A 576,716-nucleotide genomic window follows, 5' to 3' on the forward strand; every position below is an offset into this window, starting at 1 on the left:
TACCTTGCGCACATATCCGGAATGCGTCCGCATAGTGTCAAGAATGACATCATTCCCGGTACAATGAGGAAGTGACAGGTCACGCTGGGGCCAATTTGATAATAATTGGGCCCCCAATCTAGCACCAGGGGCCAATTTTTTCTAACTCAGCCTCTGGCACGACCCCACACTTCAGTGTTATGCTGGGAATCACATCATTAAACAATTAAGCATATTATAAACCCAATATAAACACATAACATTAATATAAACACTTAAAAATGTAATATAAACACAATATATATAAATAAACACATTAAAATACACAAACAGGGAGCAGGACTAATAACAGTTAGTGAGGAAATGCCAAACAAAATGAAAATGCCCCCCCCAACCCTACCGTCCCTAGGCTCCACCCCCAGACCTCCAGGAATTTCCCTAACTCAGAGTTGATAACCCTAGTTTATGTTACATATTTATGTTATGTTATATATGTTATATTTATGTTATATGTTATATGTATATGTTATATGTTATATGTAATACTGATGTTTATCTGTAGGGCTTTATAGTCTAGGGATGAGATTAATGTGGTGTATGTATTTTGTATTATGTTGTATGTCCTATTTGGATTTTATTGGATTTTTATTATATTTTGTAGATTTTAACTGATATAATTGATTATTTGATGTGAACCACTTCAAGCTCTTAACCAAAAAGCTGCCTTCTGCATCCCCCACAGAACTGTACAGTGCCCCTGTCCTTCACAAGGCACCCTGTCTTCTACAAAGGCCCACTATAACCCAGCACATCTGATCTTTTCCCTAAGTAGTAAAACTAACAGGAGAAAATTTCCTCCCAGACCTTTGGACTTTCTTGTTCAATTCACTGCCTTAGAAAACTTGACCTATTATGACTACACTTCATTATCTTTTTATTAAGCACATCTTCAAGTCATGCCACCAGCAATGCCAGCCCACCATGCCCCAACACTTCAATCAGTCTCATATTAAAAGGCCAGAGAAGGTACAAAAGTCAGTGGGAGTTCTCTTTTGAGCTAAGAGGATACACTCAAGGGAAGCATGTTACCACATACAAAGAAGCATTTGAGGCTCATCTATACATAAAAATAAAAAGTACCCTTTCAAGTATTATTTTAACAACTCACATGTAACCTGTACGGCATTCTTCATTCTCTCTTAAAAGACAAACATCCATTGGTGCATGACACCTGCCATTTCTGTACCTGGAACCAAGAGTAAAGAAGCAGAAGAGAGCCAGTTTGGTGTAGTGGTTAAGAACGCAGGACTCTAATCTGGAGAACAGGGTTTGATTCCCTGCTCCTCCACTTGAAACCAGCTGGGTGACCTTGAGCTAGTCACGGCTCTCAGGAGCTCTCTCAGCCCCTCCCCTACCTCACAGGGTGTTTTGTTGTGGGGATAATAATGGCATACTTTGTAAACCGATCTGAGTGGGCATTAAGTTGTCCTGAAGGGTGGTATATAAATTGAATGATGTTGTTGTTGTTAGCACTCTCCTGAAATGAGTTATTATTTTGTTGATATTTTTCAGATGGGTAGCCATGTTGGTCTGTAGTAGAAGTGCAAGATTCAAGTCCAGTAGCACCTTAGAGACCAATTAGATTTCCAGGGTGTGAGCTTTCGAGAGTCAAAGTTCCCACTTGCAAAACCTCACTCTCTGGAAATCTAGTTGGTCTCTAAGATGCTACTAGACCCGAATCTTGCTTTTCTATTTTCTTGATTGGGATTGTTAACCAATCTGGAACATCAGAACAATTTAAGATTTCTCCAAGGTAAGAAGCCCATCTTGAAACTCGCAAGTTTACATAGCAAATCATAAATCTCCCCTTTGAATCTTGTATAACACCACAGCTGTCATGAATGACTCTGATCAGGCCTGATTCAGATATAGGAGTTCACTTAAGAAGCCCTGAGCATCTAGTTAGCTTTCTTATATCAAATCATTTCACTCCTGACAAGAGGTACACCACAGTAGGGGTGTGCAATTTGAGTTTATTTTTTCAGTGAAAACTACCAAATTTGACCTGATTCAATAAAATTCAGTATTACCAAACGTAATTTGGAATACCAAATCAGATTCAGTATTACCGAATATAAGCTTACTGAATGTATTCAGTAAAATTCAGTAACTTTTGGAAATCATGGCTGGGCTCTTCCTTGCTGTTCCTTTGCTAAGGAATAGCAAAGAAACAGTGCCTTTTTTAACCAGGTGGGAGGAGGGAGTGAGGTAGAGGCAGAAGGGAGGGGGAAGAGGCAAGGGAGAGGGGAGTGAGTGACCAATCCTTTCAGGAGCTCTCCTTCTCTGGTCAATGTGATTATCATTAAGGAGAATGCCTTCTTCAAATTGTCTGCAGAGAGTTAAATAGCCTCCATTTTGGCTATTTAATTTTTGGCTTGGAGACTGAGAGACACTGCTTGCTGCTGCTGGCTGTTGGCTCTCTCTCTCTGGTCTGGGACTCTGGCTGGCCTGCTTTGGACTGCAACTGGATCCTGGAGTGAGTGGATTCCTGCTGCTGCTGCTGCTGCCTGCTGTGGCCCTCTTCATCTCTATGACTTCTGCTGCAGCTGGAGGACATCGGCTACTACCTGATCTGAAAGTCGTAGACTCATTGGGTTTTTTTCTCTCTTTCAGAGGAGTGGGTTGGCCTGGTGTCTGGGAGGGATAGGGTAGGGGGGAGCAAAAAGGGCATTTTAAAAACTGTTTTTTTGCTGTGTATGGGGGCTTTGGTTGGGCTTTTGCATGGGGGGCTTTAACTTCTGGCTTTTGAAGTTGGTTGTTATATTTACTGTTCATTTTGCTGCTTGTTCTTCTTGAGGAGGGGTTGTTTTATCCTCTTTGGGGTAATTTGTTGTTTGGAGTTATATAGTTCCTCATGTTAATTTTGCTAAGTTCACACTTGTTCTTCTGGGAGGCTGTTTTCCTTTGTTGCGGGTACTTTCTTTGCTGGTGTAAATTTTTGCTGGTTGTTCGGGGGGGGGGGGCTGTTTTCTCCTGTTAAGAAAACTTTACAGAAGTTTGCTTGGTGTTTTTTTGCTGTGTTCTATTTTCTGTTGGTGTAGAAGTTTGGTTGGGGCAGGTGTTCAGTTGTTGTTGATTGTTCTTCAGGGGGCGTGTTTGTTGCGGTGCTTGGTTCAGTTTGTTAAATTGTGTTTGAGTGTACTTTTGGGGTATCCTGAGAGGGTTGTGAAGTGTGAACTTTTAAGAAGTGTTTTTAAGATAGACTAGTTGTAGATCTTCTAAAGAAAAACTTAATTGGCAGATTTTAGGGACTAAAGAGTCTTTTCCCTTTAATAGGCTTGTGTAAGAATTAAGAAGAGTTCAGGCTTCTACTCAAATTCTATAGATAAATAGGCTGCCCATTAGTGACATTTAAGTAGGTTTTCCCTGCCCACCTCTGGCACCCATGGAGCCACGGCAGGTACATTAGAAGTAGGTTTTTTGTCATAGGCTTACCTGTGGACCTTTTAAAAAAAGATTTGTATGTCCACCTGCGGGTTTAAACCCACAAAAGGCAAGCTTTTTGAGTAGATAGGTAGGTTTTTTTTAAAAAACCTCTCTTTTTTGGCTAGGTGCTTTGAGTGGTTTAACTGTTTAATGAGGTTAGTTACTAGTTTGTGTAAGTTCCAGGGTGTAGAGTCTGTGAGGTGGGGAAAAACACTTTTCCAAGACTTAAAAGTTAGGTAGAAAATGATCAGGAGATAGTTGCTTCAGTTGGCAGAACAAATGCACAATGTCATTTAGACCACACAGACCACACAAATGCACAATGCCATTTAGACCACCAGCCAGTGTTAGCCAGTGCCATTTAGACACCGGAAAACCACCAGCCAGTGTTAGCACAAATTTCTGCATATAATTGAGAAAAGAGACCCCAGAAATGTTGTCCTCTTGCCACTAGGATGGGAAGAGTCAGAGAGAGATGTTAGGGAAACCATAGAACAACACACACCATGTGTCACAGAGAAAATCCACAAAAACACCCAAATGAAGCTAATGACTAATGTTAACTCAGCTTAACTTTCCTCATTGCAGGGGTGGTAGGGATGTCTGATGTAATGTGTTGTTCTAGTATGTTGTTTTTCTATGTTAACTTAACTTTCCTTATTGCAGGGGTGGGAGGAGGCCAATGATCAAGGCTACTGCAGAGAGAGAATTACTTGGGTTTCCCAAGTACCTCACAGTCAGTTTCAGCTTGAGGCCAGTGAGTGGGAATGGGATCCATCTTATGCAACTGTACTTGGTGCATACCATTGTCTTGTGCTTGTGGCTGAATACTGCTTGGTTCTGTTCTGTGGTGTTCCCCCACTGGCTGAACCCAGTGCCTGGCAGCTGTGAATGACAATGATTCTATTGGGCTCCATTACAAGAATGTCCCTTTCTTCAGTTTGGCATGGGTGAAATGGATGTGATTCTCTGGTGTGAAGTTGGCCCCTTGCTTCACTTTGCTTCTAGGGGGTTCCATTCCCTTGCTTCACTTTGCTTCTAGTTCCAAGATTGTCCTTTGCTTCAGTTTGGTTTGTGTGATTCTCTGGTGTGATGTTGGCCCTCATAGGAAACAATGGAGAGTGACTGGTCAGCCTGCTCAGGGGGCATTGGAGAGCATCAGTTTGGTTCTGCTGGACTGTCTGATGTGGAGATTGTATTTGGGAATATGCCATGGCAGCCTTGGTCCTTATGTTTCTGCAGTGGGAGCCAGCTTGGAGTTATTTTTCCAATAGGAACAAATAGAGTGGCTGGAATTTTTTTCCCTGTGCATACCCCTACACCACAGATAATGTCTTAGGTTTGTTACCCAGTATTGTATACTAGTAATAACTATTATGGAGTCTCTGCTACCATTCTAAGCCTTTATTAATACCACATAATCTTACTATATGATTGAATAAGCGTATTTCAGACAACTCACTTTACACCCTGGTGCACCACCAGAGGGCGCTGCCATGAAGGGAAGCCTAGGCAAGGCACCATGTCCCTCCAGAAAAAGTGCCATGGTGGGAACCCAGGCCAGGAGCAAGATGGGAGCAGGTGGCAATGCCTGCCTCTCGCCTTCACCCAGCTGGCATTAGGAGTGAAGCAGGTGGCAATGCCCACACCCTGCCTTCACCCAGCTGGTATTAGGAGCGGAGCAGTTGGCAATGCCCACACCCTGCCTTAACCCAGCTGGTATTAGGAGCAGGAGGGAAACAATTCCGGGAGTAATACAATCAAAAGGCAATTGTATACTTATTTCACAAATTTCTCAATGTGCAAAGTGCAAAAGTGCATAAGTCAATTTTATAAATACAATAAATAATGCAATAAATAGTTACAAAATCCGTCAGTCCATATGTGCAGTCATTTGTTACTTGGCAAATTCCACAGTGAAATGTCCAACATTAGAGAACGGAGTATTAGGAGTACCAACAGTCCATGATAGCACTGGTGTTAACAGTGGGCATATAGCCGACGGGCTTATGCATGCAAATTTCCAATTCCCATTTCGTGATGTTCACTTCTCTCGGGCATAACATTGGACTGTAATACAATCATTAAATAATTCAATATTCACATGAGTACATTTAACATTGCAGCAAAGTAAACTTGGTCTTTATGCTCACTAAACACAAGCACTCCTGCTTCTCTCACGTTCAGTTGGAAAATAGTAACAGCGGACTGATACGCATTGGGGAACAGTCCCCTTTAAATACAATTAATCGGACTAAGGTAATTAAGGCAATAATCGCCTGCCCATCTCAGGGCAGGTGGCAATGCTGACCCTCTTCAACCTACCGGAATAAGCCACTGAGCAGGACGCAATGCCCACCCTGTCTTCACACTGCTGGAGTCAGGAACCAAGCATGCAGCAATGCCTGCTCCCCCTTCAACCTGCTGGACTCAGGAGCAGAGCAGGTGGCAATGCCCACCACCCATCTTCACCTGTCAGGATCAGGCTCGGAGCAGGCGGCAACACCCCCCTTTACCCGGCATGTATCATGCATGGAGCTGGTTGCAAAGCCCACCACCCCTTCACATGGCTGAGATCAGGCAAATCAGTCATGGAGCAGATGACAATGCCCACCCCCCCTCCTTTACCAGCTGGAATCATGCCGTTCTCCAAGGCTGTTCTGTTCTATGCCTCTAGACTCCCTTTTTAGCGTATCTAGTTGGGGGGTTGGCTAGCCCTGTTTCTATGTGCAAAGGCATCTCCTATGATTTTCTTGGTCAAATCCTATATTTCTAGCTATATCCATGACATGGCTCTAGCAGCATGGCACTGCACAATTTTACGATCATAAACAAAATGAAAATATTGTCGAAGGCTTTCACGGCCGGAGAACGATGGTTGTTGTGGGTTTTCCGGGCTGTATTGCCGTGGTCTTGGCATTGTAGTTCCTGACGTTTCGCCAGCAGCTGTGACTGGCATCTTCAGAGGTGTACCACCAAAAGACAGAGATCTCTCAGTGTCACAGACACAGCAGCTGTGGCTGGCATCTTCAGAGGTGTAGCACCAAAAGACAGAGATCTCTCAGTGTCACAGTGTGGAAAAGATGTTGACAGGTCATTTGTATCTACTCAGGAGGGGTGGGGTTGAGCTGAGTCATCCTGTAAGAGTTTCCCAGGGTGTGGAATGCTAATGGCGGGAGGCTTCACTGTATCCTGAGGAGGTTCTTTTGCATCTGGATTGGTGCACCAATCCAGGTGCAAAAGAACCTCCTCAGGATACAGTGAAGCCTCCCGCCATTAGCATTCCACACCCTGGGAAACTCTTACAGGATGACTCAGCTCAACCCCACCCCTCCTGAGTAGATACAAATGACCTGTCAACATCTTTTCCACACTGTGACACTGAGAGATCTCTGTCTTTTGGTGCTACACCTCTGAAGATGCCAGCCACAGCTGCTGGCGAAATGTCAGGAACTACAATGCCAAGACCACGGCAATACAGCCCGGAAAACCCACAACAACCAAAATGAAAATAGAAAGTGAAATGCCTCAAAAATTATTTGCCATTAAACCAAAGTGATATGTTACAGTTATGTTACAGTAGTGACACTAAAGACAAAGAGGTATTCAAGAATGGATAATGGTTATCAAATATCATAGCAGTCAAAACGACTGTGTCTTTAATTGAGTTGTGTAAACTGAGGTTTGCTGATGTGGCGGAGGAAAAAATAGATGTACAAAAGACTGCATTTTTAAAAAATCCGCCAGTATCTCATATGCAGGGAACACAGTGCATCTCAAGGAGTTCCCATAGTAAAAGGTTAGTTTTCCAAGGTCTGGGATCTCAGTTACCAACTTGCAATTGTAAATGGCACCAAACATGTCTACCATCTGCTGAGTCAGTCCCTTACATTTTCAAAAGGGTATTTAGGCAGAAGAAGTATGTGTCTCTTAAAATATTAAAAGTCATATGAGCATAAATAAAGGACTCTGCAGTTTGGAAAGATATTGACACTATAGACATTAAGCTCTAATTAGTTATACTAAAGTCTGCAATCACTTAGGTTAAAAAGTTAGCCCAATGAAGAGAAGACAGCTGTTTCAGTGCAATTTTGGCATAGCACTGCAAGGAGGAAAGAGCATTACAGAAAGCACATCAATTCCTAGCTCAGCTTACTGAATCACAGAGACACAGGACTGGCCTGACTTTTAATATATTCTATCATTTCCAGGAGGATATATGTTGTGATGTGGGTTATTGATTCCAAGAAATATTAAGTACTTGAGCACACTGAATTTTAACAACTAGATTGCTGATACATCCTTGGATTTGGACAGATGGAAAACTTTAAATTTGTCATTACGGGGTAAAACAAATACGCTCAAAATAAATATTGTACATCGAATTATATGTTTTGCGCACAATCCCTTTCCACATGCTAAACTAATATTATGGGCCAATCCAGATTTAAAAACTGAGAGGAAGTCTTTTTTTATGGAAGGCTTGTACAGACGGGGGATTTTTACATTAGATCAATTGATAGGTTATGATGAGTTCTAGGCATTTTCTCAGATGAGGTCTAGATATGATTTGCCTACTTTTGCTGAATGGCAATATTTACAATTGCAATGACTGTTGGTGTTCAAATATGGCCCTGCATCTTTGAGTGCTTCAGAATCTTCTCCACTTTTGGAAACTCTTATTGAATCAACACAGAAAATGAAACTTACAATATTTGTTTATATATATTTTATGTCGGTTAATAAATATGATATGCAGAGTCTCAGAGATGAATGGAATAGTGAGCTAGATCGTCCAGTTCAGACTTTAAGCCTTATACCTATTGTTTATATGGCTCTTAATCTGCGACTTACTCAGCAAAAAAATTGTTTAGGGTATATTGGATACCACAGCACCTCTTTAGTAAAAGATTAAGTACAGTGTCCACTTGTAGGCATTGTAACTTACAAGATTTGTCTCTTAAGCATATAGAATCATAGAGTTGGAAGGGTCCATACAGACCATCTAGTCCAACCCCCTGCTCAGTGCAGGATCAGCCTGGACATGCTCTGGACATGTCCAATTATTTTGTCTTTTAGGGAGGAATTTTGTATTAGAATACTCATTTATTTTTGAGGATGTTTATGTACTTTTAAATTATTTGCCAATTGTCATTAAATTATTTAATCAATGGTCAACAGAAATGGACCCGCCGTGCCCTTACAGTTCTTAAAATACTTATATTACAGCATTGGAAAGACAAAAGCCTACTTCCCATATCTCATTGGACTGAGGACCTTATAAACTTATGAATATTTGAACATATCATTTACAGACCACAATTGTGTATGGACTTATTTTTAGATATTTAGAGGCCTTTTCCAGAAGCTTGTGTATAAGATTCATAATAATAACAGTGTGCTTATATGCCAGCCTTCTGGACAGATTAGTGCCCACTCAGAGCGGTGAACAAAATTCAACAGCATTTTTGTTTGTTGTTTGTTGTTGTTTTCTTTTTCTTTTTTCCTTTGCAAATAATTTTTTTTAAATGAAACAATACATTTCTTTAGCTGTAACTTAACAGAAAGAGCGTTCTTAACAGAAAGAGATTTTCAGTGCATAAACTGATGCATTTTAATCTTTTAAATCACAACTTTTTATTCAAAGAGGACAACTCAAAAGTAAATTTCGATTCGGTTTCGTTTTCTCGGCCATGTCGGACGCTCCTCTCCGCAGGTCCGGGAGGAAGCACCCGAGCAGCCTGACCGGGCAGCTGATCTGCGAAGATTAGCCCCCAGGACTCCCAGTGAGGGAGGCAGGGTCCGGGACGCGGCGGGAAGAGCCCCCTGAAATCGATGCGGGGGGTAAATTGCCTGTTTGTCCCTATGGAGGCCGGCAGACGTGCGCGGCACCTTGAGTGCTGCCGGGCCATGGAAAACGGCAAAGAGCAGAACTAGGCGGAAGCCTGTAAGTAAGCGAATCTCTTCTGTTATTACAAGCGCACACAAAGGAGTGGTGGGATCTGAAGCTAAGAAGGCTCGTTCTTCCCCCTCGCTGAGTTTCAGAATTTGGTTGGCGGTCCCCCCCCCCTAAAATGGCAGCGAAGAAGCAGAGTCCCGCTTTGGGCAAGTCAATTTCGGCTGCCCTGCAGGGGAAAGGAGAGTCGCTCGAGGACTTGGTGAAGAGGTCGGTTATCGAAGCCATAAAGCCCTTTGTTGACAAGCTGAATGAAACAGATCAAAGGGTGGGCTTAATTGAGAGCGAAGTGAAAACCATTAAGGAAGCAGCGGGGGGGGGCAGAGAAGTCTGCCCGGGAAAATGCGTCACTCGTGAGGGCAATGAATAAAGAGTTAAAGCTGGTGGAGAACCAGCTGATCGGGCTACAAGTGGAACGAACACAGACAATTTTGCACCTCCAGAACGTGAAAGAGGAGGAAAATGAGGATTTATGGGGTCTGGCCTCGGAACTATTGGCGACACCCGCGAAGGCAACTAAAGAAGAGGTAAAAAGCGCCATTTTGGAAGTCCGTCGGGCTTCTTCAAAATATGCAATGAAGCGTCAGCTGCCTCGCGAGATCATCATCGATTTTTCATCTAAAAGGATCCGAGACACTATCCTATACAACTCATACAATGCGGATCTGGACTTTCTGGGTAATAAAGTCAAGATACTGAAGGACGTCCCATTTTTAGTTCGGAAAAGAAGATTTAAGTATAAAAAGCTCGCAGCTCTTCTGAGGGAACGTGGAATAAAGTACAAATGGCTATTTCCGGAAGGTATCTGGTTCAGTTACAAAGATCAAGCTTACAAGATAACATCAGAAGATCAACTAAGGGAATTTGAGGACAAAAATCAAGAATTTCAGCAAGACACCAAGCAAGAAGAAAAGGCGAAGTCTGAAGGGGGGGGAGGGAACGAGCACTGCGGCTGCAGTTGCTCAGAGAGAATTGCGTCCGAGGCCCGGGGGGGGGGGAGGAAGACTTAATTTGAATTGCAATTTGTATTTTGCAATTCAACCACTCCATCAATATCATACAAAGTTTTAATTCTTTAATAATGGCAGGATGAAGGGAAAGCATTATGTGTAGTGTAGTGTTGTTATATGTTGCTGTTTTTTTCCCTCTCCTTCCCCTGCCCCCTTTCTTTCCCTCTGTATTGTTAGTCAATGTAGCTAATAAAAAAATAAAAAATCTTAATTAAAAAAAAAGTAAATTTCATGGCTTGCAGAAGAAGGCTGGAGCTTCTTGTGCCCTGTTCAGTTGAAGCACATGGAATAATTATCTTTCTCAAGATTAGCAGCTCAGTCCTAAAACAAACACCAGAATATCACTGAGTATCACTGACACCATGACGTGCTGCTCCATGATAGCAGGCTGAGTGCAGTCTCTCTGTTAACTCCAGGTCAGCTGCTGTCAGCTCCTTGGTGTTGGGTCATTTCACTATGACTTTTCACTGTTGAGAAAGCATAGGATACTGACTGGCTATGCTGGTGTCACCCAGATACTTCCACAACGCAGCTGGCAGAGGAAACTCCCTCAGGACCCCAGGACCCCCCCAGGCAAAGATTCAGGTGCAGGGTGGGGGGTAAGAATGTTCTGAGGAGCAGCTGCTTACAAGGCAGGGGAATCGAGACAGTGGCAATAGAACAAATGACAGAAATTCGCAGAAGGCATTCCTGTTATTCTTTCCACAGCTTCCTGAAGGGGCTGAATTCCACCAATAGGCTGGTAATAAAGTGAAGTTCACTTGGCCAGCACCAAGTTGATCAGCAGATAAACAGGAGACGAACTAATACTAGAATCCACACCTGACAAACCATAAACTGTTCCCTCTAACCACACACACTCAACTGGGCACACAGGCAAAATCATGGGGCCTTGGCAATCTTCTACTGGCCCTGGTGCCTCCATATATAGCAAGTCAGGAAATAATGCATAAAAAGGCATAGCATGGTAGAAATGTAAAGGCTTAGTATGCCTAATCCCCTGTTCAAGCCCCTCATGGCATTAGCTACAAAACAGGCTTCGAAGGAATCCTAGGAATAGCTGAGGTTCTGCATTATTAGACCCCATGACTGGGAACTGGCCCCACATGCTGGTTGGCTGTAAAAATTTTGCTTAGCTTCTTCCCATGTAAAATAAAACAGAATTCTCATGTTACTTTAAGTACCAAAAACATTTATTTCAATGTAAGTTTTTGTGCGTTACTGCTCACTTTCTCAGATATATGAAGGGAAATCAGTAGCGGTGTGCAAAATGAAACTCCTGAGCCAAAGATGTACGTGGAAATTGATGTTTTGAATCATTACCTTGACTCTCCAGAACAGCAACAGAAATTCAAGATGCTTGCAGTAAGGAAAGCCCCTGCCTAAAAAAATCCATTTTCCCCCAAGTTCCGGTGCTTACCAGCCATGTCACATGAGCACGTTATTCTTGGATTGTACTGATTTCCTAGAAGTGGCATCTCTCCCTTCGACTCAGACTCTTGCAAGACAGGAACAAGAGCACTCCCAGCCAATCTGCTGATTTCCTAGACAATGTCATCTATCCCTTCCAATCAGTCTCTTCCAAGGGAGGAGCAAGAGCTCTCTCAGCCAATTCCGAGCTGCAGAGAGCTGCCATTCTCCTTCTCCTCCTCCTCCATGAGTCAGAATGAGAGTTTTATTTCCCTCTGAAAGTAGAAAGCTTGGGCTAGTTCAGGGGCCCATTGAATTCAAACCCTTTGTCTAATTTCTAGAAACTTGGGGGTTCTTTCAAGGACAGGAAGAAGACACTCTGTGGCAATTTTGATGAGATTTGGTTAAAAAACAACCCCCTCCCCAGAAAAAGTCCCCCATAGGGAATAAGGGGAAAATCACCATCTTATTCCTTACTTTGTTAGACTACGGCAAGGAAGCATGGCAAACTGATAGTTTTCAGCAGAAACATAATTTTTTTTCAGTCAGTCACTGTAAGAGTAGGAAAATGAAATGAATGCATATGGGGGAGGGGGTTATGTCTATGCCCAGTCTGGAGCATTCCTGCTAGGCTACTGCCATTTTAGGAATCAGTAGAGATAAGTGCAGTTGTACAGAGAGGGACCTACTTTGGAGGTCTGTAAAATCAATCCTCTTTGTTCAATCTTCTTGAAACTTAGGATGTCTTTAGATTGGAGGGGAGGCTGTGCTCTGTGGAAATCTGGTGCCATTATCTTTACAAACTGCTGTCCTAGACTCTTGAATAGATTTCCCATCACAAATAATGATCCCAAAGGGGGGTGAACATGAATTTGACTCCTGAACCAGTAATTTCCTACCTGGAAATATGCAATCATAGTAAAAATTTCCTTGATGTCCAGATCAGAAATTATAACAAAAATTTAAGCAGCGTACAGCCCTAGAAATCAATGTGTGAGTTTCCCTCCACATATTTGCGGAACTGAGCTGTAACTCACAAAATCTTGTATTGATATAAATGTTGTTAGTCGTTAAGGCGCCACTGGAGTTTTATTTTATTTTGCTATAATAGACTAAGAGCAGAACCACAAGTGACGAAAGGCACAGATTGGACACTTGTCTGCTTCCCTCAAGTTTTGATGGGAAATGTAGGCAGCTTGGTGGAATGTTGGACAAGTGACAGTTGAAAAGTCCATTGGACAGCAGTCAGAGAGCGAAGCTGTGAGACCAGGATGCCTACATTTCCCATCAAAACTTGAGGGAAGCAGACAAGTGTCCAATCTGTGCCTTTCGTCACTTGTGGTTCTGCTCTAACAAAGCTACCCCTTTCCAATCTTCCCACATAGCCATCTTGCTACTGCATTTCATCCCAGCAACCATGTGATGGATGCCTTCTAGTTCCGTCCTCCATGCATTCAGACAATGCCTAATTCCCTGCTGTGTATGCAAATCTCTAGAGTTTCCAAACAATAGGAGGCTGTGGAACAGAGAGAGAAGGGAGAGAGAAAGTGAGTGGGAAAATGGACAGTAATAAAAAATTCTTCAGATAGGCTCAAACATCAATAGAGCAAGTGGTTAGGGCAAAAGTGCTTATGGAGAGGCAGGATTTGGTTAGGTATCCTGAGATAGGCAGGTTAGGTTATCTCAGAGAGAGAGCATGTCAAAGACTTGTGATGGGATTGAGGGAAAACTCCTGAGAAACAAGCCAACAGTATTTCAAGAGTCTGAGATTCCTGGATTTAATTAGACATTCCAAATAAAATCCATCCATCTCTCTCTCCCCAACAGAAATAGTCTGTCATTTCTGCAGCCTTGAATGTGTGATACTGTAACCCTTTTAAAGGGTTGGCTCCCCTTAGCTGTAAACAGTTACTAGACTATATTGATACATCCCTTTACTTGCCCAATCAACCGCTCTTTATAATCTCTTCTAAATAAAAGACAATATATTTATTCATGTGTTGTTGAAAGAATGTATTGGTGTGAATCAATCCAGGAAAGAGAAGGTGTAGTAGAAATTGTCTCAGATTTTTATGCTACCCCCTGCCCATGTCCGATGTGTAACTATAGCATGTTATTTTTATATTTATTTTTATTGACCAGTTGCAAACCTGCCATAAACAAAACTGCTTGGTCACTGCTGCTAAAGGCATGTTGGATAGGGGGAAATTGAGACAACATCCTGCCATCACAAACTCTTATCCTTCATTCCACTTACTTCCCATACTGCATTGTTTACCAGATGCTCAAGGTTCACAGTCCCCTAATCTGTGCCAAGGAGCTTGCCCCTGAGCAACCTCCCCGTCCCCTTTGCAGGTTCTTACATTTTAGAATTCATTTGTTAGAATACCTAGCGTAGTCCGTGGGCCAGTACTCACCTGTCTCTTGTTGGGAATTCTCTCCACAATTCTGGCTGCCTCATGGGTCTGTAACCCTGAAGGGCAATAGGCATGATTAGAATTTGGCCAGAAGTGGCAGTGGTTGGAGTAGCTGGTAGTCACCCAGAAATGAGGCTGCAACTGAGATATTCTCCAGTTGCATATGGGGTTAAAGTGGCGTGATACTGCATCAACATCAAGGTGATCTATTGGCTACATATGTCCAAGGAAGGGCCTCCTTTTCTGCACTGTACATATTCATCTTATGTCCCCTGTGTGGGAGACGCTGTTGAGGAAGAAAGGATTGTTGAATACAGTAGGTAATGTCAGAGATTTGCAACAGTCAATGTTTGAGGCAAGGGATCCTTTCCCTAACTTATCCGTGTGAGGGACACTATCATCTCCCCAGTTGGAGGAATGAAGGGTCAAGGAAATTTGTGGCCTGAGATGGTATACCTGTAAAGGCTCTGAGCATAGCATTATTAGCAATATGCTAAAACTGTTTGTTCTGCTCCTTGGATGTTTATAGAAAACAAAGTGTCCTTTCTTTGGTGTTCTCATCACCAAATCCCCACATTTATTCTAAACATACCCTACATGACAGCTGAGAGAAGTAGCCACGTAGATATCACCTGAAATCCAAGGATCCTGGCTGAGATTTATATAACGCTTAGGTCACTGTGATTAGCTGCAGACTTAGTTGGCATCTTAAACTGTGCTGTGACTGAGTAGGTATGGTGAGAGGCAGACAGTGGGAAATTCTGCCTATTGAATTCAATTTGGGAGTGTTTACACTGACAACAATAAAAATGCTGGTAATATTCCATTGGCATCACGGGCAGGATATGGGCTTAGAATACAAGGCCCTGTGCTCTCCACCACCACCGCCCCTCTCACCTTCTAGTTTTGATCTCTGAAAGATTTATACCATCACAGCATCAGCAGACGGTGACATTGACAGGGGACCATGCCAATATGTCTCCATATTTCCCGCCTTGCTGCTCCCCCCCTCCCCCATGCAATGCAAACAGCTAGAAAAGTGCTGCAGGTGTAGCTGCTGCCACTTTGCCCAAAGCTTCCTGAAGCTATACGAATTGTTTCAGAAAGCTTTGTTTCGGGATTCCTAAATCGGCTCAGCAATTCTGGGGCCAATTCAGGAATCCCGAATCTTTCCAAATCGGGCCCGATTCAGGTTAAAAATTCGAATTGGAAACCCGAAGCGCACATCCCTAGAGGTGATTCATCACAGATATGGAAATGTAAGTTTTTTAACAGAACCTCATAATAATAATTGTTGTTAGACAGATTCTTCATGCTACGGTTCAATTCATTGTATCCCAATCCTATTTGGAGTTCTATTTTAACTTGAGTCGAATCCACATTCACCCATTACCCCCATGTTTATTGGATATCTTCCGTTTGCCTCCAATCCGCGATTTTTTCCTCTTCATTCACATTCCTGCTTCCAATCTGTCTTTCTCGCGCATCCCTCCGGTCACACGGCTGCTCAAAAACCGCTTTTTTGGGCGGGACCTTTTTTCCCCGCCCATTTTTTTTTATTTTTTTGAGCGCACTTTTCCGTTATTTTGATCTTGCCTTATAAAGAAACATCTTTGAAGATAATGATGCCTCTCTTTCCCCCACTGACAGCACTGATGGCTCTCTCCCGTTTCTTTTTTGGAAATTCGGAAGAATGTGGGAAGCTTTCGTGGGCATTTCCTATGCAGGACAGTTCAGTGCTTGAATTTTACTGAAGTTTCATTACCTTGGAGTGTCATTATGTTCCGAATAGTCACTGGCCGAATCCACATCCACCCCACACCCGCATTTTCCGCTTTTGAGGGAGGGAACAAATCTTTCTGACCTTTTAAATTTTTTTTTAATTGTTTTAAAATGACTTTTCCATTATTTCGATCTTGCCTTATAAAGAAACATCTTTGAAGATAATGATGCCTCTCTTTCCCCCACTGACAGCACTGATGGCTCTCTCCTGTTTCTTTTTTGGAAATTCGGAAGCATGTGGGAAGCTTTCGTGGGCATTTCCTATGCAGGACAGTTCAGTGCTTGAATTTTACTGAAGTTTCACTACCTTGGAGTGTCATTATGTTCCCAATAGTCAGTGTGCATGTCTCGCGCCCCATTTTCCTTGTGTGAGGTTATAGAACATCATCCCTGACAGTTTTCGAGGAAATGTAAAATGTCATTGGGGACCGATTATAACTTGGGGGAAGCATGGAGGAGTGATGGAGGTCCTGCTCTGTGTTTTCTTTATTTCGAATGATTGATTCACTGTAATTTCAATATTACAGTAATATAAAATAAAAAAATTAAAAAGTTAAAAAGGAACTTTTGCGAGTCTGTTCTGAGGATGGATTCACCCCAAAATGATTTTTCAAACTACCAGATTTGATTCAGAAACAGCATAATCAATAAATCCAATGCTATGAAGTCAAAAACAGTCTTTTGCAGACTACGGAGCACTTGCAAGTTGAATTGGCCAATAGGAACTCTCGGAACGGCCGGAGAGACAGGAAGGGGGGGTGGTTTTTAAAAAAACCGCGTAAATTGCGCATTGGCCCGTTCACGGCCACCGTGAAACTCCCGTTGAAAACCTGTGACCACATATTCAGGAGAAATGTGAATGAAATGCGTCTGTTTAATGAGGTAATGTGACCGGCACTCAGGATTGCGTGGGGAACGCGGGGAACATGCGACTTAGAATGAGTAATGTGGATTCGACCTTGGATTCTGAGCCTGCAGGCCAGCCCTGTATCCATGAATAAGGATCCTCCTCACTATCCTTTTCCTAAGTAATGCAAAGATTTTTAACTTTTTCTTGATTGACCTTTAATAGCTGCACAAAAGCAGACATTTAACAGGTATTGTTTTGCTCATCACACCATGTCTGTGTGCCTTTGTTGAATTTTTGCCTCTCATATGGCTGCTGAATATCTAGTGTCTCTCTCAGGAAATAAAGCAGCAAGCCAATTTCTAGGGTCAGCCATGGCCTTTAATCCTGGGATGAGTCTTGCCTGCTAATTCCTCAGTTCTGCTGAATTAAATGAGAAAATCAGTTTTTATGACAGACCCAGAATAAAAAAATACACAAAAGTTAATGTAGATGTTATATTGATAGCTCATATGGAATGAAATTCAGTGACCTGTTCATGATTGTTCATATCTGGATCCAAAATGAATAGCATACTTTCACTGTAGGTATTATGAAGAGCTCTGACAAGAATTAATTTTCTTTGTGATTATTTTATACTGATGAAATGTTTCACTTTTAGACATATTGAGGGCTTTCTATTTTCAAATAATCCAGGTGAAAATATCACCTCTGGTGCTCTCTGTTCATATTTCACACCTCAAGCTTTCTTGATGAATCCTTTTAAGTATGTGTGAATGAATTAATTAAGTAATGCCATGTAGTGCTTTGAAGACATCAGCAGCCCAAAATGCTTAATATTTGCTTCTGGATATTGATGAAAGTTGCCTTAAACCTGATGTACCATTACTCATTTGTGAATTATTTTTAACACTTTAGTTTGCATAGCAGTAAAGCCTGGATGGGGTTAAAAGGCCATCTATTAAATCCACTCACTGAGGCAACATTGTCCATGCTTGAAAGTTCCTGAAATTAGCCTAAATTCGAGAATAATAAAGGCTGAAAGTATTTTAAATGCTGGTGGCACAGTTCAAGACCAGAATGCCACTGTGAAACCAATGGCAGAATTCAGACGGCCTGACAAAGCTCTGACTGTGATGGGCACGAGAATGGCTTGTTCTTGTGCTCATGTAATCCCTTCCACTTCCTGCATCCTATTCCTTCCTACATCTCTCACATACAGACCATGATCAAAAGCTTTATGTTTTTGGAAACCTTCAGTTACACTCTGATTTGGCTTGACGTCTAAATGCAGGTAACTGGACAAATTGAAATCTATTTCTTTCCCACAAATCAGAGTCTTAAACCATCCCAGTTTCACAGCCTAGGCTACTTTTAATTGTGCTGCACATATGAAAGATGGAGGAAGCAAGCCTCTGAGCACAAGAACAGCTTACATTTGCGCCTGTCATACATAAAACCAGGGCCGGATTGAGGGGGGGCAGGGGGGTAGTCTGCCCCTGACGCCGCCAGGGAGGGGGCGCCGGGAGCAGATGCCAGCTGCTGGGAGCGCACGGGCGGCAGTGCAGGCAGCCTCCCAGCCCCCCCCCCCGTTGCTGCCTTTCACCTGCCCCGCAGGACAGGGCAGGCAAAAGGCAGCGCGTGGGGCTGCAAGGCTGCCTGTGCCATTCGCCTGTCCCGCAGGACAGGGGGCGGGCAGCCGTCCCCTGTCCTGCGGGGAGGCAAATGGCGCGGGTGGCTTCCCAGCCTCGCAAGCTGCCTCCCAGCCCCAGCCTCGCACGCTTCCTCCGCCAGCACACCACGCGGGCAGCACGCTCCGCCCTGCGCGATGATGACACAGAAGTGACATCATCATGCAGCGCTGGGAGCATGTGTGCACGCACAAGGGGTCAGACTAGGGTTGCCCTGGGCACCAGCCACCCTAGATCCAGCCCTGCATAAAACAGAGGGTTGTTGTATGACATGTGAATGTGAGCAAAGGGTATGCAAATTTCAGAGGCAAGAAAGAGGCCACAACAGCAGGGCCCAGGTGTCATCAGAGTGCATGCCACAGGGCAGCGGCCACAACTGAGAAAGCCCTCCCCCTGATGACAGTTAACTGAGCCATCCTGGAGGATGGCACCCACAAGAAGCCCGAGAAGATGACCAAAAAGGGCATGAGGGGTTATAATGGGAGAGACAATTCTGTAAATATGGAGGTTCCAGACCATTAAGAGATTTAAAAATTAGTACTAACACCTTGAACTGGATCTGGAGACTAATTGGTAGCCAGTGCAGCTGCCATATAATTGCAGTAATATGGGCTGATGTTCTGGTCAGTAACCAGGCAGCAGTCTCTGAAGCGTCTTTAAGGGTAGTCCTACATAGAGCACATTACAATAATCCAATCTGGAGGTAACCATTGACTGGATCAAAGTGGCAAGGTCAGACTCAGACAAATAGGGAGTCACCTGGTAGGCCCAGCGTAGGTGGGAAAACGCTGACCTCTCTACCATGGACACGTGTTTATCCAATGATAGCAAAGAGTCCAGCCATACCCGAAAGCTCTTTACAGAGCTAGTAGATGCAATTAATGTAGTGAAATAATCTCTTTTCACTTCCTTCACCACCACCTCAGAGGCCTTCAGCTGGACTCTGTAATGTGTTCTCACTACATCAGTGTACAATTCATTCTAGCCATCTAAGCAATGTCTGAAGTCTCTTAGGAGCCACAGAGACATGAGGGCAAAGAGGGCATCAGGGAGCAGTTCAATCAAAAGCTTCCCAAAGACCTCTGTTCGAGATCTCAGTCTGCCGGCAGTTCCAAATAGAGCGTTTTGGGAACCATCAGGGTCCATCAACCTCCACATAAATACACTTGTTACTTTTACAAGGGGGGGGGGGGAATGGCCATTCTCTAAGGAAATGGTCTGACCATGGCACCAGCCCACAAACTACTGCTCCATTCAAATCAAATCCTGCACAAAAGAGCAAATCTAACATGTGATCTGCTTCATGTGTAAGGGTTGATTACCACCTGGGAGAGTCGCAGTGTTGCCATGGCTGCCGTGAAATCTGAGGCTGAACCGAATAAGGAAGTCTCCACATAGAAATTAAAGTTCCCCAAGACCAACAGTCTAAGAAAACACAACAGCCACTTGGCTACCACCTCCAGCAGCCTCAGTAGGGCATCTGCTGGCAAACTAGATGAGCACTAAAACCAATCCATCAGAACAGTAAAACAACATCCATCAGAACTTAAGCCAAACTGAAATAGGTCATGGGCAGGTGTGTCAGCCAGGAGTGCCTGGAGTTGCTCTGCCACTGCTTGCTCAATAACCTTGCCCAAATACTGGTAAATTAGACAGCCGTCTATAACTATTAGAATCATCCTTTTAAAAATATTTTACCAATACTGCTGACACTATACTAAGTTACCACTGTTACCTCCGCTAAGGCTCAGTTATATACCAAATAAGCAAGACACCTGCTAGTGGGTGGAAAAACACAATAATCCACAGATACAACAATCAATATTCTTATGCATAAATGAATGCCAATAGTAAATATCACAACAATAATCATAGAAATATATACATGTAATTAACAACAAATGCAATTAATGAACGTAGTCATTGGCAGGCAAGCCACTCCTATAAATAGTCCAACAGGTGTAGTCAACCACTCTTCTGTGTGGATAAGGTCAACTATGCACAGAACAACTATGCAGACAGAGGGCAGCTATTCATTTCTTAAGATCACCTAACACCCAATCCTTCCTGCAATTGCCTGATTCCTATAGCTCAGAGGGCTGAGCCAAAAATGTCATTTCCATAATATTGCATAAGGTTACAAAGATACACTTCAACTGTAACTGCCTTTTCTCCATCACATAATAGATTTCTGAAACGTTAGTCTGTAGAAACCCAACAGAATATTTGCCTTAAGTGGAAAAGAGAATAAGTTGGAAAGCTTAACGGCTGAGTCAAGCCAATGTTGATTTATTAATAAGCTGAATTATTTTTAAAAGCCAGCTGCTAGGCATTCAAAATGTCTTTTGGAGTGAAATCTGTGAGAGCTATATAAAGTAAACTGGGTCTTAAAATCTACTGCCATCTGTCTATTCTCAAACCCATTTACTATACAGATAGACAGTATGATGGCCATGCTGGAGTACAACCAGGTTGACCAGGGTCCAATCTCTGCTTGCCATGAATCTTCCATGGGCCAATCATTCTCTCTCTGCCAACTCTACCTAAGGAGTTGTTGTGAACATAAAAAGGAGGAGAGAGCCCTGAGCCCCTTGAAGAAAAATGCACCCAATAAACACAGCACAGCCCAAAGTTCTCCTTATATAAGGCAAGATACTCTAATCTGAATGGCCCATGCTTGCATGATCTCGTCAGATCTCAGAAGCTAAGCAGTGAGAGCTCTGGTCAGTATGTGGGTGGGAGACCACCAAGGAAGGCCAGGGCCTCTATGCAGAGGCAGGCAATGGCAAACTACCTCAATTAGTCTCTTGCCTTGCAACTTGATATTACACACACATGAGGGCGTCGTAACCATTTCTGGTTTGAATCCCTATCTAGTACTGTTCATTATAGGATAAATATTTCATATTTTATTTACCACTGAATGCTTTTGTCAGTACACCCAAACTAATAAAATGGCTTTACAATTTTCTCTGCAAACATGTCAGCTAGAAGCCTACTTTTTTATAACTATGCAAACTGATTTTTAAAAATCCTAGAATAAGCTTGTATGGGTCACATACAGAAGATATATATTGCTGTTAATTAACTAGCAAAAAGAGCACAGCCTTTAATTCTTCTTGAGCACCATGTGTGGAGTGATTATCTTGTGGCAAATCCTGTTAAATATCACACAACAGACAAAGAGACAGATTTCTGAAAAACGATAATAGAGGCAAGAGTTCCATAAAATTATTCAAACCTCATTAATATGAGAAAGATGCTAAATGTCAGACCTCTAATCATACTAGTTGCCCCGCAGCAGTTTTAACAGCAAAACTACCCTTTAAAGAACTACCAAAGGTAAGTATTTAACTGTGTAATCCTATGCAGAGTTCTCCAGTTTAATAAACCCACTGATTTCAACAGACTGGAGAAACTCTGCATAGTGCTGCAATTAAACTGTACCAGCTGCTGGGCAACATGCTTAGGATACCACTAGCCCAGCTCTCATGGTCATGCACTTATAGATTTTTCTTCACCTCAGTGTGGATTTAGGAGGAGACAGAAACTGCTTGTGCTGAGGAAAGGATGAAGAAAGTATAAGAAAATTAACTGGTTTCCATCTTTATATGTATATGGTATACAGTTTCAGCAGTTCCAAACTGTTGGACAGTTTGAGGAAATGTGGGCTAGCAGAAAGTATCAGATTCATAGAGTCTCTCTACACGAGACATCTGACACATAAAGAACACATGTCAAGAGATGCAATGTTAGCTGGGAAGGGTAGTTTTAAAAGACAGAGCAGGCGGTAGGGCAAAGGCTTTGCTATTCATTGGAGCTGTGTGAAGGGGCTGTGAAATGCCAGAATGTAAACTTCAGCCCATTATAAACTCTCCAGGTCCAAGCCTGGTTCTGGAAGGCAGCTTCAGCCTATTTCCATTCCTTACTGCCCTCTAATTATGATCCCACACAGTTTTAGACAGGAGAGGTGATACTGACAGAGCCTTTGGGGAGGCGAAGATGAAATTAACAAACCCTCTGAAGAGCAATCTCCACCAGCTCTGTCTTTTTAAACTATCCTTTCAGCTAACATTGCATCTCCCTACACTTGACAAACACACACTGAAGCATTGTGTGTAGATAGACTCTTTGACTCTGTCCATAACATCTGAAAGATTAAAAGACACAAACACAAAGTGTGTTAATTTTAAGCCTGGTGAACTGTAGATCTGTGGTTCCCAACAGGACAATAATCTCCATTCATATTTGACCAATTTTCATAATTCACCAGGTTTTTAAATCAAGGATAACTCTCTCCCTCTCTCTCTCTCTCTCACACACACACACACGCACGCACGCACGCACGCACATACAGAGAGAGAGAGAGAGAGAGAGAGAGAGAGAGAGAGAGAGAGATTTAGGAGTAAGCGGTTTGTTGGAGCAGTTTAACTACTTAGTTTGTATGTGGGAGGCGTTTATGTAGCTAATTTGTACAGTATAACCTTGGTAGGTTGTGGAGGATGAGTTGGCCATTTTTGAACTAGGAGAAGAAGGAGGGGAGTCTTCTTAGAAGCCCCTGTGTTTGCTCTAAGTGACTACCTTATTGCTGAAAGGCCTTGTCTGAAGAAGCAGTTGGCATCAGTGCAAAACTGAGAGAATTCAGATTTCCCACAGAATTTTAGACATGTGAGGGCTGTTCACAGCCACCAAGGAAGACACAGCCATAGATAAGGCTGCAAACTACTCGGAAAGGAGTAGGCAGTCATGAGACGTGAGGTCCCATTCTTAAATAAGCGGAGGAAAGGTAGAAGGCAAAGTTGAGGTAGACCTAGAACCATGATGCAGAAGGCCAGCAGACCATGGGGTTCCTAGTACTGCGCCAATATGAGGGACACATGACTTTAGCCAGCCTTGAAAGATCTGATGGAAAGATGTATCAGCTTCTTTAGAAGCACTGCTGGGTTAATGTCAACGAGATGCTAAGCATCTGTTGGGAAGTTGGTCCTCCATAGTCTCTTAGTTTGAAAGTTCATACACACCTACTTCAGTAAGTAAGCTTGCTACTCTCTGAATGTGGGACTGCACAGAAGTCATGAAGATGAAAACAGGGTTGTACACACCTCTAACTGTTGTTCATCAAGATAGATTAAAATGGATAGCCATGTTAGTTTGTCTGCAGCAATAAAAAAGAATAAGAGTAAATAAAACTAACAAAATTGATTTAAGATAGGGTATGAGCTTTCGTGAGACACAGCTCACTTCTTCAGATTCAGCTAGAATGTGTGTCTATCTATCCTTGTATTTTGGAGAGTAGAGTGAATACAGATGTCAATTGGATTAGGATTAGGTGGGATATGCAGAGGGGTAGTAGGTATGGAGAAATCAGCATTGATATAATGAGACAAGGGTTGCACTTACCTGTAACTGTCGTTCATGAAGTGGTCTTCTGTGAAGGCACACATCCCTTCCTTCTGCCCTGCTATGAACACTCTGGAACCTTAGTTTTGGGGGGGGGGGGTTCTCCAGCAGCAGCATGGAAAGAACTGAGGGAATAATGCCCCTCCTCCTGATCATGTGATGTTTTTGTCAGGAAAACACCAAATGGAGGAAAAGCACTCCTAGTCTTCTAGACAGCTTTGGAAATCTTCTCCATGCCTGCTCAGAAGACTACTCAATGAACCACTGTTACAGGTAAGTGCAACCCTGTTTTATGACTCCACAACATGTCAAGCTCAGAACATGACCATAAATGGCAGAACAAGCTGGCATTTCTCTCTAGACCAACAGCAAGTAGCTATCACCCTAGTATCTATGAAACACTGACCCATTTAAGACTCTTCAGCAGTCTCTTAACTCCGTTGGAAAGCTATTTTGAGCTTTAATTGCTGGTTGCTTGTATCAATTTAATAGGAATAATTTAATCATAAAATTGTTAATTTAGGTTAACTTTTTAATATCCTTTAAGTGCTAAGTTTAAGTTCTCATGTAATCCCATTAGATCTTCTTCCTTGTTTCATGTTAGATTTAATAGTGACTCATAGGAACTTTTATGTTGTCATAACTGAATTTCTTAAACCCTGGAACATTGTTTCTGTAACTAATTATCCTACTTAGAATTTCACTCTTATTTCTAACATGTGCTTTGAAAACTTAATAAAGTAGTTAATATTCCAAAATAGTTCTGATCCAAATCATGTCTGGATATCTAGAATGCTGGGAAATAAAGACTTGTTTTGAACTTAGGGCAGATAATGCCTTTTCAGATCTTCATAGATGTTGGGAAGAAGGGCTGTAGTCTAACATTCTCCCTGCGCTCTAGTCTAGTTTCATATAGAGAGCTCTAGGCTCCTTGAGCTCAGATCTAGTGCAGCAGTTTCCTTTTTGTTAAGGGTCCCCCCCCCCCGGTTTAGAGGAGTGTTCAGTCATGTGGTACAAGCAGGAATGCAGCAAGTTAAAAACAGCACTCTGGTGGGGAGAGCTGTGCTAGGTAAAGGGCATTAAACAGTTATGCTTTCAAGGGAGAGTGTGATAGCCTCTACCAACCCACTAAGGAAGGGTTGTGTGAGGATACTGCCAGGTGTCTCTTGAAGCCTGAATGACTAATACAACCAATAGTGTTGTGAGGCATGATGAAAGCCAACTCCTAGTAGGGAATCCTGGCCAGGGTATTGGACACATTAACACTGAGAAACTCTGTGAATGGTGAGGACATCGGTTATAGAAACCCACACTGTCCTCATTCCACAGGTGGAAGTGCTGTACACTAAAAATGTAGCACCAGAGAAGCGCAAAAAGTTAACAAGGGGTTACTTGTTACTTTAAATGTCTTTGGAGATCCAGTAAAAAAGAGGAAAGTTTAGAGTGTTTGAATCCCAAACATAGTCAATAGCACAAGAAGAAGGGTCCAAGTCCTGCTATAGCCTCAGTAAAGACTCTTTCTCACTTAGAGGTGCAAGATATGGTAAGGAACAGAAATTGCCACTCAGAAAAAAACAGAGACTACTGCTATAGTGCAGGAAAAGGAGCTGACCAAAACTGCCAACGCCATCAGCAGGAGTGAAAACATAGCAGATCCACACCAGAATAATGAAAACAGTGAAGCAGGCATGATGAGGCCAAAGAAAGGACAGGCAACATGCACTATCAGGAACCTTGTGCTGCTAGTAGAACTATCTGCACAGCAAAAAAATAGCCCGGAGATAAAATATAAAACCAGATTGCCTTGCTGGTGGATTAGCAAGGGTGTCCCCCAATGACGGGGGCCTTGGAAGCAAAGGAGCAAACAAAAGGGCAGGACATGGACCATCACAGTGTATCACAAGGCCAAACAGCCCATGCCTCTAATCAGAGTATCTAGGAGCTAGTGCCAGTTAGTAGAGGAAACATTACTTGAAGTCCAGAAACCAGTGGGAGAACACCTCAATCTACCAGGACATTCCATCAAAGACTTAAAGGTCACTGTAGTTCAACAGAAACCTTTCAAAAACAAAATCCAACGGGAGGCTGCTGAACTGGAATTCATATGCAAATTTGACTCTGTCAAGCTGGGACTGAATAGGGACTATGAATGGTTATCACATTACCACAGGTAACAGATTTCCTTTACAGAGGTGGGGTCTGGGGGAGCTCAGTGGTACCTGGCGTGGGCTTTCGGGAACCACAGATCTCTTTGTCAGATGCATCTGGCAGGGAGAGCTGTGGTTACCGAAGGCCCATACTGCATTGGAATTGGATGGTCTAGCTGTTTGGCTTCTACAAACTAACAGGGCAAATTCCTTTGACGCCAACTGATACACACACCAAAAGGAGATGTTTACATATACTAGCAAAGGAATGTTTTGATTGCTCCCTCCCCCTCCCCCCCTAATTGCCTCTTCCCTCTCTTGCTCTTCTGTGTTTGACCAGTCTCTGTATCAGGCATCTGATGAAGAGAACTTGATTCTCGAAAGCTTATGCTAAAATAAAATTGGTTAGTCTTAAAGGTGCTACTGGACTCTTTTTGATTTTGCTACCACAGACTAACACGGCTAACTTCTCTGCATCTAGGAAGAATAGAGCACTAAAAGCGCGAGAATAGTGCACATATGCTCTCTCTAGGAAAGAAGAAAACAAATTTGGGTATTCCATGAAGTGTGAAATTTAAACTGAAGACCACAGGTTGCCAAGTTGATACATAAAGGCATGTAAGAACACAGAACTGCAATTGTGAAAGTGAAAACAATGAACAATCTTTTCTACAGGAAAAGTGTTTTTGCCATATATCAAAGGAATTACTGATCAGATGGGAAAGCTTATGAAAAAGCATAACCTTCAAGCAGTATTCAGACCCACCTGAAAAATACAACAGATGCTACGATCAGCAAAAGACAGTAGAGACCCACTCACCTCTGCAGGAGTATACCGTATACCCTGCAGCTGTGGACAAGTTTACATTGGGACTACAAAGCGTAGCATCCAGACAAGAATAAAAGAACATGAAAGACACTGCAGACTTGGACAACCTGAAAAATCAGCAGTGGCTGAACATAGCCTAACTCAAACAGGGCACAGTATCTTATTCCAGGACACCAAAATACTGGACAACACTTCCAACTACTTTGTCAGACTGCACAGGGAAGCCATTGAAATTCACAAGCATAAGCAAAACTTCAACAGGAAAGAAGAAACCTTAAGAATGAACAGAGCATGGTTTCCAGTTCTGAAAAACACCAGGCTAACAAAACATTCTATCCCCGACAATAGCCCTGCAGAGAAGATTAGCACATCAAGTACCAATCCATATGCAAAGGAACCTCCTCAGGATACAGTGAAGCCTCCCGCCATTAGCATTCCACACCCTGGGAAACTCTTACACGATGACTCAGCTCAACCCCACCCCTCCTGAGTAGATACAATGACCTACATCTTTTCCACACTGTGACACTGAGAGATCTCTGTCTTTTGGTGCTACACCTCTGAAGATGCCAGCCACAGCTGCTGGCGAAACGTCAGGAACTACAATGCCAAGACCACGGCAATACAGCCCGGAAAACCCACAACAGCCAATGAACAATCTTAGTAAAATGTGGATCAACTAAGACTGAAAAGGCAACGGAAACTCTTTTTCAACTAGTAAGACAAAAAAGGGAGTAACCCTGGAAAGGGTTGTAACCAACTATCAACAGACTAGAGGAAAAATCTATATTTCAGCCTCAAGTGGGATATCCTAGTTGTTGTGCATTTTAAAAACATCCAAGGTGTTGGAATTCTACCACTAGCAGTCTGCACTCCAACAGCAGAGATACTCTCTTCATGATTAAGACAGTCAAGCACAACTGTAAAGACTACAATACACAAAATTAGATGACCTGGATCTAAAATAGGCTTTTCCATCTGTCCTAGGCTAACAGCTCATAGCATTCAGTCTACAGTGACTGAATTAAAGATGAAGTGCTATTTAATCTGCAGCCCATCATCAACAACAACGATGACCACTCTGCTTAGAATTAATGGGTAGACTCTAACTAGCAAGAGTGAAACAGAGCTCCCTGAAACAATCTTTCTTTCTCGTCTCCCTGCCCTCTCATTGCAGCCTGCTGTACCCCTGAAATCATGCCCGGGTGGAATGCATCAGTGAACCCCCCCAAAGTAGCCTTGATGGCAAAGTGACAGTGGTCTGCAGTGGGAGAAGGGAATAGGTAAAAATGCTTTTATGCTGGCAGAAGCCTCTTCTGAAAGTGGAAAACAATAGTTAACATTCACTCTAGAGTTTGAAAGCAATGGTCAAATGCATGAGGATGAACAAACCGAAACTGAATCCAGACAAATTGGTAGTTAAGCTAATGGAGTGCACTGAAAGAATTTGACTGGCCTGTGAGGTGGAATAGCAATTATCCTATATCATCTTGTAAAGAGCTTAGGGATTCTCCTGGTCCAAGTCTATTCTTTGAGAAGTGGTTGGAACAGAGTGCCTTCTTCATTTACTTCTTAGTACATGGGTTCTCTTTCCTTCTAAACACATCCAATAGTAGAAAAGAGAGAGAGTCCAGTAGCACCTATAAGACTAACAAAATTTGTGATAGAGTATGAGCTTTCATGAGACACAGCTGTGACTGATGAAAGCTCATACATCACCACAAATGTTGTTAGTCTTATAGGTGCAACTGGACTCTTGCTCTTTTCTACTACTGGATGTGTCTAGAAGGGAAGAGAATGCATGTAACTCACAGAACCCACAGAAAAAGTTGGCTGGGTGGGTGAGGTAAGGATGAGACCAGAGGCTGCTGTGGTGAGAAACAGTAAAGGCAGGTGGGTAGATGAGTGGAAGAGTGGCTGAGAGGAAAAGCAGGAGCAAGGGAATGGAAAAATGAGATTTCCCTGTGAATCCTTGGAAGTCTCCCACTTGTAGGTTTCAAATACTGTATTTGTTTTACTTTTAATATGCAAATATGTTTATTTTAATCATTTTAAACTGAGTTCCTTTGTTTTTGAAAGCTGCATAGAAATGTACAAAATAAATATTAGATAACTTAAATTGTTTTTTTCCTGAACAATCCCCTCACTAATAGGATGCATTATTAATGTTCACATTTTACACATCAGAAACTGAGACAAAATGATTCGGTTTTGTTTTCCCAGCCATGTCGGACGTTCCTCTCCGCAGGTCCGGGGGGAACTGTCTGAGCAGCCTGACCGGGCAGTTGACCCGCGAGGGTTAACCCCCAGGACTCCCAGTGAGGGAGCCTGGATCCGGGGCGCCGCGGGAAGAACCCCCTGGAAGTAATGCAGGGGGTAAATTGCCCGCTTGCTCCAATGGAGGCCGGCAGACTTGCGCAGCACCGCGTGTGCTGCCGGGCCATGGAGAACGGCAATAAGCAGATTTAAGGTGAAGACCTGTAAGTAAGCGAATCCCTTCTGATTTTTAAGCGTATGCAAAGGATCGGTGGGAATTGAAGCTAAAAAGGCGCAGACTTCTTCCCCTGCACTGAGTTTCGGAACTTAGTTGGCATCCCCCCCCTAAGATGGCGACGAGAAAGCAGAGCCCAGCAATGAGTAAATCGGTGATGGCGACGTTACAGGGGAAGGGGGAAACTTTGGAAGAGTTGGTGAGATGAGCAGTTTTCGATGCTGTGCAGCCCTTTGTAGCGAAACTGAATGAAATGGGGCAAAAGGTTGATTCAGTGGAGAGCGAGGTGAAAGCCATTAAAGAAACAGCGACCGGAGCAGAGCAGTCTGCGCACGAGAATGCAGTACTCATGAAAGCAACAAGTAAGGAAGTGAAGCTTTTGGAGAATCAAATAATAGGATTACAAGTGGACCGTGCCCAAACAGTATTGCATCTTCAAAATGTAAAAGAAGAGCAAAGTGAAAATTTAAAAGATTTGGTGTCTGGACTTTTGGCGCCATTCGCAAAGGCAACTAAAGAAGAGATAAAAAACGATATTTTGGAAGTCCGGCGGACATCTTCAAAGTATGCAATGAAGCGGCAGCTGCCTCGCGAGATTATTATTGACTTTTCATCTAAGAAGACTCGGGACACCATCTTAGACAATTCGTATAATGTGGACTTGGATTATTTGGGCAATAAGGTTAAAATATTGAAGGATGTTCCATTTTTGGCTCGTAAAAGAAGATTCAAGTATAAAGGACTTGCGGCTTTCTTGAGGAAATGTGATATAAAATATAAATGGCTGTTTCCAGAAGGCGTCTGGTTCAGATATAAAGATCAAACTTACAAGATCACATCGGACGCGCAGCTGACAGACTTTTTGTTCAACCATCAGGAGTTTCAGCAAGAAGAAAGTTCGAAGTCTGAAGGGGAAAGTGGGGGGGAGGAAAGAGCGGGCGCAGCTGCTCCAGCTGCGCAGAGAGAATTGAGACCAAGACGCAAGGGGGGGGGGAAGAAGTCCTGATCCTGAATATAATCTGTATTGTATAAGACCTACCAATCTGATAGCATATTAGAAAGTTAACATTTAAGAAAAATTGCAGCATGAAGGGAATACAAGACATGTAGTGTAGTGTTTGTTGTTTGTATGTTGATTTTCCCTTTTCCCAGTTCTCCCTTCCCTTTTTTTTTTCTTCCCCTCCCCTTTATACTTTTGTAGTCTTCTGTAGTTTTTTTATGTTAGATATTAAAAAATAATAAAAAACTTAAAAAAAAAAGAAACTGAGACAAAATAACTTATCTAATGTCAACAAAGATAGGCCATTTACTCACTTATTTTCTAGTTACTTGTATTTGGTTTTAACCTTTCTCTCCAAAAATCATAGGTCTTATTATTTTAAACTTTATGTCCCCGTGGATATACAGTCCATTATATATGAGGAGGGTTGCCCTTCAATATATATGAATTTCATTTTTTTCTAGAGTTGGAACCACTGAGATCCTCTGAGCATACTTTTTGGAATCTGCTTGTAATGAAATCATAAATCACTCAGCTTACATATGACCTTAATCAAAAAGAACCTCAGTTCAATGTGTAAACCTGATATTCCATATACATGAATATAATGCAAAATTCATATACAATGGCCACACCAAATCTAAATGACTGAAGAAAAATCTGCTGTAATATATAGAAAACATAATCAGCCTAAGATATTTTTGTGTCCGAGGTATAAAATCCACACAGTCTCACCAATAATTATGACAGGGCTTAATGTACCAAAACATTCCCACGTGCAAGTTGTATTGAAATGACTACTGGAGACCTTCTCAGTGGATTGTGTTCAGTAGCTATTTCTCACTCTGCTACACTTAATAATGTCAAAAATATAGTGCCTCAAATATCTGCCTCATCAAATCTCTTGTAAGGGTCCCCTCTGATATAAACAAACTTATTTGTATAGTTACAACAACTAAAAACAGAAAAGACATACCTCTACAGTGACAGAATACAGAAGTACTCAGATACTAGAGGTGTAATAAAAAAATAAAGAAAATGTTTAAAACACTATATTCAACACATGTTCATAAATATCAACACTCCCATACTACAAAAATGAATAAAGACAAAAACAATATAAAAGCAAAATATAACAATATCTTCAGCCAATTTATACAATGATAGAAATGCTCATCAAAATGGAAAATCACACATTAAATTTAACATTGAGATGATCTCACAGTGATGATAGATAGCTGAAATTTCTTTCGAAGCTGATTTTCAGAAAATTTCCCCAATTTCTTTGTAGTCAGTCACCTGTTTATTCAGAAACCTTGGGTCATTGGATCATTGCAGCAAATATTCACAAGCAAAAACTCAACAGTTCTGTGTGTGCAGAATTACATCAATAATGCATATAGAACTTGAATTCTTACAAAGATGAGGCAGCCATTTTCAGCTACACATGATTGCTGTCCATGTCAGGTATGCGTTATCAACAAAGCATGGTTATTTTCCAGAACTGTTACATATGATACCTTAGTTGAAAATGATAGAATAGATTATAAATGTACATTTAACTCGTTGGTAGTAAAAAAGTAACAAAGTTTACAGGCCAATTTACTTCATAGGCACTTTCCATTGAAATCACATAATTTTCAAGTCACTGACTCTAAGCGGATGTTTCTGTCAAGGAAGAACACTTGTGGAATCTTTTGACAATATGCTGGGACTGCTCCTGTGCATTGTTGTTTTTATTAAAGGCACATAGCAAGGGTTACGACCTCACCAACTGCATGCTGGACATGTAGTGCTATTGGCTGGCATAGCTGAGCATTTGCTGGCCCCACAGTGCAATCCTAAACAGCGTACCACCCTTCTAAATCCATGGAAATCAATGGGCTTAGAAGAGTGTACTCAGTTTAGGATTGTGCAATCAGAAATCAGCAACCAACCATACAGTAGATCTTGCTTTGCACGGCTGCTTGAGTAAATAAGTAGGCAACAGGAGCTCCTTCATATGCTTCCTCTCACCTTCCCAGGTGTCCTGCGCAAAGTGGAAATTTCTCCACTCTTCCCTGATTTCTCTGCATGTATCAAAGGATGAGGGGGTAGGGTTGGTCTCTCATTTAAATGGAAATTATTTCTACACACTCCTGCAGGTTATACAACTAATTGTTTCTTTCTTAGCCTTCATTCCTGTATTCTCATAATTAACATTAGAGCTCAGCCCTAGCTTTCTTTCTCAGTGCCTTGTAATGACTGAGAAGTAATTTTGAGGGGACCACATCACTGAATCATAGAATCATAGAGTTGGAAGGGGCCATACAGACCATCTAGCCCAACCCCCTGCCCAGTGCAGGATCAGCCTAAAGCATCTCTGACAAGTATTCATCCAGCCTCTTCTTGAAAACTGCCAGTGAGGGGCAGTTGAAAGCTTGAACATTCAAGCTTCTAGCACGGAGGGGCGGGATGTGACTTTCAGAGCTCTAAGCTATTTTTTAAAGAAATGAATCACTATGATTTGGGCCTGCAACAGAATGCTGACCTTTTTACAGGAGTTCTGCTCATTGTGCTCAAAGTGGGGTTTGTAGGTATTTAAACACAAAGTTCCTGCATTGGCATTAGTAAACCTGTAGTTCATACGGAGCCCAAGCACATTCACTTGTGATTTTCATCTCTTGGGAAGAACTTTTCCCCAGGAATTGACATCTGTCCTGAGACTGAAAGAAATCATTAGGAGGCCACTTACTGCAGTCTCTCTCTGACACATTTCGCACCGAAAGCACCCTGCGTGGTGGCAGGTTCAGCCTTGTTAAATAGCAGCATGAGAAAAACTCTTAGAAATCAATCAGACTGCAATTTCCCATGAAACAACGTATACTTTGCCTGTTTGATTGCTTGGTCTGCCCTGTCCAATCAGATCAGCCTGAAATGGTTTCCAGCATCTTAAGTAAACAAAAGGCTATAATAAAAGCCTTGTAAATAAATAAGTAATTTGGCACCTTGCTGGTTTCGTATCAGAGGTGGAAGTGTACCCATTCAGACATCTGACCCAAGCAAATTGCACTGTTGCCATAACACTAAAGTATACTTGTAAACAAATGGCTTTAATTCCAAACAGAAAGCTTTTGTGCACAAATATTTACTGAGTAACTAAGCTTTCATGCAGTTATATTTCCCACACTAATGATATGACTGAGATTTTGTAAGCTTTCTTACAATGTAACTATAGTACAACAGAAGTGCTCTTACATCCAAGCGGCACTTTCCATGTTCTCAGTTTTTAAATTGCTTCTTCCGTCTTAATCCCATTCCATCTCTATGATGTTAAGCAATTTACACACACACACTTACAAATTTTATGTTTGAAAAACCCAGAGAAAATGAATTTTTTCAAAATGTTTCATAAGCACCTCCAACAGAGCTATTGTCCAAAAGCAGCAAGTCTCAAAGTAGTTGTTACTTATCATGCATGTTCTTGTTGCTTCTCTTGCTGCAATGAAGGTATCAATACATTTTTGACAGTGTGGTAACAGCAGCTTGGTGCTGGTGTTTTGAACAAGAAGGAAATGTTTTGCCATATAAGCAAGTTTGTGTTTTGTTGCTGCTGGTTAACAGTTTGAATATTTGTTACTGTGTTTTAAAATGCAGGCCTCTAAAGCAAGAACGAGGGGGCTGGATGGGTGAGTGAAGCGTGCTGTGATTGGATGGTAGTTGTATCCTGGGGGGCAAAGTGAATGCAGTTTTAGTTGGGGGAAAGTGTTCAGTCAGTCTAGTTCATCGAGGCTGTGTGGAAGTCTGTGTGATGAGAGGACAGAATTATTCTGTTATTCTGTGAGTAAAGAGCTGAAGGAAGAAGTCTGTGAGCCGGACCACACGATACCAAGTACACGCGAACAAGCGAGTGTCAACGGACCTGTAAGCACTTACCACCTCGTGTCTATTGCTCTCCTTCCTCGACACGTGCCCTCTGTAAACACGGGTCCACCCTTTGGGCAGCATCGCTGGCACGAGTATGTTCGATAAAACACAAAGACGGCTCCCTAGAGCGTCATTAGAGCTCGCTTCCACTGCACACCTCCCTCTTAAACAATGCAATTTTCGCATGTGTCGGTGGGTGGCGCTGAATTACATGCTATGTATTCTTTCGTTTTCGGATGGGCCATCCGCTGCTACTCTTATACATTGTCCCCTCCCCTCTTTTTACTATGTGCGTAACTATGCTCTTGTTGCCCGCCAATTTTTTTGGCGGTTACTGGGCTCGGCGTGCTGAAGGCTCACTGTTCCTGTTCTCGCACCCATTGTCTCCATTCTGAAATCGGCACCCGGAAGCGAAGGTTAGTGTTTTCATTTGTGATTTCTTGAATAATTTGGACATTTTATGGGCTTAACTTTAATAATAGCTGCAGTGTGGCCACGAGCTGTGCCAAGGAATTTTCATTAGACTTAAATTTTCTGAGTGTGAAGCTTTACGTCTGAGCTTCCGGGACAACATCGACTGATTTTGAATATACCAAAAAAATTATTTTCCTGGGATCGCTATAAGTTTTACATTGGTTCATTGTGCCAACATAGGAATCTCTGGCCCAACAACAGTTTCCACATCACTTAAAATGGTTCATCACATGCTCTAAATGGAATTTGACGCTATGTAGTCTGCAGTTGTGGGAAGACCTGCCTTCGTCTTTAATTGATTATGGCTGGAATCACTAGTTTGGGATCCTGGTTGGATTATTTTACTGGATAAAGATAGCAAGTAGAATATAGCACAGACGAATATTGAAATGTGAGGTTGGCTTCCGTCCGAATAGCAGTTTGTGCTGTTAGTTTTCCATGAAATTTTTTCTATGGGTGACTGCGTTGTCTTGATTACAGAAACTGTGTGTGGAAAAAAAAAGGCAATTCAAATATTCAAGAACTGATTTGAGGGGGAACCATATGGGCATTTCTCTAAATTTTACGTTGTGGTGCTCTCAATATTTTTTAAAATTGGGTATGCGTACTGTCTTGATTTTAGATTGTCTGTCATCGTGGACTTCACGAGTATTCTTGATGGACGGCAATGATCCTCGAACTGAAGAGGGGGCGATTGAGGGTGCGTTTCAAATGATGACGGTTTCAGATATGTTTTCTTTATATCCGAAATGAGAAATGAAAATGTACTTTGATCTCTTGTTCTTGTGCATGCAGTGGAAGAGCAGGATACTTTCCCAACAGTTTTCAGTGAAGAATGGTTTGAGGAGCATAGTTTCTTTCACACAATTCTAAGAATTGAGGTGCAATGGAGGAAAGAGATGGAGGATCTGGGCGCAAGGAAAAAAGGTATTTTCTCTCAATCTTTTCAAGTTATGTTAAAGTGGTACATAAATCGCTATGTGGAAGTGGATGTTCTCCCCGAGGTGTGTCTTTCACTAAGGAGGGACAGCTTATGTAACAGTTATTGGTGTTCTGTGGATAACTAACAATGAGCAGAACCACAAGTGAAAAAAGCCACAGATTGGACACTTGCCCACTTAACTCAAGATTTGATGGGAGATGTGGGCAGCATGGCGAAATGCTTGACAAGTGACAGTTGCAAAGTCCATTGGGCAGCAGTCAGAGAGCCAAGCTGCAGGACTAGGGTGCCAACCTTTCCCATCAAAACTTGAGGGAAGCTTACACGTTTCCAAAAATTGCCATTTGTCACTTGTGGTTCTGCTCAATGATCACAAGAAAGCTCTTTATGCAAACTTGGGAGTACCACATCAGCAGTGCTCTTCGCTCCTTGTGGGCCATTGATTTAGATAGGGATCCTAATTGTAGCGGCGCAGCCTTTAAGCACATGCAAGTTCACAAATTGCATGTAACTGAGATTGTCACCGAACGTGATGACTCGTTGAGGGTGTTTGTCCAAAATGGAAGCATTTCATGGCAAGGTAAAACCAAATTTAACAATTAAAAAAACCAAGCAATTTGTTCCCTGTTTTTTATATTGACATAGAGACACCAGAGGAGAGATGGGCCAATGCCAAGGCATGGTTGACATCATACTGGAAAAGAGAGAGAAGGGGATGAGGAAGGTATGTGACTTATTCATGAATTCCTTGTTACACATGGAATAAAGTATGTGCTGTTCTGCGTTCAAAAAGTATGACAGCGATGCTCGACATGAAAATTTCACAAATATTTTTTTGAATTCATTTAATTTTAATGTGTGATTTTAAAGTTCATTGTATTTGAAAAAAAATGTGCCACAGTTTCCTTACCGGGAATCCCAATATCCACAGTTACCTATTCCACATGTGCGGTTCACTTTCAAAATTCTATGCCGGGATAAACTTTCAAATATGATTTTTATAATTCTCATCTCTTCGCAGTGCTTCGCCTGTCTTCGCAAATGCACAAGAAACTCTTCCTTAGACGACTGAGCATGTTCCGCTGACAACGTTGAGTTATTGAAATTATTACCGGTAGAAGCTACGTGGCTTAATGAACATAATAGATGATGAATGTTGTGATTGGAAACTATTCATCTGTGTATTCATGCAAATACTCACTCAACCCGCTGAGGGATCATTGTTCATTTCTATTTGTTAAATAATGGGATGTGTGCATGAACACTTTTTTTTAAAAAAACCTTTGAGTGCATTAAGAAGGTGTCTCCAGTGAGGGCGTCAATTGTCCATTTCTATCTTTAATTGATAATTGATATGGAGCTGTAGGTTATCATGCGTGCGTGGTGATCAACGTTATTAGGGTAAAATTTAATTTTTTAAAAGATACTGTTTTAATGCTTGAATTCAAAAAATAAAGGATACTATTACATCATATCATCCAATTTTACTTTTTCTACTGTCTGGTCTTCAAAAAAAATAAGCCGCTGCATCAGCATATCAAAAAATAATATGAGTGCTCATGTGTGACAGCCTCTCTATGATCAGCAGGGGCACGTCTACTGATTTCAAGAAATGGGTACATGCGTCTTTAAATGTTTGGTGAGATAGGTGAAGAGTGGGGGTGAAGGAGAGAGATGAGTGAGTGATATGACAGGTTGATGACAGAGACAGCGGTGTCAAGGCGGTTTTAAGTTACTGTGGGAGAGGAAAATCTTCAGTTAGGGCAAAAGAGGCGAGCTGTGTGCAGACAGAGGGTGTTCCCGTATTTCTGAGGGGAAGGCAACCCAAGCAGAGGTCGGTACTTAATGTGTCTGTGAGACCACATATTCACTGTATTAGAAGCAGGCAAACTGAGTGTGTGTCTGAGAAAGAAAGAATTGAGATTGAAAAGAAAAAATTCTAGACGTGCTCTGTATGAGGAGTGCTCTGTGAGAGAAGTCGAGAGCCTGGAGAAAGAGGGTAAGTTTGTGTTAAGCCTTACAAGAGATCTGCGTGAATGAGAGCCAAAACACACATTTAGAAATACCGAGGTTCATCACGTGTTCTCTTACCTCGAGGTTTGCCGGGGTCTGCGGTCGTCCTGTAAGCTTACATTTTAGCATTCACAGAGCAGCGGGGAGGGAAATACAGGCACCTGTACCACCCTTCCCCTTCCTGCAGCTCTGTACATGCTAAACTTTAAGCTTCAAAAATGCCTACAGGTACTAGCAAACATTGAGGTGAGAGAACAATTTTAGCATTTAAAGAACAGCATAAAGGCGAGGGGAAATGCAGGTGCCTGTACTTCCCTCCCTGCTACTCTGTATATGCTAAACTTTAAGCGTCCAGGACGCGTACAGATCCCAGCAAACCTTGAGGCAAGAGAACACGTGCTGAACCTGGGTATCTCTTGACGTGTGTTTTGACTCTGAGTTTTGATGAAGCAACTAGAAGAAAAAAGAACTACTTTTATGTGACTGATATACTGTTTAACAAAAAAAATTGTTCATTTATATACCGGACTTATCTCCCATTCCTATCCTCTGTGCCACATAAAACCACGAAGGAGCAGGACGCTTAAACACGCTACAGAGGGACAAAAATTTAATGCAAATTTTGGGAAGACTATGGTCCCAGTAGCATCAAACTACCCAGAGGGTGTAAGGGGTTGATTTAAAGCGAAATCCAACTTAGGGAAGGGAAAGGTCATCACAGCACAGTTGTGAAAAGTTTGTGCAAGAATCCTCTCCACATACACTTCATGAAATATAACACCGGAAAACATCTGGTGTAGAACCTATAATTTATGTATTGATCACCCAATTTGATAATCTATCACTGCTGACCTATATGAAGTACTCCTTTTATTAGGGAAAGCAGACTAAAAATTAAATTCTTATACTGTTTAATTACCTGGCCACCTCCATAGTGATTGTAATGAAAATTCATTGCTGGATTGCCAGTACTTGGTGACGAGCAGACGCTGTTCATTAAAGCATAGGGTGAATGTTGCTAATCTAAATTGAGATCTGTGGTTTCAGATCGATAACATGAACTTTAATTTAACATCCAAAGTGCAAATTACACATCAAACAACCATGCACATAAAACTTTTTTCAACACATGAATCCAGAACAGTCAACACACTACAACAAACGTTATATACTGATTAAAGAGGATATGCCAATTTACAGAGCATTAGATGGTCCTCCTCTGCCCCGTCCAAGAACAGATCGGAAGTTGGGAACCCTGCTCATTAAGTGTGGTCTTTTTGGCTCAGAAGGGGAGCTAGTTGAGGGGTGCTTTGGTTCCACCCGTAATTGTCCACAGAGATACTTTGAAGCCAAGGTGGCGGCAGGAGACAGACCACCATCGATGGGATCCAGTTCCTCCTCATCGTCCTCAGCCTGCATATTTTCTGTGGGAAAACACGTTTGGTTACGCGCTTTGAAATTCCATCACACCAAAGTCTGATCACGGTGAACAGCTTGTCAAGCTTACGTGTTTGCAATGACAGAACAGAACTAGTGCTTCGTCTTTTGGGACAATTTGAGAATAACCTTTTTTTTCCCAAGCTCCACGTTGCTACAAAATTTTGAAAATACATTGTGGGTTAACAGAAACCTGACATTGACATCAATCTGGGTAATTTGCACCAGACATATCAGGGAAGACATTAGCATTGGGTGAGTCAAGTGCGGGGAGAGCTTGTCTTCAACGACAATCACACAAAAAAGAGAGTTAGGTTAGTGAGATGGGCTGCCTGTACCCCCCAAATCACACAATGTCAACAACTGCAAGTAATTGATCCATTCATTGTGGAGGGTTAGCACGGCACAGGCAAAAGGCATTGTTTGGTGGGTTTATGCATGACAGGATGGGCGTGGAGGGTGTGAGTGCCTGTTACCGGAACCTCCAGCAAAGCTGGATACACGCAGGACACCATTCATCTTACGTCCCGGAACAATGGGGAATGTAGGCAGTTTTGTGTAAATTTGGACAACTGACAGTGCACAAGTGCATAGGACTGCTGTCGAATTGTCCAGCAGCATAAATTGGATGTTTGAATTTCCCATCGAAAACTGAGAGAAGAAGAAACTTTTCCAACCTGTGACTTTCGTCATTTATGGTTCCGCACTGAATAACCGTTACGGAGAGTTGGGATGGTAGTGACAGTCAAACCACAAGTTACGTTTGAACACAGGAAGGCACCTCAAGACATGCGCGGAGAACTGAAAGGGACATGTGGGTAGTCTGCCCCCCACCCACTTTTCCTGGAGAGCCACAATGTTAAACCGGGATACAGTCTCCTCACATGAAAACATGAGGGAGAGCGACAAATGGGGATGTACTAAAACGAATGACAGGATTGGCCACTGGAAATAATGGGAGTGTCTTGAATGCCAATTGGAATTAATGGGAAACTTGAATGCCCATTGACTTGCATGGGCTCCATTGAAACACATTAGAGCAAAAAAAGAGGTGCGAAGAAAAAATTGAATGGATTTCGAAGGAAAGTGTTTGGGCTCAGATAGCCTGATCTGGGACTGGATTGACAGGCCCCATGCTGGAATGACGGCCCCTGGGCGTGCCAGAAGGGCTCTAGGACTGGAATGACAGGTCTCTAACTGGACAGATGGCCGCTAGGTGTGCCAGAAGGGCTCTGGGACTGGAATGACAGACCGTAGACTGGAATAGTGGGCTATGGGTGTGAGAGATGTGGTCTTGCAGTTGCATTTCAGTTCCATCATTGCCCAGAAAGCCCCTGTTGTGTTTGGATTTTTTTTTGGAGCTAATTGAATCTTCCCTGTATGGACTAATAAACTCTAAAAATTGTTTATTTGTTCAGTTGCTGGAATGACATGCCCATGACTGGAATGGTGGTCTCTTACTGAGATAGTAGTCTCCAACTGAAGTCACCAAGACCGCAATCAAAACCTTCACATTTCAATTTACATTACAGGGATTTGTTTTGCTATCATCGTTTCAGATCCTCCTATATCTGTGTCCTTCCTCTCACCTGGTCAGTTTCGTCAGAATTTAATGAAGTCTATATCAACCACCTCTTCCATTTTCAGGAATAAACCCTTCTGTTCTCTCCCTTCCTGTTTCCACAGCGTTTTCCACAGCCATCCAGACTTAAAAGTCCCCCTCAAGTGTAACACCCCACTCAAATTCCTTGCTCAATTTTGCTAATTCTGTCGACCACTGCCCCATAGCACGTCTCTCTGTGAAAAAAACCATTTTATGCCGTAGCTCAACAGTTGACAAACTCATGGTCTTATTCTGTTGCATGCTTTTGCTGTTTAATCTATTTACTGAGTTTTTTCTACTCCACTTTCGGTCAGGTTGCAGTGATAACAGACTATAAATCCAAGTGTAAAAATAATGGGTCCCCAAATTTGGGTCCCTTTGGAGCCTGCTGGCATGTTTGTGATTATGACACACGATGGTGGGTGCAGAGAGTAAATGACTGCTGCAGCAGGTGAGTGAGCAAGCAAAGACTGGGCGCATTGTTCCTTTGGTCACACGGTGAAGATCCCTGTAATGAGTTGTCAGCTGATGCCAAAGGAATATTTTACAAAATCGGCTCAGCTCAGTTACGGACTGGCAGTTATGGGGCAAGCCTTGCTTCCCTGTGATCCTCCTCCCAAGGTTCCCACCAGCAGTGACGGAGAAGGGAGGAGGAGAAGTCAGCAAGTGATGTGGATAGATTGATGGACCTGCAGAGCCCAGGTCGACTTCTCTAGGCAGTGCTCATGGAGTAGACCAGGTCTCCGAAGTGGCTGACGCCAGATCTACCTGTTATTGCTTTGCAGAGCAGATGGACTTGGCCTTTGTACACCTCTGAAGGCCAGCTCTGCTCTTCAAGACTTTGGTAAGTAGACCTGACCTCCACTCTTCCGATGGTAAGGTCTACTTTCCATGGCACTGCAAGGGGAGAACGCCTGGCCCCTGCATGTCCGGAGGCCAGGTCTACTCTCCATGGCATTGCAGAGCTGTCGCCTCCACCCTCACCAGACACAATTGGGTCAGGGAGGCCTGGGGCATGCCTGGCTGGACTGCGCTCCGCCTCCCAAGGATCCTGGCCAAGCCTCGGTCTGCTGTGGGGAGGGGTGCACAGGTGGGGAGAGTGTTGCTTGCCTTCTGTCTCCAAGGCTCCACCGCCGTTTCCCACCTACAAGCCTCGATCTGCTGCATGGAGCGGTTGTGTGTGCAGTTGGTAACGCAGCGTGCATGCCAGATGTGCAGAACCAAGGTCTACTTGCCGTGATATTGCACAGTTAGTGTACCTTGCCTATGGTTCAACCTGCTACAGGTTTGCCAGGCAGATAGACCATGCCAACACGCATCTCCGAAGGTTGGGTCTACTCAACATGGCTTTGTTTGGTGGGTAGACCTGACCTCTACTCATCTGAAGGCAAGGTCCAATTGCTATTGCATTGGACGGCCCAGTGGTGGGAGGGGGAAGACCTGGATTCTGCATGTCCGAAGGACAGGTCTATTTGCCATGGCATTGCAAAGCGGGTAGATCTGATCCCATTTCCAAAGGCCGGATCCATTATCCATGGCTACTTGGCCCCTGCATGTCTCAAGGCCACGTCTACTTGCCATAACTTTGCACAGTGAGTTGACCTGCCCTCCAGACCCATCAGCTCAGGTCTATCTGCCATACACTTGCAGGGCCAGACCAATTGGGGGATGCACGGGGAATGCCGCTCCCTGGGGACACTCTCTTATGGTTTAGCATCCTCCTATGCACCACACTTGGCCGATTTCAGACCAGCGAAGTCCCAATTCGATGCACTGTGGAGCACCGGAGTACTCCAGGGCCAGTTCTGAACCCAACACAGATAGAAGTCCAAGTTTCCCAAGGTGCCCGATTCAGCTCAAAGCAGGGCTAAATAAGCCAGTTGCAGAGCTCAGGGGTGCTCCTGGGCCCTTTCTGCCTGCCAGGAAGCTCTACTGGTTTCCACAGTGGCCCAATTCTGGGCAGAATCGGGTGGCTGCAGTGCACAGGAGCAACCCAGGTCCCTTCTCCTCCCCCCCAACGATGCTCCTGGCTCAGCGGTGTCCATATCAGGCCTGGGATTGGCTGGTGGAGGGGAGGGTCCCTCCACCCCAACTGCCTTTCCTCTCCACACCCCACCTGCCTCTGACTCCTCCCCAAAACCCCATTGCCTCCATACCCGCCTTTCCCCTCCACACCTCACCTGTCTCTCAGCTCGCCCCCAAACCCCATTACCGCCGCACCTGCCATCCCTCCCCAGACCCCTCCTGCTTCTCACCTCTCCCCACACTCACCTTGCCCCCCACTTGCAAGCCGTTTCTAACCACAACTTCCCACCAGCCCTCCCCAGCCCCAGCTTTCTAGAGCCCATCGTATTTATTTGCACAAGGGACTGTGTTTCTAGTATATAATAACACAACTTCACCCCTTACCCACCACCCACTGACAAGGCAATATAATGTTGATAACAACATGTTATATTCTCTTCACCTTTGGACCCGACAAAAACTATAGAACTCAATTAATTGGAAAGCAATTTTCGAACCACATGCTACATCAAAAGACATAATATATGTATAGCCTCTGAGAGACCCTGTGGAAATTGACCTAGTTAGGGCATGTTGAGCAACAGTGCAGAATTAAGGGCCCGTCTTTATTTGGAGCAAGAGAAAATTCCACCCCCCCACACAACCTCAATACTGCTGGGTGGGAAAAACTGCTACTGACATGTTTAATAATTTCCTTTTTCAAGTTCGGATTGTTTCCCCCCTTTCCCGATTATACGGCTTGCAAGGAAATGGGGAAAAAAAAATTTCTTGAGTCTGGAATGCGTTCCATTTTGTTGCTCAGTTGTTTCTTAACGGAATATTAGTTCCTGTATGAGGAGTAGGGGCCGCATGAGTTATTTTTTTTTTGCAGATTTTGATAGGTCGGTGGAGGTAATGTTGAGTTTATGCAGTAAAGTTTGTCCTGATACGATAGAGTACCATACGGCACATATTTAACAGTTTAAAGAAATCTCATTGGCAAGGAGCCAAGACATAGTTGATCACACCCACGGGCCGTCGATCACGTCAGGGGCCTGTTATTCCAGTCCCCGAGCCCTTCTTGCACACCCAGTACCCGTCATTCCAGCATGGAGCCTGTCATTCCAGTCCCCGAGCCCTTCTGTCGCACCCAGGGACCGTCATTACAGTCAGGGGCCTGTCATTATAGTCCCCGAGCCCTTCTGGCACACCCAGGGGCCGTCATTCCAGGCAGGGGCCATTCATTCCACTCCCCGAGCCCTTCAGACACAACCAGGGGCCATCATTCCAGCATGTGGCCTGTCAATCCAGTTCCAGAATAGTCTATCTGAGCCCAGACACTTTCCTTCAAAATCCATTCCACATTTTCTTTGCACCTCTTTTGTTGCTCTAATGTGTTTCAATGGAGCCCATACAAGTCGATGGTCATTCCAGTTTCCCATTATTTCCAACGGTAATTCAAGCCTCTCCCACTTTTTCCAATGGGAAATCCTGTCATTCGTTTTAGCACATCCCCCAAAAATGTCCAATATCTCTCTGATGTGAGTGAAGACCTCATCACAAGGGTTATTTGCTTTTCTGGAAGCAAAATTATATAATCAAATTTTGATCAATTGATTGATGTGGGGCGACACTGAGGACCCGAACCAAGTAGCTGGTTTGCAAAAGAGAATTTTAGATGATCAGATTGATGTTTGCTGACTGATCGACTTATGCGGGAATGAAATAATATTTGAGCAGGATTGCGCACAGGCATATGAGAAATTGACTGTTAACTCATTGGGAGTGCAAATTAAATCCAACATTACTCCTGACTGGTCAGGAGATACATACATGGAATACCCCTTACACTGAATTATTGTTTGATGTTTTCCTGAAAATTCCTCTCCAGCGTTAAAATTTTAGGAAACAATCATTGTTGCAATAAGTGGCTTTTGCTCACCGCCAAATTTCTGACGAGCTTCATGAATCCTCCGGTGGGCCTCGACCACTGCGTCCATCCTTCTTTGGCGGTCTGTTGCTAATAAGAAAAATTGCAGAAGAACATTTTGAGAAAACAAATTAAGTTACCGCAATCCAGGCAAGAATGCTGCAGAAAAAGCTCAAAAAAAAGAAGACTTTTTTTGAGCGTCTCCTTTTAGAAAGTGTTGGAAATCTTCTTGAACAGAGTGCAAAAAAATTAAACAGGAAAGGAAAGGGGGGGGCATATACTCACAGGTTGGTCTTTCTGTTCTGAACTCCTTTTTGAAGAACTCTAACTCCACCTCCTCCACAATGTTATTAATGGATCGACGCACCATGGCGGCTAACTCGGGATTAACATGTGTCGATTCAAAAGAGGAAGGGCCCAGGGCCTCGGTAAGGGTGTCCATCTCGTGCACTGAAAGTTGCTTCGAGGATAGCATTTCCCTCACCTCTTCTGCCAGCAATCGACGCCAGGAGGCATCCATTTTTTCTCAGGCTCTGCAGAGTACCCCGCAAATTTGTGTGGGGAAACAGAATGAGAAGCCACTCCCTGTTCCCGGGTTCACCCGGGGATCAAACGAGAAGCAGCCAATCACGGCGAGGTTCAGTCAAAGAGCAATGGTTCTTGGGGAAAAAAAAGTGATGTGTAAAATTTAAAACCATCGGTATTTCTTTTATTAAAAAAGTCGGTGGGTGTGCATTGGTATGTAAAATGTCATCCAATAAACTTCCTGCAGGAGAACCGAGCAAGTCCCACCCTGACGTGCACATTCATAGGCGCCTTCTAATCACTTGATGAAGCAAAATATTTTGGCCTTTTATTGCACCTGATGCATTTTCACATCAACAATCCTGATCCCACCACTGAACATTGATTCTTTCACCTGTTCCACAAAATAAACAGATATGGCCCTGGACTACGTTTCCGAGGGGACTTCGTAAAGCAGACCTTGATGACAAAACTTTGGTTAGAGAACACCTTTGGGCAAAATGAATCGGCCCTCAGCCAATTGAGGAACGCACATCCACGATCACTCATATCCGTTTTTTGGAAAAGCAAAACGCAGAAAAATTTCGAGTAATTTCAACAGCAATGAGGAGTTTTGTGGAAGATTGCACAACTGTCAGTATTCGCGGGGCAAAGATAAATTTTAAGCAATTGAAATGGACCACTAGAGGTTTATAATTTTCTAACAATAATTTTTTAAAAATGGAAGACTGACAGGTGTTTAAAAAAAATTACTCACAGTTATACCTGACATAATATTTTTATCTTGAATTCACTTCAGAAGACTGCCAAAGCAAGAGAATACTCCGGATAGGCGTGAAAGGGTGGTGGTGCATGGCTCTAGCAAAAACGTGAGAGATTGCCTGCTTGGGGGATGCCGCGCAGCTCTGTGCAGGCTCCCGCCTTGAATGAGCTCTCCAATGGATCATTGCGTGGCAGGGGAGGGTCTTGCGGAACTCAAGGGCATGCCTCCACCATCGGGGATACATTAAGCTGCTCTTGTAGGTGATGGCTCGCAGCGGGAGCGAGCAATCCATCATGGGTTGGAAGTCCGATGGAAGGGGTTGGGGGATCCATTGGTGGACGACGCTGCCGGCATACAAGCATGCTGCTGCTCTGCTCCGGACAGGCTTTGTAGTGGAGAGAGGAGACGGATGCGAACCTGTTCTCGTGGTTAAGAACTATGCTCTTGCTTTGAGTGGACTGTACACGATTAAGGTTTTTTTTCTCGCATTGTGAGATGACATTAACTTCCAGACAGCACTCAGAATTCCTTCCAATAATAAAAAATCACACATTGAGTAACAACCAGATTTATTGTTGAAAATTCAAAAAACAATATTCACAACCTTTTTTTGTAACGTTTTTACCCTTCAACATAACAAGCGGAAACCATGACCTCACGATATCGAACATTGGTGTCACATAAAAACTTTGATTTTAAAACAGTGAACAAATTATCACATTCTTTCGCATATCTCAGTGTGGTTTTATGGTAAATAAATTTTTTTTAAAAAGTCTTCAAGAGAACATATTCCTACACGTGTTTCACCTTTTTCTAATATTTTCATTTAACCAAGAGACATTAACCTAACTCTGATCGACCTGCTTGGACTGAACATCAACTTAACTCATCAAATCACTATCTCTTATGAAATATATCACAATCTGAATCGCGATGGGACAACCCTCTGCCTTTTTTTAAAAAGATAATCGGGGGGGAGAGGATCTGGGTCACCTATGTAATTGACTTTTACTCCCAGCCTCTTCTTAGTAGAAATTTGTTTTTCATTCTCTTTGCTGTTTTTCCGTGATGCCGTTTCCCTGACCTCTCCATGTTGCTTTGATTTCAAATTTCCTGGCTGCTCTGCTGTTTCCACCACAACATCGTTGGCCACCATTTCATTGTTACTGTGATTTCCGGACACAATTTGGCTTAAAGAACCATTATTTTTCTGAGATAATGTTGAAATCAAATTCTCCATCAGAGTATTGTGCCTTTCCAATTGTGCCAGTATAGCTTCTTGGTTTTCTTTCTGGGAGTTGATAAGTTTGTTGAATCCGATTTCTGCATATTCTGCATGACGTTCTGCAGCCTCCACGGCGCGAACCAGATAGGTTTCCTGTCTGCCTCTAGATTCCTCTTCTCTTTGATTATACTGTGTGACTTCCCCGAGGTAATCTTTGATATCGCCCCTTGTGGCCTCCAGTGTCGCCAATATCTCATTGCGAGGACGCTCTCTTCTGCGGATCCTGAGGTTGGCCATCCTTTCTGCAGGTGACAAGCATCTTGTTCCGCTTTCCGAGAGTATGTTTTCTAAAGGAACAGTAAGAAGATAATGTCAACATTATTTTTTAAAAAAAACAACACAAGTGGGAACATTATTGACCTCAGTTGGACACCTGTCTGCCTCCCTCGATGTTTGACGGGAGATGCTTGCAACCAGGTCCCGAAACATTGTTTTTCTTACTGACACCCAAAGATCTTTTCCCATTTCATTTGTTTAGCATTCTGATAATATGTCTATTTATCGGTATAAAAATTTTGAGGAAGTCAACAGGTGTCCAATCGTTGTATTGTCGAAGGCTTTCACGGCCGGAGAACAATGGCTGCTGTGGGTTTCCCGGGCTGTATTGCCGTGCTCTGGGCATTGTATTGCCTGACGTTTTGCCAGCAGCTGTGGCTGGCGTCTTCAGAAGTGTGGCACCAAAAGACAGAGATCTCTCAGTGTACTCTGAGAGATCTCTGTCTTTTGGTGCAACACCTCTGAAGATGCCAGCCACAGCTGCTGGCAAAACGTCAGGCAATACAATGCCAAGAGCATGGCAATACAGCCCGGGAAACCCACAACAACCAAGTGTCCAATCATTGTCAGTTGGCAATTGTGATTCTGTTTCAAATATTATTCTCCTGTCATCTTGACGGCACTTTGGCACTTAAACTGATTAATTTACACTGTTAATAAAATTCAATAAATACCATGGAAATAAACCTGTCTTTAATTCCCGAGCTAGATGTGTAACATTCTGCGCCAAAAAACCAATCTGATGCCCAACAGAGCAAGCGGAGATCCCCAAATAAACAGGCATTTTTGGCGGGCGAGGGGTGTCGATCACCATCCTTATGTTCATACCTGCTTGTTCAGCAGCTGGCGTGATTGTTGCTTGTGAATCCTGATCACGCTCTGGAAGTGTGTCCCCGGCTGGCTCCTCAAAGGTGTCCTGTGCAACATCGTCCGGATCAACTCCTTGACTGGGAACATGATCTTCCCCTGTCCCTTGTCTTCCGCTCCTGGCCGACCGTCGTCGTCTGTCGACAATCGTTGGCGGCACACCTGATCCAATAACTCGTGGGACCACCAAATCCTGCTCTACTCTCAGAAACTGGTTGAGCGCTTCAAAAAAGGGCCACACTCTGCGTCCGTGTCCCGATCTATTGTTTCCATCGATGCACTCTTTGTATCCTCTTCGTAGAGATTTGGCCCTCTCTCGACACTGCTCCCAGTTTCTGTTGTACCCTCTTTGTGCCATCTCGCTTGCTATCCATTCAAATTTACCCACATTGCGATGGTTGTTAGCAAGGTAGTTCTGGACCGCATCGTCCCCCCAAATTTGTATAAAAGCTTTTGTCTCCTCGTCTGACCACGGAAGGCCCTTGGCCGTTCATCTTCCAGAGTTGCAGTTTTGAAGGGATAAGTCAGAAGATGAGGCGGTCAAATTGATAATGAGGGGCACGGAGCAGGAGTTAGGAGAACTGTTGTTGGTGACGCCGGTTGACTCCCCATTGAATGATGTCATCCCCTGATAATCCATCGTTGGGAATAAAGATCTTTATCTTTATCTCGCCAAGCTGCTTTCAGAATCATGCAAGGACTGATCTGTAAATTTTGTGCACCGTGCTTTTGCGCGCCCAATTTTAAAGATCGGAAATTGATAAAACGGAACCTCAAACAAATGAATCTGATTCGACGAGGTGGGTTTTCTTCACAGCGCATGACATTGGAATTCAAACCTCTGTTTTTGGGCGCGTCAATCAGTTAACCCGCCCGTCTACTGAAGGATTTTTCCGTATCTGAGGCAAGGTCAGCAATTCCACGATTGGCCATGGATCTTAGAGGAGAAGACCACGAGAAATTAATCTCGATAAGAAGCAACCTCAGCTATGCCATTATGATGGCTAAATTGTTACAAGATCGGGACAGGTATTTTATAAGAACAGTGGGATATATGGTGAGCTATTTGGGAAAGACCTCCAAGTCTCTGTCGGAGGTACTTGGCATGTTGCATAAGTTTGAGCAGACACATCTTGTCTCTTTCGGAAGGAAAAAAATCAGCGATGCGATAGCAATTATTGAGTTTTATCTTGATGTTCTTACAAAGGGACACTTTGCATCAGCCACAGTTCGGACTGCATGGGTCTTAAACAGACCAAATCCGTACTGGTGGCCATGGTGGATTCGCTATCAGTACGATGATGATCAATGGTTAGAACAATTCCGAATGAGGCGGGCCACCTTTCTGATGCTAGAGGATGAACTTAGAGACTCTCTCCAGAGAGAGCCAACAAACATGAGAGAGCATCTAGAGCCAGAAGAGCTTGTTGCCATAACAGTTTGGAAATTGTCAATGGGAACAACCAATGCTGCTATGATACCAGTTTTCTGCCGTGGAAAGTCTACCATCTGCGATGCCTTCGATGAAGTGTGTGAGTTAATTGCCGCAAAACTCACAGAAAAGTGGATCGGTGTTAACGACATCAATAGCACTCTTCATGGCTTCAGTGAGTTGGGATTCCCGCATGCATGGGGTGCCATAGATGGAACCCATATCCGAATTCGTTCTCCACCCTTCTCAGGAGAACGCTACATAAACAGAAAAGGATACTGCTCAATGATACTCCAAGCGGTTGTTGACGCTAGAGCACGATTTACAGATATCTTTGTGGGATTCCCAGGAAAGGCACATGATGCCAGGGTGCTCCGAAATTCACCAATCTTCAAGAGAATGGAAGAGGGTGTCAGAGTTCCACGCATACCATACACTATTGGTGGTCTGACCTTTGATCCTGTGATTATCGGTGATCCTGCATACCCACTTAGGCCGTGGTTAATGAAACCATATCCTGCACCATCGAGCATATCACAGGAAAGATTTAATTATAGGTTGAGCAGGGCTAGGATGGTGGTGGAAAGATCGTTTGGAATTTTGAAAAATAGATGGATTTATCTTCAAAGGCCCCTATTGGTCAGTGAGAGACTGATGACAGCAGTCATAACCACCTGCTGTGTCCTACACAATATTTGTCTAGATCAAGGCGACATACTGTACGGTCCGTTTCCAAGGGTGCGTACGCTAGATCCCCCAGACGAAAGACCACGCATCCCATGGACCGAGGCAGATGTCACAAAAAGAGCCCTCAATATCCGCTGTGCTTACCGTGTTCATTTTTCCCAAACTTGAGTTGAGATCATCACAGGGTGAGTGGAATCCCTTATAGTCAGTTAATTTGGAAAGGTTATGCCATGAGCACACAACTGTTGTTACAACTTACCGATTTTCTCATAGTCCACTCCTTTCTTTTTCTTCCAGGTTACCGCCACCACTTGAGCTCAAGCAAGTCAGAAGACATTTTTTTGTAAACAAAAGGTTCTGATTTTGGTACATCGCCTCAACTTTTCTTGATAGGCAAGGTATTGCTGGACAGTCATTTCTCTCGGTTGTATGTCCTGTGGTGTCCCACCTAGAAGGAATTCACGCCTCTGTTGTTTCTTTAACCACATTGCAGTGTGCTATGCAAACTGTCCAATTTTTCAAGTAAATAAATGATTTCTCACAAAAATTGAATCCAATGATGCAATAAATGGCATCCCTTTTAATGAGTTCTGTTGCCACGTGATAACCAAAAAAAGCCATCTTGTTCCAAAATTCACACCATAGAGTGGGCAACATTGCATGGTGAGGCATAAGGAAACAGTTCATCCCTCTTTCCCATTTCCGATATTCTTTCTATCATTGGACACTGTGTCATCTCATAATTTGACGTGCAAAAAAAAACCAATCTGGTAGTGGAACGGCTTTCTATTTGGCGAGTCCAAATTAAATTAACATTGACAGAAAAAATGTTGAACTGTCTACGCGTGACACACCAAGTTCTTGGACAAAATCTCATTTTTAAACCAATTAAAAGGCAACACAGCCAATCCTCAATATTATCATAGATGCAAGTGGTTGAGTGTGTACCGTTGCCTTAACGTGACATTGGAAATTTTGGATGATGTGAAACAACACAAGCCTTGTAATCATGTCCCATGTTTCATCATCACCATTATCGCAATGAGAGCCCGACACCGGAATCCCTTCATCACTTCTCGGGTGGTGTGCTCCGCTTGAGAAAGAAAGCAGGAGTACATAACCCCGTTTAAAAGCACAGAACTGCAAATTGAGGAACATAGCCTGAAATGATGTAGCAAACATCCACTCCCCTTTTTAAATTACAAATAGGAACTTGCTGTACAACCAAGAAAAACATGGATGTCCTACAGAAACAACGATTTTAACATTTGTTCTGAACAGTTTTAAAGCAATTGTCACACAACAACTCTATAAGGAAGGTGGTATTTTTAAACATTTATAGATGTCCCTGCATCGTCCGAAAAGGGGTTCCAACATCACCTAAAACTCACAATGGAATGTGGATAGTATGTTGCAAGAAATCATTGGTCATGGTTGGATTGCAAGCCCACAGCGTTTCAATGTCTAGTTGCCTGTAGTCTGCAATCACAAACATTATTGCCTGGGAGTGTATGAGTGTTTGATGGGGGGGGGGGGTTGGAGAAGTGAAAGGGAGAAAAGGGTAATCTATTTTCATCTATTTGATCATCCAAATTAAATTTTTAAAAGTTGGTAGGGTAAATCTGTGTTGAGTTGATTTTTTGGATTCACAGAGAGACTGGGAAGTCCATAGTCGATTGGAAAAATGATAAAAATGAAAAGAAATCAAGGCAAATTTTTTGGATGAAAATGTGTTTTGTTGGGTTTGGTTGTTGTCGTTGACCATTGTCAAATAACAATGTCTTCAATGACATTCAACCGTAAGGGTTATCATACTAGTAACATCCTCTCTCAGCTCTGAGCAGAATCGCAAGTGATGCCTGTCAATGATTGGACCGTTGCTGGCTTCCCTCAAGTTAGGATAGGAAAAGCCTATTGTACGACTGTTGAACAAGATCCATTCGGAAAGACCATTGGTCAGCAGTCGTAGAACCAAGATGTTTGAGAAGGAAGCCCCCATCTCCCATCTAAACTTGAGAGAGAATGACTGGTGTTAAACATTTTTCAATCGTGACTTGTGTCATACCACAGTCACCCTGATCTGTTTATGATCGGAAAATCTTGTTCATCAAGACGGGATTATTCCTCCACAAACATGGCAATAACACCATGGGGGGGCTTTTCCTTGCCTGAATGCTCCGCCCGTCAAAGGAGCCCGCCGCGCAACGGCAAGTGAAAGTGTTTTACTCATTCCTCCATCTTAAGACTGCAAATAGGCCTTTTACCTCTAGGGAGCCTGTGCCAAGCATAGCCGTGGCCGACGTTCCAGCCAGCGAAAGCGTCCCTGCTGAAACCCTCTTCCCCACCTCTATCTTTTGAAGCCGATGTGGTGTGCTCTCGCAAGCCGGGAGCCAGCGCAGAGCGGAGCAGTATTCAGTGATCTGGCAACTAGTAGAGACCCTGAAGGAGCCTTTTCCCCCAACTCTCCCCTTGCAAATTCAAACAGGGGTGATCATTCCCGCTGTTAGCCTGTGGCGAGAAGAGCGCCAGTCAGCAAGCCTTCTAGTGGCTGCGTCCCAGAGGGAACCTCAATTCCCAAAGCCATCGGTGCAAGCCAACGACTCGACCTTGAGCCGGCAGTGCACCTGCGCCAAATATAACAGAAAAATGAGAGTTGCAGCTAGCTTTCTTGCTGTTGACGGTTCATTTTCCCTTATCACTCCTCTGCAAGCCCACACGGTGTGTTCTCGGCCGCCGGAAGCCATCGTCAAGCATAGCAGTAGCCTGAGCCCCAGATTGCGGATGCGTTCCTTTGCCATTTCCCCCCCCCCCCTCGTCAAGTGAAAAAGGGGTTTGCTTGCACACATGAAGCATCCCACAATCATAGCAGCAGACAGCGCCCCAACATTCCACGCAATCTCAAATAATCCACCCCCCCCGAGAAGAATGTAGTGCTATCTCGAACGTTCTCCACCCTATCCATGAAAATAGGGCACCCCAGTTTGCCATCACATTGGTCAACACTATAGCTGAACTGTTCAAAAAACGACGCATAACCCTCATGTTCTAATTTTTTTCCAGAAAAATACAACCTTAGGGGTCATAATAGAACCATTCATGAGGACCCCCCCCCCAAATTTGTCCTAACTTCAACCTTTCAATTTCCTTCTTCAAAAATGTCGAGCGTTGTATCACGTCCAATCAGATCTCAGAAAATGACCAGTCTATGACGTTAGAAGTCTTTGATCTAAAATTGCTTATTCCCGATGCACATGTGCTTTCACTTTCCAACTAAGTGACATGTCTTCTTTTTTGCAACTCTCCATGGAAATGATCATATGGACGTGTCCATTTTTGGAAGATGTTCCCTTCTTTTTCTCAATGATGAATCTTGCATGGGGGAGAAGGCAGTGCATGGTATTTTACACGCTCACAATTTTTTTCACCCATGGTATCACGAATATTTAAGTGGAACACAAATCTTGTGTTGAGTTTTTTTATAATTTCATTTTTTAGAAATTTGCCTTAGTAGAATGATTGACCAAAATTTCTATGTCAACATCCGCAATTCCCAAAAGCCCAAGTTAAAGAAAAAATAATGAAACCATCCTACACACTGGGTTCATCATCTGCTGTCAAGAAGTTTCAAGAAGAGAGTATAAAATGAAGTGACTTTTTGGGGGGGGGGACCAATAACATTTTGTCGATTATAGCGTGCCACCAATAAAGAGAAGGATCAAACACATGCCCAAGTTATGCAGAATTTGACATTCTCGTTATTCAATTGGTCAACGACAAAATGATCTCCTGCTTTTGAGCGGACGTTGCATCATGAGGTTTAATTTGCATATTTCATCTGTACAAATTTATTTTATTTAATTTGTGAATCATTGTAAAATAGGAAAAAATACATACTCTGCTGTCTTTCGCCCAAGGCTTCCTCCTCAATCTGGTCATAAAAGACGATATAAACCATCCTGTCACTGGAGACACAATTCATGTCAGCCTCCTGAGCCCTACTGAACAGGCTCTCAATGTGAAGAGGCCCAATGCAGTCTGACACATCCTGCAAGACCCCGTCATGAACACCCATTTCCTCGATTAATTCTTCCACCTCCTCTGTCCAACTCAGGCTCCATTTTCCGTCCATTTCCTCCATTTCAAAAAATGGACCCAAGCTTAGGTGTGTAGAGCACGGATTATTGAGTGCGGTTGTTTCGCGCCAAATGATGAAAAATTGCGGGAAATGAGGTGCACAACCCATCCACCAATTGCCACGCACTCCTAATTAGGTTGACGTGCTGCGGCACATCCCTCGCATTTAATTTTCCAATCAGTAGCAATGACCGCTCTACCAGGCGTGTATTCTTAGAAGTTCCCTTAAAAAGGAATGTGTAGATTTTCCATCCGAAATACAGTAACAGGTACTCAAATGCGAAAAAATTTTAGATGAATATACGACAGCAGAAAATAAAATACTCCAACGCCACTTTGTAGTGATTTCAGTTGAGTGCACCCTTTAGCTTGGGTTGCTGTAGGGAAACTTTTCCGCGGTTAACCCCTCCTTTCAAGACATTTCAATAGTGTTTGGGTTCAACCGCGCAAACAACAGTGACGGGTAGTGGAACGTGCAGGGAACAAGAATGAAATGCAGCCACGAGACATGAAAAACTGATGGGGTGCCATCTGGTGTGCGTTTGAGGTAATACTTTGACAAAGGAGAAAAAAAACAAGGAAGGGACGACTTGCGGGGGACATGGATTAGGCATGCGCAAAGTGTGGAGGCATGATGGGATAGCCCTTCCATTACTTGGAGGAATTTGGATAAAACCCGTGCCAACTCGGACACGAGCACACAGGAGGTCCAGCATTGCTGTTGAAAAACACGTGTAAGTCTGTTCCCGTGTCATTCCCGTGTTCTTAGTATCGTGTGGTCCGGCTCTGTGTGTTCTACTTTGTGGATGAATTCAGCCTAAGTGGCAACTGAGGGAAATAAGTCTTTCTAGGTGATTTTATTATTCTTAGCCTATGTGGCAACTATGTGGAAAATCAGTCTTTGCGACTGAGTCTGTGAATAAATATTTAAGGACCTATATCTGTTTTGAAACTACCAAGCTTTCATCTAGCATAAAGGATCCCTTTTTTTACTTCACAGCCGTACCTATGTGCTGATCATTCTGTCATACTACTACCTAGAACAAACAGTGCAATCCTAAATAGAATTACTCCAGTCTAAATCCTCTGAAATCAATGGGCTTAGACTGGATTAACTCTATTTAGGATTGCACTGTAAGCTTTCCTACGCTAAAGAGATCTATGGTGAAAGTCTTTGGTGGCAGCGAAAACCATTTTAGAACACTAAGAAAGGCAAGGAGACAGCCTAACATAGACCATTTCAGAGCCTTATAGTGAGGTACCATTACAGGAGTTACAATATACAGGTTGCATGAAGGAAGCAAACAGACAAATCCTAAGCAGACTTATTCCACTCTAAGCCCATTGATTTCAATGGACCTAGACTGGAGTCCAGTCACAAGTGTCACTTGTGGCACTAAAAATGCCACAAGTGTTGGCTTTAATGGTGGGATATCAATGTGAAGGGGAATGAAATGTGGACAGAGCTGGGAATCCTTTATGAAGGAAAATATTTATATGGCAAAACATTACAGAGTCCTTCTACACTGTTCTTCTCTTCAAAAAAAGCAGTCCCAGCAACTGCTCTAATTAAAAATGGTTATAGAAATGAATGAAGAATATTGTTCTATACTTTCTCATCTTTTTTCTAAACTCAAATATCTATGTCTAGCCTTACTAATGGGGTAAGGTATTCTAATTTCTAAACATTTTGATCACTGTCTTCTGTACTTTTTCCAGATCTACTATATGCTTTTTAATAAACTGCATGCTTTTCTGGGTAGAAAAGGGGTGGTGCAATGTCCCATACATCTTTTAATCATTGACTGGACTGAAATTGTGTACCTCATCATAAAAGGCAAGCATCAGGAAAACAGTTTTGCACCTACTTGTAACTGTTGTTCGAGTGTTGTTCTGTGCAGGCACACATGGGAACTGCACATGTGCAGGTCAGATGTGGACGTATCAAAGCTCCAAAAGGCGTGAGATGCTCACCCATGCTTTTTGAGTGGGTGTAGCTATAAAAGGCAGGGCTAGCGGATCCCTCCCTCAGTTCACTAAGCCACTGGTGAAGAACGATAAATTAGCATATTAAAGGGCACATGGTGGGGAAAGGATGGAGGGATGTGTGCCTGCACAGAAGAACACTTGATGAACAACAGTTACAGGTAGGTGCAACTGTGTTTTCACTGTTGTGTCTTCTGAGAAGTCCCACATGGGAGATTAGCAAGCTAATTTACTCAGGAGGTGGGTGTGTTGCTCTTCATCGAAAGACTCGTCAGGACAGCTCTGTTGACTGCAGCATCCCTTCTGGCGTCTACATCAATTGCACACTGCTTAATAAAGGTGGATGGCATTGACCAGGTGGCCGCCTTGCATAAGTCCACGAATGGAATGCCCAAACTAAATGCTGACGAGATAGATCGAGCTCTTGTAGAATGCGCCCTGATGCTCAAAGGGCAAGGTTGTTTGGATTGCTTATAACACTCTTTAATGAGCCACAACAACCAGTTGGAGATGGTCTGAGGAGTGACTTTTTGTCCTTTTTTAGATCCCCTGAAGGAGACAAATAGGTTAGGGTCCATTCTAAAGGCACTAGTCCTGTCCAGGTAAAAACAGAGTGCACATTTGATGTCCAATGTGTGTAGGAGTCTGTCAGCCTCTGTAGAAGGCGAAGGAAAAAACACTGGCAGAGTAATGTCTTGGTTGGATAGAAAGCAAAGACTATCCTGGGTAGGAACTGGAGGCTGGGACAGAGAACCACTTTGTCTGCAAATATTCTGAGGAAAGGTGGATCGTACCTCAGGGCTTGCAGTTTACTCACCTTCCTAGCTGATGTTATGGCCATTAAGAAGGCCATCTTGGCTGTCATAAATTTGAGAGGACAGATAGCTAGAAGCTCAAAAGGCTTATGCATGAGACCAGAGGCCCTTCACCCTACAGGGAGGTGTCTGTAAAGTTGGAGAGGTGGATGGGACTGGAACCGAATGGGGTCCCTATCATTAGTTTCCATTCATCGTTCCACCATGAACGATGGAACCGAGAACCACTTGTACAGGTTCTGGTAGTGCAAATGAAATACTCTGACAAACCAATTTTGCAACAGCTGGAGCTGAAGTCTGGCAAAGGGTACTATCAGTGTCAGAGAGGCCATAAAACTTAACAGTTTTTGGATTTCTCTTGCGCTTTGGTGTCTGAAAGAGACTCGGAACTGACTTATTCTTTCTTTGGTGGGAAAAACCCATGCTAGTGTGGAATTCAACATAGCTCCCACAAATGTTACCCTCTGTTGGGGAATCAGGGAAAACTTTTCCAAATTGACCCTCAGGCCCAAATATTGGAGGGTTGACAGTACTAATGAGGTGTGATGAGATACAGATTCTCTGGACTGGCCCACAAAAAGCCAGTCATTAAGATAAGGAAATATGGTGCAATGTTTCTCCCTGAAGTGACGAACCAGTACTGCCATAACCTTGGTGTACACACTAGGGGCAGAGGAAAGGTCGAAGGAAGGACCTTGTATTGGTACCTTTTGGAACTGCATTGGAAACAGAGATATTTTCTGTAACAAACATTTATTGGGACATGAAAGTAAGCGTCCTTTAAATCAAACCAACCGACATGGAGGAGGAAAGATGACTCAGCGTCAAAAACTCTATTTGGTGGAGCCAGGTCATGGCAGATACAGCAAACAGTCAAATATAGCTCTTTATAAAAAATGAAATTTTAAACATAGCGTATATTGGGTGTGTGTGTGCAAATGGGATCCACTTCCTAATAAAAGACTTACAACTACCAGTGTCCGGGCTGCAGAAACTTCATGGATTATTAATCAACATATCCATTATTAGTAGAGGTAAGCTGTATATTTTCAGTTATGCAAATAGGCTTTCTTATACTGGCTCTCTGCTGACCTTTTGTTCTGAATTTTGACCCTATAAATATAAAAAGGACAGTGTGTTCAAAGCACTTACATACTTTTAATCCGTACAACAACCCTAGAAGTTTGGTCATATTATTACCTCCATACTAAAGGGATAGATAAGGCTGAGCTCAGAAATTAATACTGAGTTCATGACAAATGTGACATTTAACCATAGACTTATTTGGTTCACAACTCACCATCCTAACTACTACACTACATTATTTGAAAACATTAAATATCCTGTCTTGGCAGAGTATATTTAGAGCAGATGCCCACACTTTAGCCTTACAATTACACAATCTTGACTCTTACACATACGAACGTAAGAGGTAATGATCCTATTTCATGTAGAATGTTTTATTCCTCTGAAAAACAAAACAATGCACATATGCACTTGAACAATTCTTCTTTGTCAGAAATAATGTAATCTTGGTTTCACACACTGGATGATTCACTGCAATGTGTCATTTTTAAAGACTGGGTATTTTGCAGTCTCTTACTGCCACCGTATGTGATTTTTTTGCCACTGCATATCAGCCCACATGTTATGAGACTTATTTTCAGCTGTGTTTAAGATTACCAGATACAACAAGAAAAGTCATGGATCATATACATTTGATAAACGTGTAGAACATAGCATTTCAGTAGCTGCATCTTTTCTCAACTCTATAATACTAAGGTATAGTGGCATAGGCACCTGCCTTTCTACTCTCCATAGTTATTAAGACCCTGCCCAATTGCATGCATTCTTCCCACTAGCTTTCTCAATACTAAATTTGTTTTCCTTTAGAAAATCAGAACAGAAGTCAAGACAGTACACCGAAAAATGCTTATCACTTTATTGTAACTTGTACTGAGCTCTTGGGAGAAGATGAGACTGCAAAGCAACATAACTTAAAAAAAAACCCTCATTCTCCACTCTAATGTACAGCCTGCAGTAAGAATCACAGATTCTCAAGGGTTTCTCAAGGGTACATCTCCCCTGTATTAACTCCTCTATTCCTAATAAGTACGTTTAGAAGTCAAATTTTTGTAAGAATTTCTTTTGATAAAGATGGATACGATCAAACCTTTCACAGTCCCATCCTCTGCAGACTTACACCAGTCTAAGCCTATTGAAATCAATGGGATTTCAAATAGAGGATTTGATTTCTCTATTTGTCTTGTAATCAGCTGTGATGGTTCACATGAGAGAATGAACAACAAAACTGTCTCCTCAATATAACAAAATCAACAAGCCTTCTCATTTGGCGCATACTGTACAATTTCTATTTTGTTATTTCCAAGCAATCAAATTCTAGCTCACTTTTTCTCTAATGTGCTGCCTTTAAGCATTCCCAGACATCTTAACCCCAAAGCTCAATGCAGACAAGATGACTAACGTTAATATTGATTTTCTGAAATGTGCTACAATAACTTCTCCTTATACACACTTCAGTAATCATTCTAAATGACAACCCTATCAAACAAGCACCACACACTGCATAATCATTTTGACTGCAGCATGCAAGTGATTGTTGGTTATGTTACTCACAGGAAGAACTCATGAGTTTAAATTTGCCCTCAACAGAAAAATCTGATTTTAGTGGACACTTTGAGATTTAAATACATACTCTGAAGCCACAAAATAAACAGAATGTCAGAGAAAGGAAAAGATAATTTTCTACTCGTAAATGGTTTCCAAGGAACATACCAAATACTTTAAATTTGAGGCAAAAGTGATTCATACCATAAAGCACGGCAGGGCCAGTTTATTCACTAGGGCTTTTAATGGGGTCTAAGCTGCATGCATTTTGGGGGAGAAAGGGATTACTTGAGGCTTTGTTTTACTTTTGAAAAAATGGAATTGTAACTTCCTTATACCATAAATCAGGTGGGCTATATATATTTTAATCAATAAGTAAATAAATATTGTTCTTTGTTTCCCTCTAAACTTATCCAATCTTTTCGCATAGGCATTATGTAATGAAGTCACAAGATAGGTAGGGCTGTGTAGGTGACAATAAGAGAGTTACTATGCTGGTTTGGGTAATTCCCCTCTAAGAAATTAGTCTGTGAATCATCATCTCTGGCTTAAATCTCACCATGCTGGAATTCAATGAATCAAACCAAACCTGACAACCAGTTCAAAACAGTAGAAAATAGTAAGAGTCCAGTAGCACCTATAAGACTAACAAAATTTGTGATAGGGTATGAGCTTTCATGAGCCACAGCCAGGGGCATGCACCTATGTGCATGCGGCCCCGGACTGCATTATGATGTCACCGCGTGATGACATCACGCAGCAAGCCAGCCCCATTGGCTGGCGGGTGGCTGGGACAGCATGTGGAGGCTGCCTGCGCTCCCAGTTGAGCGCGGCAGGTGCCTGGGGAGGTTCTGCACGCCGCCCCAGACACCTGCTGTGCCTGGCCCGTGGCTGTTGTGCCCGGCCGGGGGCGTGTGTTGGTGGTGGCAGCAGTGGTGGCGTGGGGCTGGCTGGCTACAGCAGCTGCGGGCCAGGCACGCCAGCTCCATGGCGCGTGCCTCCAGCACCGCCTCCAGCGCCCCCTTCAGTGCCTCAGTGCCTGCCTCACCACCTCAATGGTGGCACCGGCCCTGGCCACAGCTCACTTCTTCAGTGGTATCTGAAGAAGTGAGCTGTGGCTCATGAAAGCTCATAATCCTATCACAATTTTTGTTAGTCTTATAGGTGCTACTGGACTCACTCTTTTCTACTGCCACAGATATACTAACATGGCTACCCATCTTGATCTATCTTTATCGAAGTTCAAAACAGTGTTCATCTCTTCCCCTGAAGTTGTACTTAAATTTTTTCAGTTGCTGGAGCTGAAACCTAGAGAAAATAAACACAGTTTCAAAACAATGTAGGTTTCACAAAGTGGTGCTGGAAAACTGCTGCTCAGCCCCTTGTTCTGTAGGGTCCTCTAAGGTTCGATTTTGTCCCCTAAGCTCTTCAACATCTATGTGAAATCTATGGGTAAGGTCATTCAGAGATTTGAGCTTGGATGTCATCAAAAGGTGGATAACAGCTTGTACTTCTGCCTGATCCCAGGAAGGCTGTAGAAACCTTTAACTGGGGCCTAGAGGCAGTTTTGGAGTGTATGCAGTCTAATACAGTGAAACTTAAACCTCACAAGACAGAAGTGTTACTGGTGAGCAGGCGTCATTCATTCTGCATGAGGTTGCACTCCCCTTGAAGGAACAGGTCAGTAATTTGGGGATGCTCTGGGACCAAGCCTACTACTGGATAAGTTGGGGCAGCTGTGGCCATTTTACCAGTGCATTTTACCAGTTTTAACTGGTAGCCAGCCGCAGCGTTTCCTGGGCAGAAAAGATCTGGTGCATGCCCTGGTTACATCTAGATTAGCTTACTGCAATGAGCTCTACATGGAGCTGCCCTTGAGAGGTGTTCAGAAACTTCAATTGGTGCAGACTGCTGCAGCCAGGATGTTGACTGGAATAGATCATAGAGACCATATAACTCTAGTCTTGGCCCATGTACACTGGCTCCCAGTGTTTTTCAAGGTACAATTCAAGGTGCAGGTTAAAGACCTATATGGTTTGGCACTAACATACCTGAAGACTCCCTACTACCTTATGAACTCAACTTACTTCTGTAGTCCTACTGCTGGATAGGTTGGGGCAGCCTTCTTGGTAGTGGCATCAATACTCTTGAACTGTTTTCAAGGCAGACTTGACAAACACCAGGTGGTGGCTAGACTTCTCCCAGAATTACAACTGATCTTCAGGCCACAAAGGAAATGGCTGCTTTGGTGTTATACCCTGCTGAGGTCCCTCAACTACTCAAGCCCCACTCTCCCCAGCTTCCATACCCCAAATCTCCAGGAATTTCCCAACGTGGAGCTGGCAACCCTACTTGTTTGGTCCCTTCTGCCATCTTGCACAAGCAAGTGAAGAGTTTTTTGTTTCATTCGGTGTTCCCTTAGTAATCCTTCCTTCCTTTGTTGTTTTCATGTTTTTGTATGCATTTTAGCTCTGGTTTAATTGTTTTAATGATGTGTGTGTGGGGGGGTGTCAGTTTTAATTGTTTTTAAGATGTAATTTTATTATGTATGTTTTACATAATAACCACACCAGAGCTGTGTCATTGTCATCCAGGCCTCCAACAGAGGCACTACAGCCTGCCTTGGAGCCAGTCAGAGTGGCACAGCAGGAGGCATGCAACCCCTTCATATTTTTGCCAAGCTCCGTGGCTGGGGATACATGGCATGCCATTCTGCCACCATCAGGCTTCATGACCAGCTGCAGAACACTTGTTTTTCTTGCAGCTTCCATGGGCTGCACTGGAGAAGGTATGTGCAGACCACTCTTGTGGTGGTGGAGAGTTCCATCAAGTCATAGCTGACTTATGGTGATCCTGGTGGGTTTTCAAGACAAGAGACTAACAGAGATGGTTTACCGTTGCCTGGCTCCATAACCCTGGTCTTCTTTGGTGGCCTCCCATCCAAGTATTAACCAAGGCTAAACCTGCTTAGCTTCTGATCTGAAGAGTTCTGGCTTGCCTGGGCTATCCAGGTCTGGACGATTCACAACTTTTGCCTTGCCAAAATCTGCAAGTGTCTTAGTTGATTGCATGCTGCTTTTGTTTAAGTGAACTATTTTCATCCTGTGAAATGTTCATTCTGCTGCAATACAAACTTTGTGCAATCAATCTATTCCCTTTATAAACTAATGTTGCTTGGAGAAGAATTTTGGGAACAAAGCTAAGCAGGTCTACTCGGAAGTAAGACCTTATTCTGTGCAGCCTTTTCTGGCTTACTCCCACAAAATGCTGTTAGAATTCCAGCCTTCCAACCTCACTTAATAGTCACCATTCAACGATTTACGACTCTGGTTTATGTGCCGTTTTTACTTATTTTGTTTTTAAAAGTCTCTTTTAATTTGTAAACCATCTAGAACTCGGGAGGGGGGGGGGCTATGACTCGCCGGCCTATTAATGTTCTTGCGATTAAGCCCCCATAGAATTCCGTTCGAGCAAGGAAGCATAGGCTCAGATTGTCAGCGGCTGAAAGTAAATCAGTGACGGGCCATTGACCAGCGAAGTCCCTAGGAGCCTACAAACTAACGGAAGTTTCCTCTTGGGTGTAGGAATCACGACACGCCTGCTTTGGAGGCTCTCGCCAACCCCGCAGTCTTGGAGGAGAAAGCTCTCGTTCCAGTAACCTCACGCGAGACCTCCACAACAGCCCACATTACTACATTACCCATCATGCTTGGGAGGGAATGGTCCGGCGTGGGTTGCCATGGCGCCCTAACGGTCTCTCCTCCCTCCGTCTCTCTCGTCGAGATGCCGTTATCGCTCCCTCCCGCGCGAGTGTTTGCAGAGTTGGTCCCTCCACCGGTCGGGACGCCTGGATCAGAAAACGATTCGCCTGGAATCAAAAAAGGGTTCCCCGGATTTTTACAGCAGCCGGGCCGGGAGATTCACGTGAGCGGGGCGGCGGAGCTAAGCGCGGGGCCGGATCGGGCGAAGGTCACCGTCCACTTGAAAAGCAAGAAAGCGGAGGCCTGTGCAGCGCGGACCAGCGTCTCTCGGAGGCTAGACTACATCACCCAGACTGCCCGGCAGCGCGGAGGCATCTCGGTGGGTGGGCGGAAACCGCGCGGCACCTCAGCGTTTCTCCCGTTTGAAAAGGGCGCGCGACGGGAGCGCCGCCAAAGGAACGAGTTCTGTGGGGCCGCTCTCAACAGTTCTTGTGCGCGTCGCCCAGACCATCCCTGCGGAGCCTCCGAAAGGGAAGCCATCTGTATATGTGTTGTGTATTTTTCTCTCACTCTTCCTCCACATTGCTCAGGCCTTCAGTGTACAGGAGGTTGACGGCGCCATACTGACTAACAAGATCTTATTTGCGCATAAGTTTTTCCTGGCCCAGTAGAGCCCACGTCAGAAACGTGAATCATAATTTATATTTCCCCCTTTAAAATTTCAAACATGTCAGCTCAGTAAGAACTAACCACATGTATCTGACAAAGTTGGCGCAGAAAACATACTACAATTAGCATGAGTCCTTAGAGCAATTGGTGTAAGATCAGTTCGCAGTTAGACACATAGGAAGTTATGAACAAAAATATTGTACGCTAATATATGTCTGCCCAGCAACATGAAATGCTTATGCTGGAATAAAAACTTAAATGTCTTTACAATGCTGCAAAACTTCTGTTCATTTTTGTGGCAACAGACAAATAGGGCTGCTGTTCTGGAATTGTTAATGCTGAACATGTCCTATCTAGAGGGGCTTGGCCTTTTAAAAAGGATAATTAACTAATTAGTTTAGTGCCATCAGTGTACTGATTAGTGACTTAATGAGGTGGGGTTGGGGGGGGGGTCTCTGCTTGACAGTAGTTAGTGTTGCTGGCAGACAGGGAGAAAAATGTCCTGGACTTTTAATAGAGACTTAATGTGTGTAAACGGGCAGCTGAAACTTATGGCAAAGAGGTAAATAACATCTGCTAAATAGCTGTCCATTAAATAGGACAAAAAGCTATTGGCAACCCTAACAGGAGCTTATAGTCTCAAATACATAATGGAAAAACTACAGAGTTAAGGGAGGTTAATGTAGGCAAATACAGGGAAGTAAATGCAAATAGACCAGTTTCAAAGGTGAGATTAAGCATTAGAGTGAGCACTGAGTCCTAGTGCAAATTTAACTTTAAATGTGTTGTGTAATAATCAAATATTAGTTTTAAAAAATGTGTGTTTTTGCATACTTTTTTTCATTTATCATCTGCCACATCCTGCTGATCTTTCTACAACAGCTGTTGTCCTTTGGATCAGCATACATTCCTGCTTTCTGGGAACAGGCCCTTTTTTCTGGTACATATCTCTTTTTGGTACCTATTTTTGTCTTATGCGCATGCCTTGTTTAAAATTTTATTTGTATGAATTGTTGTTCCAGTTTAGCTCCCTCCCCAGGTTCTCTACAAGATAAGTTTCTGTGAATGAAGCTGGGCTGAAGTGCACATCATAATTGCATGTGTATGAATGCTACTAAGGTACCAGCAGTGTCGATGATGTATTGCAAAACAATTATTTGTTCTTTTAGTTAAAGACATGCTAGAAAAATACCCTCTTGGCTTTTAAATAATATTGGTTAGGCTATTGTAGACTAAGCTAATGCAACAAGTAGATTAAAAACTTCAGCACTAATAGTACATGGGGAAGCTGTGGTCCTTGAAATAAATGTGATGTTATTTCAAAAGCACTGGAGGGTATGCATGTATACTCCATATACCCAACTCTACCTTACTTTTCCACCTAATTCCAAGGATGCTGCTGATGTTCTGAATTGGTTTGGAGTCAGTAATGGGTTAGATGAGGGTGAACAAGCTGAAACTGAATCCTGACAAGACAGAGGTTCGCTGGGTTAGTAGAAAAGCAGACTAGGTACTTGAAATCTCTCGTCTTGGATGAGGTTACACTCCCCTTGAAAAGTTAGGTTTGCAGCTTGGGAATGCTGCTTGACACAGCAGTCACCTTAGAAAGCCGTATGGCTGTGGTGGTTCAGAATGCTTTTGTCCAGCTTCAACTGATGCATCAGCTGTGCCTGTACCTGCTTCAGTCAGATTGAGCCACAGTGATCCATGTTCTAGTTACATATATAATAGACTGTTGTAATGCACTTTAAGAATATTGGGAAACTGCAGCTAGTGCAGAATGCTGTTGCTAGACTGCTTGTGGAGCCAGTTACCAGGAACATGTGACCCTGATACTACAACAGTTATACTGGCTACTGGTCTGCTCCCAAGCCCAATTTGTGGTGTTGGTTTTGTCCTTTAAAGCCTGATGTGGTTTGGGACTGGGGTATCTGAAGAACTATCTTCTCCCATATGTCCATGCCTAGGAGTTAAGATCTTGACTGTGCTGTGGACAAAAGAACGGGTACACAAGAATGGGCCTATTTGGTGGCAGCCCCATGATTATTGAATAGTCTCTTCAGAGAGGTGCTCCTTTTGCTCTTTAGGAGGCAGCTGAAGCTAGTTTGATTTAGAACAGCATTTGATTAGTTTTTCTACTTATTGGTAGTTTTAAATTGTGACTTTAAGTTTGTTTTTATGTATTTGTTGTAAGCTGCCTTGAATGCTGTAAGGTAGAAAGACAGCTAATAAATATTTTAAATAAATAAGCAAAATAAATTTGTCTAACCAGTTGCATAAGCATTCTAGCCAGTACATTTACAATAAACACAGACTTGTACAGCTCTCAAAATGGGATTGCAGATATAGTGCTTTAGAACTGTGCTCTCACTCTCTAATGAAAGCTAGGAAATGAGACTTGTTCTATAGCAAGGGTCCCCAATGTGGTGCTGTGTGCACAGTTGTGCCCATTGACAACTTTTCTGGTGGGTGGGACCAGGTGGGACTTTTATAAAGCATGGCTTTTGATTGGCCATTGGAATATTGATTGGCTGTGCAGATTTTTTTTAAATGTTGCTTTGGAAGAAACGCATTCCTTAGCACAAGGATCTTCACTGTGTAATTTTTGTCCAATAATATTTGTATTCAAATTCTTATAGTAATTTTTACAAATAACATTGCTGGTTCTAAGTTTTAGTAATATCAAAAACCACAAGAGGGCAGCAATTTTATTCATAGTAGAAAACAATTTTGAGTAAATGTTTTGAAATATTTGACCACCCTTTATATGATAATATACCAGTAACTCACAATACCTTCTTTATAATTCCTCCCAACTATTCTCATAATTTTTTTATAGCATTCCCTAAATTATTTGTATATCAGTTGTTACTGCTCATTAATAGCAATATGTAACATGGCAGGATTTGAGTTCAGTGAAAGTGTGTGATTAACAGTTCCACACTAAAATGTTACTTGTATTAACTCAAAGAGGTATAGCATTTTATTCTGAAAGAAAAAAATATTTACTTCCTTTTGCTATAATTAGTTAATTTAAAATTGAACATTTAGTTGGCTCAGTACAAGGTAAATCTTCTTAACATCACCAAATAGTATTATTTTCTTGAGTGGTATAATTTAAAGTATTCTCTTTTGTTCTAGGAGGAAAATGTGACTGTAACAAAGAACTTCAGTAGAATAGATAACGCTTATAAGATGGAAGCAGAGGTAAATATTGAAGCACTAGTAGTGGCAATGTGTTATGGTAAGCAAAACAATTCTACAAAAAAAGCACCTGAGGTGGATTTTTAATTAATTATTTTTCACTAACTGAAGAAAGATTTCAGTAAGAGAAGATCAAAATGTAGTTTGGAATATTGTAAATGAACACTGAAAAAATAAGCTCCCTTTGCTGTTTGAGTTATTGTTGTGAAGCAGACGTAATCCAGAATATTGGTGGATTATTGCTGAATATATTGGGACACTTTTCTGTATGCCTTTGTTTGCATATTAGTAAAATAGCACAATTATTCATACTGGTTTAATTTCAAGGTAGCATAGTGGTGTTAGGCTAACCATTCCTACAGTCAAGGCAGGGGATTCCCTCAACCCTGACTAGGTGTGTTATCCAAATGGTCCCCCATGTCTGCTCCCTAGCCCTGGGAGATGCCTCTCTGAGCACAACCAGCTCCAAAGGAGTTAACTTATAAACGAGTCTGTTCTTGTGTATAATGGGGTCTTGTAAATGGTGTCCGTTCTTGCTGTGAAGTGAAGCTGAGGAGATATGAGTGAGAGGAGGAAAAGAGGGAGGAAGGAGGAACCAGGGATGGGCAGCCTCCCTCTTACTCTTAATGCAGTTGTGAGTAATTAAAATCTTGACACTCAGTTTTGATAATGGTGTTTTACTACTGCTAAACAGACAAACAGGGAAATAGCTACAAAAACACAGACTAAAAAGAATACAACAAAAAACATGCAGCAAAGCAAAGGAATATTCACTTGTACACACTCCATATTAGCAGCGGTTATAAATCATACACAGCCATAGCCAAGAAACAGCACAAGGTCCCTATTTGTGGCAATGTTTCAGTTCCTAGACATGTAAGTATATGTGTAGGCTTGGGTGCAGAAATAAACCATACAACCTGTCTTGAAGAGCAAGGGGTTCATGATGAAAAGATCCCCAAATTCCAAAAAGTTTAGGCACCAGGGATCATGTCCAGCTGTTCTCAGAACCTGAAAAAGGTGCCTGATGTACAAGCACATTGGATGCAACGGTGACTGGTATAAGAGGCCAAAAAGACTAGCAAACTTGTAGGCACACATGAGGCTGAGAGTAAATAGGTCATAAAAATAGGCAACATGCAAGGTCAAAGTGGGACCAAGGGAAAAAGTGAAACACACCTGCTAGAAAACTATATATTCTGGGTTACCTATACATGATGTAACTAAGGCTACTGAATTTGGACACTTGGCACGTATCTAAGTTCCAGTTGGGTAATTTGGGACAGGATTGGGGGTGCTAGAGGATATGGTGGGAAAACAAGGGGTGAATGATCATCGGGGTTGTAAGGAGACAGAAGTCTGGGGGATATCTGGGGGTCAGGGTTGGCAGATCCCCTTAATGGGGAGCATTGTAAAGCAACAATGTGGCATTCAAACACCATGTTTAATTTTGGTCAATTTATATCTGAGGAATTGCTTTCAAATTTTTATGTTCACTTACAGATCTGCATTACATTCAGTGATTTTGGGAAAATGCAAGATGTTTGTAACTTTCTTGTTGAGAAGCTAGATAGTTCTGTTATCATCAGCCCACCTCACTTTTATCATACAGTGGAGACCATAGATACTCTTCGGTAAGTTAAATTCTACCCCACCCCCCACCAGAAATAGTTTCTATTTGAATTTTCCAGAGTAGTGCAAATCTGTCTTTCTCAATAAATACCAAAAGCAGTAATTATATTGTTTAACAACAGAATTTGAGGAAGAGAAGCCAGTGGGATGGTAGAACAAGTCTGACCATATGCTGGCTAGAGCTCATTTGAAGGCCTTCTGAGAGACCATAGTGGCAGGGGATTGCTTCTTCTCCACTGTTGTGTCTGCAAAGTATAATTCAGCAGAGGGTTTGCAAGTAGAAGGGACTATATGCATTTTGGACACCCAGATAATCAGATACAATCTTCAGCAGCTTACTGTAACTGAAAGACAGTGAGTAAACGTGCTGGTATCCGTTGTGACAGACCCTACTTTGCATATAGTACACATAGAGGTTGTCTGTAGATGTCTTTCTGGTTTTATTTGCATGGATAAATATTAATTGTACTTTGAAGACATTGACTGGATGCTTGGAGAGTGTATACTCGGATCTTGGCCAATAGCATCTGGCCAAGAGGGTACAGCTGATTAGTTTCAAGAAAGATGAGACATGCTTGTGTGAGGGATGGCTGCACCAGCTGTGCTGAAATAGGCAGTTTTGAGGTGCCCTGCTTAAAAGTGTTCCTAGACAACAGTTTTTCTAACTATTGGGGTGGGTGGTAGTCTTCATTTTTTGGGGGGAAAATGATTTTTCTGGTCCATCCTGCTTTTGATACTGAAATGGCATTGGGTGCCTCACTAAATGATTTATGCCAAAGGAGATATAGGGAAAGTAAAATGTGACAGACGGATTAACTGACATGAATTACATGACTATATTGGTTGGTTTTGCAAGATCTTCAGTAGTTTCCATTATATTTCTGCATTCAGTTCAAAATGCTTGTATTACAGTCCCCAAATTAAAAGTGTCATAACAGACCCCCTTGTTCTCATAAACTTCAGTGGGTGTTGTTCTCTATGTACTATGTACAAAGGTGAAGGGAATTGTTACTACATACAGGGTGGGTGTGACAATTTGGGGTGGCAGAAGCAGGCACTAAATGTTTTTGGTGGGAAAACTCCTCCCCAGCCCAGTGCAACTACTGTTACAATGGTACTACATACTGATTTTGGGATTAACTGCCCACACTACACTTCCCCATCACAACACCAGGTTTTCTTGTGAAAGAGGCCAAAGCATTGTTTATTTACTGGCCTGGCAGTTCTTGGCACTATTTATTGCTAACCATCCTTGGCTATAAATTGTGATGGTGTTTCAAGGCGGGAGTGACTACCCCTTCTCTTAGGGAGGTGTTTGCTGTCTCCCGGCCCCAGTCCACCAGCACTGCCACCCCACCCCCCCAGCTTTAAGCAACCAAGAGCAGCAATGGTTATACAAGCAGGTGGTAGGTCTCAAGCTTCCAAGAATTGTATGCATCCTCAGACTACAAGCTGAAAGGTATCCCAACTGGACAGTTTGGGCCCTTTGGACCATTCAGTCCTGTTGCTGCTAATATAGACTCCTAGTTGGTGTGGATATAAGAAATTTTATCTGCAAAGTGCTTAGAAAAATGATCACAGTGGGCTGCAAAGCAGTTCATCTCTTCCTGTAAGCCAGAACCCAGTACCCCTGATGACCCAGTTGAGTTCTGCAGGTTTGCACTGTACAGATGCAATGGCGGCAGTTTCTTTGCTGCTATTACCACCACAGAGTAAGCTTTAAAATGAGCTCTAGCCCATGCCTTGTCAGATTCATCCTAACTCTTTCTTCACTGTTGTTCTAGGCATCTCCTCTGTCTTTTCATTGTCAGCAGTCCTCAGTAAACCAAGGGGGCTGCGCTCTTAGCCCCGAGAGAGGGCACCTAGGAACGATTATATCAACTACCAAGGTCATTTCCTCATTTCAGAGATCAATGTGGCATCTATCCTCAGGAGTCTTAATCTTTCAGATGACCTCTAGCGAGAGCTGTTTTAAAATGCAGACCTCATTAGGGGTGTGCATGGGTAAAAAACGAAGTGGAAAATTTTATTTATTTATTTAGATTTCTATTCCGCCTTCCCCATGAAGGGCTCAGGGTGGATGATTTGTAGTACCCCTAAAATGACTATTACAAAAATGAAATTACAAAAATGATTTGTAATACCCCAAAAGCTGAAGCAGCAAAGCCGCTTCAGCTTCAGGTATTTAAATCACTTTGGTATGCTCCGTAAAGATTTGGAGCATACCAAAGTGAGGAGGGAAGCTGTCTCCCAGACCCCCCACCCCTCCACTTACCTGGCTGTGGAGCCAGGAAGAAGACCAGCTGGGCGGCGGAGAAGGCTGGAGCCGGCACTTCTGCGGCCCACACCACCTCCTCTGCCACCACCTCCCGTGCTACCTCCTCTGTCACTGCCAGGAATGCACAGGTAAGTGGGGTGGTGGGAGGAAGCCATTTAAACTTCAACTGGCCCACAGGAGGGGGATTTCCTTGCGGGCCAGTTGAAGCCCGGGAAAGGCCCCGAAGTGACCCGAATCACTTCGGGAACCTTTGATTTGGGCTTTCCAAATCGGGGCCCCAGTAGCTTTCCCCTAGACCTCATCCTGCCCCAAGAGCTTCCCAGTCACCCAGAAAGACTACATAAGAGATCCATATACACTAGGTCAGGGGTACCCAGCCCCCGTGCTGCGGACCGGTCCCGGTCCGTGGCATGTTAGCCACCAGGCCGTATGGGAGGTGAGTGGCGGGTGAGCACAGAGCTGGCTCCAGAGAGGAGGCGAGGAAGGCGGTCGCCGTCTTGGGAGGGCGGCTGCGCCTTCCCTATGCCTTGCCTGACCGGCCCTGCACTTTTCATTAGAAATATCACCTTGCCTGGCCGGATGACTCCTATCATGCCTCTGGGTCTCTTCCTCCCCCCCCCCCCAATCCATGGGAAAATTGTCTTCCACGAAACCGGTCTCTGGTGCCAAAAAGTTTGGGGACCGCTGCACTGGGCCACCACGCTAAACAGTACACTTTTACCTCAAGTGACTGGAAACACAGCAAGATCTGTACCTGTTTAAAGAACCTTTATATCTTATCTGATTAAAACTTCTTTTAAACAGTTATTTCCCTCTCTGCACTTCCCATTCCCTCCAAGCATCCCAAGGGCCCTGATTGGTCATTTATGGCTTTGTTCAGGGTGCAAAGGGGGATTGGCAGATAATGGGATAGGGGGTAGGCTTGGCTCTGTCACAAAAGGCCTTTTATGTGCTAACATGCAGCCTCTGACATTGTCATAAATAAGAAAATGGCTGATGGCATGTATATTAAATTTTGAAAAAAAATACATTACACACTATTTTCCCTTGCTCTTCTAAATGTTCTACATTGGAAGGTGCTCCTTGAGGTAGTGATACAGACAGTACACGATGCTTTACAGTGTAGTTGAACAAAGGCAGATTTGCAAGTCCTTGCTTCAAGGAGATTACAGTCTAAATATTTTTAGAGAAGAGGAATGGAGAACGCCACGCTAAAGAAGTTGGTTTCCTTTTAAAGTTCCTTTTAACCAATCAGTATCAAAAATGATTATAATGGACCTGCCAGCTTATAACTGTAACATCAAAAGGTGCTTCACTCGGGTCTTCAGTTGAAACTTCTTGGTGTAATTTAATTAGCTGGATCTCGTTTGTTTCATTCCAGGCGTCAAGTATGTCTTGCTGCAGTTGGGAGCGCACAGCAGAAAGCCCAAGAAGTCTGCCAATTGTTTGGCCAGTCACTGGGAAAACCTTTGCTAATAAGGGAAGAAGAAATGAAAGAATGGGAAGGCTCCTTAGAAAATCACATCATCAGTCCATCAGACTCAGTGAGTTTGCAGCAGAGACTCCAAAATGCCACAGTCTATGTTTCTTCAAAGATGTTTGCTGTCTTTGAGATAAAGGGAGAAAAAAAGAGAAAACAAGCAGCTCTTAAGAACTGATTTTGTCATTAAAAACCTGATTTAAGATTATTTTGTTTTAGGAAGAAAATTGTTAGCAGGAAGCTCAAAAAATTAAAGGGACAAATCTAGTAAGAAGCTGAGTTGCTCACTGTGCTGCAGTTACATATTGTGGCGATAGTGCTAGCTGAGAACTGATTCCATGTCGTCTTCCTTTTTAAAGAGCTGATGGCTTGTATAAATAAACAATCCAGAATTGTAAGTGGGTAAATTCAGCCATTCCTGTGTTATGCTACAGGTTTCTTCCAGTAGCTTCCTGCCCCTTTTTTGTGCATTACTGATCACTGTTGCTGAGAATTTGGCTTTAGCTATCCAGATGGTAAATGCAGCAATTGCCTTGTGGGATGACAATCAGAGCTACTTTTGCACATGTGGATTCTTCTCAGAACTGGAAATGAATAAAACAGTTGTCATTCACACAAAATGCCATCTGTTCTCTACAACTTTGTACTATAGCCATTGTATTTGTATGTGAAGCGCTCCAAAAAACTGTTAAACAGACTTGATTAAAATTTCATGGAACAATTTTATTGTTCTCTGCTAGCGCCCCAGTTTTGAAAACTACACTTTATCCAGACTGACTTGGTCAGGAGAAGCCTATAGGTTTTCCTAGCAACTGTGAATAGAATTCAGGTTTCATCAATGTCTTGGTAGACCAGTTGCATTCTGTGAGTTTGCTGTATGTCCATTGGGTCACTGCAAACAACGCATCTGGGGGATTCAAACCGTTTGAGTTTGGATTTATTTATTTATTTTGCAACTTTATGGGTTCCTCTAGTTTTGTCAAGAATGTCCCCTCTGAACCTGGCAACACATGGGAACAAGGTTCAGAATTAGCTACAACCCCATGAAGTATACGTGAAAGAAATATTTTGCAATTTAATGGTCCAGAAAGTGCTCTTTCAGCCTTCTTCTACCAGGAATGTTGTCTTTGGGGGCAAATTACAGAGAATTTGAGGAGGGAACACAGTAGTACAAAGTGAAATATGGTAATCTGTTTAAAAGTTAAAGATGTTACCCAAATTGTTCATCCCTTTTTAACACCATCCGCTAGACACATGGTCATTTCCAGCAATAAACTTCCTCAACTTCTTTATTATGATAAGATCCAAATCAAGTCTTTGCATCATCATACCATTTGATCATTGTACTGCATAAAGACCTTGTGGGCTATGCTCAAGGAATTGGTATAGATAATTAGAAGATGATTTAGCCCCATACCAAACAAAATTTTAAAAATCATTCAGGGACCTAATTGTAGTAATTTAAAGCCAATTTCTTAATACTTTGAATCCTAGGTCACAGGAAGGAGGCAGTACTGATACAAAAATAGGGCTTAAGTTACAATGGCAGGTTCATAGTGTTGAGAGGGTTGCTGGACCCAGGCCTCCTGTTGGAGATGGCAAAATAAAACAACCCACTGTGAAAACAGGCTAATTAAAAACAAAAACACAGTTTTGTTGCCAAAAGGAAAGATTGAAGGACTTTGTTCTATGGAAAATGGTATTAATAGCCAAAACAGTTTAGGAGTGTATATGAATGTCAGTTGATATTGTTGTGCCTTTGAATAAGCTATTTGTCCTGAATGGAATTGTGGTTTTGATAAAGGCTTACATTTGAAACAGTGGAATAACCCAGGGATAACCGTTAACTGAAAATAGACCAAAGTTATAAACAATACAAGTTTAGAACTAAAGGCACTTTATAACAGAACTACAGAAGTTCAAGATTGAACATAATTTATGCTGAAATTGGAATTTGTAAGTTATTTGCCTAAAGGCAATATGGACCTTCTGGGTGCCTATTGTAAATATTAGATACAGAACACTTTATATTTAATTGTAATATTGTCAGTGTGTATTTAAATTGTTATAATTATGTTTGTGTAGAAGATATTGTATAAACACTTTTGTTTTTGTATAAACCTTGTTTTTAATTAGCCTGTTTTTACAGTGGGTTATTTTGCTAGGATAAACAGATGGCAGCAGTGGCCATGGGTGCCTTCCACCAGTTTCGTCCCTTCCTCAGTGGGAAAGATCTTGCCATTGCGTACCATGCCCTGTTAACATATAGATCAGAATACTACAGTGCACTCTTGCTCTTTAGGACTGTCCAGAAGCTATTTGGTACCGATTGCTACAGCCAGAATGTTGACTGGAATAGTGTAGAGACCATATCACTCCTGTTTTATTCCATCTACTCAGACTCCCAATTTGCTTTCCAGGCTCAATGACTCAGGTAATTTTCGAAGGCCTTGCTTCAGGTGCCGCCACTCTTGAGATTTTACTGTAGTTCTTGATCTTCTGCTTGAATTAGCAGAAGATCTTAAGACCTCTTATGAGGCATTGCAGCATTATGAATGAAGTGTTGAACTTGTGCTTTGTTCAGTTCTTGTGCTTCTGCAGCTTCAAGCAGCAGCTCGTAATTAATTTGCTTTATTTAAAACATTTTTATGCTGCATTTCCACCCAATTTGGGCCTTCCGTGTTACAAATAGTTAAAATATTTAAAATCAACAATAATTCAGTGATATAAATGTGTATGAACCCATCTGACCACAGCAGCCATCTTCTTAGCCCCTGCTTCAGGCACCCCTGCCTTCTGAGCTTACAAAGGAGGCAATCAAGAAGAGATCTGACTTAGGGCACCAAAATTCTAGAATTCTCTCTTCAGGGATATTTGTCTGCTATCTTCCACCAAATGAAGACTGGTATCATTTGGCATTCCTTCAGTCATCCTTCCTGCCCAGTGTTTTAGTAACTGTTCTTGTATGTGTATTTTAGCTTTTGAATTGTTTTAATGATGTGTTTTCTGTTGATTTTAATTATTTTAAGATGTGATTTCATTATACAGGTTTTTAATTTAGTTAGCCAACTTAATAACCCTTATGATGGCAGAAATGTGGTGTATAATTTTGTAAAATCAATTAAAAATAAAACAATTAACAAGGGAATGTCAAATAATGATAGAGAGGAACAAATCTTCGTGTGAAGGAAATTCTAATTTTGGTGCCACACCCAAAGGTGGCCCTTTCTTGAGTTGCTGCTTGTCTCATCTTAAATGACAGGCTCCCAAAGGAGACCATGATGGTTGGGTTAGGTTCATGTGGGAATAGGTAGTCTTTAAGGTCTGCTAGTCTCAAGCCACATAGGACTTGAAAGGTCAATACCAGCATCCTGAACTGGACACAAAGTAGAAGACAGTATAGATGCACCTTGACTGATACAGTCCCTATGACTCACTCCCGTCAACATCCTGGCCCCCAGTATTCTGTACAAAATAGTTTACAGGCTCTTCAAGAGCAGCTCCATGCAGAGTAGTGCATTGTAGTCATTCAGGACCTGCACCATAGCAGCAACAGCTTTTTCACTTTCACTTGCCTCACACAATGTGCCTAGTACAAGATATAAACACATCTTTTCTGGAAATAAACAACTGCAACTTTGGATACGACTATCAATTCAAGTATTCTAAATCATACTGTGTACTTATTAAGCATACAAAGAACAAAAACTGCAGAGCAACTTAGAAAAACGAGTTTTCTATTTATTTAAAAATAAGTTTGTAGTTACTACATTGCAATGACAGTAATTCTTACACATACATTCTAGTTTGTATAAAAGGATTCCAAGTATTATTCATCAAAACCAACATAGGTGTTTCACATAACAATAAAGTTTCAATCAATATGTACAAAAAGAAAGGGCACTGTTCATCCATGTGCGAGACTGCACTTTATAACATGATAAAAGCATTTTTCTAAGAGAAATTAATCTTGATAAAACTAAAGTGTTGTTACAGAGACAGGTTTGGGATTTACATCATACTGTACAAAATATGTTCTAAAATGTGTCAGTTTCAAAATTCAATCTTCCAGACAACGTCCTTAAATTGAGCTATATTATACATCAACATTTTAAGTGACAAAATTTAAATAATTCACTTAAGAACTTTTCAAGTTTTTGCAGTGTAATGGTCCAAAAATGTAACTTTGAAGTGTGTTTCAGCAGCCTAGTTTTTAAAAACAAACGTTTCAGATACTTTTTGTATATATACTTTTTGTGCATGTGTACAAATTTGATGCTAGTATTTTGTTCAAGATGTAATAATTTTTATCAAAATAGTTAATTTGGATGTAAAATGGATTTTGTTTAGGCCATATCTGCGCTTCCTGATGCAATTACCTGCATTAATCTTTTTGAAATCCCAGCTGTTCAGCAATTTGCCCACTTTTTAAACAAAAGGGATTAATTTACATTTAAATTGACATGGACAGGGGCTGAATTATTTTCTACAATTCAGATTTGGGTTTTGTATTTGCAACACCAAAGCTGTTACAATTATGGAATTTAAAATGTTTGCTCTCTCTACAGAACCTTCGAAATAAATCTTGCAACAAATGCAGCCTTCTTGGAATTGATACTTCCTATTCCACAACTTTCTGAACAGTAATGCAAAACAAAACATGAGCTATAGAAATATTTTTACTTCACTATTTTCCCAATAGTAATTAAAAGTAACCTTGATTAAAATATAAATCATGTAAGGTTAACATATAAAAAAGGACCAGATTTGTTATATTAGAAATAATTTTCAGACTTGGACACTATATATGAAATGTACACCATTTCTTTAAAATATAAACATCTATGTACATTATTTACATAAAAACTCAACAGCCCTTTAATTAGATGAATACTTAGGTCCAATTACAAGAAGTGCAAGATTAAGGGATACATCATTAAAATATACAGCCAGATCCCGTTGGTCTCCGTGTGTTCAGGTGAGTGCAGTTCTCTTGAACAGAGCTCTTCATTAGAGGGAACAGAGAACTTCTGCAAGTTCTGCTCTGCGAAGAGATTGTTAACACCAACTGGATCGTGCGCTAAACCTTCGTTAGGTAGAGCAGAAAGAAAATGATTTTTGTTTCAAAGCTGAGGTTTAAAAGATTCTATGAAGATTGTCATAATTGTTACAAAGTAACATTTACAAACATTGGCCACAATCTGCTTGTGCACACATGCCCATTCCTCAGATTTAGGCTGTTTGGGAGTTAACAATGCTGAAAAGAAATCACCAGTCAGGAAATAAAAATAGATTTTAATATACTATTGCTTATATGCCTTTATCACCATTTGAAGTAATCAGTGATGACAATGCAGCTGTCATTTACTTGTACAGTTACCCACATGTAATAGATTTCAGTTGTTGGATCCTATACTGTGAGCACAATGTACCTTTACTCTCCCATTACAGCCTGCTGTGCACCACAATCCTACTCCTTAAGAGTTGATGGATACTTGGGAGAAGCACAACAAGCTTGGGGAGACTGCACTGGGAAGGAAAAATCAGTGAAAATCATGCAGGTGGATACATGAGTGGAAAGATCAAGTGTCCAGTCCATGATAAATGAAACACAATTTATGATTAATGCCTCCTTATACAGAACAGTTGTGTTGACCGATGTTCTAGACATTCAGGGTAACTCTCAAACATACAATTTCTGCTGGCCAAGGAGCTAGTTAAAAAAGACTGATCCGCAATCATGAAAGACAAAATTGTTTAGGCCCAATTTGTTCCATTTTTCCTAAAGACTTGTAGATGATATTCTAGGGACTGTTGTAAAAATAAAAGGCAGTGGGACTCAATTCTAAACCAAAGTATCAGATTAATTTTACATTTTTCAACTTCACTCATTTGCAGGCCATATTGCCAGTTAATACCTTCAAGAAAATAGAAGCAGGAGAAATTGTATTATACCCTCCCTCCAGTCATTTCAATGCAGGAAGTGAATCAACATGTAATTACATTTCTGCCCCCATCACAGAAATGGGGAAGCCTCTATATGCAAGAACTCTGTGAACACATGTGTCTCAATTAGGGTCTTACTGTTAAAAAAAAAAAATCAGATGTATTAAAGTTTCTGAAACAGCCCAATTATTACCTTGAAAAATTTTTATAGTAATACACAGCATGATCTAGGTACTTAAAATACATATATGTGCCCATTTATTTTTTAAAATTGTATGTTCTACATGCTGCATGAGTTTTTAAATCAGTATTAAACAAATATTAATCCAAATTAATATTAAATGCTAACAAGTGAATGATCATACACATACAAACCAACAGTATGGTACAAATAAATGTGTGCAAGAATACATCCTAGCAGTCCAATTACTATAGGAAGATGGTTCTTGTAAAATTGTATTGTCATTCATTGCACAAGGAGAAAGACTTTAAATACTAAAAATGTTTGACGCTAAATTCATGGGACACAATTAGCATTAACCAATGGTTAACCACATGGATATTAAGGTGAGGGCTTTGATCAATAAAGTAAAAAACAAACATGAAAAATGGTGATTTCCTAATGTAACCAGTGGTTAATATCAAAGCAATTTCATGACCAACTAATGGACTACCCTGTATTAGAAGCCATCTCAGTAGATTGCATTTGCACATGTGTGTTCATTACTGCCAAGTCTGTAAAATATTAATTTGGGTAAATAGCAGTACCAATGGAAATGACATGTACGTAGTATTTTACATGTAAAGTGTGCCATAAAAATATTGTATTTAGCCTGAAGCAGTATTATCCGTAAGACATAACAGTTAAATTACTGAACCAGTATTTATTGCTCAGATTAAAATATGTTAAATCAAATGGTTTTTCTACCGATACAATAAGCATGCTGCAAATCAAATATAATCAACGATAGTAATTTAAGTAAAACAAATGCAACCTAAAGTACTTATTTAGAAAATATGACACATTTGTATTTTTAATGTTCTTTTTTCTAGACAATGAATGAGCAAATAATGTTAGAAAAATAAGACTAATGGGAATTCTTAGTGGTACAGATCATTTGTGAAAGGGGAATACATTAGTGTACTGCAAAAAAAGACCCTTGGATTCTTGTGGACTTGAAATGTATAACATTCAGACTAATGGTTATGTGGTTCTCCAACATTACATACAAACACCTGATGCATATAAGTATATACATAAACATGCTAAGTGGGACATAGTTATAAATGGAGTAAATACATCACTGGAGTTTCAGGTCTGCTTTGCATTTTCTTTTACATTACAATGCAGATTACATCAGGAATCTGTCTCTGAAATTGACTGCCTTTATCAAACTGACTGCCTTCATTAATTTTTTTAAATTAACAATTTAAATCTACAACAATGCTTTCATTGTGAAATGTGAAACAAACATATTCTAGAGCTTGCCTTAATACATGTATTGTGTTTAACACTCACAATACTATTAGTATGAATACATTTTTTAAAAAAATAGTTTTCTTGAAAATGCTAATAAAATGGCTTGGCTGGGTGGGGGCTGTCAGCAGGCTTGCCTTCTACACTATTTTGAATACGTTGACAGATCAAGTTTTATTAAATATTTTAACAATTTTAAAAAGGCCAAACAATAATTGTTTTTTTAATCTAAAGGGAATGATAGCAATTAAGCTCTTAACCAAAATTAAATCTTCCATGCCCCAGAATATTCTCAGATGGCCTAATGAGGGTTAAGAAACTTTAGGTAAAAGAAACAGTGACAAAAATATTAAATGGCCTGTATGCTTGTGAGAGAATTCTATATTAATATCAAATATAAATTTTAGGAACTAATTAACATGAATGAGGTTCATATTTTTGTTTTTTAAAGTAGGCGAGGTTCAAAATTAATTAACAAGGCTTAAACCTCAGGTGCCCACTCAGTATGGAAAAGGTAAAAATGAAAGCACTGCTGCATGTGTGTTGTGCTGAAATGAGGCCCATGTGCACAATAGGGCAGATTGATTCCTGAAGATGGATTTACCTGCAGTTCCTAAAACTGAAATAGAAATTCTGCACATGACCCCAAATAGTCAGAGTAGTCACTTTTGACAGATGCAATAATCTCATTAGAGGGGTCAAACTGAATTCAGCCCCTTCCCATTATCCTCACCACTAGTGGAACTATGGGAGTCTACATTCAATTCTTCCCCAACTCACCAAAGAGCATGGTCATAGCTGAAACCGCCAATCATGGGTGGGGGGGGGGGGGAGAAGGGGAATAAGATTTGGCAGAAATACAACCTAGTGCTACCACTTGCACCTCTACATCAAAACCAGTGCTTGTAAAAAAAATAAGTAAGACCACTGTTCTTTCACACACCACCTTGTTTTCCCAAACAGTGTATTAAATGAAAAGGGTGGTTACATTTTTGTACCATGCTACTGTTTTGTAATGTATTTTGTTTTTTCTTTTAAAGTGGACTATAATTTTAAGCAATAAAATTGTATTATTATTAGTTTGTTTTTAAGGTATAAAATAAGTAAATGTACCATAAACAAATAAATAACTGTTTCTTTTCCATAGCAGTACATACAGCAATACATTCCCCCAAGTCATATAGTCATCATTTAAAACAGGCAACTTAAAAGTTTACTAAAGATGCATGAAATAATAGAATACAAGGCACAATCATTAAGTGGGATTTTCCTTTAGGTTGTATATATTGACTTGTTAGCTTGATAAGTATACTGTAAAAAGTGCAGAAAAAACAATGTGCAATGAGAACACTGTATAAAACATGATTGCATAAAAAGTGATTTGGCCTTTTAATCTTTAATAATGGAAAATAACCAATTTTCTCCCTTAAAATTAAAGTATGATATTCTAAAAAATTTTAAATTCTAGTACTATCTAAAAAGTCCTGAAAAAAATTATACCTGGGAAATATTGTATATATTTATGTGCTTGTGTACATATTCAATATATACATACACATACACTTCTTTCCAAAGTAATTTTTAGTTAGTTTAACACAATTTCTAAAAATGATCAATTCTGAATCGTAAAATAAACATCAGAATCCCACACTTTTCCTGCAGCTTCTTTGAATCCTTTAACCCAATTATACGTCTTGTCTAAGCAACTGTCAAAGGATCCTACCAGTGCATTAATTGTTTTCCACTACGAAGTACTAGTAGAGAGAGTTTCTCAGAACAATGGGTATTTAGAACATGGAGTCTTATACATAATTGTAAGCTGACACTCAAAACTTTCCACTGCACCTGTTCTTCAGTCTTTGGCACAATAAACAGATTTGATTGATACAAGAATGAAGGTCTGAAAAATTAGACATATTAGTCAAACTTTTTCCAATGTGGATATATATCTATATATATTGTGATTCCTCTCTCTGTTTGGCAGAACCTAGATAAACTAACAACCTGCACTAGGTTTGTTTATACAAAGCTGTGTGCCCAATAGCTACTGAAATTAATAATCATCTTATCAGCAAAGTGTGGTAATTTTGCATTTTTCCTCAATGGCATTTACTGCCACTCTTTGCTAATATTCTGTAAAACACAAATACTACACTCTATACAAATGTATTGTACCTTGGTCATTCAAAAATAGGAGTTCTGTTCTCAGTCTGTATTGTTAAAAATTCTATTACCTTTTTTAATCAAATAGAGATTATGTACTGTTTAAAATTACAGTAACATTTCTGCAAATCAAGAATTTCAATTATACAATTGTTAATATTAACTGAACAAAGTGAATTGAAATGCATAACCTACTTGGAGGGCAATAAATAGCAAAAGTTTAAAATACATACTTCTTCCAAAGAAATGTTCAGTTTGTTTTTGCTATACTTTTCTCAACTCAGACATATTATCTGTAAATAGCAGCAGAAAGCAGATATCCTTAGTTCCACTAATTCCTCAATGGTACCTGTTTATTAACATTCTTAAATGCTGAAGTTACCAACCAATCAGATTAGCCTTTGCTTTTTCAGTCAACTTTCGGACTCTGCCCCTGCTAGATGTTCCAAAAGTCAAGGAAGTGTCTTCAAACAGCAGTTGTCTCTGCTCTTCCTCTGAGTCATCTTCGTTGTAAAAGGCTGTCCGCCTACCCTGGTTTCTAGTTCTCATATGGGGTTCAGAATCTTTAAGTTCTTCAGACTCTTCTTCAATAGGTTCATCTGTTTTTTTCCTCCTGCTTCTTGTCTGAATTTTAGGATCGGCAGATAATGCAAGTTCTAACTCTTCTGGTTGTACCTCTGGCTTTCGTTTAGGTTTTCTGCCTCCACGGCCTTTTCTTTGTAAGAAGTCTTCCTTCACATTATTTTCAGAGAGAGAATTGCATGCAGTGGAAACAGATGCTTCCTCTGCTGGCAAGTCTTTAGTAGCCTGGATTGTATTCTGGTCCAATTTTTTTTGCTGAGCAAGTAACAGATTTTTTGGTTTCCGCCCTCTTTTCTTATGCACCACTTCACAGGTACTGTTGTTTGTTTCAATCTTGGGTTTTCGCCCAGGACCTCTCTTAAATACAGGCTTTGAAGACTGTCCCCCATGTCCATTTACTTGGATGCTTCCTGATGCCAAAGCCATGACATTATTCTTGCAATCTAATATGAAGACAGAGCAACATGTAAGTGAATTGCATCAGCTTTTTTTCTTTGCATGAGTAACGTGATTCTAATACAAGATTCAATTATATTTAAAATTTTTAAAGTAGATTTAGTGAGAAAATGCTTTCCACACAAATGCTTCTACCTTTTCAGTAATGCTCAAATAAGCATTACTAGTAGGGACCTTAAGTATGATGGAAGCTCCCTATTTTGCTCTACACAGTCACTAGAAGTACCTTCGAATGAAATATTTTATAATACTCCATCCCAAACTAAAGAGTGAGGGTGTGTGAGTTACTTAGGCGTATGGCACTAAAATACATCACATCCAGGCAGAATGTGGTGCTATCTTTAGTGGGGACCCTCTCATTAAAGCAAGCATAGCACTCTTAATTCTAAACTCACCTCTCACCCTCTTTCCAATGAAAAGTGGTAGTAGTCTTTCCAACATGTAAAGCAGGGCCACAAGAAGCAAATGAACGCACTGAACAAAACAGACTGCATCACTGGAATTTTAGTGGAATACTAATCAACAACAGTGTACATGCAAATACACCTCAAAGCAAAAAAAAGTCCTATACTGCCTTTGTGGCTCAAAGGGAAGAACAACATGGAAAAGCACTCTTCTTCTAATGCATGTTTCAGGACTAAGCTAGTAAGCTTGAAGAATGGCAGAGCGTCAGGCAGCCAAATCCAACTCCAAGTTCTAAGACATTTCCACATTTAATATGAATGCTCCTACACCAGGGACTTCACAGAGGACACCAAGATGACTATTCTGACAGCTCACTTGTCTCAGACATGCAGGTTACCTGATTGTTAAGCCACTATATCTAGCTAGCATCTTCCAGTAATTCCCTATGCATATGTATGATAAACACAAAGATACTTAAACTTCCCAGTACAGTTAAAAACATTTCCAGAGCATCAAGTCCCAAACATACTGATTACTAGCTAAGTGGGACATTTTTAATATGATAATCAAAACTTGAGCTATAAATTCTAACAAAACAGTACAGAGAACAAAAGGGCAAATCCCAAATGTTTATGTCTGTATTAAAAATGGAATGATTGCAAGACATCAGTCTGTGAGAAACTTTTTATGGGTCTTGTTTTCTCCTTTAAAAACAACCTATGATTTTCCTGAATTCTTAGACAGGGTTATGTTACTCTGCAGTGTTGGAATACCTGTTTCCTGTGCAGAAAAGGTAATGTGAGAAGCCAGGGATCACACAGGAAGTTGACAATGGCATAAGGAGAAGTCACAGCATGGGCTTCTCACAATACACCAGGGTGTTGCTGAGATTCCTAAGCAAGCATAAGAGCTTACAAATGTACAAGATAAGAGGACTTATCTCTAGCATACAAAACTAAGATACTACGGTGGATTTTTTGCACTTCCATCTTTCTTTAACAGAAAACAAAAAACTGCAGAAAAAAATTCAAGGAGTGGACCAGCAACACCAAATAAGTGCCTAATCTGACATCAAAATTAGCTGTATAAAAATTTCACTCATTTATGATTAATGCCACAGAATACATGCCAGATAACTGACTCTGGTAGATACTGATTCCTAAAATCAGGTTAACTCAATTTTAACTAGTCATCTGTCTTTTAACAGATGGATATTTAAATAAGTTTGCAATGATACTAATACCATAACATAGGCAGTGTTTGATTATAAAGAAAATGTCGTTTCTTTCAAGTAATCAACAGTGAAACTAAGGTTCAATGGCAGAGCATCTGCCTTGCATGCAGAAGGTCCCAGGTTCACTTCCGGGCATCTCCAGTTAAAAGGATGAGGTAGTAGATGACCTCTACCCAAGAGACCCTGGAGAGCTGCTGCCAATCAGAGTAGACAGTGCTGAACCTGACAGACCAATGTTCTGACGCTGTACAAAGCAGCTTTGTTGATGAAACAACGACCAACTAATCAACTAATGCTTTGGTAAATGAATCTGTGAACCCAAGCTTACAAATTTAGTGATTTTACATGTTATATAATAATGACAATAGTAATATTAAAAAACAAACCCTTACCCTGTGGGTTGAGAGTGGTTGACTTTGGTTTCCGTTTAACTGGTTTGTCTTTCTCCACATTTTCTTTTGTTGTATTATTCCTAGTGTTGTGAGTGTAATTTGTTTGATTCGGGACTAATAAATCATTCTGGTTCTTGGAATGTTTGGTGGAATTTTCCAGTACTGCGAAGACAAAATTGTAAAATTAAAGAAGTGGTTTTCATCAATATATTTCAATAGAACATTAACAACTGAGCAATTAAGCAGAGAACACTTTTAGTTGCTCATGACAAAAATGACATTTGATTCTTAAAAAACTGATGAAGCCCCATTTTCGATTATTTCAGCTATTCATTCTTATTCCTTCAAGTTTTCTTAGAGTTCCATGATCCACATCATTAGGCATCTATATCCAAATACTAAGGACGTAGCCACATACAGCTAGAAGCATTCAGTAGGATCAAACCAGCTTTTCCCACTCAATTCTTTTTCTTACTATAACTCCCATTCGACACAGCTTTTGATCATGCAGGTCCCACAATCCCCAGTACCTCCCTTTTCACCAGTGGAAAACTTGATGAATCCAACCCATTGTGACTGCACGGTATTACAGATTTAGAAACGGAGACCCACCTGATTTCCCTGATGCAATAGTAGCACTAGTTTTCACAGTTAAGGGCTTTCCTCCTGATGTAGATGGCTGTTCATTCACAGCCATTTCTGTTACTGCCCTAGTGCTCCTAGTTCGGACCAAAGTGGCAGATTCAGCTGCTTTTCCATTGATCTGAGCCGCAACGTTTCTCAAGGATGTTGAACGCACAGGTGTAGAGGCTGTAGGTGCAGCCAGGGATTCAGCTTTCAGCTGTGGTTTTAGCAGCCGTCTCTTTCTATCGGGACTACAAGCAGAATGATATGACTGGTAGATGGTGCTATTTTACAGGATAAAATGTAAGCAACATGTCCTGCATGAGCACATCAACTGTCTCTCTACAATCTCCATCCTGGGATTATTTCAGTTTGTTATTTAAGAAAATATGAAAGGGAAGAACACATACCAACAGGAGGTGTGTCAGGATTTGGACAAGGAGCCACCAACTTGCTAGACCAACTAGAGTTTTTAAGTTGACAAGAAACTGCAGTTTCTTTTTAGAAGGTCAGAACAGAAATGTATTTTGGAAAAGTCAGTTGATGAAAAACAAAGAGTTATGGGAAATGTTCTGCTTACACGAGTTGGGTGTGTGCATATACTTGGGAATACTCAGTGGCTCCATACATACACAGAACCTCTAACATACACACAAGAACAGCTTTTGCTTCACTTTAGCATTGGGATCAGTTTCCACACGTACAGGATGTCCTACAAAGTCAAACGGCAAAGGCCCTTTTAACTTGCTCTTGGGAAAATGCCAGACATTTGTTTAGTTCAATAAACAGTTCTGACAGTTCAGGAAGTCTGTGTGTGTTTGTCCAAAATCAGAAAGCCTGTCCAGGAGTACATTCTTCTCTGCATACAACTAAGATGGAGAGGGATGAAATACACCCTTCTTTTTTCTCGTCTCTCCTCTGCTTCTCTACAACCCCAATTTTCCTACAATCTATGTACAGAGGAATATAAGTAGCAAGACCATTGTGGATCCATTGCCTCCTTTTTGACGTACGTACAAACTTCCAAAATATGAGCTCAGTAGAAATCAGTTCTTTCCATTTTCAGCACCAGTCAGCTGGGCAAAGTATTTACTGAACGGCCCTTATGACAGTCATGACGATACCTCATTCTCACTACTCAGATCAAGTAAAATCAATTTCAATTTTTTTAAAAGCTACTTGTGAATAAATATTTAAATATATAAACATGCTGGGTGCCTGAAAAATATTTTTGAAAAATGAAAGCCTGCAGGAGGTGTGGTGTGGGAGGGAGAGATTAAGAGACAGAGCAGATATATGTGTCGATAAAAGAGTAAGGCAGGGAAAAACAGAAATTGCTTTACAGCAAAAAAACTCTGTATCTGCTCCTGTCCAAAAGTATTAATGCAAACTAACATAAGGACTAAGATGGCAAGATCTTTTTAAGCAACATAAAAACTTAGTACATCACTGAAAAACCCTCACCAATGCAAACAATTCTGATACTTCATTCAGCGGCACTAAACAAAGCATCATACCTTGATGTGGCACTACTAGAAAGAGAACTGCTTCTACTTCTTTTCTTCCTCCTTTTTTTAATCGTGTTTCTTTTATGAAAGCGCAAAGCTGATTTGTAATCTGATAAAATGGAACTTATATGTTCCTCAAAGAAGGCAGACAGACGCAGGCTCATGCTGTAAATCTATTAAAATATTAGAACTCTGTTAATATATGAAAGTAAATCCTGAACAAAGTTTGCCTCAGAATGCAATTTTTTGCCCACATGGATTAAGGTAAATCACTACACAGAACAAGTCAACTAGCATTGCAGGCACACTGCCTGGGTACAGAAGGTACGACTAGAATTGATTTTATTTTATGTAATCAATACAGTGCTCAGGCAATACAATGGGACATCAGGAGAACCAGAGTCATCTCTGCACCAACCCCATCCATATCCTGCCCCACTTCACTCCATGCTTCATAAGCTGGGTAGAGCATAAGTAACTTGAATGAGTATTTAAAAATCAAAGATGTTCACAGACTTTCTATTCTCATAGTGTACCATCATACCACTTGAATGTCTATGTGCAGATGAGAGAATGTATGTGCATGTGCAGGAGGTCCTAATCAGGATCTTATACTAACAGGCAATGCACCTGAACGGTTTTCAGTTACAGCATTTCAAACATTCATAGGCTGGATCTAACACTTACTCCAATCTAGCAAGTTTGCCACTTTACCCTGAAAAGATTATTCACAAGGGCTACTCTTAGAAGGTGGCAGTGATCCCTTCAGCAAGTTTACTATATTTGTGGAAAGGCTGGATGCAGTCAAAGTATTTCAAGCCAAATGGCAGAAATCTGACATTATGTTGCTGATGCTTTAAATCAGATAAAAGATAACCTTCCCATAGTCTTTCGCTGCACTAGATAAGGTATTTTCCCAAGTAAAAGAGCTTATTAGGTCTTTTAAAAGATTCAAAATTAAACGTTTTTGTATCCATATTACAATTTATACTGTTACAACTTTTCCAAAAATAAGTATACCAAAGATATTATAACATTAATTTTTAGGAATAAATTGTAAAGACATACTCTTGATCTTTTGCATGGTGTATAAACTTTAGAGTTGCTGAAGATTAGTCTCACATCTTTACACAACTCCATCGGTGACTCATAATTCCCCACTTCTAGCGTTTCTCGAACAGTAGCAAAATCCATTGGAGTATCAATGATGTCTCTGTAATCCTTAAAAAAATGAATTTTGTTAAATTTGGTTTATTAAATTTTAAAGTAAATTACTAATAATTGGAAATGATAAAAGCTACAGACAGGACTCAAAAGGATTACTGGATGGCAGATTGGCCCTGTATGTTAGTGGGTACAGATTTCAAGACATTCCTAGCTTCTAAATTCAGGCTGATGTGGTGTGAATTGGTAGTGACTGATTAAGAAAAGTAGTCTTGAGTTCATGTTGTATAGTTCAATGATGTCAACTCAATGTGCGTACAGCTGTGGTGGGAAAAGGCCAATACACTGCTAGGGATTAGTAGGAAAAGGACTGCAAATAAAATGGCCAGTATCATAATGCCCTTATATACAACCTATGATCAATCACATTTAATTTACTGTGTACTGTTCTGGTTGCCTTATCTCAAAAAGGATATTGTAGCATTTGAAAGAGGCAGAATGGGCACCAAAAATGATTAAGTGGTCATAGTATCTGCTCTACAAGGAAAAGCTAGATCTTGCTTGTATAAAGAATGGAGAAAGTGACTACAAAAACAGGGTTGCACTTACTTGTACCTGCTGTTCATTGCGGTTTTCTGTGCCGGCACACATGGGACTGCGCATGCACAGGCCTGCCGATTGGAGGTTCTGTAGCTTTAAATTTCTCCGGAGGGTGCACATTGCCTCCCCGTACACAGCCATGGCTGTTTTCCCGCCTAAACAGCCTTTTCAGTCCTGGCTCCAACCTGGTAGAATGCTGTCTAAAGAGATAAGGGCCCGGCTGGATTTGCTATCCTTGCCGGCCACCTAGAGAAAGCTGTGCCCCTACAAAGGGATATCTACCACCTAGCCTTTGCCATATATTTCTGGAGGTGGTTGGGTAGTGGTTGCTAGTGAAATCTGCTGCCATATGTTTTTCAAAACCTGTTGCTGTACTGCTTGCTGTGTGTGTTCTTTTTTAAATATTTAAGATGTTTAATTGGTTTTAAAAATACTGTATTTTATATTATTCTGTTAATTGGAATCTGCCCTGAGCTTGCTGGTGCGGGAAGGGTGGAATACAAAATAAATAAATAAATATATCGGGGAGGCGCAGCACCCTCCACCCTCAGTTCCTCTTTCGCCACCAACCCTTCAAAACAAGAGCATCCAACAGGGAAGGAGGGAGGGTATGTGTGCCTGCACAGAAGACCTCAATGAACAGCAGTTACAGGTAAGTGCAACCCTGTTTTCCTGGTCGGTCTTCTGGTGCAATCCCACATCGGAGATTACCAAGCTTCTTACCTAGGTGGTGGAGCTGGTTTATAGAAAGATCGACTGCAGTGCCGACTGCCGTCTCCCGTTTGTCGAAGACATCCAGAGCATAGTGCCTCACAAAAGCGTCTGTCGCCAACCATGTTGCCACCTTATAGATGACCTGAAGCAGAACCCCCGACAGGAGCGCTGTCGACGTCGCCTGGGATCTCGTGGACTGCGCATGGATGTCCAGTGGACAAGGTAAGTTGACGTTTCTATAGCATAAAGTGATAGCCTGCACTACCCACCTAGCAATGGTTTGTGAGCTGGCTTTCTGCCCCTTCCTTGTGCCTGCATAACAAAAGAAGAGATGTCTGTCTAACCTAAAACTCTTAGTGCGATCTAGGTAGAATAATATTGCCCTCCTCACATCTAGCATGTGCAAGGTCCTCTCCACGTCATTAGAATAGTTAGGGAAGAGGACTGGTAACGAAATGTCCTGAGACAAATGGAATTTGGATACAATTTTAGGCAAAAAATCCAAATTTGGTCTAAGAGTAACCCTTTCCAGGTGGATCTTTAAGAACAGCTGATCAATGCATAGTGCAGGTAACTCATGCCTCTAGCTGAAGTCACCGCAACCAGAACAGCTACCTTCAAGGTATATGTTTTCAAGGGGCAAGTGGCCAAGGGCTCAAACGGTTTCGATATTAACACTGTAAGTACTAATTGCAGTAACCACTGTGGCCCTATTTTCCCTACCAGGAGAAACATATTCTTCAAGCCCCTTAAAAATAGCTCAGAAGTATAATGGGAGAATACTATTTTTCTATCAACAGGTTCGTGAAAAGCTGAGATGGCTGCCAAGTATACTTTTACAGAGGAGAGTCCCGATCTCCTCAGCCCTAACAAGAACTCCAAAACTACAGGTAAAGGGCATGAAACAGGGTTGCTCCCCTTATCCGTTACCCACAGAGTAAAGTTGTCCCACTTGCGAGCATAAGATTGCCTAGTCAGTCAGTCAAGCAAGCCTTTATTGGCATATATAAAATAGAAAATTTTAAATACAAAGACTCCATACAAAATGAGATTAAAATACAGATAGGAGCAGGGCAACAGTGCAGCAAAACCAGTACAGAATATTACTTGTCAGGGCGTATAGCCATGGCACTGTAGAGAAACTTAGCTACTATTTCAGTTATTTCCCCATCTGGGTTGTCAAGCAGGAACTGAACCTTAAAATCATCAGAAAACTCTGAAAGTTGGGCTGATATAGGATGTAGAAGTTCCCGGCGTGGCGCCAGATAAAAAGGGCACTGGAGAAGAACATGGGAAACCGTTTCAACACAGTCCATCAAACAAGGACAACACCTGCTATAATAAGGAATCCCATGAAATCTGCCAGATAAAATGGCTGAAGGAAGAACATTAAATCTGGCCAGAGAAAAGGCTCTACGTAAATTGGGAGCCAGAAGTTGGTAAAGGTATACTGCTGGGAAACTTACATTAGGGAAAATCCCCAAGTTTAGGAGAGAGCAAGTTCTATTAGCAGAACTATAGAGAGTTTGTAACTCTAATCCCAAAAGACTGGATTTTATTTTTGAGAAGGCCTCAGACTCAGCTAGCAGGGATAAAGATTCTATACGCAAGTTCAAGGAACTTATTTTAGCTTCAATACAGGCTGACCAACTAGAGTTGGCAAATTCAGATAATAAATGGTATGTATAACTGGGGAGATCAGAATTAAAATGGAGTTTCAACCAATATTTAATAGTGTGAAGTCATGCCTTTGTGGCCAACAAATTCTGACCGCACTCTAAGCATAAGGCAGCATAAGGAACACACATGGGAACCCCCATGATCTTACGCAGAAAGTTAGATTGAACATGTTCAACTGAATTGTTAATAGCATCAATCCAGAGCAGGGCCCCGTACAATAACTGAGCTCCAATTTTAGCACTGAAGGCTTTAAGAGCAGCAGGCACATATTGGTTACCTCGATCAAAAAAATAAAAGCGAGATATTGCTGCAGCATTAACGTTGGCTGTATTAATAGCCATCCTACGGTGGAAGGTCCAAGTAGCATTGGATTGGAAATAGACACCCAGGTATTTAAAGTGCTTAACTTGTTCAAGTCTATTACCATTGACAATCCAGTTATGCAGTTTCCTGGAATTGGGAAGAACCAACACCTTAGATTTTTCATAGTTCAACTCCAGTCTGTTGGTCACACAGTATTCAAGGCAACGGTTCAATAAACGATTCAATCCAACACGGGAGGATTGCCTAGTGGATAGCCTTTTGGCATTAAGCAGTACTTCTGCCACCTCAGTCGAGAGGGGTCCTACTGCTGAAGGAGCCACACTGTCAGTTTGAGTTTGCCGATCACATGGTGGAATACCCCTTTCCACGATGGGAGACCTGGCTCCTGTGGAGGTCGATGGAAAGTCTGGTGGGCCATCTGGTGGGCCATCTGGAGCAGCTGGGCCATCTGGAGCAGCTGGTGGAACCACGGCTGCCTTGGCCAGAAGGGGATCACTATGATGGCAGTCATCCCTTCCATCTGCATCTTGCCTAAAACCCTGGGAATCAGAGGTATGGGGGGAAATGCATAAAAGAAACTTCCTGACCACACAATCTGGAATGCTTCCCTCAGTGAGGCGGGCTCGAGTCCTTCCTTCGAGCAGAACAGGAGAACCTTCCTGTTCTCTTTTGTGGCAAATAAATCTATCTCCAGTTGACCCCAGTCCTGGAAGATGGGGTTGAGGTATCGATCGTTGAGTGACCATTCGTGTGTGTTTGTGCCCACCCTGCTCAGTTTGTCTGCAATGACATTTTCTGGTCCAGGCATGTGAACTGCGTGCAGGTGTACATTGTGGCTAAGAGCCCACTCCCATAACGTTATAGCCTTGAGGAATAACAACCAGGATATTGTTCCTCATTGTCTGTTGATGTAGCACATTGCGTGCAATTGTCCGTAAACAAAGTAACATATTTTCCTCTGACTATATCTGAAAAGGAGATTAAGGCATTAAAAACTGCCCTCAGTTCTAACACATTAATGTGGAGGTCAAGTTCCACGTTTTCCCAAATGCCATGAGTGGTAAGGTTCCCACAATGTAACCCCCATCCCAGGAAGGATCTGTGGTCACGGTAACATCACAGCGAGGAACACGAAACTGAATGCCCTGTAATAAGTTTGCATCCATTAGGCACCAGTATAAAGTCTTAAACGCTGTTCTGAATTGATTGAGAATTTCCTCTCCTGGGAATGAACATCTGGGCAGTAATAGGAATTAAACCATAACTGCAATCCCCTCATGCATAGTCTAGCAAGTGGGGTAACAGCTGTTGTTGAGGCCATGAGGCCCAGCAATGTCTGTATACTCTTAGCAGACTTAAACCTATGTCTAAGGCAGGTTCCAATCACACCCTTCAGCTTCTGAGCCCTCTCCAGCAGTAAAAATTCCCTATTAAGGGAACCATCCAAGATGGCACCTATGAAATGGACATTCCTAGCAGGAACAACCTTGGACTTCTTGTAATTTATAATGAGACCCAACTCTGAACAGGTCCGCAAAGTCAAATCCACCTGTCGAAGCAGATCATCCCGTGAGAGTGCTGACAATAGCCAATCGTCCAAATATGGGTATATGGAACAACCAAGAGTCTGTAGGTGTGCTACTACCACAGCCACGCACTTCATAAACACCCTTGGGGCTGTGGAGAGTCCAAAGGGCAGTTCTTGGTACTGATATGTGTTACCAGCACAAGTGAATCACAGGTATTTCCTGTGAAATGGGTAGATAGAGATGTGAAAATACACATCTCTCAGATTAACCACTGCAGTTGGTAAAAGAGTCTCCGGACTACTTCAGCCGTCAATGCCCTGGTAGCTGCATCCACTGAATTCCTGCCTGCATTGATCTGGTGGTGGGCAAGGCCTAGCGCTTCCTCTCTGATAACCTTCACCAGGGGTTTCTTGTCCTCTGGAAGCAACTCGTGAAGAGCAGCCACTTTACCCCGTAGGAAAATTTGATAAGCAGCCATCATGGCTGTATAGTAGTTGGCAATTTTAAAGCCTAAGGCCACAGAGACGTAGATCTTCCTGCCAATGGAGTTCAACTTCTTCCTTTTCTTATCTGGCGGGGTGGTGTGTGAGCACTGTCACTGCCTCAACTGCATTTCTTCAGTCACAAGGGAAGAGGGAGGGGGTGACCTGACGGAAAGGACACGACTCGTCCCTAATCTTATAGAGGGTCTCCACCTTCTTCGATGTCGGAGCATTGGAGGCAGGTTTCTTGCACAGAGATGTCATCAAATCTGCCAACCCTTCGATAACTGAGGAGATGACACTGGGTGAATTGCCAGAGTAAATATATTGCAAAATCGTATTCCTAGGCTTGGGGTCAGTAGGTATAGAATCAATCTCCAATGTCTTCGGCATGTGTAAAAGTTGATCAGAATATGAGCAAAAATCATTGTTCAGTGAGACCTCACCGGTGTCGCCCAGAGCCTCATCAGGCGATGGTTCTGAAGGACCACTTGAGCTGCCTTCCCCTTGATCTGGATCTTGGAGCTGGAAGGCCACCGCTGACCCATGGGTGGAGTGAGATTCCCTCCCATTGCTTGAACAAGCACTTGCCGAGAAGAGGGACTCTGTATGGAAAGGTTCCCCCACATCAATGCCATAGTGGCTGGGAAAACGCTGGTGGCACCTTGAAGAGCACCCATGGGAACAGTATCTACCAGAGCGTTCCGAGCAACAGCTCCTCTTAGATGTGCACTCCCTTAGGGTCTCTCCTTCCTCCGAGGAAGATGATGGGGATCCGAACCTGGGTGATGGGGTTCTAGGCGGGGTTAGGGGCTCTTCAGGCATGGGCTGAGATCTTTTAGGTGCCTTCGACGGTTCCTTAGACCGGCACTTCAATTTGGATCTCTTCTTCCTGGGTGGTTCACTCAAAGTCAGAGCCCGAGGGTTGGAGGGTTTGTGCTTGTGGTGGGGAAGCAAAATCCCTCGGTTCCAGCAAAGTCCCTCGGTTCCAATCACTGGCTCTGAGAACCTGCTGGTTCCAATCATGATGGCGAAGCCAAGTCCACACCACGCTTCTGGCTCCAGGCGGAGTCCGACAGGCTCGACGCCTCATGGGCGATGGACGGAGGCTGGCTCTGACGGGTCAGTTCCGATGGCGTTACTTGAATCGCTGGTATCAGAGTCGAAGTCGGATCTGATTGACTTGTAACGGCCTCCGGGGTCTTTGGTTTTGACCCTTCTGCTGGTATCATCACTTTTGCCCACAGGGCAGCCTGCAGTCTGCTGGATCGTTCCGCAAGCGCTATCGGGCGTAGAACCCTGGCAGATCTTACAAGCCTGAGTATTGAGCTCTTCTCTTAGGCACAGCAGGCAGAGTAAATGATTGTTGGTCTTAGACATTTTTATGTTGCATTTAGAGCAATGCTTGAATAATGCCTTCTCAGCCGTTACTCACAATTTTCTCCTCTCTTTCAGATGAAGAAAAGGAGGAGAGAAGATCAAGGCCGAAGATCTGAGAAATGAAGAAATTCCAACACTCAGCAATCGCTACAGTTAGTCTCTCCTAGCCGGTGGTGAAAGAGAAACTGAGGGTGGAGGGTGTCGCACCTTCCTGATATAGACTGTTTAGGCAGGAAAACAGCCGCGGCTGCTTACAGGGAGGCAGCGTGCGCCCTCCGGAGAAATTTAAAGCTACAGAATCTCCGATTGGCGGGCCTGCACATGCGCAGTTTCATGTGGGACTGCACCAGAAGACCAACAATGAACTTGATTATTTATCATCTCATATTTATGGTGATTGACTATTCATCGTCTTATTGCGATTGTTACCCTGTTGGGAGTTTGTTCCCTTCTCTTTTTGGTTGTTGCTTGTACAGGGTTGCCTCTTTGTTCAGCATTAAAAGTGAATTTGACAAATTCACAGAGGATATGATCCATCAATGACTTGGTTCACATGCAATCTTTAAACTAACAGAATTTCAGTCAGCTCCCCTCCTGCTGCAGCCCAAAATGTCCCCCAAAATACTGTTTCTTGAACAGAATTTCAAAGGGCATTTTGGAGTGCAGTGGAAGGGGGAAAGATGACATTCATTATTGATAGAAAACCCTTCTGTAGGATCCAATGGCTTGGCTATTATTCAAAATGATTAGATGGAATCTCCATTATCAGAGGCAGCAACCCTTTGAATGCCAGAGGTGGCAACAAAAAAGGCCTGCTTTCAGGCCTTTCTCCATACCACTTCTCGTCTTTCCCTGGGTTCCTTCAAACCTCAAGATGCAAGAAGATACAGAGGCAACAAGAAAGATTTATTCATGAGAAGACAAAGCAGGTCATTGGAGCCAATCCTTTGTAATTATACTATCTCTCAGTTGACTAAGTTTGGCAGCAATTGTTAAGTTTTCAAATACTTACTGGATACTCAATAAGATCCACTGGCTGGCGAAAAGGTTCAGAATCCTCACATTGAAAAATAAGATTTAACAACTCCTGGCACTGTCTTTTCCATGCCTGAGTATCATACGATTGAGCTCTATTACGCAGCCTCCGCTTTGGCTGATGTTCCTGAAATGTCAAGATTGACCTTAGCTTAGTTGGTAGATATTTTTACCAATTAAAAAAGGAAACTAATTATTCCTTTAATTTAGGATTAATTTTTTCAGCTAATAAACTAGTAACTAATTTTATGACAATTTTACTAAGGGAACCAAAATCATAAAATTGACAACTACTATAGGTATATACTGCAGTTCTCCACCTACCAATTGAGATAACTGGACAATAACTAGTATTAAATAACATCAGTATGTAAATGCATGTTATCAAACAAATGAACTGTAACAAATTGTTACATTATACATATGCTCAGCAGATCATAATATAAAATAAAAATTACCTTCCTCTTTCTAGTGGAAGTTCCAGGCATGTTAATGTCTTTCTCTTCTTCCTTCAAGCAATGAAATATTGATCGCATGATGCAAAAATATTACAAATTTGAAAAATATTTAAGTATAAACCAAGCTAGTAGCAATGTTCATGCTTAAGTTTTTTTGCAAGAACACTTTTGCTAACTCAGTCCCTATTGCTTTGTAACAGAATAATTGAGTAGGGACTGGAAATCATCTTTGTCTTTTTAAAAAAACCGGAGAACTAAGTAGCAAATCTACTGTAACTGCACCAATGGCATTCCCCCAACTTGCAATTAGCAATTGTCTTTGTTGAGGCATCAGACTGAGGAAAAGCTAAGTTCACACACCCCTCCATTGTATCAGAAGCCACTTCCAGCCAAAAGCCAGTTCTCCCCACAGCATTTTGCACTGCATTATAACTGCTATTTGTATTGGATTTCAAATGATAAGAACTGCTCTGGGAGCTAATTTTTAGATGAAAAGTGGAATTGTTATATAGGTTTGATTCAGTCAGTTTTTTCACTCAATTGAACCCATTTCCTCTCCTCCCTGTGGCGTCCATTCCACAAGGCAGGTTCCACCATCTACAGCCTAACCTTTTTGATGGTCAAAGAAAAACCCCTTCCCCATCCTTTGGCACCAGCAGAAAAGCTGGTGGGGTCCACCCCAGAGTACATAAATAAAACCATATTTTTCCAAAGTTTTATACAGCATGTTGAGTTTGCTTACCTCCTCTGAATCAGATAAGACTTTTTTCTTCATGGTATTATACAGCGGAATAATATCATAGCAAGTCTGATCTCTGTTCAATACAAAAACACTGCTCATCAGTATTTGTATCTACATTTGTATGAAATAACTGTATATAAAAGAACTAAAAATTAACATGTCCTAATTTAGAAAACAGAATTGTTGGAATGAGGGTTTCCAAGTAAATAGTGAGCTGGGTTTGAGCTCCTATGAAGAAGGTGTTTGCAACAGCAGACTCTCCCACCTTTTTCCTGCAGCCATCTACTTTTCTGTAAATGCACTGCTGGGGAACAGAGGACACTCCAGAACAATATATTGTATGACATGGGGGTGGGGAGGCTGCAACATAAAGGGTGCATCAGATAAAATGTGGTTATTTCAAACATTTGGCTTGTTTATTTTGAACATTTATATCCTGCTTGTCCACAATGCCCAAGGTGATTGTTGTGGAACTGCTGTTCAATGTTGATTCTTTACTTCAAAAATTTGAATTTTACTCAAGGGAAGCAACTTGACACAAATGCCTCTTCTTGCTGCAGCATTCTGGTTACATAGCACATTGTCCTGGCAGGTCCTCTTACACTTAGCAGTTTGCTGTAACTTATACTCAACCCTTCAAGCCTTCGTATACGTCAAAACAGCATTTAGTCATCAAAAATTACTTTGTCTAGAAGAAATTGTTCCTAATCCAATATAGCGTCACCATTTCCACATGGCTTAGAAGTTAGCCTTCCTACTATTCTACCCTAATCCTTGCTATTCTTTTATTAAATCTGATTTCTATTATAATTGGAAAAAAATTGTTGCCCAGATTATTTTTAGCCTCTGTCTTTCTTGTCAAACTGCCTATCTTAGCCAAGGGAAAAACGTGCTGTGATCAACTTAAACAACAGATTAAGCTGTGATATAATAATAATAATAATCATTACAATAATTTATAAAGTGTCATTTATAGTCAATTATGCACACAAGAATAACAACTACTGAGTTCAAAAATAATTCAGGCATCAGTAGAATACATAGAACATATTTAAATCATATTAGTAAACCAGGCCAGCAGTGTAGGACAAGTACAATAATAAATTTCTAGCAGAAGTCAATCCTTTTTCACTAGTCTTCCTTATGGTAGTCACAAGAACAGTAATCTGAAGCAATTATTTATATAAAGTCATATTGACACCGTAGTTGCTCACATGGAGTATCTGCCTATCTTATGGTGGTACTTTCCTAACCATTTCCCACCGAAGATTCCAGGAACAGCACATTGAAGGAGGAACGTCAGGTGTAGATGACTATGTCTTTCTCAATGGCTATGCAAGAAATAACCTAACTGCAGGCATTTCTTATAGTACTCACACAAAACAATAATCACCAATAAAACAAATAATTTAAGTGCTGTGTACTTGTAATTTTGTTTAAATTATCATCAATCTTAAAATAAAGAAAAAGATTATCTAGGAGTGGGGTTTGCTTCAAGGAAGTCTTTCTAGATATGCCAGGGAATAATTTAACACACTGTTGCCAAAAAATCTTCAGGTTTACCTAGATCATGCAGAACTCATTTCTACAACCTTACTGTACCTGAAGCTGTATTTTATAGTCAACCAAATAATAATAATGATAAAAAAACAGAATTCTGGGACCCTGTGAAAAAAATAATTTTATATAGTACTTATGCCAAAAAAATAGATGGCATTAACTTTGTTCAGTATACAAAATCTGTCAGTAAACAATTTACAAAATCAGTACCAGAGAAAGAGGGCTTGTTTAATATAAACACATAAGCAAATTTTACAACTTGAAACATTACCATTAAATAAAAAATAGTTATAGGATATCAACTTTCAGCAGTTTAACCCAAAGAAGTTTTTGAAACTTTCACTAGGAACTGTAAGGGCAATATTTCCCATTCTTTGCCTCCTCGTAATTAAAGTAAAACTTTGTAAGTCTACCACAAAATTTATAAAAGCAGTACGGGGGGGGGGGGTTAATGAAAAATTCAAATCTATTATTAAACAACGTAATTGTAAAATAATTCTTCTTTTGGAGTTGTTAGCTTACTTTATAAAGTGCAACAGAAGATCTGTAACAAACTTGGCAGATTTGACAATGGGACTTCCAGGTTCATTGAATGTGCGTGTATTATATTCTATATACCGAACTTCCCACATAAGTGAAGAAAGTCGCCTTTGAAATAGAAAAGGGGATAAAAACATTGAAAATTCACCAGTTAAATATTTGGAGTAAATCTGTTACCATATAAAATAAAGTTTTCTCAAAGAGAGACCACAGACTGGGACAAATTGGTAACAACAACTTAACATCTATTAAACCTGGCTCACGCATATTTGTCTTCCTTCGTTCCTCCCAGCAGGGCCTATTATCAGTATCCCCCTTCTCTAAGGCAATGGTCTGAACTCAAGTTTTCAGTGGCTGCCCCATGACAAGGCAGGTATATAAAATTTCTAATAAATAATAACCAATAAAACTGTAAATAAAATGTACTCTGCTGTGCTCTAAAGGCCTTCTCTTCCAATGTCTTAGTACAGAAATAAAATGCTAAAACTATAATCTGGTTAATTCTGGATCAAATTAAAGCTCTCAAAATCAGAAATCAACAGGGGGGACAGCTATGAAATTCATGAGGGGAGATTCCAGGGAGTTGTGCTGGGATCCCCATCCCCCAACTCGCCACACTACTCTGACTCACTTTTTCCTAACTTGCCCCAGCTAGCTTTGCCACAGCAAAAGCTCCCCTTGCCTGCCTCTTCCCTGTTTCTCATTAGTCCTTCCCATCCAGCCTCCTACTCTTCCCTGTTACTCTCCCCTCCATACATCCATCATTCTATTACCCCCCTTCCCTGTTATTTTTTCCTGACTTTTTGTTTGCTTCCCAGTCACACCTGGCTGGGGCTCACAGTAGGGGTGTGCATCCCAAAAAGATTCGGGTTTTCTGCTTCAGGTTTACTTCGGAAAGCTTTGATTCAGAAATCCGGAATCTTTATGGGTCGGGTCCAATTCGGGCATTTTTTCCGAATTGGATTCCCGAACTGCACATGCCTAGCTCACAGCACCAAAGCAGATTCACACTTCTATGCCTGCTGGTCTCCTCCTTGTAAGTCACAGCAGGCAGGTGACGTGAGCCCTGTCACTCTGACAGTATCCCAGGATTTCCCCGTGGGATAGATATTTCTCTTCAGGGCTGGCCAGCAGGAACGCCCCAATGCCATACAGGCCTCACAGGGCTGCTTGAGCACTTGTCTCTTTCACCACCCCCTAACCCACCAGCCTGATTATGTCTCTAAGAATTCTCCATGGACAGTAATGACAGGAAGCAAGTCATGTGTGTGCAGACAACACACAGTTTTTGAAGGATTCTAATAACCACCCCAATGTATTTTGTTTGTTTTCAGATTTTTCTGCAAACCTATGAGTGGGGGGAGAGAAGTCTCCCAGAAACATGAGTTATGTTCTCAAGTGGCCCTGACATGCTGATTTAAGGATCTGCATGTCGGATCCACTTGGGACTTAGATATATGATGCAATATGGTTCATTTGCATCACCACAAACATGACACAAAGGTGCACTGCAAAATCCACTAGAAAACTATGCATACTGAACTTAAATCTTAACTAATAGTTTTTTAAATGATATTGTCTTTGTATATTAAATATTATGGTTGAGCTTTTATCTCTATTTTGTAATTCTGTAATTTGTGCTGGTCAATGACCAAACAAATTTGACTTGACTGATTGACACAAAGATGCAAGGTAATGGAAACTAAGTGAACTGTGGATATTTGTGCACTGTATGCCCTTGGTTATGTTCCTTGGATGAATAGCTACAGGGTTCAAAGAGCTGTAACTGTAAAGGGGCCTTTTTGAGAAAGAATGAAAAAAAAAGGATTCAGGAGACTAAGGAGCCCACAGGGCAACTAGAAATCTTTTTAAAGGATTTCTTCAAAAGCCTGAGCATCCTAAGTCAAGATAAATACAGCAGGACTAACACTAAATAGGGGAAGTCTACACACATCTATTTGAACGTATCACATTTATTTAGCTAGGATGTACATTGTTCAGCTAGATGCATTACTATTTCAGGATTGTTTAAAGCAGTCCAAGAAGTTGTCTTTACAAGAAAAATATCCAGAGAATCATTTTATATTATCAAAACAATAATCTTCAAACAAACCTGTAAAACCTATTTTCCAGTCTCTGCTTTATTGTACTGAGATCAGTCGGGTATGCAACAACAGTGCAGTACATTGGATAAGCTTGGAAATCCACAGGTGCCACAAAAGCAGATGCAATATCTAAACATAGGGGGGGAAACTGTCATTACAACACTGGAGAAAGGAAACATACTTTCAGAAGTGTAAAATCACTTGTAAGATGCATCAGATATATGCTCATTTTGCAAGCCTTTCAATAAGAAGGGCCAAGCAGAAGTGGCAGGTTTGACCCACTACGGATTAAGCAATAAGCCTTTTTATTACATGATTAACTCAAATTTTGCTTTCTCTGAAATACCTCTTGCATAGAGAGATGAAGTGGTCCCAAACAACCAGAATGTGAATTTCAAAAACTGCTTTAGGAAAAAAATTAACTTCCATAAGAACATGAGATGTTAAACAGACAGTCATGGAGCATTAAGATGTTATCTTTCAAAAGCAAACACTACCTAGAGTCATAAGCTGGTTTATTCCTGACATTATCCTCTCACATTCATCATCGCGGGTCCTGGAGCCCCATTCTCCATCCAGAGGTTTGTAGATCAATGCTCTGCTTTCTACAGTTGTTAAAGGAACACTAGTTCCAAGCTCTTCCGGAAACACAGCTGAAATAAAGATTTCATTTATAATATGATAAATATTAACAGTTAACATAGTTATTACTGCAATTGCAGATATTGTATACCTATGAAGAAAACAGAGCAAAAGTGTGAAGAAGAACCAATCTATTGTAATCAATAATAAAAATGTGCACTAAAATCACTTCTCGCATCATCTTCCATGAATATGCAAGTTCATCATTTTCATCTGGAAAGATCTGAAAGGAGTATTACAGCACCAGTGCCAGCTATCATACGAAAGCTTCAATTACTGACTTCAAAGTTTTCATGTAGTAATACTGGGAAGGCAACTGCATGTATCCTCAAAAAGTCACTGCCAGACTAGATAATACTGAGCTTGATGGGCAATGTTCTGGTTTGTATAATGCAGTCATATTCCTTTCCTTATAGTTATTCAAATTATAGTTAGCTAGGAGTTATGTGAGTTTTTTTATTCCGTCTGTCATCATACCACATAAACACAACAGTATTATTACTAAACTGGGATGTATTAGCTGTTAGGAATTTCTAAAGAAAAGCTTACATGACCCTTTTAAAATACCAATGTTTGAAACTTAATATATTAGGGGCAAGATAAAATCTTAGGGTTGGGAATTTAATTATGTCAAAATATCAGGGCAAGATTCAGCTAATTCAAGCTACCGTTTGTATGTTTAATCTACAAATATTAATTTGTAACTTTGTTCAACTCCACACATTTATTTAGATATTTATACTCTACTTTTCTCCTCAACTGGGACCCACAGTTGCTCAAAACACTGTTCTCCCCTCCTCCATTTTATCCTTACAACAACTGTACTGTGAGGTATGGTCAGACTAAGAGAGTGATTGGCACAAAGTCACTCTGCTTCTATGGCAATCCGGGGATTTAAAGACAAGTCTACCAGACCCTAATCTGACATTCTAACAACTACATCATGTTGGCTCTCATTTTGAATCGTGGGCAAAGCTTAAAAAAAATATTCAGTGAAGCAACCTGTTTATTGAAACGGCTCCCCATATCATTTGGGTTATTTTAACCTCTTCAATGCAAACAAAACAGCCACCACCTCCATAAGATACAAGAGGGGTGCTCTGGAACTACCAGAACTGAAAACTACATTGAGACAGGCTTTGCTCAAATCCAGGGGTCATTTCGTAGAAAAGAGCTGGAGGAACTCATTAGCATATGCCACGACCCTTGTCATCACCAGAAATGTGTCATTGGCATAACTGATTTGCATATGCCACACCCCCTGAAATCACCTACCCTGGCTATTTCGGGCTGAAATTGGGTCCAAAATAGCAAAAAGGGACTGAAAATAGCCAAAAGGGGCCCAAAATGGTCAGGATTGGGCCACTGCTGAACAGGAGAGTGATCCACCACCCATCAGAGGCCAGATCCGGGCTGTTTTGGCTCCAATTCAGAACGAAATGGGCCCAAAATGGCCGAGAGTCAGGTGGGCGGGGGCACCTGACATGTGACCTCTTTGGGGAACTGCCAGAACTGTGCTCCTGCGCGTTCCCCCTCGAAATGAGCCCTGCTCAAATCATTTGTCAAGTTCAGTTACAGCCATTCAGTAGCACTTCAAGCAGGAACAAATTTGGGAACTTGCAAGCTGTTTCATCCAAATATTTTTAACATACCTATGAAATAATGAAACCCCAAATGTTCAGTGAAATTCTGAAAAGTAAAAGCTTCTATCCAACAAAATGAAATATTTTATCCATCAAATAAAAAAAATATGGATTGAATCCAAGCATCATTTTTCATTGCTGTAGTGCACTTGCCAGCAGAAAAGAAAGTGATTTCCACTGATATGCCTCTCTCTTCCCCCAGGGTATTTAATGGAGCCCACAGTATTTAATGGAACAAGCAGGATATGAGGATGGGGGGTGGGGTTGAGGAGGCCAGGAAAAGTTCCATTCTGTTAGTGGAGCTCTGTTGACAGTACTTTGGTACTATTTTATTTTCTAAAAATTTTGAATAGTGTAAAGAGAAATTTGTACTTCATTTTCCCCCCTTCTTTTAGTGCATAAACACCTTTACACTTTATCACATACGTACACAGTAAGTTCTGTCTCCTTTCTGTACATCTAGGGGAAAGTAGACACATACCATTGTTTGGTATAGGCTCCATATCCCAAGGACTCATTTTCTCAGTGTCTCCATTGTCCCAACTTCAAGAAAAAAAAATACAGTTGTTTCCTGTTATTAGTATTTTCTTATATGAATATTACAATTGATCAACACTCCGTCAAATATTTAAAGTCATTGTCAAGAATAAAACTTATCAGCTAATAACATATAGAAGAGCAATCGACAGAGTGTTCTGTCAGGTCTTAATAGCTACCAGCACTTTCCTGAGATGGGCATCTGTGTAGCTCCAAGTATGTTCAAAAAGGGATGTCATGGAATCCAAGAAGCACCAACAGCTCAAACCATGTCCCAGATGTCAGCTCTTTCACCTAACCCATTATCACCTCTAGCATATGACACCTCTAGCATCTGTGTTCTGCCAGAGTCCAATAAATGTTTCAGTATTTGGTGAAGCTTTTTCAATTGTGCAGAAAAATACAGAACTTTGCATTTCAGAAACTATCTTTAATTTAAAATGCATAAAATGAATAGATTGGCTAGGAAAGGTAGAGGCAGAGAGAAGAGACGTCAAGAACAACTAAAATGCAAGAAAGTGGAGGAAAGTGAAGCTAGATGTGTAAGCAACCAATAATCCTCTGCTCTTCAACCATCAATACTTAGGATGACATACGTATCAAATAAGCGATGGATTTTAATTGTAAACTGCTTTTAGAAACTAAAGTTGAAAAATGGGGTATAATAATACAATAAATAAAGATGTATGACAGGAATAAAATAAAACACTATGTACAAAGTTACTAACCAGACATTGTAGCACTGAAATAAGCTGTCAGGATAATCAGGTTGAAGGGGCTCTTGACTTTCAATTGTTCCAAACCACCAAGCATCATCAATTACTGACCTAAACCGATCACCTGGATAGGAATATAAAGCACCATGTTTAATCCAAAAATGTATCTTAGCCTTCTTTTTAGCAAATCTTATCAATATTTTAAAATAGTTTTAGGTGGGCAGCCCATATTGGTCTGTAGTAGAAGAGCAAGATTCGGGTTAAGTGCTCTGACTCTCAAAAGCACATACCCTAGAAATCTAGTTGGTCTTTTAAGGCAGTACTAGATCCAAATCAATTGTTTTAAGGTGTCATTTTTGCAATGTATCACCCAGAAGATACAAAACATTAGTGAATACCCCCCACCCCACCTCCCGCCACAACTGCAACTAGGTCAAGAACGATCTGTCCTGTCAGGCTAAAGGTGCCACAAAGGCCTTGTGTTCATTGTGGGGCATCTTCTCATCTCAAGCTGGTAAAGGTGACTATCATGCCAGAGATGGTTAATATTGTACCCAAGCAAGATGGAGCAGGGGCTGAATGCTCCCCATCAACTGCCATTAAAAATGGCCATTTCTAGATCAAAACATATCTCAGCATCCTAGACCTTGCACAAATACTGTGATTAAATATATATCAAATAAATTCACCCATAAATATAAAGCTAAGTATTTCTGAAAGGTTCCTGCATTCATTAGAGGTTCTTTTCACACTGGGACTTTAAAGCGTTTCAGTATCTGTTCTGCTTCCCATGTTTGCAGGAGTTTCACATTTGCAAGGTAGTCATGGGACACAGTACCGATGTTTGTTCCTGGTATCCCCAATTTTCCCCCCTATGGACACAGCGCAATTTCATTTTGAAGCTGCTGCCAAGTCATGTCTGGCCTGATTAATGTCCGTGTGAACTCTATACTCCCCTTCCGCTTCTCTTCTTCCCCCCTCGCCTTTTCCCCGGGAGCTGATTGGTCTGTGCGGAATTAACCATTGCCATCATACTCAGCTTTCCTTTTCTACCATGTTTATCAGTAATCAGTAGTGAGGTAAGAGTCAAAAGGCTGCTTCTCCATTGGCTTCCTTCCTCCCAGGTATGCATGCACTGTCTTTTTTTTTTCTTTCAAAGTCAGGAACGATTCCTAATGCTATTGCTTATTCCCTGCTGGCTTTAAAAGCCAGGAAAGGGTATCAAGACTGCTTTTTCCCTTCCTCCTTCAAGGTTATGTGTGCACACACTTTTTTCCCCCTTCAAAGCCAGGAATGAGTTGTAACATTACTGCTCATTTTACCTGGATTTAAAAGCCAGGAAAGGGTTAAAGGCTGTATTTCCCTCCCTCCAGGTGTCTTCTGCTATTGCCCCCCCCCCAAAAAAAGTGTTTTGCACAGCCTTTTGCACAACAAAGTGGGGATGAAGCAGCAGTATTTTAACCCTTTCCTGGCTTGGCTTAAAAAAAAGAGAGAGTGGAATGAGCATGAAAACTACATGTTTTCCCCCCAGAAATCCACCACCAATTGCTTCTCCATTGGGCATGGACCAATCAGCAAATATAGAGGGGATGACTTCCAACACTGCAACGCTCCTACGCTTGCTCAAAGTTAAAAACAAAAAAAGTGTGATGTGAATTGCAAAGCCCCCACAAGCCTGAAACTGCCCCAAGGCTTCAAAACCCATATAAAATGAAAAACAAGATGCCAAATTGAAACTGCCTTGGACAGAGAGGAACATGGGGGTGCCATGTGGAAGCCATTGCAATCGCAGCGAATGCTCATAAATGGCGGTTTAAACCATAAGCGCGGAAATGGCCTAAATATATACCAGCACTCTCAATGTAACATTTACAAAAACGGTTCCATATTTCTCAGTTTAAGAAACTCTAACCAATAACCAATGTCATCTTAAAAAGCTATGTCGGGAGGGGGCGTGGCATCTGTGCAAGATGGATGCATGTTGAAGGAGCTCCAGCTCTCCCCCGCCTGGAAGCATGTAAGTAAAGCTTTTTAAAGCTTAAAGTTTGAGGAGGCTATGAAAAAGCAGGGGCTGATGAAGAAAAAATCACCAACAAAAGCAGTTAAGTGCTTGCAAAACCTCTTTGAAGGAGCTGACTTTGAAGTGCAGAAAAGCCAAGGCCTGGAAAGCAAAACAAACATGGCCGAGGGTATACTGGAAGCTAGTGCAGAGGTAAATAAACAGCTTTTACTCTTACCTAAACAAATAGCACAGCTTGAACAGTCACTCTTAAAACAAATGTCGGCTTTAATACAGCCCCTTTCAATGCAGTTGGCAGACATTAAACTAGAGCTCAGTAAAACAAATGCAAAAGTTGAAAATGCCCTGGATTTGGCTCTTATGTCGCAGAGGGATATTCGTGATCTCCAAGATACCTCTGATTCTCATGAAATGAGGCTAATTAACCTTGAAGTGGCTGCACGAAGAAACAATTTGAAGATAAGAAACGTAGAAGAGTTGCAATCTATTAATGATAACTTAATCACAATGCTAACTAAATGGTTCTCCGAACTGCTCAATTTACCTAACGATGCAGAGCTAACCATCACTAAGGCTTTTCGACTGGGATCTGAGCAGGCTGCCAAAAAGAGAAATCTTCCAAGAGATATCATTGTGGAAATTGCAGACCACAAAATACGCAAGCAACTAATGGATGTGACCAGAGTCAAAAGCCCACTTCTTTTCAACGAAAAGCCAGCTTACATCTTTCCTGATTTACCGGGTGAAGTGTTGTCCAAAAGGAAGGACTTAAAATCAGTCACTTTAGCCTTGCAAAGAGCTAACATTCGTTACAGATGGAGCAACTTTATTAAACTCTCTGTCATGCATAATGGAAAACAACTGATTGCTTCAAATTTAGATGAGGCTGAACAATTGCTGCAGAACTTGCATGTGGAGACTCCGATGGATGTCAGCAAGTATAGTCAAAAAAGAAAATTTCCAACACCTTCTCCTCAAAAAGGGAGTAAAATCCCTATTCTGGACAACTAATTAAGAACAACAAAAAAGAATTAAGCTTAATGTGGGAATGTGTTTTTGAGTTTAGTCAACAGTTGAGGTGGAAATTCTCTGCACGTTAATGTTCATCTTATTTTTCCAGGTGGGGGGAGCCTAGGGTGGTTTCTTCAGTGTGGCTCCTGTTGGGTTGATAGTTCCAAAGGGTTGGTTTTTTACCAAATAGCTAGTGTGTGCAGTAACACACTAGTCCAAGTGAACTATAACTGTTTTTTTTTCCTTATAAAAATTTCTACAGTTTTATAGTTTTGAGCTGTTACTAATAAGATTTGGGGGAGGGAAGAGGGGTATACTGTTATAGGGTTAAGGGGAATTGTATTGTGGAGGGTCTTGTTACTATAAAAGTTAATTAGTTTAAGTAGTGATTTTTAATTTTTTTTTTACATTTGCTAGAACTCAGCCTCTAAAGTGCACCAGTGTAAAAATATTTTATTTTATAGCTGCAAATTAAAATATTGCTTATTGTATATCTAAGCTGCTAGCTTAGTGTTCTTTGGCTTCTGTTGAGTTAGTTTTTAAGGGTTGGGTTTTTTTTCTCTCTCAACAAATAGCTAGTGCGTGAAGTAACACACTAGTCCACGTGATTTATAATTGTCTTTTTATTTTTTCTTACTCAAGTTTTTATAGCTTCATATTTTTGTATTTTTTAATGCTCTGTTACTAATAAGAACTGGGGGAGGGAAAGGGAAATAGTATTAACGGATTATATAAAAGTGATTTTTGTTTTTTATAAAAGTTAATTAGTTTAAATAGTGTTTTTATAGATTCCTTTCTACAACGCTTGATAGAGCTTAGTTGTTTGTTTTTTGAGATAAAATGTATTAGAGCAAAAATACTTAATTCTACTGTCACAAATTAAAATATTGCTTACTGCAATCTTTGTATCTAAGCTTCTAGCTTAGTATTTTTAGTACTGCTTTAATTTTAATTTTGGTAAAGAAACATAAAAAAGAGGGGGGGAAGAAAAGAGGAGGAAAAAACAGAAGATTAGCTATTTCAAAGTTGAAGAAGTGTTTAATTTTTGGTCGTTAATAAGTATCTGATAAGTTATTTGAGAACTATTTTTTCTTATAACAAACAAAAATAGATATGGCAGACCATCTCAAAGTTATTTCCTTTAATGTACGTGGCCTTGGAAATCCGATTAAGAGAAAACGAATTATTTCTGAATTATCTAAAACAGGTTCAGACATTATTTTACTACAAGAAACTCATTTTGATTCTAAACATACAAAAAACTTGAAGTCTAATCGTTATCATTTACAATACCATGCAGTTGGGACTTCCAAAGCAAGAGGGGTGTCCATCCTTATTTCAAAAACTTTACCATTTCAACTTAATGACTTAATTAGAGACTCTAAGGGCAGGTTTCTATTCATTAAGGGTACAATTGAAAACCAGCTATACACCTTTGGTTCTATATATGCACCTAACCAGGACCAACTAACATTTATAAAAAATTCTTTAGACAAATTTACACAATTTAGTGAAGGCACTCAGATTTTAGGGGGAGATTTAAATTATATAATAAATTATAAACTAGATAGATCTAGACCCAAACAGAAGACATCTAAATATAAGAATGACTACTCCGGTCTAGCACGCCTTTTAGAGAACAATAACCTGATTGATATTTGGAGGTATCAACACAAAAATGAAAAAGATTTTACCTATTTTTCTTCAAAATACAACATTTACACTAGAATTGATTATTTATTAGTTTCTGATTCAATTACAGACAATATAGTCAGCTCTGAATTAGGTAATATTACCTTGTCAGATCATGCATGGGTCAAATGTTCATTACAAATCAATCCAAATTTTTTCAAACCAAAATTTTGGTCATTCAATAAGTCCTTAATTACCAATCAAACAACAGTCACAGAAATTAACAAGATTATAGAATTAGCTATCATTGATAATAAAACAGAAAACATTTCACCAAGCATACTTTGGGATACAGTGAAAGTTGTTACAAGGGGACATTTAATATCTCTTTCAGCACATATTAATAAACAAAGAAATATCCTTAAACAGGAACTCCAAGAGAATATAAAAATGTTAGAAGCTACCCATAAAAGAACATGCAGTAAAAAAATTTATAAAAAATTACTATCTCAACGTAAATTACTTGAATCATTAGATATCAATAAAATCCAAAAAAAGCTACAATACATTAAAATAAATTACTGGTTCAATTCACCCAAATTTTCTAGACTTTTGTCCCACAAGATCAAAGACAAAGAGACACAAAGGTGCATTAAGAAAATAATCGACACTAAGGGAGTAGCTCACACCACAACAAAAGAGATTTTGAATGTTTTTGAGGATTACTATACTCAGTTATATACATCCAAAAAACCAAATCAGAAGTCTATTTTGCAATTTTTACAGTCACTAGCAAATTTAAAAAAACTGGACACTAAGCATCAATCTCTTTTAGATAGCCCAATTACTCAACAGGAAATATCAGAAGCAATAAAATCATTGCCAAATAATAAATCGCCAGGTCCTGATGGATTTCCATCAGAATATTACAAAAAATTTATCATGCTTATAAGCAAACCTTTAACTGAAGTTTGTAATGAAGTTTTAGAATGTGGTAAGATGCCTCCTTCTTGGACAAATGCTTCAATTACTGTAATACCAAAACAGGGCAGAGATGTTACCAACCCGGGGTCTTATAGACCCATATCCCTTTTAAACCAAGATTATAAAATCTTCACTATGGTTCTAACTAAAAGGATAAATTCATTCATTTCCCACTATATTCACCAGGACCAATCTGGTTTTATTCCATCTAGAGACCTGACTAACAATATTTACAAAACTCTAAACTTAATCTCATACTGCCAAACAAATAATATAGAGTCTGCTTTTATTTCTCTCGACATTGAAAAAGCTTTTGATTCCATTGAGATCCAATATCTTAAATCAGTGTTAAAACATATGTGTTTTGGTGATAAATTTCTAAGAATGATAGACACGATTTACTCACAAAATACAGCTCAAATTAAAATCAATGGGTTTTTTTCAAATAAAATTGCCATTCAGAGAGGTACGAGACAAGGTTGCCCACTTTCCCCCATTTTATTTATTTTGGCTATGGAACCCTTAGCAGAGACTGTTAGGAATGACACCCAAATACAAGGGATTACCACCAAAATTTACAACTTTAAATTAAGCCTTTTTGCTGATGACCTATTGCTCTATTTGGTAAATCCAATTAAATCGATTATTCCCCTACAGGAGACACTAACAAAATTCAGTAATATTTCAGGGTTAACAATTAACCAAATGAAATCTCAATTGCTCCCAGTCTATATTCAAAAAGATTCAATTACCCATCTAAAAAAAATCTGTAATTATCGTTGGGTCTCTAAATACATAAAATATTTGGGCATTAATATCTCTACAGATTTGAAGCAACTGTTTAAACTAAATCATAATGCAGTTATAGAACAAATAAAATTGAACTTAGGCAAATGGAACAAATTAAATCTCTCTTGGTTTGAAAGGTATCATATAATTAAAACATTTATTCTGCCAAAACTTTTATTTCTTATGAGAGCAATTCCACTCAAGATCCCGCAGAAAACGATGAAAAATTGGCAAAGTTTGTTAAATAAATTTTTATGGAACTATAAAAAACAGAGAATTGCTTTTACCACACTCCGACTGAAATATGGGAAAGGGGGTTTTAATTACCCAGACCTTAACACATACCAAGTAGCTACCAGGTTATTGAATGTAGTCCAGATTTTACGAACCCCAACTTCTTTGAATTGGGTTACAACGATACATCCTAATTATGCACCTCTTGTAATACAGAATTTAATATGGAATGTTAAAAATGATCATTTATGCAAATTGATAAATAATCCTTTTTTAGTGGATATACTGAGCATATGGTCTCAATACAAAAAAAAGATTTTGCCAAAATTATCCCGGTTTTCATCCTTTTTAGGACAAACATGGTTTCCCCCAGGCCAATCTAATTCTTTTATGTCTTTCTGGCAACAACAGAATTTAACTCGTTTAATTGATATATCCACAAGTACAGGTTTTTTAGATAAACAAGACTTAGAACATAAATTACAACAAAAAATGCAATGGTTTACTTATCTTCAACTTTCTCACATGATGTATCAAATTGGAATTAAACAAATCCTTAGTAACCCTATGACAGAATTTGAACAGCTCTTAAATCAAACAGATTGGACGCAAAAAGGTTTGATATCCAAACTTTATAATTTGCTTCTTAATACCTTTGAATTAAAACCTCAGAAATATCAGCTAGACTGGCAAACCGATTGTGGATCTGTAATTCCCCCAGACCAATGGGAAAAAATTTGGTCTTCTAATATAAGAGATTCTCGCATAATAAACAACAGAATTCAAGCTTATAAAATTATCCACAGATGTTATTTAACACCAAAGAGACTCTCATTATTTTCACAAACTCAGTCACCTTATTGTTGGAAAAGATGTAATTTGATAGGTTCTTTCGATCATTGCTGGTGGAATTGTCCCCTAGTTAAAAACTATTGGATAGAGATTTTAAAAAATATAAAAGAAATAACAGGTTATGAAATACCCTTTGATATTAAGCTAATTTTTCTAAATCAATGGGACAACATAGATATCCCAAGCATTAGGAAAGAATTAATTAATGACCTCCTAATGGTCGGAAAATCCCTTTTGGCAGCTAACTGGAAGTCCCCCAAGATCCCATCTATCGACAGTTGGTTTTCCAGAGTCTGGGATTATTATATCCAGGAGAAAGTTTATGATTCTATTTATATATCTCAGCATTTTCCAAAAGAAACTGATTTTATGACAAAATGGCTCCCTTTCTTTGACTACTTATTAACCAATGATATACACCCTCCAAAGCATTTATTGTTTGTCTCATGGTGTTTCTGAGCAATATGTTGGGTTCCATACAAACTGTAAAGAACCTCCCTCTCTGCTTAGGTATATTGCAATTCTCTAAGCAAATTTTCTTTTTCCTTTGTTAATATTATATTTGAAAACTGGTAGTATATTATAAGCTATCTGTTTTTTCTTGTATTATAGTTGACTTTAATATTGTGTAATTTGTTTTCCTGTTTACGCATTGTATGTTGTTTTTTTAAAGTTAATAAAAAGTTTATTAAAAAAAAAAAAAAAAAAAAAATAAAAAGCTATGTCTTCATAGAATGTTATTCACACTTGCCAATTTCTGTAAAACAAGATTTCTACCTGGATTCAGCAAAGCTGATCTAGATATATTTACAGGATTCAGCGTGCTGCCCTCAGGATTAGGCACAGAACAGTGCAAGTTATAACCTTGCATCTTGCACCTATGGCTGTGCATAAGTGCCCTTTGCTGGAAATGGATCCAGTAACCTGTTACATATCATTGGATTCAGTCTTACTAAAAATGGAATACAAATATAAACCAGATTAGTATTAATGGATAGGATATTCTTATGCTTTATGTTGGAGAAGGGGAAAACAGCATCAAGTTATTATGGCTGTAAGGTCTTAAATAGTAGTATAGGGGTCCCATTTGAAGATGTCTGAGAACACCTGATTGACTAGCTTTTTGGATTTGTCTAGTATATTTTTTATCCCACTCTTCAGGAAGTTCAAGACAGCATAGAAATGTCTCTCTTCATTTTATACTCATAACAAACCTGAGAAGTAGATTAGGCTGACAGAGACTGGCCCAGAATTACTGAGCAAGCTTCCTTCATGGCACTGTGAGGATTTCAGCCCATGTTTCCCAGACTGTAGCCCAACACTCTAGCTAATACATCATCACATTGGGTTTCTTGGTATGAAGATGGTCTAAAAAAGTCAAGCAGTTTCTAGAAAATTCAGAAACTTGCCATGAACATATCAGCATTTTATAACATGATTCCCCTATCTTTCTGAGCCTTTGGGAAATTTGAGAGGGGGTGGTAAGTACCACCTCAAAGTGGCTTCAGAGCCAAATCCAAAATGGCTGCTCCAGAAGATAGAGCCAAGTGCAGTATCTCCCTCCTTACTTTGCAAAAGAACTGCATAAGGGGAATAAAAAGGAAGGAAACTGTAGTAGAAAGGGGGAAAGAGAAAGGAGAAGAAAAATGAAATGAAGCAAAGCCCAAGAAGGTAGAGAGGAAGAGAAAGGAGAATAGAAAGAACTAAAGCATGAAGGGGAAATGGAACCACTTTAATTAAAGAAAGCCCTGGTGCTCATCAGTCCCTCCTGATCCTCCAGTAGCTGTGGCTGCTACAGCAACCATGGAAAACCCTTTCCATTGAAATGAGTACACCCAACAACAAGCCCCACCCTGTTTTTGAAAAGCTCAGCAGGTGCCAGGGGAGGTACCGGTGGCCAGCATGGCATCCACGGGCATGATGTTGAAGAATCCTGCTTTATATGATTACCTCTCAAAAATTGGTGTACAAAAGCATACTGCTTTTTGAATTTGGAAATTCCACTTAGCTCTATTTAATAGCCATCGAAAAATCTATGATTGTATTAAATCACCTTTTAAAGCCATCTAAACCAGTGGGTATCAACAAATCTTCTTTCTGTGAATTCATCAATTATGCTTTGCAAAAAGTGCTTTGTCAGCTTTAATTGCATCCTAAGGCACCTACCTATGTTCCACCGTCTGTGTTTTGCATCATCAAATTGCTGCCTTAAGACTAGAAAATCAATAACATCTGGCATATCATGATACCTAGACAAAACCAAAATGATGATAATAGTGAACTATTTCATAGCAAAATACTTTCAATAAGATATCAAATTAACATAAGAATTTAATGCACTGGCAGAACAACTTAAATTTTTTTCAGACTGAGTAAAGTTTGCCCTGGGAATCCATGTCAATAGGCAACAGCTGAAAAGCACCAAGGGGAAGAGTATGAGCTGGAGGAGACATTCGGCTCTTTCCCCATCCATTGCTCCTCCTCCTCCTCAGCTTTAGTCCCAGAGTTATATTTGCTGCAGTTTGGTGAAGAGAGATATAGAGAAGTGGTGGCTATGGAAAAGATACATGTATACATGCATGTGAACAAACAAAAGTCACCAGACTACATCTTCCTTGTCATTGCTTTGCAGCTGTTAGATCAATACTTGGTTTTCCACTTTCGGTGAAATGTTTTTTATTAAATAAATAGATAAATGACTTTTTCTGCTAGTGTGAGAGCTCTTGTGCACGGGAGAGATTTCTTGCCAACTTAACTATTTTCCTCCTCAATGCAGACCCCTCACTCTGCTCCAGCAACTCCCAAGAATATGGGAGGGGGGAACAAAGCAGATCGTAGCAGAAGGGAGAGAAAATTTCCTCCTGCAAGTACAACTGCATGAGTACAACCTAGGATCTAACCCATTACTTATCAAGTTTTGATACAGCCCATTTCAAACATCTTTGTATTGTACTCATATCGTCCCTCTCCTGGTTTTAGGTTCACCCGACAGAAAAGGATTTTTTCTTTCAGGATGTAAAAACTGAACTTGCAGAACCTTACTAAACAAGTCCTTTTAAAGTTAACTTCATTTTTAAAGCACCTTTTAACTTAAATCTATAGCAACTATATATGAATGATTTTTTTCTTACTTCATTGTAAAAGATCCTCCAGTCAATTTACCAGTATCTGGGTCAAGAAAAGCAAGTTTAAGACAGCAAAGTGTGGGAAGCCCAACTTCATACTTTATTCCAACTATTTTCATCAGCTCTTGCTCCTGATGCAAACAAAATATACTTAAATTTAGTATACTAGAAAAAAATGAAACAGTAAAATAAGCATAATGGTGATTATTGCTTTCGGATTCTTCTGGGAAGCTTCAGTACTGTACATTGTTTTGGGTACCTACATGTAAGCAAGAATATGACTTAATAAATGTAAATACAATGAGGAGAAGCAAGGCACTGTATACCTACAATGAAACAGTATACCATTCCACCTCACTCCCTTACATTTACTGTATCTTTCTTATTCAAAAGCATAGTACTATACAGCCATGTTCTAGTCACACTGTAGCGGACAATGTTGTTCCCCGCCCTTGAAAAGGTTAGTGAGCTTTCATAACAGCAGCTTTAAGAAAGACTGGTTGTGGTCCAAAGTGCTAGTTTACACATGCCAAAGGGTTTGGGAAGTGAAATGTTAAGGGAAGTAACATGTTTAAAGAAAAATATTTTTAAAGAAAAAAAGAATTTGCTCTATAGCATTTGGTGCTATCTGAAAAACACAAGTCCCTTGGGCATGCAGAATTAGCAGTGAAGTTGCTTGTATCCATTCCCAACCAGAACCTGGATATCTATAACTGTAGGGATGGCTTAGTTGACAGCTACAAAATATCACTTTAAATCACAATGATCAGTGCAGGGCAATAGTTTTTCCCCCTGCAAGTCTACTATCCATAAAATGTATGTTAACAGATCATTCTGCTTTTAAGTATGAATACTGCTACTTGGATATAATGCTGGAAAACAGCTAACCATGGTTAAGAACTGGGACTTACCTTCCCCTACTAGCTTCTTTTCTTATACCAACTATGGTTACAAATTGCATCAAGTATTAATGTTTGTCAACTTGGTTCTTCACCAGGATTTGCTAGCTTTAAATTCTAGTTTGAATTTCTCTTTAACTGGAAATCATGATTAACTATGATGAAATTTGCATATGAAATCGGAGGGTGTGAAGGGATCACAGGCAGATTTAGTTACATAAAGATAAATTGGTGGGGGCAGGGGCAAGGGAGAAAAGCATACCCGTAATTCCATTTTATGCCATGGCTGTTTTTTGGGATTAATGCTGTATATTTTGTTCTTCTTTGCCATTAAAACATATGCTTCATGGCCTTGTCGGAAATAATATACCTTAAGAACACAAGAAAGAAAATATTAAAATGATACCATAATGCTTGTAAAGATGAAACTAATATGCACAGCAATTTCTCAATTCCTCAAACTACCGCATGTTTCTTTACAATACTGAAAAACAAGTTGGAAGGAAGGCAGTATGGTATATATCCTGATCTCATCAGATCTTGGAAGATAAGCAAGGTTGGTGGGAGAACACCAGGGAAGACTGGGGTTGCTCCACAGAGGAAGGCAATGGTAAACCCACTCTGCTCCTCACTTGCCTTGAAAGCCCTTTGCTGGGGGTCTCCATAAATCAGTTATAACTTGATGGCACATATGCAAGTTACAAGTTACACATCAACACTGAATAAATCTCATAAAATATAGATCTATTCAAACATGTCTATGACATATCAAAATTAATTATGCTACAGCTCTGTACAAAAGCAAAAACTTAAGCTACAATTGTTCATTAACGTTTATATGCAAATCTAGTAAGATGCAGATAAAACAGCTCTTAGCAAGTGCTGGATCCAGAGTCCGGCAAAGGAAAGTAATGGAAAATAAAAAAGGTTCTAACTCTGCCCCATTACTTCTTCTCTGAGATGTTTCACAAGTTGCCATTTTTGATAACTGAATAGCATTCAGATGTAGAAGTGTTTCAGATATTTCATATATGGGTCTTCTTTCCTTTATGAATCAGTCCATTCCTGTTACGTATTTTTATCTATCAGTGTTTCAAATACCCTTTAACTCCTCCACTCTCACATACAAATAAATTTTGTACAAAACAATGCCAATACTCACATAGCAACATATACCTGGTACCTTATATCTAAGTAAATAGTTCTGATCTATTTCATTTTATTTTTAAAAATCTAAAATGTTTGGTTAAAAAACAAATAATATATTTATGATTTTATAAACAGAAACTGGATGAGAGACAGCATAAATATAAAATACCTCATCTCCCATTTGAGGTACAAATGGACATCGGCGAGGAACAACATCTGTAATCCATACTGAAGGAAGCCATTCTTCCAATGTCAACCCATTTTCTGTTAACACCCCTACAGCTAGCCTCTAAAGAAACCCAAAATAAGTCTGAATTAACCTCTGACTCAATAAATCCAAACAGATTTGTCAAAAAATTAATACAGCAAATTATCATTAGGCATAATAAAAATATGTATCAGGATTTTTAAAAAATGGCAACAAACCTGGAACACTGCCTGTATGTATACATTTTCTTACTTTAGCAGACTCACATAGAATCCTAGCACTACAGCCCTGAGGTATGACACCCTATGAAGTAACTGACTGTTGCCTGGATCCTATCCTTTTTCTTAGACATGAAGAGAGTACTAATATCCTACTCCATTATTCAGCCAATGCAACACATGCTCCTTCTGACTTCGGGAGGGGGAGGGGGATGCTACTGAGTTGTAGGAAACTGAACTTCCAAAAAGCATAGCCATCTATGATTTTCTCACAATAGCATATAGATAATTCTCAATTTGCCCCCACAGAGCATATTAGAAATCCACTTTGGAACTGATTATATAAAAATGTTTAAAAGTTCTTTAAGTTTCTCAAAAAATAAATGCTGAACAAGATTGTGAGGGATTAGTTTACAAAATCTCAGCTGCCATTTTGAGATTTCCTACATCTCATTACGCGCTCCCCGCCCCCATCCCTCTGAAACAGCTTTCTGTCTTCTATTCCAAAACGTCACTCATTTATTTGGTTTCACAGACCCACTGGGATTCACTAATAATTGACCTATGCTTTATCTACAAAATTTTACTCATGCTACGTATAATACTACAGTGTACCAGAACCCCGGGAAAAGGACAGTTATATATGAAAAGTTGTCATACAACAACTCTCTGTAGGACATAACACTCTCTTCATAATATACAACTCTCTTCATAATATACATCTGCAATGTCAGGTTCACAGCATTCTCCATTTATAACTTTAAACCACAACTTTATGTTAAGTAGGGTTCATGACAACTGAACACATTTTATGATTCTGAGAAATCAGCTTAATGATTTTTAATTTCAAAAATACACTAATACAACACTGTATATCTTTGATGACCCTGAATTTACCTGGGGTATATAAATGTCATCAAATTATTAGATGTGAGAAAAGAATGTTACTCATAGTAAATTTTCAAACATAACGATAGCCACCATTATTGAGCAAGTTGGAATAGAAGACCTAAAGCTATTTTAGAAGGCAGCATTTATACTTGTAGCTAACAACAGCTGCGTTTTAGGAAGTATATGAAGGACAGACACTGGAATTACACTTTAATGGCTATGTAGTGCAACCCTATGCATTTATTTCCAGACTAAGCATAGTGAAATAAATGGGTGTAAATGTGAGTTTCCTCCGCATAGGATTGCACTGCAAGTCTACTGTGTTCCCCAAGTCATGCTGATGGAACAGAAATGTATGAAACAAGGCACTACTTATGTATAGAACATATGCAAAACTTCCAAGTTTTGAACAAAAGTCAAGACATTGTTAAAAAACACCCTTCAATATGTAAATATTTCAAATATACAAATTAACTTTGCAAATGCTTTGAAAACATAGTTCGCGTAGCAAATCAAAAGAAATCAAACAACCTAATCTTTTTTTAATTGCTGATATTATGTAACTATTATACAACCTTTTGTTTTCTTTCTTTGGGTTTCTTTTTCTTTGGTGATGTTGGACCATCTTTATCTTCAATACCTTTTTTCCTTTCTTTTCTCATTTGCTTTTGCCTTTGTTTTTCAGGACCTTCCTCATCTTCTGAACTGCTCTCTACTTTCTTAGTCTTAATTTTAGGAATTTTCTTTGGCGGCTGTAGATTAATTCCAGCATCAGCTGTCCAGTCGGAATAATCACTAGAGTAGTCACTTGGAGAATGAAGAATAAAAAAACAGATTTAATGACGATGCCCTAGGGCCACTGACTCTCTTCGATCAGAGGGAGGGCTTTTAGGGTTGTGATTCCCTCCCTCTGGAATGCGTTCACAAAGAAGACTTGCTTCCTCCAGGATTTAGTGAAATTCTGGAGAGCCTGCAACGCAGAGATGTTTCATCTGGCGTTTGGAGGCTGATTCAGATAATGTTAAATGTATTGGCTTGACACCATATGATTTATTTATTATAGACAATGGGCATGAGTGGGATTTAGGGATGGTGCTGTTCTTTTAGATGCATGGGTTTTAATGTTTGTATTTTACTATGTTATTTGTTTTTAATGTCTGCATTCAATTTTAATATTTTATTAATGTTTGCATTTTATATGTATGCTGTAAACCACATCAAGCAGCACACATGGTAGAGAGATGGTATATAAGTCGGATAAATAAACATTCATTATAATAAATAACTTTCCACTCTGCGATAAAAAATCCTAAGAAAATTTAAGTCACCTACCCCTGACTTTACTGAACCAAGAGTGTATTAAACTTAAGTGTTTTTGCATACACAAAAGGACTGTTTATAAAATCTATACAATGTAATCCCAGATATTAAAATACGGGGAAATAGGATCCAAACATATTTTCACAACAAATAACCTAATGATGATGTTTTCATTAAATGTTCTAAAGGGAAAAAAGTGTACTCTCTAAATTCCTAAGAAAGTAAACCCTAATTTATGGTTAATTTATCTATGGAGAGCTGTAAATAAAAAGGTACTGTGGCATACCAAATTTTATGGGAAACTACTGAGCAGACAAAGAAAAGCATATCAGGATAATAAAAGTATAACCCCTTGTTACACTGCCACTCACCAGAGAGATCAATACATCTTTATACTTCTTCACTTACCTAGAACTACCATCACTGTGCCATGCTTTCCCCTCGTCTTCAGATGTTCCACCACTGGCAACAGCTACTTCTCCTTCCTATGAGCAACAGTATTTGTTTGTTTGAAGTTAACATCTTTTCATTCATATTGTTTATGGTTAACATTTTCTTACATTCCAAATCTAAATCCAAATTTTGGATTTGGCACTATCAATAACACATGCTAGGACTTCACGTTAACTCATTCTTTTATCTGTTTCTGTTAGGCTAATAACTCATCTACTTGTCCATGAATTGAATTACTTAAAAAAAAAAACCTGGCATGTATCTTTATTACAGAATATTTCCTCGAATACCATTGTAATTTGTTTCATGTATTCTTCTTACCCACTTTACAGAACACCAATTTAAAGAAATTATGTACCAAGAACTTTTCATTGGCCCTTTAGCCAATTATTGGCATGTGAGTATTTTAATAACAATACAGCTTTTAGATTTTTTCCCCCTATTCCACAGTAAAGATATGCAATCTCATAATCTAGACAGGACAATAGTCCCCTTACTCCTAAACCTTAAATTCTGAAGCTCAGATCCTTGACACCATCCACAGAGAGTTTAAAAATGTAATTAATATCATACTTGAATATTAACACACTCTTTTTGGTATATATAATTTTTCTATTCTGTTTATATGAAAACATTTATAGGAATTAACAAAACAGTATTTCAGTTTTAATATGTAGAGCCTAGTGGATAATCTTTTGTATAACTGACAGCACAAATCTTAGGACCACCATCCTCAATATGAAGCTCTACAAATTAGCTACTTACATCTGAGGAACTGCTGCCATTTTCCAGATCTTCATTTGGTCTGGAAGTTTCTTCCAATGCGTATCTAGTACGGTAGTTATGTTGATTGGTTTGCTGTTTCTTTAAATCGGCAACATCTAATATATGATCACTGGAATGATTCTAGGAAGACACAAGAAATGGCTATTATGAGAATATGAGAAATCACACATTTCAAATTAAGTTTTGATTAGCAGGCAAAGTGAATTTTGGAAACGTGAAACTGTAGAACTTTGTATGATTTATAATGCAGGGAAAATAGGATTAAGCAATAGCACTATTGCTTATTGCATTATTCCACTCTACAAACTGTATATGCCTGGAAGCTAAATAGCAATAAAATAGAATCTTGAGATCTGAAATCCATTTATTAGAATTCACCAGATGACCCTCACATAGACAAATTCATTATACACATATAAATATTGATAATTTCAGGTGGGTAGCCATGTTCGTCTGCAGTAGAAGAACAAGATTCAGGTCCATTAGCACTTTAAAGACCAACTAGATTTCCAGGTTATGAGCTTTCAAAAGTCCAAGCTCTCTTCAACTACATTTACAAGTGGAACCCTACATACTTTAATTTAAAACTGGGGACAATGAGAGGTTTGACTCTCCAAAGCACATACCCTGGAAATCTAGTTAGTCTTTAAGGTGCTACTGAACCCAAATCTAGCTCATATAAATACTGAAATTATGCAAGCATAATAATTTGAGCAACGTAGCCTACAGTACAATGACGTATACAAATTATCATGCTTTCACTAAACATCTACCAATTTAGATCTTGATTAGGGAGGGATCTGCACTTACCCACTCCCAAAAGTATTTTTCAATTCAGGTACAAGAAAGGCCATAAATATAGGTATTCCCAATATTTGGGTCCTTAAATACCTGTTTAGTATTTGAATCTGGGTTTTTTTCAGGATTCCAAAATTAACTGGGACCATTACTTCCTATGGGGAATCTTTCCAAAGGGCTAGAGGTGCTGTTTTTGGAGCAATTGAGACCTGTCCTCTAAAGACCACCTCCAAGCTTCAAGTAGATTGGGTTAAGGGGTTCAATTCTACGGGGCTCTCAATAAGGTGCCCTCAGCTACTCCCTACTGTTTCTATGAGGAGGGGGAAATCCAATGCTTTCTCCTGTGTAAAAAATCCTTAGCCAAACATACAGGAGCAGCCACTGAACCAAAGCCTCCCAAAAAAGAACTAACAAAACCCAACAAAACCAATCTAGCAACAGAAGGCATGCATTCCAAAAAATTCTCTCCCTGAAGCTACAGCCAGCTGCAGCATTCTCCCCTTGTTTTTTGAGGTTTCCTAGGCAACAGGAGGGAGGGGAGAGGGAGATGACTGTCACAGGTGAATGTGCCTATGCAGGTTGGGGGGGGGTTCAACTGTCTGTCCAATCATGATCATTTTCTCAGACCATGAGAGAACTGTCATGATTGGACAGACGGTTCAGATGCCACTAACATGCATAGGCATTCACCCGTGAGAGTCACATCCCTCCCTGCCCCTTTTCCCTAGAAAACTTCCAAAAGTGAAGGGGGGAAAGCTGTGACAACCTTTAAAATGGCTGCCTCAGTTATTCTGAATATTTTTGCAATTTACCAGGAACATGAATATCAGTGTATCCTAGAATCCTGGCTTTTGCTGGAATACTTATAGGTAATTTTCAAATATATATTTTGGAACAGATATACCAACTCTCATATACCCCTAATTATGGCACAAATGCAAGTATGAGAACCAACATGGTATAGTCATTAGTGTTAGACTAAGATCTGGGACACCCAAGTTTGAAACCCCATTCTGGCACGGAAGCTTCCTGGGTGTCCTTGGGGTGTCACTCTCTCAGCATTACCTATCTCACAGGGCTGCTGTGAGAATAAACGTGTCACTTTGGGAAGAAAACTGGGTTATCTATATCAACAGAAAAGTAGTTGACCTGAATGCATACAGAAGGCTTATACTCAGCCAGTATATGTCTGGTTAATGTCTAAATAGAAGACCTCCTGGGGATCCTATTTATACCAACTTTGAGTACTATGAGGAAAGCAATATGGGATAACATTGAGTTTGAACAGATGTAAGAACTTTCACTAGGCAGTTACAGCCAGCAAAACCATCACTTTGCAACAGAGCTATTTTAATGTAATGCAAACAGTCTGAAAATGTAACTTTTCAGAAGATACAAAGCATGGAAACATCTCCTACTAAACAACAACAGCCACCCTAACTACACATACAGAAAATATTGGAAGATCACTCTGTAGCCATAATAATATACTGGTATAATGTATTAAGGCAACCTACCCCTACCCCCACCCCCACCCCGGGATATAAACATTGACAACTGAAATGTCTTCAAACCAGTAAGGAACTATTTTCTACTGTTACAGGAGTTCAAACAGAAAAAATATTATTAAATAGGTATGAAAAAAGACAATACGCTTGAGCTAACATATGTGCGTGCACAAAGATGTAACATCAATAACTTTTCGTGGGGACTACGAAGAGGTATTTTATTAATTTCCAGTATTACACACTTAGAAAACATAAAAATATTTATTAGCTATGCTTAAAAGATAAAGAAACACATTACATAATATTACTGACCAGTCCATTATCATATGCACTATGGTTCCCAACCATCCTTCTCTCATCAGCATCCATAAAACTTGCCTTGCTATGATTTAAGCCCTATTCTACATTAGCTACCCAGTACTACCCAAATTTATTCAGCAGTTATTCTTACTTATAACAATTAGGTTTACTTCCTAATTACTATATTTAGGACCATACCCTCCATGACACCACGTACTACGGGCAATAGCTGATTGTTTACCTTAGGCAAAGAAGGTATTTTGTTCTCTCTAGGAATATGACTTGTAACATGTTTCCTTTTTTCTTCTGACCTGTAAATCTTTATTTCTTCTTCCCCTTTTGCTGTTCGCCATTCCTCCTGCCTACTATAGGAAAGAAATTGATAGGTGTTAGCACTATTTTACAGCACTTTTCTCAATGAATTAACAGCTCCATGATTCTTGAAAGGAGGGACTGTACTTCCTCCCACAATCCTGACTAACTGTAAGATTTCTTGGATCTGGCAAGTGTGGGGGAGACTGCCATCAAGTCAAAGCTGACTTATGGCAATCCTTGGTGGGGTTTTCATGGCAAGAGACTAATAGGGGTGGTTTGCCTCTGCAAACAGTTTTCATTTAAGGTCTCCCATCCAATTACTAACCAAGGCCAATCCTGCTTAGTTTCTGAGAGCTGACAAGATCAGGCTCACCTGAGCTATCCAGGTCAGGGCAAATATGAGAAGCATACATTTTTAAGTAAAACAGATGAAGAATGAGACCTCAGAAAGTTATTTCAACACAAAAGAAGCAGCCAGAGTGCTCTCTAATATACAAGATACGCATACTAAACATTTTAATCTACCTAGAAAAATGAAAGACCCACAATTACAAATTCACATACATATTTACCGTTATCAACAAATGTGAACCACCACATAATGCACATCTAAGAGCTATAACCTAGTAAAGTTACCAGAAAATGCATACTTCCGTATGTGGTTTCAAACGCAAAAGTGCCAAACTCAGTAATATGACTTGATCAATTTGATACAAAGAAGCTTGAATTTACCTGGCTACTCCTGGTGACAGCTCTGGCACCACAACTCTTCGACTCCATGCTACTAGGTCTCGTTCAGTAGCTATTTCACTTCTTGGAGCATTACTATGCATTTGTCGCACACCCTCAATCTGTCCACTGCGTCTTAATCCCACATTTGGTGGTGAATGTACCTCTGAGGTAGCATTTACAGAGCCTATGGAGCAAAAGCCAGTCAATAGCCTATAATCCAAAGTGTCACAAAATGTACTGAGAAAACAGAATAAAACATGCGGCAGCTAGCAATGGCAGCATTGAACAGTTACAATTTTATGCAAGCTTTATAATACTCATAGAATGCATTTTTAAGCTAAGACTGCACTGTTGGTAGCTAGGCAGAGACCAGTATCACATCTCTTCATCCAGTAAAAGCTTGTAATGCCCTCTCCCCCTTCCCACAATCCTATCTCATATATTCAGTCTCAAGAAAAACTCAAGTTTTATTTCTGAAATCATAGTAATACACCATATAATGGTATTTGCCTTGCAACTTGGGACATATTTTCTCAACTGGCACAATGTACCTGTTTCTTCCCACTATCATAGTAGCTAGCTTGATTTCAATCATTACACTTAAAGATTTAAGACCGCATTAAACAGTTAAAATATTCTCTTTCCATCAAATAAATGTGACAGCTCACATGCACTAAATTCAGTATAAAGTTGATTATTCTATACATAAAATAAAAAGGGTTTTACCCCTGCCAATTCTGTTAGTATTGCTAATTCCAGCCTCTCCAGAACGTCTCTGATCTTGCTCTTGTTGTAGTCTCTGTATCATGCTGTCCAAAGGGCTAACTTGTTGGCTCAAGACCTGGTTCAGTCCTATGAAATGCAGAACTTGAATTTAGTTTTTGTGAAGAGCCAGCTGATACAGAAAGTCTAATTCGGCATTCATACTTAAGCAAACAGAAATGTTTTAAGTCTCAACAATTAAAATGAATTGTTCTCAATATTAATATTAGAAAGGAAACCCAGAAAATGGAACAAAGATTGCTGCTTATTATTTGCAAGTGAACACACTGCAGAAACTTTTACAAGTTATCTTCATTAACTTTACTAGTCTACGCATTATATACTTAACTGATTATCACAAGTCGTAATTCCTTTCACACAAAAATGTTTTGGAACCTTTAAATGTAAAATTGAGTACTTTGTGACTGATAATAAGAGGAAACATGTTGCTGAAAGATAGCTAATTATGTTACAGTCTGATATGGTAAAATCTAATACTCACTGGTCCAACTTGTGGATTGGATCCACAAGTAGGTGATGGCCTCGCCTAAGGAAGGCTGTAACTTACGTGGCCCCATAACACTTGCTTTGTTTTAAACAAAAAAAAGGGGAGAAGTTGAAACACACAGACCAGGTAGGGAAGAATAAAGTGAGTATGAGGATATGTCTACACTACTACACATTAACTGACTGTATTCTTTTGGTGAGGGTGAAGAAAATTTTCTCAGACTCTCCAAACTACAAAGAAAGGTCAACTTACACCTGGAATGAAAAAGGTATTGTTTTATATTTTATGTCTAATGACAGACACAAATATGACTATATACCTAGAGGTCGCAGAGAGTGGAAATTGTGCATACCTGAGGAAGTCACTCCCATTTGAGGAATAAGCTGTTCCTCTCTGCAGTTCTCACGTCCTGGAACTAATCTTTGATATCTAGATGGATGAGGATTACCATCAACATCAACCAAAAATGGGGGAGGCATGAGATGTGGTGCCTGCTGGGTCTGTTCATCCAGCACAAAGTTGTTGGCATCACGGATCAGTGGCCGATAATCGCTGTGAAAGAACATCTGATCTGCTATCTGTAAATAAGGACAATTTTTAAATTAAATACCATAAAATTAATCAATATGCTTCATCAAAACATGCACTCAAAAATAACTACACAGAAATTGTGGAATTTCTGCCACCTGCTCATATGACCATTGCCCTTCCTGACTGCTTAAATATGTTATGGGGATGGGCTGAGGGACATCCCTCCCTGAGAGAGGGAGTAGTAATTACTGCCTTTAAGCAGTAATGGTGAAGTCACTCCTAAAGAAACCTACTCTTGACCCAGGAGACTTGAATAACTACAATCCAGTCTCAAATGTACTATTCTTGAGCAATGTGACTGAATGAGTGGTAGTTAGCCTGTTCCACTGTATGGATCCATTCCAATATGGTTTCAGGCCTGGTTATGGAACTGAAACAGCTTTGGTTATCCTGGTGAGTCACATGTGCCAAGAGATGCTGGGAGGAGTTGTGAGTGTGACCCTGTTAATTCACCTGGACCTCTTGGTGGCTTTTGATACCATCGATTATAGTATGCTTACTGACCACCTTTTGGGATTGGGACTGGGAGGCACTGCTCTGCAGTAGTTCCAGTCCTATCACAAGTGTAGTTTTCAGAGTGTGGTAATGGGTGACCGCTGCTCTACTTGGCCTCTGGCATACAGTGTCCTTCAAGGTTCCATCTTGTCTCCCTGACATAAAGCCACTGGGAGAGGTCATCCAGAGATTTGGGATGAATTATCACCAATACATTGCTGATACTCAGCACGATCTCATGCTAATAGCAGATCCCAGGGAGGCTGCAAAAAGGGTAAACCGGTGCTTAGAGACAGTTTTGGAGTGGATAAGGGCTAACAAAGTGAAACTTAATTCCCAACAAAAGGATAAACATAGGCCTCCCTTTGAAGACTGCTCAAAAGTTACAGTTGGTACAGAATGAAGCAGACAGACTGCTGACTGTAGTAGATCATAGGGACCATATTATTCCAGTCTTGTTCCATCTATACTGGTTCCCAATTTGCTTCTAGGCCCAATTCAAGGTGCAGGTATTGACCCTTCAAGCCTTATACAGCTTTGGGCCAGCCCACTTAAGAAGCACATTTTCCCATATGAACCTGCCCATTCACTCCAGTCATCTTCAGAGGCTCTGCTGCAGGTGCCTCTGTCACTTAAGTCTAGACATCGGACAACCCAAGAGAGGGCCTTCTTGGTCATAGCACCAAAACTTTGGAACTCCCTCCCCAGGGAGAATCTTCTGTCCCCTCTTTATTCCTGTCTTCCACCAGTGAGGGAAAACTTTTTTCTTTCTTTTTGCATACTCCCAATAGCTGTTTTTGGTAGTGTTTGTGTGTGCATTTATATTACATTATTTTTATACAATTTTAAATATGTTTAGATTTTTTTTATATATTTGCTACGCTGGGCACCCTATCTGAGAAGATGGCATACGAATGTTTTAGATAAATAAAATGGAATCAGACACCAGAAAAAGACAAGATGCTCTTGACTATAACCATAATCTAAGATATTCGTTAAAATAAGTCTAGGTTAAATAATTTAAGGATAATCATAGCTTCACATCTTTTATTTATTTTAATAGCAAGGTGAATGAAAACATGAATCAGATGCAGCCGTTTTACTTGTGTAAAGCAGGCAAGTAACTTGAGCAAATTGAGTGATAAAGTGACCTTCTGATATTTCCAGAAATCGGATATTATCAGGTACTAGAGAGACTTAATTTATACAAAGCATTTTTATTTATTTATTTGTATTATTTATAGTTCGCCTTTTTCACTGAGACTCAAGGAGGATTACACAGTGTCAATTTCAAGGGCATTTCAATAAACACTGTAATAGTTTCTAGAAACGCAAATTTGCAAAGATTTAAAACCAGCAAAACTCAAGTACAGAGTTGAAGAATTGCTGAAACAAGAGCATAAGCAATTCTAAGATTGATAACATTAAACATTAAATAACAAAACTATCCAGTAGACTCGTTCCAAAAGCAACAGACAGCACAGAGAAGCACATACTAGTCAAGTCTAAAAAAATGTAAACTGGCAAGAACTTCCACTTATGGAGTACTGCTCATCTCACAAGTCTCTCCTTCAAATACAACAATTTTACTGTGGGGATACACTGCAAACATGTCGTTTTCATATCCTGAGTGACAAGCAGTTCTAATTGTAGTTCAAGAAGTAAGTAGGGGTGTGCACCCAAAAAGTATTTGTGTTTTCTGCTTTGGGTAAAGATTCAGAACAAACTGAAGCACAAATACTTTTCTTGTTGTCTGCTTCCTACGGCGGGGCATTTGAAAGCAGCAACACTGCTTTCAAATGTCCTACCTCCCCCTCCCATCGAGCAAAAAAAGCGCATTTGAAAGCAGCAACAAACTGAAAAAAGCAGGATGTTTGAAAGCAGCAACAAACAGTTGCTTCTTTAAAATTCCCGCTACTTTTTTCGGCCAATGGGAGAGGGAGGGGGGCCCTCCTCCCCCTCCCATCAGCCAAAAAAAGTGGCAGGGCAGGAAGTTTGAAACTTTTCTTGCTGTTTGCAAATGCAAAGTGCTGCGGGCTGCTGCCGCTTTGCCCAAAGCTTCTCAAAGCAATACGAATTGCTTCAGGAAGTTTTGCTTCAGGATTCCTGAATCAGCTCAGCAACGCTGGGGTAGATTCAGGAATCCTGAATCTTTTATAAGATTTTTTAAAAAATTATTTATTTTACTTAATTGCTACCCTGCCTTTCTACCAAACAGGAACCAAAAGTGACACACATAATTCTCCTTGCATCCATTTTAGCATCACAACAATTCAGTAAAGTAGGCTGACTGGTCCAAAGTCACCCAGGGAACTTCCAATGGCAGAGTGGGGATTCGAACATGAGTCTCCCAGATCCTACTCCTACACTCTAATCACTGTATCAGATAGTTGTTTAATTACTAGCAGCTGCCACTTTGTTTTCATGAACAGCTATTTTTATGGTACGTAGGGCACCCAGGCACCCGCCAGAGGCAGGTATACTCCTGGGGGTTTGCCGCTTTGCCCACTCATCTGCCAGTGATTGGCTAGAGTTGGCAAGCTCCCTAGAGGTCGCTTGTCACTGACAGGCACCCTGGGAACATCTGTAGCACATGCATTCCAGGGGGTGCAACAACATCACTTTCTGAAGTGACATCATCGCATGCTCCCACAATTTGCTGGGGCCAATTTTGGGGCGAAAATTAGACTCGTGCAAAGTGAAGGAACACATCCATGGCTAAGGTGATGACATCACTTCCTAGGAATGCCATCATCACACAAGCTCCAGGAGTGTACATGCATTTTGCGTGTGTGCAAAAAGAGACAAGTGGAAGGCAGAAGGTGTAAGGGAACCTGGCAACCCTAATGGTACTGGGTACTCAAATCCATTTAATCCATTTGTGCTTTGAAAAAAAAAACTAAGAACTGCAGGATTTGGTAAGTAGTAAAACAGGGTTGACATACCTGTAGCTTTTGTTCATCGAGTTCTTCTGTGCCTCCACACATGGGGACTGCGCAGTCGCAGGCCAGCCGCCAGAAAATTCTTTACCGCTTTCTTGAGCTCCGAAGGGGCCGTTGGTCGCGAGCCTACAGCGACCGTTTCCCACCCAAACGGTCACGTGTCCTAACGGCGAGCAACGGCCCCTTCCCTCAGTTCTCCCTTGCCGCCGCCACCCAGCATGGTAGGCAATATTTCTGGAATTCACAGTGGGGCAGGAGGAAGGGATGTGTGTCAGCACAGAAGAACTCGATGAACAAAAGCTACAGGTATGTCAACCCTGTTTTCATTGTCGTTCTTCTGTGCCTCCACACATGGGAGAGTACCAAGCTTTAGACAATAAGGAGGCGGGGTGAAGTCCAACTCTATTTTATTAGACAGAAAAAACCCCAAACATGACAGCCATCTATAACAATGATGACAAGACAAAGCAACATGTTCAATAACTCACACATCAACAGGGTACCAATCTCAATTATAGAAGAAAAAAACTTTTCTCCCCCCCCCCTTTTTAAGGAAAACAAGGAGTGAAGGACAGCTTTTGCCACTGGAACATCCTGCTCTGCATTGACATCCATAGCATAATGCTTTACGAATGTTTCAGCAGATGACCACGTTGCCGCTCTGCAAATGCTACTAAGTGGAACACCTTTAAGAAAGGGTGACGATGTCTCTTGAGACCATGTGGAATGGGCTTTGACCTCCAATGGACAGTCTACCCTGGCCATAGCATAAGCTTTACTAATGGCCAAAACTATCCACCGGGACACCGTCTGCGGAGATGCCTTGTGACCCTTGTCCTTATCCCCAAAACAGACAAACAGATGCGGACTATTACGGAAACCCTTTGTCCTGTCCAAATAAAAGGCTAAAGCCCTTCTCAAATCTAACGTGTGAAGAGCTTTTTCTCTTTTAGTTGACGCTTTTGGGAAGAATACAGGTAATGTGATCTCTTGTGAAAGGTGGAAAGCAGATACCACTTTAGGCAGAAACTTAAGGCATGGCCGCAAAACCACTCTATTAGAATGAAACCTCAGAAATGGAGGGTCAGCCCAAAGTGCTGTTAACTTGCTAACCCTCCTAGCCGATGTTACAGTTATCAGAAAGGCCACCTTATAAGACAGTAAGTCCAAAGGGCATGTGGCTAACGGTTCAAAAGGCGGTAGCATCAACCTCGACAATACCAGGGACAGGGACCATTGAGGCGCTGGTGGTGACACAGGTGGGTAGAGATTAAACATTCCCTTCAAAAACTGACGGGATTTACAATGAGAAAACACTGTATGGCCTACAATATGTTCATGAAACGCGGAAATAGCCGCAAGATGCACCTTTAAGGACATGACCATAAGTCCTTGATCCCTCAACTGGCATAGATAATCAAAGATCAAATTTAAAGGGCACCTAGAAGGTACTACGTTCCTTGTTACTGCCCAGGTTTCAAACCTAAGCAACTTAGCACTGTAGGACCGTCTCGTGGAGGGTTTCCTTGCATTTAATAAAACCTCCTCTACTCGCTTAGAACAATCTACAGGCGGGGTCGTATTCGCCAAACAGTCAGGTGCAATGTCTTGGACTCATGATGAAACAGGCTCCCGTTCACCAGGAGATCTTGTCAGGGATGTAAGCGCACATATGTCTGTCTGGACAGCTGCAACAGCTTTGGGAATCACACCTGCCTCGGCCAGAAGGGTGCCACCAGAATGCAATTGGTGTTGTTGTTTTCTATTTTGCATAACACCCTTGGTACTAACGGGAACGGTGGGAACACACAGTGTAACTTGTGGGTCCACACAAACTGGAAAGCATCCCCAATGGACAGGGGGTCGCTCCCTGCCCTTGAACAAAATATCTGGGCCTTGGCATTTGCTGAAGTAGCAAACACATCTATGTCTGGTAGACTTCACAACCAAAAGATCGGCCCAATGTACTTTACGTTTAGCGCCCACTTGTGGTCCAACAGAAGTACTCTGCAGAGGGCATCCGGCCGAGCATCGTCGGATCCCGCTACGTGTATAACACGAAGCGTCACACAATTCTGAACTGCCCATTTCCAAATGAGCGTAGCCTCCCTGCAGAGAGTCAGAGATGCGGTACCCCCTTGTTGGTTTACGTAATACATGGCAGTCATGTTGTCCGTCTGTACCAACACCTGACGATTCTGGAGAAGCGCTGCAAAGGACACAAGTACAAAACGTATTGCTCTTAATTCTAGTACATTAATGTGCAAACTTCTTTCCCTCTCTGACCATACATCTTCCGCACATACAGAACCACAATAGGCCTCCCCATCCCTGCAAGGATGCATCCGTGGTCACCGTGACCTCAGGGTGTAAACAGCCAAACGGAGTTCCCTTAAATAAATTGTCATCCAACAGCCACCAGTCAAGGGAGGATAGTATGGCCCTAGGTATCGAGAACCTGAGAGATGGAGGGTGATGCATAGCATTGTACCTCCATACAAACCAATTTTGAAGTGGACGCATATGCAGTCGCGAAAATGGCACCACTGAGGTAGCAGCTGCCATATGACCCAATAAACATTGAATTGTGTGCACAGATCGGAAACGGTTCCTCTTGAACATGGAAATTAAGCCCTTAATTGACTTAGCCCTTTCATGAGGCAGTAGCGCTCTTGCTCCTACCGAGTCCAACACAGCACCAATGTAGGATACTGAGTGGCTCGGCACCAGTTTTGATTTGTCAAAATTTATAAGCAGACCTAAGCGTTTGCGAGTGTTCACTACTAAGTCCACATCTTGCAGCAGCTGAGCCTCTGAATCTGCCACGATAAGCCAATCATCCAGATATGGAAAAATGGTACAGCCTGCTTCCCGGAGAAAAGATACCACAGGCACCACACACTTAGTAAATACTCGTGGCGCCGTAGACAGGCCAAAGGGGAGTACCCTATAACGGAATACCCTTTGTTTGTAAACGAAGCCCAGAAACTTCCTATGTTCCTTAAGTATTCCAATATGGAAGTAGGCGTCCTTTAGGTCAAGGACAGCAAACCAGACCCCTTCCTTTAGCAAGGAAATTACTGCAGACAATGTGACCATCTTAAATTTCGTAACTTTAAGAAAAGCATTAAGTCCCCTTAAATCTAGAATGGGACGTAAACCCCCATCCTTTTTGGGGACCAGGAAGAAACGAGAAACTCCTCATACGCCACCTCTTCCACAGCACCCTTGGCCAAAAGAGATATGATTTCATCCTCTCAGCCAAGGTATTATTTACAGCCTGTGATGGTGGAATACACACAGGCAACTCGTTGAATTCCAACCCATAACCTTTATTAACAATTGTTAAGACCCATGAGTCAGATGTTATTGCCTCCCATCCAGATAGGAAAGGCTTCAGCCTGTCCGAAAAACTCAGGGTCGAGTTGGCGCGTCCCGTCAAAACTGCCTCCCTGTCCCTTGAAGATCTTTATGCTGAACAGGGGCTTGAGATGGCCGGGGCTTGAACAGTCCATGCCTCCTTGGCTGCTGTGAGGAACTGTAGTGGCGTTGAGCTGAGGGGTTCTGATTAAAGTAAGGGCGGTGCTGGTATCTCCCCTGATACTGGTATGGGTTGTATCTGGTCGAATACCGTGGCTTAAACGCAGGTCTATCCGCCGAGGTCACTCCCAACGACCTAGCCGTCTGCCTATCCTCTTTCTTTTTCTTCAGTGCCTCATCTATGGTGCTGGAAAATAAGGAATCTCCCTCAAACAGCAAGTTCTCTATCTTAGTTCTCAGTTCCACTGGGAGAGCAGTTGATCGGAGCCAGGAGTGTCTTCTCAACAGCACCGCCGTAGACATGCCACGAGCCGCAGTATCAGCAGCATGGCTCCCCGCATTCATTTGCTGTTTTGAGAGGCGAATGGCCTCATTTTGCAGGAGAGAGACTACGGCCTTCTTATCTGCAGGTAAGTCAGCAACTTAGGATGTCAGCTTTTCCCACAAATATAATTGATAGCCAGCCATGATCGTTTGATAATTGGCTATTCGAAGGCCTAATGCAGAACTTGAGTATTGGCGCCTACCCAAGCCATCAATTTTTCTTCCTTCCTTATCTGAAGGAGCAGAGAGGGAGCCAGACCGCCGGTGCTCAGCTACCAAAGATGATGGTGGAGGATGTTTAATTAATGATTGCCACGTGCCTTGCTTGATTTTGTACATCTGCTCAACACGCTTTGACGTAGCCGGCAGATCCGAAGGCACCTTCCACACTTTCTCCACTATCTCTTCTAGGCCTTCCAGCATGGGGAAACCCACTGTAGCTGGATTATCCCCATAGATGCGGCAAAGCAGCTTATCCTTAGTTTTTGGCACCGTAGATGACATATCAATTTCTAATGCCTTCGCCATACGGGCCATCTGGTCAGAGTATATACAAAGGTCCTCAAAAGGAGAACTTGTACTAGGGCCCACGTTCTCATCCGGCGAAGGCTCAGACAGTGATTCTGACTCCCGGTCGGAACACTCAGCATTGACTTCCTCTATTTCAGAGGCAGGACTGACGGAATTTCACTCGGGAACGGTGGAGGCAGCCACCCATGCTCCCTGGATGCAGAAGGCCTCGGATCCGAGGAGTCATAACCCAATGGCGCTCCTCTCCACTGGCAACGGTATGGGGTTGGGATATAGCAGGCATGATGGTGCTGCAAAGCAAGCGAATGTTCAGAGCCTGCACTTCCCCCCTCGGAGAAACGTCGTCGACTCCGGACAGACGATGCAGGGGAAGCGGGAGATGGCCGCCTAGAAGGCCTTTGCTGGGTCCGACAACGGGTAGCAGGACTCGGTTCCGGTGACGGAGAATGCTGTCCCTCGGAGACAAGCACAGTAACTCCCGGATCGGGCGCTTCCTCTTCAGGAACAGAACGGTCTGGGGAATCCAAATGAGGTGAAGGTGTATGTGGTGAAACCAACACCACCTCATCAGCAGACCGACGCCGCGGGGACCGAGAATGCCGATGCTTAGCCTTCTTCGGAGGCGGTTCTGAACTGGCTCTTGGATCCGAAGACCTCTTAGCAGTTGACTTCTTTCCAGTAGTCTCTGACCTCGGAGTTGCATGACCCGTCGGATCTGACGCCGGAGTCGCCTCTGATAGCGGGCCCGCCTTGCCCTTCGGATCTGATGCCGGAACAGAGTCTTTCCTCGGATCCGATTTCGACGCCGACCTCTCCTTCGGATCCGATTTCGACGCCAACTTCACCTTCGGATCCGATCTCGACGACGCCATTTCCTTTGGCCCTGTGCTCGGCGCTGACTTAGTTGCCAGTTCCAATCTCGAAACAGACTTAGAAGAAACCACTGACCCCCCTCTGGAACGTCTGTCAACAGGAGTGGAACTGTGGCCAGCCTTCGGGGATGACAATGGCATTTTCCCTGCCACTGAAGGGGGCCTTGGAACTTCCTCACCATCCAGAACCTTCTGCCACAGCGACACCCTCAACCGCTGAGACCTCTCATGTCTCGCTTTGGGGGTGAAATTCTGACAGATTTTACACGCCGGCACATTATGACCTTCCCCGAGGCAGATCAAGCAAAGATCATGCCCATCACTATGAGTTATCTTTGTCTGGCACTGGGCACAGTGCTTAAAGAGGGCCTTAGAAGCCATCAGGGGGTTCAGGAATACGCGTCATCAAAACAAGCCGAGTCAATACACACCAAGTCACGAATCAGTCCAAATCAGTTAGAAGAAGCGTAAGCCAAGTCTGAAATCCAAATCAGTACCGAAATAGTCAAGAAAAATACGATCAATCATGGAGCTGCGAAGCAGACGTTCAACTTCTAGCGGCGGCAAGAAGAGAACTGAGGGAAGGGGCCGTTGCTCGCCGTTAGGACACGTGACTGTTTGGGCGGGAAACAGTCGCTCTAGGCTCGCGACCAACGGCCCCTTCAGAGCTCAAGAAAGCGGTAAAGAATTTTCCGGCGGCTGGCCTGCGACTGCGCAGTCCCCATGTGTGGAGGCACAGAAGAACGACGATGAACCAAACAGTCTAGTTATTTGGCATTTATATGACATTGGAGTTCTACAAATAGCATTACTAAGGAGCACGTAACATTCATTAGATACACAGCACGATGTCCAATATCATTTGGAACCTTATAATTATGAGATTATAATTTATATAAACAAATGAATACAATTTCCAGCAGAATTAATTCCAAGTTACCTCACTTAAAGCAGACTATTGTACTCACAAACTGGATGTTTATCAACTATTAATAGAATAAATTCCCTTTTTAATATATAGCATATGACAAGTATTGAGAATTGTACAGAAACAAGACCCTAGTTATTCTAATCAGTATTATATAATTAATTAACTTAGAAGAACACTGAGTTTGCCTGTTTATGAGTTCAATTTCTAAATGACTGTAATTATAAATACAATTTAGCAGTCAGAAACAAGATTTGGGACACAGATACAACACTGTCTAAGAAGGCACTTTCGCAGATGGTTGTCTCACCTTCAGAATCTGATAAGCCAAATCCAAACATTGGGAGCTCTGCTGTGTATGATACAATGTTAAAAACAGAGGACAATAATAACCAAAAAGAGGGGGGGGGGGGAGAAGATGATACACTGGAAAAGAACCTAGAGTAAAAGTATGTTGTAATGCAAAGCTCTAAGGAGGAATAGAGCCAAAACCCAAAATGGGGGCCCTTCATGACCAACCACCAGCGGCGAAGCCATAACCAAACTACAGTTTAGTTTTGTACTACACTGGGGAATAAAGACAAGGAGGAAATGTAAGGTTTGCTCCAACACTTGGCATCACTGAGTCATTATGCTGCTCAGGCAAGCAGGCAAAGTGCAGAAGATCTCCCTATCATTTTTCCTATTTAAAAAAAAACAGGAATTCTGGCCTTAAAACCTAGCAGCAGTCCAGATAATGAAAATCTATAACTGCAAAATAAAAAGGAGAAATAATGGCTCTAGAAAGGAACAAAAGTGCCTTAAAATCATAATTCAAATTGTACCACTAAGTGCCAAGAAAAATGTTATCAGCATGTTTAAATTAGTAATTAGACATGGGCATGCGGTTTGTGGCGTTTTCACGAACCAGGAACCATAAACTCCCATGAACTGGGGCAAGTTCACAAACCAGTTCGTGGGGTTTAAATGCCCCTTTCCGGCAGCTTAGCAGCGGCATGGAAAGGGGCATTTAAACCCCTGGATCAGCTTCTTGTCGGGGAGATGCCCAACAAGCAGCTGATCATTTAGACAGCGGGGCTGTTTAAATGGCCACTCCTAGCAGCGTGGAAATGGCCATTTAAACTGCGGGTGGGGCATGGCTAGCCACTCAGGAACTCCTCGACAAACAGTTGATCCACAGGTTTTGCAGCGGCACGGAAAGGGGCATTGCTGTTTAAAATGAACCAAATGAACCAGTAGACCAGTAAACGAGCTTCCACAAACCACTGGTTTGCGAACCACAAACTGGGCTGGTTCGTGGGGTTTTTTTGGTTCATATTCCGGTTAGTACCCATTTCTATTAGTAATACATTAACAATATTACTGTTTTATCTACAAGATGGTGTAAGGGTATATTTCAGAGTTGTGTTTAGCAGTACTTCATTCTCAAATAACGTAAGTATAATATAGACAAGTTCATAAAACTGTCATGAGCCATGAGAATGTATCTTTACTCTTTATATGGAAACAGGAAAAGCTAAGATGAAATAGAAAGTAAATCTATCTATACATATAAAGACAAGTGTCCTGACTGACCATCAACGCCCAGCCCAAACTCTTGGACCTAGAAACATGGAATTTGGGGAGAACATTCCTTTCATGATGTAAACACCCACTAAGGAGGAAATTTTAAGAAATTTTCCCCCTAAGGGGGTAAAAAGGGTAAAATGTGTTTTCCCAAAGGGATACAGCTTCCCTGTGTGGTTGGCAGGCACTTGCCTGCTTGCACCCCCCTTCTCTCTGATTGGTCAGCTGTGAAACTGTCTTCTGAGATAAAAATCAGGTAAAAGAAACTGCAGACAGTTGAAGAAAGATGGTACAAGACCCTGAATAGGGATAACATGCTTCACTTTATTCAAACACCTTTGTGAAACTCGGGTACTATGCTACTATACTACAAAACCAACTTAAAAAAAATACAAACCAAAAAACATTACATACCCATACGTATTATACCTAGGGATGTGCACTTCGGGTTTCCGATTCGGAAATCCTGGAGCAAAGCTTTCCAAAGCGATTTAGGTCACTTCAGAAAGCTTCGGGGGCCCAGGGTTAAGTTTAAAGGGCCCTTTAAACAGCAAGCAGGGGGAATTCCCCACCCCCGCTTCCCAGCTAAAGTTTAAAGGGCCCTGCCGTTTGCAAGCGGCAGGAAAGGGCCCTTTAAACTGTCCCATTCCCTAGTACCTTACCCTCCCACCCCTCACTTACCTGGCCCTCCAGCCTCCCTGCTGGCGGCTGCCTTCTCTGCTGACCAGCTAGCCGCAGTGGCTGCGGCTGTGCCGCAGCAGTGGAGGGGAAGGCCTTCTGCCCACGTGACCACTGGCTGCACCAGCAGGCCACAGCAGTGGGGGAGGCCTTCTCTGCCGGCCAACTGGCCTGCACGGCAGCAGCTCCAGCATTCCACCCATCAGGTAAGTGGGGTGGAGGGATGGGGTTTAAAGGTGGGGTTGGCCCCCCTCCCCCTCCCATCACTTCAGAATGCTACAAATCTTTCCGGAACATTACGAAGCAACTCAGAAACCTGTAGCGGCTTGCCACTTCGGATGTCAGAGTTTTACAGATCTTTTTCCCACTTCAGGTAAACCTGAAGCGGGAAACCCGAAGCTTTTTCGGGTGCACACCCAATTATAATTCAATTTTTAAAAGTTAAATACTGTAGTGAAGCACGGGTACCAAGCTAGTATAGCATATATTTAGATGTAGCTTTGAGATTGAAGTTGGAAAGCTGTTCGTACTGAAGTTAATACAAGCTAAACAAATTCACACTATTTCATGTACAATACCTTGTCATATTTGCTACTGGAACCAAAGCCAAAGATGAGAAGATGACCATGAGAGTCTGTGCATGCAAAATGCTGGCCATCGGGTGAGCACTTGCAATCAAAGACTGCTCCATGACCTTGCCCTTCAATCTGAAACACAGTCGCATATAAAATTAACCGATTATTAGAAAATAGGCAGATAACAGCTGTATATTTTCAAACAAACAACCATGACAACCTATTTAAAAAGTGTGCTGTTAGAGGGGAATTACATTCAGGGTGTCATTTTTTTTAATGCTTTACTGGCTAGCAGTCAGATGTGCTATATGTAAATACATTTCTAATCTACTGGCTTTTTAAGGAAAAACATAACGTAATTCAAATCCATTCACAAGGTATTTATTCAGTTAGATGGAAAGGTATTAGTTTTCAATACGTATATTAAAGTGCAATACTGAGCCTATTGCCAGGAACCAAGCAAGTGTCAAGCACAATAGTGGTGCTTGCTTCAATAGTTATATTAACAAGTAACCAGGTTATTAATGTAACTATTAAAGTAAAAAGCTGCTAGAAGCATCCTCCTTAAAGTCCAGCACCAATTAGAAAAGCTACATGAACACTGTCCTTAGTTGTTCTATTTTCTAATACATCAAAAAACTACACACAGATTTCACTTGTTAACCAGTTTTTTGCCCCTTCTTGTAAACTCTAATGGAAATCCTAGCTTTTATGTAACTTTTGAGTCTATAATGATTTAAACCGTCCGGTAAGCCAAACAAGTTTTATTTAGTCCAACTCAGACAGTATTTTTGATTGCTTGCAACTCAACTAAAGAACTGCAAATATTTCAAAAAGAATTTTACCTGATACTCATTTTCTGTTTTCCACTTCCATTAATCCAGAACAAATGGGTTTTTGTTATTCCCTGTAACCTGTCAATCAAGCACAGGTGACCAATCACCACTCTGAACTTTATGTCCTCAGTACTCTACCAATATTCCTAGTTGCAAAGTAATTTCAGTATGACTTCAGGAAAAATCCTTTGCTCCGAACTATGTAAGGCTACAATGTAGAACTACTAATGGGGAAGAAGAGGAATGGTTCTGCAATCAACCAACTAACAAAGTCCCTGGAAACAGGGAATAAAGGGTCCTACTACAGACTGAGAAACAAAGCATAACAGTTTGTCAAGCGCTAAATCGTACCCAACGACTAGGGTTTCCAAAGTAAGATGTGTTACAACAGCATCCCAATTCAAAACACATTACTTGATAGAGCCTTCCACTGATTTCAATGGAACCTATTTCCAAATTACATGATAATGAATCAGGGTAAGAGTGACCTATTTACTACTGCATTCTAAAACAGCTTATATCAATAATAATCATTGACAAGGATGACCAAAGATTACGCAAATTCTTACCAAATAAAATTTGCTTTTGAACAGGCTCCAACATTGCACTGAACTGAAAAAACAGTGATCCCTGTAAAAAGAGCAAATCTGACTATCCTAAAATATGCATTACAGACTAAAATCTACTCCATGGCCAACAAACAAAAAAAAAACCTGCAGCCAAACTTCCATAAAGGAAACACCAAAAGGTCGCACCTAAGACTACTATGCGTGGCCCAGGGCTGCTTTTAGTTCCCCTATTCAGCACAGTTCATACTTTATCAAAATATGTCCCTGAAAACAGGGGTGGGGGCACTCCTTGAAAAACATTTGATATGAGAGGCTGTGACTGGAAATGATATAATACCAGAACCTCCCAAACATTCACGGAAGCCTTTAAGGTATACAAATTGCTTTCTTTGGATTTTGGGCAGAGGCCCAATGGAGCTTTAACAATAATATTAAATTCAACTTTTAAATCAGCAAAAATATTAAAATATGTTTAGCTCTAGTTGCTGCTAAGAAAAGGTAGGAGCTGTTTTCGGTTATTGTGGCTTTGGTATGATATAACACAGATTTAGTTGTTCAGGATTTGCCTTTCCTGACAATGAGTATTAAGCCAGTAAAAAAAAAAAAAAACTTCGCCAGGAATTGTCGTCTAGGCCATACTATTTCATGTGTTAGCCGGCCGCAATCAGTTGTCTTTGTCTTTCTATTCAGTTACAGAATACAATTAAGTAACTGAAAATATTCGTTTTTTATTAAGTCACAAAATATTTAAATTTGAGTACTACGATATAACTATTTTGACATACTGAGGGGAGAAGAGAATTATGTCCTGAGTGCTCCTCTAGTTTACGTCCCTATAAGGGGAAGATAAACATGACAAAGACCTTTGTTTGCTCATCCTGTCAGACCTGTTCACATATAAAGGAGAGGATGGGATGGTCTAGCTTCAAATGGACACATGAACAAATGAAGTGAACTCCCCTTTCTCTGCCTCCTCCCCTGATGTCTCCATGTGACACAATACAAGGCACTTTTCTCCCAAGCCAAGTCACTGATATTACCATGCTGGGGGAAAAGATAGGAGCGTGGAAAGGAAGCTTGGTTGATGAACTGTGGTGAGATAAGACAAGGGATTACTTAGTTCTCCTCACTCAAGTAATGTTTTTAGAATCACATGCACAGTAGTAACAGAGCAGAAGAGTGATCACGTGCCCTTATTACTGCCATGTCTGGTTTCACCAATCTTTTCTAAGTATAGATAATATTATTAATCAAGGAATCATTTTGTTTTCTAGCATACAAAAATAAGAGACAGATTAAAGGAACTGAAGAAGTAAAGACTGACGACATATCACCTATTGTTAATCCTAGCTTTTATTTACTTAGGGAATTTATATGCTGACTATCCAGAGACATGCACTTACAATAAGTAGTTTGGACAGTTTTAATTTAGAAGTATAAGAATTCTTAAATTAACTATTCTATTGCCATACATTTAAAAAAATCATGTGGAGAACTGACGACTTTTTCTTAGACCAACTCACTGAATTCTTCATTGTTGTGTTATTAGAAACTGAATTTCTAACTTTCCAATCACAAGCATTTATGGAAGGTAAGATTCTTCTACAGAAAGTGCAACCCTTTGTATCATGAAGCAGCTTTTATTACAGGCATTCTGCTTGTCTATACAGATTAATTTCAAAGTCACAATGTTCTAAAGGGTATAAAAACATGAATTTAATTTCTTCTATCCTGTATCTGATATCAATTACTTCTCAATTACTACATTCATATATCTGTAAATTTTCTGAAACCAACACCCTAAAATTTGCACTTGGAAGGATTCTTTTACTTAGAAATGTCCCCTGAGCACTAGGATTTCTTTTTAAGGCAATATCTACAGTGACCCTATGCAAAAGTAAATTCTACCAAGTTCAATAGGACTAACTTGTAAGGGGTTACTGGACTTCAAATTTAAAATTACAAGGTGTGAAAAATGATGAAAAGTTATATTAAAAATACGAAAGAGACCAGTAGCACCTTTAAGACTAACCAACTTTATTGTAGCACAAGCTTTCGAGAACCACAGTTCTCTTCATCAGATGCATGAGAGCTGTGGTTCTTGAAAGCTTATGCTATAATAAAGTTGGTTTGTCTAAAAGGTGCTACTGGACTCTTTATTATTTTGCAACTACAGACTAACACGGCTAACGCCTCTGGCTCTATTAAAATACAGAAATGTAAAGGTAAAGCTATGGAGCATCTGACATTTAAATTAAGAACAGATTCACATATGTCCATATACCTGACTACATTTACAGCATGATAAAGAGAACACCAGAAAAAGGAACATGGGGGGCTTGCTCATTTACCTTCATCTATTCCTTTTGTAGCCAGGGACAATGACTGAAGAAGAATACAAGAGCACGAGAGTCGAGACAGGAACAGCTTTACAAGCTTTAACCTCTGCTTGATTTATTTTATAAAAACCCATTTGCTCTGAATTAGCAGATAGTGAGACATTATTCAAATAATGTCTAGGCAAAGAGAATTGAATGCTCTGTTGGATTTCTTCACAGTTTAAGAACAAACAGCATCAGTAGTAGCAGAACCTTCTTTAAAACCTTGACCTATCTCAAAATCACTTTGCAGTCTCTTCTTTTAGGCTATTTATACTGCCTGAAAGGAGACAGGAAGTGATGCAACCACCCAGTTCTGCATATTACAAGCCAAGTAGTCCTGATTCTAGTAAAAACCAAGTTTGTAAAAACAGCCACTTGCCTATGAAGACTAAGAACTGCTTCCAAGCAACGACGCATTGAAGTTACTTTCTCTTTTAAAAACTTGACATACCAGAGATATTTTACACTAGATTATGCAGCAAGTAGGTGAGCTAGCTAATGCTTTTTATAGGCTAGTAACACTTCTGGACTTTTTTTTACAAAACTGGCATAGAGTGAATATATTCTCAATGCTGATTTCAACTCTGGGGATTTAATAATTTCTTTTACTGCTCAAAAATTTCCTTATTTCCCACCAACTGTAGAGTTACATCCATTACCAGTGTGGTAAAAATGAAACCTGATATGCTCCTAAACTCAAAGAATAACTGTTAACCCACCTGGAACTGTTGTTTTTCATGTCCAATATTTTCAAGTGCTGCCTCTTAATTTTCTATATCATTTATGCTCAGATAATTAACTGAAGTGTTAAAGGTTTTGATCTATTGTACCAGAAGTTAAGAAACAAAATTTCTGTAACTGATCACATACACATCACTTGGGACAGTTCCTTACAAGTTGGGTCACAAACTAATATTACAATTTTCTTTGGCTAAAGATTTTTAAAAGTTTTCTACAAGAAGACTTTTAATTCAAAAGAATGAATGAAAGAAATAACTTCAGATTGCTTAATACTAATTTGAAATTTGATTTTGAGATCAATGTTAATGCATACAGATTTACATTTTACATAACTCTGTCCAACTGTATTTGATTACCGAAGGTGAGAAAGCTTCTATAACATGTCTTTTAAAAACACATAGTATTTACCATGTTGAAATAAGATCGGATTTTGACTCCCCTTGCCAAATCCCATACTATGACGTTTCCATCATGGCCAGCTGAGAACAGAACTCTAGCATCAAAAGGGTGACTCTCAAGTACAAACACCTCATCCTCATGTCCCTACATTTTTAAAAAACAGAGTGAAAAATAGAAAACAATTAGATAATCCAACATGTGACAACAATATTTCGACCAGAAGCCAAGAAGAGAGAAACATGAACAGAGAGAACCATATTCACTGACAAATACGTTTGCTACATCAGTTCCTAGTATAAAACAGAAAAGATGCTGTTTAGTACCTACTATCAAGGGACTGATTTCTTTGGTACCAGCTATAGGGACAGTTGTACCTATAGGCACACATCTGTCCTTTGGATCCTCAATTTCCAATAGGCAAACTGATCCCCAAAGAAAATACTGATATATGCTGGGTAATATATTTTTACTGTTATGTGGGTATTAGCTCCACTACATAAAGGCAGTTGAAAAATGAACAATTCAGCAAAAAAATTTCATGCATGCATGTAAAAAGAATCTAGTATTTTGTCAATTATTAAAATCTGCCACTCTAAGCGAAAACAAATGGTTCTTTCACATATCTTACTTTGTGAAGCATCTACCTTTCAATATCTTTAACTATTTGGAACTTATGCTGTATTACTTATATATATATATATATATATATATATACACACAGCAAAATTCTCATTTGACCTACCTGAAGATTGTGACAGTAAACAAAGATGCTATCGTCATTGCGACACACTATGGAAAACAGATCCTTACTACAGTTTCCTTACCATAAGGACATGAATAAGTTGACCAGTGAAGGAATTCCAAACTTTCAAAGTCATGTTATTAACTGCTGTAATAACAGAGTTATCATGACGGTCCCATGCCACCATAGTAACTTTCAGTTTTGTGATTTTGTCTTCTACACCTTGTAGGGCTTGACTATAATCAAGGAACAAAAACATTTTTAAAACACATTTAACACCTAGGAATGGCTTTTAATCATGAAGATTATTTTTAACAGACTTGGTCAGAATTGCCAGAATTCTAAATGAGCATTTGATAAAATGGATTACCAACACTGTCTGGAACAATTATAACAATCTTCTCCCTCCATTCCCCACCTCCCTCCAACTCCTTGAATGGATAGATGTTTAAATTCATTTTATGGGATGCAGCACTGCCATGGAGAGAGCATCACTATGAAGAGACAGGGGAAATCTCCTCATCTGCTTGCAAAGGTCCCTGTGGAATCTCCAGAGGAAGGAAGAACTTTTTTAGTTTTAGGCCCCACAGCTGCAACAATAAGTAAAGATCAAACTTACAGAATTGGATTCTATAACAGCTTTAAGTAGAAGAAAGAGTAAAAAACAGCAGTCATCCCAGGTTCTAATTATGGATAACCCTCTCATCTTTCTCTTGCACCAGCCTGGAACAGGATTAGCCAGGATGCCAGCCTTTCTGTGGTTTAGATATCAATGCAGCAGAGCTTGATAAAGGTAGATTGAGAGCTCCACACACATGTTCTACTTTCATCAGGTAAAGTATCATTTGCTACATGCTGCTGAGATGGTTGCTCCTGTCACGGTGTGTGTAAAATTCAGTTTGAGTATGTGAAGCCCAATTTATTGATATGATGTTATGGCAAAATCCTGAATTGGGCAACTCAAGTTCAGCATGGAGATATTTTCACTGAACAGAATAAAACAAGGAATTCCTAGCATCTTCTGCTACCCAGAAATAGAACATTAATGCTTTACACACATACAAGGTGATATTCCTTTGGGGGAGGGGGTGAAAAAGATTGGAATAAAAGATGGGAAGAACTAGATCTATGAAACAAAAAAAATTGGAAATAAGAGTCTGTATGTCAGTTTCTGCCTCACAGAGTGTCCCGTTATAATCCCCTTCCAGCAGAGATGGCCATATCACATGCCTTTAGCATCAGATGGCAAAGTGGAATACTGATGTTGACGAAAAAGAGTTTTATTAGGGCTTCTAGTATTACTCAGAGATTCCATGGAAGAACATATGCTTCAAAGGATGGCTAAGAAGACCACTCTTTTCAGGAACTGTGTAACAGGTGGACGTCTCCAGAAAATTTAAACCCAGGCTAATGCAAAGACTGAAGAAATCACTGAAGATTGTCTCTTCAGAATATCAGGAAGCAGCCATTGAGACTGACCTGCTAAATTAAACCTAGCAAGTGACAGACATGAGCCTTAGTTGGACCAATTTCTTCTTATGAAATATTTCACAAACACTTTCCAGGATGTCTTGTAAATCCAAACATTGAGGTTTCACAACAAGCCAGAATAATCTCAGTAACTGCACAGCCACCAAGTCCCTTCAAACTGCACAATTCAGTTCTGTGTAACTGTGGTGGAAACAGTTTAGATACAGATGGTATACTAAGCCATGAATCCTCCACAGGATCCTCTGGTCCTCAGTCATATTTCCTGATGTACTTTCCAGAAGATAGTGATGATTACCATACATACTCAAAAGGACGTATTTTTTATCTTTTGTGACTTTCTTAAAAGGGGAGTGGAATCAACATCCACTTTGACAGAGAATTCAGTTGAGTGGTGTCAAGTTGATGTGGTGAGGGGTTGCTGTGAGAGGAGATTCACTGTGCATGAGGAGAGTATTGGAGAAAGGCACTTGCTAAACTTTTTCTCCAGGAGACAAGACAGGAGCATGAGCAAAAGTGATGCAGTGGCTGACAAGCTCTGCCTTTTAGGCTGCTCTGAGTTGCAAGGGCCAAGAGGGACTCATTGGCTCACTTCAGGACTGCAGTTTCTTTCCTGGCAGGAACGATGAAGGGGGAGCAGACTTCACTGCTGCAGAATGTGGTCCCTGTCTTCACTTCTCTACTGACCCAGGTTTCTGTCTTAGAATCCTAATCCACAAGGAATTTTGCTCCTCCCCCTGGTCTTTGGGGGGAGTTGCCTTCTTTTTTAAAAAAGGCATCTGAGCAGTTGGCTAACCATTTGTAGTCTTGTTGTTCCTTTTAAAAAACTAATCTGTTAAGAAGTTCCATCACCTTAAGATGGAACACAGTGCCATGAAAAACTTCAGTGGTCCATCTCCACATTTTAAATCTATTAAAGAGTTAGGACATTTTTCTTTAGGCCTGCTGGCAACCCTGATGGGTGTCTATATGAAAACTAAAAGAGTTCTTCCATCCAATAGATATTCTAAAGGCTCCTCAAAGTCCTGTGTCCTAGAAGTGAATTGCAAATATCACAACTCCCTCTACAGATTACTGCCCTCCCACAACAATAAAGTTAGCAGTATTTACCAGATCCTTATACTCTACTTCTCTCACAAAAAAGGAATTGACAGAAGTATCACTGGTGTTCTCTTAAGCCATCTTTGAGATATTTGTCCAGGACTCTATAAATCTTTCCTTAAAAAGGAAGCACACGAGTCCCCAAGCTTGCTTCTGACCACAAAATTGTAGTTAAGAGGTTGCCAGCATTATGTTTGCACTAGTCCTCAATATGCTTAATTAAAGAGCATACTGGTTCATAAATAAAAGAAATTTAAGTTTTTACTGTGCATCACACTGTTGCCAAGTATCACTGAGAGGTACTTATACAAGCAGCTCTCTTCTGCTCTTCAAGGGAATCAAACATAATAAGCAGAGATGAATTTACAGATAAAATTTCAAATGTCATGATCATATTGGTAAATTATGAAAAAAATTTACCCTGCAGGACGAGTAGCCATATCCAACAAAATGCTCTTCCATTCCCTTCTCTTGAACATCCAAATGCGTGCTGTGCCATCACGACTTCCACTAACAAATCTAATAGAGGACAAAAAATATTTACTCACATGTTTTTCACAACAGATTTTTGGTTATATGTGTACATTTCACTATAGATTCAAGTTGTCATCTTTTTGGTGGTCAAATCTCAGTTTTCACAAACTCTGACTATAAATTTTAGTTGAAAGCTACACAACATGCATACAGAGCTGTAGAAACAGAGTAAGTATAGTTATCCACCTTCCTGGATCCAATTATAATCCTCACAGAGTTCCTCCTACAAAGTATCTCTATTCATTCACTAGCATGAAGAATTTCTATGGTAGTTAATGGAATCTTAGAAAGGAACTATCAGTATTGAAATGTATCTTTTGTCCAAGATTGCAAGTGAAAGGAACTAGAGTACAAAGGCAGACATTGGGGTGGGGGGATTATTCAGTAAAGTTGGTGGAAGAAAGGCACCACGAAGAAACAGAAAATATTATAGAGTCAAGCAGCGGAAAGTCAGGCTGTACAAGTCAAGGTAAGTAAGGGGGAGCTCTCCCAAAGGAGAGAGGGGAAGGCAGAAAATGAAGGCAGAATATTAGTTAGGATAATTTCTAAAATTGATACAGTGCTTGAAGCTAGAGTTAGAGACATTTTTAGAGGCATGTAACAAAATCTACAAAGTGTTCATACATCATATTTTTATGCTCAACATTATGTATCATGTATGAAACCACATATACTTATTTTACTGTTAAATACAAAGGCTTGGAGCCACTGAAAGTGATTTCCATCAGCTGAATGCGGCTCTATTACTTCCCTCTCCTGCTGTAGCTCAAAATGATGCTCCTGGAGGAGCAGGAGATCCCCAGGAAGAAAACGAGGAGAGTCAACTTTCTGCTGCTGCAGAGGAACCTGCGAACCCCCAAGAAATTCTCCATGGGATTCACGTAAAAGTGTAGCATGGGTGGGTTCTCAGCTCAAATATTTGGAGCCTGATAGTAATAGCAACAGCTGTTATGCCGGCTTACCTTAAAAAATCCACACATATAGTTCATGCATGGCACTACACGTTTTCTCTACATGGTGATTAAAGTAAATATAAAAGCAGAAAGGAGTAGTGTTGGCTAATGATTTTTTTTTTTTTGGATAAGCATAATTGCTAGTAGCTGTCAATCTCACAATGCTTTTCACTTCTGACTCAGTGGCAGCTTAGGGTGTGTAAGGTGATTGTAACTTCACTTCTCTTATACACTAAGCTCTCCATCGCTTGATAAGCCAGAACAAGGTGCTGCTTGCAATTAATACTGAATATTGTTAAAACCCATCAAATCAAACTCATTCTCAAAGCACACTCCCTTTCCATTTAAATTCAAGCTTCATTTGACTAACAAAATGAATAGTTTGTTGAGGTTTAATTAGTCCAAAACATGTCATTTATGTTAAATCTAAGTCCACCATAAGATTTCTTAGTAATCAAAGACAGCATATTGGGGATCATCATCTTTTGCAAATACAACAGAACAGAGGGGGGAAACCCTGTTATACATAACATCAATTTGCTTCCTTACCGATTACTAGTGTTCGAAAATTGAATGCTGTCCACTTTGTCCTGCATAAACAAGAAAAAAATTAACAACATGACTACAAAATGTTAATGCATTTCAAACAAAGAGCTAAACAATTTTGAGAGGTATTTACAGTATGAAACTCCAACTCTGATATCTTCTCTGGCTGACCTGATCCAAAGAAATAAACCCTAATGATGTGATCTGTACTTCCAGTGGCCAGAAACATTCCACCTACGGAAAGCAAGAACAAAGCAAGCATTATCACAATACTACTCAGCTTAGTAATTTGACAATTTTACATATCCGTTCCCATTATCTGCTCCAAAGTACCATTTGTGACATGACATGACTAAACAATGCTAATAGTAAAAACAATAGCTGACTTCTACTCATTTGACAACTTGCTAAACCTGTATTTATTTTAAAGGTACAATATGGTTTTAGGCAACTTCTAAACAGCACGATTCTATATATTTTAGTCATTAAGCATTCAAAAGCAGCAGAAAATACACGTATATCACACATTATGCACTGACAGTTAAGAATGATGCTACTTAGTATGAAACTTGAGGCATTCCACCATCAATGTTCTCTATGAAATATCCTTCACCAAATTATTTTCTTACGAGATAACAATAAAATAGTCCAGAACATGCAGTTTCAACCCATAGTTCACAAAGTACCAGCAGCTATTTCAGCCCCTAGAAGACTCAGGAAAAGATTGGGAAAATCAAGTGACCTGATAGGTCACTCTATGTGAGAAATTGGAAGTAGTGCTGTCTGTAACCACTTCTATTTTATTTTTGAGTTGCCAAGTTGATAGTGAAACAGAATGGGATTGGGAGTGTTTCCTCAAGTGAGGAGGAACAAAGCTGGTTCCAAATCGGGAACATGGGGCTCCATTGTTTAAACATGTGAAATCATGTGGAGAAGGGAATGTGAGTGAGTTGCAATGGAGAAAGATCAGTTCCAAATGACTACAACTCAGCAACAAAGTGAAGAAAGTAACTGCCTACTGGCATCTCATAAAGGACATCTGTAAGAGCAGGCCTGAGAATTTTGCTTTCCAACTTCTGTATCTTTTTAAAATTTCATAACATCTAGCCTGATGAAGAACTCCTGTAAGCTCAAAAGATTGCATAGTGTTTTGTGTCAATTTGCTTGGTCCTAATAAAAGGTATTACAGAATTCTCACATCTTCTTGGGAGTTAGTGGTTTTCCATTTTTTATAATGGTAATTACCATGCTTACATTTTCAGAAGATCACTGTTATCAGAAATGTGTTTCTGTGTTAAAGCAATCTTTGCAATGATCTTTATTTAAACTTTAGCACTGGTTTTATGCTTTCGTTGAAGGAAATTTTGGCAACACCTGATTTAGAATGATGCATTAAGTAAAATCCTTGTCATTATGTTTTTCATACTGTTCATTAGGTTTTACACTGCTTTAATATTTAAAATGTTCAGAAAAGTCAACAAAAACTCCACAAAACTGATATAAAATTTGACAGTAAACCCATCAGTTTTTAAAACAGTAATCATTAAAATAATTTCTTAGTTCCACTGAAGTCTATATTATTTCATTACATCCCAACAATGCCACATATTCAAAGAGACCAGGGGGGAGGGGGACTTTACCAGCACTAAAAGAAGAGCATATCATCTGGACTCCAGGCCTTGGCCGCTCAGTAAACTTTGTTGGCCTTGGACTACAAGGTTGAAGAAGGAAAAAAAATTCAGATGCATCAAAGCAATCAAACTAGTAATGAGCTCAATAATAAAAGATTAACCATAAAGACATACTAGCCATGTCAATTTAATCTATTCAAACAAAAGACGCTTCAGAAATGAATTTGAGTCTATTTCTATGATCTAAATATAACCAGTGCTCCTAAGTGAGGCTGCCTAAATCCAAAGTTCTCTGACAGAAATAGAAGGAGGTACCACTATTTGCAAACAGAGGGGAGAAGGGCATCACCAATTTCTGCTAACCCAATTAAATATAAATACTGTATTATAACAACTTCAAAACAAAATAAACAAGTGAAGTTGAAATTTTAGAAACTGTATTTTTGAAAACATCACTGATTTTATCCCACCCTGAATACATTACCAATTCACCTATCCAAAAGCAAACTAACATTCAATGATCTGATATTTTAACCAAGATAAAGCTGTATTGTCGAAGGCTTTCACGGCCGGAGAACGATGGTTGTTGTGGGTTTTCCGGGCTGTATTGCCGTGGTCTTGGCATTGTAGTTCCTGACGTTTCGCCAGCAGCTGTGGCTGGCATCTTCAGAGGTGTAGCACCAAAAGACAGAGATCTCTCAGTGTCACTGTAACACTGAGAGATCTCTGTCTTTTGGTGCTACACCTCTGAAGATGCCAGCCACAGCTGCTGGCGAAACGTCAGGAACTACAATGCCAAGACCACGGCAATACAGCCCGGAAAACCCACAACAACCAAGATAAAGCTCATTAAGCCTCTCTAGCGTTAGAGAACTTTCCAAGTGTTACTTGATCTGTTGCCACTTTTTTTCTACTACTTACAAATCCGTGTAAACTAGAAGCCAATTATAGCAACAGAAAAGGTTCCCAACACAATCAAAAAAAGCTGCAATGTTTCTAAACGTCTTTGATTTTTCACAGTGTATGCTTAAGAACATGTAAGCAAGAAACTAACTTTATTTTAAGGGTGCCAGCATCCCACAACCAAAAACATATTGTGCCATCTGCCCCAGTTGAAGACAGGTATCGCTTTGATCCGCTGCATAGTGGGGAAAACTGCAAAACAAATGAAGCTGTTTACATTTTTTTAAATTTTAGCAAGAACAGAAACAAATGATCCAGTATATACAGAAATTTGTCATAAATACTGCTTCTATTAAAAATCACTTAATCACACATGAAATATAATAAATACCACAAAGCACTTCAGTGGAAACACAACTTTTCTGCCCCTTTCTTGTATTTATACACACACACTTCCTTCCACTCATGCAGCTACAAGTACCTTTCTTTTTTCCTACTTAGGTTAAAACCTGTATTACCTCAAACACAAGATATAAAATAAATACATAAATAACTCATGCATGTATCGGTCCGGAGATATCTCGCATCAGTCAAATACCATAGACCTTTAGCAAATAAGAACATAAACCTTTTAACTTTCAAATCAGCTTTTCTACTTTTCAAAACATCCAATTAATTCATTTTCCATAATCTTCTGCTATATTCTCAGTATGCTATCCTCTAGAATGAAGCAGACTTACTTGTAATGATGTTATGGATGCACTGTGGCCTTGCAAAACGGCCAAAGGGGCACATGTTCGGAGACACCACACTCTGATCATTTTGTCACAGCTCCCTGCAGCAATCATAGTATTCTCATAATTAACAGCCATATCTGATATTTCAGCTGCGTGTCCTCTTAAAGTAGCAAGCAACCTTCCATCATCTGTCGCCCAGATTTTCACAAGACAGTCATCAGAACCCTAAAAATAGATTAATCACCACAGCACTGTTAGCTAGCCCATAATACCCTCTCAAAGACGCATCAGCTTGATCTAAAGAGGTCCTTGTGTGATCAGAAAACACTTCTGCTTGCACAGGAGGCATATCTCTGATTTCCACTAATTCACTGCTACCCCCACAGCTGCAGTTCTCACCATCACATTACACCATTCTGAATTTTTTTGTGCAAGCCTGGGAAATGCAATTGGCAAAAGGATGTGCTGGTAAAGGGAAGGCACGCAAGTTTCATTTTACATGAGCAATACTCTTGCATCCATGCCACAGTGGCTAAGCCTCAGAACTTGTTTGTCTGACAAGTCCAAAAGTATGAACCCAAAATATATGGTTTTTCCCACAAAATAGTTCTTTATGCTTGACTTCAACTTTAGAAGATTTTTTTAAGTATGTAGCTTAAAACACACATACATAGTAACTTAAAAAAAAAACATTTAGAAAATAATTACAAAAATATAGTAACATTAACACAGTAAGATCTAGGAGTTCGCCGTGTTAGTCTGTAGTAGCAAAATAATTAACACAATAATTAACACAATAATCACATGACAGCTAAAGCAATTACTTATGGCTATGGAAACGAATTCAAGCAGCCGCAATAAATATCTGCAATTGTGCCTTGACACTACTTACTGCATTGTCTACATTATTCTAAGACAGTGATTTTTATCATTTTCAGTAGTATAATCTACAGATTCTGAGACTCTTGAGCGCTGGCAGTCTGTTGGAAGTAGCACAATAAAGAACACAAACCCAAGAGACTTTTAGTCAGACAACTTCTTTTAATTATTACTTTCATTGGAATCTAAGTATTACAACATTAAGCCTGAAAACAGATTTATCTCTTAACTAGCTTGATATCCGTGCTTCACTACGGTATTTAACTACTTTAAATTCAGTTATAATATCTATGGGTGTGTAACATTTTTTGGTTTGTGGAGGTTTTTCTTGAGTTGGTTTTGTAGTATAATTACATAGTGCCCCAGCTTCGCAAAAATTGTTTGAATGAAGCGAAGCATGTTGATGCCGAAAACTGATGAAGTGAAATTCAAAATGTAACATTTAAGCGATTATTAAAAGGAAAAGATTGTAGTGCAATAAATAAAGTGAAAAATACATACAACCGGTTTTTTTCTACTGAAGGATCTCTTTGTAGACCACATTGGTGCTTTCCCCCCCAGAGGTTAGGATCATCAAGCTGCTGGGTAAGCTCACTCTGGAGCAGGCCACGTAGAATTGCCCATGTGAGAAGCAGTCCTCCCTCAAATCAATTCCTGCCACCCTCAGTGTCTATCCCTGGGACTTGTTGATCGCCATAGCAAAGCAGACCTTGAGGGGGAATTGCAGTCTCTTGAACTTGAAGAGGTTATCTGATGGTATGCACGGTATGAACACTGACTCCCCATGAGCACTGCCGGTGAACAATGTGGCCTCAATGACGTTCCTGTGGAGGGCTTTTACTCGCAGTCTGGTGCTATTGCAGTTTGGGTGGGCTGAGATTCTGGAGCAGCATTACTGGAGCCCCTACAGTGAGGAGAAGCTTGTGGTCTGGGAAGCCAGGAGGGTTGAGCGTGTTGAGGAACTCGACAGGGTAATGGACCGCATCATCCATTTGCACCACGGAGTCCACAGATTTGTATTCCATTTCTGCCCCTTCTGGGGAGTTAACTTGTGTTTTATTAATGATGGCAGCTTTGCTGTTCTTTGGGGTCAGAATGGCAGGTTTGCACAGCCAGTCCATGGACTTCTCTGTGATAGTGGTGATATCAGGGTATATGGTGGCTGTTAAGTCTGCTAGGGTCGTCACTAGGGGTGTGCACAAGAAAAATATGCAGTTTTCCCGCTTCAGGTTTACCCAAAGTGAGAAAAGATTCAGAATAACCCAAAACCCGAAGCGGGAGGCTGCTTCGGATTCAGGTTATTGGAATCGTTTCGGTATGCTTTGTAATGATTCTGAGCATATCGAAGTGAGAGGGAAGCTGTCTCCAAGCCCCCCCACCCTCCACTGAGCCCCCTTCCCCTAACCCCAATTCCACTTACCTTTCCTGAAGGCCAGAACCAGGGCCCCCGCAGCCCATGCCGCCACTTCCACAGCAGCCAGCTTGGCAGTGGAGAAGGCCGGAGCAGGTGCCTCTGCTGCGGCAGCGGCCAGCAGGGTAGTGGGGAAGGCCACAGCCAGCACCTCCGCCACAGGGAAGGCCACAACCGCTACCTCTGCCGCCCACGCCACCTCTGCCACCAGGATGTCGCAGGTAAGTGGGGTGGTGGTGGGAGGGAGCCCTTTAAAAAGGCCCCAAAGGTTCCCAAAGTGACCCAAATCGCTTCAGGAATCTTTGATTCGGCATTTCTGAATTGAGGCCATCATACTGGCTCCGATTCGGAAATACTGAATCTTTACAAATTGGGTCTGATTTGGGAACCTGAAGCGCACACCTCTAGTCATCACTACTGTGCCCAGGCCTACAGGGATGGTCACCTTTCCCTTGGACTCAGGATACTCTGCATCCCCTATTTTTAGTAGTTCAGAGGATTCCCCAACGGACACCTTGCCTCTCAAGTGGACCTTCATGTTTTCTTAGTGAGAGTTTCCTGATGAGGGGCCACAGATAAGACCCCTTGACACACATGGTAACCTCGTCAGCTCAAGTTTCCCTTGGGACTACTGGTAAAGTCTACCCAAAGTCTCCAGCCAGCAGCATGGTGACTCTTCCCTATCACTCTCTCGTTGCCTGAGACATCTTTGTGGGTTATGCTCAGTGCCCCAAATCACCCCTTGTGGCCATGGTGCTCTCATCCCAAAGAATGAGCTTACAGTTCCACAGCACTTGGGCCATGTTGCTTTATTTTGAGATGCTGAAGAGGGGTGTTTCTGCATGGATGAGGTTAAAAGGCAGCTTGAAGGTAGCAAAGGATCATATGCCATGCCTGAGTGAGCCTTGACCTTCCATGGAAGTGAGCATCTCTCTATTCTTCTTCCCGGATTGCTTTTCCCATAGATAAACTCTGCCGCTCTGTGCACCCTGGGGTGATCTTGCTGGCACCTGCCCACTGCTGTTCGGTGCACCGCAGGAGTATGATGTGCATATTTCTTTGTCACATCTCTAAGTTGCTTCCTCCTTTTAGCATCGGTGTATCTTGCATGACGTCTGCCAGGAGTTTTCTTGGGGGCAATAAGAGGCAATGGCTGCTAGAGGGGTGAGATGCAGTTGGACTGAGGGGGGGTGATGTGGTGGGCACTTCGGCAGGTTCATGTGAGAGGTTTGCATCAAAATGGCCCCTAGAAAGGTTGTGCATCATCTCCCCATGAACATTTAAAAACTCCGTTGCCATACTGACTTTTATATAAAATCCTTATTCAAGAGTCTTGTCATTTTTCAACTATCTGTGGTTTCCTTGATCTGATTTTTACCTCAGAACACAGAGTTCCAATCAGAGAGAGGAGGGTGCAAGCAGGCAGCAGCCTGCCAGCCACACAGGAAAGCCAGGCCAACAGGGAGATTGCCAGCCTTAGTGAACTTTTAGGGGAAGACCAGGAGGTGCATTTTACCTCAGGACACACTCAATGACTCCCAATAGCAACTGCATACTGTTTAGAATGTTGGGGTGAGGACCAATCAGGCCGCATATGCAAATGACCTTGAAAGGCTGGCCCAATCGGGGAAGAATGGCCAAGCTGGCAACGGGCAGGGGGTGGAGCAGGCAGCAGCCTGCCAGCCACACAAGGAAGCTATATCTCTATGGGAAAACACATTTTACCCCTTTTTACCCCCTCAGGGGTCGAATTTCTTAAAATCCCTTTAGTTGGTGTTTACTTCATGAAAGGAACGTTCTCCCCAAATTTCATGTCTCTAGGTCCAGGTGTTTGGGCTGGGAGATGATCAGTCAGTCAGGACACTTGTCTTCATATATATACAGATACGGTATTGTACAGAAGCAAGTTTAGCACCACCTGTTCTGGTCACCAATGAGGTCTCCTTCCTTTAACATGCAGTTAAAGGACCAAAAATTTGGACTTGAGGGTTTCCTTCTAATCAGTGTATTGGAAGACATCCTTGCATGGGTTGTGCCTCCTTTGTGCTCCAAAGGCAGGGCACGTGCAATTTTTTTGCAAAGGCTTCCACTATACTGAGAGGTACTCAACTCCTGCCCTCCCCCAGCCCATTCATGCCTTGCCAAGCCTCTGAGGAAGATGTTTCTACCTCTAGCATAGAACGCATTGATAAAGACTGACTTTTCCCTGGAGACACTATACATTTGAAGAACAGGATAGATAATCCTGTCTCCCCATCAACCTAGGAAGTTCCTCTCCAATTCTTCTTCTGCCAACTAGGATAGGGAAGTATAGCTTCCAATCTACTAGATAATAAGAAACCCTCACAGGAAGTTCATCAGTGGATTGGAAGGTATTCTTGTACAGAATATTCAACAGAATGTTCTCCTCTCCTGGTTGGTAAACAAGAGAAAAGAGAGAAGACTCTGCTGCCAAATGCTTCCTCCGCCAAGGCAAATATATCTATTCTGCACATGTAGGAGGGAAGCGACTGCTGCCCTGATGTTGAGGTGAAACTCTTCATGAAAGGAGACAGCGGACCAATGTCCCTATATGGATGATGATTTGCGAAGGTGTGAGGGTGCTCTTCTTCACCAAGAACCTGTGCAAACAGAGGAGCTGTAAAGTTGTTTTAATGTCTTAGAGGGTGACTGGATTAGTAGGTTTTCCAAGTAAGATTAAATGTATACACCTTGTTTCCTGAGATGGGCCACTACAGTGACCATCAATTCAGTGAAGATTCAAGGGGAAGAGCATCACAGATGTGGCCAGGAATATAAGGGAACAGTTGCTGGCCTTGACCCAAAAAGGTCAAGGAGGCTGTTTCTGCTTACCAAAGACAGAGATGATCTAGCCCCCTAACTAAACATGTCTCAAAGGGAGTTTAGAGAGACCCGTAATAGAACAGTCTTGGAGAGGGGCAAAAAGGAGTAACATAATTATATGGTCTTTTGTAAATTAGGATCCATCTAATTCATATCAATAGATGTGTTGAGGCTCAGGTGCAGAAGTGTCTGAGACTGGCAAGAATGTCCAACTTCACAGAAATGAAGATATAGTTCAAAGATGGGTGCATTGGTTAAAGGCCAACAGATATAAAAAAAAACATTTAATCACAATTTTTAAACATACTGTATAATGAAAATAGCAAGAATGAATTAACAGGTGATATTTTTTTAACATTTCAAGCATAAATAACTCTGCATGATGGTTGAAGTTATAAGATAATTAGTTTGCCAAGAATGCGGCCCTTATCGAGTGGTACAGATGGATACTGTTAAGAGAATTTTTAAAATCTGTCAGTATAGGAAGATGAATTGATTGAGAGCTTCTTCTTAGAAGGGGCTCCTTGCTTGTGACCTGTTAATATTTAGGGAACATAATTTTATGTACTCATGTAATTGCTCTCCTTTAATTATGTAGCTGTAACGGGTGGTATAATTTTCTGTTGAGTTAATGTTAAATATGCAAAACAACTAAGCTGTAATAAAATAAAATAGAAGCAGAAATTCATTAATACTATTATTTGTGTTCTATACCTGCAACAAACCTAAAACATTGTTGAGGTGTACCTCTTGCTAGGAATAACATGATCTGATATAGGAAAAGCTAACCAGTCACCCCATGGCTTCTTGAGTGCATACCTAATATCTCAATCCAGCCTGATCAGAGTTATCCCAAGCAAGAGAGGCCAAAAAGGAGTGCCCTACTGAGCGTGTCGGTGATTATAGGCAAAGCAAAGATACTGTCTTGAACTACGATGTATGAAGACATATAGGTAAGCCTCCCGGAGATCTATGGAGGGTAGAAGTCCTCCAGCCTGGAGAACTTTTCCTTCTCTGGGAATGGTTCTATGGCTTGGATCTCCAGCAGACGACTGATAGCTTGGAGCATAAACTGATGTTATTGCAGCTTGTTGGATCCTGGGAAAGGCCCTGTTCCTTGGGTGCATGGTCTGATGTACCCTTGACTGGCAGGCTTGCAAATCTACTTGTTCTGGACAAGATGAAACCAAGTGTGTGTGTGTGAGGGGGGGGGGTGCTCGTATTCAGCCTCCTGCAATGGTTTAAGAGACTGAAGAGCTTCTTTCCAGTCTTGTTGGTCAACGGATCCTGTAAGTAGAGATGGGCTTGCAGGTGAATCTGGATCTGGGCCAAGTTGGACTCCCTGGAGTCTTAGTGCTAAAAGGATCTCCTAGCAGTATGAAAGGAAACTTGACTTGATGATCTGACCTGCTGGGTCTGTTGCTGTCTTTTCAGGAAGGAGAGAGCACAACTTGCTTCTTTTTCATCCAGTGCTGTTTCCCCAAAGAATTTTTCTCCCTCATATGGGGCAATGGTTTGTTATTTGAGAGGTGTTCCTGTAGCAGCCACTGTTTCAGCCACAGTGTCTAGTTTAAATAAAGCAAAATTTTAAAAGGAAAAGAATTGCAATGGCAAGCTCTGTGGCCAGTTTGGGGATCTGAGGAGTAAGAGCCAGGCTCCACTGAGGAACGGCGCTAGCATCCACTGGACCCCAATAGAGGAAGAAGTAATGTAGGAAGATGGGAAGGAGCAATTCTCATCCCTCCTATGGCATCTGCTTTTTTCACCCTCCAATCTAGTTTAATGTTCTTCACCACTTTTTTAGTAACATAGAGATCCAGGTGGAGTGAAGGATGATGGGTGGGGAAGGAAGTGAAGAGCCATTTTCTAAAGGCAAATGTAGCCCTTCCCTATTGCCCCTTGGGGCTCCCTTCTTGTGGCCTGTGGGGGAGGGGTATCCTTTCAGCACTCATACTTGCCAGAGCCTCCGGGCCTTTGGGAGTCCATATGTGAGAGGTACCAGGTCAGATGAGCTGAAGGCGTCTCTGCCAACAGGCCCATATGTCCTGGAGTGAGCAAAGCCTGGGTGAGCGAAGCAACCATGCTGTCCTCTTGCATTGGATTGGCTCCAGTTGCTGCCTTGGGACATTCCAATCAAGACAGCTTCTTCCTCACATCTGCTGCAGCTGCTAGCAAGCAAACGGCAGATGGAGTCAATGCTGACTTCATTAGATGGTTTGGTATTTTCTCGTGCTTTTTTCTAAACAAGCCAAGAACTGTGGATGCTTGTATATCCATGGAACTGGCAGAGCATGGAAAGGGGGAGGCATGACCACCTCCTCTGGACAGTGAAAGCCTTTCCAAAAAGTTGCATATGCTCTGCCCATGGAGCAAGGAGGTACCACAACCCATACAAAGATACCTTTATCCATTGATGGAGAACATGCAGTTCATGGCAAAAATAAACAGGAAGCATCTTCAGCTGTTGGACCAACCATCATTTGTTTTGAACAACAGAAGACCACTAAATAAAAGGTGTCTAACAAACCACTGCCCAAAATTAAAAGCAATTTAAGGAGTACAGATCGAGGGGGGGGGGGGTAATCAATGTATTTTTTGCTTGTGTAGTTATTTAGAATGCAAGGCACAACTTATTTAAAATTGCTAATACAAATTTAGCAATTATTACACTTTTAGCCTTTCCAATTTATGCCTCACTAGCAACAAAGGCCGTTGTGGGGAAAAATACAACGGACTCTACAAAGGGCAGGGCAGGGCAGGCGGGCTGTATGTTGCCGCCTCCGCAGCACTCTTAACTAGGCAAGGGGAGGGGAGGGCAGGGTGGGCGGGCTGGGCATTGCTTCCTCCCCTGCGTCCTGATCTGAGTGGAGAAGGGCTGGGAGGTGGGCCTGTCCTTCCCACCAGCGTGCAGACTGCACCTGCGCCACATAAAAGGTGAGTCATCACAATATGGCTCACCTTTTCTGTAGTAAGACTTTCAAACAAAATCATTAACTTTGCTGTATATTAACAAGGTGTTTTTGTTTGAAGAAAATGGGTATCAAATTTTAATGAATTTCTTTAACAGAAACTCCCAAACCCAACTTTGAAAATATTTCTATTTGTAATATATAGCCACCTTCCCAGTGTAACATAACAGCCTATTATTATAATCTTCAATATGGTCTCTACTTTAACAATCTGGCCCCAATTCAAAGTATATGAGTTTTATTATGCTGCCATCTTTACTGTTTATACCATTGTTTCACTAGAAGAATAACCTAAATATAAGTAAGCGCACAGCAGTAAACTCTGAGTTCTACAGAATACTCAATAGTGTATTCTGTGTTTTAGGTGGGATTTTATGTAATTTAAGTAGGAGATTTGGGGGTGGGAGATTTTAGACCAAGGTAGCAGAAACAACCATGCACCCTGTGTAAGCACAGAAACAAATTTGTCAAAAACAAATAACACAAACAAAGCTGTTGAATTTGCACATTACAGGGTTGAGATTCCAGTTTTTTTTAATACAAAGGTTGAATTATCTTGGTCACTCAAAAACTCTGAAATAAGGTACAAGAATAGATGATACCCTCAAGTAGGTGACTAGGAAAGCCTGGCATAGGAAGAAGATGAAGGAAGGAAAAGTAGACGAATACATGGATTTTGAGGTTATTACTGCCAATGCATCTGAAATTAACACCTGACATCCCAGGACAACATCCCCACAGTCTATCCTTACCATATCACATTTGTCTATTTCCCTTCTTCTATGGAGCTTATGGGAATTACCCCACTTTACCCTCTGATCAGTGCCAATTAACCTTTCCTTCTCTTTCTTAGAACAGAGAGACAGCTCCTGTGTCTGGACAAATTGCTTCTCCTCAAGGTTTCCAAATGTGACTGAACATTATTGTCATGTATGCCAGCATACCTGCCATGATTGTATTCTGCATTTTATACTGGTCAATGCTGTTTGCCAGAATTATATGCTGTATTCTGTGTAGAACTGTGTAGAGTGTCTTAACTTCTGATATTAACTGCAGGAGAGGCAGTGGGCCCCTCCATTATCTGTTGAAAATATGTACTTTCACTTTTTCCAGAAAGTGTCCTTGAGGAGAACTACTAGCAGCGAACACTGTAAATTTTCCAGGGACTGGGATATTTTCCTTTGTACTTCATTTAGTCTAAACTAATCTGTTCCCATGTAACCTCTTTGGGGTTTCGCGCCAGAATGTCAATGGATCCAGGAGGGCGGGAAGTTTCCCTATAATTAGTAATGCCTTTGAATTGCCACTTCTGCCAATTGCCACCTTCAGGTGAACACCTGTACTGTATGGATCTCAATAAAGCTACTTCAACTGGAACACGTGCGGGTTAACTGTGGAGGGCTTGAGGGGCCTAACTGCCAGAGACTGACATTAATGCAACTGAGCACACGGTCTGATGTTTCAGAATATTTTGCCTCTGCACAATTCTTCTAGTTGTTTACAGAGCCTGAACGTTGTAAGAAACTTCCAGTAAAGACCTAGGATTTTGTCAAAGGTGACTGGACTTTATGCTCAGCAACACTCTGTAATCAATAAACTGAAGATATTTTTCGGGATGTGCGCTTCAGGATTCGGGTTCGGTTTTAAAACCCGAATTGGGCCAGATTCAGGTTGATTCGGTATTCCCAAATCGGGAATACCAAAGCGGAGCAACCTGAAGAGATTCGGGTCACTTCGGGTCAACCAGGAGCATTTTGCTGCCTGTGTGCACTTGCAGCACAGTCAGCAAAGTTTTGCAAAAGCTTCCCACGCTTTCTTAGCAGAGGGGAGGAGGAGGAGGAGTGAGTGACACACTACAACCTCCTCCTTACCTCTCCCATCTGGTAAAAATTGGAGGGAAGCTTGAAAGCAACACTTTTCTTGCTCTTTTGCAAACTTGCAAAACAGCAGAAGTGCTGCTTGCAGAGATTCCCTCCAATTTCACAGGATGGGAACGGGGAGGAGGGGTGAGTAGTACAAGGGGGAGGAAGGAGAGAGATCAGAGAAGGAAGGGGGGAGTTAGGAGTGTCCAATCCCACTGCTGCATGGATTCTCTGGAAAGAGATGCAGCAGAGAATTTAAATTAGAGGCTTGCCTTTGGGCAAGCTTCCATTCTGTTCCTGGCCTAGAGAGACTTTGAGAGAGTGCCTGCGGATTCTCTCAGTCTTTGTGGTGTGGCCTGGCTGGATCTTTCTGGACTGCGAGGATTCTCTGTGCTGTGACTGACTGACCCGTCGCTGGACTTCAGGAGAATGGTAGGAGAGTTAGTGACTCACTGGGTCTTCTCTTTGGGGGGGAGGGGGCTGGTTGTCTTGGTGGGGGGGAAGGAGATATGATTCAAGCTTTGATTTTAATTTTTCCTTAATTTTTATTTTCCCTTGTTGAGTCCTCGAGTGAGTGTGTGTGAAGAGGCATTTGGTTTGGGGGGCGGGCTGGCTTGCCAGGTTTGAGTGTTTTTCCCTTTTGAACTTTTTTTTTAATCATTGTAATTTTGTTCTGTCTGTATTTGGTATTTTAAAAGTTGCTGTTGGGGCCTGTTTTTCAAAGTTCTTGGGGTGCTCTTTTCAAGTTATTGTTGGGGGGCTGTTATTGTTGGGGGACTGTTGGGGAGTATTTTTCCGGTTACTGTTGGGGGGCTGTTTTTCTTGATTTTGTTGGGGGGGGCTATTTGGTGCTTTATAGTTGTTTATTGTTTTTCGTTGTTGTTTTTAGCTGCTGTTCCTGTTTTTAAATTATTGTTGGTTCTAGTTCTTCAAGTTCTGGTTGTTCTAGTTCTTGTTTGGGGGGTGGCTTGGCTTAAGTGGGTGTGCCTGAGTGTTTTGATTTCAGTCTAATTTCCGTTTCTGCTTCTGAGCAAAACAATTCTGCAGTGTGTGTGTGTGCGTGCATGCTAGGGAGGTGTGAGTGGCCCTGACGGGGGGCTGCTTGCCCGGGGGATATAGTTTTCTGTTTTCTTTGCTTAATTTGGGGGGCTCTGTTGGCTAGTTTTATAGTTTGTGTTTGAAGTTGGTTGTTGGCAAATTTTACAGTTGGTGTTTGGACTTTGGCGTTGGTGCTACCTGTTGGTGTTCAACAGTTATGGTTTGTTGTTTACTACTGCTGTTGTTTTGTTGGTTGGGGGTGGTGGGTTACAGCAGTTGTTTAGTAAAAATAGCAGTGTTTGGGTAGCATTACTTTGGGCTTCTGAGAACTGTTTTAAATAATGTTTTTATAAGGTAGGCTAGTTGTAGGCCTTTGTCATTCTTTTTGCCCTCTAAAGTAAAATTGTTAGGGAACCTAGGGTAGTTTTCTCCATTTAATAGGCTTTTGTAGGAAAAGATTTAGTGAGAGTTAGGTAAGGGTCTGTTCAAGTTTTATTCATATAAATAGGCTGCTCATTAGGTCTCCCTTAACTAGGGTTTCCCTGCCCACCTCTGGCACCCTTGGAGCCAGGCCGGGCATTTTTTTTTAATAGGCTTCCATTTATACCAGGGTTTAGGGCTAGCTTGATTCCTGAAGAGGAATTCAGCTACTTGAGGTTTAGGTTAAAAAAAATAAACAGGGCCATTTAAAAAGAGATTTCTGACCATCTCCAGGAAGAGAGCGACAAAAACAAAAGCTCTAGAACAGGTTGACAGGTTTCAAAACTAAAGCTTTTGGCTAGGTACTTGGGGGGGGGGAGTGTTTTAAAAACTGAAGAGCTAGTTAGTGTAGGTTCAAGGAAGGAAACAGAATGGATGACAGGAAAGTTGAGAGGGGCCCTGAGGGAAAGGCAAGGGCTAAGACTAGAGGGGTGGAAGGGGAGTGCTGTGGCTATCCCCTCATCTGAGCAGAGGAGGCCCTCCCCTACTGCCGTTCACCAGCCTGGCTTCTGGTGACAGCAAGAGGGCTCACAAGGCCCTCTTTCCAGAGGCAGCTGCTGGAGGACCACCCCCAACCCAGGTGTTTGAGGCAGGAGCTAGCACTGGGCGAGGGCCTGGTGCTGAGGCTCCCCCTTCTCCAGCTTTTGAGACCCAGCAGCTGGAGGAGGGGCAGCATGTGATGACTCCTGGGATGGATGTGGGGCAGTGCTTCTTCAGGGGAAAGTTCAAGTGGCACCACACGGATGCCAGGTAGCCAGAAGGAGGCAGGCTCCTCTGGCGCTCTCACCCCACGGGTCCCTGTAGGGCAGGGACACCAAGCTTCTCTGACGGAGATGCTTGGTACACAAGGCACTAGTATGCCTAAAGGGGGGATCCAGAAGGCGAGCAGACGCATCATGCACCATATCATCAACATGATAGCGGTAGATGGTCAGCTGTTCTCCATAGTTGGCGACTTCGGCTTCTAGAGGCTGCTCCATGATGCCTATCCCTGGTACACGATCCCTGCTCGCACGACGTTGAGCAGGACTGTGGTGCCCTCGTTTTTCAGGGCTGCCACAAACCACGTGAAGGCACAGTTGTCCAATGCTGCCGGGAGAACTGTGCACTTCACATTCAACATCTGGACCTACTCTAATGTGCAGCATGCATACCTGTCACTTACTGCTCACTGGTAGCAACCTGAGGACATTCAGGGTGGGGGTGGGGTGCCCAGTGTTAGGCAGGGATGGATGGGAGACTGCCAGGCCAGCTACTTCAAGGCCTTGCTCCAACGCCGAGGTTTTTCATTTGGCGCACACAGCAGAGAACGTCGCAACCACCTTGAGGAGGGAGTTGGACAGCTGGGTAGGTGAGGGCACCATCAACATGATGACGGATGGTGGCCGCAACATGAGAGCAGCGGTGCAGCAGTTTGGCCAGGAGCACATTTACTGTGCAGCCCACAAACTTCACCTAGTGGTAAAAGCTGCGCTTGGGTTGGGCTCCCCCACAGAACCCCAGGACCCTGCAAATTGTGACCTCCAGTATCTCCTGCAGAAATGTCAGAGGCTCATGAGTCACTTCTCGTGCAGTGAAAAGTCCACTCATGAACTGCGCCAGAAGCAGGCCAGGACAGGTATGCCGGAGCATCGCCTGATCGCTGACGTAGTCACTCGCTGGAACTCTACCTGTGCCATGCTGGAGCGTTTGGTGGAGCAGCAGGCCGCCCTCAAGGCATGGCTCTCAGAAAGTGACACTTGGAGGCAAGAGGGTGAGTTCAGCCGAGAGGACTGGCTCACCATCTCCCAGACAGTGGAGGTCCTGAAGCCCTTCAAGGACTTCACTGTGGCAGTCTCATCTGACACGGCGACCCTGGGTCTGGTCATTCCTCTGGTGCACACGCTCCAGAGTTCAATGGCCTCCTTTGTGGATCCAGACGCATCAAGTGCAGACATTGTTCCAGCAGTGCGCGTGCCCATGAGAAGGCTGCAGCAGGGCATAGCTGCCAGGCGAAAGCCTCTCACAGAGAAGAAGTCATACATGTTGGTGACCATATGTAACTCACACATTAAGGGCACTTTCGCCGAGCGGGACAGGAACCTCACACAAGCCAGCAATGCCCTCTGTGTGCCGGTGAGGCGTAGGTAAGCCAAGAGGGGGATGCCTGTCATTAGAAGGGACGGGCAGGGGGCCCAGCCCTGCGGGTCTTTCTTGTGCCCCTTCTGAGCAGGCTCCCCCGCAGGCATCACCAGGATGTCCATGGAGATGGAGGTGCTCCAGCAGGCCCTCGGCCCCTCTGGGATCGTGAGACAGGATTTGGCAAAGGCAATGGTCAGGGACTACCTCGAGGAGCCCTGACGTGAGCCCTCCTTGTGGCCTGCATCCTCTGTGAGTCTATGACCTGGGGAATAGCACTCTTCCCATAATTAAAATTAGTCAGAACACCAGCAGAAGGAGGGTGGAACTCAGTGGCACAAGGTATGCACTCTGCAATTTGGCCAGCCCCCCAACCAGACACACACACAATACAGCAGCACTGACTCAGTCCCTGCGGGTACAAATTTGTTCAGATAACTGTGAATAGAGGCCCCAGAAATGTTGACTACCACTGGAATGGGAAGGCAGGGAGAGACAGGTTAGGTTAGGTAAACTCAACTGTAAACTGTAGAAGGACACATGGAAACCCAGAGACGCAGCCCCAAACCCAAGCTATTTACTTCTGTTAAATGTTGTTAAATGTTTCAAAACTGCTGTTGTTAAATGTTCAATTCTCTAAAATGTTGTTCAAATTCTGTTCTGCTGGACTAAGTTGCAAGGGTGTCCCCCGGTTGAATTTGGTTTGGGTGGAATGGATGATGTGATGAAAATCCAAGAAATCCAAGCAATAAATCCAAGAAATATTTCAAGTAATTTTTTTGGTGTGTGATTCTCTGGTGTGATGGGGGGTTAGTTCAAACTGGACTGTGGGTTGTGATTTGAATGTGCCACTAATGCTGTTACATACCCTTAGCCCACTTGTAAGGGGGGGGGGGAAGAATCCAAGAAATACATTTTATAAGAAATTTTGTTGGTGTGTGATTCTCTGGTGTGATGTTATTTTTTTGGTTCAAACTGGACTATATGTTGTAATGTAATGTATGTGAAGTACTGCTGTAATGCAATGTTAATGCTGTTATGTGGGGAGGGAGGGCAGGAAGTCCAAGAAATAAAAATTTAAAGAAATTATTTTTGTTGTGTTTGTGTGATTTTCTGGTGTGATGTTAGGGGTTGTTTTAATCTAGGGCTGTTAAGTTGTGATGTAATAGTGATGATGTGAAATTTGATGTTTAATGCTGTACAGAAATAAAATTTTAAAAAAGTATGTTGGGTGTGTGTAAGTCTCTGGTGTGATGTTGTGGGTTGTTTCAATCTAAGACTGTAAGTTGTGGTTTTTTAATGAGGTGAAATGCAATGGTTAATGCTGTTATTGAGAATAAAAAATTTTAAACATTATTTTGTGGGTGTCAGATTCTCTGTTGTGATGGTGGGGGCTGTTGTAATACTGTAAGTTGTGATTTTATAGTGATGACGATGTGGATTGTGATGATTAATGCCGTTATTGAGAAATAAAATTTTTGAAAATTATTTTCGCTGTGTGTGCGATTCTCTGGTGCTAAGATAGGGAATGATGGAGAGTGGCTGGCCAGCCAGCTCTGGGGGTGATGGAGGATTTTGGGGTGTGTGTCTTTGCTTCTGTTGGGCTGCTGGGGGGTGGATTATGAGTGGGACTGTGGCTGCAGCCATTGGCAGCCACAATCCATGTGTTTCTGCTGTGCGGGAGTTTTCCCTACAGTATAAATATGGTGTGCGATGGAAAATAGCTTTTGGGGGCATAAAATGGCCCCCCAGGAGCAATCTTCCAGAAACTTACGGGAGGGTGTGAGGAGAGGTAGGAGCAGGTCCTCTGAACATTGGGTGCATTTTGCCTGAAAAATGCCATCCCAAACCACCTAGAAAGCTCCCTTGTTTTTTCCCATAGGGAATAATGGAGAGAGGAGGAGGATGGGGGTACCTTCTTTGGGGGGGGCATAACATGCCCGCCCAAGTCCAATCATTCTGAAACTTGGGGGAGATTAGAGGAGAGTTAGGAGAAGGTCTCCACCAAATTTGGTGTGATTCGGAAAGAAAATGTGCCCCCCCAGGCTCCCGGAAAGCCAGGAGCATGTTCTCCATTGAAAATAACAGCCGAATCTTTCCTAATCATACCCGAAGCGACCCAAATTGCAATTTCCAAAGCAGCTTGCTGCTTCGGAAATTGCTTGAGTCCAAATCTTTTTCCTGATTTGGGGAAAACCGAATCACCCGGGCAGTGCATACCCCTAGATATTTTATTAAACCTGTGTCTGGATTCACAAGTTGCACATGGGTACAACCTCAGAGAACCCAGAGGCTGAAAAGCCTCACAAAACAAAATGGATAGGTGCCTTCCTTCGGCCTAACGGCCTAGATTCTGGATTCAATCACCATCAATCCACTGGTCACATTGCAAATGAAAGAAGAAAAGTTTATATCTCAAGGCTTTTTGCTGAACTGACTTACTTTGTACCTTGGAGTCTTTACCTGTGGAGTTTATTACACAGTATGTATTGACTATGAATTGTTGTTGCATATGAGAAATTGCGCACTTGCCACTTTAAATTGTTCTAGTAAATTTTGGATACACTTTAGACTTGGCGGGGTTTTTTTCCCCTCTCTTGTTTCTGTGCAATTTAGCTGGGTCTTGCCTTTTGTTACGTATAAGGGTCTAGAGTGGCTGTTATCAGCACCCAGGAACAAGGGTTGGGAGTACCTGGTTCATGAAAACATAAAGCAAATGATTTTCTAGTAGCAGCAGCAAACATGTTTGGTATGGAAACAAAATGTAAACATTTCTTCTGTTTAAATCAGAATGGCATTCAATGTAGCAGTTTTGACGGTGAAAGGGTTGCCAAAGGGAACGGTAGTGACATGCTACCTAGTGGTGTGCACACAAAAAAAATCTGGAAAATCTGGATCCAGGTTTCAGGGATCCTAACTAAATCTGGGATTCCTGAAATCTGGGAAAGAGTCTCTAATGTGGTTTGGCAAGATCAGAGAATCTCAGATTTATCTTGCCATTATTTCCTATGGGGAAAACTATCTGGGGGGCATTTTTCAAGAAAACTTCACCAAATTTGCAGAGAATCTACTCACTCCCTTTTGTCCACTAAATATACTCAAAGTGCCAGGAGGACTGGACCCCAAGGTTCAATTCTATGGACTCCTGAAGAAGGTGCCTCAAGCCACTCTCCATTGTTTCCTATGGGAGAAGTATTTCCAAGCAGGCTCTCAGGCAGAAATACAAATGGCCAAGGCTGTTACTGGCCAGAGGCACAACCCCAAATGCAAACTCAACCCAGAGAAGCCCAACAGAACCAAACTGAAGTCTCCCCAAAACACAAGTGACCCCTGAAAAAGTTGCCCAGCCACTCGTCATTGTTTCCTGTGACAGGGAAGTTTCCAAGCTGGTTCTCAAGCAGAAACACACAGGGGCAGGGCAGCCACAGGTCAAAGGCACACTTCCAAATGCAAGAGGAACCCCTAGAGAACCATACTGAAGTCCCCACCAAAACCAAAGTGCTCCCTGAACAAGCTGTCTCCAGTGTTTCCTATTGTGGGGAAATTTCCAAGCTGCTCAGGCAGAAAACACAGGGGCAAGACAGCCACTGGCCAGAGACACACTCCCAAATACAAGCTCAGCCTAGAGAAAGCTCAACAGAACAAAACTGAAGCAAGTGAATGGAATCCCCCCAGAATCAAAGTGAAGCAAGGGACCAAACAAGCGAATCATGTCAAAACAGAGAATTTCTCCCAAACCAAACTGAAGCAAAGGACACTGCTGCAACTTAGCTCGACTGAACCAGCGTCACTCACAGAAGCCAGGCAGACAAAGAGAGCTCCTGCATGAATTGACCACTTATTCCCTCTTCCCTCCTCCACCTCCCCTCTTGGAAAAAAACACAAGAGAACAGGAAAACAGCCAGCCAAGGGGCTGAAGCCACATTTCCCAGATTAACCTGCATTTATCTGGGTGGTCTTGATCCTGGGCTTGGATCTTGGATTCTTTAATCTGATCCAGGAAAGCCATAGCAGCAAACATCTTTTCCACACTGTGACACTGAGAGATCCCTGTCTTTTGGTGCTACACTTCTGAAGATGCCAGCCACAGCTGCTGGCGAAACGTCAGGAACTACAATGCCAAGACCACGGCAATACAGCCCGGAAAACCCACAACAACCAAAAATTAACATTGTTTGCCAGTTCCCAGACCCGGATCTCACATCCCTAATACTACCATAGCTTATGTCTTGCAGAATGATAAAGAGTAGCCAGAGACCACTGGATACCATGCGAAAGACAGTAAAGCTTAGTCAACTTTTTATATGATCTTACACTTTCCTACAACCCCCCCCCCTTGAATTTTATCACATAACATTTCCTCCCAGAGTACAACAAAGGAGTCTTTGCAATGTTTAGTGAATCTCCATTCTAGGTATGAGCAGAAGGCCATTTGACAAAGTCTCTGGAAGCAAGAATTTAGAATGAGAAAAACACAGCTAGAAAATAAACAAAACAATACAATACAGAACAGGACACAGAGAATAAGGAGGACAAACCAGATGAAATCAAAATGAATGGGATGAAATGACCCTCTTCTAAGACTCACAGAAAATCACCCCATTAAGGTTGTCATAGTCCTAGAGCTTCTAGCAGAATGTGCAGTCTTTTTAGGAGCCTCCTTGCTAAATGCCTAAGAGGAAAAATTAATAATGCTCTTGACCCTCTGAGCCAAAGTAGCCTTGGTTCCCAAGGGATTCCAATTTACAATGAAGCAAATAGAAACCCAACACTTCATGAAATTTTGATTCCTTCAGCATAAGCTGTCAAGTACTCTCTGACATTCATCCTGTACTAGTCTCAAAGTTACGTAAAGGTTAGGACAAAAAGCAGGACTCCTAGGAATGATGGAGTATTCTTGGAACAGACACATTTTGAAGAAGGATAACTTCACCTTTGTGGAAGCCGCACAATTCCATTTCCACTGAAAAGAACTAAGATGAGAGAAACTTTGCCAACAGAAAAACCATATAGCTCCTACAAAGGACCACCTGAAGATTCAAAGGGATGCTGCATGTAATGGCTTGTAAGAAGTGCCAAGGCATCACGTGGGATAATGAAGAATCCCTCCATGGAGAAGAGATTAAAATAATTCCTTAATTATCATAGGGCTGGATCACTGGGGGCAGCAAATGAACATCTGATGGTAGACTTCAGACTTTGTTGGATAATATATTGAAGAAAATGCAGAACATCTAGTACTTCATATCACAGTGTAGAATTCCTCTCGTTACTCCAAACCACAAAGTGCTCTTATTTAATTTTGAATATACTTTTAGAAAAAGAGGCTAAAAAATGGAAAAAGGTATTTTCCAAGCGGTGAAAGTAAATTAATTTGAGACCCCTCTAATCACCCAGCAGCACTCTGAAGGAGTTCAGATGCAGAACAAGACCCTGATGAAGTCGTGAGAGACTACAGAAAGCATCAATTGTTCTCTGTTGCCAGCTGCAAGATGCACTGGTGTAGGGGATCTGAGGGAAGCAACCAAGTGTTCATCTCAGGCATATGCTCACTTTTCAAGGTGTTTTAAGAAGAATCTTGGTATTTGGCAATTCTCTAAGTAAACAGTGATATATATATATATCACAAACCTTAAAAGAAGCCTTATTTAGAGTGACAATCTTGGTTCTCTCTTTTTTGCTGATGAGGGCTTTTATCGTCATATTGTCATATTAATAGAAAATGAGAATTTTGTATTTCTTGGGTAAATATCCTCCACAGCAAGAAAACAGTTGGGAGTTCCAAACATTAATGCCTTAGCAAGCTTTTTGACTGGACCTTACTTATGTGAGATTATATATTTGTTGCAGAAGAATTTACCAATCTTTCTGGCACAAGAGGCTAGCCTAGTAACACAAATGGAAGGACAGGCTGAGTACCCTTTACTGCTCTTTTATTTTAAAAGAAAAATCCTTACCCTCCAATTCCATCAAAATTGACTCTAGGAAGCTCAAAAATGTTATCCCCAAGAAACAGTGCTGCAGCTAGGATGGTATTGGATGTCTCCACGGACCAAACCTTGAACCTTTGGTTATATTGTGGCATGGAAGCAATAGCTCTAGCAAAGAATCTAAGGGAATCCAACAAAACTCTGGTCACCAGGCTGAAGCAATGGATAAATTCATAAGGCTTGACTGTTGTCAAAATGTAAAGGTAAACCAGCCCAAAGAAAGCAAAAACAGATTCTTGTCTTGATGATTGTGGCTGAGACATCGAAACTATTTCTCAGGGCTGACTCTTCCTGTCACCCATGGCCCCTCCCTTATCTTGTTGAGAAGTTAATCATAATCTATTTGGAATGTTACAGAAAAGAGGCAGTCACAGGAGCATCCACTTTAAGCACAGACAAAATACTGGAAATAAGCTTGAGAAGAAGAAACAGTGCATGTGAATGCTTCCTGGTGGTTTTGACTACCATGGAGTGTTTTTTATTCCAACTAAAGATCCTGTTCAAAAAAGATGGAAAGAAAATTTGAAGGACAGATGTAAAAATAGGAAAAGACTTCAGCCCCCTTATAAGAGAATAGGCCTGTCCAGGGCTTTTTCTCTTAGGTGGTGGAAAAGAGGGAAAAGAGGTGGTGGAACTCAGTGGGTTGCCAGCAAAGGACCGCACAATGACATCACTTTGGGTCATCTGGAACAAGGGGGAGTTTTTTTAAGTTTATATCGCCCTTGGCGAAAATGGTCACATGGCTGGTGGCCCCCTCCCCCTGATCTCCAGACAGAGGGGAGTTTAGATTGCCCTCTGGAGGGCAATCTAAACTCCCCTGTCTGGAGATCAGGGGGCAGGGCCACCAGCCATGTGACCATTTTCAAGAGGTGCTGGAACTCCGTTCCACCGCGTTCCCACTGAAAAAAAGCCCTGGGCCTGTCACTTCTTGACTTTAAGGGTAGACAGATTTAACCTTGCTAAATGAACTTTCAAAATATTCTAAGAGAAAGTGTCTATTTTGTTAGAGCTAATAATCTTATTATATTTCTTATGCAATTTGGACATCCTAGACTCAGAAAGCTCTAAAAATGGAGTGACAATCCTGTTCTCCACGACAGCTGTTCCTGACACTATAATAAAACCATCTCTTTCTCAAAGGGGAATAATTGAGCTCATCCCAAATTTGGGAGTAAGAAAGAGAAGGCAAGGATGCCTGGCAGAGAAGGCCATCCTAAAATGTCTTCCTTAACAGACATTAGACTGTGATAGTTACAATTGGAAACCACTAGAGGAAAATGAGCAAGATGAATAAAAGTCTCCACATTTCATCTTTTTAATGGCTGTACAGAACTTGCGGAAGCCATGCTACTTCCTAGACAAATTATCAAAAGGTCTGAGAAGTTAGCCTACATTCTCTCCCCAGAGCATCTGTTAGAATAGTTGGAGTTGCCAGGACTGGGGCTGATGAATTCATATGGTACCAAAGGAGGATGGATGTCAAGACAGGTTAGGAGAAATGCAAGTGATTGTCAATGCAATGAGGTAGACTTCGATACAAGAGACGATTTAAAAGAGAGCATGCTAAACAATCATTTGTATCTCTACTCTGATACAGAGGTTGAGATCATTAATGAGGAAAACATCCAAGCAATCTAAAGTGTGTCCCTCTCTGTTTCCCAGAATTTACCTGTCACAGTCTGAATATCAGTTTGCTGCTTCCTCAGCTCATAACCAGAAAAAATAACAAAAACACTAAGAGGAAGAGACTTGGGAAGTTGGTGACTGTGAAATGTTTTGGCCTCTCTTAGTTCTTACCATGACCTACTTGCTCTTGGACACAGTAATAAGTACAGTACAAGAACACAAAAATAGAAACATGAATTTCACTTACAGTAAATATCCGCCTGCCTGTTCGATCAAACGTTACACAATATACTGAAGACAAATGCCCTAGGATTCGCTTATGCATTTTCATGTGTTGATACACAGCAGTTGGAATCAGGTGTTCAAGTCTGTATTTTCCATTTAGTTTTCTTGAAAAGAGAGTTTCAGCTTTCAAAAAAAAAAAAAAAAAGAAGTAGTTGGTATATTTTGCACATCACACTAACATGTATGTCCAGAAACGAAGAAATAGCAATTTGTCAGCAACTGTAATAGTAAAGACCTCAGAAGCTGTTCCTGCACAATAAAAAATAGTTACAACTCCCATGTACAAGCAGTCATAAGAAAGTATACCACCACTAATTTTCTCAAAGTTCAACCAAATATTCTCAGCTCACTATTTTCTGCTAACCAGCTATAAAATCCAATTCCCCCAAAAAACTACCTGTAACAATTAACATAATTCCTAGACCTTACATTAACTGAGTTCATAAAAGAGAAATAATTCTTTAAACTTAAAGATGAAACTCACCATCTGTAGTGCCTATCTTACGTAATTTAACAGAATACGCTTTTGATTTTAATAATTTTGACCCATTTCTAAATTATTATTTGTCAACAAATACATATTTTACAAATCAAATGCTTCACAATATGTGAAGGAAGGAAATTTCTTTCACTACATGGGAAGAAATTTGGGCTATTCCACAACTTATTCACCTCTGGGCTTTTGATTGTACCACAATATGTACTGCATTTGTTATACTACATTTGTTATAAACACCAGCTTTGCTGTTAAAATGGTCAAGAAAACCAAAAAACAGGGGAAGGTCTGTGCAATATTTCCAAGGAAGGGACCAACGTCCAAACAGATCCAAAGTTCACAAGTGTTCCTGTAATCCCGGCAGTATGAAGCCAATTTAATGTACACTTAGGAAATCCACTTCTTCAATTTTGAATCCAATCTTTAATTCTTCTCATTATAGGCCAACAAGTCACAACTTTTGCCGTGTCCCCCTGAAAGGAGCTACCGGCGGGAGATTGGCAACAGGTTTGCCAGCCTCAGTTTTTCCCGTTTCGCCACAACCGCTTCTTCACCGCCACATTCAATTCCTTGTTCAGGCTTTTTATGATGCTCTACTCATATCCTTTTGCAAAGGGATATGAGTAGCTCCCTTCGGGGGGACACGGCAAAAGTTGTGACTTGTTGACCTATAATGAGAAGAATAAAAGATTGGATTCAAAACTGAAGAAGTGGATTTTCTAAGTGTACATTAAGTTGGCTTCATACTGCCGGGATTACAGGAACACTTGTGAACTTTGGGTCTGTTTGGACGTTGGTCTCTTCCTCGTTAAAATGGTCAATACAGCATTTCCTGCAAATCTCTATACAAACAAATTTATTATAAAAGTAAGGAGGACGTACAAGTTTTACCAAGAATACTGTGCTCTGTGGCTCTTTAAAAGCTAACCACATTCCTTTGGCAAGAGTTCACAGAACAGGGTTCATTTCTGTCAGGTACAGAATATCATTTTTATAGAGCAGAATCTGCTTTTACAGATATAGTTTTTCCAAATAAAGAGAGAGAACACAGCTTAGCATACAGCACATACTTGGCATTGTCTGCCAAAATGATACATACCTGAAACCTAGTGCCAATTAGACTGGACAATCCTGGCTCAGTATAAGGCTGTTTCATATGTTTACATCTGTAATCCTATGCACATTTGCCTGGGAGTAAGCCCCATTAAACTCTGTGGAAATTTTCTAAGTAAATTAGCATATGATTAGAGTGAACATTAGGAAAACTCCCCTACTGTTAGGAAAAAAAATTCCATAGAGGTTGGTAGCAAACGTAATGCTTTTTTTAAAAAAAGAACTCTATTACTACCTGCTAACAGAGCCAAAATGGGGTTCTGTCTGTTCTCTCTCTCTCTAGCTAATGAACTATCAACAGGGTAAAGGAAACAGAAAGAACAGCCAAAGACAACTGTTCTTTTGAAACATAGAAAAACTTCCACTGAAAATGAAAGTAAAAGTTGGCTGCAAGCCCTGGACTGTGGAGCTGTTAAAGGGACATGCAGAGAATTCCTTTGCCTTAAATAGCACTTTCCAAGTTAAAGAACATTCTCGTCATCCACAAGTGCTTTTGTGGAACACTGTGAATTGCCACTATCTGATTGCTTCTGTAATGTACCTTCCACTCTTTCCCTGCTTTAATGTTACTATTAATCATCAAGCTAACTGTGCCATCTTGTAAAAGGTGATGTATTGATTTATTTAGAACATTTTATCCCGCTCTTCCTCACAAGAACTCAAGGCAATGTACTTGTGTGTCCCCTCCCCCATTTTATCCTCACAACAGCTGTGTAAAGTAGATTAGGCTCAGAGAATGACTGCCTTGAACTCAAGGCAAAGATGGATTTGAACACTCGTCTCCTCAGTCCTAATTAACTATTCTAACAGTGGTATTTTGACAGCTGTGTTCCTTTAATCCAGGCCAGTGTTTGAAAGTGCCCTAGTCCACTCCAGGATCTGGAGTTGGCAGGGACTGGGGGAGGAAGGACATGGTTGTAACTGTAGCTAGAGAGAGGAAAGGAATGGGACTGATTAAAATTGAGCCTCTGTTGGAAACAATGCTGCCTCATTACTTTTAAGTCTAGCATTATAAACACAGCACTAATCACTACATCATAGCAGCTTTCCAAATATATAAGAAAGCCAGTTCGGTGTAATGGTTAAGAGTGTGGGACTCTAATTTGGAGAACCAGGTTTGATTCCCACTCCTCCGCTTGAAGCCAACTGGGTGATCTTGGGTCAGTCACAGCTCTTCCAGAGCTCCTTCAGCCCCACTCACCTCGCAGGATGATTAATGGGGGGGGGGATAATAATAACATACTTTGTAAACTGCTTCAGGACAACGTTAAGTTGTCCTGAAGGGCAGTATATAAATCAAATATTATATTATAAAAAAAACTAAGTGCCACCAATTTTCACAGGGGATGAGTACAGCACAATGTTTCTACCGACCATGCTTACTGTCAAGCACTGGAGAAATGGAAACAGAAATGCCAGGCGGCCAATCCAAATTACATGGACAGAGGACAATATGGCCAAGACAAGTAGCTGTAGGCAACTGCTTTTCTAACAATTCTTCTCTGGGCTCTTTTGGAGTGCTGAAGAACTGACAGCAGTAACCCTCCAAACTTTTCACTGTTACTATTTAAATGGAGGAGGTGAATTGAGTGGGAAAACGCTCAGGAAAAAATAATAGCTTTTCTTTGACCATCTTATATACCAACCCAAGAATGCTGGCTTTAACTCCTCTCAAGAGTCAGGTCATTTTGCCTCAATAAAACAGTAATTACTAACTGCAACCTAGATTGCCATTCATTTTCTACAGAGGATCTAACCAGATAGCTAAACTGATGGATAAAGAGATGAAGGGATAAAGGCATTCACCAAGATAAAGTTTTGGGTCAGCAAATAATGTCCCACATTTATTTTTACAATATTTATAAGCCACATTTTCCATAAAATATGCACAAGCCAGTTAACAAACCCACACATCAAGTTTTACTCGGGTTAACAGAAATTTCCATCTTTCACTATTGCTCAACACAAAGTTACTAGTTAATAAAGTATGTGCATGAATTACCAAGACCTAGCTTGATAATGCATCCAGGCCTTTAGCTGACCTTTAGACTTGGTACCTTAAAAACATCCTCCTTTTCTTGACTACCTGGTATGAAATGCATAATTCTTCACAAAGTAGCCAAGAGAGATAAGAAGAGTGCTTATAAGCTGTACAATTCTTACTAACAAAGGAAGTTTTTAGGTACTACCAAATTTTCCAGACTGGGAAAAGGCAGAGGGCTTGCAAATACATAAATGCAAACTCTTCCATCAGAAACCTATTTTGTATATTTAGCTTCCTTTCTAAAGCCTAAAATGGAAAATGAAGTTAAAATCTGAGTTTGGAGCACTGCAATCTAATATACATGACAGTGGGGAAAGTAGAAGACTACACAAGAATGAAGTCCGTCTTTACTATCTAATACAAAAACGCATTTACAGCCAGCCTTACAAAAATTACATTGGGAATGTTCCAATACACTTCTAGATAAGATTCTTACCTATACTAGGTGGACTGCCATAGTTTATTGGCGACTCTGGAGGTCTTCCACAGTGCAATGCTGCAAGAGCAGAACCCTTCCAGACAACATGCTTGCAACCTGTTTTATTATAAAATAAGCATGAGTATACAAATATAATACAAAATAAGTGCATAAGTTATTGTGAAAATTACTCATACTTTTATTTGTGCGAAGCAAAGACTGTCTTCCAGCTCCTAATAATGTTTGCACTCCCGGAACACTCTGAGGAATTTCTTGCTCTAGAAGAGGTCCTAGTCGATGGCATATTTGGAGTAAGTGATCAGGTGCCAAATGTCTATAGTATTTTACCTATTATGAAAAAACAGAAGTTAATTTTCAACATTTTCCTATTAATTTGTTAATAACTGGAGGGAAAACTATGGGCTGGATCCAAGGCTTCCACAAATGGAGCATATTTATAGATGGAATATTTAGTGCTTTCCACAGGAAGCCTACATTCCACAATAGCTGCTGGGAAAAATATGCTATGTACTACACCACCTGTAGCAAGGAGGAAATGGATTAAATCATGTCTTTCACCCTTGCACAGCTACAGCAACCTCAAGGAACAGAGAAAAGGCTTGCATAAGTGTGAAAAGGCAATTCAGTCAATTCTTTGTGGTGCAGCACCCGCACCCCAGGCCATACTGTTTTGAAGGGATCCCTTGAGCCTCAACAGCAATTTTTGAAAGGCACAGGAGATCTCTGAAGAAAGGCACTAAAAATTGCTATTAAACTCCCTCAATTTGAGAAAGCCTTGAGATCTAAACCTGTATTTGAAATAACAGAAGGCTAATACGTGATCCATAAAATATCTTTTCTATTGTTTCTAGCACATGCATCTGTGGGGGAGACATAGTTATAGTTTAACTAATGCATTCAAAGCTCATGATTTTAATGTCAATAAGGAATTTAAAATTTATAATTTCACATCACCACCATATAAATCCTTGCAACAAACTTGTAAGGCAAGGCAGTGCTGCAAACGAGAGGCTGAGCTGAGAGAAACTACTTGCCTAAAGCCATCTAAAGCGTTCATGACAAAGGCAAGATTTGAACTGGAAACTTCTTAACCTACAGTTCATGTTCTTACACAGTACAAGGGCTTTCTACTTCAAAGGCAGCTTGCCATCACGTGTAAATAGCCTAAGAAGCAGTTTCCTGGAATTCAAACAAACAACTTAATTCCTCGGGACAGTATGTACAAAAAATGTCCTAGTTGTTTAAACATATATGAAAACTGTTTAAAATTTCCAAAACCATAAGATAAATCTATGATTTCAACAACTATTGTTTCTGACATTTATGTCTCTACAATGACAAATCATTAGCAACCTCAAAAAGCAAATTCAATTGATAAATAGTCTACTTTGCTTTTTATTTGAATGACAAAGACAATAATTTGGAAATTTTATTATTGTAACAACAACTGTAACAACATTCTCTGCTCCCAGCAGAATCTGCTTTATTTTGCTGGTTCAGAATTTGTATGCTTGCTACACTAACACAGATTTTGAAAATCAGACCAGGGATTCTAATTAACCCTCTAACAAGGGAGTAGATATGGCACCTCAGTTGTATGGGTGGGCTGACTGCAGAGAAAATTGCTCTAGAACCTTTTCTTATTCAGACATGGTGAGAGTAGCGCAAAGTGGCCTCTTATCACCATTTAGATTGGTTTTTAAAAAAAACCCGTGTGGTAGAAAAATAATCCCAGATATCCAATGATTTTGCACTGGGGTAGTTTTTTTTAACTCCAGCAATGTAACTTATGGTGTAGAAAAAGAATTCCATATGCAGGAATCAGGAATATTATATGGTTCTGTTTAAAATTTAATAACAACAGTATGCTTATATACTGCCCTTCTGGATTGATTAGCACAACACACAGATCAATGAACAAAGTCAGAGTCATTATCATCCCCACAAATACAGCTGGGGAGCTGAGCTGAGAGGAATGGCTTACCCAAGACCTCCTGCAGAGTTTATGGCAGTAGTAGGAGTCAACCAGCAGAGTGCTGATTTGCCACCCAGCCACTTAACCACTATACTATAGCAGCTTATGTTAGTTTAGGGGAGCTTGTGTTAGTTTTCTAATATCTTAGGTTCAAAATGAAAATAAAATGTATAACGTTAAAAAGAAGCAGAACTAATGAGTTATTTAATATGCAAAGAGGGAGAAGCTTATATACTCAAAGGCAAAATTCTGCCTCCTGTCAAAGTGTGTTTTCAGACTGTGGATGTTCTGGTATTGTTAAGCATAATGCTTGCCATCACCACAAATACTTTTGTTCCTGTGGGACCTTCTCTACCACAATATAATTGACTAGATAATCTCAATGGCAACATGAGTAATTTCTTTAGGTTGATTGAGGGTTAAGTTGCAATATATGAAAATAACCTCTGTGCTGCTATCTCAAGTCTGAATTTGCTTCTCCAGGAAGTTTTTTCTTATTTTATCTACCAGAAGAATACTGCATTGGAAAATCTGGTATTTTTTACAACATAACTTGATCACTTCTATTAATGCATTACTGTTTAAATTCATGAAGCATCACTTACAATTTTCTAAGTCTTCCAAAGTAATTAGCTCATTATGCATCAAAAATATTTCTACTGTGTGCATATTTGCATTGTTATTCCAGGTAGCACTTTTGCTGTGGGGATACTGTCATTTTCCAAGAATTCAATAAACTATTACTTTTTACAGGAAAATAAAGGGCTCTTCTTTAAGTTAAAAAGTTGACTACTATTTTAATTGTCATTTGAAATGTTATTATGGAAGTGCACCGACATCTAAGAGACACAAGTTGTCATGTAATTAACAAGCAACAATTTTCCCTAGCAACTCAACAGCTGCCCAAAATATTCTCATATCTATTTATAAGTTTCTAGAGTGTTTTTTCCCCTTTAGTTGCTTTGGACCTTGTCACTCTCCCCTGCCCAGGTATATACACCAATTTTTTAAAATCTGCCCTGAGCCTGCTGGTGTGGGGAGGGCAGAATATAAATAAAAAATAAATAACTGAAATGGTAGTCGGCCCTTCCTTGCATCTTTAGCGCTTTAAAAGGGTACTGCTGCTGCATTCACTCCATAAAATGAATGTCACAATAGCTAAAATACAGCAGTGGCACTGAATTAGATCCTAGCAACTTTTCTAGGTGGGAGGAGGAGACACTTTTAACTCCAGAAAACCCATAGCCACACAGGATGGAATTGCATCAAGCAGGGAAATCACAAAACGTGGATGGGATTCAACCCATTAATAGAATGAACATGCAGGAAGGCTCTTTAACCACAGAAGGTGATGACTAACATGTTAAGATTACTCTTCATTTTTTAATCGAAGGGAACACTGAAAAATACTTCTATTATCATAACACTCTTGCCATATTTCATACAAAATGTTATCAACGTAGCCAAAGTAACTGAAGATCTCTAAGTCTTAAATGATTCACACTAGATTTTATCCCTACCATTAGAGGCTTCTAACAGAAATTAAACATGTTCTTATTTTCTTGTCATTCGATTCATCTATTATGTATAAAAGCTCTTGTGATTCTACCTCTGAGGCAAAATGTCAATGTCCAAGTTTTTAAAAGTACAAAAGTACCTAAACTCTAAACAAGGGAAATAAATCGATCTGCCCCCAAAGTTGTTTCCCTATGTCTTATTCCAGATCCTCACTTTGCCTAGGATAAAGCAACATTAAAAAGTAACAAAACGTAATTACTAGGATGGATCCCTGCACTCCACTGAGCAAACTTTGAAGCCTTCCTCCAGCCTAAGTAGTCTTCTTCACAACAAGTGGCTCTTCTACTAAAGAACTACGTATTGGAAGAAGGCTCCTGAGAGGATGGCTGAATTCACCGCCCCCTATGCTTCCAATGGCAGCTTCCAGCAATTACCTCTAGATTACTGATCTAGAGGTAATCGATACATTCCTCAGGAAACTGCTCTAAGCCTTATAAGCCTGTCGACTGACCATCTATTTAACTGTAACTGCCCTACCATCTGACTACAGTCAAGTTATATGAATACGGATCCATAAATTGTGGATTTGACAACTGTTATTTTCTATTGACTAATCAGAGACTCTGCTGTGTTAATAAAATATAAACTGTTTAAACTTCAAGAACCAAACTTCTTCATTGTTCACTACCTAAATTATTTAGCACATTAAATGATTTTTACCTTTTAAGTGTTGATTAATTTTATAACTTTAGCCAGTTTGTCCTTCAAATCTTTAGTTTTGTTGACAAATACTTTATTTATTTAGAAAATTTATATGTCACCTCTCAAGAGACCTGGCCATAAAGTAAAACATTATAAAATCATCAAGAAAACACAAAAATAATTTAAATTAACCAGCATGAAACATTTGTAACAGCCTAAAACATCCATTATAAACAGTCTTTAGGACAGAAGCAGACAGTAAAACTATTTTAAAAGTTCAAACTAATTGGTTAAAGCCTGGCTGAAAAATTATTTGGCTTGGCACCTAAAAAAGGTAGGTGCCAACCCAGGCTGAAGAGAGAAGACATTCCACAGAAAATATGCCACCACTATTTCTGTTTGACACTCACCTCTGCAGGTGGGGTCACAGAGATAAGACAGTGCTGGGCTAGATGTACCCAACTGCCTGATTCTGTATAAGACATGTTCAAGATTGCAGTACTTTGTACAGTTATATGGGAGTAAGCCCCATTAAATCCAGTGGGGCTTACATCTGAGTATATCAAATGTCATATGACTGTACAGAACATCATGAACACTTTCTGATCACTAAGTTTGGGGAAAGGGTTTTTTTTTAGCAGAAAGCTGATTCTAGCTATTAAAAGGAATTATTTTACCTGCTAGAAAGAACAAAAGTAGGAACAAAATTATAAGTACCACCCAATTTTGTGCCACCCAATGGTGTTATCTCTTCAGCTAGAAAGAGAGAACATATCAGGAGGTAAAGAAAAGAGCTCCCTAAAAATAGCAATAACATTAAGTAGTAACAGAACTGTTGAAAATGAACATACAAATCTGGTTGAAGACTAGCTCTAAGCTTTTAAAGGTACAATACAGCAACTTTCTTTACCTTAAAAAGATACTTGCCAAAATAAAACAGTCTTTACCACTGGCAAATTTTGGGGAACACTGTCCATGAAGCTAAGAACTTCACTGTGTAAATAGCAGCCTACCTATTTTATTTCATTATGGTGCCATTTGTTAGAGAGTATAGGAGTAAGAGTGTTTGCCCACAGCCTTGCAATAGTCGGGACAAATGTAGAAGCAAAGAAAATCTTCTCATGGTTACTAAAAAACATCTATGCACAATGTAGGAAATTTCTATAATGACATTTTTAAGCCAAGTGGGGATTTTTTTTTCTGCTAAAAAAATGGAAATTTGGGGGAAACTGAATTTTATTTATTTATATATATATATATATATATATATATATATATATATATATATATATATATATATATATATATATATATATATATATATACACACACACACACACACACACACACACTTACTTTCCTACATAACCTAAACTTTTACTGACTGAGCAACATAAAATGTCTCATTATAACTTAGTGCATAAAACTGTACTATTTGGCACATTTATGGAATTGACAATTTAAGTATCTTCATTTTCTACTAGAAAATCTGCAAATATACTCAATACTTGAGAAAAAGTTGAAAACTGCTACCATTGCACATTTATCTTTAATTTTTGCCATGGGCAGAAGGCAAGTTTACTACAGAAGAAAGGTGTATGATTTAGACAGAGATGCTCTCAGTTACAAAAAGGTAGAACTACCAGCATGTCTCAATATTAAGAAACTTTAGAAGACTACAAATACTCAACTCTAACACATTTTAGCATATTGTTGCCAGATACAATATTTTTTAAAATTTTTGTTTAAATGTATCTATCTACAGTGTACGGTTTTTTCAGTGCTCCAAAGTCCTCAGGCTTGATGATGATATGAATTCGATACGAGCAAAATGCTTTTTAAGACAAGATCTCTCTCTATAACAGAAAAAAAGTATTTTGTAGAAGGGTTTTTCTCCCCCCTGTACTCCCCCAAATTTTCTAATCTTTCAACTGAAAAAAAAACCTGGAAAGGTCCTAAGACTTTTTCCTGCTATACGTTTTAAATGCAAAAAACCTTAAGAAGTTTTACTCATTCTGAAAGAGAAAATATTTCATAGGGCTTTTTCCCCAGTGCTCCCTCAAATTTCCTGTTGGAAAAATTGAAAAAAGTCCTCTGAAGAAATGGGATTCTCCCCCAATTTTTCCAAGCCATTACATCTCTACTTCAGTTACAGCCTTGATCTACTACTCAGGATGGTGAGTAGCAACATAATGGGTGAAAGCACCTTTCTGGATTCAATTTTTAAATGAGCTGCTTCTCCATAAAAATGAAAACATTCTTACTATAAGGACATGCATACAACAATAAATAATAATAACAGACCTGAGATATATCAGCCACACAACTGGAGTCCACTAGCACATTAAAGACCAACAAGAATGTCAGGGTCAAAGCACCCTTCCTCAGATATCTGACAAGGGAAGTTTTTCTCTTAAAGCTCATACCCTCAAAATCTTGATAGCCTTTAAGGTGCTACGACTCAAATATTGCTTTTCTACTGCAGACTAACATGGCTACCCACCTGAAACAATCAGCCACATTTTAAGCTATCACTCTTTCTACGTACATCAGCATACAAAAAAAATTCTAAGGACTGGAATTCATCCTGCCCTTCAAGCAATAAAGTAGTTCCATAAGATGTAGCATTTTCAGCTCTTATTTACAGGCATAGAGCTAGCTTTGAGAATTACACTAGCACACAAAAACTACAGCACATACTGGAACTCTTGAACTCTCCTTACCTAACCATCAAGGCTTGGTTGGTTGCCAAGCCCTAACAAAGCTGCTCATTCCAACTACTACAGCTGTGAAAGTTTGTAAACCCATGCAGTAACCTCCAATCTTTTTCATCCTTTCAAATGAGCTGTACAAACATAATCGCTTTCCCAAATCACACCACTACCCAGTATTCTGTGTCTACCAATGGCCAAATTCAAATTCTTACATTTAATCTCTCTCTTGCCTGTCAAGGCAGACTCCAACATTAAAATACAATTGAAGTACAACAAAATGTAAAAGTTCAACAATGAATGAGTAAAGCCATAAACAAAAGAAAATAAAAAGCATGAAATAACATCGTAGCAGCGTGATTAAAATTTGGAAAAGTGTTGCTTATCATATAGCAGGGGGAGGGGGGAGATTAGTGATAACAGATGCCATTTCTGAGAAATCTCAGCTTTTCGTAGTCACCAATATCACCTCTGAGAGGAGGAAGTTCCTTGGAATACATTTTCTCTACACAATCCAGAAGTTTATTTTCTTTCTACCCCACACCCTTGTTACTTTTTCAGCTTATATTTTGTCCTGATCTCTTTAATCTTTCCTTACAGAGAAGGTGCTCTAGCGCCTTACCATATTAGGTACCTTTTCCAGTACATTTTCTACCTCTGATATGGTTTTTTTGTACCTGTACTTTACCCAGCATGAATAAGATATGCTTATCCAACAAAGACAGAAATAAATACAGGAACCTGATTCACAGCTGCTTTTAAGTATGAAGATCGCCACGCATAATTTGGTCCTAGGCCAGTGTTTCCCTCCAGGAGGCAATATATAGTTAGGCCTATTACAGTAAAGATCATATACTACTTTTTCCTCAATTCTGTACCACCATCACTACTTACTGCATTACTAATAATTCAATTTAGTTATTGTCGAACAAGGTACAAATACTTCTCATGCACATATAAGAATACTGAAACAAATGTACCATGTTAGTGCAAAAGCAGCCTTAAAATATCAAGAAAAAAATATTAACATGGCACTATTTCATGAAGTTAACTACTGGTAATGAACCAATGAATTCATGTAATTAATTATTTTATTATAGTGTATTTCAGTAATTCTCAACAGAAACACAAAGCTTATTCTGCATCAGAATGTTTTGTTGTTTGACATGAAATAAATGTATGAAGTTATAGTTGCTTGTTTATATGTAAGCTTAACTTTACACCGTTCAGAGGTAGTGAATGAATTCATTTCTTAACCAGTTGCTTTCAATACGGGCTTCAATATTCAATTAAACAGAGCTTTTAAAAACAGAAATGAACTTATGAGAAATTGGGAGGTTAAATTAGAGACCAGCTGTCTAGGTATTTACTTAAAACATTTTAATGCCACCTTTCCATCCAACCTAGGGTTCCCAAGGTGGCAAACAAGCAAAAAAAGCTTTAAGAATACATACATTATACACACACAATTAAAAACAATTAACAAAATACATACATGGGAAAGATTATCAGTGAGGATAAAACAAAACAGAAAAGTCTTCACCCACTGGCTATAAACAACAAAAGAGGATGACATATACTACAACACTTTCCTTTTAACTTTGGTGGAAGCAATCATTAGAAAATATGGTCACTAAAACACAGTTGAAAAATTAGTTTGGCTCCTATATTTTTATGTTGACTTCTACACCCAAAAGAAATTTGTCAAACCTGATTGTCTCTTGTTCTCCATGAACACTGCATATTATAAAATAATAAAGTCTGTCATTATTTCATTGGCTCAGCTATAAGCAGAAGAGATTCCCTTGCACCCATTCTCAGTGATTACACAATTTTAATATGAGAATGATGAAAAAACAATAAAGCGTTCACAATTCTTAAAACTATACAGAAACTAAACGCAGGTCTACACTCCAAAACTTGTACATTCAGCTTAACTAATCAAAGAGTTCTTTAACAGTTATGCTGTGATTTCTGAAAGCATCAGCAGACATTAATTTACACCCAGGAAACTGATTTTTCAAATATTTAACCAGAGTCTGTACAAAGTGAAATTTGGATCTTGCTACAAAAATTATGTAAACTATTCACAAAATTACCATTCACTTCTCACCTAATATCATAATGTAGATTTTCTCTACCATGCAACAAGATTACTTTGACAGCACTTCATCTAAAAGCTTACATTGTTCTATTTTCATCTTACTGAATCAATACAAAGTACCTATACAACTAATTTATCCAACAGCTAAGTGTATCTTTTTCTGTTTACTAAACAAGTATGATTTCTAAGCACCTTTGCAGTCAGCAACAGGAGCTATAATATGCAATACTTTAACAACACAAACTAGTATTTTTCCAATTATTACTTGCAAGCACAAGTAATATTTATGTATTTACTTCATTTATAGCCTGTCTTTCTCACTGAGACTCAAGGCAAATTACAACAGCTATGGATGAGTTACAATTACTGATAGGAATTCTCCAAGGAATATACATTTCCAATCAAAGGTCTTCATGTTATAGAATGGATCGTACTTTTTTGCTCATTTTCCACTGGTGTATTCCAAATATTTTAAAGGAAAAGAAGGCTCATTACTTATCATCATGATGGGAACAAAAATTATAAGTATTGAATGTGTATAGAATGTGCATTAATACATATCTGAATGCACATAATATACATATCCACATAAACCTCGTTCAGAGAACACTGCATTTGATTGGCATTGTATGCAACACTTATCATGGTGAAAGTTCTTAACAGATAAAGAACAAAACAAGAAACATTCATACATCCACTCACTTCAAAGAAGGGATAGCATAGAACAAGCAGGATGTGCATAAGAAGCTGTCCTCCCACTGAAGTACATGAAGAACATCATTTGTGCAGGAGCAGCTTGTGGACATTACAACACACATGGCTCAACTATAAAGTTACTGCTACAAGCAAGTTACCACAATTCATCATTACACATACCTTTCTGAATATCTATTAGTTCTGCCTTCTGTGCCATGCTGTATTCTTATGTTATGAAAATATGCTATTTTATTATCTTTATCAACATACTAAAACACATCTTGGAAATATCACATCTAAACTCTAGAACCAACACAAGGCAACACTACCATAGGAATGACACTCACACACCAATACATGTAGAATGAAAGCACAACTCTCTACTTCCATACACAGTAAAAATGAACGTTTATTAAGAATACCATCAGAACAAACACTGTTCAGTGAAAATCAAATTGGTGTTGAAAAATAAATTAACAAATACATGTTTTCCACATGTTGACTCAGTAACACCTCACCCTATCTGCAACCTTCAACACAGTAAACCACACCATCCTGCTGGGGCTTTTGGAGGCAGAAGTAGGTATCAGGGGATGTGACCTGAACTGGTTTAAATCGTTCCTCATGCGACAAACTCACTGCTATTGGAGATCAGATATCCTCAGTGTATGATTTATCTTGTGGTATTCTACAAGGCGCAATCTTATCCCTCATGTTGTTCAACCTCTATGTAAAGCCTTCAGGAGAACTCATTCATAGCTACGTAACTGGAAGCCATCAATATGCAGATAACTCCCAGCTGTCTATCTCGTTATCCAAATCCCCTGATGATGCAGTAGAGGTACTGAATCACTGCTTGACAGCTGTTGTCAACTGAAATTGATGTTGTCTGACTGTTAGTCAATTGAAATTGAACCTAGACAAGACAGAAGTGATGCTGGTTGGAAAACCGGAGATCTTGAAGGACATTGTGCTTCCAAGCTTTAATGGGTTTCAGTTGACCCTAGGTAACTCAGGGGTTATAGTAGATCCAGCACTGCTGCTAGAGAAGCAAGTAAATGCAGCTGCAAAAAGGCCTTCTCGCTACTCAAGACTAGCCTGTAAAATGGCCCCCTACCTTGACTCGGCTGATCTGGCCACCTGCATTCAGAGCACAGTAACATCAAAACTAGACTACGGTAATGCAGTCTACATAAAGCTCCTCTCAAAGTTGACCCGGAGACTCCAGCTGGAGCAGAACACTGCAGCTCATTTACTCTCATGTTACGCTAAATGGAACATGCATATCACTCTCTTTCTGCAGTCACGCCATTGGCTTTCCATCAGTTACCAGGCTAAATTCAAGATCACAACTATCTCATCCAAAGCCCTTCATGACCTCGGCCCTTCATATGTGCATCTACCTCTCCTCCTACAGTAATTTCACTCATCTGGACACAGTCCTCTGCAGATACCACCCTGCAGTTAAACAAAATCAACTGCTGCCAGCACACACGTTTTCTCTGTGGTATCCCTTACCTTACTGAATGGCCTGCCTGAGAAGGTTAAGAAAGCACCTACTCTCCTGGTATTCCACAAACTATGCAAGACTGAATTATTCAGGAGGGCTTTCTACCCAGATTATAGGGCTGTGTCATAAGCAGCAGCCAAGAGAGACGCATTGGTAGGGGAAGGGACTAAACACTAGTCTGTTGGGTACTATCTGCTGATGCATACATGCACCTTCCATGTTGTTAAACATGTCATATAAATTGGTTATGCTCTGTTTCAGAAAGATTTCATCTCTGTGCTAGGCTTTATGCTTGTATTTCAAATTTTCTGCTATCACATTCTATTGTATTTCACTCTTTCACTATTATTCATTATGTATTTTTACTCGGTGAATGTTTTACCTGTTGATTATATTATATATTGTATTATATATTATATATTATATTACATTTTCACTTGCACTGTGTAATCCACCTTGGATCTCAGTAAGGAAAATGGGCAATAAATAAATAATAATAGGCATGCAAAGAACCTACAGCATATAACATCAGAGTACTGCTATAAAACACTCTATATGACCACAAAGACAAATCAACACATACCAAGAAAAGCTCCCACCATATATAATAGAAAGGAGACCATGAGGCAGAACTACATGTTCCACCCACAGGCACTATGAACAAATATCTCTACACAACTCTCCCTTGCAAAACATCAGAAGAATAAGCAGAATATCCAACTTAAAACAGGTTCTAAGACAAACAGCACCAAGGGGAAAGCTCCAATAAACAGATTAAATAAGTCCACTGCACCCTGTACCACAAGTGCATCACAACTGCTGAAATGGCAAGCCACCTGCCAAGATAAAAACACAATGGAAATGAAAGAAAGGAGGGGCATGCACGGACTAGAAATTTTAATTGCAGTAAGTCCTACAGAACATTCCAGACTCACTATAGAGGGAACAAACATATCACCAACAAGGTGGCCCAAGAAGGCATCACCTATCCTGCCATGGAAATGCACTAATATTGTGAGGATAAAATGAACAGGAATGATGAAAGCCACTCTGGATCCTCCAATGGAGAGAAAGACAGAGTATAAATGAAGTAATACTACTCTAAAACATCTAAAGAAGGATCTATCCCTGTTCTTTAACCATGAAGAAACAAACGTAGGCTTTAGGTTTCCCTGAGTTCTATGTTATACCCAATGATCTGCATCCCAAACTGGAAAAGTGACATAGCTCAGGGTCACAAACCCATGCATTGGTCCAAAAAGGACACGTTACAGCCCAGGTCACCTAGAGGTTTAAAAGGTACGGCAGTAAATACATTTGGTAACTGCCACTGTGGACTACTTCAGTGGGTGAAGGTTTGCACTGACCAGGAAAGTGAATTCTAATCCTGCTTTCTACTTTATTAACTAATTTGGGATTACAAGTAACCATTAGTGAGGCTTCCTTCATGAAAGGAGGGAAACTTATGAGCATCTAAGAGCTAGTTGTTTTCTGCTTTCAGGTGCTGATGGGACACAAATGAATAACTGGCATTTTGTGAGCAGTCAGGCTGTAATAATGGGAGGAGGATGGTTGTGCAGGATTTGCAAGGCTAAACTACCGTTTTAGAAACTTTTGTTTTCCATTTAAAGTAAGAATACTATGCTATCTACCAGGACCAAGGGAAATCCTAGGCCACCGAGTACAAATGAAATATCAACTTACCTATCCCTTCAAAACAACGCCTGCTTTAACCTGTTAGCCAATTCACATAGCAGCACTTCAGCCTACAGTTTCATAGCTTATCATATAAAGGTCGCTGATCTCTGTTCTTGAGAATGAGTTAGTTCTTGCAGACAATAACAATAATAACAACATTCGATTTATATACCGTCCTTCAGGACAACTTAATGCCCACTCAGAGCGGTTTACAAAGTATGTTATTATTATCCCCACAACAAACACCTGTGAGGTGGGTGGGGTTGAGAGAACTCCAGAGAACTGTGACTAGCCCAAGGTCACCCAGCTAGCTTCAAGTGGAGAAGTGGGGAATCAAACCCGATTCTCCAGATTAGAGTCCCACACTCTTAAGAGTCCCACACCAAACTGGCTCTTGCCAGTTTGACACCAACATGAGACACCAACATGCAATCCTAATCAGCGTTAAGGCCCTTTTAAGCCCATAGACTTCAATGGACTTAAAGGGGTATAACTCTGCTTAGGAACACACTGCAAAGCTTCCAGGCTTATGCTATGCTTTGTTTCCCTATGTAGTTACCATTTGAATACAAAATGACTGGTAGGGAGTTATGAACTCTGAAATGGGTATGTCACAGTTCTGCATTTAATGTTCTTTTAATTTGTTACCAGGGTACTGCTACAAGCTTGCACTCCTCCTACTCAAGATGCATAACAAATTAGTAATTCATACAGAGACACAGGGTTGGGCTGCTCCAAGAGCAAGAAGTTTTCAGTTGCTCAAACAGCATTTGTCATTGGTGGTTATTTGCTTCCACGTTTTTTCACACTTTAGACCACCACTTATCACAAAAGAGACTGTGCACCAGTGCCATTCAATCAATTTTGTGAACAGGCTGAAGTCTGCTGAAACTTGCTCAATTAAATTAACCTAAAATAAGTAAATTTAATATTTAATTTGCTTACACGAGTACGGATTAATCAAAGTGATTTTCATGCAAGTTATACTAACTAGATAGGCTGATCATACTAGTATATGTAATATTGAAGCATGAATGTACAATATATACCTACTATAACCACTTCCAGAAGTGAATCTGGCTTGAAAACTGCTAGTAAGGGTAAACCATCATATAGGTACTTAGCCCACCAAGCACCAACAGCCCCAGTTTTTGCATGCCCAGCAAGTATCACAAGCAGGAAGTTTATCAACACCCACCCCCTCCACCTAACATAGTTGGTGAGCTCTGCTTAATCTCGCTAGTTTCACATTGAGGGCCTAATTCCTATAACAATGGATACTTTTTCTAATTAGCCTCAAGCCACATATATCCAAACACATGTGAACACTATTAGCAAGAACTGAGGAGCACTTGCATTATTTTGTGATACTCATATGCAACTGTAGCAACAGGCAATACATTCCCAATATTTCCCTCTGTAAAGAATTCATGTTGAGTGAAATCTTGTAAGGTATTTACAGTAGCATTCAGTAAAAGCATGCACTTGTTAAAAGTCTGTACTCTTGCTACTCCTGACTTCAGTTCTTTCGATGAGAAAATCAAGTCATCATGTGAACATACCTTGAGTCATGATCTGTCTACCTGTAGCTCTAATACCAATACACAACAAGGTCTACTTGGGTAGGAAAATCAGTGAGCATTCCATAAACATGGTTTTTTAAAAAAATCTACAAAGATTGTATATAACTTTTAGGTCCCAAAGATCCTACTGTTTTAAGGGTTTGTGACTCCGTCACACAAGAACATCAGCAGAAAACATTAGTACACAAACCTATTCCTCCTAAGTTATTACTTGCATGACATTACAGTATACAGCAGATGTACATTTAAGCTAATATAATTTAACATAAGATTGAAATGTTTTACTCCTAATGATAATACAGCAAAAAAAGAATAAGCCCTTTATCCTTCATTAACCAGTCGCACTGTACTGATCTGAACTACTGTTGTATACAGGTATTTAGACCAGCAATTCCCAAACTGCTTGCCATGAGAAGACTGCTAATGAGCCATGAAAATACATTAAAGCTTCTATGAGCCGTAAGGACCTACTTACAGAGGAGGCTGTTTGCTGCATCTGTGTATGAATCACTGCTCTGGCCTTCCTGACTTGCTATCTGTCACTGCTTGAGGCCCGTAATTCTACTCCATCTGTACATTGCATGATTAGATCATTCCAACCCTGCCTCTCCTTCTCTCCCCTAAAACAGAGCATAATCACTAACTTCAGAGGTGGCTGCCCAATGTTCCTCTGCAGGAGTCTTTGCCCTCAAGTTTTTCTCTTCCTAGCAGAAAGAAGAGCTGGATCAGTTACTCATCAGCAGCACTGAGCTCAGGCAGCTTTCAGAGTGAGAAGTTCTTCCCTATATACTCTAAAAGTAAAACCTTTACAGCTGTAGTTGTCCAGTACACCTCACATTTTAGTTCATGGGGAGAGGGGGGAAACCTGTACATGACTTATCAGAAGTATGGGGGAAATTGTTTTCAAGTAAAAAAAGTTTGAGGATGAAAGTAAATAAATTCAAAAGACTGACAAGCTAAAACAGAAACAGAAGCAAAACATATTTGAAACAGAGGCAAAACATTCTATTGTCTAAGTGATAAATGAAGCCAGAGTATTTGTGTGACAAAACAACCACCCACTCCATAAAGTTACTAATGTCAGACAGATATCCATTTAACATTATCCTCTGAAAGTTATACAAACAGAACACAGGCAGGGAGAGTCGAACAGGTGGGCCAGCGTTGCTACAGCAGATTAATTAATAGCTTATTTATGTATGTTTCAAATTTTATTTTTTTAAAAAAGAATGTAAGGAACTTGTAGAGTTTGAGCATTAAGACTGCTTACAATTGCTCAATAGCTACAGAGTTCTATTGTGTGTGTGAAGCAGGACTGCGCGGAATACAGCGCCCCCATTTCCTACAGGCCTGGCTGGCTCTTGCAAGCTCTCTGCTCGCTCCTCCCTCCCTGCCGTCTGCTCTCCCTACACAACATCCATGACGTACCTTTATTTCTAACACAGTGACTCTAGGGCTCTCGCATTAGGAGGATTATTATTATTATTTACCCTAACTCCAGGACCCCAAATTGGCGACTTCCGAGAAAACACCTGATCTCCTAACTTCACACACCGCAAGCGCCGAATACCAGAAATCAGGAGTTTGAAAAGAGGGGCTTATTTTTTTTTTTTTGGTTGTTAAAAAAAATGCGGGAAATTCAATTTTTAAAGGGCTGCTCGCAAACTTTCCCTAGTACATCACATCGCAACCACGCCGACCGGCCGCTTCGCTTACTAGGCTCTCGTAGCTCCTAGGATGCTCCTTTCCTGTCCAGTCGGTGCGCTTGGGCAGCAGCTGGGGAAGAAAGAGAGATTTCCCCTAGTCACTCAGGTTCACCCCCTCCCCAGAAGACTCCCCGGGAGCGCGGGTGGGCAGCCCGCCCGCCATGGGGGAGGAGGCGAGGCCGCTGCAACCGGCGCATAGGCAGGCGAGGCGGGCGAGCGAAGGCGCCGGGAGAGAAGGCGCTGCACCACTTACCTCCTTCTCGGCTACTTCTCGGATCAGGACCTGCGGGAGCGGCGAAATGAGGGGAGAGAAGAAGAAAGGCGGTGAGAGAAAAGCGCCGCTGACCCGAAAGAGGCGCCCCCAGCCCGCAGGCCCAGCCCGGCGCCGTCGCTTTACCTGAGCCGCTTGCTGGCAGGGTCCGTTCTCGAGAAAGCGGGCGATGAGGAAGTAGAGCTCTGCGGAGAGAAAGATACACGCGGCGTGAGGGGCGAGGCGAGGCGGCCTCAGAGGCGGCGGCGGCGGCGGCGGCGGCAGACCGGCTCCCACTTACCCGCTCGCAGCTCCGCCGTGTGCCTGCTGCTGCCGCCGTCTCCGGACATGGTGAGCGGAGGAGCCCGGCTTGGCTGAGGCCGAGCTCCCCCGTCGGCGGCTGAACAGCGCGCTCGCCCAGTAGCTGTCACTGTTTGTTCAGCGGTGGCGAGAGTCTGGGCTCCACCATTCAAGCCCCGGGCAGGAGGAGGAAACAACAACTCGCAGCAAAACCCGCCGCTGCCGCTGCTGCCGCCGCCACCGCCAGCAAGCCTCAGCGCCAGCAAGCGCTATCCCTCCGCCGAGACAAAGAGTCCCGGCCCCCTCCCTCAGGGCGCGCACACCCCCTCGCTGCCTCTCTCTCCGGTCCCCCGACCCCCGTTGTCCGCTGCCCCCCACTTGGGAGGCGCTTCCCCCCACCCCCGAGAGATCCTCCCGGTCACACTGGGGCGGGAAGAAACGAGAAGAAGAAGGCGGCTACTGATGGACGGGAAAGCCGAGCAAAGAAGATGTCGGCGCAGCAGAGGCGGGGTGGCTGGGTGGGCGGGCGGCTTGGCTGAAAGGCGCTTTCTCTGCGAAGGACTGGCAGGCCTAGGCGGAGGGATACGACGCACGGGGGAAAGGGGGAGGGGGAAGCACGAAGAGAAGGGAGGCCTGTGGCGGTGGTGGCGCTGGAAGTTGCTCAGTTTCAATGTAGCAGAAGTAGGAAGCAAATGAAGCAAAAATGCCCCCAGGGACCGTAGGCCCCACTGGGTGAGGCGGGCCTGAGTGGCCTCTGCTGGTTCTCGTCTCAGGGAAGGGGGAGGGAAGGGGGTCGAGCAGGGCTCTCGTGTCCTGCTAGTCTCTCATGTCCCTACTTTGTCGCCTTTAAATGCTACAGATATCCATCTGCTTGTAAGTTACAATGTCATGTGTTGTTTTTGTTTATTTAGCTGAATGTTACTCATGGTGTGTGGGGAAAATGTGCGAATGAGAAATAAAAATGCCCTTTTTTGTTTTGTGAACCGGCTTCCTGCACTTTGCCTATTAGCGTTTTCCTTTGTTATTGCTTCTCTCCCCCCGCTGCTGTGGTAAATTACTTGCATGGTGTGATTAACCGTGCTTTGTTCTTAATAACTTCAGTTTTAACGTCGATGTTTGTCCCGACTGCTTTTAGTGGATCAAAAAAATGGGTAGAAAAGACTATTGTGGAAGAGAAGACAAGCAAAAGGGATGGTAATAGATGGCTGGCTTGAAATAATGTACTGTGGGATCAATAACGCAGAAGGTTATCATCGGGAAAGCACGATTAATGGTTAATTTACATTTTGTATTTCTTGCTGTCGTTAGTTAATGAAACGGGGGTTCACTGGCCTGAAGGGCTATATTGAGTATCTGATTGTAGACAAGATCTCTTTGGGAGATCTTGGGAGGATTTGGGAGGAAATGGTATAAGATTGTTTATCTAGATAAATACTGATAAATGTTGGGACTGTAATATATTTTTGGGAATTGAAAGTTAGTCTTTGAAAAAACACTGCCATCTTGACAAAAATAATGATCTTTTATTGAAGTAACGGGTGAAAAATCAGTTAAAAACTGATCAGGCAAGGCTACAAGCAAGGCTGAAAGTATGAGTAGGGTTTGGTGGGTTTCTTGGCTGATCAAAAGTTGAAGCTTCTGGTTGAAGCTAGCCATATGGCATTTCAGTGATGATTAGGATTTTTTAAGTATGAAGTTGTAGGTCAAGTTATTGATGGCTGGGCCCCCAAGGAAGCAGCAGCTACTAGTGTAGTAAAAACAATTCCTACAACAACCTTTTAGCTTCAGTGTATCCCTCAAATGGATAAAAACCTGAAATGTACTATAGAAACTAATAAAAATGCACCTTATTTAGCACTATTTTTAGTTAATGTTCTTAAAATAGAAAAAAGCTATGAAGGCAATCTATAATTGGCAGTGTTCAAAATAAGTTAATGTGGAATTCATTTAACTACATATAATACGTATTTTGTGATTACTATTACTAGCTTTTGTGGCTTATGATCACCATTATATTCACATTTTCCTGTGATTTTTTTTCTCCCTGTGGTATGCTTTTGATTCTGAAATCTTAAACTGATATACTGCATGATTGTAAGGGCATAATTCCTTCATTTCTTTTTCAGTAAAGCATTCCCTTTCTTTACCTTTGGGTCTTTTTTGAAATAAACATGTAGAACATGAATAGTGCTAATAAAGCTGGGAAGTTAATCCAGTTGTCTTTCAGATTACTTAGGTGAATTGTGGTGCTATCTGTATTGGATGTTTGCTTTACAGTTAATCTGAAAGGACTGAAAGCTTACTTTTTAAAAAATTGCTTCAACTTTCATGGTGTCTCTATTTTTGTTTACATGTGTACAGTAATATTGTGGTGGTTGAATCCCCAGTGTAATCTTCTTCTGTTTATAAAAATATTGTCCACTAAAGATGCAGGCAGAGGATGCAGTTCTTTAATTTTAAAATTATTCTTCTGCAATAAGGTCATTGGCTTTGTTTTGCATGTGAGTCACATTCTTCTTCCACAGAAGATGGATTTATTTAGAAAGAGATTGTTTTCTTTAATTGCAGCAGTAACAATATTCCATTAGTATGTTTAGCTGCAAATGGTACTTAAACCCAGTAAGATTATGTTTGGTTTTTCTTTTAGGAAAAATCCATTTCTGAATGTTTACAAGTAGTGAATGTCTCAAGTGATAGATTTTGCAAGACCTTTTTATTCTCTGCATTTGTGTCAACTTGGATTATCTCTAAAGAGAAATATTTTAGTTCCACTGTGTCATTGAGATGTAATGGTTCTTTGTGAACCCTTCCTTTTACAATGAAGCGTGCTTTACACAAATAAAGATTGTCCCTTTTCAGATTAAAATGGCTGTTTAAGATGTATACCAGGGGCTTATGCTAAAATGGTAACATGGCCTTAATTTTACAAAATTATATTGTATTTACAGAAATCTACTCTTAATATGTAATATTGATTTGGCTTTCTATAAAGGATATTTAGCATTGCTTTCACATGGATTCAGACTTTAGGAAACTTAGATGAGTTTCCTCCCACACATTTGTAGAAAAAATTCAGCTTCCTTCTTAGCAAATGAGAAATCCTTTTTTTATTATGAACTAAACAATAGCAGAATATAGTAATACAAATTTAGCTTTCACAAAATTATAAATATTTAAGAGAATAGAACTACACATTGATATACCTAAATGTATATTAATGATGATTCTCTTAATTCAGAGGGGGAAAGGCCCTTGGGAAACATTAATGGCATTACACCAAAGGAAGGTATTATCCTTCATGCTGAGATACATTTGTTAAACAGACCTACAATTAAAATAAAATGCTGAGGAAGATTTGTACTTTGGAAAGATTAATGCTCCTAAATGTCAAATGGTATAGTTAACATTAAGTCAAAGGTGGTGGTGAAAGGTGCCGCCAAGTTGTAACTGACCTATGGCAACCCCTGCTGGGGTTTTCAAGGCAAATAGACTAAAAAGAGGTGGCTTGCTGTTGGCTGCCTCTTCATAGCAACCCTGGTCTTCTTTGGAGGGCTCCCATCCAATTACTAACAAAGGTCCCCAGATCTGATGAGATTGGGCTTGCCTGGACTATCCAGGTCAAGGCTAAAGGATTATTAACAAAATATTAATTTACTTACATCAACGTTTTTGACAGAAATAGTCCAGTGAAGAGTGTTGCTAGAAGTTCTTAAAATTACTGTGCAGATGGAGGGGGATTGGGACTAAGATAGCTTGTCTTGCTTTGTTTATTTTACACTCCTTAACTTGCAGATTTCAAAATAAGTAACACTGGTCAACAAATAGTATGATACATTATTATTCTGTTTTGCAACTGAAGCCAAGCCAAATACACTACAAAGATGGAAAGTATTTCCCCAGATTTGCTCATTGCTCAATCAAAAGTGTAAAACAGTTGAAAGGATTTTTTTTTTATGTAGGCAAATTCTACAACTGATGTTCAATGCTGAAACTGAAAAACAACTGACTGTAGTTGAGAGATGTCTTATAAAAGTTTGTTTCTTGAAAAAGAAACTTGGAAACCAAAACTAAGGTCCTTTTCCTGACATAAACTAGAATTGAATCCTCAGCTCTCGTGTTACCTTTTCAATATTTCGTACTTAGACTGTTCCAAAGTGTGTTTTACACTGTATTTTTTAACATAAATTGTACATGTGAATCTATGAGTTATTTGTTAGTGCTAATTATGCAGCCATGATGCTAGATTAATTTGTAGGGACATCTGCATTATTCTCCTAATGTGTCTACAAGCTCTGCATGTAACTTCAGTCCTAATGTTGCCTCAGGATTCATAGGCTAATGACCTAATATTGGGGATGGGACTTAATGAGGAACGATACGATCTGCTGACAGCAACATACATTGCACCATACCTGTGGACATGGTGCTGTGTATAGTTCATAATGTCCCTTCTGCTTAAAATTTGCCCCTGAAGTACAAATGCAATTGGGAAAGGAAGTATATCAGTTATACAGTAATATAAAAGTCAGGTAGGTTAAGCAAGTCCTTTGTGTAATAATAAAAGAGTTCCTGATGCTCACTTCCAAATACATTTTAACTGTTTCTAAATGGAGAATGAGCAACTTATAGCTCATTCCCGGAGAATGTACGTTATTGAGAGAAATTATGAATTAGTCTGTAACTTTCTGAGACACTAAACAAATGTTTTCAAAAGCAATAAAGATTGTTTCTGCAAGGGTTTTTTTTTTTACTTTGACTTTTTGGTACCTTAGGCAGTATACCTCATGATGGCAGAGGAGAAAGAAGGATGAGAGTGGAGCATAAGGATTTGAGAGGTCTGTTCACAATCCATGTTTACCTTTAAGCACTTAAACTCCAGGCCTGTAAGGCAAGAACTTTTCAAAAGGTTAAACTTCTGTCATCAATGTCTGTTGTTAGTGGAGGAGAAATAGGCATGAATCCAGATACTGTACAGCTGATTGGTGAATTTCAACCTTGAAAGAGGTCACATCTTTGTTCTATGGGAAAGATGGCGTGGATGTAGTATTTATTTAATACTGCATTCTTGTAATAAATATTGCAATAGCTTATTACTGATACTAGATAGTAGAAACCAGTCCAAACAATTGCGCTTCCTCATTAATTTTACTAATAGCAGAAAGTGATAATGTTTTTGAAATGTATCAACAGGCATGATTTTCAGCTATTCACTACTGTTCAGACTTTCTGTTTCAGTTGTCTTTTCCAAAATGTTCCATTTTCATACTTTTTATACAGACTTGTAAGTAACCTCTCATCTGAACTCCCCACATTTAATAATAACATTATATACCACCCTTCAGGATGACTTAACACCCACTCAGTTTACAAAGTATAGCATTATTATCCATAGAACAACAATCACCCTGTGAGGTGGGTGGGGCTGAGAGAGCTCCTAGAAGCTGTGACAGACCCAAGGTCACCCAGCTGGCTTCAAGTGGAGGAGTGGGGAATCAAACCCAGTTCTCCAGATTAGACTCCCGTGCTCTTAACCACTATACCAACCTGGCTGTTTCTGAAGAAGAACTGTAATGGCAGAGCATGTTGATAGTCCCAAGCTCAATCCCTGGAATATGGAGTTAATTTTTTTTTAAAGTAAGCACACTGAAAGAAAGCCCTGTTTGAAAAGCTAGAGATCTACTACCAGTTGAACCAGAGTGCACTGGACTAGATGAAACATTAGTTTGGTAGACTAAAGCATCATCTTATATGTTCATTTGAACTTTATTATAATAAAGTGTCATCGAGTCACAACCAATTTACAGCAACCCCTCAAAGGATTTTCAAGGCAAGAGATGAGATGAGGTGGTTTGCCATTTTGCCTTCCTCTGCATAGCAATCCTGGTCTTCCAAGTACTAACCATGCATGGCTTAGCTTCCAACCTCTGATGAGCTTGGGCTAGTCTGAGCTATTCAGGCTGTATGTGAGCTTTACAGAAGTTTTTTTATTTATTTCTTTTTACGGACACAAACTATTAGCATGAATAGAAACAGACTAACAGTTTTCTATGAATTTACACAAGAATAAGACTACTTGAACTGGATGGAAAGCTTTTAAGGAAGTTCCTTTCTAGTAGTGCAAGACTTCAGGTACTACCTTGAGCCAAGAAGAAACGGGATATAAATGTTTCAATAAATAAAATTTAAACGTTTGAAAAATATAAGAATAGAATTATACTGCAGATTTTATGCATCAGTTGTATGCTGAGCAGAATATTTTTCAAGGCTGCTTAGTGTGGTGGCTTCAGACATTCACTTTGACTTGCACTATGTAACTCTCAATGAGAAAGGCCAACTATAAAAACAGTGATTAATTTTTTAAAAATCTTCCATGGTTTATAGGTATGTTAATGCAGCATGATATCCACATCTCTGTTTACATAGTACTGAATCAGATTAACAAAAGCTCTTAAAAAGCAGTACAAGAAAGTGAATATATTTGTGAAATTTCAAAATTGCACCCCAATGGTTTCTGCATTCTCTAAGTCAGCAGCTTGAGTCTAGTTATACAGTCAAATATACTGTTTACTTCCAAACACATCATATGTCAGTTTTTATATGTACATTATAATCTTACTGAAAATAGATTAAAAACTATCACTTTACATTGTATTTTATAGTAAAATATATGGCTAGAAGCTCTATTATTTCTGTTTGCTCAGAATATTCTGTTGTATTTTTTTACACTCTCGGGATTTAAGCACTTGCAGCTGTTGAATTGTTTTGCTTACATAATCAATTATAAGCAGGGCTGTCCACCAATCAAAGCATTTTATTCAATTAATCTGTCTTCTAACCAAATTTAACATAAATGTCCATATTACTGTGTTTTCAATATATATGCATGATGTTTGTTTGTAATCCTGTCTTTCCCCTGGTCTCAAGTGGTTAAAATATTGCTAAGTGATATCTGTAACAATAAAAGCATAATTTAAAATCTTAATAACATGCTACTTAATCTACCCACCCTCCCAGAAAACCCTGTCATATACCACAAACTCCAGTTCTCCCACAAACTACCTAACGAGAACTCACCTACTGCCAACTCAAAAGCATCTATGACAAGCCTTGTACTTCTTTCAAAAGGGCAGCAATGGATAAATTCTAGCTTTCCTGCATAGAATGTTATGAATATATTTATCAGTGGACCTCAAAACTGTTTTTGAGATTTTTTAAGAAGGGTCACTAAATATTTATTTCTCTAAAATCAACACTTCAGAAACCCAAAGAATTGGGCCCTTAGCTTTTCATCTTACTATTTTAATTTTTGCACACAATGATAAAAACACTATTAATCTGCTGCTTGAATATTATAACTCTAGCAAGTGATGGTAGGTAACATAGATGTTTTGAAGATAGTTTAAAGCAGGTGGCATCAATATCTCTTAGGGGAAAAATACAATAAAAAGAAATCATAAATGATCCCGAGGGTTTCCACACATATATAATATGGCACATGTAAATGCAAGCAACATACATATGCTTTTGTACGTGTTCCAGGGTGGCTGCAGCTTCCCCACATATGTTAATGAATCTTTTACTGCTTCTTAATGTGTAAGAAGGCCCTAAACTATGAGCCTGCCTTTGTACTGAAAATGTCTCTGGTAGTTGCACTGTTTTGGTTTGGAGCAAAGTAAAGCCCAGTGTTAGGAGTAATCTTCTTTGACTCTGCAATTACATCAATCGCTTGTATTGATACTGTGTTTCAGATGAGTAGCCATGTTGGTCTGTAGTTGGCGTGAGATCTGGGTCCAATACCACCTTAAACACTAGATTTCCAAGGTATGAGTGGAAAAAGTCCTTGTATCTGACAAAGGGAGCTTTGACTCTTAAAAGCTCAAACCTAGGAAACCTTGTTAGTCTTTAATATGCTATTGGACCTGGATCTTGCTCTAGTAATACTGTGTGTAACCACTCTGCACATTTTCAAAAGTGTGAAAATAAAATTAGTAGCCTGAGCCAATGTATGATTGCTTAGAAGTAAGTCTCACTGAGTTCAAGGAGACTCGTGTCTCTTTGAATTTATGTTTTATTTTTGAATAAACTTAGGATGAGGCTGGTCGTAATCTTATCAGGACCATAGCAGGAGGCTTCTTGCAGGTAAGACCCATTGAGAGAAAAATAAAATAAAAAACAACCAGTGTTGCTATGTTGCTTCCAATTCCAATTACAGATTGTAATTGGAAGTGACAAAGGGTAGCTTTAGGAATCGCTGGAAACTTTGGTTTTACCATAGAGTTTCTGATGATTCCTAGAGCTATCCTTTGTCACTTCCTGATTGTACCACGTGGCATGTCAACATCACATGCGTGCCCCACCCCACCCGTCCTGCCATTTACCAGGCTCAGCGTGGCAACCTTAGCTGATAAGTGTTATGGTATCCTCATAGTAAAGAGGTTTTGCTGTTCTGCTTTGTGTTGCTCAATATCCTACATGAAGTCTGGAGAATTCCTTGATGTACATGTTTTTAGGATTTTTGTGGAAAAAAACCCTCAAAATTGTAATTGGCCTCATTGTGTGCAGATTTTTTAAAACTGCACTGGGGCTTGCTATTAGCTGTAAGGATGCTGTAGGCATGCTTATTTCTCTAGCTATACCAACCATCAGCTCTGTACTGAGAAAAGCAAAATAAAAGGGCACTTCCATATTCTAACTACATATTTCAAGTTGAACAAAATGGGAAATCGTAGATATGTAAGGACTTGTTTTAATTATTATTTATTACAAACATTTGTGAACAGAAAGTGTCTGAAATAACTTACTGAGGACTCTCCTCAGCAAATTACACAGTAATAAAACATTTTTAAAAAAACCATCAAAAGCAGTTTAAAACAACAGAGTCACTATCTTAACGGCACAGACTAAAAGACCATGCTGTGGTATCCCCATCTTTAGTTTTCTCAATTTACCTGCATACTGTGCTCCTTTTTAGAACTATTATTGTAGCTGTCATTGCTGTCCCCAAGTATCATGGAGTGGGGAGTCCTCCCACCAATATGTCTTAATTTGTGCATCACCTCCTCAAGGACAATGATGTGCCTCCTCATCCCAGTTTTGCTTCCGGGACAGGAGCTCTCACCCAGGCAGCTGGCAGACTGCATGGCTGCTGCCTGAATTGTGGCAGCATCAGCAACAGTGTTTGGCTCCACCCTACGATGGCCAAGAGGAGTTTTGCTACCAGGCTCCACCCAATTATAGTTCTCCTGGCGGAGGAGGAGGAGGTAATTGTCTCCACATGTGCAGACAGTGTGGTCTTCTTTGGGGGGATTTTAAAACCCCAAATAGTTTTTTCCCCTCCTTTTCACATTTTTCTGCAATCCTGGCAGGTTCCCCAAGGTTTCAGAAGGATGTGGCACATAGGAAAGTGGCCCTGATGGACGGACTTATGTATCTGTAGATCAGGGTCACTGTTAGTATATAAGATTAACAGGGGGAATAAAAGACTACTTTCTAGAGAATGTGCAAAAAAGATAGATAAAAACTACATGACCTAACGTGTCTTAATCTAAATAACATCATCATCATCATCATTATTATTATTTACATTTTTAACCCACTCTTCCCACAAGCAGGCTCAGGGCGAGGTACAACAGTTATAAAAATACATTAAAATATAATATTAAATATTAAAATATTATATTATTAAATATTAACACGTCTAACAGTGTCTCTTGCCAGTCTAGGAAACACGACAACTTACAAAGGTAACACTGCTTTCAGCTTCGCAGCCTCTAGACCTCAAAGTATAGTTGCAAGACAGAAGGGCCAGCAGATAGGAATATAGCCCAGACCTCTGACAAAAGCATAACTGAACTTCTCCGTTTTATCCCAAATTGCCTGGCAACATGGGGAGATCTCATGGACCAATCACGACTCTTCAGTGATGTCTGAGGATGACCCTTTTCTGGCTAGAAGCCAAGTGCTGAGGGGGCGGGGCCAGCTTCCCTGACCACGGGTCCCTGTACCGGATGTGCATGGGCGTGCTTCCCAGGCCCCCGTCGCTTACCCGCCCTCTCACAACATGGCAGTCGCCATGCCATCCCCCTGCCCCCCTCCCCAACACAGCCTGCAACCTGGGCCCCCAGGTGAGTCTGGGAGCCAATGTATTTCATGAAACTATGTGCAAAGAGTTCTCTTTCCAGCTGAAATAAAGTCATCCTATTGTACAGTTCTGGGGAATACATTCAGGATTATGCAATGTGGATCAGCTGATCCTTAACATATTTGAACAACTCTTTTGTAGGACATAATTGGAGTAGGAAAAACTTAGTAATGCCAAAGTAAAGGGTGGTGATTGTACTTGATTCCTAATAGAATAGGAATGAGCACAATCCTAATAAACATTCCAGGCCTCTGCTCTTTTCCAGTATCTCTAAAGAGTTTAGGCTGGAATATAGGCTCAAGAGTCTCACACTTTTCTGGGTTTGTTGTTCAGTTTTTTTTCTGGTCCAGATTAGATAATACTGGTCCCTATAAATGTTGACCACCCTCAGTCTTTGTAGACGTTTTGGGTAAGTTCAAAATAAAATATACTGGCAAATAGCCTAGAACTCTCCTAGGCAATGGTTTGAATCCAGGAGAGCATTTCTGTTAGAGAGATTTCTGCCCATCACTTTCTTGCTGCCCCTTTGCTGCAACCAAAAATTCCCCTCAAAGTTAGGGGGCATTTCAGTATGAGGTGGGAGTGTAAAAATATCCTGTACCATGGGCAGAAATATTTCCAGCTACAGAAACAATATGCTGGATCTAAGCCATGATGACGACAAATAGGCAGCAGTTTTACATTAAGAATTTTTTTGCATTTGAACAAAATGGCATGCTTAGACAGTGTAATAACATTTGAAACAATGTTTTCTAAAGTCACTGATTAATCACTGTGATCAAGTTACTTTTAAAAATTAAAAATGTAAATGATACTGACATTTTTAATATAAGAAGTTGAAATCGCGTAAAAAAATAAGCTCTTCTAGAACTCCTCGTTTCAGGAAATATTAATAGTATTAACCCCTGTTCATAATGGAATATATTTCTGTCTCTTGTACAATATTCAGTATTCAACAGAGGATGTAGCTAACAGCATATTAGAATACTTGTGTATCCCAGATCAGTCACACTGTGCATATTTCTTGATTTTCAAGCTTACTGGTTGAAGAAGAAATACCAGTGCAAAAACATAATACTGAAGTGCAATGGAAGATTCAGGATTTAGTTCTTCACAGCTCTACAAATACCAGGGACAACAGGCCTGTGTTAACTGCAAAGCAACTAAGTCATATATTAAGGTGTGTATGTGGCCTTGTTCGAACCTAGAACAGCTCCACACTTAGTGCCTGGCCTGCTGCAAACATGTAAAGTGTGAATGACAAACATGTACTCTTAAAATACCCATGATAGGGCACCCACTGTGTGCATGTTTTTAAAAGCATATATCTGTTAATTCACAATTGATTTCTTTGCTACAGAAAATGCCAGTGAAATACTTGTGACCCACAGCATGCATGATCAGTGGAGTGTACAGCCGCATATAAGGGTTTGAATTTGTTATTTTTCACTTTCTTCTTCCAGTGGGTTCCTGGAAGCAGATGGGCTTTGTAATCATGTAAGGAATCAGCAATGTTAACATGGTGGTGTAGGTGTATGACCAACCTTTCTGACCTGCATTAGTTCTTCAGAAGGATCTAAAAATAAAAAGTCTGTAACGATAAAGGGGAGGAGAGGGGATAGTAACACCACAGTTCTGACAGTCTATTAAAGCTTGTACCTCCTAATGAGATATAGAATTGTGTAGGATAAACATGAAATGGAGCATAATCATTGGCTGATCACACTATAAAGAGCCCCATTGCATGGTGTTTGTAGCAGAGTGCACAAAAAATGCTGCTGTGGATGTAACCCAAGAAGCAGCATCTAGGTATCCCTAAGCACAATTCCCCAGTGGGAAAGAAAGGCAAGGCAGTATCTACTTAGGAGGAGGGAGCTGAAGTAATTTTTGTTTCATGTGCTTGTCTGTGTTTTTGATTAATTAAAAGTAGGCTATGCCATCGATGAGGCAGCAAAAGCACTCAAACTTCCGTTCCCTAGTGGTTCTCAGGGTGAAAAACGTTAATGTGTCTGGCTAGAGACTTATTTCAGGCAACAAAGTAGAGATAAACAGCACCTGCTGCCTTATTAGACAAACAGCTGATGGGGTGCAGGTCTGGTGCATTCCTGTTCCCTTAACACTGGTAGCCTGGGATCTGGGGAACGGGGTGGGGACAAGCAGGAGCTGCTGCTTTCTTTGTTGCCCCTGCAACAACAGTTGAAAACACACACACCACTGGCAGCAGTTGTGTGCTGGTCCTCCAAAAGCAAAAATACTGATAATTTCCAGCTCAAACCTCAAAAGCAAGCAGGATGGTTGGTAAGTTAAAAACACAACAGCTAAATCTCATTTATTCAATAGTGTAATAAAAATAAGTATATCTTTATTTACCACATTATTTTATATATATGGTGGAGATGGAGACTGTTACGCTACCCTGTAATATCCCAACCAAATTCTGCACGACAAGGATTGCTTCTTACATTACTTCTCCCCCAATGGAACAAAATCTTTCTCAGAGAAAGTAGGGAAAATGCATCTCTGCCCTAACTTTAGAATGACAAGGTACAGTTGTTTTCTATAGAGACATACCTTACTGCCACAGGTTTTGATGGATGACACACACATGCCATCAGCAAAAGTACACAGTCCTGTCACTTCCAAAGGCATGTGTTTGCCTCATTGTTTCCTGCATGGGATTTTGTTCCCTCTAAGAAAGTCAGTGCTGCAAGAGAAAACCTGTATATATTTGGACCAATATAGAGAAAACTGTTGAGCCATTACACACAATACAGCTTAACTATGATTAGAAGATGCTCAGGAAAGTTATTGAAAGCATATTCTGCATGGCAACTCTAATGTATAGACTAGGCTTTAAGAAGTTGCACCATGTTCTAAACTTGGGGCACCCAATTAAATTGATGGACGGATGATTCAGGTAAGACAAAAGAAAGTACTTCCCAAAACATGTGACTTAGTTATAGAACACATTGCCTTGTGATACAGCTGGCCCGTAGATGATACAGCTTTAAAAGAGAATTAGATAAATCCATGGAGGATAGCTTTATCAATGATTATTAGTCATGATGACTAAATGGGGTCTCCATATTCAGAGGCACTATAACTTTGAATGTTTGGAAGCAGCGGTAAGAACTTTTGGTCTCTGACCCTGGTGTAGGCCTGTGATAATGGAAACAATTCTATGAGCCTGCTTGTGCTGGGAGGGCAGAATATAAATCAAATAAATAAATAATGCTAGATAAAACACTTCCCTAATCTAGTGGGCACTTTTATATTATTTGGTGTTTCATTTCAGTTATAGTAATAATAACAATGAGATAGTATAAATTAATTGGCACAATTACCCTTCAAGAAAGATGCAAGAGGCAATATCATCAAATGTTTTGTAGTACTTTGGTAGAACCAAATTTCCTTGTGTCTTAACAGCACACTAGAAGGAGAACCCATTTATTGTTTAACAGGCCAGGTAGATATCTTTCTTAAAAATTCTAAATAAGAAATTCCTTTCATAATTATTTGGCCATTTCCTATGTCATTTTTCTTTCTCAGCTGTCAAACCAGAAGTTAATATATTGACAAAACTCTTGTGTTGTCTAAAGAGAGTTTATTAATAAGCAATGCTTAATGGTGTATGAAGATTGATCATGAACCTAAAGTTGCATTTCAGAGACTCAGAAACACATGCACTTGGCATACAACTGCGAAATTTCCTGTGTATGAGGGGATGTCAAAATGCCCCTGAAAAATGGCATCATGCACACTTCCTGCCCCACAGTTCTCACAATTTATTTACTAACAACAATACTTTTATCCCACCTCTCTGTCCTCTTCAGGGGCCACCAACATGGCTAATAAAATTAAAATCTTAAGAGTCATTAAAACCAACACATAAATGTATCATTAAAACAATTTAGAATCACAATTAAAAATAAAAACAGAAGATAAACAATTAAAAATATTGGAGGGAGGATCACTGAAAGAATAACAAGCAAAACTTCATATGCTGGCAGAAGGCAGCATATGAAGGGTAAAGGCTACTCTCCCTGGGCAGAGGGTTCGAGTTTTTTGTCACTATTGAGAAAGCCCTCGCCTAGGTACCACTCGCCTCATTTTAAATGGTGGGGGCACCTAGAGCAGGGCCTCCAAAGATGACTGCAGTGGTCAGCTATGTCCCTGGAATGTGGGAGGGAGGGGGACTCAGAATTAGACATGGGCACAATCCAAAAAATAATCCCGATTTAGCTGATCGTGATTCCGCGTCGGCGCCAAACCCAGTTACCCAAACCTCATTGATCAAGTCCCATTTCCGATAACAGAATCAGGAATCGGGAGGGTGCCCCACCACCAACACTCCCCCAGACCAGAGTCACCAGGCACTAGAGTGTGTAATACTGTGTGAGCCCTCAGCCAAGGAGGTGCCCACTGAGCTTGTCCCCAGAGCTAGACGGCAGCCCTGGAAGCAGAGAGAGATAATAGGAATAGAGCCCAACCCCAGCTGCAACACTCCCCAACAGACCTGAGCCCTCAGCCGAGGTGCCCACCGAGCTTGGCCCCAGAGCTAGGCGGCAGCCCTGGAACCAGAGGAGATAGCTCCCTATTCCCTAATTCCCTATCCGCTGAAGCCCAAAGCTAAAGCTCCCCCTCTCTCTCTCTTGCGCTTTCTCTCTCCAAAAGTGGCAAGCGAGAGCTCGCCTCTGTCCCACTCCACCCACGAGTGGAAAGTGAAACTTTGTTGCGCAGCACATGGCTATTTATAAAGCCTGGGTCTGCTACACAGGAGGGCTGTGTTTGGCCGTAAGAGCTGCCTCTCAGGCTTTTCAGGGATGAGATGCGAGTGCCCATGGCTACAGAAGAACACCCCCTTCCCCTGCCCTCCCCTCTCTTCTCCCAAATGGACGAGACGGGCGCTCGCTTTTCTGGCTGCTCCGTGGTTGGAAGGAAGCCCTGCTGATCAAGGAAAGCTGGGCTTCCATTCGCGTTTCCAGGGTGACAGAAGGAGGGCAAACAGCTCCGGCATTCCCCAGGCTCCGTTTCCACGGGGCTCCGTTCCCTCGGGAACAGATGGCTGGCGCCAGACTGTCTGCAGACTGCAATCCCAAACGTAAACCGATCGATCCGAATTTGATTGCAGTATTCTTGTGTCAAATGTGTTCAGGGTGCCTTGGGCTATGTACCTGTGCATGTTTCATCCGAGTAGCTGGAAATACCTCGAAACATTTGGGAATAGACTTAAGGTCCCCTTTTTCCTAAGACAAGAGTTACATTTGTTTCTCAGACCTTTCTAGGTTCTAGAAAACAGTTTTCTAGATAATACATGTGCCAAATTTTAGCACAGAATGACTTGGAAGCACTTTAACCATTGGGGTTACACAAGTCTCCATTCTGAAATACAGTTATTTAAATGTTCTACTTTTAATTTTTTCAATAATTGGGGGGGCTTGTATATATAGAACAAAATTTGAAATGCTATCTGATTGAGAAGTACCTCAGCAATTTTGATAGCCTATGACTGATTCTGTTGTTGCCGTATCAGTATTGAAATGTAAAACAGCATAAAGCTCTTTACTGCAAAGGAAGTTGATATAACTATTAGAACTTATCTCTACCAGAAGAATGAATTTTGTTTGATTCTATATTTCCTTATAGAGTAGATAACATGGAAATTTCCCTGGGGGGGAGGAGAGTTGGACCATCATTTCTCAGTCCAGGGAACAGCTGAGAGGCTTTTCTAACCCTGTCCCACGCTCAGCATTAATGGAGCCAGGTACCATCAAAGGGCAGTCCAATTATCTCAAGAATTCCTAACTGCTTGACACCTGCTCTAAATACTACACCACATTCACTCCCATGAAGGGGGGAAACTTTCATTTTGCAAAAAAACACATTTCTATGTTTGTAATGTGATTTCATATTAATGTGTTTTGCTGTAAGACCCAACCTTTACTCACACACTTCTTATTCCTTGGTCCTTTCTAGCCCCTTCTCCATCCTCATCTTTAAAGTAATCTGTGATTTTTATTCTTTTTATTTCCATGCGTCTTTTACCTTGCTCCACATTCCAGCAAATGGTACTCTTACAATAAGTCCTGAATAGTAATCATGATTCTTTCTGTTATATTCTTTACCTGTAGTATTAAATCTCTGACATTTGAATGGTGCTTGTTGGTTTTGTCTATAAGCTTCTTTATAATGATTCTTTACAGCTAACAATTTTCACTTAATTTCCTCCCCAAATGAGAGCCAGTTTGGTATAGTGATTAAAAGCAGGACTCTAATCTGGAGAAACGGGTTTGATTCCCTGCTCCTCCACTTGTAGCCAGCTGGGTGACCTTGGGTCAGTCACAGTTCTCTGGAGTTCTCTCAGCCCCACCCACCTCACGGGGTGATAGCTGTGGGGATAATAATAACATACTTTGTAAACTGCTCTGAGTGGGCATTAGTTTGTCCAGAAGGGCAGTATATAAATCAAATGTTATAATGTTATTATAAATACCTATGTCTGAATTTATTTCATGAAGTTTTTTTATAATTTGGCCTGTTTCTCTCACACACGCTTTGGATTTATTTGGCTGTGTTCTTTATAACACTAGATAATCGGTGTATTACATTAAATAAGTTTTACATTTTATTTAAAAATCTGTTTTACATAAATTCACTTGCAATAGAACTCTTGAGGCACTAGGTTAACACTTCATAATGGAGCCATCCCATCACTAAATTGCAATAGACTTTCTTGAGGAATACAACAGAATTAAGATTTCGATTAATAGCTAAGAACTAAAGCATATACCTGATTACAATGGAAGTTGCCAGCATGCTGTATATGCTAAAAATGTATAATGCAACATAACATGTTGCTAAAAATGTATAATGCAACATAACATGTTTAACATTTATAAGACATTAGTTTGAGACTAAAAATTAACTATCTACTCCGCAGCTAGGTAAATTATTTTGGTAAACAATAGAATATTCATGATTGTAAAATTGTAAGGAAAATGAAGAGACGTGAAAAGATTAAAATGTTCGGGGGCCCCCTACTCAATTCCTAATTTGTCCAGTTTGAACAGTATTTTCTTCCAACAGGTCAATGCAAGCTCTATTCACTCTATTTTCCGTTAGTAGAACAGCTTTAGGGATTGGACAATAAATCTCTTGTGACTTAATTACCAATCTGTAAGATGAAGGATAATAATACCTTCTCATATCAAAGGGATGTTGCAAAGGAGAGAGTCTGTGTGTTGGAAATTCAAACCCTGGTGATAGGAGCTAAATAACAAAGTCAATAGGGCTTTACTGGAGGAAGCAAATCACAGAGCAATGGTGTATGCTTTAAAAAAAGAAGCCCAGAACAAGCCTGCACCCCAGGTCTTTGTGACCAGATGAGGCTAATGAAACTCTTAATATATTTGCTTAAAACTTGTCTTGAATTTTTTATGGCATCTTATTTTACATATCAACCAAATATACATTGTATTTTTATCATTTTCATTCACGTCTGCAATGCATGCATGGAAATGGAAATGCGCAGATATGCTGTGGAAATGGAAAGAGTAGCAGGCTACTATGGGAGGTATAATTCTCACCAAATACCAAATAAGGACACTAGGGTTAGGTGATAATTACTTTCATTTATTGACTGAAACATGCATATATCCCAAACATCAGGGCCACCAGTGTAGCAATAAAAAATAAATGTTACCAAAGGACAATAAATATGTTCCTTTATCTTCTCCCCCTCCATCCTCCCTCCCCCCAACAGAAAAAAGTAAGTCCCAAGCAAAAATGAGAAAAACAAATGGGAAATCACTAGGTGCTAAAATGGGCTGAAGCAGTGTTAACATACGTATTAAAATTATCCCTCTAATTTAACACTGCCAGCACAACCACAGACCTCTTAAAATATACTTAATCTACATTATCTCTACAAGGTACCACACACAGTGTTGTTTTAACTTTGACACATTTTTCATCAATCGTTTTATTAAAAAGCAGAAATTACCAAATTTAGATTAAGAATTGAAGCAGAGGATTCGATTTTGTAGTCTTAAATGTTTACATGGAAATCATCTCTGGTAAAACAAAAAGAGAAAGGGGCGGTTTAAAAGATGGGAGGGATGTTCCTCTGCATCTCTCAATCAAGGACTACATCAATTTGTGTTGTGCTGTTACAAGACTATAGTCAATTTAAGTTGATACAGTGAAGAAGAATGTAGAAAAAGTCACTTGGTATGTCATGGATCTTTTGTTCTTGTATATCAGGTCTTTCACAAATTATGACCCATCAAGCCAAAGCAGCCCATCAGTCTGTATAGTCTATCGGGCTCATGAAACTTCCGATATTTTTTTTTTCTTACTGCCTTAGCCTGATGTGTTCTGAGGCTGTAGGACTTTTGCAGTACTTGGCAGACCACAGTATACAGTTGTTGGTTGTGTTTGGCTTGATGCCTCACAAAATCCACATTTATGAAACAGATGTATATGTCTGAATGCATCATAAATGCTGCATAATGAGCACAAACCACTTTGGCCTTTGCCCACTCAACACTTCGTTGAAATAAGTGTATTTATGTACACTGATTTCAAACAATAAATGTTATTACAAAGTAAGTGTATTTAGGTTGCAGAGTAAGGGTGCCTTCCATGACCTTAAACACTGATCCTGAAATCACTGAAATCAACTTGCAAATAAGTGTGCTTATTTTCTGCTTAACAAGAGTGAAGTATTTATAAGACATATCTCAAATTTAGAGAAAACATTGGAATATTTGCTGGCAAGGAAACTTTTTTATTTTAAACCAATAGCAAAGAACTCAACATGGTCATCAGATGGCCATATCTATACATGTTTCATTAAAATCGCATAAACCTTAAGTACAAAAGCACCACAGATTATTGCTATAGAAAAACTGCAAGAAAAATCCAAACACCCACAGTAAAAACATCACCATATGCACAAGACTTACATTTCTGAAAAGCAAGTATATGGAATGGTTGCCCAATCTTATAAACACTCTTTTTCCAATGTTGATACATTTTATTTAAACTTGGCAACATTGGGAATTTCTAAAAGCGCGCATATGGGAGGGGAAATGTCCATATACAGTTTGTCAACTTATTGTAAGTCCTAAAAAATTAGCATTTACAAAATACTTGATAAAAATATCTTTTAAAAGTTGTCCAAGAGATACATAAAATCATCCTCAAATGTTCATGTCAGTTCACACGCACTTGTCTTCTACACGTTCAGTTCTCTGTGCCTGAGAAAAGGTAAAGAAAAAAAGTGTTATGGCAGCCTAACACTATATGCCTATCTTTTACTTTTAAAAGCTCAGAACGAAAAGGGAAAAAATTCCCATCACGAGCAGTTTTTCTTTTTGTTGCAATGTTTGCATGCCCCCAATTTCAGGCTACTTAAATGCTATATTTATACAGACAGGACAGCTATAAACACTCTCAAATGTATTGGTTCCTAATTTGCAAAAGCCATAGAAGCCTTACCTGCCAGCTTCCATTGTTCACAATGAAAAGCACCACACTACTATCTCTTTCTATTCACTGCACACATGCAGAATGCTCTATCGTACCCTTAACTTTCACTGTTTCAATCTGCCCTTTTACTGACAGTGTGCTGGGTGGAGCACCTCTGGATGTTGAAACACTAACAGTGGAGCGAGAGATGCGAATCTGTAATAACATCACGGGGCAATAAAAAGAAATATTATGAACATGCTTTCAATGGCTCATAAAATTGAATTACAAAAACACACTGACTGAATCAGCAGGATCTTTGTGTGTAAAGTACCTCTTCAGCTTTATTTTCACCATTTTCAGATGGTGTAGTACCTTCCTTTGCAGCTTCTTGCTTTTCATCCTTCTTCCCCTTAGCACCTTTGTTAGTTTTTGTTCCAGGTTCCTTCTAATAATAGATCAAAGACAGAGACATATATGTATTACAGAGCAGAGAATTCTTGCTAGTAATTATGATGGCTCTCCAAATATCCATGTTATGTGTAGCAGACTAGTAAAAATTAGCAACCTAAATTCAGTTACAATAACTTTAGGCTACCAGACGTCCCAAATAGAATCTCCTGCAAACACTGACACTACCATCCAATTTATAAAGAATATTTTGCTTCTGCCAATAAAACTACAGTATTGAAGGTCATCTGCATAGTCCACATAGACCTATGGCTTCCTTTTTTGCTTGTTCCATTCCTAGTCTTTTACAAAAGGGGAGGGGTGTGTATTCTGTTCTTGCACCAGGAGGCCGTGCTTCTCCCCACTTTATACAAGAGCTAGAAATGAGGGGGAAGGAGACAGGGTCACTCCTGCCCTCTTTCTCATCACTCATGTGGAAGCCAACAAAACACGGCATGATATTTCCATCTTGTGTATTGAAAATACAGTTGCAAATGATAAGGAAACCCTGGACATCACACTTGTTGAGTAAACTGCTATGAAAAAGGGGGGGGGGGAAGCAGCAAAAGGAATCACGTGCATGAAGCTTTGTGAACCACTTTGTATATTATGGTTCAGAACAAGCTATACTACAAACAGATGGAGGAGATGAGTAGTACCTATTATCTTGAGGAATTCAATAAAGAAAATGTTTTTACATTATAGAAGATAAATTTCAAACTCTGACCTCTGTAATAAGGGATAATACACTGTAAAAAGGAACACCCAGCTGTTTTTACAAAGAGAGAGGGAAAGCAGCCAAATCAGGACTCTCTCACACAATCAGGAATGATGTGTGATTAGAGATGTGAAGTTCTGCAAAATACCCAGATGAAAAACAGGAGGTCCCCCCCTCCCCGAAGACAATCTCCCCCCTTTTTCAAGTTGAAAAAATGAAATTTGAGGGACATCTTTAAAAACCTCCCATGAAATAATCTCTTTTAGAATGACTGAAATTATTTTTAAAATGTTTTATTCATTTATGAAGAATTTTATATAACACAATCTACAGCATTATATAACGATAATTCCTGTGTATACTGTAGACTAGGAGTGCACAACTCAAATAATGACATGGGCCAGACTGATCCTTGATTGGAGCTCAGTGGGCCATACCAGGCTCCATCCCATGACATCACCAGATGGAAGTGCAGTAGTGGTTCTACAATTTGGGATTTAAACTAATTAGGATTACTCACTACAAGACCTATTGCTTAAAAGGCAGCTGAGTTACTGAATACATTTACATGAATTTAATGGTATTTCATTATTGAAAAGTCGGTCTTTGTGAAAAGGGGTATTTTTTGCTAGGGAATGCCTAAAGTGTGCTCAGGCTGATAGCTTAAAGGAAAAAAAAGAGGGAAGGCTTTCAAATGGTAACAATCAAGGTGCCTCTTCAGTGTTCCCGGGATTTTCATAGTAACTTAAAGGCATCTACTGACATTTAGTTGTTTCTTTTTCTTCTGTTAATCAGAATTTCATTTTAGTTACTTTAGAATTACTTTAGAAAGGGTCAGCCTTTACAATTAATTACCTTAGTGTGTGTAACTCTCATTTTACTTTACTTTAGAATGTAACCACCAGGGCCAGCGCATCCATTGAGGCTGGGCCGGCAGCCGCCTCAAGCGCTAAGGCGCCAGAGGGCACCAGGAGCAGGGGCGCACACCACGGAGCTCAATTGCCCCATGCTGCTGCCACCGCTGCCAACACACAGCTGCGAGCCAGGCATGGCAGGCAGCCGGGGTGGCGCACGGAGCAACTGAGCCAGAAGGCTGGGAGGACGCACGCGCGCCGACCCAGCCGCCTGCTGTGCCTGGCTCTGCACCCAGCCAGGAGTGCATGCTGGTGGCGGCAGCATGGGGCAACTGAGCGTGCAGCCTCCCAGCCCACCCACTCAGTTGCCCTTTGCTGCTGCTGCCGCCGCTGCCACCACCCGCACACAGCTGCAGGCCAGGCGCGGCAGGTGGCCAGGGCAGCGCGCAGAGTAACTAAGCTAGAGGGCTGGGAGGACACATGCGCACCATCCCAGCAGCATGCCCTGTGTGTGACATCACACACAGTGACGCCATCACGCAGTCTGGGTGCGCACGCTTCCACGTGGGAGAACAACAGCCCTCAGGCACCAGAAACACTGGCACCGCCTCTGGTAACCACACAAACAAGTTTAAAAATAAGTATTAAGAATCTTTTAAAATTCATATAGGATAAATTCAGCAGGCTAATTTTGCCTATGTGAATGGTAAAACGTGAGTTAGAAAGAAACATTTTTTACCTTCGTGGTTTTCCTTGGCTTAGGCTCAGGTTTTGGTGGAGCTGGTTTCTAGGAAACAGAGAGTTCCATAGTTAACAGTTACCAACCACCTTTCTCCTTTTCACTTTTCTTAACATGTAATGGCAAAGAAGCCAGAAATGACTTGTAGATATGCTTCTTAATCACAAATCCACCTCTTAATCTATGCCAGAAAGGCTGAAAGTTCACTGCTCTACCAGTTATTCGTGCCATCTCTTAAAACTGTAACAAACCCTTTCCAGTCATGCCTCCTGCATCTGTTGCCTTGATTTGATGCATATATACATACACTGAACATTTTTCATGAAAAGGAAATGAGGAACCAGCCAAACAAAGCAGTTTTTGGGGAAACTATCAACTCCAAAGCTACCCTTGCCCTGTATGTGCCCTGTTGCTACATATGTTAGGGGGACATCTGAAAGTATGAATAACAGGTATTCTTGTGCATTTGGCTATCTATTACAGTGAAAAGGGCAACTGTGTGTGGTCAGGAACTCTGACCCCCCCCCCAGCCCCAACCCCCAGCTTTAACATTATTTAAGGGCCTAAGATTTTTCCCCCCAATATCCTGGAATTGTCTTTTGAAAGTGATACTCTCCCGCTAGAGAGAGAGGTAGTGACAGAGTTTGGAACCTGTTGTCCAATTTGAATTGGGAGAAAAGGGAGAAAGAGGGCTGAGAGTTTAACTGGAGTTAGCTAAACCTGGGATGCCACCGTGATTCTTCGCAGGATCAGTGGTTTTACTATCTGATGCCAGAGTGGGATTTGCTTCCAATATGATGAATTTGTATATTTATATACAAAATAATTATGCAACTTACAGGCCAGCGCACTTTTTGTCATCAAAAGGAAACTCACAGTGGCAATCTTTCTATGTCCATTGATTTTAATGAATTTAGAAGGGCAAAATTCTGCTTAGGAGGGTAATCTAAATCCTTTAATCCTGCCCCTTTTCACAGGGAAGTGGGAAATACTTACGTTCCAAGGTCTAAACTAAGAACGAAAAATGAATCAAGATTGCCTTACCAATCATCATATGGCATGACCAGTGCCAACTTGTATTGTTTTGAATGAAACAGACTTTGCCTTCAAGTTTATACAAACTCTTATAAATACTTACAGCTGACAATCTTGCAGATCGTCTTGTTGGCTAAAAAAGGGACAGAAAATATCTTTGTAGATTTTCAGCAATAAACATCCAAACAAGGTAAAAATCTATCATGCATTTGTCAACAAAATAAAATGTACCTGTAAGACAACAGAAGGATTATGTCATGAAACACAATGGTCTTTGCATCTTTAAGGGCTACTGTTTTAGGTTCACAGAACGCACTTGTTCAAGGAGAAATTTCACTAATTTATTGTGTTTTGGTTTTTTCTAATACTAAGTTTTGCTAGCCTGCTAATATTCCTTGCATGTTATGTGAAGTTTGCAAAAAAAGAAAGTCATACTCTGTGAAAAACCAAATACTGCACATTATCTTACACACATCTAAACAATTTTTATATTGTTCAATTAAATCATTAATGCATAAATGTTTACATTTTCTTGGGGCAGAATTTGGATTTCCTTGGAACAGAATCTAAAGAATCTTGATGCAAATGATCACTAACACTCATGCCAGAAAACACCAAAGATCACAATAAATGTTTAAGCTATGATACGTTTTAGAAACAGAAATATGGTTGGGCTTTTGGCTGCAAGCCTGAAAAGTGATCATGGCTGCTGGACAGAAGACTTTTATGGAAAATTGTGGAACTGCAGTAAAACTAGAAGTCCTTTCTTAACAGCAGTCTACATTCTCGGTGATGAAAAATGAGGCAGGATGACATAGTATATATGTGTGTCCGCACATGTGCACTCCCCCAACATACTTTAAATGCCTTTTTATATCCACTGAGGTTTTGCTGTCTGTTATTGTACAAATTAGAAGTAACTTGGAAAAGGCAGGCCATGGGCTTCCACACTGCAAACCTGGACCTTGAGCAATGCTGAGCTATTGTCCTGCTCCAACAAAAATGAAACATAAATAGAACTGGGATCCTGCCCTTGGATATGCCTTAATTGAAAAACAAACATTGATCAGGGAAAACTAACTCATTCAGCTTGAAGGACAATGTTCTTGCACCCTCAACTCTGCCAATCATCTGTGCTTATTTCCCCTCCTGCTCCCCAGCTGGTGATACGAGAGCAATGATACATACAGGCTAATAAGAAAAGGGAAGCACAATGAACACAGCAGGACATATGCAGCTCTTTCTTGTGCTTTTGCATAGCATAGGGTATGTAAGTGCAACTACAGTACATATTGTTGGAGAATGTTATCCAAGATCTATAGTATCCAGCCATTCCTAAATTAGTGAAAAATAAAATTTTATTTTGGAACTGATATAGGACTGATTTAGAAAGATCAATTTATTTTCCGCAGCAATTCACATGCAACAGGAATCTCCTGTCATTTAGTGAGCAAGATCAATAGTGTAGCTATCCTATCCCAATGGGCAGCAGTTCAGCCTGATGTCTTTCCCAAACCTGCTCCCTGAGATCTTTGTACCCGGACTTGCCAGGGACTGAGCTTTGGGCTTCATACTGGACAGCCACATTTTCTAAGCTCGATTTATTTATGTATTTAGGAAGTATCTATGCCATCTCTCTACAGTTTTGTTCAAGGTCTCTTTTTAATTAAAATAGTAAATTATTGATACAAAACAAGCGACTCATCAATCCCAGAGACATAAAAACACAATAAAACTCTACATGAAGCAGTAGCAGACAATAAAACAGCTGGGAAGATAAAAACCTCTAATTAAAAGCCTAGGTAAAAATATATGTTTTTGCCGGATGTCTAAAAGACAGTAATATAGATGCCAGGTGATGCTTCAAGGGGAAACCACCACAGAAAATGCTGTCTCTGGCTGCTGAACAGAGCAAGGTTTGCAAGGCAGATTTTACCTAGTGGTGTGGGTAGTAACGGTCCTACAGATACTCTGGACCCAAGCTATTTAAGGCTTAAAGATAAGAAACAGCACGTTGAATTGCGCCTAGAAACAGACGGTTAGCCAGTGCTTATCTCTCAGCACAGGGGTGACACAATCTCTTGTAACCAACCCCTGACAATAGTCTGGACACTACATTTTGGACCAACTGAAGTTTTCAGACTGTTTTCAAAGTCAGACTTATATTCACACATTGCAGTAATCTAACGGGATGTGATCAGAGCATGGAGCACCATGGCAAGTTCATGTGTTTCAAGGAACATCTGCAGCAGACATACAGATGAAACTCATAAAAAACACTACAGGCCACGAAGGAGTCCTTCCTGAGCCTCCAACCATAGGCCAGGAAGCACAGCACTCCCTAGATACAAGCCTGCACCTTCAAGGGAAGAGGCATGCCTTCCAAGACAGACTGCTTCCACAGTCCCCAAGCAGCTTCTCCACTGACAAACAGCCCCTCAGACTTGCTGGGATTACGCTTGTTTACTAGCCCTCAGCCACCATGGGACCTTTTCTTTCTCCAGGCACCCATCAGTACTTCCACAGACCCACCTAACAGGTGGACACAGGGCTGGGTGTCACCTGAATATCAATGACATCTCACTCCAAATACCCAGAAGACTTCTCCAGAGGTTTCATGTAGAGGATAAACAGCTTGGGAGACAAGATAGAAACCTGGAGGACCCCAAGGCATGAATGCAGCAGCATTCCTTTCCACAGGGATGTTGCTTATGACTGTCTGGTCATCTAGTCCTGCATGGAGACCCAGCTGGACCAGGTGGCAAGCACTATGCAGTGCCTGGAGAAGAACAGTATGCAGGAACTCTATGGACAAACCTTCTGAGAGCATCACTGGGCAAAGGGTGTGGAAGGTGGCACACATGCAACAGTGTGTGTGTGTGGGGGGGGGGGTGTCCGGGCTGCCTGGCCCATTCCCCAACCACGACTTTCCAGTACCTGTTGGATGTTCGCTATAGCTGGCTGTGTTGCTATATATTCATTTACGCACTGCTTCAACTCCGTGACAGTATAACAAGGTTGTAGGTTTTGTCTGCCTCCAGGGCTCGGCAGCCCCAGGGGCTGGGTGCGGGAGGGGATGGTGTGGCTGTGTTGGTCCAGCAGCTGCTATGGATGGTTTGAAATGCCTGCAGGTTGATGGGGAGTTACACCAGCTGTGCTCCAGTGGAGGATCACAGCACGCTGGGGTGCTGCACCAGCATAACAACCAGTCAACTCATGATCCCTGCCCGCTTCAGGACTGCACTAAATACATGTGCCTAAATCCACTGATTTCTTGCAGGATGGATGAATGATTTCCATGGAGAGGCTAGCACATGCAAATATTTTTGTATCCATGGAAGCACCCCTTCTATGGTTGTTAAATGCATAGCCTATGTGTACAAAAGTTCCATCAAAGGGTATTCTTTAATCACATTACACCCATGTCAGGCTGAAGAAATTGTTCAATTTTTAATTATCATTTCCTTCAGAAGTTAAGACTAGCTGTTGGTATTTTCAAAAATATTTCCTACCACATAACCATCTTAGCTTCAGATTACTTTCCTGTGCCTCACAAATTTTACCTTTATAGTTTCCCCACAATTAAAATCATTAAATACAAATATGCCCTTGAGAGGAAATCATCTACTTTGGAAGACAGGCAATTCTTTGTTAATTATCCAGAGTATTTTGTTTTGTAAATAAAAATAGGTCTTTCAAAATGGGAACTCTTTAAAATAGACAAATTCATAAGTAAATTCTAATGAAAATGTCCCATGCACTAAGATGTAGTTTAACACAGAAGGCTCATCAGTGAAATTCTCTTAAATGCAACTACAGAGAAACATTTTCTTAGAAGGCTCAGGACTCTATGGTGGGCCTTATACATAATCTGCCTTTATCTACCACAAAAAAGATCTGCAGCAACCAAATACAATGTACATTGACAACCACTGCTGTTTCCATTATCATTAAATAATTAATAATAATAAACAACTATGGCAATTTGCTCAAAATCACCCTCAGTGGCCACCATGATTAAACATTTTAAACCTCCAATAGATATGGGCAAATTTTAACTTCGATGATGCAGCTATTTTCCACCTTGATTTGTACAAATGCATCAAAAAGGAACAGAAATTTTTTCAAAAAAATAACCCAAAAGAAGTGTGAACTCTGACAATATATTTAACAAGATGCTCAGGACAGGCAGCCTTTGATGTAGAGAGACAGGAGAAACTATTTCAAGGCATTACACGGAAACAGACAGGCTGCCCTAGAGGATCTCACCCAGTGGTGACAATTCGAAGGAACAGATCCCAACATTTATGCTGCCTTACCACAGTAGCAGACCCTTGAAATGAGCTGACACTCTGCCAGAAAGAAATAAGTTCACTTGCACAGCCGACATGCCTTCAAGGATAAGAATAGTCCAGCTCTCAGAGCGTATTTGCATATAACTTTGCATTTGCAAGAGGGCATCAGATCTGCAATAGAAACTCAAGCCACAGCACCTTACTTGTTACGCTAGCTGAAGTTGCAAGAAATGTAAAAGTTGTATAAAATTATTGTCATCATGGCTTCATCCAGACCATTGTGAGTGCAATACCCTAGCGTTCTGCTTCTCCCCTCTCCTCTCCTATTATGAACATATAAGCTTGTGTGGAAGCAGCGTACCAGGTTGTAACAGTATATCCCAGTACACTGAGCGCCTGTCCTTTGATTGAGTGGGAGAGAAACAAGACAGGAGATTGGATCAAGCTCTTAGTACTCATACAGAGCGGGGGGGTTTAGTGTTTAACATGCCAAACATTGCATATGTTACAAGAATTAGTAATGTTGGTCAGTATTACAGTGCAACAGCTAAGAAATTGAGCTGTATACCAGGGAAGTTCACATCCTGTCTCTGCCATAACTTTATTAGATAGCCTTAGGTAAACCACTGTCTCTTAGCATTATCCTTTGCCCCTTCAATATGGGGGTGATTTCAGAATCTTAGATTTTATCTAAAATCTTAGACTTTTAGATTAAGATTTAACTGATATAAAAATATGTGAGGCTTTCTGAACATTTTAAATCACTATACCAGTGCAAAACTTTATTATTCCTGTGTGGTCGATGGATGTTGCTGAAAGAATATTGGTTTAAACTTTATTGAATGCCAACTAATGTGATTCTGGTTCACATAACATTTGAAATGGAAAAACCTTCCAAATCACATTCTCTTATACATCAGCTCTCTTCCGACACCAAATTTAAAAATCTTGGAACTCCTTTTCTTACAAACCAGTTTCTAGCTTTTATTACTGCAAAGGTAAACTGAAATTGTGTGGATAGAAATAGTGATTTCTCAGAAATCTGAGGGTGCCTATGCAGGAGATGAAGTTACAGTGTTTCTCACGGCTCCCTTACCCTCTCTGAACCTCTCAGGAGCAAGATAATGTAAAATAATGTATGCCAATTGTTTAATATATATAATGTGAAGCATATAATTCATATATTGTAGAAGTATGAGGTAAAGTCACATGGTATAGCAGTCTTGCTGAAGCCATACAGGCCTGTAAACCTCCTAGGAACACCTTCTAAGCAACTACTACTAGTTCCAAGATGGCCAGACAGAAATATAAATAATAAATAATAAATAAATAATAATCAATTAGAATGGGCAAATAATTGTTTTGTGTATCCACCAGCTCCATCTGCCTGCATCCATCTTTTTCTGTAGAACGGAAAAGAGAACACATGCCTGCTCTGAAGGCACATAATGGTGATTGTTATGTTTTGCCATATAGTTTGTTTTTTTTCTGCTACTTAACGTGAGGGTTTTGAATATTTGTTGCTGTAGTGTAAAATGCAGGCCTCTAAAGCAAGAAGGAGGGGCTGCATGGGTAAAGAGAGTTTGCTATGAAGTGGCAGCTGTACTCTGGGGGAGGAGAGAACTGCAGTTTTAGCCAAGTACAGAGGGAAAGTAGGCAGTCTAGTTCAGTGAGTCTGTGTGGAACTTTGTATGATGAGAGGAGAGAGGTATCCTGTTATTCTGTGAGAAATACTCAGGAAATAAGTCTTTGTGGCTGAGATGGTTTATTTTTTTCAGCCTAAGTGACAGGTGTGTAGAAAATTAGCCTTTGTGACTGGGTCTAGAATAAACATTTAAGGATCTATGCCTATTTTGAAACTGACAAGCTTATGAACCTATTCTGAAACCAATACACTTATAAATTACTCTGCGACAATTACACATATGTATTTATAAATTCTGTTTCTGATTAAGCAAGACTCTTGTTTCATCTAGCATAAAGGATCCCTTTTTACCTCACAGCCACCCCCACACGCTGACAGTTCTGTCATACTACTATCTATAGCTAAGACTTCCTATACAATAAATCAAATTGAAAGAAAACTAAAGCAAGAGCCTTTGATAGCAGCAAAAATCTAAGGGAACATCAAGGAAATATGGGAGGCAGCAATATATAGGTTACATAAGGAGGCAAAATACCACAGTGATCCTGATGAAGTGAAGCTGAATGTGATCAGTGCCTTCGCAACCCCATGCATGCCACCTACAGAGGTGGAAAGTTAGTCAAAGGGTCAAAATTACTGATTTTACTGAACAAAAGTTCAAAACACTGGCCAAATACTGTCAAAAACTGATAAATTTTAAATAAATATTGTCAATAAAACTGAACAACTTACCCATCTCAGCCAATCGATAAATTAGGGTTTTAAAAGTAAAATTGGGATCATTAAAAATTATTATTGCCTGGCCTCCAACATCCCCATAGTCAGCCATCACACACCTTTTTATTGAATTATTTTAATGAAGATAGGACAATGTTTTTGTTATTGTATAAAATTTAAGGCCAAAAAAGATACCTCTTTTAAAATAATTGCATGCTGCAGATAATAAAACAGCAAAACATATTAAAATCATACATAAAATAATCATTAGGAGAACAAGACAAAATCTGTCTTCTCACTGGGAAGTCATCATGTTTCCCCCAAAATGCAGTAGCGAAAACAAAAATAATCACAAATTGCATTCACAAAACCAAAACAAATACTGACTTTACTGACCATTTTTTTAAAAAACTGACAAATTAATTACCAAGATGAAAAGACTGACCATTTTCCACCCCTGCACCTAGAACACCAGGATGAAAGACACAGAATATCCATGCAAAAAATTAATAATAAATGACTAGGTCACTGAACTTTCAAACCCAGAATACCGGTTACCGTATAGCAAAATCTGGATATTGCTTGTGACAGGGTACACAAGTACCATCAGGTTAATGCCCCCTTACTGATTTGCTACTAGTCTATGACACAACAGCTGAACTGGGCTTTGGCTGCAGTCTAGCTAACCCAGTCTATGCAGTTCTGTATTATTTAGTCTTATAACGTGATCAATAAAAGAAAGAATTGGTGGGGAGGAAGGTGTCATACTTGCCTCTTGTTTCGTTAGCTTTGCAGCATCCTTGCCTTCAGCACCCTCTGGAGACTAGAAAGGAAATGATACAAGCAAATTAGTCACATTATAGTCTGCTGAGTTAAAGCAGGTATTGGAAAAAATTAGAAACCTCAAACCTCACATGAAATGGTATCCCTCTTTAATACCTTATACTACTATCTCTTCCAAGACAATTTCTGGAGCAATTTTTACTATACATATTGACAGCAAACAAATCCTTATTGGTCACTTCTGGCATGAAAATCCAAATGTAACCTTGATTATGTGGCAAAATATCATAATCATAAAATACTCTCTGTCCGTCAGGATTAAATAGCATTTTACATGGCTGATTTGATCTGCCATTTTATGAATCTCTTCAATAGAGTTTTCAAATACTTATTAATTTTAAAAAAACCTTTAGTTTTAATAACAAATGTATGCAATAAAATGCCTCTTAAATCCTTTACTGATAGTCCAGTTCATGGATGTTGGCCAGGCTGGGTAGAAACTAGGGAAGGGAACTAATACTTAAATATCCATAAATGCCAGACAATAATTCAGTCAAGAAATGTACAGATTAAATATGTGGTTTCCTTCCATTTACACATGGCGAGAGAACATCACTTTAAACAAAATGGCAGATTTACAATAGTGCACTCAAACACATCCATTGCACACATCCATAGCAGAACCCCAGACAATAACCTAAATGCTGATTCCTTGTGTGTATTAAACTTTAAGAGTGGCAAGAACCAGGCTTTCTACAAAGATGCTGGATTGGCTCTGCAGTGTTAAAAAAAAAAAAGGATGCTTGCTTCAGTGGCAATCACCAGCTCATTAACAAGAGGCATTTGCGGGCTCTTAAGGGGAAAGGTATGAAGAAGAGCCTCCTGACTGAACCTAAAAAGGATGTAGAAAACCATTGGGAAACAAAACGCTTCTCTTCCCACACATACTGACTTCACAAGTAATTAAGAGACTCATCAGGTTGAAGAGATAAACAGGCCAAAATGGGTAAGGGAAATTATTTTTCAAATGCCTCCTACCTTGAACTAGAGATGGGCACGAACCAAAATACAAACCAAAGTTTGTGACAAACTAGGCCAGTTTGTGGTTTGCGAACCGGCGGTTCATCAGAGCCCATTTCTGATGAACCACCACGAACTTCAGGCTGGTTGGTTTGGTTTGTTTTTTTGTTTGTTACTGCAGACAGCCTGGCGCTGATCAATCAGTTTCCTAGGCAAAAGAGGATGGACTTCCTGCAAACCTGCTGCTGGCCCAGAAGTGACGATTTGCTGACCTGGATGTGATGTTTTCACAAACCAAACAAACTGATTCACGAACTGGGACAGGTTCGTGAAACTTTGTGGTTCATAAAATGTGACGAACCACGAACTGCATGGTTCATTTTTTTCTGGTTCGTGCCCATCTCTACCTTGAACTTAACTAAGCAGCCATCAAGTGACCACCCCATCCCACTTCACATAATCCAGTCAGTGACCTCTTTAGACAGGCTTATCAACAAAGAGACTTATACCCTAGTTAACAGCTACCTTCTACAGAGAGCCTTAAACATATTAAAGAACTAAATCCAATCATGTCTATGTTACAAACTGCAATCCTAAGAAAGTGGTTTTTGAATCTGGTATTTGGAACTGAAATGCTCCGGACTTTGGAATGCTTTCACCACAAGAGACAATATAATACAAATGCACACTTAAAATGGCAGTAGAATAATCAGTGTCATAAAGATGCAAAAGTAACACAGTCAATTCATTTGCAGCATTGCAGTTTATTTCATAACAACAAAACAGCACTGAAGAGATTAACAGTGAAGCAAGGATTTTTTTTTAAAGATGACATGGGGCAATAGGTATCTATAGTAAAAGCAAACGAAGGTTATTGTTGCATTCCCTAAAGTTGTCCTTACAGAAAGCCCTGTCCAGGGGAGGAAGGGGAGACCCTGTAAAACCTTCTCAAAATTAGAACATAAAGGGAAGGGGAGGAGTGCAATTAGCACTCAGGTTTGAGGACAGAAAGAGTAATGCAAAAGATAAGAAGCAGGCCTGAAGGACCATCTACTCTCATCTTCAAAGGCCCTACTTCAGGTACCCATTCTTTTGAGATTGAGTGGGTGGCAAGTGCAACCCTGGAGAGAATCATCTGAAGCCAAGCTACAAGTGACGCCTGACACAGGTTGGACACTTGTCAGCTTACCTCAAGTTCTATGGGAAATGTAGGCGTCCTGGTCTTTCAGCTTGGCTCTCCATTTAATTGAAGTTTACAACCCCCCCCCCCACACACACACACAGCAGAGGGGAAGGGGGGCACCTGGAGAGAGACCAACGCCTGCACTCCCCTCCCGACCGCATGTTCTTCCTCCCATTAACTGCTGCTCTGTAACCTTCAATTAAATGGAGAGCCAAGCTGCAAGACCAGGATGCCTACATTTCCCATCAAAACTTGAGGGAAGCTGACAAGTGTCGAACCTGTGTCAGGCATCACTTGTAGCTTGGCTCTCAGAGAATCATCTCTCCCAGGCTGATTTATCTGTCCCTTTCTGTTGCCACCTTCTGCAAGCAGGGAAGACTTTATAAATTTCATTTGGTATATCCTCAGTGATCCCTCCTTCATGTCCAATATTTTGTTTTAAATGTTTTAATTATTGTTTTATGTGTTTGTATGTTTTTAAGCTCTGCTTTTAACTGTTTTAATGATGTGTTTCAGTTGATTTTAATGGTTTTATAATGTCATTTTAGTATGTATGTTTTAATTTGTTAGCTGCCTTGGTGGCCCTTCTGTGGGCAGAAAAGCAAGATATACCTTTTGTTTGAGAGAGCGAGAGCGAGCAAGCGAGCGAGAGAGGGAGAGAAAGAAAGAATACTGAGGATTGAGAAATGAAGAATATAGCACAACATCTTGTGTATGTTCCCTTTCCCACAAAAAGTAATCCTGTTTGGATGCCATCTTAAGACTTGCAACCCATCAGAAAGCTTCTTCTGTGGGTTGGGGACCCACAGTCTTAAAATGAAAATACCTCACACTATTGAACCATCATTGGTAAAATTATTTACAAGACTTCTCTGTCTGCATGGTAGATTCTTAGGATGACTAGGGTTGCAGAAGTTTGTTTCTAACCTACCTTGTAATGAAGATGGTATGGACAGAGTGCTGTAGTGGAAAATATGTAGAAATTGTGGGATCCCTCCCCTCATGTGAACAGAAGTGCTTTAGCAATGAAGCAAGAGAGAGAGAGAGAGAGAGAACGAACAAACAAACAAACAAACAAACAAACAAACAACCCATGTGATCAAATATTCAACAAAGCAAAATCTTTTCTAGGGGTAACTAAGCTATTTTTTAAGTTTTACAAGTAATCAAACTAACTCCTTGAGATCCCAAATAGGCCATTAGTCTGTATATTACACTTCCTTCGTGGAGCTTAGGGCAGGACTGAGAGAGAGTTGTTCCTGTTTTATCTTTACAAGAATATTGTACATGAGACATACTGGCCCATGGTAACTTATCTTCAGAGCCCAGTGGATTTGAACCCCTCTCTTCTGTCCATAACATCATACTGGCTTGCTACTGACTACTGAGCCATATGTGACAGCCAGAATATATTGCAATCAGAGGAAATTCTTCTTCTTAATACATTAGCAGAGCCATCCTCAGCACAGTCAATGAAGGAAGGAACTCTTCTTAGGATTTAACTGTAAAGCTGACTTGTAATTGGATGCACTTACTAGTGTAGTGTGCCACTGGTTAAACTAAATGAGCATTACACAAGCATGACTGAGGGTAAGAATGCTCCTTTCCAAAAAAGGAGATTTTTAACATGGGTATGCCATATAGAATCCAGCTCAGCTCACATTAAAGTATTTGTGTAAACATTACTGAATCAAAATATTGATTAATCTTTATAGAAACACCAAAGCAAGTAAGCTCTCAACATGAATTTCATACTCAAAGGCTAACTTTTTAAAATCTGCTGAAGTGTTTAGAGCTCTTAAGATACAAAATTTATTGTTTAAAATTGCTTAACAATAGCAACAAAGACTGAAAAGGCGGTTAAGTCTTGTACTGTAGGGAAACATTTGACAGAAATGCCAAAAGGGTTGTGTGTGTGTGTTTTTTTAAGAGGGGGGGACATGAGTGGAAGGAGGTGAAGGGTGAAATTGGATTCTCTAAGACATTCTTATCTAATTGTAAATTATTCTTTTGCAGAATCTTCTGAATTTAAATGCTATGAGCTGGTGACGAGACAAAATGTATTGATAAGCCTTGCTTTATTAACTACTTCAATTACCATTACGGTTGCTGACTGAAGGGCGGAAGTATTCCCCAGCCAGGCCAATGGCTCAGCTTAGAACTCAGAAACTGTAGGTGTGAAAAATTATTTTTAAAATGCGCTTGACACATACTTCGTTTGACTGTTCCCATGCTCTGCCCACTATAAGTATAGAAACACGCAACATTTTGGACTTCCTTCCTCTATGTATATGTGTAGGTTTCTTTTTTCCCTTTTGTACACTTCATGTATGCAAAATTAAAATTGCTCCTAGCTTATCACCTTACCAAATTTATTTTGTCTAGTTAACTTTTTAAAATTTATTTTTTTCAAAAAAAAATTACAGAACTAAATACTTCACTGTTATCATAGAAAACTAAAGAATTTATATGATCTAATACCACCTCTTTATCATTCCATGACATTATAATAACGTTGGCCATTTCTCAATGAATTTATGTGATATTACATTAACACCTTCAATACTTCTACCCTGGTACATTAATGTAGATACTGCTATTTTCCAAATTCTCAAAATCCAGTCGTTTATAGGAGGTGCTTCTTCCTTTTTTTTTAATTAAGAGTTTTATATACAAAAGAATAAAAAAATTACAGAAATCCAACTACAAGAAAAAAAATTAAACTAAAATAGCAACTAATAACAAAAACCCAGAAAAAGAAAAAAATACAACAGAACAAACAAAACAGACAAAAAAGAAAACTACACAAACTAAAGAAGACGTCCGGTTTTTTCCACGACAAATATAAATATAAAATTCAAATTTTCTTTTATTCTATGTTGCAAAAAAGGCTCTCTTTTTTCTAATGTAACAATTCCTTTTTCCACAAATCTACAAATCATCAATTACTATCAATGTATACAAAATGTCTATAAGGGGTTTCCATTCAACAATGAACGAGATTTTTGTCTTTTTTATAATCAATGTAGTAAGTTTTGCCATCGTTGCAAATTCCAACACCTTTATCAGCCATAGGAGGTGCTTCTTCCAATTTCCATCGGGAAGCAATACATGGTAGTGCTGCTATTAATAAATTACTACTTCCCAGTATGTGGCTAAGACACATTTTAGATAACAGAGCAACATAAGTATGGGTTCTTGCAGCAAACTGTACTCTGTAAGCTCATAAATAATATTCATAAACTGTTGTCAGTAATGTTGGATAATAACACCAGTCCAAAATATGTGTATTAAACCTGCTCTACTACAGAAACATCTCCAACAAGCACTAATATACACACCAAGTACCTAATGTATACAGTTTTTGCAAATTTTTCCTTTAAATCAGAAGATATTTTTGTCTAGTTAACTTCTATTGTTGTAGTATGATTCATAATGGCTTTTTAAAAGTTAAGTGGCTTTATTTATTTATTTGCAATATTTATTGTCCACTTTTCTCACTGAGTATTAGTGCACTAAACAGATGGAAAGATGAAATTCTGGTAGAGATTTCCAAGTGGGAGAGGCACATACAGGAAGTATTAGTTATTTTATAAAATCTGTAGATGTAATGAACCACACATCACATAAAAGAATCAGAAGTTCCTGATCATGTGGATCAGGTTTTCTGGGTACATGCTGAAGCTGCTCAATTACTACAATTGAAAAATGTAAGGCTGTGACTGAGACATGGTGGAAATCCTGTCTTTTATCATATAATACAGTTAACCAAACCATTTGCCAAACATTTAACTGCTTTCCATGCCTTTTTAAATTATTTTATGTGTCACTTATAGATACTGGAAATTCTCAAACTAAGCAAATCTCAGGATCAACAACCTATGACATAACTCTTGTTGCCCTCCTCCCTGGTTGTGTTTGTGTGTCTGTATATGTTTACTGACTGTTAAATATTTACATATACATTTTAAATGCTATTTTAATGTTTTAAAGGTTCTAATGCCTTGACTTTCACCACCTTGAGAACCAGAGATACCAGTCCCTCACTGGGGATGGGGGATCCTCCACTCCCACCCTTTACCCTCTGCCCCCACTTACCTGTCCGGCAAGGGGGAACATGTCTCCCAGGGCATATCCCCAGACAGCATGGCACATTCCCGCATGCCCCAGTGGTCCAATTCAGGCTGAATTCAGTCCCAATCAGGCCTGATTCGGCCCGAATTGGGCCACTGCAGGGCACGGGAGTGCTCCCGTGCTCCGCAGCAGCCGGATCCAGGCCGAATTCAGTCACTGTGTAGCACAGGAACACTGCTGCACTCTGCTGCGGCCCAATTCGGGCCCAAATCAGGATGAATGGTACCCAAATTGGGCCAAATCAGGCTTGATTCAGCCCCCTGGGGAGCAATTGAGCACTCCCAGGGCAGCCTGTGACCTGCATGATGACATCACTGCCTGTAAGTGACAGCATTACGCAAGCCGGGAGCGTGCACATGCTGTATGCATGAAAAAAAAAACCAAACTCAAGGTAGGAGCCAGGCCCCAGATCTCCTACCGGGGGTGTCGGGGGATCTGGTTACCCTATTAGGGACCCTATTTGGGTGGAAGGGTGGTATATAAATGTTTAAATAAATAAAAGGAGAAAAGCCACCACTGTATTGCTGAACAGTCGAAGGGACAAAGTCATGATCAGAAAATTACTACCCCTGTGTGGATGGGAAAATTCAGGAAGTGATTGATTTTGAGGGCATAATGGACTGTTAATTACATCTGGAACCCAATTGCATACTGAAACAATAGTAACTGCATCACACCCAGTATTCTAAACTTCTTTCACTTTCACGAGAGAGAGAGAGAGAGAGAGAGAGAGAGAGAGAGATATTCCGCACACGTTGGATAATGCACTTCCAATCCTATTTATAGATCATTTGGAATGGATTTTTTCATGTGCGGAACAAAAAATCCACCTCAAACGATTGATAAAGTGCATTGAAAGTGCATTATCCAACGTGTGCGGAATCAGCCAGAATGTTTTACTGCATATGGCCAAAAGCTACTACAATGGAGAGAGAAAAAATATGTACTGAAAGAACATAAAATACAGGAATTAAGAAAGATTACAGCTAAAATAATTAGAAGGTAATTAAAATACTACAGAAAACCCTAGTCCAAAGATATAAAACCATAAGATGTAGTAATGTGGGTTAGGCCTCAAGCACAGCTGTAGCCAGAATTTACATGACAGCAAGGGCATAGAATAATACCTAGTAAGTGATGTATGGATCTATATCAACTAAGAGAAAAATAATTTCCTCCACCACCAGGACACAACTTGAGGCTGGTTAAAATGGTCAGGAACTCACAGCTGGGAACTAAGTAAAGGGGACAGAATAGAACATAATGAGGAACATCTTCCAGTTCTAATTCTCCACAGAGGCACAGGCACTGGGCAACAGACTTTTGGATGCAATGTCCCATTAATATGAAAACAGATAGCTGTGAAAGCTATTCTAGTGACATTGGAGAGGTATGAATCGCTACTGTAGTCTCTTTAAATTCAAACCATTGGAACAATCTGGAGTTGGATATGATTCAAATACAGCATCAAGGTTCAAAATCTGGTCACAGTGACTGGAGTCAGCTGGGGGCAGCAGCCATTTTGTATTTGGCTCAACCTCCTACAGCATCCATTCTGTGGTTCCACCCATCACTCTGTATCGGAATTCCAAAGATGCCCGCAGGAACAAAAAGGTTAGGGACCCCTGCTTTAGAATCAGGAAGCAAGATGACAACTCCCTCATATAATCTTCTTAATATCCTAAGCTATCCAGTAAACAATACCTAACAATCTTCAACGGGGCCCACCTTTAACTCCAGGCATGGTACCTGTTCAGCTGCAAACATTAGGCAGGAACCCACAAGGCATTGTGGTCATATGACAGGAAGGAGAGACACCCACTGGTCCTAAAAAGAAACCCTTTACACTAAGCCTTGACATCCTGTGTGCCTCTCAGTGTGCTCTCTTTGTATGCATACTAGCAGCAGGTCCTTCCAAAAAGCAGGGGGAAATGGCTCTACAAGAGCTCACAACCCAGCACGTGAGGATTTCAGTCAGTTTGTTGTAGTGAAATGGCAGGACTCTAATCTGGAGAACCAGGTTTGATTCCCCATTCCTCTGCTTGAAGCCAGCTGGGTGACCATGGGTCAGTCACAGCTTCTCAGAGCTCTCTCAACCCCTTACAGGGTGATTGTCATGAGGAAAATAATAACACATTTTGTAAACCACTCTGAGTGGTCATTAAGTTGTCCTGAAGGGCGGTATATAAATTGAATGTTATTATGTGTTGAAAAACACTGTTCTAATGGACTGTTGAGCCATTTTTCAGTTTGGAAGCCATCTTGAGCTCATGGAAAGGTAGGCATAACTTTTAAAAAGCGCCACCACACCTGCAGATGGGACTAATGAGAGAAGGCTAATCTTTGCTATCATGGTATACGTTGCAAGAAAAAACCCAGAGAGCCGGTGAGGTGTAGTAGGTCCTAGGAGACTTTGGTTCAATTTCTTAGTCTACCATAAAATTCTCTGGCTGACTTTGTACTGGCCACTCCTTCCCATTCTATCTTACTTCACAGGTAGGATAGGGCTATTGTGATGATAAAATAGTCCAAAGTAGATCCGTATTATCCTATGCTCTTTGGGAGAAGGATGAGATAAAAATATCTCCAGAATATGATGTCATTCAGCAGCAGGACTCATTAGTATGCAATTTCTGCCTATAACAATGTCCACATTTGTCCAGCTCCAATATAAACAATTTATGTGACAAACTAGTCACCTGATCTACTGCTGATTTGTTTTCAGCCCTTCACTTTGCTCTTGAAATTTTACCTTTCCCTCTTTTGAAGTAAGCTAACATGAATCTGTGAAGAATCCTTGTCCTTCTTCCTTTTTGAGACCTCCAGGCATTTTAACCGCACACAGAGACTGCAATCTTAGAAAACTTACTTAGCAATAAGCCCACACTACATTAAGTAAGATTGGGCCTTTCTATACACTTGACTTATTCCTGACTTTCTTAGCAATTGATCCCCAAACACTGGAATTGGTTTGGGTATGGTTCTCCCTCAAATCTTCCCTCCATTTTTATTTTTATAGTTGTGGAGTCAGTTTATATTGTTCTGCTCGTGCCTTAAATAATCAGGATTTTCAAGTGAGAGCGTTCGTCATTTGTTGCATTATCAATGATATTGCAGCACACGCACCCTTTTTATTTTTTGCACATGCTTATAATGTTATATAAATATAAGGACAGATTTTTTTTAAAGATTGAAATGAACATATCAGAAAGTCTCTACATGGGAAAGCCTAAAAGGGGAGCCATTCTGACACTCATACCTAAGTACCCCCACCCCAGCAGTCCAAAGGAGAGATCCTCACCTGGGCTGAGCCAGAGCAAGGAGGCAGAGGCCGGCACCGGCAGGGCAAACTGACTTCTGTTGGGATGGAGTCCAGAGCAGCTGTGGCTACATGCTTTTCAAAATGCACAGGTTTTACCAGTTCCAGAAATGCCCACCTCCCTGGCCATCAGGGCTTTTGCAAGAATTTTGCAAGCAAGCAAGCAAGAAAGCTGGGAATGCGGCATGTACTGTTACAATGGTAGGTTGATAGAACACTATGAAAATTATGATTTTAAAAGACAGAAAACAAAACCAGGAGGGGGGAGGAAAGTGGAGGGAGGGGTGGTTTGATGATGAAGAATGTTGATTTGTTGAAAAGTGGGTTGGACATGGGTGGGAGTGAGAGAAACAAAACCAAAAGAAACATGCATGATGAAGAAATCAGCTTCCAGAAAAAGATTGGGGTAAAAGAGATATCAAAAAATCATGGAAAAAACTGGGGGGAAACAAAAAAAATCCAATGTGAAAACTAAAGGCAAAAAATGTGTGTGAAAATCAAGATAAATCGAAGCAGTATAGGACTAGAACCAACAGGGAGAAAAACTATGCAGGAAGCCTGCTTATTCTGAATAAAGACACAAAATAACTGCACAAAATCAAAGTACAAAATACATACATCATGTCAGATGTGAATGACACATGTGCACTTAAGCCAGTAGTGGTTAAGAATGGCAGGAGAGCCAGGTTTGATTCCCCACTCCCTCACTTGAAGCCATCTGGGTGACGGGTCAGTCTGAGCTTCTTGGAGTACTCTCAGCCCCACCCACCTCACAGGATGATTGTCATGAGGATAATAATAACATACTTTGTAAGCCGCTCTAAGAGGGCATTAAATCGTTCTGAAGGGTGGTATATAAATCTAATATTAAAGTTATTAAAAAGCACATGATATGGAAATAGAAATCCTGTTCGGCACAGGATATGGAAGTAGAAATCAAAAAAGTATCATGCACCTGCTTCCTTGTATTCTGAATAGAAAGTCAGCAATTTAAGTGATTAGGTGACATTCACAGGGGAAATAAACATCATATATTTTGTGCTTTACCTTCTGTACAAAAAAGTTTTACTGCCCGCCCAAGACGGTAAACATATGTATAAACCTTCCTCATAACAATTCACCTAGCTCAGTACTGTCTACTCTGACTGACAGCAGCTCTCCAGAGTGTCAGACAGAGAAGGATTTCCCCAACATCTACTAGTATTAAACTGGAGCTGTCAGGGAGTGAACAAAGAGCCATCTGCAAGCAAAGCAGGCACTCAACTTAAGATCCACAGTCCCAAATTGCTGTCATACTCTGAAATCATAACTGAAACATACCCTATAAATGGCAAGATTTGAGTCCAGTGGCACCTTGTAGACCTACAAGATTTTCAGAGTATAAACTTTTTGTGAGTTAAAGCACCCCTCGTCGGACACTTCATCAGATACATTGACTCTCAAAAGTTTATACCCTGAAAATCTTGTTCTTCATAGTGCTGCTGGACTCAAATCTTGCTGTTTTACTGCAGACAAAAATGGCTATCCACCTGAAACTATACCCTGTATATACGGATCCAACTCAGTTGCGACTGAGGAAACTGTCTATACAAGACATGCTAAATCACACAAAAAGGAGTGGGAATTTTCAAGGAGGACTGGAGAGTATGAGGCTCAGTTGTGAAAATGTTGTGTCACCACAAGGGTGGGTCTCACAGTAAGAATCATGACAATTACATCTGCATGCTTTACTGATCCAACATGTTTTCCTTATTTCAGAAAATATTACAATGTCTGAGAATTTTGTAAAAAAAAAAAAAATTAAAGAAAAGAAACTGCAGCTAGTTTCAACAACAAATCTTTAAAAGCTGTAAAAAGTCATGGAGTCAAAATTTTAACAACAAGGGAACAACTGAAATCCACGTCTAAGCCAAGAAACAACATGCAGTCTTTTAGTGTTTATTGTCTATTAACCAGGCCTATAAATATGGTCTTAACAGTATTAAAAATAATTTTTCTGCATATGTATAGCAAATCAATGTTCCACGCTACTTATCACATGACAGATTTTGGCTCCTCTTTTTCTTAAAGGACAACACAAATGCATTACTCTTATAGGCATTTCAGAGTGATCAAAGTGTTGGCCTCATCCAACCATGTTTATGGTGCATTTGTTTATTGTGTATGATCAGGGCTTTTTTTCAGCAGGAACGTGGGGGAACGGAGTTCCGGAACCTCTTGAAAATGGTCACATGGCCGGTGGCCCCGCCCCCTGATCTCCAGAGAGAGGGGAGTTGAGATTGCCCTCCGTGCCGCTCAGCCCTCCGTGCCGCTCAGCAGCACGGAGGGCAATCTCAACTCCCCTCTCTCTGGAGATCAGGGGGCAAGGCCACCGGCCATGTGACCATTTTCTCCAAGGGCAACCCACTGGGTTCCGCCACCTCTTTTCCCAGAAAAAAAGCCCTGTGTATGATAGTCTACAAGAGTTTGAAAAAAGACATTGTTCCAGGCTATAAGTATCATTCTGGCCCTCTGGTTTACCCATGCTAACTCAAACCATTTCTTTGTTTGTTACTTCATTATGTGGCAGCAGAACAGGCATGCACACAGATGTAAATCGAACAGGAAGATCCCAGAGCTTGGTCTTGTTTGTTTCAGTTTCATCATCAATAGAAACCTCTTTGCACAAATGTTCACAATTGCTTCTCCTAGTCCACAGATGATGACCAAAACTTCTAAACACATCTAGAAACCAACTGAGCAAAAACTCCTGACTAAATCTAAATTTCCATTCTTTTCTTCATAATAGCATTATTTGAGTGCATTATTGTTCACACATACACACAGACAAGGAAAAAGAGGCTAATCTCACTTTAGTTGTAAGGAAAAGTTCACAAAGGTATGGAGTTGATATTATCAGACTTTATTTCATCTTTTAGCTTATCCAAACATTAAAGTATGTGATTCAGTCCTGTGTAGGATGGTGCCGTCTCTTTAAGGGATAGTGTATCCCATAAAGAGTTTGACTGAACCCCAAAAGCAATTTCCCGCATGCCCTGTGGAGTTGGCACAGCACCTTCTGCACTGGTTATCCTGCATTCTATACATCAGCTTGCTAATACTGTTTAGTGTTATAGAGTACAAATCAGAAGCTCTTTCTTTTGACTATAAAAAGATAAATGTAAAGAACACATTTGGAAACGCTCCCTGTAAATTTCTCCTTATAAACAAAGATTGAAAGCCTTTGTGTAGGTGCTACTTCAGACACTGGCCCCACAAACTACGATTCCAGGTTACATTAACAGATCCCTGTGATTGAGACCTGTTCTTCTAGGAGTCTTCAAGACAGGATTAAAGGCCTAGTGCCAGTTCAAGGCTACAGCTGATGCCCTTTTTTAACATCTACATGAAACCTCTGGATAAGGTAATCTGGAGAATGGGACCAGATTGTCGCCAATATGCAGATGACACGCATTTCTATCTCACCCTTCCAGCTGATCTCAGGAGGGCAACAGAAACCGTAAACCGGTACCTGAAAGCAGTTTTGGACAGGATACGGGCTAACAAACTGAAAATCCCAACAAGAAGAAAGTGCTACTGATTAGTGGCATTTAAGGTGTCACTCCTTCTGGATGGGGTTGCACTCCCCTTGAAGGAACAGGTCTTTAATATAATAATTAAGTATTATTTAGGAAGATAAAACTCTCTCATAAAATCAGAGTAGCATTTTCAAACAACAACAATAATAAGGCTTTTTAAAATAACATTAATAAAGAAATTAACCATGAGACTGGAGGGGAAAGGGAAGAGAGGAGGTCCTCTTTTGCAAAAAAGGTACGCTGACTAAAAATGCCCAACTTATCTCCCTGCTTAATCTCATAAAGACAAATACCTTGAAGCTGAGTTCACTTCAAAGACCCTAGCATGTGAGGAGGATCATAAAGCATCCTATGAAGTACTCCAGGTTCAAACCGGAATGTACGTATGACATTATACAACTGCAAGAATGCAGAATTCTATCATTGCAGAGGAGGGAAATTGGGCCAGAAACCTCAAAGTAATGTTGGAGTGCATGGAAGCTCTGACACCAGTCAGCATAATATCTGAGACTTTAGAATACCCTATCTATCACTTTGATTTTAAGGACCCCAATGCAGAGTGTATGGCTCTCCCCTGCCCATCATAACCTCACAACAACCTTTTAAGGTATGTTAGGATGAGGAATATTAACAGGTCCAAGGCCACTCAAGATGCTAAATATCAGAGTGGGGTTTTGAAGCCAAGCCTATCCCAGACCTACAGTTATAATCTAACTTACATATTTAATAAGAATCCGCTTTGACTCAGGCAATGCTGATTGGCAGTCTTTGAGGCTATTGGGATTCCCATACTTATTTAAAATATTTCTATCTTGCCGTATCTCCTTGGACTCAACACAGCACAGAGTGTACAAACCAAGTTGCAAAGGCATATTAACAAAATTAAAACAAATTAAAATATATAATTCACCAATTTAATAATAACAACAACATTCAATTTATATACCATCCTTCAAGGCAACTTAATGCCCACTCAGAGCGGTTTACAAAGTATGCCATTATTATCCTCATGACAATCATCCTGTGAGGTGGGTGGGGCTGAGAGAGCCAAGGTCACCCAAGGTCACCCAGCTGGCTTCAAGTGGAGGCGTGGGGAATCAAACTCAGTTCTCTAGATTAGAGTCCCGTGCTTTTAACCACTACACACCCCAAGATTAAAACACACAGGATCAGCAAACTCACAGCCCGGTCTTCTGAAAAAATTCACCCAGCCCCAAATGCTGTCTGGAAGAGGAATGCCTTACATGCCTTCCTCAATGTAGCAAGGAAAGGTGTCTCCCCTCACCCACTTTGGCAGGCCATTCCAAAAGACTGGGCCAACAACAGAAAAGGCCTGTGATCTTGCTGTGGCTATGCAGTCATAAGTAAGGACACCTTAAGAAGAAGACTCTTTGAAAAGCATAAATGGTACAGGGAAGTATACTGTAATATGCGGTTCTACAAGTATGAGGGTCCTGGGCCATGAAGAGCTTTAAAGATGACTGGCACTTTAAATCCAGCCCAGACACAAACAGGTAGCCAGTACAGTTGACACAGCATTGGAGTTATAAGTTCTGACCAGCTAACCACAGAAAGATGGCCTGCCGCAGCATTCCCCACCAGCTGGATCTTCCGAGAAATATGCAAAGACAGCCTCATGTAAAGTGAATCACAATAGTCCAACACAGAGGTTATGGTAGCATGGATCAGTGTAGCAGGGTGGCAGGATCATCATTTGATGGCGTTCGGCTGCCTTTTGCTAACTCCATTAGCAGTTTCAAAGTTATACTTGACCCAACATTATTGCCAGAGAAATAGTTCAATTCAGCTGTGAAAAAAAGGCTTTATTCGACCTCTATTTACCTCAATCTGGCCACAAGGATCCATGCCACAGTAACCTCAAGGCTAGGCTATTACAAAGTGCCCTACGTGGAATGGTCTTTGAAGACAGAAACTTCAGCTGGCACACAATAGTGCAGCTCTATTACTCTCAGGAAGTAGGTGGAGTGAACATGTTACACCTGTTTTACAGTCACTCCACTGGCTCCTAATAAGTTTCCAAGTTCAAATCAGGTGTTAGTTATCATCCATGAAGTCCTTCACAGCCTGGGGCCCACATATCTGCAGGACCTGTCCCAACATGCTTTACTGCAACAGCTTAATTCATCTAATTAGGGTCTTCTGAAGGTGCCATGGTGCAAATGGGTAAGAACACTGGCTGCCTAATACCTGAGGTTCTCTGTGGTGGCCCCACCTAGCGACAACCTCCCTGATGAGGTCAGGAATATCCCCACACTACTCTCATTTTGGAGAATGTGTAAGACTGAGCATTTCAGAAGAGCATTTTCATAGGAGGTGCTGTTGTAGCTTTGCTGTAAGTGTATAAAGGTTTGTGTTGTGCTTATTAACGGCTTTTAATTTGCGTAATATGCCTTGAGTCACTAGAAATAATGTAATAATATAAATAAATGGCTTTATGACTGGCACATAAATTATATTTAAATACCTTCCAGTTGTTTGCCTTCTTAATTCCATAACAAAAAACAAATAAACTAATTGAATTTTTAAAAAAGAAACCTGAAATACAATGCACGTTGTCTATTCCGTATAGTAAACCAAATGGATGAGTATGTACCAACATCTGTGGCTGAGACAGGATTTTACAGCAACATTTTAAAGTATCCAAGCCAAGAATCAGATAGGTAATTTGAAACAATAAATAGTGTACATTCCAAGTATAATTAAACACTTCTTATTCCCACTCGTTTCAGCTGCAATGGTAGCTCAGTAAGGCTTGGATTCTATGCAGCGTAAACGGAACTGTGCTGTATGCGCGACACTTTCCCATTCCCCACTGCTGTCTACTATGCTCCCTAAAATTGTGCATCTGTGGGTCAGTGGAACATCATGGGAGTCAAAGTAGGGAGCTGCAATGAGAGGGGGGAATCAGCAAAAATTGCTCCCCTACCCATGCATAAGTAGACGTGAGTGGAAAGAGACACAGCAGGCTTCAAGCCTATGTACCTGGCAGTGCAATCCTAAGCAGAATTACACCCTTCTAAGTCAACCCCACTAAAATAATTGGAATTAAAAGTTTTACTGAGTTATGTCCATAGTATTTTAGCTAAAAATGACTTCAGTTCCATATATCTAGGCATTGTACAAAAGCCTAGCATGGCAAACTGTTCATGGATGACCTGGCTAACATTAAATTACAACATAAGTTAAAAGCACTCTAGCACTGTAGTGGTACCAGCAGCCAATTCCCCACCCCTCACCCACTTGCTATCCCCCTCCCCTTCAGCTGATGTTTAACCACCCTCAATACTTGGTGGCTCATGAGAGGCAATAAGCCACTCAGTCCTCATCATGCCATTTTGCCAGAAGTGCCCAAAAAACTCCCCAAGTATTCAGAACTCCTTACATTGTCTGTGGGTGATCCTATTTCACTTCTCTACTGATAGGCACAAGTCCATCAAGTTTGCTATTAAAATAATTTTTTAAAGAGTATTTGGCTTAAATGGCTAATTAACTTATTCATTAGTTTTACGTGGCTTTAAATTATTCTAGAGATGATGGGCTGCTTCCAGCTTTTTGTGGCTTCCAATGCTGGAGTTAGGAAACCCAAAATCTCAGCCCAGCTTTCAGAGTGATTCTACACATTATGTAGATCTAGAGGAGTTAGCCGTGTTAGTCTGCAGTAGCAAAATAGAAAAGAGCCCAGTAGCACCTTTAAGACTAACCAACTTTACTGTAGCTTAAGCTTCCGAGAACCACAGTTCTCTTTGTCAGATGCAGTTCTCTTTGTCACAGTTCTCTTCATCATGCATCTGCCGAAGAGAACTGTGATTCTCGAAAGCTTATGCTACAGCAAAGTTGGTTAGTCTTAAAGATGCTACTGGACTCTTTTCTATTATACATTATGTAGTAGATTAGCTCATCATCAGAGAGAAAGATTTAGCATAGCACTCTCTACAGTGTATAATTTTACTAAACACAAGGAATTTTTTGTTTTGAAAGGCTTTCAGGAATACAACATACACTGCTCTTTGCAGCGTGTAGTGTTTCAGACATAAACACCTAAATAAACAAACCCAGTCCATAATTATAGCAACTCTGGTTTTCTTTACACAGACACGGTAGGAGCTGCTTTTCCACGGATTCATCCTGAAGCACTGACATCTTGATAAAAGGGGGGGGGGTCATTTGGAACACCTACGGGATGTAGATTCCATAAGCAAGACCCACAAGATTTGGTTCTGCCCAAAGGCTTTTCTGTTCTTACAGTAGCACTGTGGGATGAACCCACAGTTTTACTGTATAACAGAAAGGTGCCAGTTTAATTTTTAAAAATACTAAAACTGTAAAATTTCTTCATGTCTTAGTTTTTGACCAGATTCCTTGTTTCCATGAACTCTAGTTGGTCTTGAAGGTGCTACTGGAACCAAATTTTGCTTCAGATACCCATAGATTAACAGAAGAAACTGTCTTCTGTTTCCATTAATACTTTTTTCAAAATTCTAAATGAAGAAATAGTTCTATAATCATCATTCCATTAATCCTCATAACAACCCTATAAAGTAGGCCACTGCCTAGTAATCCTGATTTACAGCTAGTGATTTAAGGAACAGCAGCCTGATCACTGAGATCTGCCATCCCTGTACGTTATTAGGTGGTAAATTTAAAGGTTACAATAAAGGGTTCTTTCAACTACTGCGAAATACCTTTCCGTGCTATAGGATTCATGCAAAAGGTAAAACTAAAATAATTTAGAAGTTACTAATACTAAAAACAACATAATTTGGACAGACACTAGGGCCAAAATTCCACATGGTGAAATAATTTTCATTTATTATCATGCTGGAAATTTACAAATAATAATCCTAAACAGATTTATGTCCTACTAAGTCCAACAACTTCAATGGATTTAGAAGGGTGTTATTCTGTTTAGGATTGCACTGTTAGAAGAGTAAAGGAGGTGTAAAGGGCCAGAAATTAAGCTGAAGCGACAAGAAATTTTAAGAGATGAGGACCAGACTCAATTATGGTACAGTTCTCATTTAAACACATTCTTTCCGATTTACCAAAACTCATCAATCCAAATTCTGAAATGGACTAGCATACTTTTCAGCATCTATCCCACCTCTTATATGACTTGAAGGCACCATCTTGGTCTATGATCCTTCACGCATTTGCTCAGATGCAAACCTCAAGAATTACTTAGAACTTGACTAGAATATTTTAGGTGTGAGATTTTGGTAAAGGAGCAAAGAGTTCAGCAGCTTCTACATAAAACACCTCGAAAGGTGAGCAAGGCACATATACCACCAGTTGATCACAAAACACACATACAAGTGTGCAAAGGAGAGATCTGAAATGAGGGCAAGTACAACACAGCCAAGCAACAGCCATGGAGAGGGAGGAAGCCCTGAGGAACTGGAAAGAAGGCGGGAGGAAAATGCAGGCATCTGAAGAAACTCTCCGAGGCCAGCCAGGCTTGGCGAGGGTGCAGCAGCGACACACTCGCTCTCCCCTCCCTCCATCTCAAGGGTGCCAAACGCTCCTCCCTGTTGTCTCCCTTGGTGCTCTTTAGAAACTCTGTTGTTGTGCCACAGCGGCCGTAAGCAGCTCCCCGGCCCGGGCTCGCCTAAGGCCCCGTCTATTCGGCCCCTGCCCTGACTGACACCGGAGTTGGTACATACGGGTCTGTCACCGGAGCCAAGGGGAAGGGTGTAGTTTGGTTTCAACATGGCTTTGCGCTCCTGTTACCTTGGAGCCACCATTATTCTCAAGGCTGCAAGAGAGAAGCAAGCGAGCCGGAGACACGGTCTCTCGAGGGGGAAAGGGCCGGGGGGGGGGGGGCGCATTTTCCAAGCAGACACACACACACAGTTGTGCCGAGCCAACGGCTGGGAGTTTGCAAGCAGAGAACTCCTCCCTGGGGGCAGAAGAAAGAAAGCAAAGCGGCAGCCACAGCCTGCGGGAGGGGCACCCACGCAGAGCGGCGGCACTCCGTTGTGATTCAAGGGGACAGCTCAGACCGGCCTGCGGGGCGCACCGACGCGCCGCTGCCTGCCTCCTTCTCCCCCGGCACGCAGATCCTAGGTGCCAAATAGACATTTTCTTGCCCTACCGACCTACGTATCAAGCCAGCCGCTGTCACCTTTGCAACAGGCAGGGAAAAACCCCTCAAGTCGCGAAGGATCCGCGGCCTCCCCCAGGCCAGGGCAATCGGTGGGTTGCAGAATACGAGGGGGCGCCATCCTTCTTCCCCACCCCTCCCTCCCGCCCCTGCAATCTGGAAAGCTGGGAGCCCCTAACATTTGCAATCGGCCCTTTTACCTTTCTCTTCGGCATGATGTCCCTTTTGTGGGCAGCCGAAGCGGAGCGAGAAAGACGCCGCGCTCTCGCCGAGTCGCCGACGCCGCTGCTGCTGTCGCCGCCGCACAAGCGCAGAGCTCTCCGACGGCGGCGAGATCTCCACGCTGCGCACGACGAGCCGCCGGGCTCTCGCTCGACCCTGGCCAGGCGACACCCAAGAAAACAGCAGCCCCCGCTCGCTGCCACTCGCGATCGCCCACCTCGGCTACGGGAGAGGGAGGAGGAGGGGGCGGGGGCTCCGGCTCGCCATTGGTTCCCCAATTCGGTCGTCCCCTCCTCCCAGCCGGCCTCCCGCCCTTCCTCCCTCGCGGGGGAATAGACTCGCGAGGGGAAGTCCTTACGGTTCAGATGCCGGGCAGGCTGGGGCCGCGCAGCCTCTTGCAGTTGGCGGGCCTGTGGTGGCTGTCGGAGGCTACCCAAAGGAAAAGGAGTTGGAGAACCGAAGCATCCGGTCGGATGTAGGTGGTTATAGTTGTTTTGCTCGACCCAGGCTAGCGAGGATGGATCGGGAAGGGATTCCCCCCTCCTCGTTTGCACAACAGGTTTCCCCAAGGAAAGATTACTGTCTAGTAATTGCAGCAAAGATTGGAGTCTTTTAATACTAACGCACTTTGATGCATATACTTTAGTAGACTAGAGCCCTCTTGGTTAAGCTGCATTAACATTTTGCCATAAGCATTATATAACATTAGATATATATACCGCCCTTCAGGACAACTTAAGGCCACATACAAAGTGTGTGCTTAATCTGACGACGATCACTCTGTGAGGTGAGTGGGGCTGTATATATACATGTCTATATAAAATGTGTTGCATATAAGTATTAAAGTATACAGTGTTTTGTGTATTGTACCTCTGCACTGCACAATAAATCTGTAGGGTTGGTTTCTTCATCACGGATTATATTTTGAATACTTAAGGTTGTTTTTTGCCTTGAGGGTGTTTACTGCCAATGGCATTGTTGTGAACTTCAGGCAACACATTTAAGAGGAGTTTCCAATTACTACGATTAGCCTGTGTTCTCTGTTCCGGAAGAAATGGCTATCTTCACTAAATATCTTCACCAAGATATCTCAGTAGTTTTAATGGACTGATGCACTAAAGGAAAGCAAAATGATTAACTAATGTCCTAGCTTTCTGACTTTGCATTGTAACAGTTGAATCCTAGAAAACTCTGTGATCCACCAGGCTGAATGTATATTTTGGCCTTCTGTTTGCTTAGTAATTCATTTGCAATGTCATATATACCCAAAGTACATCTCTTCCATGTAGCCCCCCCCCTCATAAACTGTAGCATTACTACAGTGAACAGAGGTACAATCTAGAAATTTCTTGAGATTTGGGGGTGAGTGGGGTTCGGGGAGAGGAGAGGAGGGGGTTCAGCTAAGAACAATGCCATAGAGCAGTGGTTCCCAACCTTTTGAGTGCGGTGACCCACAAGGCCAAAGTTACTTGGTCTGGTGACCCATCCAATGGCTGCCCCAAGGTGAATGGATGTCCTGGAAATTAAAATATTCTCCCACTGTTTTTTGAGTGTTGCAATCTTAATGTTAGATTATGTCAATTTTTTCTTTTGCATAGGTACTGACCTGTTTGTCCAAGAGCATTGCTGACACAAAATAGCGTATATAACGTTTGAAGACGAACAAGGGAATGAACCTGCAATGGTATGATGGTGTTATTAGGTCCTGGTATTGTGTTGTCAAGGTGAATATGGGGACAGAGTTAGTATCCTAGTTCATTGCAAGCCCTGGTCCCAGAGTCCATGTCTGCATTAAGAAGTACATTATTGTGAGTGAAAAGTTGCTTAAGATTAAAGGGCTGTCTGTGTGCAAGAAAAGGTTTGCTTCCCTATGCTTGTGAGAGAAGAGTATCATTGTCCAGTATAGGTTGCTAGTCATTAATGATGCATTGAACTGGTTTGAGCTGAGAGCTGTATGCAACCGCCAGTTGTGTTCTATCGTTGTTTTGTTTGGGCCTGTCTTCTAGCAGGTTATCTCTTGATACCATTCTGGCTTTGTCGATCTGTTTCCTTACTACATCAGGTAGGTACAGTAGATCATACAGGTGACAGTCTCTGTCAGAGGGATTGGAACATGCAGTTGTAACATAGAGCTTAGCTGAAGACAATGGATTGTTCTGTGTGTTTAGGATGGTGGCTAGAGGCATGTAGATATATTTGCCAATCGGTAGGTTTCCAGTATAAGGTGGTTGTTAAACATACTCTGTGCACAATTGCTTTGTATTGCATCGTCCATTCCTTTACCATCTCCAGGCTTCTGTTTAGGATTCCACAAACCCACCTGACTCAGCTGTTAAAGACAAGTAGAGCAGGGTGTCACCTGCATATTGGTGGCACCTTACTTCAAAAAATCCCCTGATGATCTCTCCCAGCAGTTTCATGTAGATGTTAAACAGCATTGGGAATAAGATAGAACTCTGTGTGGGATAACATGAATGTCATAGGGCTGACCAGCAGTCCCCCAGCACCACATTCTGGAATCAGCCAGTCAAGTAAAAGCAGAACCACCAAAGCACAGGATCTCCTACTTCCAACTCAGCTACTCTCTCCAGAAAGATACCATGGTTGATGGTATCAAATGTGGCAGAGAGCTCAAGGAGAATCAACAGGGATGCACTCTCCTTATCACTCACCCAATTAAGATCATCCATCAGGCTGACCAAGGCCACTTCCATCCCAAACCCAAGCCTGAGTCAAGATTGAAATAGGTCTAGATCAGGGGTGGGCAATTGTTTTGGCTCGGGGGCCACTTTGTGGGAGCGGAGGTTAGCGGAGGGCCGCACCTTTTAAAATGATTGCATTCATTAGTTAACTTTGCATTTCAGAAAAGGTATAAATTGTATCGTAAAAATCGATAAATATAAATTAAATAAAATAGTGGTAGTTTTATTCAATTTATTTATTGTGCTAATTTCATATCATCTATAGCTGCAAGCACATTTAATTTTAGAATCAGTTTAATGAGACAAATGTACCCTATCACACTTTTCTACTGTCTTGGCGGGCCACAAAAAACTCTGTAGCGGGCCGCATGTGGCCCACGGGCTGCAATTTGCCCACCCCTGGTCTAGATAATCTCTCTTCTCCAAATCTGCCAGCAGCTGTGCGACTACAAGGATAATAGCCAGGTGAGTAAATTAGATCAACGCAAAGATTTAGAATAGATCTTGGAGTGTCCAGGAGTATCCAGGGTGGGATAATTCAAGCTGATTAATTACTACTGGTCTGAAGAAAGACCAGTAGTCTCTCCTGCTAACTGGAATGAATAGAGTTTTCTTAGCAGTATCTCCCAGCTGCAGGCTGGGGCTGGTTTAGTAAGTAAACTATGATTTGAGGACACTCTCTATCACCATGTTCATGCCCAGAGGAACTACCTAGAACAGCTTAGCTTAGTGCGCAATGTGGTTTTTCAGAACTGATTATCTTATGCTGTTGTTTGCTACTTCATTCCTGTAATTCGTTCTTACATTGAACATTTCTAAATAAGTAGGTTTCTTGCAAAACAAAACAAAAAAACCCACGGTTTTTCAATGTGCTGTCTCTCCCGTTGTATAGGAGTTGGGTGCAAAATAGTACATGAATCCAATGTAAATTTTTTTATTATATATTGGAGGAAGACTCATTAGGCCAGAAGAAGGCTTCAAGCGTTGCTCCATGAAATGGTAGGGTAGTGGTAAAATTGTTTTGCAGGGCTGGCTTTTACCATTTGGACAGGCTAGGCAACTGCTTGGGGTAGCAGAGCTCAAGGAGGCCCAACATACAAAAGGTAACGCCTGAGTCCAGACTTTTGTGCTGCATTTAGCATCATAACCTCGCTGTATAAAACAAGAGTACTATAGAATTACAGATGATTCTGGAGCACTCTGTCCATTTGTGAGATGTCCATGCTACACCAATAGTGATGAAAGATTGTAAGTATTAGGTTGCTTCTATACTATACTATACTATGGTCCCAATGCATTGCTGGCTCCTTTTGCAGGCATCTGCAAATGGAATTAAAATGGGGAATCAGCTCAGCAGTTAATGCAGGAAAATAATGGTGTGAAATGTATATAGTTTCCTCCAAAAGCAACTTAACCACATATGGTTATTTCCAGGCCATCGAAGAATTTTTAATCTCACAATATACAAGAATTTCCAGTTACCAATAAAGTCTGAACATGGAACACATTTGTAATTAACAGTTAAAACCTGGGCCATCACAACAGAGAACAGTATTTTAGCATGGAATAAGCCTGTCTTCTCATGGATGGAATGATGGGCTATGAGAGGTCTGCTGTCCGTTGAAGTCTGGATTTGAGACAGAGGCATTTTCAGTTGCAGCCAGAAATATCAGTATATCTAATTCTCAACATGGTCCTTTGTGTGGATACTTCAATTCAGAGATTGGGACTATGAACAGACCTGACAGATCTTTCTAGAAACCTGAGAAAAGATGAACGTTTGCAGAAAAAACAGAGATCTCAAATATATGATTAAAAAAAAATAATAATAATACAGTGGGGGAGTTGGATACATTAAGCCTGGAGAGGAGATGACTGAAAGGTGATATGATAGCCATCTTAAAATATTTGAAGGGCTATCACATACATGGTAGAGCAGAGTTGTTTTCTGTTACTCCAGAGGGTTGGACCAGAACTAACAGGTTACAGTAAAACCAAACAAGTGTTTGGCTAAACATTAGGAAGAAATTCCTGACAAAGCAGTTTCTCAGTGCAACAACTTCCTCGAGAAGTGGTGGGTTCTCCTTCTTTGGAGATTTTTAAGCAGAGGCCAGTCAGCTATCTATTAGCAATGCTGATTCTATTACTCAATATGAATTTAGGCAGGTCATGAGAGAGAGGGCAGGAAGGGATGAACCAGTGCTTGGCTCTCATAGCCCTTTCTTATGTGATAGGGTTATGATGATCACCACTTTGGGATCATGAGGGAATTTTCCTCCAAGCTAGATTGGCCAGGGATCCTAGAGGGTTTTTGCCTTCCTCTGGAGAGCAGAGTCACTGGGGAAGTGTGTGTGTATGGGGGGGTTCCAATTAATTTCCTGCATTGTGCAGAAGGTTGAACTAGATGGGGTGCCTTCCAGGTCTGTAATTTTAACCCCCCACCCACCCACCCAAATCGTAGAACCAGCACCTGTAGTTTTAAGATACAAATGCCTTCTGAGATGTCACTGAACGTTGCTGAGCAATCACTACCACATCATCAGCCTTCAAGCACCGGTTTATGTCAGTAAAAAGCAGGAAGAGGAGTCAGTAGCTTTCCCAGGGTTGTTTTGGCCTTTGAGAGAACTCTTATTAGGGTCAAGCCTGGCAGAAACCACCAGGCAATTCGTTACCATGACTCACCCAGGCCCAGCTGATTGCTACTGTTCAGCAGCAGGCACCCAACAAAAACCAGCATAGTATAGTGCTCAGTATTTCAGACTAGGCTCTGGGGACCTGGGTTCAAATCCCTTCTCTGGCATGGAAGCTGAGAGTGTGCAGTCACACACTCTCAGTTCAACCTACTTCACAGGGTTGTGGTGAAGATAAAATGGAGGAGAGGAGAATGATGTGTGCAGTTTTGGGTCCCCATTGTAGAGAAAGAGTATAAACGAAGTAATAATAGCTGAAGTTGAGGGCTTGTTGGTTGGAAGGATAAAAGGAAGCATGGAGAGAGGAAAGGATATGGGGGCTGCCAGGAGGAGGGAAAGAGAAAATTGTATGGGGAGCAGGATACACGGGAAAGTGAGGTGCCCTGACATGTTCTTGTGGGTTCCTTACCATGCAACTGTGTTCAGTGACCAGCACTCTGCAATTGAGCCTAAAGGCCAGCACCACACAACTGGGGCATTGTACTACTGGGTCAGAATTTTCCCTGGGAAAGGCAGCTAGGGAGAGAGAAGGAGGATAAGCTGGAGACAGGGGAGCAGATAAAGGTACCTTGGCTGGTTGCTGAGAAGGAGGAAAGGAAGGAAGTAGGAAAGGGAGAAAGCTATAGAGGCTTTCAGGGAAGAGAAAGAGGAAATATCGGGGGAGGGGGAAATGGGATGCCTGCCACAAGTTCTTGTGGGTCCCCTACTTGTAGATCTATACTTCTAAATAGCAATTCTTATTTATTAACATTAGAAATTATTCAGAGTGCTTTCTGTCAATCACTGTATAGTGCAAAAATGCAGTTGCTATTCATTTCTAATACATGACTCAAATATCTTTTAGGATAGCACTTCTTAAATGGGGATTTCACTTTTGTTCAGAAATCAAACTATAATATTTTGTAATGGGACATTCATTGTCCCCCCCAAGATAGTTCACAATGATTTTAAAATAAAATGTTTAAAAGCAACTAGAGGACATCATAAAAACAACATGAAAGAAGAACAAACGCCATCACTGGTCAAGTCAATCCCAAAGCCCTCTGGACTATAGTGGAGGGATAGCCAGTATGATGTTAGCCACAATCTACACCTATTGCAAAGATGATAAAATAGCTCTATGCCAATTCATACCATTATATTTGCAATGGAAGTTCCAAAAATTGCTGAATATGAGCAGCTTGTGTGTTTTTAAAAAAAATGACATAAATACACATGAATATCATCTCCAGAATAAATTGGAATGCAGTTGTTTGGAATAAATGTATGGATTATCAAAAATAAGCAAGAGAGAAAAGAATAATACAGAATTTGTTATGCAGCATACGGTTTCCTAAACAAATAAGAGAGAAAATGATAATATAGAATTTGTTATGTAGGGTACTGTATTTGTTATGTAGGGTACTGTTTCCTAACTATCTCTTCTAAACTTGTTTATGTGTAAATAAATTTTCACAGACACCATAGGACTGTATTTCACATCCTGATACTCCAACATGCTTATGTCAGGAAGGAGGAGAAGGAATCTCAAAGTATTTTGCACGTCAGAAAGCGTGACATGGATGTGTCTGTACAAAGAGTCCTCAACCTTGGTAAACATGTAGCCTCTTCTGGAACTTCGGGAACAGGTAGTCAACAGCACAACAAAATGTCTGCCATGTGGGTCATGGCTAATCAAAAAATGACCACTATGAGATGCCTCCTGGCATCTACTGGAGCACTTCCTATTTCAATGAAGCAGAGAAAATATAGGATTTGTCTTTTGCTTTTGGGAAGCAGCAAGTGAGTACCAAAGAATACATTGGTGGATACCATGTCTCTCACAGGTGCTATATTGGGGATCATTATTCTATATTCACACCTCTCACAATCATATTTAGAACCCAGTAATAAACTTTTCTCAGTGGTGGATGATAGTTTGCCTCTGTATCCTTCACCCATGATGCCACATTTGAGCAATATCAGCATATATATAATGTACGTTATGTGGACTCCAAAGCACATATCTTCCTTGCAAAAAGTGCCAGTAAGGAATGACCAAGAAGTGTTTTCTCTGTATGCCCTAAATTTGCCACCACTGGAAGGAGAGAACAATTCTGTCACTTAATAAGATTTTAAAAGAAAACACACATGTTGAGGCCTTGTTTCCTGTAAAGCAGAAATTTCCTATATCTGACAGATAAAATTACTGTTAGAATCACAAGATTCCCCATTAGTCATACTTTAGATAGAGCTTCCAAGTACCCAGTGTTCATTGCCAGCATTTTTTCTGTATTCCTGATTTTTGTGACTCATTTTCCTCACAGTAATTTGAAGTCGGGGAATAAAAGAGGGAAGTGAACATATATTTAATTTCTTCATCCACAACGTAAAAGAAAACACACAGATACTCATTTACATCATATCTGTTATTATGATAGACACAACATGGATTTAATTCAAAGAGCCTTGCATTTACTTTTGATAAATCTACTGTCTGAGCCTGGAAATTATTTTGCCTGGAAGATACCTTTACAGTAAAGCCAGTATGTACAGCTTACATAAATCTATTTAAAATATATAGAAAGAAGGATGTCTTTTTCTCTTAAGGGAGAACAATGTTACATTTTAATGCTGAAAAGCTACCATATATGGGGTTTAATCCAACAATCCCTGAGTGAAACAGAACTTCCTGGCCATCCCAGACCATTGTACCCTCCCCCTCCCCAGTTTACAGGAGACCCATGAACAACATTGAACAATGTGGGAATTTGCAGATATCACCTCAGCCCATGGATGACAAGTACACCTGCTCAGGCAGAAAACGACATTGGATCAAAACCATTTTCAGGAAAGGCCATATTTGCTGTGTTCTTTTCAATTAATACAGAAATCTAGAATATAGAAAAGTGGCTGCTGCAGGCTAAATTTAACGTCTAAAAAAGTTTAAATTCCATCAGTGTTGTTGAAGATCAAAATTTTAAAAATATGCATTGAAATTGTCAGCTTCAACAGCTTATTGTTGCTTTTCCAAAAAGAAAGAGCAGATAGCCACAAAGATGACTGTTAGGCTGAAGAAAAATTGCCATGATTTGTAGGTATCTTAATTTGTGTGGGTATCCTCATTCTTGAAAACTCTTCAGAAAATGTTCCATTGACTGTTCTGCTCTACTCCTCATCATTACTTTGTTGTGATATATGATTCCAAGAGAGATGGAAGTAGAATTTTGCTCGGTCTTTCAAGAGATTAAAAGCCACATGCTGATGACTAATAGAAACTTTGGGAGAGTATTGCTTGCAAGAGAACCTATGGAACAGATTTCCAGACAACAAGCTGTAGGAGTTTTGAGGTGGTTCCTGGTTATGAATAGTAGATGAGGATGAAAATGTAACAGGGGAGGTATTGTCATTCAGTGGCAGAGCACCTACTTTGTAGCAGAAGGTGCCACGTTCAGTTCCTGGCTTCTCCAGTTAAAAGGACCAGTAGTAAGTGATGTAAAAGACTTTGCTCCCAGTCAGAATACAGACCTGAAAAGACCAAAGGCCAGACAGTCTAAGGCACAGATGAGTGGTAAAGATCTATGTAAGTGGAGGCTTTTTTCAGTGGCAGAACTTGGAACTAGAGGTGTGCACAAAAAATAAAACGAGAGCCAGTTTGGTGTAGTGGTTAAGAGCGTGGGACTCTAATCTGGAGAGCCGGGTTTGATTCCCTACTCCTCCACTTGAAGCCAGCTGGGTGACCTTGGGTAGTCACAGTTCTCTGGAACTCTCTCAGCCCCACCCACCTCACAGGGTGTTTTGTTGTGGGGATAATAATGGCATACTTTGTAAACTGCTCTGAGTGGGCATTAAGTTGTCCTGAAGGGTGGTATATAAATCGAATGTTGTTATTGTTTTGATAGGGCTATTTAAAATACTCTATATATTCAGTATGGATCCAAAAATACAGGTATAATATTTGGATCCGGATTTTATTCAGAAAGCCAAATATATTCAGCTCCATTACTCCCTATGGGAAGCCTAACTGAGAGGGCCGGGGTGTGTGTGTGTGCTTTTTTGTGAACACTCCATGAAAATCACAGGCAGGGCTTTTTTTCTGGGAAAAGAGGTGGTGGAACTCAGTGGGTTGCTAGCACAGAGGGAACTCCTGGCAGGAGGTGGTGCCCCCGGTACCACATGCGCGAGCACAAAGTGTGTGCACACTCTCAGGACTGCACAATGACGTCACTTTGGGTCAGCTGGAACAAGGGGGGAGTTTTTAAAAGTTTAAATCGCCCTTGGCAAAAATGGTCACATGGTCATGTCCCCGCCCCCTGTTCAACAGACAGAGGGGAGTTTAGATTGCCCTTTGTGCCACTGGAGTGGTGCAGAGTGGCATGGAGGGCAATCTAAACTCCCCTCTGGAAACCATTTTCAACAGGTTCCAGAACTCCGTTCCACCACATTCCAGCTGAAAAAAAGCCTTGATCACAGGGAACCTAATCCTTCCTGTGCACTATAGACCCACCCAAGTTTCAAGAAGATTGGACCAAGGGGTCCAATTCTATAGGTCTCTGAACAGGGTGCCCAGCTAGAATCCAGGGCCAATGTGGTTACACCACAAACAGAACCAAGTACCAATACATCAGCCACACAGCAGCTGAACCACCAACAAGGCACTAGCACAGCCAGCCACGTGGCAATGGCAAGCAGGAACACACACGCACACAGAGTAAGTTGGTATAAGATCCCTCTCCCAAGAAAGGCTTCAGAAAGCAAGGAGGGGTAATTTTGAGTGACCCAAGTTGTTCTCTCTCTGCATTCTGCACAAGCTACACCATACCACACTAGCCCAGAAGAGCCTCGAGACAGATCTGCAGCAGCTGTTCTTCACCAGTGTTCCTGTTTTCTCCCACCTGTGTAAAGAAGAACAACACAACAGAACTTAATAGCTTCATTTTGGGTGCCTCTGTGGATTTGGTTTCTGCTTGTTTTAAAACATTACAGGCAAAAACACAACAACCCCAAGTAACAATCACAAACAAAGATGCCTATAGTGGATACTGCAATTAAAGTGCTCAGTGCTATTCTCAACGTACAAATATAATAAATATCACTATAATTAATTCTCTGTACATCACAATCAAACTCCTCCTCTACAAGGAAGGCGGAGCAACCACATCATATTTACAAAGTAAATCACTGTATAGAAAATCCAGTACAATAAATACAAGGTTAATCATAGTATCAGAAATCCAGTATAATTAAAGTGCTACAATCATAAATATTCAGGAAAGTGCATGACAGTGGGTACCACTGAAATATAAAGTCCGGAGGCAAATAGTCTCTCCTAAGAGAAAAAAGTACTTACGTGCAATAATTATTCAGGTGAAGTTGTTCATAATAAATCTGTTGATATTTCTTTGTTTTTCAGATCTTCAGTTCATAGAGAGATGAAATGCAGGTCTCCAGATCCAAGACTCCGGTCCCCAGGGAGGAAGAAATATTTCAGGTGACTTTGGTTCCAACAGGCTGCTAGCTTTAATTATTCCTCTTTCAGCATTCCTTTCTCGAGGTTGCACATATTCCAAAACTCATGCCTGCACAAGCATAACAATAAATATAAAGTACAAAGCACAAAAACAAACCAGATTTCCTATTAAACAATAAAATTCTCATATAATAATGTCCCATCCTACTCACCAGCATATACTCATTTAGTTTAATGCAAGGGTGTTCCCTCTGCCATTCCTTCTCCAAACAGGGAGCGCACAGTGCATCAATCCTAGCCAGTTAATAAGGGAACTTCCTGGTTGAAACTCAAGATGTGCTCACACAATTTAAAGGTACATCACCTTCATAGGTAACTGGAATAGTCTAACATTTGATTTAAGCCTCCAGGTGCTACCGTGTTGAGCTGGTATGTCCAAAAGGTCTCTCTTCTTAATAGCTCACGTGGGTCCTGGCCATCAGTGGGTCTCAAGACATGTAAGACCAAGAATCTAAACTGTCTGGCGTCATCAGAAGTCTCCACAAAGTGCTGCATGAGAGGCGCCTCCATCACCCTCTTCCTTATCCGTGAAATACGTTCTTGTGTACTTATCGTTATTGGTTGATGTGTGCAATCAATATACAGTAAGGGACAAGGCCACTCAATGACATAAACTATGTTGGCTGTATTGTTCAATGCATATTTCTAGTAGCCATAAGCTGACATAGTCATGTAACTGAGCCCTCTTTCTAAACTAAAACGGCGTCCGGATATAGGATGGTCTTGACAGGCTGGAAAACTGGGCTAAAACAAATAAAATGAATTTCAACAGAGATAAATGCAAAGTTCTACATTTAGGTAAGAAAAAAAGGCATAATTACAGGATGGGGGAGATTTGTCAGTGGTGTGTGCGAAAAGGATCTAGGGATCTTATTAAACCGTATACTGAATATGAGCAAACAGTGTAATGTAGCTAAAAAGGCAAATGCGATTTTGGGCTGTATCAACAGAAGTATAGTGTCCAGATCACACAAAGTGATGGTATCGCTCTGCTCTGGTTAGGCCTCACCTAGAATAAGTTTAAGGATATAGACAAGCTGGAACGTGTCCAGAGGAGGGCAACGAAGATGGTGAGGGGTCTGAAGACCAGTCCTATGAGAAAAGGTTGAAGGAGCTAAATATGTTTAGCCTGGAGAGAAGACGACTGAGAGGTGATATGATCATCATCTTCAAGTACTTGAAGGGCTGTCATATAGAGGATGGTGCAGAGTTTTTTTCTGTTGCCCCTGAAGGTCAGACCAGAACTAACAGATTGAAATTAAATCAAAAGAGTTTTCAGCTAAACATTAGGAAAAACTTACTGGCAGTTAGAGCGGTCCCTCAGTAGAACAGGCTTCCTCTGGAGGCTTCCTCTGGGCTCTCCTTTGGAGGTTTTTAAGCAGAGGCTAGATGGCCATCTGACAGTAATGCTTATTCTGTGAACCTGGGCAGATCATGAGAGGGAGGGCAGGAAGGGTTACATCAGTACTTCGTTCTTGTGGCCTCTTCTTACATGTCCAGGGTAAGGCTGATTGCCACCTTAGGGTCAGTTAGCAATTTTCCCCAGGCCAGATCCTGATGGAGTTTTGCCGTATTCTGGTCGTGGAGTAAGGGTCACCGGTGGGGTGGGTATTTGGGACTTTCCTGCATTTTGCAGGGGTTGGAATAGATGACCCTGTGATTCTATGAAGTGTCAGAAGACAGAGGATTAATGTCCTTCATTATATCAAAATACTAATTTTGCAATTGAACTGTATAAGTAAACAGTGTGTATTTGGTTTGGCTTTGATTAATTTCTGTCCCCGTGAAGATGCCTATAAAGAATGTAAGCAGGATGATCCTAGACATGCAATGGGATATGAAAGGAATCTTTATTGATAATATTCCTCTGAAGTGTGCTTTTTGTTATTGTATCAGCTAGCAGCAGCAATTGTATCCTATAGTTTTGTATGCATACTTAACAGAAAGTGCTCCTGTCCTGGTAACTGGAGAAAACAAGTTCACGTATCTAAATACTTAATTACCTGCCCTCTGGATTTCCCTAAGATCATAGTTTATCTTATCTCTTTTTTGCTTTTCACAGCAAAGGCACTGTTAAAGAGACTGGCATATTTTGAAACTTCAGTAGAAATTATTTTTCCTAAAGTCTGTTTTTGAGACAATGAAATAGTCTCATTAATAGTGATGTTTTATGTGGATGGATGCTTTCTATAGGATCATTGTGTGATTCTTCATATTGAAACAACAACAATCCCTGCAAAATAGTGCCTCATTCTTTGTCATACCTACAGTCATATGAAAAGCAATACAGTATCACACAGAAGTTGCTATGGCACTGTTTTAAACAGTTAGGGACAGTGCAATGGGAATTGCAGATATATTAGAACATGGATTTTGAACTGAAAAGCAGAAATGTTTAGACAGCGTGGAAAGAAAAGTTGCATAGAATATGGGATGAATCATCATTAAGAACTCAAAACTGTACTGATTTGCAATTCCAGCTGGTAGAAGCTGTTAAATGCTTTGTTAATCTTATTCTATCACATTGCTTGCAATTCTAGTGCTGTCAGATATGGCTGTCGTCAGACAAACAAAATGTCAAAATTTCTGCATATTTTTCCTGATATGGAAAAATCAGTGGTTTGGTTTTATATCAGTGTATCAATTCAAGATGTTTCAAACAAACGGGATTTGCAAAGGAGATGCATTTAACAGTGAAATTCTTTCATTTCCCCCAGATGTGCCTGTAAATGTGCTTCTAGACAAAGTTCTAGCAGCAATTCCTAATTATAATTAGGATGGGTATTTCATAGAATATCTCCTACATTCTTCATTCCTTAGTAACATGCTGTCTAGGAGATCTCTGACCTTTGGGTCTGTGGCTTCGGTCACATTCCTTTCTGCATGGCATATGTATCTTGACAGTTTGGACCACACAAACTGTGGAAGATGATAGACTGGATTGGACTACTTAGAAATGCAGGTGGGACATTACATTCCAAGCAGAGGATTGGGATGGAAATAATGTATGGTATATTAGGGAAGGCAGGAAGAAGGTACAGAACACTCCCACAGCCACACCTCTCCTGTACACTTCTGTCCAGCGGTTCCTGCTTCTGGTGGGGCTCCAAAGTTAGAATGAGCCCCTGCAGGAAGAAAAATAGAAAGTGATTTCAAGTGGAAAGTTATGAATGGAGGCTTCCTACCTTCCTCCCTGCCCTGCCTATCCCTAATCTTTCCTGCTTTTTAGGTATTTGGTATGGCCCACATTACTTTTTTTTTAACTGATGACTCAAGTTGTGTCACACACCAATCACATTTATTTGTACCTGTGGAGTTTCCAGATATAAAGAGCGTTCTTACTGCTGTTCATATTCTGTTTTGTTTTAAGAGACCTATGCTAGATGTTGGGTGTTTGGGGCAATAAGCAGATAAATATTTGAAAACGGGAAGCAGTTTTCTTCTCAAAGTTTCTGTGGGTCAAAAAAACAAACAAACCTGGAAGGAATCTTGTCAGGCAACCAAAGGAGCTGCAGCCTTCCATTCTTACAACACCCAACAGAGGAATGGAACTAAATGACCTGTATGCTTTGTGTAGGTAGAACAATGGAAAACTATACAGTGAAAAACCAACCATTCTCCTTGGAATGAATCTTCCTTTGCATCTCGGCAGCATGCCTGCAAGCCACAGAAACACTCCAATTTAGTTTCCCCTTTTTCTTCAACACAGCAAAGAACTGATGATTTCAGTAACATGACTAAATTCTTGGCATGGAAGGATGACTGCCAGATGAATGATGAAGACAACTTCTCAGTTTCTTTAGTGGGGCAAAGAATTGTTTGATATTGTTGCCTAGTTAAAATTCTTGCACAAAATCCTTCCCCTTTCAACCTATTTTTTGTAAGTATTCTTCTGCTATCTTGATGGTGGATAGCCCACCATGACCTAGACAGCGCAGGCTAGCCTGATCTTCTCAGAGCTCAAAAGTTAAGCAGGGTTGGGCCTAGTTAGTCATTGTATGGGAGATAGAGTTGCCAGGTCCCCCTTTCCTCCCAGCAGGAGACGGGAGGCCCGGCACCTACCTTAGCTTCTGTTTGTCATGTGTGCTCCCAGGCCTGTGTGATGACATCACTTCCAGGTGACATCATTGCATGGGCTACAGCCACCCTGGGAATGCTCCTGTGTTCTGTGAGAGGGCTGAATTGGGCCCAATCCGGGCTGGATTCAGGCAGATTTGACCCAGATTGGGCCTCTGCAGAGCGCAGAAGCATTCCTGCACTCTGCAACAGCTGGATCCAGGCTGAATCATCCCAAATCTAGCCTGGATCAGGACCGAATTGGCCTGGATCAGGTCTGGGTTGGCCAGGATTGACCTGGAATGGTCAGCTGCGGTGCGCGGAAGCGCTCCCAAACTCCACAGCGGCCTGTTTCAGGCCAATTTGGGCCTGATCTGGGCCTTTTGGGGGACAATCAAGGCTGATTCGGGCCCAAATCAGCCTGGATCAGGCCTCTGTAGAGCACGGGAGCACTCCTGCTCTCCACAGTGGCCCAATCTGGGCTGGATTGGGCCCATGAGAGCACACTTCACCACCGAGAGCATGCCCCCTGGAGACCCGTACCTCCCCCACCCCCAGCTGGGGACTGGCAACCCTAATGGGAGACCACTACCAAAGGAAGTCTGGCAGGCAATGACAAACCATCTCTGAATCTCCCTTGCCTCGAAACCCTTCCTGGGTAGCTTTAAATCAACTGCAACTTACAGGCAAAAAAAAAAAATCTGCCAGTGTCTATTTGGAAAACTCCAATATTTTCCTCTCACAAATCAACTGATACCTTTTTCTAGACAAAGAGGTCAATAAAAATAGTAAACTAATTCAATATATGCCTTTTTAAAGGTTGCAACACTAAAAATGCACCAAGCTATATGTAGACTTGGAAAAAAGATTTTAACCTAAACAGTGGCTGCTTTAAGTGGCAGATTTAGGGTAACATGTAAGGACCACAGATTCTCTGTATAATGATTTTTCACAATTCTGCATAATGTCTCTATGAGATTCTGTGCCAAAAATAATGATTATGTCAATTGCTTCATAAGTATAAACACACAAAGGAGCTGAATTTATTATATTCCTCTGAACTGATGTCAGAATCATCCTCAGCCTTGCTTGAGTTAAAATCCGGTATACGTCCCCTCAAATCTGCCTATCTAGGCATCCTTCCACCTACAGGCACACTGCTTCATTGCATTGAGTTTTTCTTACATCACTCTGCAACTTTTGATGTTTGAAAACTGTGTACTTGAATGGGTTATATTGATTAACCACTCTATGTCTAAGCAGCTTTTAAGTTTTTTTTAAAAAAAGTTGCGTGTCACAACCTGCTGCCACAAATCATTGGTGCCACCATCTTTAAGTGTTTCCATGGAGCACAATAACTATTTGCTGTGGAAAGATCCATAAGCAGACTCTTGAGACAAAATGAGCAAACTCAGTAACAAGACTATAACAAGTAACAAGATAGACTATAGCTATCTAGGGCAATTTCACAAGGTATCAAAAAAAACCCAAATATTTTGTGATATTGCTACATGCTGAGGGAGGTACAACCAATCAGGAGGTCCCTTTGGAATGTACCTATACCAAGATGTGTTTTTAAATACATTTTGTGCGTTGTTTTTCAGTAATGTAAAAACCAAGCATAAAGAGAACAACAATAGGCCACTCTTGCCTACTATACAAAAATCAAGATCAACCACTTTGAATTTCAAGAGCAAGCAGGATGTTATTCCATTTTATGAGCTGGCTCGTTAAGTGCCAGTCAGCACTTACTATCATCCCTAAAAGTGTGTAGCCAATCATTAAATGCCATTTTAATGCAGGATCCTTTGGCTTACTTCTGTCAGTTCTGAAAATCATTCCTCTGCTAGCTCATTGCAGCTCTCTTGCACTTAGCTGAATTCTTGTTTAAGGTGGCTCACTGAAGAATGTTCTCTCGCCCCTTGTTTCTCTCAGTGTGATTCTCCCTTGAAATTTTGTACTCACAAATGTATTATTGGAATAGTTCCCTGTAAAATATGTCCAATCTAGCCCTTATCACTACTTAAAATAAAAGGGTTATTTTCAAACAAAAAATAGTCCATGGGCTTTTCAGAGCAGAATAGTTATACAGCTTTTTTTAATGTGGCATATATAAAAGAAGTGTGAATTGGCCCTAAGGAGGGAAGTGTAGCAGAGCAAGAACTGTACTAGTGCTGTTGCCATTTGGTTGACCAGCTGTTTCATATTCTGGAAGTCCATTAAACATGACATTCTAAAGTGCAAGCCTAGTCCAGAGAAAGGTTATAGTTTCAAAATTAAATTAAATTAACTTGAAGCATCTAGACATGAAAGCTGAACCAGCCAGATATGTTATTTAACAGGACTTCTTGGAAGTAAATGGTGCCCTCTAAAGGAATTTTCTTTGATCTACAGCGCATTAAAATCATTGTTTCTATTATTTGTCTAGAATTAAAATAAACTAATGCTGAGACACAATCATGGAAATTATTCCACATCATTTACATTTGTGATAATGGAATAAACTTTCGCCGGTATTTAACTAATCAGATAAATGCTAAGATATGTAATTTTTGTTGAAGAAAAAAAATAGGCATTGGCAATTTGTTCCTTTTAAGGGAATACACTATTCGTTAAACAACTTTTTGTTCCTCAAAATCAAATAATTATCAGGAGGAGAAATGGAAGTTATTGTATTATTAGGCATAAGGATTACATAAAATGGTGAGTCGGTGTTCTACATCATTTTAATAAATAAAATATGTAAAACAGTCCTCTAACAAAACTATATATATATAATAATAGAAGATATAAACTACTGCAGACCATTCTCTTCAATATGTGGACTACTCTGTGGAAACAATATTTGGCAGATTAGACTATGTCTGTCTGTTGATCTCTTTCATTGGAAAACACGAGGCTGCCAAACTTCAATTTCTGTTGTTCAAGATAGTTTTGGATATTTCAATCTTAGTTAGCTTGTTTATTGTTTCATAGGTCCTAGCTAAATAGGCATCAAAGCTTCAGATTGACTTGAATGTTTTATGCATTAAAAAAGCACTTCATCCAATATCTTTGCAGCTTCTCAGTCACAAGGCTCTCATACATATTAAGAAAGAATAAATACAAAATGAAACCCTGCGAGATCCCACAAGAACAATATTGGAAAAGTCTAATAGACATCCATCATAAGTTTCAGAGATTTCTCGCTATGAACATTAGGTCATGGAGTCAAATCACTAACTGTTCATAGTCATTGGTGCTAGAAGACACCATTTTTAACTATCTAGTGGTTCTTCAACACTGCTTAGTAACTGCAAAATCTGAAATGTGCACTGCATACTCACCGAAGGCAAGTATGCAATGCTTCAGCTTATGCAGTTCATCAGCTTAAATTACACCCGTCCACCACTAAAAGTGGTTAGGGCAGTTTTAGGAAGGAGATTGTCCCATATTTACTTTCTCGCTGGTCAGAATTATGCCAGAGAGACTTTGCTTTATCTTACATGACTGAATCAAAAGGCAATATATTACTATTACATTTGCAAAGAACTTGAATAATATACAAAAATAGGCTAAATTCAAAATATCCTTATGGTGTGGATTAAACAATAATTGGAAGTAGGAAACTATTGCATTTGGTTTAGCCAACATGAAATGTATACTTCATATATCTCTTAGAAGCTTTGTCTTAGGAACTAAATGAATCAGTATAACAAAGTCATTTTTCCTAGTAATAAGTTTCATTTAAGTAATATGGTATAAATCTACTTCAAAAGCCTAAAACTCTGGCTTTAGAGCACTATTGGGAATTCACATATGGTAATGACAAGATTTCTCTCACGTGGATGGAGCTAGGGAATACAGGAAACAAGCTGCTTTGGTGGAACCTGATCCTGTTAGTTGAATCAAAGTAATCAATGAATAAAGATGAAACATTTCAAGAAAGTTTGAAGTTATGTGGGCTGAGGGGGGAAATCACAAATTTTTCCTGGTGCTGGTGGCGGTTGTTTTAAATAGAAATTGAGGAAAATTGAAATATATGCACTCATATTTCTATAAAACCTGAACATATCATTTATAGGTTAGTTACCATACACAATTATACTATATGACATATTATGGAATTTAAAAGATCTTGGTTTGCTGCAAGCAAAATTTCAAATATATCCAGCTCTTGAAAGAGAGCTGCAAACTGCTACACCCTATGTTATGGTAGCACATTTATCTTAATTTTTGCCATCTGCAAGGTAGGAAGAAATAAAAGTTGAAATAGAAAACAAACATTGTCATAAAGAAAATCTGACAAAGAGAGCGGTCATAAAGAAATCTGACAGAGCTGTGGTTCTCAAAAACTTGTGCTACAATAAGGTTGGTAGTCTTAAATGTGCTACTGGACTCTTTACTATTTCATAAAGAAAAGAAAGTTTATTACTCGGACAGAAACAGTCTTGTTCAATCACAATAGGACTACCCAGCACATATGGATACCAAGTTAAACTTTATTACAATATCATACCATCAGGATATATACCTGCTAGCTTACCTGCATTCCTTTTAGATTTGAGTCTGGGAACCAGGATTCACATAATTCAAATGTTTTCATTCAAATTTTATAATAATCATAATATTTGATTTATATATTGCCCTTCAGGACAATGCTCATTCAGAATGGTTTACAAAATATGCTATTATCCCCACAACAATCACCCTGTGAAGTGGGTGGGGCTGAGAGAGCTCTGAAAGACCCAAGGTCACCCAGCTGGCTTCAGGTGAGAAATGAGAAATCAAACCCAGTTCTTCAGATTAGAGTCCTGCCACTCTTAACCACTATACCAAACTTAGCCCTATAATGGAGGCCAGAGTCTGATTTTAAATTAAGGATTTGCCTGCCTGAAACAATTACTGTTTCATGAGATGTAAATTCTCCCTCTGGATCTCTTAGATTACAGCTTGGGTTATTGCCTTGGACCCTGATTTTTGTACTCTTTTGATCTGCTTTAAACCACCCATTTGCTGTGACATGACATGACGACTCTTACCCCTTCCTTTGAATTTACTGGCTGACCAGCAGCTTTGGACCCCTGTCTAGAATTCAATTCAGTGTCCAGCATCTGCTTGGACAGGCAGCTGCTTGATCTCCTGCTTTTACTTTGGTCTTTTTTGCTATCTCCTCCTCCTGATACATATTGAATATCTAGAGGAGTTAGCCGTGTTAGTCTGTAGTAGCAAAATCAAAAAGAGTCCAGTAGCACCTTTAAGACTAACCAATTTTATTGTAGCATAAGCTTTCGAGAATCAAGTTCTCTTCATCAGATGCCTGATCAAAACTGGGCAGATACTGTATCTGCCCAGTTTTGATCAGGCATCTGATGAAAAGAACTTGATTCTCGAAAGCTTATGCTACAATAAACTTGGTTAGTCTTAAAGGTGCTACTGGACTCTTTTTGATATTGAATATCTGTATCTTTATGGAGGCACTATAGTATTGATGTATAGCTTTACTATATGCTTGATATTATTTTGGATCTTGAATGCGCTAGTTACTAGGGATACTGCATACTTTGTGGCAAACACATTCCATAGGTGAACACACCAAGTTTGCCTGTCCATTATCCACCTCAAACGGCAGTTGAGCAGCTTTGCAGCTGTGTAATAGTGGTGAAGTTTCATTTCCTTGTTGTGGTGGGAGTTTTATTTCCTTGCCCTGGGGCTTTTGCATTTGTGAATGAGTGAGCTGATTCTACAATCATGGAAAGTAATTAAATGTCACGAGGGAAGCAGCATGGCTCCCATACAACTGTACAAAATAACATTAATAAAATACACTTTAAAGACTAGTAAATGATTTTTTTTAATAGTATATTTATAACAAGTAGCTGACTATTTGTTCATTGTTTGTTTATATGGCTGCCAAATAGTACGCAGTGATAACAAGCCTATCGGAGAGGGTGAAAGTAGACTTTCATTGTGCATTTGTGCAACTCTGCTGATTACAGGTTCTGTGCTGTCTGAAAACATGAAAAGTAACCTTACAACCAGGCTTGAACTGTTCATGAACAGCTGAAGCTTTCACCGAATAGAAGAGTCTTGCTGGATCAGACCAGTGGCCCTCTAGTCCAGCATGCTTTCTTATCCAGTGGCCAACCACTTACTCTGGAGAGCCAACAATAGGGTATAGAGGCTGAGGTCTTCCCTTGAAGATGCCTCCTCCTGGGACAGGTATTCACGTTTACTGATTCTGAACGTGGAGGTTCCCTTTAGTCACCATGGCTAGTAGCCACTAATGGACCTATCCTCCATGAATCTGTCCAATCCCCCTTTAAAGCCATCTATGCCTGTGGCCATCACTATATTCTCTGGCAGCAAAATCCACATTTTAATCACTCATTGAGTAAAAAAATATTTCCTTTTGTCTGTCCTAAATCTACTATCAATCAAATTCCTTGGATGTCCCGGAGTTCTAATATTTTGGGAGAGGAGGAAGACGTTCTGTGTACTCTACCTCCTGCATAATTTTATAAACCTCTGGCATGTCCTCCCTTAGTCATCTCTTTCTAAACTAAAAAGTCATAGACTCTTCAGCCTTTCCTCATAAGAAAGGTGCTCCCAATCCTCTAATCATCTTGCTGCCCTCTGCTGTACTTCTTCCAGCTCTGCAATGTCCTTTCTTAAATATGGTGACCAGAACTGCACACAGTATTCCAAGTGAAGCCATACCAGAGATCTATACAGGTGCATTATAATATTGGCAGTTTAATTTTTAATCCATTTTCGTTTTTCATAACCAGAAGAGAGACCACAAAGCCAAACAGCAGGAGCTCAGACATTCCTATTAATTATTCCTCTCAATGAAACTCTTTGATTTCACCATATTCAGGGTCTCAGCACTTCTTCCAAACACACATTAGGACTATTGTTATTTTGTCAAATGATCCTTTGGATGCTGCTTGGGTAGCCAAGTTGGTCTGCAGTAGAACAGCAGGATAGTACAACAAGATTTTCCAGAGTATAAGCTTTCAAGAGTCAGACCTTCCTGTCTGAAGAAGGGAGCTCTGACTCTCAAAAACTTACACATTGAAAATCTTGTTCATTTCTAAGGTGCCACTGGACTGAAATCCTGCCGTTCTTTATGCTCAGGCTACCTTAGCGAGATTTTGAGCCGAAGCAGAAAATAAGCTCCACTCACTCAGTTAGGTAGATGTATCTCCCAATCATATTCAGTAACACCAATAGTTTTTTTTTATCTGTCTCCAGTCTTTAGGTAAAGGTGGGAAAGAACTGTACTGTAATATAAAAATAGCAAGGCATAAATACGTGTGACTCAAGAATGCTGAGCACAAACCTATCAGAGAAATCTTTAATAAAAATCATTGTTAAAAATCAAACATGTTTTATATTTTACACAAAATATAAATTTATAAAAACAATTAACATTACATAATAATGTAATCAAATCTATAGTACATTCCATTGCTATTATGTAGTTTAGAACCTCCAAAAAAAGTTTCAAATATTCTGGAGGCCAAATGAGCAATTGGAAGAACTGGCAAAAGTAGGGGGGGGGGCTGGAGCTTTCTGGACAAAACATGCTGGCCTAGATAACACCTAAACATCCATATGATGGACAAACATAAAAATAGCAATTAGTTGTACAGCACAGTAACCTGGATTCATATAGAGAGATTTACTGTTTCCCTAATATGGAGCCATTTCTTGGCTTGGCCCTATAAATAAGCGAAGACTTTTTCCTTCCCCAAGCTTTTGACCTCCTAACAGAACACAGATATTCAACCTTGTTTTTATGAGAATTTTCTACAGGACATTCTGTCTAGCCTAACTGTTACATCGCCATCCATTCATCTGCTAGACATGGGACATAATGAGGAGAAAGGAGTAGAGGCACCTGGTTTTATCTCTGTCCTCATCTGCACTAATAAATGCCACCAACAGCTGAAGTATCCATAGCTGGTGTCAGCAGCAGTACTCCTGCATTCTGAAGCATATGAGGGTAACACACCAGTTAAAAGCATGAGGGTGATGATTTCTATATGTGCACTCAGGGTGGTGCTTTTCATCCTTCAGTAGCTTTCTGTTCTTGGCCTAGATCTGATTTCATGAGAACTAGTTTCATTCAACTAGACAATTTTTTTAAGCCAAAAGGAAAGTAAGGAAGTATTGTAAAGTTAAAGAAAACAGAAGTGCAGGAACCTCTTTAATCAGAAACCTAAAATGCTGTTAGCTAAGGAAGTTTTTTGTTCATATTTCAAGATCCATTCCCATCAAAATTAAGCATGAATGGATACCAAATGCACAGTTTACCAGGCATCATTGGATGCTCAGAGATTTTATGTAATATATTTCCTGTAATTTGCTACATTAAATAATGAAGTTTTAAAACAAAATTGTAAAGGTATTAATATTAAAATTAACTTGCCCTTATATTTGTTGTTATGGATATATGAAACAGCAAGTAATGCCAGAAAGTTTAATTCAGTTTTACCAATAGCTTTAGGCAACAGACATTTGGTACAACCCAATAGAAACATCTGTACATGTACCAAGGTTGTATAGTTGCGCCCACTGGCTGCAGTCCACAAGTAATTTATTATAGAACAGACTTGTTAAATGCAATGGAATTGGTTTGGTATAAATGAGTTGTGACTACTGGAAAATTAAACAAATGCTAGATTAATTTTCATATAAATAGGGTGTTTCTTTGTCATGCCATTAAATAGTTTTCTCATGTACATATTAAAATAAGATGTGTGATCTTAATTTTGTCGTAATTCATTATTTAAACTCCATCAAGCTCTCCACTCTCTTACATAAGAAATTGAGATCCACTTTTAAAAGTAGCTTCTGTACTAGTTTTCCTCTGAAGTATTTAAGGCTTACTGTGCAAGAATGAATTAACAATGTAATGTTGATAGGTCAACAACAGATTTCCATAATATATAAAACATGTAACCTGTCATACTACTCTCATCGTTAGCTTAATTTAAAAAATCTTTATGTAATATAAAGAACTGAAGGAAAAACATCAATTACTTGATTGTTTGCACCGAATCTTTGCTGTCCTGGTAACAAAATTTGGAAGAAAACCTGGATCCATAGGTTGCACATACAGTTCTACACATTGAAAAGGGGATTCTCTACATGGAAGGCCTCCTCCCTTGCTGGCACAGGGGAGGAATTGGATCACCCTCAATGTTTTAAAAGTTTCTAATATTTCTTTCACTGTTTCCTCAGCGAGACAAAAGAAAGACAAGTGATGGAGGAAAGAAGCTTCATGTCTAAATACAAAAAGCTCTTGGTTACTTCCTCTTGTGGCCAAATGCAGAAAACTATATTATGATGCCTGTACTGGATCACTTTAAGTCCTCTGCTGGCATTGTGCCAATGAGCTGTGAACATTTAAACATGACTGACAAAAGATAACAAAAAGGTTTCTTAGAGGGATAGATTATTTTTGTTTGCAGAATGAAAACTTGGGGAAATAGCAACACCCAACTAGACTGAATGAGGCCATGCTAAGAAATTGCTGTAGAAAAGATGACTGCTACATGCATAACAAAGTCATCATCTCTTTCAAATAATCTAGAACATTGAATGAACAGCTGTATTCCTGACATCACCTCATGTTTACAATATTTGAAAAGGACAAAAACTATAAATAGCACAAAAACTACAAACAGCATAATAAATATCGGTGGTAGTCATCAATGCAGTAGCACTTCCTCAATTTCATCTTCTGAGTAATTAACAGCCTTAACTGAAGATCTACTTGCCATGTGCTGCAATCGGTGCCTTTTGGGATTAAAGCTTTTTCCTTCACTAAAGAAAACATCACTTTCATCTTTTACTTTGCCTGTGGTACCTTTATCCTGAGGAAAACTGTCTGTACTACTGCCTTGAACAAAAAAATCGAAGTCATTTGCCTTAGACGAAGTGATAGCATTGGCACTGCTTCCAAACAACTGCTCCATTAAATTCGTCTTTTTGTCTCTCTTAATGTTGAGACCTACATTTTCCTTAGCAGTGTCCTCTAGGACATCAGTTTTTTGATTAAGCCAGTTTGGCCTTCTTGACCCTTTTGCAAAGGAAGGCACATAACTACCAAATATCAGATCACTGCTTGAATCGGTGGCTCCTACATTATGCTGGTTCTGGATTTCTCCTTTTGTGACCCCATTGTGCTGGTCATAGTCTGGAAATCCATTGAATATCTTGTCTGCTGTCTCTGGGAACTGAAATGGTCTTTTACTTTTCTCCAAAGAATAAGTCGCAATTGTGTCTGAGGTGGATGTATGGGAAGCTAAATTTATATTGATTTGAGCTTCTTTATCCATTTCATGCATTTTCGTCAGCAGCATTTCCTTCCGTCTCCTTTCTTCTGCACTTTTGCTATTTTGCATCTCATTTTCCAGACTATATATTTCTGTTTCCAGAATATTTCTTTTCTTTTCTTTCTTCAACAAAAGACTATTTTCTTTCTTCCTTCTCTCAGATTCTTCTCCTTTCCATTCTAAGTAATTTTTAAAAAGTGATTAAAGTAAACAGAAGTTCAAATCCAATCATTTATATTTATGATTACTCAATAAATAACTGAGTCTGTTACAGAACTTTGTGTATCTCTTAAGTGCAAGAAAGTAAGTAAAGCTCAATTTTGGTAGACATCATCAGCAAAGATAAACTTTTGAGAAGTATCTACATGTGTTTATATTCCTACACAAAGTTTTGCCCAAGTTAAAATACGTATCATCAATGCAGCAATGTATGCCAATAGGTATAGGCAAATGATCAACTTCAAATACAAAAAAAAGTAATTCAATTCCATAATTAACTAGTTCAAAGCAGTTCTACTGCATATACTAAGTGAAACGGAGCTTTACTTAAATGAATATTTTGGACTAGGTTCACTGACGCAATATCATGGATAGAGGGATTTGTCTTCACCCTCCGGCTACAGCCCAAAATGCGTCGGAAAAGCTGCTACAGCGGGAAAGGGGAGCCCCAGGAACAGCATTTTGGGCTGCACAGAGAAGGGAAAGGTAAAAAAGTCACAGCCTGTGGGCAAAAATCCATCAGTTTCCAGAAAACACTGTGGTGTGCCTATGCCATTCTTCCTGAACAGAGTGTACAGTCTGAGCAAACTTCTTTTTCTCCTATGGACTTATACTGTGCTAGGCTCACATATTAAAAATCATTACATTGTTAAGCTAGCAGACCTGCACTCTATACCAAGGTTGCAATCTTATGGCTAGTAATTCACATCTAAACCTACTTGCCATAGTATACTAAGTAGGCTTCTCTAATTTTAGTAACGAATTCAAACCATTCTGCAGCCACCCATAGCTAATAACAAGGACTTGGTGGCATGCAGTTATGTGGCCTGACTTCAATAAGGATTAAGCATGCATAACTAAACACAAATTTCAGAGGGGAAAGAGATCTAGAAACACAAGGAATGTGGTGGTACTACAAACCTTTGTTTCTGAAAATATGCAGAATGTGCAAAAACACAATGTTTTCTACACTATAGTATACCACGTTAGTTAAAAAAAATGTATATCGCTATATGGCCATCAATACCTTCTTTGCTTCCACAAAGAGATTTGATTCCAGTGATACTTTAAGGATCGCCAAGATTTTCTGGCTATAAGCTTTCAAGAGTCAAAGCTCATTTCTTCCCATTATTCTTACAAAGGCAGAGAAGACCTATACTATCTTGTATATATGATATCTTGTATATCATGTTTACTTAAAAAAAAACCAGAGTTAGAACCCAAGAAGAAAGAGCTCTCTCATGAGTAAGGCACTTGATAATGATTGTGAGAATAACTAGCACATGTTGATATTCTTGAAGAAAAAAATATTTCATATGTGATGATATTCTGATTACTTGAGAATAGTACAATAATATGATTCAGCTTATATTGCACAACAAAGTGCCTATTCTTACCGTCTCGAACTTTCTTGGCTGCTTCCTCTAGTACCTGCAATTCTTGATCATTTTTCAGCCTCTTTTCCTCTTCTCTGATTTCTTCTTGACTGAAATGGTCTGTTTGTTCCTTCCAGTCTTCTTTAACAGTCTCTTCCTTCTGGAAGTATAATATAGAATGGAGATTAACAACAACCAAAAAAACCCTTTTTGGATAAAATTTGCACTGGTTGAATATTTGGTAGAGCCAAACACTGCCAGATCCTCAGTGATATAATGCAGAACTTACAAATGAAACTGCTGTGAAAGCTAAAGGAAACCTCCTTCTTCTAGCTTTTTCCAGTATCACATTTCCAAAGAGCAAATTCACCAATCTGTGGATTTTCCTCCAGCTCCCGATTAGCTTCCTGCTCTGGAGATGATTTTTGCAGACAAAATTGAGAGATTCTAGCTTGAACAGTATTCTGGTACATTTATAGGACACAAGGGGGAGAAAGACTTTCAGAACTTCTTTTCTAATGTGCAACCCTTGCTGCTTCCTCAAGTAGTTTCTCCACGGTCCTATATTGAAAGATCATACCTGTTAGATTTAAGCTAATTTAGTACCATCCTAGAATACTGTTCATAAAAGCAAAAGTCACATGAGATCAAGAGCAGAGTTTCTAATCATTAGCAACTTAAAGAGCTAGCAGAAGGGATGGGATCACATCTTGATCTCATCATAGTTACTGAGGATCACAGAATTGCCGGAGACACTCAGTACCTGGTAATCATATCATTAACGGACCTTACCCAGCAGTTAATGAACCACAAATGAAATGAGTTAATGAATCTCCATATTAGCACTCTGACCTTTTCCATTGAAAGGGTTTTCATTCAGATTGATATAATTTGGACTGTTGAATTTCCCAATAGAAATCCCACCTCAGTGAGGTGCCTAAGCCTACAATTCTTTTCTGGAGTAAGCCCCAATGAATAAGATGGGACTTACTTCTGAGCAGACTTGCTTGGGATTACTCCCTAATACTGTTTCCAAACATTCACTCTGCCATACACATTTAGATCCATTCCTTATTTGGAAGTATTCCTATGACTCAAGATCTCTCTCCTTCATACCTCTAGCTAATCTTGATACATGCTTGTCACCTCACCTAGCACCCTCCTCACTATTCCACTCTGGAAAGAAAATAATCTTTTGTCCTTTATGTAAGTCCCTAGATCTATAATGGAAGCCAAATTCTGGCTCCAAACATACTTCGATTGGTTCCTAACCACTTATTGTTTGTGTAGCTGTGAGGTACTCATTCTGCTTCTCTTCCCTTCTGGACAATTATTTCCTGGATGTTCAGACCACTGCCTTAGTAAGCAGACCTTGCCTGCATCTGCTTGCAGAGATTGCTATAAGCTTCTGCTTTATCTTCTTGGTTGATATCTTTGGACTCTTGTCTTCCATTCTTAAGTGGAATATGTTACATGATGCATGTGGGTGCCTGGAATATTTTCATCTTAATGCGGGCATTTTAACACAGCATGCTTGACATTATTTTCACCTATTGAGTGTTTATTTCTAAGATCAGCTGCATGTACTATTGTGCTTCATAAACTTAGTTTCTGACTTCACTCTATGCAGATTCTAGGTATTTGTTCTAAAGTTGCAGAGGAGCTTCATCACTTTGCCAGCAGATCTTTTTGCTACTTGTATGAGTCACTGCCAAAACTGGGGCTGTTTCTTAAACTAGATATAAATCCTAAACCAGGATTAGCATAGGAATGAGGTGGAGGAAAGAAGGTTTCTTCCTTATGTCTATGCTATCTTAGCATAGATGTCAGCGAAACTGGAAAGTGGCCACCTTCACTATGACGTGCCTCGTTGACCCCACATTCAAAATGCTCAGAAAGTTTTGCAAACATTTTGTTTTTAATGTTGGCAAGGAACACAAAAATCATGAGGGTGGAATGCTGGCATAAGACTTCAGTTTGCCCAGCGGCCATATGACTAAAGGGATGCAAACAAGCTGTCATGGTGTTTGGCAATGTGAAAGTATGCATCCTTGAGATCAAGGACAGCAAACCAATTTCCATGCTTCAACAAAGGTAACACAGATGATAAGATGACCATCTTGAATTTCAACACTTTAAGGAAGGCATTCAAGTCCCTTAAATCGAAGATAGGATGAAGGGCCCCATACTTCTTGGGAACAAGAAAGAACCATGAGAAAAAACCTGGTACCACCTCACTGCCTTGCACCTCCTGAATAGCACCCTTAGCCCAGAAAGTTTGAATCTCAGTGTCATGTCTGTGCCCCATCCATGCCATTATTTTTATGTTGAACCAGTGATGCTGTTCTGAACCAATGTTTCATGCTGTAACTTGATGTCATATTACTAATACCATAACTGTTTTGCATTCACAGGCTTATAGAAGCTGCAGGTGTCTTATCTAACGGACTGTAGAAACTCAGTGCTTCTAACCTTGTACCCCGCTCACTCCCATGCACTGCTCTGTTACAACTTTGATCTCCTGCCTTCTCAGTGGCTAGACTTGATAGTACAAATATGTGAGACGTTCTCAGGACGCGTTCACGCCAAAAGTCCTGTTTGGCTGAAGGGAAGGTGAAGGAGTAAATGTGTGAGTTAAGAGGAATGGTTTACCCACATGTTGCCATTCCTGTCAACCTGTTTTCACTGCTTAGTTGCTTACCTTGCTTCTGAGTAACTATATGGACATCTCTGTGGACATGATTTGATTTCTGAATAAAACCATTTAACCAAGAGCCTGGATTCTTGCTGCAATGGTACAGGGATCTATCTGCCATAGCCTGTCATCCATAGCCTGACACTCAGCTTCTAACTCAACCATAGTATTACTGACAGCCACCAACAGCCAAACGCAATCAGGCAGCTCCACAAACTCTAACCCATAACCCAATTAACAATAGTTAAGACCCAAGAGTCAGATGTAATTGATTCCTAGTCTGGAAGAAAAGGTGTCAATCTCTCAGAAAAGTTCAGGTTAGAGTTCGTTGGATCCTGTCAGAACTGTTTTGCAGCACCTTCTGATGGGTAGAAGGCTGAGAAGCCTTTCACTGTCTGTGCCTGCGAGACTGCTGCGAGGTAGGAAACAGACGGTGTGGCATTGCTTGCTGTTGGTAGTACTGGCATTGTTGCTGCCTGCCATAGTACTGGTAAGGGCTATGCCGAGGAAAGTACCTTAGTTTATAAGTGGCCCTTTCAGCAGAAGTGATCCCCAGAGACTTGGCTGTTTGCCTGTTTTCCTTTTTCTTCTTAAGGGCCTCATCTGTTCTAGTGGAGAACACAGAATCATCTTCAGAAGGCAAGTCTTCAATCCTGGCTCTGGTTTTTGGAGGAAGAGCCATTGATCTCAACCAGCCATGCCCCTAGCTGAAGTGAGATCATGCTCATCTGTGTGGGTCATCTTCGTACCAAACTTGGAGCAGTGCCTGAAAGGTGCGTTAGAGGCAATACTGAGGACAGATAAGTCTGTACCTCAAACACGCCGTTAACAAACTGAGTCAGAACACACCAAAGACAGCCGTAGTCAAAATCAGAGTGTGAAATTGAAGTCAAAAGCCAATCCAAGTCCAATTATATCAGAAAAAAATCTGTCAGAAACGAAAGTAACGGAGCTTGAAAGCGAAAGTCCTTCTCCAAGAAGTGGCAAGAAGAGAACTAAGGGAAGGGGCCACTGCTCGCCATTAAGCCACATGACCGTTTGGCGGGAAACGGTTACTATGTGGCTCATGAGCAATGGCCCCTAACAGGCTCTAAGATGCATTGAAGAATTCTCCGGTGGCAGGCCTGCGCATGCGCAGTCCCATTTGGGACTGCACTGAAGAACGACAATGAATGGAATCATGAAGGGAAATTGCACCATGACGATGCTGTAGTTCTGTGAGTTTTGCGTGATTTTGCACGACAGTTAAGATGTGTGAAAACGGCCTATACATGTACTCAATTATGTGAAACCTTCATGATCATATCAAAACCTTCCTATTCATTAGTTCTGATGATATATCAGTGCTTTCTCTGAACTTTAAAAGAATTTCCCCATAGAAATAAATGTAACAAACTGATTACTTTTATATCAACTTGTTCAGAGATTTGATTATAGGCATTAGCACAGCCACTGAAAGTTGACTCCTTCAAGGATGTAAAAGTGAGAAAATTTGCTGAGAAAGTATATGCTTTTGCAAATATAAAACTTAAGCAAATTCCAGGCCTTTTTTTTCCAATCAATACCTGCAAAAGACAAGGGTCTATAACAAAGCTGCCATTTGCAGTACAGGTTAAGAAGGGAAGGAAAACTGAGGTGGGGTGTGGGTCGTCCATTCCACATTTTTTGAAACCGGTAAGGAATCTATCTGCCTTGTAAATTAAATAGTCCTTTGCAAATTTCACTTGGATCAAAAGCAAAGCTCTTGCACTCACCCTAATTAATCTTCCCCCAAAGTTGTAAATGGAAAATATTCCCTTTAGAACTTAAAAGATTCTACAAGAATGTAAAAATAAGATCATAAGATATGTTCTTTCAGGCGTGCATATGCCAACTGCAATTTCATTGGCTCAATCAGGTTCAGGACTGAAACAACACAAAAAATGAGGCGAGGAAGTTCCAGGAGAGCAAATTTAAAAACAAAACTCCCCCCCCCCTTACAATGTAGCAATAAATAAAATCCTCTGATGGGGGCTGGCACACACACCCCAAAACCAGGATGCTAGAGAGAGAGAGAGAGAGAGAGAGAGAGAGAGAGAGAGAGAGAGAGAGAGAGAGAGAGAGATTGGAGCAGCCAGTACTGGAGCCCTTCAGTGCTCTGTAGTACCACAGCAGAATGATTTGGAAGAATCAGAAAGAAAAAAAGAAGCGTCTTTTTTCCTTCTCTTTCGCCCTTCTGAAATTTCTGTCTCTTTCTGTAATTCCTGAACAAGAGACTAGTGCCGTTAAGGTTCCTTGTTCAGGTTAGCCATTTCCGAACAGAATATTCCTGTTCAGTACTGTAGAATATACTTTATATACCTGTTCATCCTTTCACTAATAAAGTCATAGTTTCAAATTGTCACTATATGTTCAACACACACAAGTACAGCATTGCCTGTGGGATTGATACAGCAATCTGTGGACAGGCAACTTTGGATCTTTCCTGCATATATTTAAATAAACAGAATTAATTTATCTCTGTAACAGTTATTGTTATCCCCTGGAAAGGGTCATGGAATCATTGGGAGACTGCAGTGGGGAAGGGGAAGGGGATGAAATCACACTCCTCTCCCTCTTCTGTAAGCAGAACTGCGCTAATAGATGAGTCAATGGCAATTTTACCCTGTTCCACCCCCCTCTCTACTGCAGCTTCACAGCTCACATCCATGCTGGTCCTGCAACCCTTGGGATTAAAATTTCCCGTGGCTGGAAAGAACTGCTGTGGAGAGAGGAATGTGGAAACAATCCACAACTGTGAGACCTTCTGGTGCCAGGTCACTGGATCCAACTCCATATTAAGAACCTACGCTTTCTTATACTGAGAACAAATGACTTCTAAAATGCACACCAAACTCACCGTTCTTAGATGTACATTTTCTTTCTTTTCCTCTGAAACAGATTCAGAAAGAAAAGCTGGTGGAGGAGGAAATTCTACAGGAGAAAAATATCCAGAGGTCTGTACTCCTTTTGTTGTTTGTTCTTCTCCTTTAGTGTTCTTACCCACGCCTGTAATAAATACACTCAATGTGAACAGTCTTTTAAAATATAAAATGAAGCCCATTTGTTCCTTTATTCATCTGACTTAATTAAATATACACTAAACATAGGATCCATATGTTAGGAAATATGAAATGGAATTATGACCTACAAAAGGAAAAAGTTACAGATCTTTGGAAAGGTTTTATTGTTGTTTTGTTTTTGTTGCTGTTCATCAAGATCAATAAGTATTACTCATTAAAAGGCTTTGTGACGTCTCACTAACTAGTATTTATTTATTTCTAGAGACTCGAGGTAGATTACATAGTGTAAGTCATGATCGACTGCTGGGACATTCAATAAACAATACAATAGCGTACGCATTGTAGAAATTTGAGAAGAAGCATAAATTCCAATACATGAATGAAACAAACTAGAAGTAATTTAACGCAACATATGAAATAATGCAGAAAATACTCAGTAGGAGCATATCTATAGCAGTATACAGTAGCATAGTCTATGGTTTCTGTCCCTTTACCGGAACTATGAACCACTTCCTTACAGCACAGCCATACTGCCTAAGAAAACCCTCCTCAGTTTTGCATAGTTTGAAAAGGCCAAGAGAATGGGAGCTTTCCTGACTGCTTCAGGCAGGCCATTCCATAAAGTGGGGGCCACAGTAGAAAACGTGTGTGTACAGGCAGCTGTTGATTTTGCTCATTTGCAGGGTTGGTATCTGCATAAGGCCTTATTCGTATGAACAAAGTTACTAGAGTGAAGCATGCTAGAGAAGCAAGTAAATGCTGCTGCAAAAAAAATGCCTTCTTCCAACTCAGACTTGCCTGGAAGATGGCCCGCTGCCTTGCATGGGAAAGAGACAGTCTTGAAAATGTGAGAGATCAAGGCCATAAAGGGCTTTATATGTGATGGCCAAAACCTTGAATTGAGCCCCAGTAACTGCAGGGTAGCCAATGAAGTGATTGCAGATTGGGAGTAATACGCATACTCCACCTAGTTCCTGATAATAACTGAGGTGCTACATTCTGCACCAGCCAAGTCTCCAAGCTGACTCTGAAGGGAGACCTATAATCTCAATGTTACCATGGCATTAATCCCTGTAAACCAAATTAGCCGTGTCAAGGTAGAGGGCCATCTTCCAGGCAAGTCTGAGTTGGAAGAAGGCATTTTTTTTGCAGCTGCATTTACTTGCTTCTCTAGCAGCAGTGATAGATCCAGTATAACTGTAAGGCTCTTAAACCAAGTATGCAAGACTCAACTGAATCCCACTGAAAGAGGGAAGCAGAACACCCTTCAAGACCTCCACCTTCCTAAACAGCATGACTTCCATCTTGTTTGGGTTCAGTTTCAATTTGTTTGCTTTCAACCATTTAATCACATAACCAAAATCATTTGATCACATAACCAAAATAAATAAGAAACTATGAAGTATGCATTTGCCATATAATCCCTTACTTGCATTGTGAAACATACAAATTCAGGTGTATGAGCTGATTTTTCAAAAAATCCAAAGCATCTTGGGTAAGCGAATAACAGCTGGATTGTATTTACACAATCACACACAAATGCAATACAAAGAGATATAATGTTATTGTGTCTAACATTGTATGTTAGTGTTTATCTTATAGTCAGTTCTATACAAGAAGTGGGAAGGATATCTGATTTGTTTTTTCCAAACAATAAACATGTATTTGCTTCTCATTTCTCAGACACTGCTTGTTTGTTGCATTTCTCTACCAGTAAATAATTTTAGGGAAGAACTGCATTTCCCCCAGCAGGTTGCATAAGCATTTCTACTGCAACTACTTGTAGGATCCTGTTATACATGCGTCTACTTGTAGGATCCTGTTATACATGCATCTTTCAGCTCTACAGGTCAGGGCCTGCAACACTGCTAATGATGGAAAATCTTCCCAATTTCCCCAGGCCAGTTTGGCTAGAGGACCTGACAGTATTTTGCTATCTTCTGGGCATGGAGCAGGGGTCACTGGAGGTGTGGGGAGGAGGTAGTTGTGAATTTCCTGCATTGTGCAGGGGATGGACTAGATGACCGTGGAGGTACCTTCCAACCCTATGTTTCGATGAAAAGATTGAAAAGCTGAACAATGAAAGGGTCTGATCAAAATTCAAACAAATACAGAAGGCATTTTAAGAAAATGATTACCTTTTTTCCTTGGTGTAATATTCATGTCTTTTTTGGGTGAAGGTTTTAGCTTTCGATTAGCATATATATTTTTTACATCTAGTTCTCTTTCTTTGTCCTAAAAATAAAGCAGAAGTGGTGTGAAGTAAATTGTCAAGGCTAACCAATTTTCTTCTTGAAAATTCTTTTTTGTTCATTTGTTTTATGAAATTCCAACTTGTTTTTCAGAAGTGCCTCCTTGATTAAAACATAGAAGCAACTGTGTGTACAAAATGATGGTATATAAACTGAACAATAGTTGATACTACTACCAGTTTTAAATGCCACATATATTACACATGCAAATCAGACAGAAAACAGTATTTGGTTTATTCAACATCAATACAGGCTGACTTTCTACACCCTATGGAGGCTGAATCATCCCCAATGATAATCTCTTTGCCAGATCCAATAAATGTAAGGAAGATGTGAGCTGGAAATGTCTTGGTAACTTTCTTCCATCTTCTGAGAGAACACAATTGCATTCTCATCACCAGAGCTAGAAGGACTTCTCATGCCCATGTGGAATGGAAAATATCACGATGGTAATGTCCAGGATACTTCTTTCCCTTATATTGTCTCCCCACCACCACCCCAAAAACACCTTTCTCCAACACTCTGTTCTGGATAGGTCATTGTTAACAGATTGCAGCAGCCAGGAAAAAACCCATGCTGTAACCCTGATGAAGCCACTCATAGTCCACCAGCTGCCTATCACCATCCTCGAAAACTTTTACAAGGATTACATGCCAGCTATTAAATATTTCATTACCACTACACAAAAGATTTAAAAGAAGCTAGAAGATTTTCACTGATGAGGGATTACTTTCAATAATAAAAGGAATAAATAAAAGGAAGATGGAGAGATGGCAGAGAAGATAGATGAATTCTTTGCATCTGTGTTCATGGTGTAATGTGTGGACTGCGTACTTAACACTGCAGCCACTATTCTCAGGAAGGGAGTCTGAAGAACTGAGTCAAGTGAGATGGTGAGAAATGAAGTCTGGGGAAATTAATAACCAGTAAGTCTCCAGGTCTTAATGACATGCACCTGAGCGTTCTTAAGGAACTCAGATGGGAGACTGTTGATCCACTAACTTGTATATGTAACATCATCACTAAAATCAGCAACTGTACCAGGGAACTGGAGAGTAGCAAATATTACACCATTTTTTAAAAAAAGGGTCCAAAGAGGAAAGACAGAATTATTAGGTGCACAGAGGAACAAAGCCTACGGAGGGAAAATCAGCATGGCTCCTGCAAACAAAATTCTTACATGACCAAAGACTCCTGAGCAAGCTTAGCAGTCATGGGATAAGAGTATGAGTCCTCTTATGGATTAAAAAAACCTCAGGAAACAGAAAGTAAGAATTAATAAAAGGGGCTGTACTGGATAGCTCAATGAAAATGTGCCACAACAGTAAAAAAAGAAAACTCTATGCTGGGGAATATTAGGAAAGGGATGAAAAATAAAACAGCTAACATTATTATGTATAGATCTATAGTGCAGCCTCATTTGGAATACTGTGTGCAGTTCTGGTCACCATAGCTCCAAAAAAAGACATTGCAGAGCTGGAAAAAGTACAGAAGAGGACAAACAAGATGATTAAGTGGCTGGACAGCTTTCCTATGAGGAAAGGCTGAAGAATCTGTGACTTCTTAGTTTAGAAAAGAGACAACTAACTGGGGACAGGAAAGTGGTTTATAAAATTATACACAGGGTAGAGCGAATGGACACAGAAAACTTCTCCTTCTTCCAAAATACTAGAACTTTTTTTTTTTTTTTGAAAATTTTTTATTGGGTTAGAACATTTTTATTTTTACATTACCGTCAATTTTCCCCTAATTTTTCGTTTCTAACCCCCTCCCTTTCCCCCCCTTTTGACTTCCAACAGCTTTCCCACCCTCTGTCCCTTTTCCCTTACTTCTATTAAATTCCTCTGTCTAAAACAGATATACATTCTCCATTATATTAAGCAGTACATCTTTAACTCCTTTACTTATTATACACCCAAACTATACGTCTTTAGATAAACAATTTATCCCATTTTCCAGTTTTGAATATTTCTATATAAACCTATATATCATAAACCATAAAAATTTCCCACATTTAAATCAAACAATTTGATTTGTTCTCTATATATTACTCATTTCAACTTTTTATGGTAATCTATATAACTCCTCGCATAATCAATCAATTTAACTCTTCTGTACATTCAGTTTGGTGCATATAAATCTTATCAAAGAAAGAAAATATTGTTATTTACTCAATCCTCATGTTTAAACCTTATCATTAATTATTCTCTATCAATGTTCTATCAGTTAACCTATACATATCTATATATATCTCAATCAATTAATCTAACTGCTTATAAATTCACATTTCTCTTCCTCCCCCGGTAAAGTCACCCCTCTCTTTTATACTTTTATTATACTTCAGTAGTTCTCAAACTGCCACAGTTTTCCTCCCACCTCCCATTTCTTCTCCAGATATTGTTTCAGCTTCTCCCAGTCTGTGTTAAACTGCCCTGAGTCCAGATCTCTCAGTTTTCTTGTCATCTTGTCCATTTCAGCCATATACAGCAATTTGTAGATCCAATCTTCAATAGTTGGCACCCAAAATACTAGAACTTGAGGGCATCCAATGGAATTGATGGACAGTAGATTCAAGATGGACAAAGGGAAATATTTTGTTGCTCAATGCATGATTAAAATATAGAATTCATTACCAGAGGATGCAGTGATGGCCACAGGCACATATGGCTTTAAAAGAGTAATGGAGAGATTCATGGAGGATAGGTCTATCAGTGGCTACTGGCAGTATACCTCTGGATACCAATAATAATAACATAACAACAACATTCGATTTATATACTGCCCTTCAGGATGACTTAACACCCACTCAGAGTGGTTTACAAACTATGCCATTATTATCCCCACAATAAAACACCCTGTGAGGTAGATGGGGCTGAGAGCGCTAGAAGCTGTGACTGACCCAAGGTCACCCAGCTGGCTTCAAGTGGAGGAGTGAAGAATCAAACCTGGTTCTCCAGATTAGAGTCCTGCGCTCTTAACCACTACACCAAACTGGCTCTAAGAGGTAACATCAGAAAGCCTCACACTCTATGCCCTGTTGTTGGCCCTCCATAGCAACTGGTTGGCCATTGCCTGAGACAGAAAGCTGGATTAGAGGGGTACCACTCGTCTGATCCAGCTGGGCTCTTTTTATGCTGTGCACTTCTAATTGCTAATTTAGTACTTTAAACTTATTACCACTGAGAGAAATGTCATAAAGTTATTCAATATCCAAAAAAATCTGCAGTTTTTACCTTCAGTTTTTGGCTAAGTTGTTGGATTTCCTCTTGCAAAGTTTTTTTTTCTTCTTGTGCCTCATATAATTTCTTTTTTTCAGAATGCAGTTGTCTCTGGAAACTATGATTACTAAGGTCAAGGTTTTTTTCCAACTCCTAAAATTCAATATATTAGACACATCAGTTTTTGGAAATACTACATATTTACAAAGAGAGCAAAAATAAGGAATTCTCACATACAGGAAGTTTTTTAAAAAAATGTGAAATATTGGTTCTACTCGAAAATGCCTCCCGGTCTTATGATCTTGAAATATAAAGTATCTGCAATGAATGGCCTTTCAGCCGCAGCAAACAATGCCATTTTCTGCCTCCTGAAGGCATTAAAGCACAAGTCGAATTGAGATCGTCCTTTGTTAATATGGAAAACGCACAGCTGGAGATCCAGGAACAGAAACAGAATGATTCTATAGGAATACATTTTTGGAGCACATTATTTTTGCCTCCTCTCAAGCTAGTATGACTGGGTTTATGATTGAGGAAGCAGAGTAACTGCAGTATCTTTCACCATTTCTCTGAATCAGTGGTATACGGTCAAGTCTGTCCAATCAAGTGACTGATCATTTTAGTGATATTTAAATACTATATACTTAACCTTCCTTCACTGCATGGGAAACTGTTTGCCAGGTATCACTGTAAAATGTTAAAACGTTGCTTAAAAGAAAAAAATATATAAAATCATTCTAAGTAAAAATTAGGTCAATCTCTTAAGAAGCATATGTATTTATGGTTCAGGATGCTTTTTTATAAAAGGAATGGGATTGTAGTCCAATGTATAATGATGATTTTTTCCTACTCTAACTGCAGTGTCTTCTACTTCTTAAATTCTGTTTTCTGCTTTATGATACATCATGTCTAATGCTGTCTGATTGCATTTTTAATGTCATATCATATCATCTGTCTTGAGTCACAGCAAAAAAGGTAGGTTATAAATAAACATTTTTTAAAATGATGCTGCTATCAGATTACAGAGCACAGAATGCTGTATAGATGCAATGTATTGCATCTGATGAACCACAAGCTCGGTTTCCCTCAAGGATAATTTTTCACAGCCTTCCTCTTGCTGCAGCCTCCAAACATTGCCCCTGGGATTCAGGGAACCCCTGGAACAGCAATGTGGGATCTGCAATTATGAAGGGGGAATCAGTGGAAAGGCTACCCCCATCCAACAGAATGCCCTTGTGCTAGTAGAAAACATGTGGTAGATACAATCCAATAAACTGAACTGATTTTCACAATAATTTCTCTTAAAGGTGGTACTATACTATGTTATGAGCATACATTCCCAGATCATGCATAGATTCACTGGGTAGCCCTGAGAAAACCAGAGCTTGAAACCAGAAACATAACACTTTTTGCTACAATGCATAGAAGTAGCCAAGCACAGACAAACAGAGAACCAGATGAACAAACACTAGTGTTTATTTGGAAACAATAGAAAGCTTTTACATGAGAACTTTTCTAGATTTTTTGTTAACATTCGTTCTCTATACAAACAACGGAACTCATCCCCAGAGACTACTACTGTGGAAGAACAATAGGTAAAAGCAATTATTTGATATGTAGCAAGCTTTCACTTCCTATCTACCCGATTCCCTTGCTATATATCCACTTGCTATCTTACCTTCTTCTCATCTTATGATGCTTGCCATATGTATAGTTCCTTAAGATGAGAGACACGAGAAGAAACAGGAAAGGAAGGAAAGGGGAGTAAAAATGTAAGCTCCTTACATTAGTTGTCCACAAAACACTACAGAAAGGAGCTCAGATCTTCATAATGGTATCCAAAATCGTTTTCTTCTTTAATGTTTCTTTTTGAAACTGCTAAAATATTTAGCTTACTAGCTGGTGACATCAAGTTGGGAGATGCTGAAGGCTTTCATCACTGACAGAGAACTGTTCTTTTAGTCACAAGAAACACCATGAGTTTGGGTTATAAGAAAATACTATATGAAAGAGGTGTATATCATTTCTAAAACAGGTTAGCACATTGGAAAACAGTGTCCAGGTAAAGAGGGGATAATAACTGGACAACTCCAGAACATGAACATTGCACCTATAATTCAGCAGTGTAAGCAGACAGATAACCTGTTCTGCCTCTTTTGGCCAGGCAGGCAAATGCCAATAAGCTTGATAGAATGTTTTCTGCTGAATAAAGTAGACTGATGGGCCCTGAGAAGTCCCTTTCTTCAAGCAGGGTGGATTGCCTGTCCTGACTTCATTGCCCCTTAAAAGAGTTCTAACAAGAAGGCCAGTGTGTTTCCTTGTATCTGCTTGCTTCTCAAGTCTCAGGGAGGGAGGTTAAATCCAAGTCTTGAATGGAATGGATTTTTTAAAAAGGAGCTTTGGGTCACTCCGTACCAGCAGTCTGACTAGCAAGCACTGAGCTCATCCCACTCAGGCCTGTCACAGCTGTGTTTTCTTAGCTTGGTCATACACACAGACTTTCTTATGTCTCTGGGCTTCGCAATCATTCCTTGCGGCCATGCAAGCAGCAAACCCTCCCCTTTCTTGGAAATTGAAATCAAACAGCATCAGAGTCAATGTGGCGTATTGGTTAGAACGTTGGGACTAGGATCTGGCAGATCCGGATTCCCCTGCCACGGAAGCTTCCTGGTTTTTTATTTATTTATTTTTATTTATCTTAAATTTCTATTCCGCCCTCTCCGCATCAGCAGGCTCAGGGCAGCTTACATTAATAAAACGTTAAAATTACATTCCACAATTAAAACCACAATAAATACAATATAAGTATTTAAGACACAGCAGCACAATCTAGTTTGACGCTGTGTGTTAGACTACCGTCACTAAAAGATACTTTAAAAGAGAGTTCTTTGGGGTGGATGCTCAGATAGGAAGGACCTCATTCTATTCAAATTTGGCCGGTGGGGGCCCTGCCCAGCATCAGCTGTAAACCTGGTGGAACAGCTCTTTCTTACAGGCCCAGTGGAAGAATAACAAATCCTGCCAGGTCCTGGTCTCATTAGACAGAGCATTCCACCAGGCTGAAGCCAGGACCGAAAAGGCCCTGGCTCTAGTCGATGCTAGGCTGGCCTCCCTGGGGCCAGGGACCATTAATAGCTGTTTTTCTCCAGATCAAAGCATCCTCTGGGGCACATATGGGGGGAGACGGTCCCGAAGATATGCAGGTCCCAGTCTGCATAGGGCTTTATAGGTTAATACCCAAACCTTGAATCTGATTTGGTACTCCACAGGTAACCAATGCAGCTGGCACAATACTGGTGTTATATGTGCACTACTAGGCTTGAGCCAGTCATATACTCTAAGGTTAATCCACTGTCCAGGTTTGTTGTGAGGGTAAAAAGGAGGAAAAGAGAACGATGTAAGTCACCTTAGGTCCCTATTGGGGAGAAAGGTAGGGCATAAAAGAAGTAAATAAATAAAATAAATCTTTCCCCCAAATAAAACCCCAAATTCTCCCCACCCACCACAATCATTTGCAGAGAATAACCCTTCTCAAAATTCCAAAAGTGCTCATAGAGTCTAGAAATTGGGGACCCTGGATTTAAGAAAAGTTTTTATAGAAGTCTTTCAGCACTGACAAATTTCATTGTTGCTATTTGTTAAATGCTGCTGTGTGCTATCTAGGGTTCCCAGGTGCCTGCCGGTGGCGGACAAACTCCCGAGGATTTGCCCCTCGTCCGCCAATCACCCAATGATCGGCAGGAGGAGGCAAGCTCCCTGAGGTTGCCCGCCACCAGTTGTGCGCGCTCCCCCAACTGGCACAGCAACGTTACTTCCGGAAGTGACATCATTGCACCAGGTGTGGGAGCATTCCCGCGCTTCATTTGGGGCTGATTTGGGCCCCAAATGGACTGAATCGGCCTTGTGCAGAGTGCCAGAGCATGTGTGTGGCCAGCGCGATGATGTCACTACCAGAAGTGATGCCATCGCATCAGCCCTGGGACACGCACACACAAAGAGAATCCTCATGAGCAGCACGAGGTAAGTTCCAGCTCTCCCTACCTCCCAGTGGGAGGTAAGAGAAACTTGGCAACCACGAGCTCAGCAAGTGGCATTGAGTAAGCCACTTCTCTCAGCCCCAGCTCCCTATCTGTATGGTGAGGATAATATCAACACTGACTTTGTTCACCGCTCTAAGTGGACACTAATCTGTCTAGAAGAGCAGTATATAAGCACACTTATCATTATCATCATCATTACATGGAACCACTAAAATGTTTATTGTGGAAAAGTACAGCATGAGAAAATGGTAATTTATTTAATGAATTAACCAAGACTGAAACAGCTGTTAACAAGTTTTGGAAATAAATAGCTGAGGGTAGGGTGAAAGAGTATGGATATCATATAAAAACATACAAACCTACCAGGTTGGCACACAATTTAAAGAGGCCTACCTGTAGGCTTACTGCCTTCCTTTACTTTAGAGGAACTTTAATTTGAAGAACTACGATCTGCTGTAGCTATTTATAGTTGTTTTTTTTCTTTAAGATTTGTCAGTAATTGTTTGAAATACATGAGGTACTGCACCATAAGAAATTCAATAGATTTTAATTTCAGGTGGGTAGCCATGTTGGTCTGCAGTAGAAGGGTAAAATTTGAGTTTTGTAGCAATCTAAAGACCAACAAGATTTTCAGGGTATAAGCTTTCCCTTTGTCATCTTAATTCTCGAAACCTTATACCCTGAAAATCTTGTTGGTCTTTAAGGTGCTACTCAACTCAAATCACGTTTTTCTTTAGACTTTATATGATAAATAGTTTTAATACCACACCTTAATTCTTTTTTCATTGTCATCCAGTCTGCTTTCTGCTGAAGCTAACTTCTTGGCTAGTTCATCACGCTCAGGGAGGTGCCTGTCTTCTGCAAGTCTTCTCAGTTTCTGCAAGGTACTTTTGACTTTGTACAGTTCCTCTTCTGAAGTCTTCAACTTTCTCTCAGCTGTTTGTTCCCTTTCTTGTGATTTTCTTAAGCGCTCCCTTAGTATTCGAATCTCATTGTTATGCCGTGCCAAGAGCTGAGAGATTTCATTTTCTGTGTCTTCAAACTTGTGCAGGGCTTTCTCATGTCTGTATTGAAGCTGCTTAAGTGTCCTGTTTTCTTTTTGCAGTTCATCAACTTTTACATGTAGTTCAGCCAGTTCATTATGAAGCTCATTGATTTTCAGTAGTCGGGCAGAAAGTACTCTTTTTGTAATGAGACTAATATCAGAAGAGTCCCTGTTGAAACTTTGGGAGCGAAAGCCACAGCGCATCCCTTTTTTGCTTGGTGCATATTTACCGGCAATTTGTTTAGAGGCTAGAATAAAACAAAGCATAGTAACCAAGTGTTACTATGAAAATCAGACAAAGCTACTAAGTATCTCAGTTGCACAGGATCTTAACAAGGTCCTCGAACAAGGCCTCTTCTCCCACCAGCATTTTTAAAAATCTCTTTCCCTTAAAAAGGGGGGGGGGGAAGAGCTCTGTATCATGTAATAAGTACATTCTCAGTTCTTTTTGAAGAGAAAAAGGCCTTTTGCAGAAAAACCCTACTATATCTACCCAAAAGGAGTGTAACTCCAAATGTAAGCTGACCTCCTGCTAAAAAACAGAAGACTGAAGATTCCACAATAACGTTGAATTTAAAATGACCCTGCTCCCCACCCCCTTCTGGCATGAGTCATAAGGTACAGGAGCAGCAAGAAGAGTGTGCCCCCACCCACTGGCTTGCTAGACTGGAAGCCAGCAAGCCCGATATGGGAGGGGGCACTCCTCTCTCTGCCTCCATATTTTCTTCAGCCCGCCAGAAAGCACAGAGGCAGAGGGCGGGCTTGTTGGTTTTGTGTGTGTGTGTGGGGGGGGGGATGTTAGCACCTTCTGAGTAGTGCAAAAAGGCTCCAGAGTGAGAGAAAAGTATGTCTGCCATATATATAGATACCTTTATTCATTGATCATAAATTTCCTTTCTCAGTGGTTGCAGGGAGACTGTTGGGAGAAGCGCCTTATCCAGGACATGGACAGGGTCATGAGCATTTTCTGGACTCCAGTGGGAGTGGTTTCCTCTCTGTTCCCAGAAGGACCTAACAAAGCCCCTAACAAATCAACTCAGCATAACAAATAACATAACAATCCCAGTTTCGCACATTCACCTAGGTTTATATATAAGGGAAGTAAAGATATATAATAATAATAGAGTATCCCACCCAACTCTAATTGCCTAGAGCTACAGCAAACATGTTGGTCCTCCCAAAAGAAGCCATTCAGAGAACTTATTAGTATCACCTATTCCAGTGATCCCAACAACTATGAACCAGAAGAAGGGGAGACTGCAGCACCCTAGAGCCACTGAGAAGGGAAATTCATGGTAAGTGAATAAAATTTCCGTGTCTCATGGTTGCTAGGGTGTTGCAGTCTAGACTGTTGGCATAGAAAATCCATCAACATTAGGGTGAGACCACTGAACTATAGATCAGCCACCACTTGTTGGATGCCCCTTCTAGTGAAGACAGCAACCAAAGATGTCAGGCTGATTATACCATAATGCCAAGTAAACTTATGGACAGATTTCCATGTGAATACCCTACAGACGGTTTCCGTTGAAGGCAGAAAAACCCAATTGACCACAGAAGTAGTTGTGCCCCTATGAGAATGAATCATAATGCCCTCTGGCAGATCTCTACCCTGTGACTTGCATGCTGGAGATGTACAGCCTTTAGTCTAACATCTCAGCATCAACATGGAGATTCACAATCCCAAAGGAAATTTTCTGACCAAATTAACCTCAAAGATTATTGATAATTGAAGGCCCTTTGAACATCTAAATAGTGCCAGTCCCTCTTTTATTGGTGCACTTGATGATGTCAGAATGAAGGCAACTGTATGTCCTCTGATCTATTAAAAGGCAAATTTATTGTAGGAATAATTATCCAATTGGTTGGAAGCAGGGCCTTTTTTCTGGGAAAAGAGGTGGTGGAACTCAGTGGGTTGCCCTCGGAGAAAATGGTCACATGGCTGGTGGCCCCGCCCCCTGATCTCCAGACAGAGGGCAGTTTAGATTGCCCTCCATGCCGCTGAGCGGCTCGGAGGGCAATCTAAACTCCCCTCTGTCTAGAGATCAGGGGGTGGGGCCACCAGCCATGTGACCATTTTCAAGAGGTTCTGGAACTCCGTTCCACTGCGTTCCTGCTGAAAAAAAGCCCTGGTTGGAAGGGCCATTCCATCTTAGCATAAGTCCCACCATTCTCTGTATATAGACAAAGTGTCACGTTTTAGGGAACCTACATACTGATAAAATTGCCACTAGGAAAACAATTTCAAAGTAAGCTACAGGCAGTGTGTGTGTTGGGGGGGGGGAGTTGTCAAGGCTATGTTTGCCTCTTGATCTGTTACTCTTTAAACTACTTTCATAAGGAGTTACATGGCAGCCCTGATGGCCACTCACCAAGAAAGTGCCAACTCTTGCTTACCGGCACCTAAGGCACAAAGATATCTACGGAGAGGACTCAAAACTGTTGCTTATCTGTTTGAGGCCCTCTGGGTGAAACTTCCATTTTACTTGGTTCAGCTTACATTACAAAGCCCTTGCATCCCCACTCCCCACAACTAAGAGTCTCTCTACACGAGACATCTTACACGAGAACGCTCAAGTGTAGGGAGCCGGGAAGCATAGTTTAAATTTCACCTCTCTACAGAGCCGGCAAATATCACTCCTCAGAAGGTTTGTTAATTTCCTCTTCACCATTCAGAAGGCCCTGTCAATTTCACTTCCCCTTTGAGGAGGCAAACAGAAAATTAACAAACCCTCTGAGGAACCACCTTTGCTGGCTCTATAGAAGTGAAATTGACAGAGCCTTTGGCTCTGTCTTTTTAAATTATGCTTCCCAGCTAACATTGCATCTCTCTACACCTGAGCGTTCTCATGTAAAATGTCTCAGGTAGAGAGGCTCTATGATTCAGGGAAAGAGGGAAAGGACAGAGGAAAGAATATCAAGAAAGGTAAAGTAAACAGGACTGAACTGGGAAACAGAGAGGAAGCCCCTTCCACTAGAGTCAGGAAAAGGCTCATGACCCTGTGTGTGTCCAGGAGGAGGCACTTCTCCCAAAAGTCTAGTCTGCAGCACCCTAAGAACCACCGGAGAAGAATAGAATATCAAACTGTAACTGTTCATTTTACATCTTGTAAAATTACTGTTTTTATTTAGTTATGAAATTATTTTAACGCAATTCTGCAACATATCATGCCTCTTTGATTTTAGGATTTGAAACAGTACATTGCTTTCATCAACTTCCAACAGGTTAGCCAGCTGCAGCATTTCTAGGGGGAAAAGATTTTCTGTGTGCCCTGGTAACATCCAGATTAGATTATTGCAATGTGTTCTATATTGGGCGGCCCTTAAAGACTGTCCAGAAACTACAATTAGTACAGAATGCAGCAGCCAGAATATTGATTGGAATGGGTCACAGGGACCATATAGCTTTTCGTCTTGTTCCATCTACACTGGCTCCCAATTTGCTTCTGGTCCCAATTCAAGGTCCTGGTACTGACCTTTAAAGTCCTATACAGCTTGGGGGGCAGCATACCTTACAGGCTGCCTTCTCCCATACACACCTACCTGCCCACTCTGGTCATCTTAGGAAGTCCTGTTTCATGTCTCCCCACTCACTGAAGCAAGATGAATGGCACTGGCAACCCAAGAAAGTGCCCTCTTTGTGGCATCGGAACTCCTTGTCTCCCTCTGTTGTTTTCTTCATTCCGCTTTTTGGGTTCATCTGGCGTATCCCCAGTAAACTCTTACTAACCCTCTTTCCCACTTGTGCTGTGTTTATAGGTTTACATATTTTTATCAAATTGTACAAATATTTCAAATGTTAATGTTTGGATATTTGCCACCTTGGGCACCCTATTTGGGTGGAAAGGCAGCACAGAAATATTTTAAATGAAATAAATAATAAACTGCTAAGAATTAAACATTTGCAGGAAGCCTAACACAACATTATACTAGCCACCAAATAGGTGACAGATGTGATTAAAAGAAGATACGTTTGTTGGTAAACTGGCCTGAACTAATACACAAAAACATGCAGGTGAAACTGAAAAGTATAACTAGATTCCTACAGTCTCATATACAATGTGCTTCACAGTTCAGTGTCCTCAGTAAGAATCCTTTATCAGAAACATAGGAAACAATTTCATTTTCACAGAAGCTGTCTCTATGTATGGTACTGAGAATTCAGCATACAGGTAATACGTTTTAAAAAATCAAAATTGGTTATATGGTACAGAAATTATTAGGTGCAGAAATAAAATAACTTTATTCTATTACCATTTTACTTAAATTATCATAAAAATAATATTAATAAATAGTAACATCTGGATCCCTAAGAACTGCACAGGATCTCAGTGGATTTTAAATTTTGTGGTAGCATTCCAGTGTTCTTAAGGCAACAGCATGCATCAGACATCTCAGAAGCTCCACATTTCTTCCTGCCATTCCTGAATGATTGATGGACATGGGCTAGGAAATGATAAAATGTTGTAGCTTTAGTAGCCAGACAAAGAAAGAGAAGGAAACAGATTAAAAAGCAAAGCATGAATTAAGCTGATATGGATGGAAAGCAAAGAAGAAAAGTTCCTGAAGACACTTTGTGATACTTTGGAAAGTATCAGCAGTTTACCTCACAGGGTGTTTTTTGGGGGGATAATAATAACATACTTTGTAAACTGCTCTGAGTGGGCATTAAGTTGTCCTGAAGGGTGGTATATAAACTGAATGTTGTTGTTATTGTTGTTACCTTGGTAATGTGCAAAGGTCTTCAGATTCTGTGCTTTATGATTTTTTCCTTCAGTGTTTGTAGACTGAGCGCTTCCTGTTGCTGAACAGTCAGAGCTACAAGAAGAATCATCATCATACGAATAGTAGGAATTACTGCTTTTATCACTTTCTGATTTTTGGTTATGTCCAGAATCCAGACTCCTTCCTCCCTCCTCCATTTTTAAATCACTGAGTTGAAGACCTTGCCTCAAGGATTTTCATTTTGCTAGAGTAGAATTCACAGTCACTGTTGGCTTCTTATCCTTCATTACACATGCAATGATAGGTTTTACTTTGGCAATCAGTAGCTGTCATTCAGAATCCATAATTCTCTCTGAATTCAGAAAGGAAAAACATGATTGTAATTTAAGTTTGCACTTTATAATCAATAAAAGTATTCTAAAAACATATGATAGTTGTTGTAGTTGACAACATATAGTAGCTTAGAATTTCTCTATGTAATCTAAACTAAGACTCTGTGAGAGTCAGACTTCTCACTGAGTCAGCAGGCAGATATCTAGTTCTTGGACTATGATTTGTAATTGAAAGTTACTGAAAAAATTTTCTGCTTTAGGAGTAGGGGTGTGTGCTTCGGGTAAAACACCTGAATCGGGCCCAATTCAGAAGGTTTCAGGATTTCTGAAGTGCCCCCAGCATTGCTGGGCTGATTCAGAAATCCCGAAGCAAAGCTTCTCGAAGCAATTTATATTGCTTTGGGAAGCTTTGGGCACAGCACTTTTCAGGCTGAAGCCTGCAGCCCCATTGCTTCCCTTCGCCTGCTGCAGAAGGGGCCAGGGGATTCCCTGGCCCCTTGCGCAGCGGGCCAAGTGAGCGTTGGCAGCAGGGCTGCAGGCTTAAGCCTACAGCCCCGCTGCTTCCCTTCGCCCTCTGCGGAAGGGGCCGGGGGATTCCCTGGCCCCTTGCGCAGCGGGCCAAGTGAGCGTTGGCAGCAGGGCTGCAGGCTTAAGCCTACAGCCCCGCTGCTTCCCTTCGCCCTCTGCGGAAGGGGCCGGGGGATTCCCTGGCCCCTTGCGCAGCGGGCCAAGTGAGCGTTGGCAGCAGGGCTGCAGGCTTAAGCCTACAGCCCCGCTGCTTCCCTTCGCCCTCTGCGGAAGGGGCCGGGGGATTCCCTGGCCCCTTGCGCAGCGGGCCAAGTGAGCGTTGGCAGCAGGGCTGCAGGCTTAAGCCTACAGTCCCGTCGCTTCCTTTGCTTGATGTGGAAGGGGTCGGGGAATTCTCTGGCCTTCCAGCAGCTGGCCAACTGAGCACCCAGCAGCAGGGCTGCAGGCTTAAGCCTATCTCCCTGCCACTTCCCTTCACCCACTGCAGAATGTGTCAGGGGATTCCCTGGCTGTTCCAGCAGCGGGCCAAGTGAGCAGGGGTAGGTTTAAATAAACTTCTCTAGGCACTTGCAAGGAGGGAACCCCTTCCTCCTCCTCCCATCGGGTGAAATAAGCAGCGAGGCTGGAAGTTTAAAAGCTTTTCAGTGTTCTCCGAATCTTTACGGAACATACTGAAGCTGGTCAATAAGTAACTTATGAAGTGACTTTTCTCTCACTTCAGAAATTCCAAACTGGGAAAACCAAAAATATTTTTTTCTTGCACACCCCTATTTAGGAGTGCTTCATAACATACAGTGAGGTTCTGCTCAAAGGCAATAATAGGAAGTGGTTGAGGTAGTACATCAAATAATTTGAACAAAAGAATCCAAATATGCAGTATCTGAAAAATTAATAAATAGAGCTATAGCTGAAGAAAGTATAAACTAGTATTCATAAAACCTAAGTTACCATCAGGGAAACTCTGGTTTTTAAACAACATTACAGTAAACATGTTTTAGCTTAATATTTGAATAGGTTTTGTTCATCAGGTAAATATAAAGAGTATCCAGTACGCTAACAATGGATAACAAGATGTGGAAAGCTCACAACAAGCAGAATATGAAGGCAATTGTAATCTCCCCTTCCAATATTGAGTTAATTTAGTTGTAATGGCTAATAGCTCAACAAATCCCAGATGCCAGGTCCCCATGATGCCTAGAAATGTCACTGTGGTGTCTAGTATTTCCTGCAATGATGTTATTGGCCAGCCTGTTCACAATCCTTAGTAAAGTATAAAACTTACAATTATTTCCCATCAGAATATGTTTTATTGTATGGCACAAAAATAGTACGTGCAGAAAGTTCCTGTCCTTGTTTGTTTCTATGCTAACTTTATACCCTTCAGCATTGGTGGTTCAATTTATTTCTGAATCAGCTGCCTACCTACTGGCTCCAATATTCAATTAAACAGAGCTTTTCAAAGGGATAATGAAATTCTGACAAATGGGAGTTTATGTTAGGGTAAAGGTTAGATTTTTCTTGTAGTGATGACAACCATCGTCACGCTCATATTCATTTGCATACTACAATCCTTTTTTCACAATTGTGAAGATGTTAGGACTAGACTTTCTAGTAGCAATAATTAGAATAATAGTAATTCCTCTCCCCCCCCCCCCGGTTTTGTTTTTGATCTTTATTAAATCACCAATTTCATATTGATATATCAACCTACACTAATAACAGGTTCAGCAGGTTCTCTGAATTCCCTAGCCCATTCCATTGCGAAGATTATGTCTTTATCTTTATATCTCTGCAAGGGATTTTCTTTTTTAAAAATGGAAGCTGGGAATTCAGACAACCTGCTGCACTTATTATTATAACAGTAGGTTAAAATATATGGATATGCAATTGATGATTAAAAAAAATCAAAAAGCCCTAACGGCCAAGGGGATGGTGCATGGCCGCTTCTGGTGCTAGAAAAAAAGTATGGTTTGAAAAGCTCATCGCTGTGGGCCAGCCCAGATGGAACTCACTGGTTTAGGTATGGGTGGTAGAGCTACTCTCCTTTTATGCTTTCCCATGCAAAGACTGGCAGTGTTCATTTTCTGTTTTTTTTAATTCATCCCTTATATCAATATAGCTTGCACAAAAAAAATTTAAAGGGAAGTGCTGTGACATCACCAATGATGCCACCAATGACAACAGTACCATCACTTGAAAATCCTGATTATTTAAGGCATGTGAGGAAGAAAGTAAACTGTTTTAATGACTGTAAAAATGCAAAGGGAGGCGAGGGCAGATGTGTGGAAGAACTGTACTCAAACCGATTTAAATGCTTGGGGATCAACTGCTGAGAAAATCAGAAATAAGCTGAGCATGTGAGAAAGCCCTATATCAGGGGTGGGCAAATTGTGGCCCGCGGGCCACATGCGGCCCGCTACAGAGTTTTTTGTGGCCCGCCAAGACAGTAGAAAAGTGTGATAGGGTACATTTGTCTCATTAAACTGATTCTAAAATTAAATGTACTTGCAGCTATAGATGATATGAAATTAGCACAATAAATAAATTGAATAAAACTGCCACTATTTTATTTAATTTATATTTATTGATTTTTATGATACAATTTATGCCTTTTCTGAAATGCAAAGTTAACTAATGAATGCAATCATTTTAAAAGGTGCGGCCCTCCGCTAACCTCCGCTCCCACAAAGTGGCCCCCGAGCCAAAACCCTGCCCTATATCAAGGTCTATATAGTTGTTGCTGAAGTTAAACTCCCTAAATTTGCTTTATCTTTTTTAAAAAGCCATCTAAATTAGTGGACAGTCCCCCTGTGAATCTTATAAAATACTGCATGAAAACTGTTCTGCACGTGATGTGTTTATCATGTATTACCATCCTGACACAAAGAAAACGTACGTTTGCCAAAGCATGTACATAAAAATATGTATTTTTCATTGATCAATCAACTATATATATACCCCATATGTTACAATGCTGAAATCAGAATTTATAACACTATCTAAAGTAAAGTAAACAGTTTTGGGTACATTTTAAAGAATACATAATGTGTCTTTCGTATGCGTCGGTCATTGACCTAGCTACCTCTAGAGTGTCACAGAAAAGTAATTCTCAGAAGAGGTTTCAGTTTCTCATCCCCATTAACTTTTACAAACCTATTAATCCCCATGGGCATGCACCTTTCCATGCCAACTGTCAACCTAGTTTTACTGTATACAACTGCAGCAGAAGTCACTTTTATAACTTCTCACACTTTCTGGCTACAAAGCAGGACACATTTATAGCCAGTTTGGTGTAGTGGTTAAGAGCAATGGGACTCTAATCTGGAGAACCGGGTTTGATTCCCCACTGCTCTGCTTGAAGCCAGCTGGGTGACCTTGGGTCAGTTACAGCTCTCCGGAGCTCTCTCAGCCCCACCCACCTCACAGGGTGATTGTTGTGGGGATAATAATAACATACTTTATAAACTTCTCTGAATGGGTGTTAAGTTGTCCTGAAGGGCGGTATATAAATTGAATGTTATCATCATTATAGTGTAATCCTAAACAGAGTTACTCCAATCTAAGACCATTGGGTTTAGGTGGGAGTAACTCTGTTTAGGATTACACTATTAATCTCAAACAGATTTACTAAAGTCCCACTGAATTATCTGCAATTATTCCAGAATATGTGGCTTGACTATTACAGTCTTGGTGCTTTTTTGATGAAGTACTGATAAAGGATGGGCAAGCTGCAGAAGTTTTCAGTTCAAGCTCAAATGTCCTTGTAAGTTTATTCTAAAGAGAAAAAGAAACTCCAGTGAGATCAATATACTTTTAAGCTCGAGAAAAGCACAATACCGTATGTAATCAAAAGGAGTCCTTGGAAGAAAACTGTTGAACACCAGTGTATCACAAAACATAACCAGCTGTTACGTTATTGTTCCATTGCATAAGATCTGCTGGTGCAAATGCTCAAATAATTCCTGAAAGGGATTCTACAAGAGGCCTTTTAACTCTGGTACATTTTTAAAGGTTTTATATATTAGGAACCTTATTTCTCCATATAAAATCAAGTACTTCTCTGCCAAGTTTCATCCTCTTGGTACCCTGCCAATTTGCAAAGTAATTTCATCAGACGAAAGAAGTGCTGTTCATTTGAGAGGCTAATGAATTGCTTTGAAATTTGAGTTACTTCAGCAAGTATAAGGACTTTTATAATTAAGAAACTCCTTGGTTCATTGCCTTTAACTATCATGGAACACTTTCATTTAATTATGAAGTCATTTTAATTTCAGCACACGTAAGTTAAATCTTCAAGGTTATCTACATTTCCTTCCTAATTTTGATAACATTGTTCAGAATTCAAGTCCTTTCCAGACTTACTTGGAAGTTATATAGCCATTTTCCTCGTGGGTTTCATTTTCCAATGTATCTTCACGGCTGTTAAGAGAATATGAAGTACCCAAAATTATGCTTTCAGAGAGCTGCAGCTCAGGACTTAAGGAATGAACTAAATAATTTTATAGCTTTACTTGTAAACCTGTGAAGGTTACTAGGGCTTATTTCCTGGTAAGTGTGTTTAGGTTAACTAAGCAGTTCTATACAGAGTTACTCCAGAATAAACTCACTCAAATTAATGAACTGGAATAACTCGATAAAATTGTACTGTTAGTATGAAATCTAATAATACCAGCTTAGAAGCAAGATCCACTACAATCAATGGAACTCTTTGGACAGCGTAGCATTCCAGAACTAATACAGAACAAAATGCAGAACAGCACTTCATTTTCAGCTATGAGGATTATGAATTCAAACATAAGGGAACAATGACTGAGAATCACACCAAGAAAATCTGAAGGATTAATTCTTAAATCAAAAGTGGTAAGAGGTCTTTTAGCAAAATACCAATTTCTGCTGGAAATACAGAACACCGCCAAAGTTAGATTTAAATTTATACATGGGAAGTCCTGAATACTGATTCTGAGTGGGAATAAAATATTTAATTCAAGATCATCTAAGGTGATTCGTATAAATATGTGGGACAATCTCTATAAATTTTTATAGTTATATTTAACTAATAATAAATAAAACGGATGGGAGTAATTTTTATAAATGATTGGAAATATGTATAAGTCTCAGCAAATTCCTTACGTGCATCGCAGAAATGCCCTATCGTTCAAAATTCCTGAAGGAAAATTACAGCACAAATAAAAGAATGGTAGGTGCCATGTTTCAACCAAAAGGAAAACTGCAACCAAGAAATTAGAAGGAGATTGAAACTTGGAATGGCAGCTATAAAGGAACTATAAAAGATCCTTAAAGTATAAGAAAGCATTTCTGGAGACATAGATCAAGATAACTGAGCTGACTGGTTTAAGAGCCTCCCTACCGGTCTCCTGCCAGGGGGGCAACAAAGTCATCTGCCCCCTATAAGAGCAGTCAGACTATTATTAAACTATGGCCCCCAACCACTCCATTTAGTTTTTACACTATGATTGGGGAAATTGGAGGGGGCTGCCATCTTATATGCTGTTTTATGTATTTATGTTCTTTGGATTTTAAATCTATTTATATATATATATATATATATATATATATATATATATATATATATATATATATATATATATATTAAATGCATATTGAGCATTTTATTATATCCCACCCTGAGCCCCTTCGCACGGAGGGCAGGCTAAAAATTGAACTAATAAATAAATAAAAATAATTCATACTCTGGTGTTCTCCATTACTATGTATGGATGTTAAAGCTGGACAATAAAGAAAACTGACAGGAAGAAAACTGATTTATTTGAAATTTGGTGTTGGAAGAGAGTTTTACAGATACCACAAATCACCAAAAAGACAAATAAAGTGGGTTCTAGATTAAATCAAGCCTGAATTCTCCCCCACAGCTAAAATGACTAAATTGAGACTATTGTACTTTTGTCACATCATGAGAAGACAAGTATCATTGGAAAAAAGCAATAATGCTAGGAAAAGTTGAAGGCAGTAGAAAAAGAGGAAGAACCAACAGATGGATTGACTCAATAAAAGAAGCCACAGCCTTCAGTTTACCAGACCTTAGCAAGGCTGTCAATGACAGGACATGGAGGTCATTAATACACTGAGTCACCAGAAGTTGGAAGCAACTTGACCACACATACACGTGTACCTTGCTACCAACAGATCCTAAAGTCATTCAATTGGGTTCCGTTAATGATTATGTTATTCACAAACATTGTAATGTAATATAGAGACAGGTTTACTGTGTCAGGTACAAAAAATTACTGTTGCCCAAAACTGGTGCAATGTTGAAAGTCTACCTTTTAAAATACAGAGTAACATGATTTGGCAAATTACCAAATTTCCAAAATTAACTGAAATTATTATGACAAAAGACTGTAAACAACAGAAAGCAACTGTTGAAATTAACTAAAAACTTTCTTGAATTATGGAAGAAGGTGGGCAGATATAAAGCAACTGACTGGAAATGGGATTCAAATTAAAAGAAAATGAAGACATCTTCATCTAATTGTGTTTTGTGTTGTAGACACATTAGGGTTCTCCTGGGCTGAATAACACATTGATACATTATATTTATTTTACATGTATATTGGTATTGTTTTCTCTCACATAACTTTAGTTGTATTTATCTTTTGCACTTATCAAAAAAAATCAGGAAAAAATCAATGTTACTTTCTTCCTATAATTAGATTGAGAACTGGGGGATAGATGCAATGGCAATTCTCAACTGATTCAGCAGTTTCAGCTTGAGTCAGAAAACAAATAATTTTTGATAGAAGCACTGACTTATTTTGTGACATCTGAGCTCAGTGACAGCTGACAATGGTGGAAACAATTTCTTTTGCTCAGGCATCACTACAGCAGTTACAAGGGTGCATGTGTTCGATACACCTGTATAGTTTTCTTGTGGGTATGTACACATTTGGATAACAACTGTATTACAAACAAAACCACTTCACTGGAACTTCCCCTGTAATATTTTTTTCAAAAGCATTATCTGACACTCTAGCAAAATGATGACCAATAGTCACTTCTTGCATTATCACACTAGATCCGATACTTATCCTTTGTGTATTTACATTTCTGTAAATTAAGTTAGGCACCGTGAGGCCAGGCCTTTGGGATTGCCAAAGATGAAGAAGGGATATCCCCTTACATTAAAGATTCAAAGCAATCATGATTGTATGAAGAACCTAACATGTAGCCAACTTGATATTGCTTAACTAAATTTCCCCAATTAACCTATGTCACACTACTGTTATCATGGTTCATAAAAGTATACCAATGAAGTACTTTGAGCCCTCAGAAACATTAAACAAATATTATACTATTCTGCATTCAGTACCAATTTTCATAGTTCTCATACATAAAGTCTTTCCTACAAAATAAATAAAACAGCATAGAGGGCCCAAGCATAACTTTTCCAGACTCAGTTCAAATTTGTAAAAAAAACCCCACCCACCCACACTAGTATCACCAATTCCTCAACCCATACATACAATCTCATGAGTCATGAAAAAAGTTAGTTATGAAATTACTGTTACATATTCTACATAGCTGAAAAATGCCTGGTTTTGCAACTTTTGTTTAATAATAACAACAAGCCTGAGAGCCCTTACAAGTCTGACAATTATTTTATAAAATTTTGGTCACTAAAAAGGGATTATCCTGTTAATGCCTTTAAAAAATTCTAATTAACCATATGGCTGCAAAGATTAGGCTAATTAACTCAAAGCTTTATTTTTCTGGCCGTTATCATTGCAAAATCATGAACTACACGCCCACCCCAGTCAATTTCTCTTGCAAGTTCACACTTAAGATGGCTAGGTGGCTTGACCATTCTTGCCCCATTGTTGAACACCTGCAGTTTTTGATGAGTGCCATCTTGCTGGAATTTCTTTCAGCTTCTTCCATGGTCCCAGCAGTGTGCAATGAATCCCTAGGGCTATGCATACTTCACTGAAAATTATGCCAGAGATCATTTTCATCTTGATTTTGTAGTTCTGTTTTTCTAGTTACTGTATTGTTGCCTGACTGCAAAAAGGCCTTGCTTGATTTGAAAAACAGGAGGATAGACTGGTTTCCTGTAGCTTCTTTTTTTGTTCCCTTTCTTTTACATTCTTATGTTTCTGACTGCCTGGTTTGTATTTATAACCACCACCAGATATGGCAGCATGGAACATGTTTGTTTGTAAATGAATTAGACACACGTATTTTAAGGCTGCGAATTCTACCAGAAGAACCAACAGCACTTGTCCCACTATCCTTGCTTTGCTCTTCCCACCAGGTGTTTCTCCCTCTTGTTTATGCAAAAGGAACTCTGCAACTACTGGTAGTTCTTGATGCGATAGACCCAGGAGGACCCGCAGTTGAACATGTTGCTTGAGATTGCTGTTCTAACATTGCTTCTGATTACCTCCAGCAAATCTCATAAGATCTGGACAACAGATATAAGGAAATAAGTTTTTTTTTTTTTAAATTAAAAATGTTTTACTTTTATTTTTTTTAATTAACAATACAGAACAATATCAACAATAACCAAAAACATAAACTTGATTAAGGAAAGAACTTGAACTGTCCCATATTATAATATCATAAAGTAACAACATAGATTTGAATTGAAAAATTATACTAGGAACCTCTTACTTATAACAATGCTAATAAGTTTAATTAAATAACCATTTATACAACAAATGGATTGAACTGAAATAATTTGTTGGCTTTTATATTTAGATTAGTCATTATAACTGGCAGCCAGTCTTCCAAAAAGCTTGACTGGAGGTGATTCTTATAGCATAAGTTGGTCTGTAATCTTTTCCATAAGATAATGATCCCAAATCTTACTGTGCCACATTTTCATTGTTGGAGGTTGGGACCAGGAGCGGCGCCAGGGTTTCTGGCCCCTGTGGCTGGCTGGCTGGGTACGCGCACGCACACACACCAGCCTGTGTGATGACGACATGTGTGCACACGAGCGTATGCACGAGGTGGCCCAATTGCTGCGGTGGGCAGCTGGGACGGCGCGCGGGTGGCCTCCCAGCTCTCCCACTCGGTTGCCCTTCGCCGCCCCAGAAGCCTCCCCACAGCTGCTGCGCCCAGCCAGGGACATGTGTTGGTGGTGGCGGCAGCACGGGGTGGGAGGGCTGGGAGGCTGCAGCTCCGTGGCACGTGCTCTCACCCCCAGCGCCTCCTCCGGCACCCCCTCCGGCGCCCCGCACCCTGAGGCAACCGTCTACCTGGCCTCAATGGGCATGCCGGCCGTAGTTGGGACTCTTCCAAACAGTGGCTAGAGTTGCTTTGGCTGTGGCTAATAATACAGCTATTATATTACTTGTCCCTTTTGGTAAATCATATTCAGGCCATAGATTTAATAAGATTGTTTCCAGGTTCATGGGAATATTATAATCAGTAATATGTTCAACTTGGGATACTACTTTAACTCACCAGAACTGCTTTATAGACTTACACTGTCACCAACAATGTATAAATGAGTCTGACTCTCCAGAGTATCCAACGTTTTGAAGATACTGAATTGTTTATATGGTGAATTTTGGAAGGTGTTAGATACCATCTATTTAATATTTTAGTGGATTGTGTTCTAATATGTTTATTGACCTTGTTTTGAATGTCTGTGAATTTCAGATTTTTAACCATTGTGATTTAGATATGTCTGGGTTGTAGTCTAAACTCCATGCTCTCTTGTTGGTAATGTCAGAATATGGATGCAACCTTTTACCATATGTGGAGGGCTTGTAAGGAATCACAAAAATACTGGATAAAAATACACAAAGAGATGCAAAAGATCCTCAAACTCAGATTTGAATTAAATGTGAAAAGTATGCTTCTAAATATTTTACCAACTAATGTGAGAAAAGAACAAGGAGACCTCTTCCATTATATGGTGACGGCAGCAAGAGTACAATTTGCAAGAAAATGGAAAAACGATGCCTGTCCTGGTCTCCCAGAGTGGAGAGATAAGATTTACGAATATGCTTCAATGGCTAAATTAACTATCTACTTACAAAACAGACCAATAACCGAGTTCTGGGGAAAATGGAAAGATTGCTTTGATTACTTAGGCTAAACTAATTGACACAAGGGAGGGAGGGAGAGAAGGAGAAATGTTACGTATTTAGGCTTAGGGAAAACAAATATGAAATGTTTTTTTTATCAGGCTAAGGAAACTTAAATGTATTGCTTGTTTTACTCTCAAAGCTATTACAACTATTGTTTATATGCTTATTGGTTGTATAAGACTGTATAACTTAATTTAGTGTCTAATTTAGAATCTGTATAACTTTTATATTACGCACTTACTTTAATTTCCTTTCTTTAATAAAATTCTTTTTTTTAAATAAACTCCATGCCCTCATATACACAAAATATTAGGATTTTCAATAGAAATTAAGATTTTATATAATTTTGGAGACAGCACCATTACAGTTGGTATTGGAATTTTAAAAAAATGTTCTCGAAATCTATTGGTTTTGCATGAAAGCGCATTTTTAACATCTGGGTGATTCACTAAGCGATTAACTTAGAAATATTGATAACATAATAGCTGTTTACCAATCTTAGCCTCTAATAGTTGCTTTGATAAAAGATATCCATTCTTAGTTATATCAATTAAACGGGTCAAGTTATTGCCTCTCCAGAGTCTAAAAGAGTCCTGATTAGAGATGGACACGAACCAAAATACGAACCAAAGTTCGTCATGAACCAGGCCGGGTTTTTTTAATTCGTGAACCAGCGGTTTGTCGGAGGGCATTTTTGACGAACCATGATGAACCACTATGATTTTTAGAGTGGTTTGTTTGGTTCATTTTTTGGTTCATCACTGCAGACAGCCTGTCACTGATCAATAAATTCCCTATGCAACCGGGGGGGGGGGGGATGGACTTCTGCATACTTTCTGCAACCCTGGGAACACCAGTGTCAGCCCTCTAAAGCTTGATAGGCAGTTCCGGCTGCCAACCAGAGAGCTCTCATTCTGCTCTATGAGAGCAGAAGGAGTATAACTTGCCTGGTGGCACCTGCTTTGGGGGTCTATAACTCAGACATCCGAATTCCAATCTTTGTCAAACTTGGAGGGTGGCTGCAGGAGAGCTTGCTGAAGGCTCCCTGTTAAGTTTGGCATCTCTGTCAAGAGGGCCATTCTACAGCCCCCAGAAGTGACAAACCACAAACCAAACAAATTGGTTCACCAACTGGGCAATTTTGTGCCGGTTTGTGGTTCATGGAACGTGACAAATGATAAACTGCCACAAACTACAATTTTCCCAGTTCATGCCAATCTCTAATCCTGATGTTCAGCAGGTTTAAACCAATTTAGGCCTACAAAATAAGATAATGGAGATATATGTAGTGCTAACTTATGTCTTGTCTCATATTTGTAAAGTATTAATTAAGAATGGATTACTTTGAACATTTGGGAAACGTTCCAACTGTTTATTCCATATAGTTTCTTGAAGGGATTTAGGATATGTATAAGAGCTTTCTATATCTAACTAATCTGCTTGATTTGTGTTGTTTAACATAATATGTAACTAAGAAAGTTGAGAGGCTTCATAATAAAGTTTAACATCTGGGAGGCCCAGTCCTATTTGTGCATTTAAGCAACACATAACTTAAAAATTTATTCTGGGTTTCTTTCTATTCCATATAAAATTATTAAATAAATTCTGCCAATTTGGGCAGGAACAAGATAGGGATAACCCAAAAATAAAATAAAAATTTGGGGGAAATCAAAGATTTTACTAAGTTAATTTTTTCCATCCAGAAGTTTAAGCTTCTCCAACTGCATAATGTCTGGGCCATACTGTGTTGGAGTTCTGAGTGGTTGTTTTTCAAAAGATCTTTGAGCTTTATAGTGATTTTAATTTCTAAATAATTCCAACTGTTTGTAATCCACTTATAAGAAAATATTTCTTTAATAAAATTAATAGCCTCATGATAGGTTGATAGAATATAGCTCTGTCTTGAAGTGGTTGACTGATAGTCCTGAAATTTTACTAAATTCAAGTAATAACAATTCTAAGTTTGGTAATGAGTTTTTGGGATTGGTGATATATAAAACAAAATCATCAGCAAATAAGCTACGTTTGTCTTTATGATCTTTTAAAGTTATATCTTTAATTTGAGAGTGTTTTCTAATAAGAGAGGCTAATGGTTATATTACTACTGCAAATAATATTAGGGATAGAGGACATCACTGTCTTGTGCCTCTGGTTGGCTGAAAATCTGTTGAAGTAACTCCATCGATTTTGACTCTTGTTTGCAGAGATGCATATAAGACTTTAATTGTATTTAACAAATAATCCCCAAAGCTCATGTTTTGTAGTAGAGGTAACAAACAGGATATCTCTAACTTATCAGAGGCTTTCTCTGTATCGAATGCCAATAGGATTTGCTAGCATTGCAAAAATTAATTAAATTTAAATATTTAAAGATTTTCTAATGTTATCAGACAGATTTCTTAATGGCATAAAGCCCGTCTGATCCAGCTGGCTAGTCTTTTAGCCAGTATGGCTGAGAATTTTTTTTAGTACAGGTTTTATTTAAAAAGAAAAGATATGAATAACAATAGAAAGCACATAGAAACTTATAACAAACAAAAAATGTATTTAAAGTATGTAACAGCACAACTAAATTATATAATCTCTCTCTTCCCCTCTCCATAGTTGCTTATACCCAGACTTTAATGCCAATCTCTTCTGTATTTTATCTCCATAATTACCTTAATCTATTTTAGTTTTAACCTAAATAATCCAAGAAATCTTTCCATTTTTTCCAGAATTCCAATATTGGTCTATTGTACGCATAGGAAGTTAATTTAGCCATTGATGGATATTCAAACATCTTGTCTGTCCATTCAGACATGTCAGAGCACTAATCTGTTTTCCATTTTGCTGCATATAGTACTCTCACGGCTGTCACCGTATACCAGAAATCATCTCCCTGTTCTTTTATTTCGAGTTTGGCTCAAACCTGAGCTTGAGAATCTTCTGCATCTCTTCATGTATCTTTATCCAATATCTCTGTGCCTCCTTGAACATCCACCACAGATGAGAAAATTTTTTAATCATGATATAGGAGATCAATGGAATGGTATGAACCAGGAACAGTGATATCTCTATCTTTCTTTGGTATTACAATTATTTCCACCTCCAACCATAAGGGAGGAATTTTGCCTTCTGATAGAACAGAGTTAGATATAGCTGTCAGCAGAACAAACAGCAAATCCAGGAATTTCTTATAAAATTCTGCTGAATAACCATCTCTACCTGGTTATGTGTTAAGTTTTAATGATTTTATAATGTTTTTGACTTCCTGAGTTGTTCTTGTGAAATTTTTATTTTAAAGTTCTGTGATGTTATATAATTTTGAATTTCAGATTTATCTGGATTGTCTGATCTATATATATTTTTATAAAATTAAGCAAATATATTGGCTATATTTTAAAAATTGGTTTGAAGTTGCTCTGCCTAGCTTTAATAGATTTGACAGAGCTAGATTACTTTTTTAAAAACTTCAAAGCTAAAAATTTCAATGATTTAGATCTGTGCCAACATTTTTGTTTAGTATAGCGGAGGTATTTTTGTTGTCTGGCTCTGCTCTCTCTGCCAGACTCAGCCCTGGCCCACCCCTCCCCAATACAGCTGAACCCCTTACTTGGGCAGAGACAGCCAGCAGAGGTCGGAGCTCAGCAGGAGCCACGGAGGAGGAGTGGGATGAAGAGACCAACGCATGAAGAGCCTTCCCTGCCTACCCAAATAGCAACAGAAGCTGGGCAGAGGCTGAGAGAAGGAACACCCCAGCATACAGCAGTGGCAGGGACAGGCAGAGCGAAACCTGGCCATCATCAGGGAGCGGGGGCGAGGGTGAAGGGTGGTGGCCGTAATCTCAGCATGCCGAGCCCAACTCAGGGGGCAGGCTCGTTCCAGAGTAAAAAGCCAACCAGAGGGGAGTGGCAGGCCAGAAAGCCCATCATGCAGGGAGCAGCAGGGGGAAGGGAGACAGACAAGCCAGAGACAGAGGGTGATTGGGAAAGGGAGAAGAGAACCGGGAGGGGGATAAAGGGTTTCCTCCCCGTGAGGCCAGGGAGGAGAGGTTGGTTGGCATTGCTAGAGTGCGAGAGAGAGGGAAAGAGAGTACGTGTAACCTGGTAGGAGGAAGAGGGTGAAATAACACCCTCCCCACCACAACTCTGAGGCTGAGGGAGAAAGCCCAACCCCATCCCGGGGTGGAAGGCAGCACGGAGGAACAACGGGGCAGTGAGGTGGGCGTGGCTGGGCTTGACATTTGTATTTGGAAGGTTTATAAATTTTCTAACACTTTCTTTCAGCTAAGAGTTGCTTACATATTTGCTACATTTAATTTTATGTTCAGCTCCCAATTTTTGAATTCTAGCTATAATTTCCTCTCTAATTTTATTTCTTCGTTTTTTATTATTGGCAGCAATTGAAATAATCTTTCCTCTAATAACCGCTTTTATTGCATCCCACACAAACATCTGGGAAACTCCACACTGTGAACTGAGATCAAAATATTGTTTTATTTCCAAAGAGAGTTCTGAGAAAATTGTTTTATTTAATAAAACTGATTTGTTTAATTTTCAATTTGATTGTTTCATGTTGGGAACCTTATTTAATAAAATACATTCAGTCCAAGCATGATCTGTCCAAAATTTGTCTCCAATTTGGGAAGAAAAGGCCTGATTAATTAATTTAGAGGATAAAAATATATAATCGATTCTTGTATGTATTTTATGAGTGGGTGAATAGTATGTGTAATCTCTTGCCCCAGGATGATGAAGATACCAGATATCATGCAGATCAAATTTATTCATCAAATTTGCTAGTTCACAGGCTCTATTTCTTTTTTGGTGGTGCCACTGTCGTCTTAAGGATTTGTCTAACTCAGAATTCATAATAAAATTAAAATCACTTCCAATGATTAATTCTCCCTCAGAAAATTATACAGCTGAATAAGAGTTTCCTCAATAAAGTCTGATTGGCCTTGATTTGGTGCATATAAAGAAAGCAAAGTAACAGGTTCGTGATCTAACTTGCCTTTCAGAAACAAAAATCTCCCTTTGTTATCCTTTAAAGAGGCAGTCAAGAAAAATTGGGTATGTTTTGATATTAAGATTGCTACTTCCCATGACATAGAAGAGTTGGAGGCTTGATATTGTTGTTCATACCACTTTGAAATAAAAATTAGGGAATGCTATTTTTTTAAAATGCGTTTCTTATAGAAATGGAATTGATGGTCTTAATTTGGTTAGAGCAAACATTCTTTTGCCTTTAATTTTATTATTTAATTCTCTGCAATTAACAGATAATATTTTGTGGTGTGAATTCACATTTTGAATCATTGTAATTGCAGTCTTGTGCATACAGAAGTGGTTAACAAACCCAAACAAAAAGAACCACCATGCTATTTTTGGTGATGCAGGCATTAAAAAAAATTGCCCATAGTTTCTATAAATTTTGTGGACCAAAAATATGTTTTCATAATACATTCCATGGCCTTACATTTGTTGCCAGTATATTTAGTAGACGTTAATTCTTTCCAGAATATAAATTACTCATTTTAACAAGCATTACTCTTACCCCTCCAAAAAACCCTCCACCCACCCCTTAATAAAATAACTTTCTATCTCCTCACTAAGAGGAACTTCTACAGAAATACCGACCAAAGTGGTCAGTAAGTATTAAAGTACAATGCCCCCACAATCTGGAGGACCCTACTTCTTTAAGGGCTAACAAAAGAGGTCAGTCTCCCCCTCTCCCCACACCGACCAAGTAATTCTTATAAGTAGGTTATTAGCCAAGACTGAAATAAACATGTATAAAACATGAGATAAACATGTATATACTATATACTATATATTATTAAACACTATATATTATTAAATAAATTAAATCTATTCAATTTGAATAATTCTGAGGATTTTATCTCTGTCAAGAGTTTCACTTCACAGGAATTCTACTCCACAAGGTTGGAAATGATGAGTCTTTTCTCAGGAGTTGGTTTCTGAATTTTTTCAGACTGAAGGTCCAAGTTTAATTCTTGAAGAAGTTGATTGTCTATTTCTAGATCATTGGCTTGATGATAAATCTGATTATAAACTTGGGTTCTCGTCAATGCAATCCATCAATACCTGATGTTTGAAGCATTTAACTTGGATGTTATAGGTTTTTAAGTTCTTTGCACTGAAGAAGAGTTTCACTAGAGAGGTCTCGGTAGACTTGAATTTTCTTTTCTCTATATGTGAAGAAGCCTCTTTTTCTTGCCTCTGGAAGGACCTTCTCTTTGGTACAACTGTCCAATAATTTGATTATTATATCTCTGTTGAATTTGGATTTAGAGTTACATACAGGGCCCAGTCTGTAAACGCTCTCAATGGCTGGTGCAATGCCATCTTCAAGTTTTAATTCCTGTGCCAACTACCCTGCCAGAAAGGCTGCCAGATCTATTGAATCCTCCTCTGATTCTTCAAAACCTCTGAATTTTAGGTTATTAAATTTCAATTTATTTTCCATATCAATGAGTCTGTTCTTTAGCCATATTTCTCCAGCTTGCAAACTGCGTGTTTCCTCCTGGAGTATTAAGCCTAACTCCACAGCTGACTAGGAGGTTTGGGATACTTGATTCAGAGAGTCTTTAATTTCTTTTAACTGCTCTGACATGGGCTTAAGGAGGATTTCAATTCTGTTCGCTATTTTGTCTTCCAATTAGTCTATTTTGTTTGATTTCTGCGTCCAGTACCTGTAAGTTGTCTCCTACAGCAGCCTCATCGTTTGTGATGGCCATCTTGGTGGATTTTGTCTTCTCTGAGCTAGCACCACTTTTGGGTTCTCCAGGTGGAAAAAGGCTTTTACTGAAGGGGGAACAAAATTTAGAGGCTTGTCTCTGCTTCCCTTGGTCTTTCATATCATTTATTTTTGAGATCACTGCTGCAGAGCCTTAAAAAAGCGGCTGGCAAGGGAATGAAGGTCAGAGCTCACTCTTTAGGCGTCTGGCATAGTCACACTCGATGCCCCACCTTCTCGGTAATAAGTTTCTATAAACATTCTCAGGCATGATGTACAGTTTACCCTCAATTTTTTCCTCATGGTAATATGGACTGCAGTCTGGGACAGGTCCCTCCAGACCCCAGTAGGATATACCTTTTTCCCACCACCCATGTCAGGGCCATGAGAACATACAGACACAACCATTTTAAATCTGTTACGACTCTTGCTAAGTTATAGAAACACAACCACTTTGGAAATGAGTGTGTTTGTTCATTTGTGTTGCTTCACACAAATAAGTCTATTTATTGTAGCTTTTCACATGCTTAGTGTCTTTCCATATAAATGTTGTACAATAAACAGTCTCCATATTAGGGACTGTGTGAAGTGGCAATACAAAAATCAGCCAACTAAAAGGAAGTGGTATCCAAGAAAGGCCTGGCTTACCCAAGGCTCACTGGATTTATATGACTGACTAAAATCTGCCTCACAACTGCTGGCAGTGTCAGCAGCTCTGAGAAGAAGAGATGAAAGGTGAAACAAATAAATGAGCCCTCTCTGTACTGAAATAGTAGAGTCCAGTAGCACCTTAAAGACTAACCAACTTTATTGTAGCATAAGCTTTTGAGAATCACAGTTCTCTTCGTCAGATGCATCTGACGATGGTTAGTCTTTAAGGTGCTTCTGGATTCTTTACTATTTTGCTACTACAGACTAACACAGCTAACCCCTCTGGATCTACTTCCGGTAGTGAGAACTATTGCAAGGGTGTCTTGCCATGTGAGTCTTTAGCCTGCAGGCCCCTTCCAAGAGAGAAGCCATGGGCTTGGACATCCAGGATGAAAATCCATGGATAGGTTAGTCAGTGACTTAGCTTAGGTCACACGGAAATCTTTAACTGAGTAATGTGATACAATTAAATCTATAAATGCATTTTCTCTTTTTTTTCTTGAAGCAGCCAAACCCATTCACCCCTATGGAGAAGCCTCCACTGTCTGAGCTACTGGCAGTGAGTGAATTAAATAGTGTTAACAGGTTTCCAACTTGAATTGTGAAGAAATGACCAATAGCTGCAAACAAAATTACTAGTGAATTATTTTAAGAGAACAAGGATTTGCAGAAAATATGCTGTATTCCTTGCCCTTGTCAAGGTCAATAAGATGAATAATTAAGTGGCAAAACTCATTTAGGATAACAATACAAATCTATAGTCCATATAAAAGTATAACAAAGGGCAATCATATCAACTAGGAAATAAAACAACATCCATAAGCAACATTGTCACATACCCCAGATCATTTTTAATATAAGAAAACATATTTCTTGACAGGGATGTTGATCAGACTGCTAAAAAGTTCCCCCAATGCTATCTGGACACCAACAACACTCTTTGAAGTCCAAAAAGAAAATGCTCCTGCAGATGTAAGAATGCATCCAGACCAAGATTCCCAACATTTCATATGTGAGAAATAGTGTTCACAGATCTTTCTTATACTAAGTTTATCCCTTGAAAAATTCTTTTGTGTTTGAAACATACTGGAATTATTGGATGAGAAATCTTGTCCACATTCACTGAGAGCCAATGTGGTATAGAAGTCAGAGTTTCAGACTAGGATCTAGGAGGCCCAGGTTTGAATCCCCACTCTATGATGCAAGTTTGCTGGGTGACCTTGGGCCACTCATACGATCTCACCCTAACCTGTCTCACAGAGTTGTTGTGAGAATACAATGAAGAAGAGGAGAGTGATGTAAGCCACCTTGGGTTATCACTGGGGGGGAAAGGTGGGTCTAAATAAATAGATAACATTTCAAACTCAAAGAACTTCAGAGGGAAGTTTTCAGCGCAAGGAATTTTTCATTTAAAATTACAGATTCTGAGAATATGGGTTAACTAAACATGTTTGATTCCCTCCCCCCATTTTCTCTGGAACAACCACTACTGAATTTAAACTAAAGAAATTTACATAATGACATGTACAGGTAAAAAAAAAATTCAAACTGCACGCTTCCCCTTAAAACTAGGATAAATACAGAACTTGCTCTTGATAACAGATTCTAAACCAACCCAAATAATTCCACAGATTGATTTTATCTCATTTCAAAGCCATCTCTCCTCCCCACTTTCATGCAAAGACTGCATAAAGAGCCACAAACTACTACAAGCACAAAGTGTCTGGAGAAGGCATATCTATCAACATCTGACAAAGAAAAACATGTAATACAATATTATGCCATCATAACCAACAAAACAAACATCATAGTCAACAAAACAAACAACTTTCATGAATCAGGTTCCATCATAGTCAACAAAACAAACAACTTTCATGAATCAGGTTCCATACGCCACAGAGGAAGTTCTGCAATAGCAACCCCAACATACATGTTCCCTACAATATTAAGAGCAATGCTGACCAGTCTACTAAGAATTCTATTACTCAGGTCTATTCGAGGGGGCTTACTTCCGGGGAAGCATTCTTCAACCTGCAAAGCCAGGCTGAGCCTGCGGTCTAATTCATAGGACCTGACCAAGCTGTACACTTAACGAAGAGGTCTGTAGGGAACAAGATAACAATTTAACCTTTGAATCTAACTTTCCCTAAAGAGTAAAATTCCCCCACAACACACATGGAAAAGCTTTGAAGCTTTGCAAAACAAGGCTGGAGGAACTGTTGTTTCTGTAAGGAGTTTTGTTGTCATAGTAACTGCCCAGAGGGCTCACGCCACACTCCATAACAGCCTGAGTGAAAAACAGCAGAGTCCTGTGGCACTCGAAAGCCGAACGGATTTGTTGAGGCACAAGCCTTATGTAGGCTAAAAGCATTGCCCTCAGCGGGCAGATAACACGCACGCACGGCTAAACCAAAGTTCGACTACCACAATGCTCACGGAGTGACACGGTCTCCTTCGGAGCAACCCCTTGGTAAACTCTCCGGGCTCCTTCGGGGAGGAGCGGGCTAATTACTGGTTGTTATCCTGCTCTTCCCCTCTCGTTTATCCTCATAACAGCCCTGCGAGGTAGGATCAATGAGGGAGAGCAAACATCACCTATATACAATATGAGGGGGTCGGTCCGAAAGTCCATTTGCACCGCTTGCTTCTACCCGGGAAAGGAGAGAGAGCGGCACAAGCCAGCACTCCCTCCTCTCCTCGCAGGCGTCTCCTCCGCGTCGCGCGCCCCCCTTGCCCCTACCTGCCTCCTCGGGCTCAGGAACGCCCTCCCCCAACCCGACGGTTGCCGGGATTCCGCTTAAAGGCGCCGCCGCCACGTCCCGGGATATTTACCGCAGGTTCCAAGGTAACGGCATGAGAAGGAACGGGGCCAGGATGGGGAGAAGAGGGCGGAGGGAGATCTGGCGCTCTCTTCTATTGGTCGTCTGCCTTGTCAAAATCCTCGCCGAAACCTCAACCGCCGTCTCCGATTTGGCCGGAAGAGGCGGGGAAGGGAGATAAATAACAGACGGGCGATGGGGGATCGGAGCTTCTCATTGGGCAGCAGCTGCTTAGAGAAAGAGGCCTGTTGGTCGCAGCGCTGGGCCAGGACGTTCCATGGCAAAGGGAGTGGGAAGAAGAGGAGAGGGAGGGATTGCAGCCGAACTTGTGCTTCGTTGCAGGTGGGTAGCCGTGTTGGTCGGCAGTAGAGGAGCAGGGTCTGAGTCCAGTGGCACCTTAGAGACCAACAGGATTTTCAGAGTATGAGCTTTCCAAAGTCAAACCTTTCTTTGCCAGATACGGGGAGGAGTGGAGTTTCAGGGATCCTGTATATCTGAAGAAGGGAGCTCTGAGTCTCGAAAGCTTATACTTTGAAATCTTGCTCGTCTCTAAGGTGCCACTGGACCCAAATCCTGCTGAACTTATACTTGTGTTTGCTGGTTGCCCGCTCAACGAAGATGCTCAAGGTGCCCTAGAGCAGCCAGGTTTTCCTGTGGCATTCACCGTCCCAAGTGCTTCCCTGCCAGGTCTGTATGCTGTTAAGATTTCCTGAGCGCAGGATTTTTTTGTGTGTGCGTGTAAAAACAAACGGGACCATTGTGGCACATTAAAGACTATCGCGTTTTGTTCGTTGTTGCACTCACAGTCACCCCATCTCAAAATGATGTTGCAAGAAGAGGTCAGAGTGTTGAGGTTTAAGTAAGGATAGACGAATGGAGGACGAACTTGAAAGAAATGCATACAATTCTACACGTTATGGAGAATTTTGACTTTCTCTTAAAAGTCTAGAGCAGATATTCAGGACAAACAAAATGAAATATTTCTTCACTCAATGTATAACTCCTAACCCACTGACACAGAATATAGCAATGGCCACTAATTTAAATGGATTTAAAGGGGATTGCATACATACATTTTTCAAAATGAAATCTCCATGTACAGAGGAAGTATACCTATGAATACATAGTGCTGGAGTATAACAGCAGGAGGAAGTTATTGACATCCGTCACTGCTTTAGTACTTTGTTCTTGGGGCTTGTTGGTTACTGGATGCAGGATTAGATAGGGTGTTGGCCTGATCCAGTAGGACTTTTCTTCTTAATGATACATGATTTTTGCCATCCAATGCTGATGGATTTTAAAGTTTAGATAAATATATAGAGGAAAGGTGAACCTCCATATGCAGACAGAGTAAATCTTTACATTTATTTACAAAATGTATATCCTGCCTTTCTGCCCTCATTAGGGCCGCCAAGATGGCTGATGAGGTTAAACAATCAATTCTGTATTTATTTATTTATTCATTTACCAAGTATTTTTGCCATCTTTCAATGAATATGAATTTCCAAAATGGTTTTACAGTATGGAAATGCAACAATCAAATAATATAGCTTATCATAATTAGAAAGGCATATATGACAAACCAATAATTGGACAACAGAGGAGAAATGCTTTTTAGTAACATCTGTTTCAGGAAGTACAAAAAAAGCACCATAACATGCTTGTCAAATCACCTTAATGTCCTATTCTTGTCTTCCTTGTGGTGGCTTTGTGGTAATATGCATGCCTGTGGTGAGGGAGAAGAAACAAACTAGCAACTGGGAGGGACTGTTGCTCAGTAGTAGAGTACCTGCTTCACATTGAGAAAGTTCCAAGTTCACTCTCCAGCTAAAAGGATTAAGTAGTAGGTAGTGTGAAAGATCTCCATCTGAGATCCTGGAGAGCTGCTGCCAGACAATACTGACCTAGATAAACAATGTTCTGACTCAGTATAAAGCAATTTCACATGTGCACCCCCCCCCAGATCCTATGCTTCCATGCTGCATTCCCCCTTAAGAGATAATATTCATCAGTTGTATAGCGATTGCACTTAGACTTGGATGGCCCAGGCGAGATTGATCTTGTTAGATCCCAGAAGCTAAGCAGGGATGGCCCTGATTGGGTTTCCTGCCTTGAAAACCATATGAAGTAACCAGTGACTTCATAGCACTTTCTACCACCATGGGGAATGCAACCTGGAAATCAACATACAAGAAAATAATAATTGTTTGCCACCATTACTGCAAATTACTTGCAACCTACTTCTAGTGTTTAGACCAGTCTATTTATGGTTATTGACATCCGTCAATGACTCCTATATGCACACACATTTTATAATTATTTACAAGCCATACAACAAAACTGATTGCTTTTGCCCACAGCAGGATAATCTAAGAAAAGAAGAGGGGGAGCTAGAATGTAGTAGTAATAATCAAATGAGAAGTCATGCAATACTTATTGAAGATCATGAGGTAAGGATGTTGACACTCTGTGGTTCATGAAAAACTTTTCTGCCCTGTTTCATACTACATTCTTCATTTGCATATGCCACACTGATATATCTGGATATCCCCTGTGTTTATGGAGCAGTCACTGGTCAAACAAGTGAATTGTGCATATCCATTGACTGATGAATGCTGCACCTGTGGAACTGACAGCATAAAGTTACTCAAAATACAGATGTTCACATATGTGAGGTTTAGCAACTAGATAACTCCATTATTGCCCACCCATAATATTTGAAATACAACAAAAGCATCAATTCCCACTCCCAGTGAGGAAGCTTGATAGTTGCTATTGTTATTAATAACAATATGCCTTTCCTATTGGGACCCAAAGCAGATTACAAGCATGCAGGGCTTTTTTTCTGGGAAAAGAGGTGGTAGAACTCAGTGGGTTGTCAGCACACAGGGCAACTTTTGGTAAGAGGTGGCGCTCCTGGTACCACAAGTGTGCACGGAAAGCATGCACGTGCTCCCAGGACCGTGCAATGATGTCACTTCTGAGAAGTGATGTCATCGCACAGGGTGCAGCCACCCCCTAGGAGCACTCCCACAAGGGGAGGAGGAGGAGTTTAAATCCCCACAGCTGGCCAAGTGCAGGAGTTTAAAAGTTAAACAGCCCCTTTCTACATGCCTTGCAAAGAACGCTGAAAGTGGCCCTTTGCAACCCCTGCTGGCTTGCTTCAGCTGGTCAATGGGGACTTCCCCACAGCCACTGAAGCGCAGGAGTTTAAAAGTTAAAGAGCTCCTTTCCGCGTCTTGCAAGACTGTTTAACTTTGCAACTCCTGCGCCTCAGCTGGCCTGCAGGGACTTCCCCACAGGCCAACTGAAGCATGAGAGTTGCAAAGAGCCCCTTTCTGCACACCTTACAAGGCATGTGGAAAGGGAATCTTTGAAACTCATGTGCTTCAGCTGGCCCATGGGGACTTCCCCATAAGCCAATTGAAGCAAGCCAGTGGGGGTTGAAAAGGCCTCTTTCTGTGGCTTGCGCCGGGGCAGGATGCCGCTGCGGGGGGGCCTAGGGAAGAAGGAAAGGACATTCACTGTCTGATTGGCCAGAAATCTGTGCGACGCTATGCTGCCGGCCTGCCCTCCTAAGGAGGCTCCCTTCTGCCTCCGGCTGGGGCAATCAAGGAAGCAGTTGTAGAGGCAGCACTTCCCTTGGCAAATGGGGGTGTAGGGCCCACTCCTGTTTCCCCACACAGAGGCTCAGCTGCAGCTAAAAAACGGGAAGCCTTGGGCTGCAAAAGGAAACTGAATCAGGTAGGGGGGCCACCGGACACGTGACAACTTTGGAGAGGTGCCAGAACACCGTTCCACCATGTTCCAGCTGAAAAATAGCCCTGCAAGTTTTTTTTTTAAAAATCCTCCAGTGGAAACTGTTTTACTTTAAGAATGCATCCCATGAACCTCTTGAGTTCTTGACAGGAGGGTCCTTGAGAGAGATTGGGGGAGGGGGGGTTGGCAGAAGGGTCTACTTGGAGAATATGAATTTGTCAATAATCCTCTCCTCTCTTGTGCTTTTCACTCACAAAAGAGAGGGATTGGATCCAATACAATGTTTGTGGGGCAGAGTTACAAGCTCAGATCCAGAAGAAGTTCTGTTTAAATCTCACTGAAACCAATGGGACAGAAGCATAACTATTTTCCTTTGGATCCATGTTCCAAAATTACTTTGGAACGCCACAATATTTCTGTTTTGAAAGTATATCTGCCCTATGAGACATGCACATAAAATCCTAATGAAATCATTGAGGCGTATGTGCATAACCATGCAATTACATTTCATTAATTACCATGGGACTTAAACACTAATTGTGCAGTCTGGGCCTATGCTGAAAGATATGTCTAAGCCTATTGAAATCAATGTGTTTGTATAGGAGCATACCTTTAGACTTCTATTTTACCGACAAGCTTATGTTGTTTTGTACTACTTGAGGTAACCTGGCATCTCCCAAAGAATTCTGGGAATTGTAGTTTGTGAACAGTGATGAGAAAGGATATTTCATTTTGCTCAATATCAAAAGCATGTCCTTGGAGAGAAAGGTCGTTAAACTGATTTAAGACTATAGTGTGGACATGTTGTAAGAACTGCAGAAAATGCCACAGAGACTACTTTTAATCTTTATTTAGTGCCAAGACATATGGTACAGAACTGCTTAGGTAGAGAGATCTATCATGATAATTATTTATTTGGAAGAAAACAAAGTAGTGTTGAGTAAATGCTGACAAAGATAACACATTACAGATGTTTGCTTTCCAATGTAAGGGTATCTCACAGCTTGACTTTCTAGCTAAAAATAAAACCAAAAGTTTTTTAGAAATGGGAATTGCATTCTGAAAACAGGGAAGAGTTAAAAAAATATTTTGACCATTAACAAGACAAAAGTAAAGTATGGTCAATGAATGAAATGTAAAAAACTTTTTAAAATATTTACATAATGAAAACAGTTCAATAACAATTCAGAGTGAGATGACCATGCTGTAACAAGTAGTTCAAATAGTTCATGTAAAGGAGACTTAGTTGTCCATTTGATTCATTATTTGCCTCCAAACATCAGTAGTTTTTAAAGGTTTTCTTTTTAAATCATCAGTTTGATCATACAAAATATATCTTAATTTCTCTAACCACCCTTTTTTACTTAAGAGGGAGGAAATTTTATTTTAATGTCAGGAAATTTTAAATTTTATCTAAGAGTTACAAAACTTCATCAGATTTCACCGGAGTCACTTCTTAATCAATGTCATAGATTGTTGTGAAGAGGTAAAGTGGGATACAAATGTAAGAAATAAATTTGATTGTCCAATCTATAACCACCACCAAAGTATTGAGTGTAACAGCCCTGCTTCCTTTAGACTTCTTTCAGCTTTCTTCTGGAAAAAAACCAGTATGGATGAAGTAGCACAGATGGCTACCCTGTTTACCATGTACAAATCCAGCATGGCAACAGAATGTATGATAGAGGCTAGCTGGCATCTGGGATCCATACAAAGCAGGATCTTTTGTGCCCTTTGCTTTTAGGCCTGTTTCATTCTCTAATTGAAGACAACTGTAACACATCTCTACTGAAGAATAATTATACAGCCAAGATGATAATAACTGTATATAAAAGATTTTGCATTTCTGCATTTATATATTTATCATACAGCTTTTAAACTACGTTTTTACTATATTTGTGAAAAGGATCAGCTCTACAAGTCTGGATATATGTGGGTTTGGGTGTGTGCCAGTCTAGGTGATTCTGACATGAAGCAAAGGTGTACATAAGATGGGCATGTCAGTTTTTTCTCCTTCTGCCCCTGCCTTCCGGTTGTGACAGCCCCAAACCCCTTCCAATAAGTGCCATACTGTGCCAAATAATTATGAGACACCAAGAGTTTGAAAGATTGGTGATGCAACTGAGGTGATGCACGTGTCTTATTACAGCATTGTCACTAGTCTACATGTTTCCTCCAGATAGTACATTGTTATGACCTTTACTTTCTTTGGGGTAGATTTTTCTTTTAATCTTTCCCTTACACCCTCTGGGTAGTTTGCTGCCACCAGGAATATATTATTCCAAGATATTTTATTTAAATTTTCCCTTTGGTAACATTCCAAAGCGTCAGGCTCCTTCGTGGTTCTATGTGGCCCTGAGGATAGGAATGGGATATAACAATGACTCTGGGATATAACAAAACAAAACAAATGTTTATTTTTCAAGAAGCGTATTGATTTCATAAAAGTAGTTCTTAGTTCTTAAAGTTGCTTCATTTACTCTCATTCACACAGATCTCTTCTAAGGCTTCACACACAGTTAGCCTCTTTCTCTAACTCAATATTTGTCTCACAGAAATGCTTAAATTCCTCAGACAGCACACAGCTAGCCTCTCTTTCTCTGACTCTCATTCACAGAAATATTAAACCTGCTCAGGCAGCACACAGCTGGCCTCTCTTTCCCTGACTGAGTGTCCTTTCACAAACATGCTCAGTTCAGGTTCCACACAAGTTATATTTCTCTTATAAACACTTCAACATATTCAGGCAGCACACAGCTAGCCTGCTTTCTTCTGACTACTTCTTTCTCTCTCTCCCAGTCTAAACTCCATTCACTCTGCCCACAATCTCTGTCAACCAATCATATCACTCACTCATTCCTCTCTTTCACCCCCACTCTTCACCTAGCTCAAACCAAGCATTTTAAGATACATGCACCCATTTCTTGAAATTATTACATACATGAATGGAAGATCTGCTTGAAAGCTGGGAATGCTGGAGAAAGAAGCAGGATGAATCGGGAAGTATTTCCCTCATTCTCTCCAGCTCTAATCTAGGGGACGGTTGACTGGATGGGAGAAGTTTGTGTAAGGCCATGTTTGGGGAAAATATCACTAGGAGCACATGGGACATCACTAGAGTTATTTCAAGCAATTGAGACTGAGTGCATCAAAATATTAACAAGGATATGCCAACAAATATGGGAAATAAAACAATGGCTCACAGAGTGGAAATGCTCAACCTATACTCCCAGTTTCCAAAAAAGGAGATGTCAAAGATTGCAACAGCTTATCAGTTTCCCTTGCAAGCAAAGTATTGCTCAACATTTTACAACAAATACGCTTCTCGCACATGGAAAAAGAAATGCCAGGTGTTCAAGCTGTGTTTTAGAGATTAAAGCAAAGTTTTTGACTGTGTGGATCATGAAAAGCTATGGACCATTTTTAATACCCATTTTTAAAGAAATGGGTATAACACAACATCTGATTGTTTTGATGTGCAAGCTGTACTCTGTCCAAGAAACAGAATGGTTTCCAGTTAGCAAAGTTGTCAGAGAAGGATGTACATTATCTCCCTATCTTTTCAGCCTATATGTAGAACATATCATAAGGACAGTTCAATTAGATTTAGATGAAGGTGGAGTGAAAATTGGTGGAAGAACATACACAATTTGAGATATGCAGACAGAAAATAGTAAAGACTTCAAATGACTACTCATGAAAGTTGCTGCTATCCAGACAGCTTCTCGGGGTCCACACAGCAGGGTGCTCTCAGCTGGAGGGCAAAAGGCTGGGCCGGAAGTGGTGCGCCTTGGGGCTCACCTTTAGCCAGCCCCTGGGAGCCTTCTGCAGCTGCTGCTAATCTTGACATCCCAACTCTGCTTTATTGCTGGCTTTTGAAAATGATGGTTACCAGAACAGGATCAAACTGAGCGCCATTCTGTTTGCAATAGTGGCCGCCCAGATCTTTCTGGGAATCTTAGAGCGCTTGCCTTTCTCTACAGTTTGCCTTTAGTGACCCATTTCTTTTTATGGCATTCTGGAACCAACTGTCATGTGGCAACCCTAGACAGGGCTAAAGCCATCAGTGCCACCAGGAATTATCCCAGAGAAAAGAGAAGAGCGATCTGGGTGTTGATGAACTGTGAGATGAGCAAATTGAGGAACAAAGGAAGATGATCAGAACGGCAAATGGTAAGGAAGCATAGCATTAGGGGAGGCTTGAATGACAGGAAGGGATGTCAAGGAACCAAATAAGGCAGCCAAAGACTTGGTAGCTTGGCAAATGATTCCAAGTAACCAAGTAACAACTTCATTCTGACAGGTAGCCAGCCAGCAGCCACAGGGAAATTTACAGGTAGAACAAGATGCTGCCCATAGAGTTTTTATTTTCTGGAGCAATAGGTCAAAGAATCATGCCACAATAAACTTTCTGTTTTAATGAAATGATGTTTGAAGGATGATGTTTGAAATGATGTTTGAAGAATATGAGTAGCTCACCAGAATAATTATATGAAACCAAAGAAAATTTCTAACAGCAGTATGCAAAGCAGAATCACCCGTCTAAACCCTTTAATGGCCTCCAATGGACATCCTTTGGATTTAGCAAGGGTGTAACCGTTTAGGAGGAGCTGACTCTTTAGACTCCAGTCCGAGGTAACTCTGCTGTTTTCATTCCAGAATGTCTTTTAGTCGTTCTCTCAGATTTGACCACACGTTTTATATATTGGATCTTTTAAATTATTATCCCCACTGCATGAGACATTAGGCTGCCATCAGTTTTCATAGCTCAGCAGCTTCCTCTCAGGATTTTCCAATATATCTTCCTGATAGTGACAGTCCTTGGGTCTTGGCCCGTGCTGATATTCCCTTTGCACTTTTTGGCAGGGAACATAGATAGCCCTATTGAAAGTTGTGTTGTGTTCTATGACATATCAAGGCAGCACATTTGGCACTGCCTACTGTGACCTGTAATTTATTTTAAATAAGTATGATTTTCCACATCTGCAACATTTCAGGCAATCAGAAGGTAATGAGAAATCGCTTGTACATTTCACACCCACTCAGCCAAAAGCCTGTTTCATAATTTGTATGAATTTATCATAATCTTTATTTAATGCTCTGGCTTCAGTTTTGATCTCTCTGTGAGTTTTCCCTTCATTAAATAAGATTAAAATACTGAATGAATGGAAAACAAAAATCAAGAATGGTGTGGTATACACAGTGGAATCTAGATGTTAACGAATCAGCTTGTTATTTTATTCCTACAGGGTAACTCAAAGATGGTTCAGATTTGGGCACTAAACTCTGAAGAAGATTTGCCTATGTTAAAATAACCTTAACAAGCCAACAGAATAGTCATGCGTGATTTCACCTATGTTCAGATAAATGCACAGAGGGTGTGAGTGTATCAAGATGGTGCATGGTGGCCTTCCTAATGACCCACATGCACCTGCCCCGGGAGATTTGCCTGTCTCTCTGTCGCTGTCTTCCGCCAGCTGGTGAAGACTTTTTTGTTTTATTTGGTATACCCTCAGTAAACGCTTTTTGGCCCTCCTCTTTGGTTGTGTGTGCATTTTTCATATGTCCATATGTTTTTATTGTATTTTATATATGCATTTTAAATGCTATTTTAATGTTTTAAATGTTTTAATGGCTGATGTTCACCACCTCAGGACACTCTTTGGATGGAAAGGTGGTATATAGATGTTTTAGTAAATCTGAAGTCCAATCTGACGGGCTTAAAATGTATTCTCTTCAAGACGTGTAGGACGATTGTACGCTATATGCCCTGTAAAAATGGAGGGCACAGATTATGTTTATGGAGCCCACTCACATTAGGATGTACAGGTGGAGAACCTTGTGTAGATGCATGGGACCTTATCTACTTAGGGGTACTAAGCCCCCTGATGGCAACCATCATTCACAAGGAGTGCAAAGGCAATTTAATAGGCGTGCATAGTAAAGTTAGATACATTTCAAACATGTACACATTTTTATCCAGGTATATAGGAGAATTATATTTTAAATTAGGTTTTCAGGTGGCAAATGGTTTATATGACTTCATTAGTGTAAACTTAAGAGCATGGTTTGTGCTGCTGACGAGGGATGCTGCTTATGCAACAAAGACCACATGAGGTTTGTTGCTTTAGAAAAAAAATGGAGGTTCTTTATTGAGAAGGAACTTCACACTGGAGAGGGAAGAAAGAGTAACTGGTTCTAGCTAGATAGATCTAAGCTCAGATGAAGAGAGATTGTGGAGGGCATGTCTTCCCATCATGGCGGTTAGGGAGAGAAGACAAGGGAAGGAGTTAGCTGGAAGGAAGGACCCCCCCCCCAATAATAGCATTATAGGTAAACAAAGGGACAGCAGCAGAGCAGGAAGAAAAGTAACCAAGGTAGCCTTGCTAGCTCCACTGCCCTCTTTGAAGCACCATGTGCTATTTACAAAGGAGCATTGTACTGTCCTCTACTTTCAACAATTAATCAAAAGAATGTTCATAACCTGAGAAAGAGCCTACATGCATGCAGATGGTTTGGGATTTGTTTTGCAAAATAACCTTAAGCCTTAGTCTTCCTGAATGTATTTACATGGTAGGTATTTCACCCATGATTGCGACAGGGATGATGGCAATTTAGCTGATACACATCTATTCAAAAGCAGTTTCAGGTAGGTAGCCAATGTTGGTCTTCAGTAGAGCAGCAGGATTGGAGTCCAGTAGCATCATAGAGACCAACAAGATGTCCAGGTTATAAGCTTTTGAGAGTCAAAGCTCTCTTCTTCAGATAATTGAAAATCTTGTTGGTCCCTAAGATGCTACTGGACTCAAATCCTGCTATTCAAAAGAACAATCACTAACTAACCTGATATCAAATTAGCCTCCAGAAATCTTGACGTTTGCTAAATTGAATTGAAATAAGTGAGGCTTCCTTCTCATTTGGGGTTACAGCTTCCCTGTCATGAAGATACTGGGTGCAACAAGTCAGCACAATTCTTCACAACTATGCTCAATAAAAATAAGAGATTTACTATAAAGTTTCTTTTCATCTTCTCTGTGCACTGTTCTAAAGTGCCATCCTGTTCCTTCTCCTTAAGACTCGTGACCAAAAAGATTATTTTATCAGTGTATCTGCGTGTATGGCAAAAAGAGGGGTCGCAGCCTATCCACTTGAGATTAAAGTAATGAATCTCCCTGCAGTTGTCTATGAATCCTCTAAGTGGAGCTTCAGCCCACTTTCAATGTACTGTCAGCAAAAGTTTTCATTCTTGTGATGGCCCTTTCTTTAACAGTGTTTCTTTTGTTTAATGTATCAGAATAGGGACCTAAAGAAAATGTCTTCATTAGCACATTTACAGCACAGTCATAAACAGACTTATACTATTCTAAACTCATTAACTTCAAATGAAGTTTTCTTACTAGGAGAAGAAATTGTTACCCATTCAGCATCAGGAAATGTATAGTTTTTGTACCTTGATTTTCCAACAAATGCATTCGTTTTAGCACCCCAGCTATGCATTTTTTTTCTTTCGTGTTAATAGATCTCACCTTGTGATTCACCCATTCATTTATGCATTCTGAAGATTGCTTATTATTGGCATGAGCATTAGATGTGTTACCCCAAATAACCTCAGTTTCACAGAGGTTAAATATGTGATAAGACCACTGTGTATACAAAGGGGGGAAAAGTACTTTTTTGTGGATAGTAAACATTTCAATCCATCCTTCATTTATGGTCAACCTTAATTTATCTGTGCACATATCCACCATGTTCTCAGCTCACTTTGTGAACTGATTGTTGGTTGCCTTACAACACTTATACCTCAGCTAATCCATGTTTCATTCAGAAGCTGATCTAGGTGAGCCAACATCCTTCTTAGACTTTGGCTGACTTCTAAGACACAGGAACATGTTCACCAGCTTTCTCAACAGGGTCTCTCTCAAGAGTACCTGCCACAATTTTACTACAGGTAAGTTAATGCTATGTCTAACACAAAGGAGACCCAAACTGATTAGAAGTCTAGGCACATTTTTCTTTTTTAACACTAGCCTTTTAAACTTAGCATAGCCATCCTTTCTTCAATATTGCTCAAGTTGTAACGAGGCTAATGTCATATCCTGTTCAAATCATAGCTGGTTGTTCAGAACTATAACAAGCTTGACATGAAAGCTTTTATAGGTTAAGAAGTCTAAATTTACCCCCTCTGGTCTATGGTGGTTAAGATGATTGTTAGTATGGTAGCGGCACAGTGGCTGAGTTCAGCTTGACATCTGTTGCCTTCCTTTCAGGACCTGATGAGGAACTTTGCAGGATGAGATTTATATGTGTCAAGGGCAAAGCTCTTAAATACTTAAGGCAAAACTCACAAATAGTCTTAAGAAAACAAATAGCTGACTTTAGAAAAAATAGGGAAGAGATTCAGACATATGGTGACACAAGAATAAAAACTTAGCTTTACAATGATTTTTAGATGTAAAAATGGCAAAATCAGGATCAATTCTTTGCTATTAGATTCTTATCTAAACATGCTAGATTTAAAAAAAACTTCTCGAGAGAGACAGTTTTTCTATGTTTATGGCAAATCATGTGTCTATGTCTTGGTAGTTCACACATGTAAAAGTGAAGTCTGTGTGAATTAAATTCTTAGTCCTTTTTAATTGGTAATCTCTGTATTTTAATCTGTTTTAATGTTGTATAATTTGTGTCCTCACAGGCTGTTTGTTGCATTGTTAGCCATTATGAGTAAGAAGATGTGATAGGATAGAAATAAGTTAAATAAACAAATGAAAAAAGTAAAAAAGCAGCCAGACACATGCCCTTATAAAACACATTATCAGATTTGTTGGATGTATCTAGACAACAGCAGAATTGAAGGGTTTTAAGGAATATGCAATTTGTGCCAAGAAATGATAATGGGGTCTGGGGGGCTGAAAGAATCAAACAGGCCAGATATGTCTGTATGTTTATTCTTCTGTATGTTGATGAAAGAAAATAGTGTTAATATTCCAACCATCTCTACTACAGTCCATATATGGATTTTAAATGATTTGGTAATACTTTTTGAAATGTTAAATATAGTTAAATAAGGATCATAGCATTGATAGCTGGCTCGCAGATTGCCTAACAGTTGATAAGGACTGCCTCTCCTAAGGCCAGCTGTTTTTTTGTGGATTATGCACTGATCTGAACCACATTTGACCTAGTCAGAAGCCACACATCCACAGGAGGGCAGAGGCAGAGCTGTCCCCTCCAAGTTAGTGCGTAGAGAAGCCAGAAAATTCTCATAACCTGTAGTAATTGACTGTAGTAATTATGCATGTATAGCCTGTTCATATAATTAATGAGAGAGCTGATAATTTGTACAGGGGAGACTTTATCTGGCTTCCCATTCCCCCACTCATCCCCATACAGTTCAGTACAGTCAGTGTAAATTCATGTTGCCAGCCTCCAGGTGGTGGCTGGAGTTTTTCCAGAATTAAACTGATCTACAGACTACAGAGATCAGTGCCCCTGGAGAAAATGGCATTTTTGGAGGGTAAACTCTATGGCATCATATCCCTGCTGAGCTCCCTCTGCTTCCCAAACTCTGCCCTTCTCAGGCTCCATGCCCAAATCTCTAAGAATTTCCCAACTCAAAGTTGGGAATCCAATGCTACATAGGTATATAAGTGGAAAATATCTTCATTTCCCTGGTTAAATTCTCACATTCCCTGCTGTGTGCTAGAAACACCAAACTGGAAATCTGAAAAACAGCATCCAGGGCTGTGCTCTTTTCCTCAGTTCTCCATCTATAAAATGGGAAGATAGCACCATCTTTCATAGTGTTTGATGTAAACATTACAGAAGGACTGTAAAGCATTTTGTAGATTCTAAATAGGGAGATGGCTGTATGGTTTTGGACCTCACAAAAACAGGAATAGACCATATAACCATGTAAGTTCTCTCAGATCTATACCAAGTCCATCATTCTTTTTAAATTGGTTAACATGGGGGATTCTGTGGAAAAGCAAATGTCACAAAATATTATGCTGTAAAAGATACATCTGACAAACTTCCAGCCTTTTAGTTCGATGGTTGCTTCTGAGGTGGAAAACACTGGATTCTTTTTCTGAAGGAACATCATGTTACTGTTGTAAATCTTTGAAACAACGAGAGAGAGAGAGAGAGAGAGAGAGAGAGAGAGAGAGAGAGAGACTGTTCTTTCTTATATGGAGAAAAATTAGGTCCAGTGTTCTAGCTGAAGATGATGTGACCCCTTATTCCTTTTCCTCACAAAAAACCATGTGGCTACTAATATACAGAAAACTGAAAAGAGTTGCACAATTTTCCAGTCTCGGATTAATCTCATTATATAACTAGCTTACAGTTCTAATCTAGTATATCAAACTCTAAATACAACCTTTCAAGCCAATTGCTTTCCCCACACGCATACAAAAATATCATGAGTCCTATCAGCAGTAAAAACATACATTAGGAGAAAACGAAATTATTAGAATTGGATGACTATGCAACTTTCTTTAATTGGGCATTTCCCCCCTCAAATTGTACACATAAAAAAGTATAGATTGAACAAAGAAATAAAGCAAGCCATTAAAAGTAGCAAAGGGACAACAAATCAGCAAATGAAGCCACCTTATACCAAACAGATCATTTGGTCCCATCAAAGTCAGTATTGTCTACAGACTGGCAGTGGCTCTGCAGGGTCTCTAGCAAAGGCCTTCCATATTGCCTATTTCTTGACCCTTTTAACTGGAGATGTCAAGGATTAAACTCAAGGCCTTTTTCATGCCACGCAGAAGCTCTACCACTGAGCCACGGTTCCACCCAATGTGGACAAAGGTGCTAGAACTTTCCTTCCCATTGCTTTAATGTCCTTCATCTCCCTACAGTTGTTGTTTCCAGTATGAAGAGAAGCTGGAGGAAAGGCCAGGTGGCAGAAAAAGGGATCAGCATTCCTCACACCTGTGCCTTTTACACTTTAAATTGTACCCCATCCCTTGCTTTCCATGTGGTTGGGGGCAGATCTGAGTTCAGAGTAGACATGGGCACGAACAAAAAAAAAACCGAACCCACAGTTCATGGTTTGGTGCTGCCGCCGAACCCGAACTAACGAACCGCGACAAACTTTTCCCGTTGACGAACCTGTTTGTGGTTCATGGTTCGTGGGGCTCAGAATGGCCCCCGTTGGACTTAGAGAGCCCATATTCACAGGGAGTGTTTAGCAGGCTCTCCTCCAGCCAGCAGCCAAATTTGGTCAAGATTGCAATAGGGATCTTGGAGTTATACCCTCACCAATCTGAGACCCCGGCTCCGTTTCCAAGGGAATTGATTGATGGTGCCTGACTGTCTGTCTTCACGAACAGCGGAAGAACGCAATGAACTGGGCCTCTTACGAATGCTGGCTCGTTGGCCATGGACACTCACAAACTGCTGGATCGCGAACGGACGATTGGGCGGTTCGTGGGTTTTTTGCGTTCGTAATGTGGTTCATGCCCTTGTCTAGTTCAGAGACCTTTCTCTTCTTCTGTCAGTTTGGTTCTCAGTAAATGGTATGATTGGAGTAGGAGAATCTCTAGCACCAGGTCTCAGAAAGATCCATTTCCTGATTCCCTGTTGGAGAGTAGACTGTACAGGGCTAGATTGACTGGCAGTCTGATGGACCCTTTTCCAAGGGAAATGTTCTGTAAGGTGATGTTGATGTGCAGTTTATAGACCTCTAATGATTGATAACTATTTTTGTATCATGACTTGGAGACCAGCATTCATAAAGTTGGGTGTTCAGAATCTCAACAACTAAAACTTAATCATCACATTGTTTTATAATTGTGGCCAGGGAAAATCAAAACTAAACAGGCTGAAGGAAGAGTAAGAGTATTTCCTGGTAGGTTAAAATGTTTCTCTACATTGTTTCTGAACCTCCCAAGACAGACTGAGTGATTTAACTGTCATTTTTTAACTTCAAAAGAGCTTCATGTGTAGGAGACAGCTGAATTAGAGCCTGAAATTCAAAACAATGTACCTCATTTGGTCCTACATTAGATTTGATTGCTTTCACACAAACTGAATAATGCACTTCCAATTCAATTTCAATGCAATTTAATGAGCATTTGCTACTGGATTTTCCCATTTCACACAGTAAAATCCAGTTGTTTTCTGTTGGATCTTGTTTTACATCAGCTTCTCTTTATAACACGCTCAACATCTCTTCTGCTGTGTATTTAACCAAGTCTAGTGGAATGTAGACTTCTGTACATTTGAAGAAGTAAGCTGTGACTTGTGAAAACTCATGCTGATATAAATATTGTTAATATTTGTACCTTTTTTGTACTTTTGCTTCTTTGTACTTTTCAACCTGAAAATGAATCCCAGCTTAGCATCTCCTTGAAAATTTTTGATGAGTCTGGCAACTTTCAGGTCTGTTACTAATGCCCTTCTCCCTGTTCTCGGTGTTGCTTCAATATTTCTTCTTGGGCAGAAGTTCTACCCTCCTTCCTTAGCAAAAGCTCCAGCCCCAATAGTCAGAATCTAGTCTTCCATATGACATTCCTGATGGTTATTTGGGTTGGCTTTCAGCCTTCTCCTGCTTATTCCCCCTGCTGGAGTTCAAAACTATGCACTGTCCCCCTTTGGGTATGAGACCCATTTTGTTTGGATGAAAAATTTGCCCCAATCAAAAGGGAAGTTTTAAAGCAATTAATGAGCCACTCTCCATTTGGCTATAAAATTGCTTCAGCCAGTGTCCATAGTAAGTGCTTCAGATAAGGGGGACTCATGGACATGGCAAGAGATTCTTATTGAAAGGTATATAACCAAAGTGTGTGAGAAGGGCAGGCAGACAGCTAGCTGGCAAAAAATGAGACCCTGCTTGGTGACATAATATAAGGTGATGATGCATAGAATGAACAAAATTATGAGATCTGGAGTTTTAGACTACCACAGAAAAGCAGAGGAGAGAGATTGGGAAAGCGGCACGGCAGCTCTTCAATAAAGGTATTCCTACACCCTTCTAAATCAGTAGCTAAGAGGTCTCCTCACAGAAGGTAAGTAGACTGGCCACCTGGCCTCCCCTGTAATTCAAACACTGGTCCAGTGTCATCTACACTGGAAAAACAGAGAGATCCAAAGTTGGACACACTATGAACCCAAAGATAATTTAAATTAAGTTTTCTACCGTATTGACTTTATTCTTATAAAATTGAAAAGGCAATCAAATAAACTCTACAGGAGCTGTCTTAAAAACTGTACCATTTCACTTTTATTTATTACAATTGCAATCAATCTCCTGGTCTAAATATATTATGCCAAAAATATAAAAACTGAATTCCCCATTGATTTCAATGGAACAACTTCCACTTAAAGGGTGAATTGAACTAATTTGTCCTTGAAGAACGGTCAGCCTTTTGTGTTATGTAGAAAGAGTGTCACATAGATGGGAGTGGGTCAGTTGGTTCATAGAGCGCCAATGTGTTTTAAACTTACAAAACGGGAACATACACTAAGGAATCTGCAGTTAACATCCAACTACCTGTGTTAAATAGTCTTACGTGTGTATTCTTGTTTAAGAACATAAAGGCTAAATGATAGCACAAGAAGATCCATTATCAGCCTTCTACGTTTGCTTGTTTGTTAAATTCAAAGGGGACGATCTGGTACCTAGGGTTGCCAGCCTCCAGGTAGTGGCTGGAGATCTCCCGGAATTACAACTGGTTTCCAGGCCACAGAGATAAGTCCACCTGGAAAAAATGGCTACTTTGGGGGGGGGGTGGACTCAATGGAATTATGCCATACCAAGGTCTTTGCTCTCCCCAAACCCCACTTTCTCCAGGTTTCACCCTCCAGATCCCCAGGAATTTCCCAACTTGGAGCTGACAACCCTACTGGTACCTGTCTTTCCCCCTCTTCAGTGAAGCATAGTAGATCTATAGGGAAACGGATTTGCTTGCAGGCCCCCTAGTCAAAGCTTCTGGCATCTTATCTAGTTCAGTCCAAGTATCGTTATGGTGCAGACCACAGTACGGCTACCCAGAATTCTTTTATTTTTTTTAAAAGGGCTCGGTGGGTCTACCAAAAACGCTTCTAGCTTCGAGCAGTCTGACGATAAAGTACTGAAGGATACTAGCACTTGGATATCCTTAAACCAATGAGAGCTAGCACTCCCTATTTTGCGCCTGTCTCCACACTTACAAGCCTGAGTCTCCCCCCCCTCCCCCCGTTATCTCTCCTGTACACCCAGACGAACAGTCTCTTTCTAATGGTGTTTGGTTTGGAGCGTTGCAATTTCATTCAACGACAGCGCCCGTAGCACTACAATTCCCAGACATCCCCGCGCGCCCTTCCCTCCCTGGCGTTATCTTGGAGCTCCTGCAGTTTGCTGGAGCCAGAGCCGCCTTATTGGTGTGTAGCTTTGGTACCGTTGAGTAGTGGAAGCGAGCGGGCTTGTTGGTGTGGAAGCCAAAGCGCGTCGCTCCTCTTGCTTGACGCCACACGAGGAAGCCTGCAGGAGCGCGAGGTCCAGCGACGCCCCGGGAGCTCCTGCAGAGCGAATGTAGCAGGGAGAGGAAGGAAGAAAAGCAGGATGGTCATTCGGGTGTTCATCGCGTCTTCCTCGTGCTCCGTTACGGTGAGTGCAAACGAAGGAGAGAGGGAAGGAAGAACGGGGAAGTGCGGCATCCCCGGGGAGAGACCCACGAAGAGATGCGTGAGCGGAGGTCTCCGCCGGGACACGCAGAAGCCGTCGCTGGCTGGACGGGAACTGCAAGTATTCAGGATGAAGCGACGAATTCAGGGTTTGTTTGTTTTTAAAGCGGGGGAGATTCTGGTCCATCAGAGATTGGTAAAGCGAAGGGTGGGGCTGTCGTGCGTTTATTGGAAGAACGAGGTACATGGTAAATGTTTTCTTATTTCTTCCCTTTGTGTGGCTCATTGGCCGGCATTATTATTGTTGTTGTTGTTCTCCATGCGCAAACGGTTGAGCTGGGCTGGAATGCAGGTTACTAATCCTGTTGTTGCAACTAATGTCATGGACAGCGAGCTCTACCTCTGGCGCGCCTTCTTTAGCCCCGAAGGGAGAGGAGGAAATGCCTCGTCTGTGGTCTGCAGCGTTTAAAATGTCAGGTGCGCCAGAATAAGGGTCGCGTTGCTGATTTTTCTGGCGACATCTGAATGGCTAAAAGCATTACAAAATCAACACGTAGTCATTTGTGACGATCAGTTTATTTATCTTTTTTAAACAGGCAAACGCTGCTCCCGAATACTTGGGAAATGATTAAATGTGCTTATGTGCGACCGTATAGTTAGACTGCAGTCGTGCTCGCACGGACGTTGGGTGTAAATGTCATCCGGATCTCTGAGACGTACTTGTAAATAAACGTGTACAGAATCGGGAAATATGTCAGTCAAAAATGTTTTCGCGTTAAGCAATAAACATTATAAGAGGAACACTGCGAAAAAAAAATCCCATGGTTTGCCTATATGCTTCCAGACTAAATTCAACATATCATTAGAGATTCAAGATAATCTTTAAATAATAATTATAACAACATTTATATACTGCCCTTCAGGACAACACTCAGGGTGGTTTACAAAGTATGTTGTTATTATCCCCTCAACAATCACCCTGTGAGGTGGGTGGGGCTGAGAGAGCGCTGGAAGAGCTGTGACTAACCCAAGATTATCCAGCTGGCTTCAAGTGAAGGAGTGGGGAATCAAACTCAGTTCTCAAGATTAGAGTCCTGCTGCTCTTAACCACTACACCAAACTAGGTCTTAGTTAAAGTTCTTGTGGTGTCAGTTAGGTTACTTTGATGGCTAGCTACATGCTGTCAACTCACAACCAACTTCATAGGGTTTTTTCAAGGCAAGAGATGGACCTAAGTGGGTTTTTAGCCATTGCCTGCCTCTCTGCCTAGAGGCACCGCGCATCCTTAGTGTTCTCCCATCCAAGTACTAACCAGGGCCAACCCTGCTTAGTTTCAAAGATCTGACAAGATCGGGCTAATCTGTGCTGCCAAGTCCTACTATTAATCTGTTGGCCACTGCATTCTTTTCTCTGAAATGGCTGCACGTTGTGGGATGAGCTCACTGTTGGAACCTTATAAGAGATGAGATCCTGTCTGCTTTAGGCTTCTTTTTCTTCACAAAGGCAACCTGTATTTAAAGTTGTCTTTTGTATTTTCTGGATCACCTGTTGCTTTGCTTGTGTCTTATCTGAATGTTTTTTTTTTCAAAATACTGAATTGTAATTTAATATGCTTTAATTGTTTCCTGAACTGAGAACCGTTGCATTGAAAAACAGCGTATAGCCATGTTTATATAAACAAATAACCAAATAAAATCCCTATAGCATTCTCTTGGTAAAATTAAATTTGCAGGTGATCTGAGACTTCTACAAATGGCAATTAATTTTTCTGTGAAGGCATTTTAAATGCAAATGTTGATCTAAATGTGCTCTTAATGAGATCAGTGGGCTATGTTATAATGGTTATTACTTATAGAGGAAGTGACCTTTGTATTTAGTATTTAAAAAACCCTTATGGAATTGAATCCAAAGAATTGTGAATGGAGTTCCACTTTTAGAATATATTTTCAGTGCTTCTACTGTCATCTTCACCTCTCCTTCAGCATCACTTTTCTATGGAGGGTCATTGAATCTTTGAGAACAATGTGGGGTGGGGATACAGCTTGAGTGGAAAAGTCACAGGCCACTTTTGCTTATACAAAAGCACCTTTGGCTCTAGACCCATTACTTTCTACTTCCCTTGGAATATTTACACCATATACACAGAGCACTATTAGCAATGCAGTTTTTGCATTCATTCACAAAATGAAAACCGAACTGACATGCTAAATTGATACAGTTTGGCATGTAGTATATGCAGGGTTCAGTAGCAGCATTCTAGCAGCCAATAACAACTAATTATCCATTTCAGGAGCCCACTGAGTAAATAGAGAATCTGTTTAGAATTCACACAATACACAGTCATTGAGCACTTATAATAGGAGCTTTGCTTTCCATTTTAACTGTGAGTCAGTTCTTGGCAGTCATTTTACATTGTAGTAATGCAGTGCCAAAATGGTTAATCTTTGTCACATATTTACAAACTGTGGGTTTGTGAGATACCAGGTAAACAGTAGTGAGGGATGGATAGTTCCAGGTCTGATCCTGCACAGATCTGTTTGGATTTTTAATTGAAATCCATGATACTTACTGCAAGTCAACCATCCTCGTGGGCAGCAAGTGTGCTTCCCTTTTTGCGTGGATAACACATGTGCACACACACGTTTTCATATTAATATCGCAGGGAAGCAGATTTCAGTCAGCTTTGGCTCATAGGTCAGTTCACTGATCAGATATTGCTTAGTTGACTTCCTATTACTTGACTGTGTCGGGTATTATTGAACATTCCATGAGGCCAAGAATGATGCAGTATAGGTGACAGCCCACCTTTTTATTTCATCATGGTGGCAATTGTTAGCAAGGATAGGAGGGAGGGCTGCTTGTCCCCTAGTCCCATAGCTGTCAGGGGCAAATTTAGCAACAGAGGAAATCTTTTCCTTTTGGCCACCTCTTCTAACTCTTGGCATTACTAAACTGACTTTTCATTTTTAACAGGTGGGTAGCCATGTTGGTCTGTAGTGGATCCAGTAGCACCTTAAAGAACGACTAGATTTCCAGGGTATGAGCTTTTAAGAGTCAGAGCACCCTTCTGACAAAGGGAAATTTAATTGGTCTTTAAGATGCTACTGGACCCGTTCCCATTTATATGAGGCTTATATAACATTTTAGAAATAATAATAAAATTCATTATAATCAGCTTAAAATTTAATTTCATTGTTTCACAATAGCAGTGAATGGATTTATTCTTGCAAATTAGCTTCAATATTAAAGGTTTTTATGTTATATATTGTGACGAATATTTTACCATATTTGAAAATACTGGGCCAGTTAATTCACTTTTGTCAGCAGTAAAATAACCATTCTATTTGCCAATGGTAATTCTGCATGTGCTTTTTTTGTTACTGATAAATTGCTAATCCAGGTCAACTGTGACTAGGATAAGAGTGTTTTGCCTTCTAAGTATTATTATGTCATCTGTGGAAAAGTCGCAGAATTATTTATTGTGAGTCGAGGTACTGTATTGATCCAACATGCGGACTAGGTGAAGGTTCCTAGTATTTCTGCAGAGGCTGCAAATTTTGGAAGTTAATGTTGTGTGGATGCGTAGCACCATGTTATGTAGCTAAGCTAAAAAATAAGGCAGTTGCTGTGTATCCAACATTTGTTTCAGCTTAGTAGCTAAATTATGGAATTCACTTCCATAGGACATAGTTATGGTCACGAGCATGGATGATTTTAGAAATCATACCAGTTCATGGAGGCTAGGTCCACCATCAGTGGCTACCAGCTACATTGACTAAAGGAAACCTCCATACTCAAAGTGAATGCCAGTGTTAGCAGGCAATATTAGAGGAAGGCTTGTACTTCTATGCCTTGTTTGTTGGCCGTTCAGGACAACTTGTTGGCCACTGTACAAAACAGGGTGCTGGAGTGGATAAACCACTGGTCTGATCCAGCAGGGCTTTTCTTCTGTTCTCAGAGACTGTGAATGACCATGGAGCAGGCTTCATAGCAGATTGTGCTCAAAATACCAGCTTTGAGTTCTGTACAAATGTCAGTCAAATACTTATGGGCTGGGACCAGCATGCCTGAGGGACTGCCTCTTCCTGTATGTGCCCCAGAGAATGCTCCGATCAGCTGGAAAACATCTGGTGATGGTCCCTGGCCCCAGAGAGGCTTGGTTGGCCTTTTCGGTCCTGGCCCCAGCCTCATGGAACTTTCTGTCTGAGGACACCTGGCCCTGTCAGGATCTTCTATCATTTCGGTGAGCCTGTAAGACGGAGATGTTCCACCGAGCGTATGATTGAGGCCAGCATGAGATCCTCACTGAGCCTCCCACCAGTCTCCTTCTAAGTGTGGGGTTATACAGTGTCCACCAGCCGGCTGCCCGACGTATGGGTACAGCATGGGGCTATGTAGTGCCCATTCGTTAGCTGACCCACATATGGGTTGCAGTACATTATCTGTTTCCCTCTCCCTGTATGCTGATGGTCAGGAATCTGGAATTGACCCCATCTTGGGACAGTTATTATCTGTTTGTTGATTTTATGATGAACTTTTGTTTTATAAATTGTTTTTAATATTTATATTGTATTTTTATAACTGTTGTATCTCGCCCTGAGCCTGCTTGCGGGAAGGGCGGGTTAGAAATGTAATACATAATGATGATGATGATGATGATGATGATGATGATGATGATGATGAATAGCAAGATTTGAATCCAGTAATAATTTGAACAAGATTTTCAGGATAGAAGCTTTTGAGAGTCAACACTCCCTTCATCAGGTGCACAGAGTGCAATGGAAAGCTTTGACTCTTATAAGCTTATACCCAGAGAATCTTGTTGGTCTTCAAGGTTCTATTGGACTCAAATCTTGCTGTTCTCCTGTAGACCAAGATGGCTACCCTCCTGATACTTAATGTGACTTCCTTTAAGTTTTGAGTATGCTTTCAAGTATTTTCTTTAATCTGACAGACAGAAGGAAGCACAGTGTTTTGTACGTGCTCTCAAGTCATAGCTGACATGGCAACCACCACCACCCCCGCCTGATGGGATTTTCATGGCAAGAGACTAACAGAGGTGGTTTGCCATTGCCTGCTTCTGCAACCCTGGTCTTCACTGGAGGTCTCCAATTACTAACCAAGGCCAACCCTACTTAGCTTCTGATGAACTCACTTGGGCTATCCTGATAGGTTCTCCCTCTCCCTCGAATTCCTGTTTGGTTTGGCTTATATGTTTTATTATGGCAAATTCACAACTTGTTTAAGCAACAGAACTTAAAACTGTTTCATTTTCAGTTAAAACAGAATAGGGCTGTAAATTGCAGCCACATTCAGATGTCACTACAAACCTCTGTATGTGGTGGGCACAAACAAGCTTGTTTACTGTGCCAGCAGGCTCCATCTGTCCTTCCCGTCCCTTTTTTACCCTTATGCATAGAATGCAATGGAAAGCTTCCTGGTTTGAAAAGCCTTCTCTCAAAATTCAGCTTACTGCCTCATCTGAATGCAGATGCCTGGGCCAGCTAAAGGTTGTTCTCTTTCCCATACACTTGGATTTGACATTTTGCTTTGGAATAAATTAACAGTCCTGGATAATAGTGTATTTCCTTCCTCTTTGCCCTACAACCACAGCAGGGGATAAACTTCTGGTTAACTCTGCAGCAAATCTTAGCACACTTCCTGGAATATAGAAACCCTACCAAGGAACACAGATTGCGTCTCAAGATACACTGCATGGTGCCCCATCACTTTGTTCCTTATTCCAACTTCCAAGGAGACCAAAAATAAATGAAGACCAGAGGAATGGCATAATGCTGATTTTCTAAGGATATTTCCATGTTTGCTGAAGCACCTACCAGGAAAGCTGTCCCCAGTCCTGCAAGAAGAACCAAAAGGACAAATATTCCACACTGGTAAGTCATAAAGCCAAAAATCATCTCTTCTTTCACCTGCCTGCCTGAATCACCCAAGTAAAGTGATGGGTGTGTGGAGACCTCAAACATTCTTTCTACAAAGAGTTTCTCCGCACACTTTTCTGCAGTACGACCTAAGTGTGCTCTCTGTTGAACAACCCTCCCTTACTAACAGGTTGTAGCAGGATCCACTGTGCAGAGAGCAACAGAAGAACAACAACCTGTACAGAAAGGAGACACCTGTAGGCCATAAAACCCACAATGTAGATACTTCCTATCTTGCCCTGGTAGCGACAGTGCACAGCTGTCATTGTTAGTGTATTTTCTTGCACCTGCTGCCACTTCTGACCAAACACATATGACTCATTCTTACTTGTAGGCTCACAGCCAAAGTGCATGCAACAGAACAAGCCAACTGAACGTTGAGTTGCAGTGCAATTTTCTACAACAGAAAGGTGAGTATTGTTGCCTCAGTGACACTCCGAATGTAGAAATTCAGGGCATTACTATTGAAAAGTGTAGAACTAGACTGAGGGACTTAGATGGAACAACACCTACAGGATAGCACCCTTCCCCAGTTTTATTCACTCACTAATAAACACCTAACCACCATTCCAAGTTGATAACAAGTGGTTCCCATTAGAAAATCATCTTCTTTCTTTGTTTTCCTACAGGCAACCAGTTAACAAAAAGAGAAGAAAGGAAGAACATGTCCACAGCTTGTAAGGACTATAGCAGCAAGTTGAAGTCAGCTATTCCTTTGTCAGGTTGTCAAGGGCTCCAGTGCCTTTCTACAGTACATGACAGACAGTAAACAGGAGAGCTTTGCCTGACAAGCTGCACCTGTTGCTCTTCTGTCTGTCATGCAGCTTTCAAAGAGGCAGAGTCTCTGCAAGAACAGAAGATGGTGGTCCTGATTCCTCTCTACACTTAATGCTATTCAGTAAAAGCTGTGGCTATTTCAGTTACTAGGTTCAGTTCGAAGTATTGGCTATCATGTACAAAGCTCTTCATGTCATATGAGCAGGGCCTTCTGGCAGGTGCTACTCTGCAAATGGGCAAAATCAACCACTGCCTGTACATGTGTGTTCTCTGTTGTGGTGCCCTCCTTATGGAATGGCCTGCCTCATGAGGTCAGGAGAGCTCCCAGTCTCTTCTTGGCTTTCCACAAATGATGCAAAACTGAATTATTCAGGAAGTCATTTTTACACAATTAATAGGGCTATACAATAATGAAATGGTTCAGAAAGATGTTTTAGTGAAGGGAAAGGGATTGTGGACTATACTACTGCGTATCCTATCTACTATCTGTTGCTATATTATTGCTCTTCTATGACAATTTCTGCATTGTTTAACGTCATGTTAATACTTCTACTCTGTTTCAGCTTTGTTCCAGATTTCTGAAATCTTAATCCTTTTACATTGCCTGTTGATTGTATGGACTTACACTGTGATATCCGCCTTGAGTTTCAGCCAGAAGGGTGGACTATAAATAATGTAAATAAACATAAATATTGGCTCATATGCCTAGCATACTGGCTATCCCACTCTACTCCCAAGATACAGGCCTGTGGGTGATCTAGAAAAGAGCAAGAGTACAGTAGCTCCTATAAGAGTAACAAAATTTGTGGTAGGATATGAGCTTTCATGTGTCACAGCTCACTTATTCAGATATGGGCGATCTAGTTTTTGAACCTGTCAGACCATAGCTGGAGATAGAATTTGAGATACCTTATACATTAATCTTGTGCTTTTCTACTGGCCTACAGCTCTTCAAGGGCTCCCTTCCAAAAAAACTACAAAAAAAGAAAGGAAGGCTGAGAACATCTTTGTGTCAGATGCATGAGAACGGGGTTTCTCCTCAGGAATTTAGCCTCAGTGGAGCCAGAGGCACAAGCCAAAAGGGCAATAGCCAAAGGGATCCAGGACAAGCTCTTTGTAGCTGATACTGTGATGTGTTTATATGTGGAGAAAAGTGAGATACGAGTAAAAAAAAATAAACTCTTGGTTGCAACCATTCTGTGCTTGTAGTTCTTTGTCAGTATGGATTTGTATGTGCCATTTAAATTACTAGAACACTTTTTAACAGGAGTAGAAATTTTTCATTAAGATGGCATTGTTGAAAATAAAACTTTACTAAATGATAAGAGTGAGTTTATAATCATTGCTTTCATGACTAGAAGATCAATGCAATGACAAAATGTTAAGAAAGAAGCTTTGGTTTAATGTTGAATATTAGTTTGGGTCATAGTTCTTCTTTCTGACCTCTAGAACCTTTAGTTGTAATTTCAGATTCAGTCCAGCATGAGCAACAATGTATGGGCAAATAACAAAATCTTGTGGCACCTAGAAGATGAACTTCAAATAAAGTAGGCACTGGTTCACAAAAAAACTTATGCCATGATACACCCTTAGTCTTCAGAGTGCAACAAGTCTCTTTTTTATATTGGCTGCAGTGGACTAACATGGCTGCCCCTCCAGAATGGGGGGGGAATGCTTTTGCCCATGAATGGCCTTAGATCAGAGTGCAAACTCCTTTTAAGCTTGTTCAGCATTCAGAAGTGCACAATGGTCCAACATCAAATCAGTAATATAATGGATGCTTTCTTTTCTGGCAGCACTGTGTGGAAGGGAGGAACTGAGTCCAGGTACCCTTTTCCACCTCTTGATCATGGTATATGTGCTATAAGAAATCACAGCACTAACCAAGCATATCTTTGACAAATAGAAGGTGGTGGGAAGAGATCTTTTATAACTACAACGCCCTCTGCCATGCAAAGTTCTCTGTATTAAAGTGTCAGGCGGCATCAACTCATTTATTTTTGCACTGCTTCTTTTCAGTGCTAAAATAGGTTATATGAACTTGATTATTTCTGTTTCTTTAAACAAGAAAAGGCTAAATATAATAATGGCAAAGAATCTGAATGGCTTTCCCCAGCTTCTGGTTAAGTAGCAGAACATACTCGAGCAAAGGCATTCCTCCCTCGCCCTCAAGTAATTGGCGGAAGTTTAAATTTGTATGATAAATATATGATACTTCACCTCTGAATTTAACACAAATTAGTGCGCTGTTCTAGGTCATCCGTTTTTGGAAGCATGGAGGGAACAATATGCAGCTTGGCATCTTCTGTTTTGACTTGCTAGATACCCCTCAGGCTCTGGACACGGTTTGCATATCTTAAGTGCTTCAAGTTGCTGTTGGGCTTCAGCCTACTCTTGTTAGCTGTCTGCCGATTGTGCTTTGGGTCTGAGCTTTTGAATGGTTTTTGCTCTGGCATGCAGAAATACTGGTACTTTGTTTGCTGCTAGTTGATGAGCTAATTGTCCTGTTGAAAGGGGAACATGACTTGTGCAAGAGCAATGATTAATGGCATTCTTTTCTTTGTTCAGTGGAATTTATCTTTGTTCTGTGGAACTAACAATTCTGTAGCAACTGATTAACGAAGGTGAGCAACTCCATAAACAAATCAAATCTCCCTCTCTCTTTTTTTAATGAGAGCAAACCTTTGTCGTCCTGCCATCTTTCATAACTGGTCTGGAAAGATTCCTCTTTTTCTTTCTCTTCTGTCATTAAAGTCACTGGAACAAAAAATAAATACAGACAATATCTTGGTTCTTTTTGCAGAGGAGTTAGCCATGTTAATCTGTAGTAGCAAAAACAAAAAGAGTCCAGTAGCACCTTTAAGACTGGTTAGTTGGTTAGTCTTAAAGGTGCTACTGGACTCTTTTTTGTTTTAGTTCTTTTTGCAATTAGGTGCAGGAATCTAGCCGAACAGCAACATTTTGCTGGTTAGTTCAAACCGGGATATGATATTCCTTTTTGGACCTTCCTGCTTCCTTGGTTCCCTGTCCCCTCACTGGCCACTCTTCAAGGTCTGTCTGTTTGTTTTTTTCCAACAGCATTTAGTCCCAGCCCTAGGCCTATATAAGATTGCTTCACAGATTGTTTTTCTCTCTAATCTCTTTTTGTATCTTTAGACACACTTTCCCTAAGGCCTCTGCCTCCTCCATTTTTGCATGCAAGTGTGGCAGCTGAGGCTTCCTTGGTTCATGTTCTGTGCTTCTCAGCCAAACCCTTTTCTGTTTCTTCAGCTGCTCCTCTCTCTCTCTCTCTCTCTCCAGGCAATTTATGCATTATAGATTAAAAGTATGTACTTCAGCACTCCTTGTATTCTGTGTGTATGCATACCAGAGACACACAATTCTGCTTCTTGCCACATTGGCCTATAGTGAAATATGCACATGTACACCATCACGTTTGACCTGATGTGTGAAACAACCTCATCATTCCACTACTTGGACTCTATTCCAGCCCACAGCTCACCTTCCCCCTTCTCAGAATCTCTGCCTCCCTTTCATGTAAACAGTCCAAGCTGCTCTTCCAATGTGTTCCTCTGCTCCTCTGTTGCATTGGAAAATGACATCATTTTCTGGTGTAACGAAGGAGCTGCAGCTTGTACTGCACAATTCATTAAAAGCCTCCAACAGGTGATTTTTAATGAATTGGGCTTCAATGCAACCTGCAGCTCCTCCGTCACAAAATGATGTCATTTTCTGGTGTGATGGGGTGTGCGTGCAGGAGCTAAATACACCACTGCCTCCCACTCCCAGCCCTGCCCCCAGTTTGGCCCCTGGAAGACTTGGCAATCCTATCCTGATCTGAAATGCTAACCTCTCCACCACCCTAGCTATGAGTATCCTCACCTCTATGGTGACATTTATAAAATGAACACACAGTAAAAAGTGTGTTTAGCTGTATCAAATACGACAGTAATAGGCAATGTCTTGGATTCAGTAATGTGAAACCAGAAGCATAAGTGTACATAGCACAGTTTGACTTGCACAAAGGTTTGTGCAAAACCTAGCACTTACACCTCTGTCAACATCAATATATGTCTATATCAGTATATCATCAATGTGGCCAAATTTTAAATCCAGAGACTGGAGCTATGAACAAACAAGCAAGACTTGGTTTCAGTCAGTAAAAGATAGGAGAGGACAGGGCCCTTTCCCTCACTTTTGAGGGAGGGCTCATCGGGGACAAGCACACCTAGGGTTGCCGGCTTTGGGTTGGGACGTTCCTAGAGATTTTGGGGGTGGAATCTAGAGATGGTGAGGTTTGGGGAGGGGCCTCAGTGGGGTATAATGCTATAGAGTGCCACCCTGCAAAGCAGCCATTTTCTCCAAGGGAACTGCTCTCTATGGCCTGGACCAGTTGTAATTCTGGGAGAGCTTGAGCAACCCCTGGAGGTTGGCAACTGTAGGCCCACTAGCAACCACCAGGTGATTTGCTGCCATGTGACTTGCACCCAGGCCCATCTAATTGCTACTCTTAAGTAGTAGCCTTTCTGTAAAAGCCAGTGTAAGGTAGTGGTTAGAATTTCCAACTCAGTCTGGGGGACTCAGATTCAAACCACCACTCTGCTGTGGAAGCTTCCTGGGTGACCTTGGGCCAGTTGCACATTCTGAGCCTAACTTACCTCACTAGGTTGTTGGGTGGGGATAAAATGGAGGAGAGGAGAATGATGTAAGTAGCTTTGGGTCCCCATTGGGGAGAAAGGTATGTTATAAATTAAGTAAATAACTAATAAATATAACTGATGCTGGGGAGCAGTTAAAAGGTAGGTTGGTGTGTGGGAGAGAAGAAGGCATGGAAATGTGACAATATGTGTGTTGTCAGGAAGAGGGACAGAAAAAATAGTGCAGGGATGGAAAAATGAGAAACTCTCCGCAGTTCATTACGGATTCCCCACTTGTAATGTTATAGTGCCCAGAAATTAGTTGTGCAAGATTTTTTGCCAGGAGAAATGTTTGTAAGATTGTAAGTAAGAAAGAAATGCATACAAGAAGTTTGACTTAGTGCGAGCTGTTGCTGTGGTCTTCTTAATTGCATTTCCTCCTGCACAAGAGGAAATTTTGCACTTGATCCTATCCAGTACCTAGTTTTAGTATAGTAATGCACCATTTTCGAAGTAGTCAGTAGCTTTGACTACTTAGCTTTGACTACCATTCAGATTTTTTTAGAATAGGGAGGTAATTGTGCTGACAAGTGATACTTTGAAAGGTTTCAAGTAGCCATATTTGTTCACAAACTGGAAAAACAAAAGGCATGTGCGATCTTTTATTAGAGCTACCTGAAATTTTATAAAACTGTGTGTGTAGCAAAATGGCATGCAAGCTTCTGAGTTACCTAAAATTCTTCATTAGGTGGGCTGTTCAGTTTTTTAAAAAAAGAACCAAAGGAATATAAGTAGTTTCAAGGTCTGCAGCTGTAGTCATAAAGTGGAAAACAGGATTTGCTGTAAGCAAAAATGAATGGGTTTAGATGATGTTGAGTGTAAAACAGGTTCATTATCCCTCTATGAAGGTGAAAGACAGCACTTAAGTATATTTCCAGCCCTGAAGGAAGAACGCTGTGTCCCTCTTAAGTCAGAGAACAGGAGATGAATGTATTTCACTAGGGGAAGAGTCAGTGGACGCCAAAAAGTGAATGCTTACATAATGGGTGGAGGACAAGTAGTCCCCTAAGCCAAGTCCCATTTTAAGTACAGTTTTTTCTGCATTTGAAGCATCCTTTTTGATGCTAGAGCTGGTATTTCCCAGGAAGGCTTACGCTGTATTATGTATATACAGTCATTAAGTCAGTAGTCAGCTTAAAATCCATTTCAGATTGCAAAGTACGTGGTCTGTTAAGATATGCTGTCTTGACTGATCTTTGGTGAGAAGAGGCACTTTCTTTTCTAGTGCTGTCTTGAGAATTACATGGTTTGTATGTATACCAGTAATTCTAGATGCGAATAGGGTGTTTTTTTCTTATTCTTAAAATCTTCATTTACGTTTCAAGCACTCCTGTCTGTCTTTTGGCCTATCATATAATGCACTTCAGTTTCTATCTATCTGTTCAAATTGCAGGTATCAGAAGAAAACAAAACATATGGGTACCATTTTCACACAATGTGTCTTATGGTTGCCTTGCTGGGAATAGACCTGCCTTTTGTCTTCATCTTGTGACTTAATAATTGTTGTACACATGTGTAGACTTCTTGCTTTTTTCAGTTGGCTTCACTAAAAGCCTTTCCCCACTTACATTTTGAGAAAAAGAGGCTATGAACCATTTACAGGCTGCATGGAAATGATTCATAGAGCCCTGCCCAAAGCTTCATTGGCCTGTTCTTAAGTTGCAAAATCATTACCTTTTTGGGGGTAGGAAATGGACAGATTGCATTACTAGTTTAAGAGAGCGCAGAGCTCCAAAGAGCAATCTCTTTAGTGGCATCTCTTTATTAAAGACACAGATTGCTCTTGCTGATCTCATTGGGCTGCATATGGTTCCTTTTGTGTAGGAAGTCCTGTAGGTTTGTTTACAAAAAATAACCTTTTACTGTTGAAGAAAAGTGCTTTTATAAGTGGAGAGCATATTGCTTGATACTCTTTTCCTCCCTCCCACACCCCAAATGCTGAAAAGAGTAGGGCATTCCAAACTAATTGAACATCTGCCTTGAAAAGTGAGCATCTCTCTTGTGCTTAGAATGAAGCAGTTGCTATGGCCACAGAGGCACAGATTGCTTTTCTTGGATAGTCAATATGGCCCTACTAATAGGGACCGTTCAGTGTATATCTTGAATCTGATAACTGATATGTAGAAAGTGTTGCTTTTATCAGCAGCTCTCTCATTTTCCCTTCTATGCCATCTCTTTTCCTCAAGTTTCAGTTAAAATATACTTTTAAAATGTTGCTTATTGATTAGGTTTGCCAGCCTCCAGGTGGCACTTAGAGATCTCCGGGAATTACAACTGATGTCCAGACTTCAGGGATCAGTTCCTGTGGAGAAAATGGGTGCTTTGGAGTGTGAACGCTATGGCATCCAATGTTCCCTCTCAGCAGTGCAGTGTTGTGAGCCAGAAATCTACTTTTGTGAGCAGCAACTTGCAAGTTTTGAGCACACCTTTTCTAAAACCAGAGTCCATTTGATTAAAAGACTTGAATTGTTTGAGGCATTATTGGGTGCTATCAGTGGGCACTCTTTATTAGAGATCACTTTCACTTATTTGGTCTGTTTGGGCAGCCTCTAATTCCTAATGCCTATTCTATTTGTCCTCAACTGTCCAACTCCTCTTTGAGAACAAGAGTCAAAAATGAAGAATTCTCTTTTCCCCACAATTTTGATTTTTGTTTGCTGGCTGTACATTCTATATCTCTCCAGTACCTCATGCCTTCATATAAAATTAAGCTTCTGTTGTCTTTTCATTCTTTCTGAAGTTTAATGCACTGGAGTTTCTGCTGCAATTAACAAAGTCCAGCACTCTTGTTGTACAGCTGTCAGATGAAAGGTGTTTTTCGCAGTCTCATGTGTTTTTCAGTGTCTCCATTGCAACTTCATGGTAAACCGGTCCTCTGAATATATGCATACAAATTAATAAATCTTGGTATCCTACAAGCATTATGAGTGATCACAGATAATGCTTGTGTGTTAAACATGCTAGTAAATGTGATATATATTGCTTAACATAGTCCACATGTACAGCTTTAACCTATTGATAGGAGCCTTGTTAAATGGATCATGTTAATTGTTGGTATCACCTGTTCCTGTCAGACTGTGTGTCACAGAATGAAAATAAAAGCAACCAGCTTTTCTTTTAAATTGAAAGGGTGAATCTGTTCTCCCAAACTGAGACCTTGTGTGCCCAATTGCAGCCTAGAGCACATTTTTATGGCTCAGTTGTAAACCTCTGGCAAAATGGGGTTTTGTAATGGAAATGGGAGACTTAATGAACGGTCACTCTATTTACTTAGTCTTCTTTTATCCTCCTCCCATTCCCCTACTCCTTGGCTACAAGAAATGCTCTGCCAGTTCTTCTTCTCTTCTCTGTGCCATCTCTTCTCTGCCTCTTATTATCCTCTGTATATCCACAGGTCCAGAAAGAGGACATTTTTTATTGGAAGTAATGAGAAAAGAGACACAGGGAAAGAAAATATGAAGAAGACATCCTCAACCTCCACCCTCTCTAGCTCCCAAATCTTCAGGAATTTCCCTACCTGGAGCTGCCAACCGTTGTTTCTGTGAGAGCCAGATGAGGCCAGGATGCAACTGCCCATTCGATCTTGGCCATTTGCCCAACTTTGCTGCCTCCTCTGGCTCCTGTAGCCACAGGAGAAAGGACACTTGGCCACCCACCGCCGCCACCACCTCTAGCTCTCTGTGAGAAGAAGGAGGGGTGGCTCGGCGGGCCACCTGAGAGGCCATATGGATGCCTGCTTGCTGAGGCCGCAAGCCCCACACTGCCGCCGGCTCCCAGAGCAGCAGGGCTGAGGGGAAAGGCTGCGAGGCCCTCACCCCACGCCGCCGCTTCTGGCTCCTGGAGCTGCAGGCATGTGGCGAAGATGCCCCGAGGCTGCCTGCCCGCCACCGCCACCTCCTCTAGCTCCCCATAAAGGAAAGGAGAGGTGGGTCAGTGGGCGAGCTGAGAGGCCATGCGGGCACCCACTCTGCAAGGCTGCAAGCCCCACGCCGCCACCGGCTCCCGAAGCAGCGGGGCTGAGGGGAAAGGCTGCAAGGCCCTCACCCCACGCTGCCGCTTCTGGCTCCTGGAGCTGCGGGCATGCGGCGAAGACACCCCGAGGCTACCCGCCCGCCACCGCCGCTGCCTCCTCTAGCTCCCCGTAAGGGGAAGGAGAGGTGGCTCAGCAGGCCAGCCAAGAGGCCATGCAGGCGCCCACTCGGCAGGGCTGCTAGCCCCACGTCGCCAGCGCTAACAGCTCCCGGAGCAGTGGGGCTGAGGGGAAAGGCTGCGAGGCCCTCGCTGCTGCCACCACTGTCGCCACCTCTTGCTCCTGGAGCTGCGGGCGCACAGCAGACTGCAGAGAGGCCCCAAGGCTGCCTGTCCACCACCGCTTCTGACTCTGGCTCCCTTCCTCCGTGCCATGGCTGGGGCCACAATAGGCCCTTCCAGCAGGAAACAGGGAAGCTTGGGGGCGGGGCTGGGGCTGCGGCTGGGACTGCGCAAGGCACACCAGGCCGGGCCACATTAATGTGAGGCCAGGGTCTCACCAGGCAGGCCCTCGGGGCAGGAAACAGGGAGGGCGAGGCCCAGGGCACCCCTCTGTGCGCTGAGCTTCTCACCTGTTCGCTGGGGGGGTTAAAATTCATGCGCAATTGCACAGAGCGCACCTTAACGGGAACCCTGCCAGTGAGTGAAGAAATTTTGGCCATTTCCACACAGTCAAAGCCTTCAGAAGATCATGCGAAACTCACGGAACGAAGCGTCTTCCTAGTGTGATTTTCCAGCACAATCCCGTTTATTGGCACGATTTCTGATGTCATCACGCCATTAAAGGGAATTGTGCTGGGAAATCGTGCTAGGAAGATGCCTCATTCCATGAGTTTTGCGTGATCTTACAGGTGCATGTGAGAATGGCCTGTGTTTTGTTTGGTGATCCCTCAGCAACTGCTCCTTCCTGCCCAGTGTTTTAATTATTTTTTTTAATATTTTTTTTAATTACTAACATCAAAAAAAAACTACAAAGAACTACAAAAAACTACACAAAAGGGGGGAAAAGGGAACAGGGGGAGAGGGGAAAGGCAACATATAAAAAACACACACACTACATCTACAAGTATTGCATTCCCTTCATACTACCATCATTAAAGTTAAACTTTCTAATATGCTATTAGATTGGTAGATCTTGTAAAATACAAACTACAGTAAGTCAGAGTCAGGTCTCCCCCCCCCCCCGCGTCTCGGTCTCAATTCTCTCTGAACAGCTACAATAGCTGCGCTCACTCCCTCCTCCCCACTCCCCCCATCAGATTCTGAATCTTCTTCTTGCTGGAATTCTTGATAATTAAACACAAAGTCCCTCAGTTGTGCTTCCGATATTATCTTGTAGGCTTGGTCTTTATATCTGAACCAGATACCTTCTGGAAGTAACCATTTATATTTTATTTCACGTTTCCTCAGAAGAGCTGCAAACCTTTTATATTTGAATCTTCTTTTTCGAGCTAAAAATGGAACGTCCTTCAATATCTTAACCTTGTTGCCCAGAAAGTCCAAGTCCACATTGTACAAATTATATAAGATGGTGTCCCGAGTCGTCTTAGATGAAAAGTCAATAATAATCTTGTGAGGCAGCTGATGCTTCGTTGCATATTTTGAAGATGTCCGACGGACTTCCAAATTATCGCCTTTTAACTCTTCTTTAGTTGCCTTTGCGAATGACGCCAAAAGTTCCGATACCAAATCCTTTAATTTTTCACTTTCCTCCTCCTTCACATTCTGAAGACACAATACCGTCTGAGCACAATCCACTTGTAGTCCTATCAATTGATTCTCCAAAAGCTTTGCTTCTTTGTTTGTTGCTTTCATGAGTACAGCATTTTCCCGAGCAAGTTGCTCTGCCCCAAACGCTGCATCTTTAATGGTTTTCACTTCATTCTCAACTGAGCCAACCCTTTGTCCGATGTCATTTAGCTTATCCACAAAGGGCTTCATAGCTTCAACGACCGACCGTTTAACCACCTGTATTGTCGAAGGCTTTCACGGCCGGAGAACGATGGTTGTTGGGGGTTTTCTGGGCTGTATTGCCGTGGTCTTGGCATTGTAGTTCCTGACGTTTCGCCAGCAGCTGTGGCTGGCATCTTTTCCACACTGCGACACTGAGAGATCTCTGTCTTTTGGTGCTACACCTCTGAAGATGCCAGCCACAGCTGCTGGCGAAACGTCAGGAACTACAATGCCAAGACCACGGCAATACAGCCCGGAAAACCCCCAACAACCATCGTTTAACCACCTCTTCAAGAGTTTCTCCCTTCCCCTGTAATGTCGCCAAAACCGATTTGCTCACAGCAGGGCTCTGCTTTTTCGTCGCTATCTTAGGGGGGGGGGGGAGTCCGCCAACTAAGTTCCGAAACTCAGTGAAGGGGAAAATATCCAGACCTTCTTAGCTTCAACTCCCACCAATCCTTCGCATATGCTTGAAATAACAGAAGAGATTCGCTTACTTACAGGTTTTCACCTTAAATCTGCTTGTTGCCGTTCTCCATGGCCTGGCAGCACACGATGTGCTGCGCAAGTCTGCCGGCCTCCATAGGAGCAAACGGGCAATTTACCCCCTGCATCGACTTCAGGGGGCTCTTCCCGCAGTGCTCCGGACCCTGACCCCCCTGACTGGGAGTCTTGGGGGTTAACCCTCACAGGTCAACCACCTGGTCAAGCTGCTCGGACGCTTCCTCCCGGACCTGCGGAGAGGAGCGTCCGACATGGCCGGGAAAACGAAAATGAATCTCCCCAGTGTTTTAATTATTGTTGCATTTTTATATGTATTTTTACTTGTTTTTAATTTTTAAATTGTGTTTTTGGTTGGTTTTAATAGTTAGTTATAAAGATGTGTTATACTATGTATACTTTTAATCTTTTAGCCACCTTGGTGGCCCAGATATCGGCAGAAAGGGGATGTAAATTTTGTAAATAAATACATTGGTAGATTAATGGGGCACCCTACAGAAAGTATCTTAATCTTCAGTTGGGCATTCTATATTTCCAGTTTTTTCTACATGCAGCTTCGTCTCTCTTATATCACAGGTCTCAAGCCAGTCCATAGCGTATTTGCTAAGGCAATGCTCTCTTAGAATTCTCTGTTTTATTTTTCATATTTGTAATTATGAAATAAAGGTTTCTAATTATTTTATGCTTGGGCCTTTTATTGGCTGAGTTTTTATTGGTTTCTTAATTTTAATGCTTTTAAGTTTTTATGAGTTTATCTTGTTTCTTGAGCTTTTTTGAGGTCTGAAGCAACAGCATATACATTTTTAAATTAAACAGTAAAATAATTCTTTCTCCAAGGACCTCAGGGGGACATGCATGGATGGGCTGCCTAAGGTTTCTGACAGGTCTGAAAACTGCAGGGATTTTTGGGCTAGTGGAAATTTGGGCTACATGGAAATTTGAGAATGAGGGGTTTGTATTTAGACTGTCACCATTATGCAATGCCACTACAGCTGGAAACATTCCTAGATAAGAAAATTTTGCATTCCAACATACTGTCTTGGATTTATGATGAGAAAATTAAATGCATGACATATGTATTAAAAACATTGTCCTCTCAGAGAATAAATGAATGATATAGGGTCAATTTAGCTTAGTTGACATACCTTTCTTTTCGTATTGCCTTAGCAACAGCTGCGTTTGTACTCACGTTGTTTTTCATTTTCCTAGATCAAGAAGAGACAGCAAGACATTGTACGATTTCTAGAAGCCAACAAGATTGAGTTTGAAGAGGTGGATATCACCATGTTGGAAGAGCAAAGACGCTGGATGTATAAGCATATTCCTCAAGACAAGCAGCCGGCACAAGGCAACCCATTGCCCCCTCAGATTTTTAGAGATGATCAGTACTGTGGAGTAAGTCACTTTATGTTCCTGCTTTTCTGCCTAAATTAGACTAGGCCACAGAGGGCCTTAAACCTTGGGTCAAACCTTTCGCTCATCAATAACACCTACATCTTGTTGAGATTAACCTTCAGTTTATTCGCCCACGTCCACTCCCAAATTGCATCCGGGTATTGGCTCAATGTTTCTACAGCCACCCTGGGAAGAACCAGAAGTGCAGGATAGAGATGAGTGTCATCCACATATTGGTAACAACTGTTTTTGTATCTCTAGATGATCTGAATCAGGGGTTTCATGTAGATGTTAGAGCATAGGGGACGAGATGGAACCTTGAAGGATCCTAGGGGCCAAGGTGCTGAGCAGCAGTCCCCCAGTTCCACTTTTTAAAACCTACATTCCAGGTAGGACTGGCATCATCATGAAACAGTGCCTTCCCAGCCCAGCCCAAAAAGTCCGTCCAGAAGGATAACAATTATTGTTATCAGAAACCACCAAGAGGTTCATGAGAATTGACAGAGTCATGCTGCCTTAGTCTATCTCACAGTGCAGGATATCTTCCATGGAAGCCAGGCCTGTTTCAATCCCATAATCAGGGCTAAAAGACTGTAAATTCACCTCATACAGGAAAACTTGAATTTGTCCAGCCACCACCTGTTCAATCACCTTGCTCAAGAATAGAACATTTGTGTTGTAGTTTTGAAGCATTCTCTAGGGATGACTGTCTTGTGTTTCCCTTTCAGCTTCCTTCTAACTAGTCCCTTCATTTTTGTAAAGGTGCTTCTTTTAAAATCAAATGTTACTGTATTAGACTTCAGGGATTTCTCATTGCCATGAACGCCTAATTTTATAGCATTCTGGTCACTGCTCCCATTTAGTTCAACATTATCTACATCTCACACAAAGTCTCGATCTCTGCTCAGAATCACTGCCCCTCTGTTCACTGACCAACTGTTCAAATGCATGATTATTTATGATGTCTAGAAATCTCATTTCTATAGCATGACTTAAGCATAATTACCTAGTCAGTGTGAGTGTAGCTGAATTCACCCAGTATCACAATGTGATCTGCTTTAGTCACTTCTCTTACTTCTTTCTTCATCTCATGATCAGCCTCAAGGGTTTGATCAGGTGGGTGATAGTATATTCCCACTTTTAAGTAACCTTAGAGCCCAGTATCTCCACCCATGTTACTTCTGTTGGGAAGTTATTTGACACTGTGCCTTCTGTCTTGCCTGTAGAGCTTATACCCAGGGTGACTGTATCCAATTGATTTCCTCCATTCCACCATGTTTCTGAGATGCTCATTATTTCTAAATAGGCATTTAGCACCAAGCACTCCAGCTTCCCCATTTTGGGTTGGAGGCTTCCAGGATTGGCATATGGATACCTGTAATATATTTTCTTCTCCAAGAACCCTCTGCTCCCTGAGTCTGTGCACATAGTTCTCCTTTGTTATCCTGCTCACACTCCCAACTTCTATTGTGCTCCTACCCAGGGCTCATTTTGAGGGGGAATGCACAGGAACACAGTTCCAGTAGTTATCCAAAAAGGTTACATGTCAGGTGGCCCCGCCCACCTGATTTTTGGCCATTTTGGGCCTGTTTCGCCCAATTCAGACCCCAAATGGCTAGGATTGGGCCCAAAACAGCCAGGATTGGTCCTAAAATGGCCAGGATTGGGCCTCTGATGGGTGGTGGATCACTCTCCCACTCAGCAGCGGCCCAATCCTGACCATTTGGGGCTCCTTTTCGGCCATTTTCAGCCCCTTTTTGCCATTTTGGGCCCAATTTCAGCCCTGAATGGGCAGGATTGGGTCCAAAACAGCCAGGATAGGTGATGTCAGGGGGTGGGGCATATGCAAATCAGTTATGCTAATGACACACTTCCAGTGATGGCAAGGGGTGTGGCATATGTAAATGAGTTGTGCTAATGAGTTATGCTAATGAGTTCCTGCAGCTCTTTTTCTACAAAATGACCCCTGCTCCTACCAATATTTGCCTGAGTGTTTACACTGTCATCCTCTAGGACTGACTTGTCCTGAACTGAAGGCTTACCAGTTCCTGTTGGCTTTCCCCCTGAGATTAGTTTAAAAGCTGTTCTGCCACCTTTTTGATATTAAGTGTTTTTAGAAATTAACATTAGGACCTAATTTTCGTTCAGGTGAACATTCAACTGATAGTTATAATTCTTACCTCCAGCTTTGCAGCAATGCAGCAAGGTGGGTTAGGTGGAGAAACAGTAAAGTTCATGACTGCAGATTCTAAAACAAGTGAATTTTGGTTTCTGTGGTTTGTTAATGGAAATCTTATTTTCTTTAATTGTCACTTGTTGATTGATTCTTATTATAAAGAAAAAATCATCTAGACATCAAATGGGAAGCCAAAACAGGAAGTAATTACACGTTATCTTGTGGGACTGATGCTGTTTTCACTGGTAATGTACAACAGATATTTCCCAGTCATGAGTGTAATTGACCATTGGTGTGTGGGTGTCTAGTCGGGATGCTTCATCACCCACAGAAGAATTACAATCCTTGAAATAATCTTGGACCCAAACTTGTAGATGGATAACTAGCTTAGCACTGTCATTAGGAGCACTTCCTTTCAATTGTATCCTCCTTGTAATGTGGCTCTTTACTTTGACTTAGGCATGCTGATTCACACTACCATAACTTTAAGATGGTAGTATTGTATCATATTGTAACATGCCGTCTATGTAGGGCTGCTTTAGAGGACACTGTGGAAGTTTCAGTTAGTACAAAAAGTAGCAATGAAACTCATGTCTGGGGTCAGTTGCTTGGAACACACGCACTCCAGTTCTATGTCAATAGCTCTGGTTATTAATTTACTTATGGGTTCAGTTCAAAGTCTTTCATAGCCTAGGACCCTCTGAACCCTGGCTGTTTTCACACTGCTTACCCGATCGTGCAAAACTCCTGGAACGATGCGCCTTCCTGGCGTGATTTCCCGCGATAACCAGAGTCATGACAGGAAATTGCGCCAGGAAGGCACGTTGTTCTGAGAGTTCTGCGCGATCGGTAAGCAATGTGAAAATGCCCAGTATCTCCCAGTATATTCCCATGCACAAGTTATGTTCCTCAGACAGCCTTTCTCTTGGGTGGCATTTCTAATTATTGTCAGTTTGGTAACAGATCACAGGCCATTCTGTGGCGAGAGCAACTGCAAACCTTGGGAAAAGCCCAGCAAATTGGGTTTGGAGGGTCTTCACTGGCTGCGTTCAAGAAGGTGTATGCGAGGCAGTTCTATTTCAGAGGGAATTTGGTGGAAGGTAAACTGATTTGACTGCTTTGGTGTGTTTGCATCTTTAATCTGTGCATCGTTTTTGTTTTGTTGTGATCTCCTACATTGTTAGCTGCCTCAAATCTAAAGGAATAAGGCAGGGTAGAAATAATTTAAATAAATAAATGAACAAACAGCCAGAAATGCCCTAATATCTTTATTTAATGCCACAGCTGCCTTAGAAGTATTCTGATATGACGCTTCTTTCAGCTTATCTGAATCCCTTCTATCTGTTTTAATCCCTTTACAGTTGGCTTACTGTCTGTGTGATTATCCTTAATGAGTAGCTGAGCTTTGAAAACAGCTGAAAATGGCAGCCCTAGTCTTGTGACAAGATGGATCAGGGATGATCTAAATCTGATTTGCAAAGTATTCTTTTTTTTCTTTTCCGTCTTTGAAAGACAGCCAAGCTCTACTTTCTTGTTAAAACACTTGTTTGCAATATAGGTTCAGATGGGTAGCCGTGTTGGTCTGTAGTAGAAGAGCAATATTCGGGTCCAGTGGAATCTTAAAGACCAACTAGATTTCTAGGGCGTGAGTTTTCAAGAGTCAAAGCTCTCTTCGTCAGACACATGGAGTGAAAAATGGTAGGAGCCTTTAAAGTCCAGGCAGAGCGTGGGTGGGGTATTGCAAATTAGATTGTCAAGAAACTGGCTATAATACCTGTTGTAATTAGCTAGATAGAACATGGATGCGAAGTGTGTAAAATCGACATCTTTAATGGGAGAATAATCCTATGTTCCAATTCAACCCTGGGGGATCCATTGTTCCAAAATTTCAAATAAACTCAATTTCAGCAATCTCAAATTGTAATTTTCCTTTGAAGTTTCTCTGGTTGAGAACAGCTACTCTTAGGTCAGTGATGGAGTGGCCTAGCAAATTAAAGTATTTCCTTATAAGTTTTTGAATGTTATGATTTTTTGATATCAGATTTGTGTCCATTTATTCTTTTGCAAAGAACAATTGACCTGTTTGTCCAATATAGAGAGTTGAGGGGCATTGCTGACACTTGATGGCATCTATGAAGTTGGAAGAGGAACAAGTGAATGCACTTGAGATGGTATAGCTGGTGCTACTAGGTCCAGTGTGTTGTTGGAGTGGATATGTGGGCAGAGTTGGCATCTTAGTTTATTGCAGGCCCTGGTACCAGAGTTTGTGTTCATGTTGGGACGTGCATTGTTGTAAGTGAGGAGTTGTTTGAGGTTGGCATGCTGTATGATAGCTACTTCTGAATCCTTTTTTCCTGTGTCGACAGGTGTCAATGAGAAGTGGTGCTGATGTTTTTGAACGTTTCCTAACAGTTTAGCTGTTTGACCCTGAAGATGGGATTTTGACATACAACTCTTCTGCTCACATAAACTAAAATGAATATTAGCTCATACTATTGGTTTATAGGATTTGCATTGAGATGGATGGCATCTGGAAATGGTTTTTACAGGCCGAGCTTGTTGGCACCTTTGGAATTCTGATACACGGTGGTGGGTGCAACCACAAAATGGCTACTGCAGGAGGTGGAGTCACACACATTCCCAGAGGAAGTCAAAGTACAGGGGAAGAGGGGTAATTAAAAATACACTGAGAAAGAGGAGTGTGAGAGAGAATAAAATCAACATTGTGCTGGTAACTGCTGCCAAATCAGCATTATTTTAATCTACATAGCCAATCAGAAGTCATGCTAGCCAATCAGAAGTCATGCTAGCCAAGAGTCCCACCTGGCCCCATCCTCTTTACGAAAACATTTGGCGAGCACCAGGCAAGGTGTCAGCAGGTACCGTGACGTCCATGAGTTCCAAATTGGGGAGCCCTGCTCAAGAATAGTGCCAAAAAGTGAAACCAACACCAGAGATACTTTTACTCTCACAAAGAATACACAATAGCTTACATAAAGTTGTGTGCAGATGGAAATAGGGACTGCTGCATAACCTATTATTATAGCACTACATGAATTCTCGTGAAATATGTAGAAACTGTCCGGGGTCTGGGTCCCAGCCCCCAGACTTGGTAGGAGGGAACAGCAGGTCAGCCGGGCTGATGGGCAAACAGAGGGGGCAGCCAGCAGACAGCAGGTCAACTGGTCAGCCAGCTGACAGCAGGTCAACTAGTCAGCCAGCTGACAGCAGGTCAACCGGTCTGACCGGCAGGCAGAGGGGGCAGCTGGGGGACAGCAGGTCAACCCCTCCCACAGGCAAATGGAGCCAGAACCTGCCGGTGCCAGGGGCAAGGGGCAAAAGCCCAGGGCCTCAGGAGGCAGGGGGAGACAGAGAGAGGCCAGCGAGTCCCACTCCCCTAGGGAGGGAAAGAAGGCTAGGCAAGGCGGAAGGGGGCAAGGGCAGAGGGATTGGAAGCTCAGCAGTCACCCACCCAAAGACCTTACCTGAGGAGGAGAAGCAGCAGCAGCCCCAACAACCCAAAGCCACGCCCCAGTTAGAAAATAGTAGCCTGGCCCAGGAGTTGCCAAAAGCCAAGCCACTCCAGGTGGGGCTATTGGAGGCACTCTGCAGGAAGCCCTGGGCAACCAGCCAAGGAGCCACAGCTGGACCCACCTTCAGCCATCAGCTCAGCCAGGGAGGCCGGGCTGCTAGCCAGGGGACTGCAGCTGGACATGCCTTCAGCAATCAGCCAAGGCAGGGAGGCTGGGCAGCCAGAGAACAAGGCACAGCTGGTGCTGGTCAGTGGGGCCAGATCAGCTACCCCAGCTGCAACTGCTTGGTGCAGCCAAAGGCCAGGCTGGAAGAGGGGTGGGGCAGTAGGAGGAAGCCCTATAAAAGCTGGCTGGGAAGAGCCCTGTGGTGGTGGGGGTGAGTGAGGAGTGATGATGTGGAGTGAGAGCAGTAAGATGCAAGGGTGGAGGCTTGGAGGAGAGTCCTGGAAGGAGAAGATGAAGGAGGGCGCAGAGGGTAAGCAGGCCAGGTTGAGCAGGCCAGCGAGTGGACTGAGAGGGAGTCTGGGTGAGGTATACCGCCCCTCCTTCCACAGAGCAGGGTCCTGCAGACTCCCTGGCCCCCCTGTGACGTCAGGAGCAGACCGCCCAGTGCCACGCCCAGCGGCAGCGACGGCAAGCCCTGACAGAAACATCCATGCAATAGTGCTAACAACTAGTTGCTCATGGTTCTTTGGATTAAACCCAGGCCTCATTAGATTTTAGTCTTTTTAACCTATTAGTGAAGCATCTTATGTCTTACTCTGCTTTTGAATATGAAGGGAAAATATAACGTGATAGTTTTACATGAATTTTCACATTTAACTGCATTGTAATGAAAATATTTATGTTGATGTTTAGAAGACCTGTTTGACATTGTGAATAATTTTAGAGTAGCTAAAAGAAGCCAACGAACTGACTTTTGTATCTTATCAGGAAGTCTTCTCACATGACATTTCAAAGACAGCAGGTCTGCAGTTCTGTGAAAATGAAAACCACAAAGATGTGATGCAGAGAACAAATCTCTTCATTAAGCATGTAACCAGCCATCACAATTCACGACAAAAGACATCAGTTGTGTTGTTAACATTGCCCATCAAAGAATGTTTGCAGAAGTATAAACCTAGATACATATCTATGACTAAGGCAGAATACTTAGTTTCTCCTGATGGCTCCTCACCAAAAACATGGAATATTGGAATCTTCTTTTTACATAGACATTGTATTGCAATGCATCCACCTGATTTTTGTGTGGTACGATATGGAGACATCTGAGAATTCACAAGTAGTGATCTTTCCTTGAGAGCAGGCCCAGTGCCAGAGGTTGGTTAAATGGGGCAGGTGCCAGGGTCCATGGCTGTCAGGGGGTCCATTGGTTCCCCCCCAGAGGCTGGCCCGGACCGCAGTACTTTTAACAAGGCAGTGAAGCATGAGTATTTTGCACCCTCTTTCCTCCTCTCCCATGAAAAAAAAACGGGAGATTGTGGCACTTGCACTCCTACAATGGCACAGGAATTTCCACAGCAATGCTCTACTTTCTGTGGAGCACAGCAGCCCCACTACTTCCAGTTCCTTTCATATTCACAAGGAATGGAGCAGGACTTGGCAGTGGCCACCTTCTGAAGAAGAGGTGAACTGCCAAGCAAGTAACTCTTCAGCCAACTAACTGGCTGGTAGTAAGTGAATGATTCACCAGCCAGGTGAGCAAGTAACTCACTGGCTGAGTGACTTACCTGCTGACTGGCCAGGCAGCCAGGTGGGCAAGCAACTTGCCAGCCAACTCACTAGGCAAATGACCATAAGGGTTTGGAGGTCCATGGATGCTTTTTGCCCAGGGCCCACAAACTGGCAGAATGGAGTTCTGCCTGGGAGTTTGGGAGACTACCCCCCCCCCACAGTTGTTTGGACTAGAATCCAGTCCAAAATGAATCTGGATTGGGACCCAGTTGCACTGACACTGCCTAAAGGCCCTTACATCATGGCATAAGATGGTGACAGCATCTCTGCGTGCCAGGACTTGTTGATCTCCAGTGCTTCTGTATCCTTCATACCCCCACCCACTTATTTATTTGTTAAAGAAGGAAGGGCTAGCTAGCCGCATTTATTCATAACATGAAGATGCAGCAGATCTGAGACCCTGGATAATGCCAGTAGGGCCTAATGTATCCAGGAAAGGTGAGAACCCTGAAATCTCCCTCCCCACCCAATTCCAAGCCCCATGAACCCTCTTCTTTATGCTAGTCATGAAAGCAGTTAGCAGTATGACACTTCAGGTTTACATTAAAATGCTGTCATTTGAGTTGAAACACACAGTTAACTCAGTTAATAGGATGCAAGGGTGTTTACGCTTGTTGGGGCATTATTCACAGCAGCATAACTTACAGTGAATACATTGGGAAGCAAAGTTTTCTTCCATGTCATTAAGTCTTTAATTGTAGGTTGGGAGCCTTAGCAATTATAATGTTTATTGGGGGTGGGGGCAAGGACAAAACTCTTTCCTTGCCACCATTCCTTCCCACTTAAATCACCCTCCCCAAGTTCTTTTTCTTATTGTAGGGCTACAGATGCTATTGCCAGGGTGAAATATATATTTAATAACCTGCTGAGGTTATAGTAGCTGTTGATTTTGAGCAAGAAAACGGTTGACAGGGGAAAGGGTTATACATTATAATATGATTTTCCTTCGCTCAAAATGACAGCCTCCTGAGCCTACTAGTCATTAAAAACAATTGCTGCTTAATTATTGTAGTTATTATTAGAAAAAACTGTTGACGGTTAATTGCATTTGTCTGTTCTATACAAATCATTCAGGTACAATGGAGAGGTAAAGCAAAACTGGTAGGTGCACAACAAGTTTGTTTACTCAGAACATTCAAGGTGGACAGAGACAGCTTGAGCATGTGAATTCTTGCTAAAGCTTTCGTAGCAATAGTCTCCCAGTGGAACCATGTTGTGTAGCTTTAGAGGAATGCTCTGAGTGTTGTATGACAGGCATACATGGATGGATGGTAGGCATTTCATATACTGCAGTCACAATAATTGTATGGTACATTTCTCCATCACTATTCCCTAGCAGCACATAGTAAGAAGTAACCGGTGAGCTTTCAGATATGGCTGCGACACACAGGCAATGTGCTCTAGAAAGAAAGCTAGTAAGAAAAGTAAAGGAGTTGCTACTTAGCTTTTTCACAAATTTTGGAAGAACTGTGTGGCAGCACCTAGTATTAATCCTGATGAAATGAAAACATACTTTCCATAATGTGTCTCCTTTGCAGATTCAGATTTTTAATCTGTGAAATGAAATATTGTTTCATTTGGATATTGTACGAAACATTTAAAACACAAATCAACAATTAATTTTTTTTATTGAGATAAAATGAATTGATTGGGTCAGAATTTAAAGGTAATTATGAAAATTTATGCTTGAAGGTAGTAAATATGTTGGAAAGAAGTTTTTGAAAGCTATCTTCAAGAAACAAGACAGAGACAGCGTCTGATATGGATAAAAGACAGGGAGTATATAAATAGGGACAGTTGGTGCATATGACATGCCTTTTAGACAGTTGAGAGAATTTACTGGAACAGATTTCTTTCTTTTTAAAAATACTTATTTATAGAATGTTTTTCAAATAATCATAACAACAAAACATTTGATGTAAACATGTCACAGTGCAAACATGCGACAACAGTGTCTACAACATAAGAATCAAGGGATTTGAACATATGGAATCACTCTAAAAGTACACAAAAGAACAGTTTTTGGACATCATATAAGGCTTTGGTAGATTTAAGTTTTTAAAGTAGTCTAGGAATGGCATCCACTGTTCCAGGAATGAGGACTGAAATGACGGATTGTCCATGGGTTGGAGATTGTCCAAAACCTTGTCCATAGTGAAAAAGTCCCATAATTTCATGTGCCATGTTGATATAGAAGGTAGCTTGTCATTTTTCCAAGACGTGGCAATTAAAGCTTTGACTGCAGAGAGCATAACATAAATTAACATTTTTTAAAATATTATGTATGGAAGGATCTTCCCATAGTCCAAGAAGAATTAGTTTAGGCTGTAAGGGAACAGTATAACCAGTTATTAATTTGATATGGGAAACAATCAGTTTCCAGAATGAATGTACTTTTGGGCAATGCCACCAACAATGGAAATAACTACCAATCTGACCGCATTGTCTCCAGCACAGTGGTGAAGAAATTGACTTGATGTGGTGGAGTTGAAGAGGGGTTAAATACCACCGTGACATGAGTTTATAAAACAATAATCTAATGTTAATGGCTTTAGATTGTAGGGTTTTGCCTTGCCAGATTAGATCCCATTTAGAATCTGTCAAAGTAAAGGAAAGGCCTATGCCATTTATGCTGGTAAGACAGTTGTGAAGTTGTGTCTTTAGAGAAAAGAGAGTTATATATAGCAGAAATAAGGCCTTTTCTAGGAAGTTCGGGCAGTTTCAGGAGATACTCAAAGTTGGTAAGGCTGCGTTGAAGGTTAGCTCTCATCTTAGGGTTATCTAGGAAGTGTTTAATTTGGAGATATTGAAACCCAGGTAACCTGATAGGAGTATCTTTTTCCAATTGTTTCTTGTCTAGAAGGATACCTCTTTTTGTTATGTGATAGAGGTGAGTGAGTTGGAGATCTCTCTGTAAGGGGAATGAATTGATGTCTTTGGTAGGTAAAAACTAGGACTGGCCAAGACAAGAAGAGGAGAAATGTCAGGAGCTAAATGATTTTTTTTTTCTGATTCTCACACTTGCAAGGTAGTATGGAGAAATTAATTTTGCAAGACTTGGATAGGCCTATCTTTCGGTTTCATCCAAATTACATCTCTTATGTCCCCAAGCGAGTAATATGTGGATTCAATCTGGATCCATAACCAAATTTACATCACCTGCAAAAAAATTAACTTTATAGTCACGTTCTGCTATGGTTATACCATGGATGTCTTGTTTGTGTCTGATGAGCTCTGCCAGAGGTTCAAGCAAGATGGAAAAAAGCAGGGGGGAGAAGGGACATCTCCGTCTAGTTCCTCTGGTAGGGTTAAACTCTTGTTTTCCTCCCCATTGATCCTAATGTGGGCTGTGGAAGTCGCATATAATAGTTGTATTGTGCGGATAAAGTTATTGCCAAAGACCATTGCCTCTAAGAGGTGAGTTAGGTATCTCATTTCTAGCCTATCAAAGGCTTTCTCTGCGTCCAATGATAAGATAACTGATTCCAGGTGTTTAGAGTTGCAGTAATTAATGATGTTTACAGTTTTTCTTATGTTATCTGTTCTGCTATGGTGTGGCATAAATCCTGTTTGATATACTGGATTATAAAGGAATTGAGGTGATTCGCTAAAATTGCCGTAAAGATTTTAGCATCTTGAATAAGACGTGACAGTGCTTTTTTTCTGCCTTAATGCTCTGGAATGGTGTCCCAGCTAGAGATGGGCACGATCTGAATTACGATAAAAAAACCCCCACGATAATGGCAATCTCCCAATCGTGACCTGGTGGATCGTTGTCTTCCACAGCAAACGATCCAGCAGTCGGGACTCCGGGGCGATTGTGATAGGACCGGGAAGCTAGACATTCAGGCGCCAACAATCTGTTCCCCTGGCAACAGAGGCAGGGGAATGCCTGAGCTGTGTTTGAAACTTGATAATATTTTCCCTAGCGAGGAAAAGCTCTTCTCAGTGTTAACTCTTTCAAAAAACCCTTGCTTTGAGAGCAGCTATCAAGCTGTTTTGCGCTCCTCTCCTGAGTTTGTTCAGTGCTGAAAGAGTTAACTGAAAAGAGATATCTCTCTCCTCCTGGCTTCTCAGCCCAGTGCCTGCTTTTTGCAAGAAGTTGGTATGTGATTTGATGTTTCATTTGTGTTTTTCCTATTTAAAAAACCATAGGATCTGCGAGGATCCGTGTGGATCCTGGTTTTACTTTCTTCCCGTTTAAAATATGCTTTTGGAAGACTGGCTGCTTGCTTTTAAAATTGGGTGGGATGGAGGATTCTATACCTGCTTTTTTTAAAAAGCTGGCTGAAACTTGTTGACGGGGTCTCTCTCTCTCTATTTGGAGGCAGGGACGGGTTAAAAACTCCCCCCCCTCTGCTCTAAGTGCGTGCGTGCGTGCGTGCGTGTGTGCGTGCGTGCGTGCGTGTGTGAGAAAACGCCGGGTTAAAACTCCCCCCCCCTCTGCTCTAAGTGCGTGCATGTGTGTGTGTGTGAGAAAACATCTGCTCTAAGTGTGTGTGTGGGGGGGCGCCCCTCCGATCCCAGATCCCAGATCGGAAATGGGACTTGATCTGAGTGAATCGGTGATCTGGACTCGTCACCAGCGTGGATCCACGAACAGCTTGATCAGTATTTTTTTTTTTGGATTGTGCCCATGTGTAGTCCTAGCAGTTCTCAAAACTGCCCCCGCACTCCTGGCTGTTTTGGGCCAAGACAGGCCCAAAATAGCTGAAACGGCCTGGGGCAGGGAGGTGAGTAGATTTGAATTGCGGGAGTGCTCCCAGGGATGGCCATGCCCTGTGTAATGACATCACTTTCTGGAAGTGACATCATCAAGGTCCCGGGAGTATGATGGTACCACTGAGTATATGGTATCACTGAGTTCCACCGCCTCTTTTCTCAGAAAAAAAGCCCTGAGAAGTGATATAGGTCTGTAGGTTGTAGGCAATGTGGAATCCTTTCCTTTTTTTGGCATCACTATTATAGACGTCTCATACCATGATTGTGGATAAATACTGTGTAGGAGAACTGCATTGCAAGTTTGTGTCCGAGGTTCCATCAAAATTTGGGGAAACTTCTTGTAGGATTCGGCAGAGAAACCTTTCTTTAAAACTCTCCATAATTTGTTTTAGGCTCTTGCCTAAAAATACATGTAAAAATGCAGACCCATGGGATCCGCAGTCTAAAAGGAAGGAATAGATGCATCTCGCTTCCCACAACACTTAAGATACTGGGAGTGGATAGCATAGGAGGAACGATAATGCTTGCAGAAGTTAACTTCATTAATACTGAAAGTATGAATGTGACCTGAAACCTAAAGCAGGGGTGGGGGTATTGTTTTGCGTATCTTAAAGTTTTAGGCAAGCCTGATCTCATCAGATTAGATTAGGGTCGGCGGTTAGTAATTGGATGGGAGACATCCAACGAAGACAAGGGACATAGAGGCAGGCAATGGCAAACCATCTCTGTTAGTTTCTTGCCAGTAAGTCAGCTATGACTTGATAGCACTCTCCACCTCCACCACCAACAGTTGCCCGGTTGCACCGTCACATGACTATGGCCAGTGAAATAAAAACACAACATTTTAAGAATGAGGACTCGCTGTCTTCTTTAATAGGTTTGCCAGGTGCCCACCAATGGCAGGCAATCTCCTGGTGATTCATGACTCTGCCTGCCAATTGTCAGGCACATCCACATCTTAAGCCAATAATATCACTTCTGGCACATCCCAGAAGCTATGGCATTATACCAGGGCCAGTTCTTTAACAGTCAGCTGCCAAGTGAGGACTTAGCAAGCCGACTTCTTTAAGTTTCACTGTTGCATACATTTTCTGGAGTTTCAGGATAAAAAGCCAAACTAAGCTACATGATATGTAAGCATAAAAGCTCATAAGGGGTACAGCTGGCTCAGTGAGCTTTTTTCCTAGGATGAGCTGTCCTCAGCTTACTCTTATAGGAATATAGATAAAACACAAAAATAGGGCAGAACTGTGCTGTAAATTCAGAGAGCTGGAAAAAGCACACACAACATAACTCCCCCATCTCATTTTTTCTTCTTTCATATCCTGCATGTCAAAAACAATTCAAACAAGACTTCAATAATATGAGCAATCCAGTTTTATTTACAGGCAAGAGCTCCTGAGATCACCTGAGGATCCTCATGGGAAATTGGTCAGGATGTGTAAATTGTTTATATTCGGAAAATTCATTGTTTTACTAGATCACTTATAAGAGGCTGAGTATTATTAAATACTCAGTTGCTTGAGGAATACTTGCAATGATTAACCAAATACATTCACTTTAATATATAAAAACAATTGGGGGAACATGCAAGGATGGGACATCTAATTTCATAAGAACATAAGAACATAAGCAAAGCCATGTTGGATCAGGCCAGTGGCCCATCCAGTCCAACATTCTGTCACACACAGTGGCTAGAAATCCAGTGCCATCTAAAGGACTGTCAGTGAGGCCAGGACACCAGAAGCCCTCCCACTGCCTTCCTTCCAGCACCAAGACAACAGAGCACCACCTCCCCACAAAGAGAATACCATCTATCTCCTGTGGCTAATAGCCACTGATGGACCTCTGCTCCATATATTTGTCCAGTCCCCTCTTGAAGCTGGCAATGCTTGTAGCTGCCACCACCTCCTGTGGCAACGAATTCCATGTGTTTATCACCCTTTGTGTAAAGTAGTATTTTCTTCTATCTGTTCTAACCCGACTGCTCAATAATTTCATAGAGTGCCCACGAGTTCTTGTATTGTGAGAAAGGGAGAAAAACACATCTTTCTCTACCTTCTCTAACCCGTGCATTATCTTGTAAACCTCTATCATGTCTCCCCTCAGTCGTCTTTTCTCCAGGCTAAAGAGCCCCAAGCGCCTCAATCTTTCCTCATAGGGAAAGTGTTCCAACCCTTTAATCATTTTAGTTGCCCTTCTCTGTACTTTTTCCAGTGCTATGATATCTTTTTTAAGGTGTGGCGACCAGAACTGTACACAGTACTCCAAACGAGGCCTCACCATCGATTTATACAGAGGCATTATGATACCGGCTGATTTGTTTTCAATCCCTTTCCTAATAACCCCTAGCATAGCATTAGCTTTTTTTATGGCAGTCGCACACTGTGCTGACGTTTTTAGTGAGTTATCTATCATGACTCCAAGATCTCTCTCTTGGTCAGTCTCCGCCAGTTCAGACCCCATCAACTTGTATTTATATTTTGGATTTTTGGTTCCAATGTGCATTACTTTGCACTTGGCTACATTGAACCTCATTTGCCACATGGATGCCCACTCTTCTAGCCTCGACAGATCCCTTTGGAGTGCCTCACAATTTCCCCCTGTATTCCTTCTCCATGCTCTCCTTTTCCCCTCCTTCTGGCAGCTCCACCATGCCCTCTCCCTTTTCCCTGCTTCCTTCTCTCCTTCCCACTCACCAGCCAACCTATCTTTTATCTTCCCCCATCTTCAGCAATATTCATTATTTATTTACTTCATTTATATCCCATTTTTCTGCCCAACAGGAACCCAAAACAACTTACATTCCTCTTGCCTCCATTTTACCATCATAACAATTGAGAGTGTGTAACAGGCCCAAGGTCATCCACATTAGAGGGGGATTCAAAACCTGTGTCTCCCATGTTCTATACTGAAAACCTAACCACTATATTTCATTGGCTTTTGTGCCGTGGCTGTTGTAGTAACAAACAGCTGAGCCTTCCAGTGACTGATACCGTGCCTGGCCCCTTGAGTTCTCTCTCAAAGGGCCAAAATAGGCCTGGCAGAAACCAAGGCTTCAACTGACAATATTGTTGGGGCTGCCTAGCAATGGCAACTGAGAGCATTTGTTTCATAAAGCTATGGGTTCTGCTTGCATTGGAGGACTCCAATGTATATTTTTTAGAGTTTGATTTTTCCCCCGGTAGACCTAGGCCATGTTTCATATTTGTACTAAGATCTGTCTATTCATGGTAGGGGTGCCAGACCCCTGGTGGGGGCGGGGGATACACCACCCTTGCCCCCCATACCCCGCCCCCACTTACCTGGCCAGTGGGGGGGCACACACCCTCCATGCGCGCTCCCCTGTGGAGCTGCACTCTCCCGCGGATCGAGCCCGTTCTGAGGCGCAAGAGCACTCCTGTGCTCTGCAGCACCTCAAAACGGGCCCGATCCGTGGGCATGTTTTGGGCCGCTGTGGAGTGCAGGAGCATTCCTGCACTCCACAGCAGCCCCCAATGCAAGCCCCTGTGGAGCGTGGTGTTGTGGGCTCTGATTCCTCAGAGGATGAAGACCTCATGGAGGATGACAGGGGAGAAAGTATTCCAAGCTCCTCCAGAGTCAGCTACATGGAGGACCAGCAGGGAGTGGAACAGCAGGAACCCTTGCCAGAGCAGGCTGAGGAATCCAGGGCAGAATTAGAGACAGAAGCTGTTCCCTTACCTGCACCAGCAGTTGAGACCAGGGCAACATCCCCACCAAGCTCTCCTGAACCTGAGAGGCAGCTTTGGGGGCGGCAGCGTCTTGTTGTTCAGGAAAGGAGACGGAGTGTGAGGCTTCAGGCACTCAAACAGCGGCATAGAGACCTTGAGTCTTAGCAGGATGCAGCACTGCCCTGAAGGTGATTGCTCTTAAGCCAGGACACCCTTTCCCTCAGTGCAGAAGCACCTGCGCAAAGACCTGCCTGGTTCTACTGCGACCCAGCTCTGCTCTATCTGCTCTTTTGCCTCTGACACTTTGGATTTGGCTCCCTGGACTACGCTCCCTGCTTGTTCCCCAGTCAGCTTAGTTGAACTCTGGACTTCAGTGAAGCTTGTGTCGGATTCCCTACCTGCATTCCAGCACGCATGGGCGCGCTGGGGGGGGGCACGTGCGCAGCGTGGTGACATCACTTCCTGGAAGTGATGTCATCGCGCTTTGTGCGCGTGCGCACCCCCCAGCAGGACAGAGGTAAGAGCTAGGCCCTGATCCCCTGCTGGGAGCTTGAGGGGGCCTGGCAACCCTAGTTCATGGGTCCAGTCTCTGGATTTAAGTATCCACAGATTTGCCCATGTTGAGAATTTTATTCCTCAAATTCCATAAGATTTTTCTCCCAAAATGTATGTTTCAGTGTCTGCCACATCCCCTTTTAAAAGTGCTGACATAATTTATTTCACTTCTAATGGTATTGTAGGATTATTCTTTCAGGTTCAAACTGGCATCATGCTATTGCCACATGAGGCATCGATGATACTCATAATATTGCTTTAAAGGGATAATGCTGTCTTGACTCCCTCAAGTATGTTGTTATTATCCCCACAACAACAATCACCCTATGAGGTGGATGGAGCTGAGAGAGCTCTAGAAGTGCTGTTACTGACTGAAGGTCACCCAGCTGGCTTCAAGTGGAGGAGTGAGGAATAGGAGTGTGTGATTTGAGTTTCCGATTTGGGAAAAATACCCAAATCAGAACCAATTAGCAAAGATTCAGGATTTCTGAAATGGCCCCAGCGTACCGGGGCCATTTAGGAAACCCCAAATCAAAGATTCCTGAAGCTGTTTTTATATATAGCTTGTATAGACTCTGCCGCTTTCCAGAGTCAGGGAAAGGAACATTTAAATACCCTTTCCCTATTCCATCAGACAAGCTGCTGATGGAAACTGGCTGGGGTTTACAATGCCCCCTTTCCATGCCACTGTGCAGTGGCATGGGAAGGAGCATTTTAAACCCCAAGATCAGCTCTTTGGCAGGGAAATCCCCACGAAGCAGCTGATCCAAGCAAGCTGAGGTTTAAAAGTCCCTTTCCGTGCTGCTGTGTAGCATTTAAACCCCAGGATCAGCTGTTTAGCAGGGAAATCCTCACCAAGTAGCTGATCCAAGCCTGCTGGGGTTTAAATGCCCCTTTCCGTGCCGCTGCATAGCAGCATGGAAAGGGCCATTTAAACCCTGGGATTCGCTGTTTGGTGTGGAAATCCCAGCCAAGCAGCTGTCGGCGGGGGTTTAAATACCCCTTTCCAGGGCCAGGTAAGTGGGGTGGGGGGTGTTGGCGGTGGGGGTGGAGAGGCTGGAAGCTTCCCCCCTCACTTCGGTATGCTCTGAATCTTTACGAAGCATACCGAAGCGATTTAAATACCTGAATTCGAAGCAGCTTGCCGCTTAGGATTTTGGATGTCTGCAAAGCTTTTTTCCCACTTCGGGTAAACCGAAGCGGGAAACCCGATTTTTTTTCTGGTGCACACCCCTAGTGAGGAATCAAACCTAGTTCTCCAGATTAGAGTCCTGCCACTCTTGACCACAACACCAAACTGTCCACTATAACGTTTTTTAAAAAGCGGGTGTGTTTGACCATTTGTGTAGCTTGTCTTATAGTAAAAGGCCTTGCTTATCTCCAAAATGGCAGTCAATGATTGAAAACTGAACTCTTGTGCATCTAGGCTTAGTTACCTGTTGAGGCCTGGGATTCAAATGTCAGGTTGACCTGAAACTAATTTAAATGTAGTTTCAGGTGGGTAGCTGTGTTGGTCTGTAGTAGAAAAGCAATTTAAATACAGTCCATTTAGTCAAAGCTTCTCACAGTGGTTCAGATTTTCCATTCATATACTGTTCCATGCAAATAATTATGCACCATGCTTGCAGGTTACGTTTCTGCAGTAGATCATATAAAAACCACTACAGAAATTACTTCTGAGCTCCTGGGAAGAAGGCACATTATCAAGCTAATTTGCAAGTTTCTCATGTAATTAATAATATAATTTGCATATTTCCATAAATACTGCAGGTGGCAAATAACATTTGGTAGGAATATTGTACTTAATCTTATTATTAACCTCAAATGTGGAAAACTTAAATTTACCCTGGAAAAATCATTTTGAGATACAAATTGTGAAAAGTTGCAATAAATTTACTGGCTTCATTGCCTTCTTTCAAACATTTCTGTGCTACAGTCGTCTCCTTCCCGCATGAAAGTTTAAATTGCAAGGATATGAGAACATATGCAAGCCCAGTGGTCCAACTAGTCCAGCATCCTGTTTCACACCGCAGCTCGTCAGTTGTCATAGAGGGCCGACAAACAGGGCAAAGAGGCCAACGCCTTCCCGTAATGCTACCTTCTATTCAGAATTTTGCTGCCTCTTAACAGGCATTTTTACTCACCCTGGCTTATGGTTGCCAGCCTCCAGGTGGTGGCTGGAGATCTCCCAGAATTACAACTGATCTTCAGGCCATAGAGATCCATTCTCCTGGAGAAAATGACTGTTTTGAAGGATGAACTGTATGGCATTATATCCTAATGAGGTCCCTCCCCAAACCTCTCCAGGCTCCAGCCCCAAAATCTTCAGGTGTTTCCCACCCTGGAGCTAGCTGGCTAGTGGCCATTGATTATCTTCTCCATCCTGAATCTGCCTAAACCCCTTTTAAAACAGTCTACACTCATGGCCATCACTACATCTACTGGCAGTGAACTCTACAATTCAATTACTTGTTGAATAAAGAAGTATTTGCTTTTGGCCCTCATGAATATATGGCCCATCAGCTTCATTGGGTGTCCCTGAGTTCTAGTATTATAGGAGAGGGAGAAAAACTCTTTTTATGTACTAAGTCATGTACAGACATGTAGAGGGGGTGTTGCATATATTTTACAGAGCAGATCATTTTACAGAGAAGAGGCCAAGATAATGTTTTATGTAATAGTGGAATGACATATTTATGAGGTTCTTTTTTCTGTAATCCTGGGGGATTGCAAATCAGCACTCTCCTGCTTGGAATCCCACTACTGCCATGAGCTCAGCAAATGGTATTTGGTTAGCAACTCCTCTCAGCCCTTGTTAAAATGTGGGTATAATAATAATAGTGCTCTGAGTAGGGCACTAATCTGTCTAGAAGAGTGGTGTATAAGCACCGTTGTTATTATTTGAAGGGATAGAACTGGCAGTTAGGTACCCTTTTGCCCCACCCAGTGATTCTCTCCTGCCTATACCTTCCCAAGTACTTTTAAACAGTGTGGGGTTTTTTTTATTAAAAAAGATTCTAGGCCACTGCTGAGTGTTAAATCTCTTTCTCTGGTTGAGTGGGGTGGGCTGGTGCATGAGGATCAGGACTTGGGAGACCCCCCTGCCCAAAGGTGCCAGTACTCAGTACTCAGGAGTATCATCACAAAAAAAAACCCTTTGCTTTTATCGTTCCTTCCTCTCACCATATAGTCCTGTTGTACAATCGAAAGTAAACTGAACTGGAAGGAAGTGGTGTGGTGGTGTTGGAGTGTCATTGCAGGGAACAAGTGGTGGGTGTGGGATCTTATACTTTGCAACTGTTCCTTACTCCCATCATCCACATGTTATCTTGGCAACCTGACAACACTTGTGGAATGTGGAGATAAAGTGTAGTTCTGCCCTAAGGCTGCATAGTAAATTCATGCTTTTAATAAAATAACAAAAATAACATTTAGCAATACCTTTATCATCCTTTCCAGTTTAAATTCCGTTTCTGTCTTATGTTTTGCTTAATACAGAAACAGAAAATATAGGAATATTTAATATGCAAAGAAAACAATTTTAAAACCTCAAAAAGATAGAAAGGGAGGAAACAAGGATGTGGAAAGTTATACAAGATTAATAGTACAATCCTAAACAGAATTAAACTCTTAAAAACCCATTGACTTAAATCCCATTCTTAATTGCCAGATTTGATCTTCATACCCTACTGTTGGGATATTTTGTTCATGCATTTCTGATACATGGTTCAGACATGGTTATTAGTAGCCTCAGTCAACTGATGTGCTCCTCACTTCCTTTAGGGTTCAGTTGACCCTTACAGACTCAGTTAAGAGCCTAGGGGTTATACTGGATCCTGTGCCACTGCTAGAAAAGCAAGTTAATGCAGCTGCAAAAAATGCCTTTTACAATCTCAGTCAAGCCTGAAAGATGGCCCCTACCTTGACATGACCAGTCTGGACACCTGGATCCACATCATGGCAACATTAAGACTTGTCTACTGTAATCCACTCTACATAGGTCTTCCCTCAAAGTCAACTCGGAGACTCCAGTTGGTGCAGAATATTGCAGCTTAATTATTATCAGGAGTTAGGTGGAGCATGCATGTTGTGACAGTTCTGCAGTCACTCAATTGGCTACCCATCAGTTACTGGAAATGCTTGGAATTCATGGGGTCTGCATGAACCAACAATATGCAGACATACTTGCAGCAATTTCCACAATAAAAGTGGCAGAAACAAAATTATTTGCTATTTACATTGCACTGTCTGTATGCAGTTATAGACATCCTCAAGTTTGAGGCCTGCTAGGTCCTAAGTTTAATCCATTTGACATTAAAGCAACTGTACCCCTGTTTAGCTCTTCTGTTTTGCGTAGGTTCTTGCTAACCTTCAAAAGTTCATCTTCCTCCTCTCAGATCCTACAGAAGAAAAATCTTTTGCAGTCAAGAGGCATCCAACCAGTGCGTGTTTTCAACAATACCTTACTCACCCCTCTTCTCAAACCAAGAGTTCCCAGGGTCAATTACTCAACTAATGCCTTCATCAAAGGAATTGTAGCTCAAGTTTGAGGCAAGCTGTGCAGAGGACCCCAATACATGGGGAAAAACCTAAAGTGGGAAAAGGCCCTATGAAATAGCTCATACTGAAAACCAGAATTGGAACAAGAAGTTCCTGCATTCACAAGTTACAAGTCAACTTGGGCAAGCTTTATATAGCTGTTTGGGAAGAGTTAGTAGCTGTTCATACATTTCTTTCAAATGCTTTCTTCCTCCCTAACAACTACTTGTTATAATCATGCTTTATTGACATTGTACTTCTTGCGTGGACTTAAACATATCAATAGGAGATTCAGATTTGAAAAGCTTATTTAGCTGAATGGGCCCTTGCAGGATGGCATTTTAACCCAAGTTGTTTGCATGTGAACAGTGAGTGGCCCTCTTTGGAATCTTTGAGCTTCCAGGAACAAAGAATCTCTTAAGTGCATAAGGATGTTAGTAGAATATGAAAGTAATAAAGAGGCTGCAAACAGAATCTAAGTGTCCATTTTAAACACTCTTGTTAAAATATAAACTTTTGAATGTATTGCAAAGAAAGACCTTTCATTTATAATCCCAAAGAACTGAACTGCCCGTTCAGCCAGAGCAATTGACAGTTGAAGCAAGGCTCAACACATCCCCCCCCCCCGAATATTCTGCCCTTTTCCATACGTTTTCCAAGCTTGACCAAGGTTCAGTTTTCCATCTGTCCAGCTCTTCAAACTAAATTCTTAAATGCATACCAGTTATGTGAAACTACTGGGCTAAATTAGGCAATCAATCAGCAATAAGCATTGCCTGTTCTTGATCTTTCCCCAGCGGTCACTTTTGACTCTCGGCACCTTTATTCTTTGGGTCACGAGACTCACAATGACTGACAGCCAGGTACATTGGGAGGCAGCAGCGAAGTAGGGAGGGGAAAGGGGGAACATAGCTGGATCCAGTCCATTATTTTGCTCAAGTTGTTAATTGAAACAGTCAATAACTTAAGATCTGATAGCTCTAGAAATTGCCTATGTTTTCCTGAAAAGTGACATTCTGTATTTGAGGAGATGAATTGTGTTTCTTATTTCTTACATAAAATAGGTGCAGTTGACACCATCTGTATAGACCTTTTGGAGAAACATGATTTTTTTTTGTTCTGGATGGCCTTTGAATTAAACTGTTTTATCTTCATGAGGAATCACTTCAGTAGGAACTGTTGGCTGCCATTATAGGTCTGTTGAGGTGGAAGAAGAATTTTCACCCCCGTATGAAGCTCATTGGGTGACTTTGTGCCAGTTACACATTCTGGGAGCAATCCTAACTAGGTCTTCTCAGAAGTGTTCAATGGGGCTTACTCCCAGGAAAGTGTCCTTAGAACTGGAGTCACTAAGCCTAACCTACCTACTTTATGGAATTGCTGTACTGGGGTAAAAGTGTGTGTGTGTGAGAGAGAGAGAGAGAGTGCAAGAGAGAAGAATGTGTGAATATGAATAAATTCCTTTCTGTATCAGAATCTATAGTACTTGCCCCACTGGCATCAGGATTTCATGTGCTTAGGAGCAGCTAGTCTGCAATTCCCTTCCCCTTTGAAATGTTCCATAATAGTGAATGGCTTTTCCTTTTAGGAAAGCATTTCATCAGCAACATCAAACATGGTTCCAAGTAAACCGGGGGCGGGGGGGGGAGCACTTACTGCGTCATCCCCAAACACTATATTTTGTAATGTCATTGCAGCAGGACATGGAGGTGCACACACTCGTTTGCGTGGGATGCCTGCCAGTGGCAGGCAATCACCGGGCAGTTTGCCCCGTCCCGTGGGCAGAAGAGCAAACCGCTGTGAGTTTACCCACTACCAATGGACACCTGGTAACCTTACAAGTAAACAGGCCTACTGTTTATGTTACTGGTGTTTTACATGGCCCTCCATTTCATTTCAGCAAGGCTCAGATTCATCAGGTGTTTCTGAAATCCTGCTCAACATGTCTGTCATTTATTAAATAAGTGAAGAAAACCATGAGATAGGATTGGAAGTGGTGAATTAAATAACTGACAATTTTAGTTTTAAATATGTGATGCCAACATATGGCTAACAGCATAGCAAGAGAAGCATCTTGTTATTGATCACTACAGACATGTATTTTCTTGTGTGTGCACACCATATGGAGAAGCTTGGTTCTGCTGCCATTTTGTATGATCCTGAATTCTAATGCTGGCAAATCCCCTGTTGGCTTCCTTCCTTTGCCACAGCTGTAGAAGTGCAAAAGAAAGAACCAAGCCACTGAGCTTTACTACAGAGCAGACCATCTCTGTATATCACTTATGATGATCCACAGTGCTGACCGTAGCTTACCATATGTTTGTCAGCCCTCCTGGTTTAGAGATTCTGGTCAGGTATTAAAACTAGGACTGGCAGAAATTGCTGCTGGTGGCTAACAGTAGGCATGGCATTTAAAAATTACCTATTATTGGGATTCTTAGTGCAAATCGTGGTTTGGCGCAATGTGTGAATTTAGATTACTACTGAGCAAATTCATATTTTCCCTACTTTTGACAGTGACTGCAATAAACTACCTTATGATTGCCAGTTTCCATTTTAGAAGTCTGCTTTAAGAATGTTTGGTTCTCAGCTATATAGTTTGTGTTCCCTCAAGGTTTTTATTGCATGTTGAATATTTTAACCAGAAATACTTAGAGATCATAAGGCAATTAGATAATCTCTTCCCTTTTTCGTGTGTCTTGTAAATGTAATAGTAACGGAAGCCAACTGGAAAAAAATCCTGCAGAACCTGTTTCTAGGGAGTAGGCCTGATCTATGGATAGTACATAATGTGTTTTGGTGAAACGCCAAAGCCTTTTGCTTCTAGCTAATATCCAGGCAATTAATTAATTAATTGGTGGTGGTGGTAGTGATGATGATGATTAGGGGTGTGCAAGCCAAAAATTTTCGGCTATAGCCGAAAGTAGAAAGCCGAAAGAAGATTCTCTATCGTTAAAGCCGAAAGCCGAAACAAGAATCTCTTTCGGCTTTCGACTTTCGGGATTCTTTCGGCATTATTTCGGCATTCTTTCGGCTTTTTTCTATGGGAAAATGCCTCCGTCTTCCCGGACGTCTGGGGGAGGCATTTTCCCACCGAATAAGCCCAAAATTGGTGGGGACCTTCCTCTAACCCTTCTCTGACAACCACCCAAGTTTCAGACAGATTGGACTTTGGGGGGCCATGTTATGGCCCCCCAAAGCAGGTCCCCCCATCCTCCCATAAGAAAGCGAAGGAGCAGCATATTGTTAGCATGCTGCTGCTCATCTTTCTTCATTATTTCCTATGGGGAAAAAATGAAGAGGCAGGCTTCCTTTGCCAGGGGTGGCATTTTGCATGCAAAATGCCCCCTTACCCTCAGGGGCCCTTCTCCCACCCCTCCTCCCACCCCCCACCAAGGCTCAGCCTGATCCCACTTGGGGGGGCCATTTCATGGCCTCCCCAAGTAGGTGCTCTAATCTCTACCACTGACAGCTGGGGGAGGCTTGTGTTGCCAGGGGTGGCATTTTGCATGCAAAATGCCCCCCAACCCTCTGGGGCCCTTCTCCCACCCCTCCTCCCACCCCCCACCAAGGCTCAGCCTGCTCCCACTTGAGGGGGGCATTTCATGGCCTCCCCAAGTAGGTGCTCTGCTCTCATCTCTACCACTGACAGCTGGGGGAGGCTTGTCTTGCCAGGGGTGGCATTTTGCATGCAAAATGCCCCCCAGCCCTCTGGGGCCCTTCTCCCACCCTTCCTCCCACCCCCCACCAAGGCTCAGACTGCTCCCACTTGGGGGGGCCATTTCATGGCCTCCCCAAGTAGGTCCTCTCAGCCCCTAAAGTCCACCCCTTACAGCCCCACACAAACCCAATTCCCCCCCAGCTGCCACACACAGACCCAAATCCCCACATTAGCCCCTCACAGACCCAAATCCACCCCCACCTGCCCCACACCCATAACCCCAGGAACAGGCTGGCAAAGGCCAGCCCTCTCCCTTTGTTCCCTATGCTGGGAACTTCTAAACTCTCTTTCCCTGGGCAATTCTGCACAGCCCAGGGGTGCCACAATGGTGGGCACACTTCTGAGTGCCAGCTGGTCCCTGTGAAAGAGCACCTGAACCACAGACACCCTCCCTCAAATTCCCCCACCACCTACAGAGATGGCTGGCCAGCCAGCCCCATTGTTCCCTATGATGGGAACCAACTGCACAACAAAGAATAAAACAAGAACAACACAAAATAAAGTTTTAAAAAAATTATATTCTCCCTTCCAAAGTACAAGTAGGCAAAGCATTATGACACATTACACCAGCAGTCCCCCACACAGAAAAATTAAAACAAAACTCACTTAACATCAGAGAATCACAAAGCATGATTCCTGTCAAAAACACTTTATTTCTTGAACAGCTTTAGGTTACACAGCAGGGGGGAACACCAAAGGGCATGGCAGCACTATCTTACACAAAAATAACACAACTCACTTCACATTAAAGAATCACCCCAAAAAATTGCTGTCAAAAGCACTTTATTTCTGTAACTGCTTTAGGTTACACAGTAGGAAGGCACCACAGAGCAGGAAAGCAGTGTACTACACAAAAATAACAACTCACTTCACATCAGAGAATCACACAAACACAATTGCTGTCAAAAACGGTGAAGTGGGTTGTATTATTTTTTGTAGTACATTGCTATCATGTCCTGTTGTGCCCTCCTACTGTGTAACCTAAAGCTGTTCAAGAAATAAAGTGTTTTTGCCAGGAATTGTGTTTTTGTGATTCTCTGATGTTAAGTGAGTTGTGTTATTTTTGTGTAAGATAGTGCTGCCATGCCCTTTGGTGTTCCCCCCTGCTGTGTAACCTAAAGCTGTTCAAGAAATAAAGTGTTTTTGACAGGAATTGTGCTTTGTGATTCTCTGATGTTAAGTGAGTTTTGTTTTAATTTTTCTGTGTGGGGGACTGCTGGTGTAATGTGTCATAATGCTTTGCCTACTTGTACTTTGGAAGGGAGAAAAAAAATTTAAAACTTTATTTTGTGTTGTTCTTGTTTTATTCTTTGTTGTGCAGTTGGTTCCCATCATAGGGAACAATGGGGCTGGCTGGCCAGCCATCTCTGTAGGTGGTGGGGGAATTTGAGGGAGGGTGTCTGTGGTTCAGGTGCTCTTTCACAGGGACCAGCTGGCACTCAGAAGTGTGCCCACCATTGTGGCACCTCTGGGCTGTGCAGAATTGCCCAGGGAAAGAGAGTTTAGAAGTTCCCAGCATAGGGAACAAAGGGAGAGGGCTGGCCTTTGCCAGCCTGTTCCTGGGGTTATGGGTGTGGGGCAGGTGGGGGTGGATTTGGGTCTGTGAGGGGCTAATGTGGGGATTTGGGTCTGTGTGTGGCAGCTGGGGGGGAATTGGGTTTGTGTGGGGCTGTAAGGGGTGGACTTTAGGGGCTGAGAGGACCTACTTGGGGAGGCCATGAAATGCCCCCCTAAGTGGGAGCAGTCTGAGCCTTGGTGGGGGGTGGGAGGAAGGGTGGGAGAAGGGCCCCAGAGGGCTGGGGGGCATTTTGCATGCAAAATGCCACCCCTGGCAAGACAAGCCTTCCCCAGCTGTCAGTGGTAGAGAAAAGAGCACCTACTTGGGGAGGCCATGAAATGGCCCCCCCAAGTGGGAGCAGTCTGAGCCTGGGTGGGGGGTGGGGGGAAGGGTGGGAGAAGGGCCCCTGAGGGCTTGGGGGCATTTTGCATGCAAAATGCCACCCCTGGCAACACAAGCCTCCCCCAGCTGTCAGTGGTAGAGATTAGAGCACCTACTTGGGGAGGCCATGAAATGGCCCCCCCAAGTGGGATCAGGCTGAGCCTTGGTGGGGGGTGGGAGGAGGGGTGGGAGAAGGGCCCCTGAGGGTGAGGGGGCATTTTGCATGCAAAATGCCACCCCTGGCAAAGGAAGCCTGCCTCTTCATTTTTTCCCCATAGGAAATAATGAAGAAAGATGAGCAGCAGCATGCTAACAATATGCTGCTCCTTCGCTTTCTTATGGGAGGATGGGGGGACCTGCTTTGGGGGGCCATAACATGGCCCCCCAAAGTCCAATCTGTCTGAAACTTGGGTGGTTGTCAGAGAAGGGTTAGAGGAAGGTCCCCACCAATTTTGGGCTTATTCGGTGGGAAAATGCCTCCCCCAGACGTCCGGGAAGACGGAGGCATTTTCCCATTGAAAAGCCGAAAGAAAGCCAAAAGAATCCCGAAACGTTTCGGCTTTTTTCTTTCGGCTACCCGAAACGTTTCGGCATTCCCCGAAACGTTTCGGCATTCACCTAAAGAAGCCGAAACACTTTTGTTTCGGCATTCTTTCGGCATTCTGAATGCCGAAACGCACATCCCTAATGATGATGATAAAAGGCACAGCTAGTCATAGTAGCCTGTACCATTGGTTTGACCATGTATAAACTTGTTACTTTTATTCCTTCAATAGTAGTGAGGTGCAGATGTTCAAAGGCACAAGCAGATGTCTCCCTCTGCACAAAGTGCTTTTGTGTCCAAGTGCGTACATCTAGGCTTTCCTGCAGATGGGAACCCAGTGTATGTGCTTTTGTTCTTTCACACGACTGTAGTGCTAATCATATGCTTAATGAGTCATGATGTTTATTCTACTATTCGTTGCCTATCTTGTTTTATTATACTCTTGTTTTCTTATTGTCACATAGGTAAACTGTAGAATTATCCTTGCATATTTAATACCGCAGAGGTATTTATTTAATCAGTAATATAATTATACTGTGCCTATGTCTGCATATAATATTAATGGAGGAAATAGCAAGAGAAATACTACTTATTCTTTCTCCACTTTATCTTTAGGATTATGACTCATTTTTTGAAGCCAAGGAAAGCAACACTGTCTTTACATTTCTTGGGATGAAGCCTAGTTTGGCATCAAAGGTGAATATTTCATTATATGTAGTTTAATGATTTATAGTTTTAAATCTGTCTGTTCTCTTTCCTAAGTGTATGACTGTTCTCTTTCTTAAGTATATGCTGAGAACAAAAAGCTGAACATGAACATGGGGTATGCTAGAAAACATTAATTTGCACTGAGATTTGACCTGCAAATACTAGGTTTCTTCTCATAATTAATGAACATCTAGGACAGGGTTCCCAATATTTTTGAGCCTATGGATACTTTTGGAGTTGGTGGACACAACTAGCTGTTGCAGTAGGCAGAGCCTCATATACAAAGAAACCCCAAGTGCATAGGAGAAGAGGAATAATTTTTTAAATGCTGGAAAAGAGGAGTGACAGAGAATAAAATCAACATTGCAACTGAAACAAAGTTATTTTAATCTGCACAACCAATCAGATCTCCAATGACCAACCAGAAGCCCTCCTGGGCAGGAGCTACACCTGGCCCCACCCACTTTCTAAAAATAGTTAGTGGGCACCATGAAAGGTATCAGCGGGTGCCACTGCACCCTTAGGAACCATGCTGGTGACCCTTGATTTAGGATATCTCCAGTTACGTCAGAATTGCTCACATGATTTTAATGGAGCTATTCTCGATTTAACTTAGAACATCAACAAATTTGGCCCTTTATTATTGAAATATTTGTTCTTCTTATTGAAGTTGTAGCAAATTTCTTCACTCTACTGAGAATACAACCAGATCCAGTCAAAGTTTGCTCAGTTTGTAACATATGTTTTTAAAACTTAATAGCTGATTGATTTGACTAGCGTATTTTTAAAGACAGTGGTATTGGTTTTCTAGATTGTTTTCCTTTGTGCCCTGTATTGATTATGACTGCATTTAACTTGTTTATTTGTCTTATATTTATCACCTCTCCTCAAAGAAAGATTAGCCTCCTCCCTGAAAGATTAGCCATACGTTATGGGTAATATAAAAAATTTTCCAGTAGCAAAAAATAGGTGAATTAAAATATTCAATTAGGAAAAACATTGATAAACTACATTAATGTCATTTAAACATTATATTCAGACAAATACAAAGATTTGTTTTTGACAAGTAATTATAAGTAATTTACAATACTGTAGTTGCATTGTACAAGTACAGTATTTATTTGCAGTTCAATGCTAGGGATACTTTCCCAAGCATAAATCCCACTGAAAATAGCTGAGCAGGATTCTGAGCAGATCTACTTAAGATGGAACTGTTAAAATATCTTTAATCTCAGAGAGCTGTGGAAATAGCTTTCTTTCAGTTTTTCAAATTAAGTGAAAGTGACAGAAGTTCTAATTGGGAAGTTCCGTCGTCGTAGTCGTAGTCGTAGTAGTAGTAGTAGTAGTAGTAGTAATAATAATAATAATAATAAACAACATTCGATTTATATACCACCCTTCAGGACAACTTAATGCCCACTCAGAGTGGTTTACAAAGTATGCCATTATTATCCCTACAACAAAACACCCTGTGAGGTGGGTGGGGATGAGAGAGCTCCAGAGAACTGTGTCTAGTCCAGGGTCACCCAGCTGGCTTCAAGTGGAGGAGTAGGGAATCAAACTTGGCTCTCCAGATTAGAGTCCTGTTCTCTTAACCACTACACCAAACTGGCTTAAGAGCTGAAGGGACAGTTAATGCCACCCTACCCTCTGCCAGACCCTAACAAATGAAAACACACATGCTTCAATCTATCCATTTCTTGTAGGCTTGGGACCTTTGATGCAAATATGACATAAAGTGCCCTGCCTCCTATAGTTTCATTCACTTCAGTACTGGAATATCCTGGTACTGTTGAAAGTCTGCTAGCATTGTGACACGTAGTATATGGAACTATATTTTACTTTAGACAGGGACGTATGTGTGAGAGAGAAAGGAATAGAGAATGTGTGTTAACTCTGAACAATTACAGTGCTATGTTATACAGATATTTCAGTGAACTTAGAAAGGTGCAACTCTTCCACCAAAGTTTTCTGTATTTTCCCCGTTTATTTGTTAGTTGTGATAAATAACCTATTATATTTCATAGAAAACAAGCTTGTTGTAATTAAAAATGGCAATCTGATAACCCTTTTGTTTGGAAAGACTGTACTTTGATCCTTTCATGGGCACAAATGCTAATAAATTTAGCTGGAGATGAGCTTATCAGAAGAAATGAAGGGAAATAAAGAGCTTTCTTTACCTTTACCTTCTATCTTAAATAGGAGTCAGAGTCCTAGAAAAGTTCATTGAGGATTCAACAAGCACCTTCTTTTGGATGAATGAAGTCCTTGATGTTCAGCCTACAACAGCTTCCCTAGTGGATCACTGTGACACAAGCCAATATGCACCATCCATATTTTGCTTGACACTAAAGAGATGAATTAAAACAGCAGACACACAATGGGTAAATGGTGGTAGTGGGGTGCTTCCTTCTCTGTAACATATCTGAAGTTGATGCTGGCAGCCATGTTCTAACTTAAGCTCTGAAGATGGTATATGTGCAGTCAGTCTTGATGAACAGTGTGTGTATTGTCAGAGATTCAGATATATTTTATACCTAGTGCTGTGTGTTCCACTGGATATGACTCACAGTTTGTTTACACAGTGAAATGTTAAGCTGAAAACATTTCAGTCCAAAAAACTAAACATTGCAATATTTCTGTTTTCAGAATATGCTAATTTGTGCTGTTTGTGTTGAAATGTGCTTGCCATTGGAGATATGGCCTGATGTATACCCCACTTAATAAAGAACATCCAAATCTTGCATTGCCATCTAGTTGGTATGCAGAAGTAAGTTACAAAAGCAAAAACTGTCCCACATACCAATTTAACTTCAGATCTGGTGTGTTTAGCTACAGGTTAAAGCAATCTCTTTATGGGGCCAAGGCAAGAGAGTTTGTTGGCAAGTTTATTCTAAAAGGAGTAGTACAGCAAAACTCTAGATGGGACGTTCAGATGTTTTGTCAAGTCAAGCTACATTGCATACATTTGCCAAAATTTATATTTTTAAATTTTAGATATGATTTTCAACTTCCAAGGAATCATATCACCTATGGAATTGTATTGTTGTTTATGAGATTAATTGTACAACAAAGGTTAAATATCTGTAGCATGCTGTGTTGTCTGCTCATATCCTGTAAGCCAGACCTTTAAGCAGATGAATAGTTCTGTTGCCTTAAAGATGGAACGTACAGGGACAGGGGATGTTCTTAAAGACAGAAGCATTATTTTTTGCCTTCCCAATGTGTCACTTTAAATGTCTGTGCTAGATTAGGTTTGCAGTTTTGCATATTCCAACACGGAGCCGTGCTGCTGTTCTTGCCTGTAGGGATTGCACATTCTAGTCCAGCAGTATGTCTGTGATGAAGCTAAATGTAAAAGTGAACAATTACTGAATGTTTAAAGATAGTGTGTTGATAGGATATTTTATCTGCTTTAGTCAGATTGCCATTTGAACTTCTAACACCTTGTCAAAACAATACCTATTGATCACCATAATTTCTGCTCAAGCACTGCAGCCTTCTTGTCAAAGCAATTACATAATCTTCCTCTTTTTCTCTGTTATTAAAAAATCCTGCTTTGGCCTAAATTTATGGTAGCTCCTATTTGGGCACATTTTCAGTCTTGCCCTTGTCTTTTTTGTTACAAATGATCTGTGTGCCAGAAGACAACTTGAGTCCAACCAGTCCTTGCCACATTCTAGCATGCTACTGACACATGGCAAGAACAAAGAGAAGCACAAATATGTAGACTTGCATCCTGCTGTTGATTCTGACGGCTTTGCTGTATTTGCCATTAGATTTACTTGAGAACATCAGTAGGGTTTCACTATGATGAATTCCTTGCATTGGTCAGAACTGATATCTAGCAAGAACAGATGCAAGACTGGGTTTTCAAGTGCGTCGTTTTAAACATAAACACTGGTACATCATCACAGTCAGTACAGGAGTGGGAAATTTCTTGTGGCCATCTTTAAATCAAATCAGTTAAGTTCCTTGCAGCTAACTTTAAATCAGGCCATCCAAATTAAGTTTACATTGTGTGTTACTGTCTCAAAGTAGAACACAACAGAAAGTCCAGAGGAAAATGTGACTAACCTAAGTCCCATTAATTTGGACTAGCACCAAAGACTTTATGCCAGGGATTTATTGTGGGTACAGTGTCTTTAGCGGAGACACAGAGCTCCCTTGTCTGCTTTCTTTTTAATTTAACTCAAGCTGCCCTTTCTATGTGCAGAACACAGCCTATATGAGCCTGTAGCTCAGGGCAATAGTTAAGATTATGATAATAAAAACAGAAAATTAACAAGACAAAGAGATCAGCTCAGGATCAGCCATTAAAGTATAGACTGAGAAAAGCACTTGAGATTCTAAACATAGATAAGAGACTCTCTGAAGAGAGTCTATGGATCTTATTTAGTTATTCAAAGCTCAGGAAAGATTCAGAAGCAATCTATGCTATAAGAACAGGGTGTGTGTGTGTGTTTTTCCAAGGAAAAAAGGTTTATGAATTCACTGTGCTATCCATTCCACTGTATGCATGCAAGTTCTTAAAAGTATGCTGAAAGTACATCTTAGGACACCAGCTAATTTTTATTGGTAAGTATCATTTGGTAGGCAAAAGTCACCTCCTTTAGCATGCCTTAATGACTGGGGTGGGAGCATATTTCTAGAACAAAATAATTTGATCAAAATTATCCAACTTTCATGCATATGTCAGCTCTTTAAACTTATGGGTGAATGTTATTTGAACAGTTTGAGTTTCATTTTTATATTAAAGTTTTTTTTCAAGTGCTTGATTTGTTTGCATTTTATTTTTATTGTATTGCAGACTTGGATTCGGTGGCATTGTTTTGGGGGAAAATGTAATAATTAAAAATGCATCCTGTGTTCTTTTTAACAGTAGTCTTGTTTCCTTTGTTCTATATATAGGAATATGTCCTATATATAATATAGGAATCTTAAGCCCTTTTATGGAGTTCTTGTATTATAAAAATAGATTTTTATATTAAAAGGTGGGAAAGAAACTGGGTGTCATTTGAAATGGAAGAATGACTAGAACGAATTAAATTCCTTCACCGTGACTCTGTTCAGAGTCTGTGCTGTGTTTCAGTAACAAGAAAACAAAAGAACATATCCCTTGCATGCACCAAAGGAGTACATCTTTTCCCATGAAAATGTTCACATCTAGTAGGTTGATGTTGTCATTGATTTGTTTATAAACAGCCTCATTAAGCTGCCTCTCAAATGAACCATTACTCTTGCAAATGCCCATTTTCATTCGTGTGTTTAGGTGTCTTATGTATAATTTTTTTTAGAGCAAACTTTGATTATTCCCAACAAAAACTAAAATAGAACTAACTGAAGGTATATTCCCAAGTTTTAATTTAAAAGTATCCAAACAACTTCATGCGGTTGCTTTTCCCTGAAAGGCAGTGAATAGTGAAATTGCATAAGATGGCAGCAGTTGTAAGACATAGGCCAGTTCCACAGAAACCCACTTTTTTTTTTACTTCTCAGGGTTTTCATGAATGGGGCTAAACTCTTTAAACCACAATGCACTTAATCCTCATATATTTCAGAGCACTTTGGGGCACAACTATGTGTTATGTGTAATTCCATGATCATTCCCCCATTTGTTTTAAGAGAACACAGCTCCAGGGGGAGAGATGTTATGCTTTCTTCTCATACTGTTTTCTCACTGAAAATTGCCATGCCTTAAACTGGGCAGGGGTGGAATAGGGATGAGTACCTGTACATTTTTGCCATTGTGGTAGAAGCAGGTGCGGGGAGTAGCAGTTTTTTTAGTTTTTGTTTTTTTAGTCCCACAACCTATTCCTTGTCGCAGTAGGCTCTGGGACACTTAGATCTCAGTTAGATATGAACTTAGATCTCAGTTGCTGAAGAAGCTTGCTGCAAGACCTTCAGACAGTTACATTTTTTCTCAGCCTAACCAACCTCATAGCTAGGGTTGCCAGGTCCCCGTACCCTCCTGGTGGGAGGGGGACCTGGCACTTACCAGGGGTGATCTCCTTGCTCGCATGCACTCTCTCACCAAGCACAATGACATCACTTCTGGAAATGACATCATCACGCTTGGTGGCAGGCATGCTCCTGCACTTCACAGGGCAAATTCCAAAACTGACCTGACACTTTTTCTTTCTTTTGATATCTGGGTTGCATCCAAAGTAGAATCTACTTGTTAGACACCCGAATTCCACTTGTTTAGGTCAATTGAATTTCACTTGTTTTTCACCAATTAAGTTAACTAAGTATGCAATACTTATTTGTGTGGGGGGGGGTGACTTGTGGAGGGACAGAAGAGCAAAGCTCTATACGTTACCATGTATGCACCACAAAAGAATCAATGAATGACAGCACATACAGGAATTCACCATAAATAAGAGCACATATAGGAATTCACCATAATTGTACAGTTTCTGCTAGGATACATTTCCTCTTATTTAGGAAAAAGAACTACACTGTTCAGAAATCATAAGGTTATGTGAAGCGTAAAGAACTGCATTGATTTACGCCGGGAAAGGAATTTGTTCCTTTGTTATCAATAAGAGTTCTCAAAATCCTTTGGTAATCTACAAAAACAATGGAAAAAGAACAACAAAAGAACCCTGAGCTAAGCAGTCCTGTACACTGGTGCTGGTTTGGGAGCCTTGATGCAAGTTGTATTTATTGCAAACTGAAGTTAGAAAATCAATAGACATACATTCTTTTTTCCCCTAACTTTTTTCAGTGTCCTCTCCTTTATTCAGGAAATATTTTTGCTCCCTGTTTCCCCCTATCAGTAGGGCTGCTGCCCAGTGTTTGTCCCTTAGGATGTCCTCAATAAGGTGCAAATGAGCCAGAAGTGAAAGTAAACTAAACTTCCAAGACTGAATTTTACACTTTGAGTAAATTCTTATTCTATGTTTTCCCTCAGAGTACAGGTATCAGAGGACAAAATAGCTGTATATTTTGTGTATTTGTACTCCACTATTTATGCCCAAAGACAAAACGAGGAGCCACCTTTAGATGGAGGTATAGCCCGCCTCCCCCTTCAGATTGTTTATAGGCTCATTGAATGTCTGTCATTCAAGGATTGCAATGTTTACTGATGACTTGCCTCTGTGAAATAGTCATTGCAGAGGAACCACTGCAGGCAAAACCTGCATATCACTGGCTTTCACCAGGAACATAATGTTTTTCAGTACTGGCTAATTACACATTAATTCATGAGTCAGCAATCTGATGTGGGTAGAACAGTCTTAAACAGATGTAACAGCACTTCTCATCTGCACGTAATATTTGAAACATATTCTGTGATAGTCACTGATGAGCTGTCTACCGGGGCAGTCCTAAGAACACTTCCTTGGGAGTAAGCCTCCTTGAATGGACCTGTGTAGGATTCTGAGTACACCTGCTTTGGATGGCAGTATGTGACTTTGCCCATGGCAAGAACTGTGTTTTCATTATAAACAGGATGTAAAATATTGCTGATATTCGCTCACTTAATATTAGGGTGGGTCTGCACAGCAATTTCTGTGACTTACATGTCTGCCCTTACGGCATTTAACTTAAGCCTAAATTGCCAGTGTTAAATCTTTGATACCTCCCCTTTTAACAGTTTAGGTAGACATTCAGGAGGTACAGCTTTTCCTTTTGTGCTGAAGTGATGGCCACTGTATATTTTCCAGATTTTTACTTACTGTTAAGTTATGAGAGTCCACAAAACTTCAAACTCTAAATATTCATTTCAGTCCATTTTAAGTGGATTTGCAAACGTACTGTCTGATACGGTGCTGGACACTCTTACACTGATCATCCTGGGGGACTTCATCCATGCTGAGAACACCTTGCTGGGACCAGTCCAGAATTTTATAGCTCTCTCAAACTATGATGGGCCCAGGCTCTCACACAGTTTGCTTTAGACAGAATTAGACTTCCAGGCTTTTAACCAATGTGTCTGCTTTAACCAGAATCCTTTCTCTGAGACACCCAAAGATGGACTTTTCCAGAATTTTCTGGCTGGTTAACTCTTTCTTAGAAACACAAAAGACTCTCAAACTCCGCACAGTTTTCTGGATTTAACTTAGAATGCTTTCTCTCAGCACATTGACTAAAAACTGCAATTCACCTCGCCTCCTAGGGTACAGCTACAGTCCTATCACAGCAAACTCCATTCTACCATGCAGCCTCTCTCCTTTCCTCAGATGCCTGCATTTAAACTCACAATAACAATTTTTTAAAACCCCACAGTGGCAAGCAGAAATAAAACAAACTTAATTACTTGCAAAGCATTACATGGTGATTCTTTCTTTGAAGGCCTACATGATCTGGGGCCCACATACATGAAGGGCCACCTCTCTCTCCTGTGCAGCAGCTCCATTCTTTCCACCAAGGTCTATTCTTCCATTGTCTAAAATGGGTTCTGTTATGATCTTAGCTTGGGCTTTTTCATTATAATAAATTGTTATTGGATGGGTCAATATATAGTCAAATTAAGATACAAATATAATCCATTTCAATTCCCATGAATATATTTCCCCACCCACTCCCTTCCCCCCCTTTTTGATGTTGACTTCCAACAGCCCTCCAACCCCCCATTATTAGTAACACATTTCTATACTAAAATTGTTCTTATCTTGTTATTAGTAAAGATCTTAACTATATCTTATCTTACCTAGTATCATTAAAAAAACCCAAAAGACCATAATTGTCCCTTAACATCCCATTTCTTTTCCATATATTTTTTCAACTTTTCCCAATCTTCCAAAAATGCTTTTGGATCTTGATCCTTCAAGTTTCTTGTTAGTCTGTCCATTTCAGCCATGTACAACAATTTGTTTGTCCATTCTTCAATTTCAGGTATCTCTTCTCTCTTCCAGTACTGAGCATATATTATTCTAGCTGCTGTTACCATGTAATATAACAATATCTTATCATTTCTGCTAACATCTTCCAAATGCAAAGATAGTAACAACATTTCTGGATTTCTAGCAAGATTATAGCGAAGTATCAAAGACATCTCAGCACATATTTTGGTCCAAAAGTCTCTAGCCTTAGGACAAGTCTACCACATATGAAATAGAGAACCTTCATGCTCCTTACATTTCCAACACTTATTAGATAGCTGTTTATTGGCTATGGCTAATTTTTTCGGTGTTAAATACCATCTGTTTAACATTTTGTAGCCATTCTCTCTAATACTGGTACATGTTGATATTTTTAAGGTATTTTTCCATAGTTGTTCCCATGCTTCCATCGTTCTTTCATTATTACAATTTATAGCACACTTTACCATTTGTACCTTGACTATTTCATCTTCTGTAAACCACTTCAATAACAATGTGTACATTTTAGAAATTGCATTACTATTATCTCCCAACAATAGTTCTTCAAATTCTGAATTCTTGGTTCTAAAACCTGTCTTTCCTTGGTCTGAGTTAAATAAGTCTTTAATTTGTCTATATTGTAACCAACCATATTTGAATGGTAACTCCTCATTTGGTTTGAGTTTCACCTCCTTATCTGCTACTTCTGTTAGGTCCTTGAGGGTAAGCCATTCTCTTCCTTTGTATTCTAGGTTTGGTTTGATCACCTCAGCTGGTATAATCCACAGTGGTTTCTTCTGATCTATAAATTTTTTGTACTTTAGCCAAGTCAACAGTAAATGTCTTCTCAAATAGTGGTGCTGAAACATTGCATCCATTTTATACTTATCGTACCACATATATGCATGCCATCCAAATAGTTTATTATAACCTTTCAAAGTTAGTAATTTATGATTGGTTAACGACACCCATTCTTTTAACCAGACTAGATATATCGCTTCATGGTAAAGTCGAAGATCAGGTAACTGCATTCCACCTCTTTCCTTAGCATCACAAAGTACTTTCATCTTTACTCTTGGTTTCTTTCCTGCCCACACAAATTCCGATATCTTCTGCCATTTTTCAATTTGTTTTTTGTCTTTTATAATTGATATTGTTTGCATTAGGAACATAATCCTAGGCAACACATTCATTTTGACTGTGGCAATCTGACCAAACCACGATAAGTTTAATTTATTCCATTTTATCATATCTCTTTCAATTTGTGTCCAGAGCTTTTCATAATTGTTCTTAAATAAATCAATATTTTTAGCTGTCAGCTCTATTCCCAAATATTTAGTCTTGTGTACCACTTCACAGTTTGTTAATTCACTCAGTTCCTGTTGCTTCTTCTTGGTCATATTTTTGGTTATTATTTTTGACTTCTTTTTGTTTATATAAAAGCCTGCCAAATCTCCAAATTCCTTAATTTTATCAAGTAATCTTGGCAAAGTTTGTAGTGGATCTTCTGCTATAAACATCACATCATCTGCAAACGCTCTTAACTTATAAGAAGATCCCTTTATTTTTATTCCTTTTATATTATCATCTTCTCTGATCTGCCTTAGTAATATTTCTAGGACCATCACAAATAACAACGGTGATAGTGGACAACCTTGTCTTGTACCTTTTCTTATTTCAAACTTCTCTGTCAGGTTGTCGTTGACACAGATTGTCGCTATTTGTTCCTTATATATTGTTTTTACTGCTTCTATAAATTCTTTACCTAGATCCATCTTTTCCATTAATGTGAACATAAAGTCCCAGTTCAAGTTGTCAAAGGCCTTCTCTGCATCTGCAAAGAAAAGGCCAACTTCTTTGTCTGGTCGCTTGTCAAAATATTCAATGGCATTTATAACCACTCTCAGGTTGTTTTTTAGTTGTCTGTTTGGTAGGAATCCAGCCTGGCCCTCTCCTATAAAGTCCATTAGCCATATTTTAAGTCTGTCTGGTAGTATTCTTGCCATTATTTTATAGTCATTATTTATAAGCGAAATTGGTCTGTAATTTTTCACATCTGTCAAGTCTAGTAATTCTTTCTGGATCAAAGCAATGCTCGCTTCATTCCATGTATCTGGAAGTCCTTTTCCTTGAAATATATCATTCGTTATATTTTTTAATATCGATACAAGGTCTTCCTTCATTACTTTGTAGAATTTAGCTGTGATCCCGTCCGGACCTGGTGCTTTTCCAATCTTTGCTACTTCTATTGCTTGTAAAATTTCTTCCTCTGTTACTGGAGCATTCAGTCTCTATTTCATTTCTTCTGATATTTTTGGTAGGTCTCTTTTTTGGAAATATCGATCTATTTCTTCCAAATTCACTGCCTTACTTTGGAATAGTTCCGCATAATATTTATAGAAGGCCCGTTTAATTGCTTGATGATCCTTCAATTCCTTTCCTTCCTCAATTATCTTGCTAATAATTTTCTGCTCTTTTTTCTTCTTCAGTTGCCAGGCTAGGTACTTTCCTGGTTTGTTTGCACCTTCAAATGACTTCTGTTTTAATACCTTTAACTTCCATTCCAATTCCTTGTTGCTGATGGCTCTTACTTGCTCTTGCAGTATTTTGATTTCCTGTCTTATTGATTTTTTCCTGGTTTTTTTCTTTAACTCCTGTTCTTTTTGGTACAATTTCTCTTGAATTTCTTGCCATTTCTGTTGCTTTCTTTTCTTGTCCTTATTATTTTAAAAAATTAAATTTCCTCTTATTACTGCCTTATATGTATCCCATACCATCTGGATTGAAACTTCATTACTGTTGTTTATTTGAAAAAAATGCTTTGTTTCCACTTTCAAATAATTCAAATTGTCCTGATTTTGTAGTAGATCTTCATTTATTCTCCATCTTAACCTTCTCTGACCCATTGTTGCTTTCCATAGTATTGGATTATGATCTGAACTCAGCCTTGGCAGAATTTCCACTTTTTTTGTATTTAAAGCCAACTCTTTTGATGTCCAGATCATATCAGTTCTTGAAAATGATAAGTGCCTTGCGGAGTAGTATGTAAAGTCTTTAGGATTTTCTTTTCTCCATACATCCTCAAGTTGTTCTTGCTGGACCATGTCAAAAAATACTTTCGGCAACTTTCCAGATTTCTTGTTGCCTCCTTTGATCTTCCTGTCCATCTCTAAGTCCACAACAGCATTAGTCTCCTACCATTATCATCTGTTCATATGAGTCCTGATCCAGTTTGTCCATTATTTCTCTATAAAATTGGTCTTTTGCACCATTAGGTGCATAAAGACCTATTTATCAATTTTTTTTGGCATTTACATTAATTTCCACAGCCACATATCTTCCATTCTGATCTTGAAAAATTAATTTAGAATCTATAGTCTCTTTAATATAAATCACTACTCCTTTTTTCTTTTGCTTAGACAATGTTATATATTCTTTTCCTAATTGTTTATTTTTAGGTATTTAATATCTTGCTCTTTAATATGAGTCTCTTGTAGACAAATTATATTACAATTTTGTTTTTTTAGCCAATGAAAAATTGTTTTTCTCTTTTGGGGTGAGTTTAGTCCATTTACATTCCACGATATTAATTTGTATTCCATTGTGTTACTATATTAATGTTCTGGAAAAATGTTCTGCATTTTCCTCAAAAATTGTTTCCATCTGCTCTCTTGTTTTGATGATAACTCTTAAGGCTTTATAGTAAAAATTCAGTCCTTCTGGTAGTTCCCATCTATACCTGATATCCTTTCCTCTTAATTTCTGGGTCAATTCTCTATATTTTTTCCTCTCCTGGAGAATACCTTTTGGCATTTCTTTCATAATCTGAATTCTGTTTCCATCCAGTGTTAAGGGCTTTTCAAAATGCCTTTTGATAATTTCTTCTTTCATTCTCTTTGTTACTAGTTGGACAATAATATCTCTTGGTATTTTCTTACGTTGTGCATATGCTGAATTAATTTGATATGCGCAATCCATATTTATTGATATTTCTTCTGGTTCTTTATCTAAAAATTCTGCCAGTATTTCTGTCATTTGTTTTTGTGCAGATTGTGCTTCTGATTCTTGAACGCCGCGAAATCTTAATTGCCTTTCCATTGCCTTACATTCCATCAACACCATTCTTCCTTGTATCCCTTGATTTTCCTGTTTTATATCCGTTGCAAGATCCTTAGTCTTTTGCTCAACTTCCTCCACTTTTTTATTAGTTGCTTGCAGTTCCCCTTTTATTGCATCTATATTTTTTGCCAATCCCACTATCTCTTCCTTGATAACATCTTTTACCTCCGCCTTAATAGCCTCTTTCATATCTTTTAAGTCTTTTGAAAGCATTTCCTGCATTTTTTGCAACAATTCTTTGTGATTCTCCGCCACTCTTTTCTCTAATCCTTCAATCGATGCATCCACTTGAGCTTGCCACTCTCTTTCTGCTTTTTTTCCAGCCATCGTGGGGCTCTGCTTCACGCCTCCCCACGTGTCCGCTCTCTTTCTTAAATCCGTTTTGACTTCTATAGCCCTTCTCTCCTTTCAGTATATTTAAATGTCTTTTTTAACAATTTAAAAATAGTTCCTTTTAAATCCAAAATGTCGGGCGTTTTTTCTCTATGGTTTCTTAACCTCTTCTCTTTCATTACTGGCTTTACTTCATACCTCACTTAAAATGGCGTACTTCCTGTTCCTGAAGCCCTTGTAGCTTTTCCAGTAGTTCCTTTGTTTTGCTTCCGGGTCTTCCTTCTTCTAGTCGATCTTCTTTCTTCCTGCCCTCTGCTGTCCTCTCTAGGCAGCACCTTCTCTGCTCCCCTGCTTCCCGTCTCGCGATGTTTCCTCCAGCCCAGCTCTTCTCTCATGCTGCTTATCTCACTTCTAACTGCAGGTATGCATAAACAATATTTCTTTTCCATTTTTTTGTGCTTAAAACTTCACCAGCATTCAAAATTTTACTCAATAATTAATCCTTGACGTTTGTTCTATTAGATTCTGTCCCTTTAACTTTTTTTATCTTGGTCTTTCTACTGTTGTTTAATCTATAAAGTCTCATAATGATCTTTACCTTTCGACGTTTCTGCGGGTTGTCTGCGCTGTTTCATTCACTTATATTTGGTCAAAGCTGTTACTGAAGCTTGGTTTCTGATGATCTTGTGCCAATTAAATGACTCCTGAGATACTGCAGAGTTGTTAGCTCGCCCTTCTCCGAGGAGACCTCAAGGTGGTGGGGAGAATCCTTGATTCAGAGCCATCGAGATCACACTCTCTCGGGGTTGCGAAGCGTTCAAGCCCAACTTCTCCCTGAAATTGGGTTGGCAGCAGGCGTTCGGGCGCCTCGCTTTCCAAAAAAACCCCAGTGCCTCAGACAGCCCAGACTTGGGCTTCTTCAGACTGTCATTAATCCCAAGCCGGAACAGCTTGGGCTTTTTCAGTGCCTGCCTCAAACCTGTGGAACAGCCTGCCAGAAGAGATCAGAGGGACTCTTACCTCAAGCTAGGATGCAAAACGGAGCCATTCTGGAGAGCTTTGGGGGCAGTCTTACTCATGGTGGGCAAAGGAATTGTACAGGTTTAAGTTCCTTTTCAGCTTTGTTTTAATGTGTTGTTTTATCAAATTGTTTTACCGTGGGTCCTGAGATGCCTGGGAGAAAGTCAGGTATGTACATTTAAATGAATAAATAATTAAATGCTGCTGTTCCCATAGTTTGGATGATTTTTTGGTTACTAACAATTTACTGACTGTTCTTACATTATTTCTAACCCTTGCCATTTGATATCTCATAATTATAAGGAAAATGGCTTGCTGTGTTATAGATATATATTTTAGGAACCCACCATCTTAGAAAAAGGGAAGTGTTTGAAGTTGGCAAAAGGTTTTTTTTAAGAAAGCAAAAGAGGAAAAGGGAACTCAAAGTGCCTTTGATTTAGCAAGTTGGCACAAGGCACCTTGAGTGTGAAACAGTTTTCACAAAGCAGCCTGAAACGGGGCTCCTGTTGCTAAAAAGATCTTTGGTGTTATTTTGAGATACCTGCAGGATCCTTTAATTTATTCTGTGAAACAAATGTGCTATTTATGGGGAATGATTCCTTCCTGTGACCTATTCTTAAAGCATTTTTTCCCATTTTCCTCCTGTGTTCTTTCATACATCATTCTGTCCCGTGAAAGATTTTCTTTTCAAGTACACCTTTCAGTTCCTGTTCTCTTAATTTAAGGTTTGAAAGTGAAGCGGGCATTGCTTACACCAGCCAATATGTGTGTTCTCTTTATGTCTGTTTTGGAGGGAAAGCAAGTATGAAATCTTGTACCAATGAAATTTGAAACCCTCTTTTCAGAAAACTGTTTTTGTGAAATTAAAATAAAACTATAAGTGACAATTCAACAAAGCTGCTTGTCTGCATAAGATTTATAAAACATTAGTCTGTAAATGCTGGAACTCAAAATGCTGTACATTTATTGCACAATAAGATGATCTTCTGAAAAGCCCTTTGTGTGCCCTAAAGCAAAAATAAAGATCAGTAGCCCTCAGATATTTGTAATCTTTGCTACTGACCTACCTCAGGGTTTTGCAGATAGGAAGAATGAAAAACCATGCTCTGCTCAGAATATCCTCTCCATGGAGAGCTGGAAGGACTACAAAAGGAGGCTGGAGTATGCAGTCCCTTTCATACAAGTTCTGTGGATGGAATGGAATGTGGCTAATTCCCACCTCTCTCCCCTTTGCATTCTTTGCCCTATATGCCTAAGGCATTTCATTGCTTTAGGTTCGTCTTGCTCACCTACAGTGTTTTCTCTACCTAGATGTAGAGTAAAACTGCAATCCCACTTACACTTGTGTAAAAATTATACAGGTGTCCATTTTCAATATGCTCATGTGTCAGATCCAGTGGAACTAGTTACAAGTAGCAATTGACCCCACTGGCACCATTGGAAGTTGTAGTTTTCCCATGTATGGCAGTAATGGAAATCCTGTACATCAAACACTTGCTCTGCTCCACAGGATACCCCTTCGTTCTGTAACTGCAGAGGGATTTCATTGAAGGCTGAAGGGGGCAAGAGGTGTTGATGAACTAAAACAAAAAGGATATATCTAAGAATGCCCTGCCCACTCTAAATGTATGAACAGCCCAAGGTTACACTAGGCTTAATTTTTTTCTAGCCCTGGTGTTTGTTTAGGTAAGATGAACTGTGCCATGCTGCCATCTACGGGGCTACTGCAAAGGTACCTGGTGCATGGGAGTAGTGTTGAACAACACAGAGCAGGGAGCAGATAAAAAGCACCCTATGGATCTTATCAAAACCGCTTCATGCAATGCTCTCTCTCTCACTCTTCCTCTCTCTCTCTTTGGGTCTGCATGTATGTGAAGAGAGACATACACACAGAGACAGAGAATGACTGTTTATAGACACACACACACAAATACGTGTTTGCCGCTGTGTATAAATGCAGTGGGAAGCTACTGCAATCTTAACTCCCAGCCTTGCATACCTATACAATAAACACTTTTGCAAATACGCACTTCGTTGAGTACACACATTAGCATTATGTGTACATAGAAAAATACTAGCCTCTGTATTGTAATTTTAGCCCATTTTCATTATTTGTAAAACGTGTTTTGGTTTATATTTAAATACCAGATGGCATATATTTGGCAGCTATGACTCATTGTAGATACAGTACATAAATACTTTTATCCCTCTATGCTGTTATAATTTTAACAGCTCCAGATACTGGCAAAAGGATGGAAATACATATTGCATTATAAATATCATCTGAACATGATCAGAAGGGGAGGGGACTCTCCACAGTTTTGCTGGAAGAAACCATGAGTAACTTCACTGGAAATGATAAAAGCGACCAACTACTTTGTTATCTGTACATGTTCCACTATCTTGAGGTATTCTTTCTTTCCTTTATGTTACTTCCTTTTATGTGTTGGTTTCAAAAATTGAATAACGCTAGAAACGAATTGCCCATATTTCTTCACAAGAAATGGATGGAAAATAACATGAGAAGTCTGGAAGCCTAGGTGATTTTTCTGAAAGTCTGAATATACATGTGTGTGAGAGACTTTTTGTAGATACACAAGTGAATGTTGCCACTGCCAGTGCCTTTCACAGAGCAATCCTAAGTAGACATACACTCTTCTTGACTTCAAAGTACCTCGAAGGGTAACTCTGTTTAGGGGATCTTCATTTGCTTGATAAGAGACTCACCAGAAACCATTCACCTTTTGCAAGGAAAAAAGCTTGGGTTGAACAAGGAGGGATTGCGATTCCAGTTTCAACTATTTGCCAACCCCAAAGCCAGTAACTACAACACTTATGCAGAAAATATATAGGCAAGCTATATGGATGATGAAGAATGTATACTTTAATTTAATTTAATTAGATTTAATTTTATTAGATTTATATTCTGCCCTCCCCACACCAGCAGGCTCAGGGTGGATTACAATTTACATACATTTAAAATACATCTAACAATTACACAGTTTAAAATTATAAATATATAAACATCCTAACATTTAAAATACATACATACATACATACATATACATATACATATACATATACATATACATATACATATACATATACATATATACACACACACACACACACACACATGTATGTATGTATGTATGTATGTATGTATGTATGTATGTATATATATTACATACATATATATGTATATGTATGTATGTATATTTGCAAGGTTACAGGAGATAGTGCTATGACGTAGTTTAGAAAAATGTCGCCAAGGAAAAGAATTAGTTTAATTTAATTTAATTTGCATCCTTGGGAAATGTTTGAATGGTAGTGGATAAAACTGTACCTGTTACATTTATCTCTACCAAGCAGCTTTCAAAGGCACAGGAGTTCTGGAAGAGCCTTTCAAAAGGAACAGCTGTCTTTCTACTAATCACTGGTGGATTGAGGAATGTCCTTGCTGCCATGAATGTTGTATGGCTGCTTGGTGGCCCATGGAGAGATTTTAACTGGGTGCCTCTTTCGACCTGTTGTGTGCATAATAGGAAAAGGATGCTGTCATTCGAGTGCTTTTCCAGTATGTTGGTCTCAAGCCAGCTTCTCATTTTCCCATTGGTTGTGCATTCAGCTACTAATGTTTAGGGAGAAGCATTGTCACTAAGACAATGCTCACTCATCCAGTCTGGGGAGTTGCATTGGAACTTTGTCTCTGGCTACTGTTTTCTTTTTGCTGTCATATGTCTTGTCTACAAAAGTAGTTGTATTCTTCATTTCTTTCCCCTCTATATGGTGGGAGTACATCTGTAACTTGGAGTCTGTGACAATGCAAAGTGCATACTTCCCCTCTGTGCTCTGTGTGGGCAACAATGCTACTCCCTGTTATACAAAGAAGAGTTGTCAAACCAATATACAGCTTCTCCATATTCCAGAGAAATGGGGGGACATCCTGGGGTCATAATTGTTTTAATGTCCAGTGCACCTTGGAATGCTTATATGGGAAGGATAGATGAGGCATAGGAGCCATGCTTAGAGGCATGGTCTCCTCACCCTCCTTGAAAACCCTTTTCCTTTTTACCTGTGTGGACTGCCTTGTCCATCCATTCCCAGTGTAAGTAGTGCTGATGAGTTTCTGAGAGATGCTTGTTTGTTGGGTCTTGAAGCGGACTATCTACAAAGGGTTATGAGAATATAAGTATTATCCATCTGCCTTTCCTCTATTGTCATTAGCCTTTCCTGTTGGTTGCTTGTGCAAAGTGTTCCCTTATGCCAAAGTTACTGTTGAGGCTTGTAGCAAATGAATAGCTTTACCTGATGTTTCAGTCTTGCCTTAAGTTAATACCATTTGCACCCAAACTAACTTGTTTCTGCTGGTGAGCCCCAATTAGAATACCAAACCGGCCTTTCCTTCTTTTACAACTGTTTAGTATCCATTAAACCAGATAAAATCTTAATCCACATTATATGCACAAATGGATCACAGATAATAGCTACAATTGTGAAGGTGCATGTCTCAGCAGGAGAGGGTCAGGTGAAGCCTTGGACTCCTTATGGGAAAGAAACTGTCTAACTTCCATGTAAGCCTCAAACACTGAATCCACCCAGAGATTCTGGAACAAGTTGATCTAGAAATGACACCATATGATGGCACTCTAATTAGATTACACTTTAGTTTCAGTACGGATCAGGGCAAAGCAGACATAACCTCTTGCTTAAGAGAAAACGAAATAAAGCCAATACTGCAGTTAAGCTCCCATATTCTGAAATATCATTTACCCCATTAAAATCTCAAATTGATACTTTTAGTCCATATACTCCATATTTAAAAGGCAATGACAACAGAGGTGGTTGCTTTTATGGAACCCACTTTAGGTGGAGGATCACTTAAACCCAGACAGGAACATCCAAGGGAAGCAATATACACTTGCCTTTTGTTTCCAGTCTAACACTTAAGTATTCCTCACATATTGTGGCAGTGGCATAAAGAACACTTTTCTGTGGATTCATCCTCTGTCATTGCTTTTGAAATACCAAAGGAGATTTACTATAATCACAACAGTTAGAATTGGTCATTGCATCTGATGAAATGCTTCACAGCACTCACATGTTCATCACAATTTAAGGATCTTCTTTGTAGATACAACAATTGCCAACTTATTAAATAATGAAAGACCGGCTCTTCCATGTTCTAGTACCTTCAAAGAAAGACATAGATAGCAAACAAGGCCAACTACCTAATAATGTCTGTGGCTTTGGTTCACCTTGTCCCTTTGCACATGCAAATTAGCCATCTGTGACAGCAACTGGCTGTCACCCCTATTAAAAATATATTGTGACTGCCAACATCAACTGCCACTGATTTTAATTTGTGATGGGGAACAGATAAGACAGGAGGATTGAGGGAGGAGACCTATGAGGTAAACTGCCTTTTTAGACTGAATACAATCTTATTCCCCCACACTCAGACTCCTCCTTTCCTTCCGTGTACCCCAGCTGCCCCAATATCCATAAAAAGAGGACAGCAGCTTTTATTACCTAGATGGTAGCATATAGCTTTGTGTTCCCTAAAAGGCTTATATCTGTGACCTAATAATGTCATAGTTACTAGGTAGATGATTAGAAATCACTTTTCCACAGCTATTTTAACTAGACAGACAACGCACAGATGGAACAGAACAACCATTTATTCATAGAAAATTAGGTGTAACAACAACAAACAATAACATTCAATTTATATACTCCCCTTAAGGACAACTTAACATCCACTCAGAGTGGTTTACAAAGTATGTTACTATTATCTCCACAACCAGGGCTTTTTTTCAGCAGGAACGCAGTGGAACGGAGTTCCAGAACCTCTTGAAAATGGTCACATGGCTGGTGGACCCGCCCCCTGATCTCTAGAGGGGAGTTTAGATTGCCCGCCGAGTGGCGCGAAGGGCAATCTAAACTCCCCTCCGCCTGGAGATCAGGGGGCGGAGCCACCAGCCATGTGACCATTTTCTCCGAGGGCAACCCACTGAGTTCCACCACCTCTTTTCCCAGAAAAAAGGCCCTGTCCACAACAATCACCCTGTGAGGTGGGTGGGGCTGAGAGAGCTCTGGAAGAGCTGTGACTGACCCAAGTTCACTCAGCTGGCTTCAAGTGGAGGAGTGAGGCATCAATCCTGGTTCCCCAGATTAGAGTCCCAGCACTTTGAGTTACAGATTAAAGATGGTAAAACAATAAAAACAACATACAACTGGCTCACAAGAACTAGCTCGCAAACTCCACAAAGATTATGCTTTTCGTCACTGGGAGATTACTAATTGAACTGAGTCTAACAGTGCAATCCTAAAAGGAGTTACTCCAGTCTAAGACCATTGATTTCAATGGGTTTAGATTGGAGTAACTCTTCTTAGGATTGCACCGTAAATTGTTACACATACACAAGAGCTGAGGGGTGAAAATAATTCTTTTTTCTCCAGATTGGGCTCCTCTTTTTTCTCCAGGTTGGGCATATAAACACTACTGACTGGCTTCTACTCAGGTTTCAGGCTGCTCTGTTAACTTTGAGAGAACCTGGCCTTAGAACCGATATAAAACTTTTCAAAAAGGTTTTTTCATTAAAAACAAGACTCATACCCTACTCTGACACCCCAAATTATAACTGAACCCAAAATAAAGTCATTTTACGCCTTTATCCAAGGCCATAATCTCCCTATCCAAAGGAAAATGCTATGCTTTTTAAATTGAGCTGGCTAACCCTCACATCAAGTGAAGCTCCAGGGGCTCAGATTGGCTCCATTGTCTAGGGCTTACTTGAGGATTGGATCAGAGCCCTGGAAATATGTGGAACTTTGGAGTTGATTGCCACACCATCCTTATGGCTGCATATGCAGTTGACTTGGATCTCTAGGGCTGTGAATGGTGATATGAAATATGAATGAGAATGCTACATAAACATGGTTGTGAATACAGAAAATATTAAAATGCTGTAAATAAGTAAAAAATGAATAAAGCAAAAGTTCTTTACTGCAAGTGGGTGTGAAAATCAGGTAGGAAGAAGGCATGTGAAGATTAGTGAAAACTAATACTGCGTGCTATGACATATATGGAGTGCTGTTGTGCTCCAGTTTGGTTGCCTTACTCCCTTATACTTAGTCATTGATCTCTACAACATAATATGTCAACTTGTGTTATGTGCATGAACTAACATCACCGAGAGAACTTGGGCATGCCTTGCAGAAGACATTTCAGCTTCTCCTATCACCAATGAGGATACACTGATTTAGGCACAACATCTACAACACATTCCTTTTGTTTCATTTTCTGTAATGAATTCAAGAAAGACCGCATGTAAACAAATTTATCTCTTTCCTGTTTATTTAACATTGTAAAAAAACAGTGTTTGCTGATGCAGTGAAGCTACGTTCTTGTTTAACTGCACAGTTTCTGTAAATGCTGCTGATCTACCATTAGACCATTCACAGGCTGCATAAATCATAGCTAATGCTTTATGTATGAAGTTAAACATTGGCAATTGTGCCACAGAAAGTTGATTGAAGCATAAACGTTAATTAGTAAAAGCATTAATAGTCCTTCCTCCTCACTGTAAGAATAAACAGAACAATAACTGGATCTTTGGAAATTGCTGGTATATGAGCAATACACTATAGAAACTACGATGTGTTACTAAATACACAAATTTTTAATAAATCATAATGTTGAACAATATAAATACACAGTTTATAGGCTAAGAAATGTTCTGTAAATATTAGCAAAGGACCTATATGAATGGATATTAGCTTCATAATGGGAGGTTATAAATACAATACATGGATTATTATTTCACATAAAACAATAAGTGCTGCTTGACCTGGTCTCAACAGAACACATTTAGACATCTTATCCATTTTGGCTATATGCCATATTTTGATGTATAATGTTTCATTTAGGTGGGTTTACCTGATGACAAGCTTTAGATATCAGCATTTTGGAAGCAGTTAGCTGAGAGAGACAGAGCAGAACGCATTGTGAGAGAGCCTTAGTCATAGAAACTGGGACTGGGATGACTAGAGTGTTCTCCTCACTGACTAGGGGGAGGCATGGGGCTGGGAAGCAGATTGGCCAGGTTACAAGAAGTAAGATCAGACATTTGTGATGTTGATCCTTTTCTTAACTTGAGTACAAAATAGGATTGCCAACCTCCAGGTGGGAACAAAAAGCAAACAGAAGCCACCACAGATATAAGCAAGCAAACTACTAGGAACAATAGTCCCCTGTGGAGTCCCCATCAACAAAGAATAACTAGTATTAGTATCAAGATGTGTAGCTGTGTTAGTCTGTCTGTAGCAATGGAAAAGAGCAAGAGTCCAGTGGCACCTATAAGACTAACAAAATTAGTGGTAGGTATGAGCTTTCGTGAGTCATAGCTCACTTCTTCAGTTACAGTTAGAATGTGACTCCATCCGTATAATATCCAAATCCTTATCCAATTAGTATATCCAATTTATAAAGTGCAAAGTGCTCAAAAGTGAATTACATACTATATATATACTCATAACAATCAACAACAGGATTACATCTAACTCAATAAATATGATAACAATAAATATCAATAAATATTAATAAATTTTAAATATAACAAGGAACAGCACACAATGAATGCACAAAAACGTTGTCAATCCACGCCTTTTGAATACTCTTGCAGGACAAATGGAAAACGGGTGTACTTAAAGTCTTTACTTGTCTAACCTGCTGATGAATAAATACGTGGGCAGCTAAATGCAACATCCTCCCGTCAGTGTGCTGGTGCTTCTGTAAATCCTGCTTCTCTAATAAACACTGGAACAAACATCCAAATGGGTCTGCAATGGCTCTGTACTACATCTTGGCAGGTAATTAGATAGCTGATAGGTATATAATATGTCTCGTGTGCACTATGTTGACCCCTGAAATTTGTGTGTTTAACAGGTGCAGCAGAATGCAGAGGACCTGGTTGGGCTGTGAAATGTTGCCAAGATGTCCAAACCTCCGAGGGTATGAAGAATCAAACAAAGTCCATCTGACAGGCTGCTAGTTTAAATACTGTTTTGTTCTCTTCATCAAGGAAGTTATACATTCATATCGGTTCAGTTCATCATAGTCGTCTGTCAATATTCATGGCAATTTGCTCTATGGTGCTTTACAGCGCAAGTTGTGCATTCATTGAGTATTGTGTGCCATTCTTTGTCATATTTAATATTTATTGATATTTATTGATATTTATTGATATTTATTGTTATATTTCTTGAGTTAGATGTAATCCAGTTGTTGATTGCTATGAGTATATTTAGTATGTAATTCACTTTTGAGCACTTTGCACTTTATAAATTGGATATTATTCTAATACTTGTTATACTTTATTGATTGAACCTCCTGGTGGGGCCTGGAGACCTCCCAGAATTACAGCTCATCGCAAGACTACCGAGACCAGCCCCCCTGGAGAAAAGAGGTGATCTGGAGGGTGGACTCTATGGCATTATACTCCACTGAGTTTTCTCCCCTGCCCAAACTGTCCTCCCCAGGCTTTACCCTCAACTAGTTGGCAACCCTAGCATCATACCAGTGAGCTTAGGCTTGAATGCCAGGCCAGTAAATAAAATATCCATGATACAGGATTTAATTAAGGATAACAGTCAGACCTGGAAGGCATTACTGGGGCCCAGCTGGATGAAGGCGGTAGATTTCTCTCAGTTGTGTGACCACCACATCTCTCAATGCAACAGCAGGCTCAGCCATGTGAAGGTGGTGGGACATCACTTTGGTCTATCACAATTCTACCACCTTTACAGAAAACTTGTTTCTTTAATTTTATCTGTTTGTTCCTGATTTTGGACTTCTAAGACTGTCCATTAAATCATCAGGCCTATTCATCTTCCCTTCTGAGTTGGCAACTGCTAGAAGACCCCAGGTTTTTGTTCTGGTACACTTCAACATCCATAGCACAGCTAATCTGACCTGCTCAAGGTTTTATGGCTACCATAGCAACTAAGAGTGTGTCTCAGTTAACACATGTGCTTTGTATTTTGGGGAGGTTGGAACAATTCCATTCCATTCTTGAGGACAAATCATAAACTGGTAAGGTTTACTCCAAAGGTTGCATACAACATCCACAGGGGTGGGATATCAATTTGAATGATCCACCGCTGGAGAAAGATGGATCCAGATGCGTTTTTGACAGCTTTGGGATGTTTTCCATCTGGCTTCACCAGCAATTGTGTCGCAGAATTCGCTGCATCCTGGTATCAGGAAGCTATGAAGGTAATGGATATGAATGCCATCTTCAGCTCGAAGACACAATGTTCCCTGGCTCTCTCTAGAACAATGGTTGAGAAATACTTGAGCTGAATCCAACACTAGCGAACATTTGTGAAATGGCAAAGAAATCTTTTGAACTATGTAATCTAATAATGCTATTCAGGTTGCAAGAAGCCTATTACATCTAGTCCCCTTGGAAGAAATAGTGGATGTCTCAATAGTGTGCTGTGACCAATTTGATTGACACTTGCTGAGTGCAATTGCTTGTATCCAGCCTCTCCTGGACTCCACATGAATTAAAGATGTTCCTGAGATTTTTATTGGTAAAATTTCTATGGATTCTTTTTGTTTATTGCCTGAGGATATGGGTACAATACTAGGAGTCCTGCTACATGCTTACTGGACCACCACACTTCCTGGTTCATAAGATCTGCCAGCAGTGGTTTGTTCTGGTAGATAATGGCTATAGTTAATGCTTTATCCTGGACTTGAAGTGTATTGCCTTTAGCATTTTTTAATTTTTCAAAATTGAAAGATTTTGAATTCTTATTGTCACTGTTATACTTCTCTATGTACCTTCACAAGGTGGGCGAGTGCTTCTACAGCAGTAGCAATAGTTGTAAATGCAGAGTATAGATTGACACCAGAGGCAACTGCTGGCACAGTTAGATGAACTATGCACTCACGGGCATTGGTACCCATAATCCTGAATCCAACTCACAGGCCAGGCCCCTTAGTAATGTTTGCTTTGGATGATTATCCATTTAATTTTCCACCAGTGAAAACTGTAGGTGATAAACAGAAATGCATTTGGGAAAATGTAAATGCCTCAGTTACGTCATCATGGCTCACAAATTTGGCAGGTTCTCATGAATGCAGAAGTATATGATTCCTTTAAGTTAAATAAGCAGCAAGTCATTTGTGGTTCTTTGAGGAAAAAATCCCCTCTAACCAAACTGAATTTAAACATGACCACTTTCATGTGTTTGTTAAGAGAACTTCATGATTTAAATTATGAAATAACACAATGATTATAACGCAGTGAGGTAGACCTCTCTCACTCTCTCTCTCCCCCCAGCTTTACCATTTGCCAATTAGACTGTACTGCATGAATACCACAGGGCTAAGAAGAGTGCTTTGGCACTACCTTCTGAAAGTGGCCAGCACAGATACCACAGCTGATGCTATCAAAATCCAGCTCCATCACTCTCCTGGTGAACCTTAGAATGTCCAAATAGAAACCAGTGGGAGGTTTAGGGGGTGGGGTGGGGAAACGCAAGTAGGCATAATGCCCAACACCGCAATGTCACTTCAGATATGAAGCTGATAGTGACATAATCACATCAGTGCAATGCTCTAGGATTCCCCAGAAACATTATGGTTGAACCTATCGCCTCCCTTTTGGGGGAGTTCTACACAACTTGTGAGATTGAGCCACAAGGGCCAGACTGGAGCGGAAAAAGCATTGTGCAGATACCAAGCCCATCAAAAAGCCACAGCTTGTTCCACTCGAGCACCAAAATAGATGTCAGTCAGCAATCCTGAATTTGAACTGAGGTCCTATAAGAAGTATGTTCTCCCTTCACAGGTCCAAGGTAAGTGTTGAACCTCCCCTTCTCATCTACTGGTTTCAGAAACATAATACTTGTAATCTGCTTTGAATCCCAGTGAGGAAGGCAGACATTAGATAGTTCAATAAAATTGTCTTTATGCCCTTGAAGTGTCTTCCCTTCCCTCTATCCTGAGCATTGCCCACATATGACCTAACAATCAGTTCCAGATTGCAGATTGCTAGTTTCTATTGGGTCCTTCCTTAGGCCTATCTCAAATAGGTATCTCAAAAAACTGGAGTTTTCCCACAGTTGTTCCTCGCAGAGCCACTGCCCTGCCATGGTTCCTTTTGCAATGTTGTGATCATGAGGTCCTGAGCAACTAGAAACAAATCCTTCATCTCTTGTCCCTAGCTTCCAGAAACTAAAAATTCCATGTGGCAGATCAATGGTCTAACGTGAAATAAAAAAAAACCATATGCCCAATATTTATGGGATAGAAAGCAAACAAGTAAGAAAATGTGCATGCTCTTCATCTGCTATTCTGCTATTCACCCCCAAACATGGTTTTGAAAAGAAATTTGTTTTCCTACTTAGCATTTTCTGTTAATAATATCCTCTCAGTTAGAAATGATAAGTGTATAAGGCAAAAGATTTAGGCGATCTGAAGAGAAACCAGATTTAAAAGATAGTCTACTATTTTGAAGTGTGGGATGAGTTTGCTAATGCAGCAGGTTTTTTAAAAATTGGGATTGTGTAAGCTGTACAAACTGACCTAATTAAACATTGGTTGCTCCTTTCTTGTCAGCTTATTGCCAGAGATGACATTATCGATAGAAGTACCAGTATTAACTGGTGGTATGTACTTTTTGCTTTGTCTAATGCACCCCGTATATGAAGAGTTAGTTATACTTATTATTATTTATTAAGAAGGAAAATGCTTTCACATGATTAAATAAGGATCCCCCCTCCTTGCTGATATGCAATGCATTTGCCTCATTAATCTTTCCAATTACGCAATTAATGCAGCTACATTTCACTTCTTGAGCTATAAATATCCAAGATGCCATTGGAAGTGTGAACAGTACGGACGCCACTTTTCTGTGAAGAACTTTTAATAGCAGAACCACAAGTGACAAAAGGCACAGATTGGACACTTGTCTGCTTCCCTCAAGTTTTGATGGGAAATGTAGGCAGCTTGGCGGAATGTTGGACAAGTGACAGTTGAAAAGTCCATTGGACAGCAGTCAGAGAGCGAAGCTGCGAGACCAGGATGCCTACATTTCCCATCAAAACTTGAGGGAAGCAGACAAGTGTCCAATCTGTGCCTTTTGTCACTTGTAGTTCTGCTCAATGTGGATATTGTTAGTGCTATTTCACAGTGCCATCTTAAGCAGAGTTACACCATTCTAATCCCACTGACTCGAATGGACTTAGAAGGTTTATGGTGGCAATAAGCCTCTCTTCACCTGATGATTGGACAGTGGGCAATAGGGAAAGTGATCCAGGACAGCTGATGCCCAGCAACTTCACTCAAGGTCTAGGTTTGTTCTTGCTGTAGACTGAGAATAGTACTGTTGACTCCACAAACTCTTAAGCAGGGGCTCATTGCCTTTCTAGACAGAAATAATAACCTCTTTTAGTATCAGAACAGTACAGGAAACTAGTGTGGTATGAGTGTCATACCAGGAGTGGGTTCAAATCAATATTTATTCATGTAATTCACTGAGTGACCTTGGGGTCCGTAATTCTTGGCCTAAGGGTTTATGATTCACATTCTTCAAATCTCATGGCCAGATGTGCAGTTGGAATTCCATGATGGGAATTTAATTCCCAGGTTCATGCATGTCATCAGTACATGTACATTTCCCAGGTGGGAAAATAATGCCCCCCTGGACCCATGTCAAGTCAGAAACATGGCAAGCTGGGGAGGGTGAAGACATCTTATTGAAATATATTGTTCCCTTAACTTTAGCACCTGTGGATGTGAAGCAATCAACACTTGTACAAGAAAGTGGATCTGAAACAATTCCTCTTCTTCATACTCATCAAACAAGCAAACACAGAGGGAGGTTTGGGCTGCAGATCATGCACTCTTGATAGTTTTATTTACAGTACAAATTATAATACAGAAAGGTTTTGGACTTGTAAGATGGACAGTAAGCATGATATATAGAGTGTCAGATACAGGCTTGAATCAGGCAACACACCCAGTCACGCACTTTCAGCCTAACCTATCTCACAGAATTGTTGTGAGGATAAAATGGAGGAGAGGAGAACAGTGTAAACTACTTTGGGTCTTTGAGGATAAAGATGGGGTATAAATAAAATAAGTAAACACAATCATTCTAGCTGCTAGATTATTGGCATAGTCCTGAATGACTTATGAGTAGATATGGGTAAAACATGCCCTGTGCCTTATAATAATATTTTAAGTGGTAAATCAGTATTATCTCCATATTGCATGTGGGAAAAACATAACAGCAACAACAGTGTTTTTAGTGCCCCACTCAGTGTTATTATTCTAGGCAGATTAGTACCCCAGGTCAGTGTTAATACAACTGGAAGATGTGGTTGGAAGGTAGTGGCTTACCCAAGGCCCCCTGGAGAGCTCATGTAATTCCCATTCGAAATGGCAGAGTTAGACATGGGCATGAACCAAAAAAATTTAATGAACCAGCGGTTCGCGGTTTGGTGCTGATGAAGATCCCTAAGTCGCAAACCGCAACTAACATTTTCTGTTGCCGAACCGGTTCACAGTTCGTGTGGCGTAGAACGGCCCCCGTGGCACTCAGAGAGCCCATATTTCCAGGGAGCCTTTTGCAGGCTCTTCTACAGCCATCACCCAGGTTTGGACAAGATTGCAAAAGGGATCTTGGCGTTATACCCTCTCCAATCCAAGGCCCCCAGGAAACTCCCACAAAAATCCAAGCTCAATTATACTCTCAGTCTCTCTCCCCAAAGGCTAGCAAGTGGCAAGCAAGAGCTCTGTCCCACTCCACTGCTCGCTGAAAGTGAAACCCAGCCTGGGAGCCCATGGCTATTTATAAGCACAGGTCCCATTGAGCAACACAGGAGGACTGTGTTTGGCCGTCAGAGCTGCCTATCAGGATTTGCAGGGATGAGATTGGAGTGCCCATGGATACAGAACACCCCCTTCCCCCTCCCTCCCCCGGGTGTCTTCTCCCAATTTGTAACCACTTTGCAGCTCCATGGTTGGAAGGAAGACCTGCCGATCAAGGTAAGCTGGGCTTCCATTCGGGTTTCCAGGGCGACAGAAGGAGCGCAGACAGAGTTCAGGCATTCCCCTGGCTTCGTTGCTAGGGGAATTGATTGTTGGCGCCTGAGTGTCTGACTTCCTGAACTGCGTCCGAACGCACCAAACCAGGCCTTTCCCGAATGCTGGTTTGTTGGCCGTGGACAATCCCTAACCGCCGGATCGCGATTGCGCGATCACCAATTTCGTGGGTTTTTGAAGTTCATAATGCAGTTCGTGCCCATCTCTAGGCAGAGTACTGATTCACAGGCCAGCCATTTAACTACTATGCTACAACAGATAGCCTAGTTGTTAATTTAACAACTACCCTTCACATGGCAGAAGTGAAATTGAACTTGGTACTTTGCAGCTCACAACTCACCATCAGCCATTGTATTGGGTTAGCAAATTATGAATGAGCAGTGTGACTTTCTGAATTCCTGCTGCCTGTGTGCAGTATGAAAATAAACACCTTGCTGAATTTTTATGGCTGTAAATCTTAAAATAAGAAACCATGAAGTTTCCTCTGACATTCTAATTTCTAATTTTTGTGGTGGCAGAAATATATTTAATATTACTGAGACTCTACTTAATTTATTCAAAAACTCTAGAGTTCTGTGAACTGAAACCTTGGGGCATTCACTGCATTCTAAATTAGAGTGGGAAAGGGTTTATTATCTGATCCCTGCTCGGTTAATTTTCTCTTGGCATTGTGGATTAGCTTTCATGTGGCTGGTACAAGATTTTACTTTTTTCAGTGTTCATTGGCGAAGAGAACCTATTTTTCACATCATACCTATCCACTTATAGTGATTTATAATTGAGCAAAAAGCAGGGAGTCCTGGCACTGGTGATTCTGGAATATTTTCATTCCTTATTTGTTCGCAATTGGGTATCACGTGGATTTGTGGGTCTAGTGAGTTGCTTAAAATATCCTGCATCCTGCTGCTTCCAGCATTTAATCTTCACATGTGGAAATAATGTACGTGTAATAATGACACCAAGATCTGACACATACACCTTCCTAAATAGGAAATTGCTAATTTAAAAAAAACTAAACTAAACTATGAATAAATTAAACTTGAGGGAACATATCTTTCTTTGAACAAGATAAAACAAATTGCTACAAAATGTCAGTTTTATATATAAACTGGCACACAACACAGCCTTCCAAATGTCATTCATCAGAATATTTGGATTGCGGTTTTATTTTTCTTAATTGCAGTTGTATAAAACAAAACAAACCTTCAAAGTACCACTGTTATTTGACATAATTAATTAGACATAATTAATAAAATGATTATGAGAAGTCCTGAACACTTTCATTTCATAACTCTATGATGGTAACAGATCTCAGACAGCCTAGCAAAAAAGGTTAACAGGATACAAAATCTCTAGGGAATTGCTTTAGGCTTCTGCATGCCTAAAAGGAATTATAGAAATCTTTTTCAGGAACAGAAGATCCACATGCCACATCATGCATATATGTTTGCTGTACGGTATGGAGTCCTGGGAATTGGTCCAAGAACATGAAGTTTAAAATTCAGCACAATAGCTTATACGGCATATACCTGGGACTTATATTCAGAAAAGAGAAAGTAGAACTTGAACACAACAGAACTTTTATTGCCTTCTCTTTCCTCCTGCATTTCCACGGTGCCTGAAAAGCATCTCCTACTAGAGTCATGGCAATAGGGTAGGATGTTGCATGAAGGTGAAATAGGCAGAGAGGATGGAATGGGCAGAAATCAGATGCCCTGTCTTGGGACATGTCTTTAACTTGTACATGGGAGGGGCCCCGAGATTCAAGCCTTTAAACATTGTTCCCCCCATCCTTAACTCTTCAGTCAAACCAATGGCTAGCCTACAGCTGACCATAATTAGTCCATCACAAAATATTACAGATGAAAACATTTAACAGAAGAATCTAATAACAGGGTTCTCTGTTCTCTCAGAAGATTACAACAAGCATATGCTGTAACAACATTATTCCTTAAGCCCAAACACTGAAATGCAATTACAGCACTGTTTGAGAGGTTCATAAATTTTAATTAACTCTTCACATTTGTGAGCTCCTGAAAACAAAAATGGCGTGGCCCATTGGCAACAAATAAAATCAAGATAGATGTGTACTACCTAAAAGCTAATATATCAATACTATGACAGTTCTCAACAGCCACAGTAAACCATTTGGAACCAAATCTGGCTTGAAGCTATTAATTTAGTCAATGGTATAACATTTTCATAGGCTCTTTTTACACAAAATTGTCTATATTTTCTAAATCTTTAAAATATAAAACTTATATTGTCAGGAAGGAATATCTATCAACTATCCCTGACCTGGATGGCCCAGTTAACCTGATCTTGTCAGATCTCAGAAGCTAAGTAGGGTTGGCTTAGCTTCTGAGATCTAGTTTGGTGTAGTGGTTAAGAGTGCGGGACTTTAATCTGGAGAACCAGGTTTGATTTGCTGCTTATTTACTTGAAGCCAGCTGGGTGACCTTGGGTGAGTCACAGCTTCTAGGAGCTCTCTTAGCCCCACCCACCTCACAGGGTGTTTGTTGTAGGGATAATAATAACATACTTTGTAAACCACTCTGAGTGGGCATTAAGTTGTCCTGAAGGGTGGTATATAAATTGACTGTTGTTGTTATCATTATAGTATTATTATAAGCAGGGTCAGCTGTAGTTAATGCTTGGATGGGAAACCAGCAGGGAAGCCAGGGTGCTACACAGAGGTAGGCAATGGCAAACCACCTCTGTTCATTTCTTACCTTGAAAACCCTATGAGGTCACCCTCTGTGACTTCATGACACTACACACCCATTCCTCATCAGCAATAAGCATGAGTGATTTGTTCCAGACTGCCACAATATTTCTGGGCCCAATACAAACTGCTGGTGTTCATCTTAAAGGCCCTAAACAGCTTGGGCTCAGAGTACCTGATGGACTACTTCCATCTGGCTGCCTACTGGCTGATGCTCTGAGGTCAGCCAAGGAAGCCTCGGTTGGAGAAATCTGATTTTTGGGATGCTGCATGAGGGTTTTCTCAGCTGGCCCCACTTTTGGAAAACACACCCCTGCATTGCAGTTTCTTTTCTAGATGCCCTCTGGCATCAGCTGAAAACCTCTTTTTATGCTGAAAGTTTTTAAAAAATTAAATATATCCTCTTTTAAAACCTGTCAGACCAGGTAAGATCTATGAACATTGTTTTGTGGTCAATTAAGTACAGACTTTTTACGTATATGGTAGTCCTATGTAAGAGCTAAATCCTTGTGGGATATAATAATTAATTCATTTTCCATATACTTTGTCATCAGATTCAGTTGAGCTTGTTCTTCTTAGCTATGAAATCAGTGTTTTACTAAAGGTAACAATTTTGCAAAAAGCTTTGGATGTAGAAGAGATGGCGGGAAAGTGGAAGTTAGTGTTTAATGGTGTACGATCATAATTTTTGATAAGGTATGTGTCGTTTACAAGCTACCATAATCTAGCTGAATTTTTTTTTTTTGCTGTCTAAATTTGGATTTTTATTCAGGAGATACAAGCTGAAAAGAGGGCTAAAGTTACCAGGGCAGGCTTTTTTTCTTTCCTTTATCTATCTGTGGTCAGCTTGTCTCACTGATTATTTTGTAAATAATCTGACTTGACATGTTCATTTATTTATTCTGCCTGACTAACTGAAGGTAATAATTTTTTTACAGAAATAAAAATATCTAAAAACATAAAATTAAAGTTGTTCTCTGCATTTGTCATTTTAATGGCTTTGATCTCTGTTAACTATATGGATTTTATTATTGTACGCTGCCTTGGATATTTATTTTTAATAAGAAAGGTGGGATATAAGCGTTCAAATAACTAAATCATGAAAAATACAGAAAAAACACATGCCTTTCCTATGAAATAGATGTTCAGGATGCAAAGTAATTTAGTCGCTAGAGAATCAGACTGCCTGATCATTCACTAGTTCCCTGTATGCCTGTTTGGTGATTGTGTGTGGGCATGCAGGGTGCATGCACCGAGTGACTAATAGCCAACCAGCACTCATGGAATTCAGGAGGAGCAAGATGGTAGTGCAGAATGAAGAAGATCTGTAAAACCAGGGCTTTTTTCAGCTGGAACGCAGTGGAATGGAATTCTGGAACCACTTGAAAATGGTCACATGGCTGGTGGCCCCGCCCCCTGATCTCCAGACAGAGGGGAGTTTAGATTGCCCTCCGCACATGGCGTGGAGGGCAATCTAAACTCCTCTCTGTCTGGAGATCAGGGGGCGGGGCCACCAGCCATGTGACCATTTTCTCCAAGGGCAACCCACTGAGTTCCACCACCTCTTTTCCCAGAAAAAAAGCCCTGTGTAAAACTATCAGTTTGAGGGCACCACTAGACAATACAGCATCACTGGGGACAATCTGGGAACACTGCAGCCATTTTACGGCAGGAATTATCTAGTGTTATAAATGCTGTGGGGGATAATCCTCCTTGGGACTGTGGCTCAGGGAGAGGAGGGGCTCCTTCCTTCCCCTTGCACCATTTTTTCAAGACCCTTTTGAGGGCCATTGTTCTGAACTTGTTAATGAATTCTAGTTCAATAATCTCTTATAATCTCCCTTTGAAGCTTCTTTGTAGAATTGCCACTTTTAGGTCAGTAATGAAATGTCTTGGAAGATGAAAATGTTTCTGAATAATTGTAATTTTTAATGTAAGATTTATTTCTGTTTATTGTTTTGCTTAAGAACTGGCTTGTTTGTCTGATATAGAGAGTAGAAGGACATTGTTGTTATTTGATGGTTTATAAACACTGGAATATGAGAAAGTGAATGAACCTGAGCTGGTATGGCTGGTGTTGTTAGACCCAGTGATTATGTTCTTAGAGTGCATACAGGGACAAAATTGGCATATTAGTTTATTATAGGCCCTGGTCTCAGAGTCCATGTAATTAGGTGCTCAGTCTAACAAAATTACAGTGAAATTCTGAGCAGAGTTATTCTAGTCTAAGCCCATTGATTTCAATGGGGTTCGACAGGAGTAACTCTGCTTAGGATTTCACTGTTAGATCTATATTTTCTAGGAATGTATACAGAAATGTTACTGGATTCATTTGCAGTTCTTAACTAATTTTAATTCATTTTCTGTATTATAGTTATTTTATCTGTTCATTCTCTTTATTATATTCACTTTTCATTTGTTGCCTTTTTTGCCCCAACCAATCATATGAGTTTTTACATGATTATATCCTTCACTCTAAGGAGTCCTCTCTAGGTAATTTCAAGCATGCAGGAGACAGTATTCCTGATGTATAGGCTATTAGACTGCTATACTACCAAGTCCAAATCTAATACTTGGGTCTACTGTTGCACATTGACTCTTCTTACTAGGCCTTGGTGTTACCCAGATAGCCAGTCTCCTAATTAGTTGGGGGGATTAGCTTAATGGAGACAAGTGAGAGGAGGTAACTGGGATTCTCTATCTATGTTTATGGGGATTATTCCCTTAAGTTAACTCTCAAATAAGTCAGGAGATATCCAACTAGAAAGGTCTTTTTATTTAAGAGAAATAAAAGGACAAACATGCAGAAATCACGCAGAGCACACATACATGACTAAGAAAATCAGGGAGAAAAAGGGGGAGAAAGCAGTTTCAAGAAGGCAATAGTTACCAGTCTCAAAGATGAAGGTAGAAGGCAGCAGAAAACAACCAGCATTTCACAAAGAAGAGAAGTGGCCCGAATGAATTTGGGGGCATGTGGATGGATCTAGAACACATACACACTCACTAGTGGCTAGGAAGTCCAATTATAGGGCAAAATTCTCCCTGGGGCAAGCTGATATCTTTGCTCCCAAAACAAGAACTTGATGGCTGTCTCTGGAGACAGACAATGGAGTTGGGAGAGGCTTGATGCGTTTACCTGAGGTAGACTATAGGTGAAAATGGTGTTTGATGACCCTTTGAGTACCGGATGGGAAAAGCTACCCAGCTTGGGTGTTGCTTGATTAGGGTAAATGGGTGAGGGGAAGTAATGTCAGAAATTGACGAGATGAATCAGGAGCTTCCTAGAAGCCTCACTGTCATATGTTATGCCTCTCTCCAGGACATGGAGGGGGTGTTAATCAGTTACTCTGGCTGGCTAAACACCCAGGCCCTTTTATCTGGCTGGGATATTTCAGGCCAGTCAGTGCCTTGCACTTATGCTATATGCGGAAGAAGTGTTTATGTAATCTCTGGTGTGTCATATGTGGCAAAAATTTTGCAGGACAAAGGACATGATATCATATAGAACATGACATAATACAGTATATTCTGAAATTAAAAAACATTACTATAAGGCTGGCTATATCAAGCCATGGAAAGCCCACCCCTGGGCCGCTTCCTTTTGCTGCTGCTGATTCCTGGCCCTGCATGGCTTCACTTGGCTGCTCCATCAGAAGGTGGGGAAGATGGCAGCTGTGCAAGTGCAGACAGAGATAATGTGGTTTTTTTAAAAAAAAGAACCCTCCAATGTATTTTTACAGGTTTCAGATTTTTCTGCAAACCTGGGGGTTCCCTTAAATCTGCAAAACCATCTATTTTATAGCCAAGTCATCCCAATTCTTGGATTTAAGTATCCACATGCAGGAACCACTTTGCTATTAGATATATGATTAGTCCAAATAATGATTTTTGATGCTATTTGATGTCTGGGTGGGGTTTGGCATCTTTCCCTGAATGAATTTGCATTCTCTTTGCGCAACAGAGACCCACAGAATTGGAATACGTATTTTTGCCAAGAGAACATAAAAGGGCCAAGAGAACAAAACTGAATACAGCGACAGTAGAAAGAGAAGAGTGAGGGATATAGTACAATCATGTTGGGAAATAATTTCATTTGTGTCAGCTGTAGCAAATTTGAAAGATCATAAGAAGACCATTGATCTATCTAGTCCAGCATCCTGTCTCTTTCAGTAGCCAACCAGTTACTATGGAGATCCAACAACAAGAATGTGAGGCCTTCTACTGATGTTGCTTCCTGACACTGGGATTCAGAGGTTTACCACCTCTGAATCCGAAGGTTCTCTTTAGTCACCATGGCTAATTGCCACAGATAGACCTATCCTCCATGACTGTCTAATTCCCTTTTAAAGCTGTCTATGGTGGCCAAAGGAAGATGTCAGGATGTAAAGCTTGATTAGAGCAGAAATTAGTGAGATAAGAATCCTAAATCTCTATTCAGCCGGAGGGAGGGGCAGGGGGCTGTTGTTCTAAATTTGTGAATGAACTCCATTTCAGCAATCTCACGTAGTCACCTCTTGAAGTCACCTCTTGAAGATTCTCTGTTTGAGGCCAGCAGTGGAATGTCCTGGAGGATTAAAATGTTCTCCCAGGGACTGTTTATTCTGGAGAACGAATGTACAACACTTTTACATCAGGGTTTAGTAAACAGGTCCTCTGTCACTGACAATGCCTACATTTTTATTGAGACCTGTCAGAAATGGAAAAAAATTGTACTTTCTGGTAATTTAATTAGATTTTTTTAGCTTGATTCTCAGGCTTGTGTGAGCATTCTAATATTCTGATTAGCATTCAGGGATGATAATTCAGCAATACTGCCACATGGTTTTTAAAAATTCTCTTTCAACTTTGAAATAAGATGCTAAATATTGATTTTTTTAAGACAGAAAGATGAATGTATATCCTTGTGGAGACTTTCCATTTGAGAATATCTCCCGCATTCTTTGTCTTCTTTTGTAGCATTTAAGAGAGGGCTAAAAAGCTTAGAATAATACCAGCAGAAATTATGAAAGTCCATAAAACATATGTGACTATTTTGGACTTAGGGGGTGCTCTGTTGCTTGCTAATTTCTTTACAACAGGCAGGGCATTCAATATATGCTACTGGCCACTGTTAAATTGATTTTGTGATTGTTTTACAACTCAAAATTAGATGTGTATAAGTGGAACTGAAATCCCTCTGTTTGTCCCCATTTTGTCTTCCTGTTTCTCCCCACTACTGCCTCTGCCCTTCTCTCCCTCACCTCTTTCTACATCCTCACCCTCTCTCCTCCACCCTCATGGCCTCTCTTCCTCCCCCTTGCTGACTTTCTCCCCCATATCTCCCCACTGCTGCATCCGTCTCTGTTACTGTGGCCTCCTCCACCTCATTCTATCACTGCTTTCCTGCGGTCTCTCCTTCTTCCATGTTTTCTAACCACCGTATTCTCTTATTCTTTATTGCTCCCTTCCCACTTCCTTTCCCCCTGCCACCTCCTTCTCTTCTTCCCACCACTGGACTCCCCCTTCTCCCACTACTGTGATCACTTTATGCCCGGCTGGCCTTTGCTTCTCCCCCCCCCTTCACTACCACTTTCCCTTCTTCATCATTTCTTCTTTCTCCTTCTCCAGTTCTCCTCTCACCATGCCGCCTTCCTCTGTCATCACAGCCACAATCAATTCCTTTACACCCACTGCTTTCACCCTTCTCATACTGTGATATAGTGAATAGGAGCTCCTAAGAAACACCCCAAATAGTTGCTGAGATCTCATTTTATTCGACTGGGGAGGGGAGAATCCACATTGCTTTTTTTTAAAAAAAAAGTTTTCAGGCTTTTCTGAAAAGTTTGTTGAAGAATCTCCTTTAACTATACCTGGCCCCACTGACTGGATGGTTTGATCCACACTCTAGGGCAATGTTCAGCGTGAGACAGTAGATGTGCTATGAACCAGCCAACATACCAATTTATACTTTTAAATAAGGGTGCTTAACTTTCAGGAAGACTTAGGAGCCAGCAACACTTACTATATTGTCATATTGGAGATGAAGAAAGATGGAAACCAGAACATATTGGTAAGAGGGGGAATCCCTTTCTTTTGGGTGAGATCTGGTCTTTTTTCCACCTCCTACTTAATGATATGTATTTTTGTTTCTCTGTATTGATATTCTGAGCCTTTTCATTTCACCAATTTTAATTGCCAGTGTTCCTGATTTATTTGCTTCTTTTATGGCATTTTAAGTCCTTTGTATGCCATTTACTCACAACTGATGCAAAATCTGACATCAACTGTAATTAATAATTCTATTAAATCTGTTAGTAGGGTCAGGAAAAGGAAAACTGCAACTGCATGCTGAGTGGGTAGAACCCATGTGAAGAAATGATGTTTTGCATTTGAAACTGTATGTTCACAAAACCCGGTAAGATTTGTATTCTCTTCCCTTCTGTCTTCCAGGTGCTAGAGGAAGAGGATACCTTATCTTTTGCTAACTGAAAAATACATTAACATATGAATATAATTAGCTAATGCAATAATATTTCTTTATAGCAAATATATTCTTTACAAATTCTATTTGCCTATAATTTTTGCCCTTTGCAAAGATTTCTCTCTACATTCTTTTACCCACAAGGATACACATTCTGTAAACTCAGTCACTGATTACCCTCTAGTGGCTGTTCAGGGGATATACTCCTGAATGTACCATCAAAAAGAGATACCAGAAACATGAGGAATTTTGTATAGAGATATGATACATATCCTGTAGTAAACGGCAATAAATATTTGTACTTCTGTATCAAAATATATATATTTTATTTAATTAATGTATTTACTTAATGTATCTGGATATATATGTTCATGTGTGTGTGTATACACACACACAAAACATATGTATGTATATATGATTTTTCTGTCTCTTTGCATGCACATCTATCTCCTATTAAAATATTATTCAGTCTAGTACATAGTAGAGAAATATACAGGTCTGGAATCATTCATTTATGTTTTTGGTGTTCCTAATTAACTTGTTTCTGTTATGTTGTTTGTAGGGGCATGCTCTGAGGTTCCAGGACTATGGAGGGGAGGTTTGATTGCTTATTTTCAGGTAGGACATTGCTGGTTTGGGATACAGATCCATGATGTTTTTGGGGTTTACTGAGCTTTGGGACTATTATTTTCAATATGGGAATGTATTTGAGGATCTGGGGTAGCTGTTTATAAACATAATGGCCCGACTGTATAGAGACCTTAATCCTCACTGTAATTTAAAGACTCCTTGAATGTCATGCAAGTTGCACAAAGTGGTTAAATTTTACAGACACCCACTCAAAGTAGGTGCCTCTTGGCACAGGCACAGATGAGAATATAGTGGTCAAACTGCAGCCTAGCAGGAGAACACCAGCCAGCTATTGGCTTTAAAACAACCACAACAACAGCCCTGTGTGCATGCACTTAATTTTCCTATTCTTACAGTGATTAACATTTTTTAAATTGCCTTATCACAGAAAAGCCTCCATTTGCCACCCTTCTTTGCTGTGGTCTGTTGTTCCTTTCGTTTCACAAAGTGAGAAAGGACAATGTGAAGGAGAACCACAGCTGTGCCTATAGGGGAAGTTTTGGGTGGTGGAGTGGCTGTTTTTTCAACCATATGACACCAAAATTGCATAAGAGCTAGTGCCACTGGTCCACTAAAGAACCTTTCACATTTCAAGTGAATTGGACCAAAGGGTCCAGTTCTATAGGCCTCTGAACAAGGTGCCCCCAGCCACCATACTTACAAAGAAAAAAGGGCTCCACTCCCACAAAGGAAGGAAAGAGAAGGCATGAGCCAGAACCGTAGTTCTGCTTGGCCCCTGCACATGGCTTGTGCTGGCCAGGAGCAGCCTTCCTCTGACCACTGCTTGGGAAACTTGGAGAATCAAAGAAAAGCAAGGCACCTGCTTCTGCTGCTGCTAAGCGCCCAAACATGAAAAAACTACATGGATTTTTTGGGGGGAGGGGTGTCATAATGTCCAAAAATCCCAGATTTGTATAAATGTTCTGGAAATCACAGTAATGATGTAAAACAGTGGGTTTTTTGTATATTTTTGGATCAGGAATTCCAGAATGCGCACCCATAGTTCGTTGTACATACTTAACACAAAATAAATAAGTTAATGTAGTGGGAAATGTTCACTAGAAGTAAGCAGGAAATAATGTGAAAGCAAAGATTTATGGGTTTGATTTATGCAAGGGAGAAGTAAATCTGAAATGTTCTTTTTTTAATTGAAGTAGTGAAGCTACAAAACTCAGTAGCATCCCTAGTGAATTTCTATATGTTCACTGCCATGTCAGCAGTGTATCTTATTAGCCCTTGAGGTGAGCATATAGAAGCATAGCATAGCATAGCATACTATAGTATAGCTTTCAGATTGTTAAAGATTAAATGTATCTACTGTAGATACATACATTATCTACTGTAGAGTAAATACATATCTACTGTAATCTAGTTATGATGGAAAATGCTGTCAAATAATAGCTGACATATGGTGATCCCTAAAGACTAACAGAGGTGGTGTGCCATTGCCTGCCTCTGCAACTCTGGTCTGCACTGGAGGTCTCCCATCCAGTTACTGAGCCAACCCTGCTTAGCTTCTGAGATCACATAAGATCAAGCTCACCTGGGCTATCCAGGTCAGGGCAATCTAGTTATAATGAGCTTTAAATTTTTTCAGATGTCAAGTCAGGCCTGAATTGTGCAATGGAATGCTCCCCTCCTTCCAAATATATACTGTAGGAATAATTATGCTCATTATTTTATCCCTGGGCTGTAAGGATTGCTGAGATAATGTCGGTGAAGAACTCCAGGCACTGAAGAACTGTATTATGCAAATTCTAAGTGTTATTATTAATTTAAACCTGAGCACACAAGGGCTTAGCTCAAGGGCTGGCTTGACAAGTTTAGCAGAAGCCTGGGATGGTACAATTCAAGATATCTATTGCAGACAGGCCTTTCCTCTTCTTCTGTTTTTGTAGTGACCCACAGCATTGTAGAGGGTTCTTGGGCATTCATATAGGTATACTCTTGACCTGCCCCACTAAGGGCATGAAAAATGATGACTTGGTACTGTTTAGCTCAAGACATCTGTCTGAGATTGCAGACCTGGAATATGGCACAGAACCAGAGACCTTTGTTATAAATGAGTAGTCAGGGCACACATGCTTCCATGGCAAAGAATTCTCCCTCTCCCTCTCTCTCTCCCTCTCCCTCTCCCTCTCCCTCTCCCTCTCTGTGTGTGTGTGTGTGTGTGTGTGTGTGTGTGTGTGTGTGTGTGTGTGTGTGTGTGTGTGTGTGTGTGTGTGTGTGTGTGTGTGAGAGAGAGAGAGAGAGATTCAGGCTCCAACATCTCATTTTCGTCCACTGAAGTGCAAGGGTCTCCTTCTCCAGGCTTCCATTCAAGAATTACATTATCAGCCAGCTGACAATTAGCTACCATTAAGGAAGCATCAACAGATACTAAAGAACATTAACCTTCTTTTATAAAAGGACCTGAGAACCAGTTTGGAATAGTACGGGACTCTAATCTGGAGAGCCCCACTCCTCTACTTGAAGCCAGCTGGGTGACCTTGGGCTAGTAGGGTTGCCAGGTCCCTCAAGTCCCCCAGCGGGAGACTGGGATGCTGGCTCCTACCTCCTCAGTGCTTTTTTTGTTGTGACCGCGCACGCACTCCTGGTGTGCATGATGATGTCACTTCCAGGAGTGATGTCATCATGCAGGCAGAGAGAGCGGGCAGCTCTCTCTCTCTCTCGCTGCCGCCGCCGCCACGCCCCTTGTCCCTGCCGGTGCGGGCAGCACAGGGGCAGTGGTGGCCGTGGCGAGAGAGTGAGCTGCGGTGGCCACGGTCTGCTCTCTCTCTCTCTCTCTCTCTGCGGCTGTGGCTGCCCCTGTGCAGCCGGCACTGACAGGGACAAGGGTCATGGCGACAGCAGCGAGAGAGCAGACTGTGGCCACCGCAGCTTGCACTCTTGCCACGGCCGCCACTGCCCCTGTGCTACCTGCGCCAGCAGGGACAAGGGGTGCGGCGGTGGCGGCGAGAGAGAGCTGCCCGTTCTCTCTGCTCTCCCCTGCGTGCGTGAAGCATCATCCCTGTGATGGGAACCCTATGGGCTAGTCACAGTTCTCTGGAGCTCTTTCAGCCCCACCCACCTCACAGGGTGTTTTGTTGTGGAGATAATAATGACATACTTTGTTAACTGCTCTGAGTGGGCATTAAGGTGTCCTGAAAGGTGGTATATAAATCGAATGTTGTTGTTGTTGTCGTTATCATCATCATGTGCCTCTTTAGGCAAACTTGTAGTATAATGGTTAAATGGTTCAGCTGTGAATCAGCTTTCTACTGATTCAAATCCCACTACTGCCATTAGCTCAGTAGGTGGTCTTGGGTAAGCTACTCCTCTCAACCCAATCTCCCCAGCTGTATTGTTAGGATAATAATAACACTAACTTGTTCAATGCTCTGGGTGAGGCACTAACCTGTCTAGAAGAGCAGAATATAAGTGCTGTTGTTGTTGTGTTAACAACAACAACATCCTATGCATTCACAACTTCCAGCAACATTGTCACAACAATAAATTGTCTTTCATCATGACAGCTTCCCAGAGGCATCTGGCTGGCCACTGATGGAGGCAGAATACCAAGGTAAATCAGCAATAATCTAGATGCTTCAGAGAAGAAAACAGATATGAGAATACGTGGCATTTTCCATTGTTTATTTCTAGCATCTGCTCCTTTGAAATGATTGTGCTACCCTGCTGGTGTGATGAGCTCTCCTGCCCTCTAGAGGGCATGTGACACCACTCTGCTTTCTCCTGAAGGTAAAGGGCTGTAGTCACCAGCAGTATTGGTATGCCCCTCCCAACAGATAGAGCTTTGCTGGACCCCGGTTTTGCTGCCCATCTAAATGATATCTCTGGTTCAAACTAGATGTGCAGGTTTTAAAGAGTTGGGTCTGGCTTCCCCAGACCCAATTCCAGTTCCCCATAGCCTCACAGCAGCTGTGGGGAATGGCTGTTAAAAATTAAAGGAGAGCCCAAACAGCCTCAGAACTCCATCGAAGGGGAAGGACAAGGACAAGCCATTTCCCCATGTTAAAATAGCACAGGAGGAAGGCATTTCCCTGTTTTACTGTTCCATGTGCACAGAATACTCTGATGGTGGCCTTTGAACTGTCTCCCACAGAAGCATTCCATCCCCAAAGGATGCACATGGAAAAGCTAGTGCGATGTGCCATGGTGCTGTGCCTCATTTGAAGAAAGCTGAATACATTATTATCATCTGCTTGGTGGGAAAGGGAGAGAGCAGTGAAGAGGTTGAATGTAGAATCTGAAAAAGCCTCTCCTGAAAAGCCAGGTGGAATCTGAAGGTTTCCGTTTTATTGACGGGCTACTCATGTGCCCCTCAGGAAGTTAGTGTGAAATATCTATTTTACATGTGCAAATCCAGCTGGCATTATAAATTATGAAAAACATTATGGCTCCTAAGAGGAGAACAAAGAGGGAGTTCCCCTTATACATCTAGGTATCTGCCTGTCATTACGTTTGCAGGGCATTTGGTGAACTTCTTGTATGTGCAACTTCTGTGTTATTAGAAGTGAGAGCAGAGTGGGCAGCTCCTACCATCTTTGATAGGAATGCTAGGAGCCACCTATCCTCCAGCTTACCACCTCCTCCCCATTTTCACTTTCTAAAGAACTGCTGACTTCTGGCCTCATTCTTCAGTTACTGATGAATTGGGTTGCTGCTGCCTTATTGTGGTATGCCTGTTTTTTGGATGTGGCCTAGATAGTCTTGTTGATTTGACTTGGGGGCAACTTGTGGCATTCATTATTGTGTTGTAGGGCTAGAAAGAACCTAAAGGCATCTCCTGCACTGAAGTCCACATTTCCTCATATCTATCAAATTAGGGTAGGTTGGTTTGATTGAGCTGTTCTTCTGAGAAAGAGCGGAATTACTCAATGCCCAGTAGCTGAATGATCAAAAGACTGGGATTGGTAATAGTTTTCTTTTTCTTCCTTTTATCTTTCAGTGTGTGTTATGATGTACTTGTCTCTTGCATTTGCAATATTCAAATGCAAAAGGCTTATCAGAATAAGTAGGTTGAAGATTGCACTTGTTTATCTTTTCTGTGTCTGTACGGATTGCAAATGTTTCTTCTTTCCCACCTAGGCAATTTTGAAATCCCCTTGCCTACACAACGGGTGTAGGTTGGATAATTACATACTCACATCTAATCAATACATTTTATGATCAACAAAGCCAAAAGAAGACTCTGGTCACAAGGCTTGTCATGGTTACAATCATAACATTCTCTCTTTCCTGCCTCTAGGGCCTGCCTTACCCATGGAGGAAATGAGGTAGGAACATAATCAGCTGGTAGAATGGTGCCAAGTAGGTACAAGTACAGAGGAAATTTGAAACTGAGGTGCCAACACTAAAAAGGCAATGCTCCTCAAGGCCACCAGCCTCACTTCAGTGAATGGGACACAAACAACAGGACCTCTGAAGCAGATCTGAATGCTTAGGAAGGTTTGTATGATAGAAGGTGGTGCTATACTGTCAGCCCCTTCACAGTAAAAATTGGTTCGAGTTTTCGACCACTTTGTGCTCAAGACACCTTCCAATCTATTTCAGTACTCCCAGCTCCACTGTAAGCCAGAAGAGGAAAACCAGAGCTCATTGTGTCAACTTCCTCTCTCATCCCCAAATTCCCAAAATCAACCAGAGCTTTGACAGGCCATCAGTGCCTGGAATTCTGAGATGATCCAGGCAGTCATGTAAACTATTGAAATAATCAAAAGACATTAAGAAGCCCTGTAGATCCATCAGTCCCTGGAGGAAGACCATATTAATGGGCCCTGCACCCCTGCAGAGGGTCTGAGTACATGTGGATCTAAATTTTACAGAGTAAGCATTACCTTAATCCAAGAGTCCTATGCGTGGGTCCTACGCTATTCTAGAATATTATGTCTTCGCAGTAATGAAATTTTGAGCCACTCCTGACTAGACATGGGCACGAACGGGGAAAACCCCCCGAACAACCTGTTCGACGTTCGGTGCCATCCACAAACAATGAACAACGAACATGGACGAACATGATCTGTTCCCGGACATGTTCGTTGTTCGTTGTTCATGGGGGCCAGAACCACCCCCACCCCAACCACCCCCAACTTAGCCCCCCTCCCCTCAAAACCAGTTACCTGGCCCTTTAAAGATCCCTTTAAACTATCAGCTGGCAGGTGGCAGGGGGGGAATTCCGCTTGCTAACTGCCAGCTGATAGTTAAAGGGCCCGGAGAGCAGTTTCACAGCCAGGCTGCCTGCCCAGTGCGAGAGAGGTGGGGAGATTCTCCCCATCCCTCTCACACTCGGGAGAATCTTCCCAATGTCCAATACCCACCAAATTTGCAGGGGATATAGTCGTCACTGTCCTTTGAAGACCCCCCCCCCCCAGTTTCAGAGAGATTGCACCCCGGGAAAGGCATGATCCATGGCTCTCCCCCTTTAGTCCTCAGTTTCAGAGAGATTGCACCCCACGAAAGGCATGATCCATGGCTTTGACTGCCCCCCTTTAGTCCCCACTGTCCTCTGAAGACCCCCCCCCCACAGTTTCAGAGAGATTGCACCCCACGAAAGGCATGATCCATGGCTTTGACTGTCCCCCTTTAGTCCTCACTATCCTCCAAAGACCCCCCAAGTTTCAGAGAGATTGCACCCCAGAAAAGGCATGATCCATGTGCCCCCCTTGCTGTCATTTTCTGTTCACAGTGGCAAAAATTGAGCTGCCTGTTGGAAGGCAGCTACTTTGAGGGGTTACAAACTGACCTCCCCAATGTCCAATACCCACCAAATTTGCAGGGGACATAGTCCTCACTGTCCTCTGAAGACCCCCCAAGTTTCAGAGAGATTGCACCCCCGAAAAGGCATGATCCATGGCTCTCTCCCTTTAGTCCCCACTGTCCTCTGAAGACTCCCCCATTTTCAGAGAGATTGCATCCTGGGAAAGTCATGATCCATGGCTCTCCCCCTTTAGTCCTCACTGTCCTCCAAAGACCCCCCAAGTTTCAGAGAGACTGCACCCTGAGAAAGGCATGGTCCATGCGTCCCCCTGCCTTTGCTGTTATTTTCTGTTCACAGAGGCAAAAACAGAACTGCCTGTTGGAAGGCAGCTACTTTGAGGGGTTACAAACTGCCCTTCCCAATGTCCAATAGCCATCAAATTTGCAGGGGACATAGTTCTCACTGTACTCCAAAGACCCCCTCCCCAAGTTTCAGAGAGATTGCACCCCGGGAAGGGCATGATCCATGGGTTTGTTGCCCTTTGTTGTCATTTTCTGTTCACAGTGGCAAAAATGGGACTCTCTGGTGGAAGCTACTTTGAGGGGTTACAAATTGACCTTCCCAATGTCCAATGCCCACCAAATTTGCAGGGGACATAGTCCTCACTGTCCTCCAAAGACCCCCCAAGTATCAGAGAGATTGCACCCCAGGAAAGGCATGATGCATGGGTTTGTTGCCCTTTATTGTCATTTTCTCTTCGCAGTGGCAAAAACGGGACTCTCTGCTGGAAGTACTTTGAAGGGTTAAAGCCAGAAGGAGTTCAGACGGAGTTCAGTCCCTCCCTCTCTGGTTGCCAAGGGGATTGATTGCAGCAGGCTCCAGACTGTCTGGCTTGCTGAACAGCTGCCAGGCAACAAACAAGGCTTTTAATGACCACCTGTTCATTTAGGATGGGGCCTCCCGAACAGCTTGCTCGCGAACAGCAGATTGGGCTGTTTGTGGGTTTTTTCTGTTTGTAATGCTGTTCATGTCCATGTCTACTCCTGACAAGAGAGAGTTGGCATGGATATTGACTGCGCACCCTCCTCAGCTCAACAAGTCTTGGAAGCCATAACACCAAATCAAAGACTGTCTCAATTAGCTCAATCATTGAAGCTGTTACAAAGCAAGATGGTGATACACTAGCAAAATTGCGTGCTATCCTGTGTGTCCAACAGGAGATACATACACTCAGAACTGGAACTCTGTTTGACAAAGTTCCCAGAGAAAGCAACAGAGCTCTGATGGACCAAGGCCGTTGAGCACCAAAAATCCAGCTGTGCATAGCGGCATGAGCTTTTATAGGCCTGCTGTGGTGCTATTTGGAGATCCATTAAAATTGTATCCACATGGCCTACTCTGTATGGCTACTCAGTCATGGTGTGGCACATCTTTTATGTACCACTGCCGCTATGTTTCTCTGTCCAATTTCTAAAACAGCCAACAAGAATTTTTATGATGATAAGGAAATAAATTGTGTGGTAGTCAAGCCATGTGGTTTGCACAAATAGTTTCTCATATGGAATAGCAGCTACATCAGTGCAATTTCAAACCATCTTTGCATAACAGATGTTTCATTTGAAGTGGACCTATCAAAGCATATGCTGAAAAAACTGAAAGGAACTGGAATAAAGTTTTGTTTCTCCTTGAGATGTAGAGTGAAATAAAGTTCTACCTATTTTATCTAAGACATCCTTGAATTTTTCTATCATATTTGTAGATGGTGGACTTTCCTATATATTTCTGTTGTGTACAGATAAAACAAAGAATTTAATCAATATTAATTATTGTGAATATTGAGCCATGTGCGTTACATAGTACATTAAATCCCCCATTACCCCATTCACTTCCCTTTTGCTCTTTCAAACATGTTTTTAAATATTTTCACTTTCCCTCCATCTTCTCACACGCACACACATGTACACACACAGACACACATGTCGGTGCACTCACACACATAAGAGGATTTTCCAGGTTTTTTAAAAAAAATACTGATTATATGTGTTGCCATTCTCTGATTGAATACGTTCAAATAATCCAGGTTTTGATATGTTAGTTATCTGTGTGGATTTATTTTCTATAACTACAGATACTTTCTGATTTATGGTTTTGTTAACACTTCAAGCATTTATAAATAGTGACATTTTAACAAATCAAAGACATTAATTTAAAAGGATATCTATCCAGTGCCGGATCTATGGTTGCCAGCTCCCAGGGCAACTGAAGACTGGTCGTGTGGCATGCTCCCAGCACTGTGTGAAGCAGTGTGCACGTGTGCTGCCCCGCGGCAAGCCAGCTGTCCCAGCACACCATGGAGCTGGTGGCGGCACTGCGAGTGGCTGGGAGGCCACCCGTGCCATTTGCCTGCCCCGCAGGACAGGGGGTGGCCAGCTTGCTGCACCACCTGCGCTGCTTTTCGCCTGCCCCACAGGACAGGGGGTGCGCGGCAAGTGCACCCCCTGTCCTGCTGCCCATGCGCTCCTGGGGCTGGCAGCTGCACCCGGTGCTCCCTCTTTGGTGGCACCGGGGGCAGACTACCACCTCTGCCCCCCCCATCGATCCAGCCCTGTATCTGTCTCAAATGCAGATAGTCCAGTATGTTGTTTGTAGGGTTGCCTTAGAAAGCCACTAACAATAATAGAATTTAGGGGTATGCATCTAGAAAGTTTCTGTTTCGTTTTGTTTCTGGGGGTTATGGAACAATTGCATCTCATTACTGGTTTGTTCCAGCTGGGGCAGGGCTGGCTTGGATATGATCTGGGTTTTTTTGTTTGTTTCATGGCTTTTGGCCCCTTGCACAGATGTTGGCCATGCATATGCAAATACATATTCTTCTTTTCAAGGGGAAGAGGTTCTGGGGCAGCTGTTTGTGCACAGAAAACAAAATTGCACAAAAAACACAGTCCTCCTTCTAAACCATTGACCCACAGAGTTTGAGAGCGTGCAACAATAGGATCCTGTGTTTATGGACCCTGGGGAATGGGAAAGGTGAGTGTTGGGCAGAAACTCTGTTCTTTTCATATCATGCCAAAAACTGTCAATCCAATGAGTTTCTCCTCCAGCACATGAAAACTCACACAACAGCAGACCCCAAAGAAGGCAAGTGCTGGCGGTGGCCTGGTGCACACAATGATGGGAAACAAGCGAGGCCAGCACAGCGCACAAGAAGGAAAGTGCTCCATTGCCATCCAGTCTGGCACAGCACAGCAAATTTTTTTATTAAAAAATCCTGCTTTAAAGAAATGAAAGTAAGACAAAAACAGAGTAAAGTGCATAATATAAAAGTTATGCAAAATTTAGACAGTAAATTGAAAATTATACAATCTTATACCACCAATAAGTATATAAACAGTGCGGATATAAAATCTTAGGAATGAAACAAGCAGAACATTTAAGTTTCTTTAAACTAAAAAGGTAATTATTAAGTATTTAGCTTCCTTGAACCTAGCTACATGACATTTCTCCTTATCTCTTATTCCCTCTCTCCCTCTAAGCTACTATATCAATTAGTTTAACCTAAATAATCAAAGAAATCCTTCCATTTCCCCCGAAGTCAGTTATTAACCTATTTTGTAAGTAGGTAGTCAGTTTGGCCATTGAAGCATATTCGTGAACCTTCTCTCTCCACTCTGGGAGACTAGGACAAGCATCAGTTTTCCATTTTCCTGCAAATAATACTCTTGCTGCTGTCACCATATAACGGAAGAGATCTCCTTGTTCTTTTCTCAGATTTTTTGGTAAAATATTTAAGAGCATGCTTTTCGGATTTAATTCAAATCTGAGTTTGAGGATCTTTTGCATCTCTTCATGTATTTTTATCCAATATTTTCATGCTTCCTTACAAGTCCACCACATATGGTAAAATGTTGTATCCATATTCTGACACTTACAGCAATGTCCACTGTAACTGTTACTAATCCTTGCAATATCTTTGGGAGTAATATACCATCTAAAAAATTGTTATACCAGTTTTCTCTCAGTACCTGGCAACCTGTAAATTTTATGTCTTTAGTCCATAAATTTTCTCATAAATCCGTTGGAATAGATTCCCCAAAATTTGCATCCATTTTATCATACAAGTTTTGACTTGTTCTGTCTCTGTGTGGTGTTGCAGTATTTATTTATTATATTACATTTCTAGACTGCCCTTCCGATCAGACGGGCTCAGGGCGGTGTAACAACCAACAATTTACAACATACAATTTAAAACAATAAAAACATCATGAATAAATATTATATCCATTAATATAAACATCCATGAATAAACATCATGAATGATATTTTGTAAACCTTCCTCAAGACATACGACAAGTCTCCAGATATTACTAGTTCATAATTTGTTTTTCTCTCAGTCTGCCACCTTCTTTGATAATTTGATCCTTTAATCTTGATAGTATTTGGTGATAAGTCAGCCACAGAATATTTTTGCCATGGGCCTGGATTTCTTGCCAAGTTTTTATGTTTCCTTCTTTATCTATCAGTGATTCATAGCTTGGTTGATGAATTTTGTTCCAGACTGCTACATCATAATAGGTGTTAATGGATGACATCAATGGGGGAAACTGGTGGGCTCAGTCTATTTCTGCATTGAAACCATATTTTAAGCAAACCATCTCTTACAATGTGAATCTCATCTTGTTTGTGAATAGATTTCCATGAATTCTTAATCCATAAATAATTATGGATACCTTTCTTAGCATCTGCTGTTTCCAATTTAATCAGTCTGTTCCTAGGATTCATAATCCAATCTGTTATTTGAACCAGCGCTGCTGCTTGATGATACAATTTGATATTCGGTACGGCCAGTCCTTCCCTATTTTTATCATCTTGTAATACTTTAAATCTTATCCTTGGCTTTTCCCCTTTCCATATAAAGTCATTTATAGCTTTCTGCCATCTGTTGAGAATCTTTTGTTCAATGTAAATTGGAATCATTTGAAAAAGGAAATTTAATTTTGGTAAAATATTCTTTTTGATAGCCGCAATTTTTCCTAACCATGAAATATTTAAATTTTGCCATCTCTGCAAGTCTTCAGTAACTCCCATCCCATCCAAACTTTTTGATAATTATCTTTTATAGAGGTTCTCATTTTGTGAAGATACATTTATCCCTAAATATCTTATTGGCTTTGTAGTAATGGTACAAATGTAGTAATGCTTCCGATCTTTTCAGATTCCTCTTTCATTGTCGAGAGTAACATTATCTTTGTTTTCTTCTTATTCAGTTTATATCCAGAATGCTGCCCAAATCTTGATATTTTCTCCATTACATAAGCCAGGGAGGTATGTGGATTTATCACTGATATAACCACATCATCTGCATAACTTTTTATCTTCTACATCTCTTTCCCCTCCCTTGTTCCAACAATTCTATTATCTTCTCTGATTCTCACTGCCAAAACTTCAAGAGCAAGTATAAACAATAGTGGTGAAATTGGACAACCTTGCTGTGTTCCTTTTGTTATTTCAATCTTCTTTGTAAACAAACCATTAACTAAGATTCATAAAATCATAGAATCATAGAGTTGGAAGGGGCCATACAGACCATCTAGTCCAACCCCCTGCCCAGATTGCAGATTGCTGTTTGGTGTAAATACTTTGAATCCAATTCAAAAACTCAATCCCACAATTCATTCTATGCAACGTCTTCATAAGAAACTTCCAAGAGATGTCAAAGACTTTCTCTGCATCAACAAACATAAATGCAGTTTTTTCACCTTTTCATCTTGAATGTTCAATTGCACTAAAGAGGTATCTGATATTATCTTTCATATACCTCTTTGGGACAAAGCCTGTTTGATCTTCATGTATCACCTCAGATATGCATCTTTTCAATCTTTGAGCCATTATTATTGTAAATATCTTGTAATCCACGTTCAACAAAGATATAGGCCTTTATGATTGTGGTGTAAATGGATCATTCCCCTCTTTATGTATTAAAGTTATATTTGCTTCTCGCCACGTTGGAGGTAAGATCTTCTTAGTTTGTATCTCATCCATCACCTTTTGCAATGGTATAACCAATATATCCTCAAAAGATTTGTAATAAGCAACAGTGAATCCATCCGGACCTGCAGCTTTTGCAATCTTCAAAGTTTTAATTGCAGAATTTCTCTCTTGTATTGTTATTGCTTGATTTAAAATAATTCTATGCTCATTAGTAAATTCTTTAATTGGTGTCTCCAATAAATATTTCTCAATTTCTTCTTCATTTATTGATTCTTCTTTGTAGAGATTTGAGAAAAAAACCTCTAATTTGTTCTTTCATTTTCTGATCTCTGTAAACTAGCTGGTTGCCTTCCCTAATTCCTGGTATCCTTCTCTTCTCTGACTCCTTCTTCAGATAATATGCTAAGTACCTTCCAGGCTTGTTTGCAGCATCAAAATGTCTGTGCTTTAAATACTTCAACTTTTTCTGAATTTCTTCTAGTAGATCCAATTTGTTCTTCAGCTGCTTAATTTCATCCCATATTCTTCTATCCCTTGTTCTTTTATGATCATGTTCTAGTTTTTTCAATTTTAGGGTTAGATTATTTCTTTCTTCAAACTTAATTTTCTTCTTTTTGGATGCTATTGCCACCAATATTCCTCTTAGATTGGCTTTACTTGCTCCCAAAATTATTATAGGGGTGGCATTATTTGTCGTGTTTATTCCAAAATAATCAGTTAATTCTTGCTTACATTTTTGCAATACATCCTCATTTGGAAATAAAGTATTGTCCAGTCTCCATCTTCTTTCTCTCTTATTGTCTGTTTGACATACTATCTCTATTGGATTGTAATCCACTATGATCCTTGAGTGGATTTCTGCATTTTCTACCTGCGTCAAAAGACTTAGATATCCAACACACACCTATTCTGGAGTATATTTGATGTCTATCTGAGAAGAATGTATAATCTCTATCCTTTTTATGCAGCGATCTCCAGGCATCCTCTATTTCTAAAACTGACATATAATTGAATACACATTTAGGCAGATTTTGTCCTGTGGATCTGTCAATTTTACAGTTCAAGACACCATTCATGTCTCCACAAATTAGAGTCTCTCCTTCTTGAAAATCTAAAAATTTCTTGAAAAATCTCTTATAAAATTTCTTCTGGCCATCATTTGGTGCATATAAAGATAACAAAGTCCCTGTTTTTCCATGAGACAATCTTATTTTCAAGGCCACATATCTCCCATCATCATCTTTTAATTCATGTAAAATTTCAAAGTTTGAATTATTGATATATATGGCCACATCATTTTTCTTCAATTGCAGTGAAGATGAGTAAACCTTACCTAATTTTTTACAATTTAGTAAATACTCCCAATCTTTTTAAATGTGGGTTTCTTGAATGCATATAATATCTGCCTTTAATTTCTTCAATTGATTAAATGTTCTTCATCTTTTAGTGGGAGAATTCAGTCCATTTAAATAAAACGTTTTTTTTTAAATCCTGCTTTAGTGACAAGGTCAACATGTTTCCATGTGCCTTGTAGTTTTGTTTCTACAATGAGGGCAAGTCCTTCTCACCCTAATCTGCTTTGCAGCAGCCCAGAACTCCCTGTTTAAACCTGCCAGCTGCCAGCCCACCCTTGCACTGTGCATAAAAGTGCAGATCAACATCTTGCCCTCCCTTTTTCTGCGACTTTATTTAGGGGCTGCAGCAAGGATATCTTTAGATTCCATACATACAAGCTAACTATTTTTACAAAATAAATATTTAATGCCCTTCTGTGAGACGAGTGGCTCAATGATGGAGTGGAGTTGGATATTTTATCCAGTAAGCAGTGATATTGTTCATTGAGTCATCTTCCTTCTGCACATGTGCACATGTGCAGTGCTGCTAGAGGAAATGGAATAGTTCCCCTGCTTCTTTTGGCTGCTGAATTCCTCTGTGAATCTTTCAAGTCCATTTGGAGGGTGGCGGACAACTTAAGCATGCCACATCTTCCCTTTTCACTTAAGCTTTCTGGGTACTAGGCTGTCCCCTGGAGGGTATCATTTTGAAGGCAATTTGTATATATTACTTGCGTGCAAAAATTTTATTTATTTATTTATTTTTTAAAAAATCCTCATTAGAACCAACCCCCCCTTAGACACTGGGCAGGAATTAATCTTCTTTTCCTAAGAAGACATAACTCTTCTTCTCTTGGCTTTAATGGGAGTCTCTATTTACTATCCACTCACTCTTCCAGAAACAACCCCCACCCCCAGTTCTATCATGCCTGTATAAACAGGTTTCAGCTTGTGCTGGCTTTTATACTTCGAATTCTTATCAAGAATTCTCCCTCAAAACACTGGTATATTAGTTAGGGTAAAGGATTTATTTTCCCTCATGCTGGAGGAGAACCTGTCTGACCTTCCCTTTAAGATACCTACACACACTCGCCTCAAAAATCCTTTCAGCAACCCTTTCATCCTGAAGGCAGGTTCTGACTGGCCAATCAGAGAGAAGGGAGAAGCCCACGAATCAAGCTCCTACTCCAGGCCACTGTCAACTCCTCCCCCTCCAACTCTCCAAGTGCTGCACCTAGGAAACTTTACAGTACTTTCCATTACATTTGTGATTTTACTTGTATTTGTCATAGATAAAATAGTTTTATCTTTTTGCTCTAAAAATTATTAATAAAATTTATGTTTAAAAAAAGATAAGAGAGTTTCTCTTATCATCCAAGCAAACACTACAATGTTACAAGCAGCAAAGAGTGGAAGGTATGGTTCAGATTGTCAAAGATGTACAGTACATCTCATAATAGGTTCATGACCATTAATTATCCAGACTTGGAATTGCACAAATAACTGAAGACTGATTCAGTGTTAATCATGGTGTGTTGATCCTTTGCTGCAACATTCTGTAAGTCTCAGCTATCACAAATGTCAACAAAATTGACTTATCACAGATCTTGATTGTAAATAAAGCTGTAGCTGCTCTACCAGATTCTATTCCTGAGCAATCACCTGTCAGTATTGATAGGATTTTACAGAGAAAAGGAAAGCCAAAACTGCACACTCAAACTGCTAGTGTCCAGTAATAAAATAATACCAAGTATACAAAAAGACACTTTGGACGTTGTGGAAAGGTGGAATATAATTTTAAATACATTAAAAACATTTTTTAAAATAAAATAATGCCCAGCATTAGTCCACAAAAAGCAGCCCAATATTCCCAGCACACACTTATTCTGGAATGTCTGGCTGGGATGTCTGGCTAGGTTGTCCAGAATAGTACAAACACAGGTGGTTTGGAGCCAAAGAAATAATGTTTAGGGGGACAGATTCTGGCTCCAATTATAGGTCCAGAATATTCAGCTAAAAAACTGAAATGGGACAGGGCAAGATCTACCATCAGATGTACTCCCTGACTGGCTGAAGGGGAAGAAGGTCATTTATGAGCATGGGAATATTTTCAAGTAAGGAATCGAGAGAAGGTATCATTGGGAAATGTTGGTTTTGTGAGAAGTCTTGCCTTGTTGATGTGGGGTTTGGATGGGTAATTCAACAGCTGTGCTTAGAACAGTCTGAACCAAGAATCTTTTAGTGAGAAATATTAATATGGGTTTGGTTCTTTTTAAGGCAGAGTGCAAAGGGCAACTTTGCTAAGTACCCCAATTAATTGCTAAGAGAACTTTATTAATGGTCAAATGGAAAGGTACAATGGCTTAGATCCAGTTGTGCATTTCCATTGGAAAACAGATTTCTGCTCATGGAACATGAGTTTTTTACCTCCTTCTTCTATTGAAGCTTAAAATGCTCACTTATTCTGGATGACTCTGGTCAGGCCTGATTCAGATACAGGCATACACTTAAGAAGCCCTTTAGCTTTCCTATATCAAACGATTTAACTCCTGGTAAGAGGTACACCACAAATAACATTTTAGGTTCATTCCTAGGTATAGTACACAAATAAATACCATTTTAAATATTTATTTAGTACATTTACGTTATGCCTTTCCTCCAAGGAACTCTGGGTGGCAGACTATATTTTCTTGCTCCTTCATTTTATACTCACAAGTGCCCTTTGAGGAAGAGATTGGCCTGTCACCCAGAGAGCTTCATGGAAGAGTGGGGTTTTGAATGTAAGTACCCCAGATTCTAGTCGTGACTAGAGATGGGCATGAACAGCAATACGAACTAAAAAGAACCATGAACAGCCCAATCTGCTGTTCGTGAGGCCCCATTCTAAACGAACAGGTGGTCGTTGCAAGCCTCGTTCATTGCTGTTCGTTGCTGTTCGTCAAGCCAGACAGTCTGGCACCTACAACCAATTCCCATGGTAGCTCAGGCAGGGATTGTCTGAACTCTGTCTGAATTCCTGCTGTTGCCCTGGAAACCCCAATCTAAGACCAATTTAGCTTGACAGGCAGGTCTTCCTTCCAAGTGTAGACTGGAGTTGCAAATTTGTTACAATAGGAAAAGAGCAAGGGGGAGGGGGGCTCCCAGCTCTGGCTTTCAGGGAGAGACAGCTGCTGTTAGAGAGACAGGGTGAGTGCATTGGAGCTTGGATTTTTTGTGTGTGTGGTGGGATAGGGGTCTACCTCTTCAGGTTCCAGGGCTTCTGCCAGGCTCTGGGGCCAAGCTATTATTTATTATTGGTACCTTTCCTGCTGCCTGCTCAGGTAGGGTTTCTGGGAGTGGTACAGAAGGGATCTTGATGGCTGGAGGAGAGCCTGCTGGCCCCCATGAACAATGAACATGTTCATGAACAGGATCATGTTCATCAATATTTGTTGTTTGTTGTTTGTGGATGGCAACGAACAATGAACACCATGTTTGGGGTTTTTTTTCTGTTCGTGCCCATGTCTAGTCATGACACTATGCTTCTGAGGTACATTTAATACTGCCTGACTGCTCAGGCAAATGCTTCCAACAAAGCCAGATACATTAGGTACACAGAATGGATGTTTCCCCCAAAGTCAAAAAGCTTAAATGCATGCCTTGGCCACTCTCATGTAGGTACACAACCCTCTAAATGATATTGAATTTTGTATGGATTGCTTTTACACCTTGTTCAATGATTATACATAAAGCAGTTAAATAGTACAGTATTATATTTATATTCATATATTTACATTAATAAATATAATCAAACATGACAATATATACAATGTACTGGAAAGTTAGTGGTCATTGGACTAAGACTAGGAAGGATTCATATCCCCACTTAGTTACAGAGTATACTTGGTGTTCTTGGACCAGTCACGCACAACATAAAGGTGATGCAGTGTAACAAACTGTGGGTATCAACCCACTCCTAGGCAATATTACTTAGCCAATTGCTTGCAGAAAACGTGAATTAAGCCCTTCTCCATGGTGAAGGAGTGTATTACCGTAGAGTTCCTGCGGGACCACCAGGCCAAAAGTGGAAGATTCTTAGCAGGACCTACTTTTCTTGCTATGACATCCCAGGGCTAGCAGTCATAGTGCTTTAAAAACAATTAGAATAGCATACTGGGGGCAGTGCAAGGTTTTTTGACAAGCATCATTTTGTTGCCAAGTACTACTGGAAGTTCTACTGAAAACTGTCAGTGATTATGGAAGATTGGATTTCTACTATAAGACTCTATTGCTTTAGACAATACACAGAACATTGTGATATGACACTTATGACAGTAGATATAAGTGCATCTTGTGCCTGACTAATGATATGAACCTGGTTGTGAAGGGTATCTTGTCAAAATGTGAACAAGCTGAAATGAATGCTGCACATGTTATTTATGCACACTTTACACACTCAGCAAATACTCAGAAATTCTGTAATAACCTTCATATTCTCACTTAATTCCGGAGGCTGCACCTTCTAGAACAGGATGCTTGCCATGAAAGAGCAACTCTGGGAGCATCCAGGTGGTGTGACTAAGTTCTCAGTTGAAGTCAGCAATTAACTATCATCTTATTCCTTTACATGGTAATTGTCCCTTTAAGGAAATAATTCAGAGGGACAGTGTAAGATGGTCTGTGGCTCAGTGGTAGAGTATCTGTTTGATAAATGGAAGATCTCAGGTTCAATCCCTGGCATCTCCAGGTAAAGGGATCCATTGTAGGTGATGTTAAAGACCTCTGCCTAAGACCCTGGAGAGCCACTGTATGTCTGAGTAGACAGTATTGACTGTGATGGACTAATAGCCGAGTTCTCTAGGTGGCTTCTTGCCAAGCACAGCACACATGCACACAAGCATAATTGGTTTTTGGACATGCACAATGGCATTGCTGCATATGAATATATCCTTGCTCCACAACCATATTTAAATGTATAATGTAAGTCATAGACAATGAATTATTTTTAAACTAGATTCTGCTTTTCATTGTCCCCAATTAATGATTTTCAATTGCTTGCAGCCAGCAATATAGAATTTGGCAGGGGTTTCATGCATGCATGGTTTTATAAAGGATCATGGGAACGATAGTTTCTCACCATGTTAGTTATCTGGATGCTTCACTTCCCCCTTGTTACTTTTTAAAGGTGCCTGTCCTATTCTTCAGGTCCAATTCCTGCCACTTGTTTGGTGGTTGTCATACTTACAGCTGCAAAAGTCATTTTTAAATTTACCTTTGAAACAATTGGTTGGTTAAATGAACATATACAATTGATAACTATGCAAGCATACAGGCAAGCAAATATTTACGTGCATAGGTAGCATAAACACTGTATTGAGCATGCACAAAATAAGGCACCAGGATATGCTAGTATAGCAAGCAAACAACAAGGCTGCTGTGCAGCCACAAACTGGCTCACCGTTCACAAGTAGTTCGAGAAGTTTGTTGAGCAAACAATCAGATCTCAGGATCAACTCACAACATTTCTCAGCCCTGAAGCATGGAGAGTTTGACTACTGAACTCACTTGCCATGGAAATAGCAGCATCCCTAAAAGCAATGGTATCCCTACTACATTCTCTACGACAGAAGACATAGCACAAGATATTTCTTCAGATAGAATTTCAAAACTAAATTAAATAAATTCATGTGCAACTTCTGTTGCAGGTTCCATTGCTCCATATGTATATTGTTATTTCATGAAAATTATATTAAAGCCGTATGTGTTGCTGCAGCCGTTGCGCTACTGCTTGCATGTGAACTGCACTAAGTTCATTTCCTCCTCTGCGTGAATCCAACCCCCTATTTCTACAAACCAGTTTATTTATCCTTTCGCCTGAAGGGAGGGCTACCTAATTCTGAGTATTGATCACACTTCAGCCATCAGGCAGGTGGGACACCCTCCTTTTTGTTTGTGAGACTGAAAGTTCTACCTTTCCTAAAGGCCTTGTCTTTTCAATCTCCAGGTGTACCCATGCCCAAGTCATGAATTCCAGACTCAGTATAAATAAAAATTAAGTTTATTAGCTTAAGGAGTGTTTGCAAAAAGCAGAAACAATCTTACACAGGCAACAGACGTTAAAAGAAGAAAACCTCACTGTTGCTATATAAAAATCTGCCTATCTAAAAACTCAAGAGCTTGTTACCTAAACATCTCTGGTTGGCATCCATCTGTTACTTATCCCGCCCAACCATTACAATGTGAGCCCTCTCCCATGCCTGGCTGGAGCGACATAGGGCCATGCTGAAATGATGAATAGGATAAGGCTTTCAGCTTCTCTCTGGCATACTTGCATCATGGTCTGAATTTGGTCGGAAAGCTCAGAGAGGAAGGAGAATGGAGGTGGAACTGGGTGAGCTGAGAAGCCATCTTTTTCAGGAGAGTGCATCACCTGGCAACTCAAGAGCCAATCAGGGCTAAGCTGTTAATTAGCATTTCTGCTGTATGAAAATCTATGGCGTGAACATACAGCCTCTCTAGGAACAGAGTCCCAAGGTTGAATCATTGGGGAATTCAGAGACTGCTCCGCAGGTGTTACTAATCAGTCTAGCTGCCACATATCTGAACCAAGACAGAGCCTGACAACACTTACAATTTTGAACCTGAATTCAACCATTGTACCAAAAACCTGGGTTCAAGATGGCAATTTCCTTACACCAGCCAAATGATTCACTTGGTCCTTTCTTCATCTGTACACTATGTTCCATCATGCATTGTTCTGAACTGGTTCTTTTGCTGAACAAAATATTGAGGTGTTTCCTTCTTGTTCATGTCTCATTCTTGCCAATGTATCTTATGCTTATACTAGGCAGTTGCTATGCATCATCTGTCCTCATGCTAACAATTAATGTGGGCATTTCCATGTTTGGTGCTAAGCATCTGCCACCTACTAATCACAAATGGGCTGCACCAGCATTCTAGGCATGCACAACACCTTTCCCAGGGTACAATGTGAAAGAACACATGTGCATTACAGGCTAGTATGAAATCTATCATTGCAATAGTGAAGGACAATTCTCTCTGTTTTTCATGCAGAAAAGTTACACAATTATAAATCACTTGCCAAAAGGACAAAAATTACTGGACTGGCCTAAAGGATGTGTGTTGGCAGAGGGTGGAACTAAAGATTGCATGTGCACTGCAATTTTTGTGCAATACAAAGTTAATAGCAACTTCTGGGTGCATGTGCTTTGGGAAGATGCCATGGGCATCATAGCAGCAGTGGGTGGGAGGAAGTGGACCAGGGACACTTTCCACATGCACTGCTTTTAATCCACAATTACCTTGGGTCAGACATGACTTTATGCGAGGATTACCAACGTCCAGGTGGTGGCTGGATATCTCCCACTGATCTCCAGATAACAGAGATCAGTTCCCTGGAGAAAAATTATTGCTTTGGAGAACAGCCCCTATGACATTATGTCCTACTGATGTCCCTCTCCAGGCTCCACCCTCAAAATCTCCAAGAATTTCACAACCAGAGCAGGCAACCCTACTTTTTGTATCTTTTTGGTAAATGAAGTTGAAACTACACGTGGCACACAGTTGCACATACATTTTCTCGACTTAAAAAGACATTTGCGTGGGGTTCCAAATGGATTGCCAACTCCGGGTTGGGAAATTGCCAACTCCAGGTTTGTTAACCCCACAGAGTAGCCCTTTTCTTCAGTTTAACTGATCTTTATTCTTTGGAGATCATTTTTAATACTGGAAGATGACCCAGAGGCTGGCAACCCTAGGCTACAATCTTGAATAAGGGACTGGTAAATAGAGGGAGAAGGGGGGGATTTCCAGTAGAAGAAATGTTTATTTTATTTAACAAAAAAAAGCTATTTTATTTAACAAAAGTTATATACTGCCTTTCTGCCCTCATATAGACCACCAAGGCAACTAACAAATTAAAACATGCATACTAAAGTCACATCATAAAACCATTAAAATAAACGAAAACTCATCATTAAAACTGTTGAAAATGGAACTTAAAAACATAAAAACAAAACAGTTAAAACAGTTAAACATTGGGCATGAAAGAGGGATTACTGAGGGTATGCCAAACAAAGCAACGAATTCTTCTCCTGCAGGTCACCTGTAGTTTCAGTTCTCAGTAGCCTTGTACATATATGTGTGCATGGGAGGAAATTGCATAGGGGGAATGGGATCAAGTGTACTGTATGGGTTTGCAATTTGGTATTCATATACCAGATATGTAGCCGGATATATGCCAAATAAGGGGGTGCAAAGTTTTTCTTAGCTAAAGTTTAATAATTGATTTTGCTAGCTGTTCCGGTGGGCTGGGGGTGGGGGTGGATAGCTTTTTTCTAGTTGTTAAAAGACAAGAGATGCTTGCTTTGCTGCTTGCTGGTTCCCATACTTCAGTTTGGTTCTGTTGGGTTTTGTTGATTCAACCTGCATTGGGACTTGTATTTTGGGACTGGCTTTTGGGCAATGGTCAGGGGTTGCCTCTTTGCCTAAGGTTCCTTTGCCCTGGAAATCCTTGGGATGTTTTCCCCATAGAAAACAATGGAGCATGGCTGGGGGCAGCTTGTTCAGACACCCATAGAACTGTCCAATCTTCCTGAAACTCAGGGGTGGGGAATCTTTAGTGGGCAGGAAGGACTAGGTTCCCTGCAGATTTGGTGGAGTTTGCTTGAAAAATGCCTTTCCAACTACCCAGAGAGGGAATAATGGTCTGAATCTTCTAATTTTACTGAACCAGATCTGAGTATCTGACCCAGGTATCACAGATACCAAACATTTATGGTATTCCTGATTCCCAGATCAGGATTAAACCAAAGGGATTTTGGTGCACACCCCTAGTGTACTGGACACATCCCTACCTAGGACAAGAGCTCTGGTTCTACCTCCTATTGATATATATTTGTCTCTACATGAGCACAATGAATTGGTTTGCACAAAGCATAGACTTTTGGGCTCCATCCCTGTGCTTAGGAGCACTGCATTTAGAACATTCCTGATCATGAGGATGGAGCTTAAGTGCATAGATTTTTTTACTTGTATTGGTGATGTGCATGTATTGGGTGAGTAAAATTACAGGGGGGCCATCCAGCAGACTTAGGGCCAAGCTACAAGTGACGAATGACACTTGAACGGCAAGTGAACAAACTCACATGTATTCCTCCCTGTTCACTTGTGCTCCACAAGTGAACAGGGAGGAATACATGTGAGTTTGTTCACTTGCCATTCAAGTGCCATTCGTCACTTGTAGCTTGGCCCTAAGTCCTGCTATCTGCTATGGATTGTAGATGTGGCAAATCTAGGGACAAATCAGGAATGGATACTGATGCCTGCTGCTGTTGTGTGATTCACCGTTGCCTGATGCAATGTCCATTGCATGATCCAGTTTTGATTTTTGGGACCATCTACACAAGAAGCTTATAGCCAATTTATGATCATGTAAAAGTTTTGGTAGCTACCCACAAAGCATCCAGAAAGTGTGATTTGATTAGAGTACTGGAATTCCTTGGTTAGAGGTCTTCCCTCCTGACAAAAGTAAAGTTTCTAGAATTCCCACTTTTTAATATTTACTGTATTTATTAGGCCACGTCAGGCTTGCCAGGCCCCCCACTATAACAGGGTTCCCCCTCCCCAGCCTCTGCTCCCTGCCACCGCTCACCTGGCTGGTGAGGGGAAACCAAGAAGAAACAGGGAGGCAGGCCAGAACGCAGGCTGCAGATACCCACCACCACCCCTCCCCCATTTTTATATGGGGAACTTGATAATCCTGGCCATGTCAATGCCACTTTTCTCCCCAAAGCAGCTTAACAAAATATCCCAAATAACCAGGTTAAATGGTTTAATTTAAATAAAAAAGACAACAAAAGCAAATAACGGCTCCCAGACTCACCTGGGGGCCTGAGTTGCGGGCGATGCAGGGGAGGTGAGCGGGGAAGCAGCATGGTGGCCGCCATGTTGGGGAGGGGTGGGGAGTGTCCAGGGGCCAGGTAACTCCGCCCAGGCACATCCGGCGCGGGCCTCTGGTCAGATGGCTCTTCCCCACCCGTCAGCACTTGGCCCGTGGCGGCATGGAGGCAGGACATTCCTGGGTCCTGCTTGCAGGGGCCAAGTGGAGGTCACGGTCTTGTGGGCTGTGCTGAGCTTTGGCCTCGACAGCAGTGAGCGGGCAGGTGAGCCGCGTGGGGCCTTGATGGCGGCGAGCGAGCGGGTGAGCGGGTGAGCGAGCCCTGGGGGCTCTCAGCGGCTGCGGGCAACCGAGCTGCGCAGGGCCTTGCTGACAACGCCGACGATCAAGTAAGCCGCATGAGGCCTTGCCGGGAGTGATGGCGGCAGCGAGCGAGCAAGTGGCACGAGGACTCACCGCCGGGGTGGCAACGAGGGAGCGAACGAGCGAGGGCGTGAGACCTCGCTGGCAGCATCAACAACCAAGCTGTGAGAGACTTCGCTGCTGGTGGTGGTAATGAGGGAGCTTGGGTGCAGCCAAGTGGGAGGAGTGGCGTGCTTCTCTGGGATCTGGCATTTAGGTAAATACTGTGCCTGTTGGGGCTGCCCAGGCCTGCCTCTCCTCCTCTATCCTATTCTTCCCAGCCCCTTGTTGGTAGCTAGGGAGCAGTAACAAAAGGGAAAGGCAATTCAAACGTTTAGGAGCCATTCATTGCCAAGAAGCAGCCACGGGCTTCATTGCAGTGGGGCTTTATTCTAATTATGGGTCAGCCAGTTCTCAGGTAGTAGCTGTAGATCTTCTGGTATTACAACTGATCTCCAGAGAGCATGGCCAGTTTCCTAGGAAGATCACTGCTTCTTGGCTGTAGGGCACTGTACCTTGCTCGGCCTCAACTTTCACAGAGCTCAGTATGCCATATATTTCAGATACATTGTGGCAGTATTTATGGCACTAGTCACATTAGAGAGATCTGGCACTCATGCACAGGCTGGAAGAGAGCTTTGCATCCCAGACTAAGAGCTGAAACACACGTTAAGGATTACACATGGTTGCGCGAGTGTCAGTGCTCCTGTCTGTTTCGGCCTGCCCGTGCCCGTTTCAGGATTTTAGCGCGTGTCCTGCCCCCACCGAACCTGTGATTGTGTGTCCGCGTCTGCACGTGCCCCTCTTCACGACCAGCGAGTTCCCAGCACTGAGCGGCTCTTTATCCATTCCAGGGCTTGTGGACATCTCGCTGACTGCTAGATGGCGCTATTGCCTGCAGCTTGCAAGTGACCAGGTGACGCAGGCTGCAGCATCACAGGGCGCAATGCCCTAGTCTGCGGGCCTGCAACGATTGGCTGACTGTTTTGGTTCGTGTCAGAGGCGGCCCCCCGGGGGTCCCCCCCACTCCGGGATCTCGCCCAGCTGCGGCACTACTGAGGTCTGCAAAGTAGGGGGGGCTGCTGTCCCTCGCCGTCTTAGCGGCGTTCTGGCCACCGGGTCACGGTGCTCCCAGTCCCTGTGACACCGAGACATCTCTTTCCTTGGGTACTGCGCCCGCCACAGCTGCTGGCGAACCGTCAGGCACTGCAACGCAAACACCACGTCAAAACAGCCAGGAAACCCCACAACATACATCTGTTCACGTTCATCACATGTCTGCGCAGCCATGCCCTCATGCCCCCGTGGCTCCCTCGGTTTTAATTTTATTTTTGGCTTTCCAGTTTTTGTTGGTCATGGCTTGTACACGGGGAGGCCTAAAACATGGGTGTGAAAAAACATTTGTTTTCCGAAATCCTGGGGCGCGCTGCCCCTGGTGCTTCCGGCTGGTCTCCCGTCACGGTTGCGTCTACTTTTGCAGTAATGGACCCGGGATAATTGGGGAGACATGCTCGGCTCTCGGCGGTGCACCTTGACCTGGTCGATGTCTCCGATCTCCGCAGTCTCAGAAGCTGCGACCAACCAGCTTTCGGCCTCCGCGTGGCACCACGTGATTGGCTGTTAAGTTGGTTTGCCCGTGCACAACGCGCGAGGCTTCCCTTGTCGACCGCACGTGCCTGTGGCATCGCTGCAAAGCATGGCGGAGTGGGTGCCGAGCAACTGGCGGGAGGAGTGGGCAGAGCAGGCAGCCACGGCCATGGAGGAAAAGGGGCTGACGGAGCACGAGCGGGACACGGCAGAGGATACCATGGTGCCATTCCGCCTGGAGTCGCAGTTCCCTGACCGTGTCGATCTCGCACACATGGTCCGCAAGAACGTGACCGCTGTGGTGGAGGAGATCGAGGTCGACATGGTAGAAAAGGAGTTCCTGGGCGAGAGACCGCGAAGTAAGTGCGCTCGCCACACCCACCGGCAGCCCCAGGCAGTTGTGCCTCGATGGCTGTTTGCTGGAACACACATATGGGGGGGGCGCACTCTCTGCCGGTTCCCGCAAAGGCTTCCTCGGCTACTGGCGAATGCTCATTGCACCGTGATACCTGGGCGCATTAGGCCATGCATGGTTGTGTCTGTGTGTGTGTGGGGGGGGGGATTGCAAGCAAACCCCTCACAGCCGAACCCGCCGCACAGGTTGGTTTGGAGGACAGGGTTGAAGAGAAGGGGCATGACATGGGCTTGTTTGGGTCCCCTTGGGGAAAGACACAAGGGTATAAACCCCCATCTACACAGAGCGGAGCTTTCCGACGGTGGGAATTGATCTTTGTCGGCGGGCGTCTGAATCAATAACTTTTCTAACTCCTAAAACCGCTTTTCTTTCAGCCTCTGACACTGAGCGATGGATCGAGGCTGTGGGGTTGGCCCATGAGAGGATCCAGGCACGCCGGGATCAGTTCTGGAGTAAGTGGCTACTAGTTGTTTCGCCACGGGCATCACGGCTTGTGGGATCTTGATCGGGGAATGGGGGCAAGGGGGGCAACTTCTGCCATGGGCGTGCGTGTGCAGGGCAGTGGGTGGTGGGGTCGAGGGCTTTCGGGAGGCAAGCGGGGAGCCGTGCCTGATGGCACACCTGCCCGTGCAGTTCTCTCTCGCCACCCCCTCCTTGGGGGTGCATCGATGGGCACTGCAAGGCCACAGGTTGAGCTAGAAAGGGCGCCTCGATGGGGGGTGTGGTCGGTGCATGGGTTTCCAGAACGCTCAGTGACATGGTTCATCTGGGCAAAGAATGCTTATTGCTGTCCAATGGCTTTCCCTCCAGCAGGCCCTGCCACGGGGAAGGAGGAGGAGGAGGAGGAGGAGGAGATCGACCTGATGGGTGGTGGGATGTCTCCTGCCGCCTTTCTCGAGGCGAGCCAGCGAGGAAGACCGAACGCACCCGAGCCGCATCCAGAAGACCCTGGGACATCGAGCCCGTGTCCACCCTCGCCGAAACGAGTCAGGGCATTCTTGCATGTTCCAAGCTTTGCACAGGTGCTGGGCCGTGGAATAGGGGGTGCATCCGACTCCATGGACAGTTGAGCGGGATGCGTTGTGACAGACGAGTGTGCGTGTGCGTCTGTCTATCCTTTTCGTCTCCCAAATGTGTCTATCCCGACTTTTTCCCCTGGTGTCCCCGTCTGCTGTTGTGTTCCCTGTCTGAGGTCAGGTTACAGATAGGCCCCTTAATAAATCTTTGTTAAAACTCGATCGGCTCCGTGTACGCAGATCTACCTGACCGTAATATGACTCCGATCAACATGACCGTAATATGTCTCCGCAGCTTCTATCTCAATTGGGTTTGGGAGGGGCACCAGAATGGTACGAGGCCATTGGGGGGGGGCTTATGTGTCCAGGCTTCAGTCGTATGATTTTCGTTGAAGATGGGGCTAGAAGTCTGGTCTTCTTCTTAACCAGCACTGGGACACACTGCAAGCATGTTTGCTCTGTTTTGCTCGGAGGCCTATCTTTGCACACCGCTGCCTGGGCCGGTTTTTAAATTTTGATGGAACACACTGCTTACATGTTTTGCTCTGAGGCCTAGGGCCCTGCAGGATCACAACGCTGCCCAGGCCGGTTCTGTTTTTAAGTTCAGGTGCTGGGGCAGCCTGGAGGGAGCTCTTATCTGGGAGATGGAACACAGTGCAGGGCCCTGCAGGATCACAATGCTGCCCGGGCCTGTTCTAATTTTAAAATTGAGGTGGTGGGGCAGCCTGGAGAGGGCTCTTGTCTGGGAGATGGAACACATTGCTTACATGTTTTGCTCTGAGGCCTACCTGGGCACAGCGGTGCAGGGCCCTGCAGGATCACAATGCTTGCCGGTCCAGTTCTAATTTTAAAATCGAGGTGGTGGGGCAGCCTGGAGAGGGCTCTTGTCTGGGAGATGGAACACACTGCTTACATGTTTTGCTCTGAGGCCTACCTGGGCACAGCGGTGCAGGGCCCTGCAGGATCACAACGCTGCCCGGGCCAGTTCTAATTTTAAAATCGAGGTGGTGGGGCAGCCTGAAGAGAGCTCTTGTCTGGGAGATGGAACACACTGCTTAGAAGTTTGCTCTTTTTTGTTCTGAGGCCTACCTGGGCATAGCGGTGCAGGGCCCTGTAGGATCACAACGCTGCCCGGGCCTGTTCTAATTTTAAAATCGAGGTGGTGGGGCAGCCTGGAGAGGGCTCTTGTCTGGGAGATGGAACACACTGCTTACATGTTTTGCTCTGAGGCCTACCTGGGCACAGCGGTGCAGGGCCCTGCAGGATCACAACGCTGCCCGGGCCAGTTCTAATTTTAAAATCGAGGTGGTGGGGCAGCCTGAAGAGAGCTCTTGTCTGGGAGATGGAACACACTGCTTAGACTGATAATAAAGGCCCCACCCAGGTGAAGACTGCAGCCTGAACACGGCCGCTGAGAGAAAACTGTGGGTTGAGAAATTAACATTACAACGATCCGAGGAAGTGCCTATTGTGATGGTACACGAGGTTCTAGCTTGACAGTAGTTGGAGACATGAGGGGGATGGGGGGGAGAGAAAGGAAAGCCATAACCCATCCCCTCGCGACGGACTCTGCCTCTAGCATGCGCCTGGAGATGAGTGGGGCGGGGGGGTGGGGGCCGCGACAGCGAGGCCAGAAGAGGGCCACCCGACATGAGAGGTGCTGGCGTCTCTCCCATCTCCCAGAAGAAGAGAGGAATGCAACCAGTCGGCCTATTCGCCGGACCCTTCCCCCCCTCCCCTGCCGCGACTTTCTTACATGGGTGGGGGGGCGGGGATGCCGGCCGGAGTGGCCCAGCAGGCGCCGGCAGGCGCGATTGGGGAGGGGCTCCCGAGTGCCCGGGGAGGATCGAATATGCAGATTTTCCACCCCTTGGGGTGCCCACTAGAATGCGCCTATGCGTGCGTTGCCGATTTTTACTCTGGGGAGCCGTGAAAAAAGGCTTATGCCACTGATTTCTCCCCATAAGCAACCATTCCTCTACCAGCCATGTGCACCCGATTCCGCACCGTGGCACCCGCCGTGCCAATTCCAGAAACCATGACCCTTCCGCCTGCATGCAGAGAGGCAGCCTGTGGGCGAGAAAAGCGGGGTTGAATGGGCAGCTGAAGCACTCAGAGCCAAGCTCGACCGCCGCACTGTGTGGTGGTTTGGTGAGAGCCCCGCTTCCACGTGGAAAAGGGTTTCTCACAAGCTCGGCTTGTGTTTGGAGTCAGTGGCTCCCCCATGAACTCAGCTCCTGCTGAGACAAACCTACGCAAAGGGCTCCCTCGGGGGCCCGACAACACAGTAACAAAAGGAAGGGCGCAGACACTGGTCGATGCAGCACACGGGATTGGCCTGGGTGGGGAAGTCCTGGGGGTGGAGCGGGGCCAGGACTAGCTTGCTAACCGAGGCCTGGCCTTGCGACGACCGCCCCGGGAAGGCCGCATTCCACTGCCAAAAGCTACGCATGCACAATTCGTGTGTTCTTGGGTTCCACTCCAAGCAGGGATGGCAGGGAATGGGGAGGGGCCCCGGTTAGCCAGAATAACGCAGCAATAACTGTTGTTCCATTGCGGGAAATTCCGTGGAGCTGGCAGCCTCTAACACAGGCAGCCTGGTGGTCGCTGAGGTCACGAGGGGGGGGACACCGGCTCACCGCGGCGCTCAGCTCGCCTTGGACAAGGGTGACGTGCTTCGCCCACGCTTTTGTCCGGGGATACCCCTTGACAGGGCAATTGGTCGCCGTCGGCCGTTCCTGGACAGAGGAAGTCATTTGCATAAGTGTGCGCGCACTCTCACATCCCGCCGCTGCTGCTCGAGGGCGCTCGTGCGTTTCCGCCGAAATGAGGGCCTTTGGCGGGAGGCTTTTTGTATGCAAATTTCAACAGCGGAGCGGACAGCCGTGAACGCTTGGACGGGAGCCGGGCAAAAGCGGGCGCACGATGCACATTCTTTCCCCGTCGGATGCTCGCCGGTGTTTTGAGAAGGGTGCGCGAAGAGAAGATTGGGGGTCGCCTTGGCGCCCACCATGACTGTGGCGGCAGGATCGCAGGCAAGGGCACGGGCGGCGATGCCGCAATATCTCTATGGGCGCCTCCGAAATCCCACATAGCCCTGCTGCCAGACAGTTGGCGGCAGGGTGGTAGAGGGACCCTATTCCACGTGTAAACAGGACTCTCACCACTGCACTCCTTTGTGGGTGAATTTCGTGTGGCAATGCCCTGACTGGGCAGGATCAGACTAAAGATCCAACGGCCTGGCCTTCGAACTTGGCTCTGACAACGGGGGGGGGGGACTCACGAACCCCCCCACCTCTTGGTGAAGGACAGTCACAGCGCACAAGGCATTCTGAGACCCAAAGCCTGAGGCGGCGACCCCGTGGGTCGCCCCCCCCTCAGCCTTCTCTGAGTGCAGAGGCACCCTTTCTCTCCCTCGAAGGAGCTGAACCGAGAGGTGCCTTTCTCCCCCCCCCGGGGGCGAGGAAGAGGTGCCACTTGGCCCCCTTTCAAATGCACCGCTGTGTAGCTCAACAGGCCCGCAGAGGCCGCGATGAGTCAGCCGGGCGTTGGGGTGGGGGGGAAACAATGCAATGGGCTTGCGAATTGCAAATACTTAGAGAGGCATGACTGCATGTGGGGAATAAAAGAACCTGAGATGACCATTCACTTGCCAATTGACTATTCATGGGGTCAACTCTGCTCTGTCGCTGAACCTGAGCAGCAAGCTCCTCCAAGATTGTGACTGTGCAGTGGAGTGGCTTCTCAACATGCAGCTTGTAATGTGCCACTGGTGGGTGAAGGGGCCAGATACATGATTCTTGAAACACTGTGCACAGGTAGGCCTCAGAGCAGAGCAGAGCACAACTGCAAGCAGTCTCTTCCATCTCCCAGAAAAGAGCTCTTCCCCTGCTGCCCCCACAGTGTGCACAGATAGGCCTCAGAGCAGAGCAGAGCACAACTGCAAGCGGTCTCCCGGATAAAAGCTCTTCCCCTGCTGCCCCCGCACTGTGCACAGGTAGGCCTCAGAGCAGAGCAGAGCACAACTGCAAGCAGTCTCTTCCATCTCCCAGAAAAGAGCTCTTCCCCTGCTGCCCCCGCACTGTGCACAGGTAGGCCTCAGAGCAGAGCAGAGCACAACTGCAAGCGGTCTCTTCCATCTCCCAGAAAAGAGCTCTTCCCCTGCTGCCCCCGCACCGTGCACAGGTAGGCCTCAGAGCAGAGCAGAGCAGAGCACAACTGCAAGCGGTCTCCCGGATAAGAGCTCTTCCCCTGCTGCCCCCGAACTGTGCACAGGTAGGCCTCAGAGCAGAGGCTATGCAACACGCTGGCGTGGGTCTCTTGGGTCCGGATCAGCAGGGAATAATTGCCTGGTTCGTGAGTCAAATTTACAAAGAGCAGCCCCAGCCGGTGAAATTTCTCTACTAGGGGCTTGGTTTGGCATTCGGGCGTCTGTTGAACCAGTATCAAATTGGGTGGGCCGTGTTTGGCTAGGTCTACCTCTTTTACAATCCAGGTCAGGTTCTCCCAGTGCTCTACAGCAAAAGAGAGAACTGCGCCTGAAGGGGGCGTGACAGTGACTGATGCAGATTCAGTGGTAGTAGTGCCTAGTAGGATGGTCATTCTGAAGGGCTCTCCTGCCTTCCATACTGCGGCCGACACCAGAATAACTTCACAGTATGGTCCGAAAGCATCAGTGACAAACGGCGAGGTTTCGAGATTGGCAGGGGTGGTATATTTGTGTACCGCCGGGACTGCAGTGGGGGCCGGCCTGATGCGGGGGAGAAACATACATCCAGTAACATACACCATACCGGTAGGCGAGTAGCACACTAGCTCTTGGGACACGGTTTTTACTCCTACACACAATATAACAAGCTCTGGGGGTCGGATCCACTGCTTTTCACAACTACGGAAGTGGGTGCGATCCGTAGGGGCGGTCATATTACTCTGCTGCACAACCTTGCAGACCATCGTTTCATTCTCTGCTAGTGTATTAATCCATCTCCAGTGGGGGTAGGGCATTAATTTGGACAGGTGTCCCTCTATTAGGGTGCCTGCCAGCACGAGCAAACACAGAGTAGCCAGGTGCCTCATCTCCCGGCCTTCCTTTCCTTTTTGTAGTGAAAATATCCTGGGGAGACCTGCAGGTATCAGTACAGGTTCCCTGAGTTTGTTGCAGCAAATAAAATAAGTGAAGCAATGGGCGGAAAAAGGGAGGGTGTTTTTCTGCCAGCACTGCCTACTATGCGGGGCTTGAACGAGGAGTCCCAGGGCACTAAGCGAGCCTTCCTGCTTGTTGCTCTGGGGTACCCCTGTGCGGGAGCTCCTTCGTATAGCATGTATATTTCAGAGGGGACGTTCTCACGTCGAGCGAGGGTCGGCTATACGTGAGGCAGGATTATGCAAACTTGCCCCAGGGGTCCATGGGTGCCTAGACTATGTGGCCTTCAGGTGACCCTTGCTCTGTGGCGGGCTGCCTTTATTTTGCGGGCTGAGAGCTGTCAGTCCGGCTCGGCCTGGCCTTGCTGTTTGCTTCACCTAATATGGGCTAGAGAGCGGTTTCCAGTAACCGTAAGGGTTGGTACTGCCAGAGACCTTCATCCTATTTTTCTAAAATTATTTTTCCCTCTGCTGTTTTTGCAGGACCTCTTGTATGTATTTCGGCGGACCTTTTTTTCCTAGGATCAATTTTTGGAGGGACTCCCTCGGGAGGCCCCAATTTTTGGTTAAAAGAAAGAAAAACACACAAAGCAAAGCACACGGGCACGGGGTAATATTAGGTTGCCCTCACTTGGAAGGTCTGGCCTAGCTTCATTTAACCTTCAATATGTCTCCCCCCCTTTATTTTCCCTTATACTGTACGGGCAAGGGAAACGATTACACTAGACTGGGCGGGCGACTGCTGGCGGGAAGGGCCGAAGTAAAGCCGAAGGCGCTCGGCGGCGTTTTAGCGAATAGCGGCGGAGGTGGCTGAAATATCTCGGCGCCGCTCAGTCTGGGTTACCCGGGGGTCATCTTGGCGCGGGGGATCCTGGCTATGTAAATGAGGAATGCTGCCACCTGTGCGTAGCGAATGCACCTCAATAACACATTCCGGGGGTAACCCATTTACAAAATACTGACGGGACCTTCATCTTTGTACTAAAGCGTACTGGCTGGTGGCACCGTATAGCAACCCACCATGACGAATAAGAACCTTAGTAAAAAAGGGGGGTGACGGGCCTGATGGGGGGTTTCCTCAAGGGGAGGCACGGCCTTCAAAGCCAAAGCTGACCGCTATGCAAAAGCATGGGTCTGGCAGGTGAGACCCCGAATCTACGTAGATGCGGGATCTTCACCAGCATGGCAGGTGATATATTTTCGAATACAGGTATCTCCTTTTTTGGTGGTTCCACTATGTTCGATAGAATGTATTCACCTTTGGCTAAAGCCTCTCCAAAACTTGCCACAAGGCAACTCTCTTTTGCCTGTGCAATTTTTTTCCGAACATGCGGCTTCTGATCCAATTAAGAATCACTTTTGCTGGTGGTCCTATTTGGCTTTGGTTGCCGTGTTTCCCCCAAGGGTCCCAACTATGGGGCCTGCCTAAGAAGGTTAAAGAATTGAACTGACAAGAAATAAGAGTAACACCAAATGATTATATGAGGCCAAGTTGGCTTTTAACATCTAATTTCAAAAGGGAATTGGACTTCAGGTTCACACACACATAAAGTTAAGACTGCACAACGAAAAGGGACGGGGGCTGCTGGGACTTTGAACTCAAGTCTCCTTAAGGTGGCTTTTCCACTCCTGGTTCCAATCCCCTCCAAATTCTGAGAGGGAACCAGTGATCACATTTATTTGGACTTACTTCAGCCTGGGAGAGGACTAAAGGAAGAATTGGGAGGAGGACAGAATCCTGGTCTGGCCAGTCTTTCCATTTCAATGAGAGGTGGGGGTGTAACGCCGAATGGGAACAGTTGCTGGCAACTGGGCCTGCATTTACATGCTTGACTTGACCGCTGAGGCCGGGTCGAGTCACTCGGGCGTCAACGTCACTGGGTGCATGGGCCCTGTGTTTCCATGGCCACCGCATTGACCATTGCCGGAGTAATCTGAAGGACTGGCACCTGGGGCGCGGCGAGCCCATGCCTTTCGCGCTAACATGTGCAAATACGGCTCCCTGAATACCAACTTGGGGCCGAGAGTGGAGCCAAAAGAAAACAGAGGCCCGGAGGGGTCGCCTAGGATCGAACGAGGATCCCCACAGACACAAAACCGTTCGTCTAGCCCCATGCCCATGGGATCCCCCGCCTGAAACGTGCTCAGGGAGAATAGTTGAGGGGAATATCCTCCCCCGCCCCACAAAATGGCACCGACCAGCAGTCCTTCCACCTGCCCCACCACCCCCCCTGCCCCGTTCTCGCCCAAAAGCACACAAGGGGTGCTCGCCAAGGATCGATCGAGGGTCCCCATGGACAGAAGGCTGCTCTTCGAGCGCTCTGCCCATGGATCCCCCGCCTGAAACTTGCTCTGGTAGAATAGTTGAGGGGAATACCCCCCCCGTCCCACAAAATGGCACCGACCAGCAGTCCTTCCAACCGCCCCACCGCCCCCCCTGCCCCGTTCTCGCCCAAAAGCACACAAGGGGTGCTCGCCAAGGATCGATCGAGGGTCCCCATGGACAGAAGGCTGCTCTTCGAGCGCTCTGCCCATGGGATCCCCCGCCTGAAACTTGCTCTGGTAGAATAGTTGAGGGGAATATCCCCCCCGCCCCACAAAATGGCACCGACCAGCAGTCCTTCCACCCGCCACACCCCCCTCACCACCAACCTCGGAAAGAGACACAGTGGAGACCGGCTTGCCTGCACAAAGCTTTATTGGATTATGCCGGGCCAAACATGGACGAAACCTAGTGCTGGAAGTGCGCACAGTAGGCGGCACGAATCAATACAGCCCGCGCGGTGAGAGCTGCCTCGGACCACGGAATCTGCAGCCTCTCCTCCGCGGGCTCCAGCAGCGCCTCGCGTGGGAACGGACCGTAAACAATGTCCCCGCGGGCGAGGCAAATGTTGTGCAGGATGCAGCAGGTGGTTATGACCACGGTCATGAGGCGCTCGCTCACAAGTAGGGGGCGCTGCAAATAAAGCCAGCGATTTTTCAGAATTCCGAACGACCATTCCATGCTCATGCGCGCCCGACTCAATCTGTAGTTGAACCGCTCCTGGGTGCTCTTGGACGGCGCAGGATACGGCTTCATCAGCCAGGGCTGAAGAGGATAAGCGGGGTCCCCAATGATGACCGGGTCAAACGTGACCCCCGCTAGAGTGATCGGTCGCTTTGGACGCCTGGCGCCGTCCTCCAGTCTCTTGAACAGGGGCGAGTTGCGCAGCACACGCATGTCGTGCGCCCTTCCCGGGAAACCCACAAAAATATCCAGGAAACGTGCCTCGCTATCCACGACCGCCTGCAGAATCATGGAGCAGTATCCCTTGCGATTTATGTACTTGTCCCTGGAGAAAGGCGGAGAACGGATCTCGATGTGTGTCCCGTCCACAGCGCCCCAGGCATTGGGGAATCCCCTGTCCTCGAACCCGGAGATTATGTCCTCGAGATAATCGATGCCGATCCACTTCTCCGTCAGCTTTGCAGCGATGAGCTCGCAGACCTCGTCGAAGATGCCGCAGACGGTCGAGACGCCCCGGCCAGAGGCGGGCAAGGTTGTGGAGTTTGTGGTTCCCCTGGCAAGCTTCCAGATGGTGATGGTGATCATCTCCTCGGGTGGGACTGGGTCACGCATGTGGGTCGTCTCGCGGACAAGGAATTCAAAAGCTCCCCCACGATGTACTCTAACGTGGCACGTCGCATCCGGAACTGTTGCAGCCACTGCCCGTCGCTGAACTCGTAGCGCTCCCACCACGGCCACCAGTGCGGGCATGCCCGGGGAAGTACCCAGGCCTTCCGCGGTGGGAAAGCAACAATGAAGCAATGCGCCATCTCTTCCACGGATGCAAGCGTTGCCACCAACCTCCGCAATCGTCGCCTTTGTCACGCGCCGCGGTGGTGGCCGTCGCCATCTTCTCCCAACTGTCTCCCGAGCAGGGCCATGGTGTCAGCGGTGGCAGCCGTTGAGCGCATGACTGACCGTGCGAACATGGTGAGCATGAGGCCGAAGGTGTGGAGTGTTTCTCTCGGCGGCGCTCTGGGCTGGCCTGGACTGCTCCTGTCCCCGGGAGTGGGCGCCATGGCGTGACGGCGCTCGGTCTGGTACCCGCACCACAGAAGTCCGTTCCTGTCCATGCGCCCCCTGCACCGGACAAAGTGCTCCTGCCACTGGTGGGCGTGGAAACCCCCCCGTTCTGCCCCCTCATGACGCGGCCGAGCCTGTCCAGTGCCGTGCAGGTTTGACGCCTACACGCTCTTGAGCAGCCCTCTCGTGCGGCGAGTGGACAGGCGATTGGGCCCCTGCTGGCCACGGTGGCGTCACGCCCCCCCCACGCACACAAATACCAGGCTGAAACTGACTACAGCGACTGCCAGTGACGATCTCTGTCTCGCCGCCACAGCACGCCAACGTTAGCAAGAACACCCCTTCACGCGATGGACCACCCCGCTGCTCCCGAATCTGCCAGCAGTGTGCCTCTCGTGATCACCCTGACCACCAGCCCCACATCCAGCAGCGGAGTGGGACTCTCGTTGGTGCCCGCGGCCCGAGGCAAGAAGGGAAAGGGCACCCCCCTGGTCTGACGAGGAAACGAGAGCCTTAATCCAGATATGGGGGGATGACGCAGTGCAGAGCAGACTTTCCGCAAGCTACAGGAACGTGAGCCAGTTCCAGTGGATCGCAAACGAGATGGCTTCCAGGGGTTTCTCCAGGGACTGGGAGCAGTGTCGGGAGAGGGCAGAGTCGCTGCGAAGGGGCTACAAGGAGTGTGTGGATGGCAACAGCCGGTTGGGACACGGGCGGAGGGTCTGGCCCTTCTTTGAGGAGCTGAACCATTTCCTGCGGCTAGAGCAGGACCTTGTGGTACCACGGGTGATGGGCACTGGTGTCCCCCCAACAATCATGGACCGCTGTCGACGTTCGGGAAGAGGCCAGGAGGGGGAGCTGGCAGGGGACACCGGGGACGTGGCCGGCGGTGGAGCGGAAGACAACGAGGACACCTTCGAGGATCCGCCGGCGATTCCCTCCCAGAGAGGTCTGCGGCGGGTACGGATGGTGACCACTCCGCACCAGAGCCCATCTGTAAGTAGTGTCCCGTGGGAAGTTGCGCAGTCGGGAATGCGGGGGGTGGGCAGGAGGGAAGCTCCCATCTAACACCTTTTCCCTGGTTCCTCCCCCCGACCCAGCCAACACTACGGGCGCGGGAACGCGCCGTCTGTCCCCGGCAGAGCGGATGTCGAATCTCCGTCTACGGCGCAGGGAGCAGCCGTGCAACAAGGCGATCGTGTGCATGGAAGCTACTCAGCGTGCGGTGGAGAAAATATCGGCGAAGCTGACTGACTCCTGCGCAGTGGAGAGGGAGGCGCGGCAGAGTGAGGCTGCCGACAGAGGGGAGCAAAAGGCAGTGTTCAGCAGGGCGGTGGAAGTGGCAGAGCGCCAGGCAGCCACAGCCGAAAGCTGCATGCGCGACATGGTGCGCCTCCTGGAGATGCTGATTTCGGCGGTTGAGCCCACCCCCGCCCCACCAGCAAGCACTGCAGACCCCACGGCCTCCAGAGACAGTCGCGCCCCCACGACTGACGCTCCCAACAACATTGCCGCTGAGGAACCCACCCTCGAGGAGAACCGCCCGCCGGAGCCATCTGCTCCCCGCGTGAAGAGGTTCCATGTCCGTGGAGACCCCGAACCCCTTCCCAAGGGATACCTTTTTTCCAAGAGGCAGCGCTGCCCCCCGCAACGCTACAGGCTGTAGGGAGTCGCAAGCCCCATGACACGGTGGTGAAATTGCTTCCTTAGGCATCGGGTCCATTGGTTTTGGCAAGGGGACCCAAGGGGAGGGGGGTGTCACATTTCATTTTCAGCACTACATTGCCGTCTTGATGGGTGTTGTGGGTGGGGGTGGGGGCGAAGATTTGTCATTTCACACTGGGAACTGTGCCTGTTGTGCAAACAAAAACAGTGGGCTCTAGAAAGCGGGGGGCTGGGGAGGGCTGCTGGTTTGTAGCTCCGTTGTTGTTCTGTGGTTTTTTTGTAAAATGTCTCAACCAATAAAGCTGCTGAAAACACTTCTTTGCTCACTTTATTCCCGCTTACAAATGCCCTGTAAGCAAAATAAAGGTTTTCCAGACAATTTGTCCCGCTTCATGTCCTCCCCCCCGACCGATGGCACCTTTCCCCCGGATGCCACGCCCCCTTTCCCCCCGCCTCTCCGCCCCCTTCTGTTGTCGTTGCGTCAATGTGTGCGTGCCGAGGCCTCACGCATCCACGTAACGGCCTACCAGTGAGGGCACGGGGTCAGCCACACATGCGAACGAAGCCCAATTAACTCTCCAGGGACCGTGTGGCGGGCGAACAGAGCCTCCGCTTGCTAGCCCCACCGTCCCACGTCCCAATCCTGCTTGCCCATGTGCCCGCGACACTCCGGAAAGGACCCTTCATTTTTTTGTTCAATATCTGACCTCGCCGAGGCCCCACCCCCCATTCCAGGGTGAGAGATAAGCCCGAATAGCACCTGGGCCCTTAGCGGGGCCCTGCAGGCAGTGAGCAAAGCGTGCGCGCACTGCCTATGGCGCCCCGTGTTCGAACCCAGCGTGTGCATATGTGGGCGATTGAAAAACTGAGCAACCGACCACGCATGCGCATTTTGCCCTTTTCCGCCCAATGCCCCCACCCAGGGCCCCAAACGTCCCCCGAGCCAACCCGCCCGCCACTCCTCCCGCCCCCCACACCCGACTTTCACTACCGGCCCGGCCTTTAGTAACGAAGACCAGGTCTTCCACCCCCGCAGTCCCCGCAGCCACCACGGACGCTCACGCCCCCACGCCTGATGGCCCCACCGACGATACCACTAGGAGCCCACCCCAAGGAGAATCGCCCCCCGGAGCCCTCCGCTACCTGCGCGAAGAGGCTCTGTGTCCGGGGAGACCCCGAACCCCTTCCCAAGGAATGCCTTTTTTCGAAAAGGTGGCGCTGCCCCCAGCGACGCTACAGGCTGCAGGGAGTCGCAAGCCCCACGACATGGTGGCGAAAGCGCATCCCTGGGCATCGGGTTCATTGGTTTTTGTGGTGGACCAAAGGGGAAGCGGGTGTGACATATCCTTCTAAGCAATATCTAGCCGTATAAGTGGGTGCTGTTGGTGGGGGAGATGATTTGTAATTTGATACTTGGAACGATGCCCGTTGTGCCAATAAAGAAAAATGTGCCCCAGGAACCTGCGGCGGGGGGGGGGGCGGGGCGGTGGTTTGCGGGACCGCTGTTGTTCTGTGGTTCTGTTTCAACATGTCTCTTCCAATAAACCCCCGCAGCCACCACGGACGCTCACGCCCCCACGCCTGATGGCCCCACCGACGATACCACTAGGAGCCCACCCCGAGGAGAATCGCCCCCCGGAGCCCTCCGCTACCTGGGCGAAGAGGCTCCGTGTCCGGGGAGACCCTGAACCCCTTTCCAAGGAATGCCTTTTTTCGAAAAGGCGGCGCTGCCCCCAGCGACGCTACAGGCTGCAGGGAGTCGCAAGCCCCACGACATGGTGGCGAAAGCGCATCCCTGGGCATCGGGTTCATTGGTTTTTGTGGTGGACCAAAGGGGAAGCGGGTGTGACATATCCTTCTAAGCAATATCTAGCCGTATAAGTGGGTGCTGTTGGTGGGGGAGATGATTTGTAATTTGATACTTGGAACGATGCCCGTTGTGCCAATAAAGAAAAATGTGCCCCAGTTCTGTGGTTCTGTTTCAACATGTCTCTGCCAATAAACCTCCAGAAAACCCTCCTTTGCTCGCTTCGTTCCCACCCAAAAATGCATCGCAAACTAAATAAAGGGTCTCCCGGCGATTTGTCCTGTTTCATGTCCACCCCCCCAACCGATATGCCATGCCCCCTTTTCCCCTCTGTTGGCATTGCGTCAATGTGTGCATGGCGAGGCCGCGCGCATCCACGTAACGGACTCCCAGTGAGGGCACGGGGTCAGCCATACACCTGGAAAAACTCCAATGAATTTGCCAGGGACTGTATGGCGGGCGAACAAAGCCTCCGTTTGCTTGCCCTGCCGTCCCGCATTCCAATCCTGCTCGCCCATCTTCCCGCCACACTCTCTCCGTGATGGACCCCCCATTTTTTAAATCAATATCTGAGTGCACAGAGGCCCCCCCACCCCCATTCCAGGGCAAGAGATAAGCCCGAATACTACCGTTGCACTCCGCAGGGCCACGCAGGCAGTGAGCAAAGCATGCGCCCAGTGCGTATGGCACCCCGCGATCGAATCCAGCGTGCACATACGTGGGCGATTGTAAAACTGAACAATCGTCTACGCATGTGCATTTTGCCCTTTTCCTCCCGATGTTCCCCTCCCGGGGCCCAAAACGTCCCCCGAGCCAACCCGCCCGCCATTCCTCCCACCCCTCACTCCAGGCCCGCACCAACGACCCCCAGGTCTTGCACCTCCCCCCTCGCAGAGAAGCCGGGTCCCGCTTCCGGCAGGTCTCTTTCACGGGGCCCGTTTGCAAGCAGGTCCATGTTTGTAGGAGCGCCCGATCCCCCCTCCCTACCAGTCCTCGCCATGGTGTGGACCGCCAAATTAGGGCCTTCATTCCCGGGCACCCCAAGGTCAACCACCGTGTTGCCCAGCTGCCAGCCGTGCAGTTTGTCTTTGGCCCGGGCCCCCCGAGCCGCCAGCTCTCCAAGGCCAGAGCAGTGCTCACATCCCCATCAGAGTGCCAGATAGATGATCCCCGTCACACAGTCCCCCCTTCAAGCGATCCCCCGGTCTTATTTGTCGGTCAGCGGTCAGCCGTGCACTGCCCCCCCTCGGGCGTCATTCCCCCCCATCTTCAGCTTCCAGCCCTGCACAGCCCCCCCGGGCGGCTCTCCACTGCAGCCGAGCTTCCCGGATGGCAACCAGCTAGGACTTGGTGTGTGCACCTCACATTCTCGCGCATCACCTCCCCCCCACCATTCCCTCTTTCCCTCCTCCTGGCATTCCCCCCAATGCTCATCCTGTCCCGAACACCTCTATGCCTCTAACCCACCAAGCAAGGCTCGTTAAGCTGCCCCCCAGCTCCCATGATGGTCAATGGACCTCATCATACAATCCCTTTTCTCCCAAGCGTGGACCATAAGCTGATTGCGGGGAATGGAAGGCACACAAACCAAACCCTCCGGGCCCCCTGGCGAACCATCCATCCCCTCCTCTGCCATGCCAGTGCCCGCCAAACCATGGGCACCCCAAAGACACAATGCATTGCTTTCTCCCCCCGGCCACAAACGCAGTCTTTGAGTGGTGTGGCTGTGCCCCCATTTCCCATGCCCCCCCAATGTTTTCCCAACGCTCATCACCCGCCAGATGAGCGGGCGATGAGCGCCCTGGCTGTACCGCGTCCAATTGTGTGTTGGATCCACAAATCGGCCCCCCTGGCGCTCGTGCCCCCATACTCCGCCAGGTGCCCCGCCCCACATGTGCAGCTCTAGGTCCCCCCAGGCGAGAATTGACCCACCCCAAAAAATGACTGCATTCAGACCTTCTTCAAGCAGAAACTGTACAACTTTAATAAACAACAACCTATTTACAATTGGGGGAACTTCACTTGGGGGAACTTGGCAAACTTGGAAAAGAAGGGAAGGGATAAGTCACTTGGACACACCCCGCCCAAGCAGGGTCTCGACATCCCTGCGGAGGACACCGCTGTCCCGACGTATGTCTTGAACGGACCGTGCTATACCAGTGATCTCCTCAGCCAGTCTGGTCACTGCAGCCTCGGTTCTGTGCACTGGAGGAGAGAGCACAATGTCACCCCCGCGCGCACCGCCCAGTGATTGTGTCCCACAGCCCTGGGCGACCGCTCTCTGCGGAAGCCGCAAAGGGCATACATATCCCGCTGGTTTCAGCGGCCAAACCGCACCCAATCGTCCCATGCCTGCTTCCGCAGCGATCGACACCGCAGATGCCCTCCACACCATTCCCTGGCTCGTGTGTCTGGCATCTCCCAGAGACGACGACGAGACTCGAAACTATTGTGCAACTCCCCGATGGTCCAACACCCCTCATCAGCGAACATGGCATCGCACTTACGAATCTGGAGACAGGCCTCCACAGCCACCTGACCACGCACCGCCACCACCACCGACTCCTGCTCGGCCATCTCCGCCTCACACTCCGCCTCTTGTGCACCCCCTGATGTGGAACTGGAGGAATCTGCGAGGAAACAAAGCATCATGAGGTCAGGACAGGCTCCCCATCCAGAAATGACAAAACGTGAGCGCACACCCTCTCCACATATTCCTGATAATCCTCAAGCCACTCTCCCCCATCTCACTCCTCCTCCCTTTCCGGACCGCTCTTGATCTCTCCCATAATCCACAATGTGTTTTCCTGTCTCAAGAGTGCTCAATTTTCTCGCCATTTTGGCCACTCTTGCCACGCCCTGCAGTGTGCCAACCCAATCCTCCACTCTTGTCATTTCTCACGGTCTCCATATCTGTGCGAAATAAAGCCCCGCCACACAAAATGGCAGCACTCCATAGTGCAGAGGAATGCCCCTCACTCCATAGCCATGTGACAGCAATCCATAGCTCCATTGGAACCTGCGAAAGCCCACGAACAATGTCGATCACATCTCCCCAGTATTGCTTTCCCTCCTCACCGGCCCTCCAAATGTGCCACAATATTCCCTCATGCTTTTTACATTTCCAGCATGTATGCGGGCGCAGATTGGTTCCCGATCGTGGGGAGGCCCCTTCGTGGGGTGTGCAGCCCCCGCCAGCCCTCCCGACCGGCCGACACACTCGCCCCGATGTCATCCGCCGCAACCGCAGAAAACCGGGCCGTACCTGGCCCTTCCGTGCTTGCCGACTCCGGACGCCGCGAGGCCTCCCCTCTCTCCTCGGTTGCAGCAAGCGATGGCGGTGGCGCGATCACCATCCTCGCACCCTGGTCCTGGTCCTCCTCCTCTCCGCTTGTGACGGAGATCACCTCCTCTCCACGTCCCTCCCCTGCAGAACAGCAAACAGTCGTAGTAAAAACACAGACCCCCAGTGCCTCGCGCTCCAGCCCCGCCACCCGTGGCACAGCAGAAATTTTTCCTCCAACCGGGCCGCCCCACTTGGCTCCCCACCGCCAAAGGGCACAAATGTCGCGAGCGTGCAAGGGAAGTCGCGCCCTCTGTAACGCCCCCCCCCTTGAAAAGCTTCTCACCTTCCCGGTGCGCCTCCTCTCCTGCCGCCCGTTCAGCTGCCGTCAGAAGCCGCTCCATCGCGCGGCGGTGAGGCACAGGTTGGAGCGCGCCCCCCTGGCACCACCGCAAAAACTGCTCCCGGATGGCACGGAATTTGGCGCAGCACTCCGCCGGCGAGCGTGTGACACCAGACACTCCCAGACCTCGCGATATTGCCGCCCAAGCATGCGGCGCACGGCCCCATGCACCGCGCATGAGCTCCCCCGCGTAGCCCAGTCGAAGGACTGCGGAGAGCAGCAGCTCCACCTCGACACACCGCTAGGGGCTCCGCGCGCGAATGAGAGGCGGCATTGCTCCCGACGTGTGACGCACGCTCGTGGGGATGCCCATTTATCCCCCAACTCCCAACGGTCACCATCCGTGCTCAGCATGCCCCCAGGGGCTGCGGAACATGTCAATCATCACGAAGCGCCCCCATTCGGCAAACACAAGACCCGCCCTCCCCAAATAATTTGGGTTGGACCATCATGACAATCAAATATCAGCAAAGTGTTAATTGCGCCACACTTGCCCGCCAAGCCAGCGCAGGGGAGGGGCCGCAAACATGCAGCCAGGGAGCCTGCCCTCAAGCCCATTTGGCGGGCGCAGTACATGTCCTCCGTGAAATCGGAAAGGCCACCACTGCACATGTCCTCAGCGGTGTCCGCGGTGTTTGAAACGGCACCGCCGCAAGCATAAATTTGCATCCAGCAGTCCCTGCCAAGTGTCTGATCTCCGTGCGCGCAGAGTGCATTGTCGGTATCGGCACAAAAATTATAGTTGCAGACAATGCAGGACTGCACGGAATAGCCCTTTGCACAAGCCCCAACAAGTGTCTGGCCACCGCGGGGGAGGGGCTGCAAACATGCACCCAGGGAGCCAGCCCTCAAGCCCATTCGGCGGGTACAGCACATGTCCTCCGCGCTTTCGGAAAGGGCACCACTGCACATGTGTTTGAAAGGGCACCGCTGCAAGCATAAATTTGCATCCAGCAATCCCTGACAAGTGTCTGGTCTCCGTGCGCGCAGAGTGCATTGTCGGTCTCGGTCTCGGCAAAAAACGTATAGTTGCAGACAACGCAGGACGCCACCTGCCGGCCATTTCAGGAACAGCCACTGAAGGCTTATTTTTCGGCTGTGGGAAGGGAGCATGCGCGAAGGGAAGCATGTCACAGAAGCACCGCCGAGAACCCGTGGATGCTCGACCGCAAACACGTGAACGATGGCGCCGAAACACACGGGCAGCACGTGAACAGCAAAACCTGCTGGAGACACGTGTTAGTGCAATCGCGTGGAGAACACGTGAAATTCGTCACGTCTGTTTCGGCTCTAATAAGGCAGGTAAACAGTGGTTCCCACAAGGGTGGGGGGAGATGCACTCAGACTGCTTGGTCAGGATGGGTGGCGGTAGCAGTAAGAAGGGGCAAGAGTCCAGTAGCACCTATGAGACTGAGAAAATTTGTGGCAGGGTATGAGCTCTTGTGAGCCACAGCTCACTTCTTCAGATTTGCTATAATGTGAGTTAAACATGTAACCAGCATCCAGAGGGGGCTTAATTCTCAGGCTCACCAACTGGGAAGGCAGGCAGAACAGCATTTGTTAAAATAATCAATCTGCAATCATGCTGACCAGGAGTTTTAAATATGTATAATATATGCTGTTGAAGCATATTGCATGTCAAGGATGTTTTGTTAGTTTTTTTTTTAAAAAAAACTGTTTTAAAACTGCAGAGATAAAAATGCAGACATAGTGTACAGAAAAAATGAAATGGATGACCAGCGGCACTTAAAACCTTTAACTTCCAGCAGCTCAGTGAAGGGAGTTCTGAGTTGAACAAACAAAACAGAACTCAGACTTATACTGGAATGATTTTGTTGTGGTCCATGGTGCTACTGGGCTTCAGTTTTAAATTTGCAGCTTCAGATTAGCATCTCTGGTGTGTTCACTTAAATGTTGGGCCTGGTTTCTTATCAGATTTGGCGGCTGGCTAGAAAAGAGAGTCCAAGCTGGATAGCTGCCTAAGAGGTTCAGTACAGGTATCTGAGCTACTGTTTGGTTCCCTGGCTACACTAACTACCAGCCGGGAAGAATGTGGGTGGCTATGTTTGCAAGGTTTATCTTGTACTGTTGGGTATGGGACTCATTGCAGAGCAACCATTTTAATGTCTTAGGCTAGGCATGATCCCATGCCGGTGGCATTGGCAAGGTGGGCCTATCTCTTTCTGTGGCACTCACTGCCACATTCCCACACAGAGAAATGGTTATAGTTTCTCCAACACACATGCCCATCATTTCTCTGCAGGTTTCACAGTGACAAGAGTCCCTCACTTTTCTACTTCACAGTATAATACTGGAATAGGTAGAACATGTCTAGTGCTGTGTAGTTAATGTATGTTGATTAACTCCGTCACCCTCGGCGTGCATTGCTGGATGCCTGGGTGCGCGGAGGTGGCCAGTAATGATACACTGCAAGTTTCCCAAACTGGAGGGGAACGCTAGGGTAAGCCCCTATTCAGGAGTGGCACAGCATTGGCTGCTGTGGTGGGGTTTGAAAACCTCATGACCATGCCTGGAAGGGCGATTCTTCCTCACAATCAGAGGCAGCATCCTGGCCTATGTATAAAATAATGAGATAGCATGTCCAACACCCCTTTTGGAGATTCAATATTAGGTGCTCCCCTCATCTTCTCTGAGCATAAGTAAATAATTCCCTCACCTCCCGAGTTTCCTTTGAGGATCAGCCTAATACATTTGTATAGGTATATAGATAATTTTAGAGACGGATAGGTATAGAGATTCAGCTGCAGCATATATTAAACTATTTGTTTTAGAAATGGGATATAGCCACAGCAATATGCCCCTGGAGGGGGCGGGATCTGGAACGATTTGACACGGTTCAATGGTAAGTTGCAGCACTGCAGCCCGACCTGCTCACGACTTGAGTTCGGTCCTGGTGGAAGCTGGGTTCAGGTAACCGGGTTAACTCAACCTTTCCTCCTTTCGATGTCGGTAAAATGAGTGCCCAGTTTTTTTGGGGGGAAGTGTAGATGACTGGTGAAGGCAATGGCAAACTACCCCATAGCAAAAGATCTGCCAAGAGAATGTCGTGATGCCACATCTCCCAGGGGTCAGCGATGACTCGGTGTACAGGGGACTACCTTTACCAAATGGTGTGCACTTAGTTCACCTTGCATAGTCAACTAACAAGTTTTCTTCAGCCCAGTATGCTGCGGGACATGGAATCTGCATTGCGGAACCCTAGGGGACTGGTTCCATCCAGGTTTGCATCCGGGATGGAATTATGGGCCGGACCTGTTGACAGCGAACTGCGGAAATTGGTAACCACTCATGGGTTCATGGGAGCTCTGGGACTGTGTGCTTCTTCCACCCCAGCAGCCCTCTCAGGTGGTGCTTTAGCGGTTGGCTTGAGTCACCCGATGTCCATAGCCTTGGCTGTACATTTGCCGGTCTTCCTCGAGGGCATGGGGCCTTGCCCCCAACATCTAGAGGAGTATACAGGCTCTAGCTCCATGGTCCTTTCTCATGTGCCCAGGGTAATGCCGATCGCCAATTTGGGGTCAGGAAGGAATTTTCCTCCAGGCTTGATTGGCTCTGGGGCCTTGGAGGTTTTTTCGCCTTCCTCTGGGCATAGAGCAGGGGTCACTGTGCCATCCAGGTGCCTCCCCGGAATGCATGTCCTTGCCATTGGTGTGGTCTGCCTTTCCCCCCCTCCCATTTCCTGGGGAAGGTGGTCCCCAGCAGGGTGGTCCAGGGATTCCCTGCTGTGGATGGGGGTGTTTTACGCAGTCAGAGGTGCTGAGCTACATTGTTAGATCCTAAGCTCCCTGCTGATTCTCTCTTTTTAGCTGCAGGTTCTGACCTGGCTCTGGTATGGACTTGCTAGAGGGACGGTGACGGCCACATCCTGGAGGGGGCGTGCCAGCACAGTGGATCATAGCAGTGGCCACGTGGGCATCCCGCAGTTCTTCAGGATCACCAGGGGGCTTCGGCTCAGGATGAGCCTCCTTGAACAATGGGCTAGAAAGTTTCACGGTGCCCTGCCCTGATAGAACAGGGACCAGGGGGCAGAGGCTGAGGGGCGACCAGTGGAGTCCCATGGGGTGATTCTTCCCTGGTCAGCTATCATGGTATGCCGGTGGTTCTTGCCTGGTGATGCCCTTCCAACTGGGGTCTGGATGGGTGGCTGCAGGACACTGAGGGGCCCACTTGTTTTGGTATTGCAGCTCTTGGAGCGTTGGCGGTGAGCCATTTTGTGGCTCTTGGGGTGGATTGGGGCATTGGGCACCGATCTGTTTGGGGGGAAACAGGGCCCTCAGGCTCAGTTTCCCTATTATGGGGATCCCCATAAGGGGTCTGGGGAGTGAGGAATGGCCGGTGCATGCCCAGACAGGGGCTGTCAGTCCGCCTCACTCCCAGGTGACAGGGGATGATCCACACGGGGGTGTACACCCACCTGGCATCCCACTGACTGTCATCCCATGGTTCCCCCCCTCAGCAGGGGTCTGAGGGGGCATGTGGTTCATCGGCTTGGCAGGCGGGTCAGCCGATGCTCGGATCTGTGCCCTATGCGCGCCTTTGCTCCCGAGCTGTAATCTCAATAAAGTTGTGGCCTCTTTACCTCCAGCAATGTGTCTGAGTGTTTCTTGTCACCGTGCCCCCTTCCCGCTCTCCTCCCCCCATTTAGCACTCGCCTGCAAACGCATCCTGGGATCCTCATTCACTGGCCTTGCTGTTGTAGGCCCCAGGCTGCAAGCTATGGGCCAAGAACCCTTTGAATCTTGCTCTTCAGCTTGCACTTTACTATTCTGGCAATGCCCGGGCTTAAGTACTGGCAAGGAGAGAAGATGAAACAGTCAGTCCCAATGGTACTCAGCTGCTTCTAGCAGGTTCTTCCCAAATCTGCCCATCCCCCACCAGAGCTTCCTTCCCTTCCTGGCTTCCTCCCACATGTTCCTAGGCTATCATACACTCAGACTAATGAGAAACAGATGTTTTATTTCAGAAATGACATTACTGTATTATGGTTATGGGAAAGATACCCCTGTAGTAAAATGGATAGTAAAGAGTTAATTGGAACCTTATTATGGAATGGTGGGAAACCCCATCCTCTAGACTTTTCTCTTATTTACTTTTGTTTTCTGAGTTCAGTTCATTTTTTGGTGGAAATAAAGCAGCTAAATTCAGTAGCTCCAGTGAGTAAAGTGATTTATTACATTACCACAGTGCTATCACAAAAGCTCCAGGCTGGGCCTCTTAAATTCCTAGGCCTCAGTCAGGGCTGCTTGGTCTCCCATTATAGCGAGAGAACTCCTAGTGGCAGCTCAGTAGGGTGGCAGGGGAAAAAATGAGCCAAAAACCAGTTATGATGTCATTTCCAAGGCAAACCCTAAAATGACATCACACTGTTGACACAATGACGCTCCTCCCACCATGTCCCTGCTCCCTGTCTCTCACCAGTTGCCGCCCACTGGCTGGCAACCCTAGCACCAGTAAACCATTCACATTTTTCTTCTCATCTTTGGGCCCTGTATATGGCAATCCCTTCCATGCAGTAGTGATGTTCATGTGGAGCAGGGCATAACATGTGAAAGCTATTCATTAAGTGAGCCTGCGGCTGCCAAGCCTCCCATTGCCAAGTAGGCTTGCCAGTCACCTGATGGTGATGGGGGATCTCTTGACCCCAGCCTCCTTCCCATACCACCTCTCACCTGTCTGGGGGGGGAAGTGTATGAATGCAGTGGTGGGGGCGGAGTGCTCCTGTGCACTCTGGAGGGCCCCCACTGGCTTGATGCAGAAGTAATGGCGGCAGAATGAGTAAAACTTGACCCTCAATTTAGTGTTTAGTGGGGAATGGGGGGTCGTGGAGGGAATTACATCAGGAATGAGGTAGGTGCCGCCTGTGCAACTCCCCCTGTGTAACCTCCATCCCGCTTTCACCCTCCAGGGACCAGGTAATTCAAGCCTCCTATTGCAGAGGGTTGTTTTAGTCAAAAAGGAAGAAGTAGCAGCAGCTGCGAGAGATGACTCAGCATTTCTCTCTGCACAGGTGGGGATGCAGGGGATAGACTGCCCATATGACCATCAGCAGTACCAATAAATATCTGTTGTCCTCCTGCATGGAAAAGAAAACAGCACATGTAAGATAGTGGATGCTAATAAATCTGAAAACAAGAGGTCAGGTGACAGATTATTATGATTATGATCAAAGTGCTGAAGTCCCTGACAGAGGAGGCTTGTGTAACTGGAGGATTGGCATAGCAGAGCAACATCTTTCTAACTTCACAATATAATCATTTTTTAAATTGTGCTAAAGTTGCAGTGAATGTGCACTGCAACTGAGCTGACATTCAGCATGATGATATTGCCTATTTACCCATTTGCTGCTGTAGCATAGTGGTTAAGTGTATTGTGGAGATAATAATAACACTTATTTTGTTCACTGCTCTGAGTGTGGCACTAATCTGTCCAGAAGGACACCATATAAGTAAAATGTGATGTTGTTGTTATTATATGTTTACATACTAATACAAGTGAAAGAAAAAAGAACTCAAAACTGAAACATGACAGGCTATTGCTCTTCTGCTTTCCATACAGAAAGTTCCAGGTTTAATTTCTGGCATGTCAAAAAAACAGAATAAGACTTCTGTTTGAGACCCTGAAGGGCCACTGTCAGAGTACACAATATTGATACTGACAGGCCAAAAGATTTGACTCAGTACAAAACATTGTAGGAAAGACAGTTTGCTTAATATGTTGCCAGCAAGTCCAGCATTTTCTGTATCTTCCCTTAAAGAGGGGGTAAGGTCTCCACATAGATCTGCAATTGATGTATCGTTCTGAGAAGCCTCAGTAGGGCCAGCTCCAGGTTGGGAAATTCCTGGAGATTTTGGGGGTGGAGCCTGGAAAAGGTGGGCTTGGGGAAGGAACTGACCTCAGCAGAGTATAACTCCATAGACTCCACCCTCCAAAGCATCCCGTTTCTCCAGGGGAACTGAACTCTGTGGCCTGGAGTTCGGTTGTGATTCCAGGAGATCTCCAAGCCCCACCTGGAGATTGGCAACCCTACGCCTCAGAGATGGTAGCTAAAGCTGCAAAATAGTTTGTGATAGAAACGTTATACATGGGGGAGTTAGCATGGGCAAAGAAGTCTCCAATCTTGCTTTGCTTGGGAGCAGGGAGGGAGAATAACCTGGTCCTTGTGGGTGCTTTCCAACCTCAATTACTTCACACACTTTATTTCTAATCCAAATGCCCCTCCTAAGGTAAATAAATGCAGCTCTATTAGAGAAGGAGAAGAATGCAAACAATGTAAGCCGCTTACTCAGAAATAGGGGTGTGCAAAGGCACCCTGATTAGTTTTTTCTGAATCTGCTAAACCCGAATCGAGAGGCTGATTCGGGTTTAGCAGAAATCCGAATCACCCAGCCGATTCGGGTTTACCGATTCGGATTGATTCGGATTGATTCGGATTGATTCGGGGGTTTTTTCAATGGGAAAAAGCCTCCCCAGGCTTCTCTGAAGCCTGGGGGAGGCATTTTCCCACCGAATCACCCCAAATTTGGTGGGGGCCTTCCTCTTACTCCCCTCTAACAAGCCCCCAAGTTTCAGAACGATTGGACTTTGGGGGGCCATGTTATGGCCCCCCAAACCAGGTCCCCCTATCCTCACCTAGAAAAAAGACATAGCTTTAGGTTGCTGCTGCTGATCTTCATTCATTTTTTCCTATGGGGAAAAAATGAAGAGGAAGGCTTCCTTTGCCAGGGGTGGCATTTTGCATGCAAAATGCCCCCCTACCCTCAGGGGCCCTTCTCCCACCTCTACTCCCACCCCCCACCAAGGCTCAGCCTGCTCCCACTTGGGGGGGCATTTCATGGCCTCCCCAAGTAGGTGCTCTCAGCCCCCAAAGTCCACCCCCTACAGCCCCACACAAACCCAGTTCCCCCCCAGCTGCCACACACAGGCCCAAATCCCAACATTAGCCCCTCACTGACCCAAATCCACCCCCAGCAGCCCCACACCCACCATAACCCCAGGAACAGGCTGGCCAGCCCTCCCCCTTTTGGAACTTCCTAACTCTCTTTCCCAGGGCAAATCCGCATAGCCCAGGGGTGCCACAATGGGAACACTCCTGAGTGCCAACTTGTCCCTGGGAAAGAGCACCTGACCTGGCACACAGACAACCCCCCTGACCCCCCCCACCTACAGAGAAGGCTGGCCAGCCTGCCCCATTGTTCCCAATGCTGGGAACCAACCTCACATCAAAGAAGGTAACACACACACAATGATTCAAGCTTAAAAAAACTTTATTTTATCACTTTCAAAGTACAATAGGTCAACAAATCACAACATATCACACTAATTGTCCCCCACACAAAAGGACAACACAATTAACTACACATCAGAGAATCTAAAAAAAAATTTTTTTAACCTCAGCGTGAAGCAAGGCCTTGCAGTAGCCAGCCTGGCGGTCTCCCATCCGTCCCTGGCTAGCTGTGCTAGGCACCTCCCCCCGGCCCCCACCCACAACCGCCTCAGGTTCCCACTAGTGAGCAGTAAGCGAGAGGTACACTTTCTTCACACTTGGACAGGTCCAGATGTCAGATGTGAAGTGCACAGTTCTCCCGGCAACCCGGGACAGCTGTGCCTTCACATGGTCCCTGGCAGCCCTGTAAAACGAGGGCACCGCCGATCTGCTCAACGTCGTGTGAGCAGGTACGGCGTACCAGGGAAAGAAATCGTGGAGCAGCTCTGAGAAGCCGAAGTCTTCTACTATGGAAAACGGTCTCCCATCCACCACTACCATGTTGACGATGTGGCGCGTGAGGTGCCGGCTCACCCTACGGGTCCTCTTTCTGGGCACACTAGGGACCTGCGTACCAAGCATCTCTGGGAGAGAGGCTTGGCGTCCCTTCCCTGCAGGAACCTTTGGGGGGAGAGCACCAGAGGAGCCTGCCTCCTTCTGGCTAGCTGGCGGCCATGTGGCACCACTTGAACTCTCCGCCTGGTGGTGCCTCCTCATGTGGTTCCTCATCCCAGACGTGGTAAGATGTCCAGCATCTCTGCCACGGCTGACGTGCAGCCTACAATGCCGGCACTGGGCTGCTCGGGGATCCTCCATTGTCTGGAAGTGCTTCCAGATTCCGGAGCGACAGGACGGCCCATGCTTCCCAGGAGAAGTGCTTTCGGGCCCACCCTGAGGCACCTCCTGTGAGGTGCTCTGGCCGGACACACCGTGTCCCACTCTCAGCCGGGCAGGTGGGGATGGACGAGGCTGAAGAGGCAGAGATGTGGGCTCTTCCACCACAGTCTCTGCCTTTTCCTCCTGCATCCTCTCCTCCTGCACAGCCGCGAGAGGCCTGCTGCTGGCCTCAGAGGAAACTGGGGTGGACCGCCACAGGGGGGGGTCTCACGGGCAGTTCCTCCAACATCCTCCAGGTTCCTGGGGTGATCGTGAGGGATGGAAAAGTCACATGCCCCACGTCCATCCCAGGAGACACCACATGCTGCCCCTCCTCCAGCAGCTGGCTCGCAACCACTGGAGGAGGAGGAGCCTCAGCAGCAGGCCCCTGCCCAGTGCCTTCCCCTGCATCATTGGGGGTGGCCCTCCAGCAGCTGCCTCAGGAAAGAGAGTCTTGCGAACCCTCTTCCTGTCACCAGAAGCCAGGCTGGTGAATGGCAGCAGTGCAGGGGAGGGCCTCCTCCGCTCAGATGGGTGGGCTGCCGTAGCAGACCCCCTCTCCCTCCCCTCCTCCCATCTAGATTTCTCCCTAGCCTTTCCCCCGGGGCCCCTCTCTGCTTTCCTCTCTGACATACTTTCCCCTCCCGAAATCTACACTAACTGATCAGAAAACCTTGGGGGAAAAAAGGTCAACTTTGTTTTCGAGACCTAACTTACCTGCTCTAAATCTGTGCTTCTAGTGGCTCTGTGACTTGGAGATGGACTATCAAGTGCCTTTTTAAGCAACCCTATTTATGTCGGGGAACCTGAACCTGCCAAACAGCTGAATTCCTCCGGAACTGAGCTGGCCCTAAACCCCAGTAGGTGACAGACAGCCTTAGACACTCACACACTAGTGTGCCCGGGATGGCCCGGCACCACCATGGTGCCAGAGATGGGCAGTGGAACCCGAGTTATGGGGGCACTAATGGGAAGCCTATTGACAGCTATTCCAAATGTGTATATATATAGAATTCAATCCTACCTTTCACTCACTAATGCTTTTCCTGCTGAGTCCCTATTTAATTTTTTTAAAAAACTATGCTTGGTTTCCCTATCGATTACGTTGAGGGCAATTAGCCACTTCACCTACCAACTGGCCTACCTACCTAAGACACTATTTAGTGGGAACAATGTTTCTGTGGTGTGTCGGTGTGAGGTGTGGATGTGGTGGTCTGAAGATGAGCCTCCCCCCTCCCAAGCTAGCAAGAACCCACCCCTAAGCCCACCCAAATGTAAACCCAGACTCACAGTCCTGCAGTCCAGCGATTTTCAGGCGGTCATGCAGCTGGTCCTCCTCTCCTCCTCTATGCTGTAAAGAAAGGTGGAATCATGTTAACAGAGTCAATAACACACTAAACACACACACAACCCCCAAAAGTCAAGGCTCCGATCTGCTTTGGGCCTAGACAGTCCAGAAGCCATTGTGAGGAAGCGGTGCCATGGTTTAAAGTCTGATTATGCAGGAAATCCCCCCCACCCAGAAAGGATAGGGCCAACCATTGGTAAAATACAAAACATCCACCCTGCAGAGCAGGCCTGTGTGTGGGCCCGAATATGGCACACTCTTTTTCTGGTGGAAACAGTAGATCAAGCCCACCCCACACTCAATCATAACAAAGGAAATATCAAAGAAAGCAAGCACAACAATCAATATTTAACCCCCCCAACCCCCAAACAATGTCCTCGTGCCCAATGAAAAAATGTCCCTCCGACCTGACCCAAGCCATAAAGACCAAACTAAAGCATATGCTGGCAGATTGCCACAGCAGTGGCCATATATTCAAAAAACAATAAAAAAAATTACCAGTCCTCCTCTCCAGATGTCCAGCAGCAAAGGTGATCCTCCACACACGCAGAGGTTTCCAAGCCGATGTCCTCCAAGTGCAGTGCAGTCCAATCCAGGAGAGGTCCACGAACGGTCAGCAACCTGTTTGTGAAGCATGCTTGTGAGTGCCAGGCCAGCCAGCAAACAGGCACCGTCCAAAGCCAGAGCAGCAGGCTTCTGGTCTGTGTAGGCTCAAAGCTGGCACACTGGTTTGAGAGCCTGGTGGGAAGCATTGGAATTGGAGAAAGGGGGACGTAACCAGCAAAGCCAGACACACCAATCCAGTTTGTGAAGCTTAATTGGGAGAGCCAGGCCAGCCAGCACAAAGCACCAAAGGCAGAGCAGCAGGCTTCTGGTCTGTGTAGGCCCAAAGCTGGCACACTGGTTTGAGAGCCTGGTGGGAAGCATTGGAATTGGAGAAAGGGGGCCGTAACCAGCAAAGCCAGACACACCAATCCAGTTTGTGAAGCTTAATTGGGAGAGCCAGGCCAGCCAGCACAAAGCACCAAAGCCACCCAGCAGAGCTTCTAGCCTGTGGGCCCAGAGCTGGAACAATCATTTTTTAGGCCTGGGAAACAGTGTATCAAGACCACCCCACACTCAAGCATGACAAAGGAAACATTAAAGGAAGAAAGCACACAGCAACCAATGTTGAACCCCCCCCCCCAACCATTCTCCTCTTCTGCCCAACATGAAAAGGTCCCCACAGGCCAAGCCAAAACAGACTAAAAGAATCATTTTGCATAGGCATGCCACAACAGTACATTTCCCAGCCAGCATCCAAAAATTTATAAAAATTAAAAAGGCCTACCAGGTCTCCTCTCAGTCCAGACAAGCACAGTTGATCCTCCAGGCAGATGTCCTCCAGGTGCAGCCTCTGTCCTCTCTCTCAGCACGCAGCAACAGAACTGTTCAGACCACTCAGTCTTGCCCCAAATTTAAGTCCCCTTCCCCTGCTGCAGCCTCAGCCAAAGATTTGAATCTATTGGCTGGCAGAAGGATGCAGCAGTGGGATTGGTGACTCCAAAAGTCACCCCTCCCTTGCCTTACCTCCCCCACACTCCAACAGCCACCCTCCTCCTGCTCCCCTGGCATTGCTTTGCAAATGCAAAGTGCAATGCGATTGGCAAAGCACCTTGCATTGGCAAGGCAAAACAAAGGATTCCCTTCCATCCTTTGCAAGAGGGGTGGAGGGTGACAGAAGGAGTGAGTGACTCACTCCTCCCCCCCTTCTAAAAGGCTGCAGGAAGCTTAGCTTCCTGCAAGAGGGGTGGAGGGTGACAGAAGGAGTGAGTGACTCACTCCTCCCCCCCTCTCTTCTAAGAAAGCAAGCGCCTAGCAAAATGGCGCCTGTAGGAAACCCAAATCGATTCGGAGAAATCTGAATCGATTCAGGTTTTGGCGATTTGGAAAACCCGAATCGATTCGGGTTTCTCCGAATCGATTCGGTTTCTCCAAATCAATCTGAATCGGGGTGATTCGGGTTTTTTCGGGTTTTCCAAAACACGAACTGCACACCCCTACTCAGAAACAAACTTGAAAATCCCCTTCCTACGGGAGACTTTTGATTCCCCCCCAAGTTATTCTTCTGGTTCCTCCTCTTCTTCTGGTTATTCTTCTGGTTTCAAGGGGCATTTGGGGCTGCTGTGAGAGGGGGGAACTGGTGAAAACTTGTTGAAACTCTAGCTGGAATCTGAGCGTATGTATTTGAACACTAACAGCATTTGACATCTGACGTTATTTGACAGTACTCGCTAATTGTCACATGATAACATTCGGTGTTTGCTAATATTGATATGCAGTGATCTATTAAAATATTTTTCATACCTTCTTCCTGAAGGGAATACTTTCCACTCACATTTGTCCACAAAGCGCCAAACTAGATGATGCATTTCATCACAAGTCAGTTGGGATTCTCCCATCTCGACCATTTCTGTTTCTAGGTTGAGGATTCTATATCCTTTGCATCCTAGTGCATAACCAATGCCTTCTTCCACTCTAAGATCCATCTTGGGTCCATATTTCTTTAGGAACACAAGTGTAGGCTTTTGAGCCAAACACTCTGAGATGATTCACACTGGGTCTGTAGCCGTACCACAGCTCAAGTGGTGTACTAGTTGCTCTTCTAGAAGTCAATATATTTTGCAGGTAGGTAGCAGTATTGATAGCTTCTCCCCAATACTTGTCAGGTAGCTCTGCCTCAAGGAGCATAAATCTGGATATTTCAGTGAGAAATCAATTCTTTCTGGCACTCCATTGTTTTTTGGGGTATATGGGACTGTGAGATGGTACGATATTCCTTGTTCTGTTAGATAGCTTGTCATCTACTTTCCTATGTATTCTCCTCCATTATCCATCCGGATTGCTGGTGACATTCTTTGCAATCTATTGCTCACCATAGCCCAATAAGACTTGAATTTTTCCAGTACTTAACTTTTCTTTTTGATCAGGTAGACCACAGTGTATTTTGAATAATCATCAATAAAGGTTAACAGATATTTATTTCCATTTGGTGTTGGTGTTTTCCTAGGTCCACAGATATCGCTATGAATCACCTCTAGAGAGTGCTTGGTTTGGCTTGTGCTTGTTAAAGCTTGGTCTAGTCCCTTTTGCCTTTATGCAGCACTCACACTTCTCTGCATCATGGCACTTAGTCATTAGCATGCGTTTTGTTATGTTCTTCCTTTCAAGTTGGCTTATTGCTTCATTATCTCTGTGTTCAAATCTCCTATGCCAAAGCTTGTTGCAACCTTTCTGATTACATTGCCTGGTAAAATTCATTTTCTCCTTGTGGCACTCAAGTCTGTATAGGTGATCACTCACAGTAGCTTGTGCAATCAAATCAGTCTCATCTCTGATAAAGCTTCTCTCACCATCAAATATTGTTTTTAATCCTTTTCTCCCCATTGCTCTTACAGAGAGTAAGTTATTTTCCAGCTTTGGAACATACAAGCAATTTGTAATAAGTACTTCCCTGATTTCATCGGTTGGGAGTTTGCAATAAAGCACCCCACTCCCAATTCCTTCAGAAGAGATTGTTTCTCCACTCGTATAAGTTCTTTCTAATTTCCTCATGAAGTGTTTCAAAGAAATTCCTATCCTTGCACATGTGATTTATTGTGCCGGAATCTTCAAACCAGTCTGAGCTGTTTGCGTGCCCTTCGGCTATAATTAAACTTTTCTTTGTTGGTCTCTCAGTCTACAATGAAGTTCTTCCATTGGCTTTAAATGGATCCTGTTTGTTTCCCTCCCGCTTAAAGCCCTTTCCTTGTGAATCACTCAAGGGACAGGTTTGTTTAATGTGCCCTTGTTTTCCATAGGAATGACAAGTAAATTCTCATTTAGCAGTAATTTTTAAAACTGTTTCATTCTGTTCAAATTTCTTATGATCTTTGCGTGATTTTTCCTCTTCCAACATTCCTTTAACTCCTTTCAGGGATAGATAATCTTTAGATTCTGTTGCATGGGATCACATTTTTATAGCTCTCTGGCAAACTGATGAAAATTAAGACAATCATATCTTGGTCTGGAACTTCCTTTCCTGCTCTTAGCTGATACACTAAATTGAACATCTCATCTAGATGAGATCTCAGACCATCACTTTTTCTCATTCTTAACCTGAACAAGTGTTTTTGAAGATATATTTGGCATTTCAAAGAAGATTTCACATGCAGCCTCCTTAATTTCTCCCACACTTCCTTAGCAGTTTGCATATCTATGACTCTTAAAAGCTGATGCTCTGTCAGGCTCGAAACAATAGCCACGTGCCTTACGGTTTGCAGAGTCCCCAGCAGCCTGCTGTTTTGCTCTATTCTCAGGGCTGCCAGTTTGTGTGATGTCCCATAGATGATGTTCGACCAGATGGGTCTTGATTCTTTCATTCCAAATCTGATCATTATTATCTGCTAGCCTATTAATCCAAAGCCCATTTTAGTGAACCACAGGAGGATATCATAGATCCTTTATTCTCTGCCATGCTCACCTAGCCTTGCTGGCACTTAAAAGCCTCAGGTAGTTTTCTACCTTTAAATCAGTATGTGCATGCTCTAGAGCCTATTAATCCTGTTGGTAGTTTGTACAACATTAGCCATGTGAACTGATTAAAGAGTAAACATACTTCATAGTAAAGTGGGGAGATAGAGACAGACATTTAGCTATCTAGCTGACTAAGAGAGAGAGGTTCCGAGAAGAAACAGGATATTGCCTGAGAGTACCAATTTGGAGACAAGGAAATGACACTCAATAGAAAGAAAGGTGTTGACCTCATGTTCCTATCTGACTAGCCCTTGCTGCCCCCTGTAAGGTCATCTTCTCTTTCTCTTTGTACACCATACATTGCTTCTTCCAACATAACCCTTCCATGCATTAGGGTTATTTTTAATCCTAATCAATAAGACACACTTTGGAATCCTAAGTGAGGAAGAGGTTGATAATATTGCCTCTAAGTAACCTTTTTTCCCACACAATGGGATGCTTCCCTATTCATATGTAGGTGTGCCTAAGGGTTGCTGGAATTTTACAAGAACCCAACTTTGATGCATTGCATGTATCCCAAACCTCAGGAAAAATTGAAGTTCAGAGGCATCTGTGTTGCCATTTGGGGTTTCTGGTGTTGAGGTCCACTCAGTAGGCTTCACTCCAAACCAATGGGAAAACGGCACTAGAATATACTTAACCCTAAATATACCCAGATTTGTCTACATCCTCTTCCTTTATTCCTGGTCAGCTGAGCAAAAAATGGAAGGAACACTATGAGAGGAGTAGAGGAGTCAGTGAATTGGCTCAAAATACAGGCATTCCTGAGGGGTAATTGCATATCATCTTGAACATTATCGTTATAATTATCATCATTTAATAAGAATGGCAAGAACATTTTTTGCCAACTCATTTATATATTTTCTGCATAAAATTGTACCAAGAGGTGCAGACCCCTACCAACAGCCCCTATGCTGTACATCAGTTGAATGTTGCCCACCACTAAGGATGACCACCACCCCATGCATCTCCAATAAATGGCTTGCTTAGGTGAGCCTCCTTCGTCAATAGAATCCTCAAGGTGTTTTCCAAGTTTTCCTGCCCATTTTGTTTCCCCCCCTCCCCCCAAAAAAGATCTATTTATGTATTTTAAAGTTTTTAAAAAAGGAATTAGACAAAGACCGAAATGTTTACTTCTTTACTTTTAAATAAACTGATATGAATTGTGGCCAGAAAAACTTGGGCCATTTTCAGTCATCTTTAAAATAGCATGATACTCACGCAAAGCTGCCAGCTTTCTCGTGTGATTTTTGAGGTGGGGTAGAGGTTCTGGGGCAACGAGAGGCAGAACTTAGGCCCCTGGAAGGGGATGGGGCACCTGTAACTTTTCTGTTGATGTGTGAGGTATGCCCTCTTTACTACTCCTGCTTTTTGACTGTAAGAAGATCAGAATTGGCTCAAGGGAGCCCAGGCCTGTCTTGAGGGGAAAAGCCTTATCTAGTTCAGCCCTAAGGCCTCCCTATCCATATGCTACAAAACTTGGGTTGCCAGGTCCCTATATCTTCCCAGCAGGAGGAGGAGGACCTGGCCCTTACCTCATGCTGTTGGCATGGTCTCCGTTCATGCATGTGCACTCTGGTGCTGGCACAATGTCTTCACTTCTGGACGTGACATCATCGCACTCGCCACTAGAGCACTCCCTTGCTCCATGTGGGGCTGATTTGGCCCATTTGGGTCCCAAATCCACCACAAACAAAGCACAGGAGCGCTCCCGCAGCCAGCAGGACGTCACTTCTGGAAGTGAAATTGTCGCGCTCCTGGGAGCACACACTCCGTGCGTGTTCCTAGGATGCCTGCTAGTGGCAGGTGACCTCCAGGGGCTTGCCACCTCCTGCCAATCATTGGCAGATTCGCAGGCAAGGAAGCAAACCCCCAGGAGTTTGCCCATCACTGGTGGGCACCTGGAAACCCTACACAAAACCACTGTGCATTGCTGACAATTCTGAAGTAAGTTTAGGGGTGCACACTCAGTTCCAATGACGTATAGGTTGGCCTCCACACTGTCCATTATCAATTGAAAGTTTGACCTAATGCACACAACATTCCCCTTTGACTGTACTGTGGCTGAACTTTTTAGAAGTTTTTTTGGTAACAGAAACAGTGCTTTTATCAATATAACTCTGAAAAGCAATTGCTTTTTCTTTTAGAATTGGTTATTGCTGCTTATTTTTATGATTTTTAAAAGATTTTATGATTTATTGGTTTTACTGTTGTAACATGCCTTGAGTCTCAGCTTTCTGGGGAAAAGATTGTTTATACGTGCTTTCAGATAAATGAATAAATTCTGTTCCCTTCCTTCTGATGGCACATACCTAACGTGTTAGGTGTCGGGCCTAGTCTGGCCTAGTGCTCCTAGAGGAAAGTACTGATCATAGGCAGAGCCAGAGGACATGTGATCAACTTAACTTGTTTAACCCTTTAGACACAGCAGGCAAATTTGCTTAGATTACCATATATGGAAGAGATTGCCTTCAGGGTATATAAGGGGTGGTAGTTTTGTTTTTCTGTAAGGAACTTGTTAACCTCTTTGTGTTTGGATGTTGTTCCTCCCTTTGTTGCAATAAAGGCCTTCAGTACTCCTTCTACTTTGCCTGCCCTCTCCTCAATTGGATCAGGAGAGGGTGGGGCCCTTTGGGGATAACACTTTGGTTCTCATGTCTCTGTGTTCCTAGCCCCTTAATTTCCTTGCCTTTGGGAAGGTGGGAGTGATAATAACAGGGATTACCAGCTTGTCCACCCGCAAGCTCCCAATGGAGTCAACTGTGAATGTTGCTGCCATGAAGCCTTTTGTTACTCTGCCTGTCTTTCCACTCCAGTATGCCTCCTACTGCCCCTAGTGTCAGTCAGTTTCACTTCCTTCAGAAAGGCTGCCTGTTAACATTCCATGCTACCTGTATCATTCTCCCAGCACCTGGGAATGTTTGTGAAAGTTCTGAAGCATCCCATCAGTTCACTCAAAGGATCCTCCCTGCAGATCACAAACAGGAGAAAGCATCTCTGATTTAGAGATAATGAAATTGTCACTTGTAGAATGGGCACAAGGAGGCACGACATCATTAAAATATGAATGCAAGTTGGTTCATCCTCCTTTCCACAAATTCTCAAGAAGCATGAGGGAAGTTTATTGTTTACAAAACATGGAGCATATGGGAGAAAGGAACTAAACCTTGACTTTTCTGTGGCATGTTTCATTGAGATAGAGCAAGATGGGTAGCCATTTAGTCTGTAGCAGTAGAAAAGAGCATCAGTCCAGTAGCACCTATAAGACTAACCAAATTTGTGGTAGGGTATGAACTTTCATATGTCAGAGCCACTACTGGCGCCAGGGTTTCTGGCATTTGTGGCAACCCTCGTGTGTGTGCGCGCGCGCAGTGCGTGCGTGCCACGGACTGCACAATGATGTCATCGCGCAATGATGTCATCGTGCAGCGCAAGCCAGGGCATTTGCCGGCGGATGGCTGGGGTGGTGGACAGAGGCTGCTCCGTGCTCCGCATGCCACCCCGGCAGCGGCTCGTGGCTGCTGCGCCCAGCTGGGGGCGTGTGGCGGCGGCAGCACGGGGCTGGCTGGCTGCAGTAGCTGCGGGCCAGTCATGCCAGCTCCACGGCGCACGCCTCCGCCTCCGCCCCCAACACCCCCTCTGGTGCCTCTCCAGTGCCCTCACGCCTGAGGCCACCACCTACCTGGCCTCTATGGGCGTGCCGGCCCTGGTCAGAGCTGTGACTCACAAAAGCTCATACCCTACCACAATTTTTGTTAGTCTTATAGCTGTTTCATTGAGTTCTGGTGCTTTCTGAGCAAGGTTCGAGTTCAGTTGCACCTTAAATACCAACAAAGAGTTTCCAGGCTGTAAGCTTTTGAGAGTCAAACTCCCTTCATGAGATGGAAGTAGGAATGGAGATGTCTGAGTATTTATCTAAGTAAGAAGTTGGGAGGGGTGTTGCAAAGAACTAAGACAGGATGTAGGTACAATATTAAATGTAATTAGTCTGACTAGAGCTGGGGAGGAAAAGCAGAAAATTAACATCTGTAGTGAGAGAAGAATCCTATGTCCCTATTCAACCCTCAGGATCCATTGTTCTGAATTTGTAAATGAACTCAGTTTCAGCAATCTTGCATTGTAATCTCCCCTTCTCTGTTTGAGGACTGCCACTCTTAAGTCAGCAATCGAATGTCCTGGAAGATTAAAATGTTCTCCCACTGGTTTTTGAGAGTTGTGATTTTTAATGTCAGATTTAGGTCCATTTATTCTTTTGCGTAGGGACTGACCTGTTTGTTTGATGTAGAGAACAGAAGGGCCTTGTTGGCACTTGATGGCATATATAACCCAGACAAGACTGAAGTGATGCTTGTTGGGAAGGCAGAGATCTTGAAGGATATTGTACTCCCCACTTTCGATGGAGTTTGTTTGACCTTCGCTGACTCGGTTAAGAGACTAGGAGTTATACTGGATCCAGTGCTACTACTAGAAAAACAAGTTAAGGCAGTGGCAAAAAATACTTTTTACAACCTCACTCTTGCCTGGAAGATGGCTTCTTATCTTGACATGGTCGACTTGGCCACCTGGATCTATGCTATGGTAACATCAGGGCTTAACTATTGTAATGCATTACACATAGGTCTCCCATCTAATCTAACTAGGACTCAAAACAGACGTGATGAAATACCTAGGTTCAGCTCGTGTTCTCTTACCTCAAGGTTTGTCGGGAAGTGTAGGCGTCCTTGCAGCTTAAAGTTTAGCATTTACAGAGCAGCAGGGAGGGAAGTGCAGGTGTCCTTGCAGCTTAAAGTTTAGTATTTACAATGCAGGCGTCCTTGCAGCTTAAAGTTTAGCATTTACAGAGCAGCAGGGTGGGAAGTGCAGGCGTGGGGCACCTTTCCTCCTGCTCTCAAGGTGCATTGCGGCATTTTCCCTTCCCCTCACCTGGCCTGGCCCTGCAGAGCGATGCCTGGCTGCATCGGGAGACTTTAAGCTGCAAGGACGCCCGCACTTCCCTCCCTGCTGCTCTGTAAATGCTAAACTTTAAGCTGCGACGCCTACACTTCCCTCCCTGCTGCTCTGTAAATGCTAAACTTTAAGCTGCAAGGACACCTGCACTTCCCGACAAACCTTGAGGTAAGAGAACACGAGTTGAATCTAGGTATTTCGTCACGTTTGTCTCGGCTCTAGGAGGCTCCAATTAGTGCCAAATGCTGCAGCTCAACTGTTACCAAGAGTGAGCAGGAGCATGAGCATCACTCCCATCCTACAGTTACCCCATTGGCTACCTATCAGTTACCGTGGTCAGTTCATGGTACTGGTTATTACATACAAAGCTCTTCATGGCCTTGGTCCGGCATACCTGCGGGACCGCCTCCCTCCCTATGTTCCTCTACAGCAGCTTTGCTCATCTGAACAGGGTCTCCTGCAGGTGCCAGGCAGCACATGGGCGAAATCAACAGCAGCCCGTACACAGGCTTTCTCTGTGGTGGGCCCTACCCTGTGGAACGACCTGCCTGAGGAGGTCAGGAGAGCCTCCACTCTCCTGGCTTTCCACAAACAATGCAAAACCGAACTATTCAGAAAGGCTTTTTACTCAAATGGGAGGGCTGTATTGTAGGGATAGGGTCTCAGATGCTTTGCTAATGAGTTAGGGAGCATAGACTTCACCACTATGTTGCCTTACATATTATCTGTTGCTTTAAATGTGTACTCCTATGTACTACCTGTTCTTTATGTTGACTAATGTCAATCCTAGAAGTGATTATGTTCTGTTTCAGTATTTTCTTCTACTTCATATTGGATTCTTGCTAACGTTATGTCTTTTAAAACTTGTATCTATTTACCCTATGGCATTGTTTATGGCAATGTCTTTGATACTGTATGGAAATGTACTTGATATGGATTATACTAATCTCATACTGTGTAATCCGCCTTGAGTCTCAGTGAGAAAGGCAGACTATAAATGACATAAATAAATAAATAAGATGGTCAAGTGAATGAACCTGAGACACTACACTGGTGTTGTTAGGCCTAGAGATTGTGATGCTAGGGTGAATATGGCGACAATGTTGGCATTTTGGTTTATTGCAGGCCCTGATCCCAGAGTCCATGTCCATGTTAGGAAGTGCATTATTGTGAGTGAGAAGTTGTTTAAGATTACGAGGTTGTCTGTGGGTAAGAAAAGATTTCTCTCTCAATGCCTCAATGCTCAATGCTCTCAATTTGTCTCTCAATGCTCTCAGTGTGTGAAAGGGTACCATTGTACAGCATTGATTACAGGTCATTAATGACATGTTGAACTGGTTTGAACTTACAGTTGTATGTGTCCACCAATGGCATTCTGTTGTTGTTTCATTTGGGCCTATCATGTAGCAGGCTGTCTCTTTGTATCATTCTGGTTTTCTCAATCTGTTTCCTTACTATATCAGATGGGTATTGTAATTTCAAAAATGTCTATTGTAGATCCCACAAGTGAGAATCTCTGTTTGAGGAATAGATGTGGCTATAGCATAGAGCCTGGCAGTAGATGGTAAATTGTTTGGTGTGTTTATGATGGTGATTTGAGATGTATAGATGTCAGGTTCTGCCAGGTGTGCCGCCTTGTGAGACGCCAGCCTGCCTGACTTCAGCCTTAAAGGACCTTCAGGGAGTGTGCAGGACCCCGCTCTGTGGAAGGAGGGGGGTACACCTCACCCTCACACCCTCTCAGTCCACTTGCAGGTTCCTTCAACCTGACGTTGTCCCGGCTGCTTTCCATAACAGCTGTTCCCAACCTGTCTTCGGTCCTCCTCCTCCACCTCCTCCTCCTCCTCCTCCTCTTTGTCTTCTTCCCTCCACCTCCTCTCCACTGCTCTCTCATTCTCTGTCTCTCCTCCACTATACTCCTACACAACAACCCACCCCACTGCGTGGGTGGACTTCCCTTATATCCTTTCCCTCATTCCTGGCTCCACCTACCAGCCACACCCCTCTTTTGCCTTCTAGCCTTGGTCTTGGTTACCTCAAGCAGCTGCACCTCGGGTAGCTAGTGTCATGGCCCAGTCTGAGAGTGAGGTCTCCTCTGGAGGAGAGGAGCATTGTGTAGCCAGCCAGGACTCCTCAGGAGAAGAGGAGCCCTGTGTAGCCAGCCCTAGCCCTGATTCAGCAGAAGCCAGCAATCAGGAGCAACAGCTGCTGGCTGATCAGATCTTACAGCCAGCAGCTGAGGCACCAGCACCCTCTAGCTCCAATACTACAGAGGAAGCTCAGCCAGGGACTTCTACAGGTGCAGCGCAGCCAAGAGCCTCCACCCCCCCAGGTTCACCCACGCCCAAGGAACGCCGCAGGCAGCGCCAGAGACTGGAACTGCAGGAGAGACGGCGCAGTGCTCACCTCTTGAGCCAACGTCAGCTGCTGGAGAGTGACGATGAGTCGTGGCAGGATAGAGCCCCAGCAGCTGGCTGAAAACCACGCCTGGCTATAAGAGCCAGTCTGGAGGAACTGCTGGGCGTGGAAGCAATGTGTCTACTGCTTGCAACCACTCCGTGTTTTGTGAACCTTGCCCATGCCTGCTTTTGGACCTGACACTATCAGTGACTGACCTTGGACTGTGCCTGACCTTGCTTTTGGACTCTGGACTCACTCCTGGCTTTATCTCGTGCTCTGACCACCGGTTTGACTTGGCTTTTGCTCTTGGAACTCCCCTTTGACTTTGGCCTTAAGGTTTGGACTTGAACCACCCTGCTTGGGCTGGCCCAGCCCGTGACAGCTAGTCTGGCTGCTTTGGGAAGCTACAGCTGTGCTGTCTTGTCTGGCTGCCAAGCCTCCTCTGCTCTGAGCTTCAGGCCCCTGGGCAGCTACAGCTGTGCTCTCTTGGCTGGTTGCCAAACCTCCTCTGCTCAGAGCTTCCAGCAGTCTCAGCTGGTCCCTATTATTCCCTTCCTCCCTGTTTGCAGGTTGGGGCATGGCCCAGCGCTGCTTCTGCTGCCTTTCTTCCCCTGCCAGTAAGGTTGCTGTGTGTCTGTCTGGCTGTCCCTATCTCTTGTGCCTTCTCCGTCTGCCTTGATCCCCTCCTGGCTGTCCTTACTCCCCCTGTTGGGGCTCTTAGCCTCCCACTGGAGGGTGGGGCTAGCTGGCTTCCACCTGCCCCTTCTGACCATCTGTGGCCTGGGTGCTTCTTTGTCCCCTTCTGTTGCCATCCTGTGCGGGGCCTGGGTGACTGCCAGGGCGGCTGGGTAGCTGTCTCCCAGCTGCCTCCCGTCCCCTCCTCCCAGCAAGTCCAGGGGCTGAATGTCTGACCCTGGACAATAGATGTGTTTGGAAATCAGTTAGTTTCCAATATAAGGTGGTTTTCATGCTTCTATCATGTATTTGTACAATAGTGTCTAAAAATATACTTCTTGTGGATTGATTCATGATTAGGTTGATGGTAGAGTGGAAGTTACTGAAGGCCTGGTGAAAATTCTTCATTGCTTCTTTACTATGTATCCAGATGTTAAAAATGTCATAAATATATCTCAAGAATAAGAGGGGCCTTAATGTGTGGGAGATGAAGAAGTGCTGCTTCAAGTTAGCCATGAACACATTGGTATATTGTGGTGTCATGTGAGGGTCCATGGCTGTGCCATTGATCTGCAGGAATAAATTACCAAATCTAAAGTTGTGACTGAAGACAAACTGGCAGAGCTTGGTAGCAAGGTCAGCTGTGGAGTTTTCAGACAATGTTCCTAATAGCTTGTTGTTCATCTTTGTGAGAGGTGTTGGTGTACAGAGACTCAACATCCATGGAGGACAAAATACTATTATCTGGAAAATTGTCAACAGATTGTATTTTTCATAGAGTTGGCTGTAAAAATACCAGACTGTCCAGATGAAGAGTGGACACCTGGCAATCCTACCTGCAGATGAATTTCCATTTCTATTGGGGAGGGGGGAATGTAGTGTGGTTGAATCTCTTTCTATGTCCCTCCCCAGCACTTGCCATCCACTGTAAGTGAGAAACATATTTGGACTCCTGGTTTGTCTAGAATGGGGGAGGGGAGTAGAGTGGCTGGCCTCTGCCTTTTTCCCCTCTCAGTTGGCAAACCTGTTACCAGAACTGCTCTTTATTATAATGGGGAATTAGCTATAGCAGTCTGTAACTATTAATATTAAGCGAGGATCATAACCTATGTTTACGGAGGTCCCGATCCCAGACACTCTAGTGAAAAAGAGGCAGACAGCGAATAAGTTCCAAACACGTGTATTTAGTGTGGCGTAATGCCTAAACTTGCACAAGCATACAGAGAACACACAAGACCTAAGAAATACAGGGTATGAAATACAGAGACGTTCGCATTAGCTGGTTCCCAACGATGATAGGGGAAATACTCACTTATCCTGGAGCGAAGCAGAGACACAGCAGCGAGGGTGGCCCAATGCCAGCACTGGGACCACAGACGGACAGCAAGGAGGTCTGGATAGGGAATGGCCGAGGCACCGAGTGGTCTGGGAGACCAGCTTAAATACCCCAAAACGTACCCTGGGGCTGGTGCTGTACTTGGTGGTTCTCACAGATTAAAACAAAGGGTCTAATGGGCTACTGAATGGCTTGGATGGGCCACTTTGGTAATCAGATTGTGATAAGTGACACCTCAGGAAGAGGGGACAAAAGAGGGAGGGGGAAATCCGAGTGGGCTGAAAGGATGTTCCAGCGGACAGGGCTTGTCCTGATGTCATCAGCTTTGGAATGCGGAGGTTTCTTTGAGATGCATTCTTTAAGTGCTTGGGATGGTCGGCACTTAGTTCCTTCTCCGGGGCGGCTCCTAAGATATGCAGAGCGGGGCGAGGTGCTCTCGCTGCGGACGTGGTGTGTCCGCTTCGCCGAAATGGCTTCTCAAAGCAGTCTCTTCCTCTGGGTCTTCTGGGTGCCTGAGAACATGGATGCCGGCTGGGCATAGCTGGGGCTGGATAGCAGGCTGCCCAGTAGCGAGGGCAAGCTCGGGGACCGGCCCGCGGGAGGCTCCAGGCGGGAACTGACCAGGGAGCGCCTAGCCAGGCTCGCTGGAGGTTTCCCCGGCCGGCGCCCAGCTGCTAGCAGCGGCTTGGGCCCATATGAGGCAGGCTTCCATGGGGGCAGCGGGAACAACACTCTAAAACACAGTCCAAAGCAGGGAACCGGCACAGTCCGTGGCAGATGGCAATGCAGGCACGGGGCACACTTGTAATAAAAGTCCAAACACACACTGGGAAATCCAGATACAGGTCAGGGCAGGGCTGCCCAGAAAGAGTCCTTTGTGCAGTTAACCAAACATGGGGTCAGTAAACTACACAGTCTATTGCAGCAGCAAGGTAATTGACACGCAGGCAGGAAACTGACACGTGTATCAGAACACACGCGTGCAAAGCAGTCTTTGTGTAGCAGTGAAACAGTAATGCAGGAAACTTTAGCACAGTTCATGGCAGGCTTCAAAGCAGGGGAAGGGGCCTACTTGGCAACAATTCCCCCCCTCTGAGACCCCGGGACGTCAGGCGCGCGGGTCTCCGAACTTGACTTCAAAGGCGAGGTGGTCGGCAATGTCCGGTGGTCGAGCTTCGAGCGAAGAAGGAGCGGGAAGGGAAGGAGGGGCAATTCATAATTCGTAAGCATAGGATTAAAGGCAAAGACACTTCATGGATACAATTCATGAATGTAAGAGTAAAAGCAATTCATAGAGGATAAAAGTGAAGTGTGCAAGCAAGGCATAGATCAATTCATAGAGAGTAGAGCAATTCATAAATGGTTAAAATCATAAATACATAGATATATATATATTATGATAAAAGCAATAGACCAGGAAGTTAAAACCAATTTCATAGACAAAGGCAGCAATAATAAAATCAAGTGCGGGGAAATAATTCATGGGGGGGGGGGTAGGCGGCGGAAGGGTTCATGGGGGCCAGAAAAATACACTCTGCAATTAAAAACCAAATTAACATGGCTGGATTAAAATCAAATTCATAGACTAGAACTGCCTCGGCGGAGGGAGTTGGGTTAAGAAGGCAATTCAAAAGGTTAAAATCAAATTCATCGGGATAAAGTTCATGGGCGCACTTGCAGTAGATAGAGGGAGGGACTAGTTCGGGGCTAAATTCATGGGAGTAAAATTCATAAAAAGCAATGGCAAGAAATTCATAAAACAATAGAGCAACAAAGATCACAGACGGCTCAGTCCGCAGTACAGCTGCTGGACTGGGTTGCATATATACAGGAACAAGCAAGCTTAGTTCATGTGCTCCAAAACACACTTCCACCCCCCCTTGCTGTCTGCGTCAATCCGCAGAGCAGGGTCGGTGAGCGGCGAGAAGGGCTTCAGGCACACAGTTCTAGTCCTCATGGAGGTAGTGCCGCTGGCGGTCGTTTGGAGACGGGCCGTGGGCTGGGAGGCAGAGAAACATGTCCCCCCCTAGTCCACAAGAGGGCCTCGGAGCGGCGTCCGGCAGCAGAGCGTCCATGGGGCCGGTGCAGGATTCATATACATAATAAACATAATCATAGTTCATACCGGCACAAGCAATAAAACAAACAAGGGTTAAAAGGAGGGCGCCAAGAATAACCATTAGGGCAAGAGTAGGTCTGGATTGTAATGGTCCAGACGGTAGGATAGTTGGAGTTGCTGGAGCTGTCGGCGGCTCCAACAGCCCAAATAAAGTACTGAGGCACATAATAAAACTTGGAAGGCCAGAATAACGACGATCGGGTGCAAAGCCAAATTGTAAATTCCAGTGGCAGTGGGGCTCCAGCCAAAGAGGGTCTCCCACCACGAGTGCTCACCGGTGGTCTTAATCCGTTGGACAAGATCCAAAATCTCCTTCCCGTTGTGGGACACAACCAAAGCAGTGGTGTCCCCATCTCTCTGGATGCTCTCGAGGGTGCGGTGGAGCTCCGGGTGGGCCAGGAGCTCGTGGATTAGCTCCAGACCGATGCCAAGGGAAACTGGCTTCACATAACGATAGATGGAGGGTGCCACCAGGATCTCTTCTTGGGTCCAGACCGGTACCGTGTAAGTGAAGTCGCAGGCTGCCACCGAAGACAGGTTGCAAAAGCAGCGATTGACTCCCGGGATCACGGGCTTGAGCTGGAACGAGTTCAGGATCACAAAGTCGCAGGCCGTTCGCACGCAGGCACATCCTTTCCCAAGGTAGACCACAGCGGAGCTGTTCTCCCGGACGACCTCAAAAGAGCACTCGTTGAGGGCGTCTACTTGCGGGGCTACACAGGGGTGATGCGGTGCAAAGGCTTGGTCTTGGCAAATGAAGCCGGTCTGGTCTCGATGCTGGCACCCTTGGAGGCTGACGAGCTGCCATCCGGTCGGGGTGAAGCGGGCCCAATGGTCGGGGTGGCGGGCGTAGAGGACTTCGATGTCGCTGACTTGGAGTCCCAGAGGCACGACTGGATACACATGGAATGACTCGTGCGCACTGGCCGTTAATAAAAATAATTTAAGCTCCTGGGTGGTCGGTGAGAATGAGGAATTTACAAGAGACCACCAGGATTCAAGCTCCAGTTCTATGGGTGACAATTTGGGCGTAATCAATCTTTTAATTTCCAGGGGCAAGTGCCCATCCGTGGCTTGCCGAATTAGCCCCATGGCCACAGCCTGATTTAATTGTTGGGCTTGCATATATGCCATGGCTATTGACACGTTGCGTTCAAAAGACTGTGTCCCTTTGAGCAGCAGAGAAAAATCTCTTTCAATTTGACTCTCCCAGTTAACTAAAATGGAGCTGATCTCGTGTTGCCCATTCGAAATGGAATTTAGGGACTGCACCACCGGTTTACCTAAGTCGGAGATGCTAGTCGTGACATGGGCAAACTTATTAGCGAGAGTCTCAATATTGACCGAATCCATGATTGCTAAGCCTCCGGCTGCAGGAGCAGTCCAGTCGGCAATGCTTCGTCTGGCACGCGAGAGAGAGGGAGAGGGATCGATCCACAGTTGTAGCCATGCATTCCAACCCTTGCTACCGGCCTCCAGATAGGGAGCGCACTGCGGCAGCCTCTGGGTTACATTTAGCTCAGCTAAGTCGATGCGGATCTCTTTTAAAGACATTTGCGGGCGGACTAGAACTCTCTCTCGAATGTCAGTTTTCAAAACATGGGAGCCCACTATATGCGTGCCGCCTTGGCTTAATTGTTCATTGCTAGCAATCAACGGGTCAATTTGGATGGTGTGGGTCTCCTGGGTCCGGATCAGCAGGGAGTAATTGCCTGGTTCGTGAGTCAAATTTACAAAGAGCAGCCCAAGCCGGTGAAATTTCTCTACTAGGGGCTTAGTTTGGCATTCGGGCGTCTGCTGAACCAGTATCCAATCGGGCGGGCCATGTTTGGCTAGGTCTTCCTCTTTTACAATCCAGGTCAGGTTCTCCCAGCGTTCTATAGCAAAGGAGAGAACTGCGCCTGAAGGGGGCGTGATAGTGACAGATGCAGTTTCAGTGGCAGTAGTGCCTAGTAGGATGGTCATTCTAAAGGGGTCTCCTGCCTTCCATACTGCGGCCGACACTAAAATAACTTCACAGTATGGTCCGAGAGCCTCAGTGACAAATGGCGAGGTTTCGAAATTGGCAGGGGTGGTATATTTGTCTACCACCGGGACTGCGGTGGGGGCTGGCCTGATACGGGGAAGGAACATACATGGGATCGGAGCCAGTGGTGACACTGTGTCAGTAGGCGAGTAACATACTAGTTCTTGAGACAGAGTTTTTACTCCCACACATAAAATAACAAGCTCTGGGGGTCGGATCCACTGCTCTTCGCAACTGCGGAAGTTAGTGCGGTCCGTGGGGGTGGTCATATTGCTCTGCTGCACAACCTTGCAGACCATCATTTCATTTCCGGCCAGGGTATTGATACATCTCCAGTGGGGGTAGGGCATTAATTTGGACGGGCGTCCCTCTATTAGGGTGCCTGCCAGCACGAGCAAACACAGAGTAGCCAGGTGCCTCATCTCCTGGCCTTCTTTTTCCTTTTGTGGTGAAAATATCCTGGGGAGACCTGCGGATATAAGTACAGGCTCCCTGAGTTTGTTGCCTCAAAGTAAATGAAGTAAAGGAGGAAAAAGAAAAAGGGAGAGCGTTTTTCTGCCAGCACTGTCTATTGGGTGGGGCTCGAACGAGAAGTCCCGGAGCACTAAGCGAGCTTTCCAGCTTGTTGCTCTGGGGAACTCCTGTGCGGGGGCTTCTTTCTAAAGCGTGTATATTTCAGGGGGGACGTCTTTACGTCGGGCAAGGGTGGGCTGTGCGTTAGGCGGAGTTATGCAAACTCGCCCCAGGGGTCCCTGGGTGCCTAGGCTATGTGGCCTTCAGGTGCCCCTTGCTTGGCGGCGGGCTGCTTTTATTTTGTGGGCTGAGAGCTATCGGTTCGGCTCGGCCTGTCCTTGCCGTTTTAAAAAGAAAAGAAAACTAAAGAGCGGTTTACATTAACTATAAGGGTTGCTGCAGACGGGGGCCCTCGTTTTAATTTTTCAAAAATAGGCCTTCGTCATATGTTTGCAGGACAACCAATTTTTGGGGGGGGACTCCCTCGGGAGGCCCCATTTTCTGGTTTAAAAAAAAAAGGTACACCGGGCAAAAAAAAAAGAAAAATACACTGAGCAAGAAAAATGCACTGAGCAAAAAGAAAAATACACGGAGCAAGAGGCATACGGATGTGAGGTACTTTCGGGTTGCCCTCACCTGGAAGTCCTGGCAGGGCTTCATTATAACTTCAATATGTCTCCCCCCCTTCTTTTCCCTTGTACGGTACGGGCAAGGGAAAAGATTACGTGGGGCGGGCGGCTGCTTGCGGAAAGGGCCGAAATGGGGCCGAAGGCGCTCGGCGGCGTTTATCGAAAAGCGGCGGAGGCGGCCGAGATCTGCGGGCGCCACTGGGTCTGGGTGAATCGGGGGTCATCTTGGCGCGGGGGGATTCTGGCTATGTAAATGAGGTACGCTGCCCCTTGTGCGTGGCGAACGCACCCCAATAACATATTCCAGAGGGCACATATTTACAAAATACTGGCGGGTCTTTTACATTTGCACTAAAGCGTACTAACTGGTGGCGCCGTATAGCAACTCACCATGACGAATATGAACATTAGTGAAAGAGGGATGTTGGGCTATTTGGGGATCCTTTTCCAGGGGAGGCACGGCCCTCAAAGCCAAAGCCGACCATCATGCGAAAGCGTGGGTCTGGCAGGTGAGACCCCGAATCTACGTAGATGCGGGATCTTCACCAGCACGGCGGGTGATATATTTTCGAATACAGGGATCACCTTATTTGGTGGTTCCACTATGTTCGAAAGAATGTATGCACCCTTGGACTAAAGCCTCTCCAACCACTTTCACACAGCAAATCTCTTTTGCCTGTGCAATTTTTTTCCGAACATGCGGCTTACAATCCAATTAAGAATCACTTTCGGTGGTGGTCCTATTTGGCTTTGATTGCCGTGTCTTTCCCTAAGGGTCCCAACTGTGGGGCCCGCCTAATGAAGTTAAAGAATAGAATTGGAAAAACTCTTGACACTCATACTCACATCTACATGTTCTACTGTTTCTTTTATAGTAAAGCTACAAAGGTCTGGTCTAAGGGGATACAGGGTATCTCTGGCCCAGGGTGAAGGGATATTTGGCGAATCACTGGGCAGAGGGGGGCTGGGCTGGTGGCGGTTCCCCCGGGGTCATACACAGGAGGGGCGGTTTGCAGCGGCTTCCCTCTCCATTCTTTTAATTGAGAGGCGTGAAAGTATTTTAGCCACGTTCCTCCTGTCTTTCTCTGGATGGCTACCTGATAGACAGCTGGGGAGACTCTTTTTGTGATGGGGACTGGGCCTTGCCATTTGGCTGCTAGTGAGTGCGCCTTTTGCGAAAACTTCCTGTACAGAACGAGCTGCCCTTCTTCCCACTGCCTGGGGTTCCTGACCCATCCTAATTTGCGGTCCATATCTTTCTGAGCTGTGCCCAACTTCTGGGCCACTTGCATGTGGACGGCGTGTATGGATGAGAGCAGATCCTGGACCCAAGCGTCATTAATCACTACGGGCTGCATATCGGAAGGGAGCTGCGTATCTAGCCAGAAGGCTTCCGGGAGCTGCATTCTTCGCCCTGTCATTACCATATGGGGTGTGAGCCCGTGAACTGCGGTAGTGCCTCTAATGGCCATTAGGATTATGGGAAGTTTTTCATCCCAGTCTCTCCCGGACGAGCGAACCATCTTGCGGAGAGCCTCCTTGAGGGTCCGGTTGGTTCTTTCTATGGCGCCTGAAGCTTGAGGGTGGCCGGCTATGTGGAAACGTTGCTGGATGCCCAGTGCTTTACAAAGCTCCTGTGTAACTTCTCCGATAAAGTGTGAGCCTAAATCGGAGTCCATGACTCGCACAATGCCCCATCTTGAAAAGACATTGTTGAATAGTAGTTTGGCTGTGGTGGCTGCATTGTTGCGCTTGCACGGAAACGCTTCGACCCATTTGCTAAAGGGGTCTATGACAGTGAGGCAGTAGCGATTGCCGCGAGCAGTGGGGGGAAGGGGGCCGATAAAGTCAATCTGTATGCGAGCCCAGGGTCCATCAATTCTCTGATGCTGGAGGGGAGCTTTAGGTCCGGTGGGGTCTGCATTGACCATAGCGCAGGACAGACAGTTGTCTACCCATTGCGCTACTTCGGTGCGCATGCCAGGCCACCAACCAACCTCTTTTACCCTTTCCAGAGTCAGATCCTTGCCTCGGTGTCCCTGCTCGTGGACAAACTGAATTAAGTCAGCCCTAACTTCCAATGGCACTACCCAATGGCGTTCGCCGGCTGCATCTACTGCCCAAACTATGCCTTCCTCTTCCCTGACCATGAGTCTCCCTGTCTGATCCCTTCCTGCGGCTAGGAGGTCAGTTATTTCTGGGTCAGATTGCTGCAGTTGTGCTAGGTCTAGTGTTCCTGCGGTTCCCTGAGCTTGGCTGCGGGCTTGTGCCCGAGTGGTGACAGGGCGGAGGGGACAATCGGTGGCTGGTTCCGGTAGGGGAGCATTTTCAGTGGCGGCTGCCTTGGCTGCAAGGTCTGCCTGGTCATTCCAATAAGCGGTCTCTGAATTTGTCTTCTGGTGTCCCTTGACATGGGTCACCTGCGTTGGGCCTGCGCGGGACTGAAGGAGTGCTGCTACTTGCTGCCATAGCTGTAGGTGGGCTACGGGTTTCCCATCGCTAGCTCTCCACCCCTGATTCTGCCACACCGGGAGCCAGACCGTGGCGGCTTTGGCCGTCCAATCCGAGTCTGTATAAATGGCAAGTGGGCTTTCTGGGGGCTCAAACTCAAGCACTGCCAGAAGCGCTTGCACCTCAGCCGCTTGGCTGGAATGGGGGCGGGCTGGACCTTTGAGAGTATGGGAGGGGAGCCTCCAACGTGAAAGGAGGAGCCGTCACAGAACCAGCATGTGAAGCCGTTCTGTCGGGCTTCCTCTAGCGGGACCCCCCAGGTGACTGGCCAGACAACCTGCGGTGGCGGGTCCAGGGGGCACTCGTGCTCGGTCCCAGTTACCAATAGGCCATAGGGGGCTGGAGGCTCGGTGGTCTCCTTTTTAAATTCTACTCCGCGGTTGACCAGGGCCAGGGTCCACTGTGCTATGCGGGCGTTTGAGACTTGTCCGTCTTGTATTTTTCCCGACAGGATATATTTGAGAGGCGTGTGAGTGGTTTGAACTATTGTACGTGACCCTCCTATGATAAATTCCCAATGGGTCAGACTCCAAACTAGAGCAAGGCAAGTCTTTTCGCATGGGCTGAACTTAGTTTCTACTGCGGTTAGGTTGCGAGAGGCATAGGCTACTACTCTAGCGGTTCCCGCCTGCTGCTGGGTGAGCGTGGCTCCTATGCTCTTGTCTGATACTGCCAGCTGAATAAAGAATGGCTGGGTAACATCTGGATGGGCTAGGGCCGGGGCTGCGGCCAGGCTGCGCTTTAGCTCGGCTAAGGCTGTCTGTTGCTCCGGTCCCCACTCCCAGGGAGTGTTCTTCTTGAGGAGAGCATAAAGGGGGCGAGCTTTGTCTGCAAAGGACTCGATGAAGTTTCGGGAAAAGTTAAAAGTTCCTAGAAGGGCTCTGAGGGAGGGGACATCGGTGGGTGCAGGCAGCTTGGAAATGACCTCCATTCGCTGGGCGTCCGGGGTGCGACCCTCGGGTCCCAGGGTCAGACCCAGGTACTTGACGCTGGTCTGAACCAATTGGGCCTTTTCCCTGCTAGCCTTGAACCCAGTCTCGCGGAGGAGTTCCAGGACTTCCCTGGTGATTTGGCGGGCTAATTCTTCCGTGGGGGCGTGGACTAAAATGTCATCCACGTAGCTCAGTACGTGGGGCCTCGAGGAGGGTTGGAGGCGTTCCCACATCTGAACTACATGGGCATGACAAATGCTGGGGCTGGAGTGGAATCCCTGGGGTGTCCGCTTGAATGCGTATTGCTGGCCGCGGAAAGTGAGCGCGAACTTGTACCAGCAAGACTCATGCAGCCGGATGGAGTGGAAAGCATTGGCCAGGTCTATGACCGAGTAGAACCGGGACCCAGCGGCAATGGCCGTTAGGATCTCATTATACTTGGCCACAACCGGGGCAACTGGAGGGGTGGTGGCCTTCAGGGCACGGAAGTCGACCGTCATTCTCCAGGTCACTCCATCTGCTTTCAGAACTGGCCACAATGGGGCGTTGCAGATGGACTGCATCGGGAGTATGACGTCCCACTCAAGGAGTCCTTCTATAGTCTTGGCTATCCCTGCCTCAGCTTCTGCTGGGTACTTGTACTGTCTTTGGGGAGGGGGATCCTTTCCTTCGATCAGGACGCAGGCGCCCTTCACTATCCCACACTCGGCCTTGTTGGTCACCCACACCTCGGGAAAGTCCTGAACCCAGGGGTCTCCTGTGATGGGGGCGAGAGGAAGGGGGGCCTTGAGGGCTGCGCATCGATGGACTGCATTAACAAAGTCTGGGCCTCCCGGGATGCGCCACAGGAGCCCGTTCGCTAAGTCAATGGTCAGTCCCTCGGCACGGAAAAATGGCATGCCCAAAAGTCCATCATCTTCTCCCCGGTTTGCGCATGCCGAAATCCGGGTGGCCAGGTTCCCAACGGAGAGGGGGATATCCTGCCAGACCGGGGATTCCTGCATGCCGCCTCCAAAACCGGCGAGCTGCATGGTTGTGGGGGTCTGAGTTCCCTTTGTGACTAAGGTGGGCCGGAGTATATTAAGTGAAGCTCCGGTGTCTATAAGGAGAGTGGCAGGCTTCTTCTTTTCCCCGGGAGTCCCGATCCCTGCCTTTACTGTCGGTCTCCCCCATGTATCCGGCTTTAGTTTGGCGACTATGCCCACGGAAGGAGACTGGGACTCGGGGCGACCCTATTCTGATCCTGCACCCTGATCGGTGGAAGCGGCGCTTCCTCTAAAGGGGTTGTTGGGGCTCGGGCGTTCCCGGACCGCAGCTATCGGGGGACTCGAGAAGGGAGGGTCTGGCGGCAAAGGGGGCGCCGACGGAGGTACTGGGGGCTGCTGCTGGTCTTCCCACTCCATGATCGCCTTCATTAGAACGGACGTGGGCTTTCCGTCGAAGTGCTCCATGTTCGCTCCAATGTTTTTGAGGCGCATCCATAGTTCCCAACGGAGGGAGTCCCTGGACTGGGGCGTGCTGCCGCGGTCCCGGTAGCCCTCGTGGTCGCCCTGCGATGCTCCCCAAGCGTTAGACTGATCTGGAGGCGGGTAGACCTGATGGTGGTACGGGTGCGATGCTCGCGAGTGAGAAGGGGCTATGGGTGCATCCTGTAGTCGGGGCTCGTGGGGTCCTTGCTGGGAGGAGGAACCGTAACTCGGGGCGGGCGCAAAGGAGACTCCCGGGCGGTAGTCCCTTGGTCCCCTACCCCGGTTAAAGCTACCGCTCCTTCCCCTCAGGATTCCTCCCCTTGCCTCCGGGTACGGGCTGCGTCCCTGTGGTCGGTACTGAGAGTGAGGGCCATGATTGGCGTAGGTGACTGCACTTATCGGCTCGCTCTCCTTCCTACGAGAGGCCGGGGGCTTCACATGGCGGATGGCGCCGGTTTCTCGCAACAGGCCAGCAATGCTTCTGATGCGAGCTTCCAGGTCTCCCCATGAGATGCTCCCGGGCTCTACTCCTGCCAGGGCTAGGCGGGTGGTACTATTGAGTCCATCTAAGACTGCTCTCCTGAATTCTAACTCGTCAAAGTCGGGTACATCGCTTGCATCTAGGTCCACTTCGTCTGCTAGCTCTGCAAGAAGCTGTTTCCTAGCTAAATATGCCTCTGGGTCCTCCCCGGGTTTCTGGGACTCCGCAATGTACAGGGCTTTTAAGCTTTTGGTGGGCCACAGGAATGCACAGATCTCTTTAATTGCTCCATACTGGCTGCGTGTGGCTAACCTTCGGTTAGAGATATAGGCATTCAGGGCCGAGACTATTTCAGGGGCAGCGCATTGGCGGGCCAGCTGGGCTACATCGGAACCGCTAGCGGAAGGCTGAGAGGTGGTCACATGGGTGAACCACTGGATTGCGGTGTCTCGGTTTAGGGGTCCCATGCGATCTGCTATGGCTTGGAGCTCATCGGGCCTCCAGTTGCGGGTTTCCTTAACGACCCGGTCTGTTTTTCTGCCATCCTCGTCCATGGATACTATTTCCTTAGTAGCTATTGGATGGAGGGGCTGTGGGGCTTCCTCGGGTTGGGGCGATTGAGATGCCCAGCTATCCTTACTATCTTCTGGGAGGGCCAAGAGGGCTGCGGGATGCACGGCGGAAATTACGGCCTGCTGCATCCCCAGGTGCTGCTTTAGGGCCTCTAGCTCCCTCTTACAAGCGGAGTGGTCTGCTGCGGCTATCTTTGCGACTTTCTGCTCTGCCATGAACTGGGCAGCATGGGTTAATTTGGCAATTTTCTCCTGTCCCTCGATTACTGCATGCTCAGCCATGTCGGCACGAGCGGTGGCCACTTCAGCCTTGTGCTGGGCGTCCTGGAGGGCAGCGGCTAGTCCCTGCTTCTCCAGCATGAAGTTAACGCGTTCTGAACGCCACTCGGCTGCTTTTTCCTCATGTTCCTTCTTTTCTTTCCTTAGCTTTTCTATCTCCTGTTCCTGTTCTTCCTGAGCTATCTGTAGCTTATTAATTAGGGACACGCTGTCCTGTAGGGCGGTGAAAAGTGCCCAGGCTCCATACCTATCCTTCTTACTGGACCTAGGTTTCTCTTTTTCGCAAAAATCTTGGAAGGCGCTTCTGACTATCTGGAGCGGGTCGGGTCCCTTGAAGGAACCGGCTTCCCAGGGGCAATCTCCCTTCTTAACTAGCCACTTCTCCAGGCGGGGCACGGTGGGGGCTGCCCGGTACATTTTTTTCCTTTTTAGTTTAAGGCTGATCTCGGGGGAGGTTACAGAGTGGATCAGCGACACCAGGGGTGGGGCGATTAAAGCTGCTCAAGGGTTTTAACAACTTCTTCCTCTCTATGTCCCTTTTGGGAGATTTATCCTTCCCTCAGGTCCTCAAGGGTTTTTACCAGGGGGTTTTAAGGTCCTACTTTTAGGTTCACAAGGGTATTTTTAAGGGTTCTACACTCGGCTCTTCTCCACCGGGGGAGAAGGAAAATTCCTATTCCCGTTTCAAGCTTGCCTACAAGCCACGGGACCAGGAAAAGCTTACTGGCTCAGAGGGTGCTCTCAAGCTCTCTAAGCCCAAGAACCAAAAACGCTCGCTGCTTCCAAGCCTCTGCTCAGAAGCCAAAGCTCAGGGGTCTCCCAAGCCTATACTCAGAAAACCAAAGCTCAGGGGTCTCCCAAGCCTATTGCTCAGAAAACCAAAAAGTGTTCCCAAGCCTCTGCTCAGAAACTGCAACTAAGGGGTCTCCCAAGCCTCTGCTCAGGCAACCAGAAATGCTCCCAAGCCTCTACTCAGGAACTGAAGTGCTTCCAAGCCTCTGCTCAGAAGCCAAAATGCTCTCAAGCTCTCTGCCCAAGAACTAAACTCAAAGTGTCCCCAGGCCTCGTGCTCAGAGACAAACGGTTAAACTGTCTCCAAGCCAAGACCAAAAGACTGAAAGCGCTCAAGGACTGCCTCTGCAAGTCCCCAAGCAAAAGTGCCCAGGAGTAAAGCTTACTGTACTCCCAAGCGAGGTGCGCTCAAGAGTTCTAACAACTCCCAAGCAAAAGTGTGCCCAAGAGTCCCACTGACTCCCAAGCGAGGTGCGCCCACGAGTCTGACTTAAAACTCGCAAGCAGAAAAGCACCCAAGAGTCTAACTTAAAACTCTCAAGCACGGTGCGGCCGGCTGCCGCGGGGCTTCAGGAACCTGGCTTCAGATTCCCAAAGCTAACTGAACAAACGGACTATCGATCCCTTCACGTTTCCTCCGGAGCGGGGATTGAAGCCTAAGTGCTGGTAGGAACGGGGTTTGGACGGACTTAGGAGAGACGGGGGAGGGCGGAAGAGAATTTTATATGTGCTGCTTCAGGATGTATATATAAATCTATAGAGCCTACTTCTGGGATCCCACCCACATAGACGCGTTTAGGCGGCCCGGAAGGTGGCCAGGAACTTCACCAGTTCAGAGGTTCTCACCCACAGTACACCGGTTATAACGGCTGGAGGGCCTCGCGGTGCACCACAAAAGGCAAGTAGTCCAAAGCTGGCTGAAGGAGGAAATGGGGGAAAAGCCAACCCACAAGATAGAAATGCTCGCTGGAGCCACACACATTCACACTTTTAATTCCCTGAGCTAAATTGCGCTCTTTACACTGAGGTCTGGAAAATTTTCCTCTAAGTCAGTTCGCCGAAGACACGCGTGTCGACTCACGTGTATTCACACGAACCGGGTTATGCCCGCATTCTCCACCAGTAAACTGTTACCAGAACTGCTCTTTATTATAATGGGGAATTAGCTATAGCAGTCTGTAACTATTAATATTAAGCGAGGATCATAACCTATGTTTACGGAGGTCCCGATCCCAGACACTCTAGTGAAAAAGAGGCAGACAGCGAATAAGTTCCAAACACGTGTATTTAGTGTGGCGTAATGCCTAAACTTGCACAAGCATACAGAGAACACACAAGACCTAAGAAATACAGGGTATGAAATACAGAGACGTTCGCATTAGCTGGTTCCCAACGATGATAGGGGAAATACTCACTTATCCTGGAGCGAAGCAGAGACACAGCAGCGAGGGTGGCCCAATGCCAGCACTGGGACCACAGACGGACAGCAAGGAGGTCTGGATAGGGAATGGCCGAGGCACCGAGTGGTCTGGGAGACCAGCTTAAATACCCCAAAACGTACCCTGGGGCTGGTGCTGTACTTGGTGGTTCTCACAGATTAAAACAAAGGGTCTAATGGGCTACTGAATGGCTTGGATGGGCCACTTTGGTAATCAGATTGTGATAAGTGACACCTCAGGAAGAGGGGACAAAAGAGGGAGGGGGAAATCCGAGTGGGCTGAAAGGATGTTCCAGCGGACAGGGCTTGTCCTGATGTCATCAGCTTTGGAATGCGGAGGTTTCTTTGAGATGCATTCTTTAAGTGCTTGGGATGGTCGGCACTTAGTTCCTTCTCCGGGGCGGCTCCTAAGATATGCAGAGCGGGGCGAGGTGCTCTCGCTGCGGACGTGGTGTGTCCGCTTCGCCGAAATGGCTTCTCAAAGCAGTCTCTTCCTCTGGGTCTTCTGGGTGCCTGAGAACATGGATGCCGGCTGGGCATAGCTGGGGCTGGATAGCAGGCTGTCCGGTAGCGAGGGCAAGCTCGGGGACCGGCCCGCGGGAGGCTCCAGGCGGGAACTGACCAGGGAGCGCCTAGCCAGGCTCGCTGGAGGTTTCCCCGGCCGGCGCCCAGCTGCTAGCAGCGGCTTGGGCCCATATGAGGCAGGCTTCCATGGGGGCAGCGGGAACAACACTCTAAAACACAGTCCAAAGCAGGGAACCGGCACAGTCCGTGGCAGATGGCAATGCAGGCACGGGGCACACTTGTAATAAAAGTCCAAACACACACTGGGAAATCCAGATACAGGTCAGGGCAGGGCTGCCCAGAAAGAGTCCTTTGTGCAGTTAACCAAACATGGGGTCAGTAAACTACACAGTCTATTGCAGCAGCAAGGTAATTGACACGCAGGCAGGAAACTGACACGTGTATCAGAACACACGCGTGCAAAGCAGTCTTTGTGTAGCAGTGAAACAGTAATGCAGGAAACTTTAGCACAGTTCATGGCAGGCTTCAAAGCAGGGGAGGGGGCCTACTTGGCAACAAACCACTGCTTCTGTTCCCCCTTCAGTTATACAGCGTTTCCTATGTGCCCTATGTCTGCTTTGAAGCAGTACAGTTCCAATCTGGACCTTTGCCTCTATTGAGTCAGAAAGCCCTTCCAAAGCCTGGGATGAGGCATTAATTAGAAGAAAGTGTTAGGGCTGTGTACAAAACCTTCAGCTGGGGCAATCCTCCCTAGTGGGAACACTGGCAAGTTGTTCTAGTTGGGTGATGTCATTGTTGTGCACATATATGTAAAGTTGAACTCTCCCTTTGCTGTTCCTCCTATCACCTGATGCTGAGGAAATCAGGCAGCAAGGCACCACAATAATGGTTGAATTGGAAGGTTTCCAACTATTCAGATGATCTGAAATCATTTTCTTTGGATCCAAAGCACCATCAGAATCTATGATTAGGGATGGTTAGGGGATGGTTATGAACCATCATTCATAAAGTATGGAAAAGATACATACCTAAGATGGCTTTATTGTGTTGTTCGGAAGTATCTGAGCCAGTCGCTGAGTCAGAAGTATCATGTCTCATTATAAGTTACAGGGCAAGAGGTGTGGTGAGAAAACCAGAGGATTCCCGAGAGTGCAAAGGCCTCGGGGCTTCTTGTCATTGAATTGCAGGCGGAAGGGACGGGGGCTGGAAGGGAAGTCCAAGAATATTGCTTCTTTTTCATTGGGGTTTTACCTCCTGAGGTAAATTGGATTGGGAGTTGTAAGAAATTAGGACAAGAACTGCCTGCATCCCATGGGTTACCAGTCTGACTAATTTAAATAATAGACTTCATCAAAGGTTTTTTTAAAAAGCAAATGCAATTGTGATTGCACACTACTAAACATCTTCCATTATTATTGTGGGAAATGGATTTAATGAAAGAAATTTTATGTACCTTAGGTGCCTTCTATTATTGTCATGCATTTTTACTATTCTCAGGAGCTAATGTAGTATTCGTAACACAACTTGCAAAAAAATGAGACTTGAAACAAAAGACCAATGCAGAATGTATGTTATACATGTAAATCACTGTGAGAAGTAAGATGAAAGTACTTTGAAGCTTGCTACCAGGTAGATTGCGCTTAATAAGCACCTGCTGGTTTCTTGACACCTGTTCCTTATTTGAACAGAAACCCCTTTGTGAAACTGCCTATGCAAAATGTTGCAATGAAAGCTGACTAGATTAGCAGAACCTTCCAAGGCTGAGAGAAAACCACAAAGCAGAGGAAGGGGTACTGAATGTAACTTTAAGCACATTCCTAGGGAAGGGAGAGTGCTTCTCTCCCACGGAACCCAGAGAAATATTCTCCGCTTAAAGTCCACAAGGTTGCCAGAAACGACAACGGAGTGCCTTTACTAAATGCTACATAGACCAAAGGAATGGACATGAATGAGAAGCCTATGAAAGAGATGTGTGGGAAAGGAAGGAAGATGTTCTTTTCAGAGATAGAACCAAGGACAGATAAGAAATGGCGATCAGAGGATGTTGTAATTATGCTGTTGACCTAAGTTGTTTCTTCCAGTGAGAATACCCTTAGACACTTGTATCATGACGGGTGGTCACCCACTTGAACCAATGGGGGCCACTGTATTTTCTGAGCCAACAGAATAACAAATATTATAATTAACCAAAAGGTATTAATTGCTTTGTACTGCTGTTGTAGCTTTGATGAGTGTTGGGCACGAGGGGACCTTTCACTCTTTGTGTAACCCTCGCTCCTTCATCGTTTAATAAACGGTTATAGATTGCTTCATCCACAGGACTCCGCGTCTGTCTCTTATAATGATTGGCTAAAGGGACATTCGGGACACCGGTTGTGTCCAACATTATGAAAGAAATAATATCCCAGTAATTTAATTCAAGCTGTTCATAATTAATTTCCTGTAACACTCAATAGTCATTTAGATTGCAAAAACTCATCCGTAAATCTAGCCATTATTACTTAAGGTATTTAGTCTTAATTGTCAGTACACAAACCTTCAGATCTTAAAAACAAATTCTTTTTATTCAGCTTTATAAATTTCTTATGCTCATCATTCATAAACACTGAAGTACATGTAGACCATTTCCACATTGATTATCTGTTCTTGGTTCAATGCTGTTGGAAATGGGTTTTCTTCTGCTTCCACACAGCATTGTGGTGCGTTAGTGCACTTCCCAGGGTACCTTCAGTCTATTTCTTTCCACCACCATAGGGACTTCTAATTCTTTTAAATTAGCAATTTATATCAATATAACATTATAACAATATGTGTAACTGGTTCTCTGCATTCCCAGCATTCGTTTTTTAAAAAGTAAGCCTTTCATAAGAGGAGTTAGCCATGTTAGTCTATAGTAGCATCATAGTAGAGTCCAGTAGCACCTTTAAGACAAACCAACTTTCTGGAGTCTGAGGCTTAGCCCCCCAACTTATCAGGAAGAGGGGATGAGAGACAGTTGGGGGACACCTACCCAGACACCCCAACGGACACCCAGAGCCAGCACAGACCAACAATAGAAGGGGGAAAAGAGAAACCCCAGCCACAGGAGGACAGAGCAGCTCCCAAGCCCCAAAGGGTCAGGCGGGGCAGGTGGAAGCCAGCTAGCTCCACCCTCCAGTGGGACGCTAAGAGCACTGACAGCAGGAGTAAGGACAGCCAGGAGGGGATCAGGGCAGACGGAGAAGGCACAAGAGATAGGGACAGCCAGCCATCAGCCAGCCAGCCAGCAACCTTACTGGTGGGGGAGGAAAAGCAGAAGAAGCAAAACAGGGCCATGCCCCTACCTGCCAACAGGGAGGAAGAGAATAATAGGGACCAGATGAGGCTGCTGGAAGCTCTGAGAAGAGGAGGCTTGGCAACCAGCCAAGAGAGCACAGCTGTAGCTGCCCAGGGGCCTGAAGCTCGGAGCAGAGGAGGCTTGGCAGCCAGCCAAGAGAGTACAGCCGTAGCTGCCCAAAGCAGCCAGACTAGCTACCCGAGGTGCAGCTGCTTGAGGCAGACAAGGCCAGGGCTAGAAGGCAAACGAGTGGTGTGGCTAGCAGGTGGAGCCAGGAATTAGGAAAAAGATATAGGGGAAGTCCACCCACAGGGCATGGTGGGTTGTGTAGGAGTGTGGTGGAGCAGAGGAGTGAGCACGAGATAGAGTGCGAGAGAGAGCACGAGCGCGAGCGAGCAATGGAGAGGAGGTGAAGGAAAGAAGATGAAGAGGAAGGGAAGGAATAAGACTGACAACTGGATGGAGACAGCTGTCGTGGAAAACAGCTGGGACTATGTCAGGTTGAAGGGACCTGTGAGTGGACTGAGAGGGTGTGAGGGTGAGGTATACTCCCCCTCCTTCCACGGAGTGGGATCCCCACTCTGGAGAAGTCAGGCATGTCGGCGCCTCACAGTCAGGTATGCCTCACAGTCAGGCATGTTGGTGCCTCACAGGGTGGTGCCTATGGCAGAACCTGACACCAACTTTATTTTAGCATAAGCTTTCAAGAGCCACAGCTCTCTTGAGCTCTTGAAAGCTTATGCTACAATACAGTTAGTTAGTCTTAAAGGTGCTATGGACTCTTTAATGTTTCATAAGAGGAAAGGCATATCTCCACAATGGAAGAGTCTAGAAACTTACTTTAAAAGCCTCAGTGGCCCAAACGAGAGGTGATGGCCACTGCCAAGAGATTGGGGTAGGGAAACCTGCTATGGGAAAGCTCCATTACTGCTGAGCTGTACCAGCAGCCACACCAGCCGTGGGGAAACCAGACAAGCCTGTCCCAATGTGGAAACAACTGTAGACATGTATTGTCGAAGGCTTTCACGGCCAGACTGTGACACTGAGAGATCTCTGTCTTTTGGTGCTACACCCCTGAAGATGCCAGCCACAGCAGCTGGCGAAATGTCAGGAACTACAATGCCAAGACCATGGCAATACAGCTCGGAAAACCCACAACAACCAACTGTAGACATCTCTGCTTGACCAAAAGCTTGTGTTGGTTCTTCTGGGTCATCACTGGCTTCTGTTCATTTTTCTGAACCACCCTGCCCTTTGAGGGCTAAACATTAATGTCACTGGCATTCATTAGCCATCTCAATGGTTAGAGGGTAGAGGGCTAGACTATTGTTATATTATTTCATATTGGACTAATAAATTGTAGATTATGGCATGATAGAAAGAACAATCTCAGATGATACATAATTTAGTGTACTTTTTTTTTGCCAGCCCTATTATATATATTAGCCAAAAACTTCAAAGGTTTCAAATGGATTCTCCCTTCCTTTCCCCTCATTGAAAAAAAAATATTTGGGAAGCAAAATTAGAATGGGACATAAAATAGCGCACATTCATTTCTCAGCTGGTACTTACCCTTGCACATAGGCAAAAAATGACACATTTTTTAAAAAAGCCACCTCATCTGACTCAAGCAATAAATATACAAAATGTAGTACATTTATTATTGTAATTATACATATGACAAGCAAAATCATTATAGCTGCCCCCTACCAATCACCTCATCTATTTAATACTGAAATATTACTACCAGTTCCATCAAATAATCTGCTCATTCAGGTTAGTCTTACAACCTTATTTACATAAAAACAGTGCTTCAAACAACAACCTGTTTAATGGGCTGCAAGTATTCAGCCATTTTAAGGGAAAAAATCCTAATGATCTCTTTTGGGACATATGCATACATCATAAGACACAGCATCACCATCATAGTAGAGCCTAACCTCCTCCCAGGAACTTGGATAATATTGTAACAATAAATGTCCTGAATTTTCAGTCTGTCATAAAATTATAAGTCTTAAGTAAGAAATCTACAGCACCATCCTAAACAGTTACGCACATTTTAAAGTCCATTGAGTCAATGGGCTTAGAAGAGTGTAACTTCATTTAGGATGGCTCTGTCAGTCTTCAAAGCTTACACGGCAATCCAATGCAGAGTTACTCCAGTCTAAGTCCATCGAAGTCAGACTAGAGTAATACTGCATAGGATTGCGCTGTCGATATACAGTGTTTTTGAAGCAGGAACTCAGCAACTGACTGACATGCGCTCATGGAAGCAGGATCAGGCCATTAAGTTTTTCAGGGCACATGGTGCCAAACCTAATACTCTGTTACTTAAATAGTGCATACATTTCATACATTTCTACTAAGAAGGAAGATATCTTGCAAAAGGCAATCCTGGAGCCTAAAAATATTTTTTAAAATACATAAACGTTGACATAATTGAAAATGGCAATGCCCTGATATCTGCTTCGTTCATAACAGCACTGCATCACAAAGTAGAAGGAGTTTGTCACCAAATACAGATCCTTCATCTCCTGAGACTGATCCAAATAGGCTTTAGGTCAGGCGCTCTGTAAGTAGATTTAAAGAGCTCTAAGATGCAGCTGACTGCTATAAAATGCATGCACCCGTATTGCAGGGGACATTTCAGGATACAAATGCTGCAGCCTATGTTACAAATATTGTACAAACATTGATCCCGCTGACTTAAGATGACAGTTGTAGTCTAGAGAGGAAAGCATGATGTGTGTTATTCTGCAGCGAGAAGATTGTTCCCTTTGTAACTCATATGCCTAATTAATACTGCCTTATGTTCTCTAAATGTATCTTGCATCTGGTCATTGGAGAGATGTGACCTAGTTATTTGTATATGGTTTTATTTTCAAAAGTCAAGCATCAGTTGTTAATACTGTACTTGTGTAGGAGGACATGGCTTCATTAAAAGAATAATAAATAAATGTTGATTTATTTGCACTGTGATTTTTCATGAAATCTCATTTCAAGATGAAATATCCTAGCCCTGATTCATATAGTTAGTACCTTGAAACCAATGGAGTTTAAGATTGTTGCAACCAAGATGGTTTACATTGTTGATTCAGAAACTTGTTACCTGGAAACCTGGGGAGGGACAGTGGGTGCAAGCATGCTGGCCCTGCCATCTGTCTCTGAGAGCTTGCTTGGTAGTCTGTTGCTTGTGATCAGGTGGAGGAAGTGACTCTGTGTACACCCAGGGTTGCCGGGCCAAGCCTGGAAACTGGCAGGTGGGTTGGAGCAGGGAAATGGGGGGTGGGTAAGTAACGTTGGCTACATCACAACCTCACTTCCTGGTAGGGTTGCCAATCCTCCACCGGAGATGAGAGATCCCCCACTCACACTCTTCACCCCCTGCCCCTGCTTAACTTGCCGGCAGGGGAGAATGTGCCTCCTTGGGCGTGCTCACTGGCAACACAGTGCGCTCCCGAGTGGCACGGCACACTCCTGCACACCACAGCAGCCCAATTTGACTGGACTCGGGGGAAGCTAAAAGGTAGGTGCAGGGCCTCCAACATCCTGCTCACAGGGTCGGAGGACCTGGTGAGCTTACTTCCTGGGGAAACACAAAAGTGATGGAGGGTAGTTCTAGGAATTGCTGGAAACACTTATGATTTTCCCAATAAGTGACATCACTTAAAAAAAATTCTCTGGCCACTTCTTGGAGAGGCAGCAAGTAAACAAGATTGCAAGCAGGAGGCCTCCGGCCATATTGGGTGGCCTGCAGCCCTACAAATACCTCCTCTCAATGATCAGCAATATTGCTTTCCAAATATCACAGAGAGGGTTTGTGTGGTCACTTCTTCCATGCATTCACCTCTGCGGATGACCAGGCATCAAACAGAGATGGGGGTTGGGCCACTGTAGTCATGTCCTTTCTCCTTCCCCATGTGTTCAGTGAATGCATGAGGTTGATATTTGTACCAGGCTAGAGAGATAAAGGGTAGAGCTATATACAGTTTCAGACAATCCCTTTAGAGGTCTAGAGAGGCCCAGGCAACTTCCACCATTTGAGATCCCTAGTCATAATTAAAAAAGACAATACATGATGTGTGTAAAAACAAGCTGTGAAACTGATAGAATGACAAAAAACTGGCAAGTGTCTAAATGTGTGGCTCACTTTGAGCATGAGGCCTGGTCTAAATGGCCCTCCCTCTGCACCGTCCTCGTGACTAGAGATGGGCACGATCCGCATTACGATAGAAAAAAACCCACGATAATGGCAATCGCGCGATTGTGACCCGGCGGATCATCGTCGTCCACGGCGAACAATCCAGAGGTCGGGAGGGGGCTGGACTGGGGCTGGACCGGGGCGATCGTGATAGGATCGGGAAGCCAGACACTCAGGTGCCAGCAATCTATTCCCCTGGCAACAGAGCCAGGGGAATGCCTGAGCTCTGTTTGCCCTCCTTCTGTCATGGAGGTTTCATGCTGCACATGGAGGTTTCATACTGCAGCTTGAGGTTAACTTTTTAGCAAAAGAAATTTAAGGCAAGAAACTTGATAATATTTCTCCTAGGAAGGAAAAGCAAACAGTTGTGAGTGAAAAGGTGGCTTCCTGAGAAAAATATAAGCAAAGTGATTGGGAGAAGAAGGGGTTGAGAGAGAGAGAAAACAAAAAGCCCTGGCTTTGAGAGCGGCTATCAGCTGATGATGTTTTGCGCTCCTCTCCTCCTGAGTTCATTCAGTGTTTGAAAGAGTTAACACGGAAAAGAGATCTCTCTCTCCTCCTGGCTTCTCAGCCCAGTGGACTGCATCCCTTTTGCAAGCAGTTGAGAAAGAGAAGGGGGAGAAAGCGTGCAAAAGAAAATACAGCCGCCTTTAAACTCTTAGCTGGTGGAACTCTAATTAGACCAGTGGTACAAATGATTTGGCTTTTTCATGACTAGAAGGGTAATACTTGGTAAACAGAGGACTCAGAGGAGCTGAGCGGGAGTGTTTGCACGCGCCCAGCAGCCGCCACCACCCACCTTCCCACATAGCTGGGAATACCAGCACACCCTGCTTTGGCCTCCACAATCCACGATCCATGGACCGGGAACGGGAGATGCTCGGTGTGAATCGTTAATTTGGGATCGTTGCCAGCGCCAATCCACGATCAGCTTGATCGTTAATTTTTTTTGGATCATGCCCACCTCTACTCGTGACTATCCCTGGTTTCAGCCAACTCATCCCCAAGCTTTTGTGAGCTGAAATACTATGGATGCAAAGGTGGAGGGCCTTTTCAGAAGACTAGTGAGCAATTGAAAGAGGTGCTAAATGTCTGGTATCAGGCCAAAGGAAACATATCCACAGAAGGAGCAGCAGGTGGGAACTGATGGGCAGGGGAAAAGTTAAGCCTTCTCTTCTGCCTGATAATTTGGAAAGCACTCTCAGAACCTGTGTGCGCTCTGAGGGAAACATGGATTTGCATTCCAGTGTATGTGCCATCAAATCTCAACCAACGTATGGAGACTGAAGCAAGGGGATTTCAAGGCAAGTGAGAGAACTGCAGAGGTGGTTTTCCTGTGCCTTCCTCTGCAGAGTCTTCTTTGGTGGTTGCCCATCCAAGTACTGACCCTGGGCCATTTCCACACGGCTTACCTGCTTGCATTATGTCCCGGCAGATCGCGCAAAAAAAGCGGAAGATCGTGTTTTTTCATGCGAGATTTGCGCGTCACGTGACGTCGTGCAAATCTCGTGCAAAAAACCGTGATCTTCCGCATTTTTTGCACGATCTGCCGGGACACAACACAAGCAGGTAAGCCGTGTGGAAACAGCCCTGCTTAGCTTCTGAGATCAGGCTATACCATGCCGCCTTCACTCCCACACTGATCTGAGGACTCAGCAGTTTCCCTTTAACATGTAGCTTCATCATTAAGTCTATCTCATTTTAGTTGAACCAGAGCTGTTGTCTTCTCAGTCAAATATTCTCTGAAATACATCAGGCTTAATCATTGGCTTTGTAGAATATAAAATAAAGCAATGTATTCTTGGTAAGATAAGAAAAAAAAACCTGTGTATTAAAAATTATACTATGAAAGCGTTGCTAAAATGGAAGTAACAAGTTTGGAAGTTTTATTTTCCATTTTTATTTATTAATAAGCTTAGACAAAAACCACACAATTGAATTTTTATAAACTACAGAATCTTTAATTAGCACTCTGTTCGACAGCCCTGTTCACTTCTGTGTGCACAAGTTGGTATGCTGATATCACAGAGTACAGACAGTAGTCTTATGCAGCACAATCTTTTTTTTTTAATAAATAGGGGAATTTACATAGTTTAAACCAAGTCTTTGTAAAATGACCTTTAAGGAATGTGTCTGTTATCAAGGGCAACAATGTTTGTAAACAGATTTGCATAATTAAATTAAAACACATAGAAAGTATGTTCACAACCCACTAAAACTATTTGGGTACAAGCTACCAAGGGGGGTGGGGGTGGGGAGGCAGGACAACTCAGCACACCTTGATAGACTGCAGCTATGAAGGAACTTTCATCTCAGAAACATTTTTAAACTTTGGAAACTCAAACAATTACAAGCCAATGTTCCTTAGGTGTTCACACTATCACCCTAGAGAAGTCACGCTCTGTCCTTAAGCAGCCTTGGCAAGATAGTGCAGTTCATAGATAGTTTATAAACTAAGGATGGGGCCTCATCTTCATATTAAATTTTTTAAGTGGCAAGTACATATACAATATACCCTTACAGTATATACATTAATAAATAAATAGCAAAAATAATCTATATTGTGCTCAGACCCCTGAGATATCTATGAACAAGTGCAAAAATTAAGGAAAAAATTCAATTGCTGACTTTTTTTTTTTTTTTTGCTTTTGCTTTTGCACTGACTGATCATCCATGAGCAGTGTAGATATTCTTTTTTCACTATTTTGTTTTGCAAAATGGAGCAACTAGAGTTCATTTATGGAACAGAGCCAGGGATTATAGCAGCCACTAATTTTTCCAGCTTTATTTGTTAATTACAGGTACTTGAAAACTGACTGTTTTAATTAATCTGCATTATCCATGGTCAATGGGGACTACATTCAGTCAGATAATAACTGTGCTTATCATGTCAGCAATTTTTTTTGTAGTCAAGTATTATTTGATATTATTCACACCTAAATATTCAGATACGTAGCCAGTGGGCCTCTCTATAAAAGCGGACAACAACAGTACTCAAAGGCACTAGTCCATATTAAAGAATGCTTTACTAAAAAAAGTTAATTTAACTGCTTTTGATAAGCAATGGAACCTCAAACTGTCAATCACACTACAATATCTTTTGATATAATATCCCTATTAGGAACCCCAAATTATCAGATATTCCTGCAACAATTCATTTTCAGATATTCCAGATTTTAACCTGTCTCAGGCCTATATATATATATATATATAATGTTAAGGAATATCTCATACAGGAAGAATACTGTGGGTTCTTTCTCCAACTTAAAAGAAATTTCGTATATAACATTCAAGGAAATTTTGTATTTCCATAGTCTGCAATGTGACTATAAAACCTACACCATCTAGAATGCACATATGATGTTAAAATAGACTTGTTTTGTTCCATTCCATGCTAACACTTCCACGTTAACAGTCACACATGTACACAAACATGAGATGTAGCTCAATGCTGACTTTTTAAAAAAGAAACTTTGGGAAGGGAAATCGATCAAGAGGTCTGGGATAAGGAGAGTGTAACCATTTCTTACTCAGCAGTTCTCTGCTCCTAACTCTGCTTCCTGTCCTGTAGCTTCTCCCTTGCCGCTTATCTAGGTAAATACATATTTTTATGTCCGTGGGTAAAACAGCCACACAAGAGAACAATATGGAGGACAGAAACCGCAACAGAGAAAGCCACAGATCCTTCCTTCTTTCAGGCTCTCCCCACCAAAGCTTGTCCTCTTTCTTAAAAGCACCAGGGCTCTTTTCCATATGTTGACATGTAACGTACAGTCAGCTCCTTAGGTGTCATGTTTCAGAATGTCCTTAACCTCTAATGAACTTCTCTTTAACATTTATTAAGTATTGTTACATAAAAACATGCAATTATTTCTTAGCCCATCTAATTGCCTAACCACTAGCAATGTTTTCTATATTTTTCCGTACAACCAAGTGCTCAGGTCTGTAATACAATGATTGCAATACAATGTGCAGATATAGATGGAATGCAATAAGAGGAGTGGATTACAACGATGAAAAAACAATTCTTACAATTTTCTCTCACCAATACTTGCCCTCATTAATAAGACTCTACGTAATGAGGGACCTGGAGTTCTGCAATTTTTCACAGAATATAGTTCATATCTTACGCTGGCTTTCTTTTACTGACTTCAGACTTGTAGCTGCTCGTGCCATAGTGCCAATAGATGATATAGTAGGTTGGACAAGGGTTAAAAGCTGAGCGTACTGAAGAACACAATAGAAGCCCTAGTCTTTACTGATCTTAAATATCAAAGGGTCTAGAATCCTACCATTTCTGAAGCCCTTCAGCCCCAAAGTTTATATTTTGAATACATGATACAAACTGGATTGTACTTAATTTGCATAACAATGCTGCTTGTTTTATAGCAGCAATTTTTGGCTGCCTATGTCTATTTAGAAAAGTAATCCTGGAGAACTCAATGCAGGAGACCCAAGATTTCTAAAACTTTCACAGAAACTTCCTATTAATAAGTTTTGTGTAGGTAATTAAAAGCACTGCAAAACATATTGTGTTTTGTGTAAATCTGCAGAAGTTACTGAAATCTTTAAAAACCACAGCTGGTATCCAATAAGCACTGAATAGGAGGTTTTAGAGGCTCCTCTTTAAAACATGAGGAACTAGCTGGAAAATGAAATTGCAGAAATTCTAGGATACACATAGTGGTGTCTATACATGCACCAACAGCCTATGGTCCATTTGGCACAGCCATGAAACTTTCTAGTTTCCTATGATCTACTGAACTGTATAACATCAGGTTAACTTCACAACCACCTACTCATGGCAGCCCTGTGGTACTTCCCTACTAGGCTTTCAGATATCCTCCTGCCCCACCTGCTCTTGCTTGCTGAGCAGTGGCAAAATGGGGTGTGTGTGTTCTAGATGTGGTGATGTCACTTTGGGTCACTGATCCAGTGACATTCTCAGAATTTCCCCAATTACTATTTACTGTGGAGATTTGAGGGAATGCCTAGAACATCATTGATGTCAATTCTGGGAAGTAACACACTGCAAACATGTTGGGAGGGCCTCTGGTGTGTATCTTTTTCATTCACTATGCATAAGGGCATGAAGGGGTATTAGCTAACAGTTTGTTCTAGGCCCTAGAATCTAGGGGATATTCCTATAAGATATGTGTAATATTCCACATCTTTCAATCTTTCCCCACTGGTCATTGACATAAAAAATAATCTCTCACATACACACTCCACACACACCAGTTAGTTTTCTGTGTTTTATGGGAATGAACCAGATGCCCTGCTAGAATGGAATAAACATGTATACATTGACCTGAAAGTCTTGCTTGAAAATCTGTGGCATTGTGACTCCCGATTTTTCAGCTGAAGTATCACATTTCAGGATAGTAGAGTTATAAAGATATTTTGTTGTTTTATACCTCATTCCATTCTGAAAGGACTTTCTTAATGTTTGGACTTGCCACATATTCAAAACATTGTGCCATGAAAACAGCCATTATCAAACATCTCTTCAACCCAAGAGTTAACACCCTTCTAAACCCATTCAATGGATTTAGAAAAGTGTAGCTCAGTTTAAGATTGTACTGCAAGTCTAATTAGGTAAGATGACAAAGTGAACATAACGCTATTTTATGCTTATTCTTGAATGTTCCCCCACCATTGCTTTAGCCACATTTAGGGAAGCCACTGATGTTTTTACCCGCTATTGATCTCATCAGATTATATTTTAATCTTTGAAGCATGGTGCTGGAAGTTAGTAGGCAACCTAAGTTAAAGGTAGGGAAGAAGACCATTTTTCTTAAAATCACAAATTAGTTTTTCATTGTTAGCATTTGGTACACATATCCAGCAGTAAAATACATGAAATAAAATAATTTCATTTCAAAGAGCAGTAACAGCCCTTTGTCTTCTTGAGATAAAATTCGCCTGACATCCATAGCCTGGGACTGAATTCATATAATTCCTTCCAGTAGCAAAACTGAAGATCTTGTGTTTATCAGAGGAACAGCATAATGGAGCCACCCATAGCTTGTAACTATGTGAACTGTTCATAGTGCCAAAATATAATTCACTGGTGACATACAATATATTCATTTTCAAACTTCAGTAATGTTAATGGAACCAAGAGTGTAGAAAGAAGATACTTTAGGAGAGAATGCTCCCTAACTAAGAACAAAAAAACATTTTTTTTTGACAGAGATAAATTTCAGTATGAGGGGAAAAAACCCTTAAAAGTAGTATCAATATAGCACTGTTAATATTGTTTCAGTCATATTGATTAAGAAGGGAATAACTGCAGTGGCTTTCCCATCTATGAGCATATATACAAAAAGATAATTGTGCAACTAGCACGCTATAATATAATGCATCTTCATGCAGAAATGTAGTGGGTGAAATAGCCCTAAATCCCAGCCATTTACAGAACAGAATCTTCCACAAAGCCAGGCACGCCAAGAAAGATCTCTAGATCCAAATCTATCTGTGGGTGCAATTTGCATTAAAAAATACCTGTAGATCAGTTGGAGCAGAATGGGACTCACTGCTGACAAGTGAATTGTTTACAAGCAAGAAATAGTTCACAATTCTGGGGAAATGCTTTGCCTGCATTGCAACACAAGTTTAGCCTGAATTCTTGCGGATATGAATCTTTAATAAACATAGTAAATGGGGATTTAGACATTTAGAAATGGAAGGTCTTATGAAATCTATATCAAAAGGAGTGGTAGATATCAGGCTAACCCTGTAATGGAACATTTCTCAATAATACTTTTTGAGTCACAAAATGCTTAGATCAAGAGATACATAACCTGTTTACTTGATCTAGTTAACAGTAGAACATCCTAACGCAATGCCAAAATTTTAATATAGTACAAACAGTTTTAATATAGTACAAATTATATGCAAACAAGTTTACTTTGTTTTGTTCCTTTCGATACATTAAATGTACAATCCAGGCAAGGTTAATCACATGCAAATCCCATTGAGTTCAGTGGAAATATTAAGCAGATGCTTGGGCTTGTTTGTTAGTTTTGTTGCTGAAACTGCTAGGACTTCAAACCATTCAAATTTGGTTGGACCATCCATATCTTTTTTGTTACCATCACCAATTTCTGTGTTTATTTTTGGATAGCACTTTGCGCACTAAGACTAGCAGGGGGAAAAATCAGTGGCCCCAAACCAGTTAAAATATGCTGTGCAACCACAGAGAATTTCACCACCTTGTTTAGAGTTGGCAATTTGGGAGATTAATCTTCCAAGTTAATCTTTAGCAATGCTCAAAGCCAGGATATTTGTGACTTTTCTCATTACATTTTGGGATCAAATATTAAAGAGTTTGGATAAAATCATTAAATGAGAGACGTAGTCAATATCAGAAAAGAGGTGGCGTTTGTTCTCCTGTTATTTATTATAGACAATACAAGTTGGGTAAAATTAAACAGAATGCTCTATGAACTTCTCTCTCAGCTAAATATCTTTATTTTCATGATATAAAATACACAGCTAGTGAGAAGTCTGTTTTTTTCATAAATATGAGGATTGGCTCCTGTATGCAGAGCAGAGAAATAGAAAGATCTCAGTTCTAGTTCCAGTTCTGCCTCAAACTCACTCCAGGCTGGAGCAAATCATGACCTCTCTCTCCATCAATTTCCAAGGCTGTGCAAATGACGAATCCTTGTTGCACTTTCTTCACAGTAGGCAGGATACGTAACCAGTTCATGGTGGAGAAGAGCTTGAGGTACTCTTGACACAAAGCTTTGTTTAGAGAGAAACCATCACGATGCAGCAGAAGGAATAGTGAGCAGAACAAGTCCAGAAATTAGACCTAGATCATATTAAATTGATCATATGGAATGGAATCTCACCAGCTATTATTGCTCTTGCAGCGCCATGATTGCAAGATCAATCAGTGCATATGTAAAGTACCTGTTTAAACAGATCACAAGCATTACAGTAGCGAGCAGCAAGACCTTGTGGGTAAGTTCACATCAATGCTTCTTTAGTACATTTGCTTATGCCGTTCAAGCTACTGGATCCCAACCCAGCTCAAGTTAATCATGACTAAGTCCTATTAAACCACATGGTGCAAGTTAGTCATGACTCACTTAAATTCCATTGCTAGATTAGGCATTGAACTGCAAGACGTTCTGTTCTGATGAACTGCTTCTCCCTTTATTTAATGTGACTGGTACTAAATAAGAACTGGATTCTGTACTCCTGTCCTCCCTCAATATAACAACCCATCATTTTTATAAGCATTTAGCACCATGGATTTCATGCAACTGGAGACAAGAAACAATAGCTTCGTGACATCTTAAAAGTATAGATTGTCTTAGACCATGGTTTGTCCACTGTTTCATATAAATACCTTTCAAATATGTTTTCCCCTTAGGGAAATAGAAATATCATGACTTGTTGAATAGGAATGATAATACTTTTTGTTAATGGAAGCAAATCTTTTTTCTCTCATTAGCATAAAGTAGAAACTATAGTGATGGACTCCTACAGAAACTGGGATTATTTAAATTAAATGTTATTTTCAGCAGATAAAGAGGTAGGTGTATTTTCCACACATTAAACAAAGTTGTAACAGACATGAAAGAAAAATTAGGACAACCAATATGTCCACATAATCTGGTCTAAGTGAATACAAAGAAACCTATGTTTTAAAAAGTAGGAATAATTCCATATTCTAATTAGATAATGATTCGGTCTTAAAATTTCTGATACATCAAAGGGATGTATAAACTACCTGTTTGTTCAAAGAAATGTCTTCTCCAACAAGTCAACTATATCCTTGGTTAATTGTAATATTAACCACTGGAGCACACTATTTCAGCAATTCTTTCTTACATTACCAACACCAGCAGTCTAAAAGTTTACATAGAGGTTCTTAATAATTACATAATTACAACAAAAATTTATGTTGAAGGGTTGTTGTTAAAACAATCTTCATAAATAATGTGTTCTATCTCTTCAATAACCTAAAGGTCAATTGGTATAGAGAGAATAACGTTTCTTTTGCTTTTACAACCAAACTGGAGATTCCTCACTGCCAACAACGGTTAAGGCCTGGATCAAGTTACTCTCCTTTTGCTTTTTCCTTTTGCTTTTTCTTTCCATTTTCCACAACTAGACCATTTTCTGGTTTGCTTATACCATTTGCCATAATGCCATTGGTAATTTTGCCGTTCTTTACTGGTTGCTTGGGCATCTTGTATGTCCGATAGTAGAAGTTACCAAAAAGGACAATGAAAGATGTAGCATAGAAAATGACACTCCAGTGCATCCATTTAGGAAATGGACAATCAATGTAAATAGAAAGAGCCGTGTGGCCAATAGTCACATGGAATTGTATCTGAAAGGTATAAAAACAGAATTTTCTGTTAAGGTTTTATTTTATAATTTAAGATGAAAACATATCCAAATAGTAATCATACATTTTATATGAAAAATAGAACTGTCACAGATGTTAACTACTTTTCAAAAGTCTATAAAGATCCTATAGTTAAAATGATAATTGCTATTATGCTAAAAAAGATAGGCCTCTGCCATTTATAGAAATGATTAGACATGAACACATGGCAGCCAGTGTAGACTGAATGCCAGATTAGGATCTGACATTCAATCCCCACTCTGCCATGGAAGCTTGCTAAGTGGCCTTGGGCTTGTCACACAATCTTAGCCTAACCTACCTCAGAGGGTTGTTGTGAGGATAAAATGAAGACATGTATTAAGCTCATGGTCTCCACTGAGGAGAAAGGTGGGGTAGAAATAGTGATCCCATTCCCCCAGTTGGGAAGTGACATCATCGCAGCTCATTGAGAGCACTCCCGAGGATCGCAGCGGTCCAATTTGAGCCTATCTGAGGCATAAATCGGCCAGCTGCGAAGCATGCGTGTACCTCGTGCCTGCACAATGATGTCACTTCCCGGAATTGATGTTATCACACAGGTGCAGGGGCACGCGCGAAGAGCATGATGGGAGCGGTGAAAAGGTAAGCGCCAGGTCCCCCTCTTCTGCTAGGAGTGTAAGAGGACCAAGTAACACTAGACAGAAATGAAGTAAGCAAACAAACAAATAATCAAATGTTTTTAATATGCTTTCAGAGCTACAGAGATGTCCACACTAAAATACATCACTGTAAGCTAAATATCATCTCCAAAACAGGAAATCTTTTCCAATACATTCCTAAAACTAAGTATAAATCCAAATGTAGAAATGTTTTCTTGTCCAGAGACCGCATACTTGAAAAAATGGTTGTGCTTAGGAAAAAAAAGTTTTGATTTTAAAATACAAAACCGTTCAAAATCTAGAATCTATAAAATCCCAAGAGGTCAAATGGGCTTCCTTATAGAATATTTTAATTAAAATAACAACAACATTAGATTTATATACTCCCCTTAAGGACAACTCAACCCCAACTCAGAGCAGTTTACAAAGTATGTTATTATTATCCCCCGGGGCTTTTTTTCTGGGAAAAGAGGTGGTGGAACTCAGTGGGTTGCCCTCGGAGAAAATGGTCACATGGCTGGTGGCCCTGCCCCGATCTCCAGACAGAGGGGAGTTTAGATTGCCCTCCACGCTGCTGTGCGGAGGGCAATCTAAACTCCCCTCTGTCTGGAGATCAGGGGGCGGGGCCACCTGCCATGTGACCATTTTCAAGAGGTTCTGGAACTCTGTTCCACCGCGTTCCAGCTGAAAAAAGCCCTGTTATCCCACAACAATTACCCTGTGAGGTGGGTGAGGCTAAGAGAGCTCTGGAAGAGCTGTGACTGACCTAAGGTAACCCAGCTGGCTTCAAGTGGAGGAGAGGGGAATCCAACCCGTTCACCAGATTGGAGTCCCACTACTCTTAACCACTACACCAAACTGGCTAAAGCTTAAAATTTTTTCTAGACATGAGCTCCTCAGACCAGAAATCTGTGTGTGTGGTTAGGTACTGCTTGTGATTAGTCTATGGAAATTATGCACAGAAACACAGAAATAAAATTGCAGATACACATCCAAGAGGTGGATGGGAACGGATAGCTTCATCCAACCACTGGAATCTTAGTGTCACATTGCACAGGACACATCTGTGCATGTGTCTTATGAGCCTGCAAATTCATTTGCTTAAAGTTTTTTGGTTTGTCCATACATAACAACCAAACAACATTCCATAGTTGCAGAAGGCAGGTTCTGCATCCTGTAACTGTTAACCTGCATAGTTGAATTTAATCTGGATGTGCAAGGATACATTCCGTACATGCAATCCCCTTTCTCCCCTTGAACAAACAAACAACTCGGGGTGAGAATGAGTGTATTTGAAACAGTTACCATGCACGTTTTTTCCTTACATAGTTATTTTAAGATTCATATGTATATAAGAAAAGAATCACTTTTGCCTCTAAACATTACTGGCTGTCTTGCTGGTATATACTTCTTAAAGCTACATGCTTTATGTATAATTTTGCTCCTTGCTCTGCAAACTCCTCTGGCTCAGAATACTATTATTACTTCTGGTCACTATTTGAGTGTTATAATGTGATCTGTAAACAGATGACCCTGCTTCAGAGATCTGTGTGGGAAACAGTTCCAGCTCTACAGTTGTAGGACATTTAAATCGCCACATATACAGCAGTTTTAAAAAGAAGCATTACTTACCAGCTGCATTATGGTCAAGTAGCGTTTCCACCAAAGGTACTTGTGAAATTTTGGGCCACAGGCAGCTAGTCCATAATACATATACATTATAACATGAATAAAAGCGTTTATTTGAGCTCCAAAAAAAGCTGTTAAGAAACAAAAATATATTTATTTTAAATGGTATGCACAGTGACATCATTACTATCATTCATACTTTCTTTATTTCAATGTCATGGTAAAATAAAGTTAAAATCATTTGATATTCATAGCAGAGCTGTAATATTTGTAGCCAAAAATCAGTAAGTGCAAAACAGTTTTAGCCTCTACTCCCGAATATCTCTATTTAAAGGGACAAGCAGTTGTACAGTGGAGCCTTTTATTTCATAGATATATTTTTCACCTTTAATTATAATTTGAAAGAAAACAACAGGTATAATCTATTTTAAGGGATGAGTCACACATTATAAAGATGTGCTTTGGAGTTTAATGGCTCCAAGGTATGTCCTTGCCCAATTCACATTGAGATCATGGCATACGGGAGGAAGAAAGGGATGCCAGGACAATGGGCAGCATTCCTGGGAACGTTAAGTGTGGGGCAAGCAGCAGAAATTGCATTGCATGACATGTGACCTCACATCTGAATGAAAACTTGGATACGATGTAAGCACATCAGGCAACACTTTGGCTGTCCCCCAAAACTTCATTGTAAGGATCATGGAATTTTGGAGTGTGGCCAGAGCATCAGCAAATGCACTTATATCACATCTAGGTGATGTAAGTGCACATGGCCTTCCTAGGGGAAGATGCTTAATTCTGCTCCCCTCCCCTGCCACATACACCCCATTTTCCTGACATGAAACACCTCCAGGGGAGCTCTCTTTGCTCCAATGGGGAAACTTAACATATATGCTGGTTCCACCTGTACTTAGGAGGCACAGAATTCCAGAACACATCTTTGTAAAATGTGACTCAGCCCACAGACACGTGGAAATAGAGGGATTGTCACAGTGGTCCCTCATTAGTGCAAGTGTACTACTGTGTGCATGCAAGCATCATGTGCCATTACAGAGACCTGTAGGGGGGCAAGAATATTTGCTAATGACTCTACATGTGGTCACTGAGCTCTTGTCGGGATGGACTGTGTTCTGTATTATTGTTATTGTTGTTTTTGAATTAATATCAACATAATGCTGCATAACAGATGAAGGAAAGGAAATAGAGACTTGTTCTCAGAAGTTTATAATCTGAATTGGCACCTATTGAGGGTCTTTCTGGCTTATAGAATTACATAGACTACAGCCTTAACTGCATTAGATGTAGACAGCAGAAAGCACATGTCTATATGGGTTGGGCAGGGGTAGGATGCAGCAGCAAGTGACGGAGCACATGATAATTTAACAGCATACCAGAACCGATGACTAAAGCTGTATCCAGCTCAAGCCTGTCTTTTGGAAACATTTAATGAATAGCTGTGCCAGTGAAGAAGCCCAGAGGACCAGGCTTTTAAGTACTGAATTAACAGAGAAGACCACAGTTTATTTTCATAGTGGTAATAAGAATTTTAATTTTTTAAAAAGTTTACCACAGCGACTGCCAAATTTTGCTAAAACTCACTATTTTTTAAATTAAGGTTCAACTATATATAAAAATGTGTTTTGTGACTTGCAGTGTGATTCCTAAACAGGAGATCTGAATTACACTGATTTCAAAGGACTTAAGAGTAGAGATGGGCACAAAACGAACCATGGAACAAAATTCCGGACAGAATGGCTGGTTCATAGTCAAAGAAACATGTTCCGTAGGGCTGCGTTTTTAAGAAACAAAAGACTTTTTTCTACTGTTCTGTTGCCGGTTCGGGAAGCCAGCCACTTTGGCACCATTCAATCCATCACCCAGGCAATGGTGGCAGTCTTTTGGTTGCCCCCAATCTGAGGCCTCCATGCTTGATTGGCAGCTGTCCCTGCCAACTAGAGAGCCCCCATTCTGGCCCATCCAGCCAGGAAAAGTGCCAGCCCCTCCACTTTTTGCTACTGTAAAGAGAAAATGTCAGGAAAGAGGGGGTCCCATGGTCATGACTTTTCTGGGGTTTAATCTCTCTGCAACTTGGGTCTTTAGAGGACAGTGAGGACTAGCTCCCCTACAAATTTGGTGGGTATTGGACATTGGGAAGGTCTTATTTAGTTTGGGTATTAGTGTGAAGGGGCCCATTCTGGGCTCCCTTGAACCGTGAAATGGTTCGTGAACTGGCTCAAGTTCAGCAAAGTTCGTGGTTCGTGTTCCGTAAAACTGAACAAACCACAAACCACACGGTTAGTTTTACCCCCGGTTCGTGCCCATCTCTACTTAAGAATATACATTTACTTAGAATTGCTCGGTCAATCAATAGTTTCTTTCCATAAAGTATAGGGACTAGGCAGCAATCTCAAACATACTTACCTACAAGTAAGTCACCCTTAAATCAGTGGAACTTAACGCAGAGTAAACTTGGACAGGACCAATCTGTGTCTTGCTTAATCACCATGGAAATAAATAAAATGCAATCTAGCATATAATCAGAAATACTATCTTTTTGTGGCTGAAGAATTTTAGATTAAGCAACACAGGTCTCTGTGTTGCTTCATATAGCAAGCATCCTTAAAACACAAAAAGGAGTATTTGCATACAAAATCTGAATCATGGTTTATACCCATGTGAAACGGGTTTCATAATCTCTGGTTCTATAGTCATTCTCTTTTTTTCCCTCCCCCTCATTTCCCAGAGAAGGAAGGATATACATTCTAACATCAATATTCCAAAACTGAGCACATTTATATATCCTGTTACTTCAATATGAAACATTATTTACACATTAGCAGCAAATTGAATATTCAGTTCCAGTACAACTTCTACTTTATGCTCTTTATGAGGCTGGGGAATCAAGATTACTCACACTGTCCTCCGGCAACCCACTTTATGCCAATCCACCACAAGGTAAACATAGTGAAATGGTGATAGACGTGAAGGAAACTGATCTGGTTAAACTTCTTTCTTAGGATGAAAAATACTGTATCCAGATACTCAATTCCTTTTGATATGAAATACCACCATAAAGCCCCTGCAATCTGTAATACAGAAACAAGAACATATTTATTGAATGAGGCCAATGTATAATATAACCAACTATCCTACACTAATAGACATGAAATGTTGTGGAGGAAGCCCATAAATTACAGCAGTTAAGAATAATATGTCTTAGGCTTTTCAATTTGATATGCCAACATTCAAAGCAGAAGAGAGATACAAGATGTGTTTATGCTTTCCCCACACTACTTTATTTAAAGTATGTTAAAGAAGCTTACACATAAAGAAAAATAAAATGCATGTAAAGAGATTCACTTGGGATACTACAAAACTCCAACTATTTTTTTAATAAACCAAGGCATTGTCAACTCAGCCCTAAAGATCACTAGAATTTCTATATGCCCATTAAAGCAATTTAAGTTTCATACAATGGGCCTTCCCAGATAACTACATTGAGGCACAAGGAATACATAGTTGTTATATATTGTAGAAGATGCAGACATTATTTCTAAAGGGAGCAATTTTGTTGTGCGATGTCACCTTTTTCACACTGCAATGTCCCTTCCCCCAGGAAATGGACAAATAAGAGGTCAATGGTGATAGAGGATGGTGTTTAAAATATGGCTGTACAAGTCTAATGGATGATGACCAGGGCTTTTTTTCTGGGAAAAGAGGTGGTGGAACTCAGTGGGTTGCCCTCAGAGAAAATGGTCACATGGCTGGTGGCCCCACACCCTGATCTCCAGACAGAGGGGATTTTAGATAGCAATCTAAACTCCGCTCTGTCTGGATATCAGGGGGCAGGGCCACCAGCCATGTGGCCATTTTCAAGAGGTTCCGGAACTCCGTTCCACCGCGTTCCAGCTGAAAAAAAGCCCTGGTGATGACTAAAAATAGGTTGGATCCACTTCAACTAGATTACTACTCTCAGAATGGATATTTTTTTCCTTCCTCTACCTTATGAAGGCTTCTATGTCCCCCCCCCCAGCTACTTTGAGGGTTACGGTACTCTTGGAAACGAGTTTGTGATACAGCTTTCAGGGTGAAGATTGTGTGAAAAATCAATGGAAATAAGCCACTCCCACTTGTGTGAGCATAGGTTTTTTCTACTCATGCAAGGGCAACTTTAGATACAAAACCAGCACCTCAAATATTGGTAATAAAAAATGACACAAAGGATGTTCCTAAGTTCTGGCCATTTTGTAACTTTTAAGTTCTGTTCTGTTTTAATATATTTTAGATTTTGTTCTTTAGAAGTCAGTTACACCACAGAAACATAAATGTCTAGCTCGTGTTGTTGTTGTTGCTGAAGTTCACTTTAATTAACTGTATTGATAACTTTCTCATTCAAACACATTATGATAAAAATTAAAAAATGTAAATGTATTTAAAGTCCTGCATAATAAATATGTACAAATGGGGGACGGCAAGGACTTGTGGGTGACATATCATTTGCCCCAGGGCTGGATTGATGGGAGGCAGGGGGGGTAGTCTGCCCCCTGCACCTTCAAAGAGGGGGCACCGGGCGCAGCTGCCAGCCCCTGGGAGCGTGCCGGCGGCAGCGCAGGCACCTGAGCGGAGGGGGGGAGGCCGCCCACGCCATTCGCCTGGTCTGCAGGACAGGGAGTGCACAGCAAGCCGACCACCCTTGCAGCGGGGCAGGTGAATGGTATGGGCAGCTTCCCAGCTGCCTGTGCTGCTGCTGCCAGCTCCACAGCGCACCGTGCGCTGGGGCAGTCAGCTTGCCATGCAAGTGGCAAGCTCCGCCCTGCATGATGACGTCACAGAAATGACATCATCATGCAGGGCCGGGAGCCCAACAGGGGGTTGGGCTTGATCCGGTCCTAATTTGCTCTCCCCCCATTTCCTCTTTCCCTCCCCACTAGTTGCTCCTCTTTCCTTGCTTCTTTCTCTCTTTCCCACCCAACCTACCTTAATCTACCTCTCTTTAGTTTTCCTTCCCTCTACCTAGCAGCCTCTACCCAGCAAACCTGTGGCCAAGTTGTGTGATGCCAGCCACCAAGTCATGCCGAGCTGAGCAGTAGGGAACTGGCAAGGATCTTCAAGCAGCACTTCACTTTACCCTATATCCCCTTCCCCACATTATTTCTTTCCTCCTGGTAACTTTTCCCTGTTTCCATCTCTCCTTTCCCACCCACCCACCTTTTATCTGTCCCCCTCTTAAGCTATGTTTATTATTTATTTCATTCATATGCCATCTTTCTCCACAATGTGGACTCAAAGCAGCTTAAATCATTCTTTTCTCCACCATTTTATTCTCACAACAACTCTGTGAGGTAAGTTAGACTCAGAATGTGTAACCTGCCTAAGGTTACCCAGTGAGCTTCCATGGCATCTGAGCCCATCTGTGGGGAGGGCGGGGTATAAATTGAATAAAATAAATAAATAAATGGCAGAGTGATGATTCAAACTTGAGTATCCCCAGAACCTACTCAGAAACTCTAACCACTATACCACAATGGCTTTCTTGGGTGGCTGCTCTTGAACAACAGCAAGCAACTGGTTATGGGTGACTCATGCAAGTCACGTGGTATTGAGTTCCCAGTGGTTGCTGCTGGGCCTGGCCTCAATGAATCCTCCCTCAAAGCCCAAAACAGTCCTGGAAAAGGCTTTGTCCCTCCCCCCACTTTTTCCTGAAAGAACCAAGACTGGAAGACTGGGAATACTGATGTGGTTGCCTAACAACTCCCATAATGGCTACTGCAGAAGGTATTCATTTCCTAAAGCTACAGGCACTGCGTCTATTATTTTGGTGGTTTTAACCTCCATTTGTTAAAAGATTTGAGATTTTTCTGCAAACCTGGGAATTTTTTTCAGCTTTGCAGAAAGATCTTCCTTCCTTCCGTGTATCCAATCTCCAGCTTTTTAGTATCCATAGAATTGGTCACATTGAAAATTAGATATATTAGTAGCTGGTGGTATTATAAAACTACTGTTGTGACCATATGCACTAAAGAATAAAATTACCTCTTTTGTTTATCTTAGATAAACAGAATTATAAAAAGAGTAATAATTACTAGCTGCATTTGTATGGTTTACTCCATTTTCAAGTAACACCATTATACCAAGTATATAAAACTATCCCATTCCATGACAGCCAGTGTGGTATAGTGGTTATAGTGTTAGTCTAAGATCTTGGAGATCCAGGGCTGAATCCCCAGCCAGTCATGGAAACCGGCTGGGTGACCTTGGGCCAGTCACACATACTTTTTTGTGAGGATAAAATGGAAAATAAGAGAATGTTGTATGCTACCTTTGATCCCTACTGGGAAGAAAGGTGTGGTATAAATAAAATAAAATAAGTGTGCTGCAGTTCTACAGTAAAAGTTTATGAACAGATTGTTATTTACAGCCCTTTGCACCAAGGATCAGGCCACAGAACCTATCCCAGATTCTATAAACTACTTCTGAGTCTGCATTATGTTGACTAGACTAGATCCCAACATGGGCACTATCAAAGCTTTCTTCCAGCAGAAATTGTTTAGTTTTACACATCTCTGCATTTAAAACAGTATTTTGTAAAGATTAGTGTTGCAGTTTTCCAGCTGTAAAGAGAGTCGCCATTTCTTTTTCCTTTCCATAAACTTATGCTTGTTCTGGCCATTTCTTCCTTAGGGATTGCTAATAAATATTTACATTGAGTTTTGGTAATGAAGACCATGTACGCATTAACTTTTTTCCTCAAATTCTGCTTTTGAGATTTGGTAAATTTGTGGGAAATGCTTTCAAAAAAATTATTTATCAAATTTTCAATGTGTCTCTCTTTCTTATGATACTTTTGATACCAATGTTCCCAAAATTATCAGTAGGTTACAACCAACTGCCTTTGTTAACAACATGTTGGCTCCTTTCTCAGGCCATTATGTACTCTTATGCTTTTTGTATCCATAACTGACACATCAGCCTTGTACCCTACCACCAACAGGTAATTCCAAGCACCTCTCTCAAGAATAAGTTTAGTGCCTCAGAACTCATTTGAATGCTATAAAAGTAAGGCAGAGAATGTGGGCAATATAAAAAGGTGAAAAAGGTATAACATATGGTGTAATGGGAAGATGAGGAAAAAGACAAAAGACACTCCTACAGAATTAGGAGTTCCCAGATATAAAGGTTGTCCAAAGTAGTATTAAAATATGTATTGCTCAATGTGCAACACTACTTGCCTCTGGGCTAGATAGTCATGTATTTAACTCCCACATCAAGGTCTGTTCTTCAACCCACTAATAATAGCTATAGTAAAGTAAGCAGCGAAAAATGCTTTGCTGATGAAGACTACACCTTTTGGAACGAGATTAAAAAAGCCCAGCATGTTGAATTCATTTTCATTGACTTATCAAATAAAACTTAAATGTTTTCAGACTTACGAAATGGGTAAAAATTATTAATTGAAATTTATCTACTGTATGGGTTTGTTAAAGTTAGCATATTGCTATTCTTACAAAAATGTTGGTGTCACAAGCTATGCTTGCAAGAGGAAGGTATGCAGAACCATTGAAAAGACAGATATTCTCTGCCACTGAAAGGCAATTTAACTTTTTATATTACTGGGTGTACATACATTTACAAATAATGTTTAATAATCTATTAATCAAAGTTGCTGTCACATGAAATTTTATGGGAATTTTCTGATACATTTTATTTTAGTTCAGTCCTGAATTTTCCTTCTCTGTTATGTTCTTGTAATCAAAATGCCTTAACCCTGGGATGGTCAACTGGTGGCTGTTAGCCCCACCACTGGGATTTTCTCAGGTCTCCTTCTTAATCCTCATCTAATCTCTGTCTTCTGAACCTATACCTCATAAGGAAATGTTTAGCTACCTCAAATAATTTTATTTAGATGGGTAAATAACTTAACTTTCCTGATATATCAAGCTAAGGTTTTAGTCTAGTGGTAGTTGTGGTTCCACTGTGCATTTTTGGCAGGCAATCTCCAACCCCAAAGAAAGATATTCTGTGATGAGAATGATTATGAGAGCTTCAGGAAATGGAAGGCCAAAGATCCTTGATGTGAACACATGAGCAAAAACTATTTATCACTGTATATTACTTATGCACACTTACTGGAAATTAAGCCCCTTTGAACTCATTGGGCTGGCTTATAAATGTGTGCCCCATGAAGATGCACACTTCTTTCCGAGCAATAGAACTCAAGCACACAGTTTACTTCACAGTGCAATCCTAAAATGATTTACACCCTTCTAAATCCATTGATTTCAACTGATTTATACCATGTAACTGCTTAAGATTGCATTGTCAGTCCTATAGACATAACTGTTGCTATTTTTCTCTGGGTAGCGTGAAATAATATCAACACACAAGTTTACAAAAATGTCTGCAGAAAGATGCTATTTTCTGAAAATAAAACATAACCAAAGGCTGCCTTTATCTAGGATTTTCCTTCTGACCATAATGAAATGACAGTACAGAACAGAAGACCTGCCTTGCTCAACAAAGTGACTAGAAGGAAATGAGACACAGCACACCTGACCCTACCTGTCTCTATTGCATTACGCTAGAGTTCAGCACAAGAAGCTGTAACAAAAATCCAACAGGCAATCCTCTGCCAATATTCCTAACAATATAGCACAGACCATTGCCAAGAGTTGTGAATAATTGCAAGCTGTAGGAAAGCTCCTTTACTTGATAAGCTACTAAGTGTACAAACCGATGTAACCTGTACCTTTCATACATAAATGTTCTGTCCTGAAGTTGGAATTCAACTGACCATTAGCTCCACTGAAGAAACTCCTTTTAATAATCCATTTATGAAGACTTTTAAATATAAAGAACTACTTGTAATTGTAGAGACATATGAAATAAAGATTTTTTTTGCCTAAGAGCACTAAAGAAATGTTTGTTTCTTCTATTTCCATTTGTAAGACATCTACTATATTGTTACTAGCTGCTGAGAAAATGTTCACCGAGTTCAAAGTGAAATACAAAACAGTAATCTGGATAGCATTATACCTAAGGATATATGTACCTATTATTATGCTAGCTGTCATATGACAAAAAAATTAAAAAGAACACTTTAGCCGTTTGCCCATGGCCACAATCAGTGACGCAGACGGGAACAGAATGGAGTACATGTGAATGTTATGAGGTTCAAGAACAGACATGCCGCATTGTTAGTGACAGCAACAGAAGCTTAACTTAAAATTGTGCTATTCAGAAACTAGTTTGATAGGCATTAATGCCACCATAACATTCTGAAATGCTTAATTTAAAAGTGTTCTAAATATAACTAAATGGTATCGGAAATATGTATAACTATTTCCTTTTTGGCCGCCCTCCATACATGTAATGTCTAAGTTTGTTAAGAGACCAGATGGCACAGAAAGATTACATTAACAACTATGATTAAAGGGTCAGCGAGAGGTCCAATTCCGATCACTGTACATTGTGTTTTAAAGTAAGCATTATATTTTTTTAAATAATGAAAAAATGAAAGCAACTTTTATTTTTGTTTCCCCCCCCTTTGATCTAGAACAAAGTTGTGCTGTCATTTGACTATTACCATGGGTGCCACCTTGCTTCTGTATTGGGCTAATCCCCATGTAGCTAAAAAAACCCTCAGAAATGCCATGAAACAAAACGTGCCTACACTGAACACAGGTACCGAGTGTGAAATAAATGTCTACTGTTCAATTTTAATTTCATTTATTTATACCTAGTTTTTGATGTTTACACATATGCATATGAAGGGTGCATATTGCATATGAAGGGTGTCTGTCCATTTTGCTGGAAAGGCACAATCTACAATGATGACTTGTGTTGGCTGGCTTTCAGCCTTTCAATGTTTGGACATTCCTTGGAAGGATGGAACTCACTGAGGATGATATCCCAAAAATATCAGCTTTAGCTACTGAAGAGTTACAAAGAAATGTTTGTATTATAGATTTTCCTTTTTGGTTCCTTCTTTCAAAGGAACTAGAAGGAAATGAGACACAGCACACCTGACCCTACCTCTCTCTATTGCATTACGCTAGAGTTCAGCACAAGAAGCTGTAACAAAAATCTAACAGGCAATCCTCTGCCAATATTCCTAACAATATAGCACAGACCATTGCCAAGAGTTGTGAATAACTGCAAGCTGTAGGAAAGATGTAGAGATGAACAACTATAAGAAATTTCTCTATGGGTCATATTTGATATTAAAAAATCAACTATATATAATTGAAGTGGAGGAAGGATAAATCTTAATCCAGGCATTTACTGCCATGGAATATTGTTACCTAGTTAATATTTTAACCAAACAAGCCAGTTAATATTGTCAGGCAGTTAATATTTTAACCGAAAGAGCCCATTTCTCAATCCGTAAAGAAGGAGCAGACTTCATAGTCTGACATGAGTATTCACATACATGAACACCTGAAGCTGCCTTATACTAAGTCAAGCCAGTGGTTTATCGTGGTCAGTACTGTAGTCTACTATGATTGGCAGCATCTCTTCAGGTTCTAAGGCAGAGGTCTTTCACATTGGGTCAGATGCCTAGGACTGATCTAACGCCTTCTGCATTAGGTTGCCAAGTACCCTGGTGGGAGCAGGGAATCCCCCGCTCCCAGCCTCTGGCCCCCACCACCACATATCTGGTTGGCAGGGGGGAAAGCCTGGTGGACAGGCCTGGGAAGCAAAAAACCTCATGGGCCAGTGCATAGCGGGAGCACTCTCACAGGCCACAACAACGTCACTTCCTTAAGTAATGTAATTGCACCCAGCAGCGAGCATGATCCTGAACTTCACAGTGGCCCAAAGTACACCCAGCACCTGCCAGGAGCGCTTGTGCACTTTGCGCATATGAGGAGGTTTCCCCCAAGTAAGAGCCAGCTCCTCCCCCTCCTACCGGGAGAGTAAGGGGACCTGGCAATCCTATTCTGCATGCAAAGCTACTCCTGAGCTATGGCCCTACCCCAAACACAGGAAGTGGACTACTGATGAAGCATATCTCATATTTATTTGTCTCTGGTACTACTGCTGGTGCACAGTTACTACCAATTTTACCCCTAAGTGAATGGAAATTGCTCAATAACAGTGGCTACTTGATAGTCCTATTGTCTTTCTTGAAGATAAGCATCTGTGATTGTCGGTGTTTTTTTTCTCTGGCTTCAGGCCAAAGAAAATTTTGCATCTTTGTGTGATATGCTAGAATTAACTAGAGAAGGGTGCTCCTAGTTATTAGTTTAGTTCAGGGAGGGAACTGCATCTATGTTGCTAAATATGATTTTATCACTAGTCTCACAGCAACTGAGCTTCAACAAAACACCCTGAAGAAAAATAGAAGTGGTTCCTCCCTAGGTCTAACACAATGCAATGGGAAGGAACTGATATGGTTGTCATCTGTTCTGATAACTTACAGTGCTGCCCACATCCTTAAAAAAATTCTGGAACTCACTGCTTTGAACCCATGTTATCTACATTTCAGCCCCCGTGAGTTCTCACAAATGACTGGAAACAATAATATAACTGGCTGTGAATTGTGTGCAAAAATTGTGGATACACATCTATTTCAAAAATATGATAGCTTCCTGTTGCTACATATTCTTTCAAAATCTTTTAAACTTCATGACGTACTCATGCCTGATTCACATATGTACTCTGTGATTTAGAGCAGAACTACACCTTAAATTTATTTCAATGATATATATTTTTAGAGACATTGTTTCTTTTCCAAATATAGCTGCTAGAAATATGTTTTGCAGGGAATAAGAACACAGTGTGAGGGCCTCTTTAAACCTTTCCTCTCCTGCTCTTTCTAAGGTGACCAACTTCCAGGTGGTGGCTGGAAATCTGAAATTACAACTGATCTCCAGGCTACAGAAATAAGTTCCCCTGGATAAAAAAAACAAACAAACAAACAAAAAAAGAAATAAGTTCCCCTGGAGTATATGGCTACTTTGGAGGGTAGACTCTATGGCATTATGCTCTGTGGAGGTCCCTTCCCTCTCCAGGCTCTACCTTCGAAATCTCCAGGAATTTTTCAAACTGGAGTTGGCAATCCTGTATCTTTTTCCCATTGAAAATATCACCACTAAGTCACTGTTATTTCACCGGGGAAAATTATGGCTATTTCTGGGTTAAAATAGGAAAAAAGGAAACTAAAGTTGAGGAAATATATTCCAGTGGAAGAAAATGTGAGAACACTTAAGGACCAGCTACTAACATAATAGTCAGAAGTGAACTGAATGGGAAGGTGGTGGATCCTCCCTTTGGCCATATGTGGAAAGATAAAGCTCAGAGGAGGGGATTTCATGCCAAATCTTTGGAGCTAGTGGTGGCTTATGTGTTTGGTCACACTGAATATTCCACCACTGGGCACTGCTGAAGCAGAACTTGGTGTGGGCATAAATATTTACATCACTTGCTGGCACCATGTTCTGCTAGCCATTAAGTAGCTGTGAACCTGCATAGGAATGAGGTATAAGCATCTCCACTGCCATCTCCTGATGCCCTTTGGTCAGGGTGCCACACCCCTTTCCATTCAGAGGCACTGGACTCTCAGTTTTGGGTCTGGGGATATCCCCACAAACTGCTGCTGGCCAGAGCTCCAGAATATTCTGAAGCTTGTTTGCAGGCACAGAATCCACATGTAATATTGAACACAGACTACAAAAAGGGGTATTAAGGGTAGTTCTACCATTAATAAATGTATGAAAGTCAAATAGGTCTCGGGTAATTTTCATCACACCAAGACAGACAAACAAACAAACAAAAGATATGTTTGGTGAAAGCTGCCATAGCTAGCAACATCTGGTTTTAGGTTGTCCCTATACCAGGAACCTTTTCCACCCAAGGTGATACAGATCTTATGATATAGATCAAATGCAAGTACAGTACAGTAGCATCTACAGAAGAAAGCCTTTGTATGGAAGCTCTATTTAATAAGTGGAATTCAGAGCTGGTTTAGGTCAACCCATAGGTCCCACATGATTGCTCTGGGGGAGGGGGGGTGTTACAAGACAATTGGTTACTGTGAACTGGCTTAGGTAAGGAACAATATATTCCAGAAAGTACTTAAAAAGTAAAACATCTTACTAGACAGTAGTCTTACTATTTTATTCTAGAGTAGATAGCTTGAGGAGTGTGGTGTATATTAGACATGGGCATGAACCAGAAAAAACCCGAACCATGAGGTTCGTGGTTCGTGGAGTTTCCACAAACCATGAACCACGAACGGGCACGGAACTGGCCCAGTTACGAACCAGTTCGTGGTTCATGGGATTTAAATCCCCCTTTCTGGAAGGGAAAGGGGCATTTAATCGTTTAAAGGGCCCTTTCCTGCCACTTGCAAGTGGCAGGACCCTTTAAACTATTAGCTGGCAGGCGGGGAAATCCCCCCTGCCACCTGCCAGCTAACAGTTTAAAGGGACCTGCCACTTGCAAGCAGCAGGGCCCTTTAAAACTCCCCAAAACCTAGTGCCTACCCCCAGTCCCTGCTCCTCACCCTCCCTAAGCCCCAGCCCCCCACTTACCTTCCCTCTGATGCTGGAGTGGTGGAGGCCTCCTTCGCTGCCCTGCAAACCCGCATGACAGAGGAGAAGGCCAAAAACGACCTTTCCGCCTCTCAAATGGCAGCTGTGGCTGCCATTTGAGGGGCAGAAAGACCATTTTTGGCCGCTGCTCTGCGTGCCACAGCTACCATTTGAGAGGCGGAAAGGTCATTTTTTGGCTTCCTCTGCTGCCCAGTGTGCCCACAGGGCAGCAGAGGAGGCAGAAAAGGGCCCTCCTGCCCATCAAATGGCAGCTGTGGCTGCCATTTGAGGGGCAGGAGGGCCCTTTTCTTCCTCCACTGCTGCCGCACGGGCCTGTGGGGTAGTGGAGGAGGCCTCCACCACCCCAGCATCAGATGGAAGGTAAGTGGGGGGCTGGGGCTTGGGAGGGGGTGAGGGGCTGGGGGGGTGAGGGCTGGGGTTGGGCTGTTTAAAGGGCCCGGCCACTTGAAAGTGGCAGGAAAAATTTAAATGGCCATTTAACCTGGGGAAATGGTATTTAAACTGGCCCTTTAATACGAACCAAATGAACCAGTAGTCCAGTTCGTGGAAGTTCATGGAAACGAGCTTCCATGAACCCTGGTCCATGAACCCCGAACCAGGCTGGTTCGTGGGTTTTTTTTGTTCGTATTTAGGTTTGTGCCCATCTCTAGTGTATATGCTTTCACATTTAATGAGTTAAGTTTAAATAATGCTTCTGCTGCAATGGAAAGTGTTATAACATAATAACTAAGAGACTGAGCTACAAATTACCAAGTCCCTGTTAAAAGAATCTTGTGTCTGATAAGCATTCACAGTGTGACCACAGAAAAGTGTCAGCACAACGTTTGCAAAGCAGATACAATAATAATGACCTACTTTATACAGTTGTTGAAAGGATTACAGAAAATGTATGTAAAGTAGGTTTTGGCAGGCAGCAGGAGACCTGGGGCGGGGGGCAAGATGGGGACAGTCATTGGTGACACTGTGCCATCACTTACTGGAAAACTTGGACTTGATATCACACCTCTTTAGGAATTGCCAAAAACTCTATATAGAATTTACAGCATATCCTAGAGAGGACTGATATTACTTCTGGGTTTCCCGTGCTCTGAGTAGCAGTAAGAAACAGCTGGGATGGAGAATCTCCCACCCCTGCAGAGGCCTGGCAACCTTGATGTAAAGGGCTTTGACAACTAACAGTTTTATAAAAATTCTAAGTATCATATTTACCCCAAAGGAAAACGACCCTGACTATAAGATGACCCACCCCTTAAAAAAGGCATATTTACATTAAAGAGTTTTAGTACTATATGTAATTATAACCTGAACCTCGGGGTGTTACTCCTGTGGGAAAAAAATCTCAGGAGAAATATTTAACATATGCACATAGGATCTGTCGATACATTCTGTTTATCCTGAACAGTTGGATTCAATATCAATACTACTTCAATACGAATTTCATACTTGTATATTAGGTAAAGGTAGTCCTCTGTGCAAGCACCGAGTCATTACTGACCCATGGGGGGACATTGCCTCCCAACGTTTACTTGGCAGACTTTTTACGGGATGGTTTGCCATTGCCTTCATCTATACTTTACCCCCAGGAAACTGGGTACTCAATTTACCAACCTCAGAAGGAGGGAAGGCTGAGTCAACCCTGAGCCTGCTACTTGAACCCGGCTTCCGCCAGGATCAAACTCAGGTCATGAGCAGAGCTTGGGCTGCACTACTGCAGCTTATCACTCTGCACCATGGGGCTCTTGTATATTAGCTATTTTTATATTTCAGTTTTGCAGACAAAAGCTATGTATTAGTAAATGTTGTATTTAAGTGGATGCTTAATGATATTTTAGGCAAAAGTTGTCCAAACATGACCTGCTAAAGAAAAATGTTCTGTGATTACAGTTTTTTGTTCCCAACTACAAAACCACCCAAGGCAGAAAATTGGCATGGTATATTCATCACACAATCAAAAGGCCGACTGACAGATAGGTATCAAAAGTTACTACTCACTCTGACTTCATATTCATTATCTGAGTAATCCACACTCTGGCAGATATAGCTGTATCCTCGAGCTTTTGATGCCATAAATAACTGAAAATATAAAGTTCACAAATTAGTTTTCCACAAACACTACAACTATGATTCCTGAAATCAATTGCCACTTTAAAAATGCATGTAAAACAATATTTACTAAAATGTTGCATGTCTTCCAACATATTTCTTCAAATAGGGCTACAATTTCACTGTTCCCCTAATCATGCTCCTTCTCCTTCCCAGCATGCTATTGTTATACCTAATGTGGTATTACATAGCAGGCCAGTCACTTCGAACTGTGGTCCTCACATGCATTAATTTAGAGCTGTCAGAAGCCTACTTCTTCCCCATGCTCCTGGCATTCAGGTTATTCGTAGCAGCAGCAGGAACAGAGCTGTGTACAGCCGCTTGGGCAAGGTGGGCTAAACAGAACTGTCTGGAGAGCTCTTTGTCCTCTTAAACTGGCAGATTTGAACTTGAGCCATCCTAGCCCCATTCTTTTCAATGAGAAGAAAACTGGTTTAAGAGTAAGAATGTCATGCAGACTGTTCTTCATACAACTGATGATCTTTAACGAAGGAAGCTAAGTTCACATGTAACCTTCTGGAAGTGCTGGCACCCTACTGACCACTGTAGGAAGAAGACAAGCCCGAGGGCTCCCTCCGCACTGAGCAGCTAGGAACTGTGAGTTCAGCCTTCAACATGCATCAGTCTCCACATCTTTCAATCATTATTGATATAATAGCCAAGACTCATCTTAAAAATGTACCAGAACACTTTTAAATTATGAACATGGTTTACATTTAGAATGCTTCAGAGAAATACTTGGTCCAGTCAGTGACTAGGATATAAGGGAGCCTTTGGTGAGCGGAAAGCATTTCTTTTGAAAAGTTGTGAAGAAAGAAGGGGAAAGTTCACCAATTTTTCTTCCCTGATGAATGACCCCATACCATTTGAAAGGTTGTTCCAACCTTCAGGGGAGCCTATTCATGAGGTCCGGGATATAATGGGAAAGCCCCATTCTTCTGCTCATAGAAGTTAAAAGTGTTTTCTATCTGGCTGTAGTCAAAAGGTTGGGGCAGAGGATTCATAGTCAAATCTTGGGGCTTTCCCTGTGGATAAGGTTTGATAAAGGATATGCTGATGACACCCAGTTACACGTTTCATTATCTAAGCCTCCAGAAGCAGCCATCTTTGTCCTGAGTCAATGTCAGTCTGCAGTGGTCAAATGGCTAAGGTAAAGCAAAACACACACAAGACAAAGCTGAAAGGGGTTGGAAAAGCTGAGGCCTCAGAGGGGGCTGTGCTGTTCAGGTAAGTCCGTCCCTGTTGGACTCAGTTAAGAGTTTTGGAGGGGATGGGTGGTAGCAAAAGGTGCTTTTTATAAGTTACATTCAGTTTAGAGGATTGTCCCCTTTTGGGACTCAGTGAATCTGGCCACACTGACATGTAACTATAGCCTCAAGGCCAGATAATAGTAATGCATTCTATAGAGGGTTGCCCTTGGTGACAATTCAGAAACTTCAGCTATGGGTGTGCATTCAAATATTCCCCAAATGAAAATATATCTGAAATTCACTGTTTCAGGTTGACTTGGGGATATCCAAAATGATGCTTCCAAATAATCTACCCATCTATGTCCCTTTAAAGTTGAAAAGGAAAGACTGAACTGCTCCTGGACTTACCTGGCTGGCAATTGCCCTGCTGGTGGTTTTGGAGGAAGGCTTCTGGAATCCAGGTCTACCCCCTTTACAAAATAATAATCAGTAGACCTGACCCCCAGAGGCCAGGTGTACCCAATAGCTTTGAGATACTTCTGAGAGTTACTGTAGCATAGTGGTTAAATGGTTGGCTGTGAATCAACACTCTGCAAGTTTGAATCCCGCTTCTGCCATGAGCTCAGCAGGTGGCCTTGGGTAAGCCGCTCCTCTCAGCCCCACATCTCCAACTGTATTGTGGGGATAATAACAACACTTTGTTCACTGCTCAGAGTGGGTAAGAGCAGTACATAAGCACACTGTTATTATGGTTTCTTTAAATTTTAAAGGGACATTATTTTCTATGGGAGTATACATGGGCTCTGAAAGTCTGGAAGCCAGGTCTTCCCATAGAACAGCCCTCCAATTTCCCCTCTCTTTCTCTCTGGCCAGTGCAAAATAACCCCATAACTCAAGAGATTCCTCTGACACTTCTTGCATTAGTGGAAAGATCCTTCCTCCTGACAAAAGCTCTCGTTTTAATGTAAGACAGTTGTAGGATCCAATCCATTGTATATAATTGCCATTCACCATAATGTTAATGGAAAGATTATTGTCTATGATAAATCATTGTTCATACACATAAACTGCTTGGAAAACCAATTTTCACCAACCTTAATTTTTAAAAAAAGAGATTACAAAAATTCTATCCCCCCCGCAAAAAAAAAACGTTAAAAGACCCTCAAGACTTTAGCTTCAGCATTCTAGTTTACTGTTTTGAAACGAAAAATAATCTGAATGATTAAATTATTTCATTCTCAAATGTGTCTGGTGGGAGCCAGGGCTGAATTGTTTAAAATACTTTGAGCAGGCATACTAATTTACATTATCCCTGCCCTTGGTTTGTACGGGGCTCACTAGTTAGAAGTGCTGAGACAGCCATACACTTCTTGTATAGTTGGCTCAGGAGGACACTGTCTGATTGGCTCCTGGTGTTTGTAAAAGGCCTTCTGGGTAACAGTTGTGCACACACAGTGAGATGTAGATATTCTATATGATATATGAAAAGTTACACAATAAATTATGTGCAATATAATATGGAGTCAGTTCATAGTTAAGAATAGGTACAATGAAAACTAAGTCTAAAATATATGGAGCTAAATTCCACTTTAAATTATTCTAGTATTTCATTACAATCATTTCTGCTTTCACTGATTGTCCTAAAGGCACATCAATGTAAATATCCTAACATATTTTTGTTTTCCTTTTTTAGCATTGATGAGAACATATGTCTAATCTAAATACAATATACTAGTTTCAATCACAATTCAACTCACATATAAAGATGTACTCACTCCTCCGAATACATAAGAAAATGGTATGATTAATTTAAGTGATGTAACTGGAAGTCTGAATCATAAATAACTAGTCAATACATAGAGACCAAAAAACAATGGTACCTCTTTGAAAATATAGAAGTTGAGTAGAACCATTCCAAAGTTGTAAATAATCAACAATGATCGTAACTGGAAAGGCTCCCTTGTCTTCATCCATTTGGGGCCCAGCCAAACAATGAGGAGGTAAATGGTGCTAATAGTCAGTGTGGGAAATGGAGATTGCATCAAGAACCAGTTGTCAACCCGTTTATCTAGGGGAAAACAGAAGCAGAGAATGACTCAACAAGTTTTCTCATGACAATTTCATTTAAATAGCTTTGCATAACATTATGATAACTGTTGCATAAATAATGAGTAACATATCCAAAATATTCTATATCTTTACAGATTATTCTATATTTTCCTCAACTGTAACAAAAATTACATTACTGAAAATTCTAAACTGATAATATCTGCCTTGTATTATCACATAGTAAGACTGAATGACTAACATACTAAAAATAGTTGAGCAGATAATGGCTCCATTTAGGGGGAATCTCAGATGTGCTTGGTAACCAAACAGTACTATTACTATTGTCTTGTCCAACTCTATCACTTTTGCCTAGAGTGCCATATTCACGATCCCCAGATCTGGGTAACCTCACCTGCACTTTATGTATTTTTGCTAATAATGCAGATCAAGCACATTAACTGCTGCGTTTTCTACAGATGCATTGCATTTCTTCTGGTTAACTACCACAAAAAAGCTTGGAGAAGGATTACAAAAAACATATCTTTATCTGACACAACGCTCGTGCCTAAGACAACAACAAAGGTTGCCTGTCAGAAAGAAAAATGGAGCAAGGACCTGTGCCCTCTAGTCTCTGGCTTTGTTCCTCCAACAGCACATGGATGTGCAAATGGCAGCTCCTGCAAAGGAAGTTCATGATTGTTTCCCCCCCATATTTAATAATACTTGTATACACATACACTTCTGTAGGGTTTAGGGTTGTCAGATGGCCTCCCAGCTAAAACCAGACAGGGACCCTATCACTCACTTTTTGAAATTTTTTGGGCATGTGTGCTTCTGATTCCTGTGTGATAACATCACTCAATGACATCATTGCTGCCCCAGCAGCTGGGCCGGGCACTTCTCCAATGCTTGGGGCAAGCAAGATCACCACTTCCTGGGCATGGAGGAGACTGGCCCAGCTGATTACTTCTCTGACACTTGGGGAAGGGTGAATGAACTTGCTGCTATCCAAGTGTGAAGGAGGCTGACTCAGCTGGGCACTTCCCCCATGGACAAAAATACCAGACATTTGTACGTCCGGTATTTTTACCACTTTCCCCCTGAAGAGCCAGATAAAAAAACAGACTGTCCGGTAGAAAATCAGATACCAGGCAACCCTAGCAGCCTGAGTAAAAATGGGCAGGCCTTACAGTCAGCTGAACTAAGGATGAAACTAGATGTGACAGTGTACTTCAGGCTGCCATGAGGAGGTCACCGCCATTTTAAAGTGATTTTAAATGCCATTAGGACCTGATCCTGATTGGATCTGCAGAATGGAAGACTGAAGCATTCCTGTTTCCTCCTCCCCATGCCTTATCAAGTGCTGAAATGGTTGTCCTCCGTGGCTGTTTCAGCACTTGAAAAAGCATGGGGAAACAAGAGCTCTGTCCTGTGGGCCCAATCCTGATTGGCATTTAAATTACTTTAAAATGCCAGCAGCATGCTCATAGTAGTCATGATGGTGTCATGTCTAGTTCAGCCCTTGAGCCCAAACTAGACGTTATGTCTGACATACATCAGGTCAGCAAGAAAGGTGTCTAGTGGCATCTTAGAGACCAATGAGATTTTCAGGGTATATGCTTTTAAGAGTTAAAGCTCCCTTCCTCAGATGGTGAAGAAGAGAGCTTTAATTCTCAAAAGCATATCTTACTGGTCTCTAAGGTGCCACTAGACCCATATCTGGCTGTTCTACTGAAGAACAACATGGTTACCCACCTGGAACTAATGTCAGGTCAGGGTTGCTGACTTTTTTTCTTTTTACAGTTACATGTGATGTCAGAGAACTAACATTCCCAAGCCTGCTGGGGCCTGATGCAGCTCGGGTCTTGGAGGAGCTTCTGTGTTGTTTCCCCAAGCTGTTTTGTCCCACTGTGAGCATGCACATGCACTGACTGATGCGGCTGCCTTCCTCGTGCTTTCAGTGGAGTTTCGTTGGCTTCAATAAAACTGACTGTGAAATGTGAACAGGACTACAGGCTTAAAGTCTTATTCTAGCTTACTCAGAAGTAAATCCTATCAATTTACACGGGACTAGCATGCAAACAAACATGCACAGCACTGCATCCTTATCATCTCAAAGATCTTCCAAGGACTCAGTTATGTTGAGTACATAGATTTTCTCCGCAAAAATCACATAACTGACTACAAAACTCCATCTGTCCATAACCTAAACCCACTTCAAAGCAGGCTATAGTGCTGATCCACCCCCAAAACAAGATTGCAAAACCCAAATATGGTTTTTAGAGACATACCCAATCGAAGCATAGGAGGAAGATTAGTATACAGAAGATACTAGGAATACTATGAGTCCGTTCAGATATAAAATGAAACCATACCTTATTTTTAACTGTGGTTAGTTAGTTAAATCAGATAATCAGTGAATCTTGGATCGTTGAAGCAAATCTTGGGAGCACAAGAGCACAAGGGGAGCTCTTTCCCCTGCCTCCCCACCAGAGATCTAGCTGATATCACAGCCTGCCTTGCAGCACCCTACTGAAAGAATATCTTTACTGCAACACCAGCTCGCTTATCGTTGGCCCCCAGAAGCACGAAGACAGGGAAGCTTCTCTCAGGAAAGTCCGGCCACTCTTGGAATGGCAACAGACCACTTGGAGGTCACCTATGGAAGGTACAGGCTTTTCCAGTAACTTGTTCCTCACCAAACCACCAAGAATATAGTTCTGCTGCTGATTTCAGTTCAACCTTAGATGCAAACTCAATTAAACCCCTTCCCATGTCCCATCTTTGCTTCAAGAAATTCATGATGCTTGCATCAGACACTAAACCTCTCCCCACATGCTTCTACACATTTTTATTTCTATTCAAATACCATTTCCCTGCCACATGTCTAGTGAGTTCACTATTAGAGTACTCAACCTTTCAAAAGCCCGTTGAAAAGCACGCATTCACTCGTACAACAAACACTTTTCTGAACATAGAAAGCAAGTAACAACTGTGAATGCTAACTTAGATATGTTGGATATAAAAGGGGAGGATTCATACGGTGAGGTAAAGACTCTGTGGTAAAGAGCCCTGTGACGCAGAGTGGTAAGCTGCAGTACTGCAGTCCAAGCTCTGCTCACGACCTGAGTTCGATCCCGGTGGAAGCTGGGTTCAGGTAGCCAGCTCAAGGTTGACTCAGCCTTCCATCCTTCCGAGGTCGGTAAAATGAGTACCCATTTTTCTGGGGGTAAAGTGTAGATGACTGGGGAAGGCTATGGCAAACCACCCTGCAAAAAAGTCTGCCAAGAAAACATTGTGATGTGATGTCCCCCAATGGGTCAGTAAGGACTCGGCCCTTGCACAGGGTATTACCTTTACCTTTTACCTAAATACTCTGTAGGATTCCCCCCACCCAAAGTTTGAAACCTGGCTGCATAAAAAGAAAATAATTACAAAACTAGTAACTATTTTTTAATTTTTAGATCAACTAAATTATCTTCGATATTATTTCCTGTTTCCAAAGACAAGTATCAGATCAGCAATAAGTGAATTAGCAATAAAAAAATTATTGTATGTGTTGCTTCTTCAAATTAGCGAGTTCCAATGTGCTTCAGTCTTGACGCACTTTAAATAGAGAATGCAGACCATGGGACTCAATAACTTTGACTACTAATTTTGACTTTCAAAGCATTTAATAAAGCCAACCAACAACACAAAAGTAAAGAAATCACCTGAAAGGGTATTTGTGTGCCCTCCACTCTCAAGGAGCTAGAGACCAGGTAGTGTCACCCAGGTTTCCTCCTTTTGTCTTCCTAATGCACCATCTGGAATTCTTTTCCAGTACTGAACATACAAATGTCACTTTGTCTGTCTTAAACTTATGAATGGAGATTGGGAAGGGTCATCTTTTATATTTTTTAAAAGACAATTATTTTGGAATAATTTGGCAAGTCACAAGAAAACGTAAGATGCTTTTCTTTAAAACCATTGGCTTTAAAAAGCCACTTAAAGCCTAAGAAAAAGAAAAGTCAGGGTGCAACTACATGACATACTCGACACATGCTGGATCAGAGGTGCATCACCGGACTTGCAAACAGATGTTCAGTGGCGGACTCAACTTATACAGCACTCATACACAGCACTGAACAAACAAGTGATTTTTAAAGTGAGTTCCCCGATGTCTGGCTATGATTCCAGTCATGTCCCCATGACCTAGCACTTGTTGGGCATATTGTGTAGCTCAGCTCTCCAACAGAGCTACTAATTGCTTCTATGAGCCCACAACAAGCACAGAAGTAGCTCTGGGCAATAGAAAAGCATGCATTACCTTGGGATTCCCACACCCATCAATCATAGATGTGACTTCTTTCATTGGCCAGGACAAAGGGAAGGTGAATGGGCCTGTTTCTGCTCCATAAATAAGGCAAGAAACTTTCTGTATATTTTATAGAGAAGAGATGGCCACACCAGGAAGCAGAACAAGAAAAGGCAAAAAAGGAATTGGTGCAGTGGGAAAAAATATTTTATTAGACTTAAAAACCCCAGGTCTTTCCAACTGCACAAAGTGCTTTTTTGCCTTTTCTTGTTCTGTATATTTTGACTTCCATGTCTAGATAACCTAGATATTTGCTTGGAAGCAGATCTAAATTCTCTGCCTTTGCAAGTTCCTTGCCTGCTCTCTCCAGTTGCACTCTGAAATGGTCCCTCAAATTTTGCTCTGCCATAGGGAGGTCCTCCTGGAGCAGTACAAGGAGGGGTTAGAGGGATACTTATAGAGTAAGTAGGTCAGGCTCCCCATTCCCTGCTGCCCCTCAACAGGGCAGGGGTGGGGAGAATAGGAAGGCAATTTGACATTTTGCCAATGTGCTCCAACACTTCCAGCATGAAACAAGAAAAGATAACATTTTGTCAGTGTGACACTCTGGGATTCACCCCAAACTTCATGATTTAACCATAGAGCTTTGGGTGAATCTTAAAGTGTTACCCTGACCTGATGATGGCACTTCTGGTTTCATACCAGAAGTGTTGGTCCACATTGATGCAATACCAAATTGTTTGTTCCCACCTGCCAAATTCTCCCACTGGGGTGCCAACGTGGTCAAGTCTGTTTTGGAGGGAGAAATTGACAAAAGTCACCTCTCCCCTTGCACATGGGGAGTATCCTGTATCTTTTCTACAGGATCCAATCTTTTATTTTTATTTTCTAAATGACAGCTAGGAACCCAGGACAGCTAATGGGCCAAACCAGTACTTGAAGGCATGCCCAGATTCCAGGTAAAACTCAGCCACCTGGGCATTATGGCAACCCTACATTTTCCCTCTCCTCATTCAAACGCAGGCAGAAAGCAGGTGGCAGCTGGGTCCCAGCCGTGCTGCTCAGTTGCCCTATCAGTGAGTGGTGGTGGTTGCTAGAAGATCAGCAGCCACTGGCATATAGGAAACAGGGATCTGACTGGAGGTGGCGGCTGCTCCTTGTCCTAGATGTTCACTCACCTAAGTGGCTTGCAGAGACTTCAATCTTGCCCACATTCAGCAAGACAACAGAGGCAGGGGCTGCTGTTGGTGTGCATGCCAGAGATCCGCGCTTCTCCTTGGGCCTCAACAGCTGCCAGACAAAGGTCATCCCTGACTGAAGATATATTTAGAGAGCAATCCTAAGCAGGTGTACTCAAAATCCTACTCAGGACAATTCAGTGAGTAGTTCCAGCAGAAGAAAACGAGATCAGTGCTTCATGTGAGTCCACCATAAGGGGGAAAATGCCAGGCAGAGCAGATCTATGTAAAAGGAGTCATAAAGGCAAAGTAACATAGAACATGAGAAGCAACAGTAGAATTTGTCTACACTTGTACTCTTGCCAGATCTCTTTTATTACTGTCCCAGAATGAATGGATGAATTAATTAATTAATTTCCAATGTGTCTGGTTCCTTTCTCTTGCATACACTCTGGAGTTATTTTCTTTATTCCTGAATGTGTGCGATTTCACAATAAATTTAATTCAAAAAGAGGATATAGAATTCAGTTTTTTTGGGAAGAGCATGAGGGAATATAGCTGTAAGCAAACTAAATCTACAATATTTCTTGGTGAAAATGTTAAGTTGTAGAAATTCTGGGGAGGGGGGATCTTTTTCTAAAATGCTCTAAAAATGGGGTGGGAATATGAAAGACTGGACCAAATCAATCTTACAAAACCTTATATGAGTGTAAGTCATACAAAGAAGCCAGAAAATGAAGTGCAAACACTGATATATCAAAAAATGCTCTGAAGTCACAGCCCAAACATACAACCAGCAATAGCTAATAGTGTAATTAATGGCTGGTCTGGATGTACCAGAGTGCAAAGCAGGTAAATACAATTTTCGTATATTTGGAAATGCAAAAGGAACTGGCAACATTCAATAAGATGTACAGATAAGTCAATTTTTATTTTATTTATGTCATTTATAGTCCAACAGTCAACCAAGTATTCGGTGTGTACCTGCTAGCAAAAAACAAATTTCTGATCAGTGCTTAGTTTAAGGACATCCAGAAGTCTCTGTATTACACAGAATCATCAATACATTGTTCCAAACATCAATGTTGTCTATCTGAGCAAATTAAAAAAGAGTGCCACAACAGATTTATAAAATTGTGCACAAAATAGGGAAAATCAATTGGTAGGACTTTCTTGCTTTTTGTTCAGTAGTAGAACTTACGGGCAGTCGATTCAGGAGAAATTCTAAGAAGCACTTCTACACAGTACACATAAATAACTTATGGAATTTACTATCACTAGATGTAGTTATGACTACTATCTTAGATGGCTTTAAAAGGGGCTAGAAGTGTATCAATAATCTAATGAGACCTTAATGGTCGGTTTCATTAATACCTCCGAATGACAGTTGTTGAGGGGTAAGAGAGAGAGAAAATTATTGTCCTCATGTCCTATTTGAGGGAGTCCCAGAAGAATTTTTTGGGCCACAGTGCAAACCTCATGTTAGATAATTGGCCTGATCCAATAGAAGTGATTATATGGTTGTTGTGGGTTTTCCGGGCTGTATTGCCGTGGTCTTGGCATTGTAGTTCCTGACGTTTCGCCAGCAGCTGTGGCTGGCATCTTCAGAGGTGTAGCGTCTTTTGGTGCTACACCTCTGAAGATGCCAGCCACAGCTGCTGGCGAAACGTCAGGAACTACAATGCCAAGACCACGGCAATACAGCCCGGAAAACCCACAACAACCATCGTTCTCCGGCCGTGAAAGCCTTCGATAATACAGAAGTGATTATACATTCTTACATATTCTTGAAACAGGAAATTTATGTTTTTTCTTATTTGGCTAAGTAGCTGTAAAAATTATAGTGTGGTATAAATTAAGGTTCGCTTCCTTTATCATATCAATTACTGAAGCCTCTCATAGCAGCCAGTCTCAAACACAGTCCAAACAACTCATCACATATTCCTACTCACATCATAACTTCTCTCATTTAAGGAATGGAACGGGGTGGGGGTGGGGAATTAAAATCTGGAGCAGGTGCAGTTGCCAGCCTCCAGGTGTGGTTTGGTACTCTCTCAGAATTACAATTATCTACAGGCTACAGAGAATGGTTTTCCCTGGACAAAATGGCTTCTTTGGAGAGTGAACTCTAAGCCATTACAGCCTGTTGAGGTCCCCACTCTTCTTAAATACCACCCTCCCTAGGCTCAAACCTCTAATCTCCAGGAATTTCCCAGCCTGGATTTAGCAATAGTAGGGGAAGAAGTAATCAGGTTTAAACAGCAATTGTTCTTCATCAGAACAGATTGCAGGCTATTTTATTTATTTAAACCATTTACCTGACTGCTTTTCTTCCACATGGAAGTACTGAAGGGGGGTAATAAGAGGTAAAAATAATTGGTATTATTTTTACCAAGAGTAAAACTAGTAGTTTACCAATTCCTCTACAACAATTGTAATGAGCTTTTACAAACATAAATGTATAAAGGACAAGGTGCTTAGACACCATGAGAGCCAGTGTAGTTAGAATGTCCTTCTAGAACATGGAAATACCAGGTTTAATCATATAAGCTCCCATGAAATTCACTGGGTGACCTTGGTCCAGTCATACTCTCAAACTAACTTAACTCACAAGTTTATATTTGAGGATAAAATGGAGAAGTGAGAATCATGTATGCCACTTGAAGCTCCACAGAATGGGTAAATTGTTTTAGACAGATACTGGCATCAAATTCTAGTAAGAAAGCATAAAGCAGTGTCTCCTCTGTTTCTACCACCGACATCACAGAATTGTCTTCTGGTCAATACTGACAACTCCAATATGGTGCAGATGTGACCTTACGATGTATGTGTGTATGCCAGTGTGGTATAGTAGCTAGAGTGCCAGACTATGATCTGTGTGATCAGTCACATGCTTCTAACCTACTTCACAGGGTTGTTGTGAGGAAAAAACAGAGGAGAGGATAATTATGTAACCTACTTTGGTTCCCCTTTGGGGAGGAAAAGCAGGGTACAAATGAAGTAAAAAATAATAATAAAACAAAAGACCTACTTCATTCTAAACCATACCTATTTTCTTTTTCTTGTAGCAATCTTATGTTAAGATACATTATATCAGAGAGAAAGATAATCTGTATTTACTTCTGATGTCATAATCTATACAGGTAACATTATGCATTCTTATAATTTTAAAAGAACATTTACAGTGTGTTTATATACCAGTCTTCTAGACAGATTAGTGCTTGCTCAGAGTGGTGAACATAGTCACTAGTATTATTATCCTCACAATACAGCTGGGGCTGAGAGGAGAGGCTTACCAAAGGCCACCTGCTGAGCTCATGGCAGTAGTGGGATTCCAACAAGCAGAGCGCTGACTCACAACTCAACCACTATGCTACAGCCGCTCTTAAAATCCACATTGGCTAGACACCATGTCTGTCTAGTGCAACCTACAGCATTTAACAATAATCAGAATTAAATACTTTAGAGAAGTATTGAAACAACATGCTGTGCAAGTCTAGAATAACCAACCCTATCCTAACTATACATATAAAAACATTTTGCACTTCTGCTAATTAATCTAAAATTATTTGTCTGAAACTATACATATAAATGTGAACTCAAACTTTGTACCTTTCAATCCTCAGCACTTCATTTTTTTGGTAAATTCAATTGATTGTAGTGGAAAATACTTCCATAAAAAAGGACTTTAAAATTCTGGCTCCGAAATTTTTAGGGCAGTTGGTAAAGTCCAAAAAAAATTATCCAAACACACTACATATTCAACTGCCCTGCCCAGCCCTGAATCTCCCCAGCCCTGGATCTGAAATGAACTATACTTATTTATTTATATTTTAATGACCATACTTTCTAATTATTACTACCACAAAACCTAACGCTAAACTCTTCATATCAGGATTTGAGCCAAGTAGCATCTTAGAGGCCGACAAGATTCAGGGTATATGCTTTTGAGAGTCATAGCGCTCAAAAGCTTATACCCTGAATCTTTCAAGTGTCAGAACTTTGACTCTTGAAAGCTTATACCCTGAAAATCTTGTTGGTCTTTAAGGTGCTGCTGGACTCAAATTCCACTGTTCTACTGCAGACCAACACTACATGTTCTAGCCCCCTTTCTGAGGTAGCGAATCCCCCGTGCCCACCTGTCTCCTGCCAGTAGGTTTGCCAGATGTTCAGTTTTTACCCAGACTGTCCGGTATTTTCTTGGACAGCTTGGGTGAAATTGAGTAAAAATTCTGAACACCTGACTCCTCCCTTGAGGAAGCAGAGAAGGGACATGACCATAGATGAAAACCAGACAGTTTGCAAATACCTGAGCAGTTGCAGATCTAATCAAGCACATGAAAGCAATTTACAAGTGCCAGAGTGGTCGTTAAGCGACCAGCTCTCTACCAGGAATCAACCTTCTGCAAAACAGACCTCAGTTTCTGCAAAGCATAGCTCAGCTCAGTAAGCGCAAATTACCACCTTTGCAAGCAGTGGGCTCAGGGCTGCAAGAGAGGCCTGTGCAGAAGAAGAGTATGAATTCTACAGGCACCTGACCAAGCCAAGGCTTTCCCACTTTTAAAGGGGGGGAAATCTCCAGGCCACAAGAAGGGGGCAGGGGTGGAGGGTGGGAGTGGGGGATCCCCTGCCCCCAGTGGGGGACTAGAAGCCCTATCGCAAGGAGCAAGGGAAGCACTGGGGAGAAGCACACCTTCCTGCGTTCCTCCATTGCACTTGAAAATCATGTCATTTTCCAGCATTATGCGTGTTGTGTTGAAGCCAATTAATTAAAAATCTCCACAAAATGGGTGATTTTGAATGAATCCATCTTTAGCACAACCCGAAGCTCCCCCAATTGCATCAGAAAACAACCTAATTTTCCAGCACAACAGGGAACCTGCTGATCACTCTGAGGCCCAATTAATTAAAAATCACCCTTTTGGAGGCAATTTTTAATGAATCTGGCTTCTGCGCAACCTGCAGCTCCTCTGTTGCGCCAAAAAATGATGTCATTTTCTGGAGGCTGGGAGCAAGCACTTTGCACTCATGCAGAAGTTAAGTACCCCACTGCCCCCTTGTTTGGTCCTAGGGAGACCTGGCGACCCTAACCAACATGGCTACCTATCTGAAACTGAATTCTTCCTACTTTCTTGTCATTTCTTTTAAAACTATAACAAAACTGTCATACCATATAAATAAATACAGGTAACCCAGATTGTCATTGCAACAAAAAAACCTAACGTCTTTTCCTCACCTAAACAAGATTTGTACTTCTACTGAGAATTACCAAAAGAAACTTACAATAAATGACTCCTGAAAATTCTAGGGGCCACAATGAGATTTCTAAGTGCCCAGGTGCCCTGGCTTCTGGAATTTGTCAAGCCCTGCCTTAATCATTAATTCTCTTATCCTCAAGAGTTTTTCCTAAGCATTTCTTCTCAAAGGATCCTACCTGAATCAAGCTGTCAACTAAGCATTTCTTCTCTCCCAACTGTCATCTCAGTGGTTAATACACTTCCTTTCCCCATCTTCATTTTAGAATTCAAAAGGTTTGACATATTGAGTATGCTCAGAATTGAATTACTTGATTTCTATCATTTGAATTATACCTTTATCCCAAAAGCTCTTTCAATATACTAAAGACATAAGTATTAAGTATCTACTAGATAAGAAATTGTATTTAAATATGGACTTAATGTCCATGTGCTCATCATCCTTAAACATAAAAGCTGAACTGTGTTCCCTATGACTCACTTTTTATCCTGGTGCAGGCGCACTGAGGGCCAGGATATAAAAAGTGAGTCGGAGGAGGCAGGTCTCTGAGGGGCTGCAAAGCCAGCAGGGAGGTGAAGTGCAGGGGAGCCTGCCAGTGGGGTGGTGAAGAGTGTGGGAGCCCTCCTGCGCTGACTCCCCACTGGCTCTGTGGCTGCTGAGAGGCCTGCTGGTGGGGAGGCAAAGCACAAGAGAGCCCTCCTGGGCAGACTCCCTGCTAGCTCTGCAGACACTAGCTCTGCGGCACAAGTGAGCCCTCCTACATGGACTTCCCACCAGCTCTGCAGCTCCTGAGAGGCCTGCCAGCAGAGTGGCGAAGAGTGCAGGAGCCCTTCTGTGCGGACTCCCCGCCGGCTCCATGGCCTGCCGGCAGGGAGGCAAAGCATGAGGGAGCATCCTATGCGGCCTTCCCAACGTCTCCACTGATTTAGTCCTAAATCAACCCCATAAGTTACCTAGGCTGATCGGTACTGGCAAGCCACCAAAGCAACCATGGCTGAATAAGGATTTGAACCAACTAAGATAAATAAATAAATAAAATATTAAAAATAAAATAAAAAATAAAAAAATAAATAATAATAATAATAATAATAAAGGATTTGAACCAACTCATTCTAAATCCAGAATCTTTATTTACTGCTGCACATTGCATTCATAGGGTATATGTATTAACATATATTTTGTATATATTACAAAACAAACATGTAAAAGAATATTTTATCATTTGACCATAGTAACGTTTGGACTACTGTACACTTGTGTATTCCTGAACTCACATCTCCTGGTTTTCAACTGTACTCTTTATAAACTGGGTAATGCTTTCACTATTTTTCACATAACTAAGATGAATGTAGTTCCTCTGAGGGTCTAGAGAGCACATTTCACAGGTTAAAAGTGTGTTCCTGTGACATTTTCTGGCAGGGGATGTCAAGAATTTAAGAACATAAGATGAGCCCTGTTGAATCAGACCAATGGACCATCTCGTCCAGCATCCTCTTTCACACAGTGGCAAATCAGTTGCCCCAGAGGGCCAACAAACAAGGCATAGAGGCCAAGGCCTTCTCCTGATGGTGCCTCTTAGCACTGGTATTCACAGGTTTACTGCCTATGAATGTGGAGTTGCCTTAGTCATTATAGTTAGTTGCTTATCATTGACATAGTTCTATGCTTTAAATAGTGCATGTATTCTTCTGTGTGAAAACATGAGTTTTTGCTAGGGGGACTAGGTGTCCTACTGTAGCAGGAGATCTCCTGCCTTCAGTCCCCTGGTGCTGCTTGGTGCAGCAGTAGGAGAAATCGGGGCAGGGGGAGAGAAGTGATGTTGTGGCAATGCCACTTCCAGTTATGTAAGTAGGAGTGATGTCACACATTGCTGTGACTCTCTAGCAACCCCTTGAAATGGTATAGTAAAACCATAGAGATTGGTGGGATTGCTAGAGCACTGTAGCAACACCATGATGTCATTTCCAGTGATGTGACCAGATGTCATAGTGTAGCATTGCACATCAGTGGCTCAAAGCTTCCAGGGGTTCAAGCCCAACCCTAGTTATTCTTATCTCTATTACAGAATATCACAATACTTGAAGATGCACACATTATTTCTCTGCTTTTCTTGTTATATACATACAAGTACTTCTGTAGATTAATTTACAATTAACATCAACAATAAGTACAAGTATTTTGTATAAATCAAACTAATATTTGGTTTTTACTTACAACATGATTTACACTCCTATATTAACATATGCAGTTAATCTGATTTCAAAGCTTACACTCCATACACTAAAGTGCAAATGCATTGATAGCACATTCAAAATACATATATCAACAAGTCAAAATATCATACAGTCCATATCATACATGTAGAACAATGAAAATTCAAATCGATATGCACTCCTTCCTTGTAGGTATCAGAAAGTCCAGATAAAGAGTTCCATGAATGGCTGTGATTAATCCATCATTCTAATAAGTTGTCTAGATCCAAAATATCCTATTTCAAAACAATTCTTTTTCAAAGAATCACTATCAAACATCAAACATTCAAATGTATAGAAGTGTCATTCTTTTTTTCCAATTCAGCATTGCACTTTATGGTTGTACATGCAATATGCTATAGACCAATTGAAGAATTCCTTTTGGGACAGGTATTTGAACACTAGCACTTTATCAGTTTGAAATAAACAATCTTTAATCTAAATGGTTTGGTTATGCATATGGTACTTTGAGAGGTGTTTTCCTCGGTAGTATGGAATGTAAACTTTGAAATCAGATTAATTGTGTATGTTAATATAGGAGTGTAAGTCATGTTGTTGTAAATAAAAAACAAACTAGTTTGATTTATACAAAATACTTGTACTTATTGTGGACATTAAAAGTAACACTTAGTAAGTTTTTGCGGTCTGAACTTGCTGTTTGGCTTATTTCCACAAAACTCTATCTTGTTGGTTGATTAATTTACAATGGCTATTGTCAAATCAGATGGTTTGAAATAAAATAGATTTAGGGGGAAACATTTAATTTGTTCTTGTGAACACAAATTCATATGGCCAAATCCTACAATGATTTTAAATATATGTATGTCTTTCATATTTTTCCACATCAGAAATCAAACATTCATCACTTCAGTTGATCTGTAAGTTATATTTTATAACATGTAAAATCAGAACTATTCTTACATTAATTCTATTTTCTCTGCTAATTAATGGACAGTAGAGGGACTATATACACTTGACAACACTGACAAAATAACGTTAGATATGCAAAAACCTATAGATATATCACACAGAGAAATGTAGCCTCCTCTGAGGTCAAATATAAACAACTGCTTCATTTCAAAATTACCAGTCCCTTTACCTGATTAGAACTGACAGTGACCAAGTGGTTCAGTGGATTAATGTATTTGTCTTTCAAATCCTAAAACTCAGATTCTAATTTGATCACAAACAAAATGGCAGCGCGTTAAGAAATAGCTCAAAACAAACCTTTCTTTCTTTTCTGCTCTTATGACTAGTCTTAAGCATCAACAATACAGAAGAACAGAAAGCAATTATAATGATAATGGCAAGAAATGATCAAGAGCACTCAGCTGTAACACCGTGTTGTCCAGATCTATAAATTAGATTTAATCACCTAGAAGAAGAATTTGGCTACTGCCAGAGTAATAATATGACCACAAAACAAACCACATACAAACCTTTACCTATACCTAAGATGTAAAAGTGAACTGCAAGTTTGCTGAATGACTGCAGCCCAATCTTCTGCACATATATGCAGAAGTGTGTGTAACTAAGTTCAATGGGCCTTACTCTCAGGTAAATGTACACAGGACTGCAGCCTGCATTTTGCAGCTATGAAAACAAATATAAATACTGATTTTCATAAAATTGGGAAAAAACAACAAAACTTTCATTAAGAATGGTTGGGGTCAATCGTCTTTAATATGGTGATGAATTATTCCTTGTGGATAATTAATAGCACTAAAATTATGACAAAGTGCTTTAGAAACTTCTACCACTATTTTCAGTGCTACGTGAACATAGACTCTTTCTACACAAGACATCTTACATGGGGATGCTCAAGTGACTTACTTTCTGCGTGGTCTGTCTCCCTCCCTAGCAGGGCATGTGTGTCCATAATGGGAGAACAAGTATAAGATCTATCACTTGAGTGTCCTCGTGTAAGATATCTTGTGTAGAGAGACTCATAGGCTATGGGGAAGCTGCATTTTATGTTACTATTCAGTGCGGGGGATGGGGGGGAGGATTAATGTGTACAATCCAGTTAAAGTTAAAGCCCTTATTATTTCAGTGGGAGAGACCAAGCATGTAAATGAGTCTGCAATTGAAAATCAATGGGATTTAAAAGTGTTACACTTTGGCTGGATAACTGAATTGCATGCTTTCTTTTTCATCTATACTGGCTTTGGAAAGCATTGTTTAATTTTTTTAAGTTGTAATGAATCTTGGTAAATGCCCCTTCTATAATATGAAATCAGCATTTTGTTAAATTTTCATATAAAAAGCAAATTAATTCCTTAGGTATAAACCGCTGCTCTCTAATTCATCTGGGGAGCCTAACCGAGTATTTATAGCGGCATCTGCTATTTCCAGCGCAAAGGCACTTACAGGGCCAATCTAGCACATCTCTCCGTCCAATCAGCATCTTATCTTCTGATGCCTGCAGCTGCATTACAGAGCGGGAAATCTTTGCTGTGAATAAAACTTTATATCCTTTCCCAAGAACATTTTTCTCTACAGTTGCTTTCAAGTTTTGCATATCACATAGAACACTTTGATGTTTCCAGACTTCAAATACACTGTTCGAAATTACTGACGTATCAGATAATTTTAATATGATATAGTATTAGCATTGTTTTGTATTGTCTCCATTATTTCTTTTGCTGACTGCTAATATACTCTTATTAATAAAATGTTACTAAGGAATCCAGAGGATCAACGATCATCATTTACAGACTTAGACATGAACATTTATATTTAACATCAACAGAACTTTTTACATGTCTTCAACAGGCATCCGGCAGTCAACCTTAAATCTGATGGTGCTTATAAGAATATAAGTTGCTCAGTTTCAGAACGAATGGGTGCGGCTCTGTGTACAACAAGAGGGCTAAATCCCCATTATATATAGTTGATTTTAAACTGAATAACTCACTGTGGAAAATAGTCATAAATGTTTGAAAGACTGATGATTACTGTTTTTCAACTACATTATAGAACCAGTGTACAAGGGGCATGAAAACTTGAGACCCATTAAAACTGCAAGTGACTGTGTTGAAAGCAAAGGCAGAGGTAATACAATTATTCTAACACTAGCAGCAACACCCATTGTGTGAAAAAATACAATGGGCTCTAAAAACTGATTTGGTGGCCCCCCTCCCAGCAGCAGGTGGGCACTTTATGGCAGCCTGGAGGCCAGAGCAGGAGGGTGCTGAGGGGAAGCGCAGGGAGGAGTGCTTAGGCCGTCGATTTGGTGGGCCCCGTCCTGGCGGCAAGCAGGCGCTTTTCAACAGCCTCGATGCCAGAGTCATCAGCAATGCGCCTGCACGAGGATAAGAAGTGAGTCGTCACTAATATGGCTTGCCTTTATATAGCAGGATAGGTCCATGCATCAGTGTAAAAGGTTGATGTTGTTCAAGAATCCTTGGGAAGGTGAATTTATTTGCAGGCAACGCACTGCACAGCCAACAGAGTAACAGAAAAATTGTGAATATTCTCGAGAACATTCTAACTTCCAATCTCTACAATGTGTAGAACTAGCAGAAAACTGTAGAACCTTGCTAACATTTGAAGGGTTGTATTGGCAATAACAAAAATGCAAGGAATTCCAATTCAAGAGGAAAACAATAAAATATTATTTTAAAAAGCATAAACAATGAAAAATAAATTGGCTATTCCCACTATAAGTAGTCTGAAATATTAATGAAAATTCATTTAGAACTTTCTTATGTTGCACCTAGATTTTGCAGTAAGAGCATTCCACCTAGCATTCAAGAGAGACCAGACTTATAGTGTTATCCTAAGCAGAGTTACACCATTCCACTAAAGTCAATGAAAGATGTGATGGACTACAGGTGTCTTTAAGAGTGGTTTCATGTTACAAAAGCACCTCTGAACCACTACAAGCATTCCAGTCTCCTTATGTAAATACCATGCATATACTTTATGTTCAGCCCTTTCTTCCACCTAGGTATTTTAATATCTAGTTCCACAAACACTTCCATAGTTCAGATAGCCAAAACAGATTTTCTACAGACGACACTCTGAAATGGTATAGATTATCTATATAGTAAGCAAAGTAGGCTAATATTTTACCAGTAGGCTACTGAGTAGACTGAACTGCTCATTACGTATATCTTGTGGGTTGGCACCTGCATCTGGCTGTTGTGAAATAAATATTAGGCAGAGGCAGGGGTTTTTTTTCAGTGGGATCTCCCAGGTTCTGAGATCTGGCACCTCTGAAAAAAGATCATGTGATTGGTGGCCCCGCCCCAAGTGCCCAAAGACCCGTGGGCTGTCTCCCCAGGTGGAACTTCTCCTGGGCTGCCTGCTTCCCCGGCCTCTCCCTCCCTCCCTCCTTCTTTCCTTGCTTCCTTCCTTTCCCATGTTAATCTGTAGTTGCTAAATAGTAAAGAGTCCAGTAGCACCTTTAAGACTAACCAACTGTACTGAGGCATAAGCTTTTGAGAACCACATGCATAAATGGGTGTCATCAAAATATTGATGGCACCCAGTACCAATGCCTCAAACAATCTAATTCAAATGCCTTTTAATCAAATGGATTCTGGTTTTGGAAAAGGCATGACCTAACTTGCAATTTGCTGCTCACAAAGTAGATTTCTAGCTCACAACACTGCACCGCTTAGAGGGAACATTGCTGCCAGGTAAGGGCGGGGAGGTGAGTGGGCTCGAATCAAGGGAGTGCTCCAGGGGGTGGCTATGCCGTGCGCGATGGAAGCAAGGTCCTGGAAGCAAGGTCACTTCCAGGAAGTGAGGTCACTTCCAGAATTGATGTCACCTCCCAAAAATGACATCATCATGTGTTTTCGGCAGTGCACGCTTGCACGTGCTTTGCATATGCACATGTGATAATAGAGAGACCCACCACCTTTCCCCCCAGAAAAAAGCCCTGAGAGGAGAGGTGCAATTGTTTTGCAACAGTCTTGCACTGTTAACATTTCCATCAAGGGCAGACTTGGGAGCAGAAGGCCAGGTCTCTGGCTCATTGGTTTGGAAGAAGTAGGGTGCAAACCACATTCCAGGGGCATCTATACAGGGGCGTCACAAGACCATTAGTCAAGAGTCTAAAATTGCCTATTTCCATTACTGAGCACAACAGCTACAGCTAGATGACTAGATTGTAAAGATTACTAGAACTCTTCCTGGAGCTTTTATGAGGGTAAATTGTATGTTTTGCTTCTTGGAGGATGGGTGGGGAACTCATAACCCAAGGTTAATGCACTGATCACTACAATTCTTATGCTATATAGTGATCGATATATTAATTTCAAGTCAAGTCACACTTACTAGAAAAAATACATATCTACATATAAAAAATTAAAATACAGCAGACCAGATTTTTTAAAGTTTCACTTCTCTATATAACTTCTACAAGTAAAAGTTATCTAGTGGGATTCTAGCAATGGGTTATCCCAATATACAAAGGTACAAAAAGCACGTTCTCCAAGTGAAAGTGTCCACGTCACCCTAATAACAAACAGGTCAGCAAGAGGAGTGTATGTGTATGTGGCTTCACTTCCAATAGTGACTCAATGCAGGGCAATCGCTTCTGGAGAAATACTCTACGTCTATTCTAAACCAATTAGTCATGTGTAATTTACATGAAAAACTGGACTAGGATGAAAGTCTTGCTGGTAGGCAATGAAATCACTCGTGAGGCAAGTCTGGGAATGTTGGCCCAATTATCTGGGCAATAGGGATGTATCCCATCTCCATGATATTGCCATGTTTGTGATCACACAGCAAGAAGCCCTTTCAAGTGTGAAGAAAAATGGCACATCAGCATACTGGGGAAACAGTGGTTGCAATATACAGGGGAAATGCATGAAATAGAAGGAAGTGGTAGTTTCTCAGAGATGTACATAAATTTTGTGGAAAAGACAGTTTCTGTGCACCTGATTTCATGCAGTTCTCATGAAGAGAATAAGGAAATCCACACACGCAGGAGCTCAATAGGTTTAAAGGCCTCTGGACTGGACACAATTAGGCCGCTATTGATTTTGGTACATATGAAGCTTCAGTTCAATAACCTAAATATGTTAATCCTGCAGTATAAAAATTGCCATGTGAAAAGGACATATTGTGTAATCAAAGAAACAGGCATTCTCCCATGAACTTGTTGAAGTCTCACATGCATAGTCATCCAACTTATTCTGTATTGATATTCTTTGTTTTCCACAAATAGCATATTGGTTATGTTTTCCCTGTTGTGTGGTAAGAAAGCCCCCATCTATTGTAAACTATGTAGTATTTTGAAGGATCTCAGAACTTGGAACAGAATGAACCCACATTCCACTAAGAGCTAACCTCTGATAATAGAGCATATACTTTAATATAATTGTAGCAGTATATTTGCACAGAGGATATGGTTGAAACCCCAGCTTGGCTGTGGGTTTTCCACAACATGGAACCTGTGTGTAGTCCATGAACAACATAAATTTGTTTTCAAAGTTAAATTCGTATTTTTCAAAGTTGAAAGTTGCCCAAACCCTAGAAATGTCATTGTAACCTCGTCTCCTTGCAGTGTGTTCTAAGCTGAGCTGCTTATGTGAAAACATATATTCCTGCAGGAAATTTGCAGAACAAAAATCATAATGACTGCATGCAGGATTGATACTGCAAAGGCAGAGTCCCTGTTTTCACACAAATGGTTCATTTTAGAATATGTGATAAGAAGGAAACAAGCTGAGCGACCTTCCTTGACTTGAGCTGCCTTGAGCCTTCTTGCAAGGGAAGCCAAGTTGAATCCTGAGGACAGAAGTACCTGGGAAAATGTATAACTGATTAGAATTCCAATTGTTTCCACATACAGATTGCAGTCATTCTCAATTACAACCTATGCACTTAGCTGCAAAGGTCGCTGCAAAGGTACCTGCTCTAATATCAGAGAATAACTCTGTGCCAAATGTGGATTTTATTCCACTCCACGTGCTGCTGTGATCCTTCAAAATACTCCACAGCTCACAGCTCTTATCATACAATGGGGAAGTGCTAACCAAGGTCCTAACAGTAGGAAACAAAGAATGAGTAAAACAAATGGGCATCAGCAACTTCAAAAATTCTTCTCTCTCTGATTACACAATTTTGTTCTGTAGAAAGGCTGATCTCATTTTTAACTAGTAGCAATAACATTTTTAGTTTGTTCTACTGAACTGCCCTGTGAGTGTTCAACACATACCCAAATCAAAATTCACTTGTAAAACTTATACAGGCCATATGACTTTTAGTTAGATTTGCCTATTCCAGGTTGGGAAATTTCTGGAGATTGGGGATGGAGTTTATGGAAGCTGGAGTTTGGGGAGAGTAGGTTGCTCAGCTGGGACTTTTCCATACAGTCTACCCTTCAAAGCTTGCATTTCCTCCAGGGAACTGATCTGTAGCCTGAAGATCAATTGTAAAAGTCAATGTGGCAGTTATTTATTTATGTGTGTGTGTGTGTGTGTGTGTGTGTGTTAGGGATCCCATTCTCCCGGTGGGGATGAGAGATCCACCACTTCCATCCTCTACTCCCCACCTCCTCTCACCTGGCTGGCAGGGGGAAGGCACGGGGAATGGGCCCAGGAGCCCCACAGTGCGCCCCCACACACTCCGGTGCACTTCCTTGTCAAGGAAGTGAAGGCCCCAGCGTGAGGCTGATTTGATAAAAATCAGCCTCCAATTTAGTGTGTCTGTCTCTGTGTTTTAAAGGCTTATTAAGGATATTTTCACAGCACTGTTCCTAGCTCAACATTCTATTATATTTATATATTCTTTATGTTTTTATTTATATTTATAACTGTTTTCCAAAATTTTCAGCTCTACAATATGGCTACAATATGTAATATAAAAATCTCCCTTTTCTCCATAGAAAATCCAGTCCAGTTTCTTTGTGCTAATTTATAAGCCAATGTCCAACAATGCTAACACTAATGTTAGCCATGGCCCACACTGTACATTCTCTAGTCTTACAAACTTTCAAATTCATGTTGTGCTTCCAATGAAAAATGTAATTTCCCCTGCCACACATCACATTTCTATCCCAGTACTGCAAGTTAGGAAACAAATGTGGGCAGCAATGGACTAAATCTCTTCAACTAACATTGTGAGACGGTATATGAATGCCTGCTTTGCAGCAGTTGAGCTCAAACAAAATGTTGAAAAGCAAAGCATTTCCCAACAGTTCTGCTCACATAGTCACTTGCCTTTTGAAATAATTAACCTGAAAAGGAGCATCAGTGTGAAACAATCTTATTTTAAAATCAAAATGTACAGCATTAAGAATACATTCCTTGCTGCAACATTAAATAGTTTTTAAAGAAAACTATTATTTAAACAAAAGTATATTTATGTATCCAGTTCTCAATGAGGCCTCATTCATGGACACATAGGAGACTGGAGCCATGGACAGACAAGACAGATCTTTCAACAAATCTGAGAAAAGCCCCAGACTTGTAGAAAAACCAAAATCTAAAAAAAATATATGGGGTTGTGGTGGTGGTTTAAAACCCCTAAAATAATTGGAGTAGCACCTATAGCTTTAAGAAATGAATGCCATCAGTGACTACTGCTAGGCAACATTATAGCTAACCTTTAAGCCCTGGTTTCTGTCAGTAAAAGGCAGGGGGGAGGGTCCCAGTCTTTTCCAGGGCTGTTTGGTCTTTAAGGAGGAACCATTGAAGCCAAGTCTAGCAACAACGACTTGCTACCATACAACTTGCATGACTTACCCACACCTGGCTGCTTGCTACTGTTCAACAGCAGCCACCCCATAAATTCCAGTGTAGTGCAATAATTAGAGTTTCACACTAGATTCAGGAAGACCCTCAAACCCCCACTCTGCCAGGGAAAGTCACTGGGCAACCTTGGCCCACTCACATACTCTCAGTCTAATCTACCTCACAGAGTTATTGTGAAGAGAGAGGAGAGAAGAATAGCTGCTTTGGTTCTCCATTGGGGAGAAAGGCGGAATACATATTAAGAAAATAAATATAAAAATATAGCTGAAAATGGGGGACAGATAAAAGATAGGTTGGTTGGTGAGTGGGGATGATATGGTTGCCAGGAGGCCAGAAAAATAGTGTAGGAAAGGGGATACAGTGGAAAGTATAATGTGCCCTCTGAAAGTCCTTAGAGGTACCCAACTATACAACTGGGTCCAGCAAGGCTGGCACCACACAACTCAGGCTCATGGCAGGCACTACACAACTGGGTCATTGGCTGTATCCAAGCAGCAGTTTCCCACACTGCAATGTAATGTTAGACTTCTTCAACTATAGGCAGAAGCTCACAGGGAAAATGAAATACAAAATAGCTATGTTTGTTGAATAATCCTGGGGGAAAACTTACAGATGTATTCTGCCATCTCTGCTGTCCTTACAAACTCCTTAATTTCTCATCTGGGCTAGCTGGACCAGCACAGAGGATTGGCAATTCAAACAGAAAGCCTAACTTCACAATCCTAAATAGAGTTACGCCCTTCTAAATACAGCGAAGTTAATCATCTTAGAAGGGTGTAACTAAGTTTAGGATTGCATTGCTAATCTCATATACTGAAAATATAAAGAATGCCCCGGCATCTTTCTTGCTCCAGCACCTCATCATTCCATCCCTCCCCCACCCCATGCTCTTGAGGGTCATGGAATTTTCTGAAATGATACACTACAAAGCATGAATGAAAAATTGGTCACGTGCCTCATATGTATGTGTTTCAGTGCTTTCTGCTCACTCATGTGGATCTCTGAATATAGATAACAGCAAGGAATCTCCAGTAGTGTTGTACAGGAAAAGGACTAATACTCTATATTCCAGAGAGTAAAATTATAATTTTGAACCTAAAACTAATGACACATACTCATTTATTTAGCAGCCAACATGATATTGATCCTTATGAACAGCCTACTGCAACTATGCACACAAGCAAGGCTAAAATTTAAGGCTTCCTGGGTAGAAGCAAAAGATGACGGTGTGGGAGACTCATGGGAGGAGAAACAGGAGGGCCTATGGAATCTTTGCCAGGAAGTCACTGCCCAAGAGATCACACCAGGGTGATAACACCAGTCTGTGAATTGGCCATTTCATACATGACTTGATTTCTGAAGGAACAGTACAAAATATTTGAGAATCTGCTTTCAGAAAGATGAGGATGTTAGAAACAATGAAGAGAAACTGTGTAGGTGTCATAGTGAGAATAACATTTCTTCATGCATTGTGCAACATCGGCATGTAGTGATGCTTTAATATGGTGAAATGTTATTCATTGAGCAATATCAACTCACGGCAAAGCCTTTATGATATGATTGCTGGGCAAGGCCATAGCATGGTATAATTTCAAGATGATGTGGATTGAGTAATGATGCTACAGAGCAATGGAAGTTCTGATTTATCTGTTGAGTGGCATCATCTCTGGAAACAAAAGCACACCAATATCTGCATACGTATTTTGATTGCATGAACTCTGGCAAAATATGTATGGTGTTTTTTCCCATTATTTTTAAGGGAAAATAGGAATCAGTAATGAATAAAGAAGTACCATTTCGTGACCAATGGAAAAACTCATCCAGACCCCTATGTTTTTCTAGAACTTTTCAATAAAGCAGAAAACATAACAAATAGAAAACTGTGGAGAAGCATTAGGTTAGAGAGGGGGGGAAGCATTGCTCTGCCCTTTTTCCTTCTAAAAGTTTAAACAGAGGAAAAAGAACAGTGGGCACAGTGAGCTGGAGATCTCTAGTTCAATTTTCTGCAGTCGTGAAATGTTACCAGGTAATGTTAAGCAAAGCATTCAGTCTCAGCCTCCATCTGTAACTTTGGTGATAATAATATTAGCATAAATACCTCACAGAGTTTTTGTAAAAGTTACTTAGATAATGTGAAGCACATTGAGTGCCTATGAAAAGGTCCATATAAATACTAAAGATTAGATCTGAAGGTGCTGTTCTTCTGGCAGAACTGCACTTCTGTGGCAGAGAAAGGGAAGACAATTTCTGCCAATGCCTCTTCCACTGTAGGCCCTCATTTTGCCCCCTACACTGTTCTCCTGCAAGTCCCTGGACCTCCCACCCCACAGGCGCACAATTTTGGGGGGTTCAGTGGGCTGCCACAGGAGGGGGATGTATGGAAGTCCTATTCCACAGATCTAATCCAAAGTATAATTGGACACAGTAGCAATAAATTACCACTTAATATTATTAAGTGAGAGAACTGCATTGTGATGCTGCTATTTGAGGTGACAGGAAACCACCAAGTATTGCTACAGCATGAAGTTCAAACAGGGCTTGGGTGGTGCTTCCATAATTTCAACAGCCAATCAAATGAATGGAAGTTACGCAACGACAGTGTTTGAAGGACTCCTCCAAAGCATTTATGAGGTAATGATATTGTCATTATTGCATCACATTATCCTAGTGCTACAAATATCATTTTGATTATAAGAACTACATACACACCTACATCACTGTACAAACTCAAGCACGCTTAACCATATTTATTTGCAAATTATTCCCATTAATTTGGAAGTCTAAAGAACAACTGGAATTTTACATTTCTTCCCCACACTTTGCCCTTACCATGCTCACTGAATGATCTGAAACAATTGATACTTAAGATTAAAATTCTGCTTTAATTTTTTAAACAAAATTATTTTGATATCACAGAATCTCAGTTTATACCATATAAGTGGTATCAGGCTTATTCAGCAGCATATAAGGGGAAATAAATTAAGCACTGCTTTCTAGTAGTCCCTCAGAAAATGGGAAACATCTAAGTGACTTCTGTTAAAAGTGCTTATTGTAGCATTCTTGTTTGCTGCCAATTTATTCCATGCTACTGGCATAGGTTCTCCTCGTCTTTTGGCTGTTGCTGTTTATTGCAGTGTGTTGCAAAGTACACAGTAGCAAATCAGATATGAATAACAACCACATTGTCATTGAAATGTTTTCTATTTTTTAAAAACCATGTCGTAACATGACTAACTCAGCAATTTATTTTCTAAACGGAAACAGAATAAAACTATAAATTAAATAAAACTAGCACTGAACACATACTTCTTCCATATCATAGTTGGCCTTTGGAAGTAAGTCCAAATTGGATCAATATAGCTGACATATGTCAGATGGTGAGATGGAGAAATGAGGCCCATCAGGCTCTCTCTACACGAGATTAAGTTGCTATTAGTGAAATAGCAGAAAGATATGGTGGCAGGAAAGACAAGGAGGTTAAGGCAGTCCTGAGTTCCTGAAATCCCAAGGCCTCACAGGTCGCATAATTCCATACCAATTAATATGACCACACAAGAGAGAATCGTCTATGTTTTTGAAAGAACTTCTTATCTTTATAGCTGTAGAAGGGCATCTTCATACATTAAATTTCAATGCACACAAAATACTTTATGAATTTGGCAAACATGCATTTATGGCCACCTGTCCCATACAGTTATATTCCAGGCTTACATATAGAAACAAGTTTCTGCTGCACAACCTGTCAAGCAGCCCTAAGCCGCTGCACAAGTGGCTGTGTTGTTAACCTTCATTTATAATCCGTCTGAAACTGTTAAATTGTTCTACTAACGCCAATCTTAAATGCCACCATTCTGAACTATTTCATGATTCATACTCGATCCCATGCGTTTTTGTTTACCAGATCTCCAGCTGCCTTCATGATAGTGTTCATGCCACACTTACTTGACCTCAACCCAGAAATGAAAAGGGGGGGGGGAGCCTGACCATGTGCACCATGAAACTGAAATATGAGACCAGGTCCTGCACTACATTTCACTTAATAATGAAGTACCCTTTACCAGCAGATGTACTGTACTGTATAGCATAAAAGATGGAAAAGGCTCAGAGCACTGAAAAATAGGGATCCACCTGTACTCAGTGTTTAGATCCAGCATGCTATGCAAACATGTTGCCTCAGGGCTGCTTTCTGCAATAGGAAAAAATAAATTTGCATCATGGCCTCCACATGCTCCTGCTGACACAATGGAAGATGGTACATATATCTGTGGATATGTGACAAACACACACCTCTCCTTTCAAAGTAACAGGGCTTATGACAATTATCTCCTTTTCCAACCGTGAGAAACAGCCCTTGCCCAGCAAGCTACATGACATTGCCATGCTGAGAGTTAAAAAGGGAATTTCAAGAATTGAACAGGATGCAAAGATTGACACCTATTAAGTGGTTAGCGTTGCTACAATTTAACACATTTTACAACACCAAGTAGATTATTTAGAATTAGAGGCAGGAACAATAACTTGCCAACCACACAGGTGAACTAGGACCAGGGTTCAAATCCTCTCATGCTATGAAACAGTTAGTGACCTCAGGAAGTTATTCTGCCTCAGCCTAAGCTACCTCACAGGGTTGTTGGGAGGATAAAATAAAGGGGAGTCCCATCTCAGGTAAATGTTAAAGGCAAAAAGTAGACTCGAACTCCAGCTTCTCTCTGCCACTGTATTCGACAGACTTTGGTGTCTCCTTTAGCCAGAGAGACCATGATGGGGCAAACGGCAATATCTGCATCCGAGGGGAGGCGGTAGGAAACCCAGGCCCCGGCGGCCCTCTGGCTTTCTATCCGGCGCTGCAACCTTGTCTCAAAGGCCAACGGAGTTTAGACAAGAACCACGGAGCCATTTTGACCGCTGTGTGACAGTGACAGCGGCCAAGAAACCCGGCGGGGGAGGGAGCGAGGAGGGAAGAGGAGACGCGCGTCCTTTGCAGGGAAACGGCGGAACCAAAAGACTGGGCTGGGGGTGGGGGAGCAGCCAGCTAGCGGGAGACAGCGGAGAAGAGCTGGCAGGTGCAGCCTGGAGCCGAGAGGGCAGGCCGCCTGCAGCCAGCGGGCGCATCGGAAGAGGCCGGCTGCGGGAAGCTCGGCTGCAAGCCTGGCGCAGGCAGCGCGTCGCCGGCGGGCGCTTGGTTACCTCGGATGCTCCAGGACCAGCGGTAGAGCTCGAAGGTTTCATTCATCATGTTGGCAAAGAGGCTCGGCCCTCCGACGAAGCGATCCATGGCTGGCGGGCCAGCAAGCAGCAGCGGCGGCGGCGGTGGTGGTGGTGGACGAGGAGGACGGACTCGGGGAGGGGGCGCGTGCGGTCTGTGGCTGTGCTCCGGTGCTGCTGCTGCTGCTCCCCTGCTCGACCTGGGAATGAAATTTAAATCTCTGTCTCTGGGTATCTATCTGCAGGCTCCGCCTCGCTCCGGCCGACTCCCTCGCCCAGAGGCTGGGAGGGGAGGAAGAGGCAGAAGGAGAGGCGCTGAGGCTGCGGCACCTGCGATGGTCCGTAGCGCTTAGCCCGGCTTGGAGTGGGGGTGTCACGTGGTCCGCTCAGACAATTCCCTCCCCCTACGTTTCCCCGTGGCATCCCACGGACCAGAGCGCTTGCCGGGCTGCGCAGGCGCGTGGTGCGGGGAGTCGCCGGCTGCGGGGTAGCCGGGAGAATCTTGCAACCCTCCCTGTGGTCTGCGCAGTGTTGCCTATTGGGATGTTACGCCGTTTCGTTCTTCCGAGTGGAACGCTGCCGCTTAGCGCTCGTGCGTGAGTTCTGGCGATGCGAAAATAGAACAGGGGCCACGTTCTTCCATCACTGCTTTTCCATCCAGGCCAGCGCGGAGGGGAGCGAGGCGTCCACCCATTCCATTTCTGCCTAGCTTAAGATCACGGGCGCCTCAATCTTGCCCGGAAACATAGAACGTTTCTCCTCTGATTTTTTTTTACTTATTCCAAATCACTTATCTCCCACCCACCCCCATCCTTCTGCTCCCCCTTCCGGCTACTCCCCCTCTGTTCCCCCTTCTTTCTTAAGAACAAGAGAAGCCGTGCTGGGTCAGGTCCCGCTGATGCAGAATCTTATTTCCGATGGCGGTGATACAGATGCTTCTGGGAAGGCTGTTTGTGTCGCTAGACAACTGGTATCCTGCATGCTACCTTTGAACGCGGAGAATCCACTTAGCTATTCCGTCTAAAGCTTGGCAATCCACCCATCACCTGGGAATGTGGCTAATCTTTTAAAGCCTTCAGAACCAGTTGCCATCACCATACTTTGTGGCAGTATATTCTGTAGGTTTTATTATGCATCGTTTGAAGCCTTTGTCTTCCTCATCCTGAATCTAAGGCCAATCAATTTCCCTGTGCGGACTCTAGTTCTAATATAGGAGAGTGAGAAACAAATAATTTTCTCCACTTTTTTGCATAACATTCAAGGTTTTATAAACTTCTTTCCAGGAAACAAGGTGTCTCTTATCTAGCAGCGAAGTTGTCCAGTTTTTGTGTGGCCTAATGAACTCAAAATCTCTTCTTCCTGACTTTTCCCATTCAAATTCTGGGGGAAAAGCATTCACCTTTCTTCCTGGAGGGACACAGAGAGCACATATGAGGAGCAGGTGTCTGCTGTTTCGACTCTGCTGGTAAACCTCTCAAGAGATGAGTTGGCATATCCAAAATGTGTGGCTTACAAAATTAGAAATGATGAAACTCAAATCTGTCTGGAATCCATGTCTCATAATCCAAGATATGTTACGACTATTGGTCAGGGTTAGTCAGAGTTGTTTTATACATTGCAAAATGAGTCAGTATTGGTGTTGTTCTTGTTCTTGTTGTCATAGCAGTTTACAGCAAATAAATTGTTGTTGTTGTTAATGTTGTTGTTGTTCTTATTGTCATAGAGGTTTACAGCAAATAATCACAATTAAAAACCATAAAATCATAATGTAAAACATCATAAAAACAAAACACAAACAGCAGCACAAGCATGAACACCACAACAACCTGCAGTTGGCTTAGGTTTCACAGCCTTGTATCCAAAAAGCTCAGTATAAAAGCTCAGTCTTAATTTGCCTTTGAAAAAAGCCAAGCAAAAGGATAAGTGAATATCACAGTAGCAGATAAAACAGGTGTCTTGCTAAAATGTGTAAACATATTAAAAAGTAAAAATTTGGAGGACATGAAGGGAGGGGACAACTGATAGCTCAGCCAGCACTAGATTCATGGGTATGCACACCTGTCATTTCAGGAGTGAAGCCAGACTCACTGTATGATTGAGGGATACACTGTAAGAGCTGTCATTTTCAATTACATCATCATCTTCACAGTTTACTTTAAACTCACTTTCTACTTTGAGTGAATTTACCACCCAAGTAACTATCATATCACCAAATGGGATAAAGTTCACTTTCAGGGCTGATGTGGTCTATGTATTTCTACTTAATTATTAGTAAAAGACAAAACAAAATAAAATGTCAAAAATGTAGGAAGCTGGTATTGGTCCAATAATTGGGAAGAACTGCAAAATGCCTGCCTGGTCTATGCATGTCTACCAGGCTAGTACAGTAGAAGATTTCACTGTCCCCTGCGACGATCATTCAGCAACACAGGACATCCAATGGCAACTAATGGCTTACATGGTACTCTGATTGGGGGAATAATCTGGGAAATAACATCTGAAGTTTCCTGCAGGTGACATGCATGTCACAGTCACAGACAGTTGAGACCTATTGCCTTGCCTTGCCCTTCTGCCTGCCCCAGCCAGACAAAGCACCAGACCGGTTTCCATTCTTCCTATAATTGCTGTTGTTTTTTGTTACAAAGTTTTCAGTTTAGAAAAGAGATGTCGCTTGAACTCTAGATGCATAGAAAGGGTATACATTTACCAAGTTACCATCAGGTGAAAGTCCTATATTAACAATTCATGTGTGTCCTTACATTATCAAAATAATCAGCAAGTTATCAGTAACTGTAAGTCAAGCAGTACCTTGCACAATTCAACAGTTTTAGGAAAATGCTGGAAATGCATTAACTTGCTTTCCGAGCATTAAGGTTGGATCCAGTACAATCCCAAGGCTCTTAACTGAGTCAGCAAGGATCAGGTGAACCCCACTAAAACTGGGGAGTTCTTCAAGAGTAGAAGTATAAATTAGTGTTTTTATTAAATTATTGTAATTTTCTTAGTAATACCACATAAACTGTTTTGCTTTCTCTTCTTAATTCTGTGTTTATTTTGCTGTTCATCACATCCCCTTTACGTGAGGAGGAACATTAGGTGTCCTACACTTAGTGCCACCATTTTTGTGGGCAGCACACGTTAAGAAAGGCTCTTGTCTGTAAGGCTCTTTTTGTCAATTCCAGAATCACCTGTGTTCAAATCAGCAGCTCAATGGAGAACTGAGGACTTGGATCATGAAACGTGCTTGTAATTCCTCTGCTGGCATTTAGCAATTTTTGAACGGTGTAGGAGGATGTTTTCATTTCTTTCACCATACCAATCATTACTATAATATTGCTGTCAATTGATATTACTTAATATCAGGTCAGTAAAGTCTCTCCTATCAATTGCTTGGTTTCTGACCACCTAGCTAGATGCAGTCACTGAATTAGTTGCGGTGAACTTGGTGCTGGCTAGTTTTGGTTTGGTTTGGTTTTAGCAACTTATTGGTTCATATAGGAGGCTCAGGAGGTACAGTTACCAATCCTTATCGAAATTCCATTTCATTTGCCGAATGCCCAGCTACTAAATTTGTAGTGGCTAAACGGTTTTGTGTCATGCTTATGGTGTAGGGAAGTTCTTAGCAGTGACAAACTTCCTTTGTCCAGCCCTTCCTTTGCTTGAGGTTGATGCTTATGAGAGATACAGTGGGTTAAGGCAATGACCGACAATCTCTTGTTTCATCTAAAAAAAAATTGTACAGTCCAGCCAAAATAACACAGGCTGCTTCCACATGGTGAAGGTTCGTCGCATTGCATTGCTTTCACTGGCCATGGAACTTCTGTACATAGGAAGTTTGTGTACTTTCATCTGTCTTTTAAATGACTCTTTGCTTCTGCACATGCTTCACAGTGACTCTGTACTGGCTTTTAAGGTTAGTAGTCATGGATACCCTGGTGGCTCACTACCCTTTTAAAAAATTAATTTCTTCATGTATGTGCTGCAGTGCTATAATGGCTCTATTAAAATTTAAAATAAATAAGTGGCACTGATTGCCACGTTCCTATTTTTGAATTTTCATAAAATCATTATAGTAATCGATCATTATATTGCTATAGTGTCATGGTAATATATTGCACTATCAATCTTTTGGCATTTCTCTGTTTCAAGTTTTAATAGAAATATTATATTAAAGCAATAACAATAATAACAACTGCGCTTATATACCGCTCTTCTAGACAGATTAATGCCTCACCCAGAGCAGTGAAGAAGTTACTGTTATTATTACCCCAACAATACAGCTGGGGATCTGGGGCTGAGAGGAGTGGCTTACCTAAGGACACCTACTGAGCTCATGGCAGTAGTGGGATTTGAACCAGTAGAGTGCTCATTCTCAACCGAACCACTTAACCACTATGCTATAGCAGCAGCTATTAAAGCAATAAATCGTTGTAGTGTCATAGGGCTATAGCAATTACTGATTTTAAAAAAAACCCTCAAAAATCCATATTCTGATGCAACAGACAAAAATGCTTGGAGAACAGCACCTACAAGGGAGTGACAGCGGGAAAATGGCACCAATGTGGGCAGAAACTTTGCAGGGCAGGAAAATGTACACCATTCCTTATAATTCTTTCCCAAAAGATCCAAGTAAAGCAGCTTTGAGAAAGAGCGTATTGAGGACAGGGAACACCTGGAAACAGGATGATGTCATGTGGAAGGCCTAAAAAAAATGTGCTCCAGTTTGGAAGTCAAGGTGGAGAATTACGTCCATGTGGAGCAGCCACAAAACACTGTGTCATTTAGTTGGTCCTAATAAAAGGTATTACAAGGCTTTTTTTCTCATTGTGCTTTGGACCAGTGTGGTTACCTGCATCTGCAACCACTTGTTAAATAAGCATCCTGTTCTCAGTATAGGGGGATCAGAAGTTGGGATTCTGTTACTGTATCACCTGCCCTAGTATTGAACAGACTCCTTAGAGTTGATGAGGTTCCTTAGATTTTCCCAATATGTCAATGGACCAACAGATATGAGAAGTGACACATTTTATTTACATTTTGCTGTGTCACAAAACTGGGGATCAATCAACAGAGGATGTTTTTAGTATGTTGGGTGACCTTGGATCAGACACAGCTCTTCCAGAGCTCTCTCAGCCCCACCCACCTCACAGAGTGACTATTGTGGGGATAATAACATACTTTGTAAACTGCTCTGAGTGGATGTTAAGTTGTCCTGAAGGGCAGTATATCAATCGAATATTATTATTATTATTGTTATTATTAATCATGGATGGATCATCAGCAAGGATTCTGTTGGATCCCTCAGTGGCTTTTAACAAAGTGGATTATTAAAATTAAAAAACAAACAAACACAAAGTGGATCATTAAATCTGTGCTTTCTTACGAACATTTGCTTTTCATGTGTCTGCCCCATATATGTATCATGTGGTTGCATAAGTGCAATTTAAACAACTGATGGTGCAAATCCATGAGAGGAATGAATCTTTCCCCTTCTTCTACCCCACACTGTTTTGCTGCTGGAGTTTTTCTCTCAGTTTGGGTCTGTAATAAACCAGATGAAAAGAAAAATGCCTGAAGCAACAGAAATACACCAAGTTAAGGTTGGGAGGGTTTTGCTCCACTCAATTTTTATTGAATATAAGCACCCACCCAACATGTTTCCTACATGAGTGGGACAGATGCATTTCCAGCAAAATCTGGATTATACCATCATGTTGAGTTTGGCCCTTAGAGAACTGGGAATTGAGTGTATTGTTAGCAGAGGCTCTACTGTCATTTAATACAGTGAACTACATATACCATGGAATCTGCTCCACACTGGGAACTTATCCCACGTGGTTTCATAATATATCACAAGCTGATTAAGAGGGAGAGATGCTCATGAAGTATATGTACGATAGTGCTGTTTTACATCAAATCTGAAAGGAAGAGTTTGGTCTTTGAGCGTATACCAGGATCTGGATATTCTTATGGGCTGAACAGGGGTGAACAATCACAATTTGAACCACAAAGAAATAGAATTATAGGCAGTAGTTGGGAGGAGGGAAAGGTAAGTGCTTGCTCTTGGTGGGCTTCCTGAAGGCTTAGATGTTTAAATCAGATACGCTTCTTGACCTCACTTGGTTACTGGATGCTTAAGTTGTAGCTGTGGCTAAGTATACCTTTATTAGTAAAAATTAGTACATCTTCCTTGACAACAAAGAGCTGGACACTGTGGCGCCGTTAGGATGGATTACTGTAGCGCACTTTGTGTACCGTTTCCTTTGAAGACCATTTGGAAACTTCAGCAGTGCAGACTTGTTTGGCTCATGCCTTGACTGAGGTGGGTCACAGACACAGAGACCCAAGTAAACTGATTCTTGCTCATCTGCGTAAGTTGCCAGTGTGTAACTGGCCTGGTCCAAAATGCTGTCATCCCAGCAGCTCTGCCCTGACCTCAGACTTGCCCCAGTTGCTTAGGTGGAGACAATTGGCACATGTACCAGTGGTTGCCTACACAGGATCAATTAATTGTCTGATTGACTTATAATACTTCTAATTCTCCTTCCAACTTAAATAATCACTCCAGAAGAATTACAACAATTGAAGATTTGAGAGCAACATCTTATGTGAAATACCCATATTGGCATTGGGTTAGGATGACGACAGTGATGAATATAGGCAGCTGAGAGTGAAGGTGATGCAAAAAGTGAGGGCGGACACTAGTGGTTTCTCCACAAATGTGGTGGGGCAATGCTTCTAAACAATACTAGTTATTAAAAATAATTATTATTTGTAATGTAAATGAATACATGCAGTGCCATCTATTCATATATTTATTTATTTTTGTTAAACATCATAGCCCATCCCTCAAAGGGCCTGAATTCCACCCTACTTTCCCCTCTTAGTCCTCAGAGTATCATCAGTGCAGATTTGACTGGCTGTGCTACTATTCACACCATAGGTGAAAAATTAGCTTAGAAACACATTCTTCACTCCCATTCTATTGGATGTGCCAGCCCAGCAGAGACAGTAGAACCTGTTCCCCCTGATGTCCCCTTCCACCTATCATAGCCTGATGAACTGGAGAGCCACAGGAGTGCAGCTGTTGTGATCAATATGTGGTCCCGCCATTTCAAGGTATGTATGTGTGATTACCTATCAAAGAAATATCTACACCAAAAATTTAAGCCATGGCACTTAAAATGTGTTTAAATTGTAATGTAATTATGCCCTAAGTTTTTCTTAAAATGCCAGTAGCCATTTAAAGTGACAAAAAGGCAAATGATCTAGGAAGAGAAGAAAGATTTCAAGTGATGCATGCAGCTGTCTCCATCTGGGTCTTTGTCAAAGGTAGGTCACTGCTGTCAGCTGCCCCTGCGTTCTTACTGTTGTCTTATTGTACCAGAAAGAGCACCCCTTCTCTGAAGCTCATCTAGAGTCATTCCTACTTGCCGCAGGATAACAGGTGAACCACAAATTACAAACCTACAGACAGCTGTCATTGTTACTTATTTTTATTAATTTATTAATTTAATTTATAGTCCACTTTCCCCGTGAACGAGCTCAGAGTGGATTTACATCATCTCTCTATATAAAGACAAGTGTCCTGACTGACTCATCAATGCCCATCCCAAACCCCTGGACCTAGAAACGTGAACTCAAGGGGGACTCGAACTGATGAGGTTACCGTGTGTATCAAGGTATCCTATCTGTGGCCCCTCATCAGGAAACTCTCACTAAGAAAGAACATGAAATTTGGGGGAAACATTCCTTTCATGACGTAAAGACTCATTTAGAAGGGATTTTAAGAAATTCACCCACTAAGGGGATAAAAAGGGGTAAAATGAATTTTCCCATAGGGATACAGCTTCCCCATGTGGCTGGCAGGCTGCTCCCTCCCCCGGCCAATTTGGCCACTTGTCCCTGAGGTCATTTGCATATGCGGCCTGATTGGTCATCACCCCAACATTCTAAACAGTTATGCAGTTGCTGTTGGGAGTCATTGAATGTGTCCTGAGGTAAAAATACACCTCCCAGTCTTCCCCTCTAGGGTTGCCAATCTCCCTGTGGCGCCTGGCTTTCCTGTGTGGCATGCAGGCTCCTGCCTGCTCGTACCCTTCCCCTCCCTGATGGGTCAGCTGTGGAACTCTGTGTTCTGAGATAAAAAATCAGGTCAAGGAAACTTGAAGAAAGGCAGTACAAGACTCCTGAATAGGGATTTTATATAAAAGTCAGTATGGCAACGGAGTTTTTAAATGTTCACGGGGAAATGGTGCACAACCTTTCTAGGGGCTGTTTCAATGTGAACCTCTCACATGCACCTGCCGAAGTGCCCACCACACCACTCTTCCCTCAGTCCAACCCCACCTCACACCTCTCACAGCCATTGCCTCTTACTGCCACCAAGAAGCCTTCGGGCAGACATCATGCAAGATACACTGATGCTAAAAGGAGGAAGCAACTTAGAGACGTGGCAAAGAAATATGCACATCCTACTCTTGCAGTGCACCAAGCAGTAGTGGCCAAGTACCAGCAAGATCACCCCGAGGTGCACAGAGTGGCAGAGTCTCTCTATGAGCAAAGCAATCCTGGAAGACAAGTAGAGAGGCACTCACTTCTATGGAAGGTCAAGGCTCACTCAGGCATGGCATATGATCCTTCACTACCTTCAAACTGCCTCTTAACCTCATCCATGCAGAAACACCCCTGTTCAGCATCTCAAAACAAAGCAGCATGGTCCAAGTGCTGCGTAACTGTAAGCTCATTGTTTGGGATGAGAGCACCATGGCGCACAAGGGGTGTTTTGAGGCACTGAGCTCCAGAGTGAGCTCAACCAGCAGCCTGGTGATCCTAGCACCTGAGGGGAAAACCACGAATGAGGTCTACAAACAGGTCCTTCAGTAGAAAAAAAACAGTTGTACGTATTTTTCACTTTATTTATTGCA

At 42.1% G+C, this 576,716-nt stretch overlaps 6 protein-coding genes and 1 long non-coding RNA gene across 12 annotated transcripts; 3 read left to right on the forward strand and 4 right to left on the reverse strand.

Annotated features, from left to right (window-relative positions):
* Window positions 1-63,894: 63,894 nt before the first annotated feature.
* IRAK1BP1 (interleukin 1 receptor associated kinase 1 binding protein 1) lies at window positions 63,895-76,458 on the forward strand. Its single transcript, XM_054983899.1, has 4 exons — window positions 63,895-64,230; window positions 67,662-67,727; window positions 69,228-69,358; window positions 73,016-76,458. The coding sequence occupies exons 1-4, from the start codon at window positions 63,934-63,936 to the stop codon at window positions 73,290-73,292; spliced, it is 771 nt and encodes a 256-aa protein (XP_054839874.1). The 5' UTR covers window positions 63,895-63,933; the 3' UTR covers window positions 73,293-76,458.
* A 5,799-nt stretch (window positions 76,459-82,257) lies between these two features.
* Window positions 82,258-196,453, reverse strand: PHIP (pleckstrin homology domain interacting protein). Of its 2 annotated transcripts, none has more exons than XM_054983891.1 (40): window positions 196,198-196,453; window positions 196,044-196,102; window positions 195,900-195,929; window positions 195,657-195,716; window positions 179,620-179,770; window positions 179,441-179,539; window positions 175,314-175,474; window positions 153,853-154,074; window positions 153,264-153,364; window positions 152,219-152,289; window positions 150,712-150,812; window positions 150,582-150,622; window positions 148,966-149,064; window positions 146,039-146,192; window positions 145,224-145,358; window positions 140,292-140,420; window positions 127,599-127,824; window positions 126,703-126,828; window positions 125,977-126,160; window positions 125,171-125,294; window positions 122,303-122,443; window positions 121,493-121,569; window positions 120,340-120,571; window positions 118,617-118,736; window positions 117,561-117,668; window positions 116,406-116,530; window positions 115,441-115,523; window positions 105,765-105,876; window positions 104,981-105,042; window positions 102,712-102,867; window positions 102,223-102,343; window positions 100,092-100,217; window positions 98,010-98,082; window positions 97,268-97,318; window positions 96,787-96,936; window positions 88,970-89,122; window positions 87,911-88,074; window positions 86,382-86,644; window positions 85,770-85,931; window positions 82,258-83,725 (listed from the first exon to the last, which is right to left on the reverse strand). In XM_054983891.1, exons 1-40 carry the CDS (start codon window positions 196,244-196,246, stop codon window positions 83,079-83,081), a joined length of 5,448 nt encoding a protein of 1,815 aa, XP_054839866.1. In that variant the 5' UTR covers window positions 196,247-196,453; the 3' UTR covers window positions 82,258-83,078. The 2 variants fall into 2 exon arrangements, with proteins under 2 accessions (XP_054839866.1, XP_054839862.1); XM_054983887.1 differs by having other exon boundaries at window positions 104,930-105,042.
* Window positions 196,454-213,948: 17,495 nt separating this feature from the next.
* HMGN3 (high mobility group nucleosomal binding domain 3) lies at window positions 213,949-246,867 on the reverse strand. 5 transcript variants are annotated; one of them, XM_054974285.1, is made up of 7 exons: window positions 226,080-227,003; window positions 223,924-223,996; window positions 219,708-219,737; window positions 218,570-218,617; window positions 216,143-216,256; window positions 215,925-216,024; window positions 213,949-215,597 (listed from the first exon to the last, which is right to left on the reverse strand). In XM_054974285.1, exons 1-7 carry the CDS (start codon window positions 226,136-226,138, stop codon window positions 215,584-215,586), a joined length of 438 nt encoding a protein of 145 aa, XP_054830260.1. In that variant the 5' UTR covers window positions 226,139-227,003; the 3' UTR covers window positions 213,949-215,583. The 5 variants fall into 5 exon arrangements, with proteins under 5 accessions (XP_054830260.1, XP_054830278.1, XP_054830269.1 ...); XM_054974303.1 differs by lacking the exon at window positions 215,925-216,024 and having other exon boundaries at window positions 226,080-227,002; XM_054974294.1 differs by lacking the exons at window positions 223,924-223,996; window positions 226,080-227,003 and adding exons at window positions 227,034-227,084; window positions 246,600-246,867 and having other exon boundaries at window positions 215,505-216,024.
* Window positions 246,868-247,367: 500 nt separating this feature from the next.
* LOC129333779 (uncharacterized) lies at window positions 247,368-276,268 on the forward strand. Its single transcript, XR_008597453.1, has 4 exons — window positions 247,368-247,408; window positions 248,220-248,305; window positions 257,406-257,483; window positions 275,916-276,268. It is a non-coding gene; the product is annotated as an uncharacterized LOC129333779 (long non-coding RNA).
* On the reverse strand, window positions 268,889-315,657 carry LCA5 (lebercilin LCA5). Its single transcript, XM_054985581.1, has 8 exons — window positions 315,589-315,657; window positions 294,516-294,869; window positions 289,517-290,040; window positions 284,723-284,860; window positions 281,376-281,472; window positions 279,075-279,223; window positions 273,523-273,661; window positions 268,889-272,085 (listed from the first exon to the last, which is right to left on the reverse strand). Exons 2-8 carry the CDS (start codon window positions 294,712-294,714, stop codon window positions 271,280-271,282), a joined length of 2,052 nt encoding a protein of 683 aa, XP_054841556.1. The 5' UTR covers window positions 294,715-294,869; window positions 315,589-315,657; the 3' UTR covers window positions 268,889-271,279.
* Window positions 315,658-333,794: 18,137 nt separating this feature from the next.
* SH3BGRL2 (SH3 domain binding glutamate rich protein like 2) lies at window positions 333,795-386,075 on the forward strand. The gene is made up of 4 exons (XM_054980268.1): window positions 333,795-334,025; window positions 353,148-353,333; window positions 381,104-381,184; window positions 383,399-386,075. Exons 1-4 carry the CDS (start codon window positions 333,981-333,983, stop codon window positions 383,411-383,413), a joined length of 327 nt encoding a protein of 108 aa, XP_054836243.1. The 5' UTR covers window positions 333,795-333,980; the 3' UTR covers window positions 383,414-386,075.
* A 131,061-nt stretch (window positions 386,076-517,136) lies between these two features.
* Window positions 517,137-567,975, reverse strand: ELOVL4 (ELOVL fatty acid elongase 4). Its single transcript, XM_054982067.1, has 6 exons — window positions 567,772-567,975; window positions 540,716-540,903; window positions 537,535-537,615; window positions 524,901-525,072; window positions 521,990-522,117; window positions 517,137-519,701 (listed from the first exon to the last, which is right to left on the reverse strand). The coding sequence occupies exons 1-6, from the start codon at window positions 567,857-567,859 to the stop codon at window positions 519,426-519,428; spliced, it is 933 nt and encodes a 310-aa protein (XP_054838042.1). The 5' UTR covers window positions 567,860-567,975; the 3' UTR covers window positions 517,137-519,425.
* Window positions 567,976-576,716: the final 8,741 nt, after the last annotated feature.

This window comes from Eublepharis macularius, chromosome 1, assembly GCF_028583425.1.
Source record: "Eublepharis macularius isolate TG4126 chromosome 1, MPM_Emac_v1.0, whole genome shotgun sequence".
Taxonomy (NCBI): Eukaryota; Metazoa; Chordata; class Lepidosauria; order Squamata; family Eublepharidae; genus Eublepharis; species Eublepharis macularius.

Coding starts and splice junctions, on each gene's coding strand:
- PHIP (XM_054983887.1), bottom strand. CDS start 196,246: ATGTCCGGAGACGGCGGCAGCAGCAGGCACACGGCGGAGCTGCGAGCG. Junction 122,444..125,170: donor AAATACCTTCTTTGCCTAAG/GTAAACAATCAG, acceptor GTGTCTTCCTAG/AATCATTCCAGTGATCATAT. Junction 115,524..116,405: donor GGAGGATCTTTTACAATGAA/GTAAGAAAAAAA, acceptor GGTTTTGTCTAG/GTATCATGATATGCCAGATG.
- ELOVL4 (XM_054982067.1), bottom strand. CDS start 567,859: ATGGATCGCTTCGTCGGAGGGCCGAGCCTCTTTGCCAACATGATGAAT. Junction 537,616..540,715: donor ACTTCTATATTTTCAAAGAG/GTACCATTGTTT, acceptor TTATATTTTCAG/TTATTTATGGCATCAAAAGC. Junction 519,702..521,989: donor ACTTGACCATAATGCAGCTG/GTAAGTAATGCT, acceptor TATACCTTTCAG/ATACAATTCCATGTGACTAT.
- SH3BGRL2 (XM_054980268.1), top strand. CDS start 333,981: ATGGTCATTCGGGTGTTCATCGCGTCTTCCTCGTGCTCCGTTACG. Junction 334,026..353,147: donor CTTCCTCGTGCTCCGTTACG/GTGAGTGCAAAC, acceptor TCATTTTCCTAG/ATCAAGAAGAGACAGCAAGA. Junction 353,334..381,103: donor GAGATGATCAGTACTGTGGA/GTAAGTCACTTT, acceptor CTTTATCTTTAG/GATTATGACTCATTTTTTGA.
- HMGN3 (XM_054974278.1), bottom strand. CDS start 226,138: ATGCATGGGGTTGCGAAGGCACTGATCACATTCAGCTTCACTTCATCA. Junction 216,257..218,569: donor AGCCAAGGAAAACCACGAAG/GTAAAAAATGTT, acceptor ATCTATTATTAG/AAGGAACCTGGAACAAAAAC. Junction 216,025..216,142: donor GTGAAAATAAAGCTGAAGAG/GTACTTTACACA, acceptor ATGTTATTACAG/ATTCGCATCTCTCGCTCCAC.
- IRAK1BP1 (XM_054983899.1), top strand. CDS start 63,934: ATGCCGTTATCGCTCCCTCCCGCGCGAGTGTTTGCAGAGTTGGTCCCT. Junction 67,728..69,227: donor CTTATAAGATGGAAGCAGAG/GTAAATATTGAA, acceptor GTTCACTTACAG/ATCTGCATTACATTCAGTGA. Junction 69,359..73,015: donor GAGACCATAGATACTCTTCG/GTAAGTTAAATT, acceptor GTTTCATTCCAG/GCGTCAAGTATGTCTTGCTG.
- LCA5 (XM_054985581.1), bottom strand. CDS start 294,714: ATGGAGGAGGGAGGAAGGAGTCTGGATTCTGGACATAACCAAAAATCA. Junction 290,041..294,515: donor GACCTTTGCACATTACCAAG/GTAACAACAATA, acceptor GTTTTATTCTAG/CCTCTAAACAAATTGCCGGT. Junction 272,086..273,522: donor AGCCAAGAAAGTTCGAGACG/GTAAGAATAGGC, acceptor AAAATTACTTAG/AATGGAAAGGAGAAGAATCT.